The sequence below is a fragment of the Hypomesus transpacificus genome, unplaced genomic scaffold (genome assembly GCF_021917145.1).
Source record: "Hypomesus transpacificus isolate Combined female unplaced genomic scaffold, fHypTra1 scaffold_154, whole genome shotgun sequence".
Lineage (NCBI taxonomy): Eukaryota > Metazoa > Chordata > Actinopteri > Osmeriformes > Osmeridae > Hypomesus > Hypomesus transpacificus.
Genome location: NW_025813721.1, coordinates 1 through 502,752, shown reverse-complemented (window position 1 = coordinate 502,752; position 502,752 = coordinate 1). Strand labels below are relative to the sequence as shown.

The following is a 502,752-nucleotide window of genomic DNA, read 5'->3' as shown; positions in this document are numbered from 1 at the left end:
CATGGTGTGCGTTGAACTCGTCTCGATCCAGGGAATCCAACGGTACCTCATTTTTGAAAATCGGTCATACGGTTCAAAAGTTACGTGTGTAAACACAAGTCCAACTTTGACCAGTTGGTGGCGCTAGAGTGCTCCAATGGGAGACATGAAACTTGGTGAATATAAAGAAGGGACTGTGCTTAATGAGTGTGCCAAATTTCACAACTTTTTACCATACGGTTCTAGGGGCTGCCATAGACTCCAATGACAGAAGAAGTGTAATAATAAATATAGCTGCAAGCAGCAATGAGGTGGCCAAGCAGTTAAATGACCCATAAAACACTTTGGAAATCCTCAGAACAGGGTTCCGAGTGCATGCAGCAAGTTTGGTGTGAATCCATCAAAGATTTGCTGAGATACGACGCAACTTCCTGTTTGATGGCTTAATTGCACATTTTGATTGCCTGTACCGGGCAAACGGTTGTGAAAATCAAACAATCATGTGATGGCCTTTGTGAGGCTTGGTCTGAAGATAATCTCTGCGAAATTTGGTGAAGATTGGACAACATGTGTAGGAGGAGTAGAGAAAAAACATTTTTCAATGAATTCAAAATGGCGGCCGCATCAATTCGGCTATTATCACAAATGATGATGGGTCACACACGGGACGTCCCAAGATATCATGAAACAAAGGAATCACTTAATAAAGGCAAACAAATCAACAGTTATTGGCCAAAACACATTTTTGCTTCCTGCGGCCACGCCCAGTAATGACATGACACCAAATTCATTGGACAGCCTCAGAAGAGGGTTCCGAGTCATCACACCAGGTTTGGGGTTGATTTCTTAAAGATTAGCTGAGATATGATCCAACTTCCTGTTTGGTTGCTTTGTTGCCAATTTTGATTGGCTGTACCGGACAAACGGTTTTGAAAATCAAATATCCTTTGATAACTTCTGTGAGGGTTGGTCTGATGATGATGTGTGCCAATTCTGGGGAAGATTTGACCAAAATTGAGGGAGGAGAAGCAAAAAAACGTTTTTTCATGGCAGAAAATCTATATAACCGGAAATTGACGCCATGGTGTGCGTTGAACTCGTCTCGATCCAGGGAATCCAACGGTACCTCAATTTTGAAAATCGGTCATACGGTTCAAAAGTTACGTGTGTAAACACAAGTCCAACTTTGACCAGTTGGTGGCGCTAGAGTGCGCCAATGGGAGACATGAAACTTGGTGAATATAAAGAAGGGACTGTGCTTAATGAGTGTGCCAAATTTCACAACTTTTTACCATACGGTTCTAGGGGCTGCCATAGACTCCAATGACAGAAGAAGTGTAATAATAATAATAATAATAAATATAGCTGCAAGCAGCAATGTGGTGGCCAAGCAGTCAAATGACCCATAAAACACTTTAGAAATCCTCAGAACAGGGTTCCGAGTGCATGCAGCAAGTTTGGTGTGAATCCATCAAAGATTTGCTGAGATACGACCCAACTTCCTGTTTGATGGCTTAATTGCACATTTTGATTGGCTGTACCGGGCAAACGGTTGTGAAAATCAAACAATCATGTGATGGCCTTTGTGAGGCTTGGTCTGAAGATAATCTCTGCGAAATTTGGTGAAGATTGGACAACATGTGTAAGAGGAGTAGAGATTAAACGTTTTTCAATGAATTCAAAATGGCGGCCGCATCAATTCGGCTATTATCACAAATGATGATGGGTCACACACGGGACGTCCCAAGATATCATGAAACAAAGGAATCACTTAATAAAGGCAAACAAATCAACAGTTATTGGCCAAAACACATTTTTGCTTCCCGCGGCCACGCCCAGTAATGACATGACACCAAATTCATTGGACAGCCTCAGAAGAGGGTTCCGAGTCATCACACCAGGTTTGGGGTTGATTTCTTAAAGATTAGCCGAGATATGATCCAACTTCCTGTTTGGTTGCTTTGTTGCCAATTTTGATTGGCTGTACCGGACAAACGGTTTTGAAAATCAAATATCCTTTGATAACTTCTGTGAGGGTTGGTCTGATGATGATGTGTGCCAATTCTGGGGAAGATTTGACCAAAATTGAGGGAGGAGAAGCAAAAAAACGTTTTTTCACAAAATTCAAAATGGCAGAAAATCTATAAAACCGGAAATTGACGCCATGGTGTGCGTTGAACTCGTCTCGATCCAGGGAATCCAACGGTACCTCATTTTTGAAAATCGGTCATACGGTTCAAAAGTTACGTGTGTAAACACAAGTCCAACTTTGACCAGTTGGTGGCGCTAGAGTGCTCCAATGGGAGACATGAAACTTGGTGAATATAAAGAAGGGACTGTGCTTAATGAGTGTGCCAAATTTCACAACTTTTTACCATACGGTTCTAGGGGCTGCCATAGACTCCAATGACAGAAGAAGTGTAATAATAAATATAGCTGCAAGCAGCAATGAGGTGGCCAAGCAGTTAAATGACCCATAAAACACTTTGGAAATCCTCAGAACAGGGTTCCGAGTGCATGCAGCAAGTTTGGTGTGAATCCATCAAAGATTTGCTGAGATACGACCCAACTTCCTGTTTGATGGCTTAATTGCACATTTTGATTGCCTGTACCGGGCAAACGGTTGTGAAAATCAAACAATCATGTGATGGCCTTTGTGAGGCTTGGTCTGAAGATAATCTCTGCGAAATTTGGTGAAGATTGGACAACATGTGTAGGAGGAGTAGAGAAAAAACATTTTTCAATGAATTCAAAATGGCGGCCGCATCAATTCGGCTATTATCACAAATGATGATGGGTCACACACGGGACGTCCCAAGATATCATGAAACAAAGGAATCACTTAATAAAGGCAAACAAATCAACAGTTATTGGCCAAAACACATTTTTGCTTCCTGCGGCCACGCCCAGTAATGACATGACACCAAATTCATTGGACAGCCTCAGAAGAGGGTTCCGAGTCATCACACCAGGTTTGGGGTTGATTTCTTAAAGATTAGCTGAGATATGATCCAACTTCCTGTTTGGTTGCTTTGTTGCCAATTTTGATTGGCTGTACCGGACAAACGGTTTTGAAAATCAAATATCCTTTGATAACTTCTGTGAGGGTTGGTCTGATGATGATGTGTGCCAATTCTGGGGAAGATTTGACAAAAATTGAGGGAGGAGAAGCAAAAAAACGTTTTTTCATGGCAGAAAATCTATATAACCGGAAATTGACGCCATGGTGTGCGTTGAACTCGTCTCGATCCAGGGAATCCAACGGTACCTCAATTTTGAAAATCGGTCATACGGTTCAAAAGTTACGTGTGTAAACACAAGTCCAACTTTGACCAGTTGGTGGCGCTAGAGTGCGCCAATGGGAGACATGAAACTTGGTGAATATAAAGAAGGGACTGTGCTTAATGAGTGTGCCAAATTTCACAACTTTTTACCATACGGTTCTAGGGGCTGCCATAGACTCCAATGACAGAAGAAGTGTAATAATAATAATAATAATAAATATAGCTGCAAGCAGCAATGTGGTGGCCAAGCAGTCAAATGACCCATAAAACACTTTAGAAATCCTCAGAACAGGGTTCCGAGTGCATGCAGCAAGTTTGGTGTGAATCCATCAAAGATTTGCTGAGATACGACCCAACTTCCTGTTTGATGGCTTAATTGCACATTTTGATTGGCTGTACCGGGCAAACGGTTGTGAAAATCAAACAATCATGTGATGGCCTTTGTGAGGCTTGGTCTGAAGATAATCTCTGCGAAATTTGGTGAAGATTGGACAACATGTGTAAGAGGAGTAGAGATTAAACGTTTTTCAATGAATTCAAAATGGCGGCCGCATCAATTCGGCTATTATCACAAATGATGATGGGTCACACACGGGACGTCCCAAGATATCATGAAACAAAGGAATCACTTAATAAAGGCAAACAAATCAACAGTTATTGGCCAAAACACATTTTTGCTTCCCGCGGCCACGCCCAGTAATGACATGACACCAAATTCATTGGACAGCCTCAGAAGAGGGTTCCGAGTCATCACACCAGGTTTGGGGTTGATTTCTTAAAGATTAGCCGAGATATGATCCAACTTCCTGTTTGGTTGCTTTGTTGCCAATTTTGATTGGCTGTACCGGACAAACGGTTTTGAAAATCAAATATCCTTTGATAACTTCTGTGAGGGTTGGTCTGATGATGATGTGTGCCAATTCTGGGGAAGATTTGACCAAAATTGAGGGAGGAGAAGCAAAAAAACGGTTTTTCACAAAATTCAAAATGGCAGAAAATCTATATAACCGGAAATTGACGCCATGGTGTGCGTTGAACTCGTCTCGATCCAGGGAATCCAACGGTACCTCATTTTTGAAAATCGGTCATACGGTTCAAAAGTTACGTGTGTAAACACAAGTCCAACTTTGACCAGTTGGTGGCGCTAGAGTGCTCCAATGGGAGACATGAAACTTGGTGAATATAAAGAAGGGACTGTGCTTAATGAGTGTGCCAAATTTCACAACTTTTTACCATACGGTTCTAGGGGCTGCCATAGACTCCAATGACAGAAGAAGTGTAATAATAAATATAGCTGCAAGCAGCAATGAGGTGGCCAAGCAGTTAAATGACCCATAAAACACTTTGGAAATCCTCAGAACAGGGTTCCGAGTGCATGCAGCAAGTTTGGTGTGAATCCATCAAAGATTTGCTGAGATACGACGCAACTTCCTGTTTGATGGCTTAATTGCACATTTTGATTGCCTGTACCGGGCAAACGGTTGTGAAAATCAAACAATCATGTGATGGCCTTTGTGAGGCTTGGTCTGAAGATAATCTCTGCGAAATTTGGTGAAGATTGGACAACATGTGTAGGAGGAGTAGAGAAAAAACATTTTTCAATGAATTCAAAATGGCGGCCGCATCAATTCGGCTATTATCACAAATGATGATGGGTCACACACAGGACGTCCCAAGATATCATGAAACAAAGGAATCACTTAATAAAGGCAAACAAATCAACAGTTATTGGCCAAAACACATTTTTGCTTCCTGCGGCCACGCCCAGTAATGACATGACACCAAATTCATTGGACAGCCTCAGAAGAGGGTTCCGAGTCATCACACCAGGTTTGGGGTTGATTTCTTAAAGATTAGCTGAGATATGATCCAACTTCCTGTTTGGTTGCTTTGTTGCCAATTTTGATTGGCTGTACCGGACAAACGGTTTTGAAAATCAAATATCCTTTGATAACTTCTGTGAGGGTTGGTCTGATGATGATGTGTGCCAATTCTGGGGAAGATTTGACAAAAATTGAGGGAGGAGAAGCAAAAAAACGTTTTTTCATGGCAGAAAATCTATATAACCGGAAATTGACGCCATGGTGTGCGTTGAACTCGTCTCGATCCAGGGAATCCAACGGTACCTCAATTTTGAAAATCGGTCATACGGTTCAAAAGTTACGTGTGTAAACACAAGTCCAACTTTGACCAGTTGGTGGCGCTAGAGTGCGCCAATGGGAGACATGAAACTTGGTGAATATAAAGAAGGGACTGTGCTTAATGAGTGTGCCAAATTTCACAACTTTTTACCATACGGTTCTAGGGGCTGCCATAGACTCCAATGACAGAAGAAGTGTAATAATAATAATAATAATAAATATAGCTGCAAGCAGCAATGTGGTGGCCAAGCAGTCAAATGACCCATAAAACACTTTAGAAATCCTCAGAACAGGGTTCCGAGTGCATGCAGCAAGTTTGGTGTGAATCCATCAAAGATTTGCTGAGATACGACCCAACTTCCTGTTTGATGGCTTAATTGCACATTTTGATTGGCTGTACCGGGCAAACGGTTGTGAAAATCAAACAATCATGTGATGGCCTTTGTGAGGCTTGGTCTGAAGATAATCTCTGCGAAATTTGGTGAAGATTGGACAACATGTGTAAGAGGAGTAGAGATTAAACGTTTTTCAATGAATTCAAAATGGCGGCCGCATCAATTCGGCTATTATCACAAATGATGATGGGTCACACACGGGACGTCCCAAGATATCATGAAACAAAGGAATCACTTAATAAAGGCAAACAAATCAACAGTTATTGGCCAAAACACATTTTTGCTTCCCGCGGCCACGCCCAGTAATGACATGACACCAAATTCATTGGACAGCCTCAGAAGAGGGTTCCGAGTCATCACACCAGGTTTGGGGTTGATTTCTTAAAGATTAGCCGAGATATGATCCAACTTCCTGTTTGGTTGCTTTGTTGCCAATTTTGATTGGCTGTACCGGACAAACGGTTTTGAAAATCAAATATCCTTTGATAACTTCTGTGAGGGTTGGTCTGATGATGATGTGTGCCAATTCTGGGGAAGATTTGACCAAAATTGAGGGAGGAGAAGCAAAAAAACGTTTTTTTCAAAATGGCAGAAAATCTATATAACCGGAAATTGACGCCATGGTGTGCGTTGAACTCGTCTCGATCCAGGGAATCCAACGGTACCTCAATTTTGAAAATCGGTCATACGGTTCAAAAGTTACGTGTGTAAACACAAGTCCAACTTTGACCAGTTGGTGGCGCTAGAGTGCTCCAATGGGAGACATGAAACTTGGTGAATATAAAGAAGGGACTGTGCTTAATGAGTGTGCCAAATTTCACAACTTTTTACCATACGGTTCTAGGGGCTGCCATAGACTCCAATGACAGAAGAAGTGTAATAATAAAATATAGCTGCAAGCAGCAATGTGGTGGCCAAGCAGTCAAATGACCCATAAAACACTTTAGAAATCCTCAGAACAGGGTTCCGAGTGCATGCAGCAAGTTTGGTGTGAATCCATCAAAGATTTGCTGAGATACGACCCAACTTCCTGTTTGATGGCTTAATTGCACATTTTGATTGGCTGTACCGGGCAAACGGTTGTGAAAATCAAACAATCATGTGATGGCCTTTGTGAGGCTTGGTCTGAAGATAATCTCTGCGAAATTTGGTGAAGATTGGACAACATGTGTAAGAGGAGTAGAGATTAAACGTTTTTCAATGAATTCAAAATGGCGGCCGCATCAATTCGGCTATTATCACAAATGATGATGGGTCACACACGGGACGTCCCAAGATATCATGAAACAAAGGAATCACTTAATAAAGGCAAACAAATCAACAGTTATTGGCCAAAACACATTTTTGCTTCCCGCGGCCACGCCCAGTAATGACATGACACCAAATTCATTGGACAGCCTCAGAAGAGGGTTCCGAGTCATCACACCAGGTTTGGGGTTGATTTCTTAAAGATTAGCCGAGATATGATCCAACTTCCTGTTTGGTTGCTTTGTTGCCAATTTTGATTGGCTGTACCGGACAAACGGTTTTGAAAATCAAATATCCTTTGATAACTTCTGTGAGGGTTGGTCTGATGATGATGTGTGCCAATTCTGGGGAAGATTTGACCAAAATTGAGGGAGGAGAAGCAAAAAAACGTTTTTCACAAAATTCAAAATGGCAGAAAATCTATATAACCGGAAATTGACGCCATGGTGTGCGTTGAACTCGTCTCGATCCAGGGAATCCAACGGTACCTCATTTTTGAAAATCGGTCATACGGTTCAAAAGTTACGTGTGTAAACACAAGTCCAACTTTGACCAGTTGGTGGCGCTAGAGTGCTCCAATGGGAGACATGAAACTTGGTGAATATAAAGAAGGGACTGTGCTTAATGAGTGTGCCAAATTTCACAACTTTTTACCATACGGTTCTAGGGGCTGCCATAGACTCCAATGACAGAAGAAGTGTAATAATAAATATAGCTGCAAGCAGCAATGAGGTGGCCAAGCAGTTAAATGACCCATAAAACACTTTGGAAATCCTCAGAACAGGGTTCCGAGTGCATGCAGCAAGTTTGGTGTGAATCCATCAAAGATTTGCTGAGATACGACGCAACTTCCTGTTTGATGGCTTAATTGCACATTTTGATTGCCTGTACCGGGCAAACGGTTGTGAAAATCAAACAATCATGTGATGGCCTTTGTGAGGCTTGGTCTGAAGATAATCTCTGCGAAATTTGGTGAAGATTGGACAACATGTGTAGGAGGAGTAGAGAAAAAACATTTTTCAATGAATTCAAAATGGCGGCCGCATCAATTCGGCTATTATCACAAATGATGATGGGTCACACACAGGACGTCCCAAGATATCATGAAACAAAGGAATCACTTAATAAAGGCAAACAATCAACAGTTATTGGCCAAAACACATTTTTGCTTCCTGCGGCCACGCCCAGTAATGACATGACACCAAATTCATTGGACAGCCTCAGAAGAGGGTTCCGAGTCATCACACCAGGTTTGGGGTTGATTTCTTAAAGATTAGCTGAGATATGATCCAACTTCCTGTTTGGTTGCTTTGTTGCCAATTTTGATTGGCTGTACCGGACAAACGGTTTTGAAAATCAAATATCCTTTGATAACTTCTGTGAGGGTTGGTCTGATGATGATGTGTGCCAATTCTGGGGAAGATTTGACCAAAATTGAGGGAGGAGAAGCAAAAAAACGTTTTTCACAAAATTCAAAATGGCAGAAAATCTATATAACCGGAAATTGACGCCATGGTGTGCGTTGAACTCGTCTCGATCCAGGGAATCCAACGGTACCTCAATTTTGAAAATCGGTCATACGGTTCAAAAGTTACGTGTGTAAACACAAGTCCAACTTTGACCAGTTGGTGGCGCTAGAGTGCTCCAATGGGAGACATGAAACTTGGTGAATATAAAGAAGGGACTGTGCTTAATGAGTGTGCCAAATTTCACAACTTTTTACCATACGGTTCTAGGGGCTGCCATAGACTCCAATGACAGAAGAAGTGTAATAATAAATATAGCTGCAAGCAGCAATGAGGTGGCCAAGCAGTTAAATGACCCATAAAACACTTTGGAAATCCTCAGAACAGGGTTCCGAGTGCATGCAGCAAGTTTGGTGTGAATCCATCAAAGATTTGCTGAGATACGACGCAACTTCCTGTTTGATGGCTTAATTGCACATTTTGATTGCCTGTACCGGGCAAACGGTTGTGAAAATCAAACAATCATGTGATGGCCTTTGTGAGGCTTGGTCTGAAGATAATCTCTGCGAAATTTGGTGAAGATTGGACAACATGTGTAGGAGGAGTAGAGAAAAAACATTTTTCAATGAATTCAAAATGGCGGCCGCATCAATTCGGCTATTATCACAAATGATGATGGGTCACACACAGGACGTCCCAAGATATCATGAAACAAAGGAATCACTTAATAAAGGCAAACAAATCAACAGTTATTGGCCAAAACACATTTTTGCTTCCTGCGGCCACGCCCAGTAATGACATGACACCAAATTCATTGGACAGCCTCAGAAGAGGGTTCCGAGTCATCACACCAGGTTTGGGGTTGATTTCTTAAAGATTAGCTGAGATATGATCCAACTTCCTGTTTGGTTGCTTTGTTGCCAATTTTGATTGGCTGTACCGGACAAACGGTTTTGAAAATCAAATATCCTTTGATAACTTCTGTGAGGGTTGGTCTGATGATGATGTGTGCCAATTCTGGGGAAGATTTGACAAAAATTGAGGGAGGAGAAGCAAAAAAACGTTTTTTCATGGCAGAAAATCTATATAACCGGAAATTGACGCCATGGTGTGCGTTGAACTCGTCTCGATCCAGGGAATCCAACGGTACCTCAATTTTGAAAATCGGTCATACGGTTCAAAAGTTACGTGTGTAAACACAAGTCCAACTTTGACCAGTTGGTGGCGCTAGAGTGCTCCAATGGGAGACATGAAACTTGGTGAATATAAAGAAGGGACTGTGCTTAATGAGTGTGCCAAATTTCACAACTTTTTACCATACGGTTCTAGGGGCTGCCATAGACTCCAATGACAGAAGAAGTGTAATAATAATAATAATAATAAATATAGCTGCAAGCAGCAATGTGGTGGCCAAGCAGTCAAATGACCCATAAAACACTTTAGAAATCCTCAGAACAGGGTTCCGAGTGCATGCAGCAAGTTTGGTGTGAATCCATCAAAGATTTGCTGAGATACGACCCAACTTCCTGTTTGATGGCTTAATTGCACATTTTGATTGGCTGTACCGGGCAAACGGTTGTGAAAATCAAACAATCATGTGATGGCCTTTGTGAGGCTTGGTCTGAAGATAATCTCTGCGAAATTTGGTGAAGATTGGACAACATGTGTAAGAGGAGTAGAGATTAAACGTTTTTCAATGAATTCAAAATGGCGGCCGCATCAATTCGGCTATTATCACAAATGATGATGGGTCACACACGGGACGTCCCAAGATATCATGAAACAAAGGAATCACTTAATAAAGGCAAACAAATCAACAGTTATTGGCCAAAACACATTTTTGCTTCCCGCGGCCACGCCCAGTAATGACATGACACCAAATTCATTGGACAGCCTCAGAAGAGGGTTCCGAGTCATCACACCAGGTTTGGGGTTGATTTCTTAAAGATTAGCCGAGATATGATCCAACTTCCTGTTTGGTTGCTTTGTTGCCAATTTTGATTGGCTGTACCGGACAAACGGTTTTGAAAATCAAATATCCTTTGATAACTTCTGTGAGGGTTGGTCTGATGATGATGTGTGCCAATTCTGGGGAAGATTTGACCAAAATTGAGGGAGGAGAAGCAAAAAAACGTTTTTTCACAAAATTCAAAATGGCAGAAAATCTATATAACCGGAAATTGACGCCATGGTGTGCGTTGAACTCGTCTCGATCCAGGGAATCCAACGGTACCTCATTTTTGAAAATCGGTCATACGGTTCAAAAGTTACGTGTGTAAACACAAGTCCAACTTTGACCAGTTGGTGGCGCTAGAGTGCTCCAATGGGAGACATGAAACTTGGTGAATATAAAGAAGGGACTGTGCTTAATGAGTGTGCCAAATTTCACAACTTTTTACCATACGGTTCTAGGGGCTGCCATAGACTCCAATGACAGAAGAAGTGTAATAATAAATATAGCTGCAAGCAGCAATGAGGTGGCCAAGCAGTTAAATGACCCATAAAACACTTTGGAAATCCTCAGAACAGGGTTCCGAGTGCATGCAGCAAGTTTGGTGTGAATCCATCAAAGATTTGCTGAGATACGACGCAACTTCCTGTTTGATGGCTTAATTGCACATTTTGATTGCCTGTACCGGGCAAACGGTTGTGAAAATCAAACAATCATGTGATGGCCTTTGTGAGGCTTGGTCTGAAGATAATCTCTGCGAAATTTGGTGAAGATTGGACAACATGTGTAGGAGGAGTAGAGAAAAAACATTTTTCAATGAATTCAAAATGGCGGCCGCATCAATTCGGCTATTATCACAAATGATGATGGGTCACACACAGGACGTCCCAAGATATCATGAAACAAAGGAATCACTTAATAAAGGCAAACAAATCAACAGTTATTGGCCAAAACACATTTTTGCTTCCTGCGGCCACGCCCAGTAATGACATGACACCAAATTCATTGGACAGCCTCAGAAGAGGGTTCCGAGTCATCACACCAGGTTTGGGGTTGATTTCTTAAAGATTAGCTGAGATATGATCCAACTTCCTGTTTGGTTGCTTTGTTGCCAATTTTGATTGGCTGTACCGGACAAACGGTTTTGAAAATCAAATATCCTTTGATAACTTCTGTGAGGGTTGGTCTGATGATGATGTGTGCCAATTCTGGGGAAGATTTGACAAAAATTGAGGGAGGAGAAGCAAAAAAACGTTTTTTCACAAAATTCAAAATGGCAGAAAATCTATATAACCGGAAATTGACGCCATGGTGTGCGTTGAACTCGTCTCGATCCAGGGAATCCAACGGTACCTCAATTTTGAAAATCGGTCATACGGTTCAAAAGTTACGTGTGTAAACACAAGTCCAACTTTGACCAGTTGGTGGCGCTAGAGTGCTCCAATGGGAGACATGAAACTTGGTGAATATAAAGAAGGGACTGTGCTTAATGAGTGTGCCAAATTTCACAACTTTTTACCATACGGTTCTAGGGGCTGCCATAGACTCCAATGACAGAAGAAGTGTAATAATAAATATAGCTGCAAGCAGCAATGAGGTGGCCAAGCAGTTAAATGACCCATAAAACACTTTGGAAATCCTCAGAACAGGGTTCCGAGTGCATGCAGCAAGTTTGGTGTGAATCCATCAAAGATTTGCTGAGATACGACGCAACTTCCTGTTTGATGGCTTAATTGCACATTTTGATTGCCTGTACCGGGCAAACGGTTGTGAAAATCAAACAATCATGTGATGGCCTTTGTGAGGCTTGGTCTGAAGATAATCTCTGCGAAATTTGGTGAAGATTGGACAACATGTGTAGGAGGAGTAGAGAAAAAACATTTTTCAATGAATTCAAAATGGCGGCCGCATCAATTCGGCTATTATCACAAATGATGATGGGTCACACACAGGACGTCCCAAGATATCATGAAACAAAGGAATCACTTAATAAAGGCAAACAAATCAACAGTTATTGGCCAAAACACATTTTTGCTTCCTGCGGCCACGCCCAGTAATGACATGACACCAAATTCATTGGACAGCCTCAGAAGAGGGTTCCGAGTCATCACACCAGGTTTGGGGTTGATTTCTTAAAGATTAGCTGAGATATGATCCAACTTCCTGTTTGGTTGCTTTGTTGCCAATTTTGATTGGCTGTACCGGACAAACGGTTTTGAAAATCAAATATCCTTTGATAACTTCTGTGAGGGTTGGTCTGATGATGATGTGTGCCAATTCTGGGGAAGATTTGACAAAAATTGAGGGAGGAGAAGCAAAAAAACGTTTTTTCATGGCAGAAAATCTATATAACCGGAAATTGACGCCATGGTGTGCGTTGAACTCGTCTCGATCCAGGGAATCCAACGGTACCTCAATTTTGAAAATCGGTCATACGGTTCAAAAGTTACGTGTGTAAACACAAGTCCAACTTTGACCAGTTGGTGGCGCTAGAGTGCTCCAATGGGAGACATGAAACTTGGTGAATATAAAGAAGGGACTGTGCTTAATGAGTGTGCCAAATTTCACAACTTTTTACCATACGGTTCTAGGGGCTGCCATAGACTCCAATGACAGAAGAAGTGTAATAATAAATATAGCTGCAAGCAGCAATGTGGTGGCCAAGCAGTCAAATGACCCATAAAACACTTTAGAAATCCTCAGAACAGGGTTCCGAGTGCATGCAGCAAGTTTGGTGTGAATCCATCAAAGATTTGCTGAGATACGACCCAACTTCCTGTTTGATGGCTTAATTGCACATTTTGATTGGCTGTACCGGGCAAACGGTTGTGAAAATCAAACAATCATGTGATGGCCTTTGTGAGGCTTGGTCTGAAGATAATCTCTGCGAAATTTGGTGAAGATTGGACAACATGTGTAAGAGGAGTAGAGATTAAACGTTTTTCAATGAATTCAAAATGGCGGCCGCATCAATTCGGCTATTATCACAAATGATGATGGGTCACACACGGGACGTCCCAAGATATCATGAAACAAAGGAATCACTTAATAAAGGCAAACAAATCAACAGTTATTGGCCAAAACACATTTTTGCTTCCTGCGGCCACGCCCAGTAATGACATGACACCAAATTCATTGGACAGCCTCAGAAGAGGGTTCCGAGTCATCACACCAGGTTTGGGGTTGATTTCTTAAAGATTAGCTGAGATATGATCCAACTTCCTGTTTGATGGCTTAATTGCACATTTTGATTGCCTGTACCGGGCAAACGGTTGTGAAAATCAAACAATCATGTGATGGCCTTTGTGAGGCTTGGTCTGAAGATAATCTCTGCGAAATTTGGTGAAGATTGGACAACATGTGTAGGAGGAGTAGAGAAAAAACATTTTTCAATGAATTCAAAATGGCGGCCGCATCAATTCGGCTATTATCACAAATGATGATGGGTCACACACGGGACGTCCCAAGATATCATGAAACAAAGGAATCACTTAATAAAGGCAAACAAATCAACAGTTATTGGCCAAAACACATTTTTGCTTCCTGCGGCCACGCCCAGTAATGACATGACACCAAATTCATTGGACAGCCTCAGAAGAGGGTTCCGAGTCATCACACCAGGTTTGGGGTTGATTTCTTAAAGATTAGCTGAGATATGATCCAACTTCCTGTTTGGTTGCTTTGTTGCCAATTTTGATTGGCTGTACCGGACAAACGGTTTTGAAAATCAAATATCCTTTGATAACTTCTGTGAGGGTTGGTCTGATGATGATGTGTGCCAATTCTGGGGAAGATTTGACCAAAATTGAGGGAGGAGAAGCAAAAAAACGTTTTTTCACAAAATTCAAAATGGCAGAAAATCTATATAACCGGAAATTGACGCCATGGTGTGCGTTGAACTCGTCTCGATCCAGGGAATCCAACGGTACCTCATTTTTGAAAATCGGTCATACGGTTCAAAAGTTACGTGTGTAAACACAAGTCCAACTTTGACCAGTTGGTGGCGCTAGAGTGCTCCAATGGGAGACATGAAACTTGGTGAATATAAAGAGGGGACTGTGCTTAATGAGTGTGCCAAATTTCACAACTTTTTACCATACGGTTCTAGGGGCTGCCATAGACTCCAATGACAGAAGAAGTGTAATAATAAATATAGCTGCAAGCAGCAATGAGGTGGCCAAGCAGTTAAATGACCCATAAAACACTTTGGAAATCCTCAGAACAGGGTTCCGAGTGCATGCAGCAAGTTTGGTGTGAATCCATCAAAGATTTGCTGAGATACGACCCAACTTCCTGTTTGATGGCTTAATTGCACATTTTGATTGCCTGTACCGGGCAAACGGTTGTGAAAATCAAACAATCATGTGATGGCCTTTGTGAGGCTTGGTCTGAAGATAATCTCTGCGAAATTTGGTGAAGATTGGACAACATGTGTAGGAGGAGTAGAGAAAAAACATTTTTCAATGAATTCAAAATGGCGGCCGCATCAATTCGGCTATTATCACAAATGATGATGGGTCACACACGGGACGTCCCAAGATATCATGAAACAAAGGAATCACTTAATAAAGGCAAACAAATCAACAGTTATTGGCCAAAACACATTTTTGCTTCCTGCGGCCACGCCCAGTAATGACATGACACCAAATTCATTGGACAGCCTCAGAAGAGGGTTCCGAGTCATCACACCAGGTTTGGGGTTGATTTCTTAAAGATTAGCTGAGATATGATCCAACTTCCTGTTTGATGGCTTAATTGCACATTTTGATTGCCTGTACCGGGCAAACGGTTGTGAAAATCAAACAATCATGTGATGGCCTTTGTGAGGCTTGGTCTGAAGATAATCTCTGCGAAATTTGGTGAAGATTGGACAACATGTGTAGGAGGAGTAGAGAAAAAACATTTTTCAATGAATTCAAAATGGCGGCCGCATCAATTCGGCTATTATCACAAATGATGATGGGTCACACACGGGACGTCCCAAGATATCATGAAACAAAGGAATCACTTAATAAAGGCAAACAAATCAACAGTTATTGGCCAAAACACATTTTTGCTTCCTGCGGCCACGCCCAGTAATGACATGACACCAAATTCATTGGACAGCCTCAGAAGAGGGTTCCGAGTCATCACACCAGGTTTGGGGTTGATTTCTTAAAGATTAGCTGAGATATGATCCAACTTCCTGTTTGGTTGCTTTGTTGCCAATTTTGATTGGCTGTACCGGACAAACGGTTTTGAAAATCAAATATCCTTTGATAACTTCTGTGAGGGTTGGTCTGATGATGATGTGTGCCAATTCTGGGGAAGATTTGACCAAAATTGAGGGAGGAGAAGCAAAAAAACGTTTTTTCACAAAATTCAAAATGGCAGAAAATCTATATAACCGGAAATTGACGCCATGGTGTGCGTTGAACTCGTCTCGATCCAGGGAATCCAACGGTACCTCATTTTTGAAAATCGGTCATACGGTTCAAAAGTTACGTGTGTAAACACAAGTCCAACTTTGACCAGTTGGTGGCGCTAGAGTGCTCCAATGGGAGACATGAAACTTGGTGAATATAAAGAGGGGACTGTGCTTAATGAGTGTGCCAAATTTCACAACTTTTTACCATACGGTTCTAGGGGCTGCCATAGACTCCAATGACAGAAGAAGTGTAATAATAAATATAGCTGCAAGCAGCAATGAGGTGGCCAAGCAGTTAAATGACCCATAAAACACTTTGGAAATCCTCAGAACAGGGTTCCGAGTGCATGCAGCAAGTTTGGTGTGAATCCATCAAAGATTTGCTGAGATACGACCCAACTTCCTGTTTGATGGCTTAATTGCACATTTTGATTGCCTGTACCGGGCAAACGGTTGTGAAAATCAAACAATCATGTGATGGCCTTTGTGAGGCTTGGTCTGAAGATAATCTCTGCGAAATTTGGTGAAGATTGGACAACATGTGTAGGAGGAGTAGAGAAAAAACATTTTTCAATGAATTCAAAATGGCGGCCGCATCAATTCGGCTATTATCACAAATGATGATGGGTCACACACAGGACGTCCCAAGATATCATGAAACAAAGGAATCACTTAATAAAGGCAAACAAATCAACAGTTATTGGCCAAAACACATTTTTGCTTCCTGCGGCCACGCCCAGTAATGACATGACACCAAATTCATTGGACAGCCTCAGAAGAGGGTTCCGAGTCATCACACCAGGTTTGGGGTTGATTTCTTAAAGATTAGCTGAGATATGATCCAACTTCCTGTTTGGTTGCTTTGTTGCCAATTTTGATTGGCTGTACCGGACAAACGGTTTTGAAAATCAAATATCCTTTGATAACTTCTGTGAGGGTTGGTCTGATGATGATGTGTGCCAATTCTGGGGAAGATTTGACAAAAATTGAGGGAGGAGAAGCAAAAAAACGTTTTTTCATGGCAGAAAATCTATATAACCGGAAATTGACGCCATGGTGTGCGTTGAACTCGTCTCGATCCAGGGAATCCAACGGTACCTCAATTTTGAAAATCGGTCATACGGTTCAAAAGTTACGTGTGTAAACACAAGTCCAACTTTGACCAGTTGGTGGCGCTAGAGTGCGCCAATGGGAGACATGAAACTTGGTGAATATAAAGAAGGGACTGTGCTTAATGAGTGTGCCAAATTTCACAACTTTTTACCATACGGTTCTAGGGGCTGCCATAGACTCCAATGACAGAAGAAGTGTAATAATAATAATAATAATAAATATAGCTGCAAGCAGCAATGTGGTGGCCAAGCAGTCAAATGACCCATAAAACACTTTAGAAATCCTCAGAACAGGGTTCCGAGTGCATGCAGCAAGTTTGGTGTGAATCCATCAAAGATTTGCTGAGATACGACCCAACTTCCTGTTTGATGGCTTAATTGCACATTTTGATTGGCTGTACCGGGCAAACGGTTGTGAAAATCAAACAATCATGTGATGGCCTTTGTGAGGCTTGGTCTGAAGATAATCTCTGCGAAATTTGGTGAAGATTGGACAACATGTGTAAGAGGAGTAGAGATTAAACGTTTTTCAATGAATTCAAAATGGCGGCCGCATCAATTCGGCTATTATCACAAATGATGATGGGTCACACACGGGACGTCCCAAGATATCATGAAACAAAGGAATCACTTAATAAAGGCAAACAAATCAACAGTTATTGGCCAAAACACATTTTTGCTTCCCGCGGCCACGCCCAGTAATGACATGACACCAAATTCATTGGACAGCCTCAGAAGAGGGTTCCGAGTCATCACACCAGGTTTGGGGTTGATTTCTTAAAGATTAGCCGAGATATGATCCAACTTCCTGTTTGGTTGCTTTGTTGCCAATTTTGATTGGCTGTACCGGACAAACGGTTTTGAAAATCAAATATCCTTTGATAACTTCTGTGAGGGTTGGTCTGATGATGATGTGTGCCAATTCTGGGGAAGATTTGACCAAAATTGAGGGAGGAGAAGCAAAAAAACGTTTTTTCACAAAATTCAAAATGGCAGAAAATCTATATAACCGGAAATTGACGCCATGGTGTGCGTTGAACTCGTCTCGATCCAGGGAATCCAACGGTACCTCATTTTTGAAAATCGGTCATACGGTTCAAAAGTTACGTGTGTAAACACAAGTCCAACTTTGACCAGTTGGTGGCGCTAGAGTGCTCCAATGGGAGACATGAAACTTGGTGAATATAAAGAAGGGACTGTGCTTAATGAGTGTGCCAAATTTCACAACTTTTTACCATACGGTTCTAGGGGCTGCCATAGACTCCAATGACAGAAGAAGTGTAATAATAAATATAGCTGCAAGCAGCAATGAGGTGGCCAAGCAGTTAAATGACCCATAAAACACTTTGGAAATCCTCAGAACAGGGTTCCGAGTGCATGCAGCAAGTTTGGTGTGAATCCATCAAAGATTTGCTGAGATACGACGCAACTTCCTGTTTGATGGCTTAATTGCACATTTTGATTGCCTGTACCGGGCAAACGGTTGTGAAAATCAAACAATCATGTGATGGCCTTTGTGAGGCTTGGTCTGAAGATAATCTCTGCGAAATTTGGTGAAGATTGGACAACATGTGTAGGAGGAGTAGAGAAAAAACATTTTTCAATGAATTCAAAATGGCGGCCGCATCAATTCGGCTATTATCACAAATGATGATGGGTCACACACAGGACGTCCCAAGATATCATGAAACAAAGGAATCACTTAATAAAGGCAAACAAATCAACAGTTATTGGCCAAAACACATTTTTGCTTCCTGCGGCCACGCCCAGTAATGACATGACACCAAATTCATTGGACAGCCTCAGAAGAGGGTTCCGAGTCATCACACCAGGTTTGGGGTTGATTTCTTAAAGATTAGCTGAGATATGATCCAACTTCCTGTTTGGTTGCTTTGTTGCCAATTTTGATTGGCTGTACCGGACAAACGGTTTTGAAAATCAAATATCCTTTGATAACTTCTGTGAGGGTTGGTCTGATGATGATGTGTGCCAATTCTGGGGAAGATTTGACAAAATTGAGGGAGGAGAAGCAAAAAAACGTTTTTTCACAAAATTCAAAATGGCAGAAAATCTATATAACCGGAAATTGACGCCATGGTGTGCGTTGAACTCGTCTCGATCCAGGGAATCCAACGGTACCTCATTTTTGAAAATCGGTCATACGGTTCAAAAGTTACGTGTGTAAACACAAGTCCAACTTTGACCAGTTGGTGGCGCTAGAGTGCTCCAATGGGAGACATGAAACTTGGTGAATATAAAGAAGGGACTGTGCTTAATGAGTGTGCCAAATTTCACAACTTTTTACCATACGGTTCTAGGGGCTGCCATAGACTCCAATGACAGAAGAAGTGTAATAATAAATATAGCTGCAAGCAGCAATGAGGTGGCCAAGCAGTTAAATGACCCATAAAACACTTTGGAAATCCTCAGAACAGGGTTCCGAGTGCATGCAGCAAGTTTGGTGTGAATCCATCAAAGATTTGCTGAGATACGACGCAACTTCCTGTTTGATGGCTTAATTGCACATTTTGATTGCCTGTACCGGGCAAACGGTTGTGAAAATCAAACAATCATGTGATGGCCTTTGTGAGGCTTGGTCTGAAGATAATCTCTGCGAAATTTGGTGAAGATTGGACAACATGTGTAGGAGGAGTAGAGAAAAAACATTTTTCAATGAATTCAAAATGGCGGCCGCATCAATTCGGCTATTATCACAAATGATGATGGGTCACACACAGGACGTCCCAAGATATCATGAAACAAAGGAATCACTTAATAAAGGCAAACAAATCAACAGTTATTGGCCAAAACACATTTTTGCTTCCTGCGGCCACGCCCAGTAATGACATGACACCAAATTCATTGGACAGCCTCAGAAGAGGGTTCCGAGTCATCACACCAGGTTTGGGGTTGATTTCTTAAAGATTAGCTGAGATATGATCCAACTTCCTGTTTGGTTGCTTCGTTGCCAATTTTGATTGGCTGTACCGGACAAACGGTTTTGAAAATCAAATATCCTTTGATAACTTCTGTGAGGGTTGGTCTGATGATGATGTGTGCCAATTCTGGGGAAGATTTGACAAAAATTGAGGGAGGAGAAGCAAAAAAACGTTTTTTCATGGCAGAAAATCTATATAACCGGAAATTGACGCCATGGTGTGCGTTGAACTCGTCTCGATCCAGGGAATCCAACGGTACCTCAATTTTGAAAATCGGTCATACGGTTCAAAAGTTACGTGTGTAAACACAAGTCCAACTTTGACCAGTTGGTGGCGCTAGAGTGCTCCAATGGGAGACATGAAACTTGGTGAATATAAAGAAGGGACTGTGCTTAATGAGTGTGCCAAATTTCACAACTTTTTACCATACGGTTCTAGGGGCTGCCATAGACTCCAATGACAGAAGAAGTGTAATAATAATAATAATAATAAATATAGCTGCAAGCAGCAATGTGGTGGCCAAGCAGTCAAATGACCCATAAAACACTTTAGAAATCCTCAGAACAGGGTTCCGAGTGCATGCAGCAAGTTTGGTGTGAATCCATCAAAGATTTGCTGAGATACGACCCAACTTCCTGTTTGATGGCTTAATTGCACATTTTGATTGGCTGTACCGGGCAAACGGTTGTGAAAATCAAACAATCATGTGATGGCCTTTGTGAGGCTTGGTCTGAAGATAATCTCTGCGAAATTTGGTGAAGATTGGACAACATGTGTAAGAGGAGTAGAGATTAAACGTTTTTCAATGAATTCAAAATGGCGGCCGCATCAATTCGGCTATTATCACAAATGATGATGGGTCACACACGGGACGTCCCAAGATATCATGAAACAAAGGAATCACTTAATAAAGGCAAACAAATCAACAGTTATTGGCCAAAACACATTTTTGCTTCCCGCGGCCACGCCCAGTAATGACATGACACCAAATTCATTGGACAGCCTCAGAAGAGGGTTCCGAGTCATCACACCAGGTTTGGGGTTGATTTCTTAAAGATTAGCCGAGATATGATCCAACTTCCTGTTTGGTTGCTTTGTTGCCAATTTTGATTGGCTGTACCGGACAAACGGTTTTGAAAATCAAATATCCTTTGATAACTTCTGTGAGGTGAGGGTTGGTCTGATGATGATGTGTGCCAATTCTGGGGAAGATTTGACCAAAATTGAGGGAGGAGAAGCAAAAAAACGTTTTTTCACAAAATTCAAAATGGCAGAAAATCTATAAACCGGAAATTGACGCCATGGTGTGCGTTGAACTCGTCTCGATCCAGGGAATCCAACGGTACCTCATTTTTGAAAATCGGTCATACGGTTCAAAAGTTACGTGTGTAAACACAAGTCCAACTTTGACCAGTTGGTGGCGCTAGAGTGCTCCAATGGGAGACATGAAACTTGGTGAATATAAAGAAGGGACTGTGCTTAATGAGTGTGCCAAATTTCACAACTTTTTACCATACGGTTCTAGGGGCTGCCATAGACTCCAATGACAGAAGAAGTGTAATAATAAATATAGCTGCAAGCAGCAATGAGGTGGCCAAGCAGTTAAATGACCCATAAAACACTTTGGAAATCCTCAGAACAGGGTTCCGAGTGCATGCAGCAAGTTTGGTGTGAATCCATCAAAGATTTGCTGAGATACGACGCAACTTCCTGTTTGATGGCTTAATTGCACATTTTGATTGCCTGTACCGGGCAAACGGTTGTGAAAATCAAACAATCATGTGATGGCCTTTGTGAGGCTTGGTCTGAAGATAATCTCTGCGAAATTTGGTGAAGATTGGACAACATGTGTAGGAGGAGTAGAGAAAAAACATTTTTCAATGAATTCAAAATGGCGGCCGCATCAATTCGGCTATTATCACAAATGATGATGGGTCACACACGGGACGTCCCAAGATATCATGAAACAAAGGAATCACTTAATAAAGGCAAACAAATCAACAGTTATTGGCCAAAACACATTTTTGCTTCCTGCGGCCACGCCCAGTAATGACATGACACCAAATTCATTGGACAGCCTCAGAAGAGGGTTCCGAGTCATCACACCAGGTTTGGGGTTGATTTCTTAAAGATTAGCTGAGATATGATCCAACTTCCTGTTTGATGGCTTAATTGCACATTTTGATTGCCTGTACCGGGCAAACGGTTGTGAAAATCAAACAATCATGTGATGGCCTTTGTGAGGCTTGGTCTGAAGATAATCTCTGCGAAATTTGGTGAAGATTGGACAACATGTGTAGGAGGAGTAGAGAAAAAACATTTTTCAATGAATTCAAAATGGCGGCCGCATCAATTCGGCTATTGTCACAAATGATGATGGGTCACACACGGGACGTCCCAAGATATCATGAAACAAAGGAATCACTTAATAAAGGCAAACAAATCAACAGTTATTGGCCAAAACACATTTTTGCTTCCTGCGGCCACGCCCAGTAATGACATGACACCAAATTCATTGGACAGCCTCAGAAGAGGGTTCCGAGTCATCACACCAGGTTTGGGGTTGATTTCTTAAAGATTAGCTGAGATATGATCCAACTTCCTGTTTGGTTGCTTTGTTGCCAATTTTGATTGGCTGTACCGGACAAACGGTTTTGAAAATCAAATATCCTTTGATAACTTCTGTGAGGTGAGGGTTGGTCTGATGATGATGTGTGCCAATTCTGGGGAAGATTTGACCAAAATTGAGGGAGGAGAAGCAAAAAAACGTTTTTTCACAAAATTCAAAATGGCAGAAAATCTATATAACCGGAAATTGACGCCATGGTGTGCGTTGAACTCGTCTCGATCCAGGGAATCCAACGGTACCTCATTTTTGAAAATCGGTCATACGGTTCAAAAGTTACGTGTGTAAACACAAGTCCAACTTTGACCAGTTGGTGGCGCTAGAGTGCTCCAATGGGAGACATGAAACTTGGTGAATATAAAGAGGGGACTGTGCTTAATGAGTGTGCCAAATTTCACAACTTTTTACCATACGGTTCTAGGGGCTGCCATAGACTCCAATGACAGAAGAAGTGTAATAATAAATATAGCTGCAAGCAGCAATGAGGTGGCCAAGCAGTTAAATGACCCATAAAACACTTTGGAAATCCTCAGAACAGGGTTCCGAGTGCATGCAGCAAGTTTGGTGTGAATCCATCAAAGATTTGCTGAGATACGACCCAACTTCCTGTTTGATGGCTTAATTGCACATTTTGATTGCCTGTACCGGGCAAACGGTTGTGAAAATCAAACAATCATGTGATGGCCTTTGTGAGGCTTGGTCTGAAGATAATCTCTGCGAAATTTGGTGAAGATTGGACAACATGTGTAGGAGGAGTAGAGAAAAAACATTTTTCAATGAATTCAAAATGGCGGCCGCATCAATTCGGCTATTATCACAAATGATGATGGGTCACACACGGGACGTCCCAAGATATCATGAAACAAAGGAATCACTTAATAAAGGCAAACAAATCAACAGTTATTGGCCAAAACACATTTTTGCTTCCTGCGGCCACGCCCAGTAATGACATGACACCAAATTCATTGGACAGCCTCAGAAGAGGGTTCCGAGTCATCACACCAGGTTTGGGGTTGATTTCTTAAAGATTAGCTGAGATATGATCCAACTTCCTGTTTGATGGCTTAATTGCACATTTTGATTGCCTGTACCGGGCAAACGGTTGTGAAAATCAAACAATCATGTGATGGCCTTTGTGAGGCTTGGTCTGAAGATAATCTCTGCGAAATTTGGTGAAGATTGGACAACATGTGTAGGAGGAGTAGAGAAAAAACATTTTTCAATGAATTCAAAATGGCGGCCGCATCAATTCGGCTATTGTCACAAATGATGATGGGTCACACACGGGACGTCCCAAGATATCATGAAACAAAGGAATCACTTAATAAAGGCAAACAAATCAACAGTTATTGGCCAAAACACATTTTTGCTTCCTGCGGCCACGCCCAGTAATGACATGACACCAAATTCATTGGACAGCCTCAGAAGAGGGTTCCGAGTCATCACACCAGGTTTGGGGTTGATTTCTTAAAGATTAGCTGAGATATGATCCAACTTCCTGTTTGGTTGCTTTGTTGCCAATTTTGATTGGCTGTACCGGACAAACGGTTTTGAAAATCAAATATCCTTTGATAACTTCTGTGAGGGGGTTGGTCTGATGATGATGTGTGCCAATTCTGGGGAAGATTTGACCAAAATTGAGGGAGGAGAAGCAAAAAAACGTTTTTTCACAAAATTCAAAATGGCAGAAAATCTATATAACCGGAAATTGACGCCATGGTGTGCGTTGAACTCGTCTCGATCCAGGGAATCCAACGGTACCTCATTTTTGAAAATCGGTCATACGGTTCAAAAGTTACGTGTGTAAACACAAGTCCAACTTTGACCAGTTGGTGGCGCTAGAGTGCTCCAATGGGAGACATGAAACTTGTTGAATATAAAGAGGGGACTGTGCTTAATGAGTGTGCCAAATTTCACAACTTTTTACCATACGGTTCTAGGGGCTGCCATAGACTCCAATGACAGAAGAAGTGTAATAATAAATATAGCTGCAAGCAGCAATGAGGTGGCCAAGCAGTTAAATGACCCATAAAACACTTTGGAAATCCTCAGAACAGGGTTCCGAGTGCATGCAGCAAGTTTGGTGTGAATCCATCAAAGATTTGCTGAGATACGACCCAACTTCCTGTTTGATGGCTTAATTGCACATTTTGATTGCCTGTACCGGGCAAACGGTTGTGAAAATCAAACAATCATGTGATGGCCTTTGTGAGGCTTGGTCTGAAGATAATCTCTGCGAAATTTGGTGAAGATTGGACAACATGTGTAGGAGGAGTAGAGAAAAAACATTTTTCAATGAATTCAAAATGGCGGCCGCATCAATTCGGCTATTATCACAAATGATGATGGGTCACACACGGGACGTCCCAAGATATCATGAAACAAAGGAATCACTTAATAAAGGCAAACAAATCAACAGTTATTGGCCAAAACACATTTTTGCTTCCTGCGGCCACGCCCAGTAATGACATGACACCAAATTCATTGGACAGCCTCAGAAGAGGGTTCCGAGTCATCACACCAGGTTTGGGGTTGATTTCTTAAAGATTAGCTGAGATATGATCCAACTTCCTGTTTGATGGCTTAATTGCACATTTTGATTGCCTGTACCGGGCAAACGGTTGTGAAAATCAAACAATCATGTGATGGCCTTTGTGAGGCTTGGTCTGAAGATAATCTCTGCGAAATTTGGTGAAGATTGGACAACATGTGTAGGAGGAGTAGAGAAAAAACATTTTTCAATGAATTCAAAATGGCGGCCGCATCAATTCGGCTATTGTCACAAATGATGATGGGTCACACACGGGACGTCCCAAGATATCATGAAACAAAGGAATCACTTAATAAAGGCAAACAAATCAACAGTTATTGGCCAAAACACATTTTTGCTTCCTGCGGCCACGCCCAGTAATGACATGACACCAAATTCATTGGACAGCCTCAGAAGAGGGTTCCGAGTCATCACACCAGGTTTGGGGTTGATTTCTTAAAGATTAGCTGAGATATGATCCAACTTCCTGTTTGGTTGCTTTGTTGCCAATTTTGATTGGCTGTACCGGACAAACGGTTTTGAAAATCAAATATCCTTTGATAACTTCTGTGAGGTGAGGGTTGGTCTGATGATGATGTGTGCCAATTCTGGGGAAGATTTTACCAAAATTGAGGGAGGAGAAGCAAAAAAACGTTTTTTCACAAAATTCAAAATGGCAGAAAATCTATATAACCGGAAATTGACACCATGGTGTGCGTTGAACTCGTCTCGATCCAGGGAATCCAACGGTACTTCATTTTTGAAAATCGGTCATACGGTTCAAAAGTTACGTGTGTAAACACAAGTCCAACTTTGACCAGTTGGTGGCGCTAGAGTGCTCCAATGGGAGACATGAAACTTGTTGAATATAAAGAGGGGACTGTGCTTAATGAGTGTGCCAAATTTCACAACTTTTTACCATACGGTTCTAGGGGCTGCCATAGACTCCAATGACAGAAGAAGTGTAATAATAAATATAGCTGCAAGCAGCAATGAGGTGGCCAAGCAGTTAAATGACCCATAAAACACTTTGGAAATCCTCAGAACAGGGTTCCGAGTGCATGCAGCAAGTTTGGTGTGAATCCATCAAAGATTTGCTGAGATACGACCCAACTTCCTGTTTGATGGCTTAATTGCACATTTTGATTGCCTGTACCGGGCAAACGGTTGTGAAAATCAAACAATCATGTGATGGCCTTTGTGAGGCTTGGTCTGAAGATAATCTCTGCGAAATTTGGTGAAGATTGGACAACATGTGTAGGAGGAGTAGAGAAAAAACATTTTTCAATGAATTCAAAATGGCGGCCGCATCAATTCGGCTATTATCACAAATGATGATGGGTCACACACGGGACGTCCCAAGATATCATGAAACAAAGGAATCACTTAATAAAGGCAAACAAATCAACAGTTATTGGCCAAAACACATTTTTGCTTCCTGCGGCCACGCCCAGTAATGACATGACACCAAATTCATTGGACAGCCTCAGAAGAGGGTTCCGAGTCATCACACCAGGTTTGGGGTTGATTTCTTAAAGATTAGCTGAGATATGATCCAACTTCCTGTTTGATGGCTTAATTGCACATTTTGATTGCCTGTACCGGGCAGACGGTTGTGAAAATCAAACAATCATGTGATGGCCTTTGTGAGGCTTGGTCTGAAGATAATCTCTGCGAAATTTGGTGAAGATTGGACAACATGTGTAGGAGGAGTAGAGAAAAAACATTTTTCAATGAATTCAAAATGGCGGCCGCATCAATTCGGCTATTGTCACAAATGATGATGGGTCACACACGGGACGTCCCAAGATATCATGAAACAAAGGAATCACTTAATAAAGGCAAACAAATCAACAGTTATTGGCCAAAACACATTTTTGCTTCCTGCGGCCACGCCCAGTAATGACATGACACCAAATTCATTGGACAGCCTCAGAAGAGGGTTCCGAGTCATCACACCAGGTTTGGGGTTGATTTCTTAAAGATTAGCTGAGATATGATCCAACTTCCTGTTTGGTTGCTTTGTTGCCAATTTTGATTGGCTGTACCGGACAAACGGTTTTGAAAATCAAATATCCTTTGATAACTTCTGTGAGGTGAGGGTTGGTCTGATGATGATGTGTGCCAATTCTGGGGAAGATTTTACCAAAATTGAGGGAGGAGAAGCAAAAAAACGTTTTTTCACAAAATTCAAAATGGCAGAAAATCTATATAACCGGAAATTGACACCATGGTGTGCGTTGAACTCGTCTCGATCCAGGGAATCCAACGGTACTTCATTTTTGAAAATCGGTCATACGGTTCAAAAGTTACGTGTGTAAACACAAGTCCAACTTTGACCAGTTGGTGGCGCTAGAGTGCTCCAATGGGAGACATGAAACTTGTTGAATATAAAGAGGGGACTGTGCTTAATGAGTGTGCCAAATTTCACAACTTTTTACCATACGGTTCTAGGGGCTGCCATAGACTCCAATGACAGAAGAAGTGTAATAATAAATATAGCTGCAAGCAGCAATGAGGTGGCCAAGCAGTTAAATGACCCATAAAACACTTTGGAAATCCTCAGAACAGGGTTCCGAGTGCATGCAGCAAGTTTGGTGTGAATCCATCAAAGATTTGCTGAGATACGACCCAACTTCCTGTTTGATGGCTTAATTGCACATTTTGATTGCCTGTACCGGGCAAACGGTTGTGAAAATCAAACAATCATGTGATGGCCTTTGTGAGGCTTGGTCTGAAGATAATCTCTGCGAAATTTGGTGAAGATTGGACAACATGTGTAGGAGGAGTAGAGAAAAAACATTTTTCAATGAATTCAAAATGGCGGCCGCATCAATTCGGCTATTATCACAAATGATGATGGGTCACACACGGGACGTCCCAAGATATCATGAAACAAAGGAATCACTTAATAAAGGCAAACAAATCAACAGTTATTGGCCAAAACACATTTTTGCTTCCTGCGGCCACGCCCAGTAATGACAGGACACCAAATTCATTGGACAGCCTCAGAAGAGGGTTCCGAGTCATCACACCAGGTTTGGGGTTGATTTCTTAAAGATTAGCTGAGATATGATCCAACTTCCTGTTTGATGGCTTAATTGCACATTTTGATTGGCTGTACCGGACAAACGGTTTTGAAAATCAAATATCCTTTGATAACTTCTTTGAGGGTTGGTCTGATGATAATCTCTGCGAAATTTGGTGAAGATTGGACAACATGTGTAGGAGGAGTAGAGAAAAAACATTTTTCAATGAATTCAAAATGGCGGCCGCATCAATTCGGCTATTGTCACAAATGATGATGGGTCACACACGGGACGTCCCAAGATATCATGAAACAAAGGAATCACTTAATAAAGGCAAACAAATCAACAGTTATTGGCCAAAACACATTTTTGCTTCCTGCGGCCACGCCCAGTAATGACATGACACCAAATTCATTGGACAGCCTCAGAAGAGGGTTCCGAGTCATCACACCAGGTTTGGGGTTGATTTCTTAAAGATTAGCTGAGATATGATCCAACTTCCTGTTTGGTTGCTTTGTTGCCAATTTTGATTGGCTGTACCGGACAAACGGTTTTGAAAATCAAATATCCTTTGATAACTTCTGTGAGGTGAGGGTTGGTCTGATGATGATGTGTGCCAATTCTGGGGAAGATTTTACCAAAATTGAGGGAGGAGAAGCAAAAAAACGTTTTTTCACAAAATTCAAAATGGCAGAAAATCTATATAACCGGAAATTGACACCATGGTGTGCGTTGAACTCGTCTCGATCCAGGGAATCCAACGGTACTTCATTTTTGAAAATCGGTCATACGGTTCAAAAGTTACGTGTGTAAACACAAGTCCAACTTTGACCAGTTGGTGGCGCTAGAGTGCTCCAATGGGAGACATGAAACTTGTTGAATATAAAGAGGGGACTGTGCTTAATGAGTGTGCCAAATTTCACAACTTTTTACCATACGGTTCTAGGGGCTGCCATAGACTCCAATGACAGAAGAAGTGTAATAATAATAATAAGAAGAAAAGGTAGAATCACTTATGTGGCTTCGCCGCTTCGCGGCTTGGCCACCAATAATAATAATAAGAAGAAAAGGTAGAATCACTTATGTGGCTTCGCCGCTTCGCGGCTTGGCCACCAATAATAATAATAAATATAGCTGCAAGCAGCAATGTGGTGGCCAAGCAGTCAAATGACCCATAAAACACTTTAGAAATCCTCAGAACAGGGTTCCGAGTGCATGCAGCAAGTTTGGTGTGAATCCATCAAAGATTTGCTGAGATACGACCCAACTTCCTGTTTGATGGCTTAATTGCACATTTTGATTGCCTGTACTGGGCAAACGGTTGTGAAAATCAAACAATCATGTGATGGCCTTTGTGAGGCTTGGTCTGAAGATAATCTCTGCGAAATTTGGTGAAGATTGGACAACATGTGTAGGAGGAGTAGAGAAAAAACATTTTTCAATGAATTCAAAATGGCGGCCGCATCAATTCGGCTATTATCACAAATGATGATGAATCACACACGGGACGTCCCAAGATATCATGAAACAAAGGAATCATTTAATAAAGGCAAACAAATCAACAGTTATTGGCCAAAACACATTTTTGCTTCCTGCGGCCACGCCTAGTAATGACATGACACCAAATTCATTGGACAGCCTCAGAAGAGGGTTCCGAGTCATCACACCAGGTTTGGGGTTTATTTCTTAAAGATTAGCTGAGATATGATCCAACTTCCTGTTTGGTTGCTTTGTTGCCAATTTTGATTGGCTGTACCGGACAAACGGTTTTGAAAATCAAATATCCTTTGATAGCTTCTGTGAGGGTTGGTCTGATGATGATGTGTGCCAATTCTGAGGAAGATTTTACCAAAATTGAGGGAGGAGAAGCAAAAAAACGTATTTTCACAAAATTCAAAATGGCAGAAAATCTATATAACCGGAAATTGACGCCATGGTGTGCGTTGAACTCGACTCAATCCAGGGAATCCAACGGTACCTCATTTTTGAAAATCGGTCATACGGTTCAAAGGTTACGTGTGTAAACACAAGTCCAACTTTGACCAGTTGGTGGCGCTAGAGTGCCCAAGTATGGGACATGAAACTTTGTGAATTGGACCAGGGGACTGTCCCTAATGAGTGTGCCAAATTTCACAACTTTCGACCAAGCGCTTATGGGGGCTGCCATAGACACCCAGTCCTAAGAAGAATAATAATAATAAATATAACTGCAAGCAGTAATGGCGGATTCCTCCAAACATTGCGAACCATTGAAAAATGTATATTCTTGACAAATTGGAATTGTATAGAAAAATCTATGCTGCAGAATTACCAATGGGATACCAAATCTGAAATATAATACCATCAAGATCCACAAGGGCCTCTATTTCAACCCAAGGAGTGAAGGGAGGGGGCTTGGTTAGCCTATCCATTCCAGAAAGCCTTTGTGCTTTAGGGCGTGGAATGTAGCGCCACCTATGGGTAATGGTGGGACAGTTGTGGTGTGGTAATTACCCTTGGTCTATACTTTCAAAAAAGCTCGACCAGAGCATACCCCCCGCTCTCAGGGTACCGAACTTCAGCTCAGTCATGATGCTGGGATGAATGTAGGCCTATATGTAGAGACCAGGGAGACAGACACACTGGCCAGCTGCCCTGATGGGTCCGTGGTAGATCATTAATGCGGATTGTATCCTACAACGCTCGTGGCCTCCGAGTAAGACATACTGCTGCTGATAGATCAAGACGTTTGGTGGTGGACACATTGCTGGACGAGAGTGACATTGTCTGCCTTCAAGAAACCTGGATGGCCAAGCAAGATCTGGACAAATTGAACTCCCTACACAAGATGTTTCATGGTGCTGGAGAGTCCACTACCGATCTCAGCATGAGAATGGTTTGTGGGAGGATAGCTGGTGGTGTAGCTATACTCAGGAACATAAAGTATGACCCAACGGTAAAGGTGGTGTGGCTTAACGTTGACTGGGCTATTGGGTTGGAGTTTAATCACAATGAAAATAAATTTACTATTGTAAATGTGTACACACCATATGAATCCTATGACCATGAGGATGAATTTCAGAACAGGTTAGCTTTTATTCAGTCCTTCATAGAGGACAATAGTTCATGTTGTGTCTATGTCATGGGTGATTTTAATGCTGACATGTCAGATAAGCGTTTATTCGCACAACATCTGCAGCAGTTCTGTAATGAAACTAAATTAATTATATCAAGCGTTATTGCCTGATACAAGTTTTACCTATATAAGTGAAACGTGGCACACAATTTCCTGGCTAGACCATATTGTAACCACAGCCGATGCTCATGACTCACTGGAAAGTATAGAGATGTGTTATGGGCTGGCCACCACTGATCACATACCAGTTGCTATGCTGCTAAATGTTGAGAGTGTACCCTTGTTGCTGGCCCCCCAAGAAAACTGGACTGGTCAAAATTGACCAAAGAGGTTATGCACAGATATTCTCTATTAACTGACAGCTTACATAGTGATGTTGCATTTTCTAGGGATGCCCTAATGTGCACGGATATGAACTGCAAGGATAAACATCATGCGGAAAAGCTCTGTGCCATGTATGATGATATTGTCAAATGTCTTTATGCTTCCAGTGAACCTTTTATTAATCACAAGAGTAAGGTCCCTAACGCACGGCCTGTCTGGAATGATTTTGTGTCTGAGCAACATGCTGCTGCTAGAGAAGCCTTTAGAGTCTGGTCAGAGGCAGGCAGACCCAGACGGGGAGTGCTGCTTGATAACAAAAACCTCACAAATGCTAGATTTAAATATGCACTTGTTTCATTAAGAGAAATGAAAACACAATGAGAGCAGACTCGCTGGCCAGAAAGATGCAGAATAACAATCTTACTGACTTCTGGAAGGAGGTCAAGATCATAAATAATAACAGAACTTCCCTCCCTTCTGATATCAAAGGGGTTAGTTGTCCAGAGAAGATTGCTGATCTATGGCATGAACACTACAGTAAACTATTTAATTGTGTTAAAAGTAACACAGTGAGAATTGATAATGAATATAAAGGTATCTCTGCAGACTTGATAGTTAGATCAGTAGATATTTATGATGCCATCCACATGCTAGACAACAACAAAGCTTGTGGTATGGATTGCATTTCTGCAGAGCATCTAAAAAATGCCAGTTATAGACTCAGTCCATTTCTAGCCATGTGTCTCACTGGAATTATGGTTCATGGTGTTCTACCGAACTCTATTATGTCAGTACTGTTAGTGCCTGTTGTTAAAGATAAGGCTGGTAAACTGAACAGCATAGACAACTATCGACGCATTGCATTGGCCAGTATCTTGTCTAAAGTGTTTGAGAGAATTATTTGATTGAAATTGGAAATGTATATTCTGACTGCAGAAAATCAGTTTGGTTTTAAAAGAAAACATGGTACTGATCTCTGTATCTATGCTCTGAAGGAGATTGTCTCAGGTACACAAGTCTTAATTCATCTGTATTTTTATGCTTTATTGATGCTTACAAAGCTTTCGATCGAATTTGTCATGAAAAACTGTTTATGAAGCTAATAGCGAGAGGTGTCCCTAAACCTCTTGTGAGGATTTTGGTGTTCTGGTATGCCAATCAAACTTTTCATGTTAAATGGGACAATGTTGTATCAGCTCCTTTCCATGTTGGTAACGGAGTTCGACAAGGAGGAATTTGATTTCCCTTTTTGTTTAATATGGATATGGATGACTTATCAAGCCAGCTGAATAAGACAAATACAGGCTGTCTTGTTGGTGAATCTATTGTCAATCATCTGATGTACGCAGATGATCTGGTTCCACTCAGCCTGTTGCAACAGATACTATGGGTGTGCTCTCAGTATGGCTTAGATCATGATATAAAATATAATGCAAAGAAAAGCCACATAATGATAGTCAGAAGTAATCAGGACAGGAAATTAACCTTCCCTACCTTTTATTTATCTGGCAGTCCCCTTGGTGTTTGTGAGGAAATAAAATATCTAGGCCATGTCAATTCTGATGATTGGACAGATGACAACGATATGTATCAACAGCGCTGTAAAATATATTCTCAGGCCAGTATGTTATTAAGGACGTTTTCTATGTGCTCAGATTCAGTTAAATGTTTCCTGTTTAGAACCTACATAACACCATTGTACACTGCTCATTTGTGGTCTATGTACAGGAAAAAAGATCAGCTTTTGTTAAGAGATCCAAGATTACAAGATCCACAAGGCCTTTGCTAGAGACTAAGGAATGAGTGGGGGCTTAGTCAGCCCACACTCTCCTGAAATGTTGCGTGTGCGTCTTGCCAAGCCCGCGCGTGTGTAAGTTAAGGCTGAGTGTGTGAGGATGTGGAGCACGCGCGGGCAGGAGGAGGGGAGACATTCATTGGAAATTTGGCTAGAAATTAGCCAAGCAAGCATGTTTCAAATATTGACCAAAAATCGACCTTTGATCTTACAGTCAACTTTTTCACAGATTTGTGTTATAAACATTCTCAAGAGTCTTCATATGAACTTGTGATTGAATCAGAGTATCAGTTTTTGACTGGCTGATGTGTAAAGCATTATTTTAGCGTTAGCGATAAGTTCAATTTGCTTTATATCAATCATTTTTGGAGATATGAAGTTGCCTTTGCACACGGTAACATGTTGTAGTGTCTTCCATCGATATACCAAGTTTCGTGTTGATATCTCAAAGATTTGCTGAGACATGACTTCACATCCTGTTTGGTGTCTATTCTGATGATTTTGATTGGCTCTCATGGACAAACGGTTGTGGGGATCAAAATGCTCTACCATAACTTTTGTGCGGCTTGGTCTGAAGAGCATATCTGGTAATTTTGAAGAAGATTTGACAAAAATTGTAGGAGGAGTAGGCTTTCAGAGGTTATGGATAAAACCGGAAATAGCGGAAAATCTATATAACCGGAAATTGACGCCATGGTGTGCATTGAACTCGGCTTGATCCAGGGAATCCAATGGTACCTCATTTTTGCGTGTGTAAACACAAGTCCAACTTTGACCCGTTGGTGGCGCTAGAGTGCCCAAGTATGGGACATGAAACTTTGTGAATTGGACCAGGGGACTGTCCCCAATGAGTGTGCCAAATTTCACAACTTTCGACCAAGCGCTTATGGGGGCTGCCATAGACACCCAGTCCTAAGAAGAATAATAATAATACTAACAATTACAATAGGTGCCTCGCAGCTTCGCTGCTTGGCCCCTAATAATAATACTAACAATTACAATAGGGGCCTCGCAGCTTCGCTGCTTGGCCCCTAATAATAATACTAACAATAACAATAGGTGCCTCGCAGCTTCGCTGCTTGGCCCCTAATAATACTACCAATTACAATAGGTGCCTCGCAGCTTCACTGCTTGGCCCCTAATAATACTACCAATTACAATAGGTGCCTCGCAGCTTCGCTGCTTGGCCCCTAAATACCAACAATAACAATAGGTTCCCTCCTACCGGAGGAACCTAATAAATATAGCTGCAAGCAGCGATGCAGGTTCCTCCGCAAAATATTATAAACATGTACACTTTAGAAGATCGAGAGTTGGACAACAAAAGTGCAAAACTACTTCATGTTTGGCCAACAACAGGCTGAATGGGGATTTGAACTCATGAGCATAAGGTTACAAGTCAGTCTCTCTATCCTCTCTGCTACACACCAACTGTTGAGATTGTATGAATAGAAAGGGCAGAGTATTAGCTTTGGTCAGCTTTGGGACAAAGGTTAAGAAACGGTTAACATTTCAAGGTGAAATTGCATGAAATTGTGCATGGTATTTCAGAATGATGTCATCCTATTGAACTAAACAGATAATCAAAATGATGACAGGCCAAAAGATAATGGCTGGATTCCAACCCACTACCTTATACTTTACAGGTCACCATCCCAGCCCAATGAGCTATTCTCAGTGTTGAATAGTGTCCTGTTCAGTAACTGTATTAAAAAGTAAGCTGTTTCTCCTGTGGTAAGCGTTGTTAGATTCAGCCAAAGTTGAAACTGCTTGTACATTTCCTATGAAAATTTCACTTTGAAAATCGGACTTTAGGGCGTGGCCTGTGGCGCCCCCTATGGTCCGATGTGGCCCATATTTGGTGTGGGGGTACCCACTTGGATGTAGTATCAATGTGCCAAATTAGAACATTTATGACAAGGGACCTTTTGAGATATTGGGGCGCAAAGAGAAGAAAAATAATAATAAGAATACCAACAATAACAATAGGTTCCCTCCTACCGGAGGAACCTAAATATAGCTGCAAGCAGCGATGCAGGTTCCTCCGCAAAATATTATAAACATGTACACTGTAGAAGATCGAGACTTGGAACAACAAGAGAGCAAAACTACTTAATGTTTGGCCAACAACAATAGGCTGAATGGGGATTTGAACTCATAAGCATAAGGTTACAAGTCAGTCTCTATCCTCTCTGCTACACACCAACTGTTGAGATTGTATGAATAGAAAGGGCAGAGTATTAGCTTTGGTCAGCTTTGCGACAAAGGTTAGGAATTTCAAGGTGAAATTGCATGAATTTGTGCAGGGTATTTCAGAATGATGTCGTCCTGTTTGACTAAACGGATAATAAAAATTATGACAGGCCTAAATATAATGGCTGGATTCCATACTTTATACTTTACAGGTCACCATCCCAGCCCATTGAGCTATTATCAGTGTTGAGTAGTGTTATGTTCAGTAACTATATAAAAAAGTAAGCTGTTTCTCCTGTGGTAAGCGTTGTTAGATTCAGCCAACATTGAAACTGCTGTAATTCAATCATATTTTGACATACCAAGGTGAAATTGTTTGTGGTACTTCAGAATGATGTCATCCCATTGAACTAAACAGATAATCAAAATGATGACAGGCCAAAAGATATTGGCTGGATTCCAACCTACGACCTTATACTTTACAGGTCACCATCCCAGCCCATTGAGCTATTCTCAGTGTTGAATAGTGTCCTGTTCAGTTACTGTATTAAAAAGTAAGTTGTTTCTCCTGTGGTGAGCGTTGTTAGATCCAGCCAAAGTTGAAACTGCTTGTACATTTCCTATGAAAATGGGACAACGGGATGACTGGGTTGCTGCTGTAAAGAATAACTTACTTATAGTTTTTTTAAAAGGTCGTTTGGAGTGCCATAACTTGTCATGGAAGGGAATTTCAAATCATGCCTAGCATCAGTGGGGATGTGTCCTGGCTTAGGTTACTGAAATGAATTTGTGCAACAGACAAGGAATCCACCTGAACAATCAATTTACTTCATTAGAGATAACCATGAGCGTTATCTCTACCATGCGTAGACTACAAGTAGCCTGAGCCTGACTTGTTTTGCAGTGGTCTACACAGTCTCGCTTAACAGATGATTGTAGTGTTGTGATGGGCTCAAATAAACACACATTGCTATGTTTTACAACCGGAGGATTTATCGGAAGACAAGAAACCGTTTTGTCAGAATAAAAAATAAAAAACTATGCCTCTGACTGGTTTTGAACCTACAACCCTTTGCTTACCAGCACAACATCTCAGCCAATTGAGCCATTCCCAGGCATGGAATCCACAAAGTTCAATAACTCGATAATCAAAAAAGCTGTTTCTCCAATGGCGAGCATTATCAGATTTGGTCCAAGTTCAAACACCTGTAATTCAGTCATATTTTGACAAATCAAGGTAACATTTTGCATGGTACTTCAGAGGCATGTCACCTTAAAGCCTATTAGGTTTGAACCATCCTTCAGAAATACATTTGATTTAGTGACACAAACATATTGAGGCAATGTGTACATTTACATAAATACACCCCTTTCAGCCATTTTGTACTTGATTCAATTGCCTTAAATAAATCTGTACAACATTTCAAGTCAATTAGACCTTTGGTTCAAGAGAAGAGGAATTTTGAATGTTTTCCCAAATTATCACAGTACAGGAAAATCCGTCATGGCAGACCTTATGGGTCCTTGAGGCTTTTTTGTTCCTCATGAAAAATGAGGCATGCACACCAAGTTTCAGAAGAATTGGAGCAATGGGGTGGAAATGCCATCATTTTGAAAATCGGATTTTTGGGCGTGGCCTGTGGCGCCCCCTATGGTCAGATGTGGCCCATATTTGGTTTGGGGGTACCCACTTGGATATAGTATCAATGTGCCAAATTAGAAAATTTATGACATGGGACTTTTTGAGATATTGGGGCGCAAGGAGAAGAAAAATAAGAATAAGAATACCAACAATAACAATAGGTTCCCTCCTACTGGAGGAACCTAAATATAGCTGCAAGCAGCAATGCGGGTTCCTCCGCAAAATGGCAAAATATTACAAACATGTACACTGTAAAAGATCGAGACTTGTACAACAAGAAGGCAAAACGACTTCATGTTTGGCCATCAACAATGGGCTTAACGGGGATTTGAACTCATGAGCATAAGGTTACAAATCAGAGTCTCTGGCCTCCCTGCTACACACCAACCGCTGAGATTTTATGATTAGTAAGGGCTGATTATTAACTTTCCATAGGATATTGAAACTCTCCTTGAGTTTATTTCTCTCCGGACTCTCAGTCAATGCACAACTATCGATAATCATGTGGGCAACTGGGCTAGATCAGAGCTCATATTCAACTCCTTGCGAAAACAGCCTGTGACTACACAACATGCACAATCAGGGTTACCAACAAGATTACAGGTCCTTCTCAAAAAATTAGCATATTGTGATAAAGTTCATTATTTTCCATAATGTAATGATAAAAATTAAACTTTCATATATTTTAGATTCATTGCACACCAACTGAAATATTTCAGGTCTTTTATTGTTTTAATACTGATGATTTTGGCATACAGCTCATGAAAACCCCAAATTCCTATCTCAAAAAAAATTAGCATATCATGAAAAGGGTCTCTAAACGAGCTATTAACCTAATCATCTGAATCAACTAATTAACTTTAAACACCTGCAAAAGATTCCTGAGGCTTTTAAAAACTCCCAGCCTGTTTCATTACTCAAAACCGCAATCATGGGTAAGACTGCCGACCTGACTGCTGTCCAGAAGGCCATCATTGACACCCTCAAGCAAGAGGGTAAGACACAGAAATAAATTTCTGAACAAATAGGCTGTTCCCAGAGTGCTGTATCAAGGTACCTCAGTGGGAAGTCTGTGGGAAGGAAAAAGTGTGGCAAAAAACGCTGCACAACGAGAAGAGGTGACCGGACCCTGAGGAAGATTGTGGAGAAGGACCGATTCCAGACCTTGGGGGACCTGCGGAAGCAGTGGACTGAGTCTGGAGTAGAAACATCCAGAGCCACCGTGCACAGGCGTGTGCAGGAAATGGGCTACAGGTGCCGCATTCCCCAGGTCAAGCCACTTTTGAACCAGAAACAGTGGCAGAAGCGCCTGACCTGGGCTACAGAGAAGCAGCACTGGACTGTTGCTCAGTGGTCCAAAGTACTTTTTTCGGATGAAAGCAAATGTTGCATATCATTCGGAAATCAAGGTGCCAGAGTCTGGAGGAAGACTGGGGAGAAGGAAATGCCAAAATGCCTGAAGTCCAGTGTCAAGTACCCACAGTCAGTGATGGTCTGGGGTGCCATGTCAGCTGCTGGTGTTGGTCCACTGTGTTTTATCAAGGGCAGGGTCAATGCAGCTAGCTATCAGGAGATTTTGGAGCACTTCATGCTTCCATCTGCTGAAAAGCTTTATGGAGATGAAGATTTCATTTTTTCAGCACGACCTGGCACCTGCTCACAGTGCCAAAACCACTGGTAAATGGTTTACTGACCATGGTATTACTGTGCTCAATTGGCCTGCCAACTCTCCTGACCTGAACCCCATAGAGAATCTGTGGGATATTGTGAAGAGAAAGTTGAGAGACGCAAGACCCAACACTCTGGCTGAGCTTAAGGCCGCTATCGAAGCATCCTGGGCCTCCATAACACCTCAGCAGTGCCACAGGCTGATTGCCTCCATGCCACGCCGCATTGAAGCAGTCATTTCTGCAAAAGGATTCCCGACCAAGTATTGAGTGCATAACTGAACATAATTATTTGAAGGTTGACTTTTTTTGTATTAAAAACACTTCTTTTATTGGTCGGATGAAATATGCTAATTTTTTGAGATAGGAATTTGGGGTTTTCATGAGCTGTATGCCAAAATCATCAGTATTAAAACAATAAAAGACCTGAAATATTTCAGTTGGTGTGCAATGAATCTAAAATATATGAAAGTTTAATTTTTATCATTACATTATGGAAAATAATGAACTTTATCACAATATGCTAATTTGTTTAGAAGGACCTGTATATTAACTAAACAACTATAACATTACAAACCTCTAACTGAACGAACACAACAACTGAAATCCCTGGCACGGCTTTTGTAACCAAACCATTTTCCACAAGTCTTTGGTTTTTGGCGTTTTTGGACATGTCGCACTGCATGCTGGGAACCCAAGGGTGCAGACGCTGATTATCCAGCTGTGCTCCGACTGCGTGATATGAGTATTAGTTTTTGGTCAGCTTTGGGACAAAGGTTAAGAAACTGTTGACATTTCAAGGTGAAATTACATGAAATTGCGCATGGTATTTCAGAAGGATGTCTGCCTGTTTAACTAAACAAGTAATCAAAATTATGACAGGCCAAAAGACTGTGCCTGGATTTGAACCTGTGACCTTGCAGGACACTGTTTCCACCCATTGAGCTATCCTCAAGGATGAGGATATGTAGTCAGTTACTGCACAAAAAAAGGAACACGTTTCTCCTGTATCACGGATTGTTTGATTCGGTCCAAGTTTAAACAGCTGTAAATTCAATGATCTTTTGACATATCAATGTGAAATTGCGCATAGTACTTCAGAACAATGTCATCCTGTTTAACTAAACAGATTTTCAAATTCAAGACTGGCTACACGACTGTGGCTGGATTCGATCCTACGACCTTATACTTTGCAGGTCACCGTCTCAGCCCAGTGAGCTAATCTCAATGATGAATATTTTCACGTTCAGTTACTGTATAAAAAAAGTAAGCTGTTTCTCCTGTGGTAAGCGAAAGTAGAAACAGCTCTAATTCAATCATATTTTAACATACCAAGGTGAAATTGTGAACGGTACGTAAGAGTGATGTCACCTTAAAGCCTAATAGGTTTGAAAAACCATCATTCAAAATTACATTTGATTTAGTGACCCAAACATATTGAGTTAGTGGGGACATTTACATAAATACACCCCTTTCAGCCATTTTGTACTTGATTCAATTGCCTTAAGTAAAAAAATAGTCAAAAGTCAATTAGACCTTTGGTTCAAGAGAAGAGGAATTTTGAATGTTTTCCCAAATTATCACTGTACAGGAAAATCTATCATGGCGGACCTTATGGGTCCTTGAGGCTTTTTTGTTCCTCATGAAAAATGAGGCATGCACATCAAGTTTCAGAGGAATTGGAGCATTGGGGTGGAAATACAATCACTCTGAAAAATGGACATTTGGGGGCTGCCTGTGGCGCCCCCTATGGTCTGATGTGGGCCAGTCTGTGTTTGGACCGTAGTTGTGGCATGTTGTATCAATATGCCAAATTTCAAAACCTTTTACCAATGTGTTCATGAGATAAATTACAAGAATAATAATAAATATAACTGCAAGCAGTAATGGCGGATTCCTCCAAACATTGCGAACCATTGACAAATGTATATTCTTGACAAATTGTAACTGTATAGAAAAATCTATGCTGCAGAATTACCAATGGGATACCAAATCTGAAATGCATTACCATCAAGATCCACAAAGGCCTCTATTTCAACCCAAGGAGTGAAGGGAGGGGGCTTGGTTAGCCTATCCATTCCAGAAAGCCTCGTATCTTTGTGCTTTAGGGCGTGGAATGTAGCGCCACCTATGGGTAATGGTGGGCCAGTTGTGGTAATTACTCTTGGTCTATACTTTCAAAAAAGCTAGACCAGAGCAAACCCTCCGCTCTCAGGGTACTGAGCTTCAGCTCAGTCATGATGCTGGGATGAATGTAGGCCTATCTATAGAGACCAGGGAGACAGACACACCGGCCAGCTGCCCTGATGGGTCCGTGGTAGATCATTAATGCGGGTTGTATCCTACAACGCTCGTGGCCTCCGAGTAGGACATACTGCTGCTGATAGATCAAGACGTTTGGTGGTGGACACATTGCTGGACGAGAGTGACATTGTCTGCCTTCAAGAAACCTGGATAGCCAAGCAAGACCTGGACAAATTGAACTCCCTACACAAGATGTTTCATGGTGCTGGAGAGTCCACTACCGATCTCAGCATGAGAATGGTTCATGGGAGGATAGCTGGGGGTGTAGCTATACTGTGGAACATAAAATATGACCGAACGGTAAAGGTGGTGCGGCTTAACGTTGACTGAGCTATTGGGTTGGAGTTAAATCACAATGAAAATTAATTTACTATTTTAAATGTGTACAGACCATACGAATCCTATGACCATGAGGATGAATTTCAGAACAGGTTAGCTTTTATTCAGTCCTTCATAGAGGACATTAGTTCATGTTGTGTCTATGTCATGGGTGATTTAATGCTGACATGTCAGATAAGTGTTTATTCGCACAACATCTGCAGCAGTTCTGTAATGAAACTAAATTAATTATATCAAGCGTTATTGCCTGATACAAGTTTTACCTGTGTAAGTGAAGCGTGGCACACAACTTCCTGGCTAAACCATATTGTGACCACAGCAGATGCTCATGACTCACTGGAAAGTATAGAGATATGTTATGGGCTGGCCACCACTGATCACATACCAGTTGCTATGCTGCTAAATGTTGAGAGTGTACCCTTGTTGGCCAACAAGGGTAATGCTGCTCCCTCAAGAAAACTGGACTGGTCAAAATTGACCAAAGAGGTTATGCACAGATATTTTCTATTAACTGAGACCTAACTTAGTGATGTTGAATTGCCTAGGGATGCCCTAATGTGCACGGATATGAACTGCAAGGATAAACATCATGCTGAAAAGCTCTGTGGCATGTATGATGATATCGTCAAATGTCTTTATGCTTCCAGTGAACCTTTTATTAATCACAAGAGTAAGGTCCCTAACACACGGCCTGGCTGGAATGAGTTTGTGTCTGAGCAACATGGTCAGAGGCAGGCAGACCCAGACAGGGAGTGCTGCTTGATAACAAAAAATTCACAAATGCTAGATTTAAATATGCACTTGTTTTATTAAGAGAAATGAAAACACAATGAGAGCAGACTCGCTGGCCAGAAAGATGCAGAATAACAATCTTACTGACTTCTGGAAGGAGGTCAAGATCATAAATAATAACAGAACTCCCCTCCCTTCTGATATCGAGGGGGTTAGTTGTCCAGAGAAGATTGCTGATCTATGGTGTGAGCACTACAGTAAACTATTTAATTGTGTTAAAAGTAACAGTGAGAATTGATAATGAATATAAAGGTATCTCTGCAGACTTGATAGTTAGATCAGTAGATATTTATGATGCCATCCACATGCTAGACAACAACAAAGCTCACTGGAATTATGGTTCATGGTGTTCTACCGAACTCTATTATGTCAGTACTGTTAGTGCCTGTTGTTAAAGATAAGGCTGGTAAACTGAACAGCATAGACAACTATCGACCCATTGCATTGGCCAGTATCTTGTCTAAAGTGTTTGAGAGAATTATTTTATTGAAATTGGAAATGTATATTATGACTGCAGACAATCAGTTTGGTTTTAAAAGAAAACATGGTACTGATCTCTGTATCTATGTTCTGAAGGAGATTGTCTCAGGTACACAAGTTTTAATTCATCTGTATTTTTATGCTATATTGATGCTTCCAAAGCTTTCGATCGAATTTGTCATGAAAAACTGTTTATGAAGCTAATAGCGAGAGGTGTCCCTAAACCTCTTGTGAGGATTTTGGTGTTCTGGTATGCCAATCAAACTTTTCATGTTAAATGGGACAATGTTGTATCAGCTCCTTTCCATGTTGGTAACGGAGTTCGACAAGGAGGAATTGTATCTCCCTTTTAGTTTAATGTGGATATGGACGACTTATCAAGCCAGCTGAATAAGACAAATACAGGCTGTCTTGTTGGTGAATCTATTGTCAATCATCTGATGTACGCAGATGATCTGGTCCTACTCAGCCTGTTGCAACAGATGCTATGGGTGTGCTCTCAGTATGGCTTAGATCATGATACAAAATATAATGCAAAGAAAAGCCACAATGATAGTCAGAAGTAATCAGGACAGGAAATTAACCTTCCCTACCTTTTATTTATCTGCCAGTCCCCTTGGTGTTTGTGAGGAAATAAAATATCTGGGCCATGTCATTTCTGATGATTGGACAGATGACAACGATACATATCGACAGCGCTGTAAAATATATTCTCAGGCCAGTATGTTATTAAGGACGTTTTCTATGTGCTCGAATTCAGTTAAATGTTCCCTGTTTAGAACCTACATAACATCATTGTACACTGCTCATTTGTGGTCTATGTACAGGAAAAGGAGTATACAGATACTGAAAGTAGCCTACAATGACGCTTTAAGATTGCTACTTAATGTGCCTAGGTGGCATAGTGCTAGTCAGTTGTTTGTGTCTAAGCATGTACCAACCTGTAAGGCACTCTTGAGACAACTGATTTATGGTTTCATGTGTCGACTGGACAAGTCTGAGAACTGAATAGTAGAGGCTCTGGTCAACCCTCTAAAGAGCTGCTATTGATTTTTTTGGAACTTAAGACGACATTGGCAAAAAAGTCTTCATACTTTTTATGCACTGTATTATCTATGTTTTATGTTTTTGTTTTACTCTCTTTTTATAGCTCTATGTCTGTTATTTTATATGGAACTTGGCGTCTGAAATAAAATTTGAATATATATATATATATATATATATCAATGTTTCAGGATTTGAATAACTTTTTACCATTGCATACAAAATCGGAAATGCAATACCAAAAAGATCAGCTTTTGTTGAGAGATCCACGAGATCCAAGATCACAAGATCCACAAGGCCTTTGCTAGAGACTAAGGAATGAGTGGGGGCTTGGTCAGCCCACACTCTCCTGAAATGTTGCGTGTGCGTCTTGCCAAGCCCGCGCGTGTGTAAGGGAAGGCTGAGAGTGTGAGGATTTGGAGCACGCGCGGGCAGGAGGAGGGGAGAGAGGATTTAGCCAAAAAAGCTCTGAAATTAGCCAAGCATGTATATTTAAAATATTCACTAAAAATCAACTTTTCATCTTACATTCAACTTTTTTTCAGATTTGAATACTAAACATTCTCAAGAGTCTTTATATGAACTAGTGATAGTATCAGAGTATCCGTTTTAGACCGGTGGATGTGTAAAGCATTATTTTAGCGTTAGCGATAAATTCGATTCGCTTTATATCAGTAATTTTTTAAGATATTAAGTACATTTTTCACATGGTAACATGATGTAGTGTCGTCCACCAATATACCAACTTTGGTTTTGATATCTCAAAGATTTGCTGAGATTTGATCCAATTTCCTGTTTAGTTGCTTTGTTGCCAAATTTGATTGGCTGTACCGGACAACCGGCTGTGAGGATCAAAATTCCTTTAGGTAACTTTTTTGAGGCTTGGTCTGAAGATCATCTCTGGTCATTTTGAAGAAGATATGACAAAAATTGTAGGAGGAGTAGGCTTTCAAAGGTTTTTGATAAAACCGGAAATTGCGGAAAATCTATATACCGGAAATTGACGCCATGGTGTGTGTTGAACTCGTCTTGATCCAGGAAATCCAATGGTACTTCATTTTTGAAAATCGGTCATACGGCTCAAAAGTTGCGTGTGTAAACACAAGTCCAACTTTGAACCATTGGTGGCGCTAGAGTGGTCTAATGGGAGACATGAAACTTTGTATAAGTACTTTGTGTAAGTATAGAAGTAACTGTCCTTAACGAGTGTGCCAAATTTCTCAAAAAGTTGTCGAAGGGTTCTAGGGGCTGCCATTGACTTCCATGGTACAAGAATAATAACTAGAACATGCATTTCCTGCTGAAAATGCATTGGAATACTGAAATCTGAATTTATTTATTTTTAATGGCTGAAAATACAGAAATGAGAAATTACCCTCAAGCTGAAATTAATTTAACAAATGTATGACTTACACAAAAGAGGGAGTGTGGAAGCTGGACTGCATCATCTAACGAAGCTCAGTGCTTAAAAACTATGCGGGAGAATACGTTTGAACGTTGTGAAGCAATCGAATAAATAATTATAATAATAAGTTGAATTTCAAGAGGCAGTGTGGAAGCTGAACTGCATCAACAAAGCTATAAGAGCTTAAATTGCCAACAATGCGGGAGAAGCTGAAAGTTGAACTGTTAAACAGAAGAAGAAGTAGGCTATAGTTGTAACAAGAATATTATAGTTTTAACAGCTGAAATTATAGTTGGGATAGTAATATCAGTAGCAGATGTAGCCTATCATTGAGTGCGTTTACTCGTCTTTGTAGACTTTCAATGTTTTGATTGAATGAAACATACAGCAGTAGTAGGGCTGATACAGGAAGACATGGCGACACTTTGTTGCAGAAGGATGATGGTGCAAGTTTTGTCCGTGGACCATACAAGGATTAATAAAAAGAATCATGTAGACGTGTTTGAGTAATCACATTACTAATTACACATGTAAACGGAGTAATTGTATTATTGGCATAAACTGACAATTGCTATCGGATTTCTCATGGTCAAGTGAACGCACTCAGTGGCGTAGTAGAACGAAACAGTAGCATTAGCATAGTAGTTAGCAAAAGAGATATTAGCAGCATCTTCAGAATTAGTAGTTGTAGTGTGGCATAAGATATAGCAGTATCAGTAGTGGTAGTAGTTGTGTTGTGGTGCTCTTAGTTTTTTAATGAGACGAGATGACTGAATCGCTTGTCTTGTGTCTCCACTAATCAGCTGATACCAATCACCTGTGTAAGAGACTGGCGCTTGTTTGTGTGGTTGCCACGGTGATGGTGAAGCTATGGCTGCTAATGCGCTGAGGGCAGAGAATACCAGAAATTTTGCAAGAATCCACACCTCAAACAAGTTAACGTAGACGCAAAACTATTGGTCCAATCCAAAAAATAACGATATTTTCCGAGACCCAAGAGTCTGCCGAAACCAGAGATGTCCTTTATATGTCTGAGCGTTCAGAAATACGACTATAACGGCAGTTTATAAATCTTGTTATTTTTTGTTTTCTGTGACGAATTTGTCACCACATTTGCATTGGACTCTATGGGGCAAGAGGTGGACTTTCTCTCGCCTTCGTTGGGCTCTGAACAAATGTGTAAGTCTTTTAGATTCCACAGACAACTGTCTACAAACAGCACAAAATTAGCTATCTATTGATCCAAAAACGAAGCATGAAGAGCGAAAATTGTGGCAATGGTGGCAAACTAGAAATATGTTTTCAACGACATCCGAAGCTCCCCTCCGCTCTAAGCGATTCAGTCTGAACTCAGGGCTTTCTCGTAAACACCCATGTAAATCTCAGAAGCGGTTTGAAAAAGTCACGAAACATAATCAGTGATATAAAAAAAAGTTGAATGGATATCAAAAAGCTGAATTATGTAAAAATAGTTTAGGGTTTTGTCAACGTTTAAAAGTTTAAATGGTGGCTCTAGCTGAAAGATTGAGGAAGAAGGAGGATTTGGAAGTTGAAGAAGTTTTAAGAAGTTTGAAAGGATTTGAAAGAAAACCCATGTTAGAAATATTATGAATATTGATTTATATTAATTCAACCATAAGAGGTACAAAGCTGAAAAGCCATAGCGCCCATGGCCTGAAACTGCTGAATTTTTTGATAGCTGAACGGTTTTAATAGCTGAAGATTTGAAGGCACTGAAAGGTTGCGCGGAAGAAATAGAAGAAGTTGAATAAAGATTCAAAGAACAATACTTGGAAGTATTGCTGCTGAAGCAGCATTCCAACAATAATATATATGTGAGATAACAATGGTTTGTGCTCGCCGAAGGCCAGCACACCCCAATAATACCAACGAAAACAGGGTTCCAACGACATAATACCAACAAAAATTAGGGTTCCTCCGTCAGGATGAGATTAAACGTGATCACAAATGTAAAAACATTTTTGCGTGTTTTTAAAGCTGCTTTAAAAGAAGACACCAATGCTTATCTTACGTCTAGAGTCAAGTGTCCTGGATGGCGAAGGCTTAATCACCTAATGATCTTAGATCTCTAGACTTCAGAAGGGCCAAATAAGCCCCACCCAAGAATTATGTACAGGCTATGCACAGGTCTATAGTGAATGTGAATTATAGTAGTGAATTATAATCTTATTAATGTAAAATTGATCTATAAAGTTTAACCTGTACAGTAAATGCTCAAGGCACTATCTGTGGGATGATATGTTGCAATCTGTGTGATGACACCAGATGCATGAAGTAAGAGTGGAGAGAGAGAAAGAGATATGGATGGATAAACTTGCAAAAGTATATTTATTCATTTCTATGTAGCAACAAGCAGTCAGTACTCAACAATGTGCGTGTGTACTCCACCACTATATGGTTCACAATTGTCTCTTAGTGCGGTGTCTTTATACTTACTCCTTACTCATTTAAGCCATCTACTAGACCACACAACACCAGGACATGTTAGTTAACAGATAGTGAACAGAACTTCCTGTCCAACTAGTTTTGCGTATACTGTATGTCACAATAGGACTCTAACTCTAATGGTAGGATAGGTACTTGGCAGGATCCCAAGGACACACCTGTGATGATTCACAAGGACACAACTGTGATGACAAATACATAGGAGGACTGCAAGACAAATACATACTATGTATGACCACCATCGGGAAAAACAACAAGGGACTTCACATACATTTTGTAAAGTGCAGTGTAAATAGACAGTGCACAAAAGTTATCCTTACACATATGCAAACACACATATACACACCAATGTAGATAGTGTCTTTAAGACCTAACAAGAAACCTTTCAAGCCTCATATTCACATTTTCCAGGAGTGGCGTGCTCAAACAGGTCCATAACCCTCCTCTTAAATTCTTCTTTTCTGCTACACACTCATACATTTCTGTTCATTTACATGTTTCTTTAGTTTTTACATGTATCTGCTTAAATTGGAGTTGTGACAACTCCCTGCCAGCCATAAATTTGAACTGATTATTGAGGCTTTATAATCCCTGGTCTTAAGAGTAACAGTTCTTGTTTGACCCTGTGACCTAGGATGGACTTCGAGTATTCTTCCCAGAGGCTAGGATCCTTGCGGAGCTGTGCTGTCGACCATCATTACAACATCTCCTTTCTGGACTCCTCTCTTCAAAGTGAGCCATTTCTGTCTTTCCTGCAACAATGGTAAGCACTCACGGGTCCATCTTTTCCAAAACAAGTCAGCCAAGTACTGAACTTGTTTCCAACGTCTTCTAGTATACAGGTCAGACTTCTGGAACGATCCAGGTGGGAGAAAAGGATTCGTTTTTAAAAGGAGAATGTGGTTCAGAGTCAGCGCTTCAAGGTCTTGCTTATCCTCCATCACAGTGGTTAAGGGGCGGCCATTTAAGATGGCTTCTACCTCACACAACAGTGTTTCGAGACCTTCATCATCAAGTTCCTGTTCTTTCAGGATGGAATACAGAACCATGCATAGTTTCACCATGCGGATAAGTCTCTCCCAAACTCCACCGTGATGGGAAGCTGCTGGAGGATTGAAACTCCACTGAACTCCTTTCTGAGATTTCTTTCTGGATCTTGTTGTGGTTCCAGTCGGACATGGCCTTTTGCAGTTCAGTCTTTGCCCCAACCTAGCCCCGTTGTCTGATGCGAGCCACCTGACCTCTTCTTCTCATGAATCTTCTCAGGTCATTGAGACTAGGGATGGGTATCGAGAACCGGTTCTGTAAGGACCCGGTTCCAAATTTCTCAAAACCCGAATATCAATAAGGTCCAAGCTTATTGATACCGCAATCGAGACTAAGTAATATAATGTAATGTTGACTTGTGTCTCGAGAAATAAGTAATGTTATTTAAATCAAGTGCACAAACATACAACGTTTGACTAATAAAATGACTAAATTCAATTGAATGGCATGCCAACTGCCTTTAAACTAAACAAAGAAGAATTTAATTGCCTCACACGCTGCTTCGCTTCATTTATCCTTTTGTTGCTAGCTACGATGGCAGAATGCACGAAAGGGTCAAAGGCTCGGCTACATTTTATTAAAGCCAAAGATAAAGACGAAGCAAAGTGCAATAAATGTTCTAAAGCAATTTATTGTAAGGGGGGGAACACAACTGCAATGAACAAGCACCTCAACATTGTGCATCAGATAAAGATAAAAATCAGTACTTCGACTGTCTTCGAGTCGTAACGGTACCAACTCCAGCTGCCTTTGCAGGACAATCCTCTGGTGAGCGCACCCCAACGTCGTAGCAAGTCTCCATTGTTGACAATAATAAGCCAATTCAGGGCTCAACAGTGCAACTATTTCACTCGCATTTGCCCCTAAAATTTGATGTGTGTGCGAACTGCAAAAGTTATTTACGAGCACAGTGTGTGAGTAAAGACTAGCCTCCCGCCCCTTGCTGCGGATTATTCAAAACATAGTCAGCGCGAGCATGGCTCTGTGGGATGCAGACGCATTGTGTTAAACAAAAACAGACATAAGAAAATAGGGATAAGATAAGGAAGGTTTTGGTTTGTTTAGCTGGTCATTTAGTTATACCAGGTGCCTTTCGTTGAAACGTGTTCAACTTTTCACAAAGTCGATGAGCTTGACAATGACACTTTTCGTTAACCAACCAATCACAGTGTCGTTACTCATCCAGGTTGTGGATAGTACATCTGTTGTGGACAGATTTAGATTTAGCCAGAGTCAAGATCCATTGTGCCCATATATGCTCCTTTTAGCCAGCCTCTTCCTGAGAGCAACACGTTCCCCTTGTTCTATTTTACATCTGTTTTACTTAAGAAACAGAAAAGTATCGATAGTGGTATCGATAAAGACTCGAATCGTTAAGCAGTCTCGAAAAAGGTATCGATATCGATCAAAATTAACGATACCCATCCCTAATTGAGACAGGAGTCAGTGTCCATGGAGTGAGCCATTTCCAGGTGTATGGCTCTGCTTGACATGCACAAAAATAAAACACCATATAGTTTCAAGAAACTTCTTCCTCTTTTCACCTCAAAGGGCCCCAAGTAGTCTACCCCAACATTACTGAATGGTGGAAGATCTGCTCTTAGTCTCTCCTTGGGGAGGTCCGCCATCTTAAGCTCTCCCATCCTGCCCCTTGTGCGTTTACAGATAACACATTTTGTTAGGACCTTACGGGCCGAGGAGTTGGCGTTAACAATCCAATACTTTTGTCGGAGTGTTGAAAGGATGTTGTTTCTGCCGGCATGCCCAAAGTTCTCATGTATGTGACGAAGCAGAAGAGTGCAGATGTGGTGATCTTTTGGCAGAATCATTGGTCGCTTGGCCACATCAGGCATTGCTGACTTACTCAATCTTCCCCCTACTCGCAGGACTCCTTCGTCAAGCACCGGATCAAGCTCGAAGATGTTGCTTTGCAACTCTGTTTTCAATTACTGCTAATAATGTTGTTGTGTTCAGACTTGTGTTAAAAAATAAAGACTATTTATATCTTATTACTTGTATTTTTGGATGAAAATATAACTGTTGAACCCAAAACTATGATTACAATGTTAAACTTTTGCCTTTATGAAATCTCTATGAATTGTGCATATTAGTCGGTCTTTAAGCGTGGCATGTTGCCACAGCGTTTTGCCAATAATTAATATAGAAATAAGTAATATAGAAAACTGTATTATATTGAACAATACAGTATTTCAATGCATTCTGTCAAGTCAAATATCCTATATGGCTTAATGTATTTGACGCATCGTGATGCATTGTGATGCATCGAGTAATCGAATCGCTTCGCTGACATGATAATCGAATCGGGAGATCAGTGTCGATTCACACCTCTATTCACCAGGGTGTTTGCACTCATGCCTCTCGACGCCATATCGGCTGGGTTCAGTTTAGTTCCTATAAACCTCCACTGGTGTACGTCTGTGTTGTCTCTTATGACTGAAATCCTGTTGGCCACGAAGGTGTGGAATCTTGTATGCTCATTTGTTATGTTTTGACTGACTATCAGTCCAAAAGGTTGACTGACTGAGTTTGAAGTCCACCTCCTTTCTCAGCATATTATCCACTTTAACTGCCAGCACTGCAGCTGCCAGTTCCATGCGAGGAATGGTCATCTGTTTCAGAGGAGCTGTCAGGCCAAATAGTGTCCTAGGGCCAAATAGTGTCCTACCTGACGTCACAATGCCGTTCCGAAGCAAGGACGCGTCCGTCGCTATGCCGACCTTTAATTCCTGAGATATCTACGCGTGCTGGCAGGAAACTGTCATGGTTGCTATACTGGTTACTAGGTAGGAAGTTTTGTATTTAGGCTTATTTAAACCAGTTTATTCTACTCTACTATTTAAAGTTTCCACTCGTTTGATAGCTGGTGCTAGCTGGCTAATTGTTTTCGTCAAAAGAATTCACTTATTTAGCATCAATTTTAACAGACCGGGAAGGCAACACGTATAGTATTCTACCTGCGCGCGTTGCTGTCTCAGGAATGTCGAACGAGTGAAAACTTTAAATAGTAGAGTAGAATAAACTGGTTTAAATAAGCCTAAATACAAAATTTCCTACCTAGTAACCAGTATAGCAACCATGACAGTTTCCTGCTAGCACGCGTAAATATCTCAGGAATTTAAGGTCGGCATAGCGACGGACGCATCCTTGCTTCAAAACGGGATTGTGACGTCAGGTAGGACACTATTTGGCCCTAGCACACTATTTGGCCGGACAGCGCCACTCTTGCTTTACCAAGCATGAGAGAAACGTGTGTGACATGGTGGTCTGCAGTCAACCTGAGGTAACTCACTGTGCCATATCCATTGTCACTGGCATCGGAAAAGTGGTGCAGCTCGGCCTGTTTGACTGGTCCGAAACCAGAGGGTTTCACACACCGAGGCACCTCAAGGTACTCCAGCACACCTAGATCCTCAGTCCATCTTCTCTAATTGTCGGATGTGGCTTACAGAGCTCCCGTAGCAGCAACTTTGCAGATAACGTGACAGGGCATAAAAATCCTAAGGGATCGTAGATGGAGTTGACAATGGATAGCATGTTTCTTCGTGTGTGAGGCTTCTCTTTCACAATGATGTTAAACTTGACCAGGTCATCCTCGACACTCCATAGCAAACCAAGAGCTCTTTATGCTGGCAATTTGTCTCTGTCTAGGTCCAGGTCCCTGACCTCACCAGCTCTGTCCTCCTTTGGGATGTGCTTAAGGACAGGTCGGCTGTTGCTCGCCCACTTGGTTAAACGGAATCCACCTTTTTGGCAGAGAGACGTAAGCTCCTTGACCAGCTGCACAGCTTCCTGTTCCGATGAGAGGGACTTTAGGCAGTCATCAATGTAGAAGTTGTTCTCAATCGTGCTTGTTATGCTAGGACGGAACATGTTCTTGGTGTCCTTAGCTGTCTGTCTAAGTGAGAATTTGCACAACTTGGGGACGAAACCGCTCCAAAGAGGTGCACATGCTATGCTCACTTGGAGGCCTATGCATGTCGCCGTTAGGCCACTAAAGGAACCTCAAGAAGTTAACGTCGCTCTTTGACACTTTAACTTGGTGGAACATTGTCTGAATTTCGGTCATCACCGCAACAGGCTCCTGGCGGAATCAGGTAAGAACACCAAAGAGAGAGCATGTTAAGTCTGGACCTTGCAGGAGTTCTGAATTTAAAGATGTGCCTTGGTATGTTGCAACACAGTCAAAGACCACCCGCAAGGTACCTTTTTTGTTGTGGTATACACCGTGATGTGGAATGTACCAGACTTTATCGTCACACCTTTTCAACTCATCATGTGGTATCGCTTCTGCATGTCCTTTACTGATGACATCTGTGAGGAATACCGTGTATTCAGCTTTAAATGATTTGTTCCTTTGGAATTTATTTTTAAGACTAGACAATCGCTGCTCTGCCACCTGGTGGTTGTTTGGCATGATGACATATTTTCTCCTGAACGGTAAGTCCAAAGTGTAATGGCCGTTTAGCAGACTGACTGATTCTTCTGCTATCGTCATACATTTTTTGCCGACTTTTTTGGGGACATGGTTCGGAGCAAGATGTTGGTTTTTCTCCATACTATGTTCAGCTTGTCTATGAGGTTCTTTGTGCAGAAGGTTGCAGAACTCCCAGAATCCAGAAAGGCCTATGTGTGTATCACCTTGCTTCCTTTGGAGTGTTTCACCTTCACTGGCACAATGGAAAGCATGCAATCACTGCTGCTGTGTTCGTTACCGGCCCCAGAATGCTCATCACCTCCGAGCGACACCTGCGCACTACTGATAGGGGCTTTAACTGATGACTGCTCTGACTTGATGTGCAGTGATGGAATGTGTAATGAAGACGATGAAACTGGTTATTCTTTCCTCTTGATGAGTGGATTTATTTATCAAATGATCAAAAATAAAACAAACGTAAAACTGCCTCTTTGTCTTGGCGTTGCGCGCCCTGTCCGCTCATTGGTCCGATGACACGGTCAAAGACTGTTTCCGCACACACCTGCCACACCCCCGGCCTGGGTCACTGCACCGCCTTAAGTAGGTTCCCTCATTGGAAAGGGAGGCGTTTCCTGCAGAGGGACACTCATGCAGTGGTAAACACACTAAACAGGACGTAATTAATAATATGTTCCTTATATGCTCACTTAAATCTATACCATTGTTTGGAGCTCTTAGTATTCAGTCAAAATAAATGAATGGCTCCTACACTACCCATCCAAATTAGATTGGAAAAAAACACAGACAAGTATGTTAAATTAGGCTTTGAAATTGTGAGATTTCTCTGCTTGATATTGGGGGGGCGTGTCGCCTGAAGGACCTGAAGCTCCGCACCCTCGAATTTAGCAACAACAGCAACAACTAGCTAAACTAGAGAGGGTACAATTTCTGGGGAAATTGTAGGGTGTGCTTGCTTGCAGGTGGGTCCGTCCCCTTAAGTTTTTCCCTTCCAATGATATTTTCAAGCATTTAGTCTACTCATAATTCATTAAGAACTCCCTTTGAAACAAGCAAACCCCCTTTGAAACAAGCTACTGTAACGTTGTCACCGGCAGTATTTCAGGATGGAATCGCGATTCAAACAGTACCATCTGCTAACTGACAATATGTATATTTAACATTAATTTTGGGGGAAATGGCTGATTCAAAAGAAGTTTGCTACAAGCAAGCTGCTGTTGCTAGCCAAACGTCACTGAGGGGATTGTTCATAGACAAAACCTAGCTATATAGGCTATGTCTATGGGATTGTTTGAAAGCGGCACAAATGAGAATGTTTCTTTTGACAAAGTTTAGGCTGTGACATTGAAGACCACATAAGCTTGAGTTTATTTACATTATTTAATGTGACATTACTTACTGTACATGCAAGTCTTGATTTGCTTAAATGTATATGTGCTGCTAGTACTCCACGGCACGATACTGGCTGTGCAACAAAACATCTATGCACGTTGTATCCGTGCGTCATTGCTAACGTGTTCTGACGTGGTGACGTAGCTAGCAGAGTACACTTCGTCGACTAAAGGCACTTTTTGCCACAAAAACGTTGTAACCTCCTAAACTGTGCAACGGAACGTAAATCCCAATAGAAGCAACGCAATCGTGACCAAGACAAACATTTTGACAGCGACGTTGTCTATGTAGTCCAAATATTGACTGATCCTTAGGGGGCGAAAATCAACAATAATAATAATATATATGTGAGAGAACAATGGTTGTGCTCGCCAAAGGCGTGAGCACACCCAATAAATTGCAGATATCAGAACAGACCTACCTGCAGTCTCTGAGTGTTTGTGTTAATTACTTTATCCGTCTGTGATCTGACATAGATATGTAGCTGTGACGTAGATAGGTTGGGTTTTGCCCCGCCTACACAAAACTTGAGCTGAAAACAGGTGAGAAACTTTTCAACGGTCTAACTCAACATTTCAGTGCGAAAAAGTTTTCACGCTTTGCACATGCTTTCAGCAACTCATTTCACATGTATATAATGAACTGAGAAGCAAATCATGGAATTTATCTAACCAACTGTCAAACTTTCTCTCAGAACAACCTGCTTGACCCCAACCAATCGGGCTTCAGGACTGGCCACTCCACAGAGACTGCCCTCCAGTCTGCCAGACAGTCTGCTTCTAGGTCATCCGTCATCATTCTGCTGGACCTTTCTGCAGCGTTTGATATGGTTAACCACCAGATCCTGCTCTTCATATTTTGTGACATGGGCATCACTGGCACTGCACTCCAGTGGATCTCATCCTACCTGTCGGGAAGATCCTACCAGGTCTCCTGGGGAGGCAAACTGTCAGGCCCTCGCCAGCTCTCTACTGGTGTCCCACAGGGCTCCGTCTTTGGACCCCACCTCTTCTCTCTGTACACCACCTCACTTGGACCAATCATCACCTCCCATGGCTTCTCCTACCACTGCTACCCTGACGACACGCAGCTGTACCTGTCGTTCCACCCGACTGATCCAGGGATCTCAGCTAGGATCGAGGCCTGCCTCACAGACATCTCCGCCTTGATGACCAAGCACCACCTCCAGCTGAACCTCGCCAAAACAGAACTCCTCATCATCCCGGCCAAACCCTCCATCTCCCACGATTTTTCAATCACCCTGGGATCTGCGACGGTGACCCCTTCATCCTCTGCCAGGAACCTTGGGGTTACCATGGATGACGAGCTCTCCCTCATGGCCCACATTGCTGCAGTCTCCCGGTCGTGTAGATTCACCCTCTACAACATCCGAAAGATCAGGAGATACCTGTCTGAGCACTCCACCCAGCTGCTAGTCCAAGCACTTGTCCTCTCCAAGTTGGACTACTGCAACTCGCTGCTCGCTGGTCTCCCAGCATGCGCAAATTAATAAAAACTGTTGCTTGCTTTTCTACAGGTACACTTGCACTTAAAGCGATTTGTTGTTTATTGTAACTTGCTTAACTACATGCTCTTATGGTTCTTCCCTTTGGCACTTAATTTTGGTTGTTCACAATGTGTGCTTCATGTTTTGGCTACCCGCAATGTTTTGGGGGCTATCTTGTTGTTATCATCAGTGACTTATGTACTTTGTAAAGCTCTCTATTGTAAGTCGCTTTGGATAAAACCGTCTGCTAAATGAATACATGTAAATTTGCTTTACAGCACCTTTAAGCTTTCGCAAGTGAATGGATTAATAACTACTGGTATTCAATTTAAAACACAGATTTTATTAAAACTAAAATATCTTCTTACATGTCATTTTAAAGAATTTATCCAGAATGGCACCATGTACAGGCAGAATATTGGGCATTGTTGACAAAACAGCAAATGTTTTCAACTGGTATAAACACAATTTTCTCAAACTTGCTCAGATGTGCTTGTAAATTGTATATGAGGATACCAATACCCTGTTACATTCTTCTTTGCATACACTTGGACTGCATGATAAAAGCACAAACACAATCATTGGAATAATTGTACATGGACTGACAAACTGTCCCTACCCTGTGGGATCATGCATCCTATGACCCTCAGCAGAAAAGGCTATGCCACTGTAAGCAGGTGATACAGCAAGCAGAAGTGGAGATGATGGGACCAATTTCCAGTGGGAGAAGAGGAGTAGACAGGGATTCCTGGTGGAGATGCATGAGAGGTATCATTTTACTTGGAGACCTCTGCTGCTTTCTTTTCCTTTTCAATATCTGTTAGAGAAAGGTTAGAGAAAGATTGAGAGAGAGATCAAGTCGAGTAGTAAGTAGTAAACACACAGCAACTTTCACAGTAAATGTATATGGTGAGATGCATTCTCTGTTCGCGGATAAAAATGAAAACATTCTGGCAGGTGTGATTTGAATGTCAAATCATTTTCTGCCAAGTATTCCTAAAAAAAGTACCCGGCTGGTAAAGTCCCCTTATTTGAAAGTACCAGTGGATTTGCAATGGGAATAAAAGCAAGGCCTCCAAATAAATGAAGGGAAGGTTATGTATTGCTCTGTCACAGTAATGTTTGTCTGCTCTGTTAGGTATAGAACTGTATGGACCAGACTGATAAGCATATCAAATCCTGACTAGTTTGACAAGAAAACCAGATGCAAGCTCAGGAGTCAGTATGGTTGATTACTCTCAGCATGGTCTAGTGTTCCCATTTAGAATTTCTGCTTAAATCATTAACCACTTAGAGTTTGATTACCCCATAAGGAGAGCCTATAATTGCAGTTAAAATCCATGTTCCCTACCCATCATCTTCAGTTATTATTAGGGGGGCAGGAACCAGAGTGTGATGCAGGCAGGATTGGAGCAGCTAGATGGTAGGAGTGGGCGGGTCAATCCTGAAGTATCGATACTGATGTTGTATCAAAAGGATCAATCCTCATATAAAATTATATAGATACCAGATGTCTATTTCAGTAATTAAATTTATTTAGCATGAAATGTAATGTTTAAAATAAGCTTTGAAGCTAATAACATGCCGCTCCTTTCAATCTTGTATGTACACGTTGCTCCTCTTTCACCTGCTCAATTTTGCAGTATCGCCCACCCCTAGCAGATGGTGCTTCTCCTGTCTTCTGTCTTGGTTAAAATCTGCCTGGTAAGACTTCAGCATAGCCAGTCAATTACCAAGAATCTTTCCTCTGCCCTGCCATCAACAGTCTTGCTCCAGCAGTAGATCAACAGAGAACACAAGGAAATGCTGATTCAGTGAGTCTGTTCAGCCTCACAGTCCTGATATTTTTCTGGGTTTCCTAAATTAGAAATCAAATCAATTGGGAGCTTCTGAGAAGAAAAAGGAAACAATTTACCAAAATGAAGTCATATACGCAAACTATATTTCCAGTGTACCGGTACGAAATTACTAGCCTGGCTGCCAGCCCAACTTCTCCCCGCCCCCAAAAAAATTTGGTTGGGAGGTTGGGTCTGGAGGGTCTCGTATTGGGGACCAACTACAGAAAACCAGAATCTGGGCAAACCAATGAAATTGCCAGGGCGGGCTTTATACGATGATGGACAGATGATCAACAGTAACGTAATCACCCACGTCACAAAAGAGCGCTTAAGTTGAATTTGTTTTGAACAAACATAGCTACCGCTGGAGATCTGGGATGTTATGGTTCTGCCATCGAGTCTGTTTTAGAAGACATCGACAGCGCATTAATTTTGAAAGAGGAACAGAGAGACGCAATCAAGGCATTTGTCGATGGAAAATATGTTTTTGCCTTCCTTCCTACGGGATTCGGTAAAAGTTTAATTTATCAGCTGGCCCCGATGGTCGCGAAGAAGATGGGACACAATGAAAACCCAGTGGCCATTGTGGTTTCTCCTTTTTTTTGTGGAGTTGTAATCCTAAACGGAGAACTTGTTCGTATATGCATTGCCCTTTATTGTTTCGCTCAAAAAGGTTACCGTGTAAACAAGTACTCCCCCTACCCTTAAATTAATTTTACAAAACCGGCAAAAATAGTTTGTATTCATTCTTTAAGCATACTTCAAGTCTGCTTGTAGTTCAGTTCTGTTGACAACTATGCGGTGCTTAACAAACATCACATACTCTGTTGCTCTGATTGGTTGTAGATCTATCCAATTGAGCGAAGAGGCATTTGTCGTTTGAAACACGCCCTGTAGTCAAAGCTCAACGGAGAGTTCTCAGACTCATATTCTGACTAGAATTATGAGTATGACAACGTCAGGCTACGAAATTACAGCAAAATCATTTCAATACCAGGGATATCAGGTATACATGTCAGTTAGCTATTCAGACAAAATGGCTGTCTTCCATACCCCAGTTTGTCTCTACATTGCAAATCAAGCTCAGTCTGACTCAGAGAGTGGGTGGGAGAGGCAAAAAAGGATTAAGGTAATTCGCGAGCCAGCCTCCTCAAAGGCTTCCTCCTTGACTGGACTATTCTCTACTCCCTCACTCATCTTGACAGTGAAGGAGTAGAGAGCCGTCCAGTCCAGCAGGAACTGGACTGTGAATTGTGTGTGTATCATTAAGAGAAAATTATTGTACATAGATGCATTTCTTAGTTTGTCATGATAAACAGAATTCACACAGGACAGAAGATTTGGTCACAACTCTATAAAGTCAATATAACTGCCATTCTGATACTGTCCAAACAGATTGCGCTGCAAAGCAACTGGATAGTACATTTTGGCCACCTGTATTACTGATTTATACTTATGAACATTAGGGCTGTCCCCACTTCTCGATTTTCTGGTCGACAAAATTCTTTTTAGTCGAGCTGCCATATGGCAGTGTGAGATCTGATTCCCGCTTGTGTCATCATTGCTGAATTGACAAAATGTTCAACAGAAATTGTAGATTATATATTTTTTAAACAAATAAACCAACTCAAAAAATATATAATTTAAAAAAAAGGTGTTACTGTTTTCCCTTTTGTTAATCTGCGCTTTGTTTTGGTTTGGTATTTTGCACACGGCACGAGCACTATTTGTCTGCAGAACTACAAACTCTGCCATAGCCTACTTTGTTGGTGTTATTAGTCAAAATGGCAAAGAAGTCTGTGGTATGGCAGCATTTCATTAAAGTACATTTACAAAGTACCGGGTGACTCGAAAAACTTTGAATGTAAACTCTGCCAACAACGATTTATTTTTCATAGTTCAACGTCGAATATGATGTAGCCTACCACCTGAAAAAACTTAAGTTGGTCTAGCCCTACTTCGCTCATGCTAACGCGCTGGGTTGAAAAGTGAATATGCCAATTATAAGTATCACATCCAAATCGGATGACATTATCTTCTCCGGCCAAGACAACAAAATCTTTCTCTGTTGCAACGTTCCCCACTCAGCTTCTACGTAAATTCGCATGCTGCAGGTTTTCAGGCAGTGATAAGCGCGCTCTGATGATTTGCATGTTAAATAAACTATATTTTTTATTTGTAGTACATTGTAAGAGATACTAAATACCATCTGCATTTGGTTACAACAGGACTGGTGATACGAGCCTTATTATTGGTAGGCTATTGCGTCTAAATCTGAAATGTCCAGCAGCCATCGAGTCATATTGCGAAAATGTTTGTACGTTTTTTAAGCGTTTCAAAGTTCGATTAGTCGATTTTCAGATGTTTTAGTTGAGTCTTGGTTGACCAAAGAAAATCTTAGTCGGGGATAGCCCTAATGAACATGCATATGGCAGCATGTTCTGCCAATGTGGTGACTGTTCATCTACAGCACCATGATAACTCTGCTTTGCACTCAGTTAAATGAGAGGACAGGGCAGACTCTCAAAACAAGGAACGCCCATATTTCTTTCTCACAAAAAGATACAGATAGAAAAAATGGGTTGACCAAGGCCAAGTCCTTCTATTGTTGGCTGCCATGTCACACCACAAGGTGAGCTCCTGGAACAAATCAAAGCTTTATCTTTGAAATGTTTGCGTTCCTGGAACAACAGATACTCAGTCTGAGTTGACACAAAAGCATGGCTGGGGTTTGGCCAGACTAACCTTTAGATTAAACCACCTGTGTAGTGATGATTTAAGAGATGTGTATAAAATAAGGATATATCACAGTTTATATCAATATGCATTTTATATTAGTGGCGGTGAAGAATTAATTTAATGGGTATAAAATAGTATATAAACTAATTCTGTGAAACTTTTTTAGGATTAATTTTTGATTCAGGTAGATTTAATGGGTTTCCTCATGAGTTATTCAGAGGGTTCTCCAAGAGAAAGAAAAAATCACGGTTTCCATCATTTTCAAAAGGTGCATTGGAGTATGGATAAAAAAGGCTACTTTCCTGAACACATATTAAGCATACTTCTAATCTAGAATCTCCACCGGTGTTGTGCTCTGTGTTGACAGATACAGAGTTTTAACCAAGTAGAAGAGCTTCTGGACTGATAGACACCTACCCTCCTTGGTAGGCAAAGTGTTTTTCTCTGCTGTGTTGGTCTTTTTTAGGCACTTCTTATCGAAGGTCTCCACACCCTGCTTCACTGGATTGTTGTCACTCATTGTGAATGATTGCTTGGAAAGAAGGGGAGAGGGGTTAGGGAATGAAGTGTCAGGGTGTGAATTAGAGGAAAGTGAGTGTGTGTGAAAGAGAGAATATAAAAAAAGTATTTTACTGATTTATTTGTATTTTTTACAAGATGTGATGTACCATGTGCATGACAAGTGTGAGCAGGTAAAGTCCAACCACACCCAACCCCACCCCACCTACCAACAGGCACTTAGGGCTATAATCCAGCCAGGAGAATGGTGTTTATGCAACCCAAGTTTTTTTTAAACGCACGTATGGTACACTCCCACAACACTAGAATATGCCAGTGAACAAACAGCTCTGAGTAGTTTTATTCTGTGAACCTGACTCAGCTCTGTAGTAACAACGGGTACTGCCAGAACTCTAACTCAGCTTATTGTAGTGGGCTCACTCTTATGACTGAAAGTATAAATTAAATGTCATACATACAGCCGGAGTGTGTGGATGATACAGTGCAAGGCGGTAGAAACATGGACCAAAGAGTGTAATTAGTCACTAATACTTTATCCTAGTCTTAAACTAATTTGAATAACCATTTTACTATGTCCTATTGGAAAGCCAAGGGGAAATGGGCACTACAGAACTACATACTGTATATGCAGACTTCATAGGACTGCATATATGACCAATGTTATAGCATTATATGAATGTATGTTTTCAACTTTAATGGAAAATACATCAGTAGCTACGAATGTACCATACCGGATGTGTAAGAACTGGGGAACAGAAAGATACTTTGTGCAGACCGTGAATGTCATAACTGGGGCTGGGGATATAAACTTAAAAGAAAACCACACCCTATACAGGAGTAACCGACGCTAAATGAGAAGCAAGAGCATGGATGGTGCTCTGTCAGCTCGCGGCATAAATTGACAGACGCACAGAGCGACGTGTCAAAGAATCTTGTCTGTTCGTTGTTGGCCTATAGCTAGTGCTGGCCATCTTTATAAACGGCTACCATCTTTAAAAAAATATAGTAAGCAATGAAATGCCGCAAGTTGCATATCACTCAACACAATGCAGAGCTACCTAGACCGTAGCAATATCTGACTCCTAGCAATGGATGAAACACTCGGGCGTACAAATGACCAACGACAGTACGTAAGTGTTACCAATGTTTGTAAATATATATTTTCAAAGATACCCTCGGAGTAGGCTACCTCATTTACAGCTAGACTGTCAAATTAAACCGAGGGAGATAACTAGCAATTAAATACATTTACCTGATGCCGGGGTATACGTTGAAAATCTTCTTAGGTGAACTACGTTTGTGCAATCTGTGTGGAGCAATTGGTTTAAATAGAGAAAACACGCCCTTCTCCGTAACAACATAGAAACCAATCCGCTTCTTTGCTCATTGGCCCAATCCTTCTACAGTAAGAATGTGATTGGCTCAAAGAAAGTCACTGCTTCATCTGAAATGGGCTTCATATTCTCAACTGTCACTACATTCAATAAATGTATGAGTTAATAAATTACTGTCAGTACCCCACCACCAATCTCTGTCGTTCTATTTTTCTGCATCGGTTGATTATTGGGACGCATGTGTAAATGCCCTGAAAAGGGGAGTAATTGAATAAACGATGCACGGACAAAACTTTCCCTCACATCACAACTGCATCTCAAATCACAGGCCAATGCAGTCATGCTGCTAACATATAGCACACATAATTACAAAAGTACTGTACTCCGTACAAATATCTATAGAAAATACGACAAGCACGATAAGTAGCCTACCGCTCTTTCATCCACGACGTTGCGGATATCATTGCTAACGGCTAATGTAGCTAGCTAGCTCGCTTTTCGTTGTGTAGCTAACAAAATTATTTCACAAACATAACATGTAAAAACGTACTGTGGTAACAACACTGATAACAACATATACACATTCACATAACACTTAAAATAATGCATTTTGTATGACTTATACCTGAAAAGGGGAGTCATTAAACGATGCACGGACTAAACTTTCCCTCACATCATGTATTTCACAACTGAAGGGAGGGAGCGACGTGTACCGAAACCTAGCTCAATCGTTTTACATACTGCTGGAGCCCTATGGTAACTACAATGCTCCCGTATTTAACACAACACTTTTCACATAAAAAACCAGAACAACAACACCCGAACCATAAACTGTGATTTACCACCAACGCACATTATTCCATCTGTCACACATGCGCTTTGGTAAGGAGTTGGGCACTGCGTCCAGAGTGTGCGCATTTACATTTAGTCATTTAGCAGACCAGAGCGACTTACAGTAAGTACAGGTGAAGTGCCTTGCCAAAGGACACAACGTCATTTGGCGTGGCGGGAAATCGACCCGGCAACCTTCTGATTAGTAGCCCGACTCCCTCACCGCTCAGCCATCTGACTGATTGCATTGATGCGGTCTTTGTACTTGCAGCTCCATCTCACGAAGGTAGCACAATGATCCAAGAACGTGAACGGTGACTTAATATTACTGTTTGGTCACGGACTACAAATTAGCACACACACTTGAAAAAAGGCAATAATTTATTATTTTTGTATTATTAATCAGTGGTTGCAGTATTATAACTTCGGGCACAAAAACAACAACACACACAAACAAGACCCAGCAGAAAATTCAAGGATCTCCCTTATGAGACAGAAGAGAGAGGTATACTGTGGTAGGCATACACTTCCCAACATGCCTTTCTGATTTGTTTCATTCTATTTTGTACACCTCCATGAGCTCCTTAACAGCAACAGACTATAGTCTCTTGAGATACTTGATCTGCTTCTTTGACAAAAACTCGATATCACTTTCATCTTTCCTTCATTTTCCTCAAATGCAAACGTGATGGCAGTAGAGATTCATGTTAAAGTATTATAAGAAAAAGTTGTTTTGAGTTTAATTTGCTTGACGCAGGTAGCTCTGCATGTTACTGAAAAGCCCCCAAATCACCAACTGACCTTAAAGGCAGGGTAGGTAATGCTGTTGAAAAGCACTTTTTGTCATATTTGCTGAAATAAACTTCACATCCTGACAGCAACTGAAATCTTAAGGTTTGACAGCAAAATTAAATCCAATATCTGTGGGCAGCAGGACTGTAATAAACACGATAAATCATTAAGGTTGGACCAACACTAATGATTGGACAGCTACTATAGTAGTCAGATTTGTTAGTTCCTTTAGGGTACAGCAGGGTACATCTGAAGTTACCTTTACTACCCGGAGGAGAAAAGGTAGACCTGGATTGATACTTTATAAAATGTATTTACAATTCAAAAGCATTTGTTTGATTTTCCCTAGAATGTGGGATTTGTATTTGTAACCCACTGTTTTGTCATGTCAGACAGTCAAGCACTGATAAAAACATAAAATGATTCCAGAATGTATTTTAACCTAAGTCTGCAGTGGATATGATTTTAGCAGGCATGCTGGGCCAGATAGTCATAGACTGCTGTGGTAATGCCCCAGGTAAGACAAGACCGCACTATAACCAGAGAGCCTCCTCGGTAGAGTAGAGTTACACTCCGTTGGCGAGACTCCCACAGAGCGTTCCATGTCTCCATCGCCCCTGCTACTGTCTCTTTTCCCACCCTTGCCTGCATGTTAGCTATCAACACAGAAAGAGGGTATAGGGGCAAACTGATGGCCATAGAGTTCACCATTCCAGACACAAAGGAGGAGGCTGAAGGAGAGAGGCCCTGATCTGCCATAGCTGCCCTCAGTGGGTCCTTCAGGCCGAAGTACATACTACTCCCTAGGGCGTTGCGTACCAGGGTAGGGAGGAAGGCACAGTAGAGCCCGATGCCCAGCCTTTCGTTGGCCAGCCTTGCCAGCACACTCCTTAGTGTGGGGAAGTACCGGTCATTCTGACTATTCTGCAAAACGTTCTGCACACGCTCAAGTGGTGTAAATACGATGGCTTCCACCCCACCTGCACCCAGCCCCGCCAATGCCGAGAAGCCGGATAGAGGAATGAGGGAGGTAAAGGATGGGGAGGAGAGCTGATGGAGGATGGTGTCCTGGAGACCAAACAGCAAAGTACCATTCAGAGTCTTCATCACTAGAGGCGGTATTATACCTCTGTAGAGTTTCCTAGGTCCTTCCCTATAAAGTTGCTTCACAGCGTGGCGGACAAGGTTGTTGTGCAGCTGTTGCCTAAATACTGTCTTGTAAACAGGGAAGGTGACCATGGTGGTAAGCATGGAGAACAAGCTGGAGGTCCCTCCATGCAGGTAGCTACGAAGCCAGGCCATGGGGTCCCGGGGTACCACCTCAACCTCAGGATCCAGATCCTGACAGCGCCCCATACTTCTAAGAAAAGAAGAGAACATGAAATAAATACATTTTTATTGTTTTGTATGTTAATATATTTATCATGATCAAGTCAGTAAAATACAATGTATAATTTAATTAGGCTACGTTTCTAAAGAAATGGCTTCAAAACGTTTACACTAACACAAATTGTTGATATAAGCGAAATGAATATATAAATATATATTTAAATAATAGAAAAAACGATTTCGCATACCGATTGAGATTTATTTTAAATGTTTACGACGAAGCTAAACGGATAATAAGAACAATTTTCAGTTTCGACAGCGTTATAGGCGCTTAAAAGAAATGCACATGGCGTCATCCGTATTGCCATATAACCCGTTCAGTTTCCAATTTACCAGTGGCCACAACGCAAGTCTACAAAAGTAACCCGAATATATTGAGCTTGTTTTCAATTGTCAGCCCCTAAACCTAATTCAGCTCTCGTGGAAGATTTAAGGAATCACTTACACATAACCAAGTAGCCTACTGCGGTGCTTGATTCAAGGCCAGATACACGTTATCGGTTGATTCCACCCTTGCAGGAATAACCATTGGATAGATTGCCTGAAACCAGTCTCAAACGATTGGATAGCGTTAACCGTCGATTAGTGTCGCAACCACTGAAATCTACCATACAAGGTAAGCCTCCCACGTCAGTTGTTTTTACGTTTCTTGGGAAACAAATGTCTGTATATTTTGTAGTAGCAATAGCATAGTATGCATACTTATCATTTATGAAAATTGCATTGATTAAAAGGCATACAACATATTTCTTGCAGCTCACTTCAACATACTAAGAGAGAAGTGTAGAATGAAATAGGGTTCCGAATCAGAATCAGTTTTATTCGCCAAGTAGCCTAAGTTTACACAAACAAGAAATGTCCGTTGTAATTTCCCTTATAGTCCAGTAATGATGTAATTTGACCTCACACACATTTTCACAAAATATAGTGTTTTGAAATGTTTAAAGTAGCTGACCAGACCACATTTATTTAGACCACAATCATTGTTTTTGAAAATAAAGAGGATATTTTGGGTTTCATTAAGCTGACTTTAGATACAATTTTTACCTATTTTAAACTCAATTGAGTTGAGAGCTGAACTACCTTGATGCCTATGTAGCCTGTTTGGTGCCCTGGAGTATTCCACCCATGGTCATGAATTTTAGAGATCCATTGTCCAGATCTAATAAAGACTTGTATATTGTTAAAACCCTTGTACCTGTGTTCTTTAAGGCTGAAATACCTAGCAGTAATTTCCTGCTTCACGAACGAACCCACACTTATTACATTGGTGGCAGCGGTGGGATTCTGTGAAGATGTCAGAACCTGAGAGTAAGCCGCCTCAACCTATAGCGGGTCCAAGTCAGTCATATGTGGTCCCCCCTAACCCTCGACCAATTTTGATGCCTGAAACCTTCACTGGTACTGGGAGAGAATGGTCAGATTGGGCTGCACAGTTTGAAATGGCGGCTGATGTCAATAACTGGAATGAGTCATTAAGTTTACAATTCATGAGCCTTCTTTTGTCAGGGTGAGCCCGGGAGATATATAGTGGATTACCTGCAACAGCTAAAACTAAATACGTCTTGTTGTTGGGATGTGTAGGTGTTTGTTGGCAGAGCTACGGCGGCTAATGGTGGGGGAATGGCTGTTGTGGGGTGTTGGCAGACAGTATGTCAGCTCGATTCCCTTGCACTTGTTGCTAAGTTTTTGGTCTCTGATATTCCCTCTGAAGAGATCTTGCTAGACTTATTTTCTAGACAGATTTTTATCACAGTATTGTGCTTTAGTTGATTTGGGGCGGAAATAATGCAGAATTATTGGAAAGCAACTCCCCCTGGTTGATCCCTAACCCTATCCATCTTTAGAACCACAAACAGTTATTATCTAGTCTGATACTGTAGTGCCACCACGTAGTGAAACCATTGTTTGGGGCCAGGTTCAGAACAGGTGGGGAGACTACGCAGAAGGGCTGCTGGAACCTTCCGCTTCCATATCCAAACACTGTGAGATTATGGTAGCTCGGGTGGTCTGTAGAGTTCAGTGCTGGTAATAGCACATTCGGCGCCTTAGGCGAGATGTATCAACAGTACCCCCCCCCCCCCCCCCCCCAACCGTAACACGGATATGTGAGGGCAGAGAGGGCAAATCGAGGTGCCGCCCCCCCAACCATAACACGGATATGTGACTTGGCGCCCTCTGCTGGTGGTGCGGGACGGTTAATTAATGGATGAACTTCGGAATTTGCCGCCCCCTTCTTGATGCCACCATGCCTATGTCACCTATCCCTAGGACCGGCCCTGAGGAAGGAGCCTACCGAGGCAGCCATTATCGGCGCCATCTTGAAAGTTTCAGCATTACATGAGGAGAGTAGGAGAGAAAAAGGCAACCCCCCAGACTATGCTCCAAGGGGAGTACAGTGTGGGAACAGGCAAACCTGGCAAACCTCAGCACATAAGCACATGCATTGTACAACATTACAGAACCACATGACTTGCAACGGGGAGGGGGGGAGGGGTATGGACAAGCAGCATCTGGACCTGCAGCCATAATAGGCGCTGGTCTCAGACCTGCCAGCCACACCGGGGGAACAAGCAGGCGAAGGCGTTGGATGGGGGTAGGGGTGTGATAGCACATCTGTAGTAGATGAAAGTTAGTGTATGAGTGTGCCTGGGTTGGCGCCTTTGCCTAGGCCACAATCAGTCAGATTCTCAGTTCGCAGATAGTATTGCCATGGAGACATCTTTGATCATGACCCAAGACAAAGACGCAATCCACAAGTGTCTGTGGGAGGGGGAAGGGAAGAGACTTAAAGAGAGTCTCACTGCAGCGCTCTCCAGGGGAGTTGTTGTTCCAGCAACAGCCTTGGCCAAGGCCTGAGCTGGATTACGGGCCGAAAGCAGATAAGATTGGGGTTGTTGTTTGGTCGAGTAGGCGCCTTCAATTTCCACGTCTACTCATCGTTATGGCCTCCAAGTCGGTCCACTTTCCTTTGCAGAGCCACAAACTTCTCCATGGTGTTATCCAAATTGCGTTCAATGCGTTGTAAAGTCACAGTCTGAGCACCACCAGCTCTGCCCACCGCATCAATCATGTCGGGCAGCCTTACGGGGCTTTTGACAGATGCAGCCGTTTCAACAATTTTCCGATAAAACAGGGTAGCGCCCAATCCAATCAGCAGAAAGCCTGTACTAATGGTTCCGAAAGGAAGATGTCTTCAACGTCCTCCACGGAGAGCGCAGCTAAGCACACGACACGCCACTTCTCCCACGCGTCCATCGAGTAGCCAGCTGCGAACGTCCTGTCAGGGCAGGTAGGTTCCCCCGAACCCAAGCTTCTCTTTGAGAAAATGGTGTCAATTGCATTTAGAGACCAGCTAATCAATTCCATGCTTCTTGCTTTGGAGAGTGATGCGGAGAGAGTCTCTCGTATACAGGAAAAGACAAGACAATACGATAGAAGCCAAGCAGGGAAGGTCAAGGGTAGGGAGAGAAAAATGCGACCGCCTTCGTCGAGAGCCAAAGAAGAAAAACAGGGTATATTGCCCATATGAGTGATTAACATGACTAATGAGGGTCTAACTCATTCTAACTTTAAAGAGTGGCATTAAAGTAAGCACACTGTTTACTGACATTGAGGTGGAGGAGGCGGGAAAGCAGTGTGTAGAGGGGGAGATGGACGGAATTTGGCCACTGTCGTGGGAAATTGATTATGGGACAGCTAGGCAAGCAACCTAGGCAGGGTTACACCAGGTCAGTGGTGGGCCTAAGATGGCTGACTACTACGCAGTTTATAAAACTCCACTCTCAAACTAGTTGTAGCCGGAAAAGCAAATTGGCAACCTTAGTGTGGGAAGGGAATGTGTATTCCGAAAGAAATGGAAAAAGGCTGGTGTCATCCAAAAAGTAGGTAGGATACTCAATCAGGTTAACAGGTCAGCCCTAAAAAGGAAGATGAATGTGGTCGCTGATGGTGAACTCATATTATCACAGTACTTGTTGTGAACCAAAGTTTGATGGATCCCCAGATTCAGGCCAGAATGAGCAGTGTTGGGAGTGGGGGAAAAGTCCAGTTGTGTGGATTACGGAGGGTGTTCAACATCAATGACATTAACCCAGGACAGCTGAGGGGGAGTTAGGGGGGAGATGTGCTTCAGCTGTGGAGAAGTTCATCAACAATCTTACCCGCCAAAACACTATGCATGCAGCCTGGGGTATGGAGAAAGTTGTGGATATGATGCCGTCATTGTATTTCACAGGGCGGGGGAATTAACCTCATTGAGGCTAAAAAACACTGATGTTGCTGCTTGAGTCTTTGCCTTTTGAACCTGCCGTGTATGTATGCTGCATCTGCGTTGCTGAATAAACCACCAAGCCACTTTGACTTTTGAAAGATATTCTGTCAGTCTATTTTTGAGAATCCTTCTGAGGACAGACGTTTCTTTCCCACAACACCACTCTGGACAGTTAAAACTCTTATGGAACAATTTGAAGTGGGGGAAAAGGGTTTGGGAATAGAAGAGTTGGAAGCAGTTACACAGTTACTACATAGGAATATGGCTGTGTTTAGCCAGGGCGAAACCGACTTAGGCCAGACTCCTTTGACCCCCCCATGAAATTGATACTGGGGATGCCAAGCCAATTAAAATGCACCCCAAAAGATACCCCTCCACTTACAGCAGGAGGTAACAAACAATTTAAAGCAAATGCTTGCCAGCAAGGTTATTCGGCCTTCCTGCAGTCCATGAGCAACCCGGTTGTGCTTGTTAAAAAGAAGGGGGGTGGGCTGCGTTTCTGTGTTGATTACAGAAAGCTCAATGAGGTTACTAAAAAGGATTCCCTTCCGAGGATTGATGATGCGTTAGATAGCTTTAGGCCGAATCCCAATACTCCCCCTTACCCCTTCCCCTTACCCATAGTTTTGCGCGTTCCCATGAGAGCTAATGGTGTCCCAATACTCTTTTAGAGCTAGGGCTAGGGCTAAGACTAAGGGGTATACACCCCTTAAAACCAAGTAAGATCAGGAGTTTACTTGAAACCTAGGGCTATGTGAATACTGCGCGACCGGCAACAATGGCGACCAGATCATCCAGAGTCTGACAAATGTAATATTTTCGGCTTAATTAATTGATAAAAAAATTATGACAGTCTTGTTTTGTGTTATACTCAGTCCTGAACACATATATTTACAACCTTTTTCCTAATTGAAATGTAAAAAAAAAAACGCTAGTTTGGTACGCTAATGTTACAGTGCTGAATTGCACAACAGTCCCGCATTTCTCTGAGTAGCATGTTTACAGTTTTAAGTAAACTCCATTAGCAGCGAATTTCATTTAATATCAGTGCATAACACAACTTGCTTTGGAGATATTGATACGTGCTAGATTACGTACCTGTTACCAAGTGGCGTCCCATTTCTTAGGGATATGTAGCTCTTACCTCTCAGTTTCGAGGGCCAAGGGCTAGGGGTAAACTAAGGGGAAGGGGTAAGGGGTAAGGGGGAGTATTGGGATTCGGCCTTAGTAAGGCATGCTGGTTTTCCACTCTTGATTTAGCTAGTGGCTACTCGCAGGTGGGAGTAGATCCTAAAGATCGCCCTAAGACTGCTTTTACCACACGCATGTGTGAATATACATACATATTTGAATTTAATGCGTTGAGCTTTGGTCTTTGCAATGCACTGTGACGGCCTCCTGGCCGTTAAGTGGCTACACCTGGACCCGACGGGCTCTTCTCCTTTAAGATGACGTCAGGAGAAGGAGGAAGGGGCCGTTCTGTCCGCAGCGCATTTTTGTTTTAGTTGTGGCACCCGTTTGATCTTTTGTTACATTGTTATTCTTTAATAAATACATCCAGTAGTAGTTCTCACACATGTGTTCCCTCTGGTCTGTCTCAACCCCCTAGCCGGGTTCGTGACATGGGGGCTCGTCTTAAACATCTTCGTTGACTACGGTTTCGGGTTTGTTGGTTTTGCTTTAGGGGGGGCATATGCGTTGAGATTAGGGTTTTTTGCTGGTTTTCTTTTGTTTGTTTGTTGTGTTTGTGCTGCGGAGTTTTGTGCTGGGGAGGGTTGTGCTGCCGCTGTTGGATGTCACTCTGTTGGGGTGATTTGGTGTTCGGCAGGGAGAGTGAATTTTTTTCCCCTGGTAGGTGTAGTGGCGTGGTACTCACGGGGCGCTCCGGGTTTGTTCATTTTGTTTGTTATTTTTGGGGGGTAACTGTGGTTGAAGCAGTTGTCTCGGGGGCACATCCGTGGTTTGGGGGGGGTCGTCAGCGTGCTGGTTGCCCTGTTTCCACTCCAGTGGGCTACCGTGCGTAATTACCCACCACAACGCCACCTGAAGTCTAGGGTTGAGCTAGTTGTTGGGGATCTCTCCTGTTGGGCCGACACGTCTGGTGGAGCACCGATTGTGACGTTGTAGTTATGACGGCGGTAGAGGACTTCATTGAGGCTCCGTCGGAAGAGCTGTTGGCAGCGTTGACAAAGGAACAGCTGTTGAGGCTCGCTGTCCACTATGACATCGAGGTCAGTGACAAGCGACTGAAAGATTCGGTGCGGTCGATCTTAGCTGCCAGCTTAGGGGAGGCAGGGATACTGTCTCCGTCTGCTTCGGCGGGTTTGGCTGTCCCCGTGACTTTGAGTACGTCGGCTGGGTCTGGAGGGCCGTTGACGTTTGACCAGCAGAATGAGCTATTACAGCTGCAGCTCGAGTTGGCCAGGGAACGCAGGTTCTCGGGTAGGGGTTGGGGAAACGAGGGTGCCTTGGATGGTGCTGTGGGTCGGTCGTCTATGGGCCGTGAGGGGTTTGACATAATCGGTAATTTACAGCTGCTACCCAAGTTTAGCGAAAGGGATCAGGAGACTTTTTTCACATTGTTTGAGCGTGTGGCGGAGGTAAGGGACTGGCTTGACGCGGAACGCACGCTCATGCTGCAGTGCGTGCTTACCGGGAAGGCCCAGGCGGCGTATTCGGCCTTGAGCAGTGCACAGAGTAGGGACTACTGGGTGGTTAAGTGTGCGGTGCTTAGGGCGTATGAGTTGGTTCCTGAGGCCTATAGGCAGCGCTTCCGGACTTGGCAGATAACTGAGGGTCAGACGCATGTGGAGTTTGCCCGTGAGTTGACAGCTCATTTTTCTCGATGGTGTGGAGCTTCGGGGGATACCTTTGAGGGACTTAGTAATTTGCTTGTGCTGGAGCAATTTCGGGACTCTGTTCCGGCCCGGATAGCGACTCACGTCAGTGAGCACAAAGTGAGAACGGCTGCTGAGGCCGCGGTGCTGGCTGACGATTACACTTTGATCCATCGTCAGAATTTTTCGGAGCCTCGTGTAGGGGGTGATGTGGGTCGTGGGGGGGGTTTCGATTCAGCTCGGGGCGGTGGCAACATTCCTACTGACAGTGGGTTTCGGCCGGTTGGGGGTGGCTCGGGGGACTGCCATTATTGTCAGGGATTGGGGCATTGGAAGAACGAGTGCCCGGTTCTGAGGTCTAGGGGTAGAGGATCCGCTAGCTTTAGACCTACGGCATTGGCTGCACCGGCACCTGGCTATTCTAGGGATGGCAATGACCCTGGTGGTTGGGGTGGTACCTGCCCCTCGGTTGGGGGGGATTATTTGCCGTTTATCACGGATGGGGTTGTCTCCCTGGTGGGTGGAAAGGTGCAGGTTCCGGTCAGGGTATTGAGGGACACGGGTTCTCACGCATGTGTTCCCTCTGGTCTGTCTCAACCCCCGAGCCGGGTTTGTGACAGCACCCAGTATATTTCAAAGGTTAATGGACCTAATCCTCGCTGATCTGCAGTGGACTACGTGTTTAGTCTACTTGGACGACATAATTGTGTTTGGGCGTAGGTTCCAGGAACATTGGATGCGTCTTGATGGGGTGCTTGAGAAGCTTCGGCAGGCCAACCTTAAAGTGAAACCGTCAAAGTGTGATCTGTTCTCTACACAAGTTCGATACCTCGGGCATGTCATCTCTACTGGTAGGCATGTCATCTCTACTCTAAGGTAGAGGCTGTTAGAGAGTGGCCTGTCCTCACCACCCAGACAGAGGTTAAGAGTTACCAAGTTGAACAATGGATTTTGGTGTTTCAACACCCACTGACACTTCCCTGCTGCATGACTATGTTAAGCCTGTGTTCTGCTCCTCTCTTTCACCAACTGTCTCTGGAGGAGGGGATCCGTCACTGAATTGCTCCTCCCAAGGTTTCTTCCATTTATTCTCCTCTAGTGAGTTTTTTTTTTTTTTTTTGTAAAAGGTTTTGCAGATGTTGACCCCCCCTTTGCACCAGGGGAGGCGGTCTAGAGTGAGGACTGCCAAAGAGCTTTTGATAGTCTAAAAACTAGTCTAAAAACTAGTCTAATTACCGCCCCTGTGTTGGCTTACCCAGACCCCAGTAAACCCTTCATCCTGGACATGGATGCAAGTGATGCAGGGATAAGGGCAATGTTGTCTCAGGAGGATGGGGGACTGGAGAGAGTTATAGCATATGCTAGCAGGGCCCGTACAAAACAGGAACGCAAATATGCTACTACCAAATAAGAGCTCTTGAGTATGGTGACCTTCACAAAATACTTGCGGCATTATTTGTTGGGCAAAGAGTTTGTGCTGCGAACTGACCATGATTCCCTGCGATGGCTCCACAATTTTCAGGGTTTGGAGGGACAGTTGGCTCGCTGGGTGGAACAGCTGGCAAGTTTTCAGTATAAGATTCTTCATCATCCAGGCAAATTACATAGTAATGCAGATGCCCTCTACAGACTTACCTTTTCTTGAAAACAAGAAGCAGTGTGATCCAAATCCCTCTCAGAAGATGATAGGCAGACCTACTACCAAGGTGTATGCGATTCAAGAGCTGCCGCCTTCGGGGAAACCTAGTAAAGAGAAAGAGATGGATGAGCTCTCCCAGGCGCAGATGGCTGACATGGGGTTACGGCGAATAGTTGAATATAAAGGGCAGGTTGTTGATGACCCGATGCTGGAAGATCCTGACCTGCAATCATATGCCCGTTTGGGATCATCTCCAGGTGCAGGGATCTAGACTGGTTAGAATTCCCCTTGCTTACACCGATGCGGCCGCTCAGGTACAGGTGCCTCAGTCGATGGTGCCTAAAGTTTTAGAACAACTGCATAGTGTCTCTACTGGTGGACATCATCTGGGGGTACAAAAACCGCAGGGAAAGGTGAAAGACCGGTTTCTATTGGCCAGTGTGGTTTTGGGACGTGAAGCAATGGGTCGCAGAATGTGTAGATTGTGCTTCTCGCAAGACTCAGGCGAAACAACCATGTGCTCCCTTGCAGCCATCCGTTGTATCGAGGCCTTTTGAACTGGTGGCGCTTGATATTCTCAGGCCCCTCCCGGAGACCCCCGGAAAAAATATGTATATCCTGGTTGTTGGGGACTATTTTCTAAGTGGACAGAGGCTTTTCCGTTGCCTAATCAGGAAGCTGGCACTATTGCTAAGGTTCTGACTGAGTAGTGGGTGTGTCGATTTGCGGTGGAGACAACTTGTCTCCCACAAAAAAACAAGTTGAACTGGGACACACTACTGCCTTATGTCATACTGGCCTACCACAGTAGTGTTCATGCAAGTACCTCCTTCACTCCCTATAGAGTTTTGTTTGGCCGAGAGATGGTGTTGCCCATTGACATCATGCTAAAAGTAGGCGGTCAGGAGGTATTTGGCTCCAGTCACAAATATGTAAACAAAGCAAAAGCAAACAACTCTAATCACCCTAAAAGGTTCAGTGTGGTCCAGGTATGCAAAAGATTCCCAACAAACATGGACTGGTTACATTCCCAAAGGTCCAAACCATCTAACCATGTCGAGTAGTTTGTCCAAAACAATGAATTTTATCCACACATAGCCACGATGTTGTTGCTTCATTCTGCCTTTGCCAATTACATTGTTGCACTTTCTCACGCTCATCGCTCATGGAAAGAGATGTGATTAGAATATTTATGATTTGAGAGTGTCAAGATGGCCGCTACACTCTTCCCTTTCGGTTGACACCTTGTTTAACCCAATAGGAGCTTCCATGCCCTGTTGACAGCCCTCTAAAGCCAACTAGGTCTGTAAGTCCTACCCCCCCCCCCCGACACACACACACACACGTGTTTTAAACAAGTTTCTCAAACTGGCTTTGACTGGCTCTGAAATGAGCTTGTTAGCCTTGTAGCAAAGGAAATGCTGCAAATACTAATACCCAATATGTTAGGTATCTGTGTGAAATATATTATTGGGTGTGCATTGCCTTCGGCAAGGGCACAACCATTGTTCTCTCACATATATATTTATTATTATTTTTATTCTTGTTTATTTTCGCGCCCCTAAGGCTTAGTCAATATTTGGACTATATAGACAACGTCAATGTCAAAAGGTTCGTCTTGGTCACGATTGCGTTGGTTCTATTTGGATTTATGTTCCGTTGCACGGTTTAGGTTTTACTTAAGTTTTTGTGGCGAAAGTGAAGCTAACGGTGGCTAACTTAAATCAGAAGTCGTTCAATAGGTGAAACTATCTGACCAGTAACTACTAACCTGAACTCCATTGCCACAGCCTAAACTTCAAGAAAATAATTCCTTTCAGCCTAGACCTTTTCAACGGAAGTAACGTTGAATCGAATTCAACCAACGTTATCGCTACCAGGACAGTAGTAGTAGTAGTAGCCTACAATTTACCGGGGCAGCTTCTCCACACAGCAGGGCAATATCGCATTTTGCCTTGTTACTGACAATGATCGCTACCACTGACATTTTAATGAATGAGTGATTTTCCCCTAAATAAATGTCAAGCATATTTACGTTTTTGGGGGCATATTTTCAGTTAACAGATGGTACTATTTGAATCGCGATTCCATCTAAGATAGCTACTGCTGGTAACGTCGTTGTTAAAATAAGCTTCAAAGGGGGTTCTTTATTTATGAATGAATGCAATATGAGTAGGCTAAATGCCTGAAAATATCACGAGAAGGGAAAAACTTACAATGACGTTTAAGTCATAGAGATTAGGTCAATTTTTACACAGGGGCCCGTTCGTCGTAAGGGTTGAAGCTAAGTTAATCAATTGTCCCTTTAGCCTGTTAACATTAGCGAGCTAACTGAGAACCGCAAATATCGGTTCGTCGACGGCTGATCCGCATCCAAATCATGTGGTTAATTTCAATCAGGCTAAACTTATCAGGGCAAGTGCACGAGCACGCCCTACTTCAAAAGGCAGGAAAGGTCGATCACCAAAACCGTGATTTTCTAACGGTATGATGGCGGAAAAGACGAAAGAGAGAGCGGTGATATTCTCGCCATCTGAGCAAACTATTATAATGAGTCTCTACGAAGACAATAAGCATATTATTATGGCTAAGTCAAACACCGCCACCAGAGCAAGACAGGCAGCTTGGCAAAAAAATTGCCGATAAACGCAATGAGTATTTTGGTAAAATGTATAGTTTCATCTTTAGTGCCTTATTACCCCCGATCAATCAGATCACATTTCTTTAAATGTGCCTGCTGGCAGTAGGCTTAATGGAAATTAATCATCGAATGAGATCTTGCTAGCGAAAATAATGATATAAACTCTTTCAGAATAAGTATAAAAACAAGGCCAAAGAGTATTTAATTGATACAAATTCATAGACACTATGAGGATATATGTAGGCCTACTGAAAGCGCATATACTAGTATGAAATCAGGTCAAATGGGCCACTTTTTGGTAAATTGTTTGGGACAATAATACATTACCATATATGCCTTTTCCATGTGTTCTTATGATAACTAATGACTGTTTTTGATCATTTTTGTTGAAATTATGTAATAAAATATAATTATTTAGACCCTACAGTTCTTGAAACATCAGCTGTGCCAGCTTTTTTGGCACAAGCAGTTTCAGGTCAAATGGACCAGCTGTTCAGGTAAAATGGGCCAGTGAAATTGCAAAGGGAAATAGTAATTTATCATCAATTTAAATTTTAAAACACAGTTGCTTATACAGCCACATAACATTTAAACTGCATTAAACAAACATATTCATATGTGCCATAATAAAAAAAATGGTCCTGAAGCCCAGACTCGTAACAGTTCCATATATATGTGACGGTGTGCCCTCAATACCCAGCTTGACCAAAAGGCTCTCATACTGGTTAAACCACTGGATAACCACCTCTTTGTTGAGTCCAGCAGCCCGTGCTGCAGACAGGACCTCTGGCTTGCGCATCCCAAGCTCTGGGTTGCGCTTTAGAAAGATCTTAAACCAGTAATATCTGGCCCTCCCTGCTGTCTTGGAGAAACCAGATATGTTGTTCTTGGCTGCAAAATCAAAGGCCACTTGCTGGACATCACGTTTTGTGAAGGAAAACCCCCTCTGCGCCAATGTCTTGAGGGTGGCAACAAGCTCCCTTTCTACCTCCTGTGAAAGGTAGGGCTTCCGCCCTGACACATGTTCACTGCCAGTCACCTTTCCACTGATGCGTCTTTGCAATGTGGATCACGGCACACCCCATGCTCTTGATAAGAGGTGCACACTCACTGTAATTCCTTTCTTCTCTCCCTCCATGTATTCATCTAAGGCCCCCTTCATCATCTCCTCTTTCCACAGATTGCAATTGTTTGGCCTTCCTTTCCATCCCTGTTTTATCTTTGTATCCTTTCCTCTCTGGTCCTTGCTCCTCTCTTTTCTCTCTCTTCCTTTTCCCTGTCTCCTCTCCTCTCGCTTCCTTCTCGTTTGCCATACTCACTGTACATAAAATATTCTACCACCATTATTACTGTTGGGGGGGTCATGGTGTGACACACACACACACCCTCACACACATAAACACACACACTCCAACACATGTGTATGTGTGTTTGTGAGTGACACAGATGATAGCCCATTTCATCTGAAACCATGTTGCCCATGGTTACCTTAACCCCTCAGTGGGTTAAGGTAAATTGGACCACCAAGAAAAACATCCCTTTTTAAAAAAATATGTTCATATACCAAACTAACAACATTATTTGTGATTGATGCCATCAAGACAGATATTATGCATAGTTTTTTTATGCGCGTGTTAAAAAAAAAATACATTTATCATCCTTATAATAGTTTAGTTAGATTTGGTATGCCAGGCCACTTACCATGCAGCTTTCTGGTTCAGGCTTGTTTGAATTATTGGCCCGCCCACCATAGCAACCATAAAGCAATCAAATCCCCTGTTACTTGTCAGGACTGGGACCCCCAAACCTTAAATGACCCATTTTACATGATATCACCCTATATATGTGTATATGCATGTAGGCCTGTGTGGAAATCCCTCTTTGATTTCATTGACTGGGACATGGCCAGGGAATATGATGAATTGATTCATAAGCTTTTCTTACAGCAACGCTTGCTGTGGCTTTGCCAATGTTTCTGCATTGCTTATACTGTATAAAAATGTAGCCTACCTGACGCGAAAAACCTCAAGGCTATGCAGAGTCTGCACAGTAAAAGTTTCAAGTAGCTTTATTGTCCATTTCTTCACGTCAAGACATAAAAAGGAATCGATATGACGTTTCCCACTCTCCCACAGTGAAACATAAAAAGCACAGGCACAACAGATAAGACATTTCTTAAAACATAGCGTTACATATTCACATACAGCAGCATAAGCTTAAAACTTGCTGCAGCGTGTGATATTTGCAATGTAGGGTACGGCCCGAAAAGGTCTTGCAAATAAATGAGTCCTTGTCGGCTGAATCGATATCGCTCAAACAAGAACTCATCCGTGTGAAATAAAGGATCTTGGCGATTGCGAAAAACTCTATTGGTATGGAAAGCTAATCGAACTAGAATGTTTCCTTGGTCAGCTGGGTCTCTCAAAAAGGGAGCTGCCAATTATTTTCCGGGGGTGTGGCAAGCTTATCCAGCTACACTTAAGTTAGCCTGCTCTCGAGCAGGTTAGTGCTAATTGATATGTTACTATGGTGATTTATCAAAAGTTGTTTCCACGAACCAAAAAGAGGGGCGTGTTTTATCTTAGCCTGAAAATTAGCTCGCTAAACTGCTTAGCGAGCTATGACGAATAGCCCCCACACTCTAAAAACAAATACAGCACATTACTTAATTTAATTTGTGTAACACTTTTACACTCAAAAATATTGAGTAGATTACAAAGCTAGGAAATCAGGCAGAACAAACTATAAATAATGAGTATAGTTGAGTAATATTAGTAATCATTTTGGAATGAATTGATTTGGTATAATTACCAAATATAAGTAAGTACATGTAATTGAAAGACTTTGACAACCATATAGAAAACATTAGCAGAAGGCACAGAAGAAAGTGAGTAGATTCAACTGAAACCATTAGTATGATATAACTGAATACTTGCCTATGATTTATTTAAAATATGTGTTGTACTGACTTATTTATTTTACTCAATTTATTATATTGTATAGGTGTATTCTACTTGATGTCAATAAATGTTAATCCAAAAAAATATTAAGTAAGACCAAGATCTCACAAAACATGGACATTTTATTTGACAACTTTTTGGCAAAATCTAAATGATTTACTTTAGTCTAACTCTTCTGTCATCTGTATTGGACATGCTTTTTTAAAGACTTCTGTATGTCTAACAATTCAAGATACTTTGAACTTAAAATGCATTTAAGACATTTGTAGGGAAATTTCCTGTAAACTGAAATCATGCTTAATGGCTTATACATGGGAAAAAAGAAAGAAAAGGCTTATCAATGCAAGGTGTAAAATGTTGACTCAAAATACACTGAAATCTTTCCAACACTGTGAGCCTGACCACACCTGGAGATCATCTGATTAAATGGCGCTTTAGATTGTCCAGGTTTCTGTACATAACTTCAATATTAACAGTCATATATCACATTCCACACATGGCTCAATTGGGTATGAGTCACATTTTCTCATCTGAACAGCTTCCTCTCAGCAACTACATGACCATACTGTTTCTCAGTCTTTGCACCTTTGCTGAAAGCTTTCCGGAATCCACTTCCACAAGCATCTTTTGAAATACCTCAAAAATGTATTTAAGAGTTTTGGGGTATTTCAGATCCAAAGCATAGGTCAGTCCTAGCAGGTAGCAACAGGCTCTGCTGAGATCTCCAAGATGGCTGAGTACAGTGGAACCTTCAATGACGATCCCAACATCATCGACCTGTCCACATTCATTCCGGACCAGGTACACAGCCATCACCTGTGCTGCCAGCTCTTCTTCCACATCGACAGCTGTATCAACATTCTGCAGACATTGTAAAAGAAAAATACACCGATGCATTAGCAGAAGCACCAATTTCAACATTACACATTTATTGTAGGGAGACTCCTGAAATCCATAAATTGGACTCACCTCAAAAGTCTTGATTAAGGCACTCACGTCTTCACCAAGGTGATCGATGAGACATCGGAGGACAACTTCTCTGGTTTTCTGAATGGAATTTCCGCTCTGTTTAGGAGAAAATATATTCTTAAATGACAAGAAGATGCACTATTCGCTCAGTGCACATTATGGCCTGCCAAAAAAAGACTAGTTTGCAGGTATGCTAGCTGCTAATATGGCACGCCCTCATACTCTGCTTCTGACTGGTGTTTTCTGATGGAGAGGGTAACTCTGTTTGGGGGGGGGGGACTGAGCTTTTTCACTTTGTAAACGTATAGCATGCACAAAAAAAGATATATAACAATAAAGGACAAAAGCATATGAGCACTTTAATTACAAACAGGTGGGGGAAAGCAGCAGCTAAACAGGAGTAAACTGAAATACCTGGAGCAGAGTATTCATTTCTGCACGATGTCTCTCTCCAGCAGCACCTTTCTTGGCTTGGAAGATGGAAAGCAGTTTAGGAGAGTAAAGGTCCAACATTGACATGAATTTTGCCTCTAGATTTACGGTGGTAATTCGTTGAAACTCTGCGTTGACCTTTAACAAAAAGACAAAAAAAACAACAGGGAGATTGTGATTATTTAACTGGCTTAATAACACAGAAGTTACATTAAATTCCCCTCTTATATTTAGAAAAAAAGAGACCATCAGGACCAAGAGCTTTACTTAGAGGATTGTTCAAATGAATACAAGGAAGAAAATGTCCATGACCTAAATGTCTGTGTTTCAGTCGGTAGTGTTTAATAAGTCCCCCCTTTGATGATGCAACAAATGTACAGAGCTTACACTGCCACCCCATGAGCTGTTACCTTAAAGATTAATACAAATCAGGGAGCCTCGGTGGCTAGTGTAGTGTCCTGAGGCTCAGTCCTTTCCACTGTGACCTGAGTTGAATATGGCCTGCTGTCCTTTGTTGGTGTCCTCCCCTCTTTCTCACACATTCCTGTCCCGTCTCTTAAGTTAAGCATATGTTGAAACAAAAGAGATACAAACCTTTAATTGGCATAAAAGTTGATAGACTGAAGACAATTCCCCCCCCCCCCCACCAATTTTTTTTTTGCAAAAACTAATGGTAACTTACCTCACATTTTCTTGATCAGCCGTTTTCCATCTGAAATGTATTTAAAATATATATTTAGCAAGGATTATAACAACTCTTGAACTGACAATTACCTTTACGAACAAAGTTCCACACAAGTCATGAATTGCAAGTAATGAATACTGCTCCTCAATGCATGATTTCCTCCTGAGTGAGATTTAAAGATCAACATGGCATGGTAATTAGGGCAGAGCCCAGCTTGAACTTCAAAGAGACCAATCTTTGTAGTATTAACCGGTCTCTGATTTTGAAAAAAGTTAAAGAAAAAGAAACATTAGCCTTTGCATATACCTGAATATTTTTCGACAATTTGTTAAGGACTAACTTCACATATTATAACGTTAACTGAATTGACCTCAGCAGTAAAAAATATTTTATTTTCAGACCTTTCTCCAACTTAACATAGGCCGACAAGGTGCAAAAGTGTTGTAGTTATACAAGTTAGAGTCTAATGTTAAACTGTATGTAATATAACTGCTTAATGTAAGCTTAGTTGTAGCCTTCTGAAGAAAACGCATAGCACGTGCAAACTCAGCTTGCTAGCTAGCTAGCTAAAGTGTGCTAACAAGTCAAATTAGCTTTGCCAAAGAATGACTTCGACGTCACAGTAATGTTGGTCGACTGATATTTCATGCTCAGTTGTTGCTTCTGTAACTGAGATGTATGTAAAACGATTATTGTGTTATATGTTACTTACTTAAACTTCTGGTCTTGTCGCGGTGGAGTCCAGTCAGACCTTCAAGTAGCTGTGCCCGCCAAGCAACGTCTCTGTGTCGTCTGTCTCTGAGCCAGAACCGAAATTACGTCGTTTCATACCCGTTTACTCATTCTTTTAAGTTGTTAAGTAGTTTCCAAATACATTGAGTTTATTTTGTCAAATAATTGTAGTTCTTAAAAATAATTACTATTCATAGTATATTCTTAAAAATGTTGGTGAAACATACAGTAATAATTTCTAATATCCAAACATTGTAATCTGTCAGTCAAATCATCATTTCTTTTTATTAAATAAACTTACTTACTACATGTACATTTTACACAAAGATTGCTGTTTGAGATTCACTCATGAATTTTAATACAGTTAAACCAAATACTCATCATAATGAAAGTCAGTGTTTTTTTTTAACAAGAATACCTTCATTTAACTCTTACATTTACAAGTCCCTTGAATTATTTTTTACAGTGCAGGTCTCCCAAATGTATTTGTTTTGATTCAACTATAAGGTGGCTGATCACCGTTCCCTCTTGCAGGGGAAATGAGAAGACAACTATTTAATTCTACTCTTCACTTTTAGTATTTTGAGTTGTAAATGAGCAGAAAAAATATGCTTTTAAATCTATGTAATCTTTATAAACAATAAGTAGGCTATGCATTTTTATATAAAATATACAGAAATATCAGTTGTAAAATGCAATTTAAATACACACCCCTGCAACCAACGCAAGCAAGCACACCCTACAATTTCCACAGAAATTGTACCCTCTCTAGTTGTTGCTTGCTTTTTCCACAGGTACAATCTTACACTTTTGAGGTTCTTGCTGTTTAATTGTAACTTGTCTAAATACATGCTCTTATTGTTATTTGGGACTTATTTGGTTTCACAATATATGCTACATGTTTGGCTACCCACAATGTTTGGGGCTATCTCGTTGTTATGATCAGTGACCTATGCACTTTTGTAAAACTCTCTCTTGGAAGTCGCTTTGGATAGAAGCGTCTGCTAAATGCATAAATGTAAATCTGTGGAGCCTTCAAAATAAAAGCCCAGGCGCCATATGGATGACACAAGCAGTGTTTTTAGTGCGTCAATCCTGCTAAATCAGATAAAGCACTCCAATGTGTTCATGCTTAAGTTTTTGTGTTTCAGCAATACTAATGGGGGATTTAGCTATAATATATGATAGTTTTAAGTACCACCTTTCATTAGAAATAACAATTTTGAAAAATAATCTTTTTATCTGGTATTTGACCTTGGTTACAAAGGGTCATTTTGGAGTCTTGAAAAGGCCCTTTTAGAAAACGCCTGGATGTACTCTTATAAAAACATGTGTCAAATATTAAAATATTGTGGTATTATGTTTGACCTTTAACTTGAATTGGGTTAGGCTTCAAACTGTGGTCCAATTCTGTCTTCCAGCTAATTCCTACTAGGCCAATTCAGGCCTCTGTTTATAAAACAAAATCTAGGCGGAAATAGAAACTTTCAATTTCCTCGTGTTCAAGCTTTTATTACTCAACACCAGGTGTACTGACAGGGATCCTAGCAACAGGGAACATACCTTCATAGTGTCACCTTTCAAAAGAGACCACAATCATGTATGTACTTCAACAGCTTTCAATTTACTTTGGGTATGCTGTATAGGAGTTTTCAGGCACATTTAATAGGAGTCACCTTTCACTGCTTCTTGGACAGTGTCATCAGATGCCCCGCCGCCCTCCAGAGGAGTTGAAAAGAAGGACAACTGGATGCCTTCCGACCGACAGCGAGTTGGGGTACCAGTTGGGTCCACCACCGCTATCCCGGTCGACATGGCCCTGCTGAATCATCAGACTATTGTGGATCCTGCTTCAGAGGGTGGTGGAGGAGCACAGAGGGCCCCATCAGGGGTCCCACCAGCCTCTGAAGTAACATATTCTACAGATACAACAGCATACAGGCCAGGGCAAAGGGAAAATCAAGGTCCAGGAGTTGTGCCTGTTGAAGAGGGATATCCAGTGCGCCAACGGAGACCACCAGCATCTCTCAAGAGGGGGAAAAGTGTATGAGCTGCGGGCTCATTTAATTAGTGGTTACAGGTGTGGCTGATTATAGGGGGGAGGAGTGGTTAAAAAGGGGACTGGGCCGAGGCAGAGGTGGGCTGGTCTGAATTGAGCACTCTGGGAGATGGGTAGCTGAGCATTTGCAGTCACAAGGACTGCCGGCGATGAAGACAGTGAGTGAGAGGGGTTAAAGTGTTCCTGTGACAGGAGGGGAGGAATATTGCCTCCTTTAGCAGTTAGGGTGGGGGAAGTAGGAGAGTGCTACGTTTGCCAATTGACGATTGACCATAACTGAGAATCCGAACGCCGTACAGCGAACGTTCTCCCTGGGAAGCGGACGGCGTCACAAGCTCAGACCCCGGGGGAGGGTCTTGCCAAGCAGCAAGCTAAGTATACCCTTAACTGTTTATCCTGTGCAATTTGACTACGGAACTTAGGGAAATTTGTCTTGGTCTCTGTGGTGCGTCATAAATGCCTTGACAGTAACAACTAGGTCATTTAAATTACCAGGCGGTGGGAGAAAACAGGGTGCAAGGAGGTGCACCATCAGAAGTGGGTTAGTGGGGTCTCCCTTACACGTGACCTAGTCTATAGGTGCGTGTTTAAGTGAGTGCTGGAATTGCAGTGACGTTGGGCTGTCAAATGGGGTTTTGGCCCAGCTTGTACTTTAACTGTTATAACATGTTTCTCTGTGGCTGGTAGATACATGGTAAATGTGTTTTGGAATAGATATTCTGTGTTCCTAGTCAGTAAAATCATGTGCATTGTACTAGTTCACATTACATGACAGTAGGGCTGGGCGATAAATTGATAAAAATAACTATCGAAGTAATGACTTCCCTCGATAAAGATATCGTAACATTAATTCATTTTCAATAATATCGATAAGGTCGATAGAGAATAATTAGGAACAGCAGTCATTTAATTTCTGTGATGCAGCAGGAAGTTGCGGAGAAAGGTAGTCTACGCTCACTAAAATATACTGAGCACCTCGAGTGGAGTAGCTAATGTTAACCGCGGAAAATTAGTCTTATTGCGGGAAACAGTGGCAGCGATAGCCATGGCAAGGGAGCAACTTCCAATGAAGAAATTATTGATGAAAAGGGTTTGTCTTCTTCAGTTATTTGGAAGTTGTTTGGCTTTTTGAAATCCGACAAAGAGCAGAGCAATGTTCGGTGCAAATTGGTGTAGTAAACAAACAGGTGGCTACCAAGTCTGGTAATATGACAAACTGCAAATGTGGACTTCTTGTTGACCTCAACCTACGGTCTCGGTTATCAAACATTTTAACAAATCTGTGCTTACAAAGGTGTTGGTAGATCTGTCGAAAGTCCATATTAGTTTTTTTGTATAATATAACAACACGTAGGAAAATCCCAATTCAAACACAACGAATCTGGAGCAGACATTACATTACATTTATTCATTTAGCAGACGCTTTTATCCAAAGCGACTTCTAAGAGAGAGCTTCACAAAGTGCATAGGTCACTGATAATAACAACAAGATAGCCCCACAGCATTGCGGGTAGTCAAAAACAAGAAGTACATATTGTGAACAACCAAAAAATAGTGCTAAAGGGAAGAAACCATAAGAGCATGTAGTTAAACAAGTTAAAATTACACAACATTAATCTCTAAGTGCAGGTGTACCTGTAGGAAAGCAATAAAAATAGGATTAACTAAAAAAAAGAATACAACAGTTTAAATCAGCTACCACTAACCAACAAGAGCACGACCGGGAGACCGCAGCAATGTGGGCCGTGAGGGAGAGCTCGTCATCCATGGTAACCCCAAGGTTCCTGGCAGAGGATGAGGGGGTCACCGTCGCAGAGCCCAGGGTGATTGAGAAGTCATGGGAGATGGAGGATTTGGCCGGGATGATGAGAAGTTCCGTTTTGGCAAGGTTCAGCAGGAGGTGGTTCTCAGTCATCCAGGCGGAGATGTCTGCGAGGCAGGCCTCAATCCTAGCTGAGATCCCCGGATCGGTCGGAGGGAATGACAGGTACAGCTGCGTGTCGTCAGCGTAGCAGTGGTAGGAGAAGCCATGGGAGGTGATGATTGGTCCAAGTGCGGTGGTGTACAGAGAGAAGAGGAGGGGACCAAGGACGGAGCCCTGTGGGACACCAGTGGAGAGCTGGCGTGGGCCTGACAGTTTGCCTCCCCAGGAGACCTGGTAGGATCTTCCCGACAGGTAGGATGAGATCCACTGGAGTGCAGTGCCAGTGATGCCCATCTCAGAAAGTCTGGAGAGCAGGATCTGGTGGTTAACCGTATCAAACGCCGCAGAAAGGTCCAGCAGAATGATGACGGATGACCTGGAAGCCGCTCTGGCAGACTGGAGGGCAGTGGTGACTGAAAGGAGGGCAGTCTCTGTGGAGTGGCCGGTCTTGAAGCCCGATTGGTTGGGGTCGAGCAGGTTGTTCTGAGAAAGGAAGTTAGACAGTTGGTTAGATACAGCACGTTCAATTGTTTTAGAAAAGAAGGGCAACAATGATACCGGTCTGTAGTTCTGGAGGACGGCAGGGTTAAGGGAGGGTTTTTTGAGTAAAGGGGTAACTCTGGCCTGTTTGAAGGCAGAGGGGAAGGTGCCAGAGGTAAGAGAGGAGTTTAGAACATAGAGCAGAAAAGTTATGATAGAGGGGGAGATGGTTTGAAAGAGAGGGGAGGGGACAGGATCAAGGGGACAGGAGGTGGGGCAATGAGAGAGAATGAGGTCAGAGAGCTCTGCCTCGGACAGGGGAGAGAAGGAGTTTAGACATTTAATTGGGTCAGTAATGGAGGGTGAGGGGGTAGGAAGGGTGGGTTTAGGGAACCGACTGCTAATGTCGGCGACTTTTTTCTCAAAGAAGGAGGAGAAGTCGTCTGCTGTCAGGGTGGAGGGAGGGGGTGGGGGAGGTGGGTTAAGAAGGGTGGAGAAGGTAGAGAAAAGTTTGTGGGGGTTTGAAGCGGAGTTAATTTTGTTAAGAAAGTAGAGGGTTTTGGCACCAGTTATGTGAGAAGAGAAGGATTTGAGGAGGGAGTGATACTTATCAAGGTCCAGACCGTCTTTGGACTTGCGCCATCTCCTCTCAGCTGCTCGAAGGGTGGACCGTTCTTCACGAATAACATCCGTAAGCCACGGGCAGGGGGGAGAAGATCGTGCAGGCCTGGTAGACAGGGGACAGAGAGAGTCAAGTGATGCAGTTAAAGTGGTTAGCAAGGTGTCGGTGGCAGTGTTAGTGGGGTGGGACGAGAACTCGTCAATGGGAGGGAGGATGTTACAATAGAGGAGAAGTGGGAGGGGGACAGCGAGCGGAGGTTGCGCCGGAAAGTTACGAGGGGAGGGGAGGTAGGAGGGGTTGGAGGGAGAGAGACAGTGAATTGGATAAAGTAGTGATCAGAGATGTGCAGTGGGGTTACAGAGGTTAAGTTAGTGATACAGTTACGTGTCAGGACGAGGTCTAGCTGTATGCCTGCCTTGTGGGTCGCCGGTGTGCTCAGCAGCGTCAGGTCGAAGGAGGTCAGGAGAGACAAGAAGTCGACAGCCTGCATTCCTTGGAGGTGGATGTTGAAGTCCCCAAGGACTATCAGGGGGGTTCCATCATCCGGAAGGACGCTGAGGAGCATGTCCAGCTCCTCCACAAAGTCGGCTAGCGGTCCTGGTGGGCGATAAAGAACAATTAAGCATGCTTTGATAGGATTAATTAGCATCACATAATGGTGTTCAAATGATTTGGCAGTAACAGAGAGTGGTGTGGATGTGTATTTAATATGTGGGGAAAGAAGCAACCCTGTCCCACCACCCCGCCCGGTTGAGCGGGGTGAGTGAGTGAAGGAGTGCTTGACGGAGAGAGCAGCTGGAGTTGCAGTGTTCTCTGGGCGGATCCATGTCTCAGTCAGCGCAAGGGCATGAAGAGAAGCATGGGATGCAAACGCCGGGATGAAGTCTGCCTTGTTCACAGCAGACTGGCAGTTCCAGAGCCCTAAGGAAAGAGACAGGGCAGGTGGAGAAGAACTGGATAGGTAGTGAAGGTTAGAAGTTGACCGAATATACTTTGTGACATATCTACGTCTACGGGTAGTGTAATGAACAGGAATGGTAAGGAAACACATGCTAGCTATGAATAAATTCTAGGTAGAATATAATCTAAATATGAATATAAATAGGTTGATACTTATCAGAAGAGGTGATCCGTCTCGTCGGCCTTCCTCGGTGGACTCCGCAGGTAGACTCCTTGTCTTTGTTCGACTGAGTCTTCGTGCGACGAGGCTGGCAGACGAGGCTGCCTCTGTAATGCTAACCGCCTTAAATATGCTAATGCACAGATACAACGCCCCCAATTACTGCCAAACAAAAGAATATCCTGAGTACCCTGAAACCGAAAATGACTCACTGGCTAGCTACTCCTTGACCAGTTTCAACTGGTTATCTAACTGCTGACCCTTCTGCTCTGCCCAAGAGACTAACTTTTTGGCTAAACTCAATAATATACTAGTCTTGATCACTCGCAGTCAATGCAGCGCTCTCGAAGTTCTCTTCAGTATGACGCTATACGCTCTCAGCTGATTCCAGGCGACTTCGGCTATTAAACCAAATTCTACAACGCCCCCAATTACTGCCAAACAAAAGAATATCCTGAGTACCCTGAAACCGAAAATGACTCACTGGCTAGCTACTCCTTGACCAGTTTCAACTGGTTATCTAACTGCTGACCCTTCTGCTCTGCCCAAGAGACTAACTTTTTGGCTAAACTCAATAATATACTAGTCTTGATCACTTGCAGTCAATGCAGCGCTCTCGAAGTTCTCTTCAGTATGACGCTATACGCTCTCGATGTTGAGACGCCATCGATGTTGTCAACATCTCCAAGGCAACCGCTTGTTAGGTCTGTAAATCGTTTAGAGGTCTGCAAACGGTTTTGCGGATTTCTTAGATTGTCTCTGGACATATAAGAACAGCGTTTTGGTCCAATTATAATACTAATATATAAGAAACCTTTTTTAAGACCTGAAGCAAAATCAGTCATTGGAACATGCAGAAAGTGTGAGTTTGCGCCAAGGTAGCCTATTGATAGGTAGGCTATTGATAAAAAGCAAGGTTTTAAAAAGCTTAAGTTACTTGACCCCAGGTACGTGCTCCCTGGCCACAATTTTTTTTCTCACACCGCTCTGCCTAAACTTTATGCCGAGTGTAGGGAAAAAGTTGAGGAGGAGACTTATTTGGCTACTACTACAGATCTGTGGTCTATCGTTTAATTATCGTTATCGAATGTAAATAGAAATATCTAAATCGAAAATGTTTTACCCATATCGCCCAGCCCTACATGACAGTGCTTAGATTTCAGCCTAAAACAGGCCACACTGACTCAAATCAACTGAATATCATCCAATCCACATACTACTGAAAAGATTTAGCCATTAGATTCCGTTTTTGAGACTTTTCGTTTTTTTTATTGCTATAAAGTGCTTTACTACGGATCCCCAGACATGACATCCAAGAAGAAAAAAATCGCCCACAAAATACTAATTTGTCGCCACTAGATAATCATTTATTAATTTTTTTACATGTACGGGAACAAAACCAGACAGTTTACAAAACATAACGAGACAAATACCTACTAACATGAATGGGAACAACAATACCAGACAATTGACAAAACACAACAAGGGATGGGGGAAGGGTGCAGGGACTTGCACAGGAATTTTGAAGGGCAGTTGCTCTGGCCTGAAAAAAGCCCCCCCCCCCCCCCCCCCCCCCCCCCCCCCCCCCCCCCCCCCCGGGCTAAAGATGGCAAACTGAGCCTGGATTTATGAAGATTTTAATTCATTTCATAAAACTTGATGATTGTTCGTTTGTTATACATTTCTACAACTTAAAACTCACCATTTCTGACAACGTCAGAGCAATTTTTTCATCTACACAGAAGAAAACAACCGTGACCATCTCTTAAGGGCAAAAAATGCAGGATCAGGTGGCGGTCACATGCAGTACCGCAGAGTAAACAGTAGGGGGCATACCCCCCCTCCCCCTTGTGACTGCCAATAGGCTTATCGATTGGAAGTGAATAACGCTACTTTATGAAATGTTTCGGTTGGCGATTTTTTACATCTAGGTCTACATAAAATTCTGCAGCTGTTTAAATTTAGTATTTATTAATTTATTTTCCCTCGGAGGGGCACTTTGACTCGAGGAAGGCAAACGGGCAGTTGCCCGGGCAACCTTAGCCACAACCTGTGCACGTCCCTGGAAGGGTGCAAGGATGACACAATAAAGAAAAATACATTGGTTACTCTGGAAATAAAACAGAAGAGCCTACGAGTACCCCAACAGGGATGCAGCTCGCTCCATGCTCAGCAAGTCCCTATAATCCACCAACCATGATTGTTTACAGAAGCAAGCTGGTTTGCGCTCCTTCCAGTTTATGAGGATGAGTCTTTTTGTGGCCAACCAGCCCAATGTCCAGCGCTGAACAGCAGACCTTACAATCACGTAACAATCACATCTGGCTTAAGGCCCAGTAACCATATGTTGGGACCACTGGAACGTGCTGCGTTAACGTGAGACTCTTATCGGGCGATAAAACAATATTGCCGTTAATCTATTCTCAAAGTTGGGTTGGAAGCTGGGTCTGTACTACGCAAGCTATGATGACTTTTACCTTGATATTTTAGCGCGGATGTATACCTAGCCGAATTGCACTGTAGAGGGCGAGAACGAGTCTTCGAACCTGTGTGTATGCCTTGTGTATGAAATTACCTCATCAAACGAGACGTGCTAACATGGATGCAGCTATGAAGCCGCCGGGTTTGCTTCAGGGAAAATGTATTTTTAAGAAGCTTCCCAATGAAAACCTCGACAAGACTAAGGTTGTTTGCACCTTGTGCAATGCGGAATTAGTTAACTGTAGGAGTTCTTCCAGTCAGAGTTCAAATTATACAATGATAATCGGGGGGGTCAACTTCTTCTCCAGGGTGTGTATCATCCCCCCTGACCTGTTGTTTTGACCTCTTTTGGGGGGGTCCAAGTCTTAATTAGAGGGTCAACCCCCCCCATAATTCGCACCCTGCTTCCAGTCTCAAATACCACCTAAAAGCAAAGCATGCAGAAGATGCTGGGCCAAGCACTGATGTAGCGCAGGGGAAGAGTCGTCGTCAAACTTCTATGTGTGAGTGCAACCGAGGCAAGCCCGTCAGCACAGCTCCATCAGCCAAAATTCATGTTTAACTGAATAAACAGGTAGTAAACACAAGTACATATTATTTAACATAATTTATTTTCATCACCAATGAAAATAAATAGTAGTAACTTCTTTCATAGTAGAACAGCTTTCTCAAGCGTTTATGATGCATTTTGGAAACAGATGAGCCCCTGGTCTAACGCGCCACCTGGCTTGAGAAATCCGTTCTCAAAGACTTACTTTTAGTCATTATTTGGGTAGCACACATATTCTGAATGCCTTTGGCGGAATTCAAATGAGCCATTTTAAACTAGATTAATTTCAAGAGTACAGTGAGATTAATCTAGATTAAAAAAATGATCTATGCCCACCACTAGTATTTAGGTTCCTGTTTTGTGTCCAGTCTTTGTTTTGTCCTTAATACTACCTGTCCATGTGAGTACCCTAGCTGTTTTCCCGTTTTTAAACCTCTGTTTCTCGCAATGCCTTGCATCTCTCGTGCATTTGGGTCCTACCCCTCCACTCACCCTGACACTCCTAGTTGAATTAAAACGAATACATTTGGCAGACCGGTGTAAAAATGTACCAAATTTCTATGACTTAAATGTCATTTTAAGTTTTTTCCTTCTTGTGATATTTTCGGGGCCCGAAGACAGCACTGGCTCCTTTAAGAATGTTTTTCAGACACTTAATGTATTCTGTAGCACTGAACAATAACCTTAAACATTTACATAAATCTTACAAAAAAATAAGTACACCTGGCCCTGGACCTGCCCTCCAAAATCAGGGACATAGCCTGGCTAAAATTGGCTCTGTCCCAGGCTGGCTCTAAGCGAGGGAGAGAAATAGTGTAAGTCATTAAATCATGTAATATCTATATTTGATGTATGAATGTGTGCATGTGTGATAGAGAATATTATAAAGGTATGGGTTACCCTGCTGAGGATGTAGACAACCTGCCCTGAGACCAGAGGAGACGGTTGACACCCTGCCCTGAGAACAGAAAAATTCAACTTCTGCCCTGAGACCAGGAGATTCACCTGCCCTCAGACAACCTGCCCTGAGACCACGAGATTTGAAATTGCGCCTAAAACAAAATTGCGGGAAACGATGGTCACTGTTCCGGGACCAGATGAGACTAAAAAGCCATGGAGAAAAGCCAAGCTATTTAGCTTAGCTAAGCTTTCTAGCTCACCTGATTAGCTTGACTACTAGCTAGCTTAGTTAAAGTTTCTAGCTCATCTGATTAGCTTGACCTGCTAGCTAGCGCTTATGGTTAACATGTTAACATAACGAGAGCGTATAGCGTCATACTGAAGAGAACTTCGAGAGCGCTGCATTGACTGCGAGTGATCAAGACTAGTATATTATTGAGTTTAGCTAAAAGTTAGTCTCTTGGGCAGAGCAGAAGGGCCAGCAGTTAGATAACCAGTTGAAACTGGTCAAGAGTAGCTAGCCAGTGAGTCATTTTCGGTTTCAGGGTACTCAGGATATTCTTTTGTTTGGCAGTAATTGGGGGCGTTGTAGAATTTGGTTTAAAAGCCGAAGTCGCCTGGAATCAGCTGAGAGCGTATAGCGTCATACTGAAGAGAACTTCGAGAGCGCTGCATTGACTGCGAGTGATCAAGACTAGTATATTATTGAGTTTAGCTAAAAGTTAGTCTCTTGGGCAGAGCAGAAGGGCCAGCAGTTAGATAACCAGTTGAAACTGGTCAAGAGTAGCTAGCCAGTGAGTCATTTTCGGTTTCAGGGTACTCAGGATATTCTTTTGTTTGGCAGTAATTGGGGGCGTTGTAGAATTTGGTTTAAAAGCCGAAGTCGCCTGGAATCAGCTGAGAGCGTATAGCGTCATACTGAAGAGAACTTCGAGAGCGCTGCATTGACTGCGAGTGATCAAGACTAGTATATTATTGAGTTTAGCTAAAAGTTAGTCTCTTGGGCAGAGCAGAAGGGCCAGCAGTTAGATAACCAGTTGAAACTGGTCAAGAGTAGCTAGCCAGTGAGTCATTTTCGGTTTCAGGGTACTCAGGATATTCTTTTGTTTGGCAGTAATTGGGGGCGTTGTAGAATTTGGTTTAAAAGCCGAAGTCGCCTGGAATCAGCTGAGAGCGTATAGCGTCATACTGAAGAGAACTTCGAGAGCGCTGCATTGACTGCGAGTGATCAAGACTAGTATATTATTGAGTTTAGCTAAAAGTTAGTCTCTTGGGCAGAGCAGAAGGGCCAGCAGTTAGATAACCAGTTGAAACTGGTCAAGAGTAGCTAGCCAGTGAGTCATTTTCGGTTTCAGGGTACTCAGGATATTCTTTTGTTTGGCAGTAATTGGGGGCGTTGTATCTGCGCATTAGCATATTTAAGGCGGTTAGCATTACAGAGGCAGCCTCGTCTGCCAGCCTCGTCGCACGAAGACTCAGCGAACAAAGACAAGGAGTCTACCTGCTGGAGTCCACCGAGGAAGGCCGACGAGGCGGATCACCTCTTCTGATAAGTATCAACCTATTAATATTCATATTTAGATTATATTCCACCTAGAATTTATTCATAGCTAGCATGTGTTTCCTTAGCATTCCTGTTCATTACACTACCCGTAGACGTAGATATGTCACAAAGTATATTCGGTCAACTTCTAACCTTCACTACCTATCCAGATCTTCTCCACCTGCCCTCTCTCTTTCTTTAGGGCTCTGGAACTGCCAGTCTGCTGTGAACAAGGCAGACTTCATCCCGGCGTTTGCATCCCATGCTTCTCTTCATGCCCTTGCGCTGACTGAGACATGGATCCGCCCAGAGAACACTGCAACTCCAGCTGCTCTCTCCGTCAAACACTCCTTCACTCACTCACCCCGCTCAACCGGGCGGGGTGGTGGGACAGGGTTGCTTCTTTCCCCACATATTAAATACACATCCACACCACTCTCTGTTACTGCCAAATCATTTGAACACCATTATGTGATGCTAACTAATCCTATCAAAGCATGCTTAATTGTTCTTTATCGCCCACCAGGACCGCTTGCCGACTTTGTGGAGGAGCTGGACATGCTCCTCAGCGTCCTTCCGGATGATGGAACCCCCCTGATAGTCCTTGGGGACTTCAACATCCACCTCCAAGGAACGCAGGCTGTCGACTTCTTGTCTCTCCTGACCTCCTTCGACCTGACGCTGCTGAGCACACCGGCGACCCACAAGGCAGGCAAACAGCTAGACCTCGTCCTGACACGCAACTGTATCACTGACTTAACCTCTGTAACCCCACTGAACATCTCTGATCACTACTTTATCCAATTCACTGTCTCTCTCCCTCCAACCCGTCCTACCTCCCCTCCCCTTGTAACTTTCCGGCGCAACCTCCGCTCGCTATCCCCCTCCCACTTCTCCTCTATTGTAACATCCTCCCTCCCTCCCATTGACGTGTTCTCGTCCCACCCCACTAACTCTGCCACCGACACCTTGCTAACCACTTTAACTGCATCACTTGACTCTCTCTGTCCCCTGTCTACCAGGCCTGCACGATCTTCTCCCCCCTGCCCGTGGCTTACGGATGTTATTCGTGAAGAACGGTCCACCCTTCGAGCAGCTGAGAGGAGATGACGCAAGTCCAAAGACGGTCTGGACCTTGATAAGTATCACTCCCTCCTCAAATCCTTCTCTTCTCACATAACTGGTGCCAAAACCCTCTACTTTCTTAACAAAATTAACTCCGCTTCAAACCCCCACAAACTTTTCTCTACCTTCTCCACCCTTCTTAACCCACCTCCCCCACCCCATCCCTCCACCCTGACAGCAGACGACTTCTCCTCTTTCTTTGAGAAAAAAGTCGCCGACATTAGCAGTCGGTTCCCTAAACCCACCCTTCCTACCCCCTCACCCTCCATTTCTGACCCAACTAAATGTCTAAACTCCTTCTCTCCCCTGTCCGAGGCAGAGCTCTCTGACCTCATTCTCTCTCATCGCCCCACCTCCTGTCCCCTTGATCCTGTCCCCTCCCCTCTCTTTCAAACCATCTCCCCCTCTATCATAACTTTTCTGCTCCATGTTCTAAACTCCTCTCTTACCTCTGGCACCTTCCCCTCTGCCTTCAAACAGGCCAGAGTTACCCCTTTACTCAAAAAACCCTCCCTTAACCCTGCCGTCCTCCAGAACTACAGACCGGTATCATTGTTGCCCTTCTTTTCTAAAACAATTGAACGTGCTGTATCTAACCAACTGTCTAACTTCCTTTCTCAGAACAAACTGCTCGACCCCAACCAATCGGGCTTCAAGACCGGCCACTCCACAGAGACTGCCCTCCTTTCAGTCACCACTGCCCTCCAGTCTGCCAGAGCGGCTTCCAGGTCATCCGTCATCATTCTGCTGGACCTTTCTGCGGCGTTTGATACGGTTAACCACCAGATCCTGCTCTCCACACTTTCTGAGATGGGCATCACTGGCACTGCACTCCAGTGGATCTCATCCTACCTGTCGGGAAGATCCTACCAGGTCTCCTGGGGAGGCAAACTGTCAGGCCCACGCCAGCTCTCCACTGGTGTCCCACAGGGCTCCGTCCTTGGTCCCCTCCTCTTCTCTCTGTACACCACCTCACTTGGACCAATCATCACCTCCCATGGCTTCTCCTACCACTGCTACGCTGACGACACGCAGCTGTACCTGTCATTCCCTCCGACCGATCCGGGGATCTCAGCTAGGATTGAGGCCTGCCTCGCAGACATCTCCGCCTGGATGACTGAGCACCATCTCCAGCTGAACCTTGCCAAAACAGAACTTCTCATCATCCCGGCCAAACCCTCCATCTCCCATGACTTCTCAATCACCCTGGGATCTGCGACGGTGACCCCCTCATCCTCTGCCAGGAACCTTGGGGTGACCATGGACGACGAGCTCTCCCTCACGGCCCACATTGCTGCGGTCTCCCGGTCGTGTAGATTCACCCTCTACAACATCCGGAAGATCAGGAGATACCTGTCTGAGCACTCCACCCAGCTGCTTGTCCAAGCACTTGTCCTCTCCAAGTTGGACTACTGCAACTCGCTGCTCGCCGGTCTCCCATCATGCGCAACCCGCCCTCTTCAGAGAATTCAGAACGCAGCGGCCCGTCTGGTCTACAATCTACCCAGACGCTCCCACGTTACCCCGCTCCTCATCTCCCTCCACTGGCTACCCATAACGGCCCGCATCAGATTCAAGACCCTGGTACTGACCTTCCGAGCAGTGAATGGAACTGCGCCCGACTACATCAAGTCTCTCCTGCAGCCTTACACCCCCACCCGCCACCTACGGTCTTCTTCAGACAACCGCCTGGTGGTCCCACCTCTCAAGACCGCCCGGTCCCAGCACAAGCTCTTCTCCTGCCTGGCACCCCAGTGGTGGAATCAACTCCCCACCTCCATCAGAGACACGGACTGTCTCTCCACCTTCAAGAGAAGGCTCAAGACGCACTTGTTCCGGGAGTACAATGGTACTTAGGAATGGTTTGCTGAATCCAACGCTAGTTTCCTCAAGGTTCACAATGACTCTTGCTTAGACTGTTGCTCTTGTTGGTTAGTGGTAGCTGATTTAAACTGTTGTATTCTTCTTTTTTAGTTAATCCTATTTTTATTGCTTTCCTACAGGTACACCTGCACTTAGAGATCAATGTTGTGTAATTTTAACTTGTTTAACTACATGCTCTTATGGTCTCTTCCCTTTAGCACTATTTTTTGGTTGTTCACAATATGTACTTCTTGTCTTTGACTACCCGCAATGCTGTGGGGCTATCTTGTTGTTATTATCAGTGACCTATGCACTTTGTGAAGCTCTCTCTTGGAAGTCGCTTTGGACAAAAGCGTCTGCTAAATGAATAAATGTAAATGTAAATGTAAACATGTATGGGCACACATTATGTTGATAGCACTAGCAGGTATTAAAAGAGTACACATTTTTAATTTTATTTTTTTTGTACTCTAGGAGCACCCCCCACATGAGCCCCCGAGGGACACGGTCGAACGGTCGTACCCTCCAGGACTCTGGAGGGTATAGAGCTGGTCCACTGTTCCACGGCCAGGACGAAAACCACATTGATCCTCCTGAATCCGAGGTTCGACAATCCGACAGACCCTCCTCTCCAGGACCCCTTATCGACTTTCCCAAGGAGGCTGAGGAGTGTGATCCCCTAAAGTTGGAGCACACCCTCTGGTCCCCCTTTTTAAAGAGGGGAACCACCACCCCGGTCTGCCAGTCCAGAGGCACTGTTTCCGATGTCCACGCGATGTTGCAAGAGTCGTGTCAACCAAGACAGCCCTATAACATCCAGAGCCTTAAGGAACTCCGGGCGGACCTCATCCACCCCAGGGGCCCTACCACCGCGGAGCTTTTCAACCACCTCGGCCCCAGAGATAGAAGGCCCCCCCCCCCCCCCCCGATGTCCCCAGACTCTGCCTCCACGTCGGAAAGCGTGTTGGTGGAATTAAGGAGGTCTTCGAAGTATTCCTTCCACCGATCCAGGACGTCCCCCGTCGAGGTCAGCAGCGCACCATCCCCACCGTATACAGTGTTGACAGAGCACTGCTTCCCCCACCTGAGTCGCCGGATGGTGGTCCAGAACCTTTTTGAAGCCGTTCGGAAGTCATTCTCCATGGCCTCGCCGAACAACTCCCATGCCCGGGTTTTTGCCTCCGTGACCGCCAAACATGGTGTTTGTTATGGACAAGCCGTGTCTAGCACAGAAGTCCAACAACAAAACACCGCTCGGGATCAGATCGGGGGGGGCCTTCCTCCTAATCACGCCCCTCCAGGTCTCACTGTCCACATGAGCATTGAAGTCCCCCAGGAGGACGAGGGGAATCTCCGGGAGGAGCGCTTTCCAGCGCCCCCCCAGAGACTCCAAAAAGGGTGGGTACTCTGAGCTGCCGTTTGGTGTGTAAGCACAAACAGTGAGGACCCTTCCCCCCCCCCGAAGGCCGAACCCCAATGTACAGGCGCCGAACCAAAGGGAAACAAGCCTTCCCACCCCAGCTCGACGCCTCTCACCAAGGGCAACTCCAGAGTGGAAGAGAGTCCAGCCCCTCTCAAGGAGACTGGTTCCAGAGCCTATGCTGTGCGTCGAGGCGTGGCCGACTATATCTAGCCGGAATCTCTCTACCTCGCGCACCACCTCAGGCTCCTTTCCCGCCAGCGAGGTGACGTTCCACGTCCCTAGAGCTAGCTTCTGCAGCCGAGGATCGGACCGCCAAGGCCCCCGCCTTCGGCCGCCGCCCGTCTTACACTGCACCCGACCCCCATGACCCCTCCTGTGGATGGTGAGCCCACTGGAAGAGCGTCCCACGATGTCTCTTCGGGCTGTGCCCGAGCGGGCCCCATGGGAAAAGGCCCGGCCACCAGGTGCTCGCCATCGAGCCCCAACCCCGGGGCTGGCTCCAGGGGGGGGCCCCGGTGACCCGCTTCCGGGCAGGGGCAACTGAGAACCATTGTTTGTATTCTTCATGGTAGGTTTTTGAGCCACGCTTTGTCTGATCTTTCGCCTGGAACCTGTTTGCCTTGGGTGACCCTACAAAGAACATAAAGACCCCAACAACATAACTTCCAGGATCACTAGGACACTCAAACCCCTCCACCATGGCAAGGTGGCGACTCAGGGAGGGGATCTTTGCTGCGTACAACTGAAAATGTCTCCAGAAGATTAAAAATGGAGGCCCCGCCTCTGCAATTCTCTCCTCACAAACGTTTCTGCCCTCAGGACAACGTTGAGTAAAGAAAATTCCCACGAGCGATATTATCTGGCATTTCAGCCTACTCATATTGCATTCATTCATTAGAAGCTTATTCTAACAATGACGTTACCGGCAGTAGCTATCTCAAATGGAATTGCGATTCAAATAGTACCATCTGCTAACTGAAACTACGCCCCCAAAAACTTAAATAAGCTTGACATTTATTTAGGGGAAAATCCCTCATTCCTAAAAAGCTCAGTGGTAGCGATCATTGTCAGTAACAACACAACATGCGATATAGCCCTGTGTGGAGAAGCTGCCCCGGTAAATTGTACTACTACAGTGGAGTCCGAGACTGTGTTCGTCTTGGTAGCGATTGTGCTGGTTGAATTCAATTTAACGTTCCGTTGTACGGTTCAGGCAGGAGGACTGGGTAGTTTTGTTACAGATACTTTATTCCACATGATACAATACATCATTGTAATATTTGATTTGGCGTATGGTTGTGCTCGCAGCGGCTCCCTGCCGCACCCAACGGAGACACCTTCTCCTGAGACACCGTCTCGACATCCGGGTAGAGAGCAGCAACAGCATTCCCCCTGAGAAAGAAGAAAAAGAAGACCAGACAAAAGGGTGGAGGCCGGGGAAGTGGAGGCCGCAGGAGGCCGAGAGAGTTTGAGTCGTACTAGCAATACGGGACCTGGAATCCCTGCTATATACCCCGCCCTATTAGAAGGGTGTGCCTGACACTTGATGACGATTGCTAGTCGCGCTAGGTATCGCGTCCTCTGCATGAACCAGCTTCGCTTGTTTCAGGCAGGAGGACTGGGTAGTTTTGTTACAGATACTTTATTCCTCATGATACAATACATCATTGTAATATTTGATTTGGCGTATGGTTGTGCTCGCAGCGACTCCCTGCCGCACCCAACGGAGACACCGTCTCCTGAGACACCGTCTCGACATCCGGGCAGAGAGCAGCAACAGCATTCCCCAACACAAACCACATGCCAGACGAGATGAACGTATGAGACTGCTGCGTGTATGTGAAACCCCTGAAAGTGTTAAGAAGTGAAGTGTTCGCCATACTTACCCTCACAGGTGTACTCTGCAGACGCGTCCCAAGCCGTAGCTGTGTGTGTGTGTGTGAGGCGCGAGTGAGTGAGAGTGCTATGCTAACTAAGTATTTGTGGCTCAGAGCAGACAGTACCCCTAAGCTTTATCTAGCCATGTTTATCCTGCACAAGTGTAGCTCAGAGCAGACAGTGCTCCTAAACTTTATCTTCTGAACGAGCTTGTGTTAAACATGTTTGACCTAATAAGTGTAGCTCAAGAGCAGACAGTGCCCCTAAGCTCTATCTAGCCATGCTTAATCTACGAGTGTAGCTCAGAGCAAACAGTGCTCCTAAGCTTCATGCTTGACCTACTCAAGTGTGGCTCAAGGCAGACAGTGCCCCTAAGCTTATCTAGCCATGAGTACCTTCACAAGTGTAGCTCAGAGCAGACAGTGCCCCTAAGCTTTATCTAGCCATGAGTACCCTCACAAGTGTAGCTCAGAGCAGACAGTGCTCCTAAGCTTTATCTAACCATGAGTTCCTTCACAAGTGTAGCTCAGAGCAGACAGTACCCCTAAGCTTTATCTAGCCATGTTTATCCTGCACAAGTGTAGCTCAGAGCAGACAGTGCCCCTAAGCTTTATCTAACCATGAGTACCTTCACAAGTGTAGCTCAGGGCAGACAGTGCCCCTAAGCTTTATCTAGCCATGGTTGCCCTGCATGAGTGTAGCTCAGAGCAGACAGTGCTCCTAAGCCTTATCTATCGTGAATGAGTGACCGTTAGCTGCATTGACGTGCCACCGCACCGCATGGAGGTGCAATCCTGCATGTAAATAGAGTCTGCAGCCATGCATATCTAGACGAGCGTAGCTCGGCGCAGACAGTGCCCCTAAGCTTGATCTATTGATATGGTACGTGGGTCGTGTTTACCACAGAGGCACTGCCTCTACTTCACTGAGGCCCTCGAGTTTCAACTGAGGCCCTCGATTCCCAACTGAGGCACGGCACCTACTTTACCAACTGAGGCACTGCCTCTCCCGACTGAGGCACGGCCTCGACATCTCGAATGAGGCTTTACTCCGATTACCAACCGAGGCGTTACTCTGATTCCCGACTGAGGCATTGCCTCTCCCAACTGAGGCCCTCGATTCCCAACTGAGGCACGGCTTTGACATTCAACTGAGGCGTTACTCCGATTCCCAACTAAGGCACTGCCTCTCCCGACTGAGGCACTGCCTCTACTTAACCAACTGAGGCCCTCGATTTCCAACTGAGGCACGGCCTCGACATCTCAACTGAGGCATTACTCCGATTCTCAACTGAGGCACTGCCTCTGCTTAACCAATTGAGGCCCTCGATTGACATCTGAGGCACAGCCTCGACATCTCAACTGAGGCGTTGCTCTGATTCCCACTGAGACGTTACTCTGATTCCCAACTGAGGCGTTTCCTCAACATCGCAACTGAGGCATGGCCTCGACATCCCATGTGACGGAGACTGAGTCGCCTGGCGCTCCACGACGACCTGACGAACATTAATAAGAGAATATCAGCATGCAAACCCGAAACATGAAAAATTGAAGGCTAGGTTGTTAAGCGGTAGGGAGGGTAGGCGCCATCCTTCTCTGCCTTCCAGAACATCACTGCATTCCGTCTAATGTAACATTGCACCGCTGCAGATGACCAACGACCCAATTCTTGAGTGGTAAAACCAAGACGCCAATGTTGTTTAGGGTCCACAGCGCCGGCACAGGATTCCAAGCCTCCCGGTGACCGATATGTAGTCACGCTTCTCCGGCATCGGTGACGAACAGGGGCTCGCTCATTGTGGTCGATGAATGCATGCAGCGAAATTAGTGCACCATGTAAAAGAGGGGAGAGAAGCGGATTTAATCTGCCCTGTAACAAGAGTACCACACCAGCTTTCCCGCCATTGCTAAGATTAAGTACCCGTGTACATGCGTATGTGCTATGGTCAAGTCGCAATGCAAGATTGGGCAAGGTGGAATGTGCTTGACCGACACGTGATGTCAGCCCGTTGTACTCAACCGGGAATTAATGCATCCCGCAAGACACTGCCCGTGATGTACATCCAGCTGTAAGGCATCTCACTGCCGGATATCAAAGCCACGGATCTACCCTGGTTGATTTTATTCACTATGCCTCATTATCACGAGACGTCTGTTGTTGATGCAACACCACAAGGCCAGCCTGGCCCTGATTTCTTAGAGCAAAACCAAGCAAAGCCACCTGCATACCATACATTGTACACAGAGTGTAGGCTACCTCTGATAGCTAGAATTAGAATATGTAATACACAATACAAACCTATAACCCTTCATTGCATCGACCCCAACACAATGCTCCAGCCAGGGGCTAGAGTTGCACCGCTATTGACAACCACTACCCGTGCCAACGCCCGCGAGCACGGCCCAGACGCAAACGGATAGCAACCCACATCCATGACGAGACCATTTAGCCACGTCTGCAACGGGAACGACGACAGACCGTGAGGAAGATGCGCATGCCAGAAAGATGCCCGAGCAATGACTACATGCACCGAGCCGGTGCAAGGACGGAATCGACCATTAACTCACAAATTGCACAAAGCACCCGACCTGCCGATCCGCACAGGACTCGGACAGAATGCGAAATGCGCGCTGGATACAACGCCGAAGCCAAGAGCAAAACACCCGCTACCGCCTAGCAACACGTCGGGCTCCTGTGAGCACATCGCAGTCGGCACACACACAAGTTATACTTCAGCCATGAATCCATGGGCTATATGGACATTAAGCCATACAGCAGACGCCTCCACCTAAGCGACTTACAAGAGAGGTCATGGCATGATCACTAACCATAACCACGAGACAACCCCGACACATAGCATTCATCGTGAAAGCAAAGAAGGTCCAAAGGGAGACCCAGCATGTTGCACAAATCGCAATAGAACAACATGAGCCTCAAAGTGCAAGGGCGTAGGCCTACCAGAAGAAAGCAAGAACAATAACGTGTCACAGCAAATACAACAGGTTAACCTCACGCGTCCATTGAGGTAGATCACGTTGTCTAAAACTGGTTGTTCCCATCCTTGAATGTGATTGGCCATATCGCGCTCCATGCCGCTGTAAAATCCTGCACAACCCCACAGGTCAGCCTCACAACATTCTTTAACATTCCATGCCACTGCGCATCGAACATTTCAGACAAAAACACGGCAAGGTGTCCATCTAGCTGTTGTGTGGGAACGATTTATGTAGGAACCACACTTTGTAGTGGCGGAAGAACGACGGCTCATTACCAAACCACCTTGGTTGTGATTGTGTTTTATGTATTTACAAAAACATATCAAACATGTGTACCAACAGTTTTAGAAAAGCAACGAGCCCCACTTCGAGTCGTGCCTAACAACTCCCCTTACCTGTTCTAAAATCCGCGCAAAACACGGCCTCTTGGGGCTTAATGCTTAAGTTTAACCTTTAGATGCGCGAGGTCTAAATATTACCAAATCTTCCACCAGAGGGATGTATTTTCCCAAAACGGAAGCAGCTAGCTTTGTTAGCTTCCGTCACCTAGCAACCTAGCATAATACTCTTAGCAATGCTACTACCTGCTAGTGTTACGTGTGAGCCTCCTAATTGTACATTTCAAAGCCATACTAAAGCGTGTCTCATATAGTTTCTCACTATAGTCATATAGTGTTTGTCCATCGGAAAATAGTCGGTTGGAATGTTCAGAATCACACATGCGCGACGTTACTCTGTGGGGCCCGCTTCCGAACTATCGCACATGTGCGAAGCCACTCCTTAACGGGTTAAACACGTTCGGGAGCGCGGGTTAAAGACGACCAACGCAAAGGGTTGAAGCATGCACACATTCATGGCCCGCCCGTCGGTCGCCCGACGCGGGCAGGCCGACCTTGGATGATGCAACGCAGCGCCGACGGCAAACGTGACTGAATCTACAAACAGGAACGTGTATTCACGCATCCCACCCCCCAACGAATACATACCATGCGACATTGGTGGACTCGCAGTAGACACCAGCGTTGATGAGCAATGCTCCAATACACCAGACCAGTGCGTATTGTGCGGAGGACCACCCACTTGAAGACATAATTCGAAGGCACAGCCTGTGGAAGGGAGAAACAACCGCAGCAGAACACGCCAAGGGTTTCCAACACAGACCAGCCCAGACCTCGAAGACCAAATATAGCAGCTCAATCGAGTAAAGTAAAAACCCTTAAAACGGCTACATGTAGCAATACCGTTGATATTATTGTACACACACACGTTAGAATCGGTAATATGGAATGTATTTACATGAGTCCCCCCGCAGGAGGCCGAGAGAGTTTGAGATGTACTAGCAATACGGGACCTGGAATCCCTGCTATATACCCCGCCCTATTAGTAGGGTGTGCCTAACGCGTGATCACGATTTGCTAGTCGCGCTAGGTCTCGCGTCCTCTGCATGAACCAGCTTCGCTTGTTTTAAGCTGAAATTAATCATTTTCATGAACAGATTGACAAAGTTTAGGCTGTGGCAATGGAGTTCAGGTTAGTAGTGTGAGGAATGTTTATTGAAAACAGATGCACCATAGACCGCTGTAGTATGTGTTGCCCGAGCAAAAGAGGCTAATGTCATGATGCTAATGCTTCAGTGAAATAGTAAACTACTGTTTCCGAAAGGAGATGTACTTCCTTAAAGGTCACATGAAATGCTGTTTTTGGATGCTTTTATATAGGCCTTAGTGGTCCCCTAATACTGTATCTGAAGTCCTTTTCCCGAAATTCTGCCTTGGTGCAGAATTATAGCCACTACGAGTAGTCCCACAATGAGCTTTCCTCAGAACGCGCTGTTTTTGTGTCTGTAGCTTTAAATGCTAATGAGGAAGAGAGAGGCGGCACCATGCGCTAATGTTTACAGTGGATGTATCGCAATGGCTCGTAGACCCGTTGCTGTAAGATGCCTCGAATTTGCCCATTTCATCTGATAACCCTGGTTTGCAGAGCTACACACTCAGTCATTTCAATGTGGGGAAAGGCAGATATCGCGCGCGCCATAACACCAACAGCAGTACGTTATCCACATAACAACGAAGCATACAACACTGCGTTACAGAATGTGTATTCACACACATACTTGATGCAACCTACCTTTACATAAGCGACAGTACCTCAACTGTTAGCTGCAGAGCTAATGTTACAGCCATATTCTAAGGGTAGCAAGCTAGGTAACCATATGGTAAGCAAAAAAATGATATGGCGTTAGTTGACTTACTTGTCCGAGGTTTGTAGCTGGACCAAGGAGTACTGATCCAGAATTTAATTTCAGACGTTCAGCAAGGCCAACTTTGTATTGGCTTAACTTAAGGAAACAGTGGTGGCTGAAATGTTTGGCGCAGACATGCAAAACTTTGAGAGGTTGTGTCGGCGCATTTCCAGCGAAAATAAAATAAGATAATGATTGTGCAGAGGCTTGGATGAAGGAATTAACTAAAAAATACTTTTGTTTTCATTTGTACATCCAAGCACTGAGCAACTGTTATGCTTCGCTCGTTTGCTCGCCATGATGTCTATCCAGGAAAAAAAGATATCACACTCGCCCTTGCACGGTCGTAGCTCAGTTTCTCATGGGCGGGTCAGATTATCTGGGCGGGCAAAGTAGAGAGATGGGAGGTAACCTTCCTCCTTGTGACGTCACAAGGAGGAGATTTTCAAACAGAGCAATTGAGCCTTCATTTTCTCAAAGTCGGAGAAGAACACCCAGGGCTTGGTTTACACCTATCGAAAATTCTAGCCACTGGGGGACCAAAGGCAGGCTAGGGGAACTCATATTGATGTTAAATAACCTCCTAAAGTAAAGTTTTCATGTCATGTGACCTTTAATAATATCAGTTTATATTGTACATTACACATCACAATTGAGTGTCATATCAAAAAGTTAAAAGAGCAAATAGTTATTACCTTGCAGTGAAGCAGTTAGCTTAGCTATTTCCCTGCCTTGCAGTAAAGCAGTGAGCCTAGCTATCTCCCAGAAGTTAACGAGTTGCTAAAATAATGTTCTGCTAGAGATAGTCACGCAAGCTTTCATGACGTTAGTGACGTTAGTTGCATCAGTGATTGTGGCTAGCAAGTTAGCCACCGTTAGCTTCACTTTTCGCCACAAAAACGTAATTTCTACTTAAACCGTGCAACGGAACGGAAATGCAAATACAAACAACTCAATCGCTACCAAGACAAAACTTTTGACACCTAGGTTGTCTATGTAGTCCAAATATTGACTGAGGCTTAGGGGTGGGAAAATAAATAAAAATAAATATATATTTACATTTAGTCATTAAGCAGACGCTCTTATCTAGAGCGACTTACAATAAGTACAGGGACACCCCCCCAAGGCAAGTAGGGTAAAGTGCCTTGCCTAAGGACACAACGTTGTTTGACACGGCAGGGAACCAAACCAGCAACCTTCAGATCAATAGCCCGATTCCCTAACCGCTCAGCCGTCTGACCCACTGATTTTGTCTTGAACTTGTCTTGAACTCATCTTAACTATTCTCGAGTCCAAGACGGATTAGAGAGAACACAGATAGATTGCGGCTAGTCTGGGTTGTTATAAGTTTTGGAAACTGCAAAGCCAGATCGAGTCTAAGACGGACTCGAGACACCGCAAACTGCGGCTTGTATTTGTTTTGTTACATTTATTAATTTGTATTACCTGTATTATTGTTTTTATTGATTTTATGTAAAGCACATTGAGCTGCAATTACATATTAAATTTAAGATTCCTATATGTGTACTGTATGCACCTTCCTGCCAAAGCAAATTCCTTGTCTGTACAAACTTTCATGGCGAATAAATCCCTTTCCGAGACTGATTCTTCTATGAAAGGTGCTATATAAATAAAGTCTTATTATTCCTTTCATTGACTTAGTACTTTGGGTATTATCTAATACGTGTGGCATGACAAGCTCATTGCCTAGCTCCTTGATGAACTGCCGCAGTCCGTATTAAATCAACTTGTTATTTGCGATCTTCTGTTAAAATACTACACTACCCACAATCCTAAGCAAAACAACACTGACTGATATCTGATTGGTCGCAATCGCAGTTACCATGGCGACGTTTACCGCCCCCGCGACCAAGGTTAAAATTAAGCAATCAAGAGGCCGTGGTTTACGCTGAACAGGTAAGGGGAGTTGTTAGGCACGACGCAAAGCGGAAAATACAAATATTTGATATGGTTTCATCAATAAAAACAATTAGAAACAAAATAGTTTAATAATAAACCGTCATTCTTCCGCTACTACAAAGTATAGTTCCCACATAAATCGTTGCCACGCAACAGCCAGATGGACATCTTTGCCTCTTTTTCAATTTGAAATATTCGATGCGCAGTAATATAGAATGTTAAAGAATGTTATGACAACCTGTGAGGTTATGCTGGATTTTACAACGGCATGGAACGCGATATAGCCAATCACAATCAAGGATGGGAACAACCAGTTTTAGAATGTTTGTTTGAGCAGGAAAATAAATTAAACGTACATATGCCAGTGGTGATGAAAAACTAAAGATATTGGACAACAAAAGAAAATCTTTATTCAGTCCACCAAAAGTGACTGTCCAGCATCTGTAGAGCTAGGGCGACAGGAACGGTGTAGTGCACCTGGGGAGCTGCTCGTTGTGGAGCTATTTAAGATAAATTTGGTTTATTGTCACGCCAGACTCTTTTTCTTCTTTGCTTTTGTTAAATAATTCAAGTTGAGGGGATGTTTTTTTTTTAAGTCAGCCCGGACAGCTGAAAATATACTGCGCTAATCAATTACAGTAAGCAGTGAAGTTTCCATGCGTGAAAGGGCGAGGCCTATTCCATCGTAAAACGCTGTTATATATCGGTTTAATCAAATAAGGTTGGATTATTTTAATGTTGAGCTGCCCTGTTCATTAAGATGAAAGTGCACGTAATAAAATAATATACCATCGATGCAAACCAACAGGAATCTTTGCTTTTTCTGATGTATTATGTTTATGTTTTATGTGGGTAGGGCCCCATATTAGTTATTGAAACAGGCCCCCAGAAGCTTACGGTGCGTTCACACTGCAGACTTTTTTACCGCTCAGCACCGCCGGCCTTCCCACAGTGCACCACGCTCGGGGGCGTGTCAGACAGATTCATTCAGAGCAGTAGTTCTCTTAAATCAATGTTGTAGTTCGTATAATGTCATGGCAAATGTGCGGACAAAATACAACTTTTACACACATTAAGCAAAAATCCGCACGCATTCTAGATCTGACATGATCTTATCTACAGCACACAATAGGTTATCTTTTTCCACACTTTTTTTAGGCCGAGTGAAAGATTAAATGCCACCCGCACTCTATGGAACGGGTCTTGTTCCAGCTGGAAAAAAAGATGCATCAGACATAAACGTTGACATGTGTAACCTTTTATTATATTACTAGAAATCTCTGCAATCGCTAGATTATGACTTGCCACTACACATTCACTGTATGGATAGCGAGTGGCTGCCAGCCAGCATTTCAGCGTTGAATGTCAATCGTGTGCCGGGTGAGCTAGCTAGACTATGCAGCTAGCACAGAAGAAAGTTACGTAATGTGAAGAAACTGAATTAAAGTACAAAATACAACACACCAGGACGCTGACAACCTCAGCAACCCTGCGCCAGGCATCATTTTTTTTGTTTATGTCTCTGTAATCGAACATAGACGTGTCATACAATACTGGGTATGAAGACACACATACATGAGTTGCTCTTCCATCTTGAAATTGTCAAACCTATAAATGTTTACCATGACCAACAGTTGCTACGTTACAAGAAACAAGAAACCAACCCGATTGTCCATCGCTGGCGTTTTCACGCTCGTCATTTACATAAAGTTCAGAAAAATCCAATTTTCGCCGCCCCGCTCGCCTTCCCACAATACCCTACGCGGGCGTCGCCGCCCCGCTCGCCTTCCCACAATGCCCTACGTGGGCGTCAATGCCTGGTTTCATTGAAAATGAATGGGAAGCCGACGCCCCGCTCTGCCCGCCCCGCTGCAGTGTGATCGCACCGTTAGGGTCGCCCCTGAGTGCAATTTAAGAGACACGTACGATTCTCCTTACGAGCATGTTTGAGAAAAGCACGTAAGAAATAACGATGGATCGGTATTTTGTAGAGAACCCTCGTAACAGCTACGATCCATCCTTATCGGGAAACGCAGCCCAGGCTAGTTTCGAAGCATAAGTTACCATCCCAGATAGCACACATAACTCTTGCCGACGTCAGTTTAAGGCCCCGTCCACACTAGCACGGGTAAATTTAGAAACGCATTACGCATACATATGTCTGCGTTTGCATCTCCCGTCCACACTAAGGCCCTGTTTACACGGAAGAAAAACGCATATATTTTCATGCGGTTTGGCCTTTCATTTACACAAAAACGGAGGTTTTATCACGGAAAACGATCATTTCTAAAAACTCCAGCCAAAGTGGAGATTTCTGAAAACTCCGTTTTTGTGTTTGCGTGTGCACTAGCTTAAACGGAGTTTTAGGTTCTCAAAGCTCACAGTATGGGACTAAAAAAGCATCACGTCATGAGAGCGTCCTGTTTATAGTAACACGTGCGTTCGACTTCATGCAGCGCCGGCGTCGCCTGCAGCCTGGCTGACTTTAAGCAGCCAATGGCTTTCTCAGCTTCAACGCAGCCGGCTGTCGGCACCGCCGGTGGTGCATGAAGTCGAACACAATAGCATAATGGGGTCATTTATTTGTGAATTGCGTTACATATCTGAATCACGAAATACATTTGTGCGTCGCATTTGTGAATCATTCAAACAAATGAACCTCGCGCCTGAAAGGTAAAGGAAGTCGGTCGTGTTATTTGTAGTTGTTGATTTTGAAAATTGTGATTGGTTTGCATGGCTTTATCCTTCACATTACACTACCGCCTACAGGTTTGGCATAGTTATGATGGCGCTCGGAGGCGTATATGCGGGTTTGTGTAAACAGAAACATTTTTGAAAACGTACTTGTGTGTACGACGTTATTTTAGAAAAAGTAGGGGCAGAAATATTTGTTTCTGTAAATACCCGGCTATGTGTAAACGTGGCCTAATACTTGATTCTAAAACTGGTTGTTCCCATCCTTCATTGTGATTGGCTATATCGCGTTCCACGCCGTTGTAAAATCCAGCATAACCTCACAGGTTTTCCTCATAACATTCTTTAACATTCCATATTACTGCGCATGGAATATTTCTAATTGAAAAAGACGGCAAAGATGTCCATCTGGCTGTTGCGTGGCAACGATTTATGTAGGAACTATACTTTGTAGTAGCGGAAGAATGACGGTTTATTATTAAACTATTTTGTTTCTAATTGTTTTTATTGATGAAACCATATCAAATTTTGTAGTAACAGTTTTAGAAAAGCAATAAGCCCCGCGAGTCCGTGGTTTACGCTGATTTTAAAACAGGTAAGGGGGTTTTCGGCACTCCGCTTCGCATCGTGCCTAACAACTCCCCTTACCTGTTCTAAAATCAGCGTAAACCACGGCCTCTTGGGGCTTATTGCTTAATTATAATTGCGTGCATGTAAACAGAGCAGTGTGGCGGGACGGAGGGACAGAAGTGGCGAAACCATGACAATGATTGTCATGTATCCGTGTTAGTGTGGACGGCAAACATTGGGAAAACGATATGAAAACGCTAGTGTGGACGGAGATCGTTTTGAATTCGAATACGCGTAATTGTATTTACCCGGGCTAGTGTGGACGGGGCCTAAGATCGAAACGTCGTGTTCTATTCATAACGTCGGATAAGCATCGGCAAATGATCGGATTTCTTCTCCGTTGGCTCATCACTGACTGTTTCAGGAAGAACGTTTGGCCGGTTGGTACAGCTTTGATTCATCGTCCAGACAATGTCAGGCAGAAGTGGACAAAACTCATGGGGGATTAATATACCCCAGCTATGTGACCGACGGGCCAGCAGCGGTCCACTGGTGGCATAATCAGCGGGCCATCAGCGGGCGCCACCAGCGGCTGGCTGGTGTTTTGCTCATCGTTTTACCAGCGGCCCACCAGTGGCAGCCTACTCTTTACCGACAGAAGTCCGCTACTGGCCCGCTGACTGCGGCTTGCTGAAGGCCCACCATCGGGCTATCGCTCATATTCAGATCTCTACATTCTCTACAAATAACGTAGGCTACTACACCATAATCAAGAATAAAAGCTTTACAAATGTATTTAGAAACAGATGACTTTTTACATGGAGGAACTTCAATATGGATATAAAAACCAATAAATGATATTCTAAATATAGCTATTCTAATACAGCACAGAACACAAAATTACTTTTCAACATATAGCCTATAATATTAACTTAAATATGTGGTCTACCTATACTAAAGGTACAAAGTCTCACTAATGCTAAGGGGCTAAAGTATGTACAATTTAGAATAAAAATAAAGAATATGAAATGTAAAATGGCCATAATATAGAATATAAAAATACAAATCGTATTTAAAAAAAATACAAGTGAACATAGTGCAAACAAATTGTGAACATATCTACAAATTGTGAACATATCTACATATTTTACATTGAAATATATTCAGATGAGAATTCAGTGTTGTTTAAATTTCAATATTAAGTATTCGATGCCTTTTAAAATTCAAAACATTATGGCACTGATTTGCTTCCATGCAGTTACTATTACTTTTGTTGTACATATTGTATAAAATATTGTACAATACTCGTAGAGTCTGCACTTAAATCATACAGTAATATCAACAAAGTCCGTGGATCTATAGGTAACCCAAATTCAGGTATTTTCTTGGTCAGAATCTTTAGAAGTTCATTTAATGCCGAATGTGGAATTTGTTTTCTGATAGCTCAATCAGCCAGTAACTTCTTCATGTCTTCTTCATCTGTACTGTCATCTGTGTTATCCTCTGAACTCACTGTTAAAATGTCTCCATCCATCGTTTCACTATTGCTATCAGCTAGGCCTAACTCATCCCTATTTGACTCCTGCAGTGGAAGCTCTGTGATCTCAAAATCCATGATACCATCTCTCTCCTCACTCTCTACAGATGTGGACCCTAGTTTGAGCAAATCCTGCATGACTCCTTTCTTAATTTTTCTGCGTTTAGTCCAGTAACTCGACATTTTACCTGGAGATGAATAAGCAGGCCCAAACTTCACACTGCAAAGATTAACATGTACAGCTTGTTTCACAGGTTGCACTAAAAATGGAAACGTGCAGATGTACATGACACAAAGTAGCCGTCTGCAGTAATGTGTCGACCTACACAAAGTAGCAAAGCAGTGTGCAGCAAATGTTTATATGTTGCTTGGCAACAGTCAATGGCCTGTGCAGTTGTTAAACACAGCCTGCTGATCATACCACTGGGATATAATAAAGGGCACGCGTACCACCAGTGACCTACCATAGTTTGAGAACCACTGAGGTAATCTAGCCAACTCCAACTGTCAGTTGAAACGAACATCTCGCAATCTCTGGCTATTAAGCTACGACTGTACAGTACGACGGTTGGCTATACTAGCTAAACTAAGCTATAGCTATTTGCCCAGTAGTCGGTTCCCGTTTGCTACCTAAGTTGGCAACAGCTACTTAATTACCGATAGCAACTTCTTTATTTAGAAGTCAGCTGACAACTGTCTGACAGGCGGATATCGAATATGATACAGTAACAGCCTACTACAAGACTAGCTATTATTGTAACGTTAAAACTAAAACGGAAACATTTGACAACATACAGACCCATATCCTAACCTACATATTGACGTTTAATCCAAACATAATGTAATCATTTTATCATTATATTGTTAGGTAGTACAGTGTACGTGTTTCATTCATTTTGATTTCGACTCTACTGGTCATCAAGACGTTGGCAGTTGTATAGATTCGTGTTCACGCGCAAATGTATTGTAATAAACCTAGAATGTAGCCAGATTATTTTAGGAAGGAGAATGCCCACAAAACGAAGCTGCACCACAGACTTTAGAAAAGGTTCAATCTTTATTATGTGTTTACACGTAATTAAATTCATGCGGCTACTACCAGTCATGCCGGATAAAGTGAGACTTCTAAAGGCCCCAGTAAACTTCGATATGCCACCCAACGAAGCGATTACCCCTAAGGCCCCGTTGAACTCGGGCAAGTCACACGACACTGCAAACCACAGCAACAAATAAGGTTCCACACAACCACCCCCGTAGGGCACCGCACACACTCACGGCACTGCACTGCATAGGCACACCAGACGCCCGCCAGACTATACCCGAAGCCACCGTCCCTCGTTCACCCTCCCACCCCGGATCATAAACTGGTACTGCCGTTCGGTTAAAAACGCACACGCACACACACACCGAGGTAAATGTTAAAAACTTAACTCGCCCGAATGACAAGACCCTTCCCCGGGGTCTGAGCTTGGGCACTGGTCGGTAAGGGGAGGAACAACAGCCACCGATCCAGCGCTCGTAGGTCCCCGCGGATGACGTCAGCGGGAAACCTCTTGCTGAGAAGCAGCCGATGCACTTCTATTTCCCCGCCTTAACTATCAGTCACCCCACTGGTCTATCTTCACCGCCGGCAGCTCTAAACAGCGTGCGAACGGCACCCACCCTGTCTCCCTAAGTGCAGCTCGACGTGTGCCATCTAACGCCGCTTCCCAGAACGCTCACCTGTCGCTGTCATCGCCCTTTTATCCCCATCACGCGCTCATTATCCCATACCAGGGATAGCTTGGATGTAATTGGGGGTAATTAACACCCCCAGCTCTTCCCTTAGATCCCTCCCCCCCTACAAGGGTCATGTCACAGTATTGCCCACACAACATCATTTCATCACAGTATCTTCAAATAATTCCAGCACGAGAAAGATGATATGTTGTATTGTTTATTGGTCTTGCGTAAAAGCTCATGTAAATACGTGTATTGATGTAACGTTGACTGTAATTTGTTGTTGTTGTCGTTGTTGTTGTCGTCAATAATATCAACAACAAAAAGAGACACAAAACTAGGGTGACCAGATTTCAGTTTGTGAAAAAGAGACACTGCGGGGGGGGGGGGGGGGGGGGGCATTTAGTCCAGTGCTTCTGTGGCTTTCAGTGGTTGTTTAATGTCTTTAATGTGTCTTATCCATATATTAAAGCAATAATGATAACAAATACAACATTCTAAATAATAAATTGTTTATGGTCACATATTAACATAAGAAAATGAAGACACTTTTCAGTCCTCCTCATATAATCAACAAAGGCGGCAAGGTGCTCACATTGTTGCCAGATTGGAAATTGTATCATACCAAAGGCTCACAATCATCGTATTTGGAGGATAATTATCGTGCATCTGGCAACACTGAAAAGGCGGTTGACCAATGACAGTTCTCTCTACGGTCAGAGCTCGCGCAAGAAGGCGGAACGTAAGGGAGATAGCCTACCCTTCCAAAACTTCGCACCTGGTTGAAACAATAAAAATTCTGTTCTACCCTCTTTTACTTGGAATGTAGTTACATTTGGAATAATATATGTTGACAACATTTATATTTCTTCTTGAATATTGTAATATTATCCAAATCTTTTATCCATAAATGCAGATACCTTTAAGCACTACCTCAACTACATTTTTTCAAATACTGTCCATATATGTAGTCACTGAAAGCAATGTATATTCCCCAAGCCAGAAACCTGTATTCATTGTTGGATCATTTTGATTTTATATAATAAACCCCTACAAATGCTTTTATTTTATTAAAACAAAATAAGTACTTGGCCTTGATGAAGTCAAACGAGTTTAAAAGAACGAAAAAAAAAATAATCCCGGAACAGTCACATTTTGTTTTTCCAAATGCATTCCATGGAGGAATTTTACCGACGAAATAATATATACCATGAAATATTTTTCTTAAAAGGGAAGTATAAAATACAAAAGAATGAATAACAATTAGTACTTAATGGTGTTAAATGTGCCTTTCCAACTTTGATGGGTGAAAGTGACATTCAATGACATATTTCACAATGACTGCAACCATGAAACTATTTTCAGCAATCCCAGACTGAGGTAACTTTTCAGAGACTAACACTTGAGCGTGTACAAAAATAATCAAATTGACCTTATTAATTGTGATCGATATATGACGTGTGTAATTTCCTATGTTAGAAGGTCACCCCGATGATCCATGGACAAAAAGACAAACCTATTCCACATGATTTGCCATATTTCTTTATTTCAACAGATTGAGTCTGAGCGTTGCAGTATACCATTGACAGTGCATAAATAAAATAGATGAGTACAAAACAAAACCTGTTTAGAAAATACTTACCTAGTTTGTTCCTCGTTAGAGTGATAGAATTTAGGGTACAGTCAATTTCTTTGATTTTTAAACCCTGACCATTTCTAAGGAAAACATACTGTTACTCTTCTGTCTGCCCAGCCCACTGTTCCCTTCCAAGTATGGTGTGTGTCACTCAGCAGGGGCCAAGAAAAATCTATGGGAGCATTTTTCTTACATTGACACGTGACAAAAAACAAACAACTAAAAGTGGGCATTTGGCAAATAAAAGAAAGAAAAGAACCAATCTCTCTCAATCCCAAGATAACTGAAACATCTATATTTCCCTACAACATGTTCTCTCTCTCAATAGCTTTAAAGATAACGAACAAAACCCAGCAGTTGCAAACTAATGAAAAAAAGAAAGTTTTACATGTGCATCATGTTAAACTCATTCAACTTTTTGTTACATCTTCACATAGTCCCTTTTACACACTGACACACTTCATCCAAATATAAGTAGACCACAACTTGATGGAGCCTTGGGAAGTGATCAGGGACTTTCTCCACAATGAGCCCCCAACAAGTCCCATATACACACAAAAGACGGCTGAAAATCACACATTGGACTGCATGTTTCTGACATACGAGGATGAGGGGGGAATGGTTTGGGGTATTTATCTTTCTCCCCACTCTCTCTGGATGCAGTGGCGGTTGGTGGGGCTATAGTCTCAGGTGAAGAGCTGGGGCATAGGTGAGTGTGTGGCGTGGATGGAGGAGGGGGTGGGATGAATCAGGCTCTCCGTCTGGCTCGTTGACACACATGCAGTTAAATGATGATGATGAGGGGAGGAGAAAAGGAAGAAAGGCGAATTATACCAACAGGTTCCACAACAGTCCCATTGACAGGGCAGGGTATTAGGGGTCACGGTTTGGCATAAGGGTAAGGAGTGAAGGTAAAAAGGAATAGGGTTGGGGAAGGAGGGGTTAGGGTTTTAAAGCGTGCAGCCGCTTCAGGCACTCTCGCTACTCTCGATGGGCTGCAAGTTCACCAGGTGTTCAGGCTTGGCCCCAGCAGCATGGTGCTCCCACATCTGCAGGTAGAGCTTCTCCAGGTCCATGGTGTACTGCTTTGTGTTGAAGAGGGGGCTGCAGATACGCTGTTTCCACACACGAGCTCGGATCATCTTCAGACTATGGAAAAGGTGAGGGGTTTAATCAAGAATCAGACAGCTTTCTTCAATCTAAATGCTGGGCCAGGACAGATGAGCTAGTGGGACTAAGAATAGAAGCATATAAAGATAAAAGATGAGATTGGGGTGAAAATGAGAGGCAGAGGGAGGAAGAAACAATATAGTTCTTACTATTCCATGTCAGAGCCTAGTTTGACGGCCACATCCTCATACTCTTGACGGGTGAGGGCAATGAGCTCAGGACAACCTAGACAGGTGAGCTGGGAAGCAGCCACGCGTGATGCTAAAGTCTCTCCTGTACGGAAAGAGTTGTCATTTAAAGACCGACCTGTCTCACACACACAGGTTATGACTCTACACTGGACCGACAGTTGTCAGAGATATCCACTGCTCTGCCACACAGTCACACCTATACACATTTTTACCAGGCTTGAAAACATCTCCCTCTCAAACATGTTCTCTTTTTTTCACCTGGCATAGTGACCATGGGTGTACCAGCCCAGAGTACATCCATGCCCGTGGTGTGGCCGTTGCAGAGTGGGGTGTCCAGACACACGTCGGCAAGCTGGCCCCTCCTCACATGTTCCTCCTTGGGTGCAACAGGGGAGAAGATGATGCGGGAGGCAGGCAGGCCCATGTTCTGGGCATACTGCTGAATGTTGGGCTCCCCCACAGCAGGAAAACGCAGCAGCCAGAGCACACTGTTGGGCACACGCTTCAGGATCTGACCGGGACAGAGAAGAAGGGATGTTATGAAAATTTACTTTTCATAAAATTACTAAAATATTACTTTATTTATTACCTTAAAAGGTGCAGTGGTCTCAATATTTTCCAGAGCTGTATGTCATTTTATCCATATAATCATGTCTATCAATGAATTGAACTCTTCCACAGAGAAGGAACTTTCTGATCACTGAGCTATAAAGGTCACAAAGATGAGTTTAATGGTTGATCTTACATTGGCCCACATCTGCAATGTAGGAGGATCTATCTTGTAGAGCTGATTAAAGTTGCAGTAGACGATTGAATCCTCTGGCAGGCCATACTGGGAGCGGGTCGTCACCACAATGGTGCGTGGCACCTCCTCTCCGGTGGCAGCTTTGTTGTTGATCTAAGACAGACATCAAATGGTCGATGAGAGGGAGGACAAATGGAGTCTGAATAAGTTCCTCCCACGGTCCAGAGGGTGTGACAAGAGAGGAGGATGAGAGGCAGGTGTAAGTAAACAGATGCAGGAAAGCAAATGTGCTTTTACAACTGTTATGGGCAGGTTAGCAGTGCTGACTGCAGCTGCATAACATTGAATCAGCTGCTTACAAAGGGTTCCTTTATGGATGAAATGCTGGCTAGCTAACAGAACGACACTATAAAGTGGATACTTTCAGTTTAGATCAGTGAATTTTGTTACATAAACCAGCCTAAACACAAATGGCCATGTAGTGAAGTTAATGCAGTTGATTGAATTACTTAAAATTGTTATAATTTTGCACATAATTATAGGCTATATAAAAAACTATACATATTTTGCTAGACATATTAATCTTAAGGCTACAGAACTTTCTCTTCACTGGCACTTCTAGTGCGAAAAGATACAGATGTTAGTTGTAAAATGTAAGTAAACCAATGAAATCTCTTTCTCCAAATTTTTGACAATTTGACATTAGTTTAAACAATAGGTTTGGTAACCTCATAGCTTTCCATAGCCCGCCAGCAGGCCATAGTTAAGGACTACACTATGCAACGCACAAAAATATAATTTTGACTGGTACACATACCATGTATCGTTAGTAAGCTACGATTCTTGTGATTCTATTGATGTATACCCATTTCCAGATTGAATCGCAACAGCAGGTTGAGAGGTTAAATTAACTACCCCAGCTGCAGCGGCCAAGCAAGCTTGAATATTATATAATTGGGTGTGCTCAAACCTTCTGTGAGAGCACAACCATTGTTCTCTCGTATATCTTTATTATTGTTTCTTTTCCCACCACTAAGGATCACTCAATATTTGGACTACGTAGACAACGTTGGTGTCAAAAGGTTCATCTTGGTAGCGATTGCGTTGCTTGTATTTTCATTTACGTACCGTAGCATGGTTTAAGTTGAAATAAAATTTTGTGGCCAAAAGTGACGTAAACGGCGGCTAACTTGCTAGCCACAGTCACTGACGTCACGAAAACACTTGTGACTACCTATAGCAGAACATTAGATTAGCAGCTCGTTAACATCTGGGAGTTAGCTAGGCTAACTATAGCTTTACTGCAAGGCAGCTGCAGAAATGCCACAAGCAAAAAGGCCAGGGTGATGACTATTTACTCATTTTACTTTGTGATATGAAACACAATTGTGAAGTGTAATGTACAATATGAGCTGATATTATTAAGAAAGTACATCTACTTTCGGAAACAGTAGTCTACTATTTCAAGTTCACTGAAGCATTAGCATCATGACATTAGCTTCTGTTGCCCGGGCAACCCATAGTACAGCGGTCTATGACTCATCTGTTTTCAATCGTCAAAATAAACATTCCTCACAAATACATTTTTGTTGTAGGATTTATTATGACATCAGATTACAAGCAGATGATTTGTTGGTATTTTTGGGAGGTTCATGGCCATCAGCTGGGTAGTGCTGGTGGGCTGGATTCTCCCAGTTCCATTCTACAATGCTAGATGGAGCTGTATGGAATTGTCTTATGTTTGTGTGTGATGATGTTATGTTGATAACGTTATTATGTTTACGTCATACATCCAATAAACATTAACTCTGTACTTCACCCGACTTCAGCTAAACGATTGATCTTTCAAATTGCCACGACAAAACTGAGACCAATTGTTACTGACAATGATTGCTTCCAGTTGCCTTTTTTTTGAATGAGCGATTTCCCCCTAAATAAATGTCAAGCTTATTTAAGTTTTTGTGGGCATATTTTCAGTTAGCAGATGGTACTGTTTGAATTGCGATGCCATCAGATAGGCCTACTGCTGGTGACAAAATTGTTGTTAGAATAAACTTCAAAGGGGGTTCTTTATTAATTAATTAATGAATATGAGTAGGCTAAATGCCTGAAAATATCACGAGAAGGGAAAAACTTAAAAGGACGTTTAAGTCATAGAGATTAGGACAATTGTTACACCGGACTGCCCAATTTATTCGTTTTGATTCAATTATGAGGCTGCTTTATAGCCAATCACCGTTCGCTCTTGCAGGAGAAATGAGAAGACAACTGTTTCATTCTACAGTTCACTCTTAGTATTTTAAGTTGTAAATGAGCAGTTTTGGAAAAATTGAAGATGTAACACATTTATCATGTAAAAGAATGATTCTGTGTTCAGCATTCCTTGTGTGTATAGAGAAGCCTACCCCCAAATCTGAACTTTGGGTAACATGAGGCATATGTAAACAAGGTGACCTGGGCTGACCACTCTCTCTTACTGGAGAGGCCATAAAAGATGTCTGGCCTTATCTGTGTTGGGTGAATCATGTGGTCAAGCTTACAGGGGTCAAAAGGCACACATGCACACACTCAACGGCACCAGGTCTACGCAAGGAGCCGATGAAGAAGAACCATGGAACATTTGCATGCCTTTGTCTTAACCAATGACTGTTAAGAGCGGGGCTGCTTAAATAGCTAGCTAGCACAACATGCTAGCAGACAAACTTTGTATTGCAATCAGACTTTGTGTCCTTGCTGGCAAGAATTCAACTATTGTACTTTCTTTGAATCCGACGACTCTGTGCATTACTTGAGAAATTATCTTAACAAGCAGCAACAAATGTATGCTTTTAAAACCATGTAATCTTTATAAATAATAAGTATGCATTCATATTATATAATATTTTATATATATTATATAAAATATACAGAAATATCAGTTGTAGAAATTACAGCTAATAAACGGACCCATCTGAAACTGACGCAAGCTCGCACACCCTACAATTTCCCCGAAAATTGTACCCTCTCTAGTTATTATTGTTGTGGTGGTTGGGATTATGTGTAAGGTTACATGAGGTTATAGTAAACCACACAGTACTTATTAAAAGGGCAATTAATATATAAAAACGAATGTCTTCAAAATCTATTTCTTATTGCCAGCAGCAAGACATGCTACGATTATCTCACATGTATATTATGATTATTTTACCCACCCCTACTCCTCAGTTTGTAATGTACACATTAAAGTTGTAAAAATGTGTCTCTCTTCAGTATTGTTGTGTATGGCTTGTGTTTGAATACAAGCGTGCCAGCCTGTGCGATAAAGTGTTCTACCTGTGTGGTGGCCAGTCCATTGCTGACAGTAAAGCTGTTGATGGTGACCTGAATCTGTCCCTGGTTGATCATATTGATGATGGCCTCTGCTGCAGTGTTCATGGGGATGACAGGCATGGAGAGAGCCCCATTGTTGTCTGAGGACTCCTGGATGTCACACTTCATCTTAAGGGAGGGAAGACAGCAGAGATGGGGATAAATCCAACATAGAGGGTTCGAAAAAAATGGGAAGACAAAAACAAAACAATAATTTAGAAAAATGTAAGACAAAAGATTAATGTTTTCAATTCGCCTCGCGTAAGAGACATGCCAGGATGTTTGACAAGACCAACAGTGGGTGGAGTTTAGAACTTCTTTACCTCATGACCCGGAGGCCTCAATCCTTGGTTCTCACCTTTACAACCTTTACATCGGGCAGGCTGTCCAGGAAGGCCTTCAGGTCAATGCCGTTTAGCACAACTCTGTTGTCGAAGATGTGGCCATTTGACTTGAAGTCAATCACTGCTTTTTTCTGACAAATCACATGTATGACCACAAAGGGGAGGAGAACATGATGATCTTGGAAGGTCAGCAGCTCTCTAATAAATATATAGTTTATGCCCATAGAGACCGAGGTTTAAATCCCACCCATGGATTACCCTGCCTACCTTGAGGTGGGGGAACATGTTAGCATGGTCTCCTATGAAGAAGGTGTTGGGCATATAGGCCAGTTTTTCAGAGTATTGCTCTGCAACCTCAATGGGTGACGTCTCTTTGTCTGAGATTATGTAGTCCATGAAAGGAGCTCCACTGGTGCCAGGGTAACCCAGCCACATGCACTGAGCAAGAAGAAAGGGAGGAGGTAGGAGGAGGACAGCAAGGAGAGAGGAGAACAGACCAAGTCATTCTTCTGATGTCATCATTGCAAATACATTATTATTACGCAATGTTTCCAAACAATTTTTACATTAGTGATCAACTCATCAACTTCCACTTTACTGGTTTTCTACTTTAAATAGGAATCTGTATGCATGTGTGCAGCAGTCCTACCTGGATGGGAGCAGGGCGCAGTGCAAAGAGCTCGTTGCGGGCACCTTTTGTGTAGCCGTTCATGTTGACCAGGATGTGGAGTCCATCCTGTTGGATACGATCGGCAGCCTTACCATTACAGGGTATCTAAGCAACGAGTGGTTAAGTGGAGGAAGAGAAAGAAAGGGAATGGAGAGAGGGCAATTTAACACATGCAAAACTTCTTAGAGACACATGCACTCAAATTGTCTGACAGTGTTTGACCCAGGTTTGGTCTCCAGCACAAGTCATTTAAATCCACCAATATGATGATCAACTATAGTGATTGACCTGGGACAAGTCAGTAAAGTGATGCGCTTCGGCCAACACTTTGACACGGAAGTTGGTGCTGTCATCTGGGCTCAGGGCATAGCAGAACACCTAGGAGAAGCAGACATATGCATAAAAACCATCAGCATATCCCTTCAACTTTCAAAACCGTAATCCTGTTTCCAGGGAACATACTTTTATGTGGTTCACCTTCACCTGTCCTTTGTTAGTTGTCTTTGGCTCAGTGGTAGGGACAGACGATGATAAAAAGTGCCAACGTTTCAATCCATGTTGGAGAAAAGTCCAACATGGATTGAAACGTTGGCACTTTTTATCATATATTTATATACTAGGGGTGGAACGGTACACTGAAGTCACGGTTCGGTTCAACCGCCGTTCAGACATCACGGTTCGAGTTCGGTACAATGGGGGGAAAAGCAAAACAAAAATGCAGAAGCAGGGCTCCAGACTAACTACTGTACATGCAAGTCTTAGCTAAATGTATGATGCGCTTGTCGATCAGTCCTCCTACACCACGACACGATAAGCTACTAGCTGAGCAACAGCGCAAACACAGGCAGGGATACAGTAGCAGCAACGCCGGCCCTGGTCCCTTACATATACAACAAAACATGGACGTTGATGGAGCGCGAGTTGTCAGCTGCACCTGATGGTTGGACCTGAGTGGGAAATGAAAGCGTCAGTTCTACAGACACGGCTCCTGTATGAGCAGCACACAAGCACTCACCTAGCTGAGAAGCTACAGAAAATTGTGGCAGAGTAGAAACTAGAGAGGCCTGGAAATTTGGCATTTATTGGGTGTATACAACGTCAGCACACGTTAACAACAACTTATAGATACTACGCTCTGGATATAAGCGTCTGCTAGACTAAATGCACGTTCTAGTAAGACAGCAATATCAGCGAGCCCTCAGCATTAGTACCGCAGCTAAAAGTCTTGGAAAGTTTAGGCTATTTTTCGCTATACTTACACTACGAACATTCATATTTAGCACTAGCGTTGCATAGGCTACGTCTTTAGTGCTGCTGCTAGCTATCTCTGACTCACTCAGGCACAGCTCGGCTACACAGGTGGCGGCGCCAATCAGTTTCAGAGCTAAGGCGGGAATACAGATTGTCCCTAAAGAACACGAATATCTTACAGTAGTTCTGCATTACATTAATTAATTTGCACGCAAGTTTTATACCCTGTATTCTCCGTGTAATTTCATGAGCCGAACCGTGACGCCCGTACCGTACGAATACATGTACCGTTCCACCTCTAATATATATACACACACACACGGGCGTCACCGCAATGTAACTTGCGGGGGTCACGTCCCCCCCACTTAAAAAAAAAAGTTGTATGAACCCCCCCACATTTGCGATCAAAATATTAGTGCATGACTGGTTTACTAGTCCAGCGATCTTTCCATTGCTTCACAATCAAATCCGTTCCACTTTTTCAGTAGGGAGAATACCCATAGCAATAGAATTCCTAGACATTTAGGAACTCCACGTTTTCTAGACAAACGGCATCACGCATGCAGATTCAATTCACAATCTTTGATCGACGCATCGCGCTTGCAGCTAGCACTTCAGACAAGACGAGATGGACATAAGGAGGTTTTTTTTAGAGGAAGAGGAAAGTAAGTCAGAGTTGCCCAAGTTTTCCCTTCAGTTGCCAAAGCACCCTTATGAGACATTCTCTGACTATAATATACGGAGGCCTTGAAGTACAAAACACACCCCCTAATATGAGTACATCCCCCAAATGAAAACGCCCCCCCCCCCCGAATACGAGTAAACTCCCCCCAAATTGGATGACTTGCTCACCTCCCCCCAATACAAAAACACGTTCCCCCAAATGGAAAACGACATTACATTAACTCAAAAACACATTATATTAACTCTGAACGGAAAGGGTAGGTACTACACTTTAGCGCTGATTGGATGCAATAGGCTAACTTACAAGAAATATGAAATTTATCAACAGAAGTACAAAATGCAATAGCATACGTAGCCTATGCTACATGCTTCGATACCCAAATAAATGTCCTGGTGCACGTAACTCTGTCAGGCTATTGAATTTTGTACTTCTGTTGATAAATTCGGGGGGGTGCATTTTGCATTTTTTTTGTATATCCTCTGAAAGCTTATACCCTCTGGATGTTATCTAATGAGACAAGAGACACGTCCTTCTCTCCATATTAGTATGCTGCCCATGCATGATACATTTGGTATTGGTAAATGTATGGCTGATACTTTTTTGGGCTGTGCCATTTAGGGAAACTGATTCAACCACCTCACCCATGTATTTTCTGAAAGCTTACATCGTAAGGATGTGATCTGCGGAAAAGACTACAGGTTTGAACACACTTTTGACCATTTCTGAACTGTCCAGTCATGCTTTAGGGAGATGCAAACATTTTATGTAGCTTACATAATTATTAGGCTTCTAAACCTATACCAATTGTGAATTTACATACGCTGATAACATGATTTACATCTCAGAAATCTTCATATGAACAATCTACATTAAGCTTATGTCAATTATAAATATGAAAGAATGCTCAATGCATCTCCATGTCTCCTGATATAGCCTAGGTGGTTGAGATTGAGAGTGAGTCAGAGGCAGGGGCAGCATGCAGGGGCAGTGGAGACAGCTCTGTTGCTGAGGTGAGTGCTGAAAGGTGACAGGTAGTTGAAGATGTCCCATTGCTTATTGGGAAGTTAAGTTTTTAAAATATTTAAATTTCCAGCCCCTCATTATGTGTATAACAACTACGGTAGTAATAGTGGTGGTAAATGCACCAGAATGCGGGAACTTGCATCTACATCTTAAAAAAATGTCTGGGGGAGAAACCCACAGACCCCATGTACACTCACACACGTTACTCTACATGTAACGTGCATCTTATCAATGATCTAGGGCAGGGGTCTCAAACTCATTTTCACCGAGGGCCACATCAGCATTATGGTTGCCGTCAAAGGGCCAGTTGTAACTACGATGTAACGTCAGTAACGATGTAAAAACATGGTGTTTTTGTTGTAGCTTTTGTGAACATAGGGCCTATTATTCTGCAATTGAAGTCCGCCTTTTAATTCTTGGACAATCTGCTGTTTTTCTTGGGGGATAAATTTGCACATTTTTCTCAGTGTTTGGTGACAAAATGCAAGCGCATAGCGCAAGAGCAAAACTTTTTTTGCCCTTCATTTGAACGCAGAATAGCTTTTTGAGCTTTATGTAAAATAAACATTGCCGTTTTCCAATTGGTAAAACCTTGTCTAATGAAGGTGATGTCATCATTTCTGGCTCCAAATTGTTGACAAGGGAAGCAGACACATGCTAGCTTGGCTGAGTACGCTAACCAAGTTCGAGAGCGATACCAACTTGGGTTGAATGCCCGAGGACCTTGGCTGAAAATGCACATGGAGTACGTTCGCAGAACCGGCTGCATTGGAGTGCTGTCATTCAAACCATGCTCGCCTTCACCCAGTTAAACTTTGCGTTTAACACTGATGTCTATACACTGCTTTCTAGAGGCGGGATGTCGTCACTTTGCCGTAACACAATCGAAATGCATGGTGAGAGATGTCGTTTATGGTCAATGCACGCTGTAAAGCAGCGTAGACTTATTTCAATAGCCCATTAAGCTTCCGCGCACATTTGGCCCGCGGGCCTTGAGTTTGACACCTGTGATCTAGGGTTTAGGGCTCACACTGTATTTCCAGTAGGTGAGAAAACGTCTTGACACAACAATCTCCTGTTGTGTCTACATTGTGCATGGGCCGGTTACCGGTTTCAAGGTATGTCACGGTTTCAATACTTCAAAAATGTTCCGTTATACCGTTGCTGCGGTATGAGCTGTTTTTTTTTTATGTTTTTATGTCTCGTCAAAGATGGAAAGTGCAGGAATCCCTCAGGTTTGACGCAGCGGTGAAAGTAACCCTTCGGTTGCAATAAGTTAAGAGTGCTGGTATGTTTAGTACTGGTGAAATAAACTTTGAAAAGTACTATTGGCATGCTACCGAATGACGCAGACAACACAGCTAATTAACTAGCTAGCATCAGCTAGTTTCACGTTAGCCTACGTTACACCAGAGTAGGGGTGGGCGGTGTACCGGTATGAACGCAAATACCGGTATTGTGTTGTACCATGATATGGATTTTGCCATATCATGGATATCACGATATATTAATAAATGTATTAGTAAAGTATTTGGTATAAAATATAAGTCAAGCGATACTGCCTAGTGGGCTGGTTCAAATTTCTATCTTTTACAAAAAATACATGCAGCATGGACGCTGCACGCATTGCATTGTGCCAGCCAATGAAAGTCAACAAACAAGCTAGCGCAACTCCAGAGGACGCAAACATTCATATGAGTAAATTGCTTTTGTTGGCAAGTGTAAGCAAGCGTTAAGGCAATTGCACACAGAGTCCGAAATTCGTATCCGAAATGTTTGCAGTGCCCTGTGCGCATACTAAGACATACTGGAGCAGCCCAGTCTTTTATATTGTCTGACGTATTACCTTTCTCTAATGACACTTTTGTGTGCTGGTGCAAGGCATCGAAATGGGCTTCGTATCTGTACCGCTCCATCAGGTACATCTGACCTGTGGCTTGGCAAATGGGGTGTTCAAAGTGGGCGTGTGCGCCCGTCTTTGCCCGTTAGGGGTGTTACGTTTCTGCTAGGGAACGACATTGCTGGTGGGAAAGTAATGCGAGTTTTAGAGGTACAAGAGCGACCTGAGATTCTGCAGCCTGATGTGTTGGCACAGGACGTCCCTGAAGTATTTCCTGTGTGTGCAGTCACCCGTTCCCAAGCACGTAGTCAGAACGAAGCAGTAGACTTGTTGGACACCCTGTTCGCGACTGTTGTCTGGCCAGCCTGTGTCACCACCAGTGTTTTTTCAGGCTACTGCTGAGCCGAGTGTCCAGCTTAAGGTTGGGGTTGAGTGCGATACTTCCACCCCAGAGGCAATCAGGTTACCTATGGGCCGTGATAGTCTTAGAGGCCCAGAAGGGAGACGGCTCTCTAGCCAGGTGTTTAGCTGCTGCTCTTGTTCCAGAGGGAGCTAAAAACACAGCAGCGGCTTATTTCATGGAGCATGGTCTCCTGATGCGGCGGTGGAGACCGCATGCTAGTTCTGATGAGTGGGGTGATGTCGTTCAGCTTGTTGTGCCTACACGGTACCGACAGTCCGTTCTGTCGCTGGCTCATGACCATCACAGGTCCGGTCATCTTGGTATCACAAAGACTTATGACCAAGTGTTGAGACATTTCTTCTGGTCAGGTCTGAAACAAGACGTGTCTAGGTTTTGCCGCACATGTCATGTATGTCAGATCACGGGGAAACCTAATTAGGTCATCAAGCCTGCCCCTCTTCACCCGATCCCGGCTGTAGGGGAACCGTTCGAACACGTACTGGTCGATTGTGTTGGTCCTCTTCCGAAGTCGAAATCTGGCAACCAGTTCCTCCTAACAATAATGTGCCTTGGTACCCGGTACCCTAAAGCGGTCCCTCTTAGGAGAATAACAGCCCAGTCAGTAGTAAGGGCCCTGATCAAGTTCTTTTCTACTTTTGGCCTCTCTAAGACTGTACAAACCGATCAAGGTACCAACTTTCTCTCTGGTATATTCAAACATGTACTAACATCACTGTCCATAACACACCGGACCTCTAGTGCTTATCACCCAGAGTCGCAGGGAGCACTTAAAAGGTGGCTTCAGACCTTTAAATCAGTGCTCCGCAAATACGTCATGGAGAGCGGTAGGGAATGGGATGAAGGCGTTCCCCTGGCTCTGTTTGCAGTGAGGGGCGTAGTGCAAGAGTCCCTGGGTTTTAGTCCAGCAGAACTGGTGTTTGGTCACACTGAGGGGCCCTTTGGGAGTTTTGAGGGACCAGCTAACGGGCGAGAGTTCACCCACACAGCGAAACGTGTTGACCTACGTGAGTCATTTTCGGGAACGACTGCACGAGGCTTGCAGTATCGCTAAAGAGAATCTCTGTATTGCACAACAGGGTATGAAGCGGCAGTTCGACAGGAAAGCACTCCCACGGTCTATGCAGCCGGGTGGCCTGGTGTTACTACAAATTCCTGCTAATTTTATGAATGCTCGTTTCACAGGACCGTACACCGTCGACAGGAGGTTGAGCGACACTGACTGGTTTTCTATCTCCTATCGGGGGTTTGGATCAGAGTGTGTCACATCAACATGGTGAAGTTCTACCACCCTAGAGGTGACGTCCATACTGAGACCTGCGGTGAGCCTCCTGTGGCCACTGCTGTAGCGTCGGTAGCTGTGAGCTCCACTACTCCTCTCACGGTGTGTGATGAGGATGGCCTGAGCATGCGAAATGCCTAGCAACCGACCCCTAGGCTGTCCAACTCAGATATGTTGTTGAGACTTCCGTCCTTAATGCCTCATCTAAGCACAGAGGTAGAAATGTGGTAGAAATGTTTGTCATATGCATAGATGTATGTGTATGAAATCTATAAGCTTTTATGTTCATTGGTAAGAGACAGGAAGGGAATATAATTAAGTTGAGTTCAAAGGAATGTGAAGTGCTGATGGCTCTGTGGGCAGCTTGCCCTGGGGGATGGGTGAAGCATCTTATATGGCCTTCTGTCCCCTAGTCAGTGTAAGGGGCTATTGACGTAGTTGCTCTGAACTTTGGCTAGAAGGACTGTGTCCTGTTTTATTGTTTGTGTTAATTAAAAGTATTGTTTGAAGATGACCACACAAAGGACAGTTGACCATTTGGCTGACCAACTCCTAGAGTTTTATTATCTACTGCCCTGGAGAGAGATGCCACATCAAAGAACTGTGAGACAATTGGTATGGAGATGTATTGTTTCAAACAGTCACTGAGTTGAGTTAGCCAATCACAGAGTTTGCTACATTGATTGATTAACCTTATAGAATGCCATTTGATCTAAAGTTTATATAAGGCAGTGCATGTGTAATAGGTCTCTATCACTCTTGCGAACGATTTGTGACAAGCGCACCCTTTGTAATGACTGATCACAAAGTGCTTTGTTGAATTTTAAGTGTGTACAAGCTAAATAAATTAAATTCAAACCGCCATTTTGACTATGTTCAAATCTACACAGTCCAGCTAGAATTTTCTTTCACAGAGGGCAGGTTTGCTTATGTTCTTTTCTTTGGTGCCACTGATTGTCCTCTTTGATCCCGGTGTTGCTGTGTATAACGAATAAACGTTACATTATTTATATTGAGTATCTGGTTTGTGTAACTGCACCCTCACTGGCTTTACCTGTAGCCCTATGTTGCGTACTTCCACTCCGAGCCATTGGGAGGCGTAACAGTGACAAATAAGAAAATGCATACATTTCTGTCATAAGGTAACTTTACAGCAAAGCCTTTACTGTACGTAGACTGATCAGGCTTACTGTCGTGCATAGTCACCCCCCAAAGGGCCCTTCTAAGCCAGGAAAAATCCTGATGCTATGCAATTATATCACCCCAGTATACATAATTGACTGAAAGTTTGCTTCATGGGTGTTTATCTAAGCAGACGTTCGTATCGCCTGTTAAAAAAAGTGTAAATATTTAAATATCCTCTTCTGAAACCTAAAAACGCCTAAACAGCATACCCAAAGTAAATTGACTGCTTTTCTTGAGCTATTTGGATTTGATGCATGTAAATGGATTCTTTTGAAAGCTGACACTCTGAAGTTATGTTTCTTGTTGTCAGGACCCCTGTCAGTCCTACTGGTGTTGATAAACAGAAGCTTGAACACAAGGAAAGTGAAAGTTTCTATTTCCGCCTAGATTTTGTTATTTAAAACAAAGGCCTGAAGAGGCCTAGAGGTAGTAGGTATTAGCTGGAAGACAGAATTGGACCACAGGTTGGAGCCTTACTCAATTCAGATCAAAAGTCAAACATAATACCACAATATATTCATATTTGACACATGTTTTTATAAGAGTACATCCAGGCGTTTTCTAAAAGGGCCTTTTGGAGACTCCAGAATGACCCTTCTCACCAAGGTCAAATTCTTAGGATAAAAAGGTATAATTGTTATCTCTAATGAAAGGTGGTACTTAGAACTATCATATATAACAGCTAAATCCATCATTTGTATTACTGAAACACAAAAACTGAAGCATGAACACATTGGAGTGCTTTATCTGATTCCCAGGATTGGCACACAAAGAACACTGACATATTGCGCAATCGACTTTTATTTTGAAGGCTCCACAAAACCTGGCATATGGGGTATCGCCATTTACAGCTAGCGCTAAGCTACAAGGATAACTAGCTCATTTCAGGCCCAGTTCAAGCCAGTTAGAAAAAATCGTGTCGAGGGGGCGGGGGCAGGACGCACAGACCTGGTTGGCTTTAGAGGGCTGTCACCGGGGCATGGAAGCTCCTATTGGTCAGATCGATATGTCAATAGAAACCTCTGAGTCTAGCGGCCATTTTAAGACCATCCCCGCCTTCGAACTCGACTCCAATTTCTTTCTACAAGCGATACCAATTTAGAGAATGAAAAATAATAATTTGACGAAGGAAGAATGAAGCAACAAGATCGTGGCTATGTGTGGATATAATTCATTGTTTGGACAACTACTCGACATGGTTTGATACTTTGGACCCTTGGGAATGTAAGCAGATAAGGTTTTGATGAGTTGTGTGCATACCTGGAACATTCCTACGTAATCGTAGGTAAGTACAACTTTTTTCTGTAGAATTGTTGAAAGAACGGTCACCGGACAAAGATGTTGACGGTACTTTCTGTTGCGAGTTGAGCTTGAATTGGTTTATTTAAATGGAAGCACAAGAATCGTAGCTTTCCAACGAGGTATCATATGTGTAGCAGTCTAAAAAAAAAAAAATGTTCAATTGAATGCATTTTCACTGAGGGGGGGGGGCGCAAAGCATTTCTGGCTCGCCAGCGAGCCAAGGATCCAGAACAGGATAACCGACTTTGGACCAAACAGTTTTGTTATTTTGAGTCCTTCCTTGTTGCACTGAAAGATAGTGTGCCAACATGGTGAAGTGTTAACAGTGATATATTTTACAGTAATAGTCCCACCAACCTCAAACTTCTCAGAGTTGTGCATGCCAGGGATGGACTGCATTAAGTGGGAGGTGGGGTGGTTTCCGAAATCAGAGCTGACATAGCCCACCCTCAGACGGCCGCCACTGGTCTTCAGGTCCTTAGGGTGCTCATAGGGTGGCTTGTGAAGGGCGTTGATCTGTAGGCCACAGAAAGAGGAGGGGTCAAATTTGTAACACACACACACCCACCCCCCCCCCCCTTATGGCACTGGTTGCATATGACCTGTTCTTGTTTGGTGTCACTTGCCTTGAACCCAAAATGCTTCCACACAATGGATGACAATCCGATTCTCGGGACAAAGCCCTCGGCTACGTTAGAATTGTTCTCACTTTACTCTCTCCTCTAACCGTCTGCATCTATAAACTAAGCTGCGTGGTGCAGGGAACAACTTTGATTGGCTCATGGAGGCACGGGATCAGATATTAGGTGTACTCGACACCATGCAGCACCGCAGCCGGCCAAATACATAAAATGACACATTTTTCGACTTAAGGGAACCGTTTATAACTCCTCCCCGACTGCAAGCAGCAATGCTCGCTGGTCGTTTCATGCAGACGCAGCCGAATGCACCTATTGGTTTACGGAGCACTAGATTGGCTAATACCATTAAAGGAGTCATTGACTGGGTTTTTGGGTATTTCACACTGTTCCTTAAGGTCTCCAAATAGGGTATGTAACATTGGTTGGGCTGAAAATGGCCCAGGTGCTGTTCCCCCCTGGTACTTTGTACCTGGTCTTTAATGCTATGCTCATGAATATATAGATGAGCTGCGCGCTGATTGGTTGTGAAGCTGCGGAGCAAAAACGCAACATGGCCAACCGCACAATGAAACATCGAAGGTGGAGACTTGAAATAAAAATGTGTAAATAAATCTACACAACACTGTTTTCAACATATTGACTAGATATCATTTGAAATGATAACGTTAGTTGTTTCCACTTCTGTTGGAAACAAACAGGATCGACTTAGGTGGGTAACGTTACAGTTTAGCAACCAAACTATATCGTGATTCAACTCAGCTTCAGTTAGCTTGATATCTTGCTGAAAAATAAAATGAAAAATAACCTGACAAAGATCTGCACAAACATGCATCGTGAAATGTAGATTTACATGACAACAAAGATTATTTATTTGAATGAGACAGTCAGTAACATGAAATAAGGTGTTAGCCCCATTGCCATAAACTAAGCTAAATCATCACATATTCTAACTATGCTCTTGCATTAGCAAGCTTAACTAGTTTAAATGCCTACAGTCTAGGTGTTTTCGCTATCTAGCTGTACTTGCATTCCTTACAAATCCACGTTAATAAAAAGCAGATGAGCTAGAGTCTAGCTAACACTGACTCGACGGGCATGGCTGATTATTATTATTAGTTTGTTTATACCGTAGCGTAAAAGATCCCTGTGCAGTTCGACCCTCAATTACACATTTGCGCAAACCATTTCACCAAGGACGGTTTTGAAAACCTGGGACAATGTAAAGCTGAATTTGCTATGAAGCTGTTGCTGAAAAGAGATGTGTTCCGACCTTATGATCATCACAACCGCAAGCAGTAGTATGATTTTGTCGGTAACAGTTAACTAGGCGGGCCCATTATCTTCTATTCAAACTCGCCAACGTTCCAGACCCCATTATCGTCCACAACCGTTTCTTCCGTTAATGTCTTAAAGATATGCAGCAGCAACGAAAGAAAATAACTCATCTGTATGTACACATCTTATATTGCTGCACACTAAATTACAGCTTCTTACTTTGAGATTTGAGTGTGTAAATACGCTCTCAAACCGTTTATGTTGCATCTGCCTTCCGCAGCGTCAAACTTGACATTTCTCCATTTAAAGTTGTTGGGTGGACGATAATGGGACCCCTTAAGGCCGATTTATAGTACTCCGACACAGACGGACGGAGTCGGACGGATTAGTTGAATTTATAGTACTCCAAAGGCTGTGGGTGCTGAAAACAATTCACTGCCAGAAGAGTAGGTGGCACCGCACTACGATGCTAGCTAGGTTATCGAAAAGTCGAAGCAAATTGACAAATTAACTTTCATCAATAAAATAAGCACATTTTCAGCAACTACACTGCCCATTTCTCGTCACATTTTAATTCAGATGCTGATTTACATGTACTGTTTAGCTGAAATATGAATTGTAAACTTACTGCAATGTTGGTCACAGCAACCCTGCCCCAGACGCAAGCGGTTCTTAATACGGACCAATCACAGCCAAGGGCATTACGGATCCGTATTGCGCTGTGAGTACTAGGTCACCACGCGGATGGCATGACTGCGCATCAGCCAATCGGAACGCTCGTACTAGTAACTTTGAGTCTTGTTTTTAACTCAAGTGTTGTCTCATGTGAGGCAGTTGTTTTTGTTTGTAATAAATAATCAAGTGTGATGATGAAATACGGTATGGTTATATAGTACCATTTCTTAATTAAATTGACTATATTTACTATTTCAATTACTATACTGTGATATATACCGTAACCGTGATATAAAATTACTCATACTGTGTTAGGAGATTTTGGCCATATCGCCCACCCCTAATGCCACTACAGTGAGGAAGACTGGCAAGTAAAATTGGCAGTACTTCTCACAGAGAGTTTTTCAGAGAGACATACTGCTGACAATTTGGCTGATAAACTAAAGGAATCCGTGGATAATTGGAGGCTAGCTGGCCGAATAGTTGCTTGCATGCATGATAACGCCAGGAATATAGTTGCGGCAAATGATCCCACTAGAGCGAGTTGGCAGTCACTCCCATGCTCTGCACATCCTTTACAGTTAGCCATCAATGATGGCTTTGCTCTTGACTTGCATAGGGTCATCGCAGCAGCTGGGAGGTTAGTCAAACATTTCAACCAAAGCACACCTGCTACCAAAGCATTGGATGAGAAGCAAGGACAACTACAACTGCCAAAGCACCGCCTGATCCAGTCGTGCAAAACGTGATGGAATTCGGTCTGTGATATGTTTGAGAGGTTAATGGAACAACGATGGGCCGTCACTGCAGTACTGTCCGATCGTACAGTGAATAAAATCCAAAATGCCAGAACTCTCGATATGAAAGACGAACACTGGCAGCTAATGGAAGACTCCCTACCAGTGTTGAAGGCACTTAAGTGTGCTACAACTGTGTTGTCTTCAGAGACGGAGGTCTCAATCTCAAGCACATACCCAATAACCTTCGGCCTGATAAATGTTCATCTTAAGAGTGATGGAGGCCACTCCAAAATAGAAGCGTTCAAGGCCGAACTGCGGTCCCAGCTGGCCAAACGAATGAAGGTAGGCCTACGTCTGTTTAATAATACATTTATATTTGACGTTCCCTAGAACTACTAGCTATTTGTGCATGGGCTATTGATAGACCGGCTCCAATGTTCTCTTTTCTGCCTCTGCAGGTCGATTCGGACAATTTCCCTTCAACGTCGCCCGCAATGATTGCTATGATCTTAGACCCTCGCCACAAACATCTGGGATTTATCAAGCCTTCACAAAAGCCACCACTACTGTTGAACAGATGGATGCAACAGAGCGCAAGAGCACTGCCGCAGAGAAGTGCTACTGCTGCGCCATAGCTGCGCTTTTGGGTGAGAATTACACGGCTCGTCCAAATGATGTAGATGCAGAATTGGATAGCTACCTCAACGGCCATCCACCTCCCCTGGATTCAAATCCCACAGACTGGTGGAAAAACAACAAAGATACCCAAGAGTGGCTAAATTGGCACGGTGCAATCTATGTACACCCGCAACCTCCGTTCCGTCTGAACGAGTTTTTTCAGCTGCCGGACTGACAGTGAATCGACTGCGCACACGCCTTACCCCAGAACAAGAACACATAGATGGGCCTGTGATAGGTAATGTATGCCCAGGCAGTCAATGCAGGCAGTTGTTTAATAGCCTGATGTTTGTTAGCCATTTCTCAGAGCCTACAGTAGGCTAGCATGTAAGGTAGCTATAGCCTACATCTCGCTAATAAGTTGCCACGACTGTCAGTTTAAAACAATGACGTTAAGTAGCGTAGGCTACCAGTAGGCCCAGTTAAAACTCAATTGTCAAATAATTAGCGTAGAGAAGCCTGACGTTTAAAAGGATGGATGTAAGCCTTTAGTTGAACATGAAAACTCCTGTAAAGTCCTATCTGGTGCACTTCTACACAGCCATCATTGAGTCCATCCTCACCTCCTCCATCACCATCTGATACGCTGCTGCCACTGTCAAGGACCAGAACAGGCTGCAGCGTATCATCCGCACTGCTGAGAAGCTGATTGGCTGCAATCTGCCTACTCTCGAGGACCTGCACACTTCGAGGACCCTGAGGTGAGCGAGGAAGATTGTGGCCGACTCCTCCCACCCTGGACACTCCCTGTTTCAGTCACTCCCCTCTGGCAGAAGGCTGCGGTCCATCGGGACCAATACCACACGCCACAAAAACAGTTTCTTCCCATCCGCTGTTGGCCTCTTCTAAATCCACTTAGTATTGCTAGTTTATGTACCCTAAGTATAGTTAGACCATATTTTTTAGACTTTTTTTTAAATATTCCTATATGTTTAATGTATGTACCTTCCTGCCAAAGCAAATGCATTGTCTGTGCAAACTTTCATGGCAATTAAAATCCATTCTGATGAAAAGCATACTTTTGTTGCTGCTCATTTACACTTCAAAATATTAAGAGTGAAGTGCAGAATTAAACAGGGTTGACAAAAGTAGTATGTAACATAGTTGAAACAGTGGCATCCAGTGTTTCCCACAGATTAGAAATCTATTTGTGGCGGGTAGGGGGGGTCGAAGTAATTCCTTTGTTAATAATTTGTTACACAGAACTTTATTATATTAAATATTAATCCAAAATGATTCAAAAAATCAACAACGACAAACAAATAATCTCTGCAAATGCAGGTAGCAACGCTAGTGCTAAATAACGATTTAACTGGTCGGCTCCATGACGCCGGTTAAGTAGCTAGCTCCTCAGACTTCTCACCAAAAGAAGGGGAATCTTCGACATGTTTGTATGTACCTAGCGAAAAGTAGCCTCAACTCTCTTAGACCTTTAGTTACGCCACTAATGGTGAAGGCTCGCTGATATAGCTGTCGGTCTTACTAGAACGGCGTAGGTATGCATCGTTGCTAACGTGTGCTGACGTAATGGCTATGTGCGTACGTGAGAAAGACCCGTGAGCGCAGCTGAACGAATACGCTGCGTGTTTTAACCTAAATATTGTAAAAATTAAAATTAAACAAATATTACGAAATGCAATATGTGGCGCCGGTGTTGATTCTGTGGCGCACCGCCACAAATTAGTCTACGTGTGGGAAACACTGGCATCAAAACAAAGACATTGGGCAATCCTGGGGAAAATGGTCCTAACCTAGCCTGGCTGCCCCCCCCCGCCCACAAAAAAATTTGGTCGGGAAGTTGGGTCTGGAGGGTCTCGTATTGGGGAAAAACTACAGAAAACCAGAATCTGGGAGTACCAATGAAATTGCCAGGGCGGCCTTTATACGATGATGGACAGATGATCAACAGTAACGTAATCAACAACGTCACGAAAGAGCGCTTGGGTTGAATTCGTTTTCAACAAACAACATATTACGTTGCTCTGATTGGTTGTAGGTCTATCCAATTGAGCGAAGAGGCATTTGTTTTACGAGTTCGGTTGAAACACGCCCCGTAGTCACAGCCCAACGGAGAGTTCAGACTCATATTCTGACTAGAATTATGAGTATGACAACGTCAGGCTAGTCCTAACCTATATAATGACTTAAATTTCCCTTCAAGTTTTTTTCCTTCTAGTGATATTTTTAAGCACTGGTGCACAGTGCCCGTGTTAAAATAGGTGGCGCATACACACAGATTCCTGGAATTATAAATAGGGTACAGTGCCCGTGATGCAGCTGGTGATAATAGTTCTTCTCAGTGGCTTTGGTACCTATATTTCTCAGATTACAATTGAAATTCTCTGTCATCTCTGAAGTACTTGTTCAACCTCATCTATTTTAGTCACTTATGCACATCATTGCATTGCAATTTCTCATAATTGGTGGGCTTTAAAGTTAAATCCATCAATCTGGAATTACGTACATTTATAAATTAGCTAATGTTAGCAAGCTAGATGTAAGCGAGGAGACTGACAACTAACTTTGTTATCAAAGTCATACGATGTGTCCACAAATGTCTTGGACGCAGGTAGCCACTAAGTGGCTGAAAGAGCATGCACACGTACCACGGGGGGACAGAGGGGGTGACTGAGTGGGAGACAGAGATGCTTTTCTAAAACAACAGTGCAAAACACAACATTAGTGATGAGAAGTAGGGCTGAACGATTTAGGAAAAGCTAATAGCGATGAATTTGAACGATATTGCATTTGCGATTTAATATGCGATTATTATGATTTATTATTAATAAAAAAAAATATATACACTATTGATCTCCTGTCAGCAACATAACACACAAAGTTCAGAACAATTTAACAATTTAACATACCGCAGGGGTACTCAATTAGAAACCCAAAAGGTCCACTCACCAAATTTCCATGCAGTCCAGGGTCCGGAACAGTGATGGTTTATTTTTCTGGCCCTAACCTCAGAGTTCTGGGGGTAATTTTGTTTGTCACTATGGGGGTAATTTTGTAACGTCACTATGACACAAAGCATAAAAAGTGTTTATGCTTTGTGTCATAGTGACGTTTCACGTTACCACTTTTGACAAGGGCAACCATCTCATTGCAGATTAAACACATCTGTTTTGTGCATGCTGGTATTTGCGATTTTCTGAATAAACTTTTCGCTTTTTGTCAGGTTGTTTCACCATGATTTTCGCTAAGGAAGAAACAGGTGACAATAGCAAATCGATTAGCCTGAGTTGTTGCGAATGACACGCACAACCTGCGTGACCCACAGAGGTTGCGGCCAACGGTGAGTGAGAGTTGTCATGGTGATTCCAGTTATTACAGCTCCTGATTAAACCTTTGGATTGGACACGGAAGATAGAAACCACATCTAGTAGGAAAAAAATCTAGGCGGAGAATCATGCACCAATGAAAACTCGCTTGTATCATGACTGAATTAGAATGTTGATTTTGGCTTCGGTCCAACTTGTATTGCGTCTGGGTCCGGAGTCCACCTATTAAGTACCCCCCCGACATACCGTCTGTACCTCTGAAATTATTTTGGTAAATCAAAGCTAAACGTAGGCTAATAACATGTGCGTTGTACTTTCTCAAGGAGTAGGGTCACATATGTGATTGTTCGAATGTGGGTCCCACAGCACAACAACACAAATATGTGATTTTGAACATTCCAATTGATTATTCTCCGATAGATAACTATGCAACAAACGCTTTAGTTTGGCTTCAAAACGTACTAATGAGAAGGCTAACAAGAAACCCTAGCATGGTAGTTGCATTGCTACGAGTATTATGCTAGGTAACTTAGCCTGAAAGCTAACTAAACCTAGCTAGCTACCATTTCGGGAAAATAACTTGTGCTGTGGGGACCGTCGGAAGGTTAAATCTTAAAAGAACAAGAAACACTGTCTGAACATACCTGATCCAGTCAGTAGCCTAACAGAAACAGTATGGCATTGACAGCAATAGTGATCCTTATGTATGTGTATTCCTGTCAGTATTGGGTGTAACGCGTTACAGTAGTCAGACTACTTTTGTTACGTAACGAGTAACTTAACGTGTTACTTATTTAATTGAATGAATCCGTTACTAGTTCCTTGTTCAAACAAGTAACGCGTTACTTAATTTAGTCTTTTAGTCGCGAGCCCTCAGCATGAAGCTAAAAGTCTAGGAAAGTTGAGGATATTTTTCTCACGAGCCAAATTTACCCAGCGTCATGGAGCCGACCAGCTAAATAGTTATTCAAGACTTGCATGTACAGGCATACGTAATGTCACATTAAATAATGTATTGAACTCAAGCTTGTGTGATATGTTGCTGTATCGTTCAGTGGTTAAGGTTTAAGATTTTACAGTCTGGTTCAGTAAATAAGTGAACACCATTTTGCTACCATATACATAGCTATAGCTTAGCTTTGTTTTGCTCTTAGATTCAAACCTAGCGTTGGTAATTGTAGACTTGCTAACTACTAGACTACTCTGCCTGGCATTTTACAACATTATTTATTGATTAAAGAGTTTCTTTTTTCAATAACTTTTGCTTTTCATTATGGTGGATTTTTACCTTGATCCGTCTTGCTGTGTAATGAGGATTAATTATGTTATATGCGAATGACAGAACATTCAGTACAATATGTGCTATTGCTAAAGTCAACCCATTAAATGTGCCTTCTGGGCATAAGTGACCAATGTGAATTGTCTTAGAAATAAAATACCTTTCTAATGTAACGCAAAAGTAACTTACCGCCTTACTCTCTACAGCAAGTAACTAAGTAACGTAACTAGTTACTTTACAAGGAATGTAACTAGTAACTGTAATTAGTTACTTTAAAAAGTAACGTTACCCAACACTGATCACCGTACTGAGGGGCATCATATCTTTCATGATGAATGCTGTTAAGGCTTGAGTAATTTCCACGTGCCGTTGTCAAGTACGTGAATTGGAGTTAGGCTTTTAAACTTTTCGATCAGTGATCCTGTCAGGTGGTATTTGGCTTATTTGACACACTGGTGTTCGGCATTTTTGCTATGCATCGTAAATTGCTTTGTGGTGTTAGGGCTAAATTAGGTTGGTGGTGTTGCCCCGTGAGGTAGCAACATTAGCCAGGCAGGTTTTGCACCATACTTGACACTGCGCAGCATCTTTTTAAAAGGCGAAATATTCCCACACAACTGACTTGCTGTGCCTCTTTGAAACTTCAGCGTCTGTAGTGTCAGGTTCTGTCGAGCCTGAGGCCATCGTACAACAGGTCAAGGTAAAGTGTAGCGTATTTTTCATCTGCAAACTGCTTTACTCTTGCCTGTCACGAGACCAAATTAAAATCAAAGCCTTTGTGTTTACAAAATTTTCTGCACATTGCGATATTATCGCAAATTGAATTAATGGTTCATCCCTAATGAGAAGTGTAGTTATATTTTCTGTTCATTTTTAAACTTCATGAAACTATGGCGGGACACATTAGACCAGGGGTGGCCAACCCTGGTCCTCGAGAGCCTCAGTCCTGCATGTTTTAGATGTTTGCCTGCTCCCGCAAACCTGATTCAAATGAACGGTCATTCTCAGGCTTGGATAACGACCATTCATTTGAATCAGGTGTGCTGAAGCAGGGAAACATCTAAAACCAGGGTTTTTCCTACATAGAGAAAATGTTGGCGCGCGCCAAAGCCGTTTTCCCGAGCGCCAATGACAATCCCAGGCGCCAAAGGCAAAAAAAGTCAGGGATGAAGAAAATAAAAAACCTGTGTTTCATCACGAGTGCAATGCATGTCAGCGAATATGTTCTCAATAGTATGTTTCAAGTAGGCTACAGCCGAACCCTTGTTCTGTTTTGATCAATAATAATCAAGTTGATAAGCGTGTCTTCGTGTTTGTCCATTCGCGCACCTCACAGTTGCATATTGATCAAAGTGGCCACTAAACTGTCGTTCCGCTGCGAGGGCCAGCCCGACGTGCACGAATAGTACACCTGTCCCCTACAAATGCAAATGACATTTCCACTCAAAATGCTGACAAAAGTTTGATTTACGATTTCAAATGCAGCCTCGATTGGTATTCTTAACCTGGAATCATAACATATAGTGCATTGTTTCCTCTATGGCTACATTTCTGCCGCCACGGTATTAAAATCAGGCTGTACAAAAGTTTAGTCCGTATAGCCTATCAGCAGTGACTGTTAGAGTGCATGTCGGAGAATAGCACGGACACATGCTTCACACCGCAGTTGAGATTGCGTGTGCGTCCTTGAGAACTGTAAATCGTATAACATATGTTGTCAGTTCTTAAGCCCGTTATTGTATAAGTCTATAGTTCTTTTAAATACTACAAATTTAAATCAAGTTACATTTTACATTTACATTTATTCATTTAGCAGACGCTTTTATCCAAAGCGACTTCCAAGAGAGAGCTTTACAAAGTGCATAGGTCACTGATAATAACAACAAGATAGCCCCACAGCATTGCGGGTAGTCAAAAACAAGAAGTACATATTGTGAACAACCAAAAAATAAAGGGAAGAAACCATAAGAGCATGTAGTTAAACAAGTTAAAATTACACAACATTAATCTCTAAGTGCAGGTGTACCTGTAGGAAAGCAATAAAAATAGGATTAACTAAAATAGAATACAACAGTTTAAATCAGCTACCACTAACCAACAAGAGCAACAGTCTAAGCAAGAGTCATTGTGATCCTTGAGGAAACTAGCGTTGGGTTCAGCAAACCTTTCCTAAGTACCATTGTACTCCCGGAACAAGTGCGTCTTGAGCCTTCTCTTGAAGGTGGAGAGACAGTCCGTGTCTCTGATGGAGGTGGGGAGTTGATTCCACCACTGCGGTGCCAGGCAGGAGAAGAGCTTGTGCTGGAACCGGGTGGTCTTGAGAGGTGGGACCACCAGGCGGTTGTCTGAAGAAGACCGTAGGTGGCGGGTGGGGGTGTAAGGCTGCAGGAGAGACTTGATGTAGTCGGGCGCAGTCCCGTTCACTGCTCGGAAGGTCAGTACCAGGGTCTTGAATCTGATGCGGGCTGTTATGGGTAGCCAGTGGAGGGAGATGAGGAGCGGGGTAACGTGGGAGTGTCTGGGTAGATTGTAGACCAGACGGGCCGCTGCGTTCTGAATCCTCTGAAGAGGGCGGGTTGCGCATGATGGGAGACCGGCGAGCAGCGAGTTGCAGTAGTCCAACTTGGAGAGGACAAGTGCTTGGACAAGCAGCTGGGTGGAGTGCTCAGACAGGTATCTCCTGATCTTCCGGATGTTGTAGAGGGTGAATCTACACGACCGGGAGACCGCAGCAATGTGGGCCGTAAGGGAGAGTTAACTGGTGATTTTCATTGTTTGTATTCTTCCCCTGCTAGCTAAATTGCACATGTCTGTTGATTTGATAGCGATTGCTGCCCTTTCTCAGGTTTGTATTTTAGGTGCATAATTATGCTGAAGTAGTTTTAATTTATAAAAAGTGGGTTTATTGTTAATATTTGCTACAGAATGCTTAGCCTATCAAGATCAAATGAAGCAGGCAGTGTACATGCTTCAGAGTGGCCTACCTTAATCGATAGGCTAGGCTACTGACCATTTACAATAAGTTGTTACGTCAATTATTAATTGGCAGCATTTATGCCATTTAGAACATACCTTATAACTTTATTGCTTTAGGGGAAATAGGACAAAAATATGTCTGTGTGTGTGTGTGTGTGGGGGGTTATTCCCAAACACTTGGGAATAAATACATTGATTAGAAAAAAGAAAAAAAAAGATGCTCCCCAAAAATATATACATATATTTTTTGGGGGGGACCGAAGACCCATTTTGACCCAGGAAAAACCCTGTCTAAAACATGCAGGACTGAGGCTCTCGAGGACCAGGGTTGGCCACTCCTGCATTAGACTATGATGGGCCGCCACGGTCTAGCCAATGAATGGGAAACAATGCTGCCGTTTCCTACGTTATCAATTGTTATGTTAAGCTGATCAAAATTAAATTGGTTCTGCTCAATTGTCTTAACGCCACAAAGATCTATACATATAGTTAATTACAGAAGTCATTACATGCACAATGGTTTAGCCAGTTGTCATGATTGTAGGCCTAATTCACTATACAATGGTTGAATGTACAGTTCTGCCTAAGAGGTGTTTGCTATGTTTACATTAACACATTTTTACCTGCACGTAATGTGTGACGTCCTGACATTTGACTGTGGCTGGTTAGCTACCGTTAGCTTCACTTTTTGCCACAAAAACGTCAATCCTGCCCGGAATTTGCGGATACAAGCAATGCAATAGGGACCAAGAGGCACAATTTGACACACACATCGTCTATGTAGTGCAAAACATTTGCGAGGAGTTACGGTGGGAAAATAATAATAAATATATATGAGAGAGAATATAGTTAGCGCCTTGCCAAAGACAAGCGCACCCAATGAAAAGTCACTGCACTACCGTAGCCTTCTGTGTCAGAGTTGTTCATTAACAGAACATGCGTGAATTAACAGAAGATACGTCACAGTAGACTATTGCTACAATAATTTTTCTCTATAACTGACCAAAATACAAGGTGTTAATATCACAGGAAAGCATATCAAGCTAGCAACATATGAAACATGATGTCACATCACCTTGGCCTGTTATTTTGTTCTACTGCTTGTAAGTAGCACTTCAAGCTAGCCAGCCATCTTCCTGAAGCGAATTAGCTAGCTAACAAAAACTGAGAAACAGCTGCACCAAGACTTATTTTCCATGGTGTTGGTCTCTACTGAAACAGACTTGTATTGTACAGGCTTTATTGCTAACACGAGCAGGTTTCTGACGTTTGTGACTGCGGCTAGAGGGTTGGCATTAGAGGCAACATTTAACACAAAAACTAAAATAATTTCTAAACCGTGCAACGAAACCTTCCAGAAAGTAACAGCAATGCTTTCGGGAATGACATTTAGTGATTTAGCAGATGCTCTTATCCAGAGGGAATGAGACGCACAATTAACAGCAGAGTAGGCCAATAGTTGGCTGGGTTTGTAATGGTCCTGTACCTTGTCCAGACAGAGGTTTCCGTGGCGTTCGGCGATGGCTTTGCGAAAGCCATGGGAGAGCGGGTACAGCATGCTGTGATGGGGGTGCACCGAGGGCAGACGATTCTTTTCCAGCTGGTCTGCAACAATGCTCACCAGTTTCTTCATACGCTCATCATAGTCTGTCCAGTCACACACAATCTAATGGGTGAAAGCGACAGTTGAGTCTGTAAGTATGTTTTTGTGTGAGAGTAGGAAGTGGCTACCTGGTGGACAAAGTTGCACTTTGAATGATTACCTGCAGACAGTGAGCCAGGTTGCAGTAAGCATCAGGGAAGTCAGGTTTCAGCTTCAGTGCTGTCCGATAGGAAGCTATGGCGTCTGGAATATTACCAGAGTCCTAAGAGCAGAGTAGAGACACTGACATGAGACATCGACTTATGGCATATTGGTATGTAAAGTAGGTGAAGGTGTGTGGAGGGTAGGTTGGTGAAAGTAGATTGTTGAGGAATGTATCCTACCTTGTGTATAGAAGCCAAGTTGCTGTGTGCATCTGCAAAGGCAGGATTTATTTGAATAGCGCGGGTGTAGCACTGCAGAGCCCCTTGAACATCCTGCATCTCCTTCAAGGTGTTACCCATGTTAGAGTAGGCGTCTGCAAACGTGGGGCTGATTCTGGGGGAAGACAGGGACGTTGTTACTGACATGTAATCATCGCTAGATGGTGCTTGTTGCGCGGAGCAAAGGCACGCTCTTAAAGGGGTCATTTACTGATTTTATAAGGTATTTCACACTGTTCCTTAAGGTCTCCGAATAGGGTATGTAACATTGGTTGGGCTGAAAATGGCCTGGGTGCTGTTCTATGCGCCTTAATGCACCCTGTGAATAAAACGAGAGGTTTTCTCCCTTTTATGGTATGCTCATGAATATATAGACAACTGCACGCTGACTGGTTGGTTTACAATGAGTGAAGCTATGGAGCAAAGACGCAACACGGCCAACGGCACTCATTGAAACATCAAAAAGGTGGAGACTTGAAATAAAAACATACTAATAAATCTATAGGGTCGGGATCGATTTAATTGGGTAACGTTACAGCTTAGCTACCGAACTATCATGATTCAACTCAGCTTCAGTTAGCTCTACCTATCTTGCTGAAAAATAAAAAATAAAATAACCTGACAAAGATCTGGACAAACATGCATTGGGAATTGTAGACTTACATGACAACAAGGGTTATTTATTCGAATGAAACGGTCAGGAACATGAATTAACGTTGGCCCCATCTACGCAAACCCTGAGATTGGGGCGTGACAAAGGTACAGACCAGAGTAGGGCTGCACAATTTTGGCCAAAATGATAACCACGATTATTTTGATCATTATTGAGATCACGATTAATTATCACGATTATTTTTTGATTTTATCCCCCCCAAAATTGGGACATAGGCTAATTATAACTGCAGTCACATCCATATTGTGCTACATTCTTGCTAATGTACAAATATGTGCATCAAAATGAAATAGGTCCTCTTGCTTTGTGTAAACCTTTTTTTTTTTTAATAAGCAAAAAGCAACAAAAAAAAAATACTATGAACGAGGCATTTTAAATATTGCTCCATCACACGAATTTGATAGTGGGAAGCCAAAATCGTGATCGTGATTAAAATGCGATTAATTGTACAGCCCTAAACCACAGCCAAATAATGTCGGTTTTTGAAACCGTTTTGCAGCAGCAGTTTCAAATTGTGAGATTTGCATAGGAACGAGGTGTCAATGGACTTTGAGGTTCACTACATGGCCATTTTACCCACAAACTGTCGTTATTCAACTATGACAAGGTCAACTCAGTTTTGCAGTCAATGACCCCTTTAAAAAGGTCCCATGGCATGCTGTTTTTAGATGTTTTTATGTAGGCCTTGGTGCAGAATTACAGCCACTACGAGCAGTCCCCAATGAGCTTTCCTTAGGACGTGCCATTTCTGTGTCTGTAGCTTTAAATGCTATGAGGAGGAGAGAGGCGGGGCTAACAGCCATGCTTCGGTCGTTTGCAAGCCATGATGTCTCTTGAGGAAAAAACAATATCGCGCTAGCACAGTCGTAGCTCATTTTCTCATTGGAGGGCCAAATTCTCTGGGTGGGCAAAGCAGAAAAAGGGGAGGTAACCTTTCCTCTTATGACGACATAAGAGGAACATTTTCAAATCGGAGCGTTTGAGTTTTCATTTTCTCAAAGGCAGAGAAGAATACCCAGTGCTTGGTTTACACCTATCAACATTTCTAGCCGGGAGTCAGGTGGCTGAGTGGTTAGGGAATTGGGCGAGTAATCTGGGGGGTTGCTAAATCGATTCCCGGCCGTGCCGAACAATGTGTCCTTGGGCAAGGCACTTCACTCTACTTGCCTCGGGGGAATGTCCCTGTATTTCTGGATAAGAGCGTCTGATAAGAGCGTCTGCTAAAATTACTAAATGTAAAAGGTAGCCTCTCGGGGACCAAAGGGCAGGCTAGGGGAACTCATTCATGTTAAATAACCTCCTAAAGTGTCATTTTCATGTCATGGGACCTTTAAAATGAATGTGTCTTCGGCAATCTGTCATTTATGTCCGTGTTGTTAGTCTGTGATGGTTGTCTAGCCCTTCAATCATTCAGCAAAATGTAATTCATAGGCTAAAGAATGTCAAACATGTTGCGGGTTAGACATATCAACATTTTATAGTCGGCTGACAAGATCGCATTGTTGTCCCCAGTCAAAAGTATAAAAAAAACGCACAGGGACATCATAAACATTCAATGGTCTATTTACATCCAGTTATACTGGCAAAACATGTTATGTTCTTCATTTATTGTCAGAACACAGTCCATCTATTGCAAAAATGAGAGTGAATTGTTTGGAAATTCTAGGCTATAGACTTGATGTTCGCCTGTTGATGCCTAGCCTATTCAATTTAACAACTTTTGGAATGATAAGACAAAGTGGATAATATGTAAATAAAAATTACATCATACTATTTGAGAATGTGTATTTTGGTTTAATATAGACTATTACTGTAACATTGGGACTCCAGTTTCAAGTGTAAATGGCAGGTTACACAAGGGCAGTTGCGCATGTGAAATTAGAGTGGCATTTGATAAATACTACAACTAGTCTGACAGATCATTTAGAATAGCCTAAGTTTTGTTCCCTTTACATCTACGGACTAAAATGAATAAATAGGCTAATATTGGGTAGCCTGCTGCATTGTGCAAAGGACTTATTTTTTTGTTGAGCTGGTAACCCTTGGATGCATCAAGAGGCGATTCCATCCCCCCAATATGATCGATCATATTTGGTCTCAACAGTTCCTTTCAACTTAGCTTACTTAGCAACTCCTCCTTAGCTTTAGCTTACTCAAATCCAGTTTCCCAACATTCCAAGCATTCCATTCTGATAGGCTTACTTACAGCTCAATAATACATTTAGCTCACTGTATGCGGGGAATAGCATAACAAATATGTGGTTTTAGTAGCCTAGGCGAGGTGGGGGCGGATTAGAGCAGTGGTAAAAAAAATAGTTTGCATCTAAGGGTGTGTTCACACTTGGCAGGTTTGGTTTGATGAAAACAAACTTTGATTTGATTGCTCTGTTACCAAGGCTATAATTAGATTGGTTGGTCCGGACCAAGAGATCTAAGGTAACCGAACTACAAGTGTGAACACGACAGTCATAAACGCCACCAGCGATGAGTAGTAGCCCAATTAGAAACTAGCATTTTCTTTTTGGACCATTTTGTGTTGATGTAAATACACAAGCCACAGTCCAATTTCTTGTTCAGGGAGCAAACATTTGAGAGCAGGATAAATGGGACAGCAAGCAGAGATCGTAGCTTTTAACTTAGATGTTCCAAACTAATAGGCAAACTTCTCTCATTTTTGCAATACTTGGACAGTGCCCTGTTAATAAATTAAGAACAATAACTCATGCCAGAATAACTGGATCTATCAAACCCTTGAATGTTTATGAGACCATTTCAAAAGCTCCTTCTATAGACCTACTGATCGCAAACTATAGTTTGAGTATTCAGTAATTCGCCTTACATAACATACTGTAATTTTTTATTGGTGATTTTATTGGCTAATGATTCGTTAGACCCATGTTTGAATACATGCAAAAATGCTTTTATTAGTTACGTTTATCTGCTTTACAAAACATTGCTTATTTGCAATTGTAAATTATTGTTGCCGCTCTAAAATAATGGGACATCAGAATTGTGCTTAATACCATTGTCTCCACACAAATGTGAAAAAATCCCCTTCGTATAATTGGGGTGTGCTTGCCTTCGGCGAAAAAGTCAGCATATTTTTGTGATAGCAAACTGGTTTTTAATTAGCCATGTCCCCCTAAATTAATATCAAACTTATTTACATTTTGGGGGGCTTATTTTCAGTTGGCAGACGGTACTGTTTGAATTGCAATTCAATCTGAAATACTACCAGTGACAATGTTGTTACAGTAGCTTGTTTCAAAGGGTGTTCGCTTGTTTCAAAGGGTGTTCTTAATGAATTATGCAATATGAGTAGGCTAAATGCTTGAAAATATCACTAGAAGGGAAAACGGACCCACCTGCAACCAACGCAAACAAGCACACCCTACAATTTCCGCAGAAATTGTACCCTCTCTAGTTACATTATTGTTATCATTTGTATAAACTATAAATGTTGGGTATATTTATACTGGGCTGTCAAGCGATTAAAATCTTTAATTGCATTTAATCGTATTATTTTATATGATGAATCGCAATTAATCACAAAATCATTCAATCTATTTAATCTGTTTAGATTTTACCCCAATAAACGATCCAAACATTATAACATTAAAAGGGTGTACTTAAAAACATCAAATAGGCTTAACTGGATGATAATGTCCATATAACAAGTTCAGATGGAACACAACTTAAATTGTGAGGGAGTTTTATTCACTCACAAACTATACTGCTGTATAATAAACATCCACAAAACTTGACTTGTTCTGGAATATAAAACACATTTAAGACATGTCGTCTCATAGCCTACTACGATATCCTGCTCCATAATATTCAAATCTCACTCGAACATACTTCACTTATACTTAAGCAACCACAGATTGACCTTAATATTGAACAATACAGTTTCTATTTTGTTGAACCCAGGTCAGCTGGTCGCTTCTTTTGCGAGTGTTTTCTGCCATATATTACCGGAGCGAACGCTGCTGCTGTGCATGTGATAGTTTAAGCTGGAAGTACTCCGTTGAAAACTAAACTCAGCCTGACAATCAGTACACACATCCTTAGTTTTGTCAACCGAGCCATCAACTTTTTAAAATGGAACTTCCCATCTAAAAGCCCTCTCCATCATTCAGCTCCCGTCGGCAGTCAGTCATGTGACGACAGGTGATTCCCAGGGCCAAAAAGAAACCTGCGTTAACGGCACCATTTTTATTTTATTTTACTTGTTAAAGTGAGATTGCGTTAACGCATTATTAACTTTGACAGCCCTAATGTATACACTATATATTAAACTTTGTCTGATTAACATAAGATTTGCATACGGGAGCCCTTGCGACATGTGCTGATAGAAAAGAGAATCGCAGTTTTGGAATACAGGAAACAAAATGGCAGAATGTGCACCTGGCCTATTTAACAATATGCAGGAGTGGAACAGCCTTAAATTAGCTTTTCCCGGTGGGATTTTGAAGAAAAAAAAAATACTGGGTGGAAAAAAAACGGGGGTTTTCTTGCATAGAGAAAACGTTGGCGTGCGCCAAAGCCGTTTTCCCGAGCGCCAATGACAAATCCTGAGCACCAAAGGCAAAAAAAAGTCTGCGATGAAGAAAAGAAAAAAGCTGTGTTCATCACACGTGCAATGCATGTCAGTGAATATGTTCTCAATAGTATGTTTCAAGTAGGCTACAGCCGAACCCTCGTTCTGTTTTGATCAATAGTAATAGAGTTGATAAGCGTGTCTTCTTGTCTGATCAATAGGCAACTGTGAGGTGCGAAAATTGACAAGAGTGATTTCCGATTTCCAACGCAGCCTCCATTGGTATTCTTAACCTGGAATGATAATATATAGTGCGGTGTTTCCTCTATGGCTAAATTTCTGCCGCCACAGTATCAAAAATCAGGCTGTACAAAATATTATGGCATATATATGTATTTTTTGGGGGGGGAGCACCGAAGACCCATTTTGACCCAGGAAAATCCCTGAAAACACATATCTAGGAGAAATCAAGCAAGCAGGGTCCCAGAATTTGATAGAGTGCGAAGATACCCCCCCAAAAATCCTCTTTGCTGGGTCAAAATGACCTCTCTCGGCACTTGTAGTGTGTGTACTAACTAACCTGATGGCCTCCTTGTAATGCATGAGTGCCTCCTGGAGCTTCCCCTGCTGCTGCAACACACTGGCCAGGTTAGAATGAGCTGCAGCAAACTCTGGGAAAACCTGAAATGGGACCGGGAGAAACACACACAATCAACATAAAATCTTCTGGTACATCAGTTTGTCAACCACATTAAATTGGTCTAGCAGACCCTTGTTTGACATGGTAAAAATAAGGGAGTGTTGTGGGGATCAAGAAGGGTGGCTGCATTACTTATAAAGCCTGAGAAAGAAAAACAGAGTGTTAAGGAGAAGAGCTGACCTCCAAGGCTTTCCTGTAGAGCTGTACAGCCTCCTCAATGTTTCCCTGCTCACGTTTGATGTTGGCCAGGTTGTTGAGGGAGTCGGCATGTGTCGGGCACAGACGTAGGGCTGTGTTGTAACACTCTTCAGCCTCAGACACCTATATGGGTACAGACACACCACAGGGTTAAATAAACCATAGTCACACAGGAAGACACACATGCAATATCCTAAGCAACACACTTCCACTGGCTTCCTCCCTCACACGTACATGCACACAGGATTTCTCTCCTATACACACCGTCAACTAACACAAACCGTTTCAATAGGACTTTAAAACGACTACCTATACGAGGATAGAAATGTTAACTGTCTCATTGTTTCTCCATTGTCAGTCATGCATATAGTGTAACTACCTGCTAATAATGCACTTGAAGGATAAGCAAATACACCAGTACTGTAGCATAGGGGTTGGTCCTTGTCATCCTTTACAGCAGACAATCATTAATCTCTTACACTGATGCCAAGGGAGGAATGCAGCCATGCATAGTAACCAACAGTCAGACCGATATAGGACAGGTGCACAAGGAGGAAAACCAGACTGAAACCAGAAGGATGGGGCATGCGTTGGTCCATCGTGTTATAGCAGTAAAGACATGTATGGAGCAGGTCTTTGCGGAGGGACATACACACACACCGTGTGCTTTCTTACATTGCCCTTCTCTTTGAGGGCGTTGGCTAAATTACAATAGGCATCTGGGAAGTGTGGCTGCAGCTCAATGGCTCGGCGGTACGTGTCGATGGCCAGGTCGATCAAGCCCTGCTCGTAGTACACACATGCCAAGTTGCCGTGGACAACAGCATGGTTGGGACTCAGGCTTAGGGCACGAAGGTAGCCCGCTACAGCTCTAGAAGAGACAAGAAAACAGACAAGTCAGGCAGAACTAGATTTTTTTTTGAAGAATTCAGACAAGGATCAAAAACTACTTTCTTAGGGTTAAAAAAGCCTTAGGTGTTTGAGTAATAGAACCTGGAACACAATGAAATAAGTTTTTACTTCCACCTGAATTTTGTTTTGCATACAGATTGCCTGCAGCTGCTATATAACAAATCACCATTCCATCTTGCAGGGGAAATGAGAAGACAACTGTTTCATTTACAATTCACTCTTAGTATTTTAAGTTGTAAATGAGCAGCAACAAATGTATGCTTTTAAATCTATGTAATCTTCATAAATAGTAAGTATGTACTTTTATATAAAATATACAGAAATATCAGTTGTAAAAATTACAGCTAATAAACGGACCCCACTGCAACAGACGCAAGCAAGCACACCCTACAATTTCCCCGGAAATTGTACCCTCTAGTTTCTACTTTGTATTTCTGAAGATTGATGAGGAGGATGAGGAATAATAATAATAATCCCAACAACCTTCATCCCAAGTCTCGTGCTTTCTTGTCGAGTGCATTCTTCACCACTTCTTGAAGCAAATATTTTGTTTTCCTTATCCGTTTTGCCATGATTCGAGGTCCAAAAGTGTCAACAGTGACCAAAACTACGCTGTTTACCTTTTGCGCACAGACACATTAAAACCTGTGGCAATTGTGAGCGAGCTGTATGCACAGACTTTTAAGTTGAAGGTTTGAAACTTCCCCCTACACCCCCATATCATTGTGTTCAGAATGTAATTGTCTATATGACATGCCAGTCATTGAGAACCAATAGCAGCTGGCTCCATCTTTAGACAGAGTGTAGGGGGCATCATTCCAATTCAGCCTCTCGTTGCCTATTGAATGGGACATGGAAGCTCCTATTGGGTCAAATGAGGTGTCGATCGAAGGGTCAAAGCGCAGTGGCCAATTTGAGATATCAGGAATATTTACAAGGAAACCCAAGTTATGACAAAGTTTACGTGAATGACTGGACGCATCAGTCTGCAAATTTAGAATGATGCAACAAGTCCATGGCTATTTATGGAAGCAATACATTGTTTTGGAGAAGAGAAAAAAAACTTGTTGTTTGGACCTTTGACCATGTAAAAAGTTGTTACATTCCTCTTTACTGAGGAATCCTAAATCCTACAATTACATAGGTCCCGCCTACCGGAGGAATCCTAATACTTAAGGGGGTACAGTTTCTGGGGAGATTGTGAGGTGTGCTTGTGTCCGTTGCAGATGCATTTACACTTCAAAATGAAACAGGGTTCTCTTCTCTTTTCCCTTAGTGCAAGAGGGAATGGTCAGATAGTTGAAACAGTTGGATCAAAACTTAAAAAAAAGGGTCAATCCTATGTAAAAATGATCCTAACCTATATTATGATTCAGTAGCAAACTGTGACTCTTAAACCTTGGCCCTATGACCTAAATTACTTGTCGGTAAAAAAACACAAGATACAGTGCGCACAATATTAAGGTCTACATGAAATTGTGTTGGTCATTAAGCACCATTTGAGCCAGCCGTCGCGGCACTATTCACGTAATTGTACACAATGACGTTGCATTGGAACAGATTGACCGGTCATTCTGTACTACACTATAAATGAAGTGAACAAACAGGCTAGCTAGTTTAGGCTTGTGATCGCGATTCTCCGTTCCCACAGCGGGCGGAACTTGTCATAAAGTTAGCGATAACAAGGCCCACCCATTTAGAGGGAAGATATGATTGGTCAATTTTACCGTCAATGGAAATTAGTCTTTCATTGAATTTCTATCAAGCGGCCCTCTGTAAAATTCATAGCTGGACCACCAATCACAGAGCTAGTTGCATAGCATATTCCTCCCAACAACGGAGGCAGCAAAATTCTGATAGGGTGACAAAACAGGATTTTTGGTCATTAAACTCTTCACATTACAACATAAACTGAATAGGGCAGGATTGAAGGGTTTATTTCAGAAACATTGTCAATTTATGGATTGATAAAATACAATTATAACAGATTACTTTTAAAATATATTTTTAGAATATATTAGGCCCTCTCTGAGGGCCCTGACGGTTCCCCACTGTTATGACTTAAGGCACACTGAGTCTGAAATTTGAGTCCGAAATGTTCGCACGTAAAAAAATAAACACAACCTCATGTTATGTCAATCACGCTTACACACTGCCTCCAAAACGTTCTTCCGTCAAAAAAAAGTTTGGATTAGGTTCGATTTTCAGCGTTTTTCGCATCCATAGCCAGTAGGGGTGTAACGATACACTCAGCTCACGATTTAAATGTATCACAAAACTGAGTGTACAATGCAATACGTATCACAATATTTTGAACAACGTTTTAAATTAAACTGAAATTGACTTAAAGGGGCAATTGACTGGGTTTTTTGGGTATTTCACACTGTTCCTTAAGGTCTCCGAATAGGGTATGTAACATGGGTTGGGTTGAAAATGGCCCGGGTGCTGTTCTATGCCCTCTGACAGATCCTCTGAAATGTTCCCGGGAAAAAACAATAGCTTTTCTCCTTTTATGGTATGCTCATTAATATTTAGATCAGCTGCGCGCTGATTGGTTGGTTATCAACGAGTGAAGCTGGGAGCAAAAACGCAACACGGCCAACAGCAGCACTCGCTGAAACACCGAAGTTGGAGACTTGAAATAAAAACGCGCAAATAAATCTATTGTGTCTACACAACACTGTTTTCAACAGATTGACTATTACTTGTTTCCACTTCTGTTGTTGAAGCAAACTGGATTGACTTAGGTGGGTAGAACATTAGGCTACAGCTTAGCAACCAAACCATATCGTGATTCTACTCGGCTTCAGTTAGCTAGCTAGGCTAGCTCTAGATATCTTGCTGTAAAATAACATGACAAAGATCTGGACAAACATGCATCGTGAATTGTAGATTTTCATTACACAGGTTATTTATTTGAATGAAACACAGTCAGGAACATGAATCAACGTTAGCCCCATTGCCAATAAACTAGGCTAAATGATCACACATTCTACCTATGCTCTTGCGTTAACTAGCAAGCTAAACTTGTTTACATGCCTACAGTCTAGGTGTTACTAGCAACAGTTACTAGCAATGCTAACGTATCCTGTATCTAGAACCTGCCTTTCTCCAGTTCTTTCAAATAGATTATCTAGACAGGCGTTAGCAATAAGCCAGACTGCAGTTCGTTTTCTGGCTATTTTTCGGAAGCTTCCCTTCTAATGCCGACTACAGCTAGTCTAGCTAGAGTCATTTGATGTGTGTAGAAACGTATTTAGCATTCTACCTGGTATGCTATATACAGGAAACGTTAGCATTGCTAATAACTGTTAGCACAACATCATACTGTCCTTAGAGCTTGCGGTTGCAATGAGCATACGGTTGGAACAGCACCTCTTTCCAGGTTCAGCTTCCTAGCATATCCTGCTTGAAATTGTCCAAGGTTGTCAAAACTGTCTTGGGTGAAATGTTCAGAGCAAATGAATGATTGAGTGTCGAACTTCGCGGGGATCTTCTCATAGACAACAGCAGCCATGCCTGTTGAATGTTTGGCTCCTTGGGAAGACTGTGAGTGTTAGCCTTCCCTGTACAGCCTGGAACACAGCATTTACGACTGGTCCATTTTCAATATCCTTGTTATAATTCAAAACGTTCTTCTTTGTTCAAGTTCAAGTTCAAGTCTTTTATTTGTCAGGTGCACAGAGCAACACAAGGTTAGACTGGGGACTGAAATTCTTAAGACAAGACAACGCAAGCACTTGGCATAACATAACATATAAGTACACAGAACAAATTTACATCTATGCTGAGCTTAGATAAGTGAACTTCCTAAATATACAGATAGCAATAAATAAACGACTATACTAACCCTAACACTAAAACTTCCTAAATTACAGATAACAATAAATAGTACGCTATACTAACCCTAATACACAAAAAAAAAAAAAAAAAAAAAAAAAAAAAACCTGTTACAACCCTATAAACTAATCTAACCTAAATGGAGTACAGTGCAGTAGTGCAAATTTACAGATCAGTGACTTTGTCAATGACCAGACAGGAGCCTGGTGGCGAGGTACAGTAGTGCAATGTTACTGAAAGAGCAACCAGTAGCTGAAAGTGACAGTGTATAAGTGACTAGTGTGCAGTAAAAATGTCCATATCAGTGTCCATTGAGAAGCCTGATGACCCTTGGGTAGAAACTGTTGTCCAGTCTGCGTGTGCGCGACCGGATGCTGCGGTAACGCCTGCCAGAAGGCAACGGGGTAAAGAGACTGAAGGATGGGTGGGAACAGTCTCTTAGAATCCTGCTGGCTTTCCTAAGGCAACGTGTGTGGTAGGTGTCCTGTAGGGCTGGGAGCTTCCTGCCGATGATGAACTCAGCAGAACGGACCACACTTCGTAGGGCCTTGCGGTCCCGGTCTGTGCAGCTCCCATACCACACTGTGATACAACCAGTCAGAATGCTTTCTATAGTGCATCTGTAAAAGTTAGTAAGGATGACTGAGTCCATACCAAACTTCTTCAGTCTCCTCAGGAAGAAGAGGCGCTTACGGGCCGTTTTGACCACCTTGTCCGTGTGAGCAGACCAGGTGAGGTCATTGCTGATGTTCACCCCGAGGAACTTGAAGCAGCTGACCTTCTCCACTTCCGATCCATTGATGAATAGGGGTGCATGCTCCTCCTCCTGCCGCCTCCTAAAGTCCACAATCATCTCCTTGGTCTTGCTGATGTTAAGGGAGAGGTTGTTGTCCTGACACCATGATGTCAGGGTGTCAACCTCCTCTCTGTAGGCTGACTCGTCACTGTCAGAGATGAGGCCCACGATGGTTGTGTCGTCAGCAAACTTAACGAGGAGGTTGGAGCTGTGCGTAGCCGCACAGTCGTGGGTGAACAAGGAGAACAGGAGAGGGCTGAGCACACAGCCCTGGGGGGTGCCTGTGTTGGTGATCAGTACAGATGAAGTGCGGTCACCGATTCTCACCACCTGTGGCCTCCCCGTCAGGAAGTGGAAGATCCACTTGCAGAGGGAGGTGCTTAGTCCCAGGTCCACAAGCTTGGAGACCAGTCTGGAGGGGATGATGGTGTTGAATGCAGAGCTGTAGTCAATGAACAGCATCCTCACATATGTATTCCCCTTGTCCAGGTGGGAGAGAGCGGTGTGCATGGTCAGAGCGATGGCATCGTCTGTAGACCTATTGGACCGGTATGCAAACTGCATAGGGTCCAGTGTGGGGGGCAGCGAGGAGCAGATGAATGATTTGACTAGCCGCTCGAAGCACTTCATGATGATAGAGGTCAGTGCTATTGGGCGATAGTCATTCAGACATGTGACCTTGGTGTTCTTGGGCACAGGGATGATGGTGGTCCTCTTGAAGCAGGTGGGGAGTACAGACAGGTTCCTTATAAGTAGTTCCTTATAAGTAATGTAATTCCTTATAAGTAGCCTACACAGAGCAGCGCGCAGCTAAACTAGTATCGGAGATAGACGCTACCTCGGGCTGGTCTGAATGTAAATTCTGGGGCGTGACAAAGATACAGACCAGAGCCAATAAGAGGGCGATCACCGGTCCTACGTAGGACCGGTGGCTTTGTTGAAAAGCTAGGGTTTACAGCCAAATTTTTTCTTTTTGAGATTTGAATAGGAAAAAGGTGTCAATGGACTTTGATATTCACGGTATGTTCAGTTTACCCTCCGAACTGTCGTTTTTCAACAATGACAAAATAAAATCGGTTTTGCAGTCAATTGCCCCTTTAAGATTTATTACTGAACCATTAAACATTTTCAATAATTGTCCTTGTTCTACATACAATTTGTTAAAACCGTTCAAGCAATTTCTGTGAATGCAATGACTGCACGCATGACGCAGGTGCAGAGTAGGTTGCGTGCTGGTAGCTCAACCAATAGGAACAAACAGACGTCGTATTGTAAAACTATTGCTACTATTGCTGTATAACTACGATACATAGTGTAACAATTGTAACAATATTGCGATATGATATTCAACAATATATTGTTACATCCATAATAGCCAGCATCGTGAGAGCCACCGAATTTTTAGGCTGACGATTGCGAAAAAAAGCATATGAAAATTTCTGACTCAGGCTCTGGCTTTTAGACTTCCCCTCAAGTTTTTTTCTTTCAAGTGATATGTTTCGCATATGTATGTGCATTTACTTATCATTTTATTAATAAAGAACCCCCTTTGAAACAACCAAATTCTAACAACGTTGTCACTGGCAGTATCTTAGCTGGAATCCCGATTGAAACTGTACCCACTAAACGGAAAAATTGCCCCCAAACTAACTTGAAATGTCTTTCTGGAAAACTTGCTAATATAACAAGTTTACTGTGACTAGTGATCATTGTGTCAGTAACAACGTCCCTGTCTGAAGACTAGGGGGTCATGTGATAGGGTATACGCGTTTAAAGTAGGTAAAACTACCTTTCACTAATCCACACCATTCAGATATTCAATGGCATTGATTGCTCTACAGGACTTATGATCATCATTTGATACCCCTCTCATGGTTAATTAATTTAATAATCCCCCTCTCATGGTTAATTAATTTAATAATCCATCAGTCCCACCACATTACTAGCTCAACAGAGCAAATACAGGGAAAACAAAGCTGATGAAGTATTAGCAAACTGGTTGGTAATAATGTAATACTGTAGTTGTAGCTACAGAGCTGGTACATGCGGTGCTTTGGATAACTGGATTATCTGCTACAGAAGAGCACATCCAAGCAGAAATTGGGTACCATTTTCCTCACCTGGAGAAGCCGGCTGTGCTCCGTTTTGTTCTTAGATTGAGAACTGACCCCCGGACTGGTAATTTACACTCACCTGGACGAGGTTGATTGTAATAGTAGTGCTCCCCTCCATGCTGGGGATAGGTAGACACTCAGCTAACTACAAGTAGTAATATACAAATGACGTGTGTGGGACTGCTAACCAAAAGAACCTAGGGGAACCCACTTCTATTTTCCCAGAGTTGTAGAGATATCCAAGCTGAGTGGTGATATCACTGAAATGCATATCAAGCTACTTAAGTAGAGCTACATATGAGACATTATCACCTTGGCCTGTGCCCTTGTAGTTGTCCCGGAAGCTAGCTAACAAAAAACGGACAGTAACTTTGAAACAAACAGGGCAACACCACGGATGTAGCCAGCTATGTTTCCTGCGATACCACCATCCAGGGCTGTATTTTTGTTTGTCAACTGTAACTAGTTATGCAAGTAGAAAAATGACTGAAGACTTGTCGTTCACCTATGACTTTGCACTTACAAGCACATCTTATCCTAGTGAGCTAGGGAATTGCTGCCTTCTGAATCAGTTTCTCCTGTGGCAAGCATCGTCATATTTTGTCCAAGTTCTACAGTTGTAATTTAGTAATTCTTTGACATATCAAGGTGAACTTTTGCATGGTACTTCAGTGATGCCATCTTGAAGCCTATTCAGTTTGAAAAAACATCTGTCAGAATGACATTTGATTTATTGACACATGATATTTAGGCAATGTTTACATTTACATAAACACACCCCTTACAGTCATTTTGTATTGTATTCACTTTTCGTAAATAAATGGAAAGATATCAATTCTACCCATCTCTATGACATTTCCTGTCAATTGCAGCTATGTTTCAAGAGAAGGAGAATTTTGAAGGTTTTCCCAAATTGTCCCCGTTAAGGGGACTCGACCTTACGTGCGAGTCCACTACAGGGTTTTTTAACGCTCTGCACCGCTTGCTTTCCCACAGTTCACCACGCTCGGGGGACATCTTTGACAAGTTGTAGTCATGGCCAAGCGTGCCGACTTGGGTCCATGTACTCACAATATCGATCAAAATACCACTTTTACACAACATTTGTGTAAAAATACAAAATATTCTACTAGCGCAAGATTACAGTAGACTACGTGTTACGCCACCGGTCACTCAACCAGTCGTGTGTCAGCTGGGCTAGCGAGCTCGTAGTGGCACAGAACAGTCACGTTGCCGATGTCATGTTGTCAGTGGCTCTGGTGTTTTTATACTTTTAAATTCGGTCTTGTCACATAACTGTTCTAACTAGGACTGGGTGTGCAGCCACACACGATACGTTATTCATCCATCTTGAAATTGTAAAATCTAGCTAGAAATGTTTACCATGACCAATGGTTGCTATGTAGCAAAAAAACAATCCGATTGGCCAACGCTAGCATTAACAATCCTCATTTACATAAAGTTGAGAAATGTCAACTTCCAACGCTCCGCTCGACTTCCCACAATGCTCTACGCGAGCGTCAACGCCCGGTTTCATTGAAAATGAATTGGAAGCCAACGCCCCGCACCGCCCGGAAATGAGGCATGTCTACCAATTTTCAGACCTTTTGGACTTGTGGCGATGGGAACATCCCGTAGACTTTGGGCAATGCTTGTAGGGCCACCTGTTGATTAATGTGGATGAATGAAGTCTCGGTGTGGGGATACCCTCTGTCCTGTAGTATCAATGTGCCAAATTTTGACCAATGGGAACATGAGGTATTGTGCCACATGTTACTAGAACAAACGCAATAGGCTTCCTCCTGACAGAGGACTCCTAATAATAAATATGAGAAAAAATATAGGTTTCTACCTTGTCAAAGCCAAGCAAACCCAATAATAAGAAAAGGAAGGAAACACAATAGGTAGTTTAGCAGCTTTGTTGCTTGGCACCCAATAATAATAATAATAATAAGAAGAAAAGGTAGACCCCCAATAGGTGGCTTCACAGCTTGGCCTTCAAATAGTGTGGCACAAAACATTATGGAAGAATAATCCAGTTTGGCTTCATACTCATGGTTGGCATTGTAATAGTAATTACCGGTACATGGCATGGAGTCAATGCTGGCCCTTTCTGACTCACCGGTCAAATATGCGAGCCTCCTTCAGAACGTTGCCCAAGTTGATGTAGGCATCAAGGAAGTTGGGATCCAAAGTCACTGCCTATCAATATAAAAAATGTATTTAATAACCTAAGCATTTTCTCTTTCTCTTCCCATTCTAGTAATTCACTGGAGTTGGCATATCACCAATATATACACGTTTTAATTCACACCAACCTTCAACATGTCAGAATATTTATATTAGTGGTGGGGCGTTATCGGCGTTAACGTGCTGTGTTGACGTGAGACTCTTATTGTCGATAAAAAACATATCGTCGTTAATCTATTCTCAAAGTTGGGTTGGGAGCTGGGTCTATACTACGCAAGCTATGATGACTTTCACCTTGATATTTTAGTGCGGCTGTATACCTAGCCAAATTGCACTGTAGGGGGCGAGAACGAGTCTTCGAACCTGTGTGTATGCCTTGTGTATGAAATTACCACATAATTTGAAATTACCATGACGTGCTAACATGGATGCAGCTATGAAGTCGCCGGGTTAGCTTCAGGGAAAATTTATTTTTAAAAAGCTTTCCAATGGAAACTTCGACAAGACTAACGTTGCACCTTGTGCGATGCGGAATTAGTTTATTGTACGAGTTCTTCCTGTCTCAAATACCACTTAAACGCAAAGCATCCCTTTGCTAATGCGGACAATGCCGGGCCAAACACTGATGTGGCGCAGGGGAAGAGTCGTCGTCAAACTACTATGTTTGAGTGCAACCGAGGCAATCCCGTCAGCACAGCTCTATCAGCCAAGCTAACTAATCTCCTTGCTCACCTGGCTTGAGAAACCCGTTCTCAAAGACTAACTTTTAGTCATTATTTGGGTAGCAAATATATTCTGAATGCCTTTGGCGGAATTCAAATGAGCCATTTTAATCTACATTAATTCCAAGATTACAGTGAGATTTAAAAAAAAAAATCTATGCCCACCACTAATGGATATCTAATTATAAAATGGAAAATAATAAGGGAGTCAAGGTGACTGAACGGGTAGAGCATCGGGCTAGTAATCTGAAGGTTGCCAGTTTGATTCCCGGCCGGTGCACATGACGCTGTGTCCTAGGCAAGGCACTTCACCCTACTTGCCTCAGGGAGAATGTCCCTGTACTTACTGTAAGTCGCCCTGGATAAGAGCGTCTGCTAAATGTAAAAGTAAAATAACTTTATAAAAGCACAAAAATACAGACCTTTTCAAAATGGTGAATGGCCAGCCAGATCTCTCCCTGGGCATTAAACACACAGCCCAGGTTACTCCAGGCCACTGCAAAGTTGGGCTGCGTCTCAATAGCTTTCAGGTAACAGGCCTTGAATGGTTTAACAATGGAAAGGTAGAGATAGAGAGTGGAGTGGAAGAGAAGAAACAGAAGTGGGAGGAAGAAAGAGAGAAGTAGAAAGAAAAAAGGAAAGGGAAAGTGTGTGTTAAAAAAAAAAAAGGATTTGAAAAAAGAAAATAAAGGGGGTAGAGGAAACAGAATTAGTGAATGTTCTCCACTAAAGCAAAAAGTGAGTCTGCAGCATGGGCTGTATGCACTGTATTCTGCCGCGCTAAGCTGCTGTGCTTTTTCCTACGCTGCGCAGATCCAACCAGCACCCATACACAGACCGCCATTCTGCAGTTCAGACCTCGTGACCACGCAGTATTGCTTGTCTAATAATCAAGCCAAAATAATGTAACCTTGCTAAACCCAACTATTCAAAACCCCATTCATCTGTTAACAAAACCATAATGGGATTGTGCTAGTTGTGTCATCTAAGGACATATCCATCACTCCCAACCTTAAATGGCGGATGCTGTGTGCAGGTGTAGGTCCCTGTAAAGCGAGCGCCTCATCGCCGTGCGGGTGCCCAGTTGTGCGTGTCTAACCACGACCACCACTGTGCGCCATTCACTGCTCGCATGCGCCGAACAATCCCACCGCTGCTGGGAGAGGGTGAAGGTCAGCCGCTGCGCTCACGGCCTCTGGCCGGGGAGGGGGGGGGGAGAGGGAGGGGGGGTCGGTGGCAGACTGAGCCCCCCCCTAGAAGCCCACTACACCAGACAGGTACACTCCCTGAAACAACCTTGCCTTTCAGGACACTGAAGGGTGGTGAACAAGGGGGATGGGAATTTGGCACAGGTAGTTGCATTTGTTTGGGATGTGATCTTGTTGGATTGGTTTGTAATATCAGGACAGCCAAAAGTCTTGAAGTACTTTTAGGTCAATTAAAGGGAGGTTAACTTTTTCCCAAGAGTATCAAGTAGATGTGAATACTTTTAAGAGTAAATTTGGTCCTTTTTGAGGCAGGGGGCTGTTGGGGGTCTAGGCTGGGAGTGGGTGAAGAGGGGGGCGGTCTGCTGCCAACGGGCCAGGGGAGGTGAAGGGACGGGTGTGGGGAGGGGGGGGGGGGCGGGACGGATTTGGGGAAGGTTGAGGCCAGGGAGCTCGCTTGCGCTTGACACTTCTTTCTGGTCGCCTTTTTATGGTCGCTAGAGGGTATTCGCTGCGCAGCCCCTGCGCTACTGCAGACTCACAGCGCAATATCTGTCGTCACCAACAGATCGCTGCCGCTCCAAACCAAGAAGGAAAAAATAACCAATAAATAAAATCAACAGGAAAAAATAACCAAAGTGTAAGAGTTAGATTGTTCTTACTGTGTTTTGCTTACATTCACCTTTCACGTCAAATGCTTCCAAATCCATTATGCTTTCCTTTTTGACTGACTGTATAGTTGGCCGTTGTAAAAAAAATATATACTGTTTCTTCTTAATTATTTAAATTTTTATTTTATTTGGCTAACTTTGTCAGTTTGATCTTCAAAGGAAGCCACAAGACAGGAGGAGCTCAGGCAGGGAGTAGTAGTGAAGTGTTTTTTCTCTTGTTGGCAGTTACAAACCCGTTACCATATTTTCTGAGTGTGTCAGAGAGGTGGCCGCGGCTGGCTGGAAGAGGAGGTGAGGACTGAGGCTGCCCTAGAGTTCCTGTCCGCCAGTCACCTACGCAGGAATACTCTGTCACCCACCTGAAACCTTCTAAATAACAATATCAGTCTTGGAAAAACCAAAAGAGACAAAATAAGAAAACAATCACGTTAGTATAAGTTTGCAAACACATTTTCCTTTTATCTCTGCATATGGATTTTTTGTCTTCAACAAAAGAAGTCATAGAAAAACAACACAACGTATTCTAACTAATTACATGCATGAATTGTTTTTCTTCTTTTTACAAGAAAATAAATACATGTCCAAACGAGGGACAGGGAGGGGAAGAAAGGCTCTGGTGTGGTTTTACTGATCACTATGGAAGAACTTAATCTTAGGTCCCAACAATTGAGGCAGAGGAGGAGGGAGGCTAATTGGCTTGACCTTTACCAAATGAGCTGATTACAGTGCTTTGGGAATGAATCATTGTAGCATCCTCAGGGAAAAAAGGGAAGAAGTAATGATCTTTACTTTTTATATTACCCCCCTTTTCCCCCAAAGTTTTATTTTTATTTTTTATGAATACTTTTTCCTTATCCTGTCCTGCTTTCTTGTAGTCCTGGCCAATGAAGTAGGGAGAAAAGTCTGGAGATTTAATGATTGGTATCTAGAAGCCTCTCCACAGCTCTGAAAAAGAGGTCAATGCTTGGTGCTGCGCGTTCATGGTTTCGCTCTGTCTAACCCAGCAGACTGTCGCGGGCGGCAGAGTGCAGAAGGTGAGTTGTCTGCCTGACACAGCTGGGGCCAGCCTCTTGCTCTTAGAGGGCAGGGACTATACCACTACAAACCCACCTTACCAGACACTACTTGGGACAATTAAGCAAGATTTGGGATACATTTGAGAGTAACTGAACTAAACTTAAGGGACTGTTTGGAAGATTGAGAGCAGTGAGAGGTCTGTTGGAGCCTTATTTTGGCATAGCTGTGGGGTCAGGAAGACAGCTTTGAGCGCGCACACTCCACCGGTCCTCAGCAAGCGCGCGGGGGGCGGAGTGAATGAGCACGGGGGTGGGACGCTCCCTGAGCTCCTCCCCACCCCCCCCCCCCCCTCCAGATAGGATGGCCTGTAACCTCAAAGTGATTACTCTTCAACTCCAATGTCACCAAACCACAAACGTAAACTTTGAGCTTTAATTCAAAACCCAAGATAAGATCATTACGCTTCAACTAACAATCCAGTATATATTGCATAAGGGTTTGCAAGGGATCAAATATATAAGGTAAAAGACTAGCAAATCTGCAGGGTTTGGATAAGGCCATAAGAGTGGTGGGTTCTCTATTTAACAAAAATGGAGTGTAGTGGATTAGTTAGAGGCCATCTTACCTTTTGCATTGCAAAGATTAACTAAACTTCTCATCAGCTCATTTATCCTAAAAGGCCGAGCCAGCATTTTCCCTCCAAAACCAACTGACCAGGTCTTGTTCATAAACTGAATGTGTTATTACTGCCAAATTTAAGCATAAAGCCTTTCTTCCTGTGGAAGGGGGTTTGACCCAGGGTTGGGGGGTCATAGGTCAGTGTGAGGCAAAAAGCATTAGGACAGAAGGAGTGACTAGGGAGAATGAAGATGTTTGAACTACTATGCCAACAGTGAAAAGGTATGCATAGCTGCCTACAAAGTTATTAACTGAAAAAAGGCAATGGGGGCAAGAGGCTGAAGAGAGAGAGGGGGGGGAGAGATACAGTTGTCTCATGGGGGAATATTGATTGTAAAATGGTCAACAAAATCAAAATAAACCAAAGTACAAAGTAAATCGATAAAAATAAAAGCATTACAGTTGGGCAGATGTTGACCTGATGATACATACCTTAGCCTCTTCCAAACGCCCAAGAGCTTTAAGAAGGTTGCCCAAGTCACTACGAACACAGTAGAGATCCTGTGAAACAAGAAACACAGCTTTGTTAGATCTCTTAACATGAGATTCAATAGATGAAGTCATGGATGTAGAAGCCTGCATGGACACTGCATTTATAGGCCAGACTTGAGTTAAACACCTCAATCTCCCTTTCTTCCTCCAACACTTACGGGGTTGTACTGTAGAGCGGACACATAGGCCTGCACTGCTCCCTCCATGTCCCCTGCCGCCACCAAGGCTGCAGCCAAGTTGATGTATCCGTCAATGAAGTCCGGCTTTAACCTCAGAGCATGGCGGTAGTGCTCAATGGCCTCTTGCAGCTGCCCCCTCTCTTTATACACATTGCCCAGGTTTGAATAGGCCTCGGCCAGCATGGGGTTCTGCTTGATGGCCAGAGTGCTGAAATGGGCAGACCTAGAAAGACATGCGGGAGGGCAGAATAGGTCTGTCAGTCATGACACTGGCTGTTTGAGAGAACAACTGATAAGGAGGCAGAGTGATTATTATTGGCTGGAAATGTGCTTCAGAAAATGTGGTGCAAGAATTAACATTTGAATAACTGTTTCACATTAGAAGACATATATGCATCTATGACAGTATTGATATTGTGTACAACAAAATTTTCAAATCTGACAATATAATTGTTACAATATGACATCCAAAAGCAGTCATTGTTCATGAAATTAACACCAAAGCTAGGGAACCACCAGGCAGCAGAAATTAGCATCAAACCCGACCACCTGTAAGAAGAAAACTAAACCACCACCATTGGAAAAGTAGAAGTCATTATGAAGAAAAGAAAATCAAGGACATGGATCAAGAGAGTATGGAATTCCCAGTGGACGGCTGACAGCATCGTAAGTGTGAGTATAAAGGGGAGACCCACAGATGGAGCTTCTCCCTCTTTTATTTTAAGTGAAGGAGAGGGATAATTGGGAACCTTGTTGACAGAGAGGGGGTGCCATCGGCCTCCCCACCTCACCTGTCGAGCCTGCGGCACTGGAAGTGGATAGAGGAGAGGAGCAGCAGCACGCCTGTGTTCTCCGGCTCCTGCCTCCACAGCTGCATGCAGTGGCGCTCTGCTGCCTCAAAGTCCCCAGACTGGTATTCCCGATGCGCCAGCTCGGCTAACCCTTGGAAGGAAAGCATACGTTTGGTCGGTTCTGGAGCACCAACACAACCCAAGGAGGGGGGAAATAACATGTTAGAGATGATGGAAGGCAAAGGAAAGGAGACAAATAATAAATGAGAAAAAAAATACATGAAATGGTGCTGATAAACTCGTAATCGGTCATGTAACTGAAGTATAGAAATGCAGACTATTGTAGACCATTTTGGGCTGTGGAAAGAGCATCCAAAACTAGCTAACAGTCTTTATAACATAGCAAGTTCCCCAACTCACTATCAAATACCAAGACACTGTATATAATTTCCATGGCGAAATTCATATTGAGACAGCAGTGGCAGTCCAAATCAACAGTGAGTTGAGTCACAACATTGCGCAACAACTACCAAAGTTGTGAGTTGAAAAATGGTTTGCACCAATATGGACGGAATGTAGACTAGTGACTGAAAATGACTTAAGGAGTGTGAGGACAGGGGGGATCAAATGATTGCTTATGGGGTGGAAACGAATACAAATGGAACAAAGAGATTTAATTTGGGGTCCTCGGCCGGCCTGGCTAACGCAGCTATGACAACACATGGCTAGGAAGACAAGGAACAATCGTGGGTGACTAGCTAGGTAATGCTATCTATCGGCTAACACCCTAACATAGTTCCCTAACTACTACATAGTCGTGCCTTACAATTTTTACTCTCAACGCAACTTAAGATGACTGCTGCATTTCTTATGGTTTGCTATCTAGCCAAACATTGCGTGGTAACAATTGAAAAAAGAAATATGCATTGCTTTATGGTCAGCTATGCTAGCTAGTTAGCTGGCCTAAGAAGTAGCAAGTAGTCTAGCTGTGCTGGCTAATATGAGCAAATCAAGTAAATTAGGCACTACTCGACAACTTTCTCAGATCTGCAACATACCTGTGCTATCTGCCACATTTCCCACTGAGCTCGCCATCCCCTCGGCCTTCGAGTCTTGTACGGTGGTCGTCAGTGTGTAATTTGGCAAGGTCCACTTCAGTATACGGGTTTTCGTCAGTCGACGTACAGCTAGCCTATCAGCTAATGGCAGCTAACACTAAGTAAGCTATCTTCGTGGAGCCAACTTTTGTGTTCACGAGATGTATCTAGCTAACTAACTACGTAAATCCTGGATCATGCCTTAATCCTGGTAATACTATCTGCGTCGCTGCAAGTACTATGAAATGGTATACTACAATTAAAGGACAAACATCTGGCGCCAGTTACCTAGCTGTTTTTACATTTCAACACGAGCTCCTGCTATGCTATGAACTATCCTCGCAACAAAGCGGCGCTCGATTACAGGAAAAAATGGCGAGAGGGGAAGAACGGAATCGGACAGAAAATAGTTCCGAGGAATATTATTTATTGATAAAACTGTGCATGTATACAACACAACAATTTGAGTGCATGTCAGATACAATGGACAATGTAACACAACTTGTTCGTACAATTGTGTATGTATTTTTAGTTGCCAGTGTAGGGATAATATTCTAGATTAGAACATTAACCGTGCGGATGAAGACTCAATGTTGAGATACACCCACTGCGGCAGAGATGTTGCGCTATGTCGGTGTGTCACGCAAGGTGGCGGTCACGGACCACTTCGGGCATATGGCAAGCCGTTTTAACATTTATTTCTATAAACGTAATAGTCACTATTTTAAAGTAACTAGTACTTATTCTTTAGTTACTAGTAACTAATCCATTGGCGTCGCCGCAATGTAACTTGGGGGGGGGTCACGTCCCCCGTTTGGACCCCCCCCACATTTGCGATCAAAATATTAGTGCATGACTGGTCTACTAGTCCAGCGATCTTTCCATTGCTTCACAATCAAATCCATTCCACTTTTTCAGTAGGGAGAATGCCCATAGCAATAGAATTCCACTCCACGTTTTCTAGACAAACGGCATCACGCACGCAGATTCAACTCCCATACTCTTAGATCGACGCATCGCGCTTGCATCTAGCACTTCAGACAAGACTGTTCCACAGACGAGATGGACATAAGGAGGTTTTTTTTCGAGGAAGAGGAAAGTAGGTCAGTGTTGCCCAAGTTTTCCCTTCAGTTGCCAAAGCACCCTTATGAGACATTCTCTGACTATAATAGCATTACATTTACATTTACATTTATTCATTTAGCAGACGCTTTTATCCAAAGCGACTTCCAAGAGAGAGCTTCACAAAGTGCATAGGTCACTGATAATAACAACAAGATAGCCCCACAGCATTGCGGGTAGTCAAAAACAAGAAGTACATATTGTGAACAACCAAAAAATAGTGCTAAAGGGAAGAGACCATAAGAGCATGTAGTTAAACAAGTTAAAATTACACAACATTAATCTTTAAGTGCAGGTGTACCTGTAGGAAAGCAATGAAATAGGATTAACTAAAAAAAGAATACAACAGTTTAAATCAGCTACCACTAACCAACAAGAGCAACAGTCTAAGCAAGAGTCATTGTGAACCTTGAGGAAACTAGCGTTGGGTTCAGCAAACCATTCCTAAGTACCATTGTACTCCCGGAACAAGTGCGTCTTGAGCCTTCTCTTGAAGGTGGAGAGACAGTCCGTGTCTCTGATGGAGGTGGGGAGTTGATTCCACCACTGGGGTGCCAGGCAGGAGAAGAGCTTGTGCTGGGACCGGGCGGTCTTGAGAGGTGGGACCACCAGGCGGTTGTCTGAAGAAGACCGTAGGTGGCGGGTGGGGGTGTAAGGCTGCAGGAGAGACTTGATGTAGTCGGGCGCAGTCCCGTTCACTGCTCGGAAGGTCAGTACCAGGGTCTTGAATCTGATGCGGGCCGTTATGGGTAGCCAGTGGAGGGAGATGAGGAGCGGGGTAACGTGGGAGCGTCTGGGTAGATTGTAGACCAGACGGGCCGCTGAGTTCTGAATTCTCTGAAGAGGGCGGGTTGCGCATGATGGGAGACCGGCGAGCAGCGAGTTGCAGTAGTCCAACTTGGAGAGGACAAGTGCTTGGACAAGCAGCTGTGCTTGGACAAGCATTAGTTAAGTCACAAAGATCCTTCTGCAAAAATTAGGATTATAGCTAGCTAGATAAGCAAGCTTTTTACTACGGTGGCCCTGAAGTGCAAAACACCCCCCCTAATATGAGTACATCCCCCAAATGAAAACACTACCCCCCAAATCGGATGACTTGTTCACCTCCCCCCAATACAAAAACACGCTCCCCCAAATGGAAAACGACATTACATTAACACAAAAACACATTACATTAACTCTTAACGGAAAGAGTAGGTACTAAACTTTAGCGCTGATTGGATGCAGTAGACTAACTAACAAGAAATATGAAATTGATCGACAGAAGTACAAAATGCAATAGCCTGGCAAAGTTATCTGCACCAGAATATTTGTTTGGCTATCGAAGAATGTAGCAAATAGTAGGCTACTTAGGCAAAAGTATTTCGTGTTAAATGTAAAAATCGATAGCCAAACAACTATCCTGGTTCACGTTACTCTGTCATTGTGGCATTTCGTTCTTCTGTAGTGGACTTAGTTTTTTCTTCTGAAAAGTCCTGCTTCCTTTAACTGCATTTTTGGCGTGCGCATAGGCTATTTATATTGTGAAACGTTAACAGCATATCTGAGATTATTTCATAGGAATGACCCCGATTAAAATAAAGAGTAGTGTCATGACTCTGAATTGTAAACATTAATGTTTCCTCTTTCCTTCCAACCAAAACGATCAAGTTCATGACAATGACAGAGTTACGTGGACTAGTTGTTTGGTTATCAATGTTTATGTTTAACATGCAATTTATTCTTTTGTATAACCCAGATAGCACACATACGTCGGGCCGACATCGGGCCGATGTATACAATATACAGTGCCCTCCAAAAGTATTGGAACAGTGAGGCGAATTCCTTTATTTTTGCTGTAGACTGAAAACATTTGGGCTTGACATCAAATAATGAACGTGAGACCAGAGATCAACGTTTCAGCTTTTATTTCCAGGTATTTACATCAGGATCTGATGCACAACTAAGAAAATATCACATTTTGTTTGAATCCACCCATTTGTCATGTGAGCAAAAGTATTGGAACAGATATACTTAAAACATATTTAAGTGAATAAGACTTAATATTTAGTTGCAAATCCTTTGCTTTCAATAACTGCAGCAAGTCTGTGACCCATTGACGTCACCAAACTTTTGCATTCTTCCTTTTTGATGCTTTCCCAGGCTTTCACTGCAGCCTCTTTCAGTTGTTGTTTGTTTTGTGGGGTTCCTCCCTTCAGTCTCCTCTTAAGCAGGTAAAATGCATGCTCTATAGGGTTTAAGTCTGGAGATTGACTTGGCCAGTCTAATACCTTCCATTTCTTGCCCCTGATGAACTCCTTTGTTGTTTTGGCAGTGTGTTTTGGGTCGTTATCTTGCTGCATGATGAAGGCTCTGCCAATCAGTTTGGTTGCATCTTTCCTTAAATTGGCAGACAAAATGTTTCTGTAGACTTCCGAGTTCATTTTGCTGCTGCCATCATGTGTTACATCCTCAATGAAGATTAATGAGCCCGTCCTAGAAGAAGCCATGCAAGCCCAAGCCATGACATTACCTCCACCGTGTTTCACAGATGAGCTTGTGTGTTTGGGATCATGAGCAGTTCCTTTCTTTCTCCAAACTTTAGCCTTTCCATCACTTTGGTAAAAGTTAATCTTTGTCTCATCAGTCCATAAAACTTTGTCCCAGAATTTTTGAGGTTCATCTCTGTACTTTTTGGCAAATTCCAGCCTGGCCTTCCTATTCTTCTTGCTAATGAGTGGTTTGCATCTTCTGGTGTAGCCCTTGTACTTTTGTTCATGAAGTCTTCTGCGAACAGTAGATAGTGATACCTTCACTCCTGCCATCTGGAGGTTGTTGCTGATCTCACTAACAGTTGTTTTAGGGTCTTTCTTTACAGCTCTCACAATGTTTCTGTCATCAACTGCTGATGTTTTCCTTGGTCTACCTGTTCGACGTCTGTTACTTAGTACGCCAGTAGTTTTCTTCTTCTTCAGGACATTCCAAATGGTTGTACTGGCTATGGCCAATGTTTCTGCAATGGCTCTGATTGATTTTCCATCTTCTCTAAGACTCACAATTGCTTGTTTTTCACCCAAAGACAGCGCTCCGGTTTTCATGTTGTTTTCACCTCTGAATACAGTCTGCATAGACAAAACCTATCTTACCCAATCTGAACCTGAGTGTAGACATTCAGTGGTATTTATTGATTGAATAATGTACAGTGCCCTCCAAAAGTATTGGAACAGTGAGGCGAATTCCTTTATTTTTGCTGTAGACTGAAAACATTTGGGCTTGACATCAAATAATGAACGTGAGACCAGAGATCAACGTTTCAGCTTTTATTTCCAGGTATTTACATCAGGATCTGATGCACAACTAAGAAAATATCACATTTTGTTTGAATCCACCCATTTGTCATGTGATCAAAAGTATTGGAACAGATATACTTAAAACATATTTAAGTGAATAAGACTTAATATTTAGTTGCAAATCCTTTGCTTTCAATAACTGCAGCAAGTCTGTGACCCATTGACGTCACCAAACTTTTGCATTCTTCCTTTTTGATGCTTTCCCAGGCTTTCACTGCAGCCTCTTTCAGTTGTTGTTTGTTTTGTGGGGTTCCTCCCTTCAGTCTCCTCTTAAGCAGGTAAAATGCATGCTCCATAGGGTTTAAGTCTGGAGATTGACTTGGCCAGTCTAATACCTTCCATTTCTTGCCCCTGATGAACTCCTTTGTTGTTTTGGCAGTGTGTTTTGGGTCGTTATCTTGCTGCATGATGAAGGCTCTGCCAATCAGTTTGGTTGCATCTTTCCTTAAATTGGCAGACAAAATGTTTCTGTAGACTTCCGAGTTCATTTTGCTGCTGCCATCATGTGTTACATCCTCAATGAAGATTAATGAGCCCGTCCTAGAAGAAGCCATGCAAGCCCAAGCCATGACATTACCTCCACCGTGTTTCACAGATGAGCTTGTGTGTTTGGGATCATGAGCAGTTCCTTTCTTTCTCCAAACTTTAGCCTTTCCATCACTTTGGTAAAAGTTAATCTTTGTCTCATCAGTCCATAAAACTTTGTCCCAGAATTTTTGAGGTTCATCTCTGTACTTTTTGGCAAATTCCAGCCTGGCCTTCCTATTCTTCTTGCTAATGAGTGGTTTGCATCTTCTGGTGTAGCCCTTGTACTTTTGTTCATGAAGTCTTCTGCGAACAGTAGATAGTGATACCTTCACTCCTGCCATCTGGAGGTTGTTGCTGATCTCACTAACAGTTGTTTTAGGGTCTTTCTTTACAGCTCTCACAATGTTTCTGTCATCAACTGCTGATGTTTTCCTTGGTCTACCTGTTCGACGTCTGTTACTTAGTACGCCAGTAGTTTTCTTCTTCTTCAGGACATTCCAAATGGTTGTACTGGCTATGGCCAATGTTTCTGCAATGGCTCTGATTGATTTTCCATCTTCTCTAAGACTCACAATTGCTTGTTTTTCACCCAAAGACAGCGCTCCGGTTTTCATGTTGTTTTCACCTCTGAATACAGTCTGCATAGACAAAACCTATCTTACCCAATCTGAACCTGAGTGTAGACATTCAGTGGTATTTATTGATTGAATAATGTACAGTGCCCTCCAAAAGTATTGGAACAGTGAGGCGAATTCCTTTATTTTTGCTGTAGACTGAAAACATTTGGGCTTGACATCAAATAATGAACGTGAGACCAGAGATCAACGTTTCAGCTTTTATTTCCAGGTATTTACATCAGGATCTGATGCACAACTAAGAAAATATCACATTTTGTTTGAATCCACCCATTTGTCATGTGATCAAAAGTATTGGAACAGATATACTTAAAACATATTTAAGTGAATAAGACTTAATATTTAGTTGCAAATCCTTTGCTTTCAATAACTGCAGCAAGTCTGTGACCCATTGACGTCACCAAACTTTTGCATTCTTCCTTTTTGATGCTTTCCCAGGCTTTCACTGCAGCCTCTTTCAGTTGTTGTTTGTTTTGTGGGGTTCCTCCCTTCAGTCTCCTCTTAAGCAGGTAAAATGCATGCTCCATAGGGTTTAAGTCTGGAGATTGACTTGGCCAGTCTAATACCTTCCATTTCTTGCCCCTGATGAACTCCTTTGTTGTTTTGGCAGTGTGTTTTGGGTCGTTATCTTGCTGCAGGATGAAGGCTCTGCCAATCAGTTTGGTTGCATCTTTCCTTAAATTGGCAGACAAAATGTTTCTGTAGACTTCCGAGTTCATTTTGCTGCTGCCATCATGTGTTACATCCTCAATGAAGATTAATGAGCCCGTCCTAGAAGAAGCCATGCAAGCCCAAGCCATGACATTACCTCCACCGTGTTTCACAGATGAGCTTGTGTGTTTGGGATCATGAGCAGTTCCTTTCTTTCTCCAAACTTTAGCCTTTCCATCACTTTGGTAAAAGTTAATCTTTGTCTCATCAGTCCATAAAACTTTGTCCCAGAATTTTTGAGGTTCATCTCTGTACTTTTTGGCAAATTCCAGCCTGGCCTTCCTATTCTTCTTGCTAATGAGTGGTTTGCATCTTCTGGTGTAGCCCTTGTACTTTTGTTCATGAAGTCTTCTGCGAACAGTAGATAGTGATACCTTCACTCCTGCCATCTGGAGGTTGTTGCTGATCTCACTAACAGTTGTTTTAGGGTCTTTCTTTACAGCTCTCACAATGTTTCTGTCATCAACTGCTGATGTTTTCCTTGGTCTACCTGTTCGACGTCTGTTACTTAGTACGCCAGTAGTTTTCTTCTTCTTCAGGACATTCCAAATGGTTGTACTGGCTATGGCCAATGTTTCTGCAATGGCTCTGATTGATTTTCCATCTTCTCTAAGACTCACAATTGCTTGTTTTTCACCCAAAGACAGCGCTCCGGTTTTCATGTTGTTTTCACCTCTGAATACAGTCTGCATAGACAAAACCTATCTTACCCAATCTGAACCTGAGTGTAGACATTCAGTGGTATTTATTGATTGAATAATGTACAGTGCCCTCCAAAAGTATTGGAACAGTGAGGCGAATTCCTTTATTTTTGCTGTAGACTGAAAACATTTGGGCTTGACATCAAATAATGAACGTGAGACCAGAGATCAACGTTTCAGCTTTTATTTCCAGGTATTTACATCAGGATCTGATGCACAACTAAGAAAATATCACATTTTGTTTGAATCCACCCATTTGTCATGTGATCAAAAGTATTGGAACAGATATACTTAAAACATATTTAAGTGAATAAGACTTAATATTTAGTTGCAAATCCTTTGCTTTCAATAACTGCAGCAAGTCTGTGACCCATTGACGTCACCAAACTTTTGCATTCTTCCTTTTTGATGCTTTCCCAGGCTTTCACTGCAGCCTCTTTCAGTTGTTGTTTGTTTTGTGGGGTTCCTTCCTTCAGTCTCCTCTTAAGCAGGTAAAATGCATGCTCCATAGGGTTTAAGTCTGGAGATTGACTTGGCCAGTCTAATACCTTCCATTTCTTGCCCCTGATGAACTCCTTTGTTGTTTTGGCAGTGTGTTTTGGGTCGTTATCTTGCTGCAGGATGAAGGCTCTGCCAATCAGTTTGGTTGCATCTTTCCTTAAATTGGCAGACAAAATGTTTCTGTAGACTTCCGAGTTCATTTTGCTGCTGCCATCATGTGTTACATCCTCAATGAAGATTAATGAGCCCGTCCTAGAAGAAGCCATGCAAGCCCAAGCCATGACATTACCTCCACCGTGTTTCACAGATGAGCTTGTGTGTTTGGGATCATGAGCAGTTCCTTTCTTTCTCCAAACTTTAGCCTTTCCATCACTTTGGTAAAAGTTAATCTTTGTCTCATCAGTCCATAAAACTTTGTCCCAGAATTTTTGAGGTTCATCTCTGTACTTTTTGGCAAATTCCAGCCTGGCCTTCCTATTCTTCTTGCTAATGAGTGGTTTGCATCTTCTGGTGTAGCCCTTGTACTTTTGTTCATGAAGTCTTCTGCGAACAGTAGATAGTGATACCTTCACTCCTGCCATCTGGAGGTTGTTGCTGATCTCACTAACAGTTGTTTTAGGGTCTTTCTTTACAGCTCTTACAATGTTTCTGTCATCAACTGCTGATGTTTTCCTTGGTCTACCTGTTCGACGTCTGTTACTTAGTACACCAGTAGTTTTCTTCTTCTTCAGGACATTCCAAATGGTTGTACTGGCTATGGCCAATGTTTCTGCAATGGCTCTGATTGATTTTCCATCTTCTCTAAGACTCACAATTGCTTGTTTTTCACCCAAAGACAGCGCTCTGGTTTTCATGTTGTTTTCACCTCTGAATACAGTCTGCATAGACAAAACCTATCTTACCCAATCTGAACCTGAGTGTAGACATTCAGTGGTATTTATTGATTGAATAATGTATGTAATAGGACACACCTGGGCAACAAAACACACCTGTCAGTCACATGTTCCAATACTTTTGCTCACGTGACAAATGGGTGGGTTCGAACAAAAAGGTGATATTTTCTAATTTGTGCATCAGATCCTGATGTAAATACCTGGAAATAAAAGCTGAAACGTTGATCTCTGGTTTCACATTCATCGTTTGATGTCAAGCCCAAATGTTTTCAGTCTACAGCAAAAATAAAGGAATTGGCCTCACTGTTCCAATACTTTTGGAGGGCACTGTATGTAATAGGACACACCTGGGCAACAAAACACACCTGTCAGTCATATGTTCCAATACTTTTGCTCACGTGACAAATGGGTGGGTTCGAACAAAAAGGTGATATTTTCTAATTTGTGCATCAGATCCTGATGTAAATACCTGGAAATAAAAGCTGAAACGTTGATCTCTGGTTTCACATTCTTCGTTTGATGTCAAGCCCAAATGTTTTCAGTCTACAGCAAAAATAAAGGAATTGGCCTCACTGTTCCAATACTTTTGGAGGGCACTGTACGTCGGCCCGACATCGTATGGACATCGTTTGCAAGACGTCGCCGAGACGTCGGCATTTGATCGAATTCGACCTCCAGACGATGTCTGGTCGATGGATCAAAACTGCACCAACTGAACGTTCTACAGATATTTCCTCTTAGCCTTCTACATTTATTTATTTAGTTCGGATCTCTCAGACAGCAAATATTTCATCCATAACCAATCTGAAATTTCACTATAGCCTATAAGATGAACATCAACTTTGATAGGAATATAACGAGACAATGGAAAACGCTTTACCAGCGAAAATGTGTGTGGGTAGCCTATTATAATGAAGAGACAGAATTCAAGTTAATAATTTAATATCAGGCCGGATTTTGATATGCCATCAAGGTCTTAAAAGAACTCCAGCATAAAGAACAACGGAACAACATACAAACAAAATTAACAAGAGTGATGGGCTGCACCTCAATTCTCCCTATATATACAATGCCTCTTAGTTTTTTTCATATAGCCTAGCCTATCATGACAATATACATATTATAACAACATAGCCTAACAAGAATAATTATATAAATAATAACAACAATAGGCCTATACCATGCTAGCTAAAAATAAGATGCAAACGTAGCAAACGTAATTCTGCTGTGTCTGCTGCTGCTGTGTAGGCTATCCCTCCGTGGTGCTCAGGCAGTCTGGCTCACCTGCAGACAGCATATCGTGCAATATAAGAAAATATGGTTTTAATCTTAATGTGTTACCAGGTCATACAAGTTTCAATCGGCTCCTAAAGTGCGCTGCATTTGGCACCGGTCTAAATTGTAGGTCTTGCTTCATCAATCGTTTTACAGCTTACAGTTCTGCGTTTTCCATCCACCTCTGCCGCCCTCCGACTCTGTCTTGAAGTTAGGCTTTCAAAAGACCACTCCTCCATTCACCCCCAGAGACGCTGAGCGTCCAGGGCAGGACATAATCGCAGGATTTATCCAATGACCTTATAGTTTCGAAGCACTGAAAAAAACTGTTCAAAGTAGCCCCATTGAAGTTCATGGAAGCTGAGTTTCAACAGGCAAATGCACTGTGGCATTACGGGAATGTATGAGAAGCAGAGCCGTACGCAGGCCCCAAAAAATACAGAGGTCATGAGTCAGAACTTCTAGGCGGGTTCGGGGGCATGCTCCCCCGGAATTTTTTTAAATTACACTATTTAAATATGGCCATTTTCTCTTATTGAGTCTTAAGGAGCAAAAACATCATCATTATGACATTTGAATATGGGGCGGTGTGGAGCTTTTGAAATTTTGAGGTAAACATGGGGCATTCTGAGGCTTTTTGAAGGACCTTTATGGGACAATTTTTTTAAAATTATTATTATATGGCAACGACGGTACGAGCGTTTTGATTGGATAACGGGTAGTCACCCCAGCGTGTTGCCCTCCTCGCTGGTCAATACGGATCCGTATTGCCCTCTGACGTCAGCTTCAAAATGAGCGATATCGACGAGTCAGCTGCTGAGTTTTACTATCCAGATGATGCTGAAAAGCTTTGTCATCGAAAGTGAGGATGAGCCATGTTGTCCGCTTTCTATCAAAAGTAATGAGTTGCTTGGCAACACATGAAACACACCGTGAGAAGACTTAAGAGCTAGCTACAATTAGCCTAAAGGTACCATTTATTTTCGTTTACAAAATGAAAAGAATCTAAAATTGCCATATATAAAAAACTACTTACTAACCTCGACCGTTCGGTCATGCCGGGAAATATCAAACTGAGGCTGGAACGTATCGACCGAGCGATAGCGAGTCAGTTTGATATTTCCCAATTGCCACTGAATTTCATTTTCAATCAATCACATCAATGACATATCATATCAATCGCAAAATGAATGTTGATTCAACCGGTGGAAATTGATTGACAACCGGTACTGACGGAGTTAACCAAACTTTGATTTGATGTTTCCTTATCTGAGTAGTACGCTGCTGCAATACAATATTTCCACATGAAAATGAATCTTTCTTCTCACAGTCATCTGCCACTTAAACTTCTCTTAACTTACATGTTTAGTTTGCTGCGCTCCTCTTCCAGTGACTGTAACTAACATAGGCTATTCACTAACAGTAGCGGTATGTCTATGGCGGTAACATCAGCGTCCGACTTGTGTTTGGTGGTTACCATAACGACAGTACGTTTTGTTGATGACGCGCAGCACATATGTCCAAACTCTTGAGCTACTCGGCTCTTCAAGTATAAAATCACGTTACGGTTTGTGGGAGACCAAGATCATCGTCCTGCAGTCAGTTTCACGTGTACTTTATTTAGAGTTTATATACCACGATTTAAGCAAAAAAAAAACAGAAATACGAAAAAAAATACCGAGGACACGACCTCGGTGTCCTCAATGGTAGTTACGGCCCTGATGAGAAGGAAATCAGTCAGTCGACCTGCTAATATAGCTGATTCTGAACGAGCTCGTCTTCGATATGAACGTGTTCTAACGCATTTAAAAAGATAACACAATCGTAAATATTTGACCATCTGATAAAGTTGGCCCTTGATGGCATTATGTTGCTGGTCTGGCCAATTCCTGCATCCAACTTGATGTTGTGACTTGAAATCAAAAATAATTTATTGATGTTTTTAATCACAAGTTTTTAGGGATAGACTCGTAAATAGTCTATTGATACTCAAACTATTAACTCTGCACATGGGTTAGGGTTATGTAGTTGTCGCAATTACATTGTGGTAATGTATAATTTGTTTCGAACGTATGTCATAATTTCGAATTGCATAAATCACATTCAGTATTATTAAGTAACTATTTGGTACCAAGAGTACAGTGCTTTTATTTTGAAGTGATTGCGCAAGGACTTGTGAGAAGCTTGTGCGTGGGAGAATCAACAAGCGAAAAGGATGTTAGCTACCTATAAAAACTTGTATTCCCTTGTTATATACAGCCAACGATGTATGTTGGTTTGTGTCTGCATTTTACTTTGGTGTACGTTATTTACATGTCAATGTATGTTCATATTAAGCTAATGTGTCTTTATTTTCTCGTACTATGTGTTTAGTTTTCACGGTGGATTTGGAGAATAACAAGTAACACTGTAGCAAGAAAACCACTGGTGTCTGCGAGTGCTTGAGGGAATAACAGGTTAAGTTCACTGTATGGTAAGTAAGGGGTTTGTCAGTAGGTAATGGAAAAACCTAGTGAGTTGAAGTTCTATCAACTATCTGTAAAGGATACTTACATTCTGAAATATTTGCCCCTTGATGGCAGTATGTCATTGGTCTGGCCTCCAATTCCTCCATCCAACTCGATGTTGTGACTTCAAATAAAAAATCATAAATTCTTATGGGTCACACATTTCTTTTACCAATGGCATAATTATGAATGCTTGTGTCAGTGAATTGTTCATGTCCATATCTTCGCTATGTCCTATCTGTTACATTCAGAAGAGTCCACATTGCCAGGTTGCCAGGCTGGAGCTGAACCTTGGCATCTGTAGGAGGCTGTTGGTCGGGCCTGTGAATTCTCTGTTAAGTATTGAAGAAAATATTCCTAGATCAATCTAGCATGTCTCTATCAGTGTCATATTAAGGTTATTATAGATCATTGTTGTGTCTTATTGATACAACATAGATGCAATAGCAAGGAAGTCTGGTGAAAACTTGAAGATAAAATGAATTTATGTCAAGCTTACCTACTCTGATGGCATTCTCTTGGCGGCTCTTTGGTCTTATTGTGGTAAGGGAGGAGGGGCTTTTAGCGCTTTTGGAGGGGCTCTCTGAACTCTTTGTTTTTTTTGGGGGGGCGGAGGTTGCTTTTGAGGTAGAGGAAGGTCATCTTCCTCTGAGGACAAGTGTGATGAGGATGATGAGGGTGATGGTGTCCTAAGCCGTTTTGGTCTAAATATGTAAATAAACCATTATTAGAATTGTTCATGCATAAGAATTTGCAATAGAAAGAAGGCTAATGGTAACATTTTCAAAGAATCACACAGTTCTTGAATTTGGTGTGATGTAGACAAAACTCAGTTTAAAATGATGATGATTTCATAGTGAACAAACATATGTGCTCACTTTATCCGTTTTCGGATTGTTTTTTTTTTTTTCTCTTTGTCCATGTTGAGGTCTGATGTTGCACATGACCTTTCCCACCGCTCTTGAATTTTGTCAATTGAATCTGCAAGCCCCATTTAGCATGTCAACTATTATTTAACAGTTACGTAAACTTGTGGGTATGTAATGATAGTAACAAGTGACAATATCAGAACAAAATCAGAAGTTATTAATTTAACTTATTAGACTTGATTGATGCATTAAGGGCTCTACTTTGAAAATTACCTGATTCGAAGAGAATGCGTGCAGCGTACTGCTTCCATCCCTTCAAGGGTTGTGGGACAAGCCTCTTTTAAACACTCCGGAGAATTTGAACCTTGTCCTTATAAGGGGGCCACCAAGCAAGCCCAACCGAAAACCAATCCTTTGCCAGAGGCCCAGTTCTATTTTCCTCTTCAAAGAGTACTATTAGGTACATATTGAGCCTAATACAAAATGATTCACACAACAAAAAGTGTATATCAATCAGTAATCAGTTAGGCATAAATATACCACCTGGTACAGGTGGCGTGATGAATATACATTCATATATATTCAGTAAAGTAAAACAGTAAAATATCAAACAATCAATTAATATGAAGACAACAAAGTGTAGGTTGATAAATACATTTTCAGGTAATCACTTACTGTTCAGACAGGCAAGGAATTCAGGGCAGATCAGGGGAAGATGCTCTGGTGAGTGGAGAGGCTGCAAGAAGGGATGAATGAATGATGGATCAGTCTCTGCTGAATTTACGTAGTAAAGGAATTTTGATTGGTGGGATTCGGCCAATTTGGAGCTCAAGGTTATCCGTACAACCTATGTATATGTTCAATTACTGTAACCGTTTTAGCTGTATACAAGTACTTACTCAATTAAATTATATGATGCTAGGAGGTCGACCACATTGAAGCTTATTCCAAAAGCTGATGGCAGTGCAAGAGGCTGAGAGATGGTGGATTGGGCAGGGGGAGGGGTGGTTAATGTCTAGGGGTGTAGGGTCAGTCAATGTGTATAAGGGGCACAGCAACAAATTGTCTTCCATGGGGTATTAGGAAAGCCTTCCCTTCTACCAGTCCAATTTTGCAGTGGTGTGTCATGTCCAAGAGGCTACCTGCTAAATGTATGCCAAATGTAGAGGATGGCATGGGGTATTCGAAGTAAGACTCTTGATGGGCAAAATTTGAGAAAACTAGGTACACCTCCTCCTCCTTAACAATGATATTTCTGATCTTTGCTACCTTTCCTTGAATGTAGACATGGCTGTTGGCTTGGTCCAGTTTAAGGGTGAAGAGCTCTGTCATATTCGGTGTACTGTTTTGCGCAATGAAACAATGGTGGCAGAGGCCCTGATGTGTGCTCTCTCCTTGCACCTAAACTTTCCACTCTTTGCACTTTTACAGATGCTTTCTCTGAAAGCCTCTTCACTACTTGACTGCAGGGAGATCCTGGTTTCCTCACAAGCTTCTTTAGCTTTTGCATGACATTTTCAAACTTGAAGGCACTGAAGGAGTCCAGGTTCCCATGCACCTTGACGTCTTGTGCAAGATGCACAAGGTTGTGGACATTCTAGGAGCGGTACGTCTCACCATACAACTCCCCAAAGTGCTGAACAAACTACACGAGAGCCTCATTCCCATACTCAGTGTACTCCTCAAGCAGTGCCTTGTTTGACAGTATGAACACTCCAACAAAAAGAAGTAAAAAGTGCTGGTACACTGTGGTATGCAGGAGGTCTTTAAGGAGCACAGGACCGGTATAAAGCAGGAATTGGCGGAATTCAGATGCTTTCCATCGGTCTACCTCCTTCAGGGATCTTGGCCTTCTCGCAAACTCTACTGGCACACTTGTCCTGATCTTCAAGAGCTTCTCAGAGAGCATCTTCACCTGAAATCCTGAGAGCCTGCGGGCCAGTGGACCTTTGAGCCACAGGTACAGGAGTCGCCTCATGACACCCAGGCAAACAAGATGAATGTAGTCTAATGGGAACCGACTGACCATGCCCAAAGATGTGGCGACGAGAGGTGAAGGTCCGAGATGATGCCCTTCATCAGACATTTCTCTGAAGTTCTTGTCAGTGCGGAGGGGGGCATCAGTTTAAGGGAATATCACCCGGTTGCTCACATATTCCCCTTCCTGCATGCATTTCTCACACCCCGAGTAGCCTGAGTGTCCTTTGACAGTCTTTACAAATGCTCGGGCTGGAACATCACAGACCATGGAGGACAGTTGGAGCCTCATGGTGATTCCTTGGAATGTGAATCCCCCCTCCAACTCCAAAATATCAGCCACAAAATCTTCCAGGTATTCATTGAGTGATGGTTTGCTGGTACCACAAAACAGCCCGATCACAAATGGCTGATGCTGGGGAAGGTTCTTGATGACTCCAAGAATGGGCCAGAATTGGGTGGAAGAACTTTTAAAAACTGGCAACCCTTCCACATTCACTTGGAGTTCTAAGCTCAGTAGGCTAGTTCAAGGCTCGAGTGTGGACAGCTGCTAATTATCACTTCGCATGTTCTGTCTTTGGGGATTTAATGTTGTAGGCCAGGGGTGTCAAACTCATTTTCACCGAGGGCCACATCAGCATTATGGTTGCCGTCAAAGGGCCAGTTGTAACTACGAGTTTGACACCTGTGTTGTAGGCTAACGTAGGCAGCAGAATTATGATTTACCCTGCAGTGCACGAACCAAACTGGTCTTTGATGGTATTGTCAGCAACATCGATGCTGAGCTTAATGTGGGGTTTCAAAATGTTCTATTGCGAGTGGTGGACTACATTAGCTGGCACATCTGGAATGTAGATTCCACTGCAGATAACTACTTGGAAGACAATGAAATCGAAACATACATAATTTCAGCCTGCTTAATGCAACAAAGGTAAATGAAAAAAAGAATATATTAATGAAACAGGTCTGTTTAAGAAATGAACTTTATTTTTCACAGGTTTTGTGACAATTATAATCAATATAAATTCATAAGTAACAACGTGGAGGGAGGGAGAAGCAATTGTTTAATTTTCCATTTTAAACTTTAAAACTGTCCACAAAGACCTATTCTTGTTGAACAGAGGCCCTTTACTTAATTACTTAAGAGGACACACACACGGTCATCAGTTGGTTAACTGAGCTCACTATTGTCATGGGTAAGACTCAAATATGTGATACTCTTTTGATCCTTAATGGCACGCTTGACATGACTGCCTAGTCTGGCTATTGCGACATGACTGCATAGTCTGGCTATAGTGTCTCTCTCACCTCTTCTGCCAGACAGGAGAAGAGCTTGTGTTGGGACCGGGCGGTCTTGAGCGGTGGGACCACCAGGCGGTTGTCTGAAGAAGACCGTAGGTGACGGGTGGGGGTGTAAGGCTGCAGGAGATTTTATGTAGTCGGGTGCAGTCCCGTTCACCGCTCGGAAGGTCAGTACCAGGGTCTTGAATCTGATATGGGCGTTGATGGGTAGCCAGTGGAGAGAGATGAGGAGCGGGATAACATGGGAGCGTCTGGGTAGATTGTAGACCAGGTGGGCCGCTGCGTTCTGAATCCTCTGAAGAGGGCGGGTTGCACATGCTGGGAGACCAGCGAGCAGCGAGTTGCAGTAAAATAAAGATAAAGTACTGATCAGAAATGTGCAGTGGGGTTACAGAGGTTAAGTCAGTGATACAGTTACGTGTCAAGATGAGGTCTAGCTGTTTGCCTGCCTTGTGGGTCGCCAGTGTGTTCAGCAGCGTCTGGTCGAAGGAAGTCAGGAGAGACAAGAAGTCGACGGCCTGTGTTCTGCGGGATGTTGAAGTACCCAAGGATCATCAGCGGGGTTCCATCATCCGCGAGGACGCTGAGGAGCATGTCCAGCTCCTCCACAAAGTCAGCTAGTGGTCATGGTGGTCGATAAAGAACAATTAAGCATGCATTGATAGGATCAGATCACATAATGGTGTTCAAATGATTTGGCAGTAACAGAGAGTGGTGTGGCTGTGTATTTAATATGTGGGGAAAGAAGCAAGCCTGTCCCACCACCCCGCCCGGTTGAGCGGGGTGAGTGAGTGAAGGAGTGGTTGACGGAGAGAACAGCTGGAGTTGCAATGTTCTCTGGGCGGATCCATGTCTCTGTCAGCGCAAGGGCATGAAGAGAATCCTGGGATGCAAACGCCGGGATGAAGTCTGCCTTGTTCACAGCAGACTGGCAGTTCCAGAGCCCTATGAAAAGAGAGAGGACAGGTGGAGAAGATCTGGATAGGTAGTGAAGGTTAGAAGTTGACCGTATATACTTTGTGACATATCTACGTCTACGGGTAGTGTAATGAACAGGAATTCTAAGGAAACACATGCTAGCTATAAATATGTTCAAGGTAGAATAGAATATAAATAGGGTGATGCTTATCAGAAGAGGTGATCGGGCCCCGTCTGCCTTCCTCGGTGGACTCCCGCAGGTAGACTCCCTTGTCTTTGTTTGACCGAGTCTTTGTGCGCCGAGGCTGGCAGACGAGGCTGCCTCTGCAATTAGCCTCCTTAAATATGCTAATGCGCAGATACAACGCCCCTAATTACTGTCAAACAAAAGGCGGCTCGAATACCCTGAGTACCCTGAAACTGACACACTGGCTAGCTACTCTTTGACCAGTATATACTAGTTATCTAACTGCTGTCCCTTAAGCTCTACCTATGAGACCAAGTTTTAGCTAAACGCAATACAAACAACAGCCTTGATTACTTGAAGTCAATGCGGCGGTCCCGGTGTTCACTCAGCAAGACACTATTCGCTCTCTTCTGGGCTGAAATGTCAATTTTAGGCCTAAAAGGGGTGGGATCACAAGAGAAACATTTATTTCAGATAGAAGGTCTTTGATGACAAAGCTTTTGTCAGACTGACCTGTATACAGGTCACTGAAAAATGTAACTTTGCCTGATGTCAATTAGGCCCTTAAAGGTGGTAGGCGATTAACTTTGTGGTGAGAATATGTTAGTATTTCAATGTTAATAACTTTTGAGTTGTTTCACATGTATTTCCATACAGTGAGCCCAATAAAACTATAGTAAGTGGGAAAGTACTGTGGAAACAAGGAAGCATAAGCTAGTTTATAGTTTCTCTAGAAATCAAAATTGGAAGTGATCCTAACATGAACATTTGTATGTTTTTCCAGGTTATACAGACCCTACTTACAGTTGACTGTGACACATTGAAGCACACTGTAAGGTCTTGTACAGGAAAACGTTGCCTCAAACGATTAAGAAAAGGGAAAAGTTGGTCAATGGTTGCCAGTTTAATAATGCTAATCCCCTGACTTATGTCATCATCCTCTATTTACAGTGCCCGACTCCACTCTAACATGTTTTCTGCAGTGGGCTGTAAACACTGCCCACAAACAAAGCCTGTGTAAAACATGATGTTCTTATTGATACCCTGGAATCTTGAAAGGAAGAACTGGTTCTCTTGAAGCTTTGTTGTTCATTCTTGAACATTGATGGTCTTGTGGACTTCCTCAAGTCGATCCACCAGTGGCTAGGGCAGTTTAGCATCTGCACCGCCAATAAATCGTAATTTCTCGAAATATTGTGCCTTTTCTTGTGGTCCAAGTCCTTCCCTCAATGCCTTTGCATCTTGGACGCGATTTGATGAGCTTTTCGGTTGTTTAGACATGGCTATATTCACTTAAACTATCCAAAGCGCACAATACTCCATGCACTCCGTTCAGTTTGTTTACACCGAGTGCCTCCAAAATGGCCGCGCATCCGGGTTACCGCCCATAACTTGACGTCGGTGAAAACCCTCTATACAGATTTCATGTCCTCCGACATATCATCAATGCGACGTTTGATCGTGTTTTTCAGAGTTTTTTTTTTCTTTTGCAGCATCTGGCCCTAGCATTACCTCATCCATTTTTTGGAGGCTGGTAATATGAGCGACTCTGCCAAAGTGTGTGGCTTTTTGGATTTAGCAAACAACTCGTCAACTAAAAAAACGAGCCTTTTGTGCCTTCACATACACGCACGGTATAGCATACGTACACTCTGTGTGGTATTCTGTGTTGTGCCGGGTGGTTGGTCTCCAGGTACCTTGCCAATTTGCTAGGCACCATGGCTGCATTAGCCAACGTCTCCCTGCAGACCAGGCATACATGTATAGGCCTATAGTACGGGCGAGTCATTATGCCTCTTTTTTCTCTTTGCTGATTTCGATTCAGATGTCTGTTCCTGTGGAGGTGCATTCTCTTTAAAAATGTATCCATTGCCCCTACCTGCACTCCTCCATCTGCTGTCAATACGGAATAACGAACGAAGTCAACGAAAGAACTGTTGTTGACGTTAAGCCCTGAATCAACTGTGAACTGTAGCCGATTGTTTGTGCCGCAAATAGTCAAAAAAAATTATTGATATAATATCAATAAATATATTTAAAAATGTTTTATTTTTATTTTATTTTTTATGATCAAGCCTTGGGCCATTCCGCTGCACCCCTGAGCATGCGTCACGGCAATATGGCGACACATAATACTTGGGCTACAACACGGAATGAGCATGGAACGTTCTTCCTGAAACAGTCAGTGATGAGCCAACGATGAGCCGACGATGAGCCGACGTATCTGCGATGTTTGAAAAAGAGCACAGAGATGAGAAGAAATCCGACCATTTGCCGACGCTTATCCGACGTTATGAATAGAACACGACGTTTCGATCTTAAGCCGACGTCGGCCCGACGTATGTGTGCTATCTGGGAAGTAGCCTATGCTTACGGAGCCCCTAAAGGGACATGAAAAAAAAAAATCTGAAAGGTTCTCGTGCGCACGAGATCCTTTCTGGTGCGCACGAGAAAGTATCTTCTCAGACACTGTTACTTGTAGGAAAACCACATTATTTGGTGGCCGTTGGATCACCAATAAAAACTGTGCGAGTTGCAGCATATTGCTGCTGCCATCAACTGTGCCAGCGATACCCCGAGTCGAGATACAATTTGAAAACAAAAGCGTTTTGTTATGAACAGTATTAAAGTTTGAAATGAGGACGTAAAGTGTTGCGATTGCGCCGGGGCTTATAACTGTATTTCCAGTTTTTGACATGATGATATATGCACATTATTAAATACATATATTTAGTTATACACTGTGTTCTGCAGTTATCTAAAGGTAGGATGTATGATGTTATCCTGTATTCCATGCAGTCAGGGCATCTCCTGCAACCATAGTGGACCATGTGATGTTGAGACCGCCATGTTTATAAATGAGACCCCTGCTCAAGACGGGTGTATCCCTTGTGCCAAAACAGACAACACAACTTCAATATTCGTTTTAAATGTCTTTCTAGATAATATAGTGGTGGCGACTCGCAAGCAAACATCCTTAAAAGTCATTTCCACGCATGTAACAGCAGATCTAATGCACGCTTCTGTGCATGCGGTATCCACCAGATACTTAAGCGTGGTAACGAGAACGTTTCTCGTGAGCACCAGAAAGTTTCTCGTGCGCACCAGAAAGTTTCTCGTGCGCACCAGAAAGTTTCTCGTGCGCACCAGAAAGTTTCTCGTGCGCACGAGAAACTTTCTCTTTTTTTTTTTTTATGATTTTTTTTTTTTTCATGTCCCTTTAGGGGCTCCGTATATGCTACATGCTTCGATACCCAAATAAATGTCCTGGTGCACGTAGCTCTGTCAGGCTATTGCATTTTGTACTTCTGTCGATCAATTTCTTATTTCTTGTTAGTTAGTCTACTGCTTCCAATCAGCGCTAAAGTGTAGTACCTACCAATTCCGTTCAGAATTAATGTAATGTGTTTTTGAGTTAATGGAATGTCGTTTTCCATTTGGGGGAGCGTGTTTTTGTATTGGGGGGAGGTGAACAAGTCATCCGATTTGGGGGGAGTTGACTCGTATTGGGGGGGAGTGTTTTCATTTGGGGGATGTACTCATATTAGGAGGTGTGATTTGCACTTCAGGGCCACCGTATTTTACCTACATCTAGCACTAGGCAATAGCATACTTTACTTACCCATTACAATTGGAACAGCATTTATTGATTTCTTAATCTGGGTCTGAAATATGTGTTCAGACCTAGGCATCTGTTTCAGGTAGAAAGAGATGACAACAATGTTTTTTCCAAATAGCTACAAAGGAAATTGCTGGTGTGTTTTTGTTGTTGTTGCCATAACAACCGTAAACTAATCTGGATTTAACCTTAGCTAACATGCTAGTTTTTCTAACGACTGGAAAAAAAAGAAGAAAAACCCTTATTTCAGAATTGTCTTCCAAATTAAACAAGAGTGCTCAACTTTTAATTTTGGCAATTCTTAGCATTTCATTACTACATATTAGTCTCGGCAGTCAGATGGCTGAGCGGTGAGGGAGTCGGGCTAGTGATCAGATGGTTGTTGGATCGATTCCCCGCCGTGCCAAATGACGTTGTGTTCTTGGGCAAGGCACTTCAGGGCCACCGTACCTCACCCATTTATTTTCTGAAAGCTTACATCCTAAGGATGTGATCTGCAGAAAAGACTACAGGTTTGAACACACATTTGACAATTTCTGAACTGTCCAGTCATGCTTTAGGGAGATGGCAAAAAAAATTGTAGCCTACATAATTATTAGGCTTCTAAACCTATACCAATTGTGAATTTATATACGCTGATAACATGATTTACATCTCAGAAATCTTCATATGAACAATCAACATTAAGCTTATGACAATTATCAATATGAAAGAATGCTCAATGCATCTCCATGTCTCCTGATATAGCCTAGGTGGTTGAGATTGAGAGTGAGTCAGGGGCAGGGGCAGCATGCAGGGGCAGTGGAGACAGCTCTGTTGCTGGGGTGAGTGCTGAAAGGTGACAGGTAGTTGAAGATTTCCCATTGCTTATTGGGAAGTTTAGTTTTCAAAATATTTAAATGTCCAGCCCCTCAGTATAAGTATAACAGGGGAGTCAGATGGCCTTGGGCAAGGCACTTCACCCTATTTGCCTCGGGGGGAATGTCCCTGTACTTACTGTAAGTCGCTCTGGATAAGAGCGTCTGCTAAATATGTAAATGTAAATAACAACTACGGTAGTAATAGTTGTGGTAAATGCACCAGAATGTGGGACATTGCATATACATCTTTATAAAAAAGGGGAGAAACCCCCAGACCCCCCCGAAAAATGTGTCCCCCCCACTTTAAAAATGCTGCTGACGCACATGAACTAATCCAATATTTACTAGTATCTATTCCTGTTTTACTACTTTCATTAGATACTAGTAGCCTAACTATTCTTTAGTTACTAGTAACTATTCCAATAGTTCCTAGTATCTATTCCAGTTTTACTAGTAACCTTTCATTAAATACTAGTAACTATTCTTTAGTTACTAGTAACTAATCCAATAGTTACGAGTATCTATTCCCGTTTTACTAATAACAAATTGCACATTTTTACATTGTATTCTATGGGGCTCTGCTTTACAGATATCTACTATTTGTTTCCAACTAGTATCTATTCCAATAGTTACTAGTATCTATTCCCGTTTTACTAGTAACTTTTCATTAGACAGTACCTATTGTGTAGTTACTAGTAACTATTCCGACGAGATATCCTTAAACCAATAAGTACTAGTAACTATTGCCAACAAGATATCTAGTTAACATGCAAATTAGCTTCTGAAGATATCTAGTTAACATGCAAATTTGCTTTAGAAGATATCTAGTTAACATGCAAATTAGCTTTTGAAGATATCTATTTAACCTGCAAATTTGCTGCTGAAAACCACACCTCACAGAAGACAGCACTACAGAGAACATATAAACTCGAACTGATTTCAGATATGGCACACATGTGTTAATGAACAAATTCCAACAAGGCAACATACGCAACAAATTTGCACAATTGATTGCCTTGTTGCTAGTCTTTCAGAGCTTTCATCACTACGCACTCAATGTCAATTAGAGAGCACAGCGAAGACGCCTTCTCAGACCCTCGTATGCCATCAGGTAACTTTTGGATTTTGCTTTTAGAATAACATTACTCATACAATGGTAAAATGGTTAGACAAATATTCCTTGTATTAAAGCGAAATCCAAAAGTGGAATGAAACTAAATCACACAAGTGTATAATTAGGAGGGGGGATTTCCACACTTTCTTAACCAACGGAAATACATTGAAAATAAACAAGACATAACAAGAGACCGATCCATTGACAGCGTTCATAAAAGGAGAACATATATTTTACATATTTTCCGCTCTATATTGGGGGGAACAGATAGGTATTTTTTCAATATTGGGGGGGACACGACCACCCCAAAGAAAGCGTGGTTACGTCCTCGGTACTTATTGGTTTAGGGATATCTCTTGTCAGAACAGTTACTAGTAACTAAAGAATAGTTACTAGTATCTATTCCCGTTTTACTAGTAACTATTCTTTAGTAACTACCCAGCTCATCACATGACGTTGCGGCAACGTTGCCGTAAGTGCTAAGTTGGTAACCCGCGACGTTATCTTCTGGCAACGTCGTAGCAATGTTATAAAGGGAATGTTGCCAGTTGGTCCCATGGACAACGTTGCCGCGACGTTGTACCTTGGTCGGCTGGTTACGTTATTTATAGACCCGTGGGCAACGTTGCCACGACGTTGTACCTTGGTCGGCTAGTTACCTTATTTTTTGTCCCGTGGACAATTTTGCCGTGACGTTGTACCTTGGTCGGCTGAATACATTAATTTTGGTACCATGGGCTAAGTTTCCGTTAAGTCGCTCTTTGGTCGCAGGACAACGGATCTCGAGTGCAATATTGTGGTTTATCCAGAGATGGAGAGATCACACTGGACTGCTCTCAGTTCTTACACTTTTGAAATGTAGCCATTGTCTTCATGAATTTCAATCACACAATATTAAATGTTGCACCCAGCACATATAAATGTAGACAATGCATGTAATTCATGTGCAGCTCTAGCCTGACGTTGTCATACTCATAATTCTAGTCAGAATATGAGTCTGAGAACTCTCCGTTGGGCTTTGACTACAGGGCGTGTTTCAAACGAGCCTGGAAAACAAATGCCTCTTCGCTCAATTGGATAGATCTACAACCAATCAGAGCAACAGAGTATGTGACGTATGTTAAGCACCGCATAGTTGTTGTCAACAGAACTAAACTACAAGCTGATTTGAAGTATGCTTGAAGAATGAATACAAACGATTTTTGCCGGTGTTGTAGAATAAATTTAAGGGTAGGGAGAGTACTTGTTCACACGGTCAACCTTTTTGAGCGAAACAATAAAGGGCAATGCATATACGAACAAGTTCTCCGTTTAGGATTACAACTCCATCGGGGCCAGCTGATAAATTAAACTTTTACCAAATCCCGTAGGAATGACGGCAAAAACATATTTTCCATTGACAAATGCCTTGATTGCGTCTCTCTGTTCCTCTTTCAAAATTAATGCGCTGTCGATGTCTTCTAAAACAGACTCGATGGCAGAATCATAACATCCCAGATCTCCAGCGGTAGCCATGTTTGTTCAAAACAAATTCAACTTAAACGCTCTTTTGTGACGTGGGTGATTACGTTACTGTTGATCATCTGTCCATCATCCTATAAAGCCCGCCCGGCAATTTAATTGGTTCGCCCAGATTCTGGTTTTCTGTAGTTGGTCCCTAATACGAGACCCTCCAGACCCAACTTCCCGACCAAATTTTTTTTGGGGCGGGGAGAGGTTGGGCTGTCAGCCAGGCTACAGGCTAGTGCAGCTCAGCCCCAGCATCAGAGTCAGAAGGGATTTTATTCGCCATGAATGTTTGCACAAACAAGGAATTTACTTTGGCAGGGAGGTGCATACATTAAACATATAGGAATATTGGAACTTAAATATGTGGACTAACTATACAAAAGGAGCAAAGTCTAGCTAATACTAAGGGGGGTCTAGCTAATACTAAGGGGAATAAAAAATAAAACATAAAATATAAGTAGCCCTAATTAACAATCGAACCTAAAAATACAGATAGTGCAAACGATACAATAGTGCAAATTGCAATGTGCAGGGTGTCATTCTGCAGATTGTGATTTAAAGTCAGTGTGAGTCCTTGGCCTTGTTAAAGAGGCCAACAGCAGATGGGAAGAAACTGTTCTTGTGGCGTGAGGTTTTGGTCTTGATGGACTGCAGCCTTCTGCCGGAGGGGAGTAGCTGGAACAGGGAGTGTCCAGGGTGGGAGGGGTCGGCCACAATCTTCCTCGCTCGCCTCAGGGACCTCGAGGGAAGGCAGATTGCAGCCGATCACCTTCTCAGCAGTGCGGATGATACGCTGCAGTCTTGTCCTTGACAGTGGCAGCAGCGTACCAGATGGTGATAGAAGAAGTGAGGATGGACTCAATGATGGCTGTGTAGAAGTGCACCATCATTGTCTTTGGCAGGTTGAATTTCTTCAGCTGCCGTAGGAAGTACATCCTCTGTTGTGCTTTTTTGGTGAGGGAGCAGATGTTCAGTTCCCACTTGAGGTCCTGGGAGAAGATGGTGCCCAGGAAGCGGAAGGACTCCACAGTGTTGACTGGGGAGTCACTCAGGGTGATGGGGGTGAGTGGGGCTGTGTTCTTCCTGAAGTCCACAACCATCTCCACTGTCTTAAGAGCATTGATCTCTAAGTTGTTCTGGCTACACCTGGGGCCTCATGTATAAACGTTGCGTACACACAAAAAGCTTGCATACGCTGGTTTTCACGCACACTTTTGATGTATAAAGATTTACTTGACGTGAGAATGTGCGGGCCGTCACGGAAACTTTTGAGCAGACGTGAGATTGTGCGGACCGTCCGCAAAGTCTTGTTTGGCTCTGTAGCATGGCAAATTCTGACTGAAAAGTGCCGAAACTCACCAAACATTACAAAATAAAGTTTCTACTACTACGTTTATGACGTTGACTTATACGTTGAAAAAATATACAAATAAAAGTTTGATCATTAATGTGGATGATCACATCAAAATGCCAAAACCCAAAACGGAAAATACTATATAGCCTTCTGCATAATCCGCCATCACTTAATAACTTCTGTTAAACTTGAGGGTGTCAAACGAACAACAAAATCACTCAAGAAATGCATGTCACTCTAACCCTATAGCTGCCATGCTGTTACGATGCGCCACCACTCGTTTCTTAATTTTAAGTTTAATATCGGACCATTTCTTCTTAATTTCTGCCATGGTCCGGTTCTCTGAATCCACAGCATTGATGGCCCTAAAATAATAATGATAATTGTAGGCTATTTGTAATGCAATTTACATTTAGCTAAATCTAAGTGCTACAAGTTAAAAACAAGAAAGGGCGCAAATAGAGACAGTTTTCTATTCTGCCGACTTTCTTTTGTCGCTAATACCTGATGACAGGCCGTCAAACAGGACACATTTTCTTGCCTCCACCTCTGTTGTCAAAACCTCGATCTCACAGTCACCATATTTCTTCGAATAAATGCAGCGGCTTTTAACGTAACATTTTTGGTGCAGTGTTTCTTCGAGGGCGGCGTTTATTTGAAGAAATACGGTAATTCAGACAAACAAATGACCTCAGGAGCGTATTTATAGGCCATCTGCATATTAATTTATGGGAGGAGGCAAGGCGGGGTCAGTGGCTCGTTCACGTGCGGTCAATCTCACGTTGATTGTGATTTATAAAGGAAAGGTGCGCAGGACCTGGCGTACGACCGGTTTTATACATGTGAATATTTCTGTGCGTAGGTACTTTTCGAGTTTTGGCCGTACGCCATCTTCTGGTATGAAAGCTGCGCAATCCTTTATACATGAGGCCCCAGGTCACCAGGTTGTCAGCTTCCCACCTGTAGTCAGACTCGTCCCTGTCAGAGATGAGCCCAATGAGGGTGGTGTCGTCCGCAAACTTCAAGAGTTTGACAGACGGATGACTCGACATGCAGCTGTTGGTGTACAGGGAGAAGAGCAGAGGAGAAAGGACGCAGCCCTGAGGAGATCCGGTGCTGATGGACCGGGAGTCAGAGACTTGTGTCCCAGCTTAACGCACTGCTTCCTGTCAGACAGGAAGTCTGTGATCCACCTGCAGGTGGAGTCGGGCACGTTCAGCTGTGAGAGCTTGTCCTGGAGCAGGGCGGGGATGATGGTGTTGAAGGCAGAGCTGAAGTCCACAAACAGGATCCTGGCGTAGGATGCTGGGGAGTCCAGATGCTGTAGGGTGAAGTGGAGGGCCATGTTAACGGCATCATCCACCGACCTGTTGGCTCTGTAGGCGAACTGCAGTGGGTCCAGGAAGGGGTCTGTGATGGATTTGAGGTGTGCCAGCACAAGGCGCTCAAAAGACTTCATTACCACAGAGGTCAGGGCGACGGGTCTGTAGTCAGGGCCGGACTGGCCATCGGGGATACCGGGATACCGGGATTTTTCCAAGTAGGCCAATGACTGGTCGATACGTGCGATCGATGCATTGAGTGGACAACGTGTTTTGAGTGGGCCGCGCACCGTTTACTGAGTGGGCCGGTCTGACAGTAAAACTCCCGGGCCACTTTTTCCCCCCAGTCCGTCCCTGTCTGTAGTCATTAAGTCCTGTTGGCCTTGGCTTTTTGGGCACAGGGATGATGGTGGAGGACTTGAGACAGGCTGGCACATGGCTTGTTCAGGTCATTGGCCAGGCGGGAGTCGTTGGTGGAGTGGGGGGCTCTGGGCTTGTAGTTGGTGATTTGCTTAAGCCCCCTCCAGACAGAAGCAGAGTCGTTAGCAGAGAACTGACGCTTCAGTTTCTCAGAGTACAGTCGTTTAGCCTCTCTCACTGCCTTGCTAAACCTGTTCTTCGACTCCTTGAATCTGTCTCTATCCCCACTCCTAAAAGCTTCCTACTTCTCTGACCTCAACCTTCTCAGCTCTGCTGAGAACCAGGGCTTGTCGTTGTTGAAGCTCACCCTGGTGCGTGTTGGTATACAGCAGCTTATGTATGATGTCACAGCCTCAGTGAGTTCATCCAGACTATTGGTAGCAGTTGTGAACATATCCCAGTCAGTACAGTCCAAGCACGCCCGCAGATCCTCCATAGCCTCACTGGTCCACTGTTTTGATGTCCTCACAACAGGTTTACAGAGCTTTAATTTCTGCCTGTATGCAGGAATCAGATGGACCATGGTATGGCCAGAGTGGCCCAGTGCTGCACGAGGGACGGCGTGGTAGGCTCTACTGACTGTAGTGTAGCAGTGATCCAGAGTGTTCTCTTCTCTGGTTGGGCATTTGATGAATTGTCTGTATTTAGGGAGTTCGTGGCTGAAATTACCTTTGTTAAAGTCGCCAAGTACAATAACAAGGGAATCTTTTGCTCGCTCCACACTCAAAATCTGGTCGGCGAGCGTGCGTTGGGCCTCTTTAACCTGTGGGCCTGGCGCCATGTAAACTCCGACCAAAATGAGTGACACGAATTCTTGTGGCGAGTAAAAAGGTTTACAGATTATAAAAAAGGATTCCAGATCCGGAGAACAATGTTGCAGCATGTTATTGGTCATCAATTTTCTCATATGCAGAAACATAGCTTTAATAAATAAAAGACTGAATTTTGAATATAATTTAGTCTTTCATTATTTACTATAAACATGTACAAAAGCAATCAATGTGTGATGTGTAACATGATTAAGCAAACATTCTTTGTATACACTGCAAAAAATGATTTTTAAAAAAAATAACCAATAATTAGCAAAATGTTCTTTTAACAAGCAAAATGTTCTGCCAGTGCAGCAAGATAATCACACTTGTTATGATTTCTTGAAATAAGAAAAAGATTTCTTGAAACAAGAAAAGGAAATCCAGAAAAAATCCGCTCAAAATCTCAATATAGGCCTGGACCACTTGTTTTGAGCATTATTGTTAAGATTTTTTGACTCATTTTAAGATTTTTTTTTTTTTTTTTCAGTAAATAAGAACTTGGGTAGAAACCAGGTTAAGGCAAATTTGCTAAAAATAAGTCGAGAAAGGATGAAAACCAGATGACAATTCTTGTTTTAAGCACATTGAAAATCTCATAATAAGTAGATAATTATTATATAACGAAGACTTGTTAAGAGAAATTATCCTGTTCCTAGCAGCCATTAAATCTAAAAGTCTCTCCATTCATACTTGCAGGGCAGAACTCCGAGCCCCTCCCCTTGCAAAACTTAAAACATTGTAGTTATCTTTGCTTAACATGATCAGTGCACTGAATCTCTGTAGCTAAATATTACAATTAACTAATCTGTATTAGTACTGAGATAGTTTTTCACTAAAACACACTTATTAGTAATGACAACTCAAAAGTTTGATTTCAACAGGGAAATATTTTGTTTATTTGCTCAAATCAGAAAATTGGTATACTAAAATAAAAACATTGCAACAAACTTTGCAGCTTCAAAAACTAAAAAGGTCAAAGACATGAAACATGGTTATCTAGCCAAGGTGATCTATATGGTCATGTATATGTTATCTAGCCAATAAAGGCATCCCAGTCGGCTTTGGAACGTTGCTCAATGCTATCAAGGACAATGTTTACGTGCAGTTCACCAGGGATTTAATTTAGATATCTCATATCCTTTTTGCTCCTATTCTATTTAGGGAAACTTTAAACAAACTTGAAGAAATGATAGAGAATCACCTTCAACAATTCAGGCAGCTTTTCCCTGACAACAATGTAACACCAAAGCAACATTATATGGTCCATTTATTTCTCTTCACAAATTGCGGCTCTGGGCCCCCTAACATGAGTATGAGATTCAAGTCTAAACACAGGTTTTTAACAAAATGGGCTTCAAAATTAAACTATATAAGAATATTTGTAAATCTCTTACAGACTACAGTATAGTTATAGAAATTACTCAGGTTACTCAGATGCAGGTTTATGTGCACAGGAGAAAGGCAATCCACAGAGTTTGCAAGGCTCTCATTCTCTGTTTGCCCTTAATTCTTACATGTTATCTTAGTTGGTTGGCCTCCATTCTTAAATCAAGTTTTAGTGAGTCTAGAAACAAGTAAAATGTGCTTAGGGTTGATATGGGTACAGAATCTTTCGACGGTAATTTAAGATAAATCTGCTTAAAACTCGTTTTATTACCTAAGTAAGGTAAGTCAGGGAAGATTTTTCTTGAAACAAGTCAAATATCTCCATCCTTAATGAGTAAATAAACCCAAAATGAGTGTGACAAGGTAAATATACTGAATATAAGGCAATTTAACTAGAACAGATTTTCATTTTTTGCAGTGTAGCACACCAAAGCTGTATGACACACAATGCAAATTTGTGCTCCAATAATTTAGTAATACAAAATTGTTAAATGTGACCAACAGGTAAGCGACTCCTAAGAGTTTCATTTCCAAAGAGAAGTCATCACAAAATATTACAATTCTTCCTTAGCAAACCTGCCCCTCAGTCTGCCCCTGAGCAACACCTTTGCGCATGTCCATTTCAACGCATAGCTGAAACTGGGATTCCTAAACAGATTTTTCAGGGGTCCCACCATCTTTCACACATTGGATTTGACCTGGAAAAAAGTTACTTCAAAGGTGAGTTTCTTTACAGAAATAGTTTTAAATATATAAACATATTTTAAGAAATTGAATGGGGCATATAGGTTTGAAATTGAGGCTATTTAGCCTATTTATGTGCTATCAAATTCACATTGTTTACGTTAGGATTTCGCTAGCTAGGTTAAACCCTCCAGAAAGTTATGTTGAAATAATGAAAATGCATACATGTTATCAAAGTTTAGCGTCTCAAAAATCACCCACAAAAGAATCTGTGAAAATGAAAATAAACGTTCAGAACTGTTAGAAAACTTGTCCCAAAATAGTTAATTTAGCCCTGAATTTTCAAAGACCCTGGAGCTAGTGCGTGGCTGATCAAGTTTACAGTCGGTCATGGCATGCACAGCAATGGCGTCTGTAAAAGTATCATGTCACTAATTCTTCCAATTTGTACATGACATCTGTTTTTGGATAAGTTTATTGTTTTAACCTTTAGATGCGTGAGTTTTAAATGTTTCCGACGCTTTCATCAGAGTGAGTTATTTTTCCAAAACGGAAGCTATGTAGCGTCACTGTGTCCAATCCCGAACGCTGTAAACTACTATTGTCCAAACCCGAACGGGGTTTGGACACCCAGTTTCCGGTCTTTTTGCCACCATTTTCTTTTGCGATCGCTAGCAAAGTGTAAGTAGTATTATTTTAGGCATACCAAACAATCTACGTGTCAAATTTCATGAACATTTATGGACGTTTACACGTCTAAATAATATAGGAAAGTTGTATTGATGAGGGAAGGTTGAAAGACCACTCGGGCGACGCTCGGGCGACGATCTTTACTCTGAAAAGTGTTTCTGTATTGTCATCGTTTTGCTACTACTTGCTAGTGTTACTTGTTAGCTTACTAATTGTACATTTTGAAGCTATACTATAGCGTTTGTCATATAGTCTTTGCCCATCGGAAAACAGTCGGCTGGAATGTTCAGAATCAAACATGTGCGTCGCTACGCTGTGGGGCCCTGCTTTCGAACGATCACATATGTGCGATGCTACTCCTTCAATATCAATAAACTAATACCGTGTACGTATACTACATTCCACTTTCATTTCTGTACAGATTATTTTACCACCGTCACATGGCCTGCACTGTGTCCCAAGGAAATGATGGTGAAGTAATGAATGACCGTTTATAACAGTGACAATACTTGTATGAGCCATGGCAAAGCCTATGGTTTGAAGCAAAAGCATGACTTAAAACTTTTGCATCACCAGATGCCATACCCCTAGGTGTCAACTCTGGTCTGGTGGAGGAGAACCCATTGGGGTCCCAGGAAAACAGCTGGCAGCCAGGCAAGTGCAAATATAAGACACTCAAAAAAATACTCAAAGCTTCTCAATAGCATTGCCAACTCATTGTAAGGCATACATAAGTTGTTCTGATCGTGGCGGGGGGGGGATAGGGCCTACATATTTGTCAAAACAACACATGTTGTCATACTAATGCTTTGTATACAACCATTCAAGGTAGGGCTGTCACGATAACTACTTTTTTTGTGCGATATATTGCACCAAAATTAATTGCGACAAACAATATTATTGCAAACACGTCAATTGTAATTTTCAGTCAATTTTATGCCAATGATTACATAATGACCGCCCCCACCCCTAACCCAATACTTAAACAAGGTGTGGCGTGAGAGCGTGTGAAATGGTTGAAATGCGTGTCTTACGGCCGATGCGTGAGAGATGGCAGCCCTGTGTTTGTCAAAAGTTTGCAGCATATTTGTAAATGCTGTTTTTTTGACCGTGTTTAATGGCTGCATCTCGTTTGCTATATAGCCAACCTTTATATAGCCATACCTTTTTTTCTAATTAGAAGTTGTGTTTCCAATTTCATGTGTCACAGTCACGGATCAATCTACAGGTTATTTAGTGCTCTAACACATTCTGAAGGTTGTCTTGTCAAGAGTTTTTCATATAAAAGTAAATCTGGTTTAAATGTCAGGAGTTCCTGTTGGGACGAAAGTAACACTAGTTCCTTTTGTCCCACCGCTAATGCAATAGTATGTGGTGAATTTCTGTTTGTGGAAAGCATTCATTGAAGCATGCTTATGTCATATCATATCAACAGAATATGCCAAGAGTGAGGGTCAGAAAGACAGACAGAGGTCTGATTCAGTAAAAAATGATAGTAAATACTTGATGCAACTGAAATGTAAAATTCATAGTTTTTTTGCAAAACTAATGGACAAAATATGATTGCATTTACATATTAACAAGGTCATAGTCAGGTATATGTAATAAAAACCAGAGTTACACAAAAAATCTAGCTTGTATCGTTGTGTTACTTTTGACCCACCCCTGTGTTACTTTCGTCCCAACTGATGGGGTCGAAAGTAACAATGTGCAACTTGTGTTCAAAATGAAATTATACTGAAGTTGTTACGTGCAGTTCACCAGTGATTTAATTTAGATATCTCATATCCTTTTTTCTCCTATTCTATTTAGGGAAACTTTAAACAAACTTGAAGAAATGATAGAGAATCACCTTCAACAATTCAGGCAGCTTTTCCCTGACAACAATGTAACACCAAAGCAACATTATATGGTCCATTCATTTATCTTCACAAATTGCGGCTCTGGGCCCCCTAACATGAGTATGAGATTCAAGTCTAAACACAGGTTTTTAACAAAATGGGCTTCAAAATTAAACTATATAAGAATATTTGTAAATCTCTTACAGACTACAGTATAGTTATAGAAATTACTCAGGTTACTCAGATGCAGGTTTATGTGCACAGGAGAAAGGCAATCCACAGAGTTGGCAAGGCTCTCATTCTCTGTTTGCCCTTAATTCTTACATGTTATCTTAGTTGGTTGGCCTCCATTCTTAAATAAAGTTTTAGTGAGTCTAGAAACAAGTAAAATGTGCTTAGTGTTGATATGGGTACAGAATCTTTCGACGGTAATTTGAAATTATACTGAAGTTGTTCGACATTTGTCCAAAATACCATCTGGTATTGATAGACCACACTTATAAGTTATAGACCCAAGCAAAAATATATCTATGTCTAAAACATTCTCTTTTAAAATTACGTTTTTCTTTTTTGAAAAATTGTACTTTCGCCGTAAGGTTGTCCCTTAGGTTTAGGGACAATCGTTAGAATCAACTTCTTACAAAGGGTTTTCTTTATGGATGCAATGCTGGCAATCTGACAAGACAATACTTATTTGTTACAGTATGTTAAATAATTAACATGTTTACTGGTAATCCATGTAGATGCTGTGGTAACCAGGGAGCTCACTCTGGCTTTGACCTTGTATGACCTCTAGGTAACCGCACAACCAAGGTCAGGTTTAGCCTAAGAAAGGCATTTATTTAGCTAAAAAAACAATACTTGATCAAAGGTTATTTCTCAATAGAAGGAAATAGTCTTCAAGCTCCAGGGTTGCCACAATGCACACCAATCTCTTCAAACAGTAAAAACAAATTGACAGATGGTCAGGACAAACTTAATTTAGTGGCCAGCAGAACAGACTGTAGTTGTTCTGGGTAGTAGTGTATGTGTCTGCATGTGCCTTAACATATGCAAGTCAGGGCATTTTTTGCAAAAGACATACCTTAAAAAGTTCATCTTAATTTTAGAATAGAGTTCTAAAGCTGAAAACATCCCCATTCACTACATTAACCTGTCCAAGAAAAAAAATCCAACTTTTTCTGCAAGTGAAACTACCCACAGCTGTTTCACCATCCATGATTTCTATCATTTAGACGATTATACATTGAAAGATTGTGACCAATTGCCCATCACAATTTCTCAAAGCCTTACTTGAAGTTGTAAATTGCTTGTTTTGTTTGACAAAAATCTAAATCCCAAAGGTAACATGTTTGCAAGGATGTAAAACAAAGAGTAGTTTCAAATAATCACAATGGAAGAGTGGTAACTAATGAATGTGCTTGACAAATCACTAAATGAAATCATTGTTCAGAAATGAAAATAGTTGCTGATTGCATTGAAGTAAAGCTTTAAAAAATATATGCCTTTAGGTTTGAAAACAACTATTTTAGGATTGCATCAAACATGTTTGTTCAGGGTCTGTTAATTCCTGAGAAACACAGATTAGTCAGATACAATTCTTAGCCTTTGACATGTGCAAAGCTAAGTAAACAGTTAGCCTAATGTTGTTTTGTTTATTTATAATGTCAACCATAATAATGTTTGTAAGGCAAATAGTTACAATTGTTGAGGCACAGGAACGGAGCTGGAGCAAGTGCTGGCGGGGGGATATAGAGTAAAGACAGAGCCTGTTTTAGGATATATGATTATATAATATTATCATATATCATATTATACCATATTAGACATTCTCTGGTAAAGATCTGAGAGAGCGATGATAGGTAGCCACGCCGAGGAGCTATCATGTACCCCTGGGGGCTAATTTTCAGGCTAATATAAAACACGCCCCTCTTTTTGGTTCGTGGAAGCAACCTTCGATAAATCACCATAGTAACATATCAATTAGCACTAACCTGCTCGAGAGCAGGCTACCGTAAGTGTATCTGGATAAGCTTGCCACACCCCCGGAAAATAATTGGCAGCTCCCTTTTTGAGAGACCCAGCTGACCAAGGAGATATATTCTAGTTCGATTAGCTTTCCATACCAATAGAGTTCTTCGCGATCGCGAAGATCCTTTATTTCACGCGGATGAGTTCTTGTTTGAGTGTAAGTGTATCTGGATAAGCTTGCCACACCCCCGGAAAATAATTGGCAGCTCCCTTTTTGAGAGACCCAGCTGACCAAGGAGATATATTCTAGTTCGATTAGCTTTCCATACCAATAGAGTTCTTCGCGATCGCGAAGATCCTTTATTTCACGCGGATGAGTTCTTGTTTGAGCGATATCGATTCAGCCGACAAGGACTCATTTATTTGCAAGACCTTTTCGGGCCGTAGCCTACATATCCTACAGCCTACTATCACACGCCGCAGCAAGTTTTAAGCTTATGCTGCTGTATGTGAATATGTAACGCTATGTTTTAAGAAATGTCTTATCTGTTGTGCCTGTGCTTTTTATGTTTCACTGTGGGAGAGTGGGAAACGTCATATCGATTCCTTTTTATGTCTTGACGTGAAGAAATGGACAATAAAGCTACTTGAAACTTTTACTGTGCAGACTCTGCATAGCCTTGAGGTTTTTCGCGTCAGGTAGGCTACATTTTTATACAGTATAAGCGATGCAGAAACATTGGCAAAGCCACAGCAAGCGTTGCTGTAAGAAAAGCTTATGAATCAATTCATCATATTCCCTGGCCATGTCCCAGTCAATGAAATCAAAGAGGGATTTCCACATAGGCCTACATGCATATACACATATATAAGGTGATATCAGGTAAAATGGGTCATTTAAGGTTTGGGGGTCCCAGCCCTGACAAGTAACAGGGGATTTGATTGCTTTATGGTTGCTATGGTGGGCAGGCCAATAATTCAAACAAGCCTGCACCAGAAAGTTGCATGGTAAGTAGCCTGGCATACCAAATCTAACTAAACTATTATAAGGATGATAAATCTTTTTTTTTTTAAACACGCGCATAAAAAACTATGCATAATATCTGTCTTGATGGCATCAATCACAAATAATGTTGTTAGTTTGGTATATGAACATATTTTTTGAAAAAGTGATGTTTTTCTTGGTGGTCCAATTTACCTTAACCCACTGAGGTAAAATGGGCAACATGGTTTCAGATGAAATGGGCTATCATCTGTGTCACTCATACACATACACATGTGTTGGAGTGTGTGTGAGTGTGTGTGTGAGGGTGTGTGTGTGTGTCACACCATGACCCCCCCAACAGTAATAATGGTAGTAGATATTTTATGTACAGTGAGTATGGCAAACGAGAAGGAAGCGAGAGGAGAGGACACAGGGAGAAGGAAGAGAGAGAAAAGAGAGGAGCAAGGACCAGAGAGGAAAGGATACAAAGATAAAACAGGGATGGAAAGGAAGGCCAAACAATTACAATCTGTGGAAAGAGTAGAGGATGAAGGGGGCCTTAGATGAATACATGGAGGGAGAGAAGAAAGGAATTACAGTGAGTGTGCACCTCTTATCAAGAGCATGGGGTGTGCCGCGATCCACATTGCAAAGACGCATCAGTGGAAAGGTGACTGGCAGTGAACATGTGTCAGGGCGGAAGCCCTACCTTCCACAGGAGGTAGAAAGGGAGCTTGCTGCCACCCTCAAGACATTGGCGCAGAGGGGGTTTTCCTTCACAAAACGTGATGTCCAGCAAGTGGCCTTTGATTTTGCAGCCAAGAACAACATATCTGGTTTCTCCAAGACAGCAGGGAGGGCCGGATATTACTGGTTTAAGATCTTTCTAAAGCGCAACCCAGAGCTTGGGATGCGCTTGAGTCTGGGCTTCAGGACCATTTTTTTTATTATGGCACATATGAATATGTTTGTTTAATGCAGTTTAAATGTTATGTGGCTGTATAAGCAACTATGTTTTAAAATTTAAATTGATGATAAATTACTATTTCCCTTTGCAATTTCACTGGCCCATTTTACCTGAACAGCTGGTCCATTTTACCTGAAACTGCTTGTGCCAAAAAAGTTGGCACAGCTGATGTTTCAAGAACTGTAGGGCCTAAATAATTATATTTTATTAGGCCTAAATCATTTCAACAAAAATGATCAAAAACAGTCATTAGTTATCATAAAAACACATGGAAAAGGCATATATGGTAATGTATTATTGTCCCAAACGATTTACCAAAAAGTGGCCCATTTTACCTGATATCACCCTAGTACATGCGCTTTCAGTAGGCCTACTGTATATCCTCATAAGTGTCTATGAATTCGTATCAATTAGATACTCTTGGTCTTGTTTTTATACTTATTCTGAAAGAGTTGATATCATAATTTTCGCTAGCAAGATCTCATTCCATGATTAATTTCCATTAAGCCTACTGCCAGCAGGCACATTTAAAGAAATGTGATCTGATTGATCGGGGTAATAAGGCACTAAAGATGAGCCTATACATTTGACCAAAATACGCATTTCGTTTATCGGCAATTTTTTTGCCAAGCTGCCTGTCTTGCTCTGGCAGCGGTGGCGGTGTTTGACTTAGCCATAATAATATGCTTATTGTCTTCGTAAAGACTCATTATAATAGTTTGCTCAGATGGTGAGAATATCACCACTCTCTCTTTCGTCTTTTCCGCCATCATACCGTTAGAAAATCACGGTTTGGGTCGACCTTTCCTGCCTTTTGAAGTAGGAAGTGCTCGTGCACTTGCCCTGATAAGTTTAGCCTGATTGAAATTAACCACATGATTTGGATGCGGATCAGCCGTCGACGAACCGATATTTGCGGTTCTCACTTAGCTCGCTAATGTTAACGGGCTAAAGGGACAATTGATTAACTTAGCTTTAACCCTTACGACGAACGGGCCCCTGTGTGTTAGGAAGACAAATAAACAGCATTGTATGATACAATTATATATTTAGTCATGTTCTACAACGTAACTATTAATTTATTGGCTGGCCTAAAATACCATTATAAAAACACAGAATCTTGTTATTAATAGATAGAAGAAGGTGATAAAGATGCTTCATTGGGTAACCAATTAATAGCCGATAGCAGCTATGGCCTATATCCCCTTAAGGCAGGGGTGTCCAATCCTGGTCCTCGAGGGCCACTGTCCTGCATGCTTTAGATGTTTCCCTGCTCCAGCACACCTGTTTCAAATGAATGGGTCGTTATCAAGCTCTGTGGAAGAAAGGTAATGACCATTCATTTGAATCAGGTGTGCTGGAGCAGGGAAACATCTAAAACATGCAGGACAGTGGCCCTCGAGGACCAGGATTGGACACCCCTGCCTTAAGGCATCCAGAATGTTCCTTGACGTAGAAAACGAATAAATACACCATAAATAGGTGAGCTGTGAATACATTCTGTGATTTTTCGTGGAACATTCTTATTTAATGAATTTTTGATGCACTCAACCCATAGTTATAGCCCAAACACCATCGCCCTGCTTGAGGACCAGTTCTCCCAGCTGAACGTGTCTGATTCCACCTGCAGGTGGATCACAGACTTCCTGTCTGACAGGAAGCGGTGGGTTAAGCTGGGGACACAAGTCTCTGACTTCCGGTCCATCAGCACCGAAATCCCCTCAGAGTTGCGTCCTTTCTCCTCAGAGCTGCGTCTTTTGCTCTTCTCCCTGTACACCAACAGCTGCACTTCCAGTCATCCGTCCGTCAAGCTCCTGAAGTTTGCGGACAACACCACCCTCATTTGGCTCATCTCTGGAGGGGATGAGTCTGACTATAGGTGGGAAGCTGACAACCTGGTGTAACCAGAACCTAGAGCTCAATGCTTTTAAGACAGTGGAGACAGTTGTGAGTCCCACTCACCCCCATTACTCTGTGTGTCTCCCCAGTCAACACTGTGTAGTCTTTCCGCTTCCTGGGCACTATCCTCTCCCTATTTCTTTTTTACATACATGTCCCCTTTGTATTAGTTAGTATTAGTTCATTAGACTTTGCACCTTTTGTATAGTATAGACTTGTTTAAACTTACACCACTTATTTAATCATTATTCCTATATGTTGAATGTTTGGCACCACCCTGCCAAAGTAAATTCCTTGTCTGTGCAAACTTTTATGGCAATTAAAACCGTTTGAGATTCTGATTCTGAAAACAGACTGACAGGGAATGTGTTGAGTATTTTATTGTGAGCTGGTTTTTGGCTCTGTATACTGTACAGCTGGCTCCCAGGTGTCATCCCACACTTTGCCACTGCCGGGAAATTAAACAAAAAAGACAGATATACACACACAATACACATTTTAAGGACAACCTCAGTTGTGACATTATGATTTCAAGGTTGAAACGTGTTCTCTGTATTCCTTCATGACTATTTCATATTCAAAATAACAAAATGGTTGTGAGCAGTTGTAAGCATGTTTGAAGAAATGTACTCACAGTGGGATTTTAACTACTATATCAACAATATTTAAACATGTTTAAAGTCCAATGCACCAGTTTAAATTTGAGAACGTTTGGACCTACCATGTGGTGCAAGGTTTCCAAGCAAGTTTCACTTCTTCTTTTCCCTGAAAGACATGACAGAGACAAAAGTATAGCCACATTTCACAAGTTAAAGACACACTTTACTTTGCAACCAGTAGGAGACTCCATTAAGATTATATAATGTAATACACATGGTATTTTATAATAATTTATATTGTATTTTACAAGGAAAAAAAGAGGAATAATGGAAAAATTATTTACTTTTACAACTCTTCTGTCCAAAACCCGTTCATACGGAAACACTTTCTGTGTTCTGTGTTTTCTGCATTCTGAAAAATAAATGCTCTATTGGGGTTAGGGTTTTGAGTTCGTTTTATGGTAGGCCTACATGGCCTGGTACAGTGAAACATTGGCAACAAGGGATCAACGGCGCCACCTAGAATACCACATTTTTGGGTAAAAGTCCATGTTCAGATGTCAATATTTCACATCAGGAACCAAGTAGAGCCATCAGACTGGCATTGTGTTACTCTCCTAATCCTAAAACCTATCCATTGATATATTTGGTTTGGTCCTATAACGAATTTAGACCTTGTGTCGGGCATACATTTCAAAGTGACAGGGAAAGATCAAATGCAAAAAAATAGATTTTGTGTATATAATGGCCAAATTCCTTAATGATATTATTTGTTTCACTTACTATTACTGTTAAGGGTTTAACATGCGGCCAAATACAACTTTTACACAAACGTACAATACAAATACGGGGTTGCAGTTGCATATGCAGTTTTGGTCCAAAGTTAGAGTTAAGGTTTTCAGTTCCTTTTGGCTTGGTACAGTGAATAATTGGGGTTAGTTAAACACAATAGTTCAATATCATGACCCTAGTCCCTACAGGGGACCAACCGCGCCACCTAGAATAGTTAATTTCTTAAAATGAAATTAGACTTTTTATTTCATCTGAAACTGTAATCTGCCTTGGATTTTGTATTCAGACTCAAAAGGGCTTTCTTTAAGTATAATGTCGGAACCACGTTAAAAAGTTGTAAAATAATGATATTATATAATGTTAAGTAAAAGTAACATATTAAGATAGTTACATTTTGACTAATTGATAACTGATAAATAATTACTTTTCAAAGAAGGATGTAAGTAAATAATCCATAATAAGCGAATTTGGTACTAGTTTAGGACAAAAAAAGTATCAAATTAATATGGACATACAGAACTACAAATCCCAGAGCTCAATCAGAGTATTTTGACGACAAACATGCGCCATATTTGTAGTCCGTAGTTTGTATTCGCATTCGTGCTTCTGCTAGACTCCATGACAGAGAACTGTTAAATAAAATTAATTTTGTGTACCCATCTCCCAGCCTTGTTAATGATTTAACACATGGACAAATGTAACTTATACACAAATATACGATTCAAATGGGAACTCTACAAGTTTGTCCCTACGGCTTTACTTCCGGCTTTGTTGCCTTCGCGTATGATAGGCCTCGTCTTACCAGCATGATCATGTCCGAATTTCCACCGTGGAAATTGATGATCAATTTACTCTTGAATTCTTGCAGTGTGTGCAGAAACAACCATTTCATTGCCAGCTATGTTGTACAAAAAAAGTTACCCTTATTGAGCTTTCTAGAAAAGGCTGACTTTCTCACAGGCTTAGTTACCGTAGCCTAGGCCTACTGAGATTGTCTTCATATCAGACAGCTTTGACAACGAACATTTTAACAATTGCATGTCAGGCAATAATATTTATTAGTTTTTATCAATACAGTATATATATTTTTTTGTAAAGCTACTTATGCAGCAAAGGCTGGGAGCGTAAAAACTAAAAGCTGCCTCTCCATGTCTCTGTCCTGGCTTTTGAAACTGTTAAAAGTACAGTGACACAGGACCGTCCTTAGGGATCTACTGGGTATGTATCTTGAGAGCAGTCCTGAAACATATTTAAGTGCATGACTATGGAGTGATTTATACTAGTAAAATAATCTGAAATATACAGTATGTCAGCCAGTAGCAACAATTCTTAAGTGATAAAAAGTTGTTGTAGTCATATTTTTGATACAGGTTTTAACGTTAATCGAAGAAATACGGTATTATGGGCTAGCATGTTAACGTGTTACATTAAATGTTCTTAGATAGTTTGAACAGTGCGGTCTTCTAAATCACCGATTTAGCAACAAGCAAATGTCAATGTTAGTTAGACTAGCTAGCTCTATCTCATCTGCTTTTTATTGACGTTGATTTGCAAGGAGTGAACAGCTAGATAGCGAAAACACCTAGACTACCTACCGTAACCTGTTAACTAGTTTAGCTTGCTAACGCAAGAGCACCTGCTTCTCCAGTTCTTACAATAGATTATCAGCTATTCATTTTCTGGCTATTTTTTCGTAAGCTTCCCTTCCCGAGTAACAGCTAGTCTCTAGTAGGGTTGCCAACTTTCTCAACCCCAAATGCGGGACACTTTCTCCCCCCCCCCCCCCAAACAGTTTTTGGAGATTGAAACAAACAACGTTTGTCCAATTGGTAAAACGTTGTCTAGTGAAGGTAATTACGTTTACGTTTTTTAGCCTGGTTTTCCATCTTTATATTGTCTCAAATTAGCTTTCAATCTGTCAGTGTCACTGTTGTGTGTAAGCGGCATCAAGGGCTGCATACGTTCATTTGGAATTTTCCACCGGAACTTTAGCTAGCTGGCTAAGGTTGCGTTCTCTCCTCTTGTGTTCAATGACTCAATTCATCAAGCTGTAGCTAACGTTAGCTAAGTCTATGTCAACAGAGCTCCTGGGTAACTCCTGGGTAGCAGAAATCGGATAGATGCCCCCCCCTGTTGTCTTAATCATATTTGGGGTGTGCTTGCCTTCGGCGAGCACAAACCATTGTTATCTCACATATATATTTATTATTGTTTATTTTCGCGCCCCAAGGCTCAGTCAATATTTGGACTACATAGACAACGTCGATGTCAAAAGATTCGTCTTGGTCACGATTGCATTGGTTCTATTGGGATTTATGTTCAGTTTCACGGTTTAGGTTTTAATTAAGTTTTTGTGGCAAAAGTGAAGCTAACGGTGGCTAACTTGCTAGCCACAGTCACTGACGCTACTGACGTCACTAACGTCACGAAATATCGCGTGACTACCTCTAGCAGAACATAAGTTTAGCAGCTCGTTAACTTCTGGGAGATAGCTAGGCTAACTGCCTTACTGCGAGGGAGCTGCAGAAACGCCACAAGCAAATAGGCCAAGGTGATAACTATTTACTCATTTTACTTTGTGATATTAAACATCACAAAGTTCAGACCCTCCTTGAGTCACCACCTTACCGCGGTGGAGGGGTTTGCGTGTCCTAGTGATCCTGGAAGCTATGTTGTCGGGGGCTTCATGCCCCTGGTAGGGTCACCCAAGGCAAACGGGTTCCAGGTGAAAGACCAGACAAAGCGTGGCTCAAAAAACCAACCATGAAGAAACACAACAATGGTTTCTCAGTTGCCTCTGCCCGGAAGCGGGTCACCGGGGCCCCCCCTTGGAGCCAGGCCTGGGGGTGGGGCTCGATGGCGAGCGCCTGGTGGCCGGGCGTTTTCCCATGGGGCCCGGTCGGGCACAGCCCGAAGAGACAACGTGGGACCCTCTTCCAGTGGGCTCACCATCCGCAGGAGGGGTCATGGGGGTCGGGTGCAGTGTGAGACGGGCGGCGGCCGAAGGCGGGGGCCTTGGCGGTCCGATTCTCGGCTGCAGAAGCTAGCTTTAAGGACGTGGAAAGTCACCTCGCTGGCGGGAAAGGAGCCTGAGCTGGTGCGCGAGGTAGAGAGTTTCCGGCTAGATATAGTCGGCCTCGCCTGGACGCACAGCATAGGCTCCGGAACCAGTCTTCTTGAAAGGGGCTGGACTCTCTTCCACTCTGGAGTTGCCCTTGGTGAGAGGCGTCGAGCTGGGGTGGGAATACTGGTTTCCCTCGGTTCGGCGCCTGTACATTAGGGTTCACCCCGGTGGACGAGAGGGTAGCCTCCCTCCGCCTTCGGGTGGGGGGACGGGTCCTCACTGTCGTTTGTGCTTATGCACCAAATGGCAGCTCAGAGTACCCACCCTTTTTGGAGTCTCTGGGGGGGGTGCTGGAAAGCGCTCCTCCCGGGGATTCCCTCGTCCTCCTGGGGGACTTCAATGCTCATGTGGGCAATGACAGTGAGACCTGGAGGGACGTGATTGGGAGGAACAGCCCCCCCGATCTAAACCCGAGTGGTGTTTTGTTGTTGGACTTCTGTGCTAGACACGGCTTGTCCATAACGAACACCATGTTCAAGCATAAGGGTGTCCATATGTGCACCTGGCACCAGGACACCCGAGGTCTCAGTTCGATGATCGACTTTGTAGTCGTGTCATCGGACTTGGGGCCGCATGTCTTGGACACTCGGGTGAGGAGAGGGGCGGAGCTGTCAACTGATCACCACCTGGTGGTGAGTTGGCTTCGATGGTGGGGGAGGACGCCGGTCAGGCCTGGCAGGCCCAAACGTAATGTGAGGGTCTGCTGGGAACGGCTGGCAGAACCCTCTGTCAGAACGAGCTTCAACTCCCACCTCCGGGAGAGCTTCGATCATGTCTCGGGGGGGGCCGGGGACATTGAGTCCGAATGGGCCATGTTCCGGGCCTCCATTGTTGAAGCGGCTGACCGGAGCTGCGGCCGCAAGGCGGTCGGTGCATGTTGCGGCGGTAACCCTCGGAGGGATGCCGTCAAGCTGAAGAAGGTGGCCTATCGGACTTTATTGGCTGGTAGGACTCCAGAGGCAGCTGATGTGTACCGGCAGGCCAAGCGGAACGCGGCTTTGGCGGTCGCGGAGGCAAAAACCCGGGCATGGGAGGAGTTCGGCGAGGCCATGGAGAATGACTTCCGAACGGCTTCAAAAAGGTTCTGGACCACCATCCGGCGGCTCAGGAGGGGGAAGCAGTGCTCTGTCAACACTGTATACGGTGGGGATGGTGCGCTGCTGACCTCGACGGGGGACGTCCTGGATCGGTGGAAGGAATACTTCGAAGACCTCCTTAATTCCACCAACACGCTTTCCGACGTGGAGGCAGAGTCTGGGGACATCGGGGGGGGCCCTTCTATCTCTGGGGCTGAGGTCGCCGAGGTGGTTGAAAACCTCCGCGGTGGCAGGGCCCCTGGGGTGGATGAGGTCCGCCCTGAGTTCCTTAAGGCTCTGGATGTTGTAGGGCTGTCTTGGTTGACACGACTCTGCAACATCGCGTGGACATCGGGGACAGTGCCTCTGGACTGGCAGACCGGGGTGGTGGTTCCCCTTTTTAAAAAGGGGGACCCGAGGGTGTGCTCCAACTTTAGGGGGATCACACTCCTCAGCCTCCCTGGGAAAGTCTATTCAGGGGTCCTGGAGAGGAGGGTCCGTCGGATTGTTGAACCTCGGATTCAGGAGGAGCAATGTGGTTTTCGTCCTGGCCGTGGAACAGTGGACCAGCTTTATACCCTCCGCGGAGTCCTGGAGGGTACATGGGAGTTCGCCCAACCAGTCTACACATGTTTTGTGGATTTGGAAAAGGCGTTCGACCGTGTCCCACGGGGACTCATGTGGGGGGTGCTCCGAGAGTACGGGGTACCGGATTCCCTGATCGGGGCTGTCCGGTCCCTGTATGACCGGTGCCAGAGTTTGGTCCGCATTGCCGGTAGTCAGTCGAACTTGTTTCCGGTGAGGGTTGGACTCCGCCAGGGCTGCCCTATGTCACTGATTCTGTTTATTACCTATATGGACAGAATTTCTAGGCGCAGCCAGGGTGTTGAGGGGGTCCGGTTTAATAACCTCAGGATCGGGTCGCTGCTTTTTGCGGATGATGTGGTCCTGTTGGCTTCATCGGGCCGTGACCTTCAGCTCTCACTGGAGCAGTTCGCAACCGAATGTGAAGCGGCTGGGATGCGAATCAGCACCTTCAAATCTGAGGCCATGGTAATCGACCGGAAAAGGGTGGAGTGCCATCTCCAGGTCGGGGAGGAGATCCTGAACCAAGCGGAGGAGTTTAAGTATCTCGGGGTCTTGTTCACGAGTGAGGGAAGAATGGAGCGCAAGATCGACAGGCGGATCGGTGCGGCGTCCGCAGTGATGCGGGCTCTGCATCGGTCCGTCGTGGTGAAGAAGGAGCTGAGTCGAAAGGCGAAGCTCTCTATTTACCAGTCGATCTACGTTCCTACCCTCACCTATGGTCACGAACTATGGGTAGTGACCGAAAGAACAAGATCGCGAATACAAGCGGCCGAAATGAGCTTTCTCCGCAGGGTGTCCGGGCTCTCCCTTAGAGATAGGGTGAGAAGCTCGGTCATCCGGGAGGGGCTCAGAGTAGAACCGCTGCTCCTTCGCGTCGAGAGGAGCCAGCTGAGGTGGCTCGGGCATCTGATTAGGATGCCTCCTGGACGCCTCCCTGGTGAGGTGTTCCGGGCACGTCCCACTGGGAAGAGGCCCCGGGGAAGACCCAGGACACGCTGGAGGGACTATGTCTCTCGGCTGGCCTGGGAACGCCTCGGGGTCCCCCAGGAAGAGCAGGTGGAAGTGGCCGGGGGGAGGGAAGTCTGGGCCTCCCTGCTTAGGTCGCTGCCCCCGCGACTCGATCCCCGGACAAGCGGCAGATGACGGACGGACGGACGGATATGAAACACAATTGTGAAGTGTAATGTACAATATAAGCTGATATAAGGAAGTAGTTACATCTACTTTCGGAAACAGTAGTCTACTATTTCACTGAAGCATTAGCATCATGACATTAGCCTCTGTTGCCCGGGCAACACATACTACAGCGGTCTATGATGCATCTGTTTTCAATCGTTAAAATAAACATTCCTCACAAATACATTTTCGTTGTAGGATTTATTATGACATTAGATTACAAGTAAACGATTTGTTGGTGAAATTATCATTACCTGTGGTTTCAAACCAGTGTAGCTCACTGCAACGCTGTACTCTAGCCTAGTCTAGTACAGTAGCTAACAAAAACATCTCCACAGCTGTTTACAGTAGCCTACGTAGGAAGTCAAACGGCACATATTCGGCACTACCATTACTTAAATCAAAAGTCTTTCAATAGGTGAAACTATCTGACTAGTGACTACTAACCTGAACTCCATTGCCACTACCTAAACTTCAATCTGTTCATGAGAATAATTCATTTCAGCCTAGAACGTACAATGGAAGTAACGTTAAATCGAATTCAACCAACGCAATCGCTACCAAGACAGTCTACTAGTAGTAGTAGTTGTAGCCTACAATTTTGCCTTGTTACTGACAATGATCGCTACTACTGACATTTTTATGGATTAGTGATTTTCCCCTAAATAAATGTCAAGCTTATTTACGTTTTAGGGGGCATATTTTCAGTTAGCAGATAGTACTATTTTAATCACGATTCCATCTGAGATAGCTGCTGGTAACGTCGTTGTTAAAACAAGCTTCAAAGGGGGTTCTTTATTAATGAATGAATGCAATATGAGCAGGCTAAATGCCTGAAAATATCACGAGAAGGGAAAAACTTACAACGACTTGAAGTCATAGAGATTAGCTCAATTTTTACACCGGTCTGCCAAATGTATTCGTTTTGATTCAACTATGAGGTTGCTAATCACCATTCCGTCTTGCAGGGGAAATGAGAAGACAACTATTTCATCCTACTCTTCACTCTTAGTATTTTGAGTTGTAAATGAGCAGAAAAAAATCTTTATGAATAATAAGTAGGCTATGCATTTTAATATAAAATATACAGAAATATCAGTTGTAAAATGTAATTTAAATACGGACCCCTGCAACCAACGCAAGTAAGCACACCCTACAATTTCCCCAGAAATCGTACCCTCTCTAGTTTCATTTATCATATTTAAATCATATGATGTGGTTTCAACAAATGTATTGTGTAAATTACACCGTCACAAAAAAATGTTTGGCTATAGTAAAGGCTAGCACATCGCGCTGTGCTTAAGGAGCCTATCTATCACGCAATGAGCAATTAATTCGGTTTCATGTTAAATTCTGCTAATTATTCTTGCATCTTCTGCAACAGGTTCCTGTAGTGAAAACGGACAAGACATGTCTGTGACAGACTTCCTGTATCACCTCTGCTTGTAAAGCCTCAATCTAATCGTGTTTACATAAAATAAACCTGCTCCCGAGCTTGCGGACCTGTTGCTATGACAGCAAGTCCAGGATGAGCTTCGAAGAGCCGAACAATCCAAGATGATGACAAATCGTCAACAATCAAATCCAGCTAACTGAGTTAGCGACGTACGGAGAACGGGCCCCTGGTGTATGACTATGTTTAGCCTGTGTTCTGCTCCTCTCTCCCACCAACCGTCTCTGGAAGAGGGGATCCCTCTCTGAATTGCTCCTCCCAAGGTTTCTGAAATTTTTTCTCCTGTTGGGAGTTTTTCTGGGAGTTTTTCCTTGTCTTCCTTGAGGGTTTAGGTTGGTTGAGGGGCAGTTCTATGGGCGTATGTGAAGCCCTCTGTGAGATGCTTGCGTGTAAAAAGGGCTATACAAGTACATTTGATTTGATTCCTTGTTTCAGTTTAACCTAATTTCCAAATTTCCTCCTTGATAAATTTTGTTTTGTTAGATCGTCCATTCATTCAGTACGCTAGGCTAAGTTTCGTACGGGTGAACTAGCCAGTCTAAATAAAAACATTTTAGGATGCAGGCCAAAAATTAGCTTCCCCTCTTTAAATTTAGCTGGCTCTCAACGAAGGCAGTCGCATTTTCTTTCCCTCCCCTCCCTATGACCTTCCCTGCTTGCTTTCCTGCTTGGCTTCTGTCGTATTGTCTAGTAATTCACTGAGAAGTGCTGTAAAGTTTCAGTCATTTGGATAGTTTTTGATGATATTACTCAAAATCAAGTGGATCGACTACAACCACAATAAGGAAAAACCTGGGGGACTGGAGCCCAAGGAGAACATAAGTATTTTGGGCTGCTCTCGCAGACTGACCACAGGCAAGCAAGCTAAAGCTTGTTCATTGTACAACTATGGCTTGCAACGACTGCAAACAACTTACTCAGAGGATAGTCGAACTGGAGATAAGAGTCAGAACCCTCTTAGATATCAGACAGACCGAAGACTTTATAGACTCCATGCTACCGATCCCGGAGGCTAAGCTACCGGCTAATGAGCCACCCTTGGAACCAGCTTTCTCTCCACTGGCCGATGGACCAGATGAGTCATGGCCTGCTCTCGGCGCTAAACCAAAGAGGCCTAGAGTCGCTTCTACCTTAATCGGAGATGGGACTGGCACCAAGGATAAACAGCAAAAAAAGTGAGGCAAAAACTCTTCCCGCATCACCTCTCCTCCTGTCCGACTCAGAAATAGATTCGAACCACTGGGAACTCTCTCTCCCTTGTGTGTGGAATCCAAGGCAAAGAGGCACAGGAGTGCTAGCCACGCAGCAACAAACTTGAAGGGCCCAGATCGCCGACACACCATGATGGTAGCTACTACACACATGCAGATCCAACACATCATCGTCTGCTGCGACCGGGAGTCCCCCATTTCACTCCAAGCCCCTCTCGGACCACTCGGGGCGCTGTTCGACCCTCCATCAAGCCTAATCAGACAACAATATCACAGGATTATCAAGATCCAAGGTATGCTAAGACTACCCACAGCCCATCAGCACTTAGAGGAGCTAATGCTGCTAGCACTATAGAATTTACTGCTAGCATTGCTGGCTGACCTTGGTCTAGCACAAGGACCTATCATTGCCAGTGGTGGAAGAAGTACTGAAGTTTAGTATTCAAGTAAAAGTACAAGTACCCAGGAAAATAAAAGTATAAGTATTACATTAACAATCCTACTTAAGTAAAAGTAAAAAGTACTTACTTTTAAACTTACTTAAGTATTAGAAGTACTCACGCAAATGGGTTGTCTCTCCATGTCTAGGGCTGTACCATTTTGATAAAGAAGGCAGATATAGCTACTGGTAATACTCATGCCTCTACAGAAGTCACTAATAGTAATAATTATAAGCAACAACATTTGTTTATTGGAAAGGTTGGTGTACTTGTTGTACTTACCCTCTGTAATACTTCTCACACTCTATTTTACAATTCTGCGGATGACAAGTTATCTACCAGGGATTATCTGCAAAGTTAATACCATTAAGCCAAACCAATGAAGACAACATATTATATCTTTAAATATTTTATTTAATTATAAAAGTGTAAAAAACGGAAACATGGAACATGAAAAACAAGTGTAAAACTGGTCAGAACAAGGCAGATCTCAGGACGAAAAGTTTAAATTAAGGACCTGAAATGAAAATTTTACCATTGCAGCCAAAGGTTAGTGCAAAAAAATGGCCATAATAAGAACATGGCAGTATAAGTGCCATTCAAAGCCCTTTCATCAACTTTGCATTAACAGAACCTTTTGTTCAATTTCAACAATAGTTGATTTTCAAAAAAAAATTACCCTATTCTGCCTCTTTTTGTAGAAAAAATATGCCCTGCTGTACTAAAGAGCCGTTCACATGCCGCAGAGGCAGGCAACGGCGTGTTCAGTTTAAGGGACAAATTGGCAACTGTGGGCACTGCCTTTAGGGTGTCCATGGAGGTAGCCGAGTTTGCCAGGTAGGCATCCAGTTGTTTCGTGGTTTCATGGATGTTTCCCTTCATAAGGCCAAAGAAGTCCTCCTCCTCTGACCCGGAATTGCTAACTGGTGATGGGACCGGATCCTCCTCCATGTTTCTCTTGATGTAGTCCATGCCTACACAGAACAACCCAAACACAGAATAAAGGAAACATTATTTTAAGAGTACTGTTTGTCTTTATAACCATCATGATAATCCTGATAACTATGGCTGTGGTATGTTTTCTCCTAGTGACTATAACATATTTTTGGATCAACTGTGTGGAACAGGGTAGGTCCTTTGCCAGGCTTCCTTTCCAATTGAACACTTGCCAATTTAACAACCTTTTAAATTGCTTACCCTGCTTCAGCAAGTCCTCATTGCTGGTCCACGATGTCCGAAACTTCGGAAGTAAAATTGCTGCAGCAATAAGCTCAGGGTCAGCAAGTATGTCTCCAAACTGTCGCTGTATTCCTTCTTGAAAGGCAGTAATCAGTGGCTGGCAGAACTTGGATGATGTTCTGAGGCGGTTAAGCTTCACAGTTAGGAGGGTTATAGTGGGCACCAGCCATCCCATGTGAACATACACCTGTCCCTGCAATATGTATAGTGCCTTTGAGATTGGGTTCATGGTTGATGCATATTCTGTCATGAAAGAAAGTTCTGCAGGGCTGAACCTGTAATACACAATATCAGAATATGCAGAATGTCATTGAGAGATATGAGAAATATTTCACATACCTAGATATACACAGTGTTATTAAACAAGTGAATATTCAGCTATTCTGAATATTTCAACATGCATGAGCATACGTCTGAAAACAATAGCAATTCCAACCAAAATGTTTATGCAAGATTGTGTTTAGCTACATATTATCAGCAGCCCGTCTCATAATAAGGGATAGGCATTGAGACATGACACAGACATGGCTGATAAGCTAATAGTGTTCTAAATTATCTAAATAATAATAGGCAACTCTACTGCAGTTGACTTGAATGAAGTGAACATGATTAGTCAGTCAACTATAATATTACAACACCCATATCATAACTGCGCATCTGCTCCGAGCCATACTTACATGGGGACTTTGAATGCAATGGTAACCACTCCTTTTCAACCACCTCTGCATGAGTAGATGAGCGGGCAGTGTTGTTCCAGAGGTGAGCACTTGGCAAATGCTGCGCGGTAGATCTTCCTGTAGCCATCCTTTGACTCTGCTTTTTTGGCATCCACTGTTGATATCAGATTCAGCAGATGACAGGCACAACAGTGATGCTTTGGTAGTTGGCTCCACCTCCAGGGGCCTGTACTACGAATCAAGATTTGGCGTTAGCGAGGTAACTTCAGGTTTAACCCAGGGTTTTCTGTACTACGACGGTGGATCACTTGTTACCGGGGTAGATCGCCATGGTAACACATGCTGAACGGCTAACCTGGTCGGGAGCAGGATAAGTTGGAGATCAGAGATCAACCGGTATAAAAACTCCGCCCATTAACTCATTCTTGACGATAATGTCGTCACCGTTCATAGTGGATCCTCTGCAGCTTGGTGCGCGGATAGTGAGAGGTGCGCTCAGCAATGGCGGAGCCAGGGGGTGGCCGGGCCACCCCCCGTAGAATCTCGGCCACCCCATTGGCCACCCCAAGCACCACATCAGAGCGGTTAAAAGTTTTGACGGCTGTGGAAAAATGCGGAACCTTTCTCGCACCGCTAGTACACTGTCGGACCCTTTAGCCACGCGCAGCGCGCAGCGCGCACACATCCTGTATTTGAATTAAACGGCTCAAGCATGGCCTGAGAATGCCTGTTACCACCTGACGCTTCGACCGGCACCTGCGGCTAAGTGAAGAAACCCAAAACAGAAAGGTATGATATCATAATTGGTGGCCAAGCCGCGAAGCGGCGAAGCCACCTTAAGTGTTTCTACGTATTCTTATTATTATTATTATACATCTTCTTCTGCCATGGGAGTCTATGGCAGCCCCTAGAACCAATTGGTCAGAAGTTGTGAATTTTGGCACACTATTTGGGACCAGTCCCCTCATCAATTTCACCAAGTTTCATGTCTCCCATTCCAACCATCTAGCGCCACCAATGGGTCAAAGTTGAAGGTGTGTTTACACATGTTACTTTTGAACCATATGCCCCATTGTCCAAAATGAGGTATCGTTGGATTCCCTGTATCAAGACGAGTTCAACGCACTCTATGACATCATACCCAGTTCTATAGATTCTCCGCCATTTTGAATGTAAAGGAAAAGCGTTTTTTTGCTACTCCTCCTACAATTCTTGTCGAATCTTCTTCAAAATTGCCACAGATGATCTTCAGACCAAGCCTCACAAAAATTATCCCCTGGAGCTTTGATTTTCGCAACCGTTTGTTATATACAGCCACATCAAATTGATGTGGCTGAATTGATGTGGCCGCCATTTTGAATATAACGTTTTTTCGCTACCTCTCCTATAAGGTTTGTCCAATCTTCACCAAATTTGGCACAGATCATCTTCAGACCAAGCCACACAAAATAAATCACATGTTTTTTAGACTTTCTACACTCGACTGGAACAGCCAATCAAAGTCATCAGCCAATCAAAATCGTCAACCAAGCCACCATAAAAGAAGTGAGGTCATATCTCAGCACCTCTTTACTGCATTGACAACAAATTTGGTATAGGGACGAGGGACCCTGTTCTAAAGAAGTCCAAAATAGGTCATGCCATTTCACCTCTAGGTGGCGCTGCAATAGGCAAACATTTTCAGACCAAGCCTCACAAAAGACATCACATGGCGTTTTGATTTCTGCAACCGTTTGTTAGTTACAGCCAATCAAATTGAGCAACTGATCCGGAAAAAGGAAGTGAGGTAATATCTTAGCCAAGCTTTGATGCATTGACTCCAAACTTGGTGTATTGACTCAAGGCCCTCTTATTAAGAGGTTTGAGACAGGTAGTGTCATTTGACCTCTAGGGGGCATTACAATAGGTAGGATTGTGTTTTGACCAATAACTGTTGATTTGTTTGGCGTATTTAAGCAATTCCTATGTCTCGTGATATCTTAGGAGATCCCGCGTCTGATGCATGTTAACGCGTGATACCAGACGAATTGATGAGGCTGCCATTTTGAATGAATGAATAAAACTTTTTTCCTTACTCCTACACAATGTATCCAATATTCACCAGATTTGGCACAGATTATCTTCAGACCACAATCACCTTGCCATGTAAAAATATGACTGAATTACAGCTGTTTAAACTCGGGCCAAATCTGACCATGCGTGCCACAGGAGAAACGGCTTCCTTTTTGTATTCAGTAACTGTACACAGCAATTCCCAGTGCTGATAATGGCTCACTGGGATAGACTGGCTCCGTTGAAGTGCAAGGTCGTAGGTTTGAATCCAGGCAAAGTCTCAGGCATGTCATGATACTGGTTTATCTGTTTAGTGAAGCCAGGTATGTGACAGTAGCTGTCGAGCAGTATAATCATAATGGCCACGATAATGTTTCATTCTCAGGGGATTTATACTCATGAAGAATCCGATTTATTGTGCTTTGTAGATATAGTGAATCTACATCTAGCCAGTGCATCGGATTTCTTGCATCATAACTTCTGAACAGATTTGTCATAAATCACAAGATTGGTCTCTTCTGATTCTACGTGGCATACCAAGTCGAAATATATCACATTGTCCCGTGTCCACCATTTTGGGCGTCGGCCATTTGGAATTTTCATAAAAACATACTTTTTTGAACTCCTCTTTTGCCGTTGCTCCTATTTTCATGGACATGTAATCAAATCATTTTCAGACTACAATCACCTCGATTTGTCAAAATATGACTGAATTACAACTTTTTATACTTGGTTCAAATCTGACAACGCTTCCCACAGGAAAAACGGCTTACTTTTTTTTACATAGTAACTGAACACAGTAATTCCTTGCACTGAGAATAGCTCACTGGGATAAGACGGGTTCCTCTGTAGTGTAAGGTCATAGGTTCGAATCCAGCCAAAGTCATCACGCATGTCATGATACTTGTTTATCTGTTTAGTGAAGCCAGGTATGCCACAGTAGCTGTCTAACAGTGTAATCATAATGGTAATGATAATGTTTCAATCTCAGGGGATCTATACTCAAGAAGAGTCAGATTTATTGTGCTTTACAGATATGTGTCCTCTAACCACTAGGGGGGCGATCCCATGTCTGACACATGTTAACTTGTGATACCAGCCAAATTGATGCCGCCATTTTCATTAATTAATAAAACGTTTTTGACCTACTCAAAATGTATCAAATATTCACCAACTTTTACACAGATTATCTTCAGACCACAATCACATTGACATATCAAAATAGGACTGAATTACAGCTGTTTAAACTTGGGACAAATCTGACAACCGCTTGCCACAGGAAAAATTCTTTATATTTTTACGCAGTCACTGAAATCTGATTTCCAGCACTGAGAATAGCTCACTAGGATAAATTGGTGTCCTGGCAACGTCAGAGGTTCAAATCCAGCCAAAGCTGACAAGCTTGTCATGTCTCTGATTCTCTGTTTAGCGAGACTATAAGCCACTGCAAAGAAAGCCAGGTAAACCGCAGTCACTAGATGTCGAAAGTTTCTTCTGGGTCATCTGACCTGCTTGGCCACCACATTGCTGCTTGCAGCTATATTGGATGTTGTTTTTGTCTTCTAATAACTGTGACTATCCCACCCATGACTATCTATTTTGCAGTTTAGAAGCAAGCTAGATCGTGTTATGATTGTGTCAGGTATATACAGTATGCATTTTGGATAGGTGTCATTAAAGAGGGAAAAATAATGAAGAGGAAGAAGGCAGACATAGCGTCCTTCTTCAGGGCAAGTGGAAAGAAGACAGCTAAGGCAAAGAATGAGGATGAGATGGAGAAAAAACAGGCAGAGAGCGAGGATGAGGAGCCCCCAGAGAGCAGCAACTTAAATGGACCTCCAGGTATACAGTATAGAGACTCACATATAGTACAGCTTGGTATGAGGTTATCTTATTTACAATTGGCTTAAAGTGTGTCTATTCATATACAGGTCAGGTTGAAAGTGCATTGTAAAACATATCAGTTAGTTTTTTCATTACATTAAAGTATGGCATATTTGTATTTGCTACCCAGAGACACTTTCACTAATATTATACTTTAGCTTATAGTGTGTTTGTTAAACACTATATAGCATGCATTATAAAACCTTTAGGAAAATTACCTGTACACCTTATTGTAATTATTTTAGATGTTTCTGAAAGATTGATTGAGAGCAGGACAGAAGAGTCCTCCCTGAGGAGTGGCCCCAGTGGATCCCCAGGTACAGAATAAGTGTATTCTTTTTTTCACCTGAATTCCGAATAATGTTGAGATGTTTCCTATATGTGTCTTAAATAGCACTGCATCGCCTGGTGAGACACATGCTTGCCACCCAAAAATGATCACTGGCCCCATCCTGGCCACCCCAATGGAAATTCCCTGGCTCCGCCACTGGCGCTCAGAAGAGCCAGAACATTTAGAGACCAACAAAACCCTTTCGCATTCCCTCATGAGTATCTTTCTGAAAGTTATAGATTCCTAACAGAGGGAATTACGTATATTGCCAGCTTCTTGAGCCGTATGTTGCCAATGCAACGCATTGAAGCTGTGCACTCAGTCCCACAGACTAGCGTTTCGCTATTTCGTTATGGGTAGTTTTATAGTGTGGGTGATGCGGAGTGATGAAAAATAGATAAGCTATCCAAAGTGCCCTTTGTAAAAGCTTTGGACTCTAATATGTTGACAAAATGAAACAAGGTTTTTCACTCAATGTTCTGATTTCCGTTCTCGAAATGTATGCAAAGAATATCATATTTTACAACTTAATCATTTGCTCATTTAAACATAGGCCTACATTTACAGGAAACTAGTAATGAAAACATTATTTGACCTACTATTGGTTTCATGTTGATATGTTATCCCTATTCACTGGGGTGTCTCCCCTTAACCCCTTTGTCCTTAGGTTGCTTTGACCCATTTTCTAATCATTTCCATATCAGAAAATTGGGGTTTCTTTCAACCAAAACCTTTCAAACCAAAAAGAACAATGGGTATCTGTACAAAGCTCTTCACAAGTGATACATAAATGATCATTTCACTACTTTCATTGAATTTAGATGTTTCATTCACTTTTATAGCATTTTTCAAAAATAATAAATAGGACATTGAAAGAGAGAAGTGGTGAAAACCCCCACAAAAGATTCAAAAGGCACAACATAAAAGCCACAAAAAGGTATAAAAAGATCAAAACGTAGACAAAAGTTTAACAAATACATTCTCATGTGTTCTCCCTCCCCTAGGAACAGGAAAAATATGTCAGTGTACTTAAGTTTATTGTCATTCATTCAGTCATGTACTATCTCTTCTCATATTCCAGTTTCTCTGTCTCCAGCCTTGTTTTTTTTTTTTTTATTAAAAGCCTCTTATAATCGAGCTCCAGGGTTGTTTTATACAGGGCCCTCACATTGTCTGCTCCAACCTGAAACAAATGAAGAACATTGTCCCTTTGCAAGGCACACTTGGAGAAAGTTGAAGGTGTCCATTTGACTACTGTGGTTCATTGCTTATACCTTGTGTCTTTGTCTTGGCCTTAAAGTAGAGGCCCTAGGCTCAGGGGGAGGAAGAAGTTCCTCTTCCTGCTGAGTTTAACACCATAGAAATGTAATCAATTGAGTCATATTTGAAATGAGCACTTTAAGGACTTGTGTCTTATGTTGAAACCACCACCATTAGTAAGTCATTACAGACACTTCAATCACAGCCACACGTTCACACACTCTCACCATCTGTGTTGCAAGTGGTAAATACAATTTAAAAGTGTACCCCCAAAATGAGCAGGCAGACACAGTTTCCTGATCATCTAGGACCTCCACTTGAGAAAGTAAATGGTATATTTGATAAATATTCAACAACCACAAATGGCATACATACTGGCGTATGACTATTAGTTTCACTGTTACCTCTGTATGGCACAGTGGGACGACAGAGGGTGGTGGCAGCAACACCACTGTATTTCCTGTCACTGCAGAGAACAGTAATACATTTCACTCCTACAATATTCATAAATAATTGTTGAATGAACATGGTCACATAGATTACTTGAAAAATACATATGCCTGGGCTTCCAACCTGCTGCCACCAGTTGCCTAATTTTTCTTCATGTTGGCTGAAGGCAATTTCATTGTTCTTATAGGTCTTTTGTAGCTCTACAATGTCCTACAAAAGGACTAATTCAGGCCATTCAGCCTTGTACTTGTTGGCCTTAAAATATGTGCAAGTATTGCCTACTACTACTTACTGTTTTGAATTATGGTTTTATATTTATTTAGCATTTGCTCCAACGATCGTTTGCCACTGCAGGGTTGCAACTAAAATAATACAGCCACAAAAGTTTAACGTTGTGGAATGCACCCGTGTAATTATGGTCACATCTTCAATAAGTCATGTAGGCCTAGCTTATGCATTTACAGCGTATGCTATTTTCTGCCAGTTTGGCAGCAGCGACTTTGTTGAATTTTGCCTGTATTATATGTCTGTATTCCTGATATGCTTGTATTACAATATTTCACGCAGGAGGAGTAGACAGAGTTTGTAAGATTATTGTCTGCTCCTCCTGCGTGAAATATACGGCTCTTGTTTTGTCCATGTTTGCGATTGGACATACGATGCAAACACCGCCCCTTTATGTGAACGCGCACGCCTCTAGATTGGAAAGATCTGGGTTGAATTAGGGAGTTAATAACTGCCGTCGTAGTACCCCTTATCGTGACTGCGATTGTTAGGCTTCGCGTAGCCGGGTAACTGAAAGTGATCCAGAGCATGTTGATCTTGATTCGTAGTACAGGCCCCTGATCTTCATTATCCTTCTCACTGTCATTCCCATTTTCCCTCTCCTCTTCAGTTGTACTTCCGTCTTCACCAGAATAAACCCTGAAAGCCTTTATAAAATTTGAGGCATTGTCAGTCGTGGTCCTTACAATCTTATCCCGAATGTGGTACTCGGTGTGGATGTCATTAAGGGCCCCAGCTAGTACATGGAATGTATGTGCTCCTTTAAGCCTTTTGCAAGCCAGAGCAACAGAACATCGCTCTAAGCCATCAGGCTCGATCCAGTGGGCAGTGACTCCGATGAGCTTTCCAACCGTCTGTGGTTGTTGCGATGTATTTGATGTTTTCCATCGCATTTGTCACTTTGGCTTTCATTTGCTTTGTGTTATTTTCCATTCTGTCCCTCAAGGTTGTACGTGACATCCCTCTGTAATTTGGCAGAATATGCTGCATTAAAGCGAAGAGGCCAGGCTGCTCTACTACAACAAAAGGGTGCAAACCCTGGACAACAAAGTTCAGTACAGCCAGATCTGTGCTCTTCTGAGAGGCTTTGATGTCCTCAAGTTTCAACTGCTTACTTGTTGAAGGACCCTCACCAGCAGGCAATGTCCCCAGGCAATGTGAGTTTGCTGTCAGGTCATTGTAATTCCCAAGAAGTGTTCTGTGCTTTCTCCATAAAAATAGTAACAATAACAATAATATACTGTTAATCTTCATCATAATTTATTTAACCTGTAACTCAAATTCTCACAACCAAGTTAAAAACATTTGCAGGGACAAGACTAATTTAATAGCACCATATAAGCAAAGTTCATTAACACTTATCTAACAACCTAGAAAGACAAGGGTCGATATTACGTGGTGTCTTGTGATCACCATCTCTAGTGATAGACGAGCCACTGACCACGAGACAGGCGGTAAGCACCACTGTATCAAGCAGACCATGAGGTCGAGCTAGCACGCTAGCTTGACATAAGTTCAAGTTCAAATCTTTTATTTGTCAGGTACACAGAACAAGACAAGGTTAGACTGGGCACTGAAATTCTTAAGACAAGACAACGCAAGCACCTGGCATAACATAACATTAAGTACACGGAACATCATTTACATCTATGGTGAGCTTAAATAAGTGAAACTTCCTAAATATACAGATAGCAATAAATAATCGACTATACTAACCCTAATACTAAAACTTCCTAAATTAAAGATAACAATAAATAGTACACTATACTAACCCTAAATGCACATAAAACCTGTTTCAACCCTATAACCTATTCTAACCTAAGTGGCGTACAGTACAATAGTGCAAATTTGCAGATCAGTGACTAAGTCAATGAACATTCAGGAGCCTGGTGGCGAGGTACAGTGAGGTACAGTAGTGCAATGTTACTGATAGTGCAACCAGTAACTAAAAGTGACAGAGTAGAAGTAACTATTGTGCAGTAATCAATGTCCATATCAGTGTCCATTCAGAAGCCTGATGGCCCTTTGGGTAGAAACTGTTGTCCAGTCTGCGTGTGCGCGACCGGATGCTGCGGTAACGCCTGCCAGAAGGCAACGGGGTAAAGAGACTGAAGGATGGGTGGGAACAGTCTCTTAGAATCCTGCCGGCTTTCCTTAGGCAACGTGTGTGGTCGATGTCCTGTAGGGCTTGGAGCTTCCTGCCGATGATGAACTCAGCAGAACGGACCACACTTCGTAGGGCCTTGCGGTCCCTGTCTCTGCAGCTCCCATACCACACTGTAATACAACCAGTCAGAATGCTCTCGATAGTGCATCTGTAAAAGTTAGTGAGGATGACTGAGTCCATACCAAACTTCTTCAGTCTCCTCACGAAGAAGAGGCGCTTACGAGACGCTTTGACCACCTTGTCCGTGTGAACATACCAGGTGAGGTCATTGCTGATGTTCAGCCCGAGGAACTTGAAGCAGCTGACCATCTCCACTTCCGATCCATTGATGAGTAGGGGTGCATGCTCCTCCTCCTGCCGCCTCCTATAGTCCACAATCATCTCCTTGGTCTTGCTAATGTTAAGAGAGAGGTTATTGTCCTGACACCATGATATCAGGGTGTCAACCTCCTCTCTGTAGGCTGATTCGTCACTGTCAGAGATGAGGCCCACGATGGTTGTGTCGTCAGCAAACTTAACAAGGAGGTTGGAGTTGTGCATTGCCACACAGTCGTGAGTGAACAAGGAGAACAGGAGAGGGCTGAGCACACAGCCCTGTGGGGTGCCTGTGTTGGTGATCAGTATGGATGAGGTGCGGTCACCGATTCTCACCACCTGAGGCCTCCCCGTCAGGAAGTGGAAGATCCACTTGCAGAGGGAGGTGCTTAGTCCCAGGTCCACAAGCTTGGAGACCAGTCTGGAGGGGGGGGGGTGTTGAATGCAGAGCTGTAGTCAATGAACAGCATCCCCACATATGTATTTCCCTTGTCCAGGTGGGAGAGAGCGGTGTGCATAGTCAGAGCGATGGCATCGTCTGTAGACCTGTTGGACCGGTATGCAAACTGCATAGGGTCCAGTGTGGGGGGTAGCGAGAAGCAGATGAATGATTTGACTAGCCGCTCGAAGCACTTCATGATGACAGAGGTCAGTGCTATCGCGCGATAGTCGTTCAGACATGTGACCTTGGTGTTCTTGGGCACAGGGATAATGGTGGTCCTCTTGAAGCAGGTGGGGAGTACAGACAGGTTAAGGGAGAGGTTGAAGATGTCACTGAAGACCCCTGCCAGCTGGTCAGCGCAGCCCCTGAGGGCCCTACCTGATATGCCGTCTGGGCCAGGTGCCTTGCGAAGGTTGATCTTCTTAAGGCACAGCCTCACCTCGGCTACAGTTAGTGTAGGCACACCACTGGCTTGGCCTTTCAGGTAGCTCCACTGCAGGGGGGTCACTGTCCCTCTCAAAGCGAGCGTAGAAGGAGTTCAGCTCGTCTGGCAGTAGGACAGAGGACTGGGTCTCATTGTAGCCTCTCCCTTTGTAGTCTGTAATAACTTTAAGTACACTCCACATGCGCCTGGGGTCAGAGCCATGGTAGCTGGACTCCACCTTGGTCCTGTAAGCCCTTTTTGCTGCTTTGATGGCCTTCAGAAGTTCGTATCTGGCCTTCCTGTACTCATCAGGGTCCCCAGAATTAAAGGCGACAGTGCGGGCTTTCAGCTTGGCCCGGACCGCAGCATCAACCCAGGGCTTCTGATTTGGGAAAGACCGGACAACCTTCTTGGGGACAACGTCATCAATGCAGTGCTGGATGTAGCTGGAGACAGTGTCTGAGTATTCGTTCATGTCCCCATTCGCTGCCTCCTTGAACATCAGCCAGTCAGTGGTGTCAAAGCAGACCTGGAGGGTCGCCACACACTCGTCACTCCATAGGTGAACTGACCTCTCAACCGGTCTGACCTGTTTTAGCTTTTGTTCATATGCGGGGAGGAGAAGAATGGAGGTGTGATCAGCCTTCCCAAAAGCAGGGCGGGGGAGGGGTTTGTAACTGCCCTTGAATGTTGTATAACAATGGTCAAGGATCTGGTCTCCACGTGTGAAGAAGTCAATGTGCTGATAGTACTTGGGCAGGACTTTCTGCTTTGAAGGCTGCCTCTGGGTGCACATTTTCCAGACCATTGATAATCCCATACAGTTCATCCAAAGCAGCGGACTTGTCTACCTGGGGGGGTAGACAAGTCCACATAGCACAGGTGTCAAACTCAAGGCCCGCGGGCCCAATGTGGCCCGCCACGTCATTTTATGTGGCCCGCGGAAGCTTAATGGGCTATTGAAATAAGTATATGCTGCTTTACAGCGTGCATTGACCATAAACGACATCTCTCACCATGCAAATCGATTGTGTTACGGAAAAGTGACGACATCCCGCCTCTAGAAAGCAGTGTATGCACATCAGTGTTAAACGCAAAGTTTAACTGGGTGAAGGCGAGCATGGTTTGAATGACAGCACTCCAATGCAGCCAGTTCTGCGAACGTACCCCATGTGCATTTTCAGCCAAGGTCCTCGGGCATTCAACCCAAGTTGGTATCACTCTCGAACTTGGTTAGAGTACTCAGCCAAGCTAGCATGTTTCTGCTTCCCTTGTCGACAATTTGGAGCCAGACATGATGAAGACATCACTTTCATCAGACAAGGTTTTACCAATTGGAAAACGGCAATGTTTATTTTACATAAATTTCAAAAAGCTATTCTGCGTTCAAATGAAGGGCAAAAAAGGTTTTGCTCTTGCGCTATGAGCGTTTGCATTTTGTCACCAAACACTGAGAAAAATATGCAAATGTATCCTCCAAGAAAAACAGCAGATTGTCCAAGAATTAAAAGGCGGACTTCAATTGCAGCATAATAGGCCCTATGTTCACAAAAGCTACAACAAAAACACCATGTTTTTACATCGTTACTGACGTTACATCGTAATTACATCTGGCCCTTTGACGGCAACCATAATGCTGATGTGGCCCTCGGTGAAAATGAGTTTGACACCCCTGCGATATAGCCAAGGCTCAGGTTTTGTGAATTCATTTCTCCACCACCAAGTGTATAATCCAATGTGAAAAATGATAAACAAAAAGACTGATATAATTGGAAACAAAAAGATCCATACAAACTGTATGTAGGCTACAGTCAAAACTACAATGTACAACTCTAGGTCACTAAACTGTGGCAGTCAGTGCACAGACAACAAACTCACGTTTCTGAATTCGCTAGAGTAGAGCATAAACTAGCTCACAATAAACTTTTTCTCCAAGAAGTTCTCAACACAGACGTCTTTCAAAAAGACGACCTTAGAGAAAACACCTTTCTGTCGAAGTCGGAAATGATGACGTTTGGAAATTATGTCATAGCGGACCAATCACGGCCAAGGGGTATCCGTCGCTGTACAGCACAGCATTACGGATCGACAGGAATTTCAACGGTGCACGGGAGAGCTCTCCGACGGCCCCGTAGACGATGGAGAGGGCGATTCAGGGCGTTCCATCTATGCGTAGGCCCTTCCCATGTGTCCGTCATCGTGAAGTACGGAGTACCATATAACGGCCTTAATAGTGGGGTCGAAACTGACATCAGTAAATTCTGCAACATAACAATGAGCACATTTACCTGCATCACACTTCGTGAACTTTCAAAAATTGTCAGCGAATCTAACTCCACAACCTCAGATATTGATCCTATACCCACAACATTCTTTAAGCGAGTGTTTGATAGTGTCTCAGGTCCGGTGCTAGAGATTATAAACAAATCCCTTAGAACTGGCGTCTTCCCAGATGCCTTCAAAACAGCTGTTGTAAAGCCCCTATTAAAGAAACCCAAATTGGATAACAGTCTACTTGCACATTACAGACCAATATCAAACCTTCCATTTATTAGTAAAGTACTGGAAAAGATAGTTTTAATCCAATTAAATTATTTTCTTGAAGAAAATAACATTCTGGAAGTCTCGCAGAAGTCACAGTATCACAGTACTGAAACTGCTCTCACCAAAATAATTAGCGCCCTCAGACTAAACTCTGATGCAAATAAAGTCTCTATCCTTATCCTTTTAGATCTCAGTGCAGCATTTGATACCATTGATCACAACATCCTAATCAATAGACTGGAAAAGCTTATTGGGTTCACGGATAGTGTATTGAACTGGATGAAATCATATATCACAGGAAGGAAGTTTTATGTTAGTTTAGGAGACCATAGGTCTAATAAACATGAGAACTGCTTAGGGGTTGCTCAAGAAAAACTGCCTAGGTCCATTACTTTTTTCTTTTTATATGTTACCACTCTGTGACATAATCAGAAAACATAACATTAATTTCCATAGCTATGCGGACGACACACAACTATATATATCCACTGAACCCAGCGATGCAACGGCCATCAATTCCATTACCAGCTGCCTGTTGGCAATAAACAAATGGATGAATGATAACTTTCTTAAATTAAATGAAAACAAAACGTCCTACTATGTGGCCCCAAATCCAAGAGAGATGCTTACTAAGAATCTAGGAGGTTTAACCCCCTGGCTTAAACCAGAGGTGACAAGTCTCTGTGTAATCCTGGACTCAGATTTGAATTTCAACTCTCACATTAATAAAGTGACCAAAACTGCTTTATTTCACCTGAGGAATATAGCAAAGGTACGACCATTCATAAACCAAAATGATGCAGAGAAGTTAATTCATGCTTTTATATCCAGCCGGCTGGACTACTGTAATGCACTTTTCACTGGTCTTCCCAAGAAAACCACTGAAAGACTACAGCTCATTCAAAATTCTGCAGCTAGATTATTAACCAAACTAAAATGTGAGAACACATTAGTCCTGTCCTAGCTACTTTACACTGGCTCCATGTTACCTTCAGAATTTACTTTAAGGTCCTATTCCTCACATACAAAGCTCTACACGGACTAGAACCTAGCTACATTGCTAACTCTCTTATAAACTACACACCAGCTAGAACACTCTGATCATCAAATGCAGGCCTATTAGAGTTCACCGGAAGCAGTCATAAGAAGATTGGTGATGCAGCCTTTACCAATTACGCCTCAAAACTATGAAACAAATTACCCATAAATATCAGGGAAGCAAATATGCTAGACATTTTTAAAAGACAGCTTAAAACCTACCTTTTTACCCTAGCATTTAACAAATTTTTATCTCAGAAGGGCTTTACAACTTGTAGTAGTAATATTATAGTTTTTATAGATTTGCGTCTTTCTGCAAAGATTGCGGCTTGCGTTTGACTTGCACTATTGCTTATGTGTTACATTTGATCTATTTTATCGAGTTATTGTATTTTGTTATTTTGTAGTTTTTATTATTATTATTATAATTGTACTTTATTTTTGTTTTTTATTTTATTTTAATTGGGAATCCACAATGACTGTGCGAGAGTGCATGTGTTTTGTTATATGTTTGGAAACTGCAGTGCAGCTCGGATCTAAGACGGATTCGAAAGACCACAGATAGAGTGCGGCTTGTCTGGGTTGTTTTATGTGCGGAAACTGCAAGTGGCAGCTCGGGTCTAAGACGGATTCGAGAGACCCCAGATAGAGTGCGTCTTGTCTGGGTTGTTATTTGTTTGGAAACTGCAAGAGGCAGCTCGGATCCAAGACGGATTCGAGAGACCGCAGATAGAGCTGCAATTCTTGAGCTGGAATTCTTGTATGAAATGTGCTATATAAATAAAGTATTACTCTTTGAAAGACCAGCAGCCACCACTGATTACAATGTATCACATACTGATATTTTTGTGTGTCATAATTTAATTACCAATTCCTCTTTCTCTCTCTAATATATATTGATAAAAATCATAGTAATAATAATATACATATATATTTTAAAATATTTTACGTGTGGGGGGGAGGGGGGGGGAGGCTTCTGCCCCGGGCCCCAGATGACCTTAACCTGGCCCTGTTTGCAATGTAATGATATGCAAATGAAGACGGTGCTGTCTGCTCACCAACAATGAACTAGCATAACTAATTCATCCCAAGCGTTAGACGAAACCTTGGCCCTTCTATTATTCTCGGAGCCATTCTAGTTGCTCGCAGTCCATTGAAAGCGACATTTTGTCATTAAGATTCGACTCTCCGCTGTCAGCAACTGTGTTCATTGTTGGTAAAACAGAGAGCAAGTTGAGAATGATATCCGGGGGCTGAGAAAACAAGACGCGCATTTCATCAGCGGACCAGCTGCGGGAGAGCAGCGAAAGGCTACGGGCAGATCTACGCACAATCTTCTAGCCATGGGTAAGTAGAGCAGTCGACTTTAAATACACAATTCATCATAGATGCAAAACAATACATTTTTCCTTGTATGTCATTTTACCAGTGCATTGAGAATGATTGATAAGGGATTTCAAGTGTAGCCTACTTCAAAGTTTCCGAGTCCAAGATCTGCTGCAGTGGTAATTTTTTTGCTTGAATTGGCAACAGGTGCTTCTTGACAGACCCTCGTCACCTCTACTTTCTCCACGTTAAATAAACCAAATTAAACTTCTGTTCACTGCTCTGATGGCATTCTAAGTTAGTGTCGGGGCTCTCAACTTTATAGAAAGTTTGGCTCATGATTACCATACCCGTCATCGTTTGGGTAGCCCACTAAAATCTTGGAGACCGGTGGGGTGTATCGAGGCTCGAGAAGGCGCTCAACTCGGTAGAAAACTTATCTGCATACACCGTATGCCTGCGCCTCATCCATTGATTTTATATAGCGGGTCAAGTTATACCTTACTTCTCAGCGTGAGAAATATAATGTGCGAGTCTCACCGTGAATGCTTGAGATTTGAGAGCCCTACTAAGTTGGTGTCATTTGAGAGGAAAGTAGGTCCCTCAAGGTAATTATGCCGTGCTGGATAAGAGGAGGTATGGATACTTGTGCTACATGTGGCCATGTACACGTTAGATCTTAGCTAGGGATACTTTGGAAACGTTTAAGTAGCAGCTTAAAACATCAATTTACTCGCTTTAGAAATGAGTAGTTATGGATATCAAATATTGGTTGTGTATGAATGATTTGAGTGATGTCAGTGTTGATGTAGTCAAACTTTTAAAATCCTTGAGAACAGATTTCCATGCCCCTATGATTATACAAACTGGATGGCAGCCTGCAATCACACAGAGCATGTCTTTCTCTCGCTCTTTCTCACTCTGTCTGTCTCACACACACACACACAAACACACACCCTTTGGGCTGGCACATCACTCACCAGCCCCCATCTTACCATCTGTGCCAACTGTAACGGTACCAGCCACTGCTTATCCACTTCCTGTGACTATTTCCACACATACTTAGACAGCTTTCAGATGGTTACAGCCTACAACTATCTCCATGGATCTCTAATGGGGAATATGTGGCAGTAAATAGAGGATGTGTGTGCATGCGCACGTGTGTGTGTGGGATGGAGGTGGCTCCGGTCTTTGTTTGTTGGTGGCTCTTGTATCCCTACCACACAAGGGAACAAAGACTGTTGTCTCCCTGGTCACAAAAGCTGTCTCTTTCTTTCTCTTTCGGCCCTCCCTCTTTTCTCACACTTTACTCCTATAGTGTGTGTGGGGCGAGATTTGAGTGCTGGGGTCGTTGCAGGCGTAGGTCCATGGCCTTGGCATCTATTCAAGCAGCACATGACTTTAGAAAAGAATGGTCAGCTAGAGAATAGCTGTAGCTTATTTCAGCCGGGCTGGACCAGACAGCACAGTAGATGGGCACTGCTCGTTCTACACTATTGTTGAGGATATATGGCCTTTGAGGCCATGTTTTCACATAGTTTACAGAAAATGACAGAAGTAATCTGCTCCCCCTTATGATTGTTATTCATTTATATTTTTATATCAATTGTGTATTAATTTATTTAAAACATGATTTATTTTGTGAAAAATATGAATTACAGCTAATACAAAACACATAGTATATTAATCTATTATTTTGTGTGTGTTTTGTATTGTATATAATTTAATTAACTCAATTAAATTACTGGGTTTATGTTAAGGTAGATGAGGACATGTATTATGTTTATAGTGCTGCCTGCTTCAGGTGTAACGTGTGTGTGTATTAATTCTGTTTCTTTGTATGTTTCCTAGGTTGCTATGACTGCTGTATGCGCTGTCTGGGTGGGGTGCCCTACACCTCCCTTGTAGCCACCCTGCTGTGTTTCTCTGGCATTGCTCTCTTCTGTGGCTGTGGCCATCAGGCCCTCACAGAGACAGAGAGGCTCATTGAGACCTACTTTGCCCGTAACCTCCAGGACTACATTACCCTGGCCTACCTGTGAGTCTCCAGGGCTGCTTCTCCAGGGCTTGGTCCTAGACAGGGTTTCTAGGCAGACACAATAATCTTGTTTAGGTATTTTTGAAGTCTTCTGCAGTTGAAGGGATTAACTCACCTTGGTCAGGATGTCTTCCACCTCTAATACATGTCTTTCACATTATCATGACTTCTATTTTGAAAGCATATGTGTGTGTCCAGGTGGTGTAAAGTAGAAGCCAAAATAATGTTCCCTCTTCCTTCCTTCCTTTCATCTTCTCCATTTCTCTCTCCCTTGCACTCCAGTATCCAATATTTTCAGTATGTCATTTATGGCCTGGCCTCCTTCTTCTTCCTCTACTGCATTGTGCTTCTGGCTGAGGGCTTCTACACAACCAGTGCCACACGCCAGACCTTCGGAGAGTTCAGGAGCACCATGTGTGGACGCTGCCTCAGTTCCATGGTCAGACTGTGTGTGTGTGTGTGTGTATGGGAATGCTGCTCCAAGGGGCTGCTCCAAGTTCCAAGGGGAGGGAGATACTTAGATTTGGAGAGGAGGTAGGTGCTTTTGCTCGTCAGTAGTTAGAGAAGAGTGAGGGTGTGAGGAGTGGATAAGAAAGGGATGTCAAATGGAGAGACTTGAGGATGGTGGAATGAAAGAGGAGGAGTGGAAGGGTGGAAGAGAGGTGGCAAGATTGAGGATGGAGATGCAGTTATGCCTGCCTTCTAGGATTACAGGGTTGAGGTGTTTAGGCTGTTATGTAAAAATGGAGGGGAAAAAGTTAGATTCTAAACTATAGATATTTATGCCATAGATCCCAAGATTTTAACAGAATTTATGGAACACAAGTCTCAATAACTTGTATTTTTGTCTGTCGGTCCGCCCTTTTTTTCCAATCACAGTTCATTGTGGTGACCTACGTCTTGGCTGTTTTGTGGCTCCTGGTGTTTGCCTTCTCGGCACTTCCTGTTTACTTCTGTTACAACATGGATGCTACCTGTCATACTATTACCGTACTGACCGAGACGCCGGCCAGCATCAACCAGCTCTGCATCGACGCTCGCCAGTACGGTACGCGCACCTTTCTTCCACGCTCCAAATGCATTGTCTTTTTTACGGAGCCACTGTACTAGTGCACATGTAGGCACTAGTAAAGCATAGCAAAGACTATCGTTTCACTTAATGTACGGTACATTTAGGCGTAACTGTTTTGGTAAATGGGATTGTTAAACATGCTGGCGTATATACAGTACCAGTCAAAAGTTTGGACACATTTTCCCATGTATACACATACAGATACACATACAGATACACACACAGATACATATACAGATACACATGCACACACACACAAGCAAAACACAGGTTGGCAAAGTATCACGTTGTTCACATCAAGTACAGTACCAGTCAAAAGTTTGGACACATTTTCTCATTCAATGTGTCCAAACTTTTGACTGGTACTGTACATACAAAATTTGCAACGTTGACAACACTTAAATGTAATATAGGGTTATGTAGAGGAGCAAGCCCAGCTCATTCAGATGTAGCCATACCTGTAAATATAAATGGCACATAAACTTGAAACAATCATATATTTCGTCTGGACGAGAAAGTTTCCTTTTTTTTTTCAGGGCCTGTGTACGTTTTACATATGAGGACAATGTTTCCTTTTAATTTGTATACTTTATTTTGCAGGGAATCCTTAATTATGGCTAGAGACTCTCTCAAAGTTGCCCTATGTAAATAATTACAAAATGCGGAAAAGGCTTTACGCTTCTAAATCAGCGTTGATGAATGTGGAAATGTTCAGGGACAAGCATTCCACGTGGAACTGTTCTATGTGTGCTATATCTAATGTCTTCCCTGTGGTTCCGAATTAAACATTTTTTTCTTTCAGGCCTGCTTCCCTGGAACGCCATGCCAGGGAAGGCCTGTGGGATGACACTATCCATCGTGTGTAAAACCAGAGAGGTGAGATTGGTAATACTGTATGTGGTAGACTTTGTAGAGACAGAAGTTGAATTTCAACCCCAACACAGAATTAAAAGGGTCAACAAGGACTGTTCTGCCTTTGTAAACTTGTCAAAGTTCCATGTTGATAAGACCGTCATGACCCTTTTTACAAATTCTACACTGAGTTTGTATAACATTTTCTGTAATCTGCTGGAAAGGCAATCTCAGAAAGGCCAAATCTACTCTTTCCAAAATAGTGAAGGTCAGCTGTAAAATCCTTGGTGTCCAGCAAAGTAACCTACCTTACCTGCACAATAGACAGGTAGTAAGGAAGGCTGGAATTGATAAATATCCATCATTGTGGATTTTCCTTTGGGATCTTTCAATTGAATCAATCCATTCACTCTTTATTTGTGCAGACACAGTGACACATAACTGTACTGTCAAATTGGGTAGAAGTGCAATAAACTGTATTAGATGTTTTGATACTTTGCTGTGCTCCTTCTAAAGTTCCGGATGACCTATGACCTCTATATCGCTGCATTTGCTGGAGCTGGCATCACCCTCCTTGCGCTGGTGAGTGAGCACGTCTGAACTGGGCAGGGTCAAGAACCTGTCCAGCCCCACTTCAATACAGATAGATCCTGACTCACACTCCCTTCCTTAAAGGTCGCTCCACTAAATGGGGGGGAATACATAAGTGGAACCTGTGTAAAGAATTGCAAGCTCTCACCTATCCAGAGATCACTTTAAGGAAGGAAGGATACATCTCTAGTGTAGTGAAACGGGGCATGTGTCTGTCTCCTCGTTGGTCCACAGTGGGGAGTCTGTAGTCCACATTGCCGTGTGACCGTCAGTGACATGCTGTGTAGGCGTCCAGGCATCTCAGAATCTCCTGCATGTCTGAACTGACTGCTGCCCTCTGTTCAGGCTCCAGTCTCAGCTGATCCAAACAGCTCAACAGTGCTGTAAAACTATTTGGCAATTTTCCAGCTGATGAAACGGTCATTTATAGCTTGATGCCTCATGAGAGGTGCTTGTATAATGATGGTGTATTGGTATAGGACCGAGTAGGGGTGGGCGATTTGGCCAAAATCTTCTATCACAGTATGAGTAATTTTATATCACGGTTACGGTATATATCACGGTATATAGTAATTGTTCTGTTCATATGTAAAACAAGACGTTACTGGCTATTATTCAAAGGCAACAACAGTACGAGCGTTCCGATTGGCTGATGCGAAGTCATGCCATCCGCGTGGTGACCTACTCACAGCTCAATAATGCCCTCTGACGAAAATGTCAAAATAAGCGAAAGCGATCAGTCTGAGTTTTACTATCCATATCTAACTTCGGTTTTGGCGTACCAACCTCGTTAAAGCTCAGTCGATACGTTAAAGCCTCAGTTTGATATTTCCCGGCATTACCTCACTCTCAGTTAGTAAGTAGTTAGCCTTCACTAGTCATCCTAGATCAAAAATTCTAGCAACGCCACCAGTGTAATTTTACAACAATCATTTTACAGCACAAAACATAAAACTTGAACAACAAATCGATTTGGTTACCTGCAGAATGGGTCATCAAATATATAATTAATTAGCATCGGCATGAATGTGTTCCGCTTAGACAAAATACACTCCACATCGAAAATTCCGTCAGACCAACGCAAATGTCTTTAACGTCAAACGAAAATAGCAAATCAAATAAAAGTTAAACTACAATTCTAAATATTGCAAGAATGTATTTATATGATGGCTTATATACAATACAACAACCAGAAAAAGAAAAAAAAGTATACCACGGTTGAAACGGTATAGCCAAATCTCTCCCGGTAGACACATTTCTACCGTCGCACAGTATATACCGTCATACCGCCCAGCCCTAGGACCGAGGCCATTACATCTCAAATCACCTCTATGGTAACAGATAAATATTATTATATGGCAATGACAGTACGAGCAATCTGATTAGCTAATGGGTAGTCATGCCAGCCGCGTATTGCAATAGGATGAACCTGCCGAGCCGGAGGCCCCGGAGAGCCAGAGAGCTGCAGTTTCAGGACCGCAGTTGTAGGACCCTGACAGCGTCACCTAGCGAATTGAAAGGCAGTGTCACTAGATCGCAACAAGATATTTGAAGGGTTTGTGAGGCAAGAAATAAGGACAACTCATGTGATGATGTTTGATAACACAATTATAAAGAAAGGTATACTATTTGAAAATATGTTATAATAATATAGAAAGGTATAATATTTGAAAACATGTTCGAATTATAAATATTGGATAATTAAAGAAATTAAAATCACATACATTTTGAAAAAATGTGCATATTCCATAGATGTCAAGATCCAGTGTAATTTGATAAAATGAAGTAAGAAAATTAAGGAAGATAAAATAGTCTAAAGAAAAGGTGGAAAATATATCAATGTGATAAAATGAAGTAGGCCTAAGCAAATTACGGAAGCTAAAATAGCCTAAAGAAATGATGGTAAATATATCAATGTGGACAGATGTGTGATGTCTGGAGTGGCCTTAAAAGTTTTCTGGGACTACCGAGAACCAATGTACACCCTGCAACATGGTTCTTAAGGATTGTGGCACCTTTGCAGATACTCTGAACTCATTCTAGAGGGCTTAACTTCACCAAATAGCCAAAGTCAACAAAGCATTATGTCCTGACAACATCAGTAATAAGAAGCTCCTGGAGACCTGCTTCAAACAACTGTCCCTGTCTTCTGTGAACTGTTCAACTGGTCCTTGGAGGAGCTGGAACACAGTTCCAGCTCTTTGGAAGACCTCTGCCATCTGCCTTGTTCCAAAGAAGAGCAGACCCAGGCTTCCCAATTACTTCCAACATGTAGCTCTTACATCAGTGGTGATGAAGAGTTTTGAATGTCTGATACTTTTGTAACTACAAGAGACAATCCAGAACCTGGCAGATCAACTCCAGTTTGCCTACATGAAGTGTAGAAGTCTCGATGCTGCTCTTACTTTCCTGCATCTGAAAAACTAAAAGCACATGCTAGGCTTGTGTTTGTGGAATATCTCTAGTGCCTTTAACAGAATGTAACCACATATGTTGGAAATACAACTACTAAACATGAGTAAATCCTTGATTCATACTGCAGATAATTAAATTCCACACACACACAGGGTTCTGTCAAAATACTTATGCAATGTACGTATTCTGTGATTCGTTTCATAATTTTATTGTATGCTCTATTATACAGAAATATCAAAGTTATCTGAGGAAATACAAGTTTAACTAATCTGTTATACTTTAATGTATTTAATGTCATCATCACAAAAAAAAAGGGGGATGGTGGTGCTGCGGAGGATCCACCGCTTCCTTTCTCTGCTGCTGGTGGTAAACCTCAATGGTGGATGGGCTGCATGAGGATGCTTCCTTTGGTGTGGATGGGATGGGCATGCTAGACGATGTTTTGTATTGACATGACTCAAAACATTGATCACATCAGTGGATCAGATCATCTTTCATATTCCTGTAAATACTGCACATGCCTGTTTTTATGCTACATTTTGGATGTGTCTGACACCACAAAGTTCTGGAAAAGTGAAGTTCTATTCTATTTGCTATGGCTTTTGCAGTCACTCAATCTCAACCACAAATGTGTAATGTTAGAGAGGCAAGACACAAGGTTGACTCACAGGGCAGATTCAAGATATACATTGTCATTGTTTATTTTGAATAATTGTCAAACAATTACCCCTTCATATCACTCCATCCCCTCCATATCACTCCATCTAGACCTCCATACAACTTCATCCTTCAATGAGAGATGGAAGCAAGAAAAACAAATATAAAAAAACATTATGGATATTTGACTTAGGCTGCAGATTTCGTTTAGCTGACAGATCGAATCCACTTGCTTTAAACCTATAATTTTTTTGAAGTTTTATGAATGTGCTGGCTTTATCATAAGACACCTAGCTACAGTAGTTGGGCTTGCCAAAATCGCACTATGGTTTCAACAAAACAAATAGTCAAAAGGTTTTCATAAAATGTCATAAAATTATCATAAGTGAACAGATAATTGTACCAGAATTTTTTTGAACGTTTAGCTAACTTAAATATGTTGAACAATACTTGATTTACATATTAGCTACGTTGCGGTACTGTTTCGTTAAACAAATAGGCAGAGTAACAATTTACAATTCGTTTTAAGGAAGTTATGTGTGTATAACAGAATTAATATAACTAGAGTAAGCTACTTTTGTCTTCCAAGATGGCGTCCCCATTAATTTCTATGAAAAGTGCTCAGTGGCGCAGTGAGGCAAGCGAGAGCGCGAGACTGGACGCGGCCATATTTCCACTTCCGTGTCTTCCGGTCTAGCTTTAAACAGTGGCTCTTTTTTTCCCTAGCTCCGAGACCTCGTGCACGCTTGCAACTAGCTGTACACGTCATACTTTGCGACAACCAGTCGCGAGCACAGGTTTGTATGGTTACGAGCTATAGCATTGCAGTGGCAGAATGGGGTACAAGTCAGATAAGAATAAGACGCATGATGCAAACTTAAAACGGAAATGTATTTTGTGCTCGTGCCCTGTTAGTATCCGCGAGCACATTTGCAGGCAACTTTTATTGACGTAGGCAAATAAATGGGATGCTAGTTTACCCATTTCGGATTGGTTTCAAACCTAGAATAATTTTTCCAGATTTTTGCTATGAAAAAGCTAGTAGTATGAGCCAGGTTCGAGAATAGAACAAAAATTATTGTGGGAGATAGTTTTGTAAATGTTGACTTGAGTTAATAGAATAAAAACAACCGGAAGACACGGGAACCTAACCGTAAATGCAATACCTCCTACATCCACCGGGGCCGTTGTTTCAAGCCGAGGGGCGAGGGGTGGGGGTCTGGTGTAGAGCTAGCTAGCTAGTACAATATTCACTACTGCAGGAAAGTATTAGCTTGTTCCGGTCGATGTATATCCCATTTCGCTACGTGGCGCTGTCAGATAAAACGAGGGTCCTAGAATTGCGGTCCTGAAACTACGGTCCTGAAACTGCAGCTCTCCGGGCTCTCCGGGGTCTCCGGCTCTGCAGGTACCCCCTACTCGCGTATTGACCTCATCTGCGGTCTGATACGGATTATTATTGCCCTCCTCTGATGCCATCTTCAAAAAGAGAGATATCGAGGAGTCAGAGTTTTACTATCCAGATGATAATGAAGACATCAACAGCAACAAAGAAATTCTTAACTTTCTAAAAAGAGCAGAAAAGTGTGCACACAGAGAAAAATGACAAGCACTAGGCAGATTGCTAGGTTTGGTTGCTCAGATTTCAGATTGGTTGCTAGGCAACACCTGAAACACACCGTGAGAAGATTTGAGAGCTGAACAAAACTACATGTTTTCTATTTACAATTACCATTTATTTTGATTTACAAAATGAAAAGAGCAAAACATGCCATATAATAAGCAACTTACTAACCTCGAACAATCGCGAGGTTGATACGGCAAAGCCTCACTCTCGGTTACTGTAGTAAGTAAGGAAAATGTATAGAATAAGCCCCTTCAGAGCGAAGCTCCACCCCTCCGCTTCAGGGTACTGTTCACCCTGTCGGGGCTTATTTTACCCAGATTCGTTAAGAAGCTCTTCAAGAAGATTTTAGCGTTAAGAGCTTCTTAACGAATCTGGGAAACCCGGCCAGTGACCGGCGTTCTATACATTATCCCGCTTATTACACGGCTACTTGCCGAAAAAATTACTTAACAGTGTATTTCAACAATTTATTTGTTAGCATTCATAGTGTTGATCAGGAGAGAACAAATCAGCTGACGTCCCTGAGGATCGGAGTACGCTGGGGTTGAAAAATTACCGGACTACTTGCGGAGTGCTACGAAAGACGTGAATCCGAGGCAAAAAGGCCACTTCCCTTGACAGCGGTCAAATATGCATAGCAACGGTCAAAGATGAGAAACTTGTTCACCGCAGAACGTTGGGAAGCCCCATTCAAGCGAATGGAGCATTCTACAGCTTTAAGAACTGCCGTGTAATAAGTAGTTAGTAATGGTAGCCTGACGTTATCATACTCATAATTCTAGTCAGAATATGAGTCTGATAACTCTCCGTTGGGCTGTGAGTATAGAGCATGTTTCAACCAAACTCGTAAAACAAATGCCTCTTCGCGCAATTGGATAGACCTACAACCAATCAGAGCAACGTAATATGTTGTTTGTTGAAAACGAATTCAACCCTTGACTCTTTGGTGACGTGGTTGATTACATTACTGTTGATCATCTGTCCATCATCGTATAAAGCCCGCCCTGACAATTTCTTTGGCCTAACAGCTCCTGTTCGGACATAGTTTTTCCCCAACCAAGCTACCCCAGACCCAACTTCCCGACCAAATGTTTTTATGGGGGGGGCTAAGTTGGGCTGGCAGCCAGGCTATAATAATAGGGCTTATACCAGAAAACTGGAGGAGTTTAAAATGGTTAATGGGTCTGTTCAAGCACTGAGTCCTGTTTTGTTTCTTTTTTTTCTCTCTCTCTCCAGCTCACCTACATAGTCTCCACCACCTATAACTTTGCTGTTCTCCGGTACCTCGGGAGAAAGGGCATAGGCACAAGGTGTTAGTAGTCTCCTTTCTTCCTGCTGTACAACACTGAGAGCTAGAGGAACAACTGGGACTCCCTGTACTCTCTTCCCTTTCCGCGCCTCGAGACGGCTGCTTGGACCCATGAACATTGTTCTATACTGTCTCCCCCGTATCCCAGCCCAAACAACCTTTCCCTGTTTCTTCAAAGCCTTATGTTGGGGTTCATGGAAAACTGTCTATTCACACCACACAAATGTCTTCCTAAATGTATAAATGGATGTGTTCATCATTTGATTCTGCTATTGTGAACAATAATTGCAAACCTAACTCACTTAACATTGCTAGACGCCTTGATATCCTTTCATTTTTATTAGTTGTGCAACACTCATGGTGGCATCTAAAAAAAAGGCTTTTCCATGTATAATATCCTTCACATCTTGTTGTCATGCCGCTAGAAGAGCGCGAGTTTGTGGTCATGTACTGACCTCTGGGGATTTTTTCACAGGCAAATGAAAAGACATCATAATGCAGCAAGGCTGACTTAAAAAAACTGGCCAAACAGATGTGCCCCAGGGCCCACCTGCTCAAGGGTTTATAGCAAAGTGTCATGTTGGGTGTCAGAGTAGGTGAGGGGGTTGGAGGGAGGGACAAAGAGAAGGAATGGCTCCTCAAACCCTGAAAGACACACCCTGCTTCCTGGGACCTTGGTCAGCGGGCCAGAGGCATTGTACAGAGATGATGGCTCAAGAACCAGGGTTAGAAGGGGGATGGGTAGAGAATGGTTCAAGTTTCTCTCCCAACAAAATATTTTCTTCAGTTTGTACTGATTGGAAGAAGTTAGGAAAAAAAAAATCATTTTGAGGGAAATGGAAAGCATGCTATACATTTCCACCTGGATTTATTTAGAGGACTGTGCAAAAGGACTGATACCACCAGAATTATGGAAATGGTCAAATTCTTGTATTTGATATTCTTCACTCCAACGGTGCTAACTGTGAGGCACATCAACTGAGTTACCTTAATTTGCTTTCACGTATGTGATATCTGTAAGTGGTCCACTGCCTTGTGGGTGAAACAGACATTATAATAAAATCTGTAATTTTATAGGATAAACAAACAAAAGGTAGTTATTGTATAATACATGTGCATATTATGTGCTGTAGATAAATGTACTAATCTTAATACCCCTGCAAAAACAAAACCACTGTGTACTAACAAGCCATGTTATTTAGATGACTCATATAGTTAGTGGCTGGCTCTGTTTGCTCAGTGTTTGTTTTGTGATGCCATGTTGGTAATATTTGGTAATAAAAAAATATGGTCCTATATTTCAAGACAAACTGTAAATTGTTCCTTAGTAAGCCTACATCTGGTAGTGTGTGTGGCTTGCTCCTAAGGTATATTTGTTATGATATTTCCATCCTAGAGTATTCTCTATTGTCCTGTGACTTGCTCAGAAACTACTAGTAAGTACTTTAGGAAAGTAAACAATGTTCTGGGGTTTTGTGGGTCATCTACTCTCAGGGCATGTAGGGGATCATGTGGTTTCATATCCTTGGTTCTGATCCTTAATATTCCACAGTGTTGTGTGTTACAAGAGACTAGGGATGCACGATAATATCTGCACGTCATCGGTATCGGCAGATAAAAGCTTCGAAACTTGATTATCGGCATCTGCAGATATGAAGCTTTCTGCCGATGTACCTGGCCGATAAGGTGACGTGCAAATTATGCGCATGCGAAGCAAATGTTTAATTAATCAATAAGCCCGTCGCGTTGTGCCTAACAACTCCACTTACCTTTTCTAAAATCGGCGCAAAACACGGACTTTCGGGCCTTATTGCTTTTCTAAAATTGTTACTACAAATATTTGATATGGTTTCATAAATAAAGACAATCAAATTTAAGAAACAAAATAGTTTAATAATAAACCGTCGTTCTTCCGCCACTACAAAGTATAGTTCCTACATAAATCGTTGCCACGCAACAGATTGAAAACAGTGGACGGCCCATATCGTCTTTATAGTGCCGGCTTCATTCCTTGCCTTTGCTAATGCTTCGATTTCAGCCTCTGTCTTCTCTGCATGCCTGGTCTTTTTAAACTCTTTCTCCTCCATTCTGTTAATAGTCTCCCACCACTCGTCAAACGTCAGCCCACCCAGCAAATCAAAATTCACAACAAATGTTGCCATTCTCTTTGCGACTAGGTTGCTTGCTACCGTGTAACTTTGTAACGTCTTCTTTTTTTTTTGAAATATTCAATGCGCTGTAATATGGAATGTTATGTTATGAGGACAACTTGAAAGGTTATGCTGGATTTTACAACGGCATGGAACGCGATATAGCCAATCAGAATCAAGGATTGGATAATCAGTTTTAGAAGTTACTATGAGCGCCAACAACATGATTCAACATGTCGGCTGTGTGGCTGGATTTCACAGTATCAAAGGATGATGACAAAATGGCTATTTGCGGAGTTTGTAAAGTGTCAGTGATGAAATACATTTTTAGTTTACAGAGTTACAGCTGCATTTCTGTGCATATGTGTCAAGAATGTGTCATTGTCAACAACACAGTTTTAAGGAAACTGTAGTTGTTTGAGTTCAAGGAGGTACTGTTCAAGTATGATTATTGTGACGTAAAAATATAAATATATCTGCCATATTTGAAATCATTTCAATAGTTTTCATGAGTTAATGTCTATTTCTAAAATGATACAAGTCAAGTTTTTAATGTCCCGTATCTACAGCAAGTACCCCATCATAATAACAGATTAATTCTAGTACAGGAGAGACTTTTCAATAATTAAAAAGCAGAGGTGTATATATCGGTATCAGCATCGGCAATCGGCCAAAATGAGGTTGTAAATATCGGCATATCGAATATCGGCTAAAATTCAATATCATGCATCCCTACAAGAGACCAGACCTAGGTCAAACCTACAAAAACAACAATTGTCAGTTGCATTAGATGTAGTGCATCTCAATGGGATAAATGGTCCTAAATGGTCGAAAAATGTAAAAGTGTTCAGTTTACCCCATAAGTATCAGGTATCTCTCTCCCTCCTCCCCAGGTACTTTGGAGTATCCAGCTGGCAGTGAGCAGGGGGTCTCTGAGTGAGGAGAGGGAGAGAGAGGAGGAGAAGAGCTACACCGTGTATGGGAAACTGCTCAAAGACAGAGGGGGGAGCTTGTTCTCTCCCTATTCTCCACACACACCCTCTTCCTCATCTTCACTAAGAAACTAATCCCATTGCCAAGAGTCCCAGAATTTCAACCTGTCCAATGTGCCAACTCAACTTGTGGTACAAAATAGACTGTTAAAAAGCTGTAAAACAATTTATTTTGTGGCATTCTCAAGTTATGTTCAGAATATTATGACCACACCAAGTTTTTTCTTAGAGGATTTAAAATGTCAAATGAAAGTTACTTTGAAAGCTGTTGTACTGATCCTCTTTTTGTCTTTGTTCGGAGGACTGGATTTAAAAAAAGATGTTTGTCCATATTGTCCCCAACCTTATCTTCCATTTAATTAAAGACCAATGAAGTGGTTAAATATTTGTATTAACTAAAAAAAATGTTACATCACAGAAGCATAACATGTTAAATGGTGTTTTATTCAAAGATAGAGACAGACTAAGAGTTACAATCTAGAAGTCTAGTTTATACGATAGAATAGTATTCTCCATCACACTAGTCTAAACATATTCAGTCGGGATCCTCATGGTTATGGGGGGTACATGAAACTGTGATACACCTGCTTTGCTGTTTGTATAACTGTAATAAAGGTCAACCACATCCTCACATCGTTAAAATCATATCAGATAGCATGGAGATAAAGATAGGATTTCTATTCTGTCTTACAAGTGTTAATTTAAGAATGTCATTTTCAATGCAAATATTACATCATATGGTTGTATGCTTTATGGAAAAAAATAAAATTTCTTGTTTCAAGATAATAAAAAAAACAGCTATATTTTTATTATAATTCATGAGTTTAGATGAGGAAAAGCTTCTTCAGTCAGGCAATCAATGAAGGATGTCGGGAATATTAGGGAAATGCTGTCTACATACAGACCTGCATCCCACCTCTTGTCAAGTCAGGTAATTGTTTTTCTACATGGGATATGGTTCAGACATCAATACACAATCCAGTTTATTAACTGACATTAATAAGACATTAGTCCCCCCCCCCAAAAAAAAAACTTCACAAACACTTTTTCTGAAGTGTTGGGTCAGGACTCACTGCTGAATAGAACAGTGGGCTGTTGCAGATGTAACCTAATACATATCAAGTAAATTCAACACAGTGCTTGTTTGAATAGATTATTTCTTCCGTGAGCCTCCTGTAACAGCTATTCAAAGGCTAACAGATTATGTTATCATTATAAAAAAGCAATAGTGACATGCCAAGAAATCATTCAATATAAATCAACATAATACTGAATATGATAAAATTAACCTGACCCATTGTCAATTATGCATGCATTATACATGCTAATAAATATAAAAGTTGTATTTAACTGATGCAACAATGTCACCAGTAAATCACACACCCAGGAATTACCATGAATACTACACCTATACTGATAGTGGACACCCAAAATAGAGAGACAGACACTGGACAATTCTTTTTTTTTTTTTTTTTAAGGACAATTGAAGGACCCATAATTACTCACATCCACTAAAAAGCCCCCTACAGACTTTAATGTAAAGAACAAATCATTACGTACCCTTTAAACCTGCCTCTGAACACTGAAAAACCATAAAAGGCTTCATATATCTAGCCTTGTTTGACTCAGTACGGACAAGACCAGATATCAGGCAGGACTTTTGTTTTAAAGAAAACAGAGCTGTATTTGTACTCCAGCTGTTTCACATTCAGTTAAGATCAAGTGTATCTAGTATGACAAAGTTACTAACTAGTAGCCAGCATAATAGTATTACTAACAGTATCCTTAACCTGTACTGCTAGCTAAGAGTACTATGATACTAGCCAAGTGAAGCCAGCATTGGTTGGAGTTTTAATAGCGTATTAAACAGTACCCAGTATTATGGTATTACTAACAGTACCCATTATTATAGCAGAGTAGCCAATATTTCAGTATTACTGGCAAAGAGTAACCAGTAGCCTATCATTGACAAATCTTTATCAGTAGAAGAATTACCGTATTTTTCGGAAAATAAACTATAAACCGCACCCCACCAGACTGGGAGCTTTGTGTTTGTAAACCGCATTGGAATATATGCCGCACTTGATACGGGAACAATGATACCAAGCAATGTACGAATCTAGATAGTAGGCTAGAGCATGCCATTATGTAACACACTTCGAAAACGAAAGTAAGTGCGTAATGTTACCTTCAGAATTGACTTTAAGGTCCTTTTCCTCATATACAAAGCTCTACACGGACAAGGACCTAGCTACATTGCTAACTCCCTTATAAACTACACACCAGCTAGAACACTGCTATCATCAAATGCAGGCCTATTAGAGGTCACCAGAAGCAGTCATAAGAAGATTGGTGATTCGGCCTTTGCTAATTATGCCCAAAAACTATGGAACAAATTACCCGTAAATATTAGGGAAGCAAATACGCTAGACATTTTTAAAAGACAGCTTAAAACCTACCTTTTTACCGAAGCATTTAAGTATTTTTATCTCAGAAGGGTTTTACTACTTTTATTAGTTATATTATTGTAGCTATTTTAATTATTACTTTTATCACTTGTATTATTGTTTTTATTGATTTTATGTAAAGCATCTTGAGCTACAATTCTTGTATGAAATGTGCAATATAAATTAAGTCTTACTTACTTACTATTGCATGTTTTCTATTGCCCGGGAATTAAAAAATGTTTACCTTTAGATGGGTGAGTTCTCAATATTTCCAACGGTCCCCAAAGCTCAAGTTATTTTTCCGAAGCAGTAGCTAGCTAGCTTTAGTTAGCTTCCGGGCTAAATTAGCTAGCATAACACTCGTAGCAATGCTACTACCATGCTAGCAGACATCCCAACCTGCAAAAACAATTTCAGGGAGGTGGCTTACCGGCTACACATATGCGCCGTTACGCTGTGAGACCCGCATTCGAACGATCACATATGTGCGACGCTACCAGAGCCTGTTTAAGGATTATTAGACATTCTCTGACGCTACTCCTTAACGGGTTAAATACAGGCCCTCGCCCCTCGGCTTGAGGCAACGGCTCCGGTGGATGTAGGTGGTATTGCATTTCCGATTTGCTACCCGACTCGTCCGGTCGTTTTTAATCTATTAACTCCAGTCAACATTTCTAAAACTATCTCCCCCCAAAAATGTTGTTCGATTCTCGAACCTGGCTCATACTACTAGCTTTTTCATAGAAGAATTTTCCAGATTTTTGTTGAGTTTGAAACTAACCCGAAATGGCTAAACTAGCACCCCATTTATTTGATTATGTCAAGAAAAGTTGCCTGGAAACGTGCTTGCGGATACGAACAAGGGACGAGCACAAAAGGGAGCATCAGCAAATTGCTGATTTACCTGAGCCGAATGAGAACAAGGAGAAAGGACTTGATCATCTACAGTTGCCTGACTTTATTGTAGCACGTTTTACAAATGTTTGCACACATACATGACGGTTGTTTGAGAGTTTATGTCCGTTATTTTAAAGCAGATTTAACCATTTCGTAATGAACGCTATTATGCTAAAGGCAGGACAAACGTAGCCTAATTATAGCATAATATAATTAGTTTTAATATCGTGGCATGTTACGGCGTCATTAAATATTGTTGACATGTTATTCTAAGGCAAAGACAAAGATTAATAAATCGTGTCTGATAACCTCAATATTGTTATGGTCGTTTTATTGTTAGAACTTTGTCAGTTAACACCACAACGATGGCATTAACAGTAAGATTAGTAATAGTAAACAAAATTATTATAACTTGGTGAGGTCAACATTATCATTATAATAGTAACAAAGGTATATGCTTAATTTAACTTGCTTTGCAAAGCTATAACAAAAACGGAGCCAGATATTCAAGTTCACAGTTTATTTATCCGACACAATACAGCAGTCAAACTATAAACACGAAGCAAAAAGAACAATGTATAGGCCCTGCACGTATAATACTACAGTACTAATAGTATTGATCTTTGTAACGTTCACATGTATCTGCTTCTTGATCGAACTTGTACCACATTCTGACAGTTTTCTGCAATGCCTTAGCTCCAGCTCACAAACTCGCGACTGGTTGTCGCAAAGTATGACGTATACAGCTAGTTGCAAGCATAGATATATATCTATGGTTTTAAGCATGCACGAGTTTCGGAGTTAGGAACAAGCTTCTGCGCAAGAACGGATGAGTCGGTCTGGAAAGATGGCGCGGTCCGTTAGGAGCTCTCGCTTGCCTCACTGCGCCACTGAGCACTTTTCATAGAAATGAATGGGGACACCATCTTGGAAGACAGAAGTAGCTGTCTCTAGTTATATTAAATAACATTCACGAAAAAAGTGTTTCTACCGTTATTTTGTTCTAAAAACGTTCTGTAAGCCGCTTCGAAATATCAACCGCACCACCACAAGTAAAATGTAATATCGGATTATAAACCGCGGTTTTATTTCCGAAAAATATGGTATGGCTTATGACAGTGTAATAGAAATGTTCCAAGACTGGAATGTTCAGGAAGGCAGTATGGCTGACATACATCACATAATGTCTCTCGGTCATCATCATCCTTTTTCATTGGTTACATAGAAACAGGCTCAAAGCATAATCTCAACCCTTGTCATGTTGAAAGTCTCTCAAATACAGAACTACAAACCAGTGCCCAAAGAACAACTGACCTGCTTACCAACACCTTTGTATGTAAGGAAATATGCTTCTGTAAATTGCCATTTAGTCTATCTTTGGTTTTTACTCCACTTAAAAAGTATAAGGTCTAGTCAATAGGCCTTGTGTAAAGGGACATTTAAACACGGAAGTGAGTGACCTGACAAATGTGCATCACATGGAACATAACTGCTCTGTCAAGCCATTTGTCAGGCAAAACAGCATCAGGTGACTGGGAGAAAATTCCAAATGAGTTCCAATTGAATCTGTACCATGATTCTGTGCAACATGCATACTGGGCTCTTAAGAGTGGTGAGGAGACAGAGGAGTTTGTTAGTAGCAGGGCTAGCGCAGAAGACCAGAGTAGTAGGGATAGCATAGCAGGCCCAGACTACAGTAAAAGTCTGAAAAAACACAAAACAAAACACTAAAAATAAAAATGGATAAGGAAGACATAAATGGAGCAGATTTTATTTTAGAGTTAAGTGTTGGGGAAAAAACCTGTAATTGTAAAAGTGAAGCACTGATTGAACTTCTCACTTAAAAGTTATAAAACCAGCTGCATTTTTCATTGACATACTACTCCTCAGAGGAACTCTGTCAGTCAGTACCAACAGTAACTTATAGGAGAGCATTGTCCATAGTCCTTAAGGTTGGCCGAGTGTGCCTCTTAACAGACAATTTCAGAACGTAACATTTTCAGAAACCAATGGGCGGCGTGGAAATACAGCTCCCCTCATGCTCTCCATTGAGCTACAGTCCAGGTACAGCAAGAGAGACAAGAGAGAGACAAACAGACAGGCAGGAAGCAAGCAGGGCAGGTCAACAGTCCTCCAATAGTACCCAATCAGCAGCAGGAGTACCGTTGGGCTTTGCGGTTGCCGTGGAGATCAATGGTGCTGCTTAGCAGCGCGTGATCGATCTGGTCCTCGGTGGCCAGCACCTCCCTTACTGCCGCCTCGAAGGCCGCCCCCACATTTGTGTCATCCTTGGCGCTGGTCTCAAAGTACGGACAGCAGCCGGTCTCCTCGCACCATGCCCTAGCCTCGTCCTCGCCCACCTCACGTTCCTCCTCCTTGTCCACCTGGATAGAATTATTACATTTTCATTTAGGAAATCGACCTAAAAAGGTTGCCAGTTCGATTCCCGGCCGTGCATTATGACCTTCTGTCCTTGCCTTGGGGGAATGTCCCTGGACTTACAGTACTTACTGTAAGTCGCTCTGGGTAAGAGCGTCTGCTAAATGTAAATGTAATCAAACTGTGATAACTCATTCTACATGTTCTGATTCTACATCTGATTTCTGTATATGATCCGAATTCTGTGTTCACCATACCTTGTTCCCCAGCACTACAAAGGGAAATCTGTCGGGGTCTCGTATGTCAGAGTAGTACATAAACTCCTTCTTCCAGGCTGGAAGGTTCTGGAAGCTGTGGAGATCGTCCACAGCAAAGGTGAGAAGGCAGCAGTCGGCGCCTCTGTAGAATGGAGTCCGCAGTGACTTGAAACGCTCCTGCCCTGCTGTGTCCCAGATCTAAAAGATGACAGAGTTGTTATGTTTTTTTCTGGAGGTTTAACCCCCTTGCTCAAGGGCACAACTAGAAAACATTAGTGTCTGAACCAACTTGGCCCGATTAGGGACTTGAACTGACAACCTTTGGCTATGGTTCCATTCATTATGGGGCTATGCTTAACTTCTTACAGTATGCACAAGTGCCTACCTGCAGAGTGACAAAGCGCCCATCGACTTCCAGGTCTCTGTTAAGGAACTCAACCCCGATGGTGTGGAAGGACTGGGAGTCAAATCGATCTGTCACATATCGATTCATTAGGGAGGACTTCCCCACTCCTCCATCTCCCAGTAGAATCACCTTCAGCAGTAAGCTCTTTCCACTCATCACTACTCGCCTGGGGTAAATGTATTATTATGGTAGCAATTAAACCATCCGCTTTGGCTGCAATTGATTTAGCTCAACCAGGGTAATGACATCAATGTAACATTACAAAGTTTGAAAACATAAAACTCACCCTTTCAAACAATTCAAGTGTTTAGATTGGTGCTCTTGACCAAGGTCTGCATCACGGCCGATTCACTGCTGGATGGACCCACTGTCATCAGCCCTTTTCTCTGGGGTCTGAGGAGTACTGAAATCAGCCTCAATCCAAGGTAGTCTGTGTTGCCCTACTGCATCAATTCAGAGATTGGTATTTAAGCAAAATGATTACGCTGACATTATGAATAGACTAGTGCAGTTCCTGTGCTCGTGATGCCCCTGCCCCTTGATGCAGTCGGTGATAAAGATGTCAGTTACTGTAGTTGATTCAGTGTTAACAAAGGTCACATTACATGAAAACTTCACTTCATGAGGTTATTTAACATTAATATGAGTACCCCTGGCATGCCTTTGGTCCCCCAGTGGCTAGAATTTTCGATACCAAGCCCTGGGTGTTCTTCTCCGCCTTTGAGAAAATGAAAGCTCAAACGCTGTTTAAAAATCTGCTCCTTGTGACGTCACAAGGAGCCTCTGCACAACCAGTATCTTAATTTTATTTTCGCTGGAAATGCGCCGACACAACCTCTCAAAGTTTTGCATGTCTGCGTCAAACATTTCAGCCACCACTGTTTCCTTAACTTGAGCCAATACAAAGTTAGTAGGTATATACTAATAACATGTGTCGGAACACATACTAAAATCAAAATAAGCATCGCAAATTACTCTAATCTCTGTGCTCTATTTCAAACGTCGCAGATACGTCGGCTCATCACTGACTGTTAGAGCAAGAACGTTCCATAATGAACAGCCAGAGACTCGCCAGTCAGAGGCGCTCACTGTTTAAACCGTCATTTATCTTCACATTAGGAGCAGTATTATTCGTTCTTAGTTAAGTAAATCGCAGTAGAAAAATATCACAACGTTTGCGATAAGTATTGCTTGTAGCCTACGCCTACAACAATGTGTAAATTTACTGTAATGAGCTAGTTAGGTGTGAGTGAACTCTAGGCTAGAGCTAGCGCAAGGGACCCCCACCGGCTACAGTACAGTACTAGGCTAGCTAGCTCTTGACACACTGGTCAGAAATGTTAAAGGGTGTAGCTAATAAAGCAAAATAAACACGTTATGTCAAAGCGTTGTATTGTAATAAGAAACTAGGCATACATACACAGGCTAACACATTCTGGTTTAACAGTGATGTCTGATTTTTTTTCTTCTAATTTCGGCATTCGGAGGGCGGCGGAGACCAATGGAAGACGTAGGCAAAACTTATGTTTCTCTTCCAGCTAACACATGACGTTGCGGCAACGTCGTACCTTGATCGGCTGGTTACGTTATTTTGTGACCCGTGGACAACGTTGCCGCGACGTCGTACCTTGGTCGGCTGGTTACGTTATTGTTTGGTCCCATGGACAACGTTGCCGCAACGTTGTACCTTGGTCGACTGGTTACGTTATTTTTAGACCCGTGGGCAACGTTGCCGTAACGTTGTACCTTGTTCGGCTGGTTACGTAATTTTTTGGTCCCGTGGACAACGTTGCCGCGACGTCGTACCCTGGTCGGTTGGATATGTTATTTTTGGTCCCGTGGACAACGTTGCCGTGACGTTGTACCTTGGTCGGCTGGATACATTAATTTTGGTACCATTAAGTTGCCGTTAAGTCGCTCTTTGGTCGCAGGACAACCGATCACGAGTGCAATTTAGTGTTATCCAGAGATGGAGAGATCACACTGGACTGCTCTCAGTTCTGACACTAGTGTAGCCATAGTCTACATGAATTCCAATCACACACAATATTAAATGTTGCACCCAGCACGTATAAATGTAGACAATGCATGTTGCCTAATTCATGTGCTGCTCAGCCCCAGCATGTCATTGGTCATCAATTTTCTCATATGCAGAAACATAGCTTTAATAAAAAAAAGACTGAATTTGGAATATAATTTAGTCTTTCATTCTTTACTATAAACATGTACAAAAGCAATCAATGTGTGGTGTGTAACATGATTAAGCAGACATTATTTGTATAGCACACCAAAGCTGTATGACACACAATGCAAATTTGTGCTCCAATAATTTTGTTGTAATTTGTTTGTTTGTAATTTAATACAAAATTGTTAAATATAACCAAAAGGTAAGCGACTTAAGAGTTTCATTTCTAAAGACAAGTCATCAAAGAATATTACAATTCTTCCTTAGCAAACCTGCCCCTCAGCAACAACTTTGCGCATGCCCATTTCAAGGCATAGCTGAAACTGGGGTTCCTAAACAGTTTTTGCCGGGGTCCTACCGTCTTTCACACAATGGATTTTACCTGGAAATAAGTTACTTCAAAGGTGAGTTTCTTTACAGACATAGTTTTAAATATATAAACATATTTTTAGAAATTGGATGGGGCATATAGGTTTGAAATTGAGTTGTTTATAGCGTTATATCAGATTCACATTGTTTACGTTAGAATTTCGCTAGCTAGGTTAAACCCTCCAGAAAGTTGTTTTGAAATACTGAAAATGCATACATGTTATAAAAGTTTAGAGTCTCAAAAATCACCCTCAAAAGAATCAGTGAAAATAAACGTTCAGAACTGTTAGAAAACCTTGTCCCAAAATAGTTTATTTAGCTAGCTAGCCCTGAATTTTCAAAGACGCTAGCGCGTGGCTGATCACGTTCACAGTCGGTCATGGCATGCACAGCAATGGCGTCTGTAAAAGTATCATGTCACTAATTCTTCCAATTTGTATATGACATTTGTTTTTGGATAAGTTTATTCGTTTTAACCTTTAGATGCGTGAGTTCTAAATATTTCAGACACTTTCACCAGAGTACGTGAGTTATTTTTCCAAAACGGAAGGTATGTAGCTTTAATTAGCTTCCGTTACCTAGCAACCTAAGATAATACTCGTACCAATGCTACTACTTGCTAGTGTTACTTGTTAGCCTACTAATTGTACATTTTGAAGCCATACTGTAGTGTTTATCATATAGTTTCTGCCCATCAGAAAATAGTTGGTTGGAATGTTCAGAATCACACATGTGCGATGCTACGCTGTGGGGCCCTGCTTTCGAACGATCACATATGTGCGATGCTTCTTCAATATCAATATACTAATAGGCTACTATGTACGTAAACTACATTCCACTTTCATTTCTGTACAGGTGATCCGACCACCATCACAAGTACTGTGTCCCTTGGAAATTATGGTAAAGTAATGAATGACCGTTTATAACAGACAATAATTGTATGAGCCATCGCAACCCTAAAGGCTATGCTTTGAAGCAAAAGTATGACTTAAAACGTTTGCATCACCAGATGCCATACCTCTAGGTGTCAACTCTGGTCTGGTGGAGGAGAACCCGTAGGGCGCCCCGGAAAACAGCTGGCAGCCAGGCAAGTGCAAATATAAGACACTCAAAAAAATACTCATACCATTGCCATTGTAAGGCATACCTAATTGTAAGGCATACTTAAGTTGTTCTGATCGTGGGGGGAAACATATTTGTCAAAACAACAAATGTTGTCTTACTAATGCTTTGTATACCCCATTCAGCTGTACCATCTTGGGCAAAGACCAATCAAGGTAACATTTGTTATGTACATCAATGTTACAGCTAATCTAGACGAACCACAGTGTATGCCATCATGCAAACTCTTGTAAACTTGTTTTACTTGTCTTTAATTAGACACATTACAGGTTATGCTCCGGAAGATGGAGACATTGGAAGAGAACCAGCGAGAGGCTCTCCTGTTCAGGCGACCACAGGGCAGACACACTGAAGAGGTGCCAGTGATGGACCTACAGGTGGCCCAAACACAGGCTGAACTTCAAGACCTTGAGGAGCGCCTTAAGGTGCTGGAGTTGCGAAAGAGAGCGGTAAGTGTTTGGAGATCCCACAAACTATGGCTTACACGCATTCAACGTTCACATTGGTGCTGACAATAAGTTCATGACTTCTAATTCCAGACGCTGTGATGAAGTAGAAGACGGGACTGGGAGAGAAAGCTGTGGAGCTCCGCATAGAGGAAACACTCAAACACACCCCGGCAGCCCATTCAAAACCAGCCAGGTGAATGAATCATGTTTGCAACTTCCATATCCAATCTTTCACATGGCTATGACACAAATCTAGAATCACATAATATTTTAATTGATGACGTATATTATTTTAGATGTGATTTTTTTAATGACTTGTATAGCCCCTTTTCACACGTGCGATTATGTTAATCGAACACTAACTTATTTTGTGCTTCCTTGTCAGGGCCAACAGACAGAACTCATAGCGGGGACTGGAAGAAGATTTTAATTCATTTTTTGCACTTTGTTTGTTTGGCACTTTTGTTTTGCAGTGTTTGTTTTGCAGTGTATTTTTCTTTGCAGTGTTTAATTTCATTTCAAATCATTTGGCAACCTTCTGATTTAATAGCCTGATTTCCCAACCGATCAGCCATCTGACTCCTCTTTAGTATAGGTAGACCACATATTTAGGATTCCTATATGGTGAATGTATATACCTTCCTGCCAAAGTAAATTCCTTGTCTGTGCAAACTTTCATGGCGATTAAAACACTTTCTGATTCTGAAATGCTGCCTCGTTTATGATTTAGCTTGAGTCAGGCTACACATCACACAAACATTTTCCTCCTAACGTTGGCTATCTATTATACCAAAACAAGTAGCCTTCTGGGCAAATGAGGTCTGCATATGAAATATAGGTTACTTCATAATTAAGTAAATTGTTGACGTTGCAGTTACGGACTAGCAACGTCACAAAATTACGTTGCTAGGAGGTCGCCGTTACGGACTGGCAACGTCACAAAACAACGTTGCTAGGAGGTCGCGGTTACCGACTGGCAACGTCGGAAAATAACGTTGCCACGACGTCGCGGTTACGGATTGGCAACGTCCCAAAACAACGTTGCTAGGAGGTTGCGGTTACCGACTGGCAACGTCGGAAAATAACGTTGCGACGACGTCGCGGTTACGGACTGGCAACGTCAGAAAATAACGTTGCTAGGAGGTTGCGGTTACGGACTGGCAACGTCGGAAAATGACGTTGCCACGACGTTGCGGTTACGGACTGGCAACGTCACAAGATGACGTTGCGGCAACCTACTGGCGCCCCACAGATGCACGGTCCCGCAACGTCGCCAAAGACGTTTTCGGCAACGTATGTTTGGTCATCGCGTGACGTTGCGACAACGTCAGGGCAACGTAAATGTGTTAGCTGGGTAAGTCGTTGTTGCCCATAACACACTAGCAATTTGCTAACGAATGTTGATTGGTTAGTGAAGGACTGACTACGACCAGATATCCCGCTTGATGGCATCCGAAGCAGAACCAGAATGTCAGAGCATTAGCAACATTAGCAACAACATTAGCAAGCCAAAACTCTTTCTAGCATTTGTATTGACAGGGAGAGCCTAACCTGTCAGCTGTGTTGTCGATGCCTCGAGAGTAAAGTGGAAGTAACCAGAGCTTGCCGCCAAGCGGGACCTCTGGTCGTACGATGTGTATGACGTCAATGCCATTTTCAAAGGCTTTTTAGAACAGAAAGGCGACTTTAAAAAAAATCTAACACCCAGTGGTGTGTGTTTTTTTTGCCTCCCCTTTCGATTTCAGAATTCAAATTACTAGACAAAAAATTATATCCTGAGAAAAGTGGATTTTGAGGGGTATAGCTCCATAGACCTCCATTCATTCTGCACTCGACCGTTAGCGCCCTCATATGGAATGTAGCGGGGTCTCATGGGGTATCATTACATTACATTTACATTTATTCATTTAGCAGACGCTTTTGTCCAAAGCGACTTCCAAGAGAGAGCTTCACAAAGTGCATAGGTCACTGATAATAACAACAAGATAGCCCCACAGCATTGCGGGTAGTCAAAAACAAGAAGTACATATTGTGGACAACCAAAAAATAGTGCTAAAGGGAAGAAACCATAAGAGCATGTAGTTAAACAAGTTAAAATTACACAACATTGATCTCTAAGTGCAGGTGTACCTGTAGGAAAGCAATAAAAATAGGATTAACTAAAAAAAAAAGAAGAATACAACAGTTTAAATCAGCTACCACTAACCAACAAGAGCAACAGTCTAAGCAAGAGTCATTGTGAACCTTGAGGAAACTAGCGTTGGATTCAGCAAACCATTCCTAAGTACCATTGTACTCCCGGAACAAGTGCGTCTTGAGCCTTCTCTTGAAGGTGGAGAGACAGTCCGTGTCTCTGATGGAGGTGGGGAGTTGATTCCACCACTGGGGTGCCAGGCAGGAGAAGAGCTTGTGCTGGGACCGGGCGGTCTTGAGAGGTGGGACCACCAGGCGGTTGTCTGAAGAAGACCGTAGGTGGCGGGTGGGGGTGTAAGGCTGCAGGAGAGACTTGATGTAGTCGGGCGCAGTTCCATTCACTGCTCGGAAGGTCAGTACCAGGGTCTTGAATCTGATGCGGGCCGTTATGGGTAGCCAGTGGAGGGAGATGAGGAGCGGGGTAACGTGGGAGCGTCTGGGTAGATTGTAGACCAGACGGGCCGCTGCGTTCTGAATTCTCTGAAGAGGGCGGGTTGCGCATGATGGGAGACCGGCGAGCAGCGAGTTGCAGTAGTCCAACTTGGAGAGGACAAGTGCTTGGACAAGCAGCTGGGTGGAGTGCTCAGACAGGTATCTCCTGATCTTCCGGATGTTGTAGAGGGTGAATCTACACGACCGGGAGACCGCAGCAATGTGGGCCGTGAGGGAGAGCTCGTTGTCCATGGTCACCCCAAGGTTCCTGGCAGAGGATGAGGGGGTCACCGTCGCAGATCCCAGGGTGATTGAGAAGTCATGGGAGATGGAGGGTTTGGCCGGGATGATGAGAAGTTCTGTTTTGGCAAGGTTCAGCTGGAGATGGTGCTCAGTCATCCAGGCGGAGATGTCTGCGAGGCAGGCCTCAATCCTAGCTGAGATCCCCGGATCGGTCGGAGGGAATGACAGGTACAGCTGCGTGTCGTCAGCGTAGCAGTGGTAGGAGAAGCCATGGGAGGTGATGATTGGTCCAAGTGAGGTGGTGTACAGAGAGAAGAGGAGGGGACCAAGGACGGAGCCCTGTGGGACACCAGTGGAGAGCTGGCGTGGGCCTGACAGTTTGCCTCCCCAGGAGACCTGGTAGGATCTTCCCGACAGGTAGGATGAGATCCACTGGAGTGCAGTGCCAGTGATGCCCATCTCAGAAAGTCTGGAGAGCAGGATCTGGTGGTTAACCGTATCAAACGCCGCAGAAAGGTCCAGCAGAATGATGACGGATGACCTGGAAGCCGCTCTGGCAGACTGGAGGGCAGTGGTGACTGAAAGGAGGGCAGTCTCTGTGGAGTGGCCGGTCTTGAAGCCCGATTGGTTGGGGTCGAGCAGTTTGTTCTGAGAAAGGAAGTTAGACAGTATCATGCCATGGTTGGTTTCGCTGGAGTTCGAGATTAATGGTCATCTCAGATATTTATACTGTCTGGGTCAGACGTTGATTGGGGGAAGCTGGGTTGTCAACTCTCCCCTCCTTCCTTCACACCTACCAAAGGTGTGATCTGGTCTCTGGCTGGTTCAAAAGATCATTCAAATATTGTTCTGGACATCTTGGTACAGTTACAAAATATAGTTGAATGGTTGTTTTATTATGAGAGCTTTGTGTAGATACCAAGAATGACATGGTTATCTTTCAGAAAGAAGGATTAGTTACTAGAATCAAGATTTCAGTGAGCACAACATTAAAACAAAGTAACAAACATGACACAAATATCCCTCTCATAATTCTCCACCTTGTACTCTCGTGGTAAAGGTGAAGTCTGAAGAACTTTCCTCAAAAGTTCTGATTAAGGTATGTTCTTTGTTCAACTGCCGCCAAAACGGATGCAAATGGTTTCTGGAGACGTGTTGTCTCAAGCAGGCCCTTTGAAGCTTGCAAGCTAGCAGGAGGGCTGAGATTGGGGAGGTCCCCCCCCCCATTTCTATGGTTCCTTTGCATCGGCATTTGGTGGGTAATCAGCATACTGAGGGTGTCACAAAGGCTGATTAGGTTTGTCTGATGTGATTGAATCACTCTCCAGGTGTGGCAAGATGTTGGCTCCGTGTGGTCTTGCTGACCTCACTACATCCCCCCGGATGTCAACTTTCATAGACCGTCGTCGGTGAAACTGTTGACATGAAGACAAGAGAAGAAAGACCACAGCAGCGTAACAGCATGTCACACCCCCTCCCCAGACATTGGCATGGCTATGAGCGATTAAGCTATGACATGACATAGGGAAAAGGTTGAGAGAAAACAATTGAAACAAAAAGAGGCACTTGAAGTGGCTTACAATGGCCGTAGCTATTGAAGCTTTGTGACTATGGGTCTAGATGAGGGAAAAGTTGTCGGCTTTTCAAATCAAACTAGTTTCAATAACCTCATTTAGGTTATGGTTACAATTGACTGCCAAAGACGTACACAAATAAGCAAATAAAGGTGCAAGGTAATAATAGTACATACTTTAACACAATTATAGTTACTAAGTAGCTTCTTGTAGTCAACTTAACTAAACCACATTGATGAACTGCATCTAACAATGTAACTTTAGTTTGGCAACCACTGTTTAAGACACAGTTAGCTGCGGGAATAGTCAATGCTTTTTCCGAAAAGCTATCGCGGCGGCATAATAGGTTACGTGTAGAAACTGCGTTGTTTAGTTGCTTCTAAACAAAAGTCCTTCAGGACTAAAGGCTCCTATGCTACTTTCCTTGAAGAGCTGGCCGAGGCAGATTACAACGTAAATGTCGGGGCCGCGGTGTTCCTGACCACGCGCGTACCTCCGGTCAAACCTAGCTGCTTCCTTTGAGCTAGCTGGTCCCACACACACACACACACATTAAAAGCTTGGCCCTATTTTACAAAACAATTTAATACGCACACAGCCACTGTAGCCCAGGCACAGTGGTATTAAAAACATGATGCTACATATAGTTAGAGCTAGCTCTATTTTAACAGTTCGTTTCACAAAAGTTACGATTGCTCATTTCAATCTATCTTAGCCTCATACGGGGCACCATTATGTAGCGGGGTCTCGTCGTGTTAAAATAGAAATACTTAATTTATCATAAAGTTCGGGGCACCACCCTAATATTGGTTTAGGACATTAGGGAATCCTATATTTAACATGTAATAATCAGTCTCATCTTTAGGAATGAATTCGTTCTAAGTGTAGAGCCAATCGTAGCATCAGTGAACACGCACGTCAAAATATCTTTACAATGAATTTATTCAAGTAAGGTAAACAGATTTTATGAACAAGTTAGATTATGGGTTTGATATGAGTTATTGGTTTCAATGAACAGAATGAAATGGACTAACTTAAAGAAAGACAGAAATGGTAAGTCAATGATTACATCCTTACAAATCATAAACAGAGCTCACGCCAATGCCATGTCTGGGAGGAAAGAGCGTTAGCCATAGTTACGTTTGATCAGGGGTCGATCAATGAGGTTGAGGGCGGTTTGCCAAAGGTCCATTTGAAGAATCGGAAGTGAAAGCACGGCTGCGCTGCAAGGTCGTGTGGCTGAATCTGCGGGATCTCAGTCAAGTCGCAATGATAATTGCGTTTTGGGTTCTTCTGTTGAAACGTCCAGATAGTGTCGCGATCACTATAAAGTTGAATCTCAGGAGAAGCTTGGGGACGTCCTTTGGAACGCCAATCCCGATGGCGTTCATGCCATGGTTGGTTTCGCTGGAGTTTGAGATTAATGGTCATCTCAGATATTTATACAGTTCAGAGTTCGAGGGAGGACCTGTCTGGGTCAGACGTTGATTGGGGGAAGCTGGGTTGTCAACTCTCCCCTCCTTCCTTCACACCTACCAAAGGTGTGATCTGGTCTCTGGCTGGTTCAAAAGATCATTCAAATATTGTTCTGGACATCTTGGTACAGTTACAAAATATAGTTGAATGGTTGTTTTATTATGAGAGCTTTGTGTAGATACCAAGAATGACATGGTTATCTTTCAGGAGGAAGGATTAGTTACTAGAATCAAGATTTCAGTGAGCACAACATTAAAACAAAGTAACAAACATGACACAAATATCCCTCATAATTCTCCACCTTGTACTCTCGTGGTAAAGGTGAAGTCTGAAGAACTTTCCTCAAAAGTTCTGATTAAGGTATGTTCTTTGTTCAACTGCCGCCAAAACGGATGCAAATGGTTTCTGGAGACGTGTTGTCTCAAGCAGGCCCTTTGAAGCTTGCAAGCTAGCAGGAGGGCTGAGATTGGGGAGGTCCCCCCCCCCATTTCTATGGTTCCTTTGCATCGGCATTTGGTGGGTAATCAGCATACTGAGGGTGTCACAAAGGCTGATTAGGTTTGTCTGATGTGATTGAATCACTCTTCAGGTGTGGCAAGATGTTGGCTCCGTGTGGTCTTGCTGACCTCACTACAGGAACTTGAGTGGAACTGCAACCAGTTCAGAACCCGGAAGTTTCCCGAGAGTGGGAGTTCTCTCTTTATTAGACATTCTCTGACGTTGCGGTTACGGACTGGCAACGTGATTTGGTGACGTTGCGGTTACCTCATGGCGTCTTTCACTTCCCACGTTGCCGCAACGTCGCGGCAACGTATGTTTGGTCATCGAGTGACGTTGCGGCAACGTAAGGGCAACGTAACTGTGTTTGCTGGGCTGTTCCGTTGTTCTCTCTTTTCTGTGTTGGAGTTCTTTTAATAGCTTGATGGCATCAACATCCAGTCTGACAATAAAAGATCATTAACTTGAATTGTGTCTTTTCATTTTAATACCCACACACGAAGATCCAGGTTGAATCAAGTAGCTACAGTAGCCTACTGCTAGCCCATGGTGGTTTCTTATATTTCTATCAAAGTTTATGTTATGTACCGAGGTGAAATCAGTTTCATATTCGAGATTCAACAGACATTCATATTCATACCTCCGTTCCGGCGCTGCGTCATATTTAGGGACCGGGGTAAAAGAGTAGACAGTCCGAATGTTTATTCAATATCTTTGTCAAAATCGACCATACAAACTTTAAACTTGTTGCACATTCTTCTACTACTGACTGACCAATTTGTCCAAGCTTTGGTTTTGTGATAAAGATGATTATTGATTAATCCATAGCCAATAAATCAATAAAAACACATTTTCCAGTATTTCATCAATATCTTTGTCAAAAATGACCACAGAAACTTCAGACCTGTTTCACATTCTTCTAATACTAGCTGACCAAGTTGTCCAAGCTTCGGTTTTGTGATAAAGATGATTATTGATTTATTGGCCATGGATTAATCAATAAAAACACAAATTTACCAGTATTTCATCAATATCTTGGTCAAAAAAGAACATAGAACATTCGAACTTGTGGCACATTCTTCTTATACTAGAACACCACGTTGTCCAAGCTTTGGTGATAAAGTTGATTATTGATGAAGCCATAGCCAACAAATCAGTAAAAACACATTTCAGTATTTCATCAATATCTGTCAAAAATGAATATAAAAACTTCAAACTTGTTGGGCATTCTTCTACTACTATCTGACCAAGTTGTCGAAGCTTTTGGTTTTGTGATGAAGTTGATTATCGATTAAGTCATAGCAAATAAATCAACAAAAACACACATTTTCTAGTATTTCCTCAATATCTTTGTCAAAAATTCTTATATCTTTTGGAAATACAAGTTCAAGTCTTTTATTTGTCAGGTACACAGAACATCACAAAGTCAGACTGGGCACTGAAATTCTTAAGACAAGACAACGCAAGCACCTGGCATAACATATAAGTACACAGAACATAATTTACATCTATGCTGAGCTTAAATAAGGGAAACTTCGGGAGTCAGATGGCTGAGCGGTGAGGGAGTCGGGTTAGTAATCAGAAGGTTGCCGGATCGATTCCCCGCTGTGCCAAATGACGTTGTGTCCTTGGGCAAGGCACTTCACCCTACTTGCCTCGGGGGAATGTCCCTGTACTTACTGTAAGTCGCTCTGGATAAGAGCGTCTGCTAAATGACTAAATGTAAATGTAATCTTCCTAAATATACAGATTGCAATAAATAATCGACTACATTAACCCGAATACTAAAACTTCCTAAATATAAAGATAACAATAAATAATACACTATACTAACCCTAAATGCACTTAATACCTATTACAACCCTATAACCTAGGTGGAGTATAGAACAGTAGTACAAAATTTCAGATCAGTGTCTATGTCAATGACCATATAGGAGCCTGATGGCGAAGTACAGTGAGGTACAGTTTGGCAAAGTTACTGATAGTGACAGTGTATAAGTGACTAGTGTGCAGTGAATCAATGTCAGTGTCCATTCAGAAGCCTGATGGCCCTTGGGTAGAAACTGTTGTCCAGTCTGCGTGTGCGCGACCGGATGATGCGGTAACGCCTGCCAAAAGGCAACGGGGTTAAGAGACTGAAGGATGGGTGGTAACAGTCTCTTAGAATCCTGCCAGCTTTCCTGAGGCAACGTGTATGGTAGGTGTCCTGTAGGGCTGGGAGCTTCCTGCCGATGATGAACTCAGCGGAACGGACCACACTTCGTAGGGCCTTGCGGTCCATTTCTGTGCAGCTCCCATACCACACTGTAATGCAACCAGTCAGAATACTCTCTATAGTGCACCTGTAAAAGTTAGTGAGTATGACTGAGTCCATACCAAACTTTTTCAGTCTCCTCAGGAAGAAGAGGCGTTTACGGGCCGCATTGACCACCTTGTCCGTGTGAGGTCATTGCTGATGTTCACCCCGAGGAACTTGAAGCAGCTGCTCTTCTTCACTTCAGATCCGTTGATGAGTAGGGGTGCATGCTCCTCCTCCTGCCGCCTCCGATAGTCCACAATCAACTCCTTGGTCTTGCTAATGTTGAGAGAGAGGTTATTGTCCTGGCACCATGATGTCAGGGTGTCAACTTCCTCTCTGTAGGCTGACTCGTCACTGTCAGAGATGAGGCCAACGATGGTTGTGTCGTCGGCAAACTTTACAAAAAATAAAAAATAAATATTGGTGTTTTTATTGGCTATGGCCCTGGTTAATCAATTATCGTCTTTATCACAAAAAAAAAAGCTTGGACAACTTGGTCAGCTAGTATTAGCAGAATGTGAAACAGGTCTGAAGGTTCTATGTTCATTTTTGACAAAGATATTGAGGAAATTCTGAAATGTTTGTGTTTGTATTAACTTATTGGCTATGGATTAATCAATAATCAACTTCATCAACTAACCAGGGATTGGACAGGTTGGTCTGCTAGGAGTAGAATAATGTGAAACAGGTCTGAAGTTTCTATGTTCATTTTTGACAAAGTTATTGAGGAAACACTGAAATATTTGTGTATTTATTGGCAATATAGGTTAATCAATAATCAATTTTATCACCAAACCAAAGCTTGGACAACTTGGTCAGCTAGGAGTAAAACAATGTGAAACAGGTTTGACGTTTCTGTGGTCATTTATGACAAAGATTTTGAGGAAACACTGAAATATTGGTGTTTTTGTTGATTTATTGGCTATGGGTTAATCAATAATCAATGTTATCACCAAACCAAAGCTTGGACACATTGGTTAGTCAGTAGTAGAAAAATGTGGAACAAATTTGAAGTTGGTATGGTGGATTTTGACAAAGATATTGAAAAAACATTTGGACTGTGAACTCTTTTACCCTGGTCCCTAAATATGACGCGGAGCCTGAACGGAGGTACGAATATGAATGTCTGTTGAATCTCGAATATGAAACTGTTTTCATCTCGGTAGTTTAAGTAGCCTATACGTGTTCATTTTCTATAAAGATGAAGCAATATTGTTCCAATACTGGTTCAGGTAACGGAATAAGGACCAAAAACACATTCGAGGTATTTACCTAGGCTACACCTTATTGTTGTTTAAGATCATTTACATAATAGATATGAATGTAGCCTATATGGAGCGTGATAAAAAGGTGACCTTGAAATTGTGGCGATGCAAGGAAAAATTTGAGTGCACCTACATTTTGAGCTGGTGCACCTAAATAAAAACGTTAGGCGCACCAGTGCAACCAAGGGAAATAGTTAGTCTGGAGCCCTGAGCATGCTTACTTGCCTTCAAAGACACCTGTTGGAGCAAAGACCTCTCATACTGAGATGAATGACAGAGACCCTGAGAAACTCCCCCTCTCAATACAGACTACAATTGGTGGAGCTATAACTGACAGTGCTGAAACGAACACTCACGGCCATTGGCACTGTCTGTGCTCATCCGCAAAGTAGGCTACTGTATGGAGATCTAATAACAAATTAAGAGCTTTTGAGAATTAAAACTGTTTTGGGCATATGAATCACTCGAATCGTATGTACTAGTCTAAACCCCCCAAAAGTCAAAACAACAACAGAAAAACGATGAGTCAGGACTGGACCATGAGTAGACCGGACTGAACATACACTTCGCAGTGCACATGCGCAAGCAATACCAGACACACCTGGCTAGCTAGCTAGCAAAAAAACTACTTTAAAACTACAGTTAATGTATAGCTATTATTTATTTGCAATGCAGTCCATGGCAGCTTACTACTACTAAATTAGTAATATTTAAAGCTACAGTAGCAAGCTTTCCAGACTGACATACATTTTGTAGACAACCAGCCAGCCCAGCAGTGTGTGAAGTAGCTAGCTATTGCTAGATGGTCTAGATAAATGGTCTGAAATGTTTTGATCAAAACCTAAAAAATGCAACAGACGTGAATCATAAACAGTGAAATATGGTTCACTACGTTTTTCCTTACCTCATCATCTAACCACTTACTTTCGTGGCTTGCTCTGCCAGTTTTATAGCTCTAGCAGTCTTCTTGCTAGGTTTGCGAAGCGTGTTCCACGACCTAGCAAGATCTCACCAGGGTCCTAAAGTCCGCGGGGCTAATTCTAGTAAACAATCCGATATATTAGTCACTGTAACATGGATGAAAAAAATGCATGAACACATATGAATGATGATTTGTCCATAATTCGTAAATATTCCAGGATCAGATGTAAATTTCCAAGGAAAGTAGTGCCAGTACCAAGGGAAAATGAGGACTGTGACACGTGCTATTGTGCAGTGCACTGATCTGACATTAGGGTATAGGCCTACAGTTCTGTTGTCGGTGGGCTAATATTGTACAAGTTTATTATATTAACACAGGGAACCGAGGATGAAGAGTTGGTGGTTGCCAAAAATGTAGTCGAGGTCAAGTCTGAAGTGCAGTGAGTCTACCCAAACTGCAGAGGGCAGCAATATGCAATTCGACGTTTGCCTGTAGCAAATGCAAAGAAAAAGAAGAAGCTGGTCCCAAAAATTCCTGTCCGACCTCAAATGGTCGGCTCAATCAAAACACTTCTTACGGTTTCTGCATCGTTGATCATGGTAGGATAAAATACCACATCCATTATCATTCTGAAGTGTGACAACATGTATCAACTATATTGATATCAAGTTACACTACTTAGATACTTTGCATAATATAATTGCCTGCAGAGTTTAGAAACGGAAAACACAAAACTACATAGGCTAGTTTGCGGGTGACCGTGGGCCGGAGTGAAACTCATTGTCCTGTAGTTTCATGCCTTAGACCGGCACACTTTAGTTCACTGACTATATTAAAATAATGTAATTAAAACCTCAGAATATAAATCTGCAATAGTGCACTGTTCTCTTTTTACTCAATGATAATCCTATCTGCCCATTCTAGTGTGTTGGGCTCGACTGGAGATTGGTAACGTTAATGGGCCTGGCTCTTCACTGTTAGCAGCAAACAGGACTAGAAGTTGCTGCTGCTGAAGAGCTAGGCTACAATAAAAATGTTGATACATGAACGGTGGTTTGCAGACAACGTTGTATTACACGGCCGCTAGGATCTTGCACTGCTCCTAACTACCTTAACGTTAGCCGGCCGTCTCGTCGTCTTCATTTGTTGTTTTGAGGAACATTTTTATTTCTAGAGCTTTCTTTTTTTTCTGGACTTTTCATTGCCGCCTTTGCCCTTTCTGTTATCCATTTTTATCTGATGTTTTTTATTTTGAGCAAGGTGCCGCTGTCGCGGGCGGGTCCAGGGACTCAAAAGATAATCGCGTCATCATTAACCTGCAGGTGTTAATCTCGCAGTGTGCCTGCGAGAAAATAAACTAGAGTGGGGGTGCAGTAAATTAGTAGATGGAGTGGGACTAGTGATGGGAAGTTCGGTTCTTTTTACTGATTCGGTTCTTTGAATCTCGTTCAGTAAAATGAACGAATCTTTTTTCGAGTCATTTGTTCATTTCAGGGGGGGGTTGGGGGCTACACGTCCACTGCAAAGGACGTATAGCCCCTATACGTCCACTGTAGGTTAGTGCATGACATGTGCACCAGCAAATACTATTTCAAAATAAATTCCTGCATTAAAATAATGTATCATGAGTTTGTATGATTTGGTCGTGTATTATCACACTAGCACTTAATTATCACGTCAAACAATTACACTGCACTAAACTGTAAGTGTAAATGTAAAGTGAAAATAACAAAACCAGTCAGTATGATGACTTGAGCGAATATCATTCATTCACGTCTTACTAAAACAGCGGCCACGCGAAAGGGAATAAGGAAACTGTTTCCTCTACTAAAAAATACAATGCGGGTCACGTGAAAAAAGGATCCAAAGACTCGTAGAAAGACCGAGTCGGGGAAGGAACTAATCATTCGTTTCCTCTAGCTACAGAGCCTATGCAGGTCACGTGAAAAATGATCCAAAGACTCGTAGAAAGACCGAGTCGGGAAAGGAACGAATCGTTCGTTTCCTCTTGCTACAGCCTATACAGGTCACGTGAAAAATGATCCAAAGACTCGTAGAAAGACCGAGTCGGGAAAGGAACGAATCGTTCGTTTCCTCTAGCTACAGAGCCTATGCAGGTCACGTGAAAAATGATCCAAAGACTCGTAGAAAGACCGAGTCGGGAAATTAACGAATCACTCGTTGAGAGGACTCGTTACTCCCGAGTCCTTATAAGGATTCGTTCAAAATGAACGAATCGTTCACGAACGACACATCACTAAGTGGGACTGCTGTGAGTGCAGGCCATAGAGTTACAGAGCTTCCAACTCTCACGGTTTCGCCGTGTGACACACGCATTTCACCAATTTCTCACGCTCTTACGCCACACCTTGTATATCTCACGCTGAAAAGGCAACGCCAAACAAGTAGCCAAACTAACGTTGTAAACATTAACGGACGACGCGCAGGTTAACCGAGTGAAGCAACATTGACGTGTAAACAGCCGTGCATGGCCGCGGAAACTAGGGGTGCTCGAGGCTGACAGCACAATAATTTAAAATGATATGTTTTAAAAATCCACCACCGTGGCACAGCTCCGCAGTAGCGGACTGGCATTCGGGAGCACCGGGAAAAGAATAACTATGGAAAACCAGGGTAAGAAACGTAGGGTGGGGCTGAAAAATTGAGACAAAGAAATCACCTTCACTAGACAAGGTTTTACCAATTGAAAAACGGCTGTTTATTTTACATGAAGCTCAACTATTTTGCGCTGAAATAAAGGCCCACGCTATGCGCGCTCGCTTTAAGGATTGAACTCCCTTACTCGTATCCCATTGAACACAGACTATGCTTGCATTAGCAGGGCAGCTGTGGTGGCGTATATGGGGGCCAGTTCTGGTGGGCTGATCTGGATCAAAGTCCAGGGCCAATTCTTACTCCCAGTTCCTCCCTGCCGCCCCGCAACATTAAGCCCCCGCCAGCACCCCCCTGATAAAATATGTTCCCGCGGCTATGCAGCCGTGTAAACTTGCCTTTGGGGGGAGTGAAGCTCGCAAAAGCTCGCCCGGGGGGGCTACCAGATCTCACGCCAAGGTTTTTGGAAAAGTTGGCAGCCCTGGAGTTAATATAACTAGAGTAAGCTACCTTTGTCTTCCAAGATGGCGTCCCCATTCATTTCTATGAAAAGTGCTCAGTGGCGCAGTGAGGCAAGCGAGACACAAGCTGTGTCTACTACCGCGCACTTGTGCACTTCGAGCACTGACTTTCAGTGCTTAGGGTGCTTCATTCACAAAACCTGCAGAATTCAGTGCACTGAAAGTACCCGGATGGCACACTGCAAACGGTCCAAAAAAAACTGTACAAAGATGGACACTACTCGCCCTAAACGGGCGCCATCTTGGCTACGTAGAGGAAAAGGAGGAGCCCTTTCGGCAGCTTTTTCCACCTGAGTGGAGAAGCGCGTTCATTTTGGCAGGTTAGCAGATTTGCGTCCGTCACTTCCACCAAGTGTTTAACGTAAGTGTTCCATTTGAGTCAGCACTTATCAGCGACGGAGTGCACTGAATATGTAAGTGCACTGTTTTGCAGGGCACTGTATTGCAGTGTACTTCATAAAGTACGCGGTAGTAGACACAGCCACAGAGTTAATATAACTAGAGTAAGCTACTTTTGTCCAAGATGGCGTCCCCATTCATTTCTATGAAAAGTGCTCAGTGGCGCAGTGAGGCAAGCGAGAGCGCGAGACTGGGCGCGGCCATATTTCCACTTCCGTGTCTTCCGGTCTAGCTTTAAACAGTGGCTCTTTTATCCCTAGCTCTAAGACCTCGTGCACGCTTGCAACTAGCTGTACTCGTCACACCTTGGGACAACCAGTCACGAGCATAGATTTATATAGTTACGAGCGTGTGAGCTAAGGCAGAATCTATGGGCAGAAAGTCCGATAAGAATCAGAGACATGATGCAAACTTAACGGAAATGTATTCTGTCACTGTATAGTATTCCTTCTACTTGTTTTTCAGAAATAGGCTATAGGGCTAAACATAGGGCCATTCTAGATGGAACTCATCACATATGTTGCTTTTTTTCTTTGTGATATGAGTATGATTTCCAACGCATTGTATCGGATGAAATAAACTGTTAACATGAAACGCTCCGTCGTTGTTCTCGCCAGGCAAAGAAAGCTTAGTTATTTTGGTAACCGAAATCTTCCATAATGCAGACTTACCATAGCGTACTGTTAACTTTATATTCAAACGAAATGCTACGAAATTCACACTGCCTTTAATTTCACATCAGTGTCGAAATGCAACCCGTGTTTTATATGTTCAACCTAGAAAACCAAACGTCTATTAATGGATATAACGTGTTAATAATGTAATAAATAAAAGCTCGAGAAGTGTGTCTAAAATATACTTGTTTGAACATTTGCCTTTGAAAGGGGCATATTCATAGAACCATATAGGCTACAAGACGTTACCATCAGATGTAAGTGGGGGTGAAACATAGTCACTGAGGACCTTCATTGTCCCACAAAAGCAGTCTGGCACGATCAAAAAAAGAATAATGGGTGTGTTTAACAAAAGCCTTTGAAGGCAAGACTAATATTATTTAAATATATATCATTTCCTTTTGTGAACTAAATAGGGAACTTAAGAAACTATGGGATGCACGCAAAGGTGTCTTACATGTATGTAGCTAACTATGAAACTTTATTGGCATGTTCCATGATGTAATTAAACTGTAATTAACCCACCTGTGTCACTGATGCGTTTTCCTCTGGCAAATCTTTGTCTGCTCCTGCAAATATCTTTCTGCGACTGCTAATTATTGACCCTAATTTGACTCCATAGGCCCACCGGGAATTCATCTGGTGCTCCAGATTAGCCAATCCGGGCCTGGGGTGACCACCATCAAACAAAACAAATGTGGGACAATTCTAAGTTTGTCTGGGACAATGTGGGCCTTGTTACCAAAACATAAAACATAACCTGAAACAGTTATATAATGTCTAGCTCTATCTAACTTAAAACCATTTGAATTATGCTTTGTTGTAACAGAACATGTTAGGGAACACAAATCTCCGCTCCAAGGTCATTCTGACAGCCGTCACACTGTGTTTATCTTTTCAACCATTGGATAGGATTTAAAAACGGCTGTTGTAGGCTGACGAAGCGCTGTAAAAAAATTGAAAAAACTACGCCGCAAAATAATAAATAAATGCTTTCTTAAAAAGGCAAAAGAACGCATGTATGTTAGCTCTACAGTTCTCAAGGACGCACACACGCAACTGCGTCCGATATGCTTTATAACAATCACTACTGATAGACAGTCCAACATTTTGTACAGCCCTATTTCTGATTCCAGTGTTTCCGCTATGTTGATTTTTCCGTGGCAGCCCGCCACGGCAACATTTCTGCCGCCACGGAAAAATCAACATAGCGGAAACACTGTAATATATCATTAAAACCAACAGAGTGATGAAAATGCGGGACATTTTTTCAATATGCGACGTGCGGGACAAGGGGTGAAAATGCTGTGCGGTACAACGTTGCAATATTTTGCTCACTGCTCGACTTTGTCTGTTTCAGATGGTTGAGGAGGGAAGGTTAGCGGCTTGTGTTTGTTTAGGGATGCTGTGTGTCCTGGGCACCCTGCCCGGTTCGGGTGCTCAGGACCTCCAAGAACCCGCCTTAGACCTTCTAGACTCCCTAGGCGAGCAGAGTGCTTTTAATCCACAGAGCACCCTCTCTGATATAGGGTTTGCTTCAGTCAGTTCCTTCCGTGGCCCCGGCAACAATGACTCCCGTGGCAACAAGGAGTTGCCAATCATCCTTTGGTGGAGCTCTGGCCTTTTCCCTCACTTTCCAGGTGACACGGAGCGCATAGACTGTGCCACATCCTCCTGCCTGGTCACACGCAACAGAAAGGTAGGACAAACTGACTAAAGACTAAATGCAATGATTGGACTGGCTACTTGTTTGTCTTCCCGGCAGTAGTCAGGCAGCACGTTCATGTGTTTTGGAAGGGTGGGATATTTTCAAACTCCAGCTAAAATTGCTAGGTTTGCAAAACTTACCTACCATGCCTTTAAACAAAGTTAAATTTTCTCGACAGAGGTCAGTGACTTTGACTTTCACAAAATGTAATGACAACTATATTACAGGTGCATCTCAATGAATTTGAATGTCATCAAAAAGTTGTTATTTCAGTAATTCAATTCAAAAAGTGAAACTCCTATATTATATAGATTCGTTACACACAGACTGATATATTTCAAGTGTTTATTTTTTTTTATTTTGATGATTATAACTGACAGCTAATGAAAACCAAAAATTCTGTGTCGCATACAATTCTAATATTACTTAAGACTAATTAAAATATATATTTTTATCACAGAAATGTTGGACTACTGAAAAGTACAAACATGTACAACACTCAATACTTGCTTGGCCTTTTGCATGAATTACTGCAGCAATGAGGCGTGGCATGGAAGCGATCAGTCTGTGGCACTGCTGAGGTGTTATGGAAGCCCAGGTTGCTCTGATAGCGGCATTCAGCTCTTCTGCATTGTTGGGTCTGGTGTCTCACATCTTCCTCTTCACAATACCCTATAGATTTTCTATGGGGTTTAGGTCAGGCAAGTTTGCTGGCAAGCAAAGGGATACCATGGTCCTTAAACCAGGTACTGGTACCTTTGGCAGTGTGTGCAGGTGCCAAGTCTTGCTGGAAAATGAAATACGCATCTCCATAAAGCTTCTCAGCAGATGGCTGCGCTGACCTTGGACCTGAGAAAACACAGCGGACCAACACCAGCAGATGACATGGCACCCCAAACCATCACTGACTGTGGAAACTTTACACTGGACCTCAAGCAACTTGGATTATGTGCCTCTCCTCTCTTCCTCCAGACTCTGGGACCTTGATTTCCAAATGAAATGCTAAATGTACTCTCATCTGAGAAGAGAACTTTGGACCACTGAGCTACAGTCCTTTTTGTCCTTAGCCCAGGTAAGACGCCTCTGACACCTGTAGTTCAAGAGTGGCTTGACACAAGGAATGCGACAGTTGAAGCCCATGTCCTGGATACATCTGTGCGTGGTGGCTCTTGAAGCATGGACTCCCGCTGCAGTCCACTCATTGTGAATCTCCCCCAAATTCTTGAGTGGCCTTCGTTTCACAATCCTCTCAAGGCTGCGGTTATCCCTGTTGCTCGTGCACCTTTTTTTCCTTCCATTCAAATTTCCATTAATATGCTTGGATACAGCATTCTGTGAAGAGTAGGGCTGTCCCCGACTAAGATTTTCTTTGGTCGACCAAGACTTGCAGCCAATTGTGCTTGCGCCGTGTTCAAAATACCAAACCATAACAAAGGGCAGATTAACGAAGGGGAAATAGTAACACCTTTTATTTTAAATTAGTTATTTAGAGTTACTTTATTTGTCTTAAATAATATAATCTACAATTTCTGTAGAACATTTAGTTAAATCAGCAATGATGTCAGATCTCACACTGCCATACGGCAGCACGACTAAAATAATCTTAATCGACCAAGAGCACATCCACCAGAAAATCGACTAGTCGACTGAGTGGGGACAGCCCTAGTGAACAGCCAGCCTCTTTAGCAATTACCTTTTGTGTCTTATCCTCCTTGTGCAGGGTGTCAATGATCGTCTTCTGGACAACCGTCAAGTCAGCAGTCTTCTCCATGATTGTTCAGCCTACTAAACCAAACTGAGAGACCATTTAAAGGCTCAGGAAGCCTTTGCATGTGTTTTGAGTTAATTAGCTGATTATTGTGACACCATGAGTCTTCAATATTGAACTTTTTCACAATATTCAAATTTTCTGAGATACTGAATTTGGGTTTTCATTAGCTGTCAGTTATAATCATAAAAATAAAAAAAACTCTTAAAATATATCAGTCTGTGTGTAATGAATCTATATAATATAGGAGTTTCACTTTTTGAATCGAATTACTGAAAAAATAAACTTTCTGATGATATTCTAATTTGAGATGCACCTGTATTTCTTACAAAAAAACAGTTACTCTTTTTCAAGTCTTTGAATTGAAGTGTCAGTTTATAGCAATCTTAATATTGAACTTCTTATGCGTGGAAGGTCAAGTTGTATAAGCGCACAGCTTCGATTATCTTCTACGGGACGGACTTCCGAGCGTATGAGGCACCCCTCCCCCGCCTCCATCACCAGACCTGGGCACTGTTCCACGAGGAGTCGCCCATGAACAACTACTTCCTGTCTCACGCGCCGGGAATCCGCCTTTTCAACTACACTGCCACCTTCCGGCGGGGCTCGGACTACCCCCTAACCTTGCAGTGGCTCCCCTCGCTAGAGTACCTGCTGCAGCCCGTGGCCGTGTCTCTGGAGGAGAAGAACCGTTGGAGGAAGCAGGGTCTGGCTCCAGTGCTCTACATGCAGTCCCACTGTGATGTTCCCTCTGACAGGGACAGATACGTACAGGAACTCATGAAGTATATCAAGGTAGGTTTCTCGCTAAGGAGTGTGGATTGCGCAAAATCTAGAAAGAGAGCTCAGCAAGATCATTGACATTTGGTGTGTTAGTAGACATGTTGTGCAATGTTCATGTCAAAGCTGTGTGTATAACTCTTAATGTCTTGCTAATTTGGGTCTGTCTTTTTATGATTTTACTCTCCTTGTTTTTTATGACTGTACTCTCCTTCTCTTGTTTTACTCTCCTGTCCTTTCTCTCCTCTTACAACACTCTTTTGTTGTTCTCTTCATCCCATCTTCTTCCACTTCTCTCTCCACTTCTGTCTCTCCTCGCTTACGATTCATCCCACCCAGGTGGACTCGTACGGTAAGTGTTTAAACAACAAGGCCCTCCCGGAGAGCCTAGAGGACACAGCCACAGCCACAGGTGAGGACGCCCGCTTCATGGGCTTTGTGGCGCGCTACAAGTTCCACTTGGCACTGGAGAACGGCCTCTGCCACGACTACATGACGGAGAAGCTGTGGCGTCCGCTGCACCAGGGCAGCGTGCCTGTGTACCGTGGCTCCCCCTCTGTGAAGGACTGGATGCCCAACTCCTGCTCCGTCATCCTCATCGATGACTTCCCCTCACCCAAGGACCTGGCTGACTATCTGATAGCCCTGGATGAAAACGACAAGGAATACATGAAATATCTAGACTTTAAACACCCCAGCCATGTTACCAACTCTCGTCTTCTAGAGGCAATAGAAAGCAGGGAGTGGGGCGTGAATGACATGAGCAGGCCCAACTACCTCAACGGGTTTGAGTGCTATGTGTGTGACCAGGACAACGCTCGGTTGGCAGCCGAACGGGCCTATCGAAAGGCTCCCAAGCAGAACCAGACCCCTAAGCCAAAGATGGCCAATAACAGGCATATGGGGTGCCCTCTCCCCTGCCCAGGGTATGGCGACCTCCAGGATATCCCTGTCAATGACAGGTATGTGGAACCACTGGCCTTTGAGCCAATAATTTGCATCTTGTGAATTGTCCATTAGATTTCATAGTATTCCTAATTTTAGCAGTTAACCACTATGTGTTTGTGTGTGTAGCTGGCTGCAGATGTGGCCACAGGACTACTGGCAGAGCCTAGAGCAGGCTGAAGGGTTGGAGTCACTGATCAGACACAATGAGTCAAACCCCGAGCTGCTATGGCACTACATCCAGGAGATTTCCACAAGGATGGCTGGGGGCCAACACTGACCCTGACTGGGGATGCTTAGCACCTGGAATGCCTTCAATGTACCACAGATTTTGCACTGTTCAGGACTGTTTTGTCATACAGGTTAGGCGAAGTCAAGTAAAAAACAAGTACAATATGCCTAATGCTGTGTTCCCACCAAAAGCTATTTTTTTTGCACTGCAAGATATATTTTTGCTTTGCTTACTTGCGCGTTTATTTGCGCGATTCGCCTTTCTCTTCAGGAGCAAACCGTTTTTTTTCGTTGTCAACCATGTCCGAAATGACCACCATGGCCACCGCCGTCAGTATTGCCATTGTTGCAATGCCAATACTTCTTCTCAATCAAGTATTGCAAGGCAATACTACTTTTTTGCTGACCTTATGGCGTTTGTCATTTAGAAGACTAAAGTAAAATAATGAAAACAACATTTTATGTCGTGAATAATCGAATTAAATCTGCTGCGAAAATTGAAACTTTCGACTTTTGAATGCGCTAGATTGGCTCCTACCATAGACTGACTGTAGCCGCAGCCGGCTGACTTGAAGCAGTGAATTCTAGTTAGACTTTTTGTCTGACGTGAGACGGCGTCGAGGCTAGGTCACTGTGACGTATCCATCAAAGTACCGTGAGATCAATTTGAGAACAGCCGGGTGTGTAGCCAAGCACATTTTCTCAAGAGCAACTGCACAGGTTCTAATGACGACACAGCTATTTCATAACCAGACTAACACACGGCAACTTTGACGGGTTTTAGTCTGCCTCTTCACTAACAGAAAGAAAAATTTTAGTTGAGTTCTGGTTATATTATCAATCTGCAGGTTGGAGAAAGAGTTAAACATAGCCCAATACACAAAATGACAAATTTCAGTGCACTGGTTCGTGCAATTTCTCATGACCAAGTTTGGACGAGAGGGCGGATTTGGGAAGGGGCAAAGGGCGGGAGAAGCCGAGGACACAATGCACGCCCACCTCGCTAACAGCCTTTCTCCTCTATGCCCCTGGCTAGTAGACTTGTCAATCAAACCATCCACCCCCCCAAATCTACGGAGCTTTGAGGCCTATTATCTACATAATTATCTAATTATTTTCAGATGGACCACCAGGACACTGATAAAAGGGAAATCTAGCTAATGACACCATAATTAAAATTGTGATTTTTTATTTTTTTTACCTGAATGGGAGTCAAATGGAGCCAGTGTTTTGGAGCCATCCCTAGTGACCATCGGCGGTATTGCACTTTAAGCCAATTTTCTTTGCCCTGGAGGTTGCCCCTTGGCTCACGTTGCTCCATTTGATCGCATGTGCATGACTACCGCGGCTGTGCGTGCGCAATGTGTTGAAAATAGGCAGTTCAGGGGCTAGACGTTTTTTTGGAGGCTTGTGCCCAAGTATAAATCTGCTCTTGTGTGCTTGCTTTAAAAGCCACTGCAGTGCCACAGAATTCCAGGTGTCGGCAAGCAAGTCAGAATTGAGGTAAGCTTAGAAAACATTACAAAACTAAAGAAAGTAATGGGCCTATCGATCATCTTATTTAGACTCAAACATAAAAACAACATGAGTCCAAAACAACACAAGCTCAAACTGTATTTGCGCTAAAATGACTATTTCTTCGATTAAACGCGGCAGCGTTTATTACACAATGTTCATTTTTGGTGCAGCGTTTATTTGAGGGCGGCATTTAATTAGTAGGAGAGAATTAGTGAATTGTAGCTGCAGTGCGGCCATAGACAAACAAAGGTGGTGAAACATTAGCCTGGCCCTAACCAGACCCTCTCAAGGGTCTGGGATCGCTCCATTGAAAAGCGTTAACTTCCTTAAGGGTGGGTACTCTGTGGAAGTTTAAAACTATTGGATCTGCCTAGAGCCACTCTGATCTGCCATAACCAATCGCTAGCATTCGCCTTTCCCAATTCCTTCACCACTACTGTAACAGAGGTAGCTGCCGTAGCTGGAAAATCAAACTTTTCCCGAACCCTGTGGGGAGGAGGGCCACAACATCATGGCCACAAACAAAACTCAGCAAGGATTGTTCTTGCTCCGGCTTTAATTTATGGATATTCAGCAGCGTTTCCACAAAGGCCGAATAGCTTCACTCGCATCTTTCTCCGCCGCCATGACTGAACTACAACTCAAACTAGCGCACAACATCAACGTCATCGTTCTCAGCCACTCCCTCTGTTCGCTGATTGGACCTGGATGCACTGAAATCCCACACCTACTACAGAAGCAAAATCCAAATTGAGCGGAAGTACGTTGGAGGGCAGAGCCAGGCTAGTCAAACACAAAGCCTAGTGTAAAATTGAAGCCGCGCGTTTAGTCGGGGGTACAACTGCGAACCATTCACAACACTTTTACAAAGACCCCACTTACAATGCTTCGTGGTCAATTAGGTGTGCGTGGGTAGTACTTAATCTGTCTCAAATATGTGTTCTACATTGTGAAGAAATCTGAAGCAGCATGCCAAAACTTTTAAACAGCTAGCTGTGCAGAAAGCACTCACTAGCAGCAACAGATCTGTAGCACGCGAACTTGGTTTGATGAAAGGCAATTAGCGAGTGGCGAAGTCAGCTACCTCGCTTCGATGAACCATCTGGTACACTAACATGTACATGTAATGACAAATTGTCAAAAATGCAAACAACCAATGAACATTTGTATGTGTGTGAGATCAGGACAGCTATGTGTTGGACCCAGTGTTCAAATTTTGTCAGAGGTCTTGGCAGGCGGAGTAACACTTGTCCACAAGATCTCCTCCATGCCAATTATGGGACTTCCCCAGCCTCCCTCAATTCAAACACTGGCTGGATGTCCATAGAACATATTGGTCAAGGAGTTTATGTGCGTTCACACGTAACACGTCAACAATCGTGCAATACAAACAAATACGTTGACGATGTTGACTCATTTAAACTCATGTATTACTGAATCTATTTGATAAAACATGATTGCGTATTCATATTTCTTTTTGTAAAAATAATTTTATTGGTTTTGTAAGAAATTACAAGTAAAGGAAGGAAACAGTTTAGTAGTTACAATAGGTTCTTTTGTAGAAAAGAAGACTAAAAGAATGCTCCCAACTACCCACACATTATACAGTCAGTTTACAGTTCTTTAATTGTGGTGCATGAAAGATACGTTCTTTCCTTCATAGTTTTACAGAGCAGGACTGAAAATTCTAAAAGATGTAAGAATAAAAATGTCATTCATATCTATGTATACTGTAATATAACCTGACTTTGAAAACCCCTTTAAGCCAAACAATGATGCATATATTCAACATTGTAACCCAATTGAATCCTTTCCAGCTGTTAGTGCCGATTGAGAAAAGAGGTGATGGAAGGAATCGAGGGAAGGAAGCAGGATACGAGTGTTCAGACTCAGCCAGTGACTTTGGAGTAGCAGGTCTCACAATGGACCTTTTTACCATGCAGAAACATATTGTAAAGCAGGTCTCCCATTGCACAACCACACACGCCACACTGAAACCAGCAAAATCAGCAAAACGTTAGCGGTAGTACAGGATAATACTACTACTTACATTTACTAAATAAAGCTAAACCTTGCATATACTATATATCAGCATACAGCTTCTTGTGAAACGGTTTCAAACCATGAATAAGTATATACAGTATATTACATAAATAATAGTAGACTGCTGCTATTATAAATATATAATATATATTATAAAGATCTGTGACAGCCTGCAATACCTTGAAGCAGCTAGGATGGCAGGAGATGTTGAGGTGATCGATCGTGATTTTGGCATCGTCACCCACCAGTTCACCACAGTAGGTACAGGGGGACGAGGTGGAACCCCTGGGAAGGCATAGAATATTGATGATGGATGAATGGATTAATTTACTGATCAATCTACAATTGCTCTACAAAAAAAATTGTGAATGATAGACAAAAGGTCTGTTAACTTGTGGCCAAGCTGCGAAGCGGTAAATCCTTTCAAATCATTACAAAAGATTCCTCCTCTTTCAAACTTAACTACTTCAGCATACTTTCAGCTAGAGACACCATTCAACCTGTAAAATGTTCACAAGACATTCAGCTATTCCCAAATGATCCAACTTTTTCAAATATTTAGCCAATTTTGAATTGTGACAGTTTAAAATACATGAAAAATGTAGCTCCTTCTTGATTTTTATGATTGAGCAGCCAGCAGAGTGGCACACTGCTGGTTGCCCTTTTTCTGATATTCAACTAAATTGTCAAACAAATTCCTCTACCGTTCGTATAGTTTAACTTACAGAAACAAGTTATGCCTTAAAATGTAGGAAAAGGTGTCCTCTTTCAGCCAATGTAACTACAAAAGAGCTCACATTCACAGATGTTCAGCTATGAGCAATGAATGGAGGGTAGCCTTTCAAATTATCTCACTAACTTCAATGAAGAGGTGGGTAAAATTTCGTCAGAGAAAGCCGAAAGGAACAAGTTTTCGAAACTGCAGGTAGAGTCTATTTCTGACTGCACAGACATATAAAGAATATCTGTGGTTTCGGCAGAGTCTTGGGTCTCGGAAAATATCATTATTTTTTGGATTGGACGTACAGTTTTGCGTCTAGGTTAACTTGTTTGAGGTGTGGATTCTAGCTTAATTTCTGTTATTCTCTGCCCTCGGAGCGTTAGCAATCATAGATGTTATTATTGGGTGTGCTTTGCCTTCGGCAAGGGCACAATCATTGTTATTTCACATATATATTTATTATTATCATTTTTATTTTTGCCCAGGCTCAGTCAATATTTGGACTACATAGACATTGGCTGTGTCAAAATGTTTGTCTTGGTCTCGATTACGTACGTACGTTCCGTTGCACAGTTTACGAGGTTACAACGTTTTTGTGGCAAAAAGTGCCTTTAGTCGACAAAAGTACTCTGTGCTAGCTACGTCACCACGTCAACACACAATAGCAACAACGCATGGATACAACGTGATACAGACGTTTTAGCATGCAAGTTAGAGCTTGGATTACGAGTGAAAAATACCACCCCCAAAAATGTCCAACCATTGGACTTTGTTGAGAAAGCGATTTCGAGTGGAACGGCAATCTCAGATTTTTGATTTAGGTCGTGAAAGTCTTTGTAATTTGAGTGAGTGCGGGTCGCCTGTGAGACTGCCTAGTCTTTTAGGCGGCAGCCATGCTAGAAAGCGTCATAGTAGTATTTTTATAGTTCAATTTTACACTAAAAAAACTGAGGGAAATGTTATGACGATATGACTATTGTGAAGACAGCCAGGTGGTGCGATTTTAATGAAGGTTGCTGTAAAAACGTTGATTTGTTTGCTACGTGAGAGCCCCGTCCGCCTCCATTGACGATTGCGGCAGCAACAACAGTGTTGACACTCGTCGACAACAGTGTTGTCGCTCTGCATCTGATGAGTATTTTCTTAATTTCGCACCAGGGTCAATTCCACATCAAAATGGAGAGCAGTGTTTTAAAGATATGGCGATTGCGAAGACAGCCAGTGGGTCAGCATATTTTTGTGATTTGTGTAAAACTTGGAATTCAGGATCAGAATCAGAAAGGGATTTATTCGCCATGAAAGTTTGCACAGTCTATCTATACTAAGGGTACATAAACTAGCAGTACTAAGTGAAATTAGAATTAAATAAAATGTACAATAAAATAAAATATAAGTTGCTAAATTACAATATGAAAATAAAATAAGAAATTCAGGAAGTCATTTTGAGTCAGTGTGGACCCTTGGCCTTGTTGAAGAGGCCAACAGCGGAAGGGAAAAAACTGTTTTTGTGGCGTGAAGTATTGGTCCTGATGGACCGCAGCCTTCTGCCGGCGGGGAGTGACTAAAACAGGGAGTGGCAAGGGTGGGAGGAGTCGGCCACAGTCTTCCTCGCTCGCCTCAGGGTCCTCGAGGTGTGCAGGTGAACACAAGCTCAAAACCGTTTGTCCGGTAAAGCCAATAAAAGTCAGCAGAAAAACCGCCAAACAGGAAATGAAGTCTTATCTCAGCAAATCTTTGAGATATTAACACCAAACTTGGTATAATGACTCGGAACCCTTTTCTGAGGATGTCCACACAATTTGGTGTCATGTGATCACTGAGCCTGGCCGCAGGAAGCAGAAATGCGTTTTGGCCAATAACTGCTGATTTGTTTGCCTTTATTAAGTGATTCCTTTGTCTCATGATATATTGGGATGTCCCGTGTGTGACTCATAATAATTTGTGATAATAAGCCGAATTGATGCGGCCGCCATTTTGAATGAATTAAAAAAAAGTTTTTTCTCTACTTTTTTCTATTCTTGGCCAATCTTCACCAAATCTGGCAGAGATTATCTTCAGACCAAGCCTCACAAAAGCCTGTTTTTTTGATTTGGGAAACCGTTTGCCCGGTACAGGCAATCAAAATGTGCCGTTAAGCCAGCAAACAGGAAGTTGGGTCGTATCCAATGTTCCCTCTAAGCTGCGTGCCTGCACAACCGTGCAGACCAGCTGAAGGACCCGCGTACTAGATTTTCCAGACCACGCACAAAATAAAATCTGTATTTTTTATATTCAATTATTTTATAAAACCAATAAATGTTCAGTTGATCGGCGAAATGCGGCGAAGCCCACTTCATACATTTCAATGTCACTCTAGACTACACGCAAGCTTTTAACAAAACAACGACCCTGGCGCTCTGCTCAAGCTTTGCGTAGGGTCCATAGGGACTAGTCACAACCAAAGTTTGGGAAAGATGCAATTGTCCCCACCAATATTTTGTTAATTTTCGAAAATAATATTTTTTCACATTATATTTGCAAAACTCATTTGTATTTTTATCTTTACTATATTCGTTGCCCAGAAAAGTGAAAAAGACATTTCCAAGTTAACCAATGCGCCCTCGAGCCTGCGAGACAAGACGATGTCATTCAATTGGCTGAAGTGGCAGGCAGAGTCAGAAACACTTCGTGAATTGTGACTTACTTGCAGAAAGAGAGCTGTCAGTACGCCAGGAAATAATAAAGCCTCATATTAGTATTTCGTTTGGTCTCAGCATTGATATTTTTGACCCTTGTGTGCTTTATAGATCGGAAAATTTCACCCAAAAATAAGAAAGATATCAGAAGTTTTTTCACCACCCAGAGAGTAAGTAGCTAGCAAGAAGGTTGTTGTTAGTTAGTATGAAAACTACACACACAGTGCAAACCTGCTGGCCTTACATCGACACCCATTCTACAATGGAAACAAGTTTTGAAAGTTGTTAGTGTTGCTAGTGGAGCATGTAACTTTTGCTTGTATTCAATCTATCCCTAGCGTCTGCCATCTTTCGACCAGTGTGTTAGCAGCGGCTTGTCTTGTTGAAGCCAGAAGGATAAAGCTAACCTACCCACATAATGGGACCGTGCTAGTTTAGCCTAGTACCAGCAGGCTAGCAACTCAAAAGTGATATTAACTGGTAATAAGTAGGCCTATATGATCCCTTGGATATGCCTATCCCTGTAATCTCGACCAATGTCAGCAGTCAACTAAGCCTGGTTAGCGTCTGTATTAAATTGATGAATTACTGTGCAGGAAAAACGGCACCCTGAAGATACAGATGTAGAGCAGGTTGGTGATGAATCAGCATCAGGGGTTCAGGTGAGAAGTTGAATTGTCCATTTTGGTAAATAATGCATTCAATTGCAGTTTTATAGGGATTTTTAGACAATGTTACCCATGAATGTTATTATTCACACTTATACTTGTAGATAGTAAAAATGTACTATAAATTGGGATGCCCAAATGTATGCATCATATAAGATTTAATTGCTCAGAAATCCAGTACAGATTATGTAGGCCTAGTACAGCTCTATAAAACCTGAACCAATTACCTACGTTTAAAAAAACTGTCCCTACCAAAGCTGAGACCAAACCTATGCCCTTGTTACAGGCACCCCCAAAAAGGGGCAATTTTACATTTAAACAGAAATGGCTTGATGAAATTGTTCAAACGGACACAAGCGATGGTCCAGGTAGGCTGGTGAAGCTATCTGATATATTTAGCTACGAAGAAGCAAGCGGAGTTCTCTGCAAACTTTGCTCAGAGTACTGAGGTTTGCGCTCAGACAGATTAATATTTGCTCAGTGCGGATTTTCTTTTGAGGGAACATTGGTCGTATCTCAGCAAATCTTAGATGGATTGCCACCAAACCTGTTGCGTGTACTCTTTACCCTCTTCTGAGAATGTCTACAAATGTTTTCTGGGTCATTTGACTGCTAATAACTGCTGGGGTTAAATTGCTCCAAAGCGCGCACGCTCCAAATTCTCACAGACTCAATCTGCCCCTTAACACTAGACGCACAGCATTTTGACCCCTTGTCCCGCACGTCGCATATTGAAAATGCTGTGCTATACAGCGCAAAGAGGGACCCTACTTGACACGTGCAAGCTTGGCGAGACGCACACACATCCTTTCTGGAAATGGTGTGCTGACCAAACCCTTGGTCTTTAGCTCCTGTTTCATTTCGCTTCCAATTGCAGCTCGCCATTAAGAATATAAATTATTTTTCGGCGGCCATTGTTGTTTTCAACTGGAATCGCCTGGAGAAAGCCACGTTCGGTAAGTCCTATTTTTACAAATTTTAAGCTAAAATCAATGATTGGGTTCGTGAAAGTACACTACTCTTGAATTATGGTGAAGGTTTGAGCACTTTGAGACCTTTTAGATCTTGAGTTTGAAGTGACGGAAAACCGAACTCAAAGTAGCTAGCTTTTTTCCTCTGAGTAATTAGTGAATCATTCAGCATCTCGGCGAATTCATCAAAAAGGTAGAAGAGGGAAACTAGAAACTTTTAAGGGAACTAGAGACGGTACAATTTCTGGGGGAATTGTAGGTTGCGCTTTCTTGCGTCGGTTGCAGGTGGGTCAGTTTTCCCTTCTAGTGATATTTTCCAGCATTTAGCCCACTCATATTGCATAATTAATTAAGAAAACCCTTAAAAAAATATATAACGCCTTTGAAACAAGCGAACCCCCTGTGGAACAAGCTACTGTAACAACGTTGTCACTGGCAGTATTTCAGAATTGTGATTGAAACAGTACAGTCTTAACTGAAAATATGCCCCCCAAAACGTAAATACGTTTGACATTAATTTAGGGGGACATGGCAAATTCAAAATAAGTTTGCTAGAGGCAAGCTGGCTGCTGTTGCTAGCCACACTTTCCGATTGTTTGAAAGCGCCGGAAATGAGAACGTTTATTTTTACATTATAAAGTTTTGCCATAGTTGTGGCATTGAAGGCAGTAGGCTACAGTAGCCTACTACTACACACTGCCAGTGGGCGAGCCGAGTCTGACGGCTAACGTCAAAACAATACGCGGTCTCACTCAAATTCCAAGTTTTACACAAATCACAAAAATACCCGCTGGGTGTCTTTGCAATTGCCATATCTTTAAAACACTGCTCTACATTTGGATGTAGAATTGACCCTGGTACGAAATTAAGAAAATACTCATCAGACGCAGAGCGACAACACTGTTGTCGGCGAGTGTCAACACTTGTTGCTGCCGCAATCGTCAATGGTGGCGGACGGGGCTCCCACGTAGCAAACAAATCAAAGTTTTTACAGCAACCTACATTAAAATCTCACCACCTGGCTGTCTGCACAATAGTCATAATGTCATAACATTTCCCTCTTTCAGTTTTTTCGTGTAAAATTGAACTATAAAATTACGAAAATACTACTATTTCTTGTATGGCTGCCGCCTAAAAGACTAGGCGGTCTCACGGGCGACCCGCACTCGCTCAGATTACAAAGACTTTCATGACCTAAATCAAAAATCCGACATTGCAGTTCCACTCAAAATCGCTTTATCAACAAAGTCCAATGGTTGGAAATTTTTTCACTCAGAATCCAAGCTCCAATGTGCATGCTAGAGTGTCTATATCACGTGTATCCATTGTATCCATGCGTCGTTGCTAACGTTGATGTGGTGACGTAGCTAGGCACAGAGTACCTTTCGTCGACTAAAGGCACTTTTCGCCACAAAAACGTTGTAACCTCCTATGCAACGGAACGTAAATCCCAATACAAGACACTCAATCGTGACCAAGACAAACATTTTTTGACACAGCCGTTGTCTATGTAGTCCAAATATTGACTGAGCCTTAGGGGGGCAAAAATAATAATAATAATAAATATATGTGAGATAACAATGGTTGTGCCCTTGCCGAAGGCAAAGCACACCCAACAAGCGATTCCCCACAGAAATGTAGGCTAACAATTGTGATTTGGGTCGTGAAAGTCTTTGAAATAAGCCTAGGCGCCAGGGAGACCGCAGAGGCTTAGGCGGCAGCCATGTTTTGGTTGCATCATGACTCTTGTTCATAAGTTCACCATTTTACAGTTTGGTCTACACCAAAGATGTCGAGGAAGGCAGCCTTTAGGAGATGTGGGAATTGTGCTTTTAGCCAGATGCTCTGATTATTTTTTGCATGGCCGGGTCTCCATCAGGTTATCACATTTGGATTTAAGTTTAAGTGATGCCACTGCATTTCACAGTCAAAACTGTAGTTTATGTCAAGTGTAGATGTAAAAAGCTTAATTTTTCACAACTGACATGGAACCTTTCTTCCCTTTTACAGGTCTGGAGGGTAATGCAGAGGCCTGCTCAACAGAGTTCAACAGAGGATACTGAGAGAAAAACAGACCCCTTGCTGGACTACCCCCCTCTAGCTTGACAGCTTCTCTTCAGCCCTGACCCCAGGACAGATTCACATTGCTGGCCTGCCCTGCCTGCCTACCTGCAGGCCCTGCTTGCCCCTGCCTGCCAATCCTCCAGAGACAGACAGTCACCCCACAGACACAGTAGCGCTGCAGACTGCTTTTTTGAGGACATTGATGAAAAAGGACAAACCAGCATTTTTTTTACTTCTGCTGCTGACCTTTAGTGTCTTAAGTGATGAAACCAGTTCAAGTGATAGACTTTTGACCTGAATCCAATGATTAGTCATCTGAATAAAAACCACTCAAGAGAAGTACTGCTTCTTGGATGATTAGTGCTCCATATCAGATCAAGTCTGAAGCATGTAATGACAAAGTATTTTTTTAAAAAATACTAAAATTCATCCATTGATCCATTTTTCTTGAAATGTTGTGTACATGTATGAAATCCATGTCTGTGTCATGTCAATTTTGTAATGGTTTGCAATGTTGAGGAGGAACCCATTGCTGCCTGCAGCTATATTTGTTATTGTGAAGTGGAATAATATCACACTGTCGTAATTATGAAGATGAAGAATGAGTTTGGATTATATGATGAAGAATGCCATTTATTCACTTTCATACTTTATCCTTTTATACTTTATACTTATAACATATAAAGATATAAAGCATATATCTTATACTTTTATATGTTACACTATTGAAAAAAGCCTAATGCAAAGTTGTTGACTGTTTAGTATTTCCCCTAAGATATAGAAGAAAAAATTCAGCCCAAAGTGTTAATCTGGATGATTGTGAATGGGTGTGAGATAAATCTATGTGTGCAAGCTATCATAAGAAAAAAACTACAAGACCCAGCAGTAAATGAGGCCGGAGCCCAGTGTAACTGGCCGTCAAGGTCAGAGTAGGTCTACAAAAAATAGATGAATTCTCTATGCACCTGCAATCTGAATCTCTCAGAGAGAGAGATCCAATAAGAAGTTAAATGAATTGTGACAAAACAAATATTGTACCAATAGTAAACTTACAAAAACTGATAAGGTTTTGATATAAAAGAGAGTGTTTGGAGAGGATATCTCTAGTCTGGTTCTGCAGAATCACACTCACGTTTTTTTGGGAATCACCCTGCTTTCTTGGATTCTAATTAAACACTTTGTATCAGACTCTGTCGGATTTCCTGTGCTGTTTCAAACTTAGAGAATTTTTGATCCAAGACTTAGAATGTTGAATTTTAACTTCTTCAATTGTTAGTATTATTATTATCATTAGTAGTAATAGTATTATTATGACCTATTGTTATTGTTAGTATTATTAGGGGCCAAGCAGCGAAGCTGCGAGGCACCTATTGTTATTGTTATTGTTGTTATGGGTGTCTATGGCAGCCCCCTTAAGCGCTTGGTCGAAAGTTTTGAAATTTGGCACACATTGGGGACAGTCACCTGGTCCAATTCACAAAGTTTCATGTCCCATACTTTGGCACTCTAGCGCCACCAATGGGTCAAATTTGGAGTTGTGTTTACACACGCAACTTTTGAACCATAAGACCCAATTTAAAAAATGAGGTACCATTGGATTCCCTGGATAAAGCCGAGTTCAATGCACACCATGGCGTCTATTTCCGGTTTTATCAAAAACTTTTGAAATTCGACTCCTACAATTCTTGTCAAATCTTCAAAATTACAAGAGATGATCTTCAGACCAAGCCTCACAAAAGTTACCGAAAATTATTTTGATCCTCACAACCGTTTGTCCAGTACAGCCAATCAAATTAATCAGGAAAGCCACCAAACAGGAAATGAAGTCATATCTCAGCAGTTCTTTGAGGCAGTGACACCAAATTTGGTATGCCTACTCGGAACCTTATTCTGAGTATGTCCTCCAAAAATGGTGTCATGTGAGTAAAAGGGGGCGTGACCGGAAGCATAAACGCGTTTTGGCTAATAACTGTTGAAGTGTTTACCTTAATAAAGTAATTTATTTGTCTCTTGATGTCTTGCGAGAATAAAGCCTGACCATTGATAACTTTTCATATTAACCGAATTGATGCGGCCGCCATTTTGGATTTCGTGGAAACAGGTTGTTGTGACTTAAACGTTGCGCAAGGACTATGGAGGTCATGTCCTGCTGCGGACTGCTTGGCCCCTCCATTGCTGCTTGCAGCTATATTTGGTGGCCAAGCCGCGAAGAATTAAATAAGAATTTATTATTATTATTACACATCTTCTTCTGCCATGGGAGTCTATGGCAGCCCCTAGAACCACATTGTCAGAAGTTGTGAAATTTGGCACACTCTTTGGTACCAGTCCCCTTTTTCACCAAGTTTCATGTCTCCCATTCCAACCATCTAGCGCCACCAATGGGTCAAATTTGAAGTTGTGTTTACACATGTTACTTTTAAACCATATGCCCCATTGTCCAAAATGAGGTATCAAATTTATGTGGCTGAATTGATGTGGCCGCCATTTCGAATCTAACGTTTTTTCGCTACCTCTCCTATAAGGTTTGTCCAATCCTCACCAAATTTGGCAGAGATCATCTTCAGACCAAGCCTCACATAAGACATCACATGTTTTTTTGATTATCTAAACCTTTTGGCTGGAACAGCCAAACAGTCGTCAACCAAGCCACCATAAAAGAAGTGAGGTCATATCTCAGCACCTCTTTACTGCATTGACACCAAATTTGGTATAGGGACTAGGGACACTGTTCTAAAGAAGTCCAAAATAGGTCATGCCATTTCACCTCTAGGTGGCGCTGCAATAAGCAAAAATGTGCTTATTTTCCGATCAAGCCTCAAACGTTTTTACATGGTTTTTGATTTTCAAAACAGTTTTTCCGGTAAAGCTGATCAAAGTCGGCGATGAAGCCGCCAAAACAGGAAGTGAGATCATATCTCAGGACATGTTTGCTGAATTGACATCAAATTTGGTTCAGGTGTTCGGGACCCTGTTCCAAAGAGGTCCACAAAAGGTTGTGTCATCTAACCGCTAGGGGGCGATCCCGTGTCTGACACATGTTAAATAGTGATACCAGCTGAATTGATGTGGCAGCCATTCTGAATGAATGTATAAAATGTTTTTGGTGAATATACAAAATTCAACTAATTTGGCACAGATTATCTTTAGATCACAATCAGACCAAATCTGACCACGCTTGCCACAGGAAAAACTGCTACGATTTTGACCCAGTAACTGATATGTGATTTCCAGCACAGAGAATAGCTCACTAAGATAAATTATTGTCCTGGAAACGTCAACGTCAGAGGAGAAATTGGGAACCCTGTCCTTACAGAACCGGTTCTCGATACCCATCCCTACGCATGATACCAGACGAATTGATGAGGCCGCCATTTTGAATGAATAAAACCTTTTCCCCGACTCCTACACAATGTATCCAATATTCACCAGATTTGGCACAGATTATCTTCAGACCACAATCACCTTGACATATTAAACTTGGGCCAAATCTGACCATGCGTGCCACAGGAGAAACTGCTTACTTTTTGTAAACAGTAACTGTACACAGCAATTCCCAGCACTGAAAATGGCTCACTGGGATAAGACGGGCTCCTTTGAAGTGCAAGGTCGTAGGTTCGAATCCAGCCACGGTTTCAAGCATATCCTGATACTGGTTTAGTGAAGCCAGGTATGTGACAGTAGCTGTCGAGCATTATAATCATAATGGTCATGACAATGTTTCATTCTCAGGGGATCTAAACTCAAGAACAGTCAGATTTATTGTGCTTTGTAGATGTGTCCTCTAACCTCTAGGGGGGCGATCCTGTGTCTGACACATGTCAACTTGTGATACCAGCCGAATTGATTCCGCCATTTTGAATGAATTAATAAAACGGTTTAGTCCTACTCCTCCTACAAAATATATCAAATATTCACCAAATTTGGGACATATTATCTTCAGACCACAATCACCTTGACATGTCAGAATAGGACTGAATTACTGCTGTTTAAACTTGGGCAAAATTGGACAACCGCTTGCCACAGGAAAACTGCTCATATGTTTACCAGTAACTGTACTGTGATTTCCAGCACTGAGAATAGCGCACTAGGATAAGTTGGTGTCCTGGCAACGGCAACGTCAGAAGTTCGAATCCAGCCAAAGCCGACAAGCTTGTCATGTCTCTGATTCTCTGTTTAGAGAGACTGTAAGCCACCGCAAAGGAAGCCAGGTACACCGCAGTCGCTAGCTACCTGTAGTCAAGCTGGATATAGTCATTGCAATCCTCACACAAACTATCAACATGATTTCAGATTTTCGAAATCGTTTGTCCAGTACAGCCAATCAAAACCGGCAGCAGAGCTGCAAACAGAAAGTTGTGTCGTATCTCAGCAAATCTTTGATGGATTCACGCCAAACTTACTGCGTGTAGGCTACTCGGAAACCTCTTCTGAGGATGTCGAAAGTTTCTTCTGGGTCATCTGACCTGCTTGGCCATTGCTGCTTGCAGCTATATTTTCCATTGTGTTTCTCGATTGTATCTCTGCCAAGGCCGTAATCATAATACATATTGGAGGGGACACATCCCCCCCAATATTCAAATCTGGTTAAAACGTCCCCCCCAATATATTGATATAAAAATATAAATGTGCTTCGCTACAACAGGCAGCCACGCACGCTGTCCGAAATTATCATTAAAAAATATAATTCATCCCCCCCAATGTTGACTCCATGGCTACGGCCTTAATCTCTGCATACAGACTTTGGGGTTGGGCTCCATTCCACCACAGTTAAGATGGATAACAACCCTTGGCCCTAACCCTGTCGTTGCTGGTGAGAGCGAGGGAACAATACACTGATAAGGGGGCATGAGAAGCATCTGCCTCATTGGCTTAAACATATCTGATTCCCTCAGAGGAGTCGATGCAGGATGGGAAAGGTGAGAGTTTGTGCGTTTACTTGTGTGTGTATGTTACCTTGAGTAAGTGGAGGGGCTGTGGGAGTAGCTAAAGGATTCCAATGTTACGTAATCAGAGCCACTGGAAACACAAGGCCAAAGCGTTACTTATTTACCATACACATACTGTGCACATAAACACACAAAAGATCAACAACATTTCACAGATATTTGATTAGAACTCACTTTCCGTGACTGGCGTTGACATACTCCTTCACAAACACAAAACCCCTGGTCAAGGAGAGATAAAAATACAGAAAGAAACAGATAAAGGGAAAGAAGAGAGTGAGGCAGAGGTAGCGAGAAAACAAAGTCACTAACCAGCATGATGCCAATTTAACAAAACTGTCTCATACTCACTTCTTGGTGTCAGGTGTCTGGTCAGTAGATCTGTAAGAGGAGAATGTGGGTCAGTGGAAAGAATTCTGATGGAAATCTAGAGGTTTTGGTCATGTTTTTCCTGAAGGTTCGAATTGGTTCTAGTTGGACTTATTGTGGGTTCCAACCAGTTCTTGGTGTAGGTGAAGTTTTTACAAGGGTGTTCTAATTGGGTCAAGGTAGAGCTCTGGTTAGATGATGAGATGGTTGAGATCAAGATCATTGTACAAACAAAAAGTAATGAAAGACTGAAAGTAGAGAGGGTTAGGCTGAGAGAACGAAGGTTGCTGGAGCAGAAGTAACCCTAGCACTCTCTAGCACCCCTTAGCAAATAAACAGGTAGGGCAAGTCAACCTGACCTTAAAGCAATTGATCATCATGGCCAGATTTTACTAGGTGTTCCTGCAGCTTACTTTACTTTGAAGAATTGTTAGAACTCTACACATACACACAATAACTGCCACTTTTCAACATAACCCCTCCCCATACAGTGAAGATAGCTTGAAGGCTTTCAAGAGTACGGATGCTTATCAATATGCTGTGGCTGGATGGGTGAAAGACGTGAAAGTGCGGCACCCGGCCTCCAAGGATTTATATTTAATCATGGGAAATGTAAGTATTATTCAAAATAATATCAAATGTATGATTTTGGTGGTAGTTTACTCTGATGACTAGGTAGCGAGTTGTTAGCTAAGTGGCTAACAGCTAACTAGCACTCATCTTAGTGCCCCTTAGCTCACGGCTGGCTGTCATTGATCTGGATAATGTTCTTTAATGTCAGAAACTTCAACTATTATTATGCTATCCATTACAATAATAGTAGGAGAATTATCCCTTAGTCTTTTGGTATAGAATGAAATACCAGTCCAGGGTTCCTCTTTTCGCTGATTTACATTTATTCATTTAGCAGACGCTTTTATCCAAAGCGACTTCCAAGAGAGAGCTTTACAAAGTGTCACTGATACTAACAACAAGATAGCCCCAAAGCATTGCGGGTAGCCAAAACAAGAAGCACACATTGTGAATAACCAAAAAATAAGTGCCAAAGGAAGAACCATAAAAGCATGTAGTTAAGCAAGTTACAATTAAACAACATGAATCTTTAAGTGCAAGTGTACCTGTAGAAAAAGCAAGCAACAGTAAAAAATAAAAAATAAGATTAACTAAAATAGAATATTTCACAGCGAATACAACAGTTTAAATCAGTTACCACTAACCAACAAGAGCAACAAGTCTCTAAGCAAGAGTCATTGTGATCCTTGAGGAAACTAACATTGGGTTCAGCAAACCATTCCTAAGTACCGTTGTTATCCCAGAACAAGTGTGTCTTGAGCCTTCTCTTGAAGGTGGAGAGACAGTCTCTGTCTCTGATGGAGGTGGGGAGTTGATTCCACCACTTGGGGGCCAGGCAGGAGAAGCGCTTGTGTTGGGACCGGGCGGTCTTGAGCAGTGGGACCACCAGGCGGTTGTCTGAAGAAGACCGTAGGTGGCGGGTGGGGATGTAAGGCTGCAAGAGAGACTTGATGTAGTCGGTTGCAGTCCCGTCCACTGCTCGGAAGGTCAGTACCAGGGTCTTGAATCTGATGCGGGCAGTGATGGGTAGCCAGTGGAGTGAAATGAGGAGTGGAGTAACGTGGGAGCGTCTGGGTAGATTGTAGACCAGGTGTGCTGCTGCGTTCTGAATCCTCTGAAGAGGGCGGGTTGCGCATGCTGGGAGACCGGCGAGCAGCGAGTTGCAGTAGTCCAACTTGGAGAGGACAAGTGCTTGGACAAGCAGCTGGGTGGAGTGCTCAGACAAGTATCTCCTGATCTTCCGGATGTTGTAGAGGGTGAATCTACACGACCGGGAGACCGCAGCAATGTGGGCCGTGAGGGAGAACTCATCATCCATGGTAACCCCAAGGTGAAGGAGTTACCGGCGCAGATCCCAGGGTGATTGAGAGGTCGTGGGAGATGGAGGGTTTGGCCGGGATGATGAGAAGTTCTGTTATGGTGAGGTTCAGCTGGAGGTGGTGCTCGGTCATCCAGGCGGAGATGTCTGCGAGGCAGGCCTCAGATCTAGCTGAGATCCCCGGATCGGTCGGGGGGAACGACAGGTACAGCTGCGTGTCGTCAGCGTAGCAGTGGTAGGAGAAGCCATGGGAGGTAATGATTGGTCCAAGTGAGGTGGTGTACAGAGAGAAGAGGAGGGGTCCAAGGTCGGAGCCCCTATGGGACACCAGTGGAGAGCTGGCGAGGGTCTGACAATTTGCCTCCCCCGGAGACCTGCAGAAAGGTCCAGCAGAATGATGACGGATGACCTCGAAGCCGCTCTGGCAGACTGGAGGGCAGTGGTGACTGAAAAGAGGGCAGTCTCTGTGGAGTGGCCAGTCTTGAAGCCCGATTGGTTTGGGTCAAGCAGGTTGTTCTGAGAGAGAAAGTTAGACAGTTGGTTAGATACAGCACAACGCATTACATCTCTTTTTGTCCAATTGTGTCCAACCCAAATAAAAAATGCTCTCTAAGCATTGTTTCAATCATGTTGCTTTAAAGTATATAAAAGATAAATAAACAAAAATACGTCAGTTGTATTACAGACAAAAAAAAGTAGGAATGTAAACAAATCTCTTGTAAGACAACAGGGTTTTGTTCAATGAAAAACAGTGAGTAGCAGTATAATTTCTGGACTGGCTTTTTGTTTGTCTCATTACAATGGTCGTATACACTGAACTGTCTAACTGCTTTCTGTGGACATGTTGCTACGGTGTTGGTATCCGTGAAATACTGCGTAATTTGTTATTATCAACTAGTGTAGCTAACTAGCCATTCAGGTTGAGTACACTCACCTCCTGCCGTTTCCATCTCTCGTGCGGGGATGCTCTCGTTTTAAATGTTCATGCATACACGTTGTGCTAACATGGAAAACAAGTTCCGCCTTGCACACATTACATTTTACAGTATTTTTAGTTGGATCTTTGGTGAAACTTTCCCACACAATACTTATTCAGGCCTGTTTACACCCTAAAATGTTTAGAGCTGTTTTCTTCTATTAGATATCATACAGCAGGGCTGCATTAGTCTAGCGCTACAGCGCCGCATTGGTCAAATCACGTTATTTTAGGCACTTAAAATAGGTCCTATGAGATCAAACGATTTGTCGACAACAGTTGTTGCAGCCCTAAATTCAGGTATACACCAGATGCCCTTGAAAATATACTGATCAATTCAGTGGCCACAGAAATGTGGTTTTGGTTCTGAATGAAAAGTGTAGTGTCATCGGCTAATTGGGTTATTTTTATCTCTCTATCAGCGATAGTGATACCTTGTAACAGATTTGATTTGATATGAGAAAAAGAGAAGCTGACTCACTAATAAAAAGAGGTATGGAGAGACTGGGAACCCCTGTCTAATTCCTCTTGTGATATAAAATCTAGGGGAAGTACAATTCAATAACTTAATAGAACAATTTAAATTTTTAGAGTTCAAATTGCTGCAGGAAAAAAACTACCAAAATCAAATTTATTAAGTGTTTCAAATGTAAATGGATGCTCTACGGAGTCGAATGCTTTATAGAAATCTAGAAATAATTTTTATCCGTTATCACTAATCAGGTCTGAATAATCTAAAACATCCACAACCAATCTTATATTATTACATATTATGCAGGTACATAGCAATGCATGATGTGTATGCCTGCTTGTCCGGGTCTGTGAATGCATACTATCCGTCGCCTAAAGGGGGCGGCCTATTACCTTAAACCAGGGGTTTTCAAAGTGTAAGACAGTGAGCCTCCCTTGAGAGAACATCAAGTCACCGGGGCCACCCCCATTTTAACGGGGTCATAGAATGATTTTTTGGGGGAGTATTTCACACTGTTCCTTAAGGTCTCCTAATAGGGTATGTAACATTGGCCTAGCCCTACTTCGCTCATGCTAACGCGCTGGGTTGAAAAATGAATTTGCCTATTATAAGATCCAAATCGAATGACATTATCTTCTCTGGCCATGACAACAAAATCTTTCTCTGTTGCACCGTTCCCCACTCAGCTTTGACGTAAGTTCAGGCAGTGATAAGCACGCTCTGATGATTTGCATGTTAAACAAACTTTTTTTTTGGAAGTACATTGTAAGAGATACTTAATACCATCGGCATTCGGTTACAACAGGACTGGTGATACGAGTCTCATTATTAGTAGGCTATTAGCGGCTGAATCTGCAATGTCCAGCAGCCATTGAGTGAGATCGTGAAAACTTTCGTATTTTTTTTGTGAAAAAAAAAAGCTTTTCAGATTTTGATTAGTCGATTTTTAGACGTTTTAGTCGAGTTTTGGTCGACCAAAGAAAATCTTAGTCGGGGACATCCCTACTGTTCACAAAATGCTGTATCCAAGCACATTAATGGAAATTTGAATGGAAGGAAAAAAAGGTGCACAAGCACATAACCGCAGCCTTGAGAGGATTGTGAAACGAAGGCCATTCAAGAATTTGGGGGAGATTCACAAGGAGTGGACTGCAGCTGGAGTCCATGCTTCAAGAGCCACCACGCACAGATGTATCCAGGACATGGGCTTCAACCGTCGCATTCCTTGTGTCAAGCCACTCTTGAACTACAGGCGTCAGAGGCGTCTTACCTGGGCTAAGGACAAAAAGGACTGTAGCTCAGTGGTCCAAAAATCTCTTCTCAGATGAGAGTAAATTTAGCATTTCATTTGGAAATCAAGGTCCCAGAGTCAGGAGGAAAAGAGGAGAAGCACATAATCCAAGTTGCTTGAGGTCCAGTGTAAAGTTTCCACAGTCAGTGATGGTTTGGGGTGCCATGTCATCTGCTGGTGTTGGTCCGCTGTGTTTTCTCAGATCCAAGGTCAGCGCAGCCATCTGCTGAGCAGCTTTATGGAGATGCAGATTTCATTTTCCAGCAGGACTTGGCACCTGCACATACATTTACATTTACAAAGTACCGGGTGACTTGAAAAACGTTGAATGCAAACTCTGCCAACAACGGTTTATTTTTCATAGTACGACGTTGAAAATGATATAGCCTACCACCTGAAAAACGTAAGTTGGTCCAACCCTACTTCACTCATGCAAACGCGCTGGGTTGAAAAAGGAATATGCCTATTATAAGAATCACATCCAAATCGAATGACATTATCTTCTCCGGCCAAGACTAAATCTTTCTCTGTTGCAACGTTCCCCACCCAGCTTCTACGTAAGTTCGAATGCTGCAAGTTTTCAGGCAGTGATACGCGTGCTCTGATGATTTGCATGTTAAACAAACAATATTTTAATTTGTAGTACATTGTGAGAGATACTAAATCCCATTGGCATTTGGTTACAACAGACTGTTGATACTAGTCTTATTATTAGTAGGCTATTAGCGGCTGAATCTGCAATGTCCAGCAGCCATTGAGTCAGTTCGCAAAAACGTTCTTACGTTTTTTTTTTAAGCGTTTTAAAGTTTGATTAGTCGATTTTCAGACGTTTCAGTCGAGTTTTGGTCGACCAAAGAAAATCTTAGTCGGGGACAGCCCTAGTTTTTAACCCTTTCCTGCCAGACCATTCAAATATGGGAACAAAAGTTGCCATGGTTCCCGCCTTAATATCTTTGCCGTCCAATTATATTTCTGAAAACTGCCAGATACTCATGACAACTTAAGCTCAAAGTACATATCATTGGTTAAGGGAGGGGAAAATAAATGTATCGTCAGCCATTGGCAGCCATTGTTTTCCGAGGCGGCGCCAGAGCGGAGACCATGGGAGATTCCCTACAGTCAGGGCCAGGTTAAGGACATCTGAGGCCCGGGGCAGAAGCCTCCCCTTCTACTTAGATTTTTATATATATTAAAGAGAGAGAGAAGGATTGGTAATAAAATTATGACAGACAAAATCAGTGGCGGCTGCTGGTCTTTCAAAGAGGGGAAACTCATTTTCGGCCTACATCCTGTTCATGTTCCTGGAGCGTCCACAAGCCAGAAATGCTGCCCCTCCCTCCCTCAGTTACAACGCACTCAATCGTAACTAATATATTTTTTAGACGGCTACACAAATGATACATTATTGGAAAGCTACTAATCTTGTGCTTCCATTGAAATAAACCAATTCAAGCTCAACTCGCAACAGTAAGTACCGTCAACGTCTTTGTCCGGTAACATTTCCTTCAACAATGCCAGAGAAAAAAGTTTTACTTACCTACCATTACTTCAGAATGTTCCAGGTATGCACAATTGATAATAAGTAATTGATTCATCTGTTGATTATTTTTTTGATTAATCAATGAATCGGATAAAAAAAACTAAAAACAAAAAGCATTAATTTCCAACCCTTTATTCAAAAACAGAACTGACAGTGCAAATTCACAGTGCAAAACATCTTCAGAACGTGCACAAACAGGCACAACATTTTGAAAAAGTTATTAATATTAGTGTGTATTTAATGCTATTTTCAGAGATGAGCAATTTATTAGAGTTTTGTTTAAAACATTTTAGAAAATTGAAAGGTTGTGAAAGTAGGCCAGACTTTATTAAAATAATGTGGAGTATATGTATAATTTTTTGACACAATTTTGAAAAAAGTTAAAGGTCACATGACATGCTGTTTTGTGATGCTTTTATATAGGAATTAGTGGTCCCCTAATACTGTATCTGATGTCTCTTTCCCAAATTCAGCCTTGGTGCAGAATTATAGCCACCACGAGTAGTCCCACAATGAGCTTTCCTCAGAACGCGCTGTTTCTGTGTCTGTAACTTTAAATGCTAAATGAGGAGGAGAGGCAGCACCATGCGCTAATGTTTACAGTGGATGTATCGCAATGGCTCGTAGACCCGTTGCTGTAAGATGCCCATTCTCATCTGGTAACCCTGGTTTGCAGAGCTGCACACTCAGTCATTTCAATGTGGGAAAGGGCGGATATCGCGCGCGCCATTACACCAACAGCAGAACGTTATCCACATACCAACGAAGCATACAACACTGCGTTACATAATGTGTATTCACACACATACTTGATGCTATCTACCTTTACATTAGCGACAGTACCTCAGCTGATGGCTGCAGAGCTAATGTTATAGCCAGATTCTAAGGGTAGCAAGCTAGGTAACCATATCGCAAGCAACAAAATTATATAGCGTTAGTTGACTTACTTGTCCGAGGTTTGTAGCTGGACCAAGGAGTAGGCTACTGATCCAGAATTTAATTTCAGACGGTCAGCAAGGCCAACTTTGTAATGGCTCAAGTTAAGGAAACAGTGGTGGCGGAAATGTTTGGCGCTAGACATGCAAAACTTTCAGAGGTTGTGTCGGCGCATGTGCAGAGGCTCCTTGTGACGTCAAAAGGAGCAGATTTTCAAATGGAGCGTTTGAGCCTTCATTTTCTCCAAGGCGGAGAAGAACACCCAGGGCTTAGTTTACACCTATCGAAAATTCTAGCCACTGGGGGACCAAAGGCAGGCTAGGGGAACTCATATTAATGTTAAATAACCTCCTAAATTGAAGTTTTCATGTCATGTGACCTTTAAGATTTGCGAGGATTAAGCTATTTTCAAAGATCAGTGATTTTCTATCATTTTATTTGAAACGTAATTGAAAAAGTAAAGACTTTGGAAGTATACCAGACATTGTTGAGATACTCTGGTGTCTGTCTGAGGTTTTATATTCATAAAAATATTATAAAAGTCAACATTTTTCAAAATGGTATGGGTAGTTTTCACCCGGTCCCGCTCGACGCTGCAAAGTAACGTCTTCCGAATGTGAGATGAATGTCGAATATGAAACTTCACCCTGGTCAATTAACACACCTTTTCGACGTATTTAGTGTGAAATGCTCCCACACCTTGGATGACTTCGTACTGATTTCTCCGCCATGTGTTTCAGAACAACGTTACTCAACAACGTCTCTCCGATGGTCTTTCCTCTACCTCCGCGCTCAACAAAACTTTTTTTTAAATACTCAAACATCTCTGCAACTTATTGAGTGGTGTAAGAATCGCGCGACACAACGAATCAATAATGACATTTGTTGCCAACGCTTTTAATAATCGATTTTAATCTATTTAATCGATTCGTTGTTGCAGCCCTAAAAACCTAATCTGCGTAATTCCCAAAGTTGTCCAAACAGTGAATTATATCCACACAATCTTGTTGCTTCATTCTTCCTTCGCCAATTATTTTTATTTCAGTCTCTCACGCAATATCGCTCATAGGAGGAGATGTGGGTCGAGTACAAACGCGGGGATAGTCTTAAAATGGCCGCTACACTCTGCCCTTTCGATTGACACCTTGTTTGACCCAATACGAGCTTCCATGCCCCGGTGACAGCCCTCTAAAGCCAACTAGGTCTGTGCGTCCCGCCCACATATGAACATGTTCTAACGCATTTAAAATGTTAACACAATAGTAAATATTTGACCATAAATGTTTTTTTTATAGCAGGGGAAGCTGAGCTTCCCTTGCAGTCTTAAAGAAATCGCCACTGATTGTATTACATTGTAACACGCACCCCTAACCAGCCACAATGTCAAAATACATTGGAACATGCAGTCTAGCGTGCACACACACAGCCCAGCGAACACATATTTACAAACAACTCGATTGAATAATTTAATTATCAGGCTGTGGCCGCCTACTGAAAAGAAGATAGGCTAGATAATCTGTGTGGGACTAGTTTAAGTCCACTCGTCTACTTTTTTTGAAGGCAAAGTCACAAATCAAATCGTTGAAGTCAATTTGGCGAATCAAGTCAAAATCGTTTGACATCACCTTCATGCGAAGCCATTAGGTGTGTTCGACTTCATGCAGCGACGGCGGCGCCGACAGACGGCTACAGCCGGCTGCCTTGAAGCTGAGAATGCCATTACTTCAAGTCAGCCGGGTTGCAGGTGACGCCGGCACTGCATGAAGTCGAACACACCTATTGTTGTCTTGCATGCTTTGATACCAGCAACGACACGTGACTTCACTACGGGTGGGTAAATGCATGAAAAAAAAGTGGCCGGGGCCCCCTAGTGGCCATGCAGCGCCGGCACGCCAACAGTCAGCTGCCTTGAAGCTAAGAATCCCATTGGCTGCTTTAAGTGAGCCGGGCTGCAGGCGGCTGCAGGCGATGCCGGTGCTGCATGAAGTCGAACACACCAAATGTCAGCTGATGACAAGACTTGCAGCCTGAGTGTGTGCCTGAACTAGCATCGCCCCTTAAAGGCCAAATCTACCAGTATAACTTACCTTTCCACCTCTGTGATGGTGGTATAGACAGTGGGTGAGGTCCATCTGTCCCATGGGGAATCATTCTCAGACGACCTGCACACCACACAAACACACACATTATGCTATTGTATACGGCATATACTCTAGGCTATATATACACATGTAACAAGAACAGTAACATCAAGATCATTGTTGCATTGACAAAAAACAGGTTGATGTGAGATGAGACATGAGATGGATGTGTCTTCAGCTTCCACTATAACTAAGGAGTGTTGACACTGTAACTGCAATTTCATTGTTAAAACAGGAAGGAGGGGGAAATCGGGGGAAATCTCTGACCTGCATTCCCTACACACACACACAACCTAGGTTGAGATGTTTTCTGGGGTAAATACTAAAGACGTGACTCACTTCCTCTGAAAAGTCACCAGAGTTTCCTCCTCAGTGTTCCCCTCCACAGTAGCAGGATCCACACTGAGAATACCAGCAGAAAAGGCTTTAGTGAAGGTGGGAGTGTCATTGTGTGTGCACTTTTGAGGATGTGTGTGAGTGTGGGTGCAGATAGTGGTGGGATGAAAGCACCTTTCAGGCATGTAGGACAGAGGAGGAGATGGGTTGACTTTCCAGTTGGTCTCCCATGTTTTGTTGTCTGTGCTTTGACTGAGGCCATAAAGAAAAGAGCAGGAGAGAGGTCAAGCATAGTCCTAGATCATTCTAGACAGACGTTGCAACAGGCTGTGCGCAACCATGTAAACCAAGGCTCTAGAGTGCGATCAATTTGGTAAGGGTGCGACAAAAAATGTTCCTAGGTCGCACCAGTGGACCTAACGTCCTCGCATCCGCTGCCTCTCCGCGAACAAAGTGTTTGTTCTTTTTCGACCGAACTCACACTCATGGTTGGATCATATCGTGGTCTAAACCAATCAGAGCCTATATAACCTAGTCCAGTTGCCATAGAATGTTTTAGATTTTCGCCTTTACTGATGTTGCGTGTGCGAAAAAGGACCAATCGTTCAAAAAATAATAATATTTATATATACAAAAGAAATTGAACGCTACTTAATCAGACCTGTGTGAGGAGAAATGAGGATCAGTCTCCGTCACCATCTCAGGTTCCAAAGATGGTCACCCAGCGACCATCAAAAATTGAAGCTAGATTTGCTTGTGGTGGAAGGAGACGACGACGAGAAAAATACCCAATGTTTTTGCAAAGCCTGTCGAACTTGAGGACAACGAGTTGCTAACAGGGGTGCAAACTCATCAGGGATGAAAAAGTTGACAAGGATCCGAACCCCCTCGGGGCATGCTCCTCGAGGATTTGTTATTTTGTATTTATTATTAATTTTATAAAGAATTAATTTTTAACAACTTGAGATAAAAATGAACAAAAATAAAGGCTTTGTAGCGTGAATGCCAACATCTTCAACAGTTTAACATTATTTTGACGCTCCTAGTTCATGTTGTTGAGAAGCTATTGACTTTTGTAACGTGTCATTTGTTGATGGTCCCTAAACATACGCGGTTAGGCAGCCGAAAGCATTGGCCGGTCGTAGCGGTGCTAACACCGGTTAAAACAACACAATACAGGGCGTCCGAATATCTGTTGAAAATCGAACTTCAAACCAACTCTACCATTCACCAGCCTAAATCACAATACAATCAAATCATCTCTGTCCATGACTGCACCTTAAGCTTGCTCTGGGTAGCCTATATGTGCCCCACACAGGTATTAGCAGAACTGCCCGCAATATAGTTAGGCTACGTCGTTATCCCCAAAGTAGCATTTTGTGGCCACGAATTAGCATTTCAGCACCACGAATTTCGGATGGCATGTCTGGGGCTCTGGGAGTTACAGACCGAAGACTAGAAATATGACTAGAAATAAAAAGCGTCCGTGTCATGTTGACATTGGTTGGCCAAACACAAGCTTGAAAAAAATATTTACGACAGCTTGCGTTTGCAGATTAAGCTACCTGGAGGACCCCCCCCCTCCCCCAAAAAATAATAAAATATATATGGTTTTATTGCAGATATTCACGAATCACACAAATGACCTATTTTGGAAAAAAAAATGCAAATTTTGCCGAAATGTCATGAGTTTGCACCCCTGGCTAAAGTCGTTGTCAATCCAGCACAGATGAATTCTTTTGCTGACTTCATCAAGGGGAGTGAAGAGAAATCGTGGCCTTTCGTCACCAGGCAACCAAGCAACACGCCATCGCCGGCGGTGATAACTGGTAATAATTATTTTTTTATTATTTAGTTTGCTTTAGCTAGTTTGTTAGCCACGAAGGTTTTCTTGAAAGTTAGCTAATTTAGCAAACGTTCGACAGAGTGCAGCCAGTGAGGGATTTTCCCCCATCCTTATAAATTGGGCCTACTGCTATCTTGTGGTTGACAACCAATCAAATTGAATTTTTATGATTTTTTATGATTGTCTGATTTATGTTTTCTGTTTTTTGTAAAAAATAATCTAAGATAACGTTTTGAATCTGTAGACTACTGTATTATTATTGCCATTTGATGACAATTGTTCATATACTGTAAGCCTAAATGTCTACATTCATAATCTTGAAAGGGGCGATTGATTGCAAAACCGATTTTACCTTGTCATAGTTGAATAACGACAGTTCGGTGGGTAAAATGAACATACAGGGAATATCAAGGTCCATTGACACCTCTTTCCTATGCAAATCTCAAAAAGAAAGAATTTGGCTGTAAAACGCTAGCTTTTCAACAAAGCCACCGGTGTGACGTAGGACGGGGGACAGCCCTTTTTGGCTCTGGTCTGTATCTTTGTCACGCCCCAAAATGTACATCCAGACCAGCCCGAGGTAGCGTTTATCTCTGATACTAGTTTAGCTGCGCGCTGCTCTGTGTAGGCTACTTATTAGGAATTACAAAGAAGAACATTTTTAAATTATAAAAGGATATTGAAAATGGACCACGGTCGTAAATGCTGTGTTCCAGGCTGTACAGGCAAGGCTAACACTCACAGTCTTCCCAAGGAGCCAAACATTTGACAGGCATGGCTGCTGTTGTCTTTGAGAAGATCCCAGCGAAGTTCGACACTCGTATGATGTTGTGCTAACAGTTATTAGCAATGCTAACGTGTCCTGTGTATATAGCATACCAGGTAGAATGCTAAATAAGTTTCTACACACATCAAATGACTCTAGCTAGACTAGCTGTAGTCGGCATTAGAAGTAAAGCTTCCAAAAAAATAGCCCGAAAACGAACAGCAGTCTGGCTTATTGCTAACGCCTGTCTAGATAATCAATTTGAGAGAACTCGAGAAAGGCAGGTGCTAGATACAGGATACGTTAGCATTGCTAGTAACTGTTACTAGTAACACCTACTGTAGACTGTAGGCATGTAAACTAGTTTAGCTTGCTAACGCAAGAGCATAGGTAAGATAGCCTAGTTTATTGGCAATGGGGCTAACGTTGTTTCAAGTTCCTGACTGTGTTTCATTCAAATAAATAACCTGTGTTATGTAAATCTACAATTCACGATGCATGTTTGTCCAGATCTTTGTTATGTTATTTTTCAACAAGATATCTAGAGCTAGCTAACTGAAGCCGAGTAGAATCATGATATAGTTTGGTTGCTAAGCTGTAGCCTAACGTTCTACCCACCTAAGTCAATCCAGTTTGCTTCAACAACAGAAGTGGAAACAAGTAATGTTATCATTTCAAATGATATGTAATCAATCTGTTGAAAACAGTGTTGTGTAGACACAATAGATTTATTTGTGCGTTTTTATTTCAAGTCTCCACCTTCTGTGTTTCAGTGAGTGCTGTGGTTGAACGTGTTGCGTTTTTGCTCCCCAGCTTCACTCGTTGAAAACCAACCAATCAGTGCGCAGCTTATCTAAATATTACATTTACATTTACATTAAGTCATTTAGCAGACGCTCTTATCCAGAGCGACTTACAGTAAGTACAGGGACATTCCCCCCGAGGCAAGTAGGGTAAAGTGCCTTGCCCAAGGACACAACATCATGTGGCGCGGCGGGGAATCGATCCGGCAACCTTCTGATTACTAGCCCAACCCCCTCACCGCTCAGCCATCTGACTCCCTGAAATATTAATGAGCACACCATAAAAGATAAAAAGCTAGTGTTTTTTCCCGGGAACATTTCAGAGGATCTATCAGGGGGCATAGAACAGCACCTGGGCCATTTTCAACCCAACCAATGTTACATACCCTATTCGGAGACCTAAAGGAACAGTGTAAAATACCCCCAAAACCCAGTCAATCGCCCCTTGAACAAAGGTTAAATGTTATTTCATTGTAAGTTTGTAAGTTTCAAAAAGTGTCCCAATTTTTTTTTTATGCCCCTGGATTTCAGTCAGTGGGGGCAAAAATGTGTCCCTATAAAATATGTAAATTTCCTACCCTGTCCTCTAGGCCTACACCTCTCCGTGCTGTGTGATTGAAATAGCGACCTCAGCACCAGAGAATCAGTTATGGCAATCAGCATCAGCAAAATAAACGCAAGAAAAAACTAACAATGTACAAGGAGAAGAAATACACCAATATAGTTTTTTCTTAAAAAAAAGTAGGCAGGCCTGTTCCCCCCAACACTCAATGCTTCGACAACAGCCCAGACATGGAGCTACTTCAGCCACTCAAATTAAAAAGGGAAAAACATATACATTTCGTAAAGACTGATTAGACCAGTTTCCCTTGTTAAGATTTAATAAGAAAGAGAACATAATGCACTGCATTTATTGTAAAGAATGTCGCCAGAACATGGCAGGGAACAGTGCATTTGCAAGCGGATCAACAACGTTTCGAATCGAAACGCTGAAAAAGAACAATATGAAAAAAAAATTAAACACACTTCCTACCGCATTAAGTGTGTGACTAAAGTGGCCCCTCTCCCGGCTGCATTTTTGCGGCAGACAGTAGCTATCAGATCCTCCGAACAATCAGAAATGATAATAAAATTCTACGTCGCTTATAACATCGCAAAAGAAGAGCTGCCATTCACCAAATTTAGAAAATTATTCTGATGAAGAAAAATGGATTAGACGTACAGCTATGATGTTGCATGCACAAATGATTTGGGTAACAGCCCAATACATTTTTTATTTTGCTTAAAATGTTTTAGTATGGCAGCTCAGTGAAGCACTTTAAAAGGTCCTATGACATGAAAACTTCACTTTAGGAGGTTATTTAAAATGTATATGAGTTCCCCTGCCTGCCTTTGGTCCCCCAGTGGCTAGAAATTTAGATAGGTGTAAACCAAGCCCTGGGTATTCTTCTACGCCTTTGAGAAAATGAGAGCTCAAACTCTTGGTTTTACCTCCCCTTTCTCTGCTTTGCCCGCACAGAGAATTGGCCCACCAATGAATAATTAGGTACGACCGTGCGAGTGCGCCATTGGTTTTTCCTCTAGACATCATGGCATGCAAACGACCAAAGCATGGCAGTTAGCCCCGCCTCTTTCTTCCTCATAGCATTTAAAGCTACAGAAACGGCACGTCCTGAGAAAAGCTCATTGTGGGCCTGCTCGTAGTGGCTGTAATTCTGCTTCAAGGCTGAATTTTTGGAAAGAGACTTCAGATACAGTTTTACGGGACCACTAAGGCCTTTATAAAAGCATCCAAAAACGGCATGTCATGGGATCTTTAAACTTTGTAATTTATTACTGTATTTCTTTGAATAAACGCTGCGGTGTTTATTACACAATGATCATTTTTGGTGCAGCGTTTATTCGAGGGTGGCGTTTAATTAGTAAGAGAGGTTTGAGTATTTAAGCTGCAGTATAAAATTTAAGCCGCGTGTGTGCATACATTGTGTAGAAATCTGAATCAGCTTGCCGAAACATTCTTACACTTTAGCTTTCAAACAGAAAGCTGTGCAGAAAGCAATCACCAGCAGCAACATGTCTGTAGCACGTGAACTTGGGGTTGATGAAAGGTGAATTTGCCAGTGTTGAAGTCCTATATTGACCTATCTTGTATGCTACATGTAATTGTCGCAATTGCATTATTATAATTAGTTTACAACCAATTTTATAATTTAGAATTATATAATTGCATTCAGTATTATTAAGTGACTATTTGGTAAGAGTAAGCCTACAGGGCCTTTATTTTGAAGGCTTTTTGGAATGCTTGTGAGTGTGAGAGCTAACAGCAAGTGAAGCACAGACAATTTAATGCTCCGATAAAGGTTTAAGGTTGTTATCGGATGTTAGCGATCTAAGGAAACCTCTATTCCCTTGTGTACAGCATGCAGCCAACGAGGTATGTTGTTTTGTGTCTGTATTTTACTTTGGTGAACATTATTTACATGCTGCGCATGTCATTGTATGTTCAGAAGCTAATGTGGTCTTTATTTTCTCGTTATACAGTGGGTTTAGTTTTCACGGTGGATTTGGAGAAGCTTTAAACCTGAAGCAAGAAAGCCACTTGTGTCTGCCAGTGCTTCAAGGGAATACACTTGTGATTTACTTGTGTAATAAATACTGTGTTTTAATATAACCAATTAAATAACCGTTTTCAGATTTTTTTGGTGCGGCGTTTATTTGAGGGCGGCGTTTGAGGGCGGCATTTAATCGAAGAAATATGGTATTTACCTTAAAGTTAGTCTGAAGGCCTTATGTAAACTGATGTTTTTCTAGTAGAGCTGAGTTGGAGGCAGAAATGTGTTCTGTGTGTTTAAACATCAACTTTGGGGCAGAGGAGAAGAGGAAGGAGAGAAAAAGTAACCGAGAGAGAGAAAGTGACACTTTTTTTTACCACACTCTCTAATCAGACATTATGTAGTCATCAGTGTCTGAAAGAGGAGAGGCAGTGTTGGACCAGGCCACTGTGATACCTGTGAGAGGTGTTGTTTATGAGCAATGGATCCAACAATTTCCCACTGGTTTCACTCTGTTGTTAAGAGAGGGCCCAGTGGAGTGGAGAGGTAAGGTAAGAAAGAAAGAGAAAAGGAGAGAGCACTGCAAAACATTTATCGTATTCTCATGTAGGCCTCTATGTTAGTGCATGTAAACCAGCAGATACTATTTTAAAAGAAAATTTCCCGAATTAAAATAATGCATCATGACAGTTTCCTATAAACTAGTATCATAATTGGACCAATACGCTGTTCTTATTGGTCCAGAAACGTTCTCAAAAGTTAACAAATCCATTTGTTGACCTCCTGAAAGTTTGCCGAGGTAAACAAACAATTTGCGAACCTAGCAAGCTGTTGCCTTGGAGACTTTGACAACATGACGTTGACAACCTTTATCTGCCAGATTCCTCATGTTTGAGTTGGGATTTATATAGGAAACCAAATATGGTTCGATTATGTATCGGTCAACAAACGATTTAACAAATCTCTGCTTAAAAAGGCGTTTGCAGACCTGTCAAAGTCCATATTTGCAGTTTGTATGATTTGAAATGGTTATAATTTATTATCACACTAGCATTTAATTATCACGGCGAACAATTACACTGCACTGAACTGTAAGTTAAGTACAACAAAGTTAAAATAACAAAACCTGTAATTATTACTTGTGAACAAATAACATTCACGTCTTACTAAACCTAATCACGCGAAAGAGAACAACGGTAAGTTAGACAGGTCACAAAATGCGACCATTTGGTCGCAGTCTGGAGCCCTGCACTCGTTTTCAGCTCAAGTTTCGTTTAGGCGGGGCAAAACCCCACCTATCTACGTCATAGCCACCTATCTATGTCAGATCACAGACGGTTTATATAACCTGCATTATGTTACTCAGCTGGTACTAGGGCTGGGCGGTATGACGGTATATACCGTGCGTAGAAATGTGTCTACCGGGAGAGATTTGGCTATACCGTTCAACCGCGGTATACTTTTTATTTCTTTTTTTTCCTGGTTGATGTTTTCGTTGATAATTTGTTTTTTTATAGCGCTTTTCTAATACTCAAAGTCGCTTTACATGTATGATGACAAGCAAAACAAGACAACAGTAAAATATAAAGACAAAGGATTGAACAAGCCATCATATAAATCGCATTCTTAGGATATTTAGAATTGTAGTTTAACTTTTATTTTATTTGCTATTTTCGTTTGACCTTGAAGCACATTTGCGTTGGTCTGATGAAATTTCGATGTGGAGTGTATTTTGTCTAAGCAGACCACATTCATGCCGATGCTAATTAATTATATGTTTGATGACCCATTCTGCAGGTAACCAATTCGATTTGTTGTTCAAGTTTTATGTCTCGTGCTGTAAAATTGTTGTAAAATTACACTGGTGGCGTCGCTAGCATTCTTGATCTAGGATGACTAGTGAAGAATAACTGCTTAACTGAGTGAGGTCATGCCGGGATATATCAATCGGAACGCTGGTAATGTTGTTGCCTTTAAATAATAGCCATTATAATCACAAACATATATACATATATTCAGCAGTTTATTGGTTGCAAGCTAGACTAACAACATTCAGTTAATTATTTTGCAATAATATTGCACTGTCCCATGCTATCAGTGCTAACTAGCTGGTCTAGCTACTGAAACATTGCACGGAAGCTCAGGTCTAGCTAGCTACCAGTTCACATCTGCTCATGCTAGCCATTACAGTAGTTGCTGAATAGTGTAGCATCCGAGGTGTAAGGCCTGAATATCTTGTGGTATTGGACAAAAATAAATAGAACTGGTAACTCTTGGAGCTCATAGCAATCTCTGTTTATTTTCTTTCTCCACACTTATCCACCCGTCGCTCTCTCTCCACTAGTGATGGGAAGTTCGGATCATTTTACTGATTCGGTTCTTTGAATCTCGTTCAGTAAAATGAACAAATCTTTTTTCGAGTCATTTGTTCAACGGATGGGGGGGGGCTATCATCCGTCCACAGCAAACACGTATTATATTCTCATGTAGGTTAGTGCATGACATGTGCACTAGCAGATACTATTTCAAAAGTACTCTTTCCCTTCGAAAGGGAATGAGGAAACTGTTTCCTCTACTAAAAATACAATGCAGGTCACGTGAAAAATGATCCAAAGACTCGTAGAACAACCGATACGGGAAATGAACAAATCGTTCCTCTAGCTACCAGTACAGAGCCTATGCAGGTCATGTGAAAAATGATCCAAAGACTCGTAGAAAGACAGAGTCGGGAAATGTACGAATCTTTCCTCTAGCTACCAGTACAGAGCCTATGCAGGTCACATGAAAAATGATCCAAAGACTCGTACCCGAAGACCGAGTCGGGAAATGAACAAATCATTTCTGTTTACTTGGACGAGCCTATGCAACAGTCCCGATGCGCGGCCATGAGAAAATAAACAAATCACTCTTTGAGAGGACTGGTTACTCCCGAGTCCTTGTAAGGATTCGTTCAAAATGAAAACTAATCTTTTATGAAAGACACATAATTACTCTCCACATCATCAACCTGCCACACCGGCCTTAGCAACAACATTATAAGTGACAACCAAACACTTTATGTTTCAACTCTAAACTAGATATCCACTTATTTATTTTTAGCTTCGTAGCCACGAACATGACCTGGTCTTGGGTTCTTAAAACAACGTTTTCCACGGATGCAGAATTAATGGAGATATCCAAATCAACATAAGCTAACCGCCTAATGTTAGTCTATTGAGTCCCAAGTCACTCGTAACTTTAGTTTACAGCATATGTAGCTAGCTGGCATATAGCTTCCCAGTGCCTACTAAACATTTATTATTGATGTTTGGGCTAGTAATCTGAAGGTTGCCGGATCGATTCCCCGCCGTGCCACATGATGTTGTGTCCTTGGGCAAGGCACTTCACCCTACTTGCCTCGGGGGGAATTTCCCTGTACTTACTGTAAGTCGCTCTGGATAAGAGCGTCTGCTAAAATGACTAAATGTAAATGTAATGTTAAATAAAATATAATTTTATTGAAAGTGTCCTATTGTCATTGTTGTTATTTCAAAGACAACTTTTATAAAATTAGCAATGTGAATGAATGAGACGGTACGAGACCTAGACTAGCTAGGCTAACAAACCTGAAGTTCACAATGCTGTTTGTCCGTTGCATAGCAACAGCCACACGTACGGGACTATTTTCTCTCGGCTACTGAAATGCGATACACAACCTTTGTTGGCTATAACTATTTTGTGCTGAAAGGCAGCTTACTATTTATTTACTATATATGATGTTGCTGGTAACCGTATTAAAAAAGCAATAGACTCACACACAACAACCTTCACGTGTGTTGTGTGTTTATTCTGACACCTTCAGTTCCACTAATGGTCAAATCCGGACCAAACAATGCAACTGAATTAAATATTATCCTTTATTGACAGACTGCAATAGCCTACTATTTTTGAAGAAAGTGTTGTAGTCCACCTCTTCACTAACGGAAAGACTACGTTTAGTTGTAGTTCTGGTTGTATTATCAATAACAACCCAATACATAAAATGACCAATTTCAGTGCCCTGGATTGTGCAAGTTCTTGTGCGAAAATTTAAGAAAAATTTAACATGTAACTGTTATCCTGTATAACAGTGGTACTCAACTAGAACATGCATTTCCTGCTAAAAATGCGTTGGAATGCTGAAATCTGAATTATTATTTTTTAAATGGCTGAAAATATAGAAATGAGAAAATACCAGCAAGCTGAAATTAATTTAAAAAATGTATTATTCACACAAAAGAGGGAGTGTGGAAGTTAAACTGCATAATCTAACAAAGCTAAGTGCTTAAATACAATGCGCGAGAATAAGTTCGAACGTTGTGAAGCAATCGAAGAAATAGTTAAATTTTTAAGAGGCAGTGTGGAAGCTGAACTGCATCAACAAAGCTAAGAGCTTAAATAGCCTACAATGCAGAAGAAGCTGAAAGCTGAACTGTTAAACAGAAGAAGAAGTAGGCTAGTTAGTCGTAACAAGAATATTATAGTTTTAACAGCTGAAATTAGTTGGGATAGGAATATCAGTAGCAGATGTAGCAGATAAACGCACTCAATGATCTACTACATCACTCAATGATGTAGTAGATCATTGAGTGCGTTTACTCGGCTTTCTTAGTAGGATTCAATGTGTTGATTGAATGAAACATACAGCAGTAGGGCCGATACAGGAAGACACGGCGACACTTTGTTGCAGAAGGATGATGGTGCAAGTTTTGTCCGTGGAGCATACAACGATTAATAAAAAGAATCATGTAGACGTGTTTGAGTAATTGAGCATAACTAATTACACATGTAAACGGAGTAATCGTATTATTGGCATAAACCGACAATTGCTATGGCGTTTCTCATGGTCAAGTGAACGCATAGTTCTACGCGTAGTAGAACAAAACAGTTCCATTAGCATAGTAGTTAGTAAAAGAGATATTAGCAGCATGCAGAATTAGTAGTTGTAGTAGTGGCATAAGATATAGCAGTATCGGTAGTGGTAGTAATTGTGTTGTCGTGCTCTTAGTCTTTTAATGAGACAAGTTGACTGAATAGCTTGTCTGTGTCTCGACTAATCAGCTAATACCAATCACCTGTGTAATAGACTGGCGCGTGTTTGTGTGGTTGCCACGGTGATGGTGCAGCTATGGCTGCTAATGTGCTGAGGGCAGAGAATACCAGAAATGTAACTAGAATCCACACCTCAAACAAGTTAACCTAGACGCAAAACTATACGTCCAATCCAAGAAATAAAGATATTTTCCGAGACCCAAGACTTTGCCGAAACCAGAGATGTCCTTTATATGTCTGTGTGTTCAGAAATACGAGTCTACCGGCAGTTTATAAATCTTGTTATTTTTTGTTTTCTGTGACGAATTTGTCACCAGATTTGCATTGGACTCTATGGGGCGAGAATTGGACTTTGTCTCGCTTTCGTGGGGCTCTGAATAAATGCGTAAGTCTGTTGGATTCCACAGACACAAAATTAGCTATCTATGGATCCAAAAACGAAGCATGAAGAAAGAAAATTGTGGCAATGCTGGCAAACTAGAAATACTTTTTGAAACAGATTTCGAAGCTCCCCTCCACTCTAAGCGTTTCAGTCTGCACTCTAGGCTTTCTCGTACACACCCAAGGAAATCTCAGAAACGGTTTGAAAAAGTCATGAAACATAATCAGTGATAATAAAAAAGTTGAATAGATATCAAAAAGCTGAATAAAAAATGTAATAGTTTAGGGTTTTGTCAACATTTTAAAGTTTAAATGGTGGCTGTAGCTGAAGAATTGAGGAAGAAGAAGGATTTGAAAGTTGAAGAAGTTTAAGAGGATTGAGAGGATAAAAAAAAACTCAATTGGAAAACCATGTAAAAGATTTGATGAATATTGATTTATATTAATTCAAGCATAAGAGGTACAAAGCTGAAAAGTCATAGTGCCCATGGCCTGAAACTGCTGAATTTTTTGATAGCTGAACGGTTTTAATAGCTGAATATTTGAAGGCGCTGAAAGGTGGCGCGGAAGAAATAGAATAATAATAAGTTGAACTAGAAAAGGCATTTCCTGCTGAAAATGCGTTGGAATGTTGAAATCTGAAATTATTTTTTTAAATGGCTGAAAATACAGAAATGAGAAAATACCTGCAATCTGAAATTAATTTAAAAAATGTCAGACTCACTCTAAAGAGGCAGTGTGGTAGCTGAACTGCATCATCTAACAAACCTAAGAGCTTAAATAGCCTACAATGCAGGAGAAGCTGAAAGTTGAACTGTTAAACAGAAGAAGTAGGCTAGCTAGTTGTAACAAGAATATTATAGTTTTAACAGCTTAAATTAGTTGGGATAGTAATATCAGTAGCAGATGTAGCCTATCATTGAGTGCGTTTACTCGGCTTTCTTAGTAGGATTCAATGTGTTGAATGAAACATACAACATACAGGAAGACACAGCGACACTTTGTTGCAGAAGGATGATGGTGCAAGTTTTGTCCGTGGAGCATACAACGATTAATAAAAAGAATAATGTAGACGTGTTTAAGTAATCGCATAACTAATTTCTAGGGATGGGACGTATGGCACTGACGCATCGATGCTTATGTCGCAAAACCAATACGCACAGTTTCGAAAAAGTGGTTTGGAGCTTGTGTGAAATGACAATGCCACGTGATTGATGACGTTCAATGCTTCAGACGTCACAAACTGGTTCAAAGTTGTGGCGCACTTCTAAACCTTAGAAGAGGGAAAGAAACCAGTGCTTGTCGCCTTAACACTACATTGGCAGAAGCGCAAACAGTTATTAATAGAGTACATAGTTATTATTAGAGGACAATTAGAGAATGATCATTAGCAGACGAGAAGTAGGTTATATTAGCATAAGAGTATAGTTCAGCAGCAGAAGAGTAGTACAGTTGAGAATTATTAGCAGAAGAGCAGAAAGTAAAAGACGATAGAGTATGGATGCTACCGGAGTAAGAGAGCGATTCCCCTGAACCCTGTTATGGTACACTGCCTTTTTATATTGCACAAGCACACCCCCACTGTCCCCACAAGTATTCCCCCGATTCACAATGCATATCACAAATGTAAGGAATGAGACATCTATATAAGCAGAGTGGTTGTGTAAGCTACCACTCTGTATCAGCAGTCATTTAATACTTCCATACACTTAAGCATTCCACCGCCCTTATACTGTTTGCAGAACATTACAAAGTGTGGTGTAGACCAGTACATCACAGTAAAACATTTATTGTATGAAAATTACACAGTTCTCAAATACACATGTATGGTTTTAATGAATGAACACAACAATTTGACCATCACGTAGCCTTACAAAAATGAACGACATCGAATAATTTACGAGGCTAAGTACCGCCAGAAACTACTGGTACATCGTATTCAGTTGGTTTAAACGGCTGCTATAATTTTAGCTACCACTAGATGTCACTGTGCTCTCTAATTTCAATGAGTAGAACAAAACAGTAGCCTACCATTAGCATAGTAGTTAGTAAAAGAGATATTAGCAGCATCTGCAGAATTAGTAGTTGTAGTAGTGGCATAAGATATAGCTGTATCGGTAGTGGTAACGTCACTGTGTCCAATCCCGACCGGTTTTTAGCTAACATTCTGATAAAATGCCACTTCAAATATTGATAAATATGATTGTATCACGTTTTCAGCTGATTTACTGATTTCACGTTAAACTTTAACTTCTTACCTTGCGAACTAAATATTGTTAAAAAACAATTTAGTTAGCTTATCCTTTACTAGAGCCGGTAAAAAGACCCTGGCGCCGGTAAATTAGCCGTGCGCTACCCTTGTCCAAACCCGACCACACTACTCGTAGTAAACACTCGCTGCTGCTGTTTTTTGGGGATATTAACTTGATCCAGGGTCACCAGACTGACCATAATGCTGTCAATATATACGGGGACAATAAGGTATCACGCTTCAACATCTCCAAACTTTGCGATAAAATCAGAATTTGACTGTTTACCACCACCTGCTGGATGTTTTGTTGAACTCTTCTCATGTCAGAGTAAAAAGCGTCGCCCGAGCGTCGCCCGAGTGGTCTTTCGGCTTTCTCTCATCAATGTAACTTTCCTAAATTATTTAGGCATGTAAATGTCCATATATGTTTATGAAATTTGACACGTAGATTGTTTGGTATGCCTAAAATAATATTACTTACACTTTGCTAGCGATTGCAAAAGAAAATGGTGGCAAAAAGACCGGAAACTAGGTGTCCAAACACCGTTCGGGTTTGGACAATAGTGGTTTACAGCGGTCAGGATTGGACACAGTGACGCTAGTAGTTGTGTTGTGGTGCTCTTAGTCTTTTAATGAGACGAGTTGACTGAATAGCTTGTCTTGTGTCTCCACTAATCAGCTAATACCAATCACCTGTGTAAGAGACGGGCGCCTGTTTGTGTGGTTGCCAAGGTGATGGTGCAGCTATGGCTGCTCATGTGCTGAGGGCAGAGAATACCAGAAATTTAGCTAGAATCCACACCTCAAACAAGTTAACCTAGACGCAAAACTATACGTCCAATCCCAAAAATAAAGATATTTTCTGAGACCCAAGACTCTGCCGAAACCAGATGTCCTTTATATGTCTGTGCGTTCAAAAATACGACTACCGGCAGTTTATAAATCTTGTTATTTTTTGTTTTCTGTGACAAATTTGTCACCAGATTTGCATTGGACTCTATGGGGCGAGAGTTGGACTTTGTCTCGCTTTCGTGGGGCTCTGAATAAATGTGTAAGTCTGTTGGATTCCACAGACAACTGTCTACGACCAGCACAAAATTAGCTATCTATTGATCCAAAAACGAAGCATGAAGAGCAAAAATTGTGGCAATGCTGGCAAACTAGACATACTTTTTTAAACAGATTTCGAAGCTCCCCTCCACTCTAAGCGTTTCAGTCTGCACTCTAGGCTTCTCGTACACACCCATGTAAATCTCAGAAACGGTTTGAAAAAGTCATGAAACATAATCAGTGATATTAAAAAAAGTTGAATTATTAAAGCAATATGGTACGAGTGCAAGCAATATAGTACGCCACTCGGCCTTCGGCCTCGGTGGCTACGGCCGAACACCACCCGTGGTATATTCCTCAACAACCCCACAAGCACGAGTACTATATTGCTTTTATAAAACAATTTTATAGTCAACCAATTAACATCAAAATACAGCTATTGAATAAAAAAAATGTTTATTTTGCCATTGTTCCTCCGCAACCAAAAATTTTTTCCGGTGTCAACGTCAGAGCTATTAGCCTGAAAGCTAACGTTATCCTAGCAAGATTCAAAGGCAATAACATTGTGTACGGTTGACAAACAGTAAATATAATTTTACAGTATGTTTGACAAGAAGAATTTCTAGCTAACCAGCCATGTCACTATCCCAAACTCCCAAACACCGCCACAAATTAGTCTATGTGTGGGAAACACTTAGTTCCGTCAACAATAAAGTAAGCAAACCGCTTGATCGGCCATAACTGACGTCAATGCAGCAAACCACGAGAAGCAGAAATGTCTGACTTTACAGAGCCATTTTTTACTTCTCTCGACTGCAAGCGGCAACTCTCGCTGGCTGTTTCATGCAGCCGCAGCCAATGCCGTAAAGTCGACATTCCAGCTTCTTGCGGTTTGCTGCGTTGACGTCAGTCATGGCAGATCAAAGCGCTGTTTGCTTACTTTATCGTTGACAAACTGCATACTCATGAATTTAATTGTTTTCGCATTAGAATTTGCACAAACCAGTGCACTGAAATGTTTCATTTTATGGATTGGGCTATGTTAAACTCTTTCTCCAATCTGCAGATTGATAATACAACCAGAACTACGTTAGTGGAGAAGAGGCGGACTAAAACCCTTTCTTCAACAATAGTAAGCTATCGCAGTCTGTCAATAATGGCAAACATTTTATTAAATTGTACTGTTTTGGTCTGGATTTGAGAATTGGAAAAACTGAAGGTGTCAGAATAAATACAAAACACACGTCAAAGTTGTTGTGTAAGAGTCTGGCCAATCATGAAATAGCTGTGTCATCATTAGAACTAGAGCAGGAAAAATTATTGGGGAAATAGTTTTGGATATGTTGACGTGAGTTTAGAGAATAAAATCGACCGGACGAGTCGGGTACCTAATCGGAAATGCAATACCACCAACATTCACCGGGGCCGTTGCCTTAAGCCGAGGAGTGGGGGTCTGGCCTCACTGCGCCACTGAGCACTTTCCATAGAAATGAATGGGGATGCCATCTTTAAAGAGCCGGTTTGCTTGGTCTACTTAATACAAGTCTATGGGCAGAATGCACAGATTTTGGGAGCCACCTGGTTAGCTTTAGAAGGCTATGGACAGGACATGGAAGCTCAAAGACATTGGGTCAAATGATGCGTCAATCGAAAGGTCAGAGTGCAGTGGCCATTTTGACAACAAATCTGAAATATTCACAAGGGAACCAAAGTTATGACCATGTTTAGTGAGTGACTGGACGCTTCAAATTTAGAATGATGCAACAAGAGTTCATGGCTATTTATGGATGTAGTACATTGTTTTGGACAAAATATTTTACTTGGTTGGATTGTTTGCACCTCTGGGAATTTAACCAGACTGGACAACTGTGAGCCTTGTTAGGTGAGTAGTCTGTGTTTGCTGTCAGTTTGTTTACATGTTTGTGGTTGGACAAAGACGTTGATTGTACTTGCTGTTGCAACTCGATCTTGAAATGATTTACATCAATAGAATCACAAGAATCGTAGCTTTCCAGCAATATATTGCATGTATACCAGTCAAAAAATATTATTTTGGTGCATCGCATAGTTTATCACTCAACAAGCTTACGATTTTTCAAGCTGGAGATCAAGAAACACTGTTCCAACTTTGTTTGAGGATGATATGCATATGTTATTTGACCTTAAACATTGATAACTTTTATGGTTATAGGGTTAAATAAACCCTTACAAAAAAGAAGTATATTAAAGTGTACTATAAGTATACTAAAATATGGATAGTACACTTTTAGTTCACTTTTGACATACTTTTAAGAAGTATGCTTAGAAAATAGTTCACTTTTGATATACTTTTAAGTATGCTTTGAAAATAGTTCACTTGTGTAAGAAGTATACTTAGAAAATAGTTCACTTCTGATATACTTTTATGAAGTATGCTTAGAATCAGAAAAAGGTATACATTTCTTCTGGAGTAGGATGTACGTCTTCTATTATTATACAGCAAAAACAGTCAAAATAATTTTTAAGTACATTACAGGTTACATTTTTTAGATCCATCTTATTCTAATTATTAATGTCTATGAAAATCTATTATGCATTGCACATTGAATTTTTTTTGGTATTGAAGCTGTAACCTTAATTACTGCCCAAACATTCTGAAGCCCTATAATCTTATACTAATAATTATCAATTGGAGTATTAATGGAAAAAAACGAAAAAGCTACTTGAGAAACAAGCAGACAGAAGGGTTGCATTATGCATTTGAAGGTTATATTGTCAAACTGACTGAAGAACGAAATAACTACGTGAATTAATGAAGATAGTGTGGCTCATTGGCTAGTCAATTCCCATGATGCAAGGCGGTAAATAGTGTTAAAATTTGCTGATAAGTTTGCCGTTTGCTCGAAATACAAATGTAAATTCATAATTTTCGCTTTTTTAAATGTGTCTGCTTAGAATGTAGTGTTTTGTTGCATGGTAATTGTCATTGTTGTGCTGGTTTACCATTGTAACCATGAGTTAAATGACTGTTACATTTGATAACTCAGGTGGCTGAGCAGTCAGGCTAATTGGCTGGTAATCTAAAGGTCACCAGTTCGATTCCCGGCCACGCCGAATGACGTTGTGCCCTTTAGCAAGGCACTTCACCCTACTTGCCTCGGGGGAATATCCCTCTACTTACTGTAAGTCGTTCTGGATAAAAGCGTCTGCTAAATGACAAAAAAAAATGTACAAATGATAGGAACAGCTGGATTCTTTTGACGTAATGTAGTAGGTAGCTTCTTTCAGCTAAGAATCCGCAGTGAAATGATGCGAGGGCCCCGTTTTCGCCACGTGATTAAAGATCTGATTGAAGATCTGATGCGTCTGAGGGGCCCCTAAACATTTCAATACATTAGTAAGTTTTAGTCAAATTAAATGTAGAAGTTTAGTTCTTGAAGTAATTACTTTAAATGAAAGTGCACTTGTAAGTATTGCGAAGTATACTTTGAAGCTCTTTAGGAAGTATACTTCATGAACTGAAAGTGGACTACACAGGTTACTTTAGAGTATTCCAAGGTATACTTTTAAGTACTTTAGGAAGTATACTTGATGAACTAAAAGTGCACTACACAGGCTACTTTACAGTGTTCCAAAGTATACTTTGAAGTACACTATAAGTGTACTTTAAAGTGTACTAAATGACCTAAAACGTGTACTTTAAAGTGTACTAAATGACCTAAAAAGTGGGCCAATTCAGTTTACTTAGTACAAAAAAAGTATATAATTAAGTACACTGCTAGTGTACTTTAAGTAACATGATAATAGTATACTTTTTATACTAAGCATACTTACAAAATAAACTTGAAGTATACTTCTTCTTTGTAAGGGAATGAATGGTTCTCAATGGGAGTGAATGCACTTTCCTGCTGCTATCTCGAAATAATTTAGTTTAGGACCACGGTTGCACTTTTTTCGTAATTTTTATGTAACTGTTTCAACGTTTAATTCTACACTTTCACGGTTTGTATTTTGAAGAGTAAATAAGCAGCAACTAATGTATGTTGTATGATTTTTAATATATTCAATCTTCGATAGTAAGTATGACATATCAGTTGAAAAATTGAAGTACACTTTCTCCAAATGTTTGGACGTGATATTAGTTTAATTAAAAGGTGTGGAGATGATATAGTAAAATAAATTGCCCCAACTGCAGCGGACACAAGCACACCTCACAATCTCCCCAGAAATTGTACCCTCTAGTTATTATTATGAACAAGCAAAAACAAATTTTACTTAAGGAAAATCACTACTGTGGGTGACTGCCATGCCAAAGGCCTGTGAATCCTTTCCCCTTTTCCAAACACGTGATGCTGTCACTTAGAAAGTAGAGGGTTTTCTACCTGTCTGGTCCACTCAGGAAGTCATGATTCCAAGTGCCTTGACTGGATGGTATGGGCTCCATCAAGTCCTCTGAGCTGGAGAGGACAGGGGATAAGGGTACCATCATGAAAAAGGCAAACAGCGACACAATGTGGCCATTTTGTGAATAACATCCCGCCACTTTCAAAAAGTGAGTATTTCAATTAACAATAATGGCCATTCTGATCCTACCTGTTAGTGAGAGCAAGGAGATCGTCCGTCATTATGATGCAGTCACTGTGCTTTGGAACTGGGTCCTTGTCAATGCCGCTGTGAAGCAGATCAAGAGGGGATAAAAAATAATTGTAATCCGTTATGGACAACACTCATGGGTCCAGTCAGCTGACACTAAGCAGACAGCTGGAGAACTCACATCAGCTCATGCCAGAGATGCTGCCTTGAAATTTGGGTCTTGGTCAGGTTCATTACTCTCAGACAAGACAAAGACCTTTTTAAGTCTTTTAAATGTTTTTTTTTCCTTCAGTTACCATCTATGAGTCAATTACTGTCCCTGTAATTACTGTAAGTCGCTCCGAATAAGAGTGACTAAAGTGTCTACTAAATGACTAAATGTAAATTACAATGGTATTTTGCAATTATTTTATATTGAAGCATTGTATGCTGTAACTCAATATATATTTAATAATGTATTTGTTTAAAATGGGTGACCTTGGTCTTGCTGTGGGTCTTGTTTGTTCGTTGTTAATCATGTAATGGTCTTTATCTGTATGACGTGGGTCTTAAGGGGCTGCCTTCACCCTATATCTGGCTTATACAAATAACTACTTAACATCCTGTCTGACCACATTTTATTTGACATTTTTCATGTTTACCACACGTTGTAGTCTGAGAGTTCCAAAGAAATCAAGGATGTGGTTGGTCTGGTTTTGAAAACACAATGGCTTCTGTCTTAGTCCCGGCTCTCTCTACTCTCTCCAGAACAACGCAGGAAGACTCACCTGTCGTCGGGAATGTTTTTTTCTGCTTCCTGCCAGAAGCCCTCCTCCTCTTTACACGGCAGGCTGGCAAGGACAGAAAATACCGAACAGACCATGTTAACAAAACATAAATATTTTGCTTTGTCATTGACATCCTACTAAGTTTCTCTCTATGTTGTCCTACTTCGATGATCTCCTGTCAAAGGATATGAGGATAACTGATAATGTAGCTAGCGTGTCAACACTACCCCTATTGAGAAAGAGAGAGGGGGGGGATAGAGATAGACAGTGAGAGATAGGAGACAGCGATAGGGAAGGACTGTAAAAGGTCCATGAGTGCAAAACCAAAACAAATGTTCCTCAACAGTTTACTGACCAAACATGCATGTGCCAATTAAGTCATTTACCATTTACAATCCCAAAATGTGACCATACAAAACGTCACATTGTTGAGGCACCATGTGCTGAATTAGTCCGTCACACTTCTAAACAAATTTAGTATTTTTATTGTCCGAGTGGGAGAGTCCTTAGCACATTTTAAATGGCGGGAAAACATGTTGCATTGATTAGCATTTGTTAGTCTTGGAATGAGTACTGTACTATCTGCTGTCGTACTGAGTGCTGATGAGGGAAGCCATACCTGTTGGAAGACTGCAAAAACAGATTATCTTTCTTGTTCTCTGGATGCAAGACTGAGGTCTCACCCCTCACGCTCACTTCAGCTGGCTGACTGACACTCGACTGGACAGTGGACTTCGCTCTTAAGAGTGCAGAACAACAAAACCGCAGAATCACAGTCATGTTTTCACTCTGCGATGAAAGGGATTGCTTCAAATATCTAATCAAAGTCAGGAGTTAAGAGAGTAGAAGGACTCACGTTTGTGGAGTTGGCACAGGAGAAGGAGTGGTGGCGGAGGCAGGGGAAGGGGCAGAGGTAGGGGCTGGGGCAGAGACGGGGTTAAGGATAGGGGCAGAGGTAAGGGTGGAGGAAGGGGGAGGGGATACGGCAGACACGCGTCTAGGGGCAGGACTAGGTGCAAGAACAGGAGTAAGAGCAGGGCTTGGGGTAGAGACATGAGCAGGAACAGGGGTAAGAAAAGGGGTGGGAGCTGAGACTGGGGTAGGGGTAAGAGCAGAAATAGTTGCAGAAACTGGAGTAGGGGCAGGGCCTGGGACAGAGACAGGGGTAGGAGTAGGAGTGGGGTTAGAGGCAGGAGCTAGGGCAGAGACAGGGGTAGGGTTAGGGGCAGGAGCTGGGACAGGGGTAAGAGTGGGGGGAGGGGCAGGGGCAGCAGCTGGAGTTAGGGCAGACACAGGGGTATGAGTAGGGACACGAGCTAGGGCACAAACAGGGGTAGAAGTAAGGGTATGGACAGGTGCTAGGGCAGAATCACAGGTAGGGGTAGAGAGAGAAGTAGGGGTAGAGGCAGAAACAGAGGTAGGATTAGAGGTAGGGGCAGGAACTGGGGAAGGGATGGGGGTAGGATTAGAGGCAGGTGCCAGAGCTAGGGCAGAGACAGGGGTAAGAGTAGAAGCAGGAGCTGGGGCAGAAAGAGGGGTAGAAGTAGAAGCAGGGGCAGGAGCTGGGGCAGAAAAAGGAGTAGGGGTAGGGGCAGGAGCTGGGGCAGGGGCTGTGGTAGAAACAGGGGCAAGAGTTGGGGTAGAGGTAGAGACAGAGGTAGGTTTAGAGGTAGGGTCAGGAACTGGGGCGGGGATGGGGGTATGAGTAGAGGCAGGTGCCGGAGCTGGGACAGACACAGAGGTAGGAGTAGAGGGAGGGGCTGTGGCAGAGACAGGGGCAAGAGTTGGGGTAGAGGTAGAGACAGAGGTAGGTTTAGAGGTAGGGTCAGGAACTGGGGCAGGGATGGGGGTATGAGTAGAGGCAGGTGCCGGAGCTGGGACAGACAGAGAGGTAGGAGTAGAGGGAGGGGCTGTGGCAGAGACAGGGGCAAGAGTTGGGGTAGAAGTAGAGACAGAGGTAGGTTTAGAGGTAGGGTCAGGAACTGGGGCAGGGATGGGGGTAGGAGTAGAGTCAGGTGCCGGAGCTGGGACAGAGACAGAGACAAAAAGGACTGGGGCAGAAACAGGGGTATGAGTAGGGACAAGGGCTGGGGCAGAGGTGGGGGCAAGAGTTGGGGTAGAGGCAGAAACAGAGGAAGGTTTACAGGAAAGGGCAGGAGCTGGGGCAGAGATAGGAGTAGGGGTAGGAACTGGGGCAGAGACAGGAGCTGGGGCAGAAAAAGGGGTAGGTTTAGAGGCAGGGTCAGCAGCTGGGGCAGAGAGAAGAGTAGAGGTGGGGGCAGAGACAGGTGTAGGTTTTGAGACAGGAGCTGGGCCAAAGACAGGGGTAAGATTAGAGGAAGGGGCAGGAGTTGGGGCAAAGACATGGGTAGGAGTAGAAGCAGGGGCAGGAGGTTGGGCAGAGACATGGGTAGGAGTAGAAGCAGGGGCAGGAGGTTGGGTAGTCAAAGGGGTAGGAGTAGATAAAGGGGAGGGAGCAGGGGTAGACACAGGGGTGGGAGTAAGGTTAGGGGTCGTTTGGGTAGAAACAGGGGCAGGGCCAGAGGGGGCAAGAAGGGAAGCTGACTTTTGAGGACTCCCTGTGTCCTCATCATCTGTAATCTCCACCCTATAACACACAAGCAACCAAGCACACACACAAACATACAGAAACACACACCCACAAAAGTAAATTTACAATTACATGAAATTATAGAGCTAGTTTAAATACAATACACTGCAATGTATCTCTTAGTCTTTCCATCCATCATGTTTACCTTTTAGCCACAAAGGATATGATGTCTGGTGGCTGTTCTGCAGACCTGCAAGAGGAAAACCTTGTAAATACATAGCTGTCGTATGCATGTAAAATGAGTAAAAAGAAAGAGATGGAAATGAAGAGATATGTATAATAATCCTTCACGTTAGTAAAATTTTGATTTCCTGGGTTATCCACCCACACATACTCGTATTTCTTGGCAGCTGAGAGTACATAGGAGCGTTGTCTGACTGAAGAGGTCATCAGGACACTGCTAGCTGCCTCCCTCCTGGTGAAATAGATAAGGGAGATAGGGATAGGGAGAGATAGGGAGTCAGGTGGCTGAGCGGTGAGGGAGTCGGGCTAGTAATCTGAAGGTCGCCAGTTCGATTCTTCCTTGGGCGGTTCATTCGGTTCCTTGGGCACGGCACGTCACCCTACTTGCCTCGGGGGGAATGTCCCTGTGCTTACTGTAAGTCGCTCTGGATAAGAGCGTCTGCTAAATGACTAAATGTAGATAAAGCTATAAGGAGGGGGGTTAAGAAACAGAGTAGGAAGGGGAGGGTAAAACATTGGTTATCGTCATTCATTTTATATATTTGCACTACAAAATATGATGTATACTTTCAGGTGAATGTGTGAGATAATTATCACAAGGGCTGTCCCAGACTAAGATTTTTTTGGGTCGACCAAGGCTCGACTAAAACATCTGAAAATCGACTAATCGAAACTTGAAACACTTTTTTTTTCACGATCTGACTCAATGGCAGCTGTACATTGCAGATTCAGCCGCTAATAGCTTACTAATAATAAGACTCGCATCACCAGTACTCTTGTAACCAAATGCCAATGGTATTTAGTATCTCTTACAATGTACTACAAATTTAAAATATTGTTTGTTTAACATGCAAATCATCAGAGCGCGCTTATCACTGCCTGAATTTGCAGCATGCAAACTTACGTAAAAGCTGAGTGGGGAACGGTGCAACAGAGAAAGATTTGGATCTTATAATAGGCATATTCATTTTTCAACCCAGTGCGTTAGCATGAGCGAAGTAGGGCTAGGCCAACATACGTTTTTCAGGCGTTGTTGGCAGAGTTTGCATTCAACGTTTTTTGAGTCACCCGGTACTTTGTAAATGTAATTTAATCAAAAGCTGCCACACTGCCAAATGCTGACATTTCTATGCCATTTTGACGAATAACACCGACAAAGTAGGCTATGGCAGAGTTTGTAGTTCTGCAGCCAATTGCAATCGTGCCGTGTGCAAAATACCAAAACAAAGCGCAGATCAACAAAAGGGGAAATAGTAACACTTTTTCTTTTAAATTATATATTTTTAGAGTTGCTTTATTTGTCTTAAATAATATAATCTACCATTTCTGTAGAACATTTTGTTAATTCAGCAATAATGAAACAAGAGGGAATCAGATCTCACTGCCATACGGCAGCTCGACAAAAAAAATCTTAGTCGACCAAGAAAATCGACTAGTTGACTGAGTGGGGACAGCCCTATTTATCACCTTCTCTCCTGTTCCTCAGCCGACAGTTTGTCCTCACTCTGGATTGCTGGGGTGTCTACTATGGTTCGCACTGTGTGAGGGGCTCTGAAGAAAAACACATACACACGCACACACAAAGGTTTATCAGGACTTGTAGCACACATACTGTATATATTAGAGCTGTCAAACGATTAAAATATTTAATCGCGATTAATCGCATTAATGTAATAGTTAACTTGCGATTAATCGCAATTAATCGCACATTTTTATCTATTCTAAATGTCCCTTTAATAATTTTTCATCCATTATTTTTTCAAATGTTAATGCTCTTATCAACATGGAAAAGTGGTTCGGATTGCTTCGTGCAAATGTTTTTTATAATTTAAAACAACATTGCAATCGCCTGGCTTTGACTAGCGGGCGGAGAATTCGCATCAGCTGTGTGCTTGGCCATCAAAATTGTATTTTAGACTCCACGACGTGCTGCGATGATAGCTCAGTTCACAACGACAGAACACACTGATCACTTTGGTCTTGTCAATGGAACCATTTGGCAACCTTTTAAATGTAAACTTTCCATTCAGAATCTTATTGGCATCCATTTCGGCGTCTGGTGCTGGCAATCAACTCAAAACGTAACGTTAGCCTACTACCAGAGAATGTCTAATATCCGTAAACGGGCTTTGCTACTACTCTTTAGCCGGCTCGCAAGCCCAAACAAGTGTGTGTGGCGTGCCTGTTGTTTTGTTTCCGGTCTAGCTAGATCCGGTGCGGTATTGTAGTTTTTCTAACGTCAGTGGTTGTTGCAACAGAATGTGAAAGAACTACAAAGTTTGCTAGGTCAAAAAGAGCGTTAATCGCGCGATAAAAAAATTGACGCCTCTAATTTGGGTTTGCGTTAATGCCGTTAATAACGCGTTTGGGACAAAAAGAAATCAAGGGACATTTAGAATAGATAAAAATGTGCGATTAATTGATTAATCGTGAGTTAACTATGACATTAATGCGATTAATCGCAATTAAATATTTTAATCGTTTGACAGCACTAATATTTACCTTTAGACGCATGAGTTCTAAATATTTCCGACGGTCCCCAAAGTGTAAGTTATTTTTCCGAAACGGTAGCTAGCTAGCTTTAGTTAGCTTCGTCACGAGTAGAATTTTCAAAATTTTGCAGCATTTAATTGCCACGGAAGATCGACTTCTCAGTAGCCTACGCGTTCAACAGTAGCTTACGTTTATGGGACCGCAAAAAAACTATTTGTAGAGTTAGGTCTAGCTATAAACAATTATTACATGGCTGAATACTCGATTTTGTTGGCCTACAATAAACATACATTTCACAATTCTAACCAACCTGGCATTGGATTTGTCAAACGCATTCTGGTAGATTCATTTTCGCCGACATGCATGGCTTTCAGGTGGTGAAACAGTGCTAGTGTTTCCACCTTTGGCTGGCACATTTCGACGACACAACTCACAGAGTTGGTTGCTGTCGGATAACTTGAAACCAAATCATTTCCAAACGACAGAGGCTAAATTTTTTTTTACCAATTCTTCTTTGTCCGGCAAATCAACCCCACTGGATTATTTTCAGACATCATGACTTGCTTACACTTGCCAACAAAAGCAGTTTACTCATATGAATGTTTGCTTCCCCTGGAGTTGTGCTAGCTTGTTTGTTGACTTTCATTGGCTGCAAGCCCCAACCCCTCGCCCCTCGGCTTGAAGCAACGGCCCCGGTGGATGTAGGTGGTATTGCATTACGGTTAGGTTTCCATGTCTTCCGGTCGTTTTTATTCTATTAACTCCAGTCAACATTTACAAAACTATCTCCCCCAATAATTTTTGTTCGATTCTCGAACCTGGCTCATACTACAAGCTTTTTCATAGAACAATTTTTCCCGATTTTTACTAAGTTTGAGACCAATCCGAAATGGGTAAACTAGCACCCCATTTATTTGCTTACGTCAATAAAAGTTGCCTGCAAATGTGCTCGCGGATACTAACAGGGCACGAGCACAAAAGTTCACATTGGCCGATAGCCGATTCACATGGAACTGAATGATCCATAGACTTATATTGAATGAGCACAGGGAGAACTGGCTTGAGTTGCCTGCCCTGTTGTAGCAAGTTAAGCAAATGGTTGTCACACATACATGAAATGTTGTTAATATAGTTTATTCCCGTTATTTTTAAACAGATTAGATTTTTCGTAAAAACGTTCATGACGGCAAATATAATATGTTAAGTGCGAGCATAGATTGTTGACGTCTATCTGGAGCATAGACGAAGATTAATACTTTAACCGGTAACCACAATAGGAAATTACATAGGCCTATATTTAAATAATATTAGTCTTGCCTTCAGAAGCTTTTGTTAAACATACCCATTATTCTTTTTTTGATCGTGTCATCAAGCAAGACTGCTTTTGTGGGACAATGAAGGTCCTCAGTGACTCTATATGTTTCACCCCCAATTACATTTGATGGAAATGTCTTGTAGCCTATATGGTTCTGCGAATATTCCCCTTTCAAATGCAAATGTCCAATAAAGTATATTTTAGACACAGTTCTCAAGCTTTTATTTATTATATTATTACCAAGTCTTGTTAGATCACGTTATATCCATTAATAGGCGTTTGGTTTTGTAGGATGAACATATAAAACACAGGCCATATTTCTACACTGATGTTAAATTGAAGGCAATGTGAATTTCGTGGCATTTTGTTTGAATATAGCCTAAAAATGGAAGTAAGCTGTGGTAAGTCTGCATTATGGAAGATTTCGGTTACCAAAATAATTATTAAGCTTTCTTTGCCTTGCGAGAACAAAGACGGAGCTGTTCATGTTAACAGTTTATTTCATCTGATACAATGCGTTGGAAATCATACTCATATCACGAAGAAAAAAAGCAACCTATGTGATGAGTTCCATCTAGAATAGCCCTATATTTAGCCCTATAGCCTATTTCTAAAAAACAAGTGAAAGAAATACTATACAGTGACAGAATACATTTCCGTTTTAAGTTTGCATCATGTGTCTGATTCTTATCGGACTTGTACCCCATTCTCCCACTGCAATGCCTTAGCTCGTAACCATACAAATCTATGCTCGCGACTGGTTGTCGCAAAGTATGACGTGTACAGCTAGTTGCAAGTGTGCACGAGGTCTCGGAGCTAGGGAAAAAAAGAACCACTGTTTAAAGCTAGACTGGAACACGGAAGTGGAAAGATGTGCCAGTCTCGCGCTCTCGCTTGCCTCACTGCGCCACTGAGCACTTTTCATAGAAATGAATGGGGACGCCATCTTGGAAGACAAAAGTAGCTTACTCTAGTTATATTAACTCTATGATTGGCTGGCACAATGCATGCAGCATCCATGCTGCATGTTTTTTTTGTAAAAGATACAAATTTGAACTAGCCCACTAGGCAGTATCACTTGACTTATATTTTATACCAAATAGAAACACTTTACTAATACGTTTATTAATATATCATGATATCCATGATATGGCAAAATCCATATCATGGCACAACGCAATACCGGTATCCGCGTTCATACCGGTATATCGCCCACCCCTACGCACACAAACTACAACTAACCAGTATATTTTAATCCTTGATCTGGACAAGGGAAAAATAATGTTGATATTTCCATGACAAAAATCTTGCACGGTCCGAACTGTCGGCCATTGTGTGGGCAAATCTAAAATGCGTATTGATTCATTCATCAATTATGGTTATTTAATTGGAAAAAGTAATTAGTTACATTGCTAGTTACTGCCAAAAGTAGTGGAGTTACAGTACTTTGTAACACGTTATTCCCAACACTGGTTGTCTGCCATATACCGGAGCGAACTCTGCTGCTGCTAACTGTGTGCTTTGCTTGCATGTGATAGTTTAGGCTGAAAGTACTCCGGTGATAACTAAACACAGCCTGACAATCAGTACACACAGCCTTAGTTTTGTCGACCGAGCCGTCTTGCAACTTTTTAAAATGGAACTTCCCATATAAAAGCCCTCTCTCCATCATTCAGCTACCGTTGGCAGTCAAAGTCTGTGACGACAGGTGATTCCCAGGGTCAAAAAGAAACCTGCGTTAACGGCAAACATTTTTTAGTCACGTTAAAGTAGGATTGCGCAAACGGTGTTAACTTTAGGTGCGTTCGACTTCATGAAGCGCCAGCGTCGCCTGCATCCAGTCAAACACACCTAATGACACCCTAGTATTTAAAGACGATAAATACAATTCAAGACATTGAAATTTGTGGAAAATGATTTTTTCTTTATTAAAGAAATGTAAAAAATTGTCTTATCAACCAACATGTTTTGTGACTCCCTGCAGTACCTCCGCGGACCCCTTGTTGAAGACCTCTGCACTAATCGAATATGCCCAAAATACACCCAAATAGAATAAATGTTTTCCTTTACTCTTACCACAAACACATTTAAAGCCTTATATAAGCCTTATATAAGGCAACACATGCTCTAAGTGTCTATATTAGCTATATTAGCCTACTGTCAAAATGATAAGTACAGGGCTGCCAACTTTTGCAAAAACCTTGGAGTGAGATTTTGTATTTGGTCCCCCCCCCCCTCTCCAGTGAACCTTTCTGGGGGGTATCATAATTACAGAAAGGGATTGTATTATTTTATATATTGATACATTTTTGGAGACTTCTAACGATCCGAGTGTTAATCAGGCCAGACTTTGTAAAAATGATGTTATTAATTATGTTAATTAAATTAATTACTTCCACACGTAATGCGAGCGCGCATAGCGCGCAAGTGAAATTTCTTTGCCATTATTGGAGCGCAAAATAGTTTAATTCAGCTTTATGTAAAATTAACATAGACGTTTATCAAAAAACCTTGTCTAGTGATGCCATCACTCCGGCCCTGCTCCCATCCATCCTTGCTGACGCGTATCGTTAAGGTAGGGCCCCCCGGCCTAGCTATCCGTAGCCTATCTGAGAAAACTTTTTGGAAAAGACGGACTATGGACCCAACCAACTCTATTTGGGAGGGGAGAATTCCCTCACATGGTACAACCCATGCAGAGGCTGAGGTGTCAGAATGCGGAACGTGTGTAGCCTACTTTAAGAGAAGATAATACTAGTGCGACAAATGTCAACAACAAAAAATCCTCGACGGGCCCAGAAGTGAAGCGGCCCACCAGGGACTCTCCCGATTCTCCCGATTACCCAACCCGGCCCTGATTACAATGTGAACAAGGCTACTTGGTTGGCATTGCCTTTTCAGCGTGAGATATACAAGGTGTGGCGTGAGGGCGTGTGAAATGGTTGAAATGCGTGTGTCTCACGGCCAATGCGTGACTTGGCAGCCCTGTGAGTAGGCTACAAATACATAATGAGCATTCATAAAAAACGCTAGCTAGCTCCCGTTACCTAGCTACCTAGCATAACACCAGAGCCTGTTTAAGTAGAGCCTGCCCACTCCCTATTAAGCCCCATTGTACCGAAATGTGTTGCAGTTCCACCAGAGTTCCACTGGGAGTGATCATGGTCGAGTGCAAAATGAATGGGAGTCTATGGAGCTAAACGGCAACTTTTGTCTCTTTCACCTGATTGTCGTTGAGAAATCTCAGATTTATTTGTAGTTTTTGCATGTTCAACATGGATTACAGGTCGAAAGTTGTGTCCTTGTGTCCTCTCAATTTCTTACAGGGTAAGTCGTTGTTGCCCATAACACGCTAGCATTCTGCGAACGAATGCTGATTGGTCAGTGAAGGACTGACTACGACCAGAGATCCCGCTTGATGGCATCCGAAGCAGAACCAGAATGTCAGAACATTAGCAACATTAGCAACAACATTAGCAAACCAAAACTCTTTCTAGCATGTGCATTGACAGGGCGAGCCTCCCCTGTCAGCTGTGTTGTCGATGCCTCGAGAGAAAATTGGCAGTAACCAGAGCTTGCCGTCAAGCAGTATCTCGGGCCGTACAATGTGTATGACGTCAAAGACATTTTGAAAGGCTTTTTAGAACAGAAAGGCGACTTAAAACAAATCTATCTCCCAGCAGTGTGTATTTGTTTTTGCCTCCCCTTTCAAATTCAGAATTCAAATTACTAGACAAAAAATTAAATCCTGAAAAAAAGTGGATTTTGAGGGGTATAGCTCCATAGACCTCCATTCATTCTGCCCTCGACCGTGAGCGCCCACATATGGAACTAAGTGGAACTGCAACCAGTTCAGAACCCGGAAGTTTCCCGAGAGTGGGAGTTCTCCCCATATTAGACATTCTCTGATAACACTCGTAGCAATGCTACTTCTTGCTAGTGTTACTTGTTAGCCTCCTCATTGTAAAATTTGAAGCCATATGATAAAGATTCCATAGTCAATAAGATAGATAGGTACTGTATTAACCCCCGAAGGAAATTAATTTTGTCCAGACAGATAGCTAGAAAGCTCACGCAGTCCAGAAAATCTTTAATCGATAAGTTGGATATTGTAGCTACAGCAGTAGCTAGCGATCTCAGTCACTACGAGTTTGATACACGTTACAATATTACCGTTATTCGCTAACAATATCAACAGCAACGACATCGGGAACGTCTAGTTTTTCAGTTCACAAGTATAATCATGAAACGTGTTGTAATCATAATAATCATAAAACGTGTTTGTGGTTAAATTACATGGAAAATCCTGTTGGCTTGAATGGCTTGTTAAAGTTAACCATCGCTAGCCAAGATCTTTGTTGTTGTGACGTCAGGCTGAAACGTCCTATAGCGTTTGTCATACAGTTTTTATCTATCGGAAAATAGTAGGTTGGAATGTTCAGAATCACACGTGTGTGACGGTACTCTGTGGGGCCCGCTTTTGAACGATTACATATCTGTGATCCTTAGGAGGTTAAAACAAAAAATATGTTAACACCATCTTTTTCTATTTTCATTTTTTTTTGGAAAGCTCCAGGGAGCCACTAGGGCGGCGCTAAAGAGCAGCAGGTTGCGGACCTCTGGTTTAAACTCTTTCTCTCCCCTGTCCGAGGCAGAGATCTCTGACCTCATTCTCTCTCATCGCCCCACCTCCTGTCCCCTTGATCGTATACCCTCCCCTCTCTTTCGAACCATCTACCCCTCCATCATAACTTTTCTTCTCCATGTCCTAAACTCCTCTCTTACCTCCGGCACCTCTCCCTCTGCCTTCAAACAGGCCAGAGTTACCCCTCTACTAAAAAAACCCACCCTTAACCCTGCCGTCCTCCAGAACTACAGACCGGTATCACTGTTACTTTTCTTTTCAATAACAATTGAACGTGCTGTATCTAACCAACTGTCAAACTTTCTCTCTCAGAACAACCTGCTTGACCCCAAACAATCGGGCTTCAAGACTGGCCACTCCACGGAGACTGCCCTCCTTTCAGTCACCACTGCCCTCGAGTCTGCCAAAGCGGCTTCCAGGTCATCCGTCATTATTCTGCTGGACTTTATTGCAGCGTTTAATACGGTTAACCACCAGATCCTGCTCTCCAGACTTTCTGAGATGGGCATCACTGGCGCTGCACTCTAGTGGATCTCATCCTACCTGTCGGGAAGATCCTACCAGGTCTCCTGGGGAGGGCTCCGTCCTTGGACCCCTCTTCTTCTCTCTGTACACCACCTCACTTGGACCAATCATCACCTCCCATGGCTTCTCCTACCACTGCTTCGCTGACGACACGCAGCTGTGCCTGTCGTTCCCCCCGACTGATCCACGTATCTCAGCTAGGATTGAGGCCTGCCTCGCAGACATCTCCGCCTGGATGACCGAGCGCCACCTCAAGCTGAACCTCGCCAAAACAGAACTTTTTATCATCCCGGCTAAACCCCTCCATCTCCCACGATCTGTCAATCACCCTGGGATCTGTGGCGGTGACCCCTTCATCCTCTGCCAGGAACCTAGGGGTTACCATGGATGACGAGCTCTCCCTCACGGCCCACATTGACGCAGTCTCCCGGTCTTGTAGATTCACCCTCTACAACATCCGGAAGATCAGGAGATACCTGTCTGAGCACTCCACCCAGCTGCTAGTCCAAGCACTGGTCCTCTCCAAGTTGGACTACTCCCAGCATTTGCAACCCGCCCTCTTCAGAGGATTCAGAACACAGCGGCCCGCCTGGTCTACAATCTACCCAGACGCTCCCATGTTACCCCGCTCCTCATCTCTCTCCACTGGCTACCCATCAACGCCCGTATCAGATTCAAACCCTGGTACTGACCTTCCGAGCAGTGAACAGGACTGCACCCGATTACATCAAGTCTCTCCTGCAGCCTTACACCCCCACCCGTCACCTACGGTCTTCTTCAGCCTGGTCGTCCCAGCGCTCAAGACCGCCCGATCCCAACACAAGCTCTTCTCCTGCCTGGCCCCCCAATGGTGGAACCAGCTCCCCACCTCCATCAGGGACACTGACTGTCTCGCCACCTTCAAGAAAAGGCTCAAGACGCACTTGTTCCGGGAGTACAACGGTACTTAGGAATGGTTTGCTGAACCCAATGCTAGTTTCCTCAAGGATCACAATGACTCTTGCTTAGAGACCTGTTGCTCTTGTTGGTTAGTGGTAACTTATTTAAGCTGTTGTATTTCGCTGCGAAATATTCCATTTTAGTTAATCTTATTTTTATTTTATTTTACTGTTGCTTGCTTTACTACAGGTACACTTGCACTTAGAGATTTGTGTTGTTTAATTGTAACTGCTTTACTACATTCTCTTATGGTTCTTCCCTTTGGCACTTATTTTTTGGTTGTTCACAATGTGTACTTCTTGTTTTGGCTACCCGCAATTCTTTGGGGCTATCTTGTTGTTATTATCAGCAACCTATGCACTTTGTAAAGCTCTCTCTTGGAAGTTGCTTTGGATAAAAGTGTCTGCTAAATGAATAAATGTAAAAGTAAATTACTGCCTGATAAACGATACTGTGAACGCGTTAATTCTGGTGTCTGTGCACTCTTTCACTCTTTTTAATTTCGTTCAATAAGGTGCCAGATTTCTAGAGACTTCCAGGCAAAAAATACACCGTTAACAGTCCTGTATCCAGAGTTGCCCAACCAGTCAATCGCTGCGTGTGCTTTCTTCTACTGTCTATGAGAGCGCCAAAGTTTCGTAGACGCCGGGAGCAGTATTGCTCTCGGAGAATCCTCCCTTCAATGCGAATCCTGGTTGGATAAGGATTAACAATTAGATATGATGAAAATTGGCATGTTGGTAAGGTTATTTATGGGACAATTTCTCAATGGTTTTATTATTCTTTAATGAATGTTTGTTAATTACTTATTTTTAAACCAATAACTTTATTAAATTACAAAGAGGGTCATTCGCAACATTTTATCGCAACTTTCACTTGCTCCCGCAATTGCCTTGCAACGAACACCTAATAAACACTCCAACTTTCATCGCAACGTTTTGCAAAAGCTCCTGCGAAATCAGGAATTTTAGCCCGCAACTATCACAAAAAAGGCCCGCGAAATCCTGGGGGGACTGTTCATTATGGCATTTGCCTGTACAGAAGTCAGAGACGATGTAAGTTTGTACTCCTTATGTCTAGCTGTTGTTACAGCAGATCAAGCTATTCTTCAGTTGTTTCAGTCAGATACGAGTACTGCCTGAGTTGTTTCAGTCTAAAACGAGTACTCAATGTTAGCCGTTTTACCCAGTGATCCAAAGCTGTGAGTTAATATTTATTTAGCTTGCTAACTTTTCAGTGTACATCGCACATGTTCTCAGCTAGTGTGTAATACATTTGTTGTGTTGCTAATTGTTACTGTGCGAGAGAGGATGTTTATTTTACTTGCAGTGTGATAATTTTACACTTTATTTACGTATTTGTTGTTAAGTGATTAATAACCTATTTATTAATGTCAGATCATAGTAGATATAACAACTGTGATATCAATGTACCTTTTTTGGGTTTATTTTCAGAAACTTCATTCTTTCATTCATTCATTGATCCAATGTACAGTTTGTGACTGCCTGTAGTGCACCATCTTACTACCAAGTAAAACCTTAAACTCCACCTGGTGATTCGTGCTCTCTGACAGGAACCCTGAAGCGGCTAATGCACAACATCCAGCATTCACAGGGTTAAATCCCAACACCTGGGAAACACTGGCTGCATAGCACCCTGAAGCGCCGCAAAGCACCATGATTGGCCACAAATGGCACGAGAACTTTTGTTGTTTCGGGTATGGTAATCTCACGCCAAACTTTTCATAAAACTTGAGAGCCCTGAACACAGTTCACTGTTTAGAAACAACTGACTAATATGTTGGCCGAACAGCTAACGCCATCATTAATCAGGGTTTAAAAAATATATATGTATTGGATAGTTTTTATCGGGGGAAAAACATGGTTGGCCGTTTGTTTCCAGTGTAGTGAAGTTAGGTCTTAAGTGATAGGCTATAGCCTACAACTAATGTAGGAAAATCATTTAAAAAAAGTTTTATTCAAATATACCATAAGTATAAAAGTAAAAAAGCCTTTGCTTCCAGGCATTAATCCGTGGCCAATCTAGCAGAATCCATGCACGCCTGATGTGGCATGAAAATATCAAATGCCTGGAACCGTTACCCACTTGACAGCTGTGGTATACACAATTGTAGCACAAGATTGATTGTCTTTGAAAACGTCGAACTGAGAATTTAGAAACATTCTACAATTACGTTCTATAATGTCAAAATTATCATGGAATGGAAACATTAGCTGTTTAGTCCTGAGCTGGTGTGTTTCAGTTTTTACCCGTCATTGTTTTGTGTGGGGGGAGGCTGGGCTTCAGTGGTAGGGGAGGAAACTGGACTGGTCTCCAGGGGAGCTCCATTGAGACGACTGGCCCTTACTTCTGCCATCCTGCCGAGGGGAAGAGAGGGATGAAGGAAGGGAAGAGAGAAGGATGAAGGGAGATGAGGGAACAGGACAGTGACAAGCAAGTCCAAATTATATCATCATTCTATAAAACGAGATTCATCATCAGTAGAGTATAGAGGCTCCAAATAGAGAGTAATGGTGGATGACAAAGAGTAGAAGACTTAGATAGACATAGAGATATTGAGATGGGCACTCTCACCATGGTTTTTCCTCTTCTGCCTCTTGTATCTGAGCCGCCTCACTGCATCTTTGCAGCCAGCTGCTGTCCCCCTTTAGCTTGGTACGCACCTTGGTGGTCCTGAACACGGATGCTCTGTCCCCCTCTGGAACACACACACACACATACAGGCAGGCACAGATACACACGCACAACGCACACAGACATGAAGTTAAGTAACCGTTTGGTTTTGGGTGTGGAGTCTTCTCACTCGTTTATTGGGAGGAAGAACAGATTATCTCCAATTCACACTGATTTTCAACACACAGACCAGACAGATCACCTTTTGACATGCTTGGTCAGAATATCTCTTCTTTGTCTGTTTCTCTCTTCTGTCTCCCTTCTTTCTTTTTTCTGTTGACTCCAACGGTTAGCTGAAAAACAAATTAGCATAAAATTGTATTTATTGCTTGGGGGGTGTAAAGTGTCATTAAACAATGTGATTGGATAGCAATCATAAAATGGATGCTTGTGATATGTGAATAGATAGCAAATAGATGCTGGGGATCTTGGTCACAGTCCCTCAATTGCTCTAGGGAGTGTGATTCACTGTCTCTGGTATAAGGTTGGGTAGGGCTGATGTAGGTTCCCACCTTGAGTGTGTGATATGTTTGTGTCTTTCTCTGTGTCAGTAGAATTCTTTAGACTCATCCTTAAGACATGCCGGAGATCCAGTCCTACCACTTTCTACCACATGCACTATTACTTACATGGGCATGGTAACATACAAACACACACACACACACAGTTACAGATAGATCATAGGGGAGAGCATGAGGTACAAAAATGTGGTTGTCAGTGGAGGTAAGCCTACATCTGCTTGCTTTAACACTCGCACAGACACAATCTACAAGGAGTGGAGTTTACGAAACATGCATAACAATGTAAACTAGTAACCTCGTACCATAATGCAATATAATAAAATCATAAAGTAGCTATTATATCTATGAACTGATGACATCCCCAAGGAATGGAAATTAAAGCACATTTTTCACACAGGCAGAATACTGGGACGGTCATGAAACAACAACCTGATTTCTCTTATCATAGCACAATCACCATGCGAATAGTTTTAGAAGTCACAACCCACACAACGAGAGTCAGCTGTTCTGGAATGTATCCAAATTGAATATATCTGAGCTGACGGGCTGAGCAAATAAATGCCAAGGGCTTAGAGAGTGAAAATATCTATCATCATGCACTGATTAATGGTATGATAAACATATATGACCAGGCAGTGGAGAAGTAATATGGTGAAAGGCCCTGATAGACAGGTGTTCATTACAAGCAAACAGACTGACAGGCAAACACACAAATGACTCTGACAGGGCAAACACACAGTGACATCAAAAGCGAGTGTGCAGTGCTGAGATGAAAATGAAACAAACCACAACCCATTTACAGCAGATATTCAGTATGACTGATCACCTCTAGAATTTACTATGAACTGAAGCCAGGAAGAACTGACTATAGGTGACCATTTCAACTACAGCCTTCAATGCACAGAGAAGTCAGGATTTAAACCTACCTTGGGTTGATGTCCAGCTAATCTACAAAAATCCACCAGATGAGCTAAGAGCACTAATGAACTGATTGCTGTTGTACAGTAGACTATGGTAGGTATCTGTGGGTGAGGGTGGGTTTGTGTGTGTGTGTGGAAATAGAAAGTGGTTTCTGTGGCAGGCAGGTGATTCTCTCTCTAGGGAACAGGTACGGGTGTGGACTGATTCTAACTAGCTGAGCCAGTCAAGGAGGCTGGGCTGGTCAGCCCTCTGTGTGTGAGAGAGGGAGTGTGTGTGTGAGAGAGAGAAAGAGAGGGTGTGTAGGTAGTGCTTACTAAAACAAGCTAGTCTATGTTTACTACTCATTGAAATTCATTTCAAGTGAGCAAGCACATACCTGTCATAGCCAGACCGCACCCCCTGAAAGAAGTCAATGAAGAGAGGGGGAGAGGGAGGATGGTGGTCCAGCACTTACAGCAGCAGTTTTATCTCCCAGGAAACTGCCCCTTTCATGCTCACTAGGCCAGGAGAGGACACACAATATAAGCATCATCATAACGAGTCAGAGACACATCAACATCTCAACACCATATCCACAGATCCAATATTATGGAATTATGCTAACTAAATTTCAAATGTGTCTATTCTTCACAAAGTCACAGTCAACTACACCTAACTTTTTCTGTAGCGCTACAACAAATAACAGGGATTTTTACTTTGCAGTGAAAACAGCCACAAGGGTCTCTTCCTGCCAAACTTAAGATAAGATATACCTTTATTCGTCCTACAATGGGGAAATTCGGGAATGGCAGCAGCAAAGTGGACAGAAGTATACATACAATTTACAAAGTAAGTATGAGATATTAAAAAAAAGATAACACCAGTTGCATATGGAGACCAAATATAAATAATCAAATATAAATATTGCACAGTAGTTTGCACTTTAAGTGTGTCCATGAGTTACTGTGGTTGAGTCCTGTGTGTGTTTGTGTGTGTTGAGCAGTGCTGGTTGTAGTCTCACAGCAGCAGGAAGGAAGGACCTGTGGTACCGCTCCTTCGCACACTTACCCTGCGTGTCCACTACAGCGGAGCAGTAGCGGAGCCAGAGGGGTGTCCGGGGTGGCACTGGACACCCCTGACATCTGATTGGCCACCCTGGGTGCCACCACAAAATGTAATTCGCTACTGGAAATTTGATGCTGAATGACATTTCATTTGACCTATGTTGAAAGAAGCATTTATTTTGCTGCGTTGCGGTGCATTATTCAAATCGAAGAGAGACATTTGTTGGGAGATACAGAAGAATAGAGGGTTTTCACCAACGTCACGTTCTGGGTGGTAACCCGGATGCGCGGCCATATTGGAGGCACTCGGTGTAAACAACTGAATGGAAAACAACCAAATAACGTATATTCTATACTCTTTGGTACAACTGTAGCCATGTCTAAACAACCAAAATGGTCATCAAAACGCGTCCAAGATCCAAAGGCATATAGGGAAGGACTTGGACCTCAAGAAAACGGTTGACATTTTGAGAAATTAGGATGTATTGGCGGTGCAGATCCCTACAAGTTAGCTCCCTCTACTTGGATCCGTGACGACCCGGTGATTCTGCCTCAGTTGGATATCCCGATATTGTTTACTACCTGGTTTTCTCGCCGAACCCATACACATGCAGTAGTTTGATATGAATTATATTATGTCAATGTCAGCTTTACAGTAAAATAAGCGCACAGTAAAAACAATAAAAGCAGTAATTGTTTTTACTATTAAAAATATTATCATTACAATAGAAAATTTGTTTTGAACCGCTGAAATAAACATTTCACAATACCTGACAAGAAATGTGCCGAACAAATCCGTGTGTTGTCCAGATTTTTCCCCCGTAGATCTTGGTTGAGCTTTGCCAACCAAAAGCGCCTCCTTTCCTCTGACAATCTCCACAGATTTAATTTGGTCTTGTTTAGGCCAATTCCCAAACAATTATTTGCTATTAGTTAACATAATATATATGAACATAAATATTATACTGTAAATTTGTAATGTGGTTGGGCACCAAGTTATTTATATTTTTATTTATATACCTGTCAAGTAAAATTGCTGTGTTTTTAGGGGTTTGTAAATTCACTTTGTTTTGTAAATAAACTATGTACTGTGTTATTTCTGTAACACAGAAATGCTATTGTAAGTCCCTGGTGCTTGAGCTTTTTTTCCCAAAAATATTTTGTATGTTCCAGCACTTATGGACCCAGATTACACTGTATATATTAATTAAAACAGTGACCCAAGACTCTGGACTATGGACCCCCTTGAAGTAGCCTTGGCCACCCCTTGGCCACCCCATGTATAAAACTCTAGTTCCGCCACTGCAGCGGAGTGGGCAGCGTGTCGGCGTCGGCTTCCAATTCATTTTCAATGAAACCAGGCAATGATGCTCCGACAAATCCCTACGCGAGCGTCAACGCCCGGTTCCATTGAAAATGAATTGGAAGCCGAAGCCGACGAGCCACCCGCTCCGCTGTAGTGGATACGCAAGGTTAAGGTGAAGGAGCCGCGGTCGCCGAAGGAGCTGTTCAGTGCAGAGGCAGTGTGGGTGGTATTCATTAAATCATTATTAATTCATAAGGACACAAGTTCAAACTACCATGTGTGGGGTTAATTCCCTGTAAAGTGCATTCCCGGCTGTTCTAATCTTCCCCTAAAAATGGTTGTCACTAGCAACTGAATAAACTTCCTTAACAACCTTCGTCACAAAACTAGGGAGAAACCTTGCCACACCCTACCCCTATTCCTATTAAAACAATCACAAACATACCAAGCATACATTCAGCTACCCATTACACATAGAACAGGGTGGGGAGAGATGTCGCAACTCTCTGGAACATTCAACATTCTCGGTGATCAGTAGCCTACTACATGAGTGTTAATAGAAGCTGTGAGTTTCCTTAAAATGAACCAGTTGCCCAAATCTGTGTTGTTTCTCACCAGGCTCCTTACAGTAAGCATTGCCCTATCGAAAACAAATGTCAGGTATCTCAACCCACCCCTCCTCCTCTTTCCTCCATGACCACACTGAGGGCCTCATTTACTAACAGGATTGCGCCCATTTTAGGCGTAAAATAGTGGGTAAAGACATAAAACCGTATTTACAAAGTCAGCGCACTTGAGTAAAAACGCAGATCACCGCTGCAGGGAAGATATAGGGAAAGTGGGTGTGTGCCGCATAGAGATGGGAGGAGAGGTGTATTTCTTCCTTGTAATGTTAATGTTGGCTGTAAACTTCATGAACCAATATTTCTATCTCCTGTTCGCTGAACCTTCTTTTTCTTTTCCTCCAATCACTCATGGTGGCAGTAACCCAGTTAACAAAATGACGTCCCCAGGACGTCCCCTGAACGTCCCCGAATGTTATCAAGACGTCACAAGGGAACGTCCCCATGACGTTTTTTTGTAGGGTCCCCTGAAAGTCCCGGGGACGTCGCAGGCAAACGTCCCCGGGACGTCCATGTAACGTCCTCATAACATTTAGGGGACGTTCATGGGACGTTTGTCTGCGACGTCATGGGGACGTTCCCTTGCGACATCCTGATAACTTTCGCAAACCAAATGCAGAATCAATTTCTCAACCTTAATTTAAAGTCACATGTATGCATATAATATATTTATTGTATACAAAGTATAAAATGCATATTACCTAGTAAAATGTAGCCTATAGTGCAAAACTAAACTGAATGTGTTTACTTAAACTCGAGGCCCTGAGTGCTGGAGTGACAGGCACTTGCGGACAGGCCCAGTTGGCTGCAGGCAAGTGCCTGTCACTCCAGCACTCAGGGCCTCGAGTTTAAGTAAACACATTCAGTTTAGTTTTTCCAGCCAGTCCCCTGGATACAGAGTAGCTGAGGGCCTGAAATGGTATAACGCAAAAATCTCACAGCGATGGATTTTAGTAGCAGTTATCAACCATGGTGATGCTCGCTAGGTGAAATGGGCCAGATGTAGGCTAATGACCAAATCACTCACACAAATGGTCTGATGTAATGTGGAAGAGGGAGGAGGGATAGATAGAAACATTAAAAGAGGAAAAGAAAGGTAAATGTGGTATAAAGAAAGAAAGAGAAATATAAAGACCATTCTAATGAAGTTGTTTAACAAAGCTGCTTGTTTCAAAATGAACAAGTCAACTGTCAATTTAATCTCAAAAGGTTAAATTTTACAATGTTACTGCAATTATACGTGGTTTCAACAGATGTTATATCAATAGAAATATACCATGTATTTTCAGAAAAACAAAACACATTAGGTTGAACTTAATTCTTAAACTACTATTTGTATCGCTGCATGTCATAATTGATAGCAGTAGTGGCTACAAACAAAAAAAATTACATAACAAATGAACAGTTTCTAAGGATATGCTAATTCCATTCCGTACCACCACCTGTGAGGATAGAGTGCTGTGAGCCAAGACTCAAAGGCAAAAAGAGAGGTTTCATATTCACACACGCATAAACACTTCAACAAAACATATACACATCAGGCTCCATGTCTGAGGTGGGGGTAGCTGGCCACAGTACGAGCAATGCCCTCCTTCAGACCCACTAGCGGCTGGTACCCCATATCTTGCTTGGCACGGACGCAGCTATAGTAGTGGTGTGTGCCCGCCAGTGCCACTCTCATGGGGGTGAAAGTGGGTTTAAAGGCCAGCAGGGGGTGTATCAGCAGGGCGAGCAGCCAAAGGAGGAGGGCAAGACCGTAGACCAGCCAGTAGGGAAGGTGGTACTGAGGGGCAGCATAGCCCAGACCCACCAAAACCTCTGACATGAAGTCCCAAAATCGCACTGGCTCGTCATTGGTGATGTGGTATGCCTGGGAAATTGGGGGTGGCAAAAGCGGTGTGGGGGGTGAGGTGGAAACATTTAAAATAAACAATAAACACTAGTATATTTATATACTTCATTATGTTTAACTGTGCAGCTACATACAGTATGCTTAAATACATAAAGAGAAGGGAAGGAGTGGTCTAGCTGCCGAACAGCTGGGTTCATCTCACTCACCTTGCCACAGATGGTCGAGTCTGGGCTGAGTCGCTCGGCTGCCAAGATGTGACCATGAACCACATTCTCTACATAGGTGAAGTCCACCAGATTGGAACCATCACTGTAGGAGGGAAGGAGAGTAAAACTGACAGGAATAAGGAGAAGGACAAAGGGGATTTTTAAATCATAACCTTTTTTCCAACTAAATTTAACATAATCAGTCCATGTCCTGCTTTAGTTACCTGTGAATGTGTTAAGAATGACAGTCTTTCCTCTGCTGTATGTGTAAGTGTGCACACTGACCCAATGATGACCTTCGTGTTGCACCTGCTACTTGGCTGTATGTGTGTGTGTTTATTTGTATGTACTGACCCGATGATGAATTTCATCTTGCCCCTGCGCGCTGTGTCTACTAGGATTGGCACCAACTGAGGGTCTCGGGGTCCGAAGATCCCGTGAGGGCGGATGGCCACAGTGAGCAGACCCTTCTCTTTATCACATGCCTCCAGCACAATCTACAGGGGTAAGGGATGGGAGGCCATGTGTTGCTTACATTTACTGCACAAAAATATAAATACAAAATGTTTAGGTCCCATATTTTATAAGCTAAAATAAATGATCCCAAACATTTTTCAGATTCACATATTTATTTTGTCTTAGACCCTGATTTAAATAAACAGATCCAAAATGGTATAAACAGTAACTCAAAATCAATTGCTCGCAACTGCTTGCTCTATGCAACTCACATTTTCCTCATGCACATCCACGTTTTTAAATGGCTGTTTAAGGACCTATAAACTATCAATCGTATTAATGCACATTAGAAACCCTGGTCTCACATATGGGAAGGTTGCTGATTTATGCGTAAACTGCGTGTCTGAAACTGTGTCACACTTTTTCTCTCTCTCAGTATTTTTTGATTAATCACGCTGCTGCTGTCAGGGATCTGCAAAGCATGTGTGTAATGTAAACCCTTCAACACTTCCCCTTGATTATGGCCAAGAGATTGTGTGATCTCTCTTTAGAAGTTTGTGTTGAGAGAGAGAGATGGTACTGAGATTAGATTTACATACATAATATCAAAAACAACACTTTGTCTCAGTTGAGTGTCTCAATCTTCTGTGCACCTACCTTCTCCTGCTGGATCTTGGTCTGGGTGTAGTAGTCTAAGGGTTTGCTGGCATAGGGAAGGTCCTCTTTGCCATCCTTGATGTCTGTGCCCTCAAACACTACACTGGCACTGCTGGTCAGAACCACTTTCTGCAGGAAGAGGACACATTTTAGTGTAAGTCACAGGTTGAAATATTTACATTCACTACACGTCATAAGCAAAAGCTCTAGCTAGTTTGCTGCTCTGCCACCCTACAAATTGTCAAGAAGACAAAGTTCATTTACGTTCTACAGAAAGAGAGCACAAATTCCATTCAAGTTCTGCAGAAAAAATTGCACTACAGTAGTACAGAGACCATTCGAAACCTGACATGCGTGGATTGATTTGAGTGTATGTGAAGAATCTCAAGTTATCACTCCTCTTATCAAATTAAGGTATGTGCCTATGTTCAATTTGTTGGCTGATAAATTATGAATTATCCAAAGATGAGTAATATACTTTTAAACAGAAACAGTGAAATATGCACACTAAGGACTAAGTTAAAGCAGTTTTATAGCGTAATACAAAACAGTCTATTCGATGTCTCTCTTGATGTCTTAGTGTCGCCCCCTACCTGTATGCCAGCCTCGGTGCAGGCCTGCAGGACGGTTCGTGTACCCTGGATGTTGACTCTCTGGAACAGCTCCCGGTCATCACTGGCTGGAGCAGGGGACGCACAATGGAACACCAGAGAGACATCCTGCAGGGCTGTCAGTAGAGCCTATGGACAGGATGCAAACACATATAAACACACAAAGTCAGTCACACTTCACAGGGAAAGAGGTACAGCTCATAAAAGCACTTGACAATTCTTGCACCGTTTTCTTAAAGGAGACATGACATGAAAACTTCATTTTATGAGGTTATTTAACATTAATATGAGTTCCCCTAGCCTGCCTTTGGTCCCCCAGTGGCTAGAATTTTCGATAAGTGTAAACCAAGCCCTGCGTGTTCTTCTCCGCCTTTGACAAAATGAAGGCTCAATTGCTCTGTTTGAAAATCTCCTCTCATACCCCTTTTCCACCAACGCATTTTGGGAGCCGGTTCGGAGCCGGTGCCTAATCGCGAACCAGTTCTTCCTCTTTCGACAGACTGGGAACCGGAAAAGTGGTTCGTACGTGGTTCGCAACGAGCACCACTTTGGAGCTGGTCTAGTTTACGAACCAACAAAGAACCGCTTGGGGCGGGGTTACCGTGACCAACAAAACGCTTTGGCCGCCATTGCAAAGTTTTTACAATTCATATTTCAGCTAAACGGTACTTGTAAATCAGAATCTGAATGAAAATGTATCGAGAAGTGGGCAGTGTAGTTGCTGAAAATGTGCTTATTTTATTGATGAAACTGCTAATTTGTAAATTTGCTCCGACTTTTATTATTCTCGATTGTAAAGTAAACATTCGGGATGCGCGCGCAATGTGGCTGCAGAAAACCGGGAAAGGATAGAATTTTTTATGGAAAAAGGACCACACGGATAATACAAATAGGCCTAGTTAAATTTAAAAATACCAAAAAGGTCGAGGAGGACAGCCTTTAAAAGAGAAAGCGATTACCCATTGATCTGTCGCATCAGAATTTTGATTTGGGTCACAAAAGTCTTGAAATTTGAGTGAGAATGTTGCCCGCTACAGACCGCATAGTCGAGTGGCAACCATATCTTCGTCATGTCACTAAGTTCATAATTTAACAGTTCATAATTTTACAGTTTAACAGTCAATTTTACATTTTAAAAGTCGAGAAGGACAGCTTTCAATAGATATGGGAATTCTGCTTTTAGCCAGCTGGTCCGATTGTTTTTCTGATTTGTTCAAACTGGCCATGAGTGAGACTGCATCCCCGTTACACTGTTTTGACGTTAGCCTCAGTCAGACTCGCTCACTGGCAGTGTGCACAATGTTGTGATTCACTCCATTCTACACCGGAAACGTTAGGGAGGACTGCCTAATGTAGATACGAGCCTGATGAAGATAGCCAGCATCTCGGATTTCTTTAACCAAGCCTGTTTAATTCGTTATTTGCCTGAGAAAGCGACCTCCGTTAGCCAGGCTAGTTTTGGCTGATCACTTGGTCAGGCTATTTAAGGGTATCGGGGTCAAGTGAATTTTGTGCATAGACAAGTGAAACGTAAATGTATTTGTCCAAGCAAGAGCCTCAAAGTTAATATCAAGCCCTGCAATCCAGTGGCCAGAGATATATGATGACCTGATCGACACTCCAATTGTAATAGACCGGGGAGAAGTTCGTCTTTTACAACCGAAATGCGCAGTTGAGACTGCTTGACAGTTGTGTGACGTAGGGTGATAATTGGTCTATACAAATGGCGAGTTGAACAAACACGTTGGATGCGCCGTGTTTGGATGCCAATGTAGGTTCGCAAAACCATGAGCAACAACAGCAACGAAACGTCCGCCATTGTTGATGTTGTGTTTGGCGCTACCGCGCTAGCGTTGCTTGGAAATATGAGACGTATACAGTGACGTAATGACGTGGCTCTGTGGTGGCTCTCGCCCGTGGAAATGCAAACCGGTTCTTAGTAAGCTCCGTTCTTGAACCAGCTCCGAACTGGCTCTAGCACCAGCTCCGAACTAGCTCCCGGTTCACTTTGGTGGTAAGGGGGTACTAGTGACGTAGATAGGAGGACGGTTCCCTCCCCTCTCTCTGCTTTGCCTGCCCAGATCATCTGGCCCGCCCATGATAAACTGAGCTAGCACTGTGCAAGGGCGAGTGCGATATCGGTTTTTCTCAAGCCCCCACCCCTCGGCTTGAAGCATCGGCCCCGGTGGATGTAGGTGGTATTGCATTACGGTTAGGTTTCCGACTCTTCCGGTCGTTTTTATTCTATTAAGTCCAGTCAACATTTACAAAACTATATCCCCCAATAATTTTTGTTAGATTTTCGAACCTGGCTCATACTACTAGCTTTTTCATAGAATAATTTTCCCGATTTTTGAGACCAATCCGAAATGGGTAAACTCAGGGACGTGCACAGGAATTTTAAAGGGCAGTTGCTCTGGCCTAAAAAAATGGCCTGCCTACTAATGATAATTATGTAATGCATTACTTCCATCATTTCTTCTTATTGTTAAAACTAAATGTTATAAACTAACCATCAGCGGACGTGTAGCTTAGTTTTTCTACCAAAAAAATTAGCATGTGATAACGGGCTGGTTGTCTGGTAGGCAAGCTAGCCGTCTGATTATTTAGGCTAAACGTGGCAAACTGAGCCTGGATTTATGAAGATTTTAATTGATTTCATAAAACTTTATGATGATTGTTCGTTTGTTATATTTCTCCAACTTAAAACTCACCTTTTCTGACAACTTCAAAGCAGTTTTTTATCGACACAGAATAAAACAACCGTGACCGTCTCTTAAGTGCAAGAAAATACGGGCTCAGGTGGCAGTCGCGTGCAGTAGCTACCGCAGAGTAAACAGAGTAGGGGGCATACCCCCCTCCCCTTTGTGACTTCTACTCTTGTTGCCCATAGGCTTATCGATTGGAAGTGAATAACGGTGCGTTCACACTGCAGCGGGGCGGGCAGAGCGGGGCGTCGGCTTCCAATTCATTTTCAATGAAACCAGGCGTTGACGCCCGCGTAGGGCATTGTGGGAAGGCGAGCGGGGCGTCGACGCCCGTGTAGGGTATTGTGGGAAGGCGAGCGGGGCGGCAAAAGTTGGATTTCTCTAAACTTTATGTAAATGAGGAGCGTGAAAATGCCAGCGATGGCCAATCGGGTTGGTTTCTTGTTTCTTGTAACGTAGCAACTGTTGGTCACAGTAAACATTTATAGGTTTGACAATTTCAAGATGGAAGAGCAACTCATCGTATGTGTGTCTTCATACCCAGTATTGTATGATACGTCTATGTTCGATTACAGAGACAAACAAAAAAAATTATGCCTGGCGCAGGGTTGCTGAGGTTGTCGGCGTCCCTGGTGTGTTGTATATTGTACTTTAATTCAGTTTCTTCACATCACGTAACTTTCTTCTGTGCTAGCTGCATAGTCTAGCTAGCTCACCCGGCACACGATTGACATTCAACACTGAAATGCTGGCTGGCAGCCAATCGCTATTCATACAGTGAATGTGTAGTGGCAAGTCATAATCTAGCGATTGATTTGCAGTGATTTCGAGTAATATAATATGGTTACACATGTCATATAAAGGTTACACATGTCAACGTTTATGTCTGATGCATCTTTTTTTTACCAGCCGGAACAAGACCCGTTCCATAGAGTGCGGGTGGCATTTCATCTTTCACTCGGCCTAAAAAAAGTGTGGAAAAAGATAACCTATTGTGTGCTGTAGATAAGGTCATGTCAGATCTAGAATGCGTGTCGGATTTTTGCTTAATGTGTGTAAAAGTTGTATTTTGTCTGCCCATTTGCCATGACATTATACGAACTACAACAGTGATTTAAGAAAACTACAGCTCTGAATGAATCTGTCTGACACGCCCCGAGTGTGGTGCACTGTGGGAAGGCCGGCGGTGCTGAGCGGTAAAAAAGTCTGCAGTGTGAACGCACCATTAGGCTACTTTATGAAATGTTTCGGGTGGCGATTTTTAAAATCTAGGTCTACATGAAATTCTGCAGCTGTTTAAATTCACTATTATTTATTTTCCTCGGAGGGGAACTTTGACTCGAGGAGGGCAAACGGGCAGTTGCCCGGGCAACCTTAGCCATAGCGTGTGCACGTCCCTGGGTAAACTAGCACCAGAGAATGTTTAATAAAGAGAGAACTCCCACTCTCGGGAAACTTCCGGGTTCTGAACTGGTTGCAGTTCCACTCAAGTTCCATATGAGGGCGCTAACGGTCGAGTGCAGAATGAATGGAGGTATATGGAGCTATACCCCTCAAAATCCACTTTTCTCAGGATATAATTTTTTGTCTAGTAATTTGAATTCTGAAATCGAAAGGGGAGGCAAAAAAAACACACACCACTGGGTGTTAGATTTTTTTTAAAGTCGCCTTTCTGTTCTAATAAGCCTTTGAAAATGGCATTGACGTCATACACATCGTATGACCAGAGCTACTGCTTGACGGCAAGCTCTGGTTACTTTCACTTTACTCTCGAGGCATCGACAACACAGCTGACAGGTTAGGCTCTCCCAATACAAATCTCAATACAATACAAATACTCTCTCAATACAAATGCTAGAAAGAGTTTTGGCTTGCTAATGTTGTTGCTAATGTTGCTAATACTCTGACATTCTGGTTCTGCTTCGGATGCCATCAAGCGGGATCTCTGGTCGTAGTCAGTCCTTCACTAACCAATCAACATTCGTTAGCAGAATGCTAGTGTGTTATGGGCAACAACGACTTACCCCGTAAGAAATCGAAAGGAAATAAGAACTCGTTCATTCAACTTTTGACCTGAAATCCATGTTGAAGATGCAAAAACTATAATAAAATCTGAGATTTATCAACGACAATCAGGCAAAAGAGACAAATGTAGCCGTTTAGCTCCATAGACTCCTATTCATTTTGCACTCGACCGCGATCACTCCCAGTGGAACTCTGGTGGAACTGCAACAAAATTCGGTACAATGGGGCTTAATAGGGAGTGGGAAGGCTCTCCTTAAACAGGCTCTGCTAGCACCCCATTTATTTGCTTTCGTTAATAAAAGTTACCTGCAAATGTGCTCGCGGATACTCACAGGGCACGAGCACAAAAGTTCACACTGGCCAATAGCCGATTTACATTGAGCTGAATGAGCCATAGACTTATATTGAATGAGCACAGGGAGAAATGGCTTGAGTTGCCTGCTTTGTGCAAGTTTAGCAAATCGTTGTCACACATACATGAAATGTTGTTTATGTAGTTTATTCCCGTTATTTTCAAACGGATTTGATTTTTCGTAAAAACATTCATGACATGATGGCAAATATATTACGTTAAGTGCGAGCATAGATAGTATATTTTAGACACACTTTTCAAGCTTTTATTTATTACATTATCAACACGTCTTGTTAGATCACGTTATATCCATTAATAGACGTTTGGTTTTCTAGGTTGAACATATAAAACACAGAATTGTGTGAATTTCGTGGCATTTCGTTTCAATCTATCGAGTTGACAGTAAGCTATGGTAAGTCTGCATTATGGAAGATTTCAGTTACCTAAATAACCATTAAGCTTTCTTTGCCTGGTGAGAACAACGACGGAGCTGTTCATGTTAACAGATTATTTCATCCGATACAATGCGTTGGAAATCATACTCATATCACGAAGAAAAAAAGCAACAAATGTGATGAGTTCCATTTAGAATAGCCCTAGCCTATATTTAGCCCTATAGCCTATTTCTAAAAAACAAGTGAAAGGAATACTATACAGTGACAGAATACATTTCCGTCAAGTTTGCATCATGTGTCTGATTCTTATCGGACTTGTACCCCATTCTGCCCATAGATTCTGCAACTGCAATGCCTTAGCTCACACTCTTGTAATCATATAAATCTATGCTCGCGACTGGTTGTCGCAAAGTATGACGTGTACAGCTAGTTGCAAGCGTGCACGAGGTCTCGGAGCTAGGGAAAAAAAGAGCCATTAGGTGCGTTCGACATGGACTGCGGCTGCATGAAACGACCGGCAAGAGTGGCCGCTTGCAGTTGGGGAGGAGTTGAAAAGGGCTCTGAAGTCGGACATTTCAGCTTCTCGTGGTTTGCTGCGTTGACGTCAGTCACGGCCGATTAAACGCTTACTTATTTGCTTACTTTACTCTATTAATATATTTAAACGTAGTCTTTCCGTTAGTGAAGAGGCTGACTAAAACCTTTTCTTCAACAAATTTTTTATTCAATTAAACTTTTTTAAGCGTTTGCGAAACTGAAGGTGTCAGAATATTCCAAAACACGTGTCAAAGTTGATGTGTGTGAGTCTGGCCAATCATGAAATAGCTGTGTCGTCACTTGAACCCGTGCAGTTGCTCTTGAGAAAATGCGCTCGGCTACACAGCCGGCAGTTCTCGAATCAATCTCACGGTACTTTGATGGCGACGTCACAGTGACGTGTCCTCTGCGCCGTCTCAAGTCGGACAAAAAGTCTAACCCAAGCCCCCACCCCTCGACTCTCGGCTTGAGTCAACAGCCCCGGTGGATGTAGGTGGTATTGCTTTTCCGATGTTCTACCCGACTCGTCCGGTCGTTTTTATTCTAGTAACTCCAGTCAACATATCTAAAACTATCTCCCCCAATAATTTTTGTTCGATTCTCGAACCTGGCTCATACTACTAGCTTTTTCATAGAATAATTTTTCCTGATTTTTGCTAAGATTGAAACCAATCCAACGCTGTCTGGCGGTTAAGTAGTCTATTGACGGGACTTCACATCAGAAACAGGTGCATCGGGTCAGGTATGATGAACGGAACTGAATTGAGAACTGCCTGACATACATCTCGAGGAGTTGGGAATTGTTATATGGACATAAAACTAGGACATCAGGGATTATTCAATTACTGATTCTATAGCCTTATATATTAAGTTGAATTATTATTATTGGAAAAACAAAAACAAAAATATATATAAATACAGTGAAAACTGAAATACAGTTGTGTTGTTTTTTTTCCTAAGTTGTTAGCATCATAAGTATGCCAGATCAGATTCTGCAACGTAGAGTAGGAACGTACACATTTTTGGTATTCATTAGGATGAGAGTTATATTAGGAAGATAATTTAAGAGGAGTTCAGCTCACTTACTATTGCAACCTTGACAACTAGAGTGGCAATACAAATGTTTTTGTTTGGATGTATGTGTATGACTGTATATATGTGGTTTAATTTAGTTATTTTCTGTAAACTGTTTTGTTCCGACATAGAAGCTAAAAGTATGAATTAAAAAAAAAAGATACCCTTGGTATGTTACATAAACTACCAAAGAAAGGTCTTAAAATTGCCCATGTTAATATATGCAGTCTCAGGAATAAATTGAGTGATTTAACAGATATACTGCAACCAAATAACTTGCATATATTGGCAGTGTCCGAAACTCATTTAGACTCTACATTTGATGATGCAACTTTAATGATTGATGGATACAGCATTTTTAGGAATGACAGGAATGCACATGGAGGAGGAGTTGCTATTTATATTCAACATCATATGCCTGTCAAAGTGATGCCAGATTTAATGTACTTTGGTATTGAAGTAATTTGGTTAAAAGTTAGCCTGAAACATCTTAAGCCAATACTCATAGGATGCTGTTACAGACCTCCAAATGCTAATAGTGAGTATTTGGACAAAATATGTGATATGCTAGATTATGCTAGTAGTATGAATCTCAAAACTTACTTAATGGGTGACTTCAACATAGATTGGAATAATTCTGACTGTCCTAGGAAAATCAAATTAATGAGCACAGCAACGGCATGTGGATTATCACAGGTTATGAATAAACCGACTAGAATATGTGTAAAAAGGGATGGCACTCAATCAGTTTCCTGTATTGACCACATGTTTATAAATAGACCAGAACTTTGCTCATATTGTGTATCTGTGCCAATTGGTTGTAGTGACCATAATCTCATTGCAATTGTAAGGAAAACAAAAGTTCCTAAATCGGGTCCAAAAGTAATAATGAAAAGGTCATTTCGAAGATTCAATCAAGCACAATATGAAGAGGATATTAAAAATGCAAATTGGTCAGAAGTATTTCTACAAAAGGATCCAGAGAAAGCATTTCAGTTCTTTGATAGAACGTTAATGACAATTGTAGAAAATCATGCACCAATAAAAAAGTTTACTGTTCGAAATGTCAACACCCCGTGGTTATATCAAGAATTAAAAGATCTTATGAAAGAGAGAGATGTAGCTAAACAAGTAGCAATCTTCTCTGAATTCAAATCGGACTGGCAAATATATTGTAATCTTATAAACTATGTTAGTTACTATGTAAGTTAAATAAGAAGAAAAAGAAATTGTATTACAGCAAGAAAATTACAGAAACAAAACATGATAGTAAACAATTATGGAATACATTGAATAATATATTAAGAGGAAAGAATAAATCAACTCCAGGTTATTTAGAAAGTGAAGGTGAATTTTTTACTAAACCCAGTGTTACAGCGAATCATCTTAATGACTATTTCATAAATAAAATAAATAATCTTAAAAATAGTACACAGTCATATAAAATAGATGTATCAACTACATTGATAAATAAGATGATGGAAGGTAAAACATGTAGTTTTAAATTCAAGAGTGTCAGTGGTTCCAAAGTGGAATTACTTCTGATGAATTGTAAAAACAAACCACCTGGTGTTGACTATCTTGAATACAAGTTGCTTAAACCAATAGTTTCAATCATTGCTCCTACTATTGCTCATATAATTAACGTGTGTTTTATGGAAAATCTATGTTTGAGAGCATGGAAAATATGTAAAGTGGTGCCAATACCTAAAAATAAGAAGATGCCTTTCTCTGGCTCAAACAGTAGACCAATAAGTTTATTACCAATTCTCGGTAAAATAATGGAAAAAATTGCTTATGAACAGATTCAGTCTTATTTTTTAAACAATGACTTAATTACAAATTTTCAACATGCATATAGAGGAAAGCACTCAACAGCCACTGCCTTGACTCAGATGGTAGATGACTGGTTTAAGGATATGGAGGAAAGGAAAATAATAGGTGTTGTAATGCTGGATTTTACTGCAGCATTTGATATCATTGATCATGATTTACTGTTAAAAAAATTGAAATATTATGGTTTTTCGGAAACCGCATTATTATGGATGGAAAGTTATTTGACAGAAAGAAGACAATTAGTTTACTTTAATGGAAGTTTTTCAGAGGTAAGGGTTGTGGAACATGGTGTGCTTCAAGGAAGTTGTCTTGGGCCGCTCCTCTATTCAATCTTTACCAATGATCTTCCATTGGTTTTAGATAAAGCAAGTCTTTCAATGTTTGCTGATGATTCCACTATATATTTAGCAGGAACTGATATTGGTGATTTAAATACAAACCTACAAAAAGAGCTACAGTTAGTGGTGGACTGGATAGAAGTAACAAATTGATTCTCAATATATCTAAAACAACTTGTTTAGTGGTTGGAACTCCTTTTTCTTTATGTTCCAAACCAAAACTTGAACTCAGTATAGAGAAGAATTCTGTGGAGCAAAGAGAAGAGGCTAAACTTTTGGGAGTGACGATAGATCATACATTGTCTTGGGATAGACATGTTCAAAAACTGGTAACTAAAATGGGCAAAACTTTGTCTGTTATTAAAAGGTGTGCAAAACACTTTACACCACAGACTGTCAAACAAGTAATTCATGCTTTGTTTTTTTCACACCTTGATTATTGTTCTGTTGTCTGGTCCAGCACCTCAACAATTAATATAAGAAAACTACAAGTAATACAGAATAAAGCGGCACGTGTGGCTCTCTCATGTGGGTTTAGATCGAATGTGGCTAAGATGCATGAAAGCCTCTCATGGTTTACAGTTAAAAACAGATTTTTTTATTCACTAATGTTCTTTTTACACAATATTATAACAAACAAAACACCTTTTACTATATATTCAAAATTATCATTTAGCAATGAGATACATCACTATCCAACAAGGCATGCAGTAGGAGGTAGTTTTATGTTACCGAAGGTGAAAACCAAATCGATTCAACGTTCAGTCAGGTATAGAGCTATGTGTGAATGGAACGCTCTTCCAAATACCATCAAACAACAAAACACCCAGTATGGTTTTAAAAAATCACTTAAGAACCATTACCTTCAAAGACATTGCAATAATTAAGATCAATTAAGAGAGATTCAGTCATAGGGCTTTCATTATATCTTATTTAAAAATAGATATGATATAAATTTAAAAATCTATTCGGAGTAGCGTAATCTTGTCAACTTCTCAATATTATTTATTTTTTGTGTGTGTGATTAAATGTGTTTATTGTAAATATGATTTGTAATCTGAATAATGTCTTGTGTGTATGGTGTGAAATGTGATGTCGTAAATTGTATTGTCACATGATAGATTGTAGGACCCCAGGAAGAATAGCTTCAGCTTATGCTGGAGCTAATGGGGATCCAAATAAAACAAACAAACAACCCGAAATGGGTAAACTAGTAGCCTATTTATTTGCTTATGTCAAGAAAAGTTGCCTGGAAACGTGCTCGCGGATACGAACAATGAAGAGCACAAAAGGGAGCATCAGCAAATCGCTGATTTTCCTGAGCTGAATGAGAACAAGAAGAAAGGATTTGATAATCTACAGCTGCCTGCCTTTATTGTAGCACGTTTTACAAATGGTTGCACATACATGATGGTTGTTTGTAGAGTTAATTTCAGTTATTTTAAAGCAGATTTAACCATTTTGTAATGAACGCTATTATGCTCATGGCATGACAAACATAATTATATTCTAATATAATTAGTTATACTATCGTGGCATGTTACGGCGTCATTATATATTGTTGACATGTTATTCTGAGGCAAAGACAAAGATAAAAAAATCATGTTTGATAACTCAATATTGTTATGGTCGTTATATTGTTAGAACTCTAAGTCAGTTAACACCACAACGATGGCATTAACAATAAGCTAGTAATAGTAAACAACACTCATCATCAATATAATGGTAACAAAGGTATAGGCTTAATTTGCTTTACGACGGAGCCAGATAGGTTTACAGTTTATTTATCCGACACAATACATAAGCAGTTAAACTATAAACACGAAGCAAAAAGAACAACGTATAGGCCCTGCACGTATAATACTACAGTACTAATAGTATTGATTTTCGTAAAGTTCACATGTAGGCTATCTGCTTCTTGATCGGACTTGTACCATATTCTGACAGTTTTCTGCAATGCCTTAGCTCCAGCTCACAAGCTCGTGAATGGTTGTCGCAAAGTGTGACGTATACAGCTAGTTGCAAGCATGCACGAGTTTCGGAGCTAGGAACAAGCTTCTGCGCAAGACCGGACGAGTCGGTCTAGAAAGATGGCGCAGTCCGTTAGGAGCTCTCGCTTGCCTCACTGCGCCACTGAGCACTTTTCATAGAAATGAATGGGGACGCCATCTTGGAAGACAGAAGTAGCTGTCTCTAGTTAAACTCTATGGTCTAACCAGAATGCACTTTTTCAAGTCAGCCGCCTGCAGCCGGCTGCGGCGCTGCATGAAGTCGGGTCATGTGAACGCACCTATTAACTATGGTTTTTCCTGGAGAGACATCATGGCGAGCAAACAAACGAAGCATAACAGTTGCTTAGTGCTTGGATGTACAAATCAAAACAAAAGTATTTTTTTAGTTCCTTCATCCAAGCTTCTGCGCAACCAGTATCTTAATTTCATTTTCGCTGGAATTTCGCCGACACAACTTCACAAAGTTTTGTATGTCTGCGCCAAACATTTCAGCCTCTACTGTTTACTCAACTTGAGCCAATACAAAACTGGCCTTGCTGAAATATAATTCTGGATCATTACTAACTCTCCTTGGTCAAACTACAAACCTTGGACAAGTAGGCTAAGTTAACTAACGCTATATCATTTTGTTGCTTTACTGTATGTTACCTAGCTTGCTACCCTTAGAATGTGGGTGTAACATTAGCTCTGCAGCTAACAGCTGAGTTACTGTTGCTAATGTAAAGATAGATGGCATCAAGTATGTGTGTGAATACAAACGCTGTAACGCCAGTGTTGTACACTTCTTTGTTGTTTGGATTATCGTTATGCTGTTGGTGTTATGGCACGGGCAATATCCGCCTTTCTCCTCATTGAAATTATTTATGTGCACCTCTGCAAACCAGGGCGATCAGATGAGAATGGCTAAATTCGAGGCATCTTACAGCAACGGGGGCCAGAGTCATTGCGATATATCTGTTGTAAACATTAGCGCATGTTGCCGCCCCTCTCCTCCTCATTAGCATTTAAAGCTACAGACACCAAAACAGCGCGTTCTGAGGAAAGCTCATTGTGGGACTACTCGTAGTGGCTATAATTCTGCACCATGGTTGAATTTCGGGAAAGAGACTTCAGATACAGTATCAGGGGACCACTAATGCCTATATAAAAGCATCCAAAAACAGCATTTCATGTCTCCTTTTAAAGTAATATTTTGTTCAGTCTCACCATTATAAGGCCATACTGATAAATGACTGCCCCTTCTATACAGTCTACTGTCCTCTATATTGTCCAGTCATCTCTCTTCTTTCTCTCCTCTCGCCTGTGTCCTTAAGTAGTTGACTCTCCTGTCTTCTCCCCTACTTTCCTGTCCTCGATCCTTTCCGCAACCCACCTGCTTGTCACATAGGTCCCCCTGATGGAAGGTGACGCTGGGCAGGTCGTAGGTCTGGCGGATGTCAAAAACAGTCACAGCATAGCCTTTGTCCAGAAGCTTCTCCACCAGGTGTCTGCCTAGGAACCCTGAACCCCCGATGACTGCACAACGCTTACGGCTCTGCGTGGCATATGCACGCAAGCACACAAATATAAACTTTTATCTACCACGTGACAACCATTTCACTTTAAGGACATGAAACAATAAATATTTCGTTTTGCCAATGCATGGTTATTGTACAACTTACCGGTCTGACTCGCGTGACCATGACTAAATACAGTTAAGTCGTAAGTCCTGGAACACATTGGTGAACTGTCAATACAACCATTCAGATAATTATCTGAACTTAAAAGAGAATGCAATTGACCCAAAAAGAAAGTGTTCACCTCACCTGAAGTCCAAACGGTTTGAAACGACGAAATGGGAGTGGATCAGCGCACAATCTATAGAGCAAAAATCAGCTGAGCATGAGAGACAAGTGGTTGGCTTAACCGCGGCTCGAAAGCAAAGGTGACACACCAAACAGCCAATCGGGTGGTTGTGACGTTAAAGAATCCCACCAGTTTCACCAATTGGGTTCGAAGTTTTCTGGACAATTATTGGCTGCTCCTCCTAGTCTACAAAAATGCTCATAACAGGCTACTCGATTTTGTAACTGACGGGTTAATTTTTGTTTTCCGCTGTTGAATGTTTACGGGCACGCAGAGTAAAAGAAATCGTAGGACGTTTTATTCTTCGAGTGCTGTGACAGAGATAAAATAGTGTACACTGCGCATGTGCGTGGACATTTTATCATACGCCTTATTTATATGGAATCAATAGAAAATACTTGTTTCACAGAGAAAATAAATTATTTGTGTGTTTTGATAATCCAGCCTCATCTTCTAAAAGAATACATTTTTGCTTTCAGTCTCACCCTCTCTAAATACTGGAGAAGAGGTGAGCAGTAGAAAACCAAAGAAGACAAACGAACCGGTCTGTGTTTTCCGGTCTTGTGTCAGCGATGGTAAGCAACGTTTCTGTTGTCGACAACTTTCAGTGTGTGCACAGCTCAGATAATCGGTGGAATCAAAATAAGTATTCTGGAAGGTCAATTGGAAAATGTTGCCTAAAAATTCTGAATGCTGAATTCACAACTTTGTTCTCACGAAGAGATAAGGATGTAGCTAACAAAAACCACATCCCAGCAGCAGCCTACGACATTACTCCCAGATGCAGAGTATCATGTTAGTGTATCCTGCAACAGTTGATTATCTAGATTTTGTATTGCCTGTCTTCTTCATATTTTATGTTAGCACTTTAAACCTTTTTGAGGTGGGATATTACATTAAACACCAGTGTTTCCCACATAATTAGATTGTATTTGTGGTGGTAAGCAGGGGCTGAGCCAGACAATGTAAACATTAGGGGCTTAGCCAAAAGCTAGGGCCTAGCATCGTTGAATGTATCTGTTTTGGACACATTTGTGCAAAGAAGTATGATACAGTGGATAATTCAAATGGACTAATGTTTCAGAAACAGGACAGAATAAATAATATTTTCATCTCAGCCACTTTCAGTGTATCTCCCCCTTCACCTTGATGTTGTCATTACCAGGCGACCAGCGTGAAGAGGCCGTCCTTGCAGGGTCCTGTCCCGCCCCCCCGTAAGAAGACAAGTCCCAAGCCAGAGTTAACGGAGGAGCTGAAACTGGAGATCAGGGAGGCCTTTGAGTTGTTTGACACCGATGGCTCTGGACACATCGACATCAAGGAGCTCAAGGTCAGAGGTCAACAGTAGTAGGCTCTCCCATTCACCATGTTTACTATACCAGCTAACAAAATGACGTCCCCAGGAAAGTTATCAGGACGTCGCAAGGGAACGTCCCCATGACGTCTATTTGTGGGGTTCCCTAAAGGTCCCGGGGACGTCACAGACAAACGTCCCCAGGACGTCCATGTAACGTCCTCATAACATTTAGGGGACGTTTGTCTGTGACGTCATGGGGACGTTCCCTTGCGACGTCCTGATAACTTTCGCATGAGTACAATCAATTTCTCATCCTTACTTTATAGTCACATTTATGCATATAATGGATATTTATTGTATACAAAGGATAAAATGCATATTACCTAGTAAAATGAAGCCTATAGTGCAAAACTATACGGAATGTGTTTACTTAAACTCAACAATGTAATTTAACTTCTTTATAAAACATAATAACAAATCTACTTTAAGTATAACAGGCTGCTGCTAAGTATTGTAACTTATTATGTGTATGCTTATAGAAGAAAAAACACGATTTACAGTATAAACAAACACTTTATTTAAATGCATTTTAAAAGCCTGAAATAATTATTATATTTTAATTGTGTCAACCCATCCTACTCCTATTCCTCCCCCTCATCCTCTCCCTCCTCCTCCTTGTCCTCCTTGTCCTCCTCGTCCTCCACCAGTTTGTCCGGAATCAACACCTGCAACATGAATTAGCTACAGTTAGACAGCAGATCAAATGCAAATAACATTGGGCCTCATTCTCGAACGCAGTTCAGAAGAATTTAAGAAGGAATTTATTCTGAGTTGGATTTAGGAACATATTTGGCATTCATAAAAGTTTTCTCTTCTGGGATTTGTTCTGAACTTCAGAAGACTTTCCGAACTCGAAATAGCAGTCGTAAATAGGCCAGAGTTGTCTCAAATGCAATTCCTTAAAAAACCACAAGGATCAAACGAATCGCATTTAAGAAAACTCTGTGTTTGAAGTGTTAATGAAGTTATGAGAAATCGTTGGTGATTGCGTTCAACTATACAGACTATGCCAAGCCGTTTTATAATTTAATCAATGAATTCTTGATATCCAGAATTGCATTTTGGATATCAAGAATTCGAATTTTGGATATGAAGAATTTAATTCTGGATATGAACAATTTGAATTGGTGATATCAACAATTAATTGGTTAAATGATAAAACGGCTTGTCATGCTTAGTAAAAAAGCTTAGAATTGTATTTTCTATATCAAGAATTCGAATTTTGGATATCAAGAATTCATTGGTTAAATGATAAAACGGCTTGCCATAACAGATATTCTCGGATTTAAATAATTATAATAATTAACCTTGCTTAGTGTGCACACTGTTAGATCCAGTGGAGAACAATTCCACTGCTCATCTTACTGGTATGATGTTGCACCGATGCATCTGTGCACCTGTTGCTTTTCGCTTGGACATAACGTGCGTTCCTGTTGCTTTCCTAATTGTGTCGATTCTGACTGCACACGTCACTGCTGTTGCGTGCCCTTATAAGGAGCTTTCGGGGCGTGTATGTATGCAAATTCAGGAGCACAAGGACGCGCTTTCAACTTAAGAAAACTCTTCCTGGGGAGCACAGCTCAGAAAACTTCTGCTGCGTAGGAACACATTTTCAAGCGTTCATGAATTTGGCCGATGTCTTTTTATTACGTTGTTTTTCCGAAGCCCGTAAGAAACATTTCAGAAGAAACTCAAGAAAATGTTTGAGAATGAGGCCAATTAATTGGAAGTGTATTTTATCCATATGCTTGTGGATTTATTTTTAGGACCGTAACAAGTTAAACGGAAAGCTTCCCTGACCTTCAGTATCCAGATATTTACAACCATCTAATCAACTTTCCTTCATCTACTCGAGTAGAGGCCGAGTCCGGCCCCCGAGCTGCTTTGGACTGGACCCGGAGTGTGCTCCGGTAACCTCATTCAGTTTGTGACTATGACAATTTTATTTTATTTTTTATCACTCATGACCAGGGCCGGACTTACCATTGGGCTTAACTGGGCTCCAGCCCATGGGCCCCGTCCTAGGGGGCCCCGCCCGTTTACGTGCAGTGGAGGACTGAGCTATTAGGCAGAAAGCTGTTAAGTTATGCTAGCAAGATTCATAGACAAGAACATTCTGTACGGTTGACAAACCGTAAATATCATTTGACAATATGTTTGACAAGAAGACTACCTAGTTAACCAGCCGTGTCATTTCTTACGGGCTTCTCAAAAGTAAGAAAAAGACATCCGCCAAATTCATGAACGCTTGAAAATGTGTTCCTTATAAGGGCACGCAACAGCACTGACGTGTGCAGTCAGAATCGACAAGAAAGCAACAGGAACGCAAGTTATGTCCAAGCAAAAAGCAACCAGTGCATTGGGGCAACATCATGATAATGGCCGGGTTTCCCAGATTTGTTAAGAAGCTCTTAACGCTAAGAGCTTCTTAAGAACGTTCTAAGAACGCTAAGAGCTTCTTAAGAACGTTCTAAGAACGCTAAGAGCTTCTTAACAAATCTGGGAAACCCGGCCAATACCAGTAAGATGAGCAGTGGAATTGTTGTCCACTGGATTTAACAGTGTGCACACTAAGCAAGGTTAATTATTATAATTATTTAAATCCAAAAATGTCTGTTATGGCAAGCCGTTTTATAATTTAACCCTTTACTGCCTAATACAAAATTCCGAACATTCCATATGCTGTTGAAATATGATATGCATATTAATATTCATATGTTATGGATTTTCATATAAAATCATACACCTTAACTGTTTATACCATCTTGAAGAGGAGAACTAGGGGATTTTTATCATGTAAATGAATATATGATTACTTAAGGCAAATCATATTTTATCAAAGTGGTTTCAGGTAGATATTTTTAACAAAAACTTCTCCATCCACCATACCTCATCAGACAACTGAATTTGTCACCACTTTAATTACAAGATAGAGAAAAACTTTGAGTAGGTGGAATATCCACAAGTCTGTGGGCAATGTAGAACAGAAGACAGATTAGAAATACCTTATTTTGATTAAAAGTTATGACCATTCTTGTGACTAGTGGAGACATGGGGGAAACCGGAATTATCCTGTCCCAAAAGCAGCTAAAAGCAGCTAGCGCTATGGCTAGATACTCCTCTCGATAAGTAAAAAACGTTTGAGTTTCTTCCACAATCGACCGAATTGGCCAAACAAGGCATGTACATTTAGCTTAGAGTATACATAATCTACCTAGTTAATGTTGTTTTTCGAAGTTTTTTAGAAATCTGCTCAAATCGAAGCTAAACAGTGCTACTACCGTCATTGCTGCCTGTCACAAACGGCCAAGCCGGACACGTCATTCTTTCCTGAAAACACTCGCGTCACTCCCACAAACAAATTCTTCGTAAGTAAAAAGTTGAGACTTTTAATAGACAATATTGACAACACATATTAAGGAACTTGTCTTAACTCATAATATCGTCTCCGATTTCAATTCGAAGCTGTATATCTAACACTGTAGGCAATCTCCCATGGTCTCCGCTCTGGCTCCGCCTCAGAAAACAATGGCTGCCGTTGCAGACGATAGATTTATTTCCCCCTCCCACTAACCCCTTAACCAATGATATGTGCTTTGAGCTTAAGTTGTCATGAGTATCTGGCAGTTTTCAGAAATAAAATCGGTGATTGGATGGCAAAGTTATTAAGGCGGGTTCTATGGGTCTTTTTCGACCCATATTTGAATGGTCCGGCAGGAAAGTTAACCAATGAATCCTTGATATCCAAAATTCAAATTCTTTATATCAAAAATACAATTCCAAGCTTTTTTAGTAAGTATGACAAGCCGTTTTATAATTTAACCAATGAATTCTTGATATCAAGAATTCGAATTGTTTATATTCAGAATTGAATTCTTTATATCCAAAATTCGAATTCTTCATATCCAAAATCCGATTTACGACTGCTATTTCGAGTTCAGAAAGTCTTCTGAAGTTCAGAACAAATCCCAGATGAGAAAACTTTCATGAATGCTAAATGTTTTCCTAAATACAATTCAGAAGAAATTCCTTCTTAAATTCTTCTTAACTGCGTTCGAGAATGAGGCCCATTGTCCCCAAATCAATATCAAAATGTTCACGAACAAGGTATCGGCCATATACTAGTCCTAGGCTACAGTACGGTATGAGGGGCCGTCTAGGACATAACTATTGAGACACTCTCACAGTCACTACTGAGACACTCTCACACTCACTACTGAAACACTCACACATACATACATATTCTGTAAACCTTTGCACGCTCATGTATAAAACATTATACATTTTTGTCTGAAAGACTTACACATACATATGAGTGAGAGCATTTCAATAGTGAATGTAAGAGCGTTTCAGTAGTATATATGAATGAAATTTCAAGGTCAAGGTCGGCAGTTACAACGGAAGGCGGAAGCAAAGAGTGCAGATTTTGAAAAGCGGCAAAGCGCCAATCTTAGCCAACGGTCAATGGTGTGGCTGCGAGTAAGAGCGTGACATTAAAATTTTTATGATTGAATATGAAGGTGCAACTTCTAACTATTTTGATCAGTCTGCAGGCCTTATTAATTGGCTTAATTGCCAATCGCAATGACATCGTTGATTTTTTCAATAGGGTGCTGCGTTGCGTTGAATGCCGACAGCAAGACCAAGGAGAAGAGAGATTTTGTAGAGTGCTTGAGGACCACATCATTACCCTGAATTCTATGCTGTCTGTGGTTCGCTCTCGGTTACCCACAGCTAACCGTGTGGGTAGCGACCCAAAGAAATGTACCATTTTAACCATGAGTTAAATGACTTACGTTTGATAAGAAGAGCGGGATTTTAATGACGTGTGCACTGTGCATACACAGTAATTAGCTTCTTTCAGCTAATAATCTGCAGTGTCACTTGGCGAGGGCCCCCGTTCTCATCAAGTGACGCAAGATCGGCGGCGTTTGAGGTGCCCTTAAACATTTAAATATATTAGAAAATCATAGTAAATGGACATTTATTAAGTTTACTTCTTCAAGTACTTACATTAATTTCAGGTGCACTTGAAAGTATTCCAAAGTACACTTTGAGGTACTTTAGGAAGTATACTTCATGAACTGAGAGTGCACTACACAGGTTACTTTAGCGTATTCAAAGGTATACTTTGAAGTACTTTAGGAAGTGTACTTCATAAACTAAAAGTGCACTACACAGGCTACTTTAGTGTTCAAAAGTAAACCTCAAATACACTATAAGTGTACTTTAAAGTGTACTAAATGACCTAAAAAGTGGTCCAATTCAGTTTACTTAGTACAAAAATAGTATATAAATAAGTACACTGCTAGTATACTTTAAGTACCACGATAATAGTATACTTTTTATACTTAAGTATACTTACAAATTAAACTTGAAGTATACTTCTTTTTCGTAAGGGATGTCATTGTCCCCAAATCAAATCAAGATTTTTATGTGTTGGCCGCAGCATGTCTGAGGTAGAGCTAGGGTGAGGTGAATCGAATGGGATGTGAGATGAGCGGTTACGTGACACTGATTGACACAGTAAATTCAGAAAAGTAACATTTTCCAAATAGATTAAAATAAATATCGAAGTCACTCATTTTTGTAATTACATGTTAGCTTGGTAAAGTTTCTCAAAATTGGTTTTGACTGCGTGACTGATGTTATTGTTACTTATTTCAAACACTTTGCACAGACTCATACCAAGGAAGGATGTTCTTTGCTCATACAATGCAGCCAGCTCAATAATTAAGAAAGGTTAACAGTTTCCTGGAACTACTTGGCTGATTGGCTGCAGGACACCCCTGCAGCCAATCAGAATTGAGTATTCACCCAGGCCATTGGTATAATAACTTAAAAAAATGTTTTGTCATTGAATCGTTAATTCAGGAGATTTGTTCGATAATGCGGATTCATCCATAAAACAAGTGAAGTATTTGAATAGTTGAATCATTCATTCAAACAATTTTTTTTTCAGATTAATTAAACATTTTAAATAGACTTCAGCAATTAACATAAATTATGTTATTTTGTTTTGGTGGTTTTACAGAATTGTGATCTCTATTTTATTCTCATTTAATCCAGAATTGTGCAGCTCTAAATACATATAGACCAATTATCACCCTACGTCACACGACTGTCAAGCAGGCTCAATTGCGCATGTCGGTTGCAAAAGACAAACTTCTTCCGGGTCTATTACACTTGGAGTGCCGATCAGGTCATCATATATCTCTGGCCACTGGATTGTAGGGCTTGACATTAACTTTTTGAGGCACTTGTCCTTTGGACAAGAACATTTATGTTTAATTTGTCTATGCACAAATGTCACTTGACCCCGATACCTTTAAATAGCCTGACCAAGTGATCGGGCAAAACTAGCCTGGCTAACGGAGGTCGATTTCTCAGGCAAATGACGAATGAAACAGGCTCGGTTAAAGAAATCCGAGATTCTGGCTATTTTCAGCATGCTCGTATCTACAACAAGTAGTCCTCCGCGACGTTTTGGGGTAGAATGGAGTGAACGGGCAAAACTAGGCTGGTTCAGGCAAAACTAGCCTGGCTAACGGAGGTCGCTTTCTCAGGCAAATGATGAATGAAACAGGTTTGGTTAAAGAAATCCGAAATACTGGCTAGCAGGCTCGTATCTAATAACGTAACTCAAATTGCCAGTTTTAAACTAATCACAAAAATTATCGGACCAGCTGGCTAAAAGTGTATTCCCATATATCTTTAAAGCTGCCCTGTTCGACTTTTTAGATGTAGAATTGACTGTAAAACTGTAAAATTATTCACTTTGTGACATGACGTGAATACATGGCTGCCGCACGACTATGCGGTCTACCGGGCGACATTCTCACTCAAATTTAAAGACTTTCGTGATCCAAATCAAAATTCTGATGTGACAGATTAATGGGGAATCGCTTTCTCTCTTAAAGGCTGTCCTCCTCGATCTTTTTGGCCTTTTTAAATCTAACTATTTGTTTGATCCGTGTGGTCCTTTTGCTGTTTTAAATGCAATTCTTTCCCGTTTTTTTGCAACCACATTGCGCGCGGATCCCGAATGTTTACAAACAAATAATTGGTCTATAGCTTGTGTATATATCATTTTGTTCTATTCAAAGTCATGTATAGTTGGTAGGGCCCGAAAATGACCCAAGCCCAGCGGCCCCCATCGCCCTTAGTCCTCCTTTTTTGTTAGTTAATTGCATTTTCTCCAATTGTCTGTTAATATGGCTTGGTTATTGCTCACTTGGTTTGATTGCTGAATCCTTGGGCCTATGCGGCCTCTTGGGCATATGTTGTTAAGCACCTACAAAATAGAATATATTGACTCCTTCAGTATGTTGTTGTAATTTCTTTATTTGTTACCATGATTACTCATATCCTCCGGCCCCTGACTTTGCCCCAGTTTCAATAACATACCCCAGCTCCAAACTAATTGAAGAGCCCTGATCTATGGCAATGACAGCCAACTGTCATACTTTTCTTGCAAAACGTCTTGGTTCATTGTAGCTCTTGTCTAACTGTCCAAAAGTAGCTTGCTACTCTAGACCTACTTGATCAGAGCTGTAGCCTTCACCTGTCCAAAAGTAGCTTCAGCTATTTTGTATTTTCTGTATCCTTAAACAGACGACACCGCTAGTGTGCAGGCATCCAATTTAGAGCTAGATAGTGCTATCGATAACATATACTGCGTTTACATGATGGTATCAATTTGAATCTAGCTTTATTCAGATAATGCACATTTTTGGGGCAACGAAATATCCGAATAGATATGGCAGTGAATAAACCGAATCATCGGCCAAAAGCATGTCATATCCCAGTACGATACGTGGCGCTGTTTTCATTACAACTAGTGGTTATACAGCCTTTTCCGCTTGACCTCTTCACCACTACCAACAACATCAACATTTCGAGAAAGACTGCGAACGGAGAGCAAGGTGAAGCTACGTCCCTCTACATTTCGTGCATGATGACAATAGGAGTACTGCGAATGCAAACGGTGCTATTGGCTCGCTTTGTTTGTTTGTTTCTGCCGGGCCGGCTCCCGGCAGCGACAACTTATCATATTTTTCGACTTCCAGGTCACGACCTGGGAGGGAGGGCGGCGGGATCTCAAGCATGCGCAAAGACGCAGAGTCCAGTTCATAGTCCAATTCACCGTTTACAAGCATGAGATGTCCGAATTATCATCCGACTCGGATTGAGTTATCTAGGGGTGTCGATCGGATCATAGTAAACTTAAGTTGAAGATATATTTACACAAATTGATTATGTAAGGGATAATGTATAGAACGCCGGTCATTATCGGGAAAATAAGCCCCGACAGGGCGAACAGCACCCCAACGCGAAGCAGACGTCCCGAATGTCCCCCGAAAGATTTTAACATAATGTCATATCATAACCAATCAGGGACATTTACATTTAGTCATTTAGCAGACGCTCTTATCCAGAGCGACTTGCAGTAAGTACAGGGACATTCTCCCCAAAGCAAGTAGGGTGAAGTGCCTTGTCCAAGGACACAACGTCATTTGGCACGAATGAACTGGCAACCTTCTGATTACTAGCGTAACCGCTCAGCCACCTGGCTCCCTCGTTCCTGGAACGTTCCGAATGTCCCCCGAAAGTTTTTAACATAATGTCATATCATAACCAACCAGGGACGTTCCTGGAACCTTGTTAGCTGGGATGTCATTGATTTGGGCCGGGTTTCCCAGATTTGTTAAGAAGCTCTTAACGCTAAGTGCTTCTTAACGAATCTGGGAAACCCGGCCCTGGACTAATCAATCTCCAGGTCCCAAATCTAATCTCATCCTTACCTCATCCCTTGCTCTCTCCATTTATAGCATGTATCCCTCTCCTGAAAGTATTTTTCTGGCCTAAAACATCCTGTCTCTCTTGTCTTCTTGTCTCTCTTCACATGGCAGGTAGCCATGAGAGCTCTGGGCTTTGAGCCCAAAAAGGAAGAGATCAAGAAGATGATCACTGAGGTGGATAAAGATGGCACAGGAAAGATTTCCTTCGCTGACTTCCTCTCAGTGATGACACAGAAGATGGTGAGGTTGTTTGCCCTAGATGATGTGATTTAATATTTAAGTTAGTTGACCCCTGTCCCTCCACTCAGGCAGAAAAAGACTCCAAGGAAGAGATTCTGAAGGCCTTTCGTCTGTTCGACGATGATGAGACGGGGAAGATCTCCTACAGAAATCTAAAGAGAGTTGCCAAGGAGCTGGGAGAGAACCTGACTGATGAGGAGCTGCAGGTGGCACACAAGGCACACATGAAGTTCATACGAATATACACTGGCACAAACAGATACACGTGTGCAAACACAAACGCAGCTCATTCACACATATATACCAGAGAATGACTAATATGGGGAGAACTCCCACTCTAGGGAAACTTCCGGGTTCTGAACTGGGTGCAGTTCCATTCTAGTTCCATATGAGTGCGCTAACGGTCGAGTGCAGAATGAATGGAGGTCTATGGAGCTATACCCCCTCAAAATCCACTTTTCTCAGGATTTAATTTTTTGTCTAGTAATTTGAATTCTGAATTCGAAAGCAAAAAAAATACACATGATAGATTTTTTTAAAGTCTCCTCTCTGTTCTAAAAAGCCTTTTAAATGTCATGGACGTCATACACATTGTACGGCCCGAGATACTGCTTGATGGCAAGCTCTGGTAACTTCCACTTTTCTCTCGAGGCATTAGGTGCGTTCGACATGGACTGCGGCTGCATGAAACGATCGGCGAGAGTAGCCGCTTGCAGTCGGGGAGGAGTTGAAAACGGCTCTGTGAAGTCGGACATTCCAGCTTCTCGTGGTTTGCTGCGTTGATGTCAGTCATGGCCGATCAAGCGCTGTTTGCTTGCTTTACTTTATTTATAATTTAACTTGGTCTTTCCGTTAGTGAAGAGGCTGACTAAAACCTTTTCTTCAACACATTTTTAATTCAATTAAACTTTTTTGAGCGTTGGCGAAACTGAAGGTGTCCAAATATTACAAAACACGCGTCAAAGTTGTCGTGTGTGGGTCTGGCCAATCATGAAATAGCTCTGTCGTCACTTGAACCCGAGCAGTTGCTCTTGAGAAAATTAGCTTGGCGACACAGCCGGCAGTTCCCGAATCAATCTCACGGTACTTTGATGGCAACGTCACAGTAACGTATCCTCGGCGCCGTCTCAAGTCGGACAAAAAGTCTAACCAGAATGCACTTTTTCAAGTCAGCCGCCTGCAGCCGGCTGCGGCGCCGCAAGAAGTCGGGTCATGTCGAACGCACCTATTGACAACACATCTGACAGGGGAGGCTCTCCCTGTCAATACACATGCTAGAAAGAGTTTTGGTTTGCTAATATTGATGCTAATGTTGCTAATGCTCTGACATTCTGGTTCTGCTTCGGATGCCATCAAGCGGGATCTCTGGTCATAGTCAGTCCTTCACTAACCAATCAGCATTCGTCAGCAGAATGCTAGTGTGTTATGGGCAACAACGACTTACCCTGTAAGAAATTGAAAGGACATAAGTACTCGTTCATTTAACTTTCAACCTGTAATCCATGTTGAACATACAAAAACTACAATCAAATCTGAGATTTCTCCACGACAATCAGGTGAAAGAGACAAATGTAGCCGTTTAGCTCCATAGACTCCCATTCATTTTGCACTCGACCGCGATCACTCCCAGTGGAACTCTGGTAGAACTGCAACAAAATTCGGTACAATGGGGCTTTATAGGGAGTGGGCAGGCTCTACTTAAACATGCTCTGTATATACTGCATAAACACACACATCTACACAACTTTGTTCATTGGATGCTAATTTTATCCACCTCCAGGAGATGATCGAGGAGGCAGACAGAGATGGAGATGGGGAGGTCAACCAGCAGGAGTTCCTACGTATCATGAAGAAGACCAGTCTGTACTAAGGGAAGCAATGGGGAGAGGGGGGGGGGTTTGCAGATTCCCATCCATTAGACAATCCATTTAGCCCCAGATAGCCCCTCAGGATGGTAGATGGAAGAAAGAAACTATTCTGTTAAAGAATACTGAAGTGCAATTCATGCCAAACTAATATTTCAGTTTATTCAGTCTGCTTTGTATTCATGTGACTACAGATATGGCTAGTCTTTCTTTTGGTCTGTGATTTGTATGTAGGTGTCTGGTATGCTGCTTACTTTTTGCCAAAACACTATGAAAGTCCATCTCTTAATCCTTCCTGAACACAGGAATGGTGTTCGGATACGTGCTTTTCTATACATCTGTTACCTAGCTATATCCTCTCAGAAATTAGGTTATATTGTAAAATAATGTTTCTATTGCCTAGAAAGAATATTGTATTAGCGTATGCAACTGAGATGTCCAGTGCCATGTTAGAGACCCAGTAAACTGGATCCTTATCTAAATTGGAGTAATGGGCTTCTATACAGAAAATTCAAAAAGGCAGAATATCTGTTCTCATTGGCTTCCGGTGTGACTGGTGCAAAATTCTGTATTTTTTAGTAATGCTTCCCCCATGTCTATGTGCCTGTGCTTCCTCGCCTGTGCTTCCTCTAGACAATCATCATTTTGAGGGAGGCTATTAAAGCTTTCTACACCCCAAGCCCCTTTCTGCCCCCACCTTCCCAACCTCTAAAATTCACATTTACTCAACAACAAATGTGAATCTAATCTTACAAAAATGTTGTATTTTTCGTATTCCTAGTTGTTTCTTTTGTATATCCTGTTTTGTTCTTGTACTGAATGTTTTATACATATGGATTGCATGTGCAGATATAATTGTATAGTGTATCAAAATGCCATTAAATACCTTTAAGCAGCTTCTCATCGCTTTTTGTCTTAACCCAATCTGGAATGGTAGCATCAGTGCCAGTCTGGCCTTTGTGACAAACGAGGTGAGTCACAGCCTGGTTTATGTCACCTTTTATCCCATGTTATACCATGGTCTGGATGAATACTCAAATCTGATTGGCTGCAGGGGTGTACACTATAGGGTGATAACGGACACCTACTGCCTTCACCGTTCTAAATTATTCCTCTGGCTACACAGGAGCCTGTACAAAATATCTTAAATAAGTAACCATAACAACAGTGACATAGTCAAAGCCTCGATTTACAATTGTGAAAGACTTTAACAAGCTAACTTGTATTTACAACAATGAGTGACTTCAATAATTATTTTAACCTATTTGAAAAATGTTTCTTTTCTGAATGTAGTGTGTCAGTGTCACGTAACCGCTCATCTCACATCCCATTCGCTATTCACCTCGCTAGTCAATCTACTTCAGACAGGCTGCGGTCAATAGACCAATTATCACCCTACGTCACACAACTGTCAAGCAGGCTCAACTGCGCATGTGGGTTGCAAAAGACGAACTTCTCCCTGTTCTATTACTCTTGGAGTGTCGTTCAGGTCATCATATATCTCTGGCCACTGGATTGCAGGGCTTGATATTAACTTTTTGAGGCTCTTGACCTTTGGACAAATACATTTACGTTCACTTGTCTATGCACAAAAGTCACTTGACCCCGATACCCTTAAATAGCCTGTCCAAGTGATCGGGCAAAACTAGCCTGGCTAACGGAGGTCGCTTTCTCAGGCAAATGACGAATGAAACAAGACAGGTTAAAGAAATCCGAGATTCTGGCTATCTTCACCAGACTCGTATCTACATTAGGCAGTCCTCCCTGACGTTTCTGGTGTAGAATGGAGTGAAATACATAATTGTGCACACTGCCAGTGAGCGAGTCTGACGGAGGCTAACGTCAAAACAGTGTAACTGGGATGTAGTCTCACTCAGATTGCCAGTTTAAACAAATCAGAAAAATAATCGGACCAGCTGACTAAAAGCAGAATTCCCATATCTCTTGAAAGCTGCTCTGCTCGACTTTTTAAATGTAGAATTGACTGTAAAAGTGTAAAATTATGAACTTTGTGACATGACGTGAAGACATGGTTGCCACTCGACTATGCGGTCTATACCGGGCGAATATTCTCACTCAAATTTCAAGACTTTCGTGACCCAAATCAAAATTCTGATGCCACAGATCATTGGGTAATCGCTTTCTCTCCTAAAGGCATGTCCTCCTCGACGCTTTTGGTCTTTTTAAATCTAACTATTTGTATTATCCGTGTGGTCCTTTTGCCATTTAAAATGCTATCCTTTCCCGGTTTTCTGCAGCCACAGTGCGCGCCCATCCCGATTGTTTACAAACAAATAATTGGTCTATACGACATAGCAGCAACTCTACACATGGCCGGTTATTTTTTTCTTAAAAATCTTGATTTTATTTGGGTACAATGACATGGCTCGATAGCTGGCTAGTCTTGTTGTTAAACATACTGTCAAATTACAATCACTGTTTGGAGAAAATGCCAACTTTGATGCGATCATCTCACATTCATTTGCTATTCAACTCGCTCCACAGGCTGCGGCCATACTGTAGCCTAGTATTTGGCGATATTGTTTGTGAAAATCTTGATATTGATTTTGGGACAGTGACATGGCTGGTTAGCTAGCAAATCTTATTGTCAAACATACTGTAAAATTATATTTACTGTTTGTCAACCGTACACAATGTTATTGCCTTTGAATCCTGCTAGCATAACGTTAGCTTTTGGGCTAATAGGTCGGCCAAAGGAAAGCCGGTGTTGGTTCTATGAGCTGAGCGGACTATAAATATCAGAGTTGGCTAACGTTGAAAAACGTTACATTTCTATTGCAAAACGCCTTAAAACATAAATTAATGTTTGTAAAAAAAAAATGTTGGCAAGTGACCATGGTATAAGCGGGATAATGCCCTTCGAGGTGTCCAATATCATCTGATAATGGACTCCGCGGAAGCGTCGGACAGTTCACGCCTCCGCATCGTCCATTATCAGATGATATTGGACACCTCGTCGGGCATTATCCCTTACTTATACCATGGTCTGGGTGAATACTCAATTCTGATTGGCTGCAGGGGTGTACATTATAGGGTGATAACGGACACCTACTGCGTCATTGCAGAAAAACTGTCTTTTCACTGTTCTAAATTATTCCGCTGGTTACACAGGAGCCTGTGCAAAATATCTTAAATAAGCAACCATAACAACAGTGACTAGTCAAAGCCTAAAAAATACATATTGAAGTCACTCATTGTTGTAAATACAAGTTAGCTTGTTAAAGTCTTTCACAATTGTAAATGGAGTCTTTGACTACGTCACTGTTGTTATGGTTACTTATTTAAGATATTTTGCACAGGCTCCTGTGTAGCCAGCGGAATAATTTAGAACGGTGAAAAGACAGTTTTTCTGCAATGACGCAGTAGGTGTCCGTTATCACCCTATAATGTACACCCCTGCAGCCAATCAGAATTGAGTATTCACCCAGACCATGGTACAACAGATGATACTGGACACCTCGGGCATTATCCCTTACATAAAACACATTGTTGGGTGTGTACTGCCTTTGGCAAGGGGAGTGTGGGGAGGACATTTTGGCACTACAGAGACAATCTTGGCATCAAAATGTACGTCTTGGTCCCAAAAGTATTGCTAGTATTGGATTTTAAGTTCTGTTGCATGGTTTAGGAATCAGAATCAGAAAGGGATTTATTCGCCATGAAAATTTGCACAGACAAGGAATTCACTTTGGCAGGAAGGTGCATACAATAAACATATCGGTTCCCCTCGGTTCGGCGCCTGTACATTGGGGTTTACCCCGGTGGACGAGAGGGTAGCCTCCCTCCGCCTTCGGGTGGGGGGACGGGTCCTCACTGTCGTTTGTGCTTATGCACCAAACGGCAGCTCAGAGTACTATTGAACAGTTATAATGGTTAAATTCAACTTGCATCCAGTACTACAAATATAAGTGTTGTTAATGTGGTACATTTTAAGTGGGCTAATGAATAAAAAGACATTTAACAAGTCCCATTTACTTCAACAGATGAAGGTTAAACGTTAAGTGGAACAATATAGTCCTCATGAGGCTACTGTTTGGTACAGTATGGTAGCTAGTATAGCCATTTCTAGCTCTGCTTCACAATATTGCGTTATGCATTATAAGTTAATGTAATACATAAATGTTAATAAAGTATCAGACATGATACAACACTACCAGTAACCAATTGACATTATGTGTTAATATACCGAAAATATTCGTGAATCGATATGGTGCTGCTGTCTGTCCCTCCGAAAACCATTCAAACAGGTTGACAGCAGTGGGGGTTTTTTTAACAACAGCAAGCTACCGGAACTAGCTCTAGCTTTTTTTCTGTGTTTCACTGGCAGTGGGTGTTCACAATGTTGTATTTCACTCCATTCTACACCAAACACGTCAGGGAGGACTGCCTTTTGAAGATACGAGTCAGCTGAAGATAGCCAGAATATAGGATTTCTTTAACCGAGCCTGTTTCATTCATCATTTGCCTGAGAAAGCGACTTCCGTTGGCCAGCTTAATTGAAAACCATTCAAACCAAATTTTCTTATATCCTTAAATATTGTCAACCCCAAAACACGAAATTATCATTGATAATTCACCAATAAGATGGGTTAATGTTATGTCCATACAGTTTTTAGAAATTCTGCATCAATTCAGAATTCTTTTTATTTTTAAGTTTCGAATTTGTAGCGGAAAATCTTCAGTCACCGTGGCTAGACAATCTATGATTTATGTATATATTAAATAGGATTTCCTTATTAGGGTTCCTCCGGTAGGAGGAAACGTATTGTTTTTGTTAGTATTTAGGGTTCCTCCGGTAGGAGGAAACCTATTGTTTTTGTTAGCATTCTTATTATTATTATTAGGGTTCCTCCGGTAGGAGGAAACCTATTGTTTTTGTTGGTATTCTTGTTCTTATTATTTTATTTCTCCACTAAATGGCCCAATAGCTCAAAAAGTCCTGGACCCGATTTTTTCCAATTTGGCCCACTGATACAATAGGTCACTCATTACTCCTAGACGGCTAGTGGCCCATGTGCGCCCATAGGTGGCGCTATAAAACACGCCCAAAGTCTACGAGATATCCCCAGCGCCCCATTACTCCAAAATGCCAGAAAATTGGTATACATGCCTTATTTCTCATGGGGAAAAAAAAGCCTCAAAGACCCATATTGTCAGACTTATGAATTTTCTTGTACTGTCCAAATTTGGTACAACCTTCAAAACCCTTCTCCTCATGAACCATAGATCCATTCGACTTGAAATTTGCTCTGGATGTGTAGAATACATGTTTTTATAAAGGGTCAAATTGAATAAGAAATGCTATACAAAATTAGCCTGACGTTGTCATACTCATAATCTAGTCAGAATATGAGTCTGATAACTCTCCCTTGGGCTGTGACTATGTGGCGTGTTTCAACCGAACTCGTAAAACAAATGCCTCTTCGCTCAATTGGATAGACCTACAACCAATCAGAGCAACGTAATTTGTTGTTTGTTGAAAACGAATTCAACCCAAGCGCTCTTTTGTGACGTTGTTGATTACGTTACTGTTGATCATCTGTCCATCATCGTATAAAGCCCGCCCTGGAAATTTCATTGGTCCACCCAGCTCCTGGTTTTATATAGTTTGTCCCCAATACGAGCCCCTCCAGACCCAACTTCCCGACCAAATGTTTTTGTGGGTGGGGCTAAGTTGGGCTGGAAGCCAGGCTAATACAAAATGGCTGAAAGAAGTCTATTTATGTAAATGTACACATCAAGAGCCTCAATATCTTTGTGTTAATAAATCAAATACAATTTTGACTGATTGTTTTTCAAACGTAATACGGTTCAAGACAACATCACTCTGAAGTACCATAAACAATTTCACCTTGGTATGTCAATATATGATTGAATTCAAGTGAATTTCTCCACAGCGCGCCCGCTCCAAATTCTCACAGACTCATCCTGCCCCTTGACACTAGGGTGACCACCTGTCCCGCTTTGCATGGCCGCGGGAACTAGGGTTGCTGAGGGTGCTGCAGCAACCCCTGACAGCACGAGAATAAAAAATGATATGACTTAAAAATCCACCACCGTGGCACAGCTCTGCAGTAGCGGACTGGCAATCGTGAGCACCGGGAGAAGAATAACGATGGAAAACCAGGCTAACAAACGTAGGCCACTTTCGGTAAGTCCTATTTTTACACATTTTAAGCTAGAATCAATGATTGGGTTCGTGAAAGTAAACAACTCTTGAATTATGGTGAAGGTTTTAGCACTTTGAGACCTTTAGATCGTGAGTTTGGAGTGACGGAAAACCGAATTCGAAAAGTAGCTAGCTTTTTCCCTCTGTGTAATTACTAGGGATGGGCGAACAATGCCTTGTGAAGCTTTGGTGGTTTCTTCCGGATTGTGCCAGCCAAAAGAGCCGAACTATCGGCGCATTGAAAATGAACAGCGTCATTTAGCAGCGGTTTAAACTGGCTGAATGAGGCGTAGTGGTTGTCTCCGACGGTAGACTACCCTACATTATTTAAAATTTTAATTAAGGCTACATGCGTTCATTTTGATCTGATATTAGTGCTCACACATTAAAATGTTGTGATACATCTGTAGGCCGTTAGAATTATGTAATTTTCTCACATGTCGTACGTGGGTCCCTGCACTGGGGCGCAAACTCGGGATCCCAGATTCGCATTAACAGTATGTTGTCGTATAACGCTTTAACCAACTACACCACCGAAAAAGCTGTAACTTCTTGATGCGGGTGGAAGGATGCGATATGGTCTTCATATCAATTAAACTAAGTAACACTGATTTTTAACATTTGTGATATGTAGGTCTATTGTGAACTGGGGGGACTTTATTTTTACAAATTATTATTACTGTTGACAATGTTGACGAATCATCAACATTTGTTTTCTGGGCACTGTATAGACCTACCTAGTCCTATCATGTCACGTTTCATTGCAATAAAATAACATAATACAAGTTTACGGATTTATAATTATTACTATACGGATTTGGCAAATAATAATGACTGATGGAAGAAACTCGAGCAATGCCTGGTGGTGCTTCTCTGACAATGTGAGATTTGTCTTTAACAAGAAGCGGTGGCTTCGTTCCTTCTATGGCTCTGGTTCAGAAGAGCGGCAAATCTTCGAACCAGTTCGAGACTTTTGAAGCATTGAACGTCATCTATCACGTGGTTTCGTAATTTGATACAAGCTCCAAAACACTTTTTCGAAACTGTGCGTATTGGTTTTGCAACACAAGCATCGATGCGTCAGTGCCATACGTCCAATCCCTAGTAATTACTGAATCATGTAGCATCTCGGCGAATTCATCAAAAAGGTAGAGGAGGGCAGCAATTAGGAGAACAAGCGATTCCCCACAGACCTGTCGGCTCAGAATTTTGATTTGGGTTGTGAAAGTCGTTGTAATAAGCCTATGCGCCAAGGAGACCGCATAGGCTCATGCGGCAGCCATGTTTTGGTCGCGTCATGTTCATAAGTTCACCATTTCACAGTTTAGTCGACACCAAAAATGTCAAGGAGGGCAGCCATTAGGAGATGTGGGAATTGTGCTTTTAGCCAGATGCTCCGATTATTAGATGAGCTCACCAAATTCATAATTTATTAACCAATTTGTTACTTATTAGCTAACGGTTTGTTCACCATTAGTTATTTGTTGTTCATACAAAATGTATCATTAGTAAAGCATTAGTAAAGCTAAACCCTAACCAAAACTTAAACCCTAAACCTAAACCCTAGCCCTAAACCCGAACCCTAACCCTAACCGTGTGAACAAATGCTTTACTAATGATACATTTTGTATAAACAATAAATAACTAATGGTGAACAAACCGTTAACTAATAGGTAACAAATTGGTTAATATATTATGAATTTGGTGAGCTCATCTAAAGTGTTACCGATCTTTCAAAACAAGCCAATTTCATTTGTCATTTTCCTGAGAAAGCGACCTACGTTAGCCAGGCTAGTTTCACAAGGTCAGCCTATTTAAAGGTCTCTGACAGTGAGAATCACTGTTTACAGGCAAAGGTCGAGCTGGGGCCTGTTCCATAAAGGCTGCTCAAAAAAGCTAGACTTAAAGTCTTAAACCAGACTTGAATAAGTTTAATTAGTCAAGCAGGGCTGAAGTGGTTCCATAAAGGCCAATTTCAGCTCACGCAGTCCTACTAATTCAAGTCAGATTTACGTAGTCAAGCTAATTGCGCGTGCACCCTATTTTTTAACAGCCCGAGAGGTAAAACATGGATCATACAATCCACCACGGCAAAAGCAATGCACACGGCCACATGACTTCTTCAAGTTCAAGTCTTTTATTTGTCAGGTACACAGAACAACACAAGGTTAGACTGGGCACTGAAATTCTTAAGACAAGACAACGCAAGCACCTGGCATAACATAACATATAAGTACACGGAACAAATTTACATCTATGCTTTCCTTAAATAAGTGAAACTTCCTAAAGATACAGATAGCAATAAATAAACAACTATACTAACCGGACCGGATGCTGCGGTAACGCATGCCAGAAGGCAACGGGGTAAAGAGACTGAAGGATGGGTGGGAACAGTCTCTTAGAATCCTGCTGGCTTTCCTTAGGCAACGTGTGTGGTAGGTGTCCTGTAGGGCTGGGAGCCTCCTGCCGATGATGAACTCAGCAGAACGGACCACACTTCATAGGGCCTTGCGGTCCCGGTCTGTGCAGCTCCCATACCACACTGTGATACAACCAGTCAGAATGGTCTCTATCTGTAAAAGTTAGTGAGGATGACTGAGTCCATACCAAACTTCTTCAGTCTCCTCAGGAAGAAGAGGCGCTTACGGGCCGCTTTGACCACCTTGTCCATGTGAACAGACCAGGTGAGGTCATTGCTGATGTTCACCCCGAGGAACTTGAAGCAGTTGACCTTCTCCACTTCCGATCCATTGATGAGTAGGGGTGCATGCTCCTCCTCCTGCCACCTCCTATAGTCCACAATCATCTCCTTGGTCTTGCTGATGTTAAGAGAGAGGTTGTTGTCCTGACATCATGATGTCAGGGTGTCAACCTCCTCTCTGTAGGCTGACTCGTCACTGTCTTCCAGAAAGAACGTCCCCTTTAAATCGTGTATAATGACAGCTCCCTCATCCACCGCTTCAATCAAAGTAAAATAACACGCCATGATTGACGTTGTGAACGATAGGCTACGTAGGTTGAAGAACTTTTTAGACCTTCGTTGATTAAAAAATCCCCTGTAAACTAATCTAAATTTGTTTGTTTTGCAATTGTAGGCTACTGTTAACAATTATATTGCTATGATAATTGTACTCGGATCATTTAGATTGAGATATAGGCCTATGCCTGATGCCTAAACATTTGAAATCACAAACCAACATCCATACATTTAACGGCTATGGTGCGTAGTCTATCAAATCATTGTTTAATGCATTAGGCTAAATGTTGTAGCGTATGTAGGCAATTTACGTTGATTTTCTATCAATGTTGAACATATTGAACTGATGAGAATAAGAAAATGAGAATATACGTGGTAAATCATCGTCTTCCACTTGGGTCAGCGTTACAGGAACGTCTGGTTAAGCACCAAGTCACGCTAAGCCTGACAGTTAGTCTGACCCTGACCAGACTAGTTTCGCAGCCTAAGTTGCCATAGTAACCGAGTTCGAACTATGTTGAGCTAGCTTTATGGAACCGAATGAACAAGAAATTAGTCTGACTAACTGACAAAAGTCTGGCTTATTCGATAAACTCGCTTTATGGAACAGGCCTCTGGTCTTTGGTCAGATGTGTATATTGACCGGTTTAGAGCTAAATACTCTTGCGCCTGGAATCGAATCAAATGTTTGGAGTGACTTTGCATGGCCAGGTCTCCATCAGGTCAACTCATTTGGATTCAAGTTCAAGTAATCCCACTGCATTTCACAGTCAAAACTGTATTTTATGTCATGTGTAGATGTAAAAAGCTTCATTTTTCACAACTGACATGGATCCTTTCTTCACTTTTACAGGTCTGGAGGGTCATGCAGAGGCCTGCTCAACAGAGGATGCTGAGAGAAAAACAGATCCTTTGCTGGACTACCCCCCTCTAGCTGGACAGCTTCGCTTTAGCCCTGACCCCAGGACAGCTTCATCCAGCTGGCCTGCCCTGACTGCCTGCCTGCAGGCCCTGCTTGCCCCTGCCTGCCAGCCCTCCAGAGACAGACAGTCACCCCACAGACAAAGTAGCTTTGCAGACTGCTTTTTTGAGGAAATTGATGAGAAAAGGACAAACCAGCATTTTTTACTTTGATGAAAGTCTAAATGTTTAATCCTTTCCATGTCCCAGCATGCCAAGCTGCTGACTTTTAGTGTCTTAAGTAATGAAACCAGTTCAAGTTATAGACTTTTGACCTGAATCCAATGATGAGTCATCTGAATTAAAACCACTCAAGAGAAGTACTGCTTCTTGGATGATTTGTGCCCCACATCAGTTCATCTCACACATTTGCTTTTGTTTCCATGGGATTCGTGGAATTGTTAGTTTCTGCGCCACCATTGTGAAATAAAAAATATAATTTAGGAGAGCAATTCCATTTTTGTGTTATCCTTTGCATTACACACATTTAGTCAATGTTTTTAAACTCAACCGATTGTTGTCATTTTACCATACTGTTCATATTGAACAGACATCAGTGTTCGGGAAGATTACTGTATATTTCCACTTTTGATTTGTATTTCCATCGTAAATTTGGTCTTTAATTTCGATTGGAAGTGGTATTAAAAGGTCTTAAAAAGTCTTACATTTAACTTTGGTTACACTTGTAGACAACCTGTGAAGCCCCCACCCCCCACTCCAGAGACAGTTGGTGACAGAGAGGTGCAGACATTAAGTTAAACATAGTTATGTCTTAAGACTAGAGTAAAAAATAGAGACTAAATGTGTAAATGGATGTTGAAACTAAGTTCTCTGAGTTGGTGCATGTCAGTTTAGGCAAAGGTTGTTTTTTAAACCTCTAGGTTTAAAAATAATTCAGATTTGATTGGAACTCTATTATAGATTTATAGTTGGATTTGACATTTAACAGACATTTAATTCATTAAGCAAGTTGTTTAACTCAAACAACCAAAACACAGTACATATGGTATACAAAGCTGCAGTCAGATTTGGCGAAATTGTTAGCTTGGATGTTATCTTGACATACATGGAGTATTGATGATGATGCGCACGCAGCTTCAAGGCAGAAAGACACGTTCCATTTCAGGAGATTCCGAGACCTTAGCGTGTCACTAGCCTCTCGTCATATCACGCAGTCTGAGCACAGCTAGATAAGCAGCGTCAGCGCTCTTGGGTACCCAGCATGCAGTGCAGCATGTAAAAAAACGCCAAGACTTGTGGAAAATAGTTAGGTTACAACAGCTATGCAAGGGATTTCAGTTTTTGCTTTCGTTCATTTAGATGTTTGTAATATTGTTGTTTGCTAGTTAAAATAATCACGTTGGTCAACCTGAGGCTACACGTGCTTGTATAGTGGCTGTGATTCTGGAATGCGGTCTTCAAGCCATCTTTGAGATATTTTGGAAACAGCGTTGTGATCAACGTGTTTTGATAGTGGGAAGCAATTCTTGGTCGATATCTATACCTCATGTGTACTTTACAGTATTTTTGTTTGACATGACCTGTGCTGGGAGGGAGGAAAACGGCATGGATTGGGATAGTGTGCGGGTATGTGTGTTTTTATATAGGGTGAAATGGAATGAGAAAATGTATGCAAAATGTCTGAAAGGGGTGTATTTATGTAAATGTCCACATTGCCTCAATATCTTTGTGTCAAGTAATCAAATATCATTTTGACTGATGGTTTTCAAACCTTATTGGGTTCAAGATGACATCACTCAACAATTTCACCTTGGTATGTCAAAATGTGATTGAATTTGAGAGCTTAAACTTTTGCTGAATCTAACAACTCTTACCACAGAAGAAACAGCTTACTTTTTTATACAGTAGTTGAACATGACAATATTCAACACTGAGAATAGCTCAATGGACTGGGACAGTGACCTACAAAGAATAAGGTTGTAGTTTTGAATCCAGCCGCAGTCTTTTAGCCTGTCTTAAATTTGAATATCTGTTTAGTTAAACAGGATGACATCATTATGAAATACCATGCGCAATTTCATGCAATTCCACTTTGAAATGTCAACCGTTTCTTAACCTTTGTCCCATAGCTGACCAAAGCTAATAGTGTGCCCTTTCTACTTATACATTCTCAACAGTTGGTGTGTAGCAGAGAGGATAGAGAGGCTACCTTGTAACCTTATGCTCATGAGTTCAAATCCCCATTCAGCCTATTGTAGTTGGCCCAACATGAAGTAGTTTTGCTCTCTTGTTGTCCAACTCTTGACCTTCTACAATGTACATTTTATAATATTTTGCCATTTGCGGAGGAACCCGAATCGCTCCAAATATTTGTGTTTATTTTCATATCAGGTTGTAACAATATTTTTTTAATTCAAAATAAATCTTCAAACATCAATAGTTTTTTGGCCATGTAACTTATCATCCTCAAATCTATTTCAGAGTGTTCATTGACTATGCATAAATGTTGCACAGCCATTAGTTTTTTTTCATTTTCACCTCACACTATTTTCAGTGAATTTCTGAGAGTTTGAAACTTCAATAGCTTTTTGATCATGTGACTTATCCTCAAATTAGCTTCAGAGTGTTCATTGACTATGCATAAATGTTGCACAGTCTTTAGTTTGTTCCTTTTCACCTCACACTATTTTCAGTGAATTGTTTAGTATTTCTACTTCAATAGCTTTTTGGTCATGTGACCTATCATCATCAGATCAATTTCCGAGTGTTCATTGACTATGCATACACGTTGTGTAGTGGAAATTTTGGTCATATGCATAGATGTATGTGTATGAAATCTATAATCTTCTATGTTCATTGGTAAGAGACAGGAAGGGAAGATCATTAAGTTGAGTTCAAAGGAATGTGAGGTGCTGATGGCTCTGTGGGCAGCTTGCCCTGGGGGATGGGTGAAGCATCTTATATGGCCTTCTGTCCTCTGGTTACTGTAAGGGGTCAATGAGATAGTTGCTCTGAACTTTGGCTAGAAGGACTGTGTCCTGTTTCATTGTTTGTGTTAATTAAAAGTATTGTTTGAAGATGGTCACACAAAGGACAGTTGACCATTTGACTGGTCAACCCCTGTGGCTTTATTATCTACTGCTCTGGAGAGAGATGCCACATCAAAGAACTTTGGGACACTTGGTATTGTTTCAAACTGTCACTAAGTTGAGTTAGCCAATCACAGAGTTTGCCACATTGATTGATTGACCTTATAGAATGCCATTTGATCTTAAGTTTACATAAGGCAGTGCATGTGTGATGGTTGGCCATCACTCCTGCGAACGACCTGTGTGGATGGCACCTCCTTCGTTGAGACTGATCAGCAAAGCTTTGTTTATGTAATTGTATACTCTAAATAAATTGTATTAAAACCATATCCCTTGACTATTCAGATCTACACAGTGCCACTCGAATTCTTCCTTAGCAGTTGCACAGCCTTTAGTTTTTTCATTTTCACCTCAAACTATTTTCAGTGAATTGTTTAGTATTTCAAACTTCAATAGTTTTTTGGTCACTTGACCTATCATCCTCAAATTTAGTGTTCATTGACTGTGCATACATGTTGCACATTCATCATTTTGTTTATTTTGTATGGCTGTACTCATTGAGACTAAAACACCAATTCACTGCTAACCACACTGCTTCTGTCTGGAGAGGGCTTGGGCAGATCACCAACTACAAGCCCAGAGCCCCCCACACCGTTAACGACTCCCAACTGGCCAACGACCTGAAAGAGTTCCTCTGCAGATTTGAAAGACAACTGGACTGTCCTGAACTGCACCTCCCCACCAAAGAGCCCCCCCCCCCACCCACCACCACAGTGACTGTCTCCATTCAGGAGGGAGAAGTTAACAGACTTTTCAAGAGGCAGAACCCTCGCAAAGCAGCTGGGCCGGACTCTGTATCTCCAGCCACCCTCAAGCACTGCGCTGACCAGTTGGCTTCGGTGTTCACCACCATCTTCAACACCTCCTTGGAGACATGCCATGTACCAGCCTGTCTCAAGTCTTCCACCATCATCCCTGTGCCCAAAAAGCCAAGAACAACAGGACATAATGACTACAGACTCGTCGCCCTAACCTCTGTGGTAATGAAGTCTTTCGAGCGCCTGGTGCTGGCACACCTCAAAGCCATCACAGACCCACTCCTGGACCCCTGCAGTTGGCCTACAGAGCCAACAGGTCTGTGGATGACGCAGTTAACATGGCCCTCCACTTCACCCTACAGCACCTGGACTCCCCGGCATTCTACGCCAGGATCCTGTTTGTCCTGTTTGGACTCTGCCTTAAATGTCCTGTCCTGTTTGGACTCTGCCTTAAATACCATCATCTCGCCCTGCTCCAGTACAACCTCTCCCAGCTGAACGTGCCTGACTTCACCTGCAGGTGGATTACAGACTTCCTGTCAGACAGGAAGCAGTGTGTTAAACTGGGAACACACGTCTCTGACTCCCGGTCCATCAGATCTGGATCTCCTCAGGGCTGCATCCTTTCCCATCTGCTCTTCTCCCTGTACAGCAACAGCTGCACCTCCAATCATCCAACCGTCAAAAAAGTTTGCGAACGACATCACCCTCATTGGGCTCTTCCTTGACGGGGACGAGTCTGATTACAGCTGGGAATCTTACATTCTGGTGACATGGTGCAGCCAGAACACCTTAGAGCTCAATGGTCTTAAGACAGTGAATATGGACTTCAGGAAGAATACAGCCCCACTCACCCCCATCACCTTGTGCAACTCCCCAGTCAACACTGTGGAGTCCTTCCACTTCCTGGGCACTATCCTCTCCCAGGACCTCAAGTAGGAACTGAACATCAGCTCCCTCACCAAGAAAGCACAACAGAGGATGTACTACCTACGGCAGCTGAAGAAATTCAACCTGCCAAAGACAATGATGGTGCACTTCTACACAGCCATCATTGAGTCATCCTCACCTCCTCCATCACCATCTGGTACGCTGCTGCTGTTACGGTAGTTGCAGGAATGAGGAGGCAAGTGCAGATTTGATGGTCCGTTTAATAACCTTCCAGGAATTCACACTGACGGAGGCACATAATCTGGATCACAAATGATAATATCTGACGCTAGACGCGGCAGGACAGTGTAACGCATAATAACCGACAACCAAGTAGAACAAAAACCCAGGTTATATACTCTACTAATGATAATCAAAAACAGGTGAGCAAAAAGAAACACAGCTGTGCGCAATGGTGCGTAACGCACTGACAGCGCCGCCCTAGTAGTCTGGCGAATCCAAGCGTCGATGGGGAGCCGCTGGTCCAGACGTAACAGCTGCCACTGCCAAGGACAAGGGCAGACTGCAGCGTATCATCTGCGCTGCTGAGAAGGTGGTTGGCTGCAATCTGCCTACCCTGGAGGACCTGCACACCTCAAGGACCCTGAGGCGAGTGAGGAAGATCGTGGCCAACTCCTCCCACCCTGGACACTCTGTTCCAGCGTCTCCCCTCCGGCAGAAGGCTGCGGTCCAATCAGGACCAAAACCTCACGCCACAACAACAGTTTCTTTCCATCTTCTACTGGCCTCTTCAACAAGGTCAAGGATTCCCACTGACATTTAACTATTATCTATTATTAGTCCATCCGACACCTGTTGCATTACGCGCAAGCCAACTTATTTGCACTATTGCCCATACATATTCTTCTTATTATATGATTGTTTTTTAATTTTTTAATTTATATTTTACCATTTAGAATTGTAATTGTTTTGTTTTTTAGATTGTTATTTCCTAGGATTAGTTAGACTACTGTAGTTTTATACTTTTTGATTGAAGATCCGTATATGTTTATTGTTTGCACCTTCCGGCCACAGTAAATTCCGTGTTTGTGTAAACCTTCTTGGTGAATACAACCAAATTCTGATTCTGATTTTCCTCTCACACTATTGTAGATTGAATTTCTGAATGTTTGAAACGTCAAAAGCTTTCGGTCATGTGACCTGTATATTTCAAAGGCCTGTTTAACTGCTAACAAAGTACATTTGCACATGTCCATTTAGAGGCTGAGACTTTCTCTTATCCAATCACAATTTGTGTTAATGACAGTGACATATTCAAACCCTTCGACAACTAGGAATTGGAGTAAGGGGTACAACCCAAACGCCAACTGTAAAGTCAAATAGGCCTGGCCTGGTAATTTGTCACACCGAGGAAATGCCTGGCTGGCTGAAGCACCTTTTTGCCGGTGTAAAATAAAAATGTGATAAGAAGAATAACAATTTGCCCATTGACCGGCCCATGAACTAGGGACGACATTGGTTCTTTTTATATGCTGACACTGGGATAGCCTAATCATTTTTCTTACAAGTCCCCACCCCTCCCCCTTATTAATATGTTTCTTGTGAGTCAGATGCCATGGCCCAGAGACATACATCTGTGGGGCTAGTGCACATGCTATGGCGACAACGACGATGATCATAAACCAAAAAAATGAACGTTGAAAAAGGACCTACGAGGACGGCTTTGGACACAGTCATTGTAATCAACAGAGTTTCAAAGAAGCATAAGCTACTAAAGAAACTGTTTTTATTGTAAAGGGAGATGAAATTGTTGGTATTAAGACAGAATAATTAAAGGTCACATGACATGAAAACTTCACTTTAGGAGGTTATTTAACATTAATATGAGTTCCCATAGCCTGCCTTTGGTCCCCCAGTGGCTAGAATTTTCGATAGGTGTAAACCAAGCCCTGGGTGTTCTTCTCCACCTTTGAGAAAATGAAGGCTCAAACGCTCTGTTTAAAAATCTGCTCCTATTGACGTCACAAGGAGCCAGGCTACCGCCCTTCTCTCTGCTTTGCCCTCTCAGATAATCTGGCCCGCCCATGAAAAACTGAGCTACGATCGTGCAAAGGCAAGTGTGATATTGTTTTTTCCTGGAGACATCATGGCTAGCAAACGAACAAAGCATAACAGTTGCTCAGTGTTTAGATGTACAAATCAAAAGTATTTTTTTTGTTTCTTCATCCAAGCCGCTGCACAACCAGTATCCTTATTTTATTTTTGCTGGAAATGCGTTGATACAACTTCCCAAAGTTTTGTATGTCTGCGCCAAACAATTCAGCGCCAAACATTTCAGCCACTACCGTTTCCCCAACTTGAGCCAATACAAACCTGGCCTTGCTGAAATTAAATTCTGGATCATTACTAACTCTCCTTGGTCAAGCTACAAACCTTGGACAAGTAAGTTAACTAACGCTATATCATGTTGTTGCTTTACTGTATATGGTTACCTAGCTTGCTACCCTTAGAATGTGGGTGTAACATTAGCTCTGCAGCTAACAGCTGAATTACTGTTGCTAATGTAAAGGTATATGGCATCAATTGTGTGTGTGAATTCATACGCTGTAACGCCAGTGTTGTACACGTCTTTGTTATTTGGATAACCGTTGGTGTTATGGCGCGCGCGATATCTGCCTTTCCCCTCATTGCAATTTTTATTAGTGTGCACCTCTGCAAACCAGGGTGATCAGATGAGAATGGGCAAATTTGAGGCATCTTACAGCAACGGGGCTACGAGCCAGCTGAGTTACTGTCGCTAATGTAAAGGTAGATTGCATCAAGTAAATACAAACGCTGTAACGCGAGTGTTGTACACTTTCGATGTTATTTGGATAACCGTTCTGCTGTCGGTGTTATGGCGCGCAATATCTGCATTTTTCATCATTGAAATGACTATGAGTGTGCACCACTGCAAACCAGCGTGATCAGATGAGAATGACTAAATTCTAGGCATCATACAGCAACGGGGGCTACGAGCCATTGCGATACATCCGTTGTGAACATTAGCGCATGTTGCCGCCCCTCTCCTCCTCATTAGCATTTAAAGCTACAGACACAGAAACAGCGCGTTTTGAGGAAAGCTCATTGAGGGACTGCTCGTAGTGGTTGTAATTATGCACCAACTCTGAATTTCGGGAAAGATACTTCAGATACAGTTATAGGGAACCACTAAGGCCTATATAAAAGCATCCAAAAACAGCATGTGACCTTTAAATATTGTATCTCTGTACACTGGAGATAATGTGATAATGTGACACATTCTCCATACTTTGTACACACTTAAAAAGTGTACTATTTACTTAGGCCTACTTTCATTTCATTACATAATTTCAAATGATACTTTGACTTTCAGTAAAGCATCTTTGACAATTACTTGTACTACTACTAGAGTATGGAGATTGTGTGGGCCTACTCCACTGCCCCCTCTCATCACCAGGGAGTCAGTCAAGAGTGAGTGAATACAACGGTCCACTTGCACCATCACGATTGTACACAGCACTAACTAAGTACAGATCCTGGTGTTAAAGCAGATCACTAGATCCAGCTCTTTGGACTCTGCTGTACTAAACTATGAACTGCTATCCCGTGGGTCAACTGGACACCAATGACATCAACACTGCACAAGACTGGACTCCTGGCTTCACCATGCTTTATCAGTCCGTGTTGTCCAGTTGGAACAAGCACTCACAAAAATTGCATAACTATTTTAATTGCTATTGTTTTGTCATATCTCTGATTATTTGTCCTATCATTTACATTTAGCAGACGATCTTATCCAGAGCGACATACAGTAAGTACAGGGACATTCCCCTCGAGGCAAGTGCTTTGCACAAGGACACAATGGCCGGGTTTCCCAGATTCGTTAAGAAGCTCTTAACGCTAGCGCTCTCGAACGCTCTTGGAACGTTCTTAAGAAGATCTTAGCATTAAGAGCTTCTTAACGAATCTGGGAAACCCGGCCAATGTCATTTCGCACGACATGGAATCGATCCGGTAACCTTCTGGGTACTAGCCCGACTCCCTCACCGCTCAGCCATCTGACTCCCGACAGCTATTATTCTGTCCTAGCAGTTGTGTCTACAATGGCCATAGACAGATAGCGAACGGCAAAGAATCAGGCTGGTTTATCTTCTTGAGATTTATTGAAATCCAATTCTTTCATCGTAAAACTATGGAATACAAACAAAAGTATAATTACTAATGAGCCAAATATCCATATTTTATACACACGTTAGCCTGCGCACATGCAGTTGGAGCTAGCTTAATTTACACAAAGAAATTCTCAGCTAGGCTGACATAAAATTATAACTTGACAACAATTAAATTGTTGCCTACATATTCACACAACTGTTAATTACGATATCTACCTACAATAACCAAAGGAAAACTTACGGACGTATTCCTCCGAGGATCCGATATTCAGAACAGCCGTTGGTACTTATCCGTTTAAAACATGTTGAAACTAAACTTCATCTACTTATACAGTAACGTCATCCAAAAACAGTATCTCTCTTTCGCCACTAGGCGTCGCCATTGCACCACAATTAGTGTAGTGCAGCCTAACAAAACAGTCTCAATACAATTGAATACACATTGACATTTCTTGAACAGAACACTCCCCGTCTGGCATAATAACTATTATGCCACTATATTATTATTCTCCCATTAATTACCAACCTTGGGAAGAAGTACAACTAACTCATTAATAGGTCTTAAGTACTCTTTTACAGTCCCTTGTTTGGCAGTCTTCACCATGACCTTACGAACTCTGTTGTCACTGCTTGGCATGGTCTTCGTGATGAGCCCAACCGGCCATTCATTGCGCTTCACCTGACAGTCTTTAAGCAGGACGACATCACCTTCCTGAAGATTAGGTCTGGCCTCAGTCCACTTCCTCCTAGGCTGCAGCGTGGTCAAGTACTCCTGCCTCCATCTTCTCCAGAAGCAGTCTGCTAGGCTCTGGACCTGACGCCACTGGCTTTTGTGTAGGTGGTCGATCTTAAAGTCTCCTGGTGGAGCAGGTGCAACACTGGCTTTTTGAGTCAACAGCATTGCAGGTGAGAGAACTTGAGGCATTTCTGCGTCTGTTGAGACAGGGGTCAAAGGTCGAGAGTTCATGATGGCCATGACTTCAGCCATTAGTGTAGTCAGAACTTCATGTGTGAGTCTTGTGGCACTTTCTTTCAACAGGAGGCCGTCGAGGATACGGCGTGCGATCCCAACCATCCTTTTCCATGCTCCTCCCATGTGCGATGAGTGTGGTGCATTAAATGACCAGGTGCAGCCTCGATCTTGCATGAAGTTTTTTATCTCTGCGTCCTCTGTGTTGATTTGTAGTTCCCCACAGGCACCGATGAAGTTTGTCCCTCTGTCTGAACGTAGATGTTGAACTGGGCCTCTGACAGCCAAGAAGCGGCGCAAAGCATTTATGAAACTTGAAGCTGACATTGACTCTATCAGCTCCAGGTGAACTGCTCTGGTGCTTAAACAGCTAAATACGACAGACCATCTTTTGTTTTCAACACTACTCCCTCTTGTTCGACGTGCCACAACACTCCATGGACCAAACACATCCAGCCCTTTTGTGTGAATGGGGGATCTACAGACAACCTGTCTGCAGGAAGATCTGACATTTTCTGATTTTCCAGTCTCCCTCTCAGTTTCCTGCACATGACACATCTGTGGATGACACTTGATATGAGCTTTTTGGCACCTACAACCCACAGTCCTGCTGTGCGTACTGCGCCCGCAGTGAAATGGCGGCCTTGGTGGGCTACATGGCTATGGTAATGTTGAACGAGCAGCGTAGCTACGTGATGATTTGGTGGTATGACTAAAGGATGCTTTTCTTGGTCAGAGAGGTCAGCTTTGTGCACACGCCCACCAACTCTCAGCAGTCCTTCATCGTCGATAAAGGGGTCAAGTTGTTTGAGTGAGCTATGTTGTGACACTTTCCCATCCTGTGTTAGGCTCTTGAACTCGTCTTCGTACACATCTTGTTGCACAGCTTTAATAACTGTAGATTTTGCTTGTGTGTGCTCAGATGTGCAAGGTTTTGTGCAGTAATGCCATTTTCTACAGGTCTCTGTGCGTGATGATTGAGAGAATGACTTTGCGACATGGGTAAGTACAACAACAGCTTTCACAAGACATTTCCAGCTTGAAAAACGCTGGAATCTGTCTGAGCCCAGAGTGTGATTTGCAATTGAGGTTGCCAGTGTAGTCACCTGAGTTCGGATTTCAAGGTCCAGGTCCGGGTTTACAAGCTGAAAACACTCTGCCTCTGTGTCTTCTGGAGCGCCTGGCTGTGTGAGGAACTTAGGACCGGTGAACCAGTTGGTGAGGTGCAGTTGAGCTGGCGGCATAATCCTGGTGGCGTGATCAGCTGGGTTCAGGTCAGTTCGAACGTACTGCCACTGGCTCGGTGTGGTTGATTTTCTTATGCGTGTTACTCTGTTGGCCACATACATGTGAAATCTCCTTGTGGTATTGTGAATGTAGCCGAGTACTACACGGCTGTCTGTGTAGAACTTGACCTGCAGCCCTGTGTCCAACTCTTCCTCTATTAGCTCCATGAGTTCAACAGCGAGCACTGAGGCACACAGCTCCAGCCGTGGGATGGTGTGAGCAGGAAATGGAGCCAGCTTAGATTTGCTCATCACAAAGCCCACATGATATTGTCCGTCTGAGTCTATGACTCTCAGATATGCAACAGCAGCTATGGCCAGAACAGACGCGTCTGAAAAGACGCAGAGCTCCTTAGAATGAGCCTGCGAGAGAGTGACTGGAACATACTGTCTTGGGATATGTAGGTGTTCAAGGTCAGTAAGAGATGTAGTCCATGCTTCCCATTGTGCCCTTTTTTCTGCTGGGAGAGGCGTGTCCCATTCTTGCTGCATTGATGTGAATTCTCTCACTAAGGCTTTTCCGTGCATAGTGACGGGAGAGACGAACCCCAAGGGGTCATACAGACTATTGACAGTGGCCAGTGCTCCTCTTCGTGTGAATGGTTTGACCTCTCTTGACACTTTGAATGTGAAACAGTCGTTTTTAAGGTTCCAGCTTACACCAAGACTGTGTTGGAGAGGCAGTGGATCAGCGTTAAAATCCAAGTCTTTGAGATCCTTCGCTCTGTCCTCTGGTGGAAAGGCCTCCATGACTGTGGCGCTGTTTGAGGCCATCTTGTGGAGTCTCAGGTTAGCCTCTGCCAGCATTTCCTGTGTGCGTTTTAAGAGGTCAACAGCTTCCTCCTCACTGGGAACAGATGTGATGTCGTCGTCGACATAAAAGTTGTGGAGCACAAATTCTTTAGCGTCAGTGCCATGCTCTGCTTCGCCATGCTCTGCTGTGCGTCTCAGTCCATATATGGCAACAGCTGGTGACGGACTGTTTCCAAAGACATGTACAGTCATCCGGTAATCAATTATCTCCTCTTCAGGGCAGTTTTCTTTGTGCCACAGGAAGCGAAGATAGTTGCGGTGATCTTCCTTTACCTTGAAACAGTAAAACATTTGCTCGATGTCCGCTGTGATGGCAATCCTTTCTTTTCGAAAACGCAGCAAGACACCTATTAATGTGTTGTTGAGGTCGGGCCCCGTCATCAGAACGTCATTGAGTGAGATGTTACTGTACTGGGCACTTGAGTCGAACACCACTCTTATTTTGTCGGGCTTTTGGGGATGGTAGACGCCAAATATTGGCAAATACCAACATTCCTCACCTGGTTTCAGAGGTGGAGCGGGTTCTGCTTGCTGATTTTCAATGACCTTTTGCATGAAGTCAAAGAAATGTTCTTTCATTCCTGGTTTCTTTTGAAAGGTGCGCTGTAATGAGTTTAGCCTATGTTTTGCTTGTTCTTTGTTGTCAGGAAGCCGGATTCGTGGTGAGCGAAAAGGCAATGGCGCCACCCAGTGGTTGTCTTCAGCGAGATACACTTCTTTTTCCATTAAATCCAAAAAGAGTTTATCCTCAATTGACAGGGCTGTTTTTTCATCGTCTGCCGTCCTGAAGAAAACACCGTCTCCAATACAGTTTGTGTCAGCGCTGAAGCCTTTTGCGGGTAAGTACTGGAGAGATTGAGAACTTGCCTGCTCTTTGACATGGATGCTTTTGGGGCATGATGTGAAGTATGAGGCTCTGCCGTTTGGGAGTATGTTTGTTTTGTAGACATTAACATCAGTAGGCTGGTGAGCTCCATCCAGGCAGATCTCTCTTACAATGACCCAGCCCAAGTCTAAGCATTGTGCGTATGGTGTGTTGTTGGGGCCATTATGCTGCTCACGTACCTTGTGCACACTTAAGACGTCTCTCCCCAGGAGTAGGAGGATCTGAGCGCTGGGATCAGGAGGCGGGATCTTGTCAGCCACTGGAGCGAGGTGAGGAAAGAGCTGTGTTATCTCTGGTGTCGGGATTTCCTCTTTGTCGTCAGGCATTGAGTTACATTCTATGAGGGTAGGGAGCTTCACTATGGTTTCTCCATTGAGTGACTCTACAGTGAAGTTACTTGCTTTTCTCCCCGCCGTCTCAACTGTGCCAGAGCATGTTCTCAGAGTGTAGGGAGAGGGGTTACTTTCAATGCCGAACAGATCAAAGAACTGTGACTTAGCCAATGATCTGTTACTCTGTTCATCCAGCACGGCATAGACACGTCTCATCTTTTCACGCTGGTTTGAGGGGTAGACTTCCACCAGACAGATTTTAGAGCATGATCTGGGCTGACGAGAGCTATTACAAACCTCGGTGCATTTTGAGGTGACATTAAAGGGCATGTCATTCTTCTCCACTCTGTTTTGTTCTGGTTCACATTTGGTCTCTTCAGCTGACCAGGGGGCAGGACCAGGATGGAGTGCGGAGATATGTCTATCGCTGTCACATTCTCTGCATTTGACAGACAATTTGCAGTCCTTTGCAAGGTGTCTAGTAGAAGCACAGCATCGATAACAGATGGAGTTCTCCTTCAGAAATGCTTTCCTGTCGTCTAGGTGCTTGTTCCTAAAGGTGCTGCACTTAAAAAGGGGGTGGGGCTTGTTATGGATGGGGCAATGTTTATCTGGCTCATCAGTTTTCCTTTCAGACTGGTTGTTTAGGGAGCTTGGAGCTGTGGCTGACACCTCAGTCTTCTTGACAAAGACAGAGGGCGTGTTGCTGAATTTAGCTGCTCTGTCTGGCTTCTGGCTGTTTGAATAGGTGGATGATGAGAATGCAAAACTTGGGTCGTTTCTGGTTTTTGCTTGGTTGCAAATGAACTGTACAAAAAAGCTGAAAGGTGGAAAAGCTACCTTGTAGTCCTCTTTGTATCTGGAGCCTTGTGTCACCCATCTTTCCTGCAGGTTGAAGGGGAGTTTTTCAACTATAGGGTTAACACCACGTGCTGTGTCGAGATATGCAAGCCCAGGCGTTAGACCGCTCCACCTTGCAGACTCCAATTCAAGCAGCAGGTCGCCGAGCTCTCTTAACTGACGAGGTTCTTTGTTGGTGAGGCGTGGTAAATCTTCCAGCCTTTTCAGCAGAGCATGTTCGATGACCTCAGGGCACCCGAAGCATTCCTCTAGTCGCTGCCATATTGTTTTGACTGCGTTTGCAGGGCTGGTTACATGCACTGACCTCATTCGTTTAGCCTGGGGGGATGACTCTGGGCCGAGCCATTTGACGAGAAGGTCGAGTTCCTCTCGGTGCGTCAGGTTGAGGTCATGTGTGATGTTCTGGAATGAGGTTTTCCATGCCCAATAATTTTCGGGATGGTCGTCAAATTGGGTCAACCCAGAACTCACCATCTCTCTCCTTATCAAATAGGTGGCGATATCAGGTATCTGAGGTGGCATGTTGGTGTAGCCTTCTGGTGAGACACGAGAAGGAGGGACTGTAGCTGGTTGCCTCCGTGTCGCACTGTTCTGCTGGCGCTCAAAGCCCATACCAGCATGCTGTGGGGAGCTGACATGGTGATGGGGAGTTTGAGGAGACTGGTGGAGAGGGGGATTTGGCTCTGCAGTAGCATGCTGTTGGTAGCTGACGTGGTGATGGGGTGTCTGAGGAGACTGGTGTAGAGGGGGATTTGGATCCATAGGTGCGTGCTGTGGGTCAGGAAGTGGTTCCTGAGCGTTTTGTACCGGAGTGTGGTTCTGCACGTACTCCCTGGTGCGTTGAGCTCTCTCTTCATCCCCTACATCGCTGTGCCTATCATCCAAGTCTGCTGCAGCTTCATATACCTCTGCCTCTCTGGATGCTGCTGCTGCCTCCCTCTCTAACTGCAATAGCGCTTTAGTTGCTGCGCTGCTAGCCGTTGATGAAACAGTCTTGCTTGACGAAGAGCTAACAGATGACCTAGTTTCTAATGTTAGGTCTGCTTTATTTTCTTTTTTCTGAGAAGCCATGTTGTCGCTGTGACTCTGACACTGAAGTGATGCTACGATGTTCTTTGATCTTCACCCGCTGTGTTTCATCCTTTTACTATTCTGTCCTAGCAGTTGTGTCTACAATGGCCATAGACAGATAGCGAACGGCAAAGAATCAGGCTGGTTTATCTTCTTGAGATTTATTGAAATCCAATTCTTTCATCGTAAAACTATGGAATACAAACAAAAGTATAATTACTAATGAGCCAAATATCCATATTTTATACACACGTTAGCCTGCGCACATGCAGTTGGAGCTAGCTTAATTTACACAAAGAAATACTCAGCTAGGCTGACATCAAATTATAACTTGACAACAATTAAATTGTTGCCTACATATTCACACAACTGTTAATTACGATATCTACCTACAATAACCAAAGGAAAACTTACGGACGTATTCCTCCGAGGATCCGATATTCAGAACAGCCGTTGGTACTTATCCGTTTAAAACATGTTGAAACTAAACTTCATCTACTTATACAGGAACGTCATCCAAAAACAGTATCTCTCTTTCGCCACTAGGCGTCGCCATTGCACCACAATTAGTGTAGTGCAGCCTAACAAAACAGTCTCAATACAATTGAATACACATTGACATTTCTTGAACAGAACAGCCATCATGTAGCCTTTTTTTCTATAGAATATCATTACTATTTATTTATTTTTTATGTGTATTCTTGTAGTTTAGTAGAAAAAAAGCTCCATAGTATTAGTTGTTGTGCAGCCTTATCCGAAAAATACAGTATTCTGTAATGATTACAAGAATCTTCTACCTTTTAAAATAGTAATTAGTATTGATAATATTATCATTCATTTAGTTATGCAACATGTTATATCGTGTTAATAAAGGGGTGGATTTCTTAGTCCTATTAATAATCACATTCTACACATACTTGACTACACTACTTGACAACCTCCGTTTTAGACAGTAGGCTACATATGTATAGGTTACATTTAACACCAAATATTTATTGACAAAAAACTGTATTTAAAAACATACAAATACACTGCAGAGTGTGTTGTCCACTCGAGTAAGGTGTAAGGAATTATATGTTGCATTGGGTAAGAAACAGTTTTTAAACAACGGGTTTAGATACAGTCTTTTCCTGGAGGTCAGCGTACACCTTCAATCAATAGGTTTACTACAGCAAATCAAAACGCAAGGGAATGAGTCAGCTGGTAATCTGTTTCTGTGCCAGAAATAAGTTATCAACTTGAGACGACAGACGCGCATCGTGTTAATTGGGTCTTCATTCAACTAGTTAGTGAACACTTTAAGGGTGACATGTGACATGACCAAAACTCTATTGAAGTTTGAAATACTAATAAATTCATTGAAAAAAGTGTGAGGTGAAAATGCGAAAACTAAAGGCTGTGCAACATGTATGCACAGTCATTGAACACGCTGAAAGAGATTTCAGGATGACAGGTCACATGACCTAAAAGCTATTGAAGTTTGAAGGAGGGAGTCAGGTGGCTGAGAGGTTAGAGAATTGGGCTAGTAATCAGAAGGTTGCTGGTTCGATTCCCAGCCATGCAAATTGACGTTGTGTGCTTGGGCAAGGCACTTCGCCCTACTTGCCTCGGGGGGAATGTTCCTGTACTTGCTGTATGTCGCTCTGGATAAGACCGTCTGCTAAATTACTAAATGTAAATCCCAAAAAATTCACTGAAAATAGTGTGAGATGACAATGAAAAAAATATAGGCTGTGCAACATGTATGCATAGTCCATGAATACTCTGAAACTAATTTGAGGATGATAACTCACATGACCAAAAATCTATTGAAATTTGAAATACTAAATGGAGTGGAATCTGTGAATGCAATTTTCTCCCTTATCACTTTTTGACACGGGTCAACTTTAAAATTATGTAACTTCAGTTGTGATAAAGATATCTGAGTGATTTAAACATATTTGAGAGTTTGTAGTTTCCAAATATGTAGAATACCCAGAAAGACCCAAATGTTCATGATGTGAAGGGTTTCCGCAGGCCGCCACACATTTCCCTTACAAAAAAGAAGTACACTTCAAGTTAATTTTGTAAGTATACTTAGTATAAAAAGTATACTATTATCATGTTACTTAAAGTATACTAGCAGTGTACTTATTTATATACTTTTTTTGTACTAAGTAAACTGAATTGGCCCACTTTTTAGGTCATTTAGTACACTTTAAAGTACACTAGTGTATTTCAAGGTTTACTGCAAAGTAGCCTGTGTAGTGCACTTTCAGTTCATCAAGTATACTTCCTTAAGTACTGCAAAGTATACTTTGGAATACTTTCAAGTGCACTTTCAATTAATTTAAGTACCTCAAGAAGTAAACATAATTAATTTAATTTTACTATGACTTACTAATAAATTAAAATGTTTAGGGGCCCCTCATACGCCTCAGATCTTGTGACACATAGCGAGAACGGGGGCCCTCTCAAAGTCACACTGCAGATTCTGAAAAAAGCTATTTACTGCGTGGGCATCTACACTTTATGAATCCAGCTCTTCTCACGAAACGTAACAGTCATTTAACTCATGGTTACAATGGTAAACCAGCACAACAATGACAATTACCACGCAACAAAACACTACATTCTAAGCAGACACATTTAAAAAACGAAATTCATCAAGTTACATTTGTATTTCGAACAAACTGCAAACTTATCAGCACATTTTTACACTATTTACTGCCTTGCATCATGGGAATTGACTAGCCAATGAGCCACACTATCTTCATTATTTTATGTCGTTATTTCGTTCTTCTGTCAGTTTGACAGTATAACCTTCAAATTCTCAAGTAGCTTTTTCGTTTTTTTTTTTCTCCATTAATACTCCAATTGATAATTATTAGTATAAGAGTAGGCTATAGGGCTTCAGAATGTTTTGGCAGTAATTAAGGTTACAGCTTCAGTAACAGATTCAATCAAAAAGATTCAATGTGTAATGCATAATAGATTTTCATAGACATGAATAATTAGAACGAGATGGATCTAAAAAATGTAACCTGTAATGTATTTTAACATTTTGACTACTTTTGCTGTATAATAATAGAAAACGTACATCTTACTCCAGAAGAAATGTATACCATTTTCTGTTTCTAAGCATACTTCTTAAAAGTATATCAAAAGTGAACTATTTTCAAAGCATACTTAAAAGTACATCAAAAGTGAACTATTTTCTAATTATACTTCTTTCAAAAGTAAACTATTTTCAAAGCATACTTAAAAGTCTATCAAAAGTGAACTATTTTCTAAGTATACTCCTTAAAAGTACATCAAAAGCGAATTATTTTCAAAGCATACTTAAAAGTATATTAAAAGTGAACTATTTTCTAAGCATACTTCTTAAAAGTATATCAAAAGTGAACTAAAAGTGTACTATCCATATTTTAGTATAGTTATAGTATACTTTAATATACTTCTTTTTTGTAAGGGTTGTCATTGTTCAAAACCAAAGACAGCAATAGCCTTCTGATAGTTTAGCACCAAGGATAGCATTGCCGTAATAACACACAATCAATGGAGGAATGGAAAACATTTATTCTTGCCAATAAGTAGGCTAAGCAAGTATGTTCATTGTTGGTTGCTGGTGATGACGTGCTACTGCTAGCCACCTGCATCTGCGGTAGTGTTTCGTCAGTGGAGATGTTGATAATATTTCTCTCTTGCTGGTCTAAATAAGTGTGTAATCTTCGGGTGTTTTTCTCGAGCTTGTTCACACAACAGTTTATTGCTGCGCTTTTGAGCACCGCTTGCATATTTTCTTTTACCATATTTAGCATAGCATAGCATATTTTCTCTACCGTCATCTAGCAGAACGTAATGATTAGCATTTTTGAAATGTACGTGTTCAATTGGCGTAATGGCGCAAAAGGCAAGTAAGATACGCAAAAGCCATTGTTGCCAGATTCAGGGATTTTGAGACTATTTAGCCCATGGAAGTGGATGAAGATCTGTTACTTTGCCTACATTACGGAATTCCTTTACCTGGCACTGGCAGTTGAAACTTGGGGCCCTCAATGAGCGCCTCAGTATTTCTTTTATATATATTTCTTTTATATAGCCCTAGTCTGTTTTTGGATATGCAGAGCGGGGCCCCTCAGAGCGTGGGGGCCCCCCCGCCTCGCGGGGGCTGCGGGGGCTTCCCAGCCGCCACTGGGGAGGGAGGGTTGGGGAGGGTTTCTTGCACAGGTGTGATTGTCTTTTTCAACTGGTATCATCGGGCCCTTTTGGCCTTGTTTGAACACACACTGGAGCCACGTCTTGTAATGTTTCTAATATATATTACAGAAACTTGGGTTCATCAAAGATTTATTAACTAAGTAGCAACTAGCAAACTCGGTTAACGTGTGCCTCCAGTTTGGTGTGTGTCTTCTACTAAAGAACCTGCTGCTATGTCGTCAAGAGTGTAGGCCTACAGATCACAGGTCGTTGCTGCCCTCTGGTGTTCGGAAGTAATAAAACCCCCAATCGTTTAGCATCTCTCCCTCTCTCTCTTTTTCACTTGTGCCAGTATGCACAATACGGCTGATCAAACAAACGAGTAAATGGCTCGTTATACCGTTTGTGTTATATGGATATTCCGTAATTCCAAAATGAAACAAAACAACGGAAACCAAGACTTTCCCCATAATCTGGTTCTGACATCCAAAATGGACAAATCGATATTACGAGGCTATTTTTATTTGTTTGCATATATTAGCATAAAGGATATGGAATAATCAAAACAACGATTAATGGATCGTTATACCATTTGTGTTGTATGGTTATTTCATTATAAAAAAAAATGTTTGTCAACACGGGTTGCAAAATAGAAAATACAATGGCCACAAGGTACACGGACCTTCCATGAATCCCATGGAAAGAAAGGCAAATGTGTGAGATGAACTGATGTGGAGCACAAATCATTCAAGAAGCAGTACTTCTCTTGAGAGGTATTTATTCAGATGACTAATCATTGGATTCAGGTCAAAAGTCTATAACTTGAACTGGTTTCATTACTTAAGACACTAAACCTCAGCAGCTTGGCATGCTGGGACATGGAAAGGTTAAAAAATGTACACTTTGATCAAAGTAAAAAAATGCTGGTTTGTCTTTTCTCATCAATGTCCTCAAAATAGTAGTCTGCAGAGCTACTGTGTCTGTGGGGTGACTGTCTGTCTCTAGGGGGGCTGGCAGGCAGCGGCAAGCAGGGCCTGCAGGCAGGTAGTGAGGGCAGGCCAGCTCGATGAAGCTGTCCTGGGGTCAGGGCTGAAGAGAAGCTGTCCAGCTAGAGGGGGGTAGTCCAGCAAGGGATCTGTTTTTCTCTCAGCACCCTCTGTTGAACTCTGACCAGGCCTCTGCATGACCCTCCAGACCTATAAAAGTGAAGAAAGGATCCATGTCAGTTGTGAAAAATGAAGCTTTTTACATCTACACTTGACAAACTACAGTTTTGACTGTGAAATGCAGTGGCATTATTTGAACTTGAATCCAAATGTGTTGAACTAATGGAGACCCAGCCATGCAAAGTCACTCAAAACATTTGGCTTGATTCAAGGCTCTGGCAAGAGTATTTAGCTGTAAACTGGTCAATATACACATCGGACCAAAGACCAGCTCGACCTTTGCCTGTAAACAGTGATTCAGACTGTCAGAGACCTTTAAATAGGCTGACCGAGTGAAACTAGCCTGGCTAACATAGGTTGCTTTCTCAGGAAAATGACAAATAAAATAGGCTTGTTTTGAAAGATCCTATATACTGGCTATCTTCAGTAGACTCTTGTCTACAAAAAGCAGCCCTCCCTGACGTTTTAGGACTAGAATTTAGTGAATTACGATATTGTTTACACACTGCCAGTGAGTGAGCGAGCCGAGTCTGTCACTGAGGCAAAGTCAAAACAATGTACCCCCGGGACGCAGTCTCACTCCACTTACAAGTTTTCCACAAATCACAAAAATAATCGAAGCATCTGGCTAGAAGCACAATTCCTATATCTCCTGATGGCTTCCCTCCTCGAGGTTTGGTAATAAACATATTTTTGGTCGACCGAACTGTAAAATGGTAAACTTATGATAGGGAGGACAGACCAAAAATCAGTTTTGCTCAATTTCTTTCAATTCCGTATGTAACCTAACGTAACTTAAACTTATCCGAAGTCAGATTTCAGTTATCTCTATTAGTTTTCTCACAAATCCTGTTTTTAGGCGTGATTTTAGGTAATTTTTTTAAACGTTCCACCGCTTTAAGCCTTGAGTTTTGTGGCACCGAGAAGCTGTCAAGCTCCCTTTAAGAACGCCATTGTTCTGCGTCACGAGCTCTGCTTCTAGCCAGGGCGGGAAATATGACTTACATTTGTCATTTAGCAGATGCTCTTATCAGATTCTCTGCTCTTATCCAGACTTACATTCTTTGTATATTGCGAGCTAATGCGGTGTCCAGTACTTCGCTATAAATAATTATTTTAAATCGAGACCACAAATATGCAAATGTTTGTCCCGTTTAGCATTACTGCTGTAATGTAAATTTTGGGCCACTTGGGGGTGTATTTAACGTTGAACAGGGTGTTTGTGTGTCCTTGTTGTGACATTGCCCATTATTTTCAAATACCTTGATTTGAACACGTCTGTTTGTTTATGATGGATAAAAAGTATACACTAATCGTATTATAAATAGTATACTTTATTTATAGGGATATGAAACTTATGAAACATAATTAGAAGTTTTGGGGTAGATTTTCACTGCTATGCAGATGATACTCAGCTATACATGTCTATAAAGCCGGGAGAATTTCCACATGCTATGGAAACCTGTGTTTCCGGGTTGAAAACTTGGATGACTGCAAATTTCCTTCTTCTTAATTCGGATAAAACCGAGGTTCAAATTTTTGGTCCGAAAAAACACCGAAATAATTTATCCCATCTAACCTTAGACTTAGACGGCGTCAAAGTATCTCAAAGCCAGCTGGTAAAAAATCTGGGAGTCACAATGGACCCAGACCTTTCATTTGAGTACCATATTAAGCAAATCACCAGAACAGCATTTTTCCATCTACGTAATATTGCCAAAATACGAAAATTCCTCTCAAAGGATGATGCTGAAAAACTAATACATGCTTTTGTTACGTCCCGATTGGACTACTGCAATGTGTTGTTCTCTGGCCTCCCAATTACCTACCTAAAAAACTTACAGCGGGTGCAAAATGCTGCTGCTAGACTATCGACTAAAACTAGAAAGTTTGATCATATAACATCGACTCTTATCTCTTTACACTGGCTCCCTATCCAAGCCAGAGCTGATTTCAAAGTTCTACTACTAACTTACAAATCTCTGCATGGATTGGCACCACTGTACCTCTCCGGTCTCCTTGCACCCTATTGCCCCGCAAGGTCTCTAAGATCTCAAAATGCCGGCTATCTGGTAATACCCAAAGTTAAGAAAAAAACTGCTGGAGGTAGGGCGTTCTCATATAGAGCACCTCTTCTTTGGAACAAATTACCCATCTCAATTAAGGAAGCTGATACTGTCTCGACATTTAAAACTAGATTAAAAACGTTCTTGTTTAGTCAATTCTATGATTGTTAAAGGGAAGTATGTGTGTACTTTCTATGTAAACCTGGGATGTGTGCTTGCCTATGTGTGTATCACATGTAACTTTTAAATTTTAATTATAGCTTATGTTCACATTGCCCAGCTAGATGTTACAAATAAAGTAAACCTGTTACTGTATATTGTTAGTATTATTATTATTATAGTTCCGTTGCTGTATATTGTTACTGTTATAGTTTTTATTACTAGTTGGAGACAACGGGGGACTGGCTGTTTTCATCCTTATTCGTATAAGTATAACCTACTTTAGAGTTCTTTCCCCTGGAACAGATTTCATGTTCCAACTGAGGGGGGCTGTCGTTGTTTTGGTGTGTGGGGCTGCATCAAATACCCTTTTTGCTCTGTTAAATTGCTGCACTAGTCCACACTTGACCGGTGGGGATCTCATTCTATTTTGACTGTAACTGTTAGCTGCTCCTGGCATTCTCTAATCCCTGCTCTCCTCTCTGTCCCCCCCCCACACATTCCCTGTGGTGTGGGGGGTTTGAGCTGTCAGGACCTGCTTGGTCGTCGGTCTGCCAACGCTGAACCAGGTCGTCACCCGGAATCCAGTCTCCATGACGGCCAACAGCGAGTTTCCCGGTCCCATCCAACGTCTATAAAGCCGAACAATGGATTTTGGTGTTTCAAAACCCATTGACACTGTATGACTATGTTTAGCTTGTGTTCTGCTCCTCTCTCTTACCAACCGTCTCTGGAGGAGGGGATCCCTCTCTGAATTGCTCCTCCCAAGGTTTCTTCCATTTTTTCTCCCGGTGGGAGTTTTTCTGGGAGTTTTTCCTTGTCTTCCTTGAGGGTTTAGGTTGGTTGAGGGGCAGTTCTATGGGCGCATGTGAAGCCCTCTGTGACATGCTTGCGTGTAAAAAGGGCTATACAAATAAATTTGATTTGATTTGATTTGACTTATGGTCCAAAATTTAGTCATTGCCTGTGAAAAAAACTACAGGTTGATAGCTCTCAGAGGACAATTGGGCACATCTGCATCCATGGTGAAGGTTCAGGGGAGCAACTTTTATCTATTACTTCTATACTAGCTATGACAGTTTGGCTTAACAGGGAGTCACCCCATTACAGGGCCCCCTGTCTCATATCACCAAACTGTACTACTTACATTTACATTTATTCATGTTCTAAAATCAGCGTAAACCACGGCCTCTTGGGGCTTATTGCTTAATTAACTAAAATAGAATACAACAGTTTAAATCAGCTACTACTTCTAATCCTACCTGTATCTACTTTTATAGACATAGTCCGTTTTAATATTGCAAAGCTAAGTCTGTCTGTGTCCGCACAGGCCCACTTGATCAGACAACCCAATGCTAAAACCAAACAAATACTCCTACTACTTACCCAATGCAGCTATCAGATATTATGGCAGACCATTTGGCTTAACAGGGAGTCACCCCCTACTGGGGCCCCCTGTCTCATATCACAAAATGGTCCATCATGAATATCCTCAAGCTACCACAAAGCCTGAATATTACAAACCAATAGCTAAATTACACACTGCAAAGCTAAGTCTGTCAGTGCCGCACAGGCCCACTTGATCAGACAACCCAATGCTAAAACCAAACAAATGAGTATTTACCCAATACAGTCTGAATATTACATACCAATTGCAAGACTACAAACCTATTTATAAATTCTTTCACCGATGTCCGAGCTGAGGCGAGAACTTCAGCTTTTCTATCTGGATCTAACCCTGACAACCATTCCCAGGACCTATTCTGCTTAAACATGACCATACCCTCTAATGCTATTTTACTTGCCCTGAACTTTGATCTAATCAAATATCCCAAAATCCTTCTCGCATGAAACATTTGTTTTGGGCACTGATCTGAAGACATGATACTGATCTTCAGACACATCATCATACCGTCCATGTGGTCCTCTACCAACCTACAGCAAACTTTCACTAAACTAGCAGATACAAGTTCTAGAACTTGTTGAGTCATAGCATCAAACTCTTCTGATGTTGACTCCAACAACCTATCTAAGATGGGTCCTCTGTGGATGTCTATCATCCTCAAACAGAGTGACCTCACCCTTCATAAACTGCCTGCTGTCTGCCTGCCACTCTCTAAGCTTTATAACAAGCGTTCTATACCTATCATTTATTGCTAATACATGTTCAGTAGGCGCCCATATATGGGAAAACTTTCTGGGTCCGTGGTGGGGCCCAGCCGCGATGCCAGCAATAATCATGTTTCTTCCTAAATATTTTAAGAAATGATAACTAATTTTATTTTCGTATTTTACGTCACTTCAAACTCACGATCTAAAGGTCTCAAAGTGCTCAAACCTTCACCATAATTCAAGAGTAGTGTACTTTCACGAACCCAATCGTTGATTCTAGCTTAAAATGTGTAAAAATCGGACTTACCGAACGTGGCTGCCTCCAACACGGCTAACAGGTGATTCCAGTTGAAAACAACAATGGCCGCCAAAAAATAATTTATATTCGTAACTGCGAGCTGCGATTGGAAGCGAGTGTGGGGAGGGTGGGGCTTGGTCAGCACACCATTTCCAGAAAGGATGTGTGTGTGTGCGTCTCGCCAAGCTTGCGTGTGTGTCAGTAGGTTGACCACCCATTCCTCTTTGCGCTGTATAGCACAGCATTTTCAATATGCAACGTGTGAAACAAGGGGTGAAAATGCTGTGCGACACAACGCAAAGCGGGACAGGTGGTCACCCTTTACAGAAACATGTATTCTACACATCTGTAAAAAATTTCAAGTCGATTGGATCTATGGTTCATGAGGAGAAGGGTTTTGAAGGTTGTACCAAATTTGGACTGTATAGCAAAATCTATCATGGCGGACCTTATGGGTTCTTGAGGCTTTTTTGTTCCCCATGAGAAATAAGGCATGTATACCAATTTTCAGGCATTTTGGAGTAATGGGGCGCTTGGGAAATCACGTAGACTTTGGGCATGTTTTACAGCGCCATCTATGGGCGTACATGGGCCACTAGCCGTCTGGGAGTAATGAGTGACCTGTTGAATCATTGGGCCAAATTGGAAAATATTGGGTCCAGGACTTTTTGAGCTATTGAACCATTTAACGGAGAAGAAAAATAATAAGAATACTAACAAAAACAATAGGTTCCCTCCTACTGGAGGAACCCTAATAATAATAATAAGAAGAATACTAACAAAAACAATAGGTTTCCTCCTACTGGAGGAACCCTAATAAGAATAATAAGAATACTAACAAAAACAATAGGTTTGCTCCTACCGGAGGAACCCTAATTAACAAAAACAATAGGTTTCCTCCTACCGGAGGAACCCCAATAAGAATATGAAGAATACTATCAAAAACAATAGGTTTCCTCCCACTGGAGGAACCCTAATAAGAATAATAAGAATACTAACAAAAACAATAGGTTTCCTTCTACTGGAGGCACCCTAAAAACTAACAATTCCAATAGGTGCCACAGCACTGCTTGGCCCCAAATAAGAAAAGGTAGAAACACTAAAGGTGGCTTCGCCGCTTGGCCACCAATTAGGACCTCAGCTAAGCCACTCAATGTGGATGGTGGAGCAGCTGGAAAGTACAGTAAGCTAGCATGGCTTGGTTTGTCTTATATACTTAGGTAAAGGCTGGAATAGATACTCATGTCGCATTATGAACATAGTTTAAGCTGATGACTCGCGCGATGCGTGTCACTTGGGCTACGGGGAGTTTCTACTTACCCCATACCCTTATTAATTTACTCCCCTGCTATGTGTTGCAAATAAGCTGATAGCTTAAGTGAGTATTGGAAAGTAGGACAGTCTACCAGGCCAACTAGGTTGAGCTTTGCACATGATGACGTTTATGAATAAGATTGAAATTAACAATGCCGTGTTCTGTATTTTTTATGATTCTTCTGTCACACTGTATATTTTGGAAGTGTGTGATTTTTTTGCCTAATGGTTTTAGATAGCCCAGCTATCATGAGGCATAGTTCTGGCCATATGCCCAGAATCTAGCAGCTGGTCTGAGTAGGTCAGAGTAGGCCCAAAAATGTGAGTTTTCTATGTAAAAAGGCACTAAAGAATTTATAATACATTACAGTATAATTCTAGTGCTATAATCATTAGCTGTATCATGGGCATGGCACTATCTATAATTCCAGTTATCAATATTTGTGGCAACTTAATCACCAAATGCATCACGGGCACTGTGCACTATATAGCAACGGGAACATTGCTCGTAAGACTTTATACAGGATACATGTATTAAAGTTATGTTTTGTGCTTATTAAATGTATATCTTATGAACTTAGAAGTGTGCTCAGGATTAAAACATTGTGTCTCACATAGGGTGTGGGAAACAGGCTGTATTTTGTGTTGTTATCTCTCCATTTCAGAAGCAACCTTGAATCCAGGCTGAGACAGCACCCGAGCAGAAGGGATGCGTGGGGAAGAACAAACTCCCTGATACACGAGAGAACAAGCTCAACCCTTTTTTGATATTTCTGTTTCAATTGCACTGTATAATATATGCTGGGGCAGGGACAGATAGCCAGTTGGACTTCGTGAACCAGCCCAAACTCTGTTGCGGGTAGGGAAACGTAGACAACCCCAGAGCTCTGTACTTGTTGATTTCCAACTGCTGCATTAAAGCTGATATTATCGGACCTTTGCGACTCCAGACCACTCTTTCTAGAACACATATTTGTGTCATTGATTACCATCATTACATATTGGATTAGACACAAAGATTTTCAGTCCTTCAGCACCTACAATCATAATATATTCTGTGACCAACATGTATTGTACCAATGGCAGAACCTCATAAAATAATTTGGAAAATATATAAGACAAATGTCTGGAGAAATATTTCAGTGTAATCCTGGGATCTTGCTCACGTTCTATTGGGAGTTTTTGTCGCTTTGAATTCCATAAAAACACTTTACATCCAACCTTGCTGAGTTCCAGTGCTATTTTTAAAACTTTGAGGATTGGTTAAAGACGTAGAATATCTTCCATGTAAGTTGACATCAGAGCCGGCCCAAGGCATAAATTAAATTAAGCGGCTGCTTAGGGTCCCCGTGGCCACCAGAGGGCCCCCAAGAGCACATGAAATCACAGTTCAATTAAAAAATTATATATATTATGTTAATGATAATAATAATCAATTGTATTGGCGTCACTGAGGGGCCCCCAAATGAATTCTGCTTAGGGCCCCATAAAGGCTTGGGCCAGCCCTGGTTGACATTATGAAACTTGGAAAAAAAGATCAATCTGAAAGTTCATATTTACTTTAGTTGGTCAAGTTGAGTTGAGTTGAGTACCAAAATTAATAATGATTTTATGAACTTTGTGTCAAGGGAAGTATAAGCTATTTTCTTGAAAAACTACTAACTAACAGGGTGGAAGTTTTTTGGGGGGACACAGTAAATCTCCCCAAAAATTGTTTACATTATTTAATAAAAAATATGTACAAGTAGAAGGATTTTAACTTGATCTAAAACATAATGCAAATCATTTGAGTATTTTATTATTTGATGACTGATATTTATTGTAAAAGTTGATAATTTGTGCTGGGGACATGGCAAAACATGGCGGAATGAACATTTGTACAAAATACAAAAGTGGTTAAAATACAAAAACATTGTAGTTTTGGTCATTTATATGATAAGGGAGACCAAAACCTATAATTAAAGCATTTTAGAACAAACATTTGTAACATTTTACAGCAAAAAAAATGAAAGTGCATTTCCTGCAGAAAATGTGTTGGAATGCTGAAAGATGAAATTATATTTTTTAAATAGCTGAAAATACAGAAATGAGTAAATACCCGCAAGCTGAAATGAATTTTAAAAATGTGTGAGTCACACAAAAGAGGGAGTGTGGAAGCTGAACTGCATCATCCAACAAAGCTAAGTGCTTAAATACAATGCGGGAGAAGCTGAAAGCTGAACTATTAAGCTGTAGAAGAAGTAGTCGTAACAAGACAAGAATATTAATTTTAATTGCGGAAATTATAGTTGGTATAGTAATAGCAGTAGCAGATACAGTAGTATCAGTGGCGTAGAATAAAACAGTTCCATTAGCAATAGTAGCTAGTAAAAGAGATATTAGCAGCATCTGCAGAATTAGTAGTTGCATAACATATAGCAGCAGGTGCAGTGGTAGTAGCAGCACTAGTAGTATCAGTAGGCTAGTGGTAGTAGTTGTGTAGTAACGTTAGTGCTCTTGGTCTTTTAATGAGACAAGTTGACTGAATAGCTCCGTCTTGTGACTCCACTAATAAGGTAATACCAATCACCTGTGTAAGAGACTGAGTGGCGTGTCCCCCCTTTCCACCAAAGTGGACTGGGAGCTCGTTCGGAGCCGGTGCTAGAGCCAGTTCAGAAATGGTTCAAGCACGGAGCCTTCTAAGAACCGGTTTGCTTTTCCACGGGCTAGAGAGCCACCATAGAGCCACCACAGAGCCACGTCATTATGTCACTGTATACGTCTCATCTTTCCTAGCAACGCTTAGCGCGGCACTGCCAAACACAAACACACCATCAACAATGGCGGACGTTTTGTTGCTGTTGATGCTCATGGTTTTGCTAACCTACATCCGCATCCAAACACGGCGCATCCAATGTTTTAGAGTAACTCACCATTTGTATAGAAAGAGATTACAAACAAGAGTAATGGTAAGTACATAAGATATACATTTTATTATTAAAATCAAACAATACGATGTCAACTTTAGCCTCAGCATATAGCTAGCCTATCCTCCTAGCATCGTTTTAGCTGAAAATCGATCACATTGCAGTCAAAGAAACTGTATATACTGCACTGTATACTTGATAGAAAATGTACAGCCCCCTTATTGCACATAAATAACAAATTTTTTGGTTTTCTTTACAGGCAGTCTTGCAGCTGAAGATAAGGCGGAGGTCACTTATAATGTAGGCATATCCACGAATCCGAAAGAGCGTTGCAATTGCCATCTGGAAACTGGCCATAGGCGGTGAATACAGGACCATTAGCCATTTTGTATTTTTATTTGAACACTTAGAAAATAACAACTCTTTATAAAACTTAGCAAAATGTGAAGTGCAGTAAAGGAATGTAGATTGTTAACAGTCTTTAAATAAAAGTTGTACATAAAAACAAGAATCCTTGAACATAAAAACAAGAATACTGTGTTGGATCACTTCGGCACCTGTGCCTCAATTACGGCCACCATGCGCCCCATGAGTCCAAGCCAGGGGCGTAGCCACAGCCAATTTGTTCTAAGGCCTACCCGAAAGCGAAATATCTCTGAAAAATTATGCACCGGGTGCACAACTCAAAGTAAATAAGTAAAAAAAAACTGACAAGATGCCTATCCATATTTTTCTAGGCCTACCCAAAAAAAAATTCTGGCTACGCCCCTGGTCCAAGCAGAGATTGTGTGTTCTCCCTCATTTCCTGCCGCAAGGCATCGTCCATTTCCCTGCTGTGTTGCAAGAACCTCTCATCTGCTCTTTCTAAATATTGTACCAGTTCGGAAGTACTGTCTCTCTTCCTTTTTCCTGTGTAAAACAACAAGAGCAAATGAAAGATCATCAATGTGTTGTCATAGCAATGCAAACTAGAGAGGGTACAATTTCTGGGGAAATTGTAGTGTGTGGTCGCTTGCGTCGGTTGCAGGCAGGTCCATCCCCTTAAGTTTTTCCCTTCAAATGATATTTTCAAGCATTTAGTCAACTCATAATTCATTAAGAACTCCCTTTGAAACAAGCGAACCCCCTTTGAAACAGGCCATTGTAACAATGTTGTCACCGGCAGTATTTCAGGATGGAATCCCAATTCAAACAGTACCGTCTGCTAACTGAAAATATGCCCCCAAAAACGTTAATAAGTTTGACATTAATTTAGGGGGAAGTGGTTTATTCAAAAGAAGTTTGCAACGAGCAAGCTGCTGTTGCTAGCCAAACGTCACTGAGGGGATTGTTCATAGACATATATGTTATGTATTCGTGGTTTCCACTTTAGAGTACATGGTTAATGTGAAGTACCAAACGGACACGTCTTTATGGCTTGAACTGTAATTGTTGACTGAAGCATTAGTTTAGAGCGTGAGCAACACACAAGTCATTGTATCATGGGCCAACTAGTGGTGCGGGTACAACATAGTCAAGACATCACATCTCCTCCCCACTTAATGTAATTCCCTCCCTGAACATGAACATGAGATTTCTTTTTTTTTTCTATATCAAACTCATATCCTAACCTTGAGGTAGGGAGTAGACTGTCCCAAACCCCAGAGTCCGTCAAGGGTTTATTCTGCCCTTGTTCTTGAGACGTGACTCCTTGTTGTAACAAAAACATGTCAGTCTATTCAGCATGTCCCAACAACACAATTTCCGTATATGGTATGCCTTAAGGGCTGTACCTAACTGGTGGTTTAGCAACATGAGATGGGTATCTCTTATCAGTCTCTCAAAGTGGTGTGCTGGTGGCTTCTGGTGTTATCTGTGGTGATGCCACACTCAAGGAATCAGGAGTAGCAGGTTCTGGAACCGTGGGATGAGTAGCAGGTTCTGGAACAGTGTCCTTGAACGCAGGCAGCTTTACTGGACTGGGGAACGACTCTGTTTCTTTCAGCGGTGGAGCCTCCAACTCAGCATGACGGGCCAGAATTTGGTCAGCATGGCGTCTCCAGTGTTCCGATGAACCGACATCGACTGTGTATGACACAGGACCGGTTTCTGCGGATACTACGCCAGGCATCCACTTCTCACCTCCTCTCCCATAATCACGAACTAGCACTTTGTCACCCACCCGGAATGACCTGGCTTTTCCATGTATTTCACGATGAGCACTCGGCGCCCCTAGCGCTTTCTCTACTCATGATACTACGTCTGGTTTTAACAAGTCAAGTCGTGATCGCAGTTTGCAACGCATTCAAAAGCATGGCTGGTGATTCCTTGGTTGTTGAGTGCGGAGTGTTGCGATACATCAACAGGAACGCATCCAGTCTGTGTTGAATTGACATTGTCCCTACCAAGCGTTTCATTGAGTACTTGAGGGTTTGCACAAAACGTTCTGCTAGCCCATTTGTGGCTAGGTGGAATGGTGCAGAGCGTATGTGTTTCACTCCGTTTCCCTTCATGAACGTGTCAAACTCACTCGACGTGAACTGGGGGCCATTGTCGCTTACCAAAACTTCTGGAAGTCCATAACGACTGAATAGCCCTCTCTACACCTGTATGGTCTTGAAAGTTCTAATGGAGCTAATGAGGTGCACTTCCGGCCATTTGGAATGAGCGTCCACGACCACCATGAACATATGGCCTTGGAAAGGGCCAGCAAAATCGACATGGATTCTCTGCCATGGAGCTCCAGGCCATGTCCAGGGATGGAGAGGTGATGGACCTGGTGCTTTCTGGGTAAGTTGACAAGATTGGCAGGTCTTTGACACTTGTTCAATTTGTGCGTCGATTCCTGGCCACCACATATAACTACGAGCGACAGCCTTCATCTTCACCACACTGGGGTGTCCGGTGTGTAGCTCAGACAACACTCTGTTTCTCAGTTTTGGAGGGATGACGACGCGGATACCCCACATGAGGCACCCTTGCTGGAGAATCAGTTCATCCTTCCTACTGATGAATGGCATCAGGGCGCTGTCCACATCCTGGACCCTAGGGAAACGACCTGTGGATACCATCTCCAGTACCCGGGAAATTATAAGATCTGTCCTACTTTCTCTGCAGATCTCCTTGCTGCTCACAGGTAAGGCTTCCATGTGGTTGATGTGAAAACTGTCCACAGCATTAGTCCTTTCTTTTGTAGGCAGTGGCAGGCGTGACAACCCGTCAGCGTTACAGTGGCGTGCTGCCTCTCTGTACTGTATGTTGTAATCGTGAGCAGCCAACAGTAGAGCCCATCGCTGCATTCTCGCGGCAGCCATAGATGGTATAGCTTTGCTCAGGCTCAGAATTGTGGTCAGCGGTCGATGATCTGTGAGGAGCGTGAACTTCCTGCTGTAGTGGGGTCTCGTCGTGTTAAAATGGAAATACTTAATTTATCATAAAGTTCGGGGCACCACCCTAATATTGGTTTAGGACATTAGGGAATCCTATATTTAACATGTAATAATCAGTCTCATCTTTAGGAATGAATTCGTTCTAAGTGTAGAGCCAATCGTAACATCAGTGAACACACACGTCAAAATATCTTTACAATTAATTTATTCAAGTAAGGTGAACAGATCTTAAGGGACGATTGATTGCAAAACCGATTTTACCTTGTCATAGTTGAATAACGACAGTTCAGTGGGTAAAATGAACATAGTGAATATCAAAGTCCATTGACACCTCTTTCCTATACATATCTCAAAAAGAAAAATTTGGCTGTAAAACGCTAGCTTTTCAACAAAGCCACCGGTGTGACGTAGGACGGGGGACCTCCTTTTTTGGCTCTGGTCTGTCTGGTCTTTGTCACGCCCCAAAATGTACATCCAGACCAGCCCGAGGTAGCGTCTATCTCAGATAGTAGTTTAGCTGCACGATGCTCTGTGTAGGCTACTTATAAGGAATTACAAAGAAGAACGTTTTGAATTATAACAAGGATATTGAAAATGGACCACGGTCGTAAATGCTGTGTTCCAGGCTGTACAGGGAAGGCTAACACTGACTGTCTTCCCAAGGAGCCAAACATTCGACAGGCATGGCTGCTGTTGTCTTTGAGAAGATCCCCGCGAAGTTCGACACTCAATCATTCATTTGCTCTGAACATTTCACCCAAGACAGTTTTGACAACCTTGGACAATTTCAAGCAGGATTTGCTAGGAAGCTGAACTTGGATAGAGGTGCTGTTCCGACCGTATGCTCATTGCAACCGCAAGCTGTAAGGACAGTATGATGTTGTGCTAACAGTTATTAGCAATGCTAACGTGTCCTGTATACAGCATAGGTAGAATGCTAAATACGTTTTTACACACATCAAATGACTCTAGCTAGACAAGCTGTAGTCGGCCTTAGAAGGGAAGCTTCCGAAAAAATTGCCAGAAAACGAACAGCAGTCTGGCTTATTGCTAACGCCTGTCTAGATTTGAAAGAACTGGAGAAAGGCAGGTGCTAGATACAGGATACCTTAGCATTGCTAGTAACTGTTACTAGTAACACCTAGACTGTAGGCATGTAGACTAAACTAGTTTAGCTTGCTAACGCAAGAGCATAGGTAGAATGTGTGATAATTTAGCCTAGTTTATTGGCAATGGGGGTAACGTTGTTTCATGTTCCTGACTGTTTCATTCAAATAAATAACTTGTGTTATGTAAATCTACAATTCATGATGCATGTTTGTCCAGATCTTTGTCAGGTTATTTTTCAACAAGATATCTAAAGCTAGCTAACTGAAGCCGAGTTGAATCACGATATGGTTTGGTTGCTTAGCTGTAGCCTAACGTTCTACCCACCTAAGTCAATCCAGTTTGCTTCAACAACAGAAGTGGAAACAAGTAATGTTATCATTTCAAATGATATGTAGTCAATCTGTTGAAAACAGTGTTGTGTAGACACAATAGATTTATTTGCGTGTCTTTATTTCAAGTCTCCACCTTCGGTGTTTCAGTGAGTGCTGCTGTTGGCCGTGTTGCGTTTTTGCTCCCCAGATTCACTTGTTGAAAACCAATCAATCAGCGCGCAGCTTATCTAAATATTAATGAGCATACCATAGAAGGAGAACAGCTAGTGTTTTTTCCCGGGAATATTTCAGAGGATCTATCAGGGGGCATAGAACAGCACCCGGGCCATTTTCAACCCAACCAATGTTACATACCCTATTCGGAGACCTTAAGGCCTTAATGTGAAATACCCCAAAAACCCAGTCAATCGCCCCTTTATGAACAAGTTAGATTATGAGTTGGATATGAGATATTGGTTTCAATGAACATAATGAAATGGTCTAACTTAGAGAAAGACAGAAATTGTATGGATCAGAAATCATAAACAGAGCTCACGCCAATGCCAAGTTAATTTGCTATTAAATTATAACCATGCAACACACTTAATTGTAATCACTTGTCTTTATCTTTCTTTGCAGCTCCAGTACACTTACCTTGTCCCTTCACGTCAACCAACCTCTGACCTCCCATAATCAACCCAAAGGCTTTTTTAAGAGCCAACATCTATCTATCTGTTTACCTATCTATCTACCTATCTATATCTGTCTATCTCTGTGTCTAAAATTAGTTATTTGGAATCAGATCCTGATACTTTGGGGTTGGAGGAAGAGCTTCAGGATGCCAATAACCTCCTTCAGGATTTGGAGGTATTGTTCTTAAATGTTTGCATTATTGTGTCATAATCAATCCAGAAAATGTGTTGTCTGTTTTGATTATAATTCATTATGTTAGTTACATTTTTTTACAGCTAGATTGCAGGAAAATAGTAACAAGCCACTTGACTATTTTAGGTAGTGAAAATCTATTAGAATTTTTCTACAGCAAGCCGTCAGTAATGTATTATTAATAGATGCAAATATTATTTATGTTCTATTATGTCTTTTATAGAGTTATGTTAAATTAATTAATGGACTGTATTTTGAGTGTTTCTTCTTTGTGTCTCGTTTAAATTACATAGAATGAGGCACAGGAGGAGCACAACAATTCCTTTGACCCAAAGCCTGTCCGGTGGAAGAAGCGCAACAGACAAGGGCTTGTAATTCCTCAAAGGCTGCCCTCCAGTAGGAAGACCAGTTGCATGCCACCTAGTCAGTATTCTCACTCATATTTCTAATTTTAAATGTTTGATTTAAGTTTTTGCCTTTTTAGTTTTTGTATTTTCTTTAAGGATAATGTCATTACTTACTTTATTAACATAGAACACTCCAGATGTGAGCCACCAGATGTGAGTGTTGCCAATGTCAACCCAACAAAAGATACTTACTTGTATGAAATGTGTATTGTAATTGCCTGGATGTATTTTGCTTTTAATTTGTTGAGGTGTCATTTATGCAGCCAGAAGTCATACAACCAACAATGTTTGGTTCACTTTCTGACATAGTTTATATATTTATGAATTATTTCCTTTCAGTGTCTGAAACTGAGGTGCTTCGTCAAGAGCTCCTTGAGCTGCTGGTGGATGGAGTTGAGGACCAAGTAGTGACTCGTGAGGCGTCTCCTGAGTCAGCTCCTTATGGTACTGATTGGGAGATCAGAAACACTGTGTCCTCGCAAAAGTGGAAAGAGGCCAGGCCTTTTCTTATAGAAAATATGCTGGCTAGTCAGGATCCACATCCAAACAGCAGGTGCCAATGTGGCAAACAAGCCAGTGTGAGGTGCCTGGACTGCCTGCCTCTCCCATTCCTTTGTGAGGACTGTGATGCTGCTGTTCACACACGCTTTGTCCTGCACAACAGAGAGGCAGTAACTGGAGGGTTTTTGCAGCCTTTGTCAGAGTTTCAGCAGCAAATAGGTACCGTTTTTAAGTCCTATGCTTTTCATACTATATATGAAAAATATGCTATTCTTTGAATTCATAAGAAAAAAACATTAATTCACACTACATTGTTGATTATGTTTTCCCCCAAATGTCACACATCTATATCAACTGCGGGTATACATTTTGTGGATTGGGGGTGTATGCTGTTATTTTTTATTGAAACAATTAACATGTAAACATTTTACCATTTGTTAGTGTGGCTGTTACCTATACAGAGGCCAGATCGCATCTGTGGCTGTTCAACAGGCGAAAATCATGTTTCACATGGCAGAAATGTGGCTCATATAACCATAAATGGTAAGTGGACATTTTGTCACACACTATACACACAATGCATGTTTAATGATTTTAGTGCATGTTGCCTATTGCTATCTTGTTTGTAATTACAAAATGTCCAAAAATGTCTAATGTCTAATGATTCGGATTTACTGGAGGGCTTGTAAACAACATGGAAATGATGCATGTCTTTCTGAACCCATGGCTGAATTTGTAATTTTGTGGCCAGCACGTATTATTTAAAAATAATAAAACTGTAAACAGCTGTTGCCTACTTCTGGTCTAAAGCATACAGAAGGTAAGGTAACTTACAGAATTACTTAATTCATTGACTGATTGAATTTATCCTCCCTACAGGTTGCTCTAACCTTGCATTGCCAGTGGTGAGTTGCACCAGCTGTGGCGCGACATGGTCCCCCTCCATTAAGGATATCCATAATGGTGGATACTGGCCTGGCACAGTGAATTTCTGCACTTGGCAACTGATGTCTTTCAGTCTTTCTGTGACATCAAGATGGCCACACCAGGGATGTCACTTAAGGCATATGTCCAAATGCTTGACAAGAGAACAGTGCACTTTGGAAGAGTACGTATAAATGTTTTTTGCAACATCAGTTTTAATGGTGACTCTAACATATACAAATATATATTTTTTTTAATCTTTGCTGTGTTTTCCTTAAACCTACAAGACTGGCAAAATATCAGCTGATACCTTCAGCAAAAGCTTCTCGGAGTGGGTGGCTGTTAGGTTCCAGGTGGAGAAGATATGTCACAAGACATTTTTCAGCTGCCCTGCCTGCACTCCAGAAATGCTTGCCATCTCCGTTGATGGAAACGCAAGCTTTATCGCTTTAAATCAAATGCAAGGTACTCTGCATTACGTATGACTTGTATGGATTAATATAACCCTTACGTAGTCCTGATGAACAGTTTATCAAATATGAATATGTAAAACATTTCTTTGAAAACCACTGTAGTGTATCAGAATTTCACAGCAAAGCAACTTTAAAGACATCTTTATTTTAAAAGGTGAGGAGGTTGTCCACAGATGGACAAGTCATGTATGTATAATTATTTGTGTACCATTGCTGGCATGTCACTATTTTAGTGTATTTAAAGAATATTTGCAGTCATAAATCAAAGTTATTTATTGTTCTGTAAACAGAATACAGTCTAAACTTGTCACTCTTATTAGATGTTGCCAGTAACAACCCTGATACGGTTTGATCATTTATACTGGATGTCATTTATGTTTTAATTTGAATGTATAGGTGTCAGGAAAAGGGGCTTGTGGATCTTCAGCTTGGACAGCAGTTAAGGAGTTATCCAGGAAGTCAACCAGTAAACTGGATGAGGAGGGGCTTGAAATAGCTGTTTGTCGCCATGGAGTCCTCCTCAGTGCTGTAAACATGTATCGAGGAGAGATTTTTGCATCCCACTTTTCCTCCAGAAGACGTTAGCAGCAAATACCCCAGGAAACATCACATTCGTTTGCTCAGATGTAGCTTGCAAATATTTTCCTTATCTGGCGATGGTGGCTTCCCAGTGCCCTAAGATGAAGGATCTCTTGTCCATGCGTCCTTTCCTTTCGGTCATGCATGCAATGGCACACACTGGGAAATGCAAGTTATATGGTAGCTTTATTTACACATTTAGTGTTAGTTTGAGACCTTTTTCTGGTAAGATGGAGTGAATTTAGCAGTAACTATGTGTTCACTTCTTTACAGATTAAATAGGGAGGCAGGTGCAGGCTCAACAATTGGAGAAGAGGTTGAGCAAGTGAACAGTTTCCTGTCCAGAGCAGCCATCACAACCAAGTACATGTCTAAAGCAGGTATGTGTGTGTATCTGTGTGTGTGTGTTCCATCTAATCTCATCTAATCCACCTGTTAAATAATAACTATTTTTACACACTGGCCTTGAATTTAGGTCGAACAGACATACTGACCCTCCTGGCTTGGGGTGGAATAAAAGGAAAGTGGAGAACATGGGCCGCACTTTGAGCCAGAGATACCTTAAGGTTAACTTGAACTGATATTGAATTGATATTGACTCTAGTTATGTAAAAACATACAAAGGCAAGGGATTGACTTTATTAATGTAAGTATTAGACTGTAAGGATGCTTAAGGAACGAGTGGAGAGCCTGGATGCTACCAAATGAGCTGGGCGTAGATGACGACACAATGCAGTCATGGGTGTTTGATGTGCAGCAATGGGCTGAAGGTGAGTTGTCTTAATGAAAGGCTATATGGCTTAATTTATAGGTTGATGTTGAATTATGTTATATATAAATGATGTTATATAGCACACACAGTACAGCTGTGTGCATGTCATCAAGGTCCCTGGAAAGGGCCATGGAGTTACAAGGCCCCACCAACTTAAGGGGACGTACAGAAATACACAGCCTAATATTTATGTGATTGTTAATATTATTGTCCTTTAGAAAGGGTCAGTGTACGCATAGATAAGAACTGCTTCAAACAAACAGGTTGCTGAATGTAATTGAGTGATATTAGTTGTATGTATACTGTGACTCTCATTTAGAAACTCATCAGAGTGATGGCAGCCTTGGGCATTACAGGCACGAATAGAGGAGCTTGCTGTGATCATCAAAGTGCCAAGCCGAAATCTCTACAGACAAACTGGTACGTCAGTTTCCTTGAAATATGCACTTTCACACTTTAACATTAAGAAAACGTATTTGGTATGTAAGAGTTCAGCAAACAGAATTAAATCTTATCCACATTAACTTAAGCAGGACGTGATGCTTATTGTTGCAACCCAGTTAAACACTGCAAAAAGTGTCACAATAGGAATTCTAGTCTAAATGTATACAGTACATAGTGAAGTGACAGACAGTGACTGAAGTGTGCCATTCTTTATGTTTTTAGATAGCAACAAGAGATGCCACAAGATTCGAAAAGTCATTTTGGATGAGAATAAACGCTTGTCAACTGCCGTTGATGACTACAACAAGCTGGCTGAACCACCTTTACAGTTTATTTCACTTGATGCCATCCTCCAGACTGACACGTGGCCTTGGCAGAACATAAGACGTGAAAATTAGTTTTCTATTATTTATTTTTAACTTATAATGTAGGCTATGCTGTTTTAACAAATACTCATAATCTCTATGCAGTAGTGGCATATCAGGACCATAGCTTTCAAGTTGTTACAACTATAATATCTTTCCTTCTGATGTCGATGAATCGAATTTGCAGTTGCTGCAGACCTTCAGACCAAAAGGAAGGTGTTTGAGAATGTGATGGCTGTGAGGCGCCTGAAGGAGGAGTAAATGATCCTTTGCAGAGAAATGCAGCAGCATTGTACAGTGATGAAAGCACAAAATTGGAAGCTGGGAACTCTCTCCTCCAACTGTAAGTACATCTCTTTTTTTACGTAACTATTTTAGCTACAACTTGCATCCATATTTGGTTTGCTGCTAGACTGGTCTGCGACTAACGCTGTCCTTTCCATGTTGAGAATGTTTGAACTATATTGAACTTTATTTGTTGTTTCATTATCAACTTTTAGAATTGCATGTTAATAATATTATGAAATGTAATCCTTTTTACAGCTTCTTTTGCTGACATGTCTGAGGATGCACAGAAGGGACTACGGTGTCTGGTGCTTAAAAAGCAAACAGAGCTGAAAGCACAAATGTTGAAAGTGAAGGACTACTTCAGGAGGAGATGTCAGAAGAAAATGATGCAGCTGACAGTGATTTCAGCACTTCTGACGAGGACTTGCCGTGCGTGTCCACTACAGCGGAGCGGCACGGAGCATCGGCTTCCAATTCATTTTCAATGAAACCGTCCGTTGATGCTCGTGTAGGGCATTGTGGGAGCGTACGCGAGCGTGAACGCCCGGTTTCATTGAAAATGGATTGGAAGCCGACGCTCCGCGACGCTCCGTGCCGCTGTAGTGGACACGCACGGTAAGTGTGTCTAGTTATGTTGCCAATTTCACATGTAGGTCAGTGTTATGCACACGCCTAGTGGCAGGGTGAGAGGGAGGTTTATTGTCCTTTCTCGAAGTAACTTTTAAATATAAAACTTTAGTGGCGTGGCGGCCTTGCACATGGTGGTGATTGGAAAGGGGAGTGGAACGGTGTCCTGATTGGGGCCCGGGTAATTAAGGGGAGGAGTTTATTGTTTTTGAACTCCCGGATGGCGGAAAGAAAGGGGGAACTTTTAGAGTGATGTGGTGAGAGAATGTCACGATCAATGCGACCGGTTGTCTCCCAGGGTTTTCTGTTCCCCACTCTTGCTGTTCCATCGTTCTGTTGAACAAACGCCGTGTTTAAATGTACAGAACAACTCTAAACTAAATAATATAACTGCAAGCAGTAATGGCGGATTCCTTCAAACATTGCGAACCCTTGAAAAATGTAATTCTTGACAAATTGTAACTGTATAGAAAAATCCATGCTGCAGACTTACCAATGGGATACCAAATCTGACCAAATCCAAAAATAGCTGCAAGCAGCAATGAGGTGGCCAAGCAGTCAATGACCCATAAAACATTTCAGACATCCTGAGAAGAGGGTAACGAGTACACGCAGCAAGTTTGGTGTGAATCCATCAAAAATGTACTGAAATACAACCCAACTTCCTGTTTGCTGGCTTAACAGCATTGCCTGTACCGGGCAAACGGTTTCGAAAATCAAAACACCATGTGGTAGCTTTTGTGAGGCTTGGTCTGAAGATAATCTCTGCCAAATTTGGTGAAGATTGGACAACATGTGTAGGAGGAGTAGAGAAGAAAAGTTTTTCAATGAATTCAAAATGGCGGCCGCAACAATTCGGCTATTATCACATATTATTATGAGTCACACAAGGGATGTCCCAAGATATCATGAGACAAAGGATTCACTTAACAAAAGCAAACAAATCAATAGTCATTTGCCAAACCACATTTTTGCTTCCAGCGGCCACCCCCAGTGATCACATGACACCAAATTGTGTGGACATGCTCAGAAGAGGGTTCTGAGTCATCATACCAAGCTTGGTGTTGACATCTCAAAGATTTGCCAAGATTTGAACCAATCTCCTGTTTGGTTGCTTTGTTGCCGATTTTGACAGTCATACGGTTCAAAAGTTGCGTGTGTAAACACAAGTCCAACTTTGACCCATTGGTGGCGCTAGAGTGGTCTAATGGGAGACATGAAACTTGGTGTAAGTATAAAGTATAAGGGACTGTCCTTAATGAGTGTGCCAAATTTCACAAAAAGTTGTCGATGGGGTCTAGGGGCTGCCATAGACTCCCATGGTACAAGAATTACAAATAAATATAGCTGCAAGCAGCAATGGAGGGGCCAAGCAGTCCAGAGCAGGACATGGCCTCCATAGCACTAGCGCAACAATTAAGTCACAACAACCTGTTGCACTCATGCAACACGCCAAGTTTGGTTGAAATATCTGTTTGTGTTCCAAAGTAGTGAGTGTTCAAAGTGTTTTTTTTTCTGGTAAAACACCGCAGGCCTCCTCTGCTCCTCGTGGGGACGATGGAACCCAAGTTTGGTGACAATCGCACAAATGGTTGCTGAGTTACACTCTCACGTGTCTTTTGCGTTTTCGCCGCCGCCTTTTATCGTCTCTACCGAACAAACGGTTTTGAAAATGGAAAATCCATCTGACACCTTTGTGAAGCTTGGTCTGAAGATCATCTGTGCCAAATTTAGTAAACATTGGACAACATTTGGGGCGTTTAAAAGGTTTTTACACTTTTCCATGAAATCCAAAATGGCGGCCGCGTCAATTCAGTTGTTATGAAACATTATCGATGGTCAAGCTTGATATCTCACAAGACATCAACAGACAAAGAAATTACTTTATTAAGGTAAACACTTCAACAGTTATTAGCCAAAACACGTTTATGCTTCCGGCCACGCCCCCTTTTAGTCACATGACACAATTTTTGGAGGACATACTTAGAATAAGGTTCCGAGTAGGCATATCAAATTTGGTGTCACTGCCTCAAAGAACTGCTGAGATATGACTTCATTTACTGTTTGGTGGCTATTCTGCTGATTTTGATTGGCTGTCACGGACAAACGGTTGTGGGGATCAAAATGCTGTACTATAACTTTTGTGCGGCTTGGTCTGAAGAGCATATCTCGAAATGTTTAAGAAGATTTGACAAAAATTGTAGGAGGAGTAGGCTTTCAAAGGTTTTTGATAAAACCGGAAATGGCGGAAAATCTATATAAATGGAAATTGACGCCATGGTGTGCATTGAACTCGGCTTGATCCAGGGAATCCAATGGTACCTCATTTTTGAAAATGGGTCATACGGTTCAAAAGTTGCGTGTGTAAACACAAGTCCAACCTTGACCCGTTGGTGGCGCTAGAGTGCCCAAGTATGGGACATGAAACTTTGTGAATTGGACCAGGGGACTGTCCCCAATGAGTGTGCCAAATTTCACAACTTTCGACCAAGCGCTTATGGGGGCTGCCATAGACACCCAGTCCTAAGAAGAATAATAATAAATATAACTGCAAGCAGTAATGGCGGATTCCTCCAAACATTGCGAACCATTGAAAAATGTATATTCTTGACAAATTGGAACTGTATAGAAAAATCTATGCTGCAGAATTACCAATGGGATACCAAATCTGAAATATAATACCATCAAGATCCACAAGGGCCTTTATTTCAACCCAAGGAGTGAAGGGAGGGGGCTTGGTTAGCCTATCCATTCCAGAAAGCCTTTGTGCTTTAGGGCGTGGAATGTAGCGCCACCTATGGGTAATGGTGGGACAGTTGTGGTGTGGTAATTACCCTTGGTCTATACTTTCAAAAAAGCTCGACCAGAGCATACCCCCCACTCTCAGGGTACCGAGCTTCAGCTCAGTCATGATGCTGGGATGAATGTAGGCCTATATGTAGAGACCAGGGAGACAGACACACCGGCCAGCTGCCCTGATGGGTCCGTGGTAGATCATTAATGCGGGTTGTATCCTACAACGCTCGTGGCCTCCGAGTAGGACATACTGCTGCTGATAGATCAAGACGTTTGGTGGTGGACACATTGCTGGACGAGAGTGACATTGTCTGCCTTCAAGAAACCTGGATGGCCAAGCAAGATCTGGACAAATTGAACTCCCTACACAAGATGTTTCATGGTGCTGGAGAGTCCACTACCAATCTCAGCATGAGAATGGTTTGTGGGAGGATAGCTGGTGGTGTAGCTATACTGTGGAACATAAAATATGACCCAACGGTAAAGGTGGTGTGGCTTAACGTTGACTGGGCTATTGGGTTGGAGTTTAATCACAATGAAAATACATTTTCTATTGTAAATGTGTACACACCATATGAATCCTATGACCATGAGGATGAATTTCAGAACAGGTTAGCTTTTATTCAGTCCTTCATAGAGGACAATAGTTCATGTTGTGTCTATGTCATGGGTGATTTTATGTGCTGACATGTCAGATAAGCGTTTATTCGCACAACATCTGCAGCAGTTCTGTAATGAAACTAAATTAATGATATCAAGCGTTATTGCCTGATACAAGTTTTACCTATATAAGTGAAACGTGGCACACAACTTCCTGGCTAGACCATATTGTAACCACAGCCGATGCTCATGACTCACTGGAAAGTATAGAGATGTGTTATGGGCTGGCCACCACTGATCACATACCAGTTGCTATGCTGCTAAATGTTGAGAGTGTACCCTTGTTGCTGGCCCCCCAAGAAAATTGGACTGGTCAAAATTGACCAAAGAGGTTATGCACAGATATTCTCTATTAACTGACAGCTTACATAGTGATGTTGCATTTTCTAGGGATGCCCTAATGTGCACGGATATGAACTGCAAGGATAAACATCATGCTGAAAAGCTCTGTGCCATGTATGATGATATTGTCAAATGTCTTTATGCTTCCAGTGAACCTTTTATTAATCACAAGAGTAAGGTCCCTAACGCACGGCCTGTCTGGAATGAGTTTGTGTCTGAGCAACATGCTGCTGCTAGAGAAGCCTTTAGAGTCTGGTCAGAGGCAGGCAGACCCAGACAGGGAGTGCTGCTTGATAACAAAAACCTCACAAATGCTAGATTTAAATATGCACTCGTTTCATTAAGAGAAATGAAAACACAATGAGAGCAGACTCGCTGGCCAGAAAGATGCAGAATAACAATCTTACTGACTTCTGGAAGGAGGTCCAAGATCATAAATAATAACAGAACTCCCCTCCCTTCTGATATCAAAGGGGTTAGTTGTCCAGAGAAGATTGCTGATCTATGGCATGAGCACTACAGTAAACTATTTAATTGTGTTAAAAGTAACACAGTGAGAATTGATAATGAATATAAAGGTATCTCTGCAGACTTGATAGTTAGATCAGTGGATATTTATGATGCCATCCACATGCTAGACAACAACAAAGCTTGTGGTATGGATTGCATTTCTGCAGAGCATCTAAAAAATGCCAGTTATAGACTCAGTCCATTTCTAGCCATGTGTCTCACTGGAATTATGGTTCCGAACTCTATTATGTCAGTACTGTTAGTGCCTGTTGTTAAAGATAAGGCTGGTAAACTGAAAAGCATAGACAGCTATCGACCCATTGCATTGGCCAGTATCTTGTCTAAAGTGTTTGAGAGAATTATTTGATTGAAATTGGAAATGTATATTCTGACTGCAGACAATCAGTTTGGTTTTAAAAGAAAACATGGTACTGATCTCTGTATCTATGCTCTGAAGGAGATTGTCTCAGGTACACAAGTCTTAATTCATCTGTATTTTTATGCTTTATTGATGCTTACAAAGCTTTCGATCGAATTTGTCATGAAAAACTGTTTATGAAGCTAATAGCGAGAGGTGTCCCTAAACCTCTTGTGAGGATTTTGGTGTTCTGGTATGCCAATCAAACTTTTCATGTTAAGGCCAGACACCACAGGTTAATAGGGTATTTTTTTTTACTAATAGATATCCCCATTAAACTTCCCAAGTTGATTACTTTTATTAAGACAATGTTTTTTTGCATTACAAGTTTTCTGAATATTTAATGTAGATATGAAATTATATGCAAATGAGGCGCAATATACTTAAATATGCGCACATTTCCAGAACTGAAATCTGAACATTGGTTAAAGCTAGGTAAACACTTTTAGTGTCCTTTTGTTGATACTTTTAATACAAAGTTTTTTACAGAGGACATTTTTGATAACTCTTTTTATCACTTCAGAAATCAGAAAATACTCTCAACACTCATAAAAACTCGATTTTCGCCACTTTTTTCAAATAAAATGGCCGATAAATCAGGCTATGAAATATTTATAAACAAACCCTTCTGTAAACTCCTAGACAAAGTAAATAGGAATTTAAATAGAAAGTTTGATCTATGTAAGTACTACAGAAGTGGAGATTTCACGCTCAGAGCATGAGAAAAAACTCATTTTGAGAAAACGGCCTTTAAAAGATATGTGTTGTAAATTTTTATACAAATGTATTTCAAAGCACTATTTACAGACAAAAATATCTCATCAAAACCTTAGCAACCACAACAGACAACATCCCAAACACATTAAAACTAAAAATTGAACCAGCATTGGCCTTTAACTGAACAGAACTATAGTCAAGCACCCGCACAGACACACACTGCGACCAGAACTGCCACACTGGTTTGGTGGTTGTCGCATTTATATTTATTTGTTAGCATTTATGTCTGCAGCCTAGCTTTCCATGCCAGCTTCATATGTTGGACCCTCATCCCTTTCTTGCTGATGCCTTTTCACTTTTTTTGCAGTGCTCAGACACTTGCGCCTGTGCTTCATGCTGGTGGTGTAAGCCTCAGCTTTGGATATTCTGAACCGATCAGTTTCCCTCATGGCGTTAACTGTCACAACTGTGCTCTGAAGCCACAACCTCTCCATTACATTTAGCATGGCAGAGGCACCTTCATTAAAAGTGGAGATGGCCATACTGGCTGCTGCCTCAACCCTGCTTTTACCCACAAAAACCGTTTTTGGACACCGTGCCCATATAACAGAGTTGAGGCACTCGTTTGCATTTTGAGTGCCTCCATGCTGCATTCGCTGCAGCAGGCTGTCACTTGACATCCGGTGGTAGACTGGTATAAGCTGCTTTCCCACCTCACGGGTTAAATAGTTCCCAGCATGCTGCTTGTGGCTACCAGGTGATTCCCCGTTCTCCTCTGCCTTCCTGTACCAACACCAGGAGGGATTGCACCTGGTGTGCAAGGGGTTATCATCTGTGGACATACAGTGGAGGAGACTTGCCCATATTGCTGCCTTCATCCCGTCTACTGAACCCTGGTTATTTATAATTGCCCCCCTGTAATAATTTTGCAAACTTTTGCATTTTTTTGAAGTTAGCTTTCCCAAACCCTTTCCTCCTAACTTTCCCTGTGCACTCAGCTTTCTTAGAGCTGTCCCCATTCGCTTGTGAGCATGATTGATACATTCTAATTTAACAATGTCATGCCCAGGGTATGGGTTCAGTGCAACCACCTCCCTAAATGCTGCACTATCCCCATCTGACAGCATCTCTGTGTACCGCACCTGGTGGCGATTCACCGACCTCGCCCACATCCTCTTAGCGGACTCCTGCTCCATTGCCTTACTTGACCCTGTGAAGTTCTTAGCACAGTCATTGTGAGTGTTCTTCCAACTGTCAAACTCCTGCTCTGTAATTTTTTTTTCTTGCTTGGCATTTTCTTTTAGAGCACAAGCATGGCAGTATGAGGATAGGACCTCATAATCTATTACTAGCCCCGAAAGGAGGTCAATGCAAACACCAATGCCATAATGAGAGGTGAAGCCTCTTTTTTGCCAGGTTCCATCAAAAGACACGCTGATGTTAATGACTGCATCTTCATCCTCCCTCAGCAACTCTGCCACTTCTGGGTCAACATCTGCATAAGCCTGTCTGATCTGCTCCCTGGTCCTGTGCAGTGACTCCAGCCCTCTCTCAATTTCTGCCACTAAAATCAAATGTTTAGTGTATTACTTACTGTTCATTTGGACAAGTGTTATTGTTAAAGTTATGTTTTTGCCAACAAATTATGTGTATTGGTGAGCTACATTATCTAAATATTGTCCACTCTGATATTAAAAGGAAAAGGCTGTGGAGTTTACTGTAAAACTTCCTAAATAACACATGAATTATATACTTTATTCATCCGTAAAACAAATTGATGAAGGCTACAGTGGAGCTGTGTGGTTGGTGGGGGATACAACAATGCCTCCTTTCATTAGTAATTGACTTTGTCCAAAGTGCCACATTGTTTTCCACCAGTGAGAGAGATGCATTCCTTTTCCCCTACCACTTTAAGTCTCAGCCCTGTTTCCATAGCCTACCTGTCACTCTCTTGTCGTGTTTCTGATAAGTTTTCAAATGAAGAGCAGGTATCCCTAACACTTTGCTTATTTTCTTGAGCGCAGCATACCCCAACCCTAACTCGTGCGCTAAGAGCACCATTCGCACATTCACGTCAAAGGCAACGTCGTTTCTCGTTCCGTCTTGAAGACGCGTTGATGTGTAAATACTTTTGCCGTACCCATCTCTTTCGCACAGACTGCACTCCAGAAGTAAACTGCTACAAAAGCCTTGATTTTGCGGATCAATATTAATTTTAAGCCCTGTCCCTGCACAATTAGGACAAATTAATCCATTGACCAGTTCATTCAAACGCGCCACATGAACTATCAGCCACTGCTGTGAGGCGCGTTGTTCACCGCTATCTAACTCTTTTCCTATCGATAATTTTCGCATGGATGCGCTTTGTGAAGGAACTTGATAGTCTTCTTCATTAGACTGTTTAGCCTTTTGTCTGGCAAGTGACAATTGTTGTCTTCTTTTCTTGGTAGTTTTTGTTCGCGCTTCTTTCGGCATTTTGAGATTTAAAAGGTCCCACTGACAGCTAAACCAGGAAGCGTCAGCGCACATCACGTGATGCATTTGAACGAATCAAGTTATCATAAATCGACTCCAGCCAATGGGATTTCTTGATTTGGTCTAACCCCCCGTTTGTACTTTCACGATTGGTTGCTGATACAAAGGAAATGACCATGTTTGGATCGGATAACATTGTGCAGGAGAAAGAGAGCTTTACAACGATACCACGACTGTCATGGTGAAGCAAACGGTCGCGGTACTATATGTTACGTTAGAATGCTAACTTTTGCTGAATTTTGGTGAAATCCACAGGCACAACAAGACAAAGTGCAGTAGAATAAACACTTTAAAATATATTTTGAACGTTTTCTTTCTACTAGTTTTAAAATAGACATGTTGAGGAAGCAAAATAGCTAAGAAAATCAAAATTGACCAGTATACGAAAAACTCCTATTTTTGCCTGCCGTGTCTCGCCTTAAATGGGACAATGTTGTATCAGCTCCTTTCCATGTTGGTAACGGAGTTCGACAAGGAGGAATTGGATTTCCCTTTTTGTTTAATATGGATATGGACGACTTGTCAAGCCAGCTGAATAAGACAAATACAGGCTGTCTTGTTGGTGAATCTATTGTCAATCATCTGATGTACGCAAATGATCTGGTTCCACTCAGCCTGTTGCAACAGATGCTATGGGTGTGCTCTCAGTATGGCTTAGATCAGAGGTCGCCAACCTGTCGATCGCGATCGACGTGTCGATCTCGGAGACTTTCCCTGTCGATCTCCAAAATAATTTCAGAAATACTGATCTCCGACTAATTCATGAACGCGGAGGATTCTTAAACTGAACGCGCGTTCTCTTGTACCTGGATTTGCATATTGGCCTGTGCGTGTTGCAAAGCAATTCACCGACAGAATAAATGGGCGTTTTTTCCCGAAGACGACCTTTGAGAGACCTGCTATCCCAGGATACCTGTGGGCGTGGTTGCCGTTGGTTTGTTTATTTACCCGGCCGTGTTGTCCACATAGTGTTAGCAAGCATGGCAGAGGCACCACGAAAGAGGGCGAAAAACTACAGTTTCCATCATGAATGGGAGGAGGAATTCATCTTTACCTTGGTAAAAGACAAGAGTGTGTGTATGTTGTGCCACCAGCCACAGGCACTGTCTAAGCGAGGGAATTTGGAGCGGCACCACAACACTAACCATCCGAAATTCAAAGACTGCTATCCACCAAAGAGCGCAATCCGCGCCAAAAAAGTTCAGGAGCTGAAAGTGGAGTTGAAGGCTCAACAGTCGCTTTTCTCACAACCTACGTCTCAAAGTAAGGCTGCAACTGAGGCGTCATTTCGTATTAGCCACATTTTGGCTAAACACAAGAGACCTTTTACAGATGGGGATTTGTTTAAGGAACTATTGACCGTCACCGCAGAGACTGTTTGCAGCACCTTCAAAAACAAAGAGGACATAAAAGCTGCATTCCGTGCTGTGCCTCTTGGTCCTACAACAGTGACACGAAGGATCGAGTTACTGTCGGATAACGTTGGTCAACAGGTGTTGGAGGACTTGTCACTCTGTGAATATTTTTCACTGCAGTTTGATGAATCGCTGGATGTAATGGACACGGCTCAGCTTGTTGTATTTGTCAGAATGGCTTTCCAGGACTTTACAACAAAGGAGGACTTCCTCACTCTTCTCCAATTAAAAGAGAGAACGAGAGGTGAGGATATTTACAACGTTTTTAAAAGCTATGTCCGTGAAAAGAACATCCCCATTCAGAAACTGGTGGCAATCACTACCGATGGGGCACCGGCAATGTGCGGTGTGCACGCTGGTTTTATAGCACTGTGCCGTAATGATCCGGATTTCCCCGACTTCATGAAGTATCACTGTGTGATTCATCAGCAAGCCTTGGCTGGGAAAGTTGTGGACTTTTCTCATGTCATGTCACTGGTGGTCAAAGTGGTAAACTCGATTCGAGCAAAAGCGCTTCAGCATCGCTTATTCAAGGCGTTATTGGATGAGCTCGATTCGGCGTATGGAGACCTGCTTCTGCATGCTGATGTCAGGTGGTTGAGTCGCGGAAAAGTGCTGCAGCGATTTGTTGACTTGCTGCCTGAGATTAAGACGTTTCTGTCGAAAAGGAACGAGGAGCACGAGGAACTTTCAACGGATGCGTGGCTACTGGACCTGGGGTTTCTGACGGACCTAACCGGAAAACTGAACTCGCTCAACCACGAACTCCAGGGAAAAGACCGGCACCTCCTCCACATGATCAGCGCAGTGAATGCGTTCAAGGCCAAACTCTGTGTCTGGACCACGAATCTGAGGAAAGGGACGCTGACACACTTTACAAACCTGGAAAAAATGTCACAGTCCATCAAAGACTCTTCTGACTTTCACCCTGAGCAGTACTGTGTGCACCTGGACAAACTGGCAGCGGAGTTCAGTCGACGTTTTGGTGAGTTAGAAATCATGAAGGATATTGCTGCATTTCTTTCAAACCCATTCTTGCCTATTAATACAGAGGAGGTTGCAGACCAATTCGAGAAAGCATTTGCTTTGCCAAGTGGAGTGGACATGGAGATGCTTGATTTGCAAAATGACATTGAGCTGAAAGCCAGGTCAAGGGACAGTGACTTTTGGGGACTTGTCAGCCGAGAGAAGTTTCCTCTCCTCAGTGCATGTGCACTAAAAGTGAGTGCCTACTTTGGATCGACCTACCTCTGTGAAATGGCATTTTCACAGATGAAAATCACCAAATCCAAGTACAGGAGCCGGCTTACTGACAGACACCTCACAGACTGCCTCAGACTGGCTGTCTCTGCTTATGAGCCAAACTACAAGGCACTCACAGACAGTGTTCAGTCACAGCCATCACACTGACTTGTCACATGAGAAATTTGTCAGTGTTGTGTTGTAACTTCAGTTTATAAATAAAACCGTTCATATCCAGCCTGCTCATTGCAAAAGTGTTTTTTCTTGTTCATATTGTTCACAAAGTGTTTGATTTCATTCAATTACAATAAGGCCAAATATAAAGTTAAGTTGTAAGTTCAGTCTGGAGTCTGTTCTGTCTCTCAACGCCTCAATAGGTAGATCTTCGGGACACCAAGGCAAAGGTCGGTGATCTTTGGCCTAAAAAGGTTGGTGACCACTGGCTTAGATCATGATATAAAATATAATGCAAAGAAAAGCCACATAATGATAGTCAGAAGTAATCAGGACAGGAAATTAACCTTCCCTACCTTTTATTTATCTGGCAGTCCCCTTGGTGTTTGTGAGGAAATAAAATATCTGCCATGTCATTTCTGATGATTGGACAGATGACAACGATATGTATCAACAGCGCTGTAAAATATATTCTCAGGCCAGTATGTTATTAAGGACGTTTTCTATGTGCTCAGATTCAGTTAAATGTTCCCTGTTTAGAACCTACATAACACCATTGTACACTGCTCATTTGTGGTCTATGTACAGGTAAAGGAGTATACAAATACTGAAAGTAGCCTACAATGATGCTTTTAGATTGCTACTTAATGTGCCAAGGTGGCATAGTGCTAGTCAGTTGTTTGTGTCTAAGCACGTACCAACCTGTAAGGCAATCCTGAGACAACTGATGTATGGTTTCAATGATGCTTTTAGATTGCTACTTAATGTGCCTAGGTGGCATAGTGCTGGTCAGTTGTTTCTGTCTAAGCACGTACCAACCTGTAAGGCACTCCTGAGACAACTGATGTATGGTTTCATGTGTCGACTGGACAAGTCTGAGAACTGAATAGTAGAGGCTCTGGTCAACCCTCTAAAGAGCTGCTATCGATTACTTGGAACTTAAGACTACATTGGCACAAAAGTCTTCATACTTTTTATGCACTGTATTATCTATGTTTTATGTTTTCGTTTTACTCTCTTTTTTATAGCTCTATGTCTGTTATTTTATGTGGAACTTGGCGTCTGAAATAAAGATTTATATATATATAAATACATATATATATATATCAATGTTTCAGGATTTGTATAACTTTTTACCATTGCATACAAAATCGGAAATGCAATACTAAAAAGATCAGCTTTTGTTAAGAGATCCAAGATTACAAGATCCACAAGGCCTTTGCTAGAAACTAAGGAATGAGTGGGGGCTTGGTCAGCCCACACTCTCCTGAAATGTTGCGTGTGCGTCTTGCCAAGCCCGCGCGTGTGTAAGTTAAGGCTGAGTGTGTGAGGATGTGGAGCACGAGCGGGCAGGAGGAGGGGAGACATTCATTGGAAATTTAGCTTGAAATTAGCCAAGCAAGCATGTTTCAAATATTCACCAAAAATCAACCTTTGATCTTACAGTCAACTTTTTCACAGATTTGTGTTATAAACATTCTCAAGAGTCTTCATATGAACTTGTGATTGAATCAGAGTATCAGTTTTTGACTGGCTGATGTGTAAAGCATTATTTTAGCGTTAGCGATAAGTTCAATTTGCTTTATATCAATCATTTTTGGAGATATGAAGTTGCCTTTGCACACGGTAACATCTTGTAGTGTCTTCCATCGATATACCAAGTTTCGTGTTGATATCTCAAAGATTTGCTGAGACATGACTTCACATCCTGTTTGGCGGCTTTTCTGATGAATTTGATTGGCTGTACCGGACAAACGGTTGCGAGGATCAAAATTCTTTTCGATAACTTTTGTGAGGCTTGGTCTGAAGATCATCTCTGGTAACTTTGAAGAAGGTATGACAAAAATTGTAGGAGGAGTAGGCTTTCAAAGGTTTTTGATAAAACCGGAAATAGCGGAAAATCTATATAACCGGAAATTGACGCCATGGGGTGCGTTGAACTCGGCTTGATCCAGGGAATCCAATGGTACCTCATTTTTGAAAATGGGTCATACGGTTCAAAAGTTGCGTGTGTAAACACAAGTCCAACTTTGACCCGTTGGTGGCGCTGGAGTGGTCTAATGGGAGACATGAAACTTGGTGTAGGTATAGAATCAACTGTCTTTAATGAGTGTGCCAAATTTCACAAAAAGTTGTCGAAGGGTTCTAGGGGCTGCCATTGACTTCCATGGAACAAGAATAATAATAAATATAACTGCAAGCAGTAATGGCGGATTCCTCCAAACATTGCGAACCATTGAAAAATGTATATTCTTGACAAATTGGAACTGTATAGAAAAATCTATGCTGCAGAATTACCAATGGGATACCAAATCTGAAATATAATACCACCAGGATCCACAAGGGCCTTTATTTCAACTCAAGGAGTGAAGGGAGGGGGCTTGGTTAGCCTATCCATTCCAGAAAGCCTTTGTGCTTTAGGGCGTGGAATGTAGCGCCACATATGGGTAATGGTGGGACAGTTGTGGTTTGGTAATTACCCTTGGTCTATACTTTCAAAAAAGCTCGACCAGAGCATACCCCCCGCTCTCAGGGTACCGAGCTTCAGCTCAGTCATGATGCTGGGATGAATGTAGGCCTATATGTAGAGACCAGGGAGACAGACACACCGGCCAGCTGCCCTGATGGGTCCGTGGTAGATCATTAATGCGGGTTGTATCCTACAACGCTCGTGGCCTCCGAGTAGGACATACTGCTGCTGATAGATCAAGACGTTTGGTGGTGGACACATTGCTGGACGAGAGTGACATTGTCTGCCTTCAAGAAACCTGGATGGCCAAGCAAGATCTGGACAAATTGAACTCCCTACACAAGATGTTTCATAGTGCTGGAGAGTCCACTACCAATCTCAGCATGAGAATGGTTTGTGGGAGGATAGCTGGTGGTGTAGCTATACTGTGGAACATAAAATATGACCCAACGGTAAAGGTGGTGTGGCTTAACGTTGACTGGGCTATTGGATTGGAGTTTAATCACAATGAAAATAAATTTACTATTGTAAATGTGTACACACCATATGAATCCTATGACCATGAGGATGAATTTCAGAACAGGTTAGCTTTTATTCAGTCCTTCATAGAGGACAATAGTTCATGTTGTGTCTATGTCATGGGTGATTTTAATGCTGAAATGTCAGATAAGCGTTTATTCGCACAACATCTGCAGCAGTTCTGTAATGAAACTAAATTAATTATATCAAGCGTTATTGCCTGATACAAGTTTTACCTATATAAGTGAAACGTGGCACACAACTTCCTGGCTAGACCATATTGTAACCACAGCCGATGCTCATGACTCACTGGAAAGTATAGAGATGTGTTATGGGCTGGCCACCACTGATCACATACCAGTTGCTATGCTGCTAAATGTTGAGAGTGTACCCTTGTTGCTGGCCCCCCAAGAAAACTGGACTGGTCAAAATTGACCAAAGAGGTTCGGCACAGATATTCTCTATTAACTGACAGCTTACATAGTGATGTTGCATTTTCTAGGGATGCCCTAATGTGCACGGATATGAACTGCAAGGATAAACATCATGCTGAAAAGCTCTGTGCCATGTATGATGATATTGTCAAATGTCTTTATGCTTCCAGTGAACCTTTTATTAATCACAAGAGTAAGGTCCCTAACGCACGGCCTGTCTGGAATGAGTTTGTGTCTGAGCAACATGCTGCTGCTAGAGAAGCCTTTAGAGTCTGGTCAGAGGCATGCAGGCCCAGACAGGGAGTGCTGCTTGATAACAAAAACCTCACAAATGCTAGATTTAAATATGCACTTGTTTCATTAAGAGAAATGAAAACACAATGAGAGCAGACTCGCTGGCCAGAAAGATGCAGAATAACAATCTTACTGACTTCTGGAAGGAGGTCAAGATCATAAATAATAACAGAACTCCCCTCCCTTCTGATATCAAAGGGGTTAGTTGTCCAGAGAAGATTGCTGATCTATGGCATGAGCACTACAGTAAACTATTTAATTGTGTTAAAAGTAACACAGTGAAAATTGATAATGAATATAAAGGTATCTCTGCAGACTTGATAGTTAGATCAGTAGATATTTATGATGCCATCCACATGCTAGACAACAACAAAGCTTGTGGTATGGATTGCATTTCTGCAAAGCATCTAAAAAATGCCAGTTATAGACTCAGTCCATTTCTAGCCATGTGTCTCACTGGAATTATGGTTCATGGTGTTCTACCGAACTCTATTATGTCAGTACTGTTAGTGCCTGTTGTTAAAGATAAGGCTGGTAAACTGAACAGCATAGACAACTATCGACCCATTGCATTGGCCAGTATCTTGTCTAAAGTGTTTGAGAGAAATATTTGATTGAAATTGGAAGTGTATATTCTGACTGCAGAAAATCAGTTTGGTTTTAAAAGAAAACATGGTACTGATCTCTGTATCTATGCTCTGAAGGAGATTGTCTCAGGTACACAAGTCTTAATTTATCTGTATTTTTATGCTTTATTGATGCTTACAAAGCTTTCGATCGAATTTGTCATGAAAACCGTTTATGAAGCTAATAGCGAGAGGTGTCCCTAAACCTCTTGTGAGGATTTTGGTGTTCTCGTATGCCAATCAAACTTTTCATGTTAAATGGGACAATGTTGTATCAGCTCCTTTCCATGTTGGTAACGAAGTTCGACAAGGAGGAATTTGATTTCCCTTTTTGTTTAATATGGATATGGACGACTTATCAAGTCAGCTGAATAAGACAAATACAGGCTGTCTTGTTGGTGAATCTATTGTCAATCATCTGATGTACGCAGATTATCTGGTTCCACTCAGCCTGTTGCAACAGATGCTATGGGTGTGCTCTCAGTATGGCTTAGATCATGATATAAAATATAATGCAAAGAAAAGCCACATAATGATAGTCAGAAGTAATCAGGACAGGAAATTAACCTTCCCTACCTTTTATTTATCTGGCAGTCCCCTTGGTGTTTGTGAGGAAATAAAATATCTGCCATGTCATTTCTGATGATTGGACAGATGACAACGATATGTATCAACAGCGCTGTCAAATATATTCTCAGGCCAGTATGTTATTAAGGACGTTTTCTATGTGCTCAGATTCAGTTAAATGTTCCCTGTTTAGAACCTACATAACACCATTGTACACTGCTCATTTGTGGTCTATGTACAGGTAAAGGAGTATACAAATACTGAAAGTAGCCTACAATGATGCTTTTAGATTGCTACTTAATGTGCCAAGGTGGCATAGTGCTAGTCAGTTGTTTGTGTCTAAGCACGTACCAACCTGTAAGGCAATCCTGAGAAAATGATGTATGGTTTCAATGATGCTTTTAGATTGCTACTTAATGTGCCTAGGTGGCATAGTGCTGGTCAGTTGTTTCTGTCTAAGCACGTACCAACCTGTAAGGCACTCCTGAGACAACTGATGTATGGTTTCATGTGTCGACTGGACAAGTCTGAGAACTGAATAGTAGAGGCTCTGGTCAACCCTCTAAAGAGCTGCTATCGATTACTTGGAACTTAAGACTACATTGGCACAAAAGTCTTCATACTTTTTATGCACTGTATTATCTATGTTTTATGTTTTCGTTTTACTCTCTTTTTTATAGCTCTATGTCTGTTATTTTATGTGGAACTTGGCGTCTGAAATAAAGATTTATATATATATAAATACATATATATATATATCAATGTTTCAGGATTTGTATAACTTTTTACCATTGGATACAAAATCGGAAATGCAATACTAAAAAGATCAGCTTTTGTTAAGAGATCCAAGATTACAAGATCCACAAGGCCTTTGCTAGAAACCAAGGAATGAGTGGGGGCTTGGTCAGCCCACACTCTCCTGAAATGTTGCGTGTGCGTCTTGCCAAGCCCGCGCGTGTGTAAGTTAAGGCTGAGTGTGTGAGGATGTGGAGCACGAGCGGGCAGGAGGAGGGGAGACATTCATTGGAAATTTGGCTTGAAATTAGCCAAGCAAGCATGTTTCAAATATTCACCAAAAATCAACCTTTGATCTTACAGTCAACTTTTTCACAGATTTGTGTTATAAACATTCTCAAGAGTCTTCATATGAACTTGTGATTGAATCAGAGTATCAGTTTTTGACTGGCTGATGTGTAAAGCATTATTTTAGCGTTAGCGATAAGTTCAATTTGCTTTATATCAATCATTTTTGGAGATATGAAGTTGCCTTTGCACACGGTAACATCTTGTAGTGTCTTCCATCAATATACCAAGTTTCGTGTTGATATCTCAAAGATTTGCTGAGACATGACTTCACATCCTGTTTGGCGGCTTTTCTGATGAATTTGATTGGCTGTACCGGACAAACGGTTGCGAGGATCAAAATTATTTTCGATAACTTTTGTGAGGCTTGGTCTGAAGATCATCTCTGGTAACTTTGAAGAAGATATGACAAAAATTGTAGGAGGAGTAGGCTTTCAAAGGTTTTTGATAAAACCGGAAATAGCGGAAAATCTATATAACCGGAAATTGACGCCATGGGGTGCGTTGAACTCGGCTTGATCCAGGGAATCCAATGGTACCTCATTTTTGAAAATGGGTCACACGGTTCAAAAGTTGCGTGTGTAAACACAAGTCCAACTTTGACCCGTTGGTGGCGCTGGAGTGGTCTAATGGGAGACATGAAACTTGGTGTAGGTATAGAATCAACTGTCTTTAATGAGTGTGCCAAATTTCACAAAAAGTTGTCGAAGGGTTCTAGGGGCTGCCATTGACTTCCATGGAACAAGAATAATAATAAATATAACTGCAAGCAGTAATGGCGGATTCCTCCAAACATTGCGAACCATTGAAAAATGTATATTCTTGACAAATTGGAACTGTATAGAAAAATCTATGCTGCAGAATTACCAATGGGATACCAAATCTGAAATATAATACCACCAGGATCCACAAGGGCCTTTATTTCAACTCAAGGAGTGAAGGGAGGGGGCTTGGTTAGCCTATCCATTCCAGAAAGCCTTTGTGCTTTAGGGCGTGGAATGTAGCGCCACATATGGGTAATGGTGGGACAGTTGTGGTTTGGTAATTACCCTTGGTCTATACTTTCAAAAAAGCTCGACCAGAGAATACCCCCCGCTCTCAGGGTACCGAGCTTCAGCTCAGTCATGATGCTGGGATGAATGTAGGCCTATATGTAGAGACCAGGGAGACAGACACACTGGCCAGCTGCCCTGATGGGTCCGTGGTAGATCATTAATGCGGGTTGTATCCTACAACGCTCGTGGCCTCCGAGTAGGACATACTGCTGCTGATAGATCAAGACGTTTGGTGGTGGACACATTGCTGGACGAGAGTGACATTGTCTGCCTTCAAGAAACCTGGATGACCAAGCAAGATCTGGACAAATTGAACTCCCTACACAAGAACTTTCATGGTGCTGGAGAGTCCACTACCGATCTCAGCATGAGAACGGTTTGTGGGAGGATAGCTGGTGGTGTAGCTATACTGTGGAACATAAAATATGACCCAACGGTAAAGGTGGTGTGGCTTAACGTTGACTGGGCTATTGGGTTGGAGTTTAATCACAATGAAAATAAATGTACTATTGTAAATGTGTACACACCATATGAATCCTATGACCTTGAGGATGAATTTCAGAACAGGTTAGCTTTTATTCAGTCCTTCATAGAGGACAATAGTTCATGTTGTGTCTATGTCATGGGTGATTTTAATGCTGACATGTCAGATAAGTGTTTATTCGCACAACATCTGCAGCAGTTCTGTAATGAAACTAAATTAATTATATCAAGCGTTATTGCCTGATACAAGTTTTACCTATATAAGTGAAACGTGGCACACAACTTCCTGGCTAGACCATATTGTAACCACAGCCGATTCTCATGACTCACTGGAAAGTATAGAGATGTGTTATGGGCTGGCCACCACTGATCACATACCAGTTGCTATGCTGCTAAATGTTGAGAGTGTACCCTTGTTGCTGGCCCCCCAAGAAAACTGGACTGGTCAAAATTGACCAAAGAGGTTCGGCACAGATATTCTCTATTAACTAATTCTCGGATATGAACTGCAAGGATAAACATAATGCTGAAAAGCTCTGTGCCATGTATGATGATATTGTCAAATGTCTTTATGCTTCCAGTGAACCTTTTATTAATCACAAGAGTAAGGTCCCTAACGCACGGCCTGTCTGGAATGAGTTTGTGTCTGAGCAACATGCTGCTGCTAGAGAAGCCTTTAGAGTCTGGTCAGAGGCAGGCAGACCCAGACAGGGAGTGCTGCTTGATAACAAAAACCTCACAAATGCTAGATTTAAATATGCACTCGTTTCATTAAGAGAAATGAAAACACAATGAGAGCAGACTCGCTGGCCAGAAAGATGCAGAATAACAATCTTACTGACTTCTGGAAGCAGGGCTGGACTGGCCATCGGGCGTACCGGGCAATGCCCGGTGGGCCGGCAGGCATTTTGGGCCGGGCCGGGTCCATTCAAAAAAAAAAAAAAAAAAAAAAAAAAAAAATTAAAATATAATTATTACAATTTTTTTTTTTTTAATGGACCCGGCCCGGCCTGGCCCGGCCCGGCCCGGCCAAGTCACACAGCCGAGGCCGAGGGCCGAGGTCCCCCATGGCACATAGGTGCGTGCAGGCCAGGCAGGCTGTCAACTTCACCTGAAAGTTTAAAAAAAATACTTTGTCCCTGGCGGTCTCAGGCAATTACTCATTATGATTAGTTCTATGCTGGGCCTGGCCCAATCACATACACAGCAGAGGGCCGAGGTCCCGCCCTTGGGTCTCGGCTGTCAATCAGTCACGTCACGTCACTTATTGACACTGACAGAAAAATAGAAAAAACGGAAAGGAGGCGCGGAGAAAGTCCGAGATAAAAAGAGAAAAGCCCTAGAGGCAAACTCTGCAACATGTGCTAAAATATCGGACATGTTTGCCGCGACAGCTGGCCCGGCTTCATTAGCACCTGCGACGGTGGAAATTGCGGCGGCGGAGGCTGAGGAGGATGTCGGTGATGATGGGGACGGAGAGGTGACTGAATGGCGGCCGAGGCCAAGCGCAGAGATGGGTGGCGCTGGCGGCGGCCCGGCCCCGGGGCCGAGCTCAGCCTCAGACGAAGTGGCGGCGGTAAGAAGTTGAAATTTAAGTTTGTGTTGATAAAGAAATATTTGTTAAGCTAGATTCCTAAACTTTAACACAGTATGTAGTTTCCTAACAGTTAGCTCCTGCGTTATAACAACATGTTGTACAGAGTAATCTAGACTGAGCCCGGTCAAAGTGGCTATTTTAGCTAACACAACAGTTAGCCCACTAAACATTTGCTAGCTTTTCTTTGGGGAGTTAAATAGCTCTGTTGACTGTGTATTGAAAGAGCATCACTTTGCTATTGCTATTTGAACAACATTAATGTGAGGAAGCTGTCAGTGTTTAATTGCTTTATTAATTTATTAGGCTTTATGGGTAAACAGCTTTTTTGGGACATGAAAACATAGATAAAACTTGTTTGTGAGCCAGCTTAATAAACAAAATTTAGACAAACATGTATTCCCTGGAGAAAACATGTGTTCTAATATTTCTTTTGTGTGTGTGTGCGTGTGTGCGCTATGAGTAGACTTTGTGTCCAATTTACAGTGTTATTTTAGCTTGCTTGCTATTATGTTATAGTTTGCAGGTGTTATAGCTTACAGTTATTATTTATTATCATGTAATAGTGAAATATTGCTATTTCTAATTGCTAATAATGATTATTCATTAGTAGGTAACCAGAGAAATAACACTAGTGAAATTAATGCTCCTGTCTCTCTCTCTTTCTCTATGTTTAGTCAAGTCAGACTGTTGGAGTAGGAGTGGAGGAGTCACAGGAAGATCAGGCAGTTGTAGACTATTTTAGCCGCCCTCATTCCACAAAAAGGCAGGAATTCTTTAAGTTTCACCCACAGCAGAATGCCACAAACCCTGTCATCCAGAGGCTCTTCACAAGAACGGACGACATGGCATGGAAATGGCTGACTTATAGTGATGAACGTAATGCTTTATTTTGTTTTCTTTGCCTTGCTTTTAGCAAGCCCAATGACCCAAGTTCTTTCATTGGAGGCATGACAGACTGGAGGCATGTGCACCAAAGAATAGAGGAGCATGAGAGAGGCATGGCACATAGACAGTGTGCTGAGGCATATGTATTAAACTGCTCCAGAGCAAGTGTTGATCACCTCCTTGAGGGAAGACAGCTGAAAGGACACCGTGAGCAGGTGAAGAAGAGACGTCAGGTGTTGGAACGTGTGGTGGAGGTTGTGAGAGTCTTAGGGAAGAGAGGCTTAAGCTACAGGCAGGAGCACAATGAAGCTGCGTACACCTTGGACATCAACAGTCTCGACCATGGCAATTTCCTAGAACTTATTATATTGTTGGGGAAATATGATGTGTGTTTAAAGGAGCACCTCAGCAGTGTAATTGAGAAAAGCAAGCAGATCCATGCTTCAGGCACACAAGGCAGAGGCTCTCTCATTACCCTCCTGTCCAAAACAACTGTGGATGCAGTAATCGATGCTATCAAGCATTTAATTCAAGAGAGCATCTCAGCAGACATCAAAAAAGCCGGAATGTATTCTGTGCAGCTCGACACAACACAAGATGTTACAGGGAGAGAGCAGTGTTCTGTGATTTTGAGGTTTGTGACGGATGCAGTCCATGAAAGGCTGGTTGCAGTCGTACAATGCAGCACAACTACAGGACAGTCGTTTGTGACGCTGTTAACAGAAGTCCTTGAGAGTCTGCAATTGGACATAGGCCTGTGCATTGGAAACGCCACAGATGGAGCCTCTAATATGCAGGGTCAATACAGAGGTTTCTCTGCATTAATGGCATCCAAAAACCCCACCCATCAGCATGTGTGGTGCTATGCACATGTCTTGAACCTTGTATTGTCCGATACCACCCATAGCGTCATTGAAAGTGGATCACTATTTGACCTGCTGAACGACATTGCCGTATTCATCAGGGACTCATACACAAGAGTGAGTGTGTGGGAGACCGAGAGCCAGGACAAGAGGCACAAACGCATCTCAACAATTGGAGAGACGAGATGGTGGGCTAAACATCATGCCCTGAGGAAAGTTTTTGGAAACTTTGGCAGACCTGATGGCGGCCTTTTTGTTGAAGTGGTGTCCACACTTTCTGCCATAATGAAGCTGAAGTCACTTGCATCAAATGCAAGAAACAAAGCCAGAGGATACAGAGACGGCTTACTTCGATACGAAACTGTGCTCACAGCTCAGTTATTCCTCCGGGTATTTGAGTTCACCTCACCACTGTCAAAATACCTACAGACCGGAGGAATGGACATCCTCTCTGCACATAGGATGGTCACCACAACACACGATTCACTTACAAAGATAGCAAGAGATTTCCCGGCCGTCAAAGATGCAGCTGACTGTTTTGTCCATTGGGCAAATGAAAAGCTAGAGGAGCAGGATGATCTAGATTTGGAAGTGGAGGCAGCACTACCTCAGAAAAGGCTAAAGAAGAAGAAAGTCTTGCCAGGAGAGATGGCCCAGGATGAAAGCCTCAGTGATTCAGAGAAGGCCTATGAGGTCAATGTTCACCACCAGATCCTGGATACAGCTGTTGAGGCCATGCACCACAGATTCCTCACTCATGGCACTCTGTATGCAGATTTATCCCTCCTACATCCCAAAAACTTCCCCCTCATCCAGACCAGTGGCGGTGCACTCCCTGTATCTGCACTTCAAGAACTCAGCAAGTGTCTAGTTGTGTATGACAGCAGGGCAACTGTGACAGATCTACAGATTGAACTCAGAAACTTGGCACAGCAATGGGACAGGCTGGTACAATCACAATTGGATAACTACGCAACTAAAGCAGTTGAAGAGGAATCAGATGGCCAAGAAGAGATGGAAATAATAAGCAAAACCTGTGTGTCTTGCAAAGAGTGCCCCCTGTGCTGCTACAAAATCCTTCTCAGGTTTAACATGCTGACTCACGCATATCCGCTACTTGGGTTGGCATACAAGTTTCTGCTAACCCTGTCAATAACTCAGGTAGCCTGTGAGCGGTCATTTTCCACCCTTCGCTACATCAAAAACCGACTGAGGAGTTGCCTGTCTGCCAGCAAACTGGAAGCCTTCATGTTGATGGCCATTGAAAAGGATGTCCTTGTGTCCCTTGAAACTGACACAGTGATTGACAGAGTTGCAGAGAAGAGCGAATCAATGAAGAAACTGCTTTTATAAGGTGAGATTTATGATAAATAAATACATTTGTGTTAAATTAGTGGATTTAATAAAAAATGTTGACAGAAAATAATGTTGTTATTGCTTTGCTCTCTGCTCTCCTCCTCTCTCAGGGTGCCCTTGCTGTTTTCAGTTGCTCAAGTTCCTGCTCATCCAATTTCATTGCCTTGCTACATATTTGTTCTTGTGGACTATTGGAGGGCCATTCAACATTTTCTCAACCAGTATGTATATCAGACTGTTGTCTAGCTCTATTTATTTTTTTAGTCATCAGTCCTGTCCTGCTATAATGCAATTGGTTTGTATCACTCACTTTTTGTGTCTGTCAAACTCTTTTTTTTAAGGCTGCCCTGTCCCCCAGGGGTGTTCCAGGGATGTGCATTTCATTGGTGTGGACTTCACAGGCATTCTTCAAATTTGTAAGTTTACAATACTGTTGTTTTGTGTTCTTGCTGGCATCCACCTGGATGGTCATAAAGCCTACTACTTTTACAGAGTGACTGTAATGAATGCAACTATCCATTATTGTATTACTTTAAAGACACCAATACTATCAATGTAAATTTTTTGAAACATTCAAATTTTCACTGTTCTCTTGACCCACCTGGCCTCTCTTTCTCTCCCCTTAGGTAATTTTTGGAGTGAAGGATTGCCTTCCCCTGATGTGGAGTTCACGTGTGTTCTTTTTGTTTCATTGTGAGTTTACTAAATAGCTCTTATTTTGATTATAGAAGAGACAGTATCAGATGAATCTATCATATCTGACTGCTCCTTTCTGTCTCCCTCAGAGCACCAAGGTCCATGCAGCCTTTTGTCTCAGCATATGTAAGTACAAAATGAGCTATTATCTCTCTGTTCACCTAAAGATTATTTAAACTATACCTTAACTTACCTCTCTCTCTCTCTCTCTCTCTCTCTCTCTCTCTCTCTCTCTCTCTCTCTCTCTCTCTCTCTCTCTCTCTCATACTTTAGGGTGCCACTTTGACTTACTGTGTTATAATTTGGTGTGTTCTAGTTAGTGTAAATAAGATAATACATATATTGTGTATACTTCCTGTTGTTGTTGTTCTCTGTTCTTGCATTTTTTGCTGACTGTGAGACGGTTCAAACTGTACATATTATAAGCATTAGTCATTTCAGAGGAGATTTGACCTAGCTGCAAAACCTCCATTGTGCCCAAATACAAATGCAGAACCCTCTCTTCTTCAAAGTCCTGTAATCTGCCTTGTTTTTTTGAGTGTAAACATTTTGTAAGCGTCTAATCACGAGGATCTAATAGTTTTTTTAATCTCCACTCCTGTTTTTACATGTGGCCATTGAAAGAACAAAAGGTTATTTTGGGCTATTATATAAAAGATTAAAATTATGATCGTACCTAATTGTTTAATTTCTATTTTTATAAACAATGTACACGTTTGTATAAACAGTATTTTCATTAAACACTGAAAAGACATCTCTAGCAATGTTTCTTTGACAACCACTTTCACTTCAAGATGGGTATTGTGGCATTGTAGCCATCTCTCCAAAGATGAAAGTCTCTGTAAGTATAGTGAAAGAGTGTATGCATTTTTCAACATGGTTACTCTCATCCATGTAGGCTACTGCGCTTTATTTTAATTGTTGAAACAGCACAATATGCGCATATATCCTCTGGTATGTTGTGTGCCTCCGCATATCGTATAAATAATCTTGGTGGGCTGCCATGGCCAAAAATGCCAGGGCTGATTTCTTGTCCCAGTCCAGCCCTGTCTGGAAGGAGGTCAAGATCATAAATAATAACAGAACTCCCCTCCCTTCTGATATCAAAGGGGTTAGTTGTCCAGAGAAGATTGCTGATCTATGGCATGAGCACTACAGTAAACTATTTAATTGTGTTCAAAGTAACACAGTGAGAATTGATAATCAATATAAAGGTATCTCTGCAGACTTGATAGTTAGATCAGTAGATATTTATGATGCCATCCACATGCTAGACAACAACAAAGCTTGTGGTATGGATTCCATTTCTGCAGAGCATCTAAAAAATGCCAGTTATAGACTCAGTCCATTTCTAGCCATGTGTCTCACTGGAATTATGGTTCATGGTGTTCTACCGAACTCTATTATGTCAGTACTGTTAGTGCCTGTTGTTAAAGATAAGGCTGGTAAACTGAACAGCATAGACAACTGTAGCGCCTCTCTAGTTTGGTGGATTTGTAATGAGAGGTGGCTAACCTGAGTTCGTTAGTAATTGTTACTAACTTAAACCAATTTAACATATGAAAAAAACAATACAACCAACTGTTAAACAAAAACAGGAAAGATTTACTTCAGACAAAAAATCAGTTCTTCAGTTATTGGTTCAACATTTACATGACATCGTAATGCACATGGACACACAATACAAACTAGCCGGCAATGCTAACTACACGAATACCTTAATTCAGTACAGTTCTACGGTGCAGGCCTGAGTGTAGCTCGTGTGCGTTGTAGCCGTAAACAAAATGGCTGTTTCGCCAGGATGGCACAAAATAACAAGGAGCTGGTACCTCGGATCAGCAGTGCGGTAGCACACGCACTGCGGCAGAAGGGCGGCAGCAGGTGAAGGAGAGACCGACCAAATACTCTCGTGGATTTACGAGACGAACCAACTCAGGAAGAAGACTGAGGACGACGACAATCCCGACCTCCACCGGCTCCAACCTGGCACTCGCTGTCGCTAGTCTGGCGGCAAAGCCCGTGCTTAATCCAAAACCGCCAACAGCCAAACTCCTCTTTCTGGGTTATTGTTGTTGGTTGAGATATTCACCCAACAATATAAACATAACACCACTAATGATAATATAAAATCTTCACTCTTGGTATTTTACCGTACGCTACAATTTTCTTCTCCCTCCAACTCCTCCGCTCGCTCTGTCTTTTTCTACTCCAACCTCATCTACCCCAACTTCCCGTGTTACCCTGCCCTTTGACCTCAAACCGGATTGGCTTAACATCATAATCAAAATTAAAGCAACAACATAGATTCACAAAACATTCATCTTACTCTCTTCATATTTGTAACCGGTACATTTTAACATGCGTTTTTTAAACAACAGATATACATTTCCAAATGCTGTATTCAGTAAAACATGAACAATATGCATTTCTCATCAAATCAAAATCATACTCTCAAACCTTAAAGTCTATTTATTAAACTATGAACTTAAGTATTATGTATTCAAACTTTTATATTTATGTAATAGGATTGTTTCAACAGAAATGTTTACCACCCGGGCTACACAACTATCGACCCATTGCATTGGCCAGTATCTTGTCTAAAGTGTTTGAGAGAATTATTTGATTGAAATTGGAAATGTATATTCTGACTGCAGAAAATCAGTTTGGTTTTAAAAGAAAACATGGTACTGATCTCTGTATCTATGCTCTGAAGGAGATTGTCTCAGGTACACAAGTCTTAATTCATCTGTATTTTTATGCTTTATTGATGCTTACAAAGCTTTCGATCGAATTTGTCATGAAAAACTGTTTATGAAGCTAATAGCGAGAGGTTTCCCTAAACCTCTTGTGAGGATTTTGGTGTTCTGGTATGCCAATCAAACTTTTCATGTTAAATGGGACAATGTTGTATCAGCTGCTTTCCATGTTGGTAACGGAGTTCGACAAGGAGGAATTTGATTTCCCTTTTTGTTTAATATGGATATGGACGACTTATCAAGCCAGCTGAATAAGACAAATACAGGCTGTCTTGTTGGTGAATCTATTGTCAATCATCTGATGTACGCAGATTATCTGGTTCCACTCAGCCTGTTGCAACAGATGCTATGGGTGTGCTCTCAGTATGGCTTAGATCATGATATAAAATATAATGCAAAGAAAAGCCACATAATGATAGTCAGAAGTAATCAGGACAGGAAATTAACCTTCCCTACCTTTTATTTATCTGGCAGTCCCCTTGGTGTTTGTGAGGAAATAAAATATCTGCCATGTCATTTCTGATGATTGGACAGATGACAACGATATGTATCAACAGCGCTGTCAAATATATTCTCAGGCCAGTATGTTATTAAGGACGTTTTCTATGTGCTCAGATTCAGTTAAATGTTCCCTGTTTAGAACCTACATAACACCATTGTACACTGCTCATTTGTGGTCTATGTACAGGTAAAGGAGTATACAGATACTGAAAGTAGCCTACAATGATGCTTTTAGATTGCTACTTAATGTGCCAAGGTGGCATAGTGCTAGTCAGTTGTTTGTGTCTAAGCACGTACCAACCTGTAAGGCAATCCTGAGACAACTGATGTATGGTTTCAATGATGCTTTTAGATTGCTACTTAATGTGCCTAGGTGGCATAGTGCTGGTCAGTTGTTTCTGTCTAAGCACGTACCAACCTGTAAGGCACTCCTGAGACAACTGATGTATGGTTTCATGTGTCGACTGGACAAGTCTGAGAACTGAATAGTAGAGGCCCTGGTCAACCCTCTAAAGAGCTGCTATCGATTACTTGGAACTTAAGACTACATTGGCACAAAAGTCTTCATACTTTTTATGCACTGTATTATCTATGTTTTATGTTTTCGTTTTACTCTCTTTTTTATAGCTCTATGTCTGTTATTTTATGTGGAACTTGGCGTCTGAAATAAAGATTTATATATATATAAATACATATATATATATCAATGTTTCAGGATTTGTATAACTTTTTACCATTGCATACAAAATCGGAAATGCAATACTAAAAAGATCAGCTTTTGTTAAGAGATCCAAGATTACAAGATCCACAAGGCCTTGGCTAGAAACCAAGGAATGAGTGGGGGCTTGGTCAGCCCACACTCTCCTGAAATGTTGCGTGTGCGTCTTGCCAAGCCCGCGCGTGTGTAAGTTAAGGCTGAGTGTGTGAGGATGTGGAGCACGCGCGGGCAGGAGGAGGGGAGACATTCATTGGAAATTTGGCTAGAAATTAGCCAAGCAAGCATGTTTCAAATATTCACCAAAAATCGACCTTTGATCTTACAGTCAACTTTTTCACAGATTTGTGTTATAAACATTCTCAAGAGTCTTCATATGAACTTGTGATTGAATCAGAGTATCAGTTTTTGACTGGCTGATGTGTAAAGCATTATTTTAGCGTTAGCGATAAGTTCAATTTGCTTTATATCAATCATTTTTGGAGATATGAAGTTGCCTTTGCACACGGTAACATGTTGTAGTGTCTTCCATCGATATACCAAGTTTCGTGTTGATATCTCAAAGATTTGCTGAGACATGACTTCACATCCTGTTTGGCGGCTTTTCTGATGAATTTGATTGGCTGTAACGGACAAACGGTTGTGAGGATCAAAATTCTTTTCGATAACTTTTGTGAGGCTTGGTCTGAAGATCATCTCTGGTAACTTTGAAAAAGATATGACAAAAACTGTAGGAGGAGTAGGCTTTCAAAGGTTTTTGATAAAACCGGAAATAGCGGAAAATCTATATAACCGGAAATTGACGCCATGGTGTGCATTGAACTCGGCTTGATCCAGGGAATCCAAAGGTACCTCATTTTTGAAAATGGGTCATACGGTTCAAAAGTTGCGTGTGTAAACACAAGTCCAACTTTGACCCGTTGGTGGCGCTGGAGTGGTCTAATGGGAGACATGAAACTTGGTGTAGGTATAGAATCAACTGTCCTTAATGAGTGTGCCAAATTTCACAAAAAGTTGTCGAAGGGTTCTAGGGGCTGCCATTGACTTCCATGGAACAAGAATAATAATAAATATAACTGCAAGCAGTAATGGCGGATTCCTCCAAACATTGCGAACCATTGAAAAATGTATATTCTTGACAAATTGGAACTGTATAGAAAAATCTATGCTGCAGAATTACCAATGGGATACCAAATCTGAAATATAATACCACCAGGATCCACAAGGGCCTTTATTTCAACTCAAGGAGTGAAGGGAGGGGGCTTGGTTAGCCTATCCATTCCAGAAAGCCTTTGTGCTTTAGGGCGTGGAATGTAGCGCCACATATGTGTAATGGTGGGACAGTTGTGGTTTGGTAATTACCCTTGGTCTATACTTTCAAAAAAGCTCGACCAGAGAATACCCCCCGCTCTCAGGGTACCGAGCTTCAGCTCAGTCATGATGCTGGGATGAATGTAGGCCTATATGTAGAGACCAGGGAGACAGACACACCGGCCAGCTGCCCTGATGGGTCCGTGGTAGATCATTAATGCGGGTTGTATCCTACAACGCTCGTGGCCTCCGAGTAGGACATACTGCTGCTGATAGATCAAGACGTTTGGTGGTGGACACATTGCTGGACGAGAGTGACATTGTCTGCCTTCAAGAAACCTGGATGACCAAGCAAGATCTGGACAAATTGAACTCCCTACACAAGAACTTTCATGGTGCTGGAGAGTCCACTACCGATCTCAGCATGAGAATGGTTTGTGGGAGGATAGCTGGTGGTGTAGCTATACTGTGGAACATAAAATATGACCCAACGGCAAAGGTGGTGTGGCTTAACGTTGACTGGGCTATTGGGTTGGAGTTTAATCACAATGAAAATAAATGTACTATTGTAAATGTGTACACACCATATGAATCCTATGACCATGAGGATGAATTTCAGAACAGGTTAGCTTTTATTCAGTCCTTCATAGAGGACAATAGTTCATGTTGTGTCTATGTCATGGGTGATTTTAATGCTGACATGTCAGATAAGTGTTTATTCGCACAACATCTGCAGCAGTTCTGTAATGAAACTAAATTAATTATATCAAGCGTTATTGCCTGATACAAGTTTTACCTATATAAGTGAAACGTGGCACACAACTTCCTGGCTAGACCATATTGTAACCACAGCCGATGCTCATGACTCACTGGAAAGTATAGAGATGTGTTATGGGCTGGCCACCACTGATCACATACCAGTTGCTATGCTGCTAAATGTTGAGAGTGTACCCTTGTTGCTGGCCCCCCAAGAAAACTGGACTGGTCAAAATTGACCAAAGAGGTTATGCACAGATATTCTCTATTAACTGACAGCTTACATAGTGATGTTGCATTTTCTAGGGATGCCCTAATGTGCACGGATATGAACTGCAAGGATAAACATCATGCTGAAAAGCTCTGTGCCATGTATGATGATATTGTCAAATGTCTTTATGCTTCCAGTGAACCTTTTATTAATCACAAGAGTAAGGTCCCTAACGCACGGCCTGTCTGGAATGAGTTTGTGTCTGAGCAACATGCTGCTGCTAGAGAAGCCTTTAGAGTCTGGTCAGAGGCAGGCAGACCCAGACAGGGAGTGCTGCTTGATAACAAAAACCTCACAAATGCTAGATTTAAATATGCACTCGTTTCATTAAGAGAAATGAAAACACAATGAGAGCAGACTCGCTGGCCAGAAAGATGCAGAATAACAATCTTACTGACTTCTGGAAGGAGGTCAAGATCATAAATAATAACAGAACTCCCCTCCCTTCTGATATCAAAGGGGTTAGTTGTCCAGAGAAGATTGCTGATCTATGGCATGAGCACTACAGTAAACTATTTAATTGTGTTCAAAGTAACACAGTGAGAATTGATAATCAATGTAAAGGTATCTCTGCAGACTTGATAGTTAGATCAGTAGATATTTATGATGCCATCCACATGCTAGACAACAACAAAGCTTGTGGTATGGATTCCATTTCTGCAGAGCATCTAAAAAATGCCAGTTATAGACTCAGTCCATTTCTAGCCATGTGTCTCACTGGAATTATGGTTCATGGTGTTCTACCGAACTCTATTATGTCAGTACTGTTAGTGCCTGTTGTTAAAGATAATGCTGGTAAACTGAACAGCATAGACAACTATCGACCCATTGCATTGGCCAGTATCTTGTCTAAAGTGTTTGAGAGAATTATTTGATTGAAATTGGAAATGTATATTCTGACTGCAGAAAATCAGTTTGGTTTTAAAAGAAAACATGGTACTGATCTCTGTATCTATGCTCTGAAGGAGATTGTCTCAGGTACACAAGTCTTAATTCATCTGTATTTTTATGCTTTATTGATGCTTACAAAGCTTTCGATCGAATTTGTCATGAAAAACTGTTTATGAAGCTAATAGCGAGAGGTGTCCCTAAACCTCTTGTGAGGATTTTGGTGTTCTGGTATGCCAATCAAACTTTTCATGTTAAATGGGACAATGTTGTATCAGCTGCTTTCCATGTTGGTAACGGAGTTCGACAAGGAGGAATTTGATTTCCCTTTTTGTTTAATATGGATATGGACGACTTATCAAGCCAGCTGAATAAGACAAATACAGGCTGTCTTGTTGGTGAATCTATTGTCAATCATCTGATGTACGCAGATTATCTGGTTCCACTCAGCCTGTTGCAACAGATGCTATGGGTGTGCTCTCAGTATGGGTTAGATCATGATATAAAATATAATGCAAAGAAAAGCCACATAATGATAGTCAGAAGTAATCAGGACAGGAAATTAACCTTCCCTACCTTTTATTTATCTGGCAGTCCCCTTGGTGTTTGTGAGGAAATAAAATATCTGCCATGTCATTTCTGATGATTGGACAGATGACAACGATATGTATCAACAGCGCTGTCAAATATATTCTCAGGCCAGTATGTTATTAAGGACGTTTTCTATGTGCTCAGATTCAGTTAAATGTTCCCTGTTTAGAACCTACATAACACCATTGTACACTGCTCATTTGTGGTCTATGTACAGGTAAAGGAGTATACAGATACTGAAAGTAGCCTACAATGATGCTTTTAGATTGCTACTTAATGTGCCAAGGTGGCATAGTGCTAGTCAGTTGTTTGTGTCTAAGCACGTACCAACCTGTAAGGCAATCCTGAGACAACTGATGTATGGTTTCAATGATGCTTTTAGATTGCTACTTAATGTGCCTAGGTGGCATAATGCTGGTCAGTTGTTTATGTCTAAGCACGTACCAACCTGTAACGCACTCCTGAGACAACTGATGTATGGTTTCATGTGTCGACTGGACAAGTCTGAGAACTGAATAGTAGAGGCCCTGGTCAACCCTCTAAAGAGCTGCTATCGATTACTTGGAACTTAAGACTACATTGGCACAAAAGTCTTCATACTTTTTATGCACTGTATTATCTATGTTTTATGTTTTCGTTTTACTCTCTTTTTTATAGCTCTATGTCTGTTATTTTATGTGGAACTTGGCGTCTGAAATAAAGATTTATATATATATAAATACATATATATATATATCAATGTTTCAGGATTTGTATAACTTTTTACCATTGCATACAAAATCGGAAATGCAATACTAAAAAGATCAGCTTTTGTTAAGAGATCCAAGATTACAAGATCCACAAGGCCTTGGCTAGAAACCAAGGAATGAGTGGGGGCTTGGTCAGCCCACACTCTCCTGAAATGTTGCGTGTGCGTCTTGCCAAGCCCGCGCGTGTGTAAGTTAAGGCTGAGTGTGTGAGGATGTGGAGCACGCGCGGGCAGGAGGAGGGGAGACATTCATTGGAAATTTGGCTAGAAATTAGCCAAGCAAGCATGTTTCAAATATTCACCAAAAATCGACCTTTGATCTTACAGTCAACTTTTTCACAGATTTGTGTTATAAACATTCTCAAGAGTCTTCATATGAACTTGTGATTGAATCAGAGTATCAGTTTTTGACTGGCTGATGTGTAAAGCATTATTTTAGCGTTATCGATAAGTTCAATTTGCTTTATATCAATCATTTTTGGAGATATGAAGTTGCCTTTGCACACGGTAACATGTTGTAGTGTCTTCCATCGATATACCAAGTTTCGTGTTGATATCTCAAAGATTTGCTGAGACATGACTTCACATCCTGTTTGGCGGCTTTTCTGATGAATTTGATTGGTTGTAACGGACAAATGGTTGTGAGGATCAAAATTATTTTCGATAACTTTTGTGAGGCTTGGTCTGAAGATCATCTCTGGTAACTTTGAAGAAGATATGACAAAAATTGTAGGAGGAGTAGGCTTTCAAAGGTTTTTGATAAAACCGGAAGTAGCGGAAAATCCATATAACCGGAAATTGACGCCATGGGGTGCGTTGAACTCGGCTTGAACCAGGGAATCCAATGGTACCTCATTTTTGAAAATGGGTCATACGGTTCAAAAGTTGCGTGTGTAAACACAAGTCCAACTTTGACCCGTTGGTGGCGCTGGAGTGGTCTAATGGGAGACATGAAACTTGGTGTAGGTATAGAATCAACTGTCCTTAATGAGTGTGCCAAATTTCACAAAAAGTTGTCGAAGGGTTCTAGGGGCTGCCATTGACTTCCATGGAACAAGAATAATAATAATAATAATAATAAAACTAACAATAACAATAGGTTTCCTCCTGACGGAGGAATCCTAATAATAAAACTAACAATAACAATAGGTTTCCTCCTGACGGAGGAATCCTAAATATAACTGCAAGCAGTAATGGCGGATTCCTCCAAACATTGCGAACCATTGAAAAATGTATATTCTTGACAAATTGGAACTGTATAGAAAAATCTATGCTGCAGAATTACCAATGGGATACCAAATCTGAAATATAATACCATCAAGATCCACAAGGGCCTTTATTTCAACCCAAGGAGTGAAGGGAGGGGGCTTGGTTAGCCTATCCATTCCAGAAAGCCTTTGTGCTTTAGGGCGTGGAATGTAGCGCCACCTATGGGTAATGGTGGGACAGTTGTGGTGTGGTAATTACCCTTGGTCTATACTTTCAAAAAAGCTCGACCAGAGCATACCCCCCACTCTCAGGGTACCGAGCTTCAGCTCAGTCATGATGCTGGGATGAATGTAGGCCTATATGTAGAGACCAGGGAGACAGACACACCGGCCAGCTGCCCTGATGGGTCCGTGGTAGATCATTAATGCGGGTTGTATCCTACAACGCTCGTGGCCTCCGAGTAGGACATACTGCTGCTGATAGATCAAGACGTTTGGTGGTGGACACATTGCTGGACGAGAGTGACATTGTCTGCCTTCAAGAAACCTGGATGGCCAAGCAAGATCTGGACAAATTGAACTCCCTACACAAGATGTTTCATAGTGCTGGAGAGTCCACTACCAATCTCAGCATGAGAATGGTTTGTGGGAGGATAGCTGGTGGTGTAGCTATACTGTGGAACATAAAATATGACCCAACGGTAAAGGTGGTGTGGCTTAACGTTGACTGGGCTATTGGATTGGAGTTTAATCACAATGAAAATAAATTTACTATTGTAAATGTGTACACACCATATGAATCCTATGACCATGAGGATGAATTTCAGAACAGGTTAGCTTTTATTCAGTCCTTCATAGAGGACAATAGTTCATGTTGTGTCTATGTCATGGGTGATTTTAATGCTGAAATGTCAGATAAGCGTTTATTCGCACAACATCTGCAGCAGTTCTGTAATGAAACTAAATTAATTATATCAAGCGTTATTGCCTGATACAAGTTTTACCTATATAAGTGAAACGTGGCACACAACTTCCTGGCTAGACCATATTGTAACCACAGCCGATGCTCATGACTCACTGGAAAGTATAGAGATGTGTTATGGGCTGGCCACCACTGATCACATACCAGTTGCTATGCTGCTAAATGTTGAGAGTGTACCCTTGTTGCTGGCCCCCCAAGAAAACTGGACTGGTCAAAATTGACCAAAGAGGTTCGGCACAGATATTCTCTATTAACTGACAGCTTACATAGTGATGTTGCATTTTCTAGGGATGCCCTAATGTGCACGGATATGAACTGCAAGGATAAACATCATGCTGAAAAGCTCTGTGCCATGTATGATGATATTGTCAAATGTCTTTATGCTTCCAGTGAACCTTTTATTAATCACAAGAGTAAACGCACGGCCTGTCTGGAATGAGTTTGTGTCTGAGCAACATGCTGCTGCTAGAGAAGCCTTTAGAGTCTGGTCAGAGGCAGGCAGACCCAGACAGGGAGTGCTGCTTGATAACAAAAACCTCACAAATGCTAGATTTAAATATGCACTCGTTTCATTAAGAGAAATGAAAACACAATGAGAGCAGACTCGCTGGCCAGAAAGATGCAGAATAACAATCTTACTGACTTCTGGAAGGAGGTCAAGATCATAAATAATAACAGAACTCCCCTCCCTTCTGATATCAAAGGGGTTAGTTGTCCAGAGAAGATTGCTGATCTATGGAATGAGCACTACAGTAAACTATTTAGTTGTGTTAAAAGTAACACAGTGAGAATTGATAATGAATATAAAGGTATCTCTGCAGACTTGATAGTTAGATCAGTAGATATTTATGATGCCATCCACATGCTACACAACAACAAAGCTTGTGGTATGGATTGCATTTCTGCAGAGCATCTAAAAAATGCCAGTTATAGACTCAGTCCATTTCTAGCCATGTGTCTCACTGGAATTATGGTTCATGGTGTTCTACCGAACTCTATTATGTCAGTACTGTTAGTGCCTGTTGTTAAAGATAAGGCTGGTAAACTGAACAGCATAGACAACTATCGACCCATTGCATTGGCCAGTATCTTGTCTAAAGTGTTTGAGAGAATTATTTGATTCAAATTGGAAATGTATATTCTGACTGCAGACAATCAGTTTGGTTTTAAAAGAAAACATGGTACTGATCTCTGTATCTATGCTCTGAAGGAGATTGTCTCAGGTACACAAGTCTTAATTCATCTGTATTTTTATGCTTTATTGATGCTTACAAAGCTTTCGATCGAATTTGTCATGAAAAACTGTTTATGAAGCTAATAGCGAGAGGTGTCCCTAAACCTCTTGTGAGGATTTTGGTGTTCTGGTATGCCAATCAAACTTTTCATGTTAAATGGGACAATGTTGTATCAGCTCCTTTCCATGTTGGTAACGGAGTTCGACAAGGAGGAATTTGATTTCCCTTTTTGTTTAATATGGATATGGACGACTTATCAAGCCAGCTGAATAAGACAAATACAGGCTGTTTTGTTGGTGAATCTATTGTCAATCATCTGATGTACGCAGATGATCTGGTTCCACTCAGCCTGTTGCAACAGATGCTATGGGTGTGCTCTCAGTATGGCTTAGATCATGATATAAAATATAATGCAAAGAAAAGCCACATAATGATAGTCAGAAGTAATCAGGACTGGAAATTAACCTTCCCTACCTTTTATTTATCTGGAAGTCCCCTTGGTATTTGTGAGGAAATAAAATATCTGGACCATGTCATTTCTGATGATTGGACAGATGACAACGATATGTATCAACAGCGCTGTAAAATATATTCTCAGGCCAGTATGTTATTAAGGACATTTTCTATGTACTCAGATTCAGTTAAATGTTCCCTGTTTAGAACCTACATAACACCATTGTACACTGCTCATTTGTGGTCTATGTACAGGAAAAGGAGTATACAGATACTGAAAGTAGCCTACAATGATGCTTTTAGATTGCTACTTAATGTGCCAAGGTGGCATAGTGCTAGTCAGTTGTTTGTGTCTAAGCACGTACCAACCTGTAAGGCAATCCTGAGACAACTGATGTATGGTTTCAATGATGCTTTTAGATTGCTACTTAATGTGCCTAGGTGGCATAGTGCTGGTCAGTTGTTTCCGTCTAAGCATGTACCAACCTGTAAGGCACTCCTGAGACAACTTATGTATGGTTTCATGTGTCGACTGGACAAGTCTGAGAACTGAATAGTAGAGGCTCTGGTCAACCTTCTAAAGAGCTGCTATCGATTACTTGGAACTTAAGACTACATTGGCACAAAAGTCTTCATACTTTTTATGCACTGTATTATCTATGTTTGATGTTTTCGTTTTACTCTCTTTTTTATAGCTCTATGTCTGTTATTTTATGTGGAACTTGGCGTCTGAAATAAAGATGTATCTATATATAAATACATATATATATATATATATATATATATATTAATGTTTCAGGATTTGCATAACTTTTTACCATTGCATACAAAATCGGAAATGCAATACCAAAAAGATCAGCTTTTGTTAAGAGATCCAAGATTACAAGATCCACAAGGCCTTTGCTAGAAACTAAGGAATGAGTGGGGGCTTGGTCAGCCCACACTCTCCTGAAATGTTGCGTGTGCGTCTTGCCAAGCCCGCGCGTGTGTAAGTTAAGGCTGAGTGTGTGAGGATGTGGAGCACGAGCGGGCAGGAGGAGGGGAGACATTCATTGGAAATTTAGCTTGAAATTAGCCAAGCAAGCATGTTTCAAATATTCACCAAAAATCAACCTTTGATCTTACAGTCAACTTTTTCACAGATTTGTGTTATAAACATTCTCAAGAGTCTTCATATGAACTTGTGATTGAATCAGAGTATCAGTTTTTGACTGGCTGATGTGTAAAGCATTATTTTAGCGTTAGCGATAAGTTCAATTTGCTTTATATCAATCATTTTTGGAGATATGAAGTTGCCTTTGCACACGGTAACATCTTGTAGTGTCTTCCATCGATATACCAAGTTTCGTGTTGATATCTCAAAGATTTGCTGAGACATGACTTCACATCCTGTTTGGCGGCTTTTCTGATGAATTTGATTGGCTGTACCGGACAAACGGTTGCGAGGATCAAAATTCTTTTCGATAACTTTTGTGAGGCTTGGTCTGAAGATCATCTCTGGTAACTTTGAAGAAGATATGACAAAAATTGTAGGAGGAGTAGGCTTTCAAAGGTTTTTGATAAAACCGGAAATAGCGGAAAATCTATATAACCGGAAATTGACGCCATGGGGTGCGTTGAACTCGGCTTGATCCAGGGAATCCAATGGTACCTCATTTTTGAAAATGGGTCATACGGTTCAAAAGTTGCGTGTGTAAACACAAGTCCAACTTTGACCCGTTGGTGGCGCTGGAGTGGTCTAATGGGAGACATGAAACTTGGTGTAGGTATAGAATCAACTGTCTTTAATGAGTGTGCCAAATTTCACAAAAACTTGTCGAAGGGTTCTAGGGGCTGCCATTGACTTCCATGGAACAAGAATAATAATAAATATAACTGCAAGCAGTAATGGCGGATTCCTCCAAACATTGCGAACCATTGAAAAATGTAACAGTGATGTTAAGAATCCTCATTCAACCATTCACATTCATTTTTCTAACCTCGAAAGTGGACCCTTGGTCATCTGAACGAGCCCAGTTCTTCTTGGCCGCTGTAGAACGTTTGCTGGAACGTGGCATCTAAAAAATACAGAAAAAATCACAACTATAAAAAGCCACATACCACACTACTGAACAACTATTTCATAATCTTAAATAATTGTAACTTCATGCTCAACAGTTCTAGTACCTTTAAGACCTTTAAGAACATGATAAGATGGTTTGAATTCTCAAGACACCAACCTCTTTTTACTTTACACATCCAATATTTCCCTGTATTCTATTTCAACTGTGTACATTCGAATGTAAGTCTGTAGATATTAAGAAGCAGATAGATTGAAGACTATAAAAACAAATTTGTGTATATATAGATAAAATGTTACATTAGTACGAGCCCTTGACCTTTTAATAGCATTAAGGGGTATGTGTCTACATATTTGTTTAAAATTTCGCTATATAGTTTCGAGAACAAACAATGAAATAATTCCTGGAATTTCCGCTGATACTTCTTAACCACTTTCAGACCGACTTCAAACGTTCGCTTAAATGTTTTCTATTTTCCACAAAATCGAGAGTTATTTAACACTTTGTTAGCACTATCCTTCGTCACAATGTTTGAGTTAAATTATCCGGACACCTTCTAAAATGGCTGTTTCTCAAACCAATTAGCACTAGGCTACGGCTAGCACTACAGCTATCTTACCAAACAAGTTACAAACGTACTGTAGAACGTAACCCGTTAATGAGCAGCGTCACAATATGTGATCGTTCGAATGTCGGTCCCACAGCGTAACATGACAATAATGTTAAAAGTTTTATAGCTTGCAAGCCTGCAATACATACTGTAAACAAAGAAATCCTTAGCTCACCTAGCCTAGCTCAAATTAGCTAATATCTTGTTAGCTAATAACACGCCTTAAAACTATATCAAATAGTCTTCCAATTATCATACATATAATAACGCTAAGATACATGTTTTGTAGGCTACTGTCGTTATATGTAATGATTACTCACGGTCAAATAGTGCAACAAGGAAAATGAAAAGGGCTGCAGTAGTAACGCTAGTTGTCTTCAGGTCTTCAGAGATGAAATAAGTCTTCTTGTTTGGGTCCTGAAGGTGGAGTGCTGAAGCTCAAAATCGTGCATTAGAACGATCCCTCGCGATAGAGGAGCAGGATTTTTCTGTATCGCTTTAATACTTTCCTTCAACCCTTTTACAATGTGTTTGCATGTCCAGTTACTGCACATTTTTCAACGAACAAACATTTTGTTTCTTTATCGACACAGGCAAGTTTTCAGGACACCTATAGTCCGCATCCAATCAGAGCTCATATACGTGACACCTTCATAACATCCACCAATCGTGTACCCCAATATTCAACGTAGGACGTAAACATTCACATGCATTTTGGTGAGCCGGTAATACTGTCAGTGGGTGACAGACCTTCAAATGCATAAAAACAAGTCAAACAATTGTATTATTCAGGTATTCCGTAAAGAAGCATAGCAACATTACACTTGAACGAGCATATTTGTTAGGCTATATTATTAATTGGAAGTGCATTTTATGTGAATATTATTTATAATAACTAAATATATAGTTCAAGAAATGATCTGATTTAAAATAACTACTTTCTTTCCTTCACTTTTGTCTTGTAATACACAAAGATACAAGCCCTAAAGGGAACCTTTCCCTGAGGAAGCAACTACAATTCGAGCCCTATGCTCAAGCCTTACTAGAGTTGGTGTATCACAGTGAACTAGACATCCCATTCAACATTATATGCAAAAGGGAAAAATACACCAAACGAACATTTAGCAGAAAGAGACTAAGTAAAAATGTACATTTACATTACATTTATTCATTTAGCAGACGCTTTTATCCAAAGCGACTTCCAAGAGAGAGCTTTACAAAGTGCATAGGTCACTGATAATAACAACAAGATAGCATTGCAAGTAGTCAAAAACAAGAAGTACATATTGTGAACAACCAAAAAATAGTGCTAAAGGGAAGAAACCATAAGAGCATGTAGTTAAACAAGTTAAAATTACATAACATTAATCTCTAAGTGCAAGTGTACCTGTAGGAAAGCATTACAAATAGGAATAACTCAAATAGAATACAACAGTTTAAATCAGCTACCACTAACCAACAAGAGCAACAGTCTAAGCAAGAGTCATTGTGATCCTTGAGGAAACTTGCGTTGGGTTCAGCAAACCATTCTTAAGTACCATTGTACTGAACAAGTTCGTCTTGAGCCTTCTCTTGAAGGTGGAGAGACAGTCCGTGTCTCAAATGTATAGTGTGTGATACACACATAGCTGACAAGTTGCTAGTTTCTGCTGACAGGCAAATGGATGAAAACCTCTGACTGTATATCCGTGGTAGGGATTAGGTTGCTTCAGAGGCAAAGTACCATTTCAATAGCTTCAGGGACTAGTCAGCTAAATCTCCCATCCCAAATCAGTCTACCATCTCCAGTCAGATCGGGCTACCATCTCCAGCCAGCTCAGTCTCCCATCATCAGCCAGCTCATGGTCTCTTCACCAGCCAGTTCAGTCTACAGTACACTCAACAAGTATTAGAAACAACACAGCTTACACTCTCCAACTGCAACACATTATACAATCAGATGTTAAAAACAACCTCTCACTCAAATTTTATATGTTACTTTTGACAGGGTTTGACAATATTTATTTAAAGCTCAGCAGCCTTGTATTACTGTTATTTCGGAGCCGGAAGCTTGTAGTCTAGCTTCTTGACACATGATCCTGTTATGAACAATTTGATTTGCTAACAAGATGATATACCAGTTCTGGTTGCTTGGACAGTTTAGGTAGCTAAATTGGAAATGTATATTCTGACTGCAGACAATCAGTTTGGTTTTAAAAGAAAACATGGTACTGATCTCTGTATCTATGCTCTGAAGGAGATTGTCTCAGGTACACAAGTCTTAATTAATCTGTATTTTTATGCTTTATTGATGCTTACAAAGCTTTCGATCGAATTTGTCATGAAAAACTGTTTATGAAGCTAATAGCGAGAGGTGTCCCTAAACCTCTTGTGAAGATTTTGGTGTTCTGGTATGCCAATCAAACTTTTCATGTTAAATGGGACAATGTTGTATCAGCTCCTTAACGGAGTTCGACAAGGAGGAATTTGATTTCCCTTTTTGTTTAATATGGATATGGACAACTTATCAAGCCAGCTGAATAAGACAAATACAGGCTGTCTTGTTGGTGAATCTATTGTCAATCATCTGATGTACGCAGATGATCTGGTTCCACTCAGCCTGTTGCAACAGATGCTATGGGTGTGCTCTCAGTATGGCTTAGATCATGATATAAAATATAATGCAAAGAAAAGCCACATAATGATAGTCAGAAGTAATCAGGACAGGAAATTAACCTTTCCTACCTTTTATTTATCTGGCAGTCCTCTTGGTGTTTGTGAGGAAATAAAATATCTGGGCCATGTCATTTCTGATGATTGGACAGATGACAACGATATGTATCAACAGCGCTGTCAAATATATTCTCAGGCCAGTATGTTATTAAGGACGTTTTCTATGTGCTCAGATTCAGTTAAATGTTCCCTGTTTAGAACCTACATAACACCATTGTACACTGCTCATTTGTGGTCTATGTAGAGGAAAAGGAGTATACAGATACTGAAAGTAGCCTACAATGATGCTTTTAGATTGCTACTTAATGTGCCAAGGTGGCATAGTGCTAGTCAGTTGTTTGTGTCAAAAGCACGTACCAACCTGTAAGGCAATCTTGAGACAACTGATGTATGGTTTCATGTGTCGACTGGACAAGTCTGAGAACTGAATAGTAGAGGCTCTGGTCAACCCTCTAAAGAGCTGCTATCGATTACTTGGAACTTAAGACTACATTGGCACAACTGTCTTCATACTTTTTATGCACTGTATTATCTATGTTTTATGTTTTTGTTTTACTCTCTTTTTTATAGCTCTATGTCTGTTATTTTATGTGTAACTTGGCGTCTGAAATAAAGATTTATATATATAAATACTTATATATATATCAATGTTTCAGGATTTGTATAACTTTTTACCATTGCATACAAAATCGGAAATGCAATACTAAAAAGATCAGCTTTTGTTAAGAGATCCAAGATTACAAGATCCACAAGGCCTTTGCTAGAAACCAAGGAATGAGTGGGGGCTTGGTCAGCCCACACTCTCCTGAAATGTTGCGTGTGCGTCTTGCCAAGCCCGCGCGTGTGTAAGTTAAGGCTGAGTGTGTGAGGATGTGGAGCACGCGCGGGCAGGAGGAGGGGAGACATTCATTGGAAATTTGGCTAGAAATTAGCCAAGCAAGCATGTTTCAAATATTCACCAAAAATCGACATTTGATCTTACAGTCAACTTTTTCACAGATTTGTGTTATAAACATTCTCAAGAGTCTTCATATGAACTTGTGATTGAATCAGAGTATCAGTTTTTGACTGGCTGATGTGTAAAGCATTATTTTAGCGTTAGCGATAAGTTCAATGTGCTTTATATCAATCATTTTTGGAGATATGAAGTTGCCTTTGCACACGGTAACATGTTGTAGTGTCTTCCATCGATATACCAAGTTTCGTGTTGATGTCTCAAAGATTTGCTGAGACATGACTTCACATCCTGTTTGGCGGCTTTTCTGATGAATTTGATTGGCTGTACCGGACAAACGGTTGTGAGGATCAAAATTCTTTTCGATAACTTTTGTGAGGCTTGGTCTGAAGATCATCTCTGGTAACTTTGAAGAAGATATGACAAAAATTGTAGGAGGAGTAGGCTTTCAAAGGTTTTTGATAAAACCGGAAGTAGCGGAAAATCTATATAACCGGAAATTGACGCCATGGGGTGCGTTGAACTCGGCTTGAACCAGGGAATCCAATGGTACCTCATTTTTGAAAATGGGTCATACGGTTCAAAAGTTGCGTGTGTAAACACAAGTCCAACTTTGACCCGTTGGTGGCGCTGGAGTGGTCTAATGGGAGACATGAAACTTGGTGTAGGTATAGAATCAACTGTCCTTAATGAGTGTGCCAAATTTCACAAAAAGTTGTCGAAGTGTTCTAGGTGCTGCCATTGACTTCCATGGAACAAGAATAATAATAATAATAATAATAAAACTAACAATAACAATAGGTTTCCTCCTGACGGAGGAATCCTAAATATAACTGCAAGCAGTAATGGCGGATTCCTCCAAACATTGCGAACCATTGAAAAATGTATATTCTTGACAAATTGGAACTGTATAGAAAAATCTATGCTGCAGAATTACCAATGGGATACCAAATCTGAAATATAATACCATCAAGATCCACAAGGGCCTTTATTTCAACCCAAGGAGTGAAGGGAGGGGGCTTGGTTAGCCTATCCATTCCAGAAAGCCTTTGTGCTTTAGGGCGTGGAATGTAGCGCCACCTATGGGTAATGGTGGGACAGTTGTGGTGTGGTAATTACCCTTGGTCTATACTTTCAAAAAAGCTCGACCAGAGCATACCCCCCACTCTCAGGGTACCGAGCTTCAGCTCAGTCATGATGCTGGGATGAATGTAGGCCTATATGTAGAGACCAGGGAGACAGACACACCGGCCAGCTGCCCTGATGGGTCCGTGGTAGATCATTAATGCGGGTTGTATCCTACAACGCTCGTGGCCTCCGAGTAGGACATACTGCTGCTGATAGATCAAGACGTTTGGTGGTGGACACATTGCTGGACGAGAGTGACATTGTCTGCCTTCAAGAAACCTGGATGGCCAAGCAAGATCTGGACAAATTGAACTCCCTACACAAGATGTTTCATAGTGCTGGAGAGTCCACTACCAATCTCAGCATGAGAATGGTTTGTGGGAGGATAGCTGGTGGTGTAGCTATACTGTGGAACATAAAATATGACCCAACGGTAAAGGTGGTGTGGCTTAACGTTGACTGGGCTATTGGATTGGAGTTTAATCACAATGAAAATAAATTTACTATTGTAAATGTGTACACACCATATGAATCCTATGACCATGAGGATGAATTTCAGAACAGGTTAGCTTTTATTCAGTCCTTCATAGAGGACAATAGTTCATGTTGTGTCTATGTCATGGGTGATTTTAATGCTGAAATGTCAGATAAGCGTTTATTCGCACAACATCTGCAGCAGTTCTGTAATGAAACTAAATTAATTATATCAAGCGTTATTGCCTGATACAAGTTTTACCTATATAAGTGAAACGTGGCACACAACTTCCTGGCTAGACCATATTGTAACCACAGCCGATGCTCATGACTCACTGGAAAGTATAGAGATGTGTTATGGGCTGGCCACCACTGATCACATACCAGTTGCTATGCTGCTAAATGTTGAGAGTGTACCCTTGTTGCTGGCCCCCCAAGAAAACTGGACTGGTCAAAATTGACCAAAGAGGTTCGGCACAGATATTCTCTATTAACTGACAGCTTACATAGTGATGTTGCATTTTCTAGGGATGCCCTAATGTGCACGGATATGAACTGCAAGGATAAACATCATGCTGAAAAGCTCTGTGCCATGTATGATGATATTGTCAAATGTCTTTATGCTTCCAGTGAACCTTTTATTAATCACAAGAGTAAGGTCCCTAACGCACGGCCTGTCTGGAATGAGTTTGTGTCTGAGCAACATGCTGCTGCTAGAGAAGCCTTTAGAGTCTGGTCAGAGGCATGCAGGCCCAGACAGGGAGTGCTGCTTGATAACAAAAACCTCACAAATGCTAGATTTAAATATGCACTTGTTTCATTAAGAGAAATGAAAACACAATGAGAGCAGACTCGCTGGCCAGAAAGATGCAGAATAACAATCTTACTGACTTCTGGAAGGAGGTCAAGATCATAAATAATAACAGAACTCCCCTCCCTTCTGATATCAAAGGGGTTAGTTGTCCAGAGAAGATTGCTGATCTATGGCATGAGCACTACAGTAAACTATTTAATTGTGTTAAAAGTAACACAGTGAAAATTGATAATGAATATAAAGGTATCTCTGCAGACTTGATAGTTAGATCAGTAGATATTTATGATGCCATCCACATGCTAGACAACAACAAAGCTTGTGGTATGGATTGCATTTCTGCAAAGCATCTAAAAAATGCCAGTTATAGACTCAGTCCATTTCTAGCCATGTGTCTCACTGGAATTATGGTTCATGGTGTTCTACCGAACTCTATTATGTCAGTACTGTTAGTGCCTGTTGTTAAAGATAAGGCTGGTAAACTGAACAGCATAGACAACTATCGACCCATTGCATTGGCCAGTATCTTGTCTAAAGTGTTTGAGAGAAATATTTGATTGAAATTGGAAGTGTATATTCTGACTGCAGAAAATCAGTTTGGTTTTAAAAGAAAACATGGTACTGATCTCTGTATCTATGCTCTGAAGGAGATTGTCTCAGGTACACAAGTCTTAATTTATCTGTATTTTTATGCTTTATTGATGCTTACAAAGCTTTCGATCGAATTTGTCATGAAAACCGTTTATGAAGCTAATAGCGAGAGGTGTCCCTAAACCTCTTGTGAGGATTTTGGTGTTCTCGTATGCCAATCAAACTTTTCATGTTAAATGGGACAATGTTGTATCAGCTCCTTTCCATGTTGGTAACGAAGTTCGACAAGGAGGAATTTGATTTCCCTTTTTGTTTAATATGGATATGGACGACTTATCAAGTCAGCTGAATAAGACAAATACAGGCTGTCTTGTTGGTGAATCTATTGTCAATCATCTGATGTACGCAGATTATCTGGTTCCACTCAGCCTGTTGCAACAGATGCTATGGGTGTGCTCTCAGTATGGCTTAGATCATGATATAAAATATAATGCAAAGAAAAGCCACATAATGATAGTCAGAAGTAATCAGGACAGGAAATTAACCTTCCCTACCTTTTATTTATCTGGCAGTCCCCTTGGTGTTTGTGAGGAAATAAAATATCTGCCATGTCATTTCTGATGATTGGACAGATGACAACGATATGTATCAACAGCGCTGTAAAATATATTCTCAGGCCAGTATGTTATTAAGGACGTTTTCTATGTGCTCAGATTCAGTTAAATGTTCCCTGTTTAGAACCTACATAACACCATTGTACACTGCTCATTTGTGGTCTATGTACAGGTAAAGGAGTATACAAATACTGAAAGTAGCCTACAATGATGCTTTTAGATTGCTACTTAATGTGCCAAGGTGGCATAGTGCTAGTCAGTTGTTTGTGTCTAAGCACGTACCAACCTGTAAGGCAATCCTGAGAAAATGATGTATGGTTTCAATGATGCTTTTAGATTGCTACTTAATGTGCCTAGGTGGCATAGTGCTGGTCAGTTGTTTCTGTCTAAGCACGTACCAACCTGTAAGGCACTCCTGAGACAACTGATGTATGGTTTCATGTGTCGACTGGACAAGTCTGAGAACTGAATAGTAGAGGCTCTGGTCAACCCTCTAAAGAGCTGCTATCGATTACTTGGAACTTAAGACTACATTGGCACAAAAGTCTTCATACTTTTTATGCACTGTATTATCTATGTTTTATGTTTTCGTTTTACTCTCTTTTTTATAGCTCTATGTCTGTTATTTTATGTGGAACTTGGCGTCTGAAATAAAGATTTATATATATATAAATACATATATATATATATCAATGTTTCAGGATTTGTATAACTTTTTACCATTGGATACAAAATCGGAAATGCAATACTAAAAAGATCAGCTTTTGTTAAGAGATCCAAGATTACAAGATCCACAAGGCCTTTGCTAGAAACCAAGGAATGAGTGGGGGCTTGGTCAGCCCACACTCTCCTGAAATGTTGCGTGTGCGTCTTGCCAAGCCCGCGCGTGTGTAAGTTAAGGCTGAGTGTGTGAGGATGTGGAGCACGAGCGGGCAGGAGGAGGGGAGACATTCATTGGAAATTTGGCTTGAAATTAGCCAAGCAAGCATGTTTCAAATATTCACCAAAAATCAACCTTTGATCTTACAGTCAACTTTTTCACAGATTTGTGTTATAAACATTCTCAAGAGTCTTCATATGAACTTGTGATTGAATCAGAGTATCAGTTTTTGACTGGCTGATGTGTAAAGCATTATTTTAGCGTTAGCGATAAGTTCAATTTGCTTTATATCAATCATTTTTGGAGATATGAAGTTGCCTTTGCACACGGTAACATCTTGTAGTGTCTTCCATCGATATACCAAGTTTCGTGTTGATATCTCAAAGATTTGCTGAGACATGACTTCACATCCTGTTTGGCGGCTTTTCTGATGAATTTGATTGGCTGTACCGGACAAACGGTTGCGAGGATCAAAATTATTTTCGATAACTTTTGTGAGGCTTGGTCTGAAGATCATCTCTGGTAACTTTGAAGAAGATATGACAAAAATTGTAGGAGGAGTAGGCTTTCAAAGGTTTTTGATAAAACCGGAAATAGCGGAAAATCTATATAACCGGAAATTGACGCCATGGGGTGCGTTGAACTCGGCTTGATCCAGGGAATCCAATGGTACCTCATTTTTGAAAATGGGTCATACGGTTCAAAAGTTGCGTGTGTAAACACAAGTCCAACTTTGACCCGTTGGTGGCGCTGGAGTGGTCTAATGGGAGACATGAAACTTGGTGTAGGTATAGAATCAACTGTCTTTAATGAGTGTGCCAAATTTCACAAAAAGTTGTCGAAGGGTTCTAGGGGCTGCCATTGACTTCCATGGAACAAGAATAATAATAAATATAACTGCAAGCAGTAATGGCGGATTCCTCCAAACATTGCGAACCATTGAAAAATGTATATTCTTGACAAATTGGAACTGTATAGAAAAATCTATGCTGCAGAATTACCAATGGGATACCAAATCTGAAATATAATACCATCAAGATCCACAAGGGCCTTTATTTCAACCCAAGGAGTGAAGGGAGGGGGCTTGGTTAGCCTATCCATTCCAGAAAGCCTTTGTGCTTTAGGGCGTGGAATGTAGCGCCACCTATGGGTAATGGTGGGACAGTTGTGGTGTGGTAATTACCCTTGGTCTATACTTTCAAAAAAGCTCGACCAGAGCATACCCCCCACTCTCAGGGTACCGAGCTTCAGCTCAGTCATGATGCTGGGATGAATGTAGGCCTATATGTAGAGACCAGGGAGACAGACACACCGGCCAGCTGCCCTGATGGGTCCGTGGTAGATCATTAATGCGGGTTGTATCCTACAACGCTCGTGGCCTCCGAGTAGGACATACTGCTGCTGATAGATCAAGACGTTTGGTGGTGGACACATTGCTGGACGAGAGTGACATTGTCTGCCTTCAAGAAACCTGGATGGCCAAGCAAGATCTGGACAAATTGAACTCCCTACACAAGATGTTTCATAGTGCTGGAGAGTCCACTACCAATCTCAGCATGAGAATGGTTTGTGGGAGGATAGCTGGTGGTGTAGCTATACTGTGGAACATAAAATATGACCCAACGGTAAAGGTGGTGTGGCTTAACGTTGACTGGGCTATTGGATTGGAGTTTAATCACAATGAAAATAAATTTACTATTGTAAATGTGTACACACCATATGAATCCTATGACCATGAGGATGAATTTCAGAACAGGTTAGCTTTTATTCAGTCCTTCATAGAGGACAATAGTTCATGTTGTGTCTATGTCATGGGTGATTTTAATGCTGAAATGTCAGATAAGCGTTTATTCGCACAACATCTGCAGCAGTTCTGTAATGAAACTAAATTAATTATATCAAGCGTTATTGCCTGATACAAGTTTTACCTATATAAGTGAAACGTGGCACACAACTTCCTGGCTAGACCATATTGTAACCACAGCCGATGCTCATGACTCACTGGAAAGTATAGAGATGTGTTATGGGCTGGCCACCACTGATCACATACCAGTTGCTATGCTGCTAAATGTTGAGAGTGTACCCTTGTTGCTGGCCCCCCAAGAAAACTGGACTGGTCAAAATTGACCAAAGAGGTTCGGCACAGATATTCTCTATTAACTGACAGCTTACATAGTGATGTTGCATTTTCTAGGGATGCCCTAATGTGCACGGATATGAACTGCAAGGATAAACATCATGCTGAAAAGCTCTGTGCCATGTATGATGATATTGTCAAATGTCTTTATGCTTCCAGTGAACCTTTTATTAATCACAAGAGTAAACGCACGGCCTGTCTGGAATGAGTTTGTGTCTGAGCAACATGCTGCTGCTAGAGAAGCCTTTAGAGTCTGGTCAGAGGCAGGCAGACCCAGACAGGGAGTGCTGCTTGATAACAAAAACCTCACAAATGCTAGATTTAAATATGCACTCGTTTCATTAAGAGAAATGAAAACACAATGAGAGCAGACTCGCTGGCCAGAAAGATGCAGAATAACAATCTTACTGACTTCTGGAAGGAGGTCAAGATCATAAATAATAACAGAACTCCCCTCCCTTCTGATATCAAAGGGGTTAGTTGTCCAGAGAAGATTGCTGATCTATGGAATGAGCACTACAGTAAACTATTTAGTTGTGTTAAAAGTAACACAGTGAGAATTGATAATGAATATAAAGGTATCTCTGCAGACTTGATAGTTAGATCAGTAGATATTTATGATGCCATCCACATGCTACACAACAACAAAGCTTGTGGTATGGATTGCATTTCTGCAGAGCATCTAAAAAATGCCAGTTATAGACTCAGTCCATTTCTAGCCATGTGTCTCACTGGAATTATGGTTCATGGTGTTCTACCGAACTCTATTATGTCAGTACTGTTAGTGCCTGTTGTTAAAGATAAGGCTGGTAAACTGAACAGCATAGACAACTATCGACCCATTGCATTGGCCAGTATCTTGTCTAAAGTGTTTGAGAGAATTATTTGATTCAAATTGGAAATGTATATTCTGACTGCAGACAATCAGTTTGGTTTTAAAAGAAAACATGGTACTGATCTCTGTATCTATGCTCTGAAGGAGATTGTCTCAGGTACACAAGTCTTAATTCATCTGTATTTTTATGCTTTATTGATGCTTACAAAGCTTTCGATCGAATTTGTCATGAAAAACTGTTTATGAAGCTAATAGCGAGAGGTGTCCCTAAACCTCTTGTGAGGATTTTGGTGTTCTGGTATGCCAATCAAACTTTTCATGTTAAATGGGACAATGTTGTATCAGCTCCTTTCCATGTTGGTAACGGAGTTCGACAAGGAGGAATTTGATTTCCCTTTTTGTTTAATATGGATATGGACGACTTATCAAGCCAGCTGAATAAGACAAATACAGGCTGTTTTGTTGGTGAATCTATTGTCAATCATCTGATGTACGCAGATGATCTGGTTCCACTCAGCCTGTTGCAACAGATGCTATGGGTGTGCTCTCAGTATGGCTTAGATCATGATATAAAATATAATGCAAAGAAAAGCCACATAATGATAGTCAGAAGTTATCAGGACTGGAAATTAACCTTCCCTACCTTTTATTTATCTGGAAGTCCCCTTGGTATTTGTGAGGAAATAAAATATCTGGACCATGTCATTTCTGATGATTGGACAGATGACAACGATATGTATCAACAGCGCTGTAAAATATATTCTCAGGCCAGTATGTTATTAAGGACATTTTCTATGTACTCAGATTCAGTTAAATGTTCCCTGTTTAGAACCTACATAACACCATTGTACACTGCTCATTTGTGGTCTATGTACAGGAAAAGGAGTATACAGATACTGAAAGTAGCCTACAATGATGCTTTTAGATTGCTACTTAATGTGCCAAGGTGGCATAGTGCTAGTCAGTTGTTTGTGTCTAAGCACGTACCAACCTGTAAGGCAATCCTGAGACAACTGATGTATGGTTTCAATGATGCTTTTAGATTGCTACTTAATGTGCCTAGGTGGCATAGTGCTGGTCAGTTGTTTCCGTCTAAGCATGTACCAACCTGTAAGGCACTCCTGAGACAACTTATGTATGGTTTCATGTGTCGACTGGACAAGTCTGAGAACTGAATAGTAGAGGCTCTGGTCAACCCTCTAAAGAGCTGCTATCGATTACTTGGAACTTAAGACTACATTGGCACAAAAGTCTTCATACTTTTTATGCACTGTATTATCTATGTTTGATGTTTTCGTTTTACTCTCTTTTTTATAGCTCTATGTCTGTTATTTTATGTGGAACTTGGCGTCTGAAATAAAGATGTATCTATATATAAATACATATATATATATATATATATATATATATTAATGTTTCAGGATTTGCATAACTTTTTACCATTGCATACAAAATCGGAAATGCAATACCAAAAAGATCAGCTTTTGTTAAGAGATCCAAGATTACAAGATCCACAAGGCCTTTGCTAGAAACTAAGGAATGAGTGGGGGCTTGGTCAGCCCACACTCTCCTGAAATGTTGCGTGTGCGTCTTGCCAAGCCCGCGCGTGTGTAAGTTAAGGCTGAGTGTGTGAGGATGTGGAGCACGAGCGGGCAGGAGGAGGGGAGACATTCATTGGAAATTTAGCTTGAAATTAGCCAAGCAAGCATGTTTCAAATATTCACCAAAAATCAACCTTTGATCTTACAGTCAACTTTTTCACAGATTTGTGTTATAAACATTCTCAAGAGTCTTCATATGAACTTGTGATTGAATCAGAGTATCAGTTTTTGACTGGCTGATGTGTAAAGCATTATTTTAGCGTTAGCGATAAGTTCAATTTGCTTTATATCAATCATTTTTGGAGATATGAAGTTGCCTTTGCACACGGTAACATCTTGTAGTGTCTTCCATCGATATACCAAGTTTCGTGTTGATATCTCAAAGATTTGCTGAGACATGACTTCACATCCTGTTTGGCGGCTTTTCTGATGAATTTGATTGGCTGTACCGGACAAACGGTTGCGAGGATCAAAATTCTTTTCGATAACTTTTGTGAGGCTTGGTCTGAAGATCATCTCTGGTAACTTTGAAGAAGATATGACAAAAATTGTAGGAGGAGTAGGCTTTCAAAGGTTTTTGATAAAACCGGAAATAGCGGAAAATCTATATAACCGGAAATTGACGCCATGGGGTGCGTTGAACTCGGCTTGATCCAGGGAATCCAATGGTACCTCATTTTTGAAAATGGGTCATACGGTTCAAAAGTTGCGTGTGTAAACACAAGTCCAACTTTGACCCGTTGGTGGCGCTGGAGTGGTCTAATGGGAGACATGAAACTTGGTGTAGGTATAGAATCAACTGTCTTTAATGAGTGTGCCAAATTTCACAAAAAGTTGTCGAAGGGTTCTAGGGGCTGCCATTGACTTCCATGGAACAAGAATAATAATAAATATAACTGCAAGCAGTAATGGCGGATTCCTCCAAACATTGCGAACCATTGAAAAATGTATATTCTTGACAAATTGGAACTGTATAGAAAAATCTAAGCTGCAGAATTACCAATGGGATACCAAATCTGAAATAATACCATCAAGATCCACAAGGGCCTTTATTTCAACCCAAGGAGTGAAGGGAGGGGGCTTGGTTAGCCTATCCATTCCAGAAAGCCTTTGTGCTTTAGGGCGTGGAATGTAGCGCCACCTATGGGTAATGGTGGGACAGTTGTGGTGTGGTAATTACCCTTGGTCTATACTTTCAAAAAAGCTCGACCAGAGCATACCCCCCCGCTCTCAGGGTACCGAGCTTCAGCTCAGTCATGATGCTGGGATGAATGTAGGCCTATATGTAGAGACCAGGGAGACAGACACACCGGCCAGCTGCCCTGATGGGTCCGTGGTAGATCATTAATGCGGGTTGTATCCTACAACGCTCGTGGCCTCCGAGTAGGACATACTGCTGCTGATAGATCAAGACGTTTGGTGGTGGACACATTGCTGGACGAGAGTGACATTGTCTGCCTTCAAGAAACCTGGATGGCCAAGCAAGATCTGGACAAATTGAACTCCCTACACAAGAACTTTCATGGTGCTGGAGAGTCCACTACCGATCTCAGCATGGGAATGGTTTGTGGGAGGATAGCTGGTGGTGTAGCTATACTGTGGAACATAAAATATGACCCAACGGTAAAGGTGGTGTGGCTTAACGTTGACTGGGCTATTGGGTTGGAGTTTAATCACAATGAAAATAAATTTACTATTGTAAATGTGTACACACCATATGAATCCTATGACCATGAGGATACATTTCAGAACAGGTTAGCTTTTATTCAGTCCTTCATAGAGGACAATAGTTCATGTTGTGTCTATGTCATGGGTGATTTTAATGCTGACATGTCAGATAAGTGTTTATTCGCACAACATCTGCAGCAGTTCTGTAATGAAACTAAATTAATGATATCAAGCGTTATTGCCTGATACAAGTTTTACCTATATAAGTGAAACGTGGCACACAACTTCCTGGCTAGACCATATTGTAACCACAGCCGATGCTCATGACTCACTGGAAAGTATAGAGATGTGTTATGGGCTGGCCACCACTGATCACATACCAGTTGCTATGCTGCTAAATGTTGAGAGTGTACCCTTGTTGCTGGCCCCCCAAGAAAACTGGACAGGTCAAAATTGACCAAAGAGGTTATGCACAGATATTCTCTATTAACTGACAGCTTACATAGTGATGTTGCATTTTCTAGGGATGCCCTAATGTGCACGGATATGAACTGCAAGGATAAACATCATGCTGAAAAGCTCTGTGCCATGTATGATGATATTGTCAAATGTCTTTATGCTCCCAGTGAACCTTTTATTAATCACAAGAGTAAGGTCCCTAACGCACGGCCTGTCTGGAATGAGTTTGTGTCTGAGCAACATGCTGCTGCTAGAGAAGCCTTTAGAGTCTGGTCAGAGGCAGGCAGACCCAGACAGGGAGTGCTGCTTGATAACAAAAACCTCACAAATGCTAGATTTAAATATGCACTTGTTTCATTAAGAGAAATGAAAACACAATGAGAGCAGACTCGCTGGCCAGAAAGATGCAGAATAACAATCTTACTGACTTCTGGAAGGAGGTCAAGATCATAAATAATAACAGAACTCCCCTCCCTTCTGATATCAAAGGGGTTAGTTGTCCAGAGAAGATTGCTGATCTATGGCATGAGCACTACAGTAAACTATTTAATTGTGTTAAAAGTAACACAGTGAAAATTGATAATGAATATAAAGGTATCTCTGCAGACTTGATAGTTAGATCAGTAGATATTTATGATGCCATCCACATGCTAGACAACAACAAAGCTTGTGGTATGGATTGCATTTCTGCAGAGCATCTAAAAAATGCCAGTTATAGACTCAGTCCATTTCTAGCCATGTGTCTCACTGGAATTATGGTTCATGGTGTTCTACCGAACTCTATTATGTCAGTACTGTTAGTGCCTGTTGTTAAAGATAAGGCTGGTAAACTGAACAGCATAGACAACTATCGACCCATTGCATTGGCCAGTATCTTGTCTAAAGTGTTTGAGAGAATTATTTGATTGAAATTGGAAATGTATATTCTGACTGCAGAAAATCAGTTTGGTTTTAAAAGAAAACATGGTACTGATCTCTGTATCTATGCTCTGAAGGAGATTGTCTCAGGTACACAAGTCTTAATTTATCTGTATTTTTATGCTTTATTGATGCTTACAAAGCTTTCGATCGAATTTGTCATGAAAAACTGTTTATGAAGCTAATAGCGAGAGGTGTCCCTAAACCTCTTGTGAGGATTTTGGTGTTCTCGTATGCCAATCAAACTTTTCATGTTAAATGGGACAATGTTGTATCAGCTCCTTTCCATGTTGGTAACGAAGTTCGACAAGGAGGAATTTGATTTCCCTTTTTGTTTAATATGGATATGGACGACTTATCAAGTCAGCTGAATAAGACAAATACAGGCTGTCTTGTTGGTGAATCTATTGTCAATCATCTGATGTACGCAGATTATCTGGTTCCACTCAGCCTGTTGCAACAGATGCTATGGGTGTGCTCTCAGTATGGCTTAGATCATGATATAAAATATAATGCAAAGAAAAGCCACATAATGATAGTCAGAAGTAATCAGGACAGGAAATTAACCTTCCCTACCTTTTATTTATCTGGCAGTCCCCTTGGTGTTTGTGAGGAAATAAAATATCTGCCATGTCATTTCTGATGATTGGACAGATGACAACGATATGTATCAACAGCGCTGTCAAATATATTCTCAGGCCAGTATGTTATTAAGGACGTTTTCTATGTGCTCAGATTCAGTTAAATGTTCCCTGTTTAGAACCTACATAACACCATTGTACACTGCTCATTTGTGGTCTATGTACAGGTAAAGGAGTATACAGATACTGAAAGTAGCCTACAATGATGCTTTTAGATTGCTACTTAATGTGCCAAGGTGGCATAGTGCTAGTCAGTTGTTTGTGTCTAAGCACGTACCAACCTGTAAGGCAATCCTGAGACAACTGATGTATGGTTTCAATGATGCTTTTAGATTGCTACTTAATGTGCCTAGGTGGCATAGTGCTGGTCAGTTGTTTCTGTCTAAGCACGTACCAACCTGTAAGGCACTCCTGAGACAACTGATGTATGGTTTCACGTGTCGACTGGACAAGTCTGAGAACTGAATAGTAGAGGCCCTGGTCAACCCTCTAAAGAGCTGCTATCGATTACTTGGAACTTAAGACTACATTGGCACAAAAGTCTTCATACTTTTTATGCACTGTATTATCTATGTTTTATGTTTTCGTTTTACTCTCTTTTTTATAGCTCTATGTCTGTTATTTTACGTGGAACTTGGCGTCTGAAATAAAGATTTATATATATGTAAATACATATATATATATCAATGTTTCAGGATTTGTATAACTTTTTACCATTGCATACAAAATCGGAAATGCAATACTAAAAAGATCAGCTTTTGTTAAGAGATCCAAGATTACAAGATCCACAAGGCCTTGGCTAGAAACCAAGGAATGAGTGGGGGCTTGGTCAGCCCACACTCTCCTGAAATGTTGCGTGTGCGTCTTGCCAAGCCCGCGCGTGTGTAAGTTAAGGCTGAGTGTGTGAGGATGTGGAGCACGCGCGGGCAGGAGGAGGGGAGACATTCATTGGAAATTTGGCTAGAAATTAGCCAAGCAAGCATGTTTCAAATATTCACCAAAAATCGACCTTTGATCTTACAGTCAACTTTTTCACAGATTTGTGTTATAAACATTCTCAAGAGTCTTCATATGAACTTGTGATTGAATCAGAGTATCAGTTTTTGACTGGCTGATGTGTAAAGCATTATTTTAGCGTTAGCGATAAGTTCAATTTGCTTTATATCAATCATTTTTGGAGATATGAAGTTGCCTTTGCACACGGTAACATGTTGTAGTGTCTTCCATCGATATACCAAGTTTCGTGTTGATATCTCAAAGATTTGCTGAGACATGACTTCACATCCTGTTTGGCGGCTTTTCTGATGAATTTGATTGGCTGTACCGGACAAACGGTTGCGAGGATCAAAATTCTTTTCGATAACTTTTGTGAGGCTTGGTCTGAAGATCATCTCTGGTAACTTTGAAGAAGATATGACAAAAATTGTAGGAGGAGTAGGCTTTCAAAGGTTTTTGATAAAACCGGAAATAGCGGAAAATATATATAACCGGAAATTGACGCCATGGGGTGCGTTGAACTCGGCTTGATCCAGGGAATCCAATGGTACCTCATTTTTGAAAATGGGTCATACGTTTCAAAAGTTGCGTGTGTAAACACAAGTCCAACTTTGACCCGTTGGTGGCGCTGGAGTGGTCTAATGGGAGACATGAAACTTGGTGTAGGTATAGAATCAACTGTCCTTAATGAGTGTGCCAAATTTCACAAAAAGTTGTCGAAGGGTTCTAGGGGCTGCCATTGACCTCCATGGAACAAGAATAATAATAATAATAAAACTAACAATAACAATAGGTTTCCTCCTGACGGAGGAATCCTAATAATAATAAAACTAACAATAACAATAGGTTTCCTCCTGACGGAGGAATCCTAATAACAAGAATAAATATAACTGCAAGCAGTAATGGCGGATTCCTCCAAACATTGCGAACCATTGAAAAATGTATATTCTTGACAAATTGGAACTGTATAGAAAAATCTATGCTGCAGAATTACCAATGGGATACCAAATCTGAAATATAATACCATCAAGATCCACAAGGGCCTTTATTTCAACCCAAGGAGTGAAGGGAGGGGGCTTGGTTAGCCTATCCATTCCAGAAAGCCTTTGTGCTTTAGGGCGTGGAATGTAGCGCCACCTATGGGTAATGGTGGGACAGTTGTGGTGTGGTAATTACCCTTGGTCTATACTTTCAAAAAAGCTCGACCAGAGCATACCCCCCGCTCTCAGGGTACCGAGCTTCAGCTCAGTCATGATGCTGGGATGAATGTAGGCCTATATGTAGAGACCAGGGAGACAGACACACCGGCCAGCTGCCCTGATGGGTCCGTGGTAGATCATTAATGCGGATTGTATCCTACAACGCTCGTGGCCTCCGAGTAGGACATACTGCTGCTGATAGATCAAGACGTTTGGTGGTGGACACATTGCTGGACGAGAGTGACATTGTCTGCCTTCAAGAAACCTGGATGGCCAAGCAAGATCTGGACAAATTGAACTCCCTACACAAGAACTTTCATGGTGCTGGAGAGTCCACTACCGATCTCAGCATGAGAATGGTTTGTGGGAGGATAGCTGGTGGTGTAGCTATACTGTGGAACATAAAATATGACCCAACGGTAAAGGTGGTGTGGCTTAACGTTGACTGGGCTATTGGGTTGGAGTTTAATCACAATGAAAATAAATGTACTATTGTAAATGTGTACACACCATATGAATCCTCTGACCATGAGGATGAATTTCAGAACAGGTTAGCTTTTATTCAGTCCTTCATAGAGGACAATAGTTCATGTTGTGTCTATGTCATGGGTGATTTTAATGCTGACATGTCAGATAAGCGTTTATTCGCACAACATCTGCAGCAGTTCTGTAATGAAACTAAATTAATTATATCAAGCGTTATTGCCTGATACAAGTTTTACCTATATAAGTGAAACGTGGCACACAACTTCCTGGCTAGACCATATTGTAACCACAGCCGATGCTCATGACTCACTGGAAAGTATAGAGATGTGTTATGGGCTGGCCACCACTGATCACATACCAGTTGCTATGCTGCTAAATGTTGAGAGTGTACCCTTGTTGCTGGCCCCCCAAGAAAACTGGACTGGTCAAAATTGACCAAAGAGGTTATGCACAGATATTCTCTATTAACTGACAGCTTACATAGTGATGTTGCATTTTCTAGGGATGCCCTAATGTGCACGGATATGAACTGCAAGGATAAACATCATGCTGAAAAGCTCTGTGCCATGTATGATGATATTGTCAAATGTCTTTATGCTTCCAGTGAACCTTTTATTAATCACAAGAGTAAGGTCCCTAACGCACGGCCTGTCTGGTATGAGTTTGTGTCTGAGCAACATGCTGCTGCTAGAGAAGCCTTTAGAGTCTGGTCAGAGGCAGGCAGACCCAGACAGGGAGTGCTGCTTGATAACAAAAACCTCACAAATGCTAGATTTAAATATGCACTCGTTTCATTAAGAGAAATGAAAACACAATGAGAGCAGACTCGCTGGCCAGAAAGATGCAGAATAACAATCTTACTGACTTCTGGAAGGAGGTCAAGATCATAAATAATAACAGAACTCCCCTCCCTTCTGATATCAAAGGGGTTAGTTGTCCAGAGAAGATTGCTGATCTATGGCATGAGCACTACAGTAAACTGTTTAATTGTGTTCAAAGTAACACAGTGAGAATTGATAATGAATATAAAGGTATCTCTGCAGACTTGATAGTTAGATCAGTAGATATTTATGATGCCATCCACATGCTACACAACAACAAAGCTTGTGGTATGGATTGCATTTCTGCAGAGCATCTAAAAAATGCCAGTTATAGACTCAGTCCATTTCTAGCCATGTGTCTCACTGGAATTATGGTTCATGGTGTTCTACCGAACTCTATTATGTCAGTACTGTTAGTGCCTGTTGTTAAAGATAAGGCTGGTAAACTGAACAGCATAGACAACTATCGACCCATTGCATTGGCCAGTATCTTGTCTAAAGTGTTTGAGAGAATTATTTGATTCAAATTGGAAATGTATATTCTGACTGCAGACAATCAGTTTGGTTTTAAAAGAAAACATGGTACTGATCTCTGTATCTATGCTCTGAAGGAGATTGTCTCAGGTACACAAGTCTTAATTCATCTGTATTTTTATGCTTTATTGATGCTTACAAAGCTTTCGATCGAATTTGTCATGAAAAACTGTTTATGAAGCTAATAGCGAGAGGTGTCCCTAAACCTCTTGTGAGGATTTTGGTGTTCTGGTATGCCAATCAAACTTTTCATGTTAAATGGGACAATGTCGTATCAGCTCCTTTCCATGTTGGTAACGGAGTTCGACAAGGAGGAATTTGATTTCCCTTTTTGTTTAATATGGATATGGACGACTTATCAAGCCAGCTGAATAAGACAAATACAGGCTGTCTTGTTGGTGAATCTATTGTCAATCATCTGATGTACGCAGATGATCTGGTTCCACTCAGCCTGTTGCAACAGATGCTATGGGTGTGCTCTCAGTATGGCTTAGATCATGATATAAAATATAATGCAAAGAAAAGCCACATAATGATAGTCAGAAGTAATCAGGACTGGAAATTAACCTTCCCTACCTTTTATTTATCTGGAAGTCCCCTTGGTATTTGTGAGGATTTAAAATATCTGGACCATGTCATTTCTGATGATTGGACAGATGACAACGATATGTATCAACAGCGCTGTAAAATATATTCTCAGGCCAGTATGTTATTAAGGACATTTTCTATGTACTCAGATTCAGTTAAATGTTCCCTGTTTAGAACCTACATAACACCATTGTACACTGCTCATTTGTGGTCTATGTACAGGAAAAGGAGTATACAGATACTGAAAGTAGCCTACAATGATGCTTTTAGATTGCTACTTAATGTGCCAAGGTGGCATAGTGCTAGTCAGTTGTTTGTGTCTAAGCACGTACCAACCTGTAAGGCAATCCTGAGACAACTGATGTATGGTTTCAATGATGCTTTTAGATTGCTACTTAATGTGCCTAGGTGGCATAGTGCTGGTCAGTTGTTTCTGTCTAAGCATGTACCAACCTGTAAGGCACTCCTGAGACAACTTATGTATGGTTTCATGTGTCGACTGGACAAGTCTGAGAACTGAATAGTAGAGGCTCTGGTCAACCCTCTAAAGAGCTGCTATCGATTACTTGGAACTTAAGACTACATTGGCACAAAAGTCTTCATACTTTTTATGCACTGTATTGTCTATGTTTTATGTTTTTGTTTTACTCTCTTTTTTATAGCTCTATGTCTGTTATTTTATGTGGAACTTGGCGTCTGAAATAAAGATTTATATATATAAATACTTATATATATATCAATGTTTCAGGATTTGTATAACCTTTTACCATTGCATACAAAATTGGAAATGCAATACTAAAAAGATCAGCTTTTGTTAAGAGATCCAAGATTACAAGATCCACAAGGCCTTTGCTAGAAACCAAGGAATGAGTGGGGGCTTGGTCAGCCCACACTCTCCTGAAATGTTGCGTGTGCGTCTTGCCAAGCCCGCGCGTGTGTAAGTTAAGGCTGAGTGTGTGAGGATGTGGAGCACGCGCGGGCAGGAGGAGGGGAGACATTCATTGGAAATTTGTCTAGAAATTAGCCAAGCAAGCATGTTTCAAATATTCACCAAAAATCGACCTTTGATCTTACAGTCAACTTTTTCACAGATTTGTGTTATAAACATTCTCAAGAGTCTTCATATGAACTTGTGATTGAATCAGAGTATCAGTTTTTGACTGGCTGATGTGTAAAGCATTATTTTAGCGTTAGCGATAAGTTCAATTTGCTTTATATCAATCATTTTTGGAGATATGAAGTTGCCTTTGCACACGGTAACATGTTGTAGTGTCTTCCATCAATATACCAAGTTTCGTGTTGATATCTCAAAGATTTGCTGAGACATGACTTCACATCCTGTTTGGCGGCTTTTCTGATGAATTTGATTGGCTTTAACGGACAAACAGTCGTGAGGATCAAAATTCTTTTCGATAACTTTTGTGAGGCTTGGTCTGAAGATCATCTCTGGTAACTTTGAAAAAGATATGACAAAAATTGTAGGAGGAGTAGGCTTTCAAAGGTTTTTGATAAAACCGGAAATAGCGGAAAATCTATATAACCGGAAATTGACGCCATGGTGTGCATTGAACTCGGCTTGATCCAGGGAATCCAAAGGTACCTCATTTTTGAAAATCGGTCATACGGTTCAAAAGTTGCGTGTGTAAACACAAGTCCAACTTTGACCCGTTGGTGGCGCTGGAGTGGTCTAATGGGAGACATGAAACTTGGTCAAGGTATAGAATCAACTGTCCTTAATAAGTGTGCCAAATTTCACAAAAAGTTGTCGAAGGGTTCTAGGGGCTGCCATTGACTTCCATGGAACAAGAATAATAATAATAATAATAAAACTAACAATAACAATAGGTTTCCTCCTGACGGAGGAATCCTAATAATAATAAAACTAACAATAACAATAGGTTTCCTCCTGACGGAGGAATCCTAATAATAATAAAACTAACAATAACAATAGGTTTCCTCCTGACGGAGGAATCCTAATAATAATAAAACTAACAATAACAATAGGTTTCCTCCTGACGGAGGAATCCTAATAATAATAATAATAAAACTAACAATAACAATAGGTTTCCTCCTGACGGAGGAATCCTAATAATAATAAAACTAACAATAACAATAGGTTTCCTCCTGACGGAGGAATCCTAATAATAATAAAACTAACAATAACAATAGGTTTCCTCCTGACAGAGGAATCCTAATAATAATAAAACTAACAATAACAATAGGTTTCCTCCTGACGGAGGAATCCTAATAATAATAATAACAAAACTAACAATAACAATAGGTTTCCTCCTGACGGAGGAATCCTAATAATACTAACAATTACAATAGGTGCCTCGCAGCTTCGCTGCTTGGCCCCTAATAATACTAACAACAACAAAAGGTGCCTCGCAGCTTTGCTGCTTGGCCCCTAACAATAGGTTTCCTCCTCACGGAGGAATCCTAAATATAGCTGCAAGCAGCAATGTGGTGGCCACGCAGTCAAATGACCCATAAAACACTTTAGAAATCCTCAGAACAGGGTTCCGAGTGCATGCAGCAAGTTTGGTGTGAATCCATCAAAGATTTGCTGAGATACGACCCAACTTCCTGTTTGATGGCTTAATTACACATTTTGATTGCAGGTACCGGGCAAACGGTTGTGAAAATCAAACAATCATGTGATGGCCTTTGTGAGGCTTGGTCTGAAGATAATCTCTGCGAAATTTGGTGAAGATTGGACAACATGTGTAGGAGGAGTAGAGAAAAAACATTTTTCAATGAATTCAAAATGGCGGCCGCATCAATTCGGCCATTATCACAAATGATGATGGGTCACACAGGGGACGTCCCAAGATATCATGAAACAAAGGAATCACTTAATAAAGGCAAACAAATCAACAGTTATTGGCCAAAACACATTTTTGCTTCCTGCGGCCACGCCCAGTAATGACATGACACCAAATTAATTGGACAGCCTCAGAAGAGGGTTCCGAGTCATCACACCAGGTTTGGGGTTGATTTCTTAAAGATTAAATGAGATATGATCCAACTTCCTGTTTGGTTGCTTTGTTGCCAATTTTGATTGGCTGTACCGGAAAAACAGTTTTGAAAATCAAATATCCTTTGATAACTTCTGTGAGGGTTGGTCTGATGATGATGTTTGCCAATTCTGGGGAAGATTTGACAAAAATTGAGGGAGGAGAAGCAAAAAAACGTTTTTTCACAAAATTCAAAATAGCAGAAAATCTATATAACCGGAAATTGACGCCATGGTGTGCGTTGAACTCGACTCAATCCAGGGAATCCAACCGTACCTCATTTTTGAAAATCGGTCATACGGTTCAAAAGTTACGTCTTTTCGTCTAAACATGTTATGTGAAAACAAATCAGTCAACCAAAACACTAACAGAAACGTGGCTCGTGGTTTGATTCACGCTTTTCAGTGCGGTGCTTCTGATTAACCATGTTTTGTGAAAATAAATTGATGAACCAAAACAGCCACAGAAATGTGGCTCGTTGGTCTCGGGGTATGATTCTCGCTTTGGGTGCGAGAGGTCCCGGGTTCAAATCCCGGACAAGCCCTTTAGAGTACATTGACAAAGGAAGGTACCTGTTGGCGAGAGATCCTGTTTAAACACAAGATCAGTCCTTTACCCAACTTAGTTTAGGGTGATTTACTGGGAGAGTTGCTCTTTTTGTCTAAACATGTTATGTGAAAACAAATCAGTCAACCAAAACACTGACAGAAACGTGGCTCGTGGTATGATTCACGGTTAGGGTGCGGAGCTTCTGTCTAACCATGTTTTGTGAAAACAAATTGATGAACCAAAACTGCAACCAAATCGTGGCTCGTTGGTCTAGGGGTATGATTCTCGCTTAGGGTGCGAGAGGTCCCGGGTTCAAATCCTGGACGAGCCCTTTAGAGTACGTTGACAAAGGAAGGTACCTGGTGACAAGGGTTCCTGTTCAAATTCAAGATCAGTCCTTTACCCAATGTGGTTTGGGGTGATTTACTGGGGAAGTTGCTCTTTTTGTCTAAGCATGTTATGTGAAAACAAATCAGTCAACCAAAACACTGACAGAAACGTGGCTCGTGGTATGATTCACGCTTTTCAGTGCGGAGCTTCTGATTAACCAGGTTTTGTGAAAACAAATTTATCAAGCAAAACAGCCACCAAAATGTGGCTCGTTGGTCTATGGGTAAGATTTTCGCTCTGGGTGCGAGAGGTCCCGGGTTCAAATCCCGGACGAGCCCTTTAGAGTACGTTGACAAAGGAAGGTACCTGGTGACGAGAGATCCTGTTTAAATCCAAGATCAGTCCTTTACCCAACGTGGTTTGGGGTTATTTACTGGGAGAGTTGCTCTTTTTGTGTAAGCATGTTACGTGAAAACAAATCAGTCAACCAAAACACTGACAGAAATGTGGCTCGTGGTATGATTCACGCTTAGAGTGCGGAGCTTCTGATTAACCATGTTTTTTTTTAATAAATTGATGAACCAAAACAGCTACCAAAATGTGGCTCGTTGGTCTAGGGGTATGATTCTCGCTTTGGGTGCGAGAGGTCCCGGGTTTAAATCCTGGACGAGCCCTTTAGAGTACATTGACAAAGGAAGGTACCTGTTGACGAGAGATCCTGTTTAAACCCAAGATCAGTCCTTTACCCAACGTGGTTTGGGGTGATTTACTGGGAGAGTTGCTCTTTTTGTCTAAGCATGTTATGTGAAAACAAATCAGTCAACCAAAACACTGACAAAAACGTGGCTCGTGGTATGATTCACGCTTTTCAGTGCGGAGCTTCTGATTAACCATGTTTTTTGAAAATAAATTGATGAACCAAAACAGCTACCAAAATGTGGCTCGTTGGTCTAGGGGTATCATTCTCGCTTAGGGTGCGAGAGGTCACGGGTTCAAATCCCGGATGAGCCCTTTAGAGTATATTGACAGAGGAAGGTATCTGGTGACGAGAGATCCTGTTTAAACCCAAGATCAGCCCTTTACCCAACGTGGTTTGGGGTTATTTACTGGGAGAGTTGCTCTTTTCGTCTAAACATGTTATGTGAAAACAAAAAAGTCAACCAAAACACTGACAGAAACGTGGCTCGTGGTATGATTCACGCTTAGAGTGCGGAGCTTCTGTCTAACCATGTTTTGTGAAAAAAAATTTATGAACCAAAACTGCAACCTAATCGTGGCTCGTTGGTCCAGGGGTATGATTCTCGCTTTGGGTGCGAGAGGTCCCGAGTTCAAATCCTGGACTAGCCCTATAGAGTACATTGACAAAGGAAGGTACCTGGTGACGAGAGATCCTGTTTAAACCCAAGATCGGTCCTTTACCCAATGTGGTTTGGGGTGATTTACTGGGAGAGTTGCTCTTTTTGTCTAAGCATGTTATGTGAAAACAAATCAGTGAACCAAAACACTGACAAAAACGTGGCTCGTGGTAGGATTCACGCTTTTCAGTGCGGAGCTTCTGATTAACCAATTTTTTTTGAAAATAAATTGATGAACCAAAACAGCCACCAAAATGTGGCTCGTTGGTCTAGGGGTATGATTCTCGCTTAGGGTGCGAGAGGGCCTGGGTTCAAATCCCGGATGAGCCCGTTAGAGTTTATTGACAAAGGAAGGTACCTGGTGACAAGAGATCCTGTTTAAACCCAAGATCAGTCCTTTACCCAACGTGTTTTGGGGTGATTTACTGGGAGAGTTGCTCTTTTCGTCTAAACATGTTATGTGAAAACAAATCAGTCAACCAAAACACTAACAGAAACGTGGCTCGTGGTTTGATTCACGCTTTTCAGTGCGGAGCTTTTGATTAACCAGATTTTGTGAAAACAAATTTGTCAAGCAAAACAGCCACTAAAATGTGGCTCGTTGGTCTAGGGGTATGATTCTCGCTTTGGGTGCGAGAGGTCCCGGGTTCAAATCCCGGACGAGCCCTTTAGAGTACGTTGACAAAGGAAGGTACCTGGTGACTAGAGATCCTGTTTAAATCCAAGATCAGTCCTTTACCTAACGTGGTTTGGGTTGTTTTACTGGGAGAGTTGCTCTTTTCGTCTAAACATGTTATGTGAAAACAAATCAGTCAACCAAAACACTGACAGAAACGTGGCTCGTGGTATGATTCACGCTTAGGGTGCGGAGCTTCTGTCTAACCATGTTTTGTGAAAAACATTTGTCAAGCAAAACAGCCACCAAAATGTGGCTCGTTGGTCTAGGGGTATGATTCTCGCTTTGGGTGCGAGAGGTCCCGGGTTCAAATCCTGGACGAGCCCTATAGAGTACATTGACAAAGGAAGGTACCTGGTGACGAGAGATCCTGTTTAAACCCAAGATCAGTCCTTTACCCAACGTGATTTGGGGTGATTTACTGGGAGAGTTGCTCTTTTTGTCTAAGCATGTTATGTGAAAACAAATCAGTGAACCAAAACACTGACAAAAACGTGGCTCGTGGTAGGATTCACGCTTTTCAGTGCGGAGCTTCTGATTAACCATGTTTTTTGAAAATAAATTGATGAACCAAAACAGCTACCAAAATGTGGCTCGTTGGTCTAGGGGTATGATTCTCGCTTAGGGTGCGAGAGGGCCTGGGTTCAAATCCCGGATGAGCCCGTTAGAGTTTATTGACAAAGGAAGGTACCTGGTGACAAGAGATCCTGTTTAAACCCAAGATCAGTCCTTTACCCAACGTGTTTTGGGGTGATTTACTGGGAGAGTTGCTATTTTCGTCTAAACATGTTATGTGAAAACAAATCAGTCAACCAAAACACTAACAGAAACGTGGCTCGTGGTTTGATTCACGCTTTTCAGTGCGGAGCTTTTGATTAACCAGATTTTGTAAAAACAAATTTGTCAAGCAAAACAGCCACCAAAATGTGGCTCGTTGGTCTAGGGGTATGATTCTCGCTTTGGGTGCGAGAGGTCCCGGGTTCAAATCCCGGACGAGCCCTTTAGAGTACGTTGACAAAGGAAGGTACCTGGTGACTAGAGATCCTGTTTAAATCCAAGATCAGTCCTTTACCTAACGTGGTTTGGGTTGTTTTACTGGGAGAGTTGCTCTTTTCGTCTAAACATGTTATGTGAAAACAAATCAGTCAACCAAAACACTGACAGAAACGTGGCTCGTGGTATGATTCACGCTTAGGGTGCGGAGCTTCTGTCTAACCATGTTTTGTGAAAAAAATTTGTCAAGCAAAACAGCCACCAAAATGTGGCTCGTTGGTCTAGGGGTATGATTCTCGCTTTGGGTGCGAGAGGTCCCGGGTTCAAATCCTGGACGAGCCCTATCGAGTACATTGACAAAGGAAGGTACCTGGTGACGAGAGATCCTGTTTAAACCCAAGATCAGTCCTTTACCCAACGTGGTTTGGGGTGATTAACTGGGAGAGTTGCTCTTTTTGTCTAAGCATGTTATGTGAAAACAAATCAGTAAACCAAAACACTGACAAAAACGTGGCTCGTGGTAGGATTCACGCTTTTCAGTGCGAAGTTTCTGATTAACCATGTTTTTTGAAAATAAATTGATGAGCCAAAACAGCTACCAAAATGTGGCTCGTTGGTCTACGGGTATGATTCTCGCTTAGGGTGCGAGAGGTCCCGGGTTCAAATCCCGGACGAGCCTTTTAGAGTATATTGACAAAGGAAGGTACCTGGTGATGAGAGATCCTGTTTAAACCCAAGATCAGTCCTTTACCCAACGTGTTTTGGGGTGATTTACTGGGAGAGTTGCTCTTTTCGTCTAAACATGTTATGTGAAAACAAATCAGTCAACCAAAACACTAACAGAAACTTGGCTCGTGGTTTGATTCACGCTTTTCAGTGCGGAGCTTCTGATTAACCAGATTTTGTGAAAACAAATTTGTCAAGCAAAACAGCCACCAAAATGTGGCTCGTTGGTCTAGGGGTATGATTCTCGCTTTGGGTGCGAGAGGTCCCGGGTTCAAATACCGGACGAGCCCTTTAGAGTACGTTGACAAAGGAAGGTACCTGGTGACGAGAGATCCTGTTTAAATCCAAGATCAGTCCTTTACCTAACGTGGTTTGGGTTGTTTTACTGGGAGAGTTGCTCTTTTCGTCTAAACATGTTATGTGAAAATAAATCAGTCAACCAAAACACTGACAGAAACGTGGCTCGTGGTATGATTCACGCTTAGAGTGCGGAGCTTCTGTCTAACCATGTTTTGTGAAAAAAATTTGTCAAGCAAAACAGCCACCAAAATGTGGCTCGTTGGTCTAGGGGTATGATTCTCGCTTTGGGTGCGAGAGGTCCCGGGTTCAAATCCTGGACGAGCCCTTTAGAGTACATTGACAAAGGAAGGTACCTGGTGACGAGAGATCCTGTTTAAACCCAAGATCAGTCCTTTACCCAACGTGGTTTGGGGTGATTTACTGGGAGAGTTGCTCTTTTTGTCTAAGCATGTTATGTGAAAACAAATCAGTCAACCAAAACACTGACAAAAACGTGGCTCGTGGTATGATTCACGCTTTTCAGTGCGGAGCTTCTGATTAACCATGTTTTTTGAAAATAAATTGATGAACCAAAACAGCTACCAAAATGTGGCTCGTTGGTCTAGGGGTATGATTCTCGCTTAGGGTGCGAGAGGTCCTGGGTTCAAATCCCGGATGAGTCCGTTAGAGTTTATTGACAAAGGAAGGTAACTGGTGACAAGTGATCCTGTTTAAACCCAAGATCAGTCCTTTACCCAACGTGTTTTGGGGTGATTTACTGGGACAGTTGCTCTTTTCGTCTAAACATGTTATGTGAAAACAAATCAGTCAACCAAAACACTAACAGAAACTTGGCTCGTGGTTTGATTCACGCCTTTCAGTGCGGAGCTTCTGATTGACCAGATTTTGTGAAAACAAATTTGTCAAGCAAAACAGCCACCAAATGTGGCTCGTTGGTCTAGGGGTATGATTCTCACTTTGGGTGCGAGAGGTCCCGGGTTCAAATCCCGGACGAGCCCTTTAGAGTACGTTGACAAAGGAAGGTACCTGGTGACGAGAGATCCTGTTTAAATCCGAGATCAGTCCTTTACCTAACGTGTTTTGGGGTGATTTACTGGGAGAGTTGCTCTTTTCTCTAAACATGTTATGTGAAAACAAATCAGTCAACCAAAACAATGACAGAAACGTGGCTCGTGGTATGATTCACGCTTAGGGTGCGGAGCTTCTGTCTAACCATGTTTTGTGAAAAAAATTTGTCAAGCAAAACAGCCACCAAAATGTGGCTCGTTGGTGTAGGGGTATGATTCTCGCTTTGGGTGCGAGAGGTCCCGGGTTCAAATCCTGGACGAGCCCTATAGAGTACATTGACAAAGGAAGGTACCTGGTGACGAGAGATCCTGTTTAAACCCAAGATCAGTCCTTTACCCAACGTGGTTTGGGGTGATTTACTGGGAGAGTTGCTCTTTTTGTCTAAGCATGTTATGTGAAAACAAATCAGTAAACCAAAACACTAACAGAAACGTGGCTCGTGGTTTGATTCACGCTTTTCAGTGCGGAGCTTCTGATTAACCAGATTTTGTGAAAACAAATTTGTCAAGCAAAACATCCACCAAAATGTGGCTCGTTGGTCTAGGGGTATGATTCTCGCTTTGGGTGCGAGAGGTCGCGGGTTCAAATCCCGGACGAGCCCTTTAGAGTACGTTGACAAAGGAAGGTACCTGGTGACGAGAGATCCTGTTTAAATCCAAGATCAGTCCTTTACCTAACGTGGTTTGGGTTGTTTTACTGGGAGAGTTGCTCTTTTCGTCTAAACATGTTATGTGAAAACAAATCAGTCAACCAAAACACTGACAGAAACGTGGCTCGTGGTATGATTCACGCTTAGGGTGCGGAGCTTCTGTCTAACCATGTTTTGTGAAAAAAATTTGTCAAGCAAAACAGCCACCAAAATGTGGCTCGTTGGTCTATGGGTATGATTCTCGCTTTGGGTGCGAGAGGTCCCGGGTTCAAATCCTGGACGAGCCCTTTAGAGTACATTGACAAAGGAAGGTACCTGGTGACGAGAGATCCTGTTTAAACCCAAGATCAGTCCTTTACCCAACGTGGTTTGGGGTGATTTACTGGGAGAGTTGCTCTTTTTGTCTAAGCATGTTATGTGAAAACAAATCAGTCAACCAAAACACTGACAAAAACGTGGCTCGTGGTATGATTCACGCTTTTCAGTGCGGAGCTTCTGATTAACCATGTTTTTTGAAAATAAATTGATGAACCAAAACAGCTTCCAAAATGTGGCTCGTTGGTCTAGGGGTATGATTCTCGCTTAGGGTGCGAGAGGTCCTGGGTTCAAATCCCGGATGAGTCCGTTAGAGTTTATTGACAAAGGAAGGTAACTGGTGACAAGTGATCCTGTTTAAACCCAAGATCAGTCCTTTACCCAACGTGTTTTGGGGTGATTTACTGGGACAGTTGCTCTTTTCGTCTAAACATGTTATGTGAAAACAAATCAGTCAACCAAAACACTAACAGAAACTTGGCTCGTGGTTTGATTCACGCCTTTCAGTGCGGAGCTTCTGATTGACCAGATTTTGTGAAAACAAATTTGTCAAGCAAAACAGCCACCAAATGTGGCTCGTTGGTCTAGGGGTATGATTCTCGCTTTGGGTGCGAGAGGTCGCGGGTTCAAATCCCGGACGAGCCCTTTAGAGTACGTTGACAAAGGAAGGTACCTGGTGACGAGAGATCCTGTTTAAATCCGAGATCAGTCCTTTACCTAACGTGTTTTGGGGTGATTTACTGGGAGAGTTGCTCTTTTCTCTAAACATGTTATGTGAAAACAAATCAGTCAACCAAAACAATGACAGAAACGTGGCTCGTGGTATGATTCACGCTTAGGGTGCGGAGCTTCTGTCTAACCATGTTTTGTGAAAAAAATTTGTCAAGCAAAACAGCCACCAAAATGTGGCTCGTTGGTGTAGGGGTATGATTCTCGCTTTGGGTGCGAGAGGTCCCGGGTTCAAATCCTGGACGAGCCCTATAGAGTACATTGACAAAGGAAGGTACCTGGTGACGAGAGATCCTGTTTAAACCCAAGATCAGTCCTTTACCCAACGTGGTTTGGGGTGATTTACTGGGAGAGTTGCTCTTTTTGTCTAAGCATGTTATGTGAAAACAAATCAGTAAACCAAAACACTAACAGAAACGTGGCTCGTGGTTTGATTCACGCTTTTCAGTGCGGAGCTTCTGATTAACCAGATTTTGTGAAAACAAATTTGTCAAGCAAAACATCCACCAAAATGTGGCTCGTTGGTCTAGGGGTATGATTCTCGCTTTGGGTGCGAGAGGTCGCGGGTTCAAATCCCGGACGAGCCCTTTAGAGTACGTTGACAAAGGAAGGTACCTGGTGACGAGAGATCCTGTTTAAATCCAAGATCAGTCCTTTACCTAACGTGGTTTGGGTTGTTTTACTGGGAGAGTTGCTCTTTTCGTCTAAACATGTTATGTGAAAACAAATCAGTCAACCAAAACACTGACAGAAACGTGGCTCGTGGTATGATTCACGCTTAGGGTGCGGAGCTTCTGTCTAACCATGTTTTGTGAAAAAAATTTGTCAAGCAAAACAGCCACCAAAATGTGGCTCGTTGGTCTATGGGTATGATTCTCGCTTTGGGTGCGAGAGGTCCCGGGTTCAAATCCTGGACGAGCCCTTTAGAGTACATTGACAAAGGAAGGTACCTGGTGACGAGAGATCCTGTTTAAACCCAAGATCAGTCCTTTACCCAACGTGGTTTGGGGTGATTTACTGGGAGAGTTGCTCTTTTTGTCTAAGCATGTTATGTGAAAACAAATCAGTCAACCAAAACACTGACAAAAACGTGGCTCGTGGTATGATTCACGCTTTTCAGTGCGGAGCTTCTGATTAACCATGTTTTTTGAAAATAAATTGATGAACCAAAACAGCTTCCAAAATGTGGCTCGTTGGTCTAGGGGTATGATTCTCGCTTAGGGTGCGAGAGGTCCTGGGTTCAAATCCCGGATGAGTCCGTTAGAGTTTATTGACAAAGGAAGGTAACTGGTGACAAGTGATCCTGTTTAAACCCAAGATCAGTCCTTTACCCAACGTGTTTTGGGGTGATTTACTGGGACAGTTGCTCTTTTCGTCTAAACATGTTATGTGAAAACAAATCAGTCAACCAAAACACTAACAGAAACTTGGCTCGTGGTTTGATTCACGCCTTTCAGTGCGGAGCTTCTGATTGACCAGATTTTGTGAAAACAAATTTGTCAAGCAAAACAGCCACCAAATGTGGCTCGTTGGTCTAGGGGTATGATTCTCGCTTTGGGTGCGAGAGGTCGCGGGTTCAAATCCCGGACGAGCCCTTTAGAGTACGTTGACAAAGGAAGGTACCTGGTGACGAGAGATCCTGTTTAAATCCGAGATCAGTCCTTTACCTAACGTGTTTTGGGGTGATTTACTGGGAGAGTTGCTCTTTTCTCTAAACATGTTATGTGAAAACAAATCAGTCAACCAAAACAATGACAGAAACGTGGCTCGTGGTATGATTCACGCTTAGGGTGCGGAGCTTCTGTCTAACCATGTTTTGTGAAAAAAATTTGTCAAGCAAAACAGCCACCAAAATGTGGCTCGTTGGTGTAGGGGTATGATTCTCGCTTTGGGTGCGAGAGGTCCCGGGTTCAAATCCTGGACGAGCCCTATAGAGTACATTGACAAAGGAAGGTACCTGGTGACGAGAGATCCTGTTTAAACCCAAGATCAGTCCTTTACCCAACGTGGTTTGGGGTGATTTACTGGGAGAGTTGCTCTTTTTGTCTAAGCATGTTATGTGAAAACAAATCAGTAAACCAAAACACTAACAGAAACGTGGCTCGTGGTTTGATTCACGCTTTTCAGTGCGGAGCTTCTGATTAACCAGATTTTGTGAAAACAAATTTGTCAAGCAAAACATCCACCAAAATGTGGCTCGTTGGTCTAGGGGTATGATTCTCGCTTTGGGTGCGAGAGGTCGCGGGTTCAAATCCCGGACGAGCCCTTTAGAGTACGTTGACAAAGGAAGGTACCTGGTGACGAGAGATCCTGTTTAAATCCAAGATCAGTCCTTTACCTAACGTGGTTTGGGTTGTTTTACTGGGAGAGTTGCTCTTTTCGTCTAAACATGTTATGTGAAAACAAATCAGTCAACCAAAACACTGACAGAAACGTGGCTCGTGGTATGATTCACGCTTAGGGTGCGGAGCTTCTGTCTAACCATGTTTTGTGAAAAAAATTTGTCAAGCAAAACAGCCACCAAAATGTGGCTCGTTGGTCTATGGGTATGATTCTCGCTTTGGGTGCGAGAGGTCCCGGGTTCAAATCCTGGACGAGCCCTTTAGAGTACATTGACAAAGGAAGGTACCTGGTGACGAGAGATCCTGTTTAAACCCAAGATCAGTCCTTTACCCAACGTGGTTTGGGGTGATTTACTGGGAGAGTTGCTCTTTTTGTCTAAGCATGTTATGTGAAAACAAATCAGTCAACCAAAACACTGACAAAAACGTGGCTCGTGGTATGATTCACGCTTTTCAGTGCGGAGCTTCTGATTAACCATGTTTTTTGAAAATAAATTGATGAACCAAAACAGCTTCCAAAATGTGGCTCGTTGGTCTAGGGGTATGATTCTCGCTTAGGGTGCGAGAGGTCCTGGGTTCAAATCCCGGATGAGTCCGTTAGAGTTTATTGACAAAGGAAGGTAACTGGTGACAAGTGATCCTGTTTAAACCCAAGATCAGTCCTTTACCCAACGTGTTTTGGGGTGATTTACTGGGACAGTTGCTCTTTTCGTCTAAACATGTTATGTGAAAACAAATCAGTCAACCAAAACACTAACAGAAACTTGGCTCGTGGTTTGATTCACGCCTTTCAGTGCGGAGCTTCTGATTGACCAGATTTTGTGAAAACAAATTTGTCAAGCAAAACAGCCACCAAATGTGGCTCGTTGGTCTAGGGGTATGATTCTCGCTTTGGGTGCGAGAGGTCGCGGGTTCAAATCCCGGATGAGCCCTTTAGAGTACGTTGACAAAGGAAGGTACCTGGTGACGAGAGATCCTGTTTAAATCCAAGATCAGTCCTTTACCTAACGTGGTTTGGGTTGTTTTACTGGGAGAGTTGCTCTTTTCGTCTAAACATGTTACGTGAAAACAAATCAGTCAACCAAAACACTGACAGAAACGTGGCTCGTGGTATGATTCACGCTTAGGGTGCGGAGCTTCTGTCTAACCACGTTTTGTGAAAAAAATTTGTCAAGAAAAACAGCCACCAAAATGTGGCTCGTTGGTCTAGGGGTATGATTCTCGCTTTGGGTGCGAGAGGTCCCGGGTTCAAATCCTGGACGAGCCCTTTAGAGTACATTGACAAAGGAAGGTACCTGGTGACAAGAGATCGTGTTTAAACCCAAGATCAGTCCTTTACCCAACGTGGTTTGGGGTGATTTACTGGGAGAGTTGCTCTTTTTGTCTAAGCATGTTATGTGAAAACAAATCAGTAAACCAAAACACTGACAAAAACGCGGCTCGTGGTAGGATTCACGCTTTTCAGTGCGGAGTTTCTGATTAACCATGTTTTTTGAAAATAAATTGATGAACCAAAACAGCTACCAAAATGTGGCTCGTTGGTCTAGGGGTATGATTCTCGCTTAGGGTGCGAGAGGTCCCGGGATCAAATCCCGGACGAGCCCTTTAGAGTATATTGACAAAGGAAGGTACCTGGTGATGAGAGATCCTGTTTAAACCCAAGATCAGTCCTTTACCCAACGTGTTTTGGGGTGATTTACTGGGAGAGTTGCTCTTTTCGTCTAAACATGTTATGTGAAAACAAATCAGTCAACCAAAACACTGACAGAAACGTGGCTCGTGGTTTGATTCACGCTTTTCAGTGCGGAGCTTCTGATTAACCAGATTTTGTGAAAACAAATTTGTCAAGCAAAACAGCCCCCAAAATGTGGCTCGTTGGTCTAGGGGTATGATTCTCGCTTTGGGTGCGAGAGGTCCCGGGTTCAAATACCGGACGAGCCCTTTAGAGTACGTTGACAAAGGAAGGTACCTGGTGACGAGATATCCTGTTTAAATCCAAGATCAGTCCTTTACCTAACGTGGTTTGGGTTGTTTTACTGGGAGAGTTGCTCTTTTCGTCTAAACATGTTATGTGAAAACAAATCAGTCAACCAAAACACTGACAGAAACGTGGCTCGTGGTATGATTCACGCTTAGGGTGCGGAGCTTCTGTCTAACCATGTTTTGTGAAAAAAATTTGTCAAGCAAAACACCCACCAAAATGTGGCTCGTTGGTCTAGGGGTATGATTCTCGCTTTGGGTGCGAGAGGTCCCGGGTTCAAATCCTGGACGAGCCCTTTAGAGTACATTGACAAAGGAAGGTACCTGTTGACGAGAGATCCTGTTTAAACCCAAGATCAGTCCTTTACCCAACGTGGTTTGGGGTGATTTACTGGGAGAGTTGCTCTTTCTGTCTAAGCATGTTATGTGAAAACAAATCAGTAAACCAAAACACTGACAAAAACGTGGCTCGTGGTAGGATTCACGCTTTTCAGTGCGGAGTTTCTGATTAACCATGTTTTTTGAAAATAAATTGATGAACCAAAACAGCTACCAAAATGTGGCTCGTTGGTCTAGGGGTATGATTCTCGCTTAGGGTGCGAGAGGTCCCGGGATCAGATCCCGGACGAGCCCTTTAGAGTATATTGACAAAGGAAGGTACCTGGTGACGAGAGATCCTGTTTAAATCCAAGATCAGTCCTTTACCTAACGTGGTTTGGGTTGTTTTACTGGGAGAGTTGCTCTTTTCGTCTAAACATGTTATGTGAAAACAAATCAGTCAACCAAAACACTGACAGAAACGTGGCTCGTGGTATGATTCACGCTTAGGGTGCGGAGCTTCTGTCTAACCATGTTTTGTGAAAAAAATTTGTCAAGCAAAACACCCACCAAAATGTGGCTCGTTGGTCTAGGGGTATGATTCTCGCTTTGGGTGCGAGAGGTCCCGGGTTCAAATCCTGGACGAGCCCTTTAGAGTACATTGACAAAGGAAGGTACCTGTTGACGAGAGATCCTGTTTAAACCCAAGATCAGTCCTTTACCCAACGTGGTTTGGGGTGATTTACTGGGAGAGTTGCTCTTTCTGTCTAAGCATGTTATGTGAAAACAAATCAGTCAACCAAAACACTGACAAAAACGTGGCTCGTGGTAGGATTCACGCTTTTCAGTGCGGAGTTTCTGATTAACCATGTTTTTTGAAAATAAATTGATGAACCAAAACAGCTACCAAAATGTGGCTCGTTGGTTTAGGGGTATGATTCTCGCTTAGGGTGCGAGAGGTCCCGGGATCAAATCCCGGACGAGCCCTTTAGAGTATATTGACAAAGGAAGGTACCTGGTGATGAGAGATCCTGTTTAAACCCAAGATCAGTCCTTTACCCAACGTGTTTTGGGGTGATTTACTGGGAGAGTTGCTCTTTTCGTCTAAACATGTTATGTGAAAACAAATCAGTCAACCAAAACACTGACAGAAACGTGGCTCGTGGTTTGATTCACGCTTTTCAGTGCGGAGCTTCTGATTAACCAGATTTTGTGAAAACAAATTTGTCAAGCAAAACAGCCACCAAAATGTGGCTCGTTGGTCTAGGGGTATGATTCTCGCTTTGGGTGCGAGAGGTCCCGGGTTCAAATACCGGACGAGCCCTTTAGAGTACGTTGACAAAGGAAGGTACCTGGTGACGAGAGATCCTGTTTAAATCCAAGATCAGTCCTTTACCTAACGTGGTTTGGGTTGTTTTACTGGGAGAGTTGCTCTTTTCGTCTAAACATGTTATGTGAAAACAAATCAGTCAACCAAAACACTGACAGAAACGTGGCTCGTGGTATGATTCACGCTTAGGGTGCGGGGCTTCTGTCTAACCATGTTTTGTGAAAAAAATTTGTCAAGCAAAACACCCACCAAAATGTGGCTCGTTGGTCTAGGGGTATGATTCTCGCTTTGGGTGCGAGAGGTCCCGGGTTCAAATCCTGGACGAGCCCTTTAGAGTACATTGACAAAGGAAGGTACCTGTTGACGAGAAATCCTGTTTAAACCCAAGATCAGTCCTTTACCCAACGTGGTTTGGGGTGATTTACTGGGAGAGTTGCTCTTTCTGTCTAAGCATGTTATGTGAAAACAAATCAGTCAACCAAAACACTGACAAAAACGTGGCTCGTGGTATGATTCACGCTTTTCAGTGCGGAGCTTCTGATTAACCAGATTTTGTGAAAACAAATTTGTCAAGCAAAACAGCTACCAAAATGTGGCTCGTTGGTCTAGGGGTATGATTCTCGCTTTGGGTGCGAGAGGTCGCGGCTTCAAATACCGGACGAGCCCTTTAGAGTACATTGACAAAGGAAGGTACCTGTTGACGAGAGATCCTGTTTAAACCCAAGATCAGTCCTTTACCCAACGTGGTTTGGGGTGATTTACTGGGAGAGTTGCTCTTTTTGTCTAAGCATGTTATGTGAAAACAAATCAGTCAACCAAAACACTGACAAAAAGTGGCTCGTGGTAGGATTCACGCTTTTCAGTGCGGAGCTTCTGATTAACCAGATTTTGTGAAAACAAATTTGTCAAGCAAAACAGCCACCAAAATGTGGCTCGTTGGTCTAGGGGTATGATTCTCGCTTTGGGTGCGAGAGGTCGCGGCTTCAAATACCGGACGAGCCCTTTAGAGTACGTTGACAAAGGAAGGTACCTGGTGACGAGAGATCCTGTTTAAATCCAAGATCAATCCTTTACCTAACGTGGTTTTGGTTGTTTTACTGGGAGAGTTGCTCTTTTCGTCTAAACATGTTATGTGAAAACAAATCAGTCAACCAAAACACTGACAGAAACGTGGCTCGTGGTATGATTCACGCTTAGGGTGCGGAGCTTCTGTCTAACCATGTTTTGTGAAAAAAATTTGTCAAGAAAAACAGCCACCAAAATGTGGTTCGTTGGTCTAGGGGTATGATTCTCGCTTTGGGTGCGAGAGGTCCCGGGTTCAAATCCTGGACGAGCCCAATAGAGTACATTGACAAAGGAAGGTACCTGGTGACGAGAGATCCTGTTTAAACCCAAGATCAGTCCTTTACCCAACGTGGTTTGGGGTGATTTACTGGGAGAGTTGCTCTTTTTGTCTAAGCATGTTATGTGAAAACAAATCAGTAAACCAAAACACTGACAAAAACGTGGCTCGTGGTTGGATTCACGCTTTTCAGTGCGGAGTTTCTGATTAACCATGTTTTTTGAAAATAAATTGATGAACCAAAACAGCTACCAAAATGTGGCTCGTTGGTCTAGGGGTATGATTCTCGCTTTGGGTGCGAGAGGTCCCGGGTTCAAATCCCGGACGAGTCCTTTAGAGTATATTGACAATTGAAGGTACCTGGTGACGAGAGATCCTGATTAAACCCAAGATCAGTCCTTTACCCAACGTGTTTTGGGGTGATTTACTGGGAGAGTTGCTCTTTTCGTCTAAACATGTTATGTGAAAACAAATCAGTCAACCAAAACACTAACAGAAACGTGGCTCGTGGTTTGATTCACGCTTTTCAGTGCGGAGCTTCTGATTAACCAGATTTTGTAAAAACAAATTTGTCAAGCAAAACAGCCACCAAAATGTGGCTCGTTGGTCTAGGGGTATGATTCTCGCTTTGGGTGCGAGAGGTCCCGGGTTCAAATCCCGGATGAGCCCGTTAGAGTTTATTGACAAAGGAAGGTACCTGGTGACGAGAGATCCTGTTTAAACCCGAGATCAGTCCTTTACCTAACGTGTTTTGGGGTGATTTACTGGGAGAGTTGCTCTTTTCTCTAAACATGTTATGTGAAAACAAATCAGTCAACCAAAACAATGACAGAAACGTGGCTCGTGGTATGATTCACGCTTAGGGTGCGGAGCTTCTGTCTAACCATGTTTTGTGAAAAAAATTTGTCAAGCAAAACAGCCACCAAAATGTGGCTCGTTGGTGTAGGGGTATGATTCTCGCTTTGGGTGCGAGAGGTCCCGGGTTCAAATCCTGGACGAGCCCTATAGAGTACATTGACAAAGGAAGGTACCTGGTGACGAGAGATCCTGTTTAAACCCAAGATCAGTCCTTTACCCAACGTGGTTTGGGGTGATTTACTGGGAGAGTTGCTCTTTTTGTCTAAGCATGTTATGTGAAAACAAATCAGTAAACCAAAACACTAACAGAAACGTGGCTCGTGGTTTGATTCACGCTTTTCAGTGCGGAGCTTCTGATTAACCAGATTTTGTGAAAACAAATTTGTCAAGCAAAACAGCCACCAAAATGTGGCTCGTTGGTCTAGGGGTATGATTCTCGCTTTGGGTGCGAGAGGTCGCGGGTTCAAATCCCAGACGAGCCTTTTAGAGTACGTTGACAAAGG

At 42.0% G+C, this 502,752-nt stretch overlaps 13 protein-coding genes, 1 long non-coding RNA gene and 38 other non-coding genes across 73 annotated transcripts; 42 read left to right on the top strand and 10 right to left on the bottom strand.

Annotated features, from left to right (window-relative positions):
- Window positions 1–56,394: 56,394 nt before the first annotated feature.
- On the bottom strand, window positions 56,395–62,480 carry tmsb1 (thymosin beta 1). Its single transcript, XM_047051429.1, has 3 exons — window positions 62,421–62,480; window positions 61,067–61,181; window positions 56,395–56,889 (listed from the first exon to the last, which is right to left on the bottom strand). The coding sequence occupies exons 2-3, from the start codon at window positions 61,167–61,169 to the stop codon at window positions 56,849–56,851; spliced, it is 144 nt and encodes a 47-aa protein (XP_046907385.1). The 5' UTR covers window positions 61,170–61,181; window positions 62,421–62,480; the 3' UTR covers window positions 56,395–56,848.
- A 1,255-nt stretch (window positions 62,481–63,735) lies between these two features.
- On the bottom strand, window positions 63,736–66,041 carry LOC124488857 (solute carrier family 25 member 53-like). Of its 3 annotated transcripts, none has more exons than XM_047051427.1 (2): window positions 65,960–66,041; window positions 63,736–65,482 (listed from the first exon to the last, which is right to left on the bottom strand). In XM_047051427.1, the coding sequence occupies exon 2, from the start codon at window positions 65,479–65,481 to the stop codon at window positions 64,591–64,593; it is 891 nt and encodes a 296-aa protein (XP_046907383.1). In that variant the 5' UTR covers window position 65,482; window positions 65,960–66,041; the 3' UTR covers window positions 63,736–64,590. The 3 variants fall into 3 exon arrangements, with proteins under 3 accessions (XP_046907383.1, XP_046907381.1, XP_046907382.1); XM_047051425.1 differs by having other exon boundaries at window positions 63,736–65,485; window positions 65,960–66,028; XM_047051426.1 differs by lacking the exon at window positions 65,960–66,041 and adding an exon at window positions 65,703–65,929 and having other exon boundaries at window positions 63,736–65,485.
- A 13,927-nt stretch (window positions 66,042–79,968) lies between these two features.
- Window positions 79,969–82,738, bottom strand: LOC124488856. The gene is made up of 6 exons (XR_006958739.1): window positions 82,663–82,738; window positions 81,948–81,977; window positions 81,676–81,820; window positions 81,248–81,403; window positions 80,834–80,929; window positions 79,969–80,725 (listed from the first exon to the last, which is right to left on the bottom strand). It is a non-coding gene; the product is annotated as an uncharacterized LOC124488856 (long non-coding RNA).
- A 33,112-nt stretch (window positions 82,739–115,850) lies between these two features.
- Window positions 115,851–168,170, bottom strand: LOC124488859 (UDP-N-acetylglucosamine--peptide N-acetylglucosaminyltransferase 110 kDa subunit). Of its 8 annotated transcripts, none has more exons than XM_047051430.1 (22): window positions 167,774–168,170; window positions 166,716–166,896; window positions 165,904–166,147; window positions 165,686–165,754; window positions 162,105–162,221; window positions 160,893–160,972; window positions 151,769–151,979; window positions 151,091–151,231; window positions 150,791–150,891; window positions 144,959–145,112; window positions 144,736–144,837; window positions 144,459–144,638; window positions 131,782–131,940; window positions 122,724–122,813; window positions 122,415–122,540; window positions 122,033–122,203; window positions 121,780–121,896; window positions 121,386–121,550; window positions 118,074–118,226; window positions 117,587–117,839; window positions 117,287–117,443; window positions 115,851–117,116 (listed from the first exon to the last, which is right to left on the bottom strand). In XM_047051430.1, exons 1-22 carry the CDS (start codon window positions 167,808–167,810, stop codon window positions 116,936–116,938), a joined length of 3,189 nt encoding a protein of 1,062 aa, XP_046907386.1. In that variant the 5' UTR covers window positions 167,811–168,170; the 3' UTR covers window positions 115,851–116,935. The 8 variants fall into 8 exon arrangements, with proteins under 8 accessions (XP_046907386.1, XP_046907389.1, XP_046907387.1 ...); XM_047051433.1 differs by having other exon boundaries at window positions 117,287–117,410; XM_047051431.1 differs by having other exon boundaries at window positions 151,784–151,979.
- An 11,520-nt stretch (window positions 168,171–179,690) lies between these two features.
- On the top strand, window positions 179,691–246,032 carry plp1a (proteolipid protein 1a). Its single transcript, XM_047051423.1, has 10 exons — window positions 179,691–179,774; window positions 179,881–179,980; window positions 180,266–180,348; window positions 233,493–233,614; window positions 235,445–235,631; window positions 235,914–236,070; window positions 236,511–236,679; window positions 237,506–237,579; window positions 238,072–238,137; window positions 244,082–246,032. Exons 2-10 carry the CDS (start codon window positions 179,978–179,980, stop codon window positions 244,160–244,162), a joined length of 942 nt encoding a protein of 313 aa, XP_046907379.1. The 5' UTR covers window positions 179,691–179,774; window positions 179,881–179,977; the 3' UTR covers window positions 244,163–246,032.
- A 6,679-nt stretch (window positions 246,033–252,711) lies between these two features.
- rab9b (RAB9B, member RAS oncogene family) lies at window positions 252,712–268,811 on the bottom strand. Of its 2 annotated transcripts, none has more exons than XM_047051411.1 (5): window positions 268,692–268,811; window positions 253,969–254,125; window positions 253,662–253,848; window positions 253,277–253,474; window positions 252,712–253,024 (listed from the first exon to the last, which is right to left on the bottom strand). In XM_047051411.1, the coding sequence occupies exons 3-5, from the start codon at window positions 253,836–253,838 to the stop codon at window positions 252,788–252,790; spliced, it is 612 nt and encodes a 203-aa protein (XP_046907367.1). In that variant the 5' UTR covers window positions 253,839–253,848; window positions 253,969–254,125; window positions 268,692–268,811; the 3' UTR covers window positions 252,712–252,787. The 2 variants fall into 2 exon arrangements, with proteins under 2 accessions (XP_046907367.1, XP_046907368.1); XM_047051412.1 differs by having other exon boundaries at window positions 268,712–268,810.
- Window positions 268,812–269,186: 375 nt separating this feature from the next.
- Window positions 269,187–290,196, top strand: fut11 (fucosyltransferase 11 (alpha (1,3) fucosyltransferase)). 2 transcript variants are annotated; one of them, XR_006958738.1, is made up of 6 exons: window positions 269,187–269,308; window positions 274,277–274,615; window positions 276,807–277,187; window positions 277,512–278,134; window positions 278,247–278,479; window positions 288,955–290,196. XR_006958738.1 is itself a non-coding variant. In XM_047051410.1 (5 exons), the coding sequence occupies exons 1-5, from the start codon at window positions 269,258–269,260 to the stop codon at window positions 278,395–278,397; spliced, it is 1,545 nt and encodes a 514-aa protein (XP_046907366.1). In that variant the 5' UTR covers window positions 269,188–269,257; the 3' UTR covers window positions 278,398–281,561. The 2 variants fall into 2 exon arrangements, 1 of the variants encoding a protein (XP_046907366.1); XM_047051410.1 differs by lacking the exon at window positions 288,955–290,196 and having other exon boundaries at window positions 269,188–269,308; window positions 278,247–281,561.
- znf185 (zinc finger protein 185 with LIM domain) lies at window positions 281,609–341,073 on the bottom strand. 2 transcript variants are annotated; one of them, XM_047051408.1, is made up of 20 exons: window positions 340,817–341,073; window positions 339,572–339,662; window positions 339,271–339,394; window positions 338,946–339,053; window positions 328,226–328,309; window positions 326,910–327,008; window positions 326,721–326,765; window positions 324,821–326,572; window positions 324,584–324,703; window positions 323,965–324,027; window positions 323,198–323,275; window positions 322,987–323,061; window positions 304,081–304,158; window positions 303,910–303,972; window positions 303,517–303,591; window positions 294,306–294,335; window positions 294,132–294,176; window positions 293,965–294,027; window positions 282,089–282,194; window positions 281,609–281,857 (listed from the first exon to the last, which is right to left on the bottom strand). In XM_047051408.1, exons 2-20 carry the CDS (start codon window positions 339,579–339,581, stop codon window positions 281,756–281,758), a joined length of 3,120 nt encoding a protein of 1,039 aa, XP_046907364.1. In that variant the 5' UTR covers window positions 339,582–339,662; window positions 340,817–341,073; the 3' UTR covers window positions 281,609–281,755. The 2 variants fall into 2 exon arrangements, with proteins under 2 accessions (XP_046907364.1, XP_046907365.1); XM_047051409.1 differs by having other exon boundaries at window positions 326,910–326,990; window positions 340,817–341,072.
- Window positions 341,074–344,926: 3,853 nt separating this feature from the next.
- Window positions 344,927–360,710, bottom strand: nsdhl (NAD(P) dependent steroid dehydrogenase-like). 4 transcript variants are annotated; one of them, XM_047051413.1, is made up of 8 exons: window positions 360,648–360,710; window positions 360,504–360,550; window positions 360,215–360,376; window positions 347,548–347,694; window positions 346,955–347,083; window positions 346,196–346,338; window positions 345,842–345,944; window positions 344,927–345,653 (listed from the first exon to the last, which is right to left on the bottom strand). In XM_047051413.1, the coding sequence occupies exons 2-8, from the start codon at window positions 360,522–360,524 to the stop codon at window positions 345,321–345,323; spliced, it is 1,038 nt and encodes a 345-aa protein (XP_046907369.1). In that variant the 5' UTR covers window positions 360,525–360,550; window positions 360,648–360,710; the 3' UTR covers window positions 344,927–345,320. The 4 variants fall into 4 exon arrangements, with proteins under 4 accessions (XP_046907369.1, XP_046907372.1, XP_046907370.1 ...); XM_047051416.1 differs by having other exon boundaries at window positions 360,215–360,268; window positions 360,648–360,709; XM_047051414.1 differs by having other exon boundaries at window positions 360,643–360,679.
- A 171-nt stretch (window positions 360,711–360,881) lies between these two features.
- Window positions 360,882–373,847, top strand: cetn2 (centrin, EF-hand protein, 2). Of its 5 annotated transcripts, none has more exons than XM_047051419.1 (6): window positions 360,882–361,032; window positions 361,167–361,262; window positions 361,853–362,017; window positions 370,957–371,085; window positions 371,154–371,303; window positions 372,866–373,847. In XM_047051419.1, exons 2-6 carry the CDS (start codon window positions 361,260–361,262, stop codon window positions 372,953–372,955), a joined length of 537 nt encoding a protein of 178 aa, XP_046907375.1. In that variant the 5' UTR covers window positions 360,882–361,032; window positions 361,167–361,259; the 3' UTR covers window positions 372,956–373,847. The 5 variants fall into 5 exon arrangements, with proteins under 5 accessions (XP_046907375.1, XP_046907374.1, XP_046907377.1 ...); XM_047051421.1 differs by having other exon boundaries at window positions 360,884–361,032; window positions 371,154–371,291; XM_047051418.1 differs by having other exon boundaries at window positions 360,882–361,262.
- Window positions 373,848–391,943: 18,096 nt separating this feature from the next.
- LOC124488862 lies at window positions 391,944–393,331 on the bottom strand. Its single transcript, XM_047051439.1, has 2 exons — window positions 392,271–393,331; window positions 391,944–392,047 (listed from the first exon to the last, which is right to left on the bottom strand). The coding sequence occupies exon 1, from the start codon at window positions 393,324–393,326 to the stop codon at window positions 392,544–392,546; it is 783 nt and encodes a 260-aa protein (XP_046907395.1). The 5' UTR covers window positions 393,327–393,331; the 3' UTR covers window positions 391,944–392,047; window positions 392,271–392,543.
- LOC124488861 lies at window positions 393,331–396,872 on the bottom strand. Its single transcript, XM_047051438.1, has 2 exons — window positions 396,614–396,872; window positions 393,331–396,243 (listed from the first exon to the last, which is right to left on the bottom strand). Exons 1-2 carry the CDS (start codon window positions 396,621–396,623, stop codon window positions 393,362–393,364), a joined length of 2,892 nt encoding a protein of 963 aa, XP_046907394.1. The 5' UTR covers window positions 396,624–396,872; the 3' UTR covers window positions 393,331–393,361.
- LOC124488854 lies at window positions 396,693–399,750 on the bottom strand. Its single transcript, XM_047051424.1, has 3 exons — window positions 398,663–399,750; window positions 396,771–398,439; window positions 396,693–396,696 (listed from the first exon to the last, which is right to left on the bottom strand). The coding sequence occupies exons 2-3, from the start codon at window positions 398,246–398,248 to the stop codon at window positions 396,693–396,695; spliced, it is 1,482 nt and encodes a 493-aa protein (XP_046907380.1). The 5' UTR covers window positions 398,249–398,439; window positions 398,663–399,750.
- A 43,102-nt stretch (window positions 399,751–442,852) lies between these two features.
- LOC124488863 lies at window positions 442,853–448,299 on the top strand. 3 transcript variants are annotated; one of them, XM_047051442.1, is made up of 6 exons: window positions 442,853–446,165; window positions 446,696–446,764; window positions 446,885–446,959; window positions 447,170–447,236; window positions 447,329–447,365; window positions 447,513–448,299. In XM_047051442.1, coding segments are annotated over exons 1-5 (2,097 nt in total). In that variant the 5' UTR covers window positions 442,853–444,281; the 3' UTR covers window positions 447,331–447,365; window positions 447,513–448,299. The 3 variants fall into 3 exon arrangements, 2 of the variants coding, with proteins under 2 accessions (XP_046907398.1, XP_046907396.1); XR_006958740.1 differs by lacking the exons at window positions 447,170–447,236; window positions 447,329–447,365; window positions 447,513–448,299 and having other exon boundaries at window positions 442,853–446,764; window positions 446,885–446,913; XM_047051440.1 differs by lacking the exons at window positions 446,885–446,959; window positions 447,170–447,236; window positions 447,329–447,365; window positions 447,513–448,299 and having other exon boundaries at window positions 442,853–446,541; window positions 446,654–446,787.
- Window positions 448,300–487,197: 38,898 nt separating this feature from the next.
- Window positions 487,198–487,269, top strand: trnap-agg. The gene has a single exon. It is a non-coding gene; the product is annotated as a tRNA-Pro (tRNA).
- A 601-nt stretch (window positions 487,270–487,870) lies between these two features.
- On the top strand, window positions 487,871–487,942 carry trnap-ugg. Its single transcript has one exon. It is a non-coding gene; the product is annotated as a tRNA-Pro (tRNA).
- Window positions 487,943–488,881: 939 nt separating this feature from the next.
- trnap-agg lies at window positions 488,882–488,953 on the top strand. The gene has a single exon. It is a non-coding gene; the product is annotated as a tRNA-Pro (tRNA).
- Window positions 488,954–489,218: 265 nt separating this feature from the next.
- trnap-ugg lies at window positions 489,219–489,290 on the top strand. The gene has a single exon. It is a non-coding gene; the product is annotated as a tRNA-Pro (tRNA).
- A 263-nt stretch (window positions 489,291–489,553) lies between these two features.
- Window positions 489,554–489,625, top strand: trnap-ugg. Its single transcript has one exon. It is a non-coding gene; the product is annotated as a tRNA-Pro (tRNA).
- Window positions 489,626–489,890: 265 nt separating this feature from the next.
- Window positions 489,891–489,962, top strand: trnap-agg. Its single transcript has one exon. It is a non-coding gene; the product is annotated as a tRNA-Pro (tRNA).
- Window positions 489,963–490,227: 265 nt separating this feature from the next.
- Window positions 490,228–490,299, top strand: trnap-ugg. The gene has a single exon. It is a non-coding gene; the product is annotated as a tRNA-Pro (tRNA).
- Window positions 490,300–490,562: 263 nt separating this feature from the next.
- trnap-ugg lies at window positions 490,563–490,634 on the top strand. The gene has a single exon. It is a non-coding gene; the product is annotated as a tRNA-Pro (tRNA).
- A 265-nt stretch (window positions 490,635–490,899) lies between these two features.
- On the top strand, window positions 490,900–490,971 carry trnap-agg. Its single transcript has one exon. It is a non-coding gene; the product is annotated as a tRNA-Pro (tRNA).
- Window positions 490,972–491,236: 265 nt separating this feature from the next.
- trnap-ugg lies at window positions 491,237–491,308 on the top strand. Its single transcript has one exon. It is a non-coding gene; the product is annotated as a tRNA-Pro (tRNA).
- A 263-nt stretch (window positions 491,309–491,571) lies between these two features.
- trnap-ugg lies at window positions 491,572–491,643 on the top strand. The gene has a single exon. It is a non-coding gene; the product is annotated as a tRNA-Pro (tRNA).
- A 265-nt stretch (window positions 491,644–491,908) lies between these two features.
- trnap-agg lies at window positions 491,909–491,980 on the top strand. Its single transcript has one exon. It is a non-coding gene; the product is annotated as a tRNA-Pro (tRNA).
- Window positions 491,981–492,244: 264 nt separating this feature from the next.
- Window positions 492,245–492,316, top strand: trnap-ugg. The gene has a single exon. It is a non-coding gene; the product is annotated as a tRNA-Pro (tRNA).
- A 599-nt stretch (window positions 492,317–492,915) lies between these two features.
- trnap-ugg lies at window positions 492,916–492,987 on the top strand. Its single transcript has one exon. It is a non-coding gene; the product is annotated as a tRNA-Pro (tRNA).
- A 263-nt stretch (window positions 492,988–493,250) lies between these two features.
- Window positions 493,251–493,322, top strand: trnap-ugg. The gene has a single exon. It is a non-coding gene; the product is annotated as a tRNA-Pro (tRNA).
- Window positions 493,323–493,587: 265 nt separating this feature from the next.
- On the top strand, window positions 493,588–493,659 carry trnap-agg. Its single transcript has one exon. It is a non-coding gene; the product is annotated as a tRNA-Pro (tRNA).
- Window positions 493,660–493,923: 264 nt separating this feature from the next.
- trnap-ugg lies at window positions 493,924–493,995 on the top strand. Its single transcript has one exon. It is a non-coding gene; the product is annotated as a tRNA-Pro (tRNA).
- Window positions 493,996–494,594: 599 nt separating this feature from the next.
- On the top strand, window positions 494,595–494,666 carry trnap-ugg. Its single transcript has one exon. It is a non-coding gene; the product is annotated as a tRNA-Pro (tRNA).
- A 263-nt stretch (window positions 494,667–494,929) lies between these two features.
- trnap-ugg lies at window positions 494,930–495,001 on the top strand. The gene has a single exon. It is a non-coding gene; the product is annotated as a tRNA-Pro (tRNA).
- Window positions 495,002–495,266: 265 nt separating this feature from the next.
- trnap-agg lies at window positions 495,267–495,338 on the top strand. Its single transcript has one exon. It is a non-coding gene; the product is annotated as a tRNA-Pro (tRNA).
- A 264-nt stretch (window positions 495,339–495,602) lies between these two features.
- Window positions 495,603–495,674, top strand: trnap-ugg. The gene has a single exon. It is a non-coding gene; the product is annotated as a tRNA-Pro (tRNA).
- Window positions 495,675–496,273: 599 nt separating this feature from the next.
- On the top strand, window positions 496,274–496,345 carry trnap-ugg. Its single transcript has one exon. It is a non-coding gene; the product is annotated as a tRNA-Pro (tRNA).
- A 263-nt stretch (window positions 496,346–496,608) lies between these two features.
- On the top strand, window positions 496,609–496,680 carry trnap-ugg. The gene has a single exon. It is a non-coding gene; the product is annotated as a tRNA-Pro (tRNA).
- Window positions 496,681–496,945: 265 nt separating this feature from the next.
- trnap-agg lies at window positions 496,946–497,017 on the top strand. The gene has a single exon. It is a non-coding gene; the product is annotated as a tRNA-Pro (tRNA).
- Window positions 497,018–497,281: 264 nt separating this feature from the next.
- On the top strand, window positions 497,282–497,353 carry trnap-ugg. The gene has a single exon. It is a non-coding gene; the product is annotated as a tRNA-Pro (tRNA).
- A 263-nt stretch (window positions 497,354–497,616) lies between these two features.
- Window positions 497,617–497,688, top strand: trnap-ugg. The gene has a single exon. It is a non-coding gene; the product is annotated as a tRNA-Pro (tRNA).
- Window positions 497,689–497,953: 265 nt separating this feature from the next.
- trnap-agg lies at window positions 497,954–498,025 on the top strand. The gene has a single exon. It is a non-coding gene; the product is annotated as a tRNA-Pro (tRNA).
- A 265-nt stretch (window positions 498,026–498,290) lies between these two features.
- On the top strand, window positions 498,291–498,362 carry trnap-ugg. The gene has a single exon. It is a non-coding gene; the product is annotated as a tRNA-Pro (tRNA).
- Window positions 498,363–498,625: 263 nt separating this feature from the next.
- trnap-ugg lies at window positions 498,626–498,697 on the top strand. The gene has a single exon. It is a non-coding gene; the product is annotated as a tRNA-Pro (tRNA).
- A 265-nt stretch (window positions 498,698–498,962) lies between these two features.
- trnap-agg lies at window positions 498,963–499,034 on the top strand. Its single transcript has one exon. It is a non-coding gene; the product is annotated as a tRNA-Pro (tRNA).
- A 263-nt stretch (window positions 499,035–499,297) lies between these two features.
- Window positions 499,298–499,369, top strand: trnap-ugg. The gene has a single exon. It is a non-coding gene; the product is annotated as a tRNA-Pro (tRNA).
- A 265-nt stretch (window positions 499,370–499,634) lies between these two features.
- On the top strand, window positions 499,635–499,706 carry trnap-agg. The gene has a single exon. It is a non-coding gene; the product is annotated as a tRNA-Pro (tRNA).
- A 265-nt stretch (window positions 499,707–499,971) lies between these two features.
- Window positions 499,972–500,043, top strand: trnap-ugg. Its single transcript has one exon. It is a non-coding gene; the product is annotated as a tRNA-Pro (tRNA).
- Window positions 500,044–500,306: 263 nt separating this feature from the next.
- Window positions 500,307–500,378, top strand: trnap-ugg. Its single transcript has one exon. It is a non-coding gene; the product is annotated as a tRNA-Pro (tRNA).
- Window positions 500,379–501,314: 936 nt separating this feature from the next.
- Window positions 501,315–501,386, top strand: trnap-ugg. Its single transcript has one exon. It is a non-coding gene; the product is annotated as a tRNA-Pro (tRNA).
- Window positions 501,387–501,651: 265 nt separating this feature from the next.
- On the top strand, window positions 501,652–501,723 carry trnap-ugg. The gene has a single exon. It is a non-coding gene; the product is annotated as a tRNA-Pro (tRNA).
- A 265-nt stretch (window positions 501,724–501,988) lies between these two features.
- On the top strand, window positions 501,989–502,060 carry trnap-ugg. The gene has a single exon. It is a non-coding gene; the product is annotated as a tRNA-Pro (tRNA).
- Window positions 502,061–502,659: 599 nt separating this feature from the next.
- On the top strand, window positions 502,660–502,731 carry trnap-ugg. The gene has a single exon. It is a non-coding gene; the product is annotated as a tRNA-Pro (tRNA).
- Window positions 502,732–502,752: the final 21 nt, after the last annotated feature.

Bases quoted from the DNA above. Each gene is read 5' to 3' on its own strand.
- tmsb1 (XM_047051429.1), bottom strand. From the start codon at position 61,169: ATGAGTGACAACAATCCAGTGAAGCAGGGTGTGGAGACCTTCGATAAG. The intron at 56,890-61,066 runs GTAGGTGTCTAT...TTTCTCTAACAG, and splicing joins CACTTTGCCTACCAAGGAGG to ATATTGAAAAGGAAAAGAAA.
- LOC124488857 (XM_047051427.1), bottom strand. From the start codon at position 65,481: ATGGGGCGCTGTCAGGATCTGGATCCTGAGGTTGAGGTGGTACCCCGG.
- LOC124488859 (XM_047051430.1), bottom strand. From the start codon at position 167,810: ATGGCGAGCTCAGTGGGAAATGTGGCAGATAGCACAG. The intron at 166,148-166,715 runs GTGAGGTGGGGA...ATGTCTTTCTAG, and splicing joins CAGTGCCGCAGGCTCGACAG to GTCTGCCCATTTCAGCACTC. The intron at 160,973-162,104 runs GTCTGTATTTTT...TTATATTGATAG, and splicing joins CCATTCACCATTTTGAAAAG to GCAGTGACTTTGGATCCCAA.
- plp1a (XM_047051423.1), top strand. The intron at 233,615-235,444 runs GTAAGTAGAGCA...TATGTTTCCTAG, and splicing joins GCACAATCTTCTAGCCATGG to GTTGCTATGACTGCTGTATG. The intron at 236,680-237,505 runs GTACGCGCACCT...TTTTTCTTTCAG, and splicing joins CATCGACGCTCGCCAGTACG to GCCTGCTTCCCTGGAACGCC.
- rab9b (XM_047051411.1), bottom strand. From the start codon at position 253,838: ATGAGTGGAAAGAGCTTACTGCTGAAGGTGATTCTACTGGGAGATGGA. The intron at 253,475-253,661 runs GTAGGCACTTGT...GTCATCTTTTAG, and splicing joins GGCGCTTTGTCACTCTGCAG to ATCTGGGACACAGCAGGGCA. The intron at 253,025-253,276 runs GTATGGTGAACA...AATTCTATCCAG, and splicing joins TTGTAGTGCTGGGGAACAAG to GTGGACAAGGAGGAGGAACG.
- fut11 (XM_047051410.1), top strand. From the start codon at position 269,258: ATGGTCGGCTCAATCAAAACACTTCTTACGGTTTCTGCATCGTTGATC. The intron at 269,309-274,276 runs GTAGGATAAAAT...TGTCTGTTTCAG, and splicing joins TTTCTGCATCGTTGATCATG to ATGGTTGAGGAGGGAAGGTT. The intron at 277,188-277,511 runs GTAGGTTTCTCG...CATCCCACCCAG, and splicing joins AACTCATGAAGTATATCAAG to GTGGACTCGTACGGTAAGTG.
- znf185 (XM_047051408.1), bottom strand. The intron at 294,177-294,305 runs GTGAGTATGAGA...CTCCTTGACCAG, and splicing joins CAGACACCTGACACCAAGAA to GGGTTTTGTGTTTGTGAAGG. The intron at 294,028-294,131 runs GTGAGTTCTAAT...TTGTGTTTCCAG, and splicing joins GTCAACGCCAGTCACGGAAA to TGGCTCTGATTACGTAACAT.
- nsdhl (XM_047051413.1), bottom strand. From the start codon at position 360,524: ATGGTCACGCGAGTCAGACCG. The intron at 347,084-347,547 runs GTAGGGGGCGAC...CTCTTCCTGCAG, and splicing joins GCACCGAGGCTGGCATACAG to AAAGTGGTTCTGACCAGCAG. The intron at 345,945-346,195 runs GTCAGTACATAC...TCCCTCCTACAG, and splicing joins AAGATGAAATTCATCATCGG to TGATGGTTCCAATCTGGTGG.
- cetn2 (XM_047051419.1), top strand. The intron at 362,018-370,956 runs GTCAGAGGTCAA...TTCACATGGCAG, and splicing joins TCGACATCAAGGAGCTCAAG to GTAGCCATGAGAGCTCTGGG. The intron at 371,086-371,153 runs GTGAGGTTGTTT...CCCTCCACTCAG, and splicing joins CAGTGATGACACAGAAGATG to GCAGAAAAAGACTCCAAGGA.
- LOC124488862 (XM_047051439.1), bottom strand. From the start codon at position 393,326: ATGTCAGCTTCAAGTTTCATAAATGCTTTGCGCCGCTTCTTGGCTGTC.
- LOC124488854 (XM_047051424.1), bottom strand. From the start codon at position 398,248: ATGGCTTCTCAGAAAAAAGAAAATAAAGCAGACCTAACATTAGAAACT.
- LOC124488863 (XM_047051440.1), top strand. From the start codon at position 444,282: ATGGCATGGAAATGGCTGACTTATAGTGATGAACGTAATGCTTTATTT.